The 502,354-nt window shown below is 38.3% G+C and overlaps 6 protein-coding genes, 1 non-coding gene and 3 pseudogenes across 70 annotated transcripts, besides 17 other annotated features; 4 read left to right on the plus strand and 6 right to left on the minus strand.

Moving 5' to 3' along the window:
- Positions 1-1,759: 1,759 nt before the first annotated feature.
- Positions 1,760-5,296, minus strand: INSL5 (insulin like 5). Its single transcript, NM_005478.6, has 2 exons — positions 5,067-5,296; positions 1,760-2,265 (listed from the first exon to the last, which is right to left on the minus strand). Exons 1-2 carry the CDS (start codon positions 5,239-5,241, stop codon positions 2,033-2,035), a joined length of 408 nt encoding a protein of 135 aa, NP_005469.2. The 5' UTR covers positions 5,242-5,296; the 3' UTR covers positions 1,760-2,032.
- Positions 5,297-16,904: 11,608 nt separating this feature from the next.
- On the minus strand, positions 16,905-128,876 carry DNAI4 (dynein axonemal intermediate chain 4). Of its 13 annotated transcripts, XM_047430749.1 has the most exons (18): positions 128,682-128,876; positions 110,941-111,034; positions 109,221-109,395; positions 97,249-97,433; positions 95,174-95,286; positions 78,801-78,957; positions 75,390-75,529; positions 66,167-66,322; positions 51,504-51,698; positions 44,489-44,691; positions 41,730-41,816; positions 39,646-39,797; positions 38,011-38,168; positions 37,605-37,726; positions 31,832-31,930; positions 30,840-31,066; positions 26,381-26,537; positions 16,905-18,200 (listed from the first exon to the last, which is right to left on the minus strand). In XM_047430749.1, the coding sequence occupies exons 3-18, from the start codon at positions 109,347-109,349 to the stop codon at positions 18,150-18,152; spliced, it is 2,331 nt and encodes a 776-aa protein (XP_047286705.1). In that variant the 5' UTR covers positions 109,350-109,395; positions 110,941-111,034; positions 128,682-128,876; the 3' UTR covers positions 16,905-18,149. The 13 variants fall into 13 exon arrangements, with proteins under 13 accessions (XP_047286705.1, NP_079039.4, XP_005271269.1 ...); NM_024763.5 differs by lacking the exon at positions 110,941-111,034; XM_005271212.4 differs by lacking the exons at positions 51,504-51,698; positions 110,941-111,034.
- Positions 128,579-128,738: an enhancer, noted in NCBI's record as "active region_1167". NCBI's record gives its function as "activates an Ori minimal core promoter by ATAC-STARR-seq in GM12878 lymphoblastoid cells {active_cell/tissue: GM12878}" and the evidence as "EXISTENCE:reporter gene assay evidence [ECO:0000049][PMID:35858748]".
- Positions 128,879-128,998: a silencer, noted in NCBI's record as "silent region_973". NCBI's record gives its function as "represses an Ori minimal core promoter by ATAC-STARR-seq in GM12878 lymphoblastoid cells {active_cell/tissue: GM12878}" and the evidence as "EXISTENCE:reporter gene assay evidence [ECO:0000049][PMID:35858748]".
- MIER1 (MIER1 transcriptional regulator) lies at positions 129,010-192,639 on the plus strand. 31 transcript variants are annotated; one of them, XM_047426256.1, is made up of 17 exons: positions 129,353-129,401; positions 130,162-130,262; positions 130,354-130,392; positions 132,907-132,983; positions 144,048-144,072; positions 144,206-144,242; positions 150,170-150,315; positions 162,079-162,240; positions 162,871-163,003; positions 163,699-163,763; positions 167,108-167,180; positions 174,828-174,979; positions 175,675-175,756; positions 176,917-177,011; positions 180,615-180,742; positions 185,799-185,938; positions 188,592-192,639. In XM_047426256.1, exons 4-17 carry the CDS (start codon positions 132,913-132,915, stop codon positions 188,918-188,920), a joined length of 1,638 nt encoding a protein of 545 aa, XP_047282212.1. In that variant the 5' UTR covers positions 129,353-129,401; positions 130,162-130,262; positions 130,354-130,392; positions 132,907-132,912; the 3' UTR covers positions 188,921-192,639. The 31 variants fall into 31 exon arrangements, 30 of the variants coding, with proteins under 30 accessions (NP_001337459.1, NP_001139583.1, NP_001071170.2 ...); NM_001350530.2 differs by lacking the exons at positions 129,353-129,401; positions 130,354-130,392 and adding an exon at positions 129,010-129,115 and having other exon boundaries at positions 132,910-132,983; NM_001146111.2 differs by lacking the exons at positions 129,353-129,401; positions 130,354-130,392; positions 144,206-144,242 and adding an exon at positions 129,010-129,115 and having other exon boundaries at positions 132,910-132,983; positions 188,592-188,672; positions 190,423-192,639.
- Positions 129,029-129,308: an enhancer, noted in NCBI's record as "active region_1168". NCBI's record gives its function as "activates an Ori minimal core promoter by ATAC-STARR-seq in GM12878 lymphoblastoid cells {active_cell/tissue: GM12878}" and the evidence as "EXISTENCE:reporter gene assay evidence [ECO:0000049][PMID:35858748]".
- Positions 133,973-134,792: a silencer, noted in NCBI's record as "silent region_974". NCBI's record gives its function as "represses an Ori minimal core promoter by ATAC-STARR-seq in GM12878 lymphoblastoid cells {active_cell/tissue: GM12878}" and the evidence as "EXISTENCE:reporter gene assay evidence [ECO:0000049][PMID:35858748]".
- SLC35D1 (solute carrier family 35 member D1) lies at positions 176,996-258,168 on the minus strand. Of its 9 annotated transcripts, none has more exons than XM_006710478.3 (14): positions 257,831-258,168; positions 256,976-257,009; positions 256,791-256,877; positions 256,032-256,099; positions 254,453-254,524; positions 253,802-253,870; positions 251,285-251,387; positions 246,256-246,348; positions 236,044-236,124; positions 225,555-225,622; positions 224,389-224,467; positions 213,105-213,187; positions 208,336-208,468; positions 203,398-208,038 (listed from the first exon to the last, which is right to left on the minus strand). In XM_006710478.3, exons 1-13 carry the CDS (start codon positions 258,031-258,033, stop codon positions 208,360-208,362), a joined length of 1,149 nt encoding a protein of 382 aa, XP_006710541.1. In that variant the 5' UTR covers positions 258,034-258,168; the 3' UTR covers positions 203,398-208,038; positions 208,336-208,359. The 9 variants fall into 9 exon arrangements, with proteins under 9 accessions (XP_047271618.1, XP_047271621.1, NP_055954.1 ...); XM_047415668.1 differs by lacking the exons at positions 203,398-208,038; positions 208,336-208,468 and adding exons at positions 214,489-214,546; positions 215,420-215,454 and having other exon boundaries at positions 213,133-213,187; XM_047415662.1 differs by lacking the exons at positions 203,398-208,038; positions 236,044-236,124 and adding an exon at positions 176,996-179,538.
- Positions 188,556-188,605: a silencer, noted in NCBI's record as "silent region_975". NCBI's record gives its function as "represses an Ori minimal core promoter by ATAC-STARR-seq in GM12878 lymphoblastoid cells {active_cell/tissue: GM12878}" and the evidence as "EXISTENCE:reporter gene assay evidence [ECO:0000049][PMID:35858748]".
- Positions 188,593-188,793: a silencer, noted in NCBI's record as "peak274 fragment used in MPRA reporter construct". NCBI's record gives its function as "represses an SCP1 promoter by STARR-seq MPRAs in K562 erythroleukemia cells {active_cell/tissue: K562}" and the evidence as "EXISTENCE:reporter gene assay evidence [ECO:0000049][PMID:32103011]".
- Positions 204,953-205,153: a silencer, noted in NCBI's record as "peak275 fragment used in MPRA reporter construct". NCBI's record gives its function as "represses an SCP1 promoter by STARR-seq MPRAs in K562 erythroleukemia cells {active_cell/tissue: K562}" and the evidence as "EXISTENCE:reporter gene assay evidence [ECO:0000049][PMID:32103011]".
- Positions 217,703-217,752: a silencer, noted in NCBI's record as "silent region_976". NCBI's record gives its function as "represses an Ori minimal core promoter by ATAC-STARR-seq in GM12878 lymphoblastoid cells {active_cell/tissue: GM12878}" and the evidence as "EXISTENCE:reporter gene assay evidence [ECO:0000049][PMID:35858748]".
- Positions 224,564-225,362: an enhancer, noted in NCBI's record as "H3K27ac hESC enhancer chr1:67486227-67487025 (GRCh37/hg19 assembly coordinates)". NCBI's record gives its function as "activates a minimal SCP1, AML or CMV promoter by ChIP-STARR-seq in primed H9 embryonic stem cells {active_cell/tissue: H9 hESC(primed)}" and the evidence as "EXISTENCE:reporter gene assay evidence [ECO:0000049][PMID:30033119]".
- Positions 257,583-257,792: a silencer, noted in NCBI's record as "silent region_977". NCBI's record gives its function as "represses an Ori minimal core promoter by ATAC-STARR-seq in GM12878 lymphoblastoid cells {active_cell/tissue: GM12878}" and the evidence as "EXISTENCE:reporter gene assay evidence [ECO:0000049][PMID:35858748]".
- Positions 258,083-258,272: a silencer, noted in NCBI's record as "silent region_978". NCBI's record gives its function as "represses an Ori minimal core promoter by ATAC-STARR-seq in GM12878 lymphoblastoid cells {active_cell/tissue: GM12878}" and the evidence as "EXISTENCE:reporter gene assay evidence [ECO:0000049][PMID:35858748]".
- On the minus strand, positions 296,185-345,666 carry C1orf141 (chromosome 1 open reading frame 141). 11 transcript variants are annotated; one of them, NR_075077.2, is made up of 10 exons: positions 338,950-338,990; positions 335,162-335,247; positions 331,186-331,277; positions 329,772-329,929; positions 319,372-319,484; positions 317,634-317,776; positions 315,597-315,664; positions 307,258-307,402; positions 300,272-300,341; positions 296,185-297,624 (listed from the first exon to the last, which is right to left on the minus strand). NR_075077.2 is itself a non-coding variant. In XM_011541466.3 (9 exons), the coding sequence occupies exons 2-9, from the start codon at positions 331,258-331,260 to the stop codon at positions 297,025-297,027; spliced, it is 1,416 nt and encodes a 471-aa protein (XP_011539768.1). In that variant the 5' UTR covers positions 331,261-331,277; positions 345,634-345,666; the 3' UTR covers positions 296,185-297,024. The 11 variants fall into 11 exon arrangements, 10 of the variants coding, with proteins under 10 accessions (XP_011539768.1, XP_011539767.1, NP_001263281.1 ...); XM_011541466.3 differs by lacking the exons at positions 317,634-317,776; positions 335,162-335,247; positions 338,950-338,990 and adding exons at positions 299,255-299,441; positions 345,634-345,666; XM_011541465.3 differs by lacking the exons at positions 317,634-317,776; positions 335,162-335,247 and adding an exon at positions 299,255-299,441.
- Positions 301,154-301,772: an enhancer, noted in NCBI's record as "NANOG-H3K4me1 hESC enhancer chr1:67562817-67563435 (GRCh37/hg19 assembly coordinates)". NCBI's record gives its function as "activates a minimal SCP1, AML or CMV promoter by ChIP-STARR-seq in naive H9 embryonic stem cells {active_cell/tissue: H9 hESC(naive)}" and the evidence as "EXISTENCE:reporter gene assay evidence [ECO:0000049][PMID:30033119]".
- LOC124900434 (small nucleolar RNA SNORA31) lies at positions 306,665-306,799 on the minus strand. The gene has a single exon (XR_007067390.1). It is a non-coding gene; the product is annotated as a small nucleolar RNA SNORA31 (small nucleolar RNA).
- Positions 341,223-341,733: an enhancer, noted in NCBI's record as "NANOG hESC enhancer chr1:67602886-67603396 (GRCh37/hg19 assembly coordinates)". NCBI's record gives its function as "activates a minimal SCP1, AML or CMV promoter by ChIP-STARR-seq in primed H9 embryonic stem cells {active_cell/tissue: H9 hESC(primed)}" and the evidence as "EXISTENCE:reporter gene assay evidence [ECO:0000049][PMID:30033119]".
- IL23R (interleukin 23 receptor) lies at positions 342,657-469,923 on the plus strand. Of its 4 annotated transcripts, none has more exons than XM_011540790.4 (11): positions 342,657-343,181; positions 372,112-372,210; positions 373,362-373,658; positions 386,856-386,979; positions 404,757-404,917; positions 410,930-411,075; positions 423,594-423,750; positions 440,733-440,822; positions 444,199-444,301; positions 459,857-459,947; positions 462,498-463,999. In XM_011540790.4, exons 2-11 carry the CDS (start codon positions 372,141-372,143, stop codon positions 463,146-463,148), a joined length of 1,890 nt encoding a protein of 629 aa, XP_011539092.1. In that variant the 5' UTR covers positions 342,657-343,181; positions 372,112-372,140; the 3' UTR covers positions 463,149-463,999. The 4 variants fall into 4 exon arrangements, with proteins under 4 accessions (XP_011539092.1, XP_011539093.1, XP_047303183.1 ...); XM_011540791.4 differs by lacking the exon at positions 342,657-343,181 and adding an exon at positions 364,807-364,847; XM_047447227.1 differs by lacking the exons at positions 342,657-343,181; positions 462,498-463,999 and adding exons at positions 370,474-370,561; positions 469,781-469,923.
- Positions 370,226-370,415: an enhancer, noted in NCBI's record as "active region_1169". NCBI's record gives its function as "activates an Ori minimal core promoter by ATAC-STARR-seq in GM12878 lymphoblastoid cells {active_cell/tissue: GM12878}" and the evidence as "EXISTENCE:reporter gene assay evidence [ECO:0000049][PMID:35858748]".
- Positions 400,160-400,263, plus strand: RNU6-586P (RNA, U6 small nuclear 586, pseudogene; annotated as a pseudogene).
- Positions 419,385-419,524: an enhancer, noted in NCBI's record as "active region_1170". NCBI's record gives its function as "activates an Ori minimal core promoter by ATAC-STARR-seq in GM12878 lymphoblastoid cells {active_cell/tissue: GM12878}" and the evidence as "EXISTENCE:reporter gene assay evidence [ECO:0000049][PMID:35858748]".
- Positions 433,005-433,184: an enhancer, noted in NCBI's record as "active region_1171". NCBI's record gives its function as "activates an Ori minimal core promoter by ATAC-STARR-seq in GM12878 lymphoblastoid cells {active_cell/tissue: GM12878}" and the evidence as "EXISTENCE:reporter gene assay evidence [ECO:0000049][PMID:35858748]".
- Positions 469,076-469,175: an enhancer, noted in NCBI's record as "active region_1172". NCBI's record gives its function as "activates an Ori minimal core promoter by ATAC-STARR-seq in GM12878 lymphoblastoid cells {active_cell/tissue: GM12878}" and the evidence as "EXISTENCE:reporter gene assay evidence [ECO:0000049][PMID:35858748]".
- On the minus strand, positions 471,621-471,746 carry RNU4ATAC4P (RNA, U4atac small nuclear 4, pseudogene; annotated as a pseudogene).
- On the plus strand, positions 482,072-482,945 carry DNAJB6P4 (DNAJB6 pseudogene 4; annotated as a pseudogene).
- The last annotated feature ends 19,409 nt before the right edge of the window (positions 482,946-502,354 follow it).

The raw sequence follows: 502,354 nt of genomic DNA on the forward strand, positions 1-502,354 counted from the left end.
GGTTTTTTGTCCTTGCCATAGTTTGCTGAGAATGATGGTTTCCAGCTTCATCCATGTCCCTACAAAGGACATGAACTCATCCTTTTTTATGGCTGCATAGTATTCCATGGTGTATATGTGCCACATTTTCTTAATCCAGTCTATCATTGATGGACATTTTGGTTGGTTCCAAGTCTTTGCTATTGTGAATAGTGCTGCAATAAACATACGTGTGCATGTGTCTTTAGATTCTAACTATTGTAACAACCCACTGGGGGAGTTCGCTGTCAGAGTTAGAAATAAAAGCATAGTTTTGTGATATCCTTACTCGGTCTTTTGTCATTTTATCTGGGAAGACATCCAATTGCATAACAATGACTTGGTTGTCTGGGTCTTTGTTTCACAAGTTCCAGAATGAGAATAGAATGCAGTAGAAAGGTAAAACCAAGGTGGCCCATACTACAGGAAGAAGCTTATTACTTAAACATATTCTGGGTTTCAGCTGTTTATGGGACCTGGTAGATACATATATGCCCCCCGGCTATTCTCAAATATAATGTTGAAGGACTATATAATATTAGGAAACATTTATTGAGCATTTTGGTACTTTGAGAAAAGCACTTTGTTTAAATTCTCATATTTGACTATTGTGACAGGAAAATAAATCTCAGGACTCAAAAATCACTAAGCCAAAGGGAAAAGTCAAGCTGGGAACTGCATCAGGCAAACCTGCCTCTCATTTTATTCCTAACTAAGATAACTACAAAGATTTAACAAGCTACATACCTCCCTCACAATTTGCCCACTAGGAAATTTTTGTGGGCCCCAAAATCTTTACCCTGAAATAGTTCTGTCAAATTTCATTCTGACAATGTAAATTGATAGCTTATCTTCACAGGTGTGGGACAAAGAACAGAACTCAAAATCATCCCTCTGCTCACCTGAGACAAATGCATGTCTGATTGCTTCCTCTCTCCTATGTTTATCTTATGTAAAAATGCAGATTCACTGAGCTAGATTAATGCACAAGTGACTATTTCTCTACTCCGCTATCACATGTGAATGGTTGATCAAAGGCTCAAAAGAATGCAACCCTTTGCTTCTCGCCTACCCACACCTCTTAAAAAGTATTCCTCGGCTGGTTGCAGTTACTCACACCTGTAATCCCAGCACTTTTGGAGTCAGAGGCAGTTGGATCACGAAGTCAAGAGATCTAGACCACCCTGGCCAATATGGTGAAACCCCGTCTCTACTAAAAATGAAAAAATTAGCTGGGTGTGATGGTGGTCCCAACTACTCGAGAGGCTGGGGCAGGAGAATCACTTGAACCTGGGAGGTGGAGGTTGCAGTGAGCCAAGATTGCACCACTGCACTCCAGACTGGCGACAGAGCGAGACTCCATCTCAAAAAAAAAAGTTATTCCTCTTTCCCCAATATCCACTCTTTCCCCTTTAAATATTGAAGCCCTCAAACTCATCTTTGGAGAAAGACACAGACCTGTCTCCTGGGTTCACATCCCTAACCATAGGAACATAAACTTCTAAATTGATTGAGAACTGTCTCAGATATTTTTTGGCTTACACTATGAATCAATGTTTAAGTTTTCAGTAACAATACACAGTAACCCAAACATTAAGAATGAATAGTTATTTCTGGATGATGAGATAATAGCTGATGTTTATTTTTTATGTATATTTTTAGATTTTCCCATCACCAGCATTTTCGGTTTACTGTTTAAAAGTTGTTTACAATTTTTTAAAAAGAAAACAGCACAGTGAGCTTGGTTTATAGCATTTTTATTGCAATTTTGCGCAGCATTTGAAATTTCAAAGCATTAGTAGAATTTGAAAAGAACAGTTCATTAACCTTGGCAAAGGGAGAAAATAGAGATCACTGTGGTTTCAACCGCTCAGCTATACCTTTTAGAAAAGAAGTTTTGCCTACCCAAAAGCCATCATTTTAATAACACAATATTAGTGTTCTACCAGGCAGTAAAACACTGTAATTAAACATGTGATAAAGCTCTGCCACCCATTGGGTATTTGCTCTTGTCTTAGCAAAGAGCACTCAAATCAGTCATGGAACAGCCATCAGTGCAACACAAAGTTTGTAAATCTTGTCTTGACATCACTGAATGCTTCTTTGACTTCCAAAGCTCTTCAGTGGGCATCTGTCCACCCCAAAGACGGTCTTCCCCTGAGGCATCCACCTTCGGAAGGTTTTGCGCTGGATTTTCCTCAGAAAACTCACGTTTATGTGGGAGCTGGAAGGAGTTTCCTGTCTCAGCTGTATGGAAGAGAAAAAAATAATACATCCTTAGACAGCTCCTACAAAGAAGGCAGCAACCACATTCCACTCCTGGGGAAATGAACTGGATCCCTAAAATGAAATAGAATCATACACATAATTTTTTAAAATGTTGGCCTGGTTTCAGAGAGATTAGACATTTTGGGGAGAGCACAGTCATCTCCACTGTCCTCATTTTACAGAGGCAGAAACTTGAGTGCAAAGATGAGGAGTGACAGTCAGTGTTGCTCAGCTAGTCGGGACTTGACTTCTTTTACTCGCTACCTCTGCTGGATGACCAGCAGCTTCCAATATTAGTTATGTGCTATAAACAAAAAACACATAAACAAAAAAAAACCCTGTGTATGCCCTGCAATCTCGATCAGTAAAGAAGGAAATGGAGATTTAAACCTCTATATCTGAAAATAAAAAGTGAAATTCACAGTTTTTGCCTAAGTGTTGTTTCCAAAGTTCATATATAAGCTTCTCTCACTTTAATTTAGTTCAAATTGACTTATCAATGCCTTAGCACACCAGCAGGCACCATGAAAAACTAGGTGAACAGATGCTGGTTGGTAAACCAGTAATTGATCAGATAAATAATGTGTGGGAAAACACTGAAAATCTGAGAAAGATTGAATAATAAGTAGTATGATTTCAGTGATGTCCAACAGAGCTAGCCTTATAGATATCCATTCCACTCCCCTATGTGTTTCAGAGATATCCCAAATGTATTTTTATAGTGCATTTTGGTTTGCTATTACAGAGATTGTTGTAAATCCTGGTAAATTATGCTTACTCTCTTAAGATTAAAAACCCATATAATTTTTGTTAGCAACTAGTCATATGAACTTCAATATTAAAGTGGTACTGAAAATGGAAAATACATGCTTTTTCAACACATTAGCCCACCCAAAGATGAACAGTTTAGGTCATTTTCTAAAAGGTTTTTATTACCAACATCATTTTAAATTAAACTGAAACCTTAACAATCATACATATAGTCGCAACATTTATTATGTAATCACATTTTTCCTTTTTAACTTTTTAGTATAAAACATAGCAAATACAACCAATTATTAAAATACACTCTTAAGCAAGGCACAGAAAGACAAACACCACATGATCTCACTGATATGTGGAATCTAAAAACGTCAAACTCAAAAATGTATAGCGGAGAACGATGGTTATCAGAGGGTGAGGGTGAGGGGGATGGTTGGGGAAGAGATGGTCAAGAGTACAGAATTTCCATTAGAAGGAATAATTTCAAGAAGTCTATTGTACAACATGGTGACTATAGTTAATAAAAATGCATTGTATTCCTGAAATTGCTAAAAGAGTAGATTTCAAGTGTCCTCATCACAAAAACATAAGTATGTGAGGTAATGCATATGTTAATTAGCTTGATTTAGCTATTCCACATGTATATTGTATGTATACCTATTTCAAAACAATATGTTGTACACAATAAATGTATATAATTTTTACCAATTAAAAAAATAATTTTTTAAATAGGATTTTCAGCCATGCCCAGTGGCTTATGCCTGTAATCCCAGTGCTCTGGGAGGCCGAGACGGAAGATTGCTTGAAGCCAGGAGTTTGAGACCAGCCTGGGCAACATTGCAAGACCCCACCTCTACAAAATATTTAAAAATTAGCCAGATGTGGTGGCACACACCTGTAGTCCTACCTACTCAAGAGGCTGAGGTGTGAGGATCACTTGAGTGCAGGGGTTTGAGGCTTCAGTGAGCTATGATTGTGCCAGCCTGGGTGAGAGGGCAAGACCCTGTCTCCAATCAAATAAATAAATAAATAAATAAAAATCTAAAAATAGGATTTTAAATAAATTCTACCTCATACTTTAATATGGAATTAACAGAAAGAATTTCAGTCAAATTTTTAAGTTAGTTGAATTGAATAATAAAGAAATATAGTGAAGTCAGCCGCTTCACCGTTTCTGAAAGACATTTGGTTCATTTCTTCCTTCAAAATCCTGATCAGACAATTCCTACTACTAGAATTCCCACCCTGCTTCCCCACCACCTTCCATAATCCCCAAATCCTTCAGGGCCTCTGTCAGTAACCACCACCTCCATGATGCTGTCACCTATTACAAAATAGGTGACATTTTGTAATAGGTGACATTTTGTAACATTCTCTTTCCCACCCGAGACTCAGTATGGAATTAGTAAAGACCTTGGCTCTTGAAGCCAGATAGACCCAGTTTCCTACCTAACCACATTTTCACCAGCTGGGAGAAGAATTTTCTTCTTGGTAAAATGATAAATGGTGGTAATTTTGCTTGCTTCCCAGGATCCTTATCAGAAAGCTGAATGAAATGTTGCACATGTAACTTCCCAGCACTTAAAAGTGCTCAATTAAGGTCAGCTTCTTTCCTTGCATCCATATTTAACAACTGCCGGAATTCTAACTTATTATATTGTACAATTATTCATGAGTGAAAGTCTTGCTACTTCAACACGCTCCTTGAAATCACATGCTTCGCCATAGCCTCCAAAGTACCTTCCACAGATGCTGAGCCCATTGAAGTAGTCATGCGATTAAATGATTTCAAGCAGGGGACTAAAAAATGAGGTAGTTATTTTTTGAAAGGTAGCATGCTCATCACTTTCCCAAGCCAAATTCAGTATATTTTGATAATTAATCCCTTAAATTGACATAAAAAATGCCTCAACAGTACTTAGAGAAACACTTAATAAAATAATGGTTTAAAACACAGCTTGAAAAAATAAAAGAGACATGTGAAAGGAAAATAGAGGAGACACATGAGTTACTGTTACCTTGCTGAGCTTGAGGGATCCCCTCCTGATGCCTTCTCCACCTGGAGCTAGCACAGATATAGATGACTGTCCGTATGTATTCTAGCCCACAGAGTCTCACAGACTCCTTGCTCCGCACTTCTGAGATGGCAAATAGGACAGAGAATAAAAACAGAGTGAAAATGGAGCCCTTCATTTTGCTGAGGACTGAATGTGAATCTGATATGGTAAATATAGTCAAATCAAATTCTGGAGTGACTGTCACTCTCTTGACCAATTTATACTAACTTTCCTGACATTTCATTGGTCAGAACCTCATTTTTACAATATTTGCTAAGCACATAGGGTTACACAGTAAAGTTTTGAAAATGCGGTTTTATGAGTATTGCCAGCTATTCAGTCTCTCCTTAATACCATCAACGCATCTGTGAGATGATAAAAACAGATGCCCTCTTGGAAGGCATTATGGAAAACTCACGGACTTTGAAAGTTGCCAAGAATGAGTTTCACTCTCAGCCTTGCTACTTACTGAGTGACATAAGGCAAGTTTTAAACTTTTTGAGTTGAGGCAAAGCCTGGTGGCTAACACCTGTAACCCCAGCACTTTGGGAGGCCAACACAGATGGATCACTTGAGGCAAGGAGTTCAAGACCAGCCTGGGCAACATAGTGAGACCTCCATCTCTACAAAAAATTTAAAAATTACTCAGGCACAATGGCATACTTGAGCCCAGGAGTTCAAGGTTACAATGAGCCATGACAGTGCCACTGTACTCCAGCCTGGGTGACAGTGAAACCGTGTCTCTAAAAAACAAACAAACAAACAAGTAAACAAAAAAACCTTTTGAACCTCAATAACCATATCTCTGGAATGGGAAGACCCATCTCACAGGGGTTTTTTTGAATATTGAAAGCAATATGAATGTCAGAACAATGGGATATCACACTTAAGTAGGCAATTTCTTATGTCCTGAGTTTGAATCCTGGCCGTTGCTGTTGCCTGGCTGTTACTTACCAGATCTAGACTCTTAAGCAAGTTTTTAAGGCATCCTTCTTTGTAAAATAGTGTTGATGATTGTAACTACCTCATAGGTCTAATGTGATAACATGCGTCCCACTTGGTACAATAAACAGCTAATAGGCCAGGCGCAGTGGCTCACGCCTGTAATCCCAGCACTTTGGGAGGCCGAGGCAGGTGGATCACGAGGTCAGGAGATCGAGATCATCCTGGCTAACACGGTGAAACCCTGTCTCTACTAAAAATACAAAACATTAGCCAGGCGTGGTGGTGGGCACCCGTAGTCCCAGACACTCAGGAGGCTGAGGCAGGAGAATGGCATGAACCCGGGAGGTGGAGCTTGCAGTGAGCTGAGATCACGCCACTGCCCTCCAACCTGGGCGACAGAGCGAGACTCTGTCTCAAAACAAAAACAAACAAACAAACAAACAAACAAAAACAAAAAAAAACAGCTACTAATTATTAGCTGCTTCTCCTCTCACCATCAGAATAGAAGACTAGAAAAGATAACTTCAGAATTCAGAAGATTTTATCTGACTAGGATCTTGTTATCCTTCACCTATGACCTAGGTACACTTTTCTCAACACACGTATTTATGATAATAGAAAGCTAAGTCCATATCCCAAATAGCTAAATAATGAAATTTCTCTTTTGGTAAAACCTCTGAAAGCACTAGCTCTTGCAAAGGTCTTACCTAAACTGAGAATCCCAGAGTTTGGGATCTTAAAGAACTGTTGACTCAGGTTTTAGCAAGTTGAACAAATAATGGTTCAGTTGATTCTGTGAAATCCTTGTCTGTGATTCCTGGTTGGAAAAAAATTGCTAAGTCTGTGGCCATGATCATATCATTTGTACTTCTTGTGAAATCACTGTTCTTCTGTAGGGAAGCTGGAAAATACAACAAAATAATCTGTTATCTAATTGAAAGCATTCTTTGCTGTAAAAAATAAAAATTATTTCTAAGAGTCTTGCTTTCTCCATTTCTTTGGCTGTAGTGTGAAGAATGGATTAAGAAAGGCAAGACTTGAGAAAGGAAAAACAGAAAAAGGCTGTTTCAATAATTTAGATATGATGGTGGCCTAAACTAAGGCCATGGAAGAGAGATAGGACACATGTGTATTCAAAATATAGAAGGGCTTGGTACTGACTGGGTATCAGGGGCAATGGAGAGAAAGATGTCAAATATGATACCTCGATTTCTGGCTTGTTCAACTGGGAGGTAGGGCGGTCATTTGCTAAGAAAGGGACCAAAGAAGCAGAAATGGTTCTGTCATCAGAGAAAGCTACTCCATCTTTGGATGGGTCAAAATCAGCATCTTTCATCAACTCCAGAGGGACGTCTGTATTACCATGCTTAGCACATCCACAACATAACAGCTATTGAGCCATGTATTACCAAACTTCTTCCCTTCTTTGGAGATTTATAGTGCATATCTTGACAATGCCAGTTTTAACATAGCACTGCAGTAGATCTATCATCAGTGGCTATGGATTGGGCTTCTGCACAACCCCAGGGATATTCAGCCAAGGGACGATCCCTACCTTGGATGTCAGATGGACTCTGGCATGATCCTGCTATCACCACACTTGATGCCCCTAGGTGCAAAGTAGTCCCCTCTTCTACCAGCTCTTAATACCTCATTAGGGCTCATTTAGTTTGGGATGGAAGGCTGGCAATACTTGAGCTCATTCTGTGACCTAATGGAGGCAAGTTAGACAGCCAAGTAGCTACCCAGATGAAAAAGCTCATGACAATAATAAAAGCCCTAGATGTGAAGCCTGAAATTTTGGGGCTTATTTTCCCCATTTGTATATTGAGAGGGTTGGATTTAATTGTTAAAAGTCTTCTCTGCACTTGAAATTATCAGTCTTGCTATAATTGTCTGATTATGTTACTCCCACCTCACAAACCTTCAGTGGCTCACCATTACCTCCAGAAGACAATCCAAACAATATCACATTTAATGCTTTCCACTCAGGTACCCAAACATCACTTTTTTCACATACCTCAAGGTCCATGAAAGGCTAACCAACTGAAAAGGAATCTTTCCATCTTTTGAGTAACCACAGTTTCTTTTTTGCACCTCTCACAGGAGCACTTAATCCCTTTCATTTGGAGATGGACGTGATTTTTCTTCCTCATTCTGGTCTGTAACTCAGTTTACTATCTATGTGGCAATTATTATGTGTCTTATTTCAGGTTTCCTTCGGATAGCTCTAACAAAATACCAGAGACTGGGTAGCTTATAACAACAGAAATTTATTTCTCACGGTTCTGGAGCCTGGGAAGTCCAAGATGAAGGTGACAGCATGGTCCGGATTCTAGGACCTCTCTCTGTGTCCTTTCACAGAAGATGGGGCAAGCTGGCTCTCTGGGGTCTCTAAGGTCATCAATCCCATTCATGAGGGTCCTGCCTTCATGACCTATTCACCTCCCAAAGACCCCATCTCCTAATTTCATCACCTTGGGGGTTAGGATTTCAACATAGGAGACACAATATGTAATTTTCCGCTCTGAGTTTTAATTTCTCCATCTATGAGGAGATAATAATCTGTGTTTTATAATGTTATTGTGAAGCAAAATGAGTTAACACAAGTACAGCACCTAGAATAATATATAATTCAATAAATAATAAATTAACAATGTCATGAACAAGGGATTAGAAAATATTATTTTTGGTTGGGACTAGCTACTATGGATGACTCTTCTGTATAACTCTTAATCTCAAAACCATCCATAAATTTGCACTGCTGTCGTCTTTTTCTTTCCTCCCTTCCTTCATCCTTTCCTTGCCTTCTTCTTTCCTTTCATCCTTCCACAAACAAGTTCTAATAAAGAAAGGTCTTATGGTACTGTTTCTTAAAGTGTTTTCTTCAGAACATGAGTCTTTGCAGATGGTCTTTGAATATTTTTTAAAAAGGATTCCATGATAGTAGTCTCTTTCTTTGAGATTAATAATGCCTACTAATATAGTAGAGCCCAGAGAAGACTTATAGTTATGAAATTTCTTTAACTTTGTTTAATTCAATGTTTTCACAACTTATTTGATGTTGGAAATAACTCCATTGTGAAATTGATTAACATCTGGGATTGCTGTGAATTTCTAGAGTAGACGTATCTCTAGTTCTCCTCTGTCCTGACACATGGTAGGGTTGTATTTCTCTGCTCTTTAAAATTGGGCAACACCATGTGGCATATTTTGGCAAATAAAATGTGAGTGGATGTGACATATGTCACTTCTGCCTGAAATTTAAGGATCGGTGTATGATCCTCCAGTTCTCCCTCTTCCTGGCTGTGGTTACCAACAACATTCCTGATGTGGGAACCTAATCACTGAGTCAGAACAATATGGAGCATAACTGCCCACTGATCTGTAATGAATATGTAATATGAATGGAAAAGAAACCAGCCCTCAGAAATAATGCCGCATATCTACAACTATCTGATCTTTGACAAACCTGAGAAAAACAAGCAATGGGGAAAGGATTCCCTATTTAATAAATGGTGCTGGGAAAACTGGCTAGCCATATGTAGAAAGCTGAAACTGGATCCCTTCCTTACACCTTATACAAAAATCAATTCAAGATGGATTAAAGACTTAAACGTTAGACCTAAAACCATAAAAACCCTAGAAGAAAACCTAGGCATTACCATTCAGGACATAGGCATGGGCAAGGACTTCATGTCTAAAACACCAAAAGCAATGGCAACTAAAGACAAAATTGACAAATGGGATCTAATTAAACTAAAGAGCTTCTGCACAGCAAAAGAAACTACCATCAGAGTGAACAGGCAACCTACAAAATGGGAGAAAATTTTCACAACCTACTCATCTGACAAAGGGCTAATATCCGGAATCTACAATGAACTCAAACAAATTTACAAGAAAAAAAACAAACAACCCCATCAAAAAGTGGGTGAAGGACATGAACAGACACTTCTCAAAAGAAGACATTTATGCAGCCAAAAAACACATGAAAAAATGCTCATCATCACTGGCCATCAGAGAAATGCAAATCAAAATCACAATGAGATACCATCTCACACCAGTTAGAATGGCAATCATTAAAAAGTCAGGAAACAACAGGTGCTGGAGAGGATGTGGAGAAATAGGAACACTTTTACACTGTTGGTGGGACTGTAAACTAGTTCAACCATTGTAGAAGTCAGTGTGGCAATTCCTCAGGGATCTAGAACTAGAAATACCATTTGACCCAGCCATCCCATTACTGGGTATATACCCAAAGGACTATAAGTCATGCTGCTATAAAGACACATGCACACGTATGTTTACTGCAGCATTATTCACAATAGCAAAGACTTGGAACCAACCCAAATGTCCAACAATGATAGACTGGATTAAGAAAATGTGGCACATATACACCATGGAATACTATGCAGCCATAAAAAATGATGAGTTCATGTCCTTTGTAGGGACATGGATGAAATTGGAAATCATCATTCTCAGTAAACTATCGCAAGAACAAAAAACCAAACACCGCATATTGTCACTCGTAGGTGGGAACTGAACAATGAGAACACATGGACACAGGAAGGGGAACATCACACTCTGGGGACTGTTGTGGGGTGGGGGGAGGGGGGAGGGATAGCATTGGGAGATATACCTAATGCTAGATGACGAGTTGGTGGGTGCAGCGCACCAGCATGGCACATGTATACATATGTAACTAACCTGCACAATGTGCACATGTACCCTAAAACTTAAAGTATAATAATAATAATAAAAAAAAGAAAAAAAAAGAAACCTTTATCATTTGAAGTCACTGAGATTTGGAGATTGCTCGCTATAACAACATAACCTGGCTTATCCTGACTATTATAATTATCTTACAGTTATTTACATGTTACAGATGGAGAGAACGTTTATAATGATTCAAGTTTCTAGATCAAAGCAAAATAAGTTATTTGGCCTTAACAACTGGAATAAATTACCACATTTTCAATATGATTGATTATATGAAGGCCTACCATTAATGTGTACCAAAACCCAAATTAACAACCAAACAATGAATTCAGTAAATATATCACTCACTTATTTACCATTTATAAAGGAACTATGACGACAGTATACTTAACAGATGGTGTTTGGAATAGGTTGGCATGAGTTGTATATACTGTTTGTGGCATTGGATTTTGGAAATCAGATATCAGTTCTTCCATTTAATATTTATGTGACCTTAATACTTTAGATTTTAAGACATACTTAAAATCTCTGAATCTCAGTTTCTTCATTTGTAAAATAGAGATAATAATACAAACTTTATTAGGCTAATTGTAAGGATTAAATGATCCAAAGAGTGCTGATCAGAGTCTCTAGCACAAGGAAACTTTCAATAGACTGATCATTGATGGAAATTATAATGGTGGGAATGCCACCAAATAGAACCTTGGTATTAGAATGTTAAACTTTTAGGATTGCTACTCTAGTTCCCAGCTAAGAGACCTTGAGGATGTATTTAACCTGTAATTTGGTTTTCTGATTTGTTACATTGAAAAATATCACAGGATCAATTGCGGTAATGTTAATTATAGCTCTGATAAATTATAAAGCATATCACATATAATTATTTGATGATAATTATGATTATGATATCACTATATATAAATTCATTAGCAAATACTAATTTATTTTTGTTATTTTCTGACACAGATAGTAGCTGCTCATCGTTGGCTAATACTTATTTTTAATGCTTCTAGACAGAGTCTTCATTAAGATGCGACGATTCTTCCAGCTTTTCCTAGAAGTCATTCACAACTCCTCATTTTCTCTCACACTCCATTGACTAAACCTTTTCCATACACAAACATCCACTAAATCACCAAGTCTCTTTGGTTCTACCTTCTAAATTTCTCTATGATCCACCCACTGCTCTCTATCCCCTCTACCATGACCTCAGGTTTCATTGGCATTGCTGCAATGGCCTCTCAGTTGGCCCTGTCATCAATCCATTTTCCATACTGCTGCCAGAATGATCTTTCTGAAACTCATGATTATCACCCATCTCTAAAACCCCCCAACAGTTTCCCTGAAGAAAATTTCCAAATTTCTCTAATATGGCCTGCAAGACATTTCATGATTTGGCCTCTCTCTACTTGTTCAGGTTTTAGATATCCTCGAACTCTAAATGGTCCAGTTATATCAAATGCCTTACAGATATTGAAGTTCCATATTCTCTTTTTCCCCATCTGAAACTCCTTTCCCTTGACTTTTTAACTCTGGTTAACTTATGAAGAATGTGTGTGGAAGGGATACTGAAATAACATTATCTAGAAAAGTTTTTGCATGATTTTATAGATTAAACTTTTTTACCACTCATTACAGTGATGTTTTTAATTCCCTATCAGTAAGGATTAAAATGACCAGCTGACATACAACTTAATAGCAATAATAATAATAACCTGAATAAAAAATAGGCAAAGGACCTGAATAGACATTTTTTTCAAAGAAAGCATAAAATAGCCAACAGGTATATGAAATGTTGAACATCACTAATCATCAGGAAAATGCAAATCAATACCAAAATATTACCTCACACTTATTAGGATGGCTATTATCAAAAAGAGAAGAGACTAATGTTGGTAAGGATATAGATAAAAGGGAACCCTTGCACACAGTTGATAGAAATGTAAACTGGTACAGCTAATATGGAAAATAGTATAGAGAGTCCTCAAAAATTTAAAAACAGAACTACTATGCAATCCAGCAATTCTACTTATGGGTATATACCCAAAAGAAATAAAATCAGTATGTCGAAGAGATATCTGCACTCCCATGTTCATTAACACATTATTCACAATAGCCAAGATATGGAATCAACCTAAATGTCCACTGGTGGATGAATGGATGAAGAAAATGTGATACACACAGACACAGATAAATATTATTCAGCCATAAGAAAAGGAGGATATTCTGCCACTTCTGACAGCATGGATAAATCTGGAGGACATTGTGCTAAGTTAAAGAAGTCAGACACAGAGAGACAAACACTGTATTATCTCACATATGTGGAATCTTTTTTAAAAAGTCAAATTTATAAAAGTGTAGGGTAGAACAGTGGTTGCAAGGGACTGGAAGATGGTGGAAATGGGGAGATGGTCAAAGGGTGAAAACTTTCACTTAGAAGATGAATAGGTTCTAGGGATCTAATATGCAGTATGATGACTATAGTTAATACTGTATTGTTTACTTGAAATTTACAAAGAGATCAGATTTTAAGTGTTCTCACCACACACACACACACACACATACACGCATACATGCACAAAAAGGTAACTAAGGGTGATGATGGATGTTAATTTAATTGTGGTAATCATTTCACAATGTACAATTGGAATATATACAATTTTTATTTGTAAATTAATTATACTTTAAATAAAGCTGGGAGAAAATCCAAAACAAATACACCTAAAATAAAATAAAATGAGCAACTAAAAATGTTTTTTAAAAATGTATCTTAAAAATAATAATTTATATTTAAAGCTTTATTTTGTATGAACAGAGCAGCAGCTTTCTTATGTTTTTGTTGTCATTTTAGGCTTTTAGAAATAAAGACTCAATAAATAATTGGAAAATTCAATAAAATTATTATCAGTGAGTTCTGATTTAAAACCGCCAGAACATCCTGGAATCCTCTGTTCTCCTAGTATAATGGCACCATGTCTTTTAATAGTTGACTTATTTGAGGAAAATACAGACATGGTGAAAGTACATTTTTCATTAGTTGTTCTGGATGTTGCATAAATGTCTCACCCATTTAGAAAATGCAGTGTTCCTTTTTTGTAAGATTCATAACAATGTTTTATATGTTCCAAGTTAAGGGATACATTATGCTTTCTATTTAACCCAGGAATTCATTTAATGTAAACTGTCAGCCTTTTAGTTTTATCACTAAATGGATATGTCAACCTAAAGAAATGAAGACTAATAGCCTAGTAAATGTTCTATGGATTTGAGGGTGGATTTGACATTGTACAAAATCCTAAACAAACAAGAAAAAAAAGCCTAAATATTGTGTGAAGGAACAAATGAGGTCATCAACATAGTCTGCAGGAGGAGTGGAGCCTTGGCAAAGACTCAGTCAACCACAAAGGGCAAAGAGGTTCTCAGACCAGGACATGGGGATGTGGTTCTGGAATAATCAGAATGAGAGCTGCCGTTTTTGAGTGCCTATCATGTACCAGGCATTTTGCTAGTGCTTTTACATCAGAGATAAATTGTTCCCCAAATGGCTGGCAGGAACACAGCCTTACAAAGTAGCAGCAATACTCGCTCTTTAAAAGAAAGGGATCATAGGTTAGTTTTTGTCTTAAAGGGAAAAACTGATTTTATATTGCTGTAGAACCAAAGACAACTACGACTGTGTTAACCAACTTTCCAGGCTGATTTTATGTTTTATATGTTTTCCACACTTAAAATGTTTTCTTTTCCTTCTGTGATGGTCAAGATATTTTGTTAGGATTTTTAGAAAATTTAATTTAAAATATTATGCCATCTTGTGATAAAGGGCAAGCATGAACCTATCATTTCCCCATTAATTTGATAATTCATTTATTCAATAAATACTTGTTGCATTACTACTCTGTGAGCCACTGCTCTAGGTGTTGTAAATATAGTGCAGTGAGTGAAACACATAGTTCCTACCCTCAAGGAACTTACAGTCTAGGAAAGAGACAGGCACTAAGCAAATTATTGTACAAATAAACATTTAGCACAGCTGGTACAAATCTTCATTTAGAAACTCAGTTATCCAAGAAATATATTTGCTAGAATTCTGTTCAATTTTTGACTCCAAGTTTCCATACCACTCAGCTGGCAGAAATAAACAACATCCAAACAAGTTGATGTCAGTCCAACTTGGGCTTGGTTTCCTTCCTCTTCCCTGGACATAACTAGAGCATCTTACTCTGGTGTGCCAAGGCCCTTCTGTCATCAAAGAGTTGGTGCCTCCTCAGTTGTCTGGCTTCTTCGGTTCTAGTGGTTCTTTGCTGCTGCTGTTGCACATCACTCATGGCATAAGGAATAGTTTTCAGAGTTCCTGTGGTCCCTCACGGGTCTTACTACTTCCTGGACAATGGTTTTTAGAAGTAGGGCATGGATCTTCTCTGCTCTAAGGATCCACAGGCCTCCCTCTTTTTCTCATCCCCCTACCCTTTCCATCCCTGAGGAAACTTCACATTTCTCTTTATGTTTAAGATACTTGGTCTATGTCTCAAATACCTTTTCTAAGTCCTATGCTTTTATAGAAGAAAAATGGATGTATTTGATTTACTGTCGTTTTATATGTCTCCTTCAACTTATAAACATAGAGCTACTAACTTGAGAAGGGAAAGGTAATGAAGAAAAATAAGGATTAAAAATATATCTCTTAATATTATCCCTCAATAATTTCTGAAATAATGCTATAAGGGAAATCCACGGTGACTTGAGAACAGTTAACAAAGGAACCAAATTTAATTTGATTGGGTGGTAGGTCCTATGAGAGGGAGCTTAGAGAGGGTTCTTCTGAGGAGATGAGATAGGAACTGGGATCTGAAAGCCATGTAGAGTTAATGTTTTGAAGGAGAGTGAGGAGTGGGGAGGAGGGTGTTCTCAACAGAAAGGATACACGTGCCAAGGCCTCTCAGCAGGAGAACATGGAAAAAAAAAACAAATCTACAAGCATTATCATTTATGGATAAAATCTTAATTATAGATTATACGCACTTGCATTTTGGTGTATGAGGCCTCAGCAAACTATATAAGGCATCAACCATTTATTATGCCAAAATGGAAAGTGTATAAGAACTGGTCAGAGCTTTGGACTTGAGTTCAAGCTTGACCAGTTATAAGTTGTATGGTCTATGGCATATTGTATCACCTCTTCAAGGCTTAATTATAACATCTGGAAAATAGAGATTATGATAATATTACAACTACATGCCCCATTAGTCTCATAGGATTGCTGTGATGATATATTGGGAAAATGGATGTGAAAGTGTTTGGCAAACGGTAAAGAACTTTCATGTGCATAATTAGTATGTTAATAACTAAATCTATTCAGAGTAAAATTCAATATTTTCTTTTAAAGAGACTCCTCCTGAGATAAAATGGCAAATACTAAGTGTTCCATTTTCTCACTTATAATTATATGTAACTACATAGAGGTGAACCAAGTGAACACACTAAATATGATACACAATTATATAGTAGTGAATACAATCTTCCTTTTCTGCCTCAACTGGAAGAGCAGCTAACAATTTACTATCAGACAACAATAATGTAAGTTCTAGATGAAAGATGCCTGGTAGAAAATGACCAAATGAAGTAATGAATACCTAGCACAAAATAGAAGCCTAAAGTTAGCACAGTCACCACTCTCTCCTTAGATCCCTAACCAGCACACTAGGGTGTGTGTGTGTGTGTGTCTGTGTGTGTGTGTGTGTGTGTGTGTGTGTGTGTGTGTGTGTGTTTAAGGATAACATAAGATGGCTAATGGCAGGACAGAATTCTTACCCAATTCTTAAAAATGTGTGGTAAACAGAGTTTACTAGTAAAGATTCAAAGCCAGTCTATAAAGCAAGCAAAATAATTCCTTCTGAAGTCCCCAGGAGGAAAGATCTTAGACTAAAAATTTGATGCTAACCTATTAAGTATGGGAAAATCACTTAAGGCTGCAGAAGCAGGGATGAGAAGGGTAGAATAAAATAGGTTCAGTGCTTTAGGATCAGTTTCCCAGGATCCAAAAAAAATAGCTTTATTTTATACGCAGGCTTGAAGAACAATGGGGAAAATATGTGAATAATTTGTAAAGATCAAAAGTACATAATAAAAAGGAACACATTTTTTCAGTTAGATCAAGTTTTTTATTTTCTTACACAAGGTGTTATAGAAAATCCAATCTTTCAGAAAGACAAAAACAAAGATAATCACAATGACATACCAGTGGAAAATTTATAATCCTAATAACCTGACCTAGGCTCTAAATCCATGTAAAATTTGCCTTGCTTTTGTTTAAGGGATTGGTCCAAACAAATGGAGTTTATGAAGCAATGGATACTTGTAAAAGGTAGTTCCCACTGTTGCACTGATTCCAGTCTTGGTTTTTAATATATACATATTTTTTTTCCAGAGAGTTTAGTGAATTTCATATGCCCTATCGTCTCCTCTCCACTTAGAATGCTTTATAGAACAGCCCATCATGTCCTGTGGCCTCAGTTTAACCCAGGATTTGTTAAAACAAACTGCATAGAATGGCCTGTTAGCAATGAATATTTGGAGGAGTCACTGCTCCCCATCTCCACCCCGATTTCCGCAACCTTGCTCTAGAACTCTTCATAAAATAACATCCTGATGTGGCCTATAGATCAGAGACTTTATATTTTCTATCTGGGTCCACTGAAGTCTGGGCTTAAAATCCAGAGCTGATTCTGGGCAAACAGAGAAGAGTACCCTGTTGTGTCCCAGATGAATTTTTCTCACTGAATTGGGAATGTGATAAGCGCTGGTCAAACCATAAAATTCTGATATTTACTGTCATATATTTTGCTTGCCAAATAGTCTAACAAAGTTCTATAGCTTCGGCTCTTAGATCTAAGAGGATAAAATGTTAGGTACAAGAATCCATTATTTTCATCTACTAAAAACTACGTAATTATAAACTCTGGAAAACAGAGCCTGGAAAGCAGAAGCTTTAAAATCAATAGAATTGTGTCTTATAAAGATTTTGGTTTAAGTGATTCTATTAATTTCCAAGTTTCGCTTCTATAGGTATAATAATTTTCTAACCCATTTAGACATTGTATAAGAATGTACATGTACTCATATGTACTTAGAATATGATCAAGAGAGTAGGAATATCTTTAGAAAAATTAAGAAAATTCCACTGAAACTCTTAAGAATAACTCTTAGATTGTAAACTAATCAAATATCTCTGAAATAAAAGTTTATTAAATTTAAATTAAGTGGAAGTTATACATCAAATATTGTTTTCTGAAATCAAAATCTGGTGTACAGTATGTAATACAGAATATTGGATGTTAATTCCTTTTTTAAAACAACTACAAGAAAAATATTAGGAATGATGAATTATGCTGATTGGTTTGACTTGGATCCAAGCAAAGTATCCATTATATCTCCCTGAAAAAAAAAAGTCACACAATTACAATGCAATAAAATGCAAATTAAAAGGTAAAGTAGTCTTTAAAATGCCATTTAAAATTTATAAGTTAGTGATACACATATCCAATAAGATTGTAAAAGGGAAACAAGCAAAGGTAAGTTTAAACAGTAATGGTTATTTCCTAGTATAAACCTACTCTTTCCATGAAAGGCTCTTTTTTTTTTGAGACAGAGTCTTGCTCTGTCGCCAGGCTGGAGTGCAGTGGTGCAATCTCGGCTCACTGTAACCTCCGCCTCCTGGGTTCAAGCAATTCTCCTGCCTCAGCCTCCTGAGTGGCTGGGACTACAGGCACGTGCCACCACGCCCAGCTAATTTTTTGTATTTTTAGTAGAGATACGGTTTCACTGTGTTAGCTAGGATGGTCTCGATCTCCTGACCTCATGATTCGCCCACCTTGGCCTCCCAAAGTGCTGGGATTACATGCGTGAGCCACCGCGCCTGGCCAAAAGACTCTTTTAATGAATTCCGATAAACGATTTTATAAAGATTCAGTAAGAAGAAAATTTTGGCAGCTCCTATTTAACCTTAATGCTTAAGCCTAAACTTTCTTATTTATAAAATACCTGTTAAACTTACTGATATCTTAAATTCTTTCCTGATCTATTAATGTTTGACTTAGAGAGTAGAACTTCTCAATTTCCATGTGGGTTTTGTTATTTTTCATTTAATGGTACTGATATTTGCACTAAAATGGGTAAAATGATCATATATAAGAGGATGAAAATCAAAGATGGGAGGTGAGTTTTTAAGCAAGACAGTATAGTGAAAAGATAGGAGCTGGAAGCAGAAGAGTTTCTCTATCACATAGTAAATGTAATCTTGAGAAAATCATTGAAATCTTTAGATAATGTGACATAAGTCAGTTCCTATTTTTTAGCCTGTACTATGCTATCTTTGGCACTTCCCCATCATTCAAGCCATGCACACCAAATCAGTTGCCAGGTCCATCAATTCTAACCTTAATATGTTTCTCAAACTCATCTCTTTCTACTTCAGTTTCTCACTTGGGCAAATGTAAGAGGTCACTATAAAAATTTGTTCAATGTTGTATCCTTAGACCGTGTCACATAGTAAATATTCAGTAAATACTAATACTTGTTGAAATTTGTTCAATGTTGTATCCTGAGACCCCGTCACATAGTAAATACTCAGTAAATATTAATACTTGTTGAATAATAAATCAATGGTTTATTTTTTCTGCCTTCAGTGTCTATCAGCATTAATTTCTTACATATATTACAGATTCGTGTTTCTAAAACTCTTTTTTGAATATTTCAGTTATCTTTTTATTTTTCCTTCAATTTGGAAAAATGTAAACAGCAAGAACACAGAGAAAAACATGGTAAACATTTGTATAATGAACCATAATAGTAAAAATAGTATCCAGGAGTGATTCTCTACAGGCTGCCTGCAGAAAAGGAGTTGCTTCTGTAACTCTCCATTGAAACTGACTTCTCCCAAGGGCTTAAACCATAATTCTCTACAGCTCAAGACATAGACCACCAGCAATCCTCATCATGCCAGTAGAAGAGCTGGTGCCTCCCCAGTCATGAATGTTAATGCAGTGGTAACTCCTGCCAACAGTTAGCTACATCATAAAGTTACAATTGGAAGCCTTGGATCCCAGTCTCCTGTTCATGCCAGACGTTAGGCTGGTGTTACCCCTAACCATGAACCCTAAGCTGGTAGGACAGGGCTGGAGCCAACCTTTGGCCATATCCTACCACAAAAGTATTCTGGTCCTTGCTGTCATCGGGAAGGGGCCAGAGTTTCAGAAATCATGTCACTTAATACCTCCAGAGGGCCAGGCATGGTGGCTCACACCTGTAACACCAGTGCTTTGGAAGGCCAAGATATGAAGATTACTTGAGGCCAGGGGTTTATGACCAGCCCGGGCAACATTAACAAGTCCCTGTCTGTACAAAAAATTAAAATAAATTTTAAAGATTAAAAGTTAAAAAAATTAAAAGTAGCAATTAGAAAAAGTGATACTAACCAGAGTCCTGAAAGGCACTGATAAAAGATAGTTTCCTTTGTATACCTCCTAATACTGTTCTTCCCTTTCCCTCACGTCCCGGGGGCAGCCTTTATCATAAATTTGGTGCACATCTTTCATATAGAATGAAATCATAAGGCTTCCAAAATTTTGATTCACTCTTGGTTAAAATTAATGAAAAAATTATAGGTCATAATGTTACTTGACAAGATATCTTGGTAGGAAATAATGTTTTTGACATTACTTTGAAACTTCAAATTATTATTATGACTATAATTCTCCATAAGCGAAGAAAGAAAAGGTATATCATTAACATTTGGCTGTAAGTAACAAAAAAACTAATTAATGGTTTTTTGTTGTTGTTTAATCTCCCAAAAAATATAACCCTAAGCCTTTCAAATATAGTGACCAAAAACATGAAAAACATATTTGTATCCAAAAATTATATTTATTTACTAACAATATGAAATTGATTTGTTAAGAAAATTATTCTTACCAGCCTTGAAATCACACACACACACACACACACACACACACACACACACACACACACACAGGTTTGCCAAAAATGTTCAGATTCTCTAAGCTTAGCTTTCTGCTTGTAGAGCATACTGTTCAAATTAAAAGATTGCATAACCAATTCAAATCCAAACACAAAAATTAAGTATTTTTCTTCTATATTCCAGTCTATATTTTATACTTTTACCAACTATAAATGTGTCTACTAAAAATATGTTTTTATTTTTGTGTTTAAATAATACTTACATATATTATAACATATTGTACTTACTTTGTGGAAATTTGCTTTTATCACTCAACACTGTTTTTTAAATGTATTCAAAATTTGTCATATTAACACATTAAGATATAGGTCATTTAAATCTCTGTACTGTAATTACACATGTGAAAATGTCATATTTTATCTATCCAGTCTTCCACTGATCATCATTTGGGTTGTTTTCAATTTGTCAGTATACAAACAAGGCTACTATAAACATTGTTTTCTCATTAGCATGTTTTTCACACCATTACCCATGAGTTGAACAAAGCCCTAAAGATGTACAGAATCTGGGCTAGGCCTGGTGGCTCATGCCTGTAATCCCAGCACTTGAGGACGCTTAGGTGGGCAAATCACTTGAGTCCAGGAGTTCGAGATGAGTCTGGATAACACGGCAAAACCCCATCTCTACAAAATATACAAAAATTAGTTGGGCATTATGGTATGCACCTGTAGTCCCAGCTACTTGGGAGGCTGAGGTGGGACAATTGCTTGATCCCAAGAGTTTGAGGCTGCAGTGAGCCAAGATCAGGCCACTACACTCCAGCCTAGGCAAAAGAGTGAGACCTTTTCTAAAAGAAAAAAAGAAAAAAAAAAACGGATAGAATCTCATCTAATCAGATGGCATTTAAACATCTACAAAAGTTGTAATCCTACTGCATAGGAAAACTGTAATAATTTAGAATTTAATGATACAGTAAATCAATGAATTGAAGTCAATCAAGTGATCCAGCAACATGGGCAAGGTTGCAGACTTCTGTGAGATGATGGAGGACTTAGGTAATGTGTAACTACAATTTAGGAGACATGGACTGGGAGACAAATGCACTGGAGCATTGACAAATCAACAGTAAAACAGGGCTCAGGCTGGCAGCTAAGGTAATTAGGTAAATCCCCTTAAATGTTCACAATGTCAGGCTTCATTCCCTGGCTAAAATCTTAAGTCAAGATGCATCTTGGCTAGTTGTGAAAATAATCTTCAAAACTACTTATAATGTTAATCTTTTTTACCCTGAGAAGAATAAACACTGTGTAAAAAATGATGCAGCAAATGAAACAGATAACTTTAGTATTTTTGGCATTAAGGAATGTATATATTTTTAATATTTTAAATATTCATTATATATATGAGAATTTGCCATATTGGAATGTCTAACAGAAACATTTGCTTCTTATATAAATGTGTAATTTTGGTAATTGATTTAGACTTACAATCATGGATTGAAATCTTACTAATTTGTAAACAGCATTGGAATATTTAAGAAAATATAGTATTCATCACATTTAAAATTTTTAATTTATGAAATTACTAAGAATTCCTTAAGTATCTGAGACTTGTTTGTCCATAAGAAAATTGAAGTACTTAAAAGTCCAATATATTAAATTTATAAATGAGATTTAAAATATTTAAGAAAATTTAATTAAATTGCAAAAACTCACTTAGCATGTATTAAAATCTGCTAGACTTAAAAAGAGAATAACAAAATATATAATCTAAATGTAAGAACTTAAGATGAACTGTTCGTTTTTTGTAAATCTTATATCATTTGAATATGAATTTTTAAAATCAAAGTAGACTGAGTAATCTTTTGTACATATAAAGGCTACTGTAGAGAACATTAGAAATAAGAAATAAATTGGCCAGGTGCGGTGGCTCACGCCTGTAATCCCAGCACTTTGGGAGGCCGAGGTGGGCGGATCACCTGAGGTCAGGAGTTCGAGACCAGCCATGGCGAAACCCTGTCTCTACTAAAAAAGTACAAAAATTAGCCAGGCGTGGTGGTGGGTGCCTGTAATCACAGCTACTGAGGAGGCTGAGGCAGTAGAATTGCTTGAACCTGGGAGGCAGAGGTTGCAGTGAGCCAAGATCGTGCCACTGCATTCCAGCCTGGGCGACAAGAGTGAGACTCCATCTCAAAAAAAGAAATAAGAAATAAATTGTTAAAAACACCTCACATTGATACTTCCTTATACATGTCTCCTATTGTACATGTGTAAGATGTGATTCTCTATGGCTTGCATGGTATTTGAATTTTCCATTTTATTTCATTGCTTTCTGAAGAGGCTATTTTAATTTCTATTACCAGTATATAAATTATTAAATTACTCTTATACTGGCCCCTTTGCCACTTTTCTCTCAAGCAACTTCCTTACCAGTCAAAAAAGTCAACTTATTAGTTCCTTAAGATGACATGAGCCTTTCCAATTCCTTATCTTTGCTCGAGATTTTCCCTCAGTCAGGAATAACAATTCCAATTTTTCCTTATCTGCAAGGAAAAATCCTAAACCTCCAAGCATAGCTGAAATTTAATCTCCTTTGTGAAAACCTTCACAAAAGCATTCTCTTATTTTCCTTTTCCTCTTCCCATTCACCTTCCAAAAGTCAATTATTCTCCTGCTCTGTGATTCTATAGTAGTTCATTATTTCTGTTCTTTATGACTTGATTATAGTTTCTTGAATATCTATTGTCCCTTTCTTAGAAACCATGTCTTTTGCTTGTGTGTTTGTTCATTCAGATAGTCATTCAGTATTCACTGAATGCCCATTATGTGCTAGTACTGCGCTAGACACTTACATATATGTTTCCAAGGGGCTCATACTAGTAAGAAAAATAAGTGTACGAAATACTGCAACTTATATTGATAGATTATTGTCACACTTGACAGGTTTTATATATATATATAATATACACACACAAATACGTATATACATTTGATGAAAAGAAAAGAATCAACATGTCAATACTCACAGATTTCTCTTCCACCACTATCTCCAACACACAATAACAAAAATTTTCAAACAACTCAAACCACTCAATTCCCACTCCCAACCACCGCAAATTCAGAGTTTGTGGGCAAGTTCTTAGAGCTCATGTGAGATGGACTAAGAGAATCATAGAGACTTTTTTTTTAAAAAAGATGAATTTAGGCTTTGAGGCTACATTTAGAATTGGAGGCTTATGGACAAAAGAAGAAAAAAAGATTACTATAAACTATGTATTTGGATTCACTTAAACATTTTAAGACATTTGAATAAGAATGGAATTTTCTTTTAATTTCTTTTGGTCATTGAGTTGTGTATCTTAGGCAAGTTTCAATGTGGAGATAAATATCCCAGTTCCTGTTAAAATATCTGATACTCAATAAATGTGTGAGAAATGAAAACATGTTTAATATCATGAAAAAGCCATTAGGATTACATTCCTCAGAGTAGACTAAAATTACTATGTAAGAAAACCAATGCATTTTGCAAAAAAAAATACAGATGATATGGAAAACAGGTAAGTAAAAAGAAAAACTAAAATTTATCCATGACTCCACCACTAATAACTAATAATTGTAATACAAAGCATGTTAATTTTTTCTCTAGTTTTTCAATGCATATTTATTCAACAAGCATTTATTGAATAACTACTATAAGCCAGACACTATACTAGCCCATGGCAATACAACCCAGAAAAAAGAGACAAAAAACACTGTTTTCATAGAGTTAACATTCTAGGTGTGGGACACAGGCAATTAACAAAATATATAAATAAATTATGTTATAATGCATACATAAATTTATATATAAATAAATATAAAATGCATAAGCAAGTTTATGTATATTCAAAGGTGGTAAATGTTATTTAAACAATAAGTCATGAAAGAGTATTGAATAGGGAATGTGAAAGATAGTAGAGGTTGCAATTTTAAATAAGATGATCAGTAAAGACTTCACTGAGAAAGTGACACTTGAGCAAAGATTTGAAGTAAGTAAAGAAATAAGCCCTGTGAATTTTAGGCTGGGGAAATGATAAGCATTTTATTATTTTATTTATTTACTTATTTAACATTTGTAGTCTGTATGGTTGGGACAGAACTCTACCTCCTACATGTGACCCAGATCTAATCAATCATCTGATTTCCCTGGCCACATTTCCTTCTTGTTGGATATTTATGTTGTTCTGTTTTCCTTTTCCTTTTCTTTTCTTATCATCTCATGAGTAATGCTATAGTTAATTTATTTTATTAAATTTATAAACATTTCTATAGGCTAGTCTCAGAAGTGGAATTACTAGTTAAAAGGAATCAATATTCTCTAAACATTTCTCTTTTTTTTTTTTTTTTTTTTTTTTTGAGTCAGAAGTTTGCTCTGTTGCCCAGGCTGGAGTGCAGTGGCGCCATCTCAGCTTACTGCAACCTCCCTCTCCCAGGTTCAAACGATTCTCGTGCCTCAGCCTCCTGAGTACCTGGGACTACAGGCACCCGCCACTACACCCAGCTAATTTTTGTATTTTTAGTAGAGACAGAGTTTCACCATATTGGCCAGGCTGCTCTTGAACTCCTGACCTCAAGTGATGCACCTGCCTCGGTCTCCAAAAGTGCTGGGATTACAGGTATAAGCCACCGTGCCCAGCCTTCTCTAAACATTTCTAACAGTCTTGATTCAGATTGTCAAATTGCTTCCAAAAAGTTATACCGATTTCTATTCCAACCACCAGTATGAGAGGACTCATCAAATGTTTGCCAGTACAGAGTAGTCTTATTAAAAAATTATTTTTAAATAAACCTTGTAAATCTGATATGTGAGAATGCTATTAGAATTTAATAATATTTTATCTTTTAAATTATTAGTGAGGTTGGATTTTAAAACATATTTACTAGTCATTTTTTGTGAATGACCTGTTCCTGACCATTGCCCATTTTTTTATTTAAGTCTTGGTGTTTTTTCATATTGATTTGTGCATATTTTTAATATTTTAACATATTTATCATATTTGTGCTAATATTTACCAGATTATTGTTTATAATAACAATCTAAACATAAGAAATAGAGAAAAAATGAAAATTTTAAATTGAAAACTTTTTTTAAATAATAGGCATCTATTGACACTGAGTTGTCTGTCAAAGTTCGACACAAAACTTGGGTATTTGAAGAACGTGGAATAAGAGAATATGATAATGCTAATCCAACAGAAATAAATGCCCATTTCAGGAACATTGGAAAATATCTAAAAATAGAATTATTTTATGTAACAATCTTTTAATACATGATGTAAACTTCTTTGAATATCTTTAAGAATTATTAAGTCCCAATTACATACTAGGCACAATTTTAGGTTATCCCATATAATATTTACAATTATTTTGCTCACCAACATTATTATTCTCATTATCTTTTACAGATAAATAAGACGAGGCTGAAAAAAAAAAAATAACCCTAGTAGGCACCATGTATAGAAGTTAGCAACTCCTGGAATTTATGTTCTTTTATTATATTACACCTAAGATATTGAGAAATGTAAATCCTTTGCATGCTACAAAAGTATAACTGAATAGACTAATAAAATGACACAAATTTTTTTACTCTTGAGTCTTACCCGGCCAGTTTCCAAAACAGTAGGCATATTTCTCAGTTCATACACAGAAACCTGTCCATCACTGTCTCCTACCAGAAGGCAATCTGTTTGTTTGGCAAAGAGAATGGTTGTGAACTTGATTCCAGGGTTAGCAGTATTCACAATCAGAGGGTCCAAACTGTAATGAAATATTTTATTTGTAAATTCAATTGTTATATTAATATGGTCTTTTAAATAGACAAAGAAAAATTTGACATTTTTTAAATTAAATGTAACAAAAACCATAAGCCTATTTAAGTGTTTCCAAACTCAAAATAACTGCTCCTCACTCCTTACTCAATCAAAACCTTCATTTCTTCAATGAACTAATTTCAACCAGGTAAATTAAAGTACTTCACAATTAAGATGTGAACTCATAAATTTAAACTTCTGTGATGGTTAATTTTGTGTGTCCACTTAGCTAGGCTATGGTACCCAGAGGTTTGGTCAAACATCAGTCTATTGTAAAGATATTTTTTTCAAATACAATAACATTTAATTCACTAGAATTTGTTTTTTTTGTTATTTATTTATTTATTATTATTATATTTTAAGTTTTAGGGTACATGTGCACAATGTGCAGGTTTGTTACATAGGTATACCTGTGCCATGCTGGTGCGCTGCACCCACTAACTCGTCATCTAGCATTAAGTGTATCTCCCAATGCTATCCCTCCCCACTCCCCCCACCCCACAACAGTCCCCAGAGTGTGATGTTCCCCTTCCCGTGTCCATGTGTTCTCATTGTTCAGTTCCCACCTACGAGTGACAATATGCGGTGTTTGGTTTTTTGTTCTTGCGATAGTTTGCTGAGAATGATGATTTCCAATTTCATCCATGTCCCTACAAAGGACATGAACTCATCATTTTTTATGGCTGCATAGTATTCCATGGTGTATATGTGCCACATTTTCTTAATCCAGTCTATCGTCGTTGGACATTTGGGTTGGTTCCAAGTCTTTGCTATTGTGAATAATGCCGCAATAAACATGCGTGTGCATGTGTCTTTATAGCAACATGATTTATAGTCCTTTAGGTATATACCCAGTAATGGGATGGCTGGGTCAAATGGTATTTCTAGTTCTAGATCCCTGAGGAATCGCCACACTGACTTCCACAATGGTTGAACTAGTTTACAGTCCCACCAACAGTGTAAAAGTGTTCCTATTTCTCCACATCCTCTCCAGCACCTGTTGTTTCCTGACTTTTTAATGACTGCCATTCTAACTGGTGTGAGATGGTATCTCATTGTGGTTTTGATTTGCATTTCTCTGATGGCCAGTGATGATGAGCATTTTTTCATGTGTTTTTTGGCTGCATAAATGTCTTCTTTTGAGAAGTGTCTGTTCATGTCCTTCGCCCACTTTTTGATGGGGTTGTTTGTTTTTTTCTTGTAAATTTGTTTGAGTTCATTGTAGATTCCGGATATTAGCCCTTTGTCAGATGAGTAGGTTGTGAAAATTTTCTCCCATTTTGTAGGTTGTCTGTTCACTCTGATGGTAGTTTCTTTTGCTGTGCAGAAGCTCTTTAGTTTAATTAGATCCCATTTGTCAATTTTGTCTTTAGTTGCCATTGCTTTTGGTGTTTTAGACATGAAGTCCTTGCCCATGCCTATGTCCTGAATGGTAATGCCTAGGTTTTCTTCTAGGGTTTTTATGGTTTTAGGTCTAACGTTTAAGTCTTTAATCCATCTTGAATTGATTTTTGTATAAGGTGTAAGGAAGGGATCCAGTTTCAGCTTTCTACATATGGCTAGCCAGTTTTCCCAGCACCATTTATTAAATAGGGAATCCTTTCCCCATTGCTTGTTTTTCTCAGGTTTGTCAAAGATCAGATAGTTGTAGATATGCGGCATTATTTCTGAGGGCTCTGTTCTGTTCCATTGATCTATATCTCTGTTTTGGTAGCAGTACCATGCTGTTTTGGTTACTGTAGCCTTGTAGTATAGTTTGAAGTCAAGTAGTGTGATGCCTCCAGCTTTGTTCTTTTGGCTTAGGATTGACTTGGCGATGCGGGCTCTTTTTTGGTTCCATACGAACTTTAAAGTAGTTTTTCCAATTCTGTGAAGAAAGTCATTGGTAGCTTGATGGGGATGGCATTGAATCTGTAAATTACCTTGGGCAGTATGGCCATTTTCTCGATATTGATTCTTCCTACCCATGAGCATGGAATGTTCTTCCATTTGTTTGTATCCTCTTTTATTTCCTTGAGCAGTGGTTTGTAGTTCTCCTTGAAGAGGTCCTTCACATCCCTTGTAAGTTGGATTCCTAGGTATTTTATTCTCTTTGAAGCAATTGTGAATGGGAATTCACTCATGATTTGGCTCTCTGTTTGTCTGTTGTTGGTGTATAAGAATGCTTGTGATTTTTGTACATTGATTTTGTATCCTGAGAGTTTGCTGAAGTTGCTTATCAGCTTAAGGATAATTCACTAGAATTTGAATAAAGCTGATTACCCTCCATAATGTGGGTAGGCTTCATACAATTAGTTGAAGGCCTTAAAAGAAAAGAATGATATCCACCAAAGTGGAATAAAATTCTACCTGCAGAATGCCTTTCTACTCAAGATTGCAACATGACTCCTGCTGGAAATTCCAGCCCGCCAGCCTGCACTGCAGATTTCATACTTGATAGGACCCACTCCTTAAAATAAATGTCTCTCTCAAGAGATAGATATAAAGATAGGAATATATAGAGACAGAGACAACAATAGATCTAAGTAGATACATACATCTTATTGGTTCTGTTTCTCTGGAGATCCCTAACACAACTTCTTAAATAATAACTGTCTTTTTTTTTTTTTTTTTTTTTTTTGAGACGGAGTCTCGCTCTGTCGCCCAGGCGGGACTGCGGACTGCAGTGGCGCAATCTCGGCTCACTGCAAGCTCCGCTTCCCGGGTTCACGCCATTCTCCTGCCTCAGCCTCCCGAGTAGCTGGGACTACAGGCGCCCGCCACCGCGCCCGGCTAATTTTTTTTGTATTTTTAGTAGAGACGGGGTTTCACCTTGTTAGCCAGGATGGTCTCGATCTCCTGACCTCATGATCCACCCGCCTCGGCCTCCCAAAGTGCTGGGATTACAGGCGTGAGCCACCGCGCACGGCCTAATAACTGTCTTTTAACAGAATAATGTTTTTATCCAAATGAACCTCTGGAACGTACAAGTACATTTTGAACAAGAAGTTTTCCTAGTCTTCGTCATCTAAAGCAATCTACCTAGTGTCCTCAAAAGAAGACAAGTAGCAAGTTTGCATACTTCTTTTAAAAATGTGTTGTCCTGGGAATTACAGTTTTTCCAGAAAAATTACAATCAGAGGTGGGATTATTTAAGAAGCCACTTTATACATTAGTCACCTCATACTTGTAATCCTTGATTTGTAATCCTTGGTTCATACTGTTTTGTAAAACAAACCAGGACAAAATTTTAAAGTTACTGAATTATCAATTCCTAGCAAAAAATTTTCTCATAAAGAATAAATCCATTGAATTTGACATCATTTCTTTCAAACAAGAATTTATTTTCTTGCTTTTGCTAAAAACTAGCATAAAGATATATTATAATTTCCAACTGAAAAAGCAGAACCATTAACGTTTTTATTTCAACATTGTATTAAGTTTTCATATTAGGAAGAATAAATTAATTTAGACAATCCTCTAATAACTTTGGTGTAATATCTTAAATCAAAAATTTTAATTAAGTTCATACCCCTCTGAATATTTTTGAAACAAGGTAAGAGCATAAGTAAATGTTGCAAAAATAATTACTTTGTCCCTTTTTTCTACTGTAGAAAATTTTTAGTTAAAAATGTAAAAATGCCTGTGTATGTTTCTCTAAACCAGGCAATGAATAAGAACTCAAGATAGCTATTATATCCTATATCGTCCTATAAAAGTTTGAGGAGATGAGTAAGGTAAACCACTTTCTTTAGTCTTTTTTTTTTGAGACAGAGTCTCACTGTGTTGCCCAGGTTGGAGTACACTGGCGCAATCTTGGCTCACTGCAACCTCTGCCTCTTGGGTTGAAATGATTCTCCTGTTTCAGGCTTCCAAGTAGCTGGAACTACAGGTGCATGCCACCACACCTGGCTAGTTTTTGTATTTTGGTAGAGATGGGGTTTTGCCATGTTGGCCAGGCTGGTCTTGAACTCTTGACCTCAAGTGATCCTCCCGCCTCAGCCTCCCAAAGTACCAGGATTACAGGTGTGAGCCACTGCGCCCAGCCAAGGTAAACTACTTTCATTCAAATACTTTTAAAACCACATATGGTATAAATAATTGACATTAATATAGCATCCTGGCATTATCTTTATTCATAAAGGACTCTCATAAACTATTACTTCTTTTAAAGTAACTACAATACCCTCTAACTGGTGTCAAAACTATCAGGTATCACTTAGTTTGAACTGCTTCTACTAAAATTTATGCAAGAAAAATAGTAACTTACGTGCTGATATGAAGGTCCCAAATCTCCACCCTGTTCTCATTTGCAGCTGCAAATATATAGGATGATTTTGGAGACCAGGCAACGTCGTAAACAACAGAAGTAGCTGGATAAAAACTCAAAGATGGCTTGACATTCTCCTGTTGCCATATAATAACACCCCAATCTGCAGAACAGCTTAAAAATACATCATGACAAAATGGATTCCATGTCACTTTATACACTGGACCCTAGAAATAAAAAAAAAATACATAGGTAAATAATATTTAACATCTTTTATTTTAAACTTGACCAGCAAATTAAAAATGCTAAGATTTCTAGATTTTCACACTATTCATTATTGTGTGGGCATTATTTTAGTTGAGAATAAGATCACAGATTGAATCTTCCCTAAATTATTACATTTAGAAACATAAAAATATAGTTGCTACAATATTCACTAAATTTAACACATATTATGCATACTTTGAAAAAATAAAGAGTATTAAGAAAAAAAAGAAATGAGGGAGAAAATGAAGAAAATGTGGCTGAAACAATCATGACAAGATATATAGCCAGGTGCAGTGGTGTTTGCCTGTAGTCCCAGCTGCTTTAGAGGCTAAAGTGGGAAGATCAAGTGGAAGATAAAGTGGAAGTTCAAGGTCAGCCTGGGTAACAGTGAGACCCATCTCTTAAAAAAAACATTAAAAAAAATAAGCTATAGAGACTAGGTATGGGTGAAAGACAATTTTACTTTAGGATCAGCATGTTATCATAAGCAAAGTCTTTTAGAAACAAAACTTCCAAACTTTCAAGAAGAAATCAAGGATATCTAGAAGTCAAATAAAATGCCCCGTACATTATTGGTGGTTTCCATAGAAGAAAACACTTAATTCAAGATGGTATTTTTAACTCTGAAGTTGTAAATTTATTGCATATTACATATTCTGTATATAATGGTACTGTTTTTTCAGAAATACAAAATAAATGTTCCAACCTACTATAATTAAACTAACCTTATGTCCTCTGTAGGTATCTAAGTATTGTTCATTATATGAACAAGAACATTTGTGAATATGACCTTCTTCAGTGCCAGCCAAATAGATATTTGTGTCCTACAACACAAAACATCGAAATGCATTGGCTTGTGATACATTAGTAAGTGTGATAAATAGAAGATTAGATATTTCTGGATCTATTAAAATCAATTCAAGAACCCAAAATAAAAACACTATCTTGAATATACCAATCTTGTCTTTTTCTTTTGTCATGATTTTGTAATAATCAAACTACCTGAGAGACTACTGTGCAAAAGAAAATATAAATTGGTCCTTTGCTGGAATCGGGGTAGCATTTAATATCCTGTATGGAAATTACATAGAAAAACACTGGCTTAAAATAAATAAGAAACTTTCTAACATTTAGAGCTACCTGACAATGGAACTAGCAGTCCAGGGAAATAGTAAGTGCTCTTTCATTACAACTATTCCAAGAAAAGACAGATATACACTTTCAAACTACATGATATTGAAAAAAGAAAAAAATAAATTATATGATAAAGTATAATTTCTCCCAAATTGGTATTACCAATACATATTCCCAGACAGTCGTATATAAAAGTGATCTGACTCACATTCTCTTCAACAGTTAGTTACATCAGAAATATTAAATGTTGCCATTCTATTAGATGTAAAATTATATCACCTGTTTTTAATTCCTAATTATGTGAATATCAATAAGGTGGAGCACTTTACGTTCCTTGGCCACTTGTGTTTCCTCTTATTTTGTGTCCCGATAATTTTAGTAATAATACGTCTTGTTATTTTTCATTTGTATAAGTTCTTTATATATTCTAGAATCTATTGCTTTGTCTATAACATGTTATAAATATCTTCTCTCAGTGTATGATTTACCTTTTTATTTTCTTTTTACTGTCTTCGATGAACATAAGTTTTCATTTTCTGTTATATTTAGCATTTTTTGTGCTTTAAGAAATCTTTCCCTACCTTAAGGTCCTAGAGATATTTTCCTACATTTTCTTCTGAAAGGTTTTTGTGTATGATAGGATAGAAATCGAATTCCTTTTTTAATATGGATACTTATTATTCTAACACCATTTATAAGTGGTCATTTTTCGCTAGCGATCTTCAAGGTCACTGTTGAAAGTTGGGTTTCCCAGCAAATAAACTCTGAGATTTCATGCCAGAGTGTTAGGGAGTGCTCTCAGGAACAACCTCTATGTGGGAAACAGGAATGGGCAGATATTTCAGTTGAGCCGTGACGCAGTTGCAATCAAGGGCTTAGTCCAAAGTATAAGAAGCTCTGGAGAGAAGATGGCCCTTCAGAGTCCTGTCTCAAGATAAGGAGGCCAGATATTTTATATATGCCCCCTTCAAGCAAGATGTTAGACTCAAACCTAACCATACTAATAATCAAACTAAATGTAAATGATCTTAGCAGCATAATTAAAAGGCAGTGATTTTAAGATTGTATAAAAAGGTGAGACCCAATTATATGCTACCTACAAAAAAATTTAAGTATAAAGAGACAAATAGGTTAAAAGAAAAAGCATAAAAAATGACAAACCAGGCTAACACCAGTTAAAAGTAAGCTGAAGTGGCTATACTAATATCATGCTAAGTAGATTTCAGAGTAAAAAAAATCACAAGTTATAAATAGGGCCATTTCATAGTGATAAAGGAGTTAATTGATCAATAGGACATAATAATGCTAAATATATGTATGTACCTAATAAGAAAGCATCAAGATACACAAAGCAAAACTGATAGAATTACAAGGAAAAATAGACAAATCTACAATTATGGTTGGAGACTTTATTACCTCTTTCTCAATAATTGAAAGAAGTAGGAAGAAAATCAGCAAAGAGAAGTAATCTTGAACAACATTATCAGCCAATTTAACCTGAATGACATTTATAGAATATTCTAACCAAGAAAAGCATAATACATATTTTTCTCAAGTATACAGGGAATATTTACCAATATAGACCACATACTGGGCTTTATAACAAATCTTAATAAATTCACGGAGTTCAGTTTATAAAAAGTATTTTCTCTAATTATGGTGGGATTGAATTAGAAATTGGTAACAGAAAGAACTTTGGAAAATCCCCAAATATCTGGAAACTAAATAACATGCTTCTAAATAACCCACCCATCAAAGAAGAAATCAAGGGTGAAACTGGTAATTTGAACAGAATGAAAATGAAAATGTAACATATCAGAATTTTTGGGATGCTGCTAAAGCAATACTTAGGGAAAAATTACAGCAGAAATAACTACATTAGAAAAGAAAAAAGTCATAAATCAATGACCTCCACTTTCATTCTAAAAAATTAGAAAAACAAGAACAAATTAAAACCAAAGTAAAGAAAAGAAATAATAAGGATCAAAGTGGAAATTGATGATAAAGAAAACAAAAAAAAAATAGTGAAAACCAATTAAGTCAAAAGCCATCTCTTTGAGTTCAATAGAATTGATAAACATAAGTCAGACTAATCAGGAAAAAAGAGAAGACACAAATTACTAATATTAGGAATCACAGAGTGGTGTCATGGTTTATGCCTATAACCCCAGCACTTTGGGAGGCCAGGGCAGGAGGATCACTTGAGCCCAGGAGTTTGACACCAGCCTGGACACCATAGCAAGACTACATCACTACAAAAATAAAAATAAATTAGGCCAGGCGCGGTGGCCGAAGCCTGTAATCCCAGCATTTTGGGAGGCCAAGGCAGAAGGATCACTTGAGGTCAGGAGTTTGAGACCAGCCTGGCCAATATGGTGAAACCCTGTCCCTACTAAAAAAAATTCAAAAAAGTAGCTGGGTGTGGTGGTGCACACCCGTAATCCCAACTACTCAGGAGACTGAGGTGGGAGAATTGCTTGAACCCAGGAGGCGGAGGTTGCAGTGAGCCAAGATCACTCCACTGCACTCCAACCTGGACTATAGGGTGAGACCCTGTCTCAAAAAAAAATAAATAAATAAATAAAATAAAATAAATAAAATAATAAATTAGCTAGGCATGGTGGTGTGTGGCTGTAATCCCAGTTGTTTAGGAGGCTGACGTGGGAGGATAGCTTGAGCCCAGGAGTTCAGAGTTACAGTGAGCTATAATCATACCACTGCACTCCAGCCTAGATGACAGAGTGAGACTCTGTCACAAAAAAAAAAAAAAAAAAATTAGAGGTGAGATTACTATATATTCCACAACTGTTAAAGGATGCTAAGGGAGTATTATGTCAATAGATTCCACAACTTCAATAAAATAGACAAATTCCTTAAAAGACAGAAATTACCAAAGCTCACTCAAGAAGCAATAGATAACCATAATAACCCTATATATATTAAAATTTGATTTTGTAGTTAAAAATTAAAAATCTCCCCACAAAGAAAACTCCAGGCCCAGATGGCTAATTCTATTAAGTATATAATGAAGAAATCATACTAATTTTATGAAAATTCTTTCTAAAAGGAATTCTACGCAGGCATGATTACCCTGATAGTAAAGTCAAAGATGTCACAAGAAAACTATAGATCAATCTCTCTTCTAACCAAAGATTCAAAAATTCTAAACAAAATTTCAGTATATCAAATGTATTCGTATATTAAAAGGGTAGTAAACAACAATCAAATAAAGTTTATTCCAGGGATAAACATTCAAAAAATCAATCTACTTCACCAGATTAACAAACTTGAAAAGAAAAACTATATGATCATCTTTATACATACGGAAAAGTGTTTAACAAAATCCAACATCCATTCCAAATAAGAACCACCCAACAAACTAGGAATGTAATGGAACTCCCTCAATCTGATTAATTCTGTCTACAAAAAGCCTTCATCTGACACCATACCTAATAGTAAAAGGCTAAATACTTTTCCTCTAAGATCAGGAACAATACAGGAATGCATGCTTTCATCATCTTTACTCATCACTGTACTGGAGGTTGTAACCAGTGCAATCGTACAAGAAAGAGAAATAAAGGCAAGCAGGTTAGAAAGAAAGAAGTAAAACTGTTTTTATTTACAGACCATATGATCATCTTGAATTCCTTATGCAAAGGACACCTCAGGACACTAGACTAGGTTGTCTCAACCAAGCATTATTGACATTTTGGGCCAGATAATTCTCTGCTGGGGACTGATGTGCACTGGGAGGGTGGTGGCTGCCTGTACATTGAAGGATATTTAGCAACATCTCTGGCATCTTCCCAGAGATACTGGTAGCCCTTCCCCACCCTCACCTCAATTCCTGACAGCTGCAACAGCCACAAATATCTCCAATCATTGCCAAATGTTCCCTAACGGGAAAATTCTCCCCTCCCTGCCCACATTGAGAACTAGAGTCAAAGTTAAGGTGAATTAAAGGAATTTGAGAATGAAGGAAGTTAGAAGATGGCTGTAGTAGTAAAAGTAAAAAATAAGACAGATCTGAACTACATTAGCAATAGCAGGCTTGGGCTGGAAGGGATGGGACAATCAAATTTTAAGTATCATTTAGATGATAGGGTAGAATAGAGGAGCTCAAGTTTTGGTTTGCATAATGAGGTAGATGATGGTGTCACCAAAGAGATGATCATATTACATGTAACAGAAAACATGGAACACATGTTCTGAAAAAGCCTATCATAGTGGCTGAATATTCTGATTCCAAAGTATCTCCAGACTGATAGAGAGTACAAGGATGGTTACCAGAGGCTGGGAAAGGTAGTTGGGGGTAGGGCAGTGGTGGGGATGGTTAATGGGTACAAAGAAATAGAATGAATGAATAATATCTAGTATTTTATAGCACAACAGAGTGACTATAGTCAATAATAATTTAATTGTACACTTTAAGAGAACTAAAAGAGTATAATTGGATTGTTTGTAACACAAAGGATAAATGCTTGAAGGGATGGATACCCCATATTCTATGATGTGATTATTACTCATTGCATGCCTGTATCAAAACATCACATGTACCCCATAAATATATATACCTTCTGTGTACTCATAAAAATTAAAAATAAAAAACAAAGTATCTCCAGATAAAAGAAAAAGGAGGACTTCATTAACTGTGCTCTGATTTGATGCTTGGTAAACATGAAATTAAGTAGTCTTTCTAATCCCCAAATCCTGAGAGTCACCACGTGAATTGAAATGTAGAAGACTATATACAAGTGGATTAGGTTTCTGTAAGTATGATAGAGCAGCAGAGTGGCCAAGGGGGGCAGGGAGAGGCACTTGAGTTAAGCACAAAGTTGTAAAGAGAATTTTTCCATAGTTACTCAGAAATATATACCTCTCATCTATCTATCTGCAAAAGCAGATAAAGATCATAGTATAGCCAACTAGAATGTACCATTCCACCTTAGGTTAGCAGCTAAATCTGTCATTTTTTCACTTACAAAGCACAATTTTAAAAAAAAGCTTTATTGGAATATAATTCACATATCATATAATTCACACATGTCAAGTATATAATCCAATAGTTTCTAGTTTGTTCATAGAGTTGTGCAATCATCACCACAATCAATTTTAGAACAGTTTCATCATCCCCCAAAAAACTCTATTATCATTAGTAAGTCATTCCCTATTTTTCCCTCCCTCCTCACCTATTCTTCCACCTGCATCCCCTAGCCCAGGCAATCATTTATCTACTTTCTGTCTCTAATATATTAGGCACAGTATTCATTAACAGGCTAATATTTGGTCTTGTTTTATGACTTAATACACTTCAATTTTTGGAAATTGTTATGTCCAGTGGTAAATAAGAGTGAAATAATTTACCTTGGGATGAAAAGCAAAACACATTCCAGGAGCCTGTCGAGATATCAAAGCTTCATCTTTCTTTTCCTTTTCCCCTCCTTTTTTGTTACTGGCAGCTGTAGTTCTCTTTAATCGCATCAAATCTGTATTTAAAGAAAAACATATATAACTTGTTATTTACCACATGAAAGAGTACCGCAAATATCATGTGTGTTTCTCCTGCAAATAATAATATTAGTTCTGCCAACTTTTGCATGTAATTAGGCTAAAATTAGCACACACCAGAACTAGCTGCTTAGAAAAACCATGACCAACCCAATTTTTTTCTTATTGGCCAAACCAAAATTTGTCATCTTTCACACATGGTTAACTAGAAAATTTTAATTCAGCACGTAACAAGAAAAATATAACTTGATTTTTCTTTTACCATAACAGTCTAGTCCTTTTCGTATAACCCATTTGGAGATTCTTCCATCTGCTGATATAGAAACTAGTATTTCTCTTTTGCCATCTCCTGTTGTTCCTCGATCTTGTTCTATCCACTGTAGTTGCCATACAGGTCCCAAATGTTTTTGAGGTGATTCACTAAAACAGTAAAAAAAATACTAAACATATAATCATTATAATAATTTCTTAAAGGCCTTGGAGTATAAGTGATAAGGTCAGCTTTCTAGAAGATCATGACCTATTTATATAATCCTTTTATTGTTCAAAAATAGACTTTTATTTTAAATATTTTTAAAAAAGAAAAGACAACCACTTTTCTACTTAATACTCACTGTTATTTTTTGTACTTCTTACAAAAGAAAAATTGTACTGGTCTTTAACTATATTAGCTATCATAACAGGAATACAAAAGCAAAAATGTTCTTTCTTTTCAGAATCTACTTTTCTTACTCTATTCATTAATTCTTTCTGACTTTTACTTTATTTTAGACACATGGAATATAAGTATTTTCATCTTTATGATGTTTCTATGAATTAAGTTGTTAATCATTTAAATCTTATCCAGGTAAACAATTCTTCTTTCTATATTTCACTCTTCCTCCTATGCTTCAAGATTGCCCATTGGTTTGACTCTCTCTATGGATTAGAGTTAAAATTTTTCTGAAAAATTAAACTCACTTCTCAGATTACTGACTCTTTTCCTATCAGATTAATGTGATGTTCTTTTCGTGGTACTGACTACCTTGATTTTTAATACAAACCCTCCAATGAAATCAATTCTGAACATTTTTAAAATCATACATATCTTTGATTTTTTGGTGAAAATTATGGACCCTCTTCCCAGAAACAAGCACAAAGGCCTATGCTTACAAAACTGCAAATAATTTGAAAGTTAAGTTTAGGAACCTCTGCTTTAATGGTTATTTCTAGTTCTAGCTAAGTTTATTCAAACACTTTTACAAACATGCCCCATTGGTATCTTGTCTATTACAAAAACCTAGCCTTTTTAATATCTTTCACCTCTAACTTTTTGGCTTTCCTCATATGACTCATTTATTCATCAATTACTCATCAAACACTTACTGGACTCCTGTTACATGTCCCATGTTATATGACATGCTGATGACAGAAAGGTATGTAAGATTCAATCCTTGCTCTCAAGGAACTTATACCCTCCTTAGACAGATAGATAGATAGATAGATAGATAGATAGATAGATAGATAGATAGATAAGATAGATTTACATATATACACATAAATAATTTTTATATACAATGTGATAAGCACTATGATAAAGGTATGTATAGGTTGCACAAAAGAAAGGAATGGGAACATTTTCTGGAAGAAGTGAAACCCAAAGCAATAGTTTAAGAATAAGCATAAACTGTCAAGTCAGAGGAAGTTCGTTAGTGAGATGGGCAGAGAAGAAGTTGAAGGAGCTATTAGGACAGACCATTCCAGCTGGAGAGACAATATGAGGGATTATGAAATGTTTCAAAAATAATGGTATCACTCTCAGTAACAACAAAAATATTTACTCAAAACTAAATAACATTAGAGTAAATCCTCCTGAAAAAGCATGTATTATACATTTATCTAATTCTCGGATTCTTACCTACTATCCAGAACTGGAACATTACTGTTGCTCCGTACATTGTAAATTGCAATTGTGCCATTGTGATAGCCAACGGCTAAAAGGTTAGGTGCTCCAATTGAAAAATCCACAGCAGTAACTCCATATGGACTCTGATAAATACGTTCTGGCCACTAAATTTTAAAAAATTACATTTTCAATTTGTTTTTGTAGACCACAGTAAGGCAGAATATAATGGTGGCTGAGATTTAGTTTGGTGGCAGTGGGTATGTGAGCAGAGTTAGCCCACATTCAGTTACTTCTGTCTTCCTAATTTCCAGTATAGAAAATAATAAAACCTCACTTGGTCATTTCCTTTGATACAAGTATGAATCTTCAGCACTCAATGGCTTTAAGAAATAGAGTGTTGGGCATGGGGGCTCACTCCTGGAATCCTAGCTACTAGGGAGGCTGAGGTGGGAGGATCACTTGAGACCAGCAGTTTGGGACCAGCCTGGGCAACATAACAAGACCCTCATCTCAGAAAGAAAGAAAGAAAAGAAAGAAAGAAAGAAAGAAAGAAAGAAAGAAAGAAAGAAAGAAAGAAAGAAAGAAAGAAAGAAAGAGAGAGAGAGAGAGAGAGAGAGAGAGAAAGAAAGAAAGAGAGAGAGAGAAAGAAAGAAAGAAAGAAAGAAAGAAAGAAAGAAAGAAAGAAAGAAAGAAAGAAAGAAAGAAAGAAAGAAGGAAAGAGGGAAGGAAGGGAGGAAAGTAGGAAGGGAAGTACAGCACAGCCTTCTACAATAATTATATTTTGGTAATCTTTCAGCAGGATTAGTATCACCATCACCTGTCTACCTTCTTATGGGAACAAAAAACTAATCATCTAGCATATAATTCCTGTCTTCTAGTATTTGTTTCAGATGCTTGGATTATCTAAAGAATGAACAGAAAAAGTTCCAAAACTCCCCAAGTTACTGTGTTCTACAACCCCATGAAGAGTTTGTTTTGTTTGAATGTCTAATTTAAATCCTTTCCTGCTTTTAACCACCTACATAAAAAAGAAGACAGACTACTGATGATGAATCCAATGTCAATCCCTCCACATTTAAAATTGCTTCTTCTTTTCTTTTGTGCTATATAAACCCAGATCTATATGACATATCGCTAAGTTTATTCAAACACTGTTACAGCTATTACAGACTAGAGCTATTTATAAAAATTTTAGTCATTTTTATATGCTCTTCTGACCCTTCTCTAAGTTTTCCACTTTGCATTTCAGTTGTGAATTTAAACTAAATGTAAAACTTTAAAGTAACAGATTGACTAGGGCTCTTTAGCAAAATTACTACTATGATTCTTTATATTCATTCTCTTTGAAAAATGTATGACAGTAAGAAGGTCAGATAAATCTATTTCATATCTGTTCAGAATAACAGTCAGGTGATAAGGAGGTATTCATATATTAAGAAACAACCAGGTATTTAAAAAACATAATTTTCAGCTGGGTGCCGGTGGCTCACGCCCGTAATCCCAGCACTTTGGGAAGCCAAGGCGGCTGGATCATGAGGTCAAGAGATCGAGACCATCCTGGCCAACATTGTGAAACCCCGTCTCTATTAAAAATACGAAAATTAGCTGGGTATGGTGGTGTGCACCTGTAGTCCCAGCTACTCGGGAGGCTGAGGCAGGAGAATCACTTAAACCCCGGGAGGCAGAGTTTGCAGTGAGTCGAGATTGCGCCACTGCACTCCAGCCTGGGCGACAATGTAAGACTCTGTCTCAAAAAAAAAAAAAAAAAAAACATAATTTTCAAAGGATTTTCATTTAAGATTCATTTTTTCTTTATAATTAGCTGTGAAAATCAATAATGGTTCAACTCTTCATCATCATATATAACAGCATATAGTACACATTCAATAAATATTTACTGAATGAATTAATAAATGAATTATCTTTACCCTATGTCAACAAGAACAAATTTTAATTGCTATGAAGTTAAACCAAAGAAAATAGTCTTGATTGATAAAATTTTCTAGACTTTATTTAATTATTACATGTAATTATATATTTTATGAGAATTTTGTCAACAGCCAGATAAAAATGCTTCTTATTCTTGTTTGGGTTACCATGGGATTCTTTATTGACCAGCAGCAAGCCAGTCCTCTTTTTTGCTCTTTAAATCCAAAGTGCCCATAGCCAACAGCCAAAAGATCCTGAAAACCAGAAAAATACATTTAAAAATAAGAGAAGATAGCATTAAAATATTGGTAAATGTATAAAGATATATATTAATGAGCTGTGTTAAAAATAGTAGTAAGACATTTCATCTGAGAGGAAAAAATGCCAGTACACCATCTGTTTTTACTCTATACCTCCATATTCCTAAGCAAAAAAGTTAATGAGTATAATGCTTCTCATTTGCAGGCTGAAAGATAAGCACCTAAAAATAACCAATTGCTAACAAGTTCTTTTACATATTGAGGTAGTCTTCTGAGATTGTATTAATAGGTTATAATATATTCTGAGTTTTTGAGGATGACTTAATTATTTCAAATGTAAAATAAAGGACACTTAAGTTAAAGGTAGCTGCCATAGACTGAATTGTGTCCCCTTAAAATTTATATGTTGAAGGCCTAACCTCCAATATGATTGTATGTGGAGATAGGGGTTTTAGAAGGAATCGCAGGTTAAATAAGATTATAAGGATGGGGTCCTAATGTGACAGGACTGGTGACTTTATAAAAAGAGAAAAACACACCAGAGGTCTCTCTCTGCCATGTGAGGACACAGTGAAAAGGCAGCCACTGCAAACCAGGAAGAGAGCTCTCACTGAAACTGAATCAGCAGCCCTTGGATCTTAGACTTTCCAGCCTCCAGATTTATGAGAAAATAAATTGCTGTTCTTTAAGACACCCAGTCTATAATATATTGTTACGGCAGCATGAGCTACCTAATACAGGAGGTCATTTCAAGAAATGCATATGTAAATACAAATAGGCAAAAGCTTAATAACTGAACAAATCCAGCCTCTGCTGTGTAACCAGAATACCTTTAATTTTAGAATATTATATTTTCTTATCACCACCTTACTTTCAGGCCAACGTAATCTCTCCATAATTCCCTCTGTCTTAAAAACAGTCTTCACTACTATATCCTTTCACCCTGACATTGACATATCCCTATTTATCTCTTCTAGACGCTGCAGAGGCATTACTTTCTCTAAGAAACATTCAAGAGCTTCTTGTATGTGTCCCCACAGCACTGTTTATTTTCCTCATCATAGCACATTTGAAATTATTATATAGGCAGGGTCTATGTATAACTTCATTATTACTGTATCTCTAGCGCCTTAACAGTGTGCCAGGCACAGAGTTAACGTTCAACAAATATTTATACAATGAATTAATAAACATAGACTCCATCTGTAATATGTTTGTATTTAGGCTCATTCAAAATTATTTAATTTAATCTCCATAGCAATGCATTAATTTTTAAAATGCTAGTATATTCAGTTTCTAAAAATGTTTCATATATCTTTATTACAGATCTATTAAATCCTATTTACAGGACAGGAATGGTAGCTCACACCTGTAATCCCAGCACTTTGGGAGGCCAAGGCGGGAGGATCACTAGAAACCAGGAGTCCAAGACCAGCCTTGGCAACAAAACAAGACCCCCATCTCCCCAAAAAATTAATTAATTAAAATTAATTCCACTAATCCACAAGACAGTCCCAAATATAGTTTTATAAAGATAAATTCATTATAAAAGTACTTTACTTCGTTACAAAATAATACACATAATTAAAATAATGTGTTATTTAGGTTTCAATGGAAATGATTATAGACTTTCTGTTTTTTAATAACTATGACAACTGTCTTGTTTGCACATAGCACCTGATAAGGTGTGGCAATAAAATAATAAGGCTAATTCTTAAACATACAAAATATAATATAATTTAAATAAATTGGTTTTGACTGCTTCAACAATATAAATATTTATATCAAAGATACTGCCATTGCCTGAAAAATTGTTGGAATTGTTAACTGGGAAATATCTTCAGAACCAGTTTATAAACCCCAGAAGAAAATTAGTCTAATTACTCTATAATTATCTCTTTTTTACAACCAAACATATAATTCTCCAACTTGACAATTCATCTTATTTGCCTCAAGATGACTTTTGTCAGTGCAGTAGTTAAGAGCAAGAACTATGGAGCCAGATGTTTGCATTTGAATTCTGGCTGTTTCACCTACCAGTTGTGTGACTTTGGGCAAATTATTTATGCTTTTTGTGCTTCAGTTTCCTTTCAACATAATGAGAAAAATAATAGTACCTAATTCATAGGGTTGTTGTGTTAGTACGGTTAAAACACAATAGTGCCTGCTATATACTAAGTGCTGTTTAAGCTCTTGCTAATATCGGTGGTAACAGTATTTTAAAGAATCTCAAAATTATTTTGCACACTTGTAAGGTCACTAGATTAAGTATACACTTCCAAATATGACTACTTTGAAGCTAATATAAATTTGGGCTCATCAGTTTTGGTATACGTTGAATAAATATACCAATCGTATAGTTTACTTATTCATATCTAACATGAATTCAGAGAATGCCATGTCTCAAGTATATCCCCTAAAATAAAAATGGTAATGTTTTACATATTAAATGTTTACTATATTAAAGGGGAAAAACATTATTTTGTAACTATTTGCATTTCCCCCTTTTTAAACTGGAACTTGTTTTAGGGGCATTCTAAAACTCAAAGTTATGGTCAATTTAAATTCCTTGTGCCATATCTAAGGAAAACAATTCTTCATTATTCGAACTTGATAATTTCCCTTCAATGCTAGAAACAGAATTGTTCAAATGTTTGATAACTTACTGGATTTGTTTTATTCCAGGCAAGGCTGCTCACATTGAGGCCTTTGGTTAAGTCACAGGAAAAAGACCAAAGTCGTTCCAAGTTGGCGGGTATTGTTGATTCTTCTGCATGTATTTCTTCTTCCTCCTCCTTCTTAGATTCTTCCTCTACCTCTTCATGTTTTGCACTTTCTAAAACATCTTCAGGCTCTTCAGGTTCAGGTTCTAAAGTTTAAACAAATAAAAAGATCATTGTCCTCTACATCTATAGGGACCTGCCAAAGGCTCCAAACAGCATATCTACCCACCACTGACACTTCAAGCACCATCAGATCTGCTGGATCATATGGTGCAAGTGGCAGGGCACCATGAAGGGCAGCCTGGACCTGTGGCAGAGTCTTCTGCTGTTCTGGGTTCCAACTCAAAGCCAGCAGCTTTTCTGTTTACTCAGTAAATGGGCCAGTGTAGCACATCCAAATGACAAATGTGTGGTCTCTAAAATGTAAAGAGACTCACTAGGCATTGTGCTTCTTTTCTGTTGTAAAAGGTGCCAGGTACAACTTATCCTTCACCTTAGAAGATACAGCTCAACATATCCCACACCACACACACAGGACACCCAGAAACTTCACTGAGGTAGAAGCCCCTGAAATTTTGTCAGATTTACTTCCCACACTCTGACAGGAAAATGTCTTACTGAAGCCTACTTCCTGTTTACTAAGTTCAACCAGCATATCATCCATTTAATGTGCTAGTGTGTTATCTTGTTGAAGGGAAAGAGCTCTGCAGACTAAATTATGATACAGGGCTAAAGAATTGATATACCCCTGAAGTAAGACAGTGAAGGTATATTGCTGGCCTGACCAGCTAAAAGTAAATGGCTTCTGGTTGTTTTTTACCAATAGACATTGCTGGAAAAAAAAGCATTTGCCTTGTCAATAGCTATGCACCAGGTACAAGAGAGATGTCTTAATTTCCTTAATGAATGTCTTACGGAACAACAGTTGCAATTGGAGTCACCAACTGGTTAAGTTTATAATAATAATCCACTGTCATTCTCCAAGATCCATCTGTTTTTAAATTTATTTATTTTTATTTTTTAGAGATGGGGGCGGGGGTCTTACTCTATTTCCCAGGCTGGTCTTGAACTCCTGGCCTAAGCAATCCTCATGTCTCAGCCTCCCAAAGTGCTGTGATTACAGACATGAGCCACTGCACTTGGCCAAGATCCATCTCTTTTCTACATATGCCACATATGTGAGTTGAATGAGAAATGTGGTGGGTATCAACATCCCTCCATATTTCAAGTCCTTGACAGTGGCAGTAATCTCTGAAGTCCCTCCAAGAATGTGCTACGGCTTCTGGTTTACTATCATTATCATTCAAAGTCCATAGTTTTACATTTTAAATTTTAGGGTTCACGCACAGTATTGTATATTCTATAAGCTTTGACAAACGTGTATAATGACATGTATCTGCCATTGTAGTACCATATGGAATAGTTTCACTGACCTAAAAATCTTCTGTGTTCTTCCTGTTCATCCCTCTCTGGTCCCTCGTCCCTGGAAACTACTGACTATTTTACTGTCTCCATATTTTGCCTTTTCCCAAAACGTTATATAGTCGGAATCACACAGTATGTGGCCTTTCAAATTGGCTTCATTTGCAGAGTAATAGGCATTCAAATTTCCTCCAGGTCTGCTTCTGGCTTGATAACTTAGTGATGAATAATATTCCATTGTCTGGATGTATCATAGTTCATTTATCCATTCACCTACTGAAGGGCATCTTGGTTGCTTCCAAGTTGGGGCAATTATGAGTAAAACTGCTATAAATACCCATGTGCAGGTTTGGTGTGGACACAGTTTTCAGCTCATTTAGTTAATCAACAGGAGTGATTACTAAATCATACGGTAAGAGTATGTTTGGGTTTTTTTGTTTGTTTGTTTTGTTTTGTTTTTGAAGACAGAGTCTCACTCTGTTGTCCTGGTTGGAGTGCAGCGGCACCATCTCGACTCACTGCAACCTCTGCCTCCTGGGTTCAAGCAATTCTCATGCTTCAGCCTAATAAGTAGCTGGGACTACAGGCGCCTGCCACCATACTCGGCTAAATTTTTTGTATTTTTAGTAAGTAGAGCCAGGGTTTCACTATGTTGGCCAGGCTTGTCTTGAACTCCTTTCCTCAAGTGGCCTGCCCACCTCAGCCTCCCAAAGTGCTGGGATTACAGGTGTGAGCTACCACACCCAGACAAGAGTATGTTTAGCTTTATAAGAAACTGCCAAACAATCTTCCAAAGTGGATATACCATTGTGCATTCCCATCAGCATGAATAAGACTTCTTGTTGCTCCACATCTCCACCAGCTTTGAGTGCTGTCAGTGTTTTGGATTTGCCCATTCTAATTAAGTGTGTAGTGCTACCTCATTGTTGTTTTAATTTGCAATTCCCTAATGAAATCTGATATTGAAAGGTCAGGTGTAGTGGCTCACACCTGTAATCCCAGCACTTTGGGAGGCCAAGGTGGGAGGGTAGCTTGAGTTCAGGAGTTTAAGACCAGCCTGGGCAACAAAGCGAGACCTCATCTCTACAGAACATTTTAAAAAATTAGCTGGGTGTGGTGGTGCACGCCTGTGGTCTTAGCTACCCGGGAGGCTGAGGCAGGAGGATCGCTTGAGCCAGGGAAGCTGAGGCTACAATGAGCCGTGATTGTGCCACTGTACTCCAGCCTGGGTGACAAAGCAAGACTCTGTCTCAAAAAAAAAAAAAGGTGGGGGGTGGGGGGGAGGAGGAGGAGGAGGAGGAGGATGAAGAAGAACAAGAAGAAGAGAATATAATAATATGATGTTGAGTATCTTTTTGTATGCTACTTTGGCATGTGTATATTTTCTTCAGTGAGGTATCTCTTCAGGTCTTTTGCCCATTTTAATCATGTTGTTTATTTTCTTATTGTTGGGTTTTAAGAGTTCTTTGTATATTTTGGATAATAGTAATGTATCAGAAATGTCTTTTGAAAATATTATCTTCAGTATGTGACTTGTCTTCTTATTCTCTTGACAGTGTCTTTTGCAGAGCAGAAGTTTTTAATCTTAATGAGGCCCAGCTTATCAATTATGTCTCTCAATGGATCATGCATTTGGTGTTGTATTTTAAAAGTCATTGTAAGATCCAAGGTCATCTAGTGTTTCTCCTATGTTATCTTCTAGGAGTTTTATAGTTTTGCATTTTACATTCAGGTCTATGATCCATTTGAGTTAATTTTTGTGACAGGTGTAAAGTCTGTGTCTAGGTTCGTATTTAGTACCATTTGTTGAAAGACTATCTTTTTTCTATTGCCTTTCTTCTTTTGTCAAAGATCAGCTGACTATATTTTGGCAGATCTATTACTAGGCTCTCTATTCTGTTCTATTCTATATATTTGTTTATTCTCTTGCCAATAGCATGCTGTCTTGACCACGATAGCTTTATACTAAGTCTTGAAATATTAAATACCTATATTAGACAAGAAAAAAATGTGAAATCAATGATCCAATTTTCCATTTTAAGAAACTAGAAAAGGAGCCAGGAACAGTGGCTCATGTCTATAATCCCAGAGTGGGAACAACTCTTATTTAAAATGGTGCTGAAACAACTGGAGATTCAAAAAAAAAAAAAAAAAAAAAAACTTTAAACCTTACCTTAGTCCATTCATAAAAAAAATTAATTCAAAATAAATAACATGATAGATATGTTAACGTGCTTCACTATAATGATCTTTTTACTATATATATTTATCTTAAAACATCATGTTGTATACCTTAAATATACACAATAAATATATTAAAAATAAAAATAGGCCTGGGCGCAGTGGCTCACACCTGTAATCCCAGCACTTTGGGAGGCTGAGGCGGGTGGATCATTTGAGGTCAGGAGTTCAAGACTAGCCTGGCCAACAATGGCAAAACCCCGTCTCTACTAACAATACAAAAATTAGCCAGGTAGTAGTGGCGTGCACCTATAATCCCAGCTACTAGGGAGGCTGAGGTGGGAGAATCCCTTGAGCCCGGGAGGCGGAGGTTGTGGTGAGCTGAGATAGAGCCATTGCACTCCAGTCTGGGACAGAGAGTAAGACTCTGTCTCAAAAAATGAATAAATAAATAAATAAATAATCCAATATAGATAGTAGACCTAAACATAAAGGCTAAAACTATACAGCTTCTATAAGAAAACTGAGAAGTACAAATTTGCAAACTTGGGGCAGGCAAAGATTTGTTAGAGAGCTCATGGAAAGAATTAATTACAAAAGAAAAAAATTGGCAGATTAGATTTCGCAAAAATAAAAAACTTCTGTTCATCAAAAAAATTTTAAGAAAATAAATTGGCAAGCCATAGATTTAAATATTTGCAAAATATGTAACTGACAAAGGGTTTGTATCCAGAATATATAAAAATAAGCTCTTACAACTTGATTTTTTAAAAGACAATTCAGGCTGGGCACGGTGGCTCATGCCCTGTAATCCCAGCACTCTGGGAGGCTGAGGAGGGCGGATCACCTGAGGTCAAGAGTTCGAGACCAGCCTGACCAACACGGTGAAACCCGGTCTCTACTAAACTACAAAAATTAGCCGGGTGTGGTGGTGGGCGCCTGTAATCCCAGCTACTTGGGAGGCTGAGGCAGGAATCACTGGAACCCAGGAGGTGGAGGTTGCAGTGAGCCAAGATCGTGCCTTTGCACTCCAGCCTGGGTGACAGAGCGAAACTCCATCTCAAAAAAAAAAAAAAAAAAAGAAAAATTAAAAAAAAAAAAAAAAAGGCAACTCAATTTTAAAATTGGTAAGAGACTTGACCAAACAGTAAACAGAAGATATTCAAGTGACCAAAATAAACCACATAAACAAGAACTCAGTTTTTAGAACAACACTAAAAGGATTGCCAGCATCAGGTGTTATAAAGAATGTGGAGCAACTGAGACTCTTATACATTGTTGTGGGAGTATAAGATGGTATAACCACTTTGGAAAAGTATTTCACTGTTTCTTAAAAAGTTAAACATATTCCCAATAATCCAATAATCCCATTTGTAGGTATTTTCACAAGAAAAATTAAAATATCCATTTACCAAAAGTCTCACACAAAAATGTTTGTACCAGCTTTACTCTTAATATCCCCAGACTGAAAATATGCAAGTGTCCCTCAGTGTGTGAATGGACAAACAAATCATTATGGTATATTCATCTACTAGAGCATTACTAGGAAAAAAATGAACTACTTATACATGCATCAACCTAGGAAATCTCAAAAACATTAATATTGAATGCAAGAAGCCAGACTCAAAAGAATACTTACTTTATGAACCCACTTATATGACATACCAGAATAGGGAAAGTTAATCTATATTGACAGAAATCAGAGCAATGCGTGTGTGTGTGTGTGTGGTGGGGGTTGGGGGGTGGGGTTAAGGTTTACTTGGAAAACAGCACAAGGTAACTCTTAGGGTTAATAGATATGTCCTCTGTCTTGATTAGGGTATTGGTAACTCTGGTTTATACATTTTCAAAATGTATTTTTATATACAATTTAAAATATATATTTCATTGTATATAAATCTTACCTCAATAAAACATTTGCTATGGTATTTTTATTTCTTAGATGTGTTGAAAGAAGTGATGTGCCAACAGTAACATTTACATTGTTACATTTACATTTTGTTTTGTAAATGTCAATATATACAGTACTATGTGAATTGCAACCTTACAACTCTTTAAATATAGGATGAAAAATCTATATATATAAGTGATAAAAATCTTTAAATATCAACCTAATATGAGAGAAGGAACACAGTTTTTCAATATTCTTCTAGATGCATGCAGGCAAAAAGATTTACAACCATTTGTCACACATACTATTCTGTAAACTTTTTCTTTTTAAATGTAACCATATAGATTAATTTTGACTTGAAGAATCAAGATAAATTTCATAAAGGAAGTTTCCTTAATCCATCTTTGAAAGCTGGAAATACAATAGGCAAACATGGGGTGGGGATAAGGGTAGACTGTCAAGCAAATTCCAACTAAAAGTACTAAGGCAGGAAAATGTAGGTTCTATTTGAGGATTACCAGATAAGTCTAAATATAGCTAACTTTTAGAGTCTCCAAAGCAATATGATAATACAAAGTAATCTGTGGCCATATTGCAGATATCTTTTGAATGATACACTTTGAGCTTTGTAATTTATTCTAGGCAATGTGAAGGCATTGAAGGTTTTTTGAGTGGTTTAGGATACATCAGCAAAGTGGGCTGATAAAGTAGAAAGAGAACTGGAACTTGAGATCAAAAGACCTTGGTTGAATGCCTAGCTTTTCCACTTACTATTAACCTCACAAAGTTTCTATAGCCTTCAGTTTCTTCATTCATGTATTTTTTAATACATGATTAAAGGTTGATTAAGATAATCTCTAAAATCCTTTAAAATATTCTGTGATCATATGAGATGCGATTTGTAGCAATGAGAACAGGAAGAATGCTTCTGCAATAGATTTGGGAGTAGTAATAAAAGTAAGAACTTAGAAAGTAACAATGACAATGGAAAAGAAGAGGTTGAATATGAGAGATACTATAAAAATGACTAAGTAATTGAATGCAGGAATAAGGGAGAAGAAAGAGCTATAGATGCTTAGGAAGTTTTGAATCTAAGACAATCTGCTTCTGTGGGCATCCTAGTCTGGACTCTAGTGCTACTCACGCATTTAGTGCTGAAAGCTTTAGAAACATGTCCTCTGATAATGATAACTCAATCTGGAGATTACATTTAGAAATATATACTAAAACCCTTACATTTTAAAAATTATTTGAGTTTGTCTAAACATGATATCTTCTTTTTCTTTTTTTAAGAGACAAGGTCTTGCTCTGTCACCCAGGCTGGAGTGCAGTGGCATGATCATAGCTTGCTACAACCTTGAACTCCTGGGCCCAAGCAATCCTCTTCCTCAGCCTCCCAAAGTACTGGGATTATAAGCATAAGCAACTGCACCCAGCCTAAACATGTTTATTTTTTTTAAATACCTTTTAAAACAGGAAGCTGACGATAAGCTGCAAGTTTGGGCTGAAATATATTTTCCATCAGAACCCGTTCCATAAAAAATAAGTCCTGATGAAATTTGTCAGATTTTAATATTGCATCTGAGTGGTCTTCCTCATCTTCATGGATTTTTGCCAGAATTACATTTTCTATGTCCATTAGAGAACTAGTTTCACTATCTACAAAATACAAACATGATACAATGATAAAATATTCAAATGGATGGTTCATACATTCTAAAGATTTTAAAAATGACATTTCATCATTTGTATTTATTTTCCTCCAGTTTCCAACAACTTTAATAGACATTTATTGAATATCTTACGTACCAAGCACATGAAAGATGCACATATCTCATTTTGGAATTCTTAACCATCAAAAACTGTACTATTTTTCAGAAGATAGGCAATGATAACCTCCAGAGGTAATTTTTGTCTTTATTCTTTTAAAATTCAAGTTGAAATAAGATGATCAGCCTTCAGAAAAAGGTCTGATTTGATTATTGCTATACAGAAATACTATACTATTGTATTAAGTTTTCTCTTGCTGCTGTAACAAATCACAGTGGCTTAAAACAATGCAAATTTATCTTACAGTTCAGTAGATTAGAGGCCTAACAGATGTCACTGAGCTAAAACCAAGAAGTTGATAGGGCTTTGTTCCTTTCTGAAGGTTTTAAAGGAGAATTTGTTTCCTTGATTTTTTCAGTTTCTGGGGGCCACCACAACCTTTCCTTCATCTTCAAAGACAGCAACATTGATTGCATTCCCGCTGACCTTCTTCTGTCATCACGTCTCTCTCCCAGACCACAGCTGGAAAAGATCTTTTACTTTTTAGTACCCCATGTGATTAGACTGGGCCCAATAAGATTATCCAGGATAATCTCTCCATCTGAAAATCCCCATTGTAATCACATCTGGAAAATCTCTTTTGCCATGTTAGGTAACACATTCACAGGTTCCAGGGATTGGGGTGTGCACAAATTTCTGGGACTATTGTTCTGCCTACTGCACTACTTAGTAAACTCTTATTTTAAAAACAGAATGAAGGAAACTCTTGCTTCTTTATCTTTATAGATAGAGGGAGCACACTTTTCCCTATTCTTCCTGCTAAATTCAACTAAAAACACTGGAAATTTTAGAAAACAACAAACATAAGCAGTCTTTGAAAGGTGAAGAGAAGGAATGGGTATATATATATATTCCAGATATGGAGCTGAAGAAGTCAGCAACCTGGGAACACTGATGGGCACAGGCAAGAAAAAAATCCCCAAAAGAAGCCTCCTCTCTTTAGCCAAATGACCAGGAAAAGCATAGCCTTGAAAGAAAGAAAGCTTTTAGATGGCAGCCATTCTACTCCAGCCAAGCACAGAAAAAATTGTAGCCCCACCCATGTGACGAAGGCCTAGAGGGAGCCTAGTCTTACACCCTCACTAGGCTGTAACAAGGTGTCCCAAATCCCTGACCTTTCACTGTGTATGGTGTCAGAGAAGGCCCAGCAGGCAGGCAGGACTTTCATCCCTACCAAACATAATGATAGTGGTCCCCTTCCTACAGTGTCAGTGGAGACCAGCTGGGGATCCTGGAATTCCAACCTATCCAGTAGTAACAAAGTATACCTCCCTCTTCCCACTGGAGTAGTCAGAGTTGGACTGGTGAAGAGTCAAAACTTTTATCACTCCCCAGCAGTAATGAGAACAACCTCCACTCTGTTGTGTCAGTGTAGGCCACATGTGTAGCACTAATGAAGCATTCTTATATCTCCTAGCCATGGTGTTGTCAATGGAAACCAGAGCTCCTATCACTGCCCCATGGTAATGAAGACACAACTTCCCCTGATGTCATTGGAGGTCAAGTGGCAAATATAGACTTCTACTCCCGCCTGGAAATAATCAGGCAGTGACTCCCACTTTCCCCTGCCAGAACAGTGTCAAACAAAGCCTGCTAAAATGGAAGTTTAGAAAAGATCCAGACTCTTACAATACCCCAAATGTCCAGGTTTCAATTGAAAGTCACTCATAATACCAAGAACCACGAAAATGTTAACTTGAATGGAAAAAAGCCCCTATACACCAACATCAATGTTAGAATTATCTGACAAAGAGTTTAAAGCAAACATCATAAAAATCATTCAACAAGTATTTATGAACACACTTGAAACAAATGAAAAAATAGAAAGTATCATCAAAGGAATAGAAAGTCTTAGCTAATGAATAGAAAGTCTTAGCAAATGAAAAGAAAAACCAAATGGAAATTTTAGGAGTGAAAAACATAACTAAAATTTAAAACTCAATGGATGGGCTCAACAGCAGAATGGAAGAAAAATAAATCAGTAAACTGGAAGAGAGAACAATGGAAATAACCCAATCTTTAAAACAGACAGAAAAGTCTGAAAAAAATGAAGACTCTCAAAAACCTCTGCAACCATAACAACATATGTACCATTCATATCATTATCATCCGAGGATTGGAGGAACGGGGTGAGCCTGAAAAAGTACTTAAAGAAATAATAGCTGAAAACTTCCAAAATTTGGCAAAGGACAATAGCAAACATATTCAAGAAATGAATAAATCACAATGATGATAAACTCAAAGAAATGCACACCAAGACACACCATACTAAAATTTCTAAAAACAGAAGACCAAAAAAAAAAAAAAAAAATCTAGAAAGCAGCAAGAGAGAAATGACACCTTATCTTTAGGGGGAAAATACTTTGAATAGCAGCAGATTTCTCATTAGAAACCCTAGAGGCCAGAAAAAAGTGGCACACATTCTCTGGGTTCTGAGTGGAAAGAATGGTCAATGCAGAATTCTATACCCAGTGAATTTTCCTATGGGAATAATTCTATACCCAGTGAATTATCCTATAGGAATAAAGAGGAAATTAAGATGTAGTATTCTCAGATGAAGGAATACTAAGAATTTGTCTCAAAAAAAAAAAGTCTTCCCTAAAGAATGGCTAAAGGCAGTTCTCTAAACAGGAAGAAAATGAGAAAGGAATTTTAGAACATCTGAAAGGAAAAAAGAACAATGGGAAGAGAGAAAATAAAGATAAATAGAATATACTTCTTATTCTTTTGAGTTTTCTTCATTACGATTGACAGTTAAAGCAAAAATTATTACATTGTCTGATATAGTTTTAAATGTCTAAATATTAAATGTTTATATATCTAAATATCTTTCTAAATACTTAGAAAAAATATTTAAGGCAAATATAAATGGGGGTGGAATCTAAAGGGAGGTAAGGTTTCTACGCTTTACTTGAACTGGTAAAATGTCAACATCTATGGACTATTGTGTATGCATAATGGAATATGTAAATTAAATAATAAAAAAGCTGCACATAAACTCAAAACACTACAGGTAAATTAAAGCAGAATGGTAAAAAAAATGTTTGGAAAAGCAGCAAGAAAGCAGGAAGAAGATAAGAGTGAAATATAAGATAGATAAGATAGAATAAGCAGAAAAGAACAGCAGACTTAAGGGCTAACATGCGAATAAAAAATTAAATACAAATGGTCTACATATACCAATTTAGAGATAAAGACTGACAAAAAAAATTGGATTAAAAAACATGACTCAAACATATGATGTCTACAATAAATTTATTTCAAATATACAATGTAGATAGGTTGAAAGTAAACAAATAAAAAAAGATATAGCAGGCAAACATTAACCAAAAGAAAGCAGGAGGGGCTATATCAATATCATATAAAGTTGACTTCAGAACAAAGAAAATTACCAGGGATATATAGCAACATTATGTCATGATTGTACCAAGAAGACATAGCAATAATTAATGTTTATGCAAAAAAACAAGGCTATAAAATATGTAAAGTAAAAATTATTAGAATTGAAAAGAGAAATAATGGTTATATAAAATTTTGATGGAATAAAGAGACAGAAAATCAGCAAGGGTATATATGAACTCAACAACATCATCAACTAAAAAGATGTAACTAATATTTATATAATATTCCACCTAATAACAGCAGAATACACATCCCAGGCCATACAACAAACCTTGACAAATTTAAAAGAAGAGAAATCATAGTGTGTTAAAAGAAGAGAAATCATAGTGTCTTCTCCAATTACAGTGGAATCAAGCTAGAAATCAATAATGGAAAGACAACAGGAAGATCTCCAAACACTTAGAATCTTAAAAAAACAAAATGCTGTAAATAATCTGTGTCAAAGAGGAAGTCTCAAGGGAAATAAAAAATGTATTTAATAATGAAAACAAAACACAACATATCAAAATTTGTGGGATACAGATAAAGCAGCACTGAGAGGAAAATTTACAGCATTAAATGTATACATTAGAAAAGAAGGAAAGTCAAGTCAATAATCTAAGTTCCCAAATTGAGAATATAGAAGAGAAAAAAGAGCAAAATAAACTTAAAGCAATGAGAAGGAAGAAAATAGAAGAGAAGTAAATGAAGTTAGAAACAAGTCAGTGATATAAAGAATTTCTTCCTTGACAAGATTAACAAAATTGACAATCTTCCAGCAGACTGACAAAGACAAAAAGAGAGAAAAAATAAATTATCAAAATCAGGAGTAAAATAGTAGTTACTACAGATCCTACAGACGTCAAAGTGATAATAACAAACAACTCTACATAACATAAATCTCACAACTTAGATAAAATAAACCAATTACTTAAAAACAACTATTAAAAATTATATTATGCTATTAATAATATAATTTGAATATTAAGAAAATTAAATGTGTAATTTAAAAAACTCACCCACAAAAAATCACCAAGCATGGATGGTTTCACTAAAGAATTCAACCAGAAACTTAAAGAAGAATTGTCACTAATTCTACATAACCTTTTCCAAAAATAGAAAAGGAAAGAATACTTGCTCATTCATTTTATGAAACTATTATAATAAAGTGAAACAAAGTGCAAAAAAGAAAGCTACAAATCAATATCTCTCATCAACATCAACATAAAAATCCTTAGCAAAATATTACAACACAGAATTCAGCAATATATAAAAAGAATTATTATACACAATGACCAATTGAAGTTTATTCTAGGATAAAAGAGTTCTTCAATATTAAAAAATCAATCAAAGTAATCCATACGTTTAGGCCAATGAAAAAAAATCACATGATCATATCAATCAATGCAGAAAAATCACTTGACAAATCAACCATTTATTAAAAAAAAAATCTCTCAGAAAAATAGAAACAAGCAGGGTGTTACGGACAGAATGATTGTGTCCCTATAAACTCATGTGTTGAAATTCTAACCCCCAATGTAATGGTGATTAGGAGGTAGGACCTTTGGCAGATAATTAACTCATGAGAGTGGAGCCCTCATGAATGAGATTAGTGTCCTGAAAAAGATACCTCCAGAGAGCTCTTTTGCTCTGTGTCTGCCATGTAAGGATACAAGAAGTTAGCAATCTGCAACATGGAAGAGGGCTGTTATGATTTTTATTGTTATAACTTCTTTCTAATTTGGTCTTGAGCTCTCTCAGTCAAGTAGCTAAAGCCAAGATAGCTACTCTCTAGAAGGGCCCTGACCAGGAGGAATGGTAAATTCAGGTGTGTTGGTTAGGTGAGACACCATGAGGAAGTGAAACCAAAATGCACAAAACAGCAAAAACGTATTACTCACAGGTCTCAGAGAAATTATTGGTTATTATTCTCCTAACAAGAAGCTGATGAGAAGCACAGAGGAGGCAAAGAATTCAATCACCAGGAAGGGCGTGAGAAAGAGAGAAGACATGCAGAACTATGCCTCATGGGCATTACCCCTTGGGCTTTCCCACAGGTTTATGGATTGACGAGCTTAAAGAAAACACGGCTGAGTCAGGGAACTTACATGATTCTAGTGTTGACCATTAGGTTTTATCATGGTCAGCAGCTGTAGGGTATATTGAGTTTTAGGCCTGTGAGATGAGGAACAAGTGGGCTCTATGGCACACAACCACATAGCAAAGGGAAGTTTTAACCAGGCTAAAGGTGATGGGGGTACAACACAGTTTCAAACAACTTATGTCAGACCTAACAGTGAATGCCAAGGCAGCAACTATGTTAAACAAATTTCCAACAAGTGTCCCACACCAGAACCCAACCATTCTGGCACTCTGATCTCGAACTTCTAGCCTCTAAACCATGAAAAATAAATTTCTGTTATTTATAAACCCCCAGGCCTAGGGTACTTTGTTGCAGCAGCCCAAACTGACTAAGACAAGGATGTCCCTCAACTTGATAAAAATCATCTACAAAAAAACTACTGGTAACATTATACCTCATGCAGAAAGACTGAATTGTTTCTTACAATCAAGAACAAAGGCAAGAATGTCTGCTGTCACCACTCTTACTCAATATAGTGATAGAAGTTCTAGCAGAGCAATAAAGCCAAAAAAAGGAAATAAAAGGCATGTAGATCAGATAGAAAAAAAATGATACTGTCCCTAAATGCAGTTGACATGATTGTGTATGTTGAAAATCCCAAGGAACACAAAAATACTCTTAGAACTGATGTGTGTATTCAGCAAGGTCACCACATACAAGAAAAACATAGAAGAATCTACTGTATTTCTAAATACTACCAATAAACAGGTGGACACCAAATTAAAAACACAATACTGTCTGGGAGCAGTTGCTCATGCCTGTAACCCCAGCACTTTGTAAGGCCAAGGCAGGAGGATTAGTTGACCTCAGGAGTTTGAGAACAGTCTGGGCAACATAGTGAGACCTCATGTCTACAAAAATTTTTAAATTAGCTGAGTCTGGTGGTAAACACCTGTAGTCCCAGCTACTTGGGAGGCTGAGGTGGGAGAATTGCTTGAGCCTGGGAGGTTGAGGTTGCAGTGAGCCATGATTGTGCTGCTGCATTCCAGCCTGAGTGACACACCAAGACCCTATCTCAAAACAAAACAAACAAAATACTATATACAATTGCTTAAAAAAAAACTTAGGTGTAAATCTATCAAAACATGTACAGGGCTTGAATGCTGAAAACTACAAAATGCTGATTTTAAAAGGTTGAAGAAGATCTTGGCCGGGTGCAGTGGCTCACACCTGTAATCCCAGCACTGGGAGGCGGAGGCAGGCAGATCACCTGAGATCAGGAGTTCGAGACCAGCCTGGCCAGCATGGTGAAACCCCGTCACTATTAAGAATACAAAAATTAGCCAGGCTTGGTGGTGTGCACCTGTAATCCCAGCTATTCGGGAGCTGAGGCAGGAGAATGGCTTGAACCCGGGAGGAGGCAGAGATTGCATTGAGCCAAGATCATGCCACTGTACTCCAGCCTGGGTGGCAGAGCAAGACTCTGTCTCAAAATAAATATGTAAATAAAAATAAAAATTAAAAAAGTTCAAAGATCTAAATAAATGAGATCTAAATAAATGGAGAGACATTCCATGTTCACAGATTGAAAGACTTAACACAGTAAAGATATCAATTCTTTTTGCACTTAATGCTTTGATATCCTAGGGCCTTGCTAACCCTGGAGGAACTGCCCCCACTAGCATTAGCCAATTCCTAAAGATAGTAAAGGATTCACCTGATAGCATACCTTCCATATGCAAACCAATCAACCAGAGACCATAACCCAACTGCCTCCTTAACAAAGCTTTCCCACTCAGTCACTAGTTTCCCTTGCCCTAATTACCCAGGGCCAGCTACCAGACAAGTAGGAATATCTGCTAAACCCCAGAACCCACTGAAATTACTCAGACTAGCCAATCCTAAACTTGCCTACCTTGCCTCACCATTCCTTTCCCTAGTAACCACAATAAAGGCTCTTGCCCATGTTTTCCCCATCACTCTCTCTGCCTTCTGACCAACTCTGATACTTACATATGTAGTTCATGGCATGAAATGCCTCCTTCTGAGATCTGTGAGTATAATAATAAGCTATCTTTGCAATGGCAATCATCTCCTGATCTGTTGGTTTTGCCATACCTCAATAAGAACAAAACCTACATTTTAAAACAATGTTGTCTGCTTTCAATATAAAGATACAAATACAATAAAATTAAAGAAATGGAGAAAGATATACTATCTACACACTAATCAAAGAAGCTGGAGTAGCTATATTTAATTACAGGTGAAGCAGGCTTCAGAGCAAAGAAAATTATCCGAGATAAAGAGGGGCATTACATATGAAAAATGGGTCAATTCTCCAAGAAGACATAATAATCTTAAATGCTTATGGTGCAAAAAACAAGACTACAAAATATGTAAAGCCCACTGATAGAGTTGAAAGCACAAGTCCATTATTACAGATGGAGACTTAACACTCCTCTATATCAGTAATTAACAGATCAACAGACAGAAAATCAGTAAAGATATAGGTTTGTTGCAGTTGTTGTTGTTGTTTTGAGACAGAGTTTCACTCTTGGTTGCCCAGGCTGGAGTGTGATGGCGCAATCTGGGCTCACTGCTGTCTCCACCTTCCAGGTTCAAGCGATTCTCCTGCCTCAGCCTCCCAAGTAGCTGGGACTAAGGGCACCCACCACCACACCCGGCTAATTTTTGTATTTTTTAGTAGAGATGGGGTTTTGCTATGTTGACCAGACTGGTCTTGAACTCCTGACCTCAGGTGATCCGCCTGTCTCGGCCTCCCAAAGTGCTGGGATTACAGGGTAAACCACCACACCTGGCAAAAGATACACTTGAATATCACCAGCAATCAACTGGATCTAAATAACACTTATAGGCGGGGCACAGTGGCTCAAGCCTGTAATCCCAGCACTTTGGGAGGCCGAGGTGGGCAGATCACGAGGTCAGGAGATCCAAACCATCCTGGCTAATATGGTGAAACCCCGTCTCTACTAAAAATACAAAAAAAAAAATAGCCAGGCATGGTGGCGGGCGCCTGTAGTCCCAGCTACTCGGGAGGCTGAGGCAGAAGAATGGCGTGAACCCAGGAGGCAGAGCTTGTAGTGAGCCGAGATCGTGCCACTGCACTCCAGCCTGGGCGACAGAGCGAGACTCCGTCTCAAAAAAATAAAATAAAAATAAAAAAAAATTCTTATAAAATAGTTAATCGATTATCAACAAATAAACATTTTTCTCAAGCTCACATGGCACATTCACCAAGATAGACTATATTCTGGGTCATAAAACACATTTGAAAAATTTAAAAGAATAGAAATCATATACAGTCTCAGAACACAAAGGAATTAAATTAGAATTAAATAAAAGAAAGATAGTTGGACAATCCCAAAATATTTGAGATTAAACAAAACATTTATAAATAACAAATAGGTCAAAGAAGAAGTCTCAAATGAAATTTTGAAATATTTTGAACTAAATGAAAAGGAAAATACAACTTATCAAAATTTGTGTGGCACAGCAAAAACAGTTCTTAGAGAAAAATTTTAACATTGAACACATATATTGGAAAAGAAGAAAGATCTAAAATCAGTAATATAAGCTTCCACCTTAGGACACTAGAGAAAGAAAATAAACATAAACCTAAAGCAAGCAGAAAAAAAGAAAAGTTTGAAATCAATGACATCAAAAACAAAACATCATTAGAGAAAATTAATAAAATCAAAAGTTAGTTCTTTGAAAATATCAGTGAAATTCATAATTTTTAGCCAGGCTAACCAAGAAAAAAAGAAAGAACATTTAAAATTGCCAGTATGAGAAATGGAAGAAGTGTCATCACTACTGATTCCATGGACCTAAGAGAATTCATGTCCTTTGTAGGGACATGGATGAAGCTGGAAACCATCATTCACAGCAAACTATCACAAGGAGAAAAAACCAAACACCACATGTTCTCACTCATAGGTGGGAACTGAACAATGAAAACACTTGGACACAGGAAGGGGAACATCATACACTGGGGCCTGTTGTGGGGTGGGGGGAGGGGGGAGGGATAGTATTAGGAGATATACCTAATGTAAATGATGAGTTAATGGGTGCAGCACACCAACTTGGCACATGTATACATATGTAACAAAACTGCACGTTGTGCACATGTGCCCTATAACTTAAAGTATAATAAAAAAGAAAAAAAAAGAAAAGAAATAATGTTAAAGACTCTGCCCACAAATTTTTTTTTTTTTTTTGAGATAGAGTTTCACTCTTTTTGCCCAGGCTGGAGTACAATGACACGATCTTGGCTCCCCACAACCTCTGCCTCCCAGGTTCAAGCGATTCTCCTGCCTCAGCCTCCCGAATAGCTGGGATTACAGGCATGAACCACAACGCCCGGCTGATTTTGAATTTTTAGTACAGACGGAGTTTCTCCGTCTGTTGGTCAGGCTGGTCTTGAACTCATGTTGGTCATGTTGGTCTTGATCATGTTGGTCAGGCTGGTCTTGAACTCCCGACCTCAGGTGATCTGCCCACCTCAGCTTCCCAAAGTGCTGGGATTACAGGCGTGAGCCACCGCACCCGGCCTTCTGCCCACAAAATGTATAACTTAGATTGAAATGGAACAATTCCTTAAAAGGCACAAACTACCAAAACTCACTCAAGGAAAAATGGATAATCTGAATTGGCCTATATCTATTAAAGAAGCTGAGTCAATAATTAATAACCTTCCAAAATAGAAAGCATCATGCTTTCACTGGTGAATTCTACCAAATACTAAAGGTAAAAATATCATTTTTATACAATCTATTTCAGAAAATAGGTGAAGAGAAAATACTTTCCAACTCATTTTATTAGGCTAGCATTACCCTAACTCCAAAACCAGATGAAGACATTATAAGAAAGGAAAATTACAGAACAATATCTCACATGAAAGTAATGCAAAAATTGGCCGGGCGCGGTGGCTCACGCCTGTAATCCCAGCACTTTGGGAGGCCGAGGCCGGCAGATCTTGAAGTCAGGAGACCGAGACCATCCCAGCTAACATAGTGAAACCCCGTCTCTACTAAAAAAAATACAAAAAAATTAGCCGGGCGTGGTGGCGGGCACCTGTAGTCCCAGCTACTCGGGACGCTGAGGCAGGAGAATGGCGTGAACCCAGGAGGCCGGGCTTGCAGTGAGCCGAGATCAGGCCACAGCATTCCAGCCTGGGCAACAGAGCAAGACTCCGTCTCAAAAAAAAAAAAAAAAAATGCAAAAATCCTCAACAAAATATTAGCAAATAGAATCCACCAATGTATAAAAAGAATTATACAACATAATCAAATGGCGTTTTTTCAAGGTATGCAAAGCTGGTTCAACATTCAGGATCCAATTAATGTAATCCATCACATCAACAAGCTAAAAAAGAAAAATACATCAATAGACACAGAAAAAGTACTTGACGAAATTCATTGCACATTCATGATAAAAACTCCCAGCAAATTAGGAAGAGAAGGGGAACTTCCTGAACTTGATAAGGTACAGCTATATAAAACCTACAATTAACATCATACATAATGGTGAGAAACTGAAAACTTTCCCCTAAGATCAGTAATAAGGTTAGGATATCCCTTCTCACACAGGAGAAAATGGTGATAAGTTTTTAGATATAGCATCAAAAACACAATGTAAAAAAGAAAAAAATTGATAAATTAGACTTTATTTAAATTAAAAATGTATCATCTATGAAAAACCCTGCTAATAAAAATGAAGAGAGAAGCCATAGACTAGGAGAAAGTACATACATATATCCGATAAAGAACTAAATTGTACATAGGACCCTTAAAACTCAATAAGAAAACAAACAGCCAAATTTTTAAAAGGGCAAAACATCCACATAGATATCTCACCAAAAAAGATATAAAGATGCTCAATATCACATTAGGGGGTTGTAAATTAAAACAATAATGAGCTACCACTACATACATATTTGAGTGGCTACAATCCAAAAAAACTAAAAATACCAAATGCTGGCAAGAATGAGAAACAGGAATGCTCACTCATTGCTAATGGATGCAAAATAGTACAACCACTTTGGAAGACAGTTGGTAGTTTCGTAAAAGGCTAGGGATACTCTTACTGTATGATCCAAAAATCGGGCTCCTAGATATTGACTCAGATGAGTTGAAAACTTATGTCCACACAAAAACCTGCACATGAATGTTTATAACCGTTTTATTCGAAATTACAAAAAATTTGAAGCAGCCAAGATGTCCTTCAATAAGTGAATATATAACCAAACTGTGGTACACTCATCCAATGGAATATTATTCAGTGACAAAAATAAATGAGCTGTTAAGCCATGAAAAAACATAGAGGAGGCTTAAGTGCATATCGTTTAGTAAAAGGAGCCAGTCTCAGAAGGTTACACATATTGTATGACTCCAACTATATGACAATGTGGAAAAGACGAAACTATAAAGACAATAAAAATAAAAATATCAGTGACTATCAAGGGTACAAGAGAAAGGAGAAATGATGAATAGGTGGTCCACAGGGGATATTTAGGACAGTGAAACTATTAATTTTTTGCTGTATAAAACTGTAATGGTAGAAACATGCCGTTATGCATTTGTTAAAATACAAAGAACTATATAACACAAAGAATGGAACTTAATGTAAGCTATGGATTTTAATTAATAATAATGTATCAACATTGGTTCACCAATTGTAACAAATATACCACATTAATGCAAAATATTAATAATAGGGGCCACTGTGCACAGAAAGTAGAGAGATGAAGGGATTTTATGGAGCTCTTGGTACTATATGCTCAATTTTTCTGTAAATCTAAAACTGTACTAGAAAATTCCATTAATCAATTTTCTAAACCTACAGCACTATTTCAGAATAAAAAATAATTTTTCTCTATCAACTGAGATATGGTCTTCATTCAAAGGCAAATATTATTGGACGTTTTCCCCCCTTGAGTATGATAAATAGAAGGTTAAATGCAACTTGTATAATACATTCAAAGTTTAAATGGAATAAAAATATTTTTTAAATCAAATATGGACCATATTTAACTTTTTTTTCCTTTCTGTTTCTACTATAAAAACCTCAGAGTCAAAAGGACCTTAGAGGTAACTAGTCCTAGTTTTGATCTGAATTTCCTTTACATTTTCAATAAATCTGATTATTCAGCTTTGTTACCTATTTTTTTCTATTTTTTAACTTTCTTTTCCTAGTTCTAGTTTCCCCTACTCCCTTGACTGGCTATAATAGTAAAATAAAGTATATCTTTATTTTCTATTGCAGTTATTGAATATGGTTTTATTGTCCCTTTTGGTTTTTAAAAGCACACCCATACACACATGAAATACTCTGAAAGATTCACAAATTGAGATTTATTTTTTGTGGGGGACTTTGCACTCGCACATTTTTGTAGGTCAATGGCCTTAATGGTGTGGAAAAGATCGATCTAATATAAAGTCCCAGTGTAATTTCCAGTCTAAGATTGGATTGTTCTGAGCAGTTTTTGATAGCTTCTACAAGCAAACCTATTGTATAGACATTCATGCTTAACAAAAACAATGTTTCTTTAGTGATAACGAATATTAAATAATTTATTCTTCCCCTTCATTGTTCTCTTAGAAAATTAACTATTCCTCATTATAAACAACCTTCAGTAAAACATAGCTCTAGTTTACATGACCATAAACATAGCTAAAGAACTATGGAATATAGGCCACTTATTGAAAGTTAAGATTCAAAGAGACTAGAAAATGAGATTTTAAAAAAGGAACAAGTCGAAAGGTCTTTGGGATCTATAGTCTCCTAAGGAAATGTAGTCAGTTATAAATAAGGGAATTGTTTTCCAGAAATTATTCTCTTTAAACTTGTTATTTCGAAATACTTATACTTACTGATTTACTGAACTTGAAAATATTCCATTTGTCTTTGGGTCAAAATTAGTGAAAGTAGGAACATTTCCATTTAATTTTAAAAATTTGCCAAAACTTAAAAAAATGTATCAGGTTTTAGTTATTCTAAAATGAGGACCATCACCTAAATGCAGTAATATAATTTTGTAAGAAAAAGATACAACATTTCAGAATAGGAAAAGTAAAAGTAGATAACCATAAACTATTCAGAAGTGGAATTGAACAAACTTCTCATAACTAGACTTAGTAAAGGTTCTTCCACATTGCAAAGTTTATTTGGAAAGCTACAACTTTGTATTGATTTTAATTATAACATTTCATCTTAAAAATTAAAATACTAGAAGCTAAAGTTGTAATGTAGGGTTTCTCAACCATGGCAGTACACGTACTGACATTTTGGGTTGAAAATTCTTTGTTGCAGGGACTGTCCTGTGTACTGAAAGATTTTTTGCAGTATCCCCGGTAGATGCCCTCATAGTCATGAAAAACAAGAATGTCTCCAGACATCCAAATGTCCCCAGGGGAAGTAAAATAGCCCCAAATTAAGAGCCACTGTTGTTAATGTATAAATCCATTTTAAGTTGTCATAGAGCTAGTATACATCCTTTTTCTCATAAGTAATCTAATTGAACAAAAGGGAGATAGAAAATGATGGAACTCACATGTAGGAAAGAGAGCTTAAGAGCAAGTAAAGGTGCACTAGAGAAAGAGACAAACTGAAAATTCTTGACAGATATCCAAGAAAAATGTAAATTTTTCAGTTAAGTCCAAGACCATGTGATAGAGTAATAGTGCTATTTCTGAGTAAAAGTTGTACTTTTCATGGTCCATTAGAAAGAAAACATTGTTAACTGCCAAAAAAGAATTTATTAAAAATGCCATGTTAAAGTCATTCAAAAAAACTAAAATAAATGAAATCTTACTTTTTTCTGTAGTGCTCCCTGGCAATCTTTGGTCCTGATCTTTAGGAAGTACATTTGCTTTACTACTTGACTCAACCACAGATTGTTTTACTGATAAAGATACAAGTTCCATAGCATTGTAAGAATCATACAAATCCCAGGCAGTGGACATTATGCCTAGATAAAGACACAGAAAGGTAAAAATTGTTTTAAACCAAATTCCAACATTTTAGCTTTATACATAACTAGTCACAGAAAAAGCTAAGATAAGAATATCTACTATTGCCTGATGCAGTTGCCCGTGCCAGCTACTTGGTCCACCTGAGGCAGGAGGATCACTTGAGGCCAGGAGTTAGAGGCAGTAGTGTGCTATGATGACACCTGAGAATAAATAGCCACTGCACTCTAGCCTAGACAACATGGTAAGACCCTCTCTTTAAAGAAATTAAAAATTAAAAAAGAATCTACTGTTTATTTTTAAAAACACTATTGTTTTACAATATAACTGGAAGTGGATAGAAATGACAAAGAAATACATCATGAGGATACCTCAAGAGATCCTTAGTCATCACACTATTAGTATCTACAAACACTTTAATGCTTTAAGGATAACTCCAAATTATCTTCACAATATTTTCTGACCATCACACCTCCCTTCCCACTACCCCACACCTCTACAGCATAATCTCATTGGTCTGTCATTGTAGGGCTGCCTTGGTGATATGCATCTGGGCAAATATGTTATAAAAAGACTTTTATGTTCCTTTACTTATGATTAATACATAATATATTGTCAACAGGTATTTGCAAGCATCTGATTCCATTTTTATCAAGTAAAATTTCCTATACACTTATTATGTGAAAAGATTGCCCCTGCTGGGAAAATTGATAGACTCTGATCTCAAGAAGCTTGTATAGTAGTACGGTTATTATCGTCTCTTTTAAAATTATAGTTTAGGTTAAATTTATTCAAATCATCAAAAATATAACAATGGTTTGCAAACAAATATTGGCAATGTTATTTATCTTTAAATAATAACTTAAAAACTCCAAGTCTCTTCCACTGCTGATTTATGTTTATGCAGCAATTATTTTATCAGCGATCATGTAACAATATATTTGTACATGCTAAATTTACCAATTTTTCAGTTAAAGGATGGTGATTTAATAAATAATTTTTTTCCTTAAAAATCAAAACAGAATGTGGATCTAATAAATGCAGCCTCTTAATTGCTACAACTATTATTTTCCTAATACAAAATGGAGGAGCTCTAGTAAAGCAATGTTTTCAATCGGTAATAATCGGGTTTTTTGTTTTTTTGTTTGTTTATTTGTTTGTTTTGTTTCATTTTTTTAAGAGTTTTGCTCTGTTGCCCAGGCTGGAGTGCAGTGGTGCAATCTCAGTTCACTGCAACCTATGTGTCCCGGGTTCAAGTGATTCTCCTGCCTCAGCCTCCCCAAGTAGCTGGGATTACAGGCACCCACACCACGCCTGGCTAATTTTTGTATTTTTAGTAGAGATGGGGTTCACCATGTTGGCCAGGCTGGTCTTGATCTCCTGACCTTAAGTGATCCACCTGCCTTAGCCTCCCAAAGTGCTGGGATTACAGGTGTGAGCCACCATGCCTGGCCTCAATGGTAAGAATGTTAACTCAAATTTCTTAATGATATTTATATCTTAATGAACTTATCATAAGGCCATCTAACAAAGTCATGCACAGAATACCTAGTATATTTTGCTCAGTTGAAAAAAGTACATTTTCCATGTTCATGAAGAGAACTTAGAAATTACATCTTTGAACACTGAATTACTCAACTTTCTTTTTCTTTTGTTTAACTGAAAGTTTAGTAAGTTTAGCATATAGGAACATACTGTTACATGGTCATTAATAACTGTTACATAAATAAATACGCCTATTATAAATAAGCAATACAATATGTTTGGATAATTAAAAGTTGACTCTTATTTGTAGATAACAAATTACTGCTCATTTTAGTTTGGGTACTATAGTTACATTTGTTCATTTGAACAAGTTTAATTAACCTAAGAAACAAACTTTCAAACCTGTCAAATTGTATACATTAATAAGTGCAGTTTTGTATATAATTCTAACTCAATAAAGCTGTTAAAAAAGTCTCAAAATTCATGCCCTAATGTTATGTAAAAGATGGGTAATAATGAATAATTGTGACTTCCCAATTTTATAATTATATGCTATTAAAGAAAGCTTATTTTAACTGGTATCAGAAAAGAAGCATTCCAAACTATGCCTTTTTTTTTAAGCATTTCTCAGTGTAATACATGTTTAAATAGTTGCTAAAAGGCAAAGAAACGCAGGTGTCAACAGATGGAGACTGGCTAGCAAGAGGTAATGCAGAGGTGATATGGGCAGTTCAGTTACAGCATCTGCTATAAAAGAAAAAACATTTAAAAGAGCAAGGTAGGCCAGGCGCGGTGGCTCACGCCTGTAATCCCAGCACTTTGGGAGGCTGAGGCGGGCAGATCACGAGGTCAAGAGATCGAGACCATCCTGGCCAACATGGTGAAACCCTGTCTCTACTAAAAATAGCTGTGCATGGTGGCGGACACCTATAGACCCAGCTACTCCGGAGGCTGAGGCAGGAGAATCGCTTGAACCCAGGAGGAGACAGTTGCAGTGAGCCGAGATCGTGCCACTGCACTCCAGCCTGGGCAACAAAGCGAGACTCTGTCTCAAAAAAGAGCAAGGTAATGATCAACCCAAAAGTTAGGAGAGTGGATACTTCTGTTAGAGGTGGCTAGAAGAAAGAGGGTTGTGATAGGACAGTGTACAGGGGGCTTCTAATCAACTGGGGATGTTCTATTTCTTATCCTGGCTGGTGAGTACATGGTATTGATTTTTTCTTTACACTACACATGTATGTGTTGTATGCTCTTCTGTTTGCGGTATATATTTCATAATAAAGTTTTTAAATAATGAAAGTTTACACTAAAGAATTTAGATGCAAATTAAGTAAATATTAAGATTTTATGGATGCCAGCCGTGATGGCTCACGCCTGTAATCCCAGCACTTTGGGAGAATGAGGCAGGCAGATCACTTGAGGTCAGGAGTTTGAGACCAGCCTGGCCAACATGGTGAAAACCCCATCTCTACTAAAAATGCAAAAATTAGCCCAGCATGGTGGCATGTGCCTGTAATCGCAGCTACTTGGGAGGCTGAGGCACGAGAATCACTTGAACCTGGGAGGCAGAGGTTGCAGTGAGCCAAGATTGCGCCATTGCCCTTCAACCTGGGTGTCAGAGCAAGACCCCATCTCAAAACAACAACAACAACAAAAAGATTTTATGGATCAATAAAAGTGTACCTTTTCCCTGCCTGATTTTGGATGAAACTGGAAGAGATACAAGAATCAGAGAAATGGAGGTCAAAATATTACCTTTATTACTGATAAGTCTAATTGAAAAATGTAGCCTTAAATCTGCAACTAAATGGACTTGCTAATTCTTCCTTCCAGAATATAGGGAAGAATTACTAACCAGTAACTGTCACAGCTAGACAAGCACAGACTTCCTCCACAGGGGTAAGAACAGCCCAGATTGCATGTTTTCTGCAAGTGGACAGACTTAACAAAAAGTGCCTCAGCCAGAAATGACCGAGCTTCATTCCTTCTCCTAAATTCTCTTATGGAATTAGTCACTTCTCTTTTCCTGGGAATGAGTAAATAATGTATAGAGAGAGGCCAGAAGTGTTAATTTAGCAGAAGTTATTTCTGTAAAGGTTCACAAAAAGGGAGGAGTAAGTTTTCCCTGACAGTATACATACAGTCACTTATGGAAAGGTGGCATTTCAAATAATTGAGCTTCAGCTTAACTATGGAGGCCTACTGAAAAGGAAAGCGGGAACTGGATTAAGAATGGTAAAGGCAGTGTGGTGGCTCATGTCTCATCCCAGCACTTTGGGAGGCTGAGGACAGTGGATCACTTGAGGTCAGGAGTTTGAGATCAGCCTGGCCAAAACGGTGAAATCCCATCTCTAGTAAAAATACAAAAATAAGCCAGGTGTGACGGCAGGCACTTGTAGTCCCAGCTACTTGGGAGGGTGAGGCAGGAGAATCACTCGAATCCAGGAGGCGATGGTTGCAGTGAGCTGAGATTGCACCATGGCACTCCAGCCTGGGCGACAGAATGAGACTCTGTCTCAAAAAAAAAAGAAAAAAAAAAGAATGGTAAATGCAAGCTAGATGCAGAAAAGAATTCAGACCGATAATGTACCTAAGTATTCTGTCCTCAGGTTAAAGAGATTGTATAATGTTAGCAAGCATCTAGGTTATGGTAGTGATCAATATGTCAATCTCAAGTTTTAATGTAAATAGGTTGCCTTCTATGTTTGGTGAACAGCTGAAATCCTAGGCTATCTAGTCATCATCCTTCTGGGAACTACTATCACCTCACTCCTATGTCAGATCTCCTGTTCAATGTATTTTATTGTCTTCTTCTTTTTTGTTTCACAGTTGGTTTTGGTTGAGCACATCCTTGACTTCTTGAAAAAATATACAGGAGGGGTAAATTATTTTGATACTTTGCATATATGAAAATGTCTTTATTCTACCATCATACTTGACATTTGGTTGGATGTAGTATCTAGACTGGAAATTATTTACCTTCTAAATTTTGAAGGCAGTTGTATTAGTCCATTTTCATGTGGCTATGAGGACATACCCAAGGGTAATTATAAATTAAAATTAAAAATTACCAAGGGTAATTTATAAAGAATTTTAATTGACTCACAGTTCCACATGGCAAGGGAGGCTTCACAGTCATGGTGGAAGGTATGTCTTGCATGGCAGCAGGTGAGAAAAGCGAGTGACGAGCGAAGGGGGAAGCCCCTTATAAAACCATCAGATCTCATGAGAACTCACTCACTATCAAGAATAACATGAAGGTAACCACCCCCGTGATTCAATTATCTCCACCTCTTCCCTCTCACAACATGTAGGAATTATGGGGATTAAAATTCAAGATGAGATTTGGGTGGGAACACAGCCAAGCATATCAGCAGTGTTCCATTACATTCTTGTTTCCAACCAGTCTGATGTCTTGTTCTCTACACTGACCTATTTATTTTTCTCTCTGGTAGTTTGTGGACATTTTCTGTCCCCCACATTTTAAAATTTCATTTATTGGTAATATGCTGGCACTTGTTGTTCCCCTTCAATCTTCCAACTTTTGACTTTCAAGTCTGAGAGGTTTTACTGAATTATCTCCTCCCCTCCATTTTCTATTTTAGGAACCATTATTGACTATTGAACTTTCTGGATTGGTCCTCTAATTTTATTGTTTCTCTTAGATTTTCCATCTCTTTGTTTTTCTTCTCTACTTCTTGGAATTTTTTTTTTGTTATCTTCCAAACATTTTATTAAGCTATCAAGATCTTTTTATTCTTTGGATTTTTTTTTAAAGAACATTCTGTTCTTGTTCCATGAATGCAACAGATTCTGACAGCGTTTGCTCAATTTTAGGAGCATTTCTGTGGAGGGACACGTCAGAACTACCTACTCTGCCATTTTTGTTGCATCATCCTGGAACTATTTTTTTTAGTTGATATTCCTGAGGTAGCTAAGTAGACACTAATGTCACCTACAAATAATGACTATTTGTTTTTGAATCCTTATAAATATTAGTATCTTATATCTGTTGCTGTGTTACTGCAATAGTTGGAACTGCCAAAACAAACTTGAAGAGTTACTGTGATAAGTGACACTATGTTCTGGTTCTTATATTTAATAGATCACAGCAATTATTATCTCTAGTGGTTCACCTGAAAGCAAAAATTTTGCTTTTTATTTTAAATATTTTATCAAGAAGATCCATACCATTCCTGTACAGATAATTTCATCAGGAATGAAGTCTGAATTGCATCAACTGCTCTTTTTGGCATTTACCGTTCTTGTTTTACATTAAACCTATAAATATGATTTTGTAATGATGAATCATAGCTTTCCTGATATTTAATAATCTTTATACTCCTAGAATAAGTTGTTGCTATAGGGATTCCTAATGCCTTGAGGGTTCAAATTTATACTACTATATTTTTAATTTTTCCACATATCTATGAGATTAGTCTATATTTTCTTTGTAATGTTTTGTTAACCTTGTTTTAAAAACTACAAAATATCCTCATATTTTATATGACTTGGAGCAATTTAAATAACATGGTGTGATGGTTAACTTTATATGTCAACCTGACTGGGCACAGGATGCCTAGCTAGCTGGTTAAACGTTGTATCTGGGTGTATCTGTGAGGGTGTATTCACAAGAGATTAACATTTGAATTGGTGGACTGAGTAAAGCAGATGGCTCTCTCCAATGTGGTGGGCATCATCCAATACACTGAGGGCTGAATAGAATTAGAAGGTGGAGGAAGGTTGAATTCACTCTCTGCCTGATTACTTCAGTAGGGGCATCAATCCCCTGCCCTCAGTGCTCCTGGTTCTCAGGTGTTCAGAGGTAGACTGGAATCGATACTGTTGGCTCTTCAACTCTCAGGGCTTCAAACTACCACATTAGCTTTCCTGTGTCCCCAGTTTGCACATGGCAGATTATGGTACTTCTCAGCCTCCATAATTACATAAGCCAATGCCCTGTAATAAATCGCTTTATAAATAAATACTAGATATAAACTATAAATTGGCCAGGCACAGTGGCTCATGCCCGTAATCCCAGCACTTTGGGAGGCCGAGGTGGGCAGATCATGGGGTCAGGAGATCGAGACCATCCTGGCCAACACAGTAAAATCCCGTCTCTACTAAAAATACAAAAATTAGCTGGGTGTGTTGGTGCGCCTGTAGTCCCAGATACTTGGGAGGCTGAGGCAGGAAAATCACTTGAACCAAGGAGGCGGAGGTTGCAGTGAGCCGAGATTATACCACTGCACTCCAGCCTGGCGACAGAGTGAGACTCTGTCTCAAAATAAATAAATAAATAAATAAATAAATAAATCCTAGATATGAATATATATATATATATACATATTCTATTGGTTCTGTTTTTCTGAAGAATCCTAATACACATGAATATTATAAAGTATTCTCACATTTACAGAATAAACCTCTAAAGTAATTTGACCTTGATCTAGGCCATTTTAAAATGGTATTTTTGATAAAATTTTCCCATTTCTTTGAGTTAATGTATAATTCTATTACTTCTTGGGGAGTGTTGATAATTTTGAGTTCCATAAAGAATCATTCTTTTTTTATTTTCAAATATTTTAGCATAAAGTTACATACAGTAATCCATTTAAAATATTTAAACCCTTTACTTTTGGAAAAAAATATGAATAGGTTTCCTAATATGAATTGGAAACCTAAAGTTACATACAGTAATCCATTTAAAAATATTTAAACCCTTTACTACATATTAATATTTGGAAAAAATATGAATAGGTTTCTTAATATGAATTGGTTAAGGACTAGAAAAAGTTACTAAATATCATCTAGGAATTCACTTTTCTGGGTCCATCCAAGTTTGCACCAATTAAGAAACTGACAAGGAATAAAACAGAGATCAAAATTACCTTTATTACTGATAATGTTTAGATTGGCTGATACAGTTTAGATGTGCAGCAACAATGAGCTTGATAACCACAGGCCTAACAATGTTGAGTCCTCCCCCTATAAAATTTATAGCATGGAGAAACCAATCAGAATTTGTATTCCTTTCTGCCAGCAGGCTACTAGAAGAGGGAAAGCAGGGGAATAACCGTACATCCCCATGTATGGTTATTTACCAATCAAGTAAGTCATACCTCCACTCCTAAGTAGGAATGAGTGAGAGAATAGAAAGAGATGGAGATAAAGATATCCACTCATGTTCTTCCACATAAAAGAAAACATTAGGAGTAAGGAATAAATGCTCTCACCAATAAGATGTATGTATGTTCTTTGATTAAAAGCAATGATTAATTTTTTTGCTAGGGGTTTGTTCTGTTAATCTTTTGTAAAAACTAGCTTATAGTTTTGCTGCATAATAAAGGCAATTAAGAATAAAACCGGCCATGGCCAGGCGCGGTGGCTCATGCCTGGAATCCCAGCACTCTGGGAGGTCGAGATGGGAGGATCACCTGAGGTCAGGAGTTTGAGACCAGCCTTCAACATGGTGAAACCCCATCTCTACTAAAAATACAAAAATTAGCTGGCCATGGTGGTGGGCACCTGTAATCCCAGCTACTCGGGAGGCTGAGGCAGGAGAATTGCTTGAACCCGGGAGGCGGAGGTTGCAGTGAGCCAAGATTGCGCCATCGCACTCCAGCCTGGGTGACAAGAGCGAAACTGTGCCTCAAAAAAAAAAAAAAAAGAATATAACCAGCTGGGCACAGTGGCTCATGCCTGTAATCCCAGCACTTTGGGAGGCTGAGGTGGGCGGATCGCCTGAGTTCAGGAGTTCAAGACCATCCTGGCCAACATGGTGAAAACCCATCTCTATAAAAATACAAAAATTCGCCGGGCATGATGGCAGGTGCCTGTAATCCCAGCTGCTTGGGAGGCTGAGGGGGAGAATTGCTTGAACCCAGGAGGCAGAGGTTGCAGTGAGCCAAGATTGTGCTATTGCATTCCAGCCTGGGTGACAAGGTGAGACTCTGACGCAAAAAAAAAAAAAAAAAAAAAAAAAAAAAGGAAAAATATAACTTTGCTTGTAATTACTTCTTTGGCTACACCCTACAGATTTTGGCTATGCAATGTGCTCAGGGTTGTTAATTTGTACACAGTGAGAGGTGGTAAGTATAGTAGTTAAGTGCACAAGCTCTAGAACCAGAACAGTTAGCAAACTTCTCTTTGCCTGTTTCCTCATCTATAAAATGGGGAAGCATAATAGTATCTACCTCATAGGGTTGCTGTAAAAATTAAACCAGTTAATACATGTGAAGGACATAGTGTCTGACACATTTAAAATGTTAATAGTTATGGCTGATATTCTTTGTGACATAGTAAATAATCAGTTTATATAAACGTTTAAAGAGTATAAAGTTCTATGATATAGTATGCATAAAAACCAAGATGAATAATTATGTTATTCAAATCTATATATTTATTACTTAACATGTCAAATTCTGAAAGCTATAGAACACAGTGTCCAACTACTGTTGTGGTTTGGCCAAATTATTTTTATTTTTGCTTTATACATTTCAATATTCACTTGTCGATTGACAGACTCAAAAAATGTATATTAGAACATTATAGTTTATCAAGCAGAATGATAGAAATTACCTTTATCTTCCATTATGATTTTATCACATTGAACATCTTTATTCTTTGGTGCTCCATTGAAAGTCTGCATCATCCTTTCAACATATAGGTCATTGCCTAATCTGTTTCTACAAAGGACTTCATAATTCTTGTTTCTCTGACTGTAAAAAATAAAGTGTATCCAACTCATTAATAAGAATCATCACCACACGTATTATCTCTTTATATTATTCTTTTCCCTAAAATTACTTTCCTTAATGTGGCTTGCACCAAAAAGTGAAGTGAGACTTCAAAAAAAGCCTTAGGAAAAGACTGCACTAAATGACCTCCAGAGGACTCTTTTATACTGTGTCTATTTCCCAACATCCCTACTACTATCGGTACCTTATCAATAACATGCTAGTACTAACTCCATGTAGGTTTTAGTTCTGAATATTTTTAAATTTTCCATTACTTCTTTGATGACCCATGAGGAATTTAGAAATGTGTTTTTGAACTTCCAAATGTGTATGTAAATGTGTCTGTTTTAGTTGAGATTTATGTTATTAACTTTATTGCACTGTGGCCAGAAATTTTCATTTGTATAATTCTATTCTGAAATTTTTGAGACCTTGCTTCATAGCCTTATGAATAATTTTTTATAAATGCTGCATGTGTGCTGAAAGAGAATGTGTTCTCTAATTGTTGAGTGCAGAAGTCTGTATCTGACCATTAAGTTTTTATTCAAATTTTCTATATCCATACTAATGTGTTCTCTGGTTGACCTACCAATAATTAAGAGAGGTGTGTTTAAATCTCCTACTTTAACAGGATATGTATCAAGTTTCCAATTTTTGCTTCACATATTTTCAGGTTATTTTATTTATTTATTATTTATTTATTTATTTATTTATTTATTGAGACGGAGTCTTGCTCTGTCACCCAGGCTGGAGTGCAGTGGCGTGACCTCAGCTCACTGCAACCTCCGCCTCTCAGGTTCAAGTGATTCTCCTGCCTCGGCCTCCCGAGAAGCTGGTACTACTGGCATAAGCCACCACGCCCAGCTAATTTTTGTATTTTTAGTAGACACGAGGTTTTACCATGTTGACCAGGCTGCTCATGAACTCCTGACCTCAGGTGATCCAAACCACCTCATCCTCCCAAAGCGCTGGGATTACAGGTGTGAGCCACCGTGCCTGGCCCATGTTATTTTATTAGGAATATTCAAGTTCAGGATTACTATACCTTCCTATCATTATGAAGTACACTTTATCCCTAATAATGCTGTCAGTTTAATTGTTCCTCTGTAGGTGACGTGTTTTTAAAAAATATTTTTTCTATTTTTATTTTTTAATGAAATTACTTTTATATTCCAATGCTCTTATTTATCTATTTATTTATTTATACATAATAATAATAAGAGATGTGGTCTCACTGTGTTGTCCAGGGTGATCTCCACTCACTGCAACCTTCCCCTCCTGGAGAAGCAATTCTCGTGCCTCAGCCTCCTGAGTAGCTGGGATTACAGGTGCCCACCACCATGCCCAGCTGATTTTTGTATTTTTAATAAAGACAAGGTTTCATCATGTTGGCCAGGCTGGTCTCAAACTCCTGACCTCAAGTGATCCACCCACCTCAGCCTCCCAAAGTGCTGGGATTAAAGGCTTGAGCTACCACACCCGGCCTGACAGTTTCTTAATGTTAATCATGTTTTAACTCTGTCTTTTATTTGTTTAAACATTTCACACATATTTTATATTCTATATCTGATAATATAATTATCTATAGTCTTCAGGATCTATACCAAATTCAACCTGAGGGAATTCTTCTCCTTCTCCTTCTCCCTTTCCTTCTCCCTCTCCTTCTCCCTCTCCCTCTCCTTCTCCCTCCTCTCCCTCCTCTTCTTCTTCCTTTTTTTTTTTTTTAGACATGGTCACATGGTCTCTCTCGGTTGACCAGGCTGGAATGCAATGGCATGAACACAGCTCACTGCAGCCACAACTTCCCGTGATCAATCAAGTGATTCTCCTACCTCAGCCTCCCGAGCAGCTGGGACTACAGGTATGTACCACCAAGCCCGGCTAATCAAAAAAGAAAAAAAAAATTGTGGAGATAGGGCTCTCGCCATGTTGCAGGCTGGTACAAACTCCTGGGCTCAAGCCATCCTCCTGCCTTGGCCTCCCAGAGTGCTGGGATTACAGGCATGAGCCACCACATCCAGGTGATCTGAAGGAATCTTAAGAGCCAAAATGGTGGTATGCTTTGCTCCAGAGATTTGTGTTTGCTTCTGACAGTAGGGAGTTGACTCTACTGGCCTAGGATCAGTTGAGATAATTGAGCTCCTTTTGAGAGTCTTGGCTTAACACAAGAATCTCTCTTTCAGCTCTTTCAGTGTAAGGGTTGGGAGAACCCAAGACTCATCACTGGTCTCCAGATCCATATGTTAATATTAACATTTCTTCCCAGCATTTCTCCCCTTCTGATTTCAAAGCAATTATCTGTCCCTTTCTTTTTTCCCTCTTTCCTTTTTTTTTTTTTTTTTTTTTTTGGTCCTAGGAACTTTCCCTTCCTTCTTATGAGCTTTTAAAGGTACGCTATTCATGATCTAACATGTACTATGTTTTATAGTCCAAACCATATTATAATATTTTAGATTTTGAGAAGGAATAATACCCTAAAATTATTTTAGTGATGGAGTTTTTAGTACTATAAATCCTATTCAAATAATACTTTAGGTAAAATAATCAGAATAACTATTAATAATCTACTTATAGTAGCTATATTAATTTTAGATGGAGGAGAGCGGAACAAGAAAAATTATTAGGGATAAAGAGGGATAGTACAAAATGATAAAGGGGTCAATTCTTCATGAAAACATAACAATCCTTAAATGTGTATCTGCCTAACAACAGACTGTCAAAATACTTGAGACCAAAACTAACTCTATTTATATTCATTAATAAAGAGAAATGGAAAACTTCTCTAATATAGTAAATTCATTTATTTACCCATATTTTGCCTTCCTAAGTTTTAAATATTAGGTTGGTGCAAAAGTAATTGCGGTTTGGCTATTACTATAAAAATGTCATTTCTTTCTTTTTAAATTGAAAATGATTTATATATGTATAAAAGTAAAAATAATTAAAACCTATATAGAGACTTGGAAGCTTATTCTGTTATTTGGCTTAGAAGTTCGCCTAATTATTTAAAAATATGGTAAAGCTATGGGCTCTTCCTCTAGAAAAATTTACACACAACATAAACATGAACATAAAAGTTCACATGGCACTTATATAACTTTGTATATAATTTTGTAGGGAATATACAGTCTCCCCCCAAACCCCATAGTGTATACCCCAGAACCCCCAAGGACCCTTCACAGAAACAAGGATAAGAACCCTTGGCTTAGCATTTGAATTACAGAAACAATGTAGACAACTGAACCATACATACGTTACTTTCTCAGCTTCTTCAGATTCTACAGAGACCATGACTGTGGGCAAGTCAAAAAATCTCAGTGTTTCTGTCTCTGTGAGTATTATCTCTATATTCTTCTCCAGGTCTTCTTTTGTTACAATTTTTTCAGGTGCTGCCCTTATAACTTGCAAATCTAAAATACATGACTTAATTAAAATCATTTACTAATTGCTATTTTTAATTTGCATTTTTCCTTCTAGTCACCAATATACCATAATGGGTAATATATTGCAGGTGGTTTATATAGTCAAGGAACAGGCCAGGTTGTGAGATGTAGTATATTCAACCTTTCTGAAGCCAAATTGGATCTTGTAGGCCATAAACAGCCTTCTTGCTGACATAACAAGCCTACCCCAGTCTAATACCAATAGTCATAACTCTAAGGGTATTCCATTATAACTATCCCACAATATTAATTGGGAACTGGGGTTAGCAACTGTTGGTACTACTCAAGAATATGGAGGCAAGTATATTTAGGGGGCATAATAAGCAACACTTCTTTGAGCCGTGAAGTTAACTTCTAATTCGTTGCTTTAGCAAACTTTTATCCTTCATTTGCCCTCCTTATTAGCTGTCTTTTAATTTAGATGTCATTCCACCTCTAATCATCTTCACCAGGGGTAAAGACTCTACTATATTAGTCCTGGTTGACTATAGAAATAAAATTGGAACCAATGTCTATGCAAATAATAGAGTGAAAATAATTGGCCATAAACCTTTAGGACAGTCAGAACTTGATCCAAGGTCCTTGGAAAATTCCATTGAGAATTGAGTTTCACAGCTGGGAGAGTTTGGAATTGGTTATGTGGGTAACAGCCATGAGAAAGTATATAAGTGAGAGTTCAATGTTTTCTATCAACAACAGGGTATACAGCAGACATTCATGAGCCTTTGGGATAGGTAAAGCTTGGACAGCTTTAGGAAAACTTAAAAACGTCTCAGTCTCCTCTTAAAAAGGTTCAGAGCTGAGAAAAACACCTTCCTTATAATCTAAAAAAAAACAAGTTATTAATTCCAAAAACCAATCATCAACATTTTTAATGACTAAATAAATTATGATATACCATCTATGACTAATAAATAGTAAGTAATGTAATAATACAAATTTTTGAAAATATGTTCTAAAATGTTAAATGACAGAGCAGCCCAGAACATGATCTGTACTATGGTAATAAGAATGTAAAATATTATGCAGATAAACAAGGTCAGGAAACAGAAAATTTTAAGTTGCAAATCTTCTTTAGTTTTGGGTGATTCTTCTTTTTTAAAAATATTCTTTAATTTTTTTCTATTTGTGTAATAAATTTTAAAAATAAGTAAAAGATTTTATTTATATAAGTAAATTTGACTAAGACAGACAAAATGAGTAAAGAAGTAAATGAGTTATCCACAAGAACAAAATTTGAGGTACATGTAGTCCAAACTTTTTGTCAATGAAGAAAATAAAAAACAGAGGTTAAGTGAAAAGTCCACACAGGAATACTAACAATTTTAAGGCTAGCGATTTAGGCTCTTGATTCTCTGAGGTTTCTTACTGTTAGACCACCAGATCTTCCTTTGCAATTTAGTTATATAAACTTCAAAGTAACATTGTGGCACAGACATGCTAATTATAAAAATAAATGATCTTATATTAGATAAATTACATATATAGAACCTAATATGGTAACATCTCAGTTATTACGGTTGGGAAAAGTAATAGTCTAGTCAACCTTCTTGATGGCAGAGGACTTACCATTCATAGACAAAGCCCTAGGATGGCAAATAGGATTTTTGCCTGGAGTTCTGTATCACCCATTTCCTAAATGTTGCTTGAATTTACTATATGTTCAGAAACTACCCCCAAACCACACTCTTTACCTATAGAATCTGCCTATTTCATGGGTCAGATCCCCTAACTTTAGACTGGCTGTACCACAGATTTTGAGTACACCTCTCTCTCCACCTAGAAAAGAATCACAATTCTATCAATCTGTTTTGCCTGCTCCTCTTGACTGCCAATGATGGAGGGAACATCTACACTCCTAAAGGTTCTTCCCAGAGGAGGGAGCTCCAGCCTAGTATGACAATCATGGCTCCTCTCCACACCTTTACTCATGAATCCCCTTGAGAGGGTTAGGAGAGTCCTGAAGTGGTCTAGAACCTTTCGTGAATGGGTGGGTAAGTCTGTCAAATGTGAGGGTTTAACAGGGGACTTTTATCCATAATGTGATATTTTGGCTCCAATTCATCATATTTACCCTTATCATATTTTTCAATTAATTCAGAACAGGGTGAGGAAAAGGGATGCAATTGTTTGGCTATTCTCAGAGACCCCAGTAGAGAACAACCTATGAAGCCTTCCTTGGCCTCTACTTTAGCTTCAATGGGCCCAATACAATTACAGCATAATTGAGTCACAAAAGCAGTTTATTCTTCCTCCCTTCTCCTCACTTGTCAAAAGTATCTATTAGTGACTTATTTATTAACTGAGAGCATCCAGAGACAACCTGTGCATGAGATGCTGTTTGGCCCCTACCTTGCAATTAAAACCACAAACTTTTCTAAGCACAAAACTCCTTCTAGTTATATGGTAAAGCAATGGTTCTCAAACTTTACCCTGCAACAGAATCACCCAAGGGCTTAGCAATAATTGCTTGGACTTACCTCTAGACTTTTTTTCAACATTTGGTAAACTTTGTATTTTAGAATAGTTTTAGGTATACAGAAGAGTTGTAAGAATAATTAGAGTTTCTGTATACCCTATATCCAGTTTTCCCTATTGTTAATATTACTTTGGTACATTTAGTACAACTACAATATTGCTATTTTATCATCATATAAAGTCCATATTTTATTCTAATTTCCTTAAATTTAACTAATGTCATTTTTCTCTTCCAGGATCTCATCCAAGACACCACATTACATTTAGTCATGATGTCTCCTTACGGCTCTCTACACTGTGACAGTTTCTCAGAATTTCCTTGTTTTTGATGACTTTGAGAGTTTTGAAAAGCAGCAGTCATGTATTTTGTAGAATGTCCTTCAATTTGTGATTTTCTGATGTTAAACAAGTGTTATGGGTTTCTGGGAGGAAGACTACAGAGGTAAAGTGTCATTCTCATCATATCATATCAAAGATACATGCTAACATCATAACTTATCATTGATGGTGTTAATCTTGGCCACCTGTCAATATCCTCTGCTTTAAAGTTATTTTCCCCCCTCTCTCTTTTACATATTGTACTGTTTAGAAGAAAGTCAACATGCAAAGCCCATACTTGTAGAATGGGAAGTTAAGATCCACCTTCTTGAGGGAAGAATATCTATATAATTATTTGGAATTCTCGTGTAAAAAGATTTTTCTATTCTCTCCTCTTCATTTATTCAATATTAGTTTGTGTTACTATGAACTCATGCGTATTTATTTTATAATTTGGGTTATAATCCAATTCTACAATATTTATTTTGTTGTTGAAATTGTTCTACCTTTTGCCATTGTGAGCTCTTTCTGTTGGCTGCTAGGTTCCTCTCAAATACCCCTTTTTGTTGTTTGTTTATTGTAGAGTTTTGTTCTATTTTGTTTTGTTTGAGCACTTCTTTACTTGCTGGCTCATCTTGTATCCATGCACCAACTCTAGAATCAGGCATTTCTTCAAAGAGCCCTAGTTGCTTTTATTAGAGAATGGAATTAGAAACCAAAATCTGAGCACTGAGAGTGCTTGCTGCTTCTGGGGTATCATTACTTCTAGGCTTTCTTAGTGGACAGAGCTAAGAAATATTTGTATGTATACTAACTTGTATATACAAACATATCTATACATCTATGTTCATCTATATCTCTATTAAGCTAAACATGAGTTTATATTAATGTTTTTGACACTTGTTCAATACCACATAAATAATTCTAGCTTCCCTTCTTGCTTTCTGTAATCTCCCACTCCAACAATGGTGAGTTCCTACCATCTGCCCTCCAATTACTTACATGTTCAATCCCAGTATGCATGTACAATGATTCAGAATTATTAACCAATACCCCCATGGGAAGTGACTATAAACTAGAGTGTTTATTTGCAGTTCCTTTTGTCTTTAATCTTATAGCCTCTACTCATTTTCAATATTATTTAGGTATATACCCTTTCCTCCCACTCCTTCTGGAGGGTTATATTATACATTTGTAAGGCAGTTTGATTCTTTTGTTACAGTCTGTATTCCATTGTAGGATCCTCGTATTTCTTAATTGTGATTTTAAAAAACCTCCCACATTTTAAGTCTCACTTTTTGTGTTGTAATATTCTTTGGGTTTTAGTAAAGGCATGGTGCTATGTATCCACCATTATAGTATCTATACAGAATAGTTTTACCATCCTAAAAATATTCATTATGCTTCACCTATTCAACTCTCCCTTCTCTTCAAGGCCCTGCTACCGACCATTGATTTGTTTTCTGTTTCTATAGTTTTGCCTTTCTCTAGACTGTCATATAAGTAGAATCAGACAGGATATAGTCTTTTCAGACTGGTTTATTTGACTTAGCAATAAGTATTTAAGATTCATCAATCTTGTTGCATGGATTCATAGCTCATTTTTTTATTGCTGAATAATATTCCATTATATGGACATGCTATTGTTTATTTATCTGTTCACCACTTAAAAGACATCTTGGTTGCTTCTAGTCTTCTGCATTGATGATTCAGCTGCTAGAAACTTTTGAGTGGAGATTTTTGTGTGAAGATAAATTTTCAGTTCATTTGGGTAAATACCAAGGAACACAACTGCTTGATGATATGGTAAGAGTATGTTTAGTTTTATGCGAAATTGTCAAACTATATTCCAAACTGGATGTACCATTGTGCATCCCCACCAGCAAGGAATGAGAGTTCCTATTTCTCCACATCTTTGCCAGCAATTGGTATTATCAGGTTTTTTTAGCCATTTAAATGCATATGTAGTACTATCTCATTTTTAATTTGTATTTTCCTAATGACATATGAAACTGAGCATCATTTCATATGCTTATTATATGCCATCTGTATATCTTTTTTGATGAAGTGTTTGTTCCTATGTTTTGTTCATTTTTCACTGGGTTGGTGATATGGTTTGGCTGTGTCCCCACCCAAATCTCATCTTGAATTGTAACTCCCACAGTTCCCACATGTCATGGGAGGAACCCAATGGGAGGTGATTGAATTAAGGGGGTGGGTCTTTCCTGCACTGTTTTCTTGATAGTGAATGAGTCTCACAAGGTCTGATGGTTTTAAAAGCGGGAGTTTCCCTGCACAAGCTCTCTATTTTGCATGCCACCATCCACATGAGATATGACTTGCTCATCCTTGCCTTCTGGCATGATGGTGAGGCCTCCCCAGCCATGTGGAACTGTAAGTCCATTAAACCTCTTTTTCTTCCAAGTCTCAGGTATGTCTTTATCAGCAGCATGAAAATGGACTAATACAGTAAATTGGTACCAGTAGAATGGGGTGCTGCTGTAGACACCCGAAAATGTGGAAGCAACTTTGGAACTGGATAACAGACAGAGGTTGGAAGAGTTTGGAGGGCTCAGAAGAAGACAGGAAAATGTGGGAAAGTTTGGAACTCCCTAGAGACTTTTTGCATGGCTTTGACCAAAATGCTGAGAGCGATACGGACAATACAGTCTAGGCTGAGGTAGTCTCAGATGGAAATGAAGGGCTCGTTGGGAACTGGAGCAAAGGTGACTCTTGTTTTAGCAAAAAGAGTGGTGACATTTTGCCTCTGCCTTAGAGATTCGTGGAACTTGAACTTGAGAGAGATTTAGGGTATCTGGCAGAAGAAATTTCTAAGCAACGAAGCATTCAAGAGGTGACTTGGGTGCTGTTAAAGGCATTCAGTTTTATAAGGGAAGCAGAGCATAAAAGATTGGAAAATTTACCACCTGACAATGCAATAGAAAAGAAAATCCCATTTTCTGAAATGAAATTCAAGCTGGCTGCAGAAATGTGGATAAGTAATGAGAAGCCAAATATTAATCACCAAGACAATGGGGAAAATGTCTACAGAGCATGTCAGAGGTCTTCATGGCAGCCCCTCGCATCACAAGCCTGGAGGCCTAGGAGGTGAATGTGGTTTTGTGGGCTGGGCCCAGGGTCCCGGTGTTGTGTGCAGTCTAGGTATTTTGTGCCCTGCATCCCAGCCACTCCAGCCGTGACTAAAAGGGATGAAGGTACAGCTCAAGCTATGGCTTCAGAGGGTGGAAGCCCCAAGCCTTGGCAGCTTCCATGTGGTATTGAGCCTGTGAGTGCACAGATGTCAAGAACTGAGGTATGAGAACCTCCCCCTAGATTTTAGAGGATGTATGGTAACGCCTGGATGCCCAGCCAGAAGTTTGCTGCAGGGGCAGGGCCATCATGGAGAAGCTCTGCTAGGGCAATGCAGAAGGGAAATGTGGGGTGGGAGCCCCCACACAGAGTCCCTACTGGGGCACTGCCTAGTGGAGCCTTGAGAAGAGGACCACCATCCTCCAGACCCCAGAATGGTAGATCCACTGACAGCTTGCACCATGTGCCAGGAAAAGCCATAGACACTCACTGCCAACCCATGAAAGCAGCCAGGAGGGAGGCTATACCCTGAAAAGCCACAGGGGTGGAGCTGTCCAAGACCATGGGAACCCACCTCTTGCATCAGTGTGACCCGGATGCAAGATACGGAGTGAAAAGAGATCATTTTTGAGTTTTAAAATTTGACTGCCCTGCTGGATTTTGGACTTGCATGGGGCCTGTAGCCCCTTTGTTTTGGCCAATTTCTCCCATTTGGATCAACTGTATTTACCCAATGCCTGTACCCCCATTGTATCTAGGAAGTAACTAACTTGCTTTTGATTTTACAGGCTCATAGGCAGAAGGGACTTGCCTTGTCTCAGATGAGACATTGGACTGTGGACTTTTGAGTTAATGCTGAAATGACTTAAGACTTGTGGGGATTGTTGGGAAGGCATAATTGGTTTTGAAATGTGAGGACATGAGATTTAGAAGAGACCAGGGGTGGAATGATATAGTTTGGCTGTGTCTCCACCCAAATCTCATCTTGAATTGTAACTCCCACAATTCCATGTCATGAGAGGAACCCAGTGGGAGGTGATTGACTTATGGGAGCAGTTCTTTCCTGTGCTGTTCTTGTAATAGTGAATGCGTCTCAAGAGATCTGATGGTTTTAAAAATGGGAGTTTCCCTGAACAACCTCTCTTGTTTGCGTGCTGCCATCCATGTGAGATATGACTTGCTCATCCTTGCCTTCCACCATGATTGTGAGGCCTCCCCAGCCATGTGAAATGTAAGTCCATTAAACCTCTTTTTCTTCCCAGTCTTGGGTATGTCTTTATCAGCAGGGTGAAAACAGAGTAATACAGTTGGGTTTTTTTTACTGTGAAATTTATGAATTGTATATGTACTTTGGATAAAAGTCCGTTATGATCTATTTGATTTGCAAACAATTTTCTCCCAGCCTGTGGTTTGTCTTATCATTCACTTAACATTTTATTTCACAAAGCAAAAATTTTTAAAAAGTCCAATTCTACCAATTTCTAATTTTATGGATTGTGCTTTTGGTGTATCTAAAATTCCATTACCAAAGCCAAGATCACACAGATTTTTTCCTGATGTTTTTCAAAAAGTTTCTTACTTTTGCATTTTAACTTTAGGCCCATGATCCATTTTGAGTTAATTTTTGAGTAAGATGTAAGGTCTGTGTCTATGCTCTCTCTCTCTCTCTTTTTTTTTGCATATGGATGTTCAATTTTTCCATCAACATTTATTGAAAAGAGAATTCTTTCTTCATTGAATTGCCTTTGTATTTTTGTAAAAAATCAGTTGATTATATTAGTGTGGTTCTATTTCTGAGCTCTGTATTCCATTTTATTTATCAGTGTACTTGATTGTGATAGCTCTATACTTATGCTTGAAATCAGGTAATGTGAGTCCTTCACTTTTTTTTTTTCCAGAGTTGGGCTGGCTGTTTTAAATCCTCTGTTCTTCAATATAAATTATAGAATAAATTAGCTGATATCTACAAAAAAGATTGCTGGGATTTTGATTAAGATTGGATTGAATCTATACATCGAATTACAAATAACTGATATCTTTACAATACTGAATGTTCCAATGCATGCATATGAAATTCATTTATTTATTTTTTTTTACTTCTTTCTTCCCTGTTTTGAGGCTTTCTGTGTATAGATTCTGTAAATATTTTGTTAGATTTATACTTTTCTGATGCTACTGTAAATGTTTTTTGTTGTTGTAGTTTAATTTCAAAGTCTAGTAGTTCGTTGATGGCAAACAGAAAGGCAGTTTGCTTTTATATATTGACCTTGTATCCTGCAGTGTTGCAGGATACATGCCTATTGGTGCCAGGAAGTTTTCTTTTCTTTTTTTTTTTTTTTTTTTTTGTAGATTCTTAGGAATTTTCTATATAGACAATGATGTCATCTGTAAGTATAGACAGTTTTATTTCTTGCCTTCCAATCTGTATAAACTTTTTTTGAGACGGAGTTTCACTCTTGTCACCAGACTGGAGTGCAATGGCGCAATCTGGGCTCACTGAAACCTCCACCTCCTGGGTTCAAGTGACTCTCCTGCTTCAGCTTCCCGAGTAGCTGGGATTACAGGTGTGCACCACCACACCCAGCTAATTTTTGGTTTTTTAGTATATACGGGGTTTTGCCATGTTGGCCAGGCTGGTCTTGAACTCCTGACTTCAGGTGATCCGCCCATCTCGGCCTCCCAAAGTGCTGGGATTACAGGTGTGAGCCACCACGCTTGGCCCAATCTGCATGAACTTTATTCCTTTTTTAAAAAGTAAGCCTAGTTTCATTTTGCCTGTGACATAATTTTTAAAATATCTTTTTTAGGAAGATACTTTTAAATATGTTGTATTTTATAGGAATATACAATTTTTAAATTGTAAAGTGACAACTTATTATTGGGTACATTTATGGGGTACAAAGTGATGGTTTATGAATACAATGTAGAATAATTAAATCAAGCTAGTTAACATATCCATCACCTCAAATACTCAACATTTTTGTAGTGAAAATATTTGAAATTTCTCTTTGCAATTTTGTAATATAGAATATTCTATTAACTATATTTACCACATTATGCAATAGACTTTTTAAAAAAACATACTTCTCCTAAGATTTTTCACCCTTTGATCATCTTCTCCCCAATCTCCCAAATCCCTAGCCTTTGTTAACTACCATTCTACATTCCACCTCTATGAGATCAATTGTCTTAGATTCCACATATAACTGAGAACATGTAGTATTTGTCTTTCTGTGTCTGGTTTATTTCACTTAGCATAATGTTCTCTAATTCATTATATCCATGTTGTCACAAATGACAGAATTTCCTTCCTTTTAAGGCTGAATAGTATTCTACTGTGTGTATATACCACATTTTCTTTATCCATTCATCTGTTGATGAACATAAGTTGATTCCATAACTTGGCTACTGTGAATAGTGCTGCAATGAACATGGGATGCAGTCAGAGAAATTGATTTCAAATCTTTTGGGTAAATACCCAGAAGTAGGATTGCTGGATCTTATGGTAATTCTATTTTTAGTTTGAGGAACCTACCTACAGTTTTCCATAATGGCTATACTAATTTATATTCCCATCAACAGTGTATAAGAGTTCCCTTCTTTTTCTGCATCTGATGAAATGATCATACAGTTTTTGTCCTTCATTCTATTGTGATGTATCATATTTATTAATTTGCATATGTTGAACCATGCTTGCATCTCAGGGACAAATCCCACTTGATCATGGTGGATGAGTTTTTTCAATGTGTTGTGGAATTCAGTTTGCTAATATTCTGTTGAGGATTTTTGCATCCATGTTCATCAAGGATATTGGCCCATGATTTTTTCTTGTAATATCTTAGTCTAGCTTTGGCATCAGGGTGATGCTGGCCTTGTAAAATTAGTTTGGAAATGTTCCCCCTTCAGACCCCAACTGCAGCCCTGCCCAACTGCAGATACCAAATAGCGTAATTGCTTAGCCAAGGAATACATCCTGTGACCAAATTAACCAGAAGCCATCAAAGTACCTTGTCAGCAGCTCTGCCGGATAGCAGAGAACAGCCAGTTGTCTCAAAGAACAGTGGAAACCTAAGTTATTAATTGTATATCTCTCTTCTTTTCTAACATATGCATTTGGTGTTATAAATTTCCCTCTAAAAATTGCTTTTTCTTCATCCCCAAATTGTGATAAGTTGTATTTTCATTTTCATTGAGTTCAAATTATTTGTTTTTAAATTTCTCTTGAGACTTCTTTGGCCCATGGGTTATTTAGAATTTTGTGGTTTAATTTGCAAATGTTTGGAAAATTTCCAGCTATCTTTCTGTTATGATTTCTAGCTTATTGCTATTGTCATCTGAGCACATACTTTGTATAATTTCTATTCTTTTGGATTTGTTGAAGTATGTTTTATGGCCCAGAATGTGGTCTACAGAATGCCATCTAGCCTTTCTTTATGTAGATGCAAGTTTCTGACCCATGTCATTTTTCTTTTGCCTGATTAAGTTCTTTCCACATTTCTTTCAGAGCTGGTCTGCTGGAAATAAATTACCTCAGAATTTTCTTTATCTGGGAAAATCTTCATTTCTCCTTCACTGTTGAAGGATAATTTTTCTGGATATAGAATTATAGAATGCCAGTTTTTAATTTCAACACTTTAAAGATTTTTGTTTCACTCTTTTCTTGTTTATTTGGTTTGTGATGAGAAGTCAAATGTAATTTATATCCTTGTTCTTCTAGCCAGGTGTGATGACTCATGCCTATAATAATCCCAGCACTCAGGGAGGCTTGAGGCAGGAGAATCGCTTGAACCCAGGAGTTCAAGACCAGCCTGGGCACATGGCAAAAACCTGTCTGTACAAAAATAAAAGAGAAAAAAAGAAAACAATAAAAAATATATCCTTATTCTTCTATAGGTAAGATTTTTTTCCTTCTGGCTTCCGTCAAGATGTTCTCTTTGTCTTTTGTTGTCTGTAATTTGAATATAATATTCCTAGGTTTTGTGTTTTTGTTTTGCTTTGATATTTATCTTGCTTGGTATTCTTTTTGTATCTGTTGTTTAGTGTCTGACAATTTTGGAATGTTCTCAACAAGTATTACTACAAGCATTTCTTCTATCCCATTCTCTCTTCTGGTATTCCAATTGTGCATATGTTACGCCTTTTGATATTATCCCACAGTTCTTGGATGGCTGTTCTATTTTCATTATTTTTTCTCTTCGCATTTTAGTTTGGGAATTTTTTATTGACCTTCAAATTAACTGATACTTTCCTTAACCCTGTGAAGTCAATGGGGCTATCAAAGATATTCTTCATTCACGTTGCTGTGTTTTTGATATCTAGCATGTCATTTTGAGTCTTTCGTATAATTTTCATCTCTCTGCTGACATTACACACCTTGCACATTGTATACTTTCTCCATTAGATCTCTTAACATATTAATCATAATTATTTAAAATGCCCTGTGCCATAGTTTTTAAATTTGTATCATAACAGCCTGGGTTTGATGCTTGCTTGATCTCTTGAAAATATATTTTTCTTGCCCTTTAGCACTCCTAATGACTTTTTGTTAAAAGCCAGACATGTTGTATCCTGTAACAGGTGCTGAGGTAATAAGGCCTTCAGCAGAAGAATTGATAGCACTCAGGGTAGCAGTTTGGTTGTGTTTAATGTTGTTTTAGCTACAGGTATCAAAACCTTTCTTGTTTTTGTTTCCCTTCCTGGCTTTCAGGCTTCTCTTTGTATTGCTTTAGAGAAAGCCTATGTCTTGCAATTCTTTCATCTGCAATCCAGTATTGTTACTCTGGAGGTTCACTGGTAGTAAGTGTGGAGAAGGGAAGTAGTCTACAATCTGATTGAGTCTCAGACTTTTAGTTAACCTGTGTCTTGGAGACATGGTGTTCACAAGTATATCTATTCCTACTTCAAGGGCACGGTTGTCTTATCCCTGCCCCTACTCCCTTCCCTGGCTGCAACATTTCCAATGGAATTCCTTAAACGCTGTTATCTTTCCTCCTTAGTTAAGAAATAAAGGCTGGTGCTAGAGTAGAATTCCCTTACCCTATCTGGGCTATAGTTTCAAAATTACCCTCTGGCAAATTTCCCCCACCCCCCATCCCCAGACTAAGTCTTTGTTAGAAAAAAAGGGGAAGGAGTGTTTTAAGCTGGATATTCTTTGCCTCCCCTACCAAGGCCACTAGCTTATCCTCAGCTCAGATCTTTAGCTCAGATCCTCAGCTCAGATCCTCACTGAAAGAATCCACTGGATTCCTAGAATGAAGGCCATGTAAGTGTGGGCCCTCTCTTTCCCATGATTGTGCTCCCCCATGAATTTTTTACTCTTATACTAGTAAAATACTCAGCCTCCAGCAATTCATGAAAATAATCATTCATGTGTTCCTCCAGTTTATGGTAAGTAACTCTTGGGAACTGTATTTCTCTGGATTGTCTATCTCTCTAGATCTTAAGGTGGCAGTTTGCCCTTGTCACCACAGTTCTCTGATAAGCCCAATAAAAGTTGTTAATTTTCCATTTGTCCAACTTTTTCTTGTTATAAGACAGGAGTAATGACTTTTAAACTCTCTACATGTAAGAACAGAAACTGGAAGTCCACCACAGAATTTTTTATTCAGTAGGTCTGGGAGGGGGGAAGTTATAAACATATTTTAAATATATTTTTATCTAGAAGTATATTAGAACAGGCTAATTTCAGGAATTTTGTGAGTCAGTTGTTAAACATAGACATTACTCAAAATTAAATTATATAAACTTATTATTAAATAAATCATATTAAAAACAAAGATAATAATTACTCAAGGATCATCACTTCCTAGTTATGCTATTAAATTTTACTACTACCGTCCAGAAGTGGTGGCTCACACCTGCAATCCCAGCATTTTGGGAGGCCAAGGCGGCGGATCACTCGAGACCAGCCTGGCAAAAAAGGTGAAATCCTGTCTCTACTAAAAATACAAAAATTAGCTGAGTGTGGTGGCAGGCACCTGTAATCCCAGCTACTTGGGAGTATGAGGCAGGAGAATGGCCTGAACCCAGGAAGCAGAGGTTGTAGTGAGCCGAGATCGCACCACTGCACTCCAGCCTGGGTGACAGAGCGAGACTTTGTCTCAAAAAAAAAAATCTACTACTACCTAATTCTTGCAGTTATTTAAAATATCTATTGTATCTGTATGGTGGTGTGCTACTAAGTATCTATTTGTAACTTCCCATTCAGAAAATTTATGTTGGGAGCTTGAAATCTGCTGTGATGAGAGGATTTATAACATGGAAATTGGCAAATGCTGCAAATAAATGTTTCCTTGCCACCTGTGTAGGTAGCAAAATATTTATCAGCATACTTACTGCTTAGGCCTAAACCCTAGTCCCAGATATTGCAATTCAATTGACCTGAATTGAGACACAACTATGGGAATTTTTAAAAGGCATACCAGATGACTTTAATATGCATTCTAGAGCGAGGAAGCACTGTTCTGGTCTAAAAAAGAAGCCAGTGGGTAGAAGTAGAATTGTTTAGGTGTCATTCATTTTAGAGGCTGACTTTGTAGTTGGAATTCACCAGCAACGGCTGGGCGTGGTGGCTCACGCCTGTAATCCCAGCACTTTGGGAAGCCGAGGCAGGCAGATCACGAGGTCAGCAGTTCAAGACCAGCCTGTGCAACATGGTGAAACCCCGTCTCTACTAAAAATACAAAAATTAGCCAGGCATGGTGGCAAGCGCCTGTATTCCCAGCTATTCGGGAGGCTGAGGCAGAAGAGTCACTTGAACCCGGGAGGCGGAGGTTGCAGTAAGCTGAGATCATGCCACTGAACTCTAGCCTGGGTGACAGAGCAAGACTCCGTCTAAAAAACAAAACAAAACAAAACAAAAAAATTCACCAGCAACTGGCCAAAGTGATATAAATATCTATATTGTTTTTCAAGTCTTCTGGAGGTAAATTTGTGTTACTTGTTTTTGTTTGTTTTTGATGTAGATAAGCAAAGAAAGGCTTCAAGGCAAATTGTTACATAAAGATTTAGTCTTTATGCTAAGAGTAATGCAAATCCTTTGAAGAGTTAGTTTCTAAGCAAAAGAGGATGCAATTAGTTGTGTTTCTAAAAAAATCATTCTGAATATAGTTTGGAAAAATAGATTGGAAGGTGGCAAGAATATCTACAGAGAAAGCTGGGGGAGGTTATGACAATAATCCAGTTTTCCCTGCCTCCACCTGAGAGAATGAGGGTCTCTCCTGCAGCAGACATTGCTGATTGGTTAGGTTTTTATTCCAAACCCTTTCTCTCTCTCCTTGCCTCTTTCTTTTAATAGAAATAATATAATTAATAGAAAGCTAAATACTTGATTTTCCAGGCTCTTTTAAAGCTAAGGGTGGTCATGTGACAGTTCTGGCCAATGAGATGAAAGCAGAAATATAAAGGAAGCGGAATGGCTTCTGGGAAATTTTTTACCTTCCTGAAAAATGACAGAGATAGGATGGTGCTATTGCCCTTCTCCTTTCTGTCTTTAATGTGGATAAAATGCCCAGAGTGAGCTAGAGAAGATATTTTGAGACCATAAGAAAAGAAGAAAGGCTTTAGGAAAGAGAATAGCAGAACGGCCAATCCAAATTCTGACAAAATTAAGCCAAAAAAAATCAAAGCCAAAAGCTATCTCTTCTTTTAATGTGAGAAAAGTAAATATTTGTTCAATTCTTGTTAGTTGGGTATTCTGTTACTTGCTGTCAGAGTCATTCCTGTTACATCCCCCAACATCAGAAAGAAAAGTCCATAAAGCACCATTTTTCCAACCTTATATCTTCACCAGTCCCTCATTATCATTTTAAAGGAAAAAAATCCTTATTGCACTCCAAATCAAGTACCCCTCAAGTATGTAACCATTTCTCCCAGCACTTCTGATCATCCATTATTATTTCCTCATTCTTGTATCTTCATTTTCATAATCCCTTCTATTACCTCATGTTTTACCCTCTGCCTGGATTGAGCTTCCCCTACTTCTTCTCCAAACAAGTAACTAATCATCTTTAAAAACCTGATTCAAAAGTCAATAATGTTCTCTGTGAAACCTTTTTTATTTTACCTCAAAGGATTTAATCACTCCTTTCTAAGTGTTCCCATGACGTTCCACATATGTTATTATGGAACTGATCACAAATGTATCAGAATTATTTGTCTGCAATTAGAAGCTGAATTTGGTGGCTCACACTGATAATCCCAGTACTTTGGGAGGCCGAGGCACACAGATCACTTGAGCCCAGGAGTTCGAGACCAGCCTGGTCAACATAGTGAAAACCTCTATCTACAATAATTACAAAAAATTAGCCAGGCACGGTGGTACATGCCTGTATTCCCAGGTACTTCAGAGGCTGAGGTGGGAGGATCGCTGGAGCCCAGGAAGCAGAGGTTGCAGTGAGCCAAGATTGCACTCCAGTCTGGGTGACAGAGTGAGATCCTGAGAAGAAGAAGAAAGAAGAGGCCAGGCACAGTGGCTCAGGCCTGTAATCCCAGCACTTTGGGAGGCTGAGGCAGGCAAATCATTTGAGGTCAGAAGTTTGAAACCAGCCTGGCCAACATGATGAAACCCCGTCTCTATTAAAAATACAAAAAAATTAGCCAGGCATGGTGGCGGACACCTGCAATCCCAGCTACTTGGGAGGCTGAGAGAGGAGAATTGCTTGAACCCAGGAGGCGGAGGTTGCAGTGAGCTGAGATTGTGCCACTGCACGCCAGCCTGTGTGACAGAGCAAGACTCTGTCTCAAAATAAAAAAAAAGAGGAAAGAAGAAAGAAGAAGAGGAAGAAGAAGAAGAGGAAGAGGAGAAGGAAGCAGAGGAGGAAGAGGAGGAAGAGGAAGAAGAAGAAGGAGAGGAGGGGGAGGAGGAGGAGGGAGAGGAAGAGGGGGAGAAGGAAGAGGAGGAGGAGGAAGAGGAAGAAGAGGAAGAGGAGGAAGAAGAAGTGAGGAAGAAGAGGAAAAGAAGAGGAAAAGAGGAAGAGGAAGAAAAGGAAGAGGAAGAAGAAGAGGAAGAGGAAGAAGAAGAAGAAGAAGCAGAAGCAGCAGCAGCAACAGCAGCAGCAGAAGCAGCAGCTGAGCTCTAACACAAAGCGCCATTGGTTCCTCAGGCTGATGATTCAAAACAGTCACCCAGGGAACTTAAAAAAATAGATATTCCCCTGGTAATTCTCTTGAAGCGACTTCACAAGCCAGCATTTGGAAATCATTACCATATTTCTTTTATCTCAAGTATCCAACCAATAATAAGCATATTGACTAAATAACGGACTGTTACTGAAATAAACAAGTATATTTTCATTACCTGTGAAACTAGTCAATCTTTCCCGTTTATAGGATGGTTCTTCCAGGTCTTCTGCTATTGATTCACTTGCTGATACACTTGACTTAGAAACTGTACTGCTTCCTAAAACTGACCTTTAATAATGAATAACAAAATTACTCATTTATTTAGATGTCCTTATAGGAAACTACATATACAAATTAGAACATATTATCAGATGGAGAAATCAAATATACTATGATCATATAAGCAAAATAGATACATTAATTTTTAAATAATGAGTTGGTTTTTAATATTTCTTAAATAAAAAGTTACTTAAAATTTATTTGTATCTTTATTTATTTTTTGAAATGGAGTCTCGCTCTGTCACCCAGGCTGTAGTGCAGTGGCATGATCTCTGCTCACTGCAACCTCTGCCTCCCAGGTTCAAGTGATTCTCCTGCCTCAGCCTCCTGAGTGGCTGGGATTACAGGCTTGCGCCACCACGTCCAGCTAATTTTTTTGTATTTTTAGTAGAGACGTGGTTTCACCATTTTGGCCAGGCTGGTCTTGAACTCCTGACCTCAGGTGATCTGCCCACCTCGGCCTCCCAAAGTGCTGTGATTACAGGCGTGAACCACCGCACCCAGCCAAAATGTATTTTAGAAGAAAGACATGTTAAACATGCTTAAAGTCCTTCGGTGAATTACCAATACATTTAGTACAAAAATCCAAAATACAGTCAACCTACCCAGCATATTCATCTTCATTATTAGTCTTCCTTTACTTTTTTTCTTTTTTTAGTTCCTCAATCTTACAGAGCTCTCTAACTTCAGAGCCTCAGCCTGGAATACTCTTCCTTTTGTTTTTCACTTGGTTTCTGTTCACTGTTCAAATGTCATCTTAAAAATGTGATTTATTTCATTTTATAAAGGCCTTCTCAAGGTTTAACTAAAATATATGTACTCAGAAATAAATCAATGGAAGAATCCAAAAATAATTTCCTTAAACATATGAACTTAGCAGTACTCCATGGTATTACATACTTTCTTTTTTGTTCCTATTTATAGTCTCAACTGCCCATCAAAAGAGGATGTAAAGTTTATTGGAATATCCTCCTTTACCAGGTACTCCTATATTTTTGCAGGCAAATTCAGAGGCAAGCTCCAGAGAAGCATAATTGCTGTGTATTATAAAATAAGAGAGAAATCAAACTCTAGGAGAACAGAGATTTGCATGGGAGAGGAGGGGAAAAAAGGAAAGCCACCTCTTCCTGTAAAATGCAGCTCAAAAGAAGCTGAAGAAACCTGAAGAAAAATGTCTAATGAGAATTTGAAATTAATTGTATGTGATTTTAGTCCCATCTTTTGGTTGCTCAGGAAGTCTTGAGTGAAATATATATATTTTTCACAAATGTTTTGTTGTGAGTGTATGGAAACTCTGAAGACATTAAGAGCTCTGCATTTAATTTAAAACATGAGAGGAACATAGAGATGGAACACTAGGATGATAATCAAAACTGGGTGGCTCATGCCTGTAATCCCAGCATTTTGGGAGGCCTAGGCAGGTGGATCACCTGAGGTCAGGAGTTCGAGATCAGTCTGGCTAACATGGTGACACCCCGTCTCTATTAAAAATACAAAAAATTAGCCAGGTGTAGTGGGGGGGCGCCTGTAATCCCAGCTACTTGGGAGGCTGAGGCAGGAGAACTGCTTGAACCTGGGAGGTGGAGGTTGCAGTGAGCCAAGATGGCACCACTGTACTCCAGCCTGGGCAACAGGAGTGAAACTTGTCTCAAAAAAGAAAGAAAGAGAGAAAGAGAAGAAAGAGAAGAAAGAGAAGAAAGAAAGAAAGAAAGAAAGAAAGAAAGAAAGAAAGAAAGAAAGAGAGAAAGAGAGAGAGGAAAGAAAGAAAGAAAGAGAGGAAAGAAAGAAAGAAAGAAAGAGAGAGAGAGAAAGAAAGAAAGAAAGAAAGAAAGAAAGAAAGAAAGAAAGAAAGAAAGAAAGAAAGAAACTGGGAGACTGGAGACAACTGATATCTAAGATACACATTTGCAATTTAAATGGAAAGGCAATATATATGATAGAAAAAAGGAACTATATAATAGTATACTCTACCTTGTAAACTGCCCTAACGTACTAGGATTTATTGTATTCTGATAAAGGCTATAGGAAGATATAAATTCTGATCCAAGTGATCCTTCTTGTGATGTCAAGAGTTTACTTGGTTTTGCTGTACCAGTAAGTGGATCTGGATGGTAAAGAGGTCGGGGAGTAACATCAGTTCCATTTATGTCAAATACCTGTTAAAAATGGTTATTTAAAATGAAATAACTAAAAAAGACAGGGCTTCTAAATAACAGCTGCTAGAAAATAGAAACAAATATGGTAGAAAAAAGATTAGTATAATGCTCCTATAATAGGATAAACATGAAAAATTGGATGCTTTAAAATGTCATGCTTAGAAAGTTTCTTAATTATGCAAAAACTTTCTTAAAATATTATTTTTGCTTTATCTATATGTAATTAATATATATTAACTTTAGGAAAATCAGAACAGTGGAAAGATAATTCATCCAGATTGTTAGTATTTTGGTGCATGTAAATTGTATGTACACATTTTAAAGAAAACTCACTATTTTTCACTTAACATTTCATTAATAGGCATTTCCCAAGTTATTATATGCTTTTGGTTTACAGTTCTGCACCACAAAATGATTCAGTCAACAATGGACCACATATATGACAGTGGTACCATAACATTATAACAGAACTGAAAAGTTCCTATCACCTAGTGACATCACAGTCATCATAATGTCATAGCACAACACATTACTCACGAATTTGTGGTGATGCTCGTATAAACAAACCTACTGCACTGCCAGTCATATAAAAGTATAGCAATACTATTATGCACAGTACATAATATTTGATAATAATAATAAATTATGCTTCTGGTTTATGTGCTTACGAAACTACACTTTTTAATATTTTAGAGTGTACTCCTTTTATTTCTTAAAAAAATAGTTAACTGTAAAACAGCCTCGGGCAGGTCCTTTAGTGGGTACTCTAGAAGATGATATTGTTATAAGAGATGATAGCTCCATGCATATTACTGCCCCCAAAAAACCTTCCAGTGGGACAAAATGTGGAGGCAGAAAACAGAGATATTGATACAGTTGAACTCTTTTTATATATTTATTCCTATTTTGATTTCCGTTTGGAGGGGGAGAATTTCCTATTCAAGTCCTTTGCACAATTTTTATTGAGACTTTTTTATTATTGGTAATGTATGAGTCCTTTCAGTTGTATGAGCTGCAAATGTCTTCTTTCACTCTGTGGCTTTATTTTCTTTATGGTATATTTGATGAATATGAGTTATTTTTAACGTAGTCAATTGTATCATGTTTTCCATTATGGATTGTGCTTTAGACATCTCCTTAAAAAAAACATTCCCAGCCCTGAAGTCCTATATGTTGCTTTTCATATTTAAGTCTATAATATACCCAGAATTAATTTTATATATAGGATAAGAAAGCCAATATATTTTTGTTTTATAAGAACATCCAATTGTCTCAACAAGAGTTTTTGAAAATCCTGTCCTTTCCCCATTACTCTGCAGTTCACATTTATTATAAAATAAGTGTTTATATGTGCTCAGGTCATTTGAAGACTCTCTAATTTGCTAATATTATATGTTTTATTAAGCCTGGTATCTAGGAAAGCAAGTGTTTCCACTGAGTTTTTATGCAAGTGTCTTGGCTATTTTTAGCCTTTAGCATTTACATATAAATTTTAGAATTATCTTGAAAAGTTTCTGGAAAAAATAACTTTAAAACTTGAGATTTTGATTAAAATTGCAAAGAATCTATAAATCAAAATTTAGGATAATCTTAAAATATTGACTTTTGCTCTGCACAAATATGTCTATATCTCCTTTTGTTTTGGTCCTCTTTAATGTCTTCCAATAAACTTTTATAGTTTTAAAAATATTGGTATATGCATCTTTTGTTATATTTTTCCACAAGTGCTTGATAAATGTTAGTGCTATTATAAATTGTATCATTTTAAAATGTCTAATTTTTGGATGGGCACAGTGGCTCAATGCCTGTAATCCCAGTGCTCTGGGAGGTCAAGGCAGAAGGACTGCTTGAGGCTAGGGGTTTGAGACCAGCCTGAACAACACAGCAGAATCTCGTCTTTACCAAAAATTTGAGAAAATTAGCACACACCTGTAGCCCACGCCACATGGGAGGCTAAGGCAAGAGGACTGCTTAAGCCCAGGAGTTTGAGGATATAGTGAGCTATGATTGTGCCACTGCACTTTCAGTCTGCATGATCAGAGCAAGACTCATCTCTAAAAAAATTTTTTTCAAATAAAAAAAATCTAATTTTTGAACTATTTGTTGCTAACAAATATTCAATCCACAAATATTCAACGTTTTCTTTCTTCCTTTCCAATTCTTATACATTCCATTTCTTTTTCTTACCAATTTGAACTGATTTATGTTGAATAAAAGGGGGCTCTTTTTTGAAATGCTTCACCATTTGACATGATCACTACTGTAGGATTTTATAGATAGCCTAAATAAGATGTTTAAAGTTCCTTGTGATTCTCAGTTTCATAAGAATTTTTAAAATCATGAATATTAAATGTTAACAGATACTTTCTGTCTATATTGAAATGATCATATGCTTTTTTACCACATTAAGCTGTTAATGTGGTAAATTACACTAAGGGTTTTTAAATGTTAAACCAATCTTGATATCTTGGCACAGACCAAGCTTCCTTATGATGTATGTATTAAGCATTTGTTGTTGTTGTTGTTGTTGTTACTGAACTTTATTGGATAATATTTTATTGAGGATTTCTCTACGTTTGCAAGTGAAATTGGCATATAATATTTGTTTCTCATACTGTATTCAGGTTTTAATATCAAGGTAATGCTAGCCTCATAAAATGAGTTTTGGAGTATACCCACTTTTAGTGTTCTGTTTTCATCTATGTATGTTTGACACATACCACAATTGAAGTCATCTGAATCTGGAATTATCTTTGAAGGAAGGTTTTTAAATCACTCATATAAATTTCTTTAATAGCTTCCAGTTTTCAATTTTTGTTTGTCTGCTTTGGTAAAGTGTAATTTTTTAAAAGCTTTTTTACATTTTACCTAAATTTTCAAAATTCAAAATTGAAATACAATAACATAATATGCATTAATGTGCTTTTTAAATTGCTTTTAACATGTACAATTCAATAGCTTTTAATATGTTCACATATATGTGCACCAAAATTAATTTTGGAATCTTTTTACACTTCAAGAAGAGACTCTGTATCCATTATGATCCCTGCTATGGTTTAAGTGTGTGCACCAAAAGTTCACGTGTTGGAAATGTGGTCCCAATGCAGCAGTGTTGAGAGCTTTGACTTTGGAAGGTGACTGTGTAATGAAAGCTTGTCCTCACAAATGGATTAATCCATTCATGAATTAATGGATAAATGGGTTATCAAGGGAGTGGTTTAGTCATCACAAGAGAAGTCTGTTATAAAAGCCAGTTTCCCTATCTCTCATAAACTTCCCTCACCATGCGACACCCTGCACCACCTCAGCTCTCTGCAGAGTCCCCACTAGCAACAAGGCCCTAACCAGATGTGGTTCCTTGACCCTGGACATCCTAGCCTCCAGAACTGTAATAATATTCTTTTGTTTATAAATTACCCAGTATCAGGTATTCATTTACAGAAACAGAAAACACACTAAAAAAATTAATACCAAGAAGTGGGACTAATAACAAACACCTGAAAATGTAGAAGTGGCTTTGGAACTGAGTAGTGGATAGAGGCTGGAAGAACTTAGAGAAGCAGTCTAGAAAAAGGCTGCATTGCCATAAACAGCACTAAGGGTGATTCTGGTGAGGGCTCAGAAGAGCAGACTAGAGAAAGTCTGAATCTTTTTAATTGCTTAAGTGGTTGTGAACAGAATACTGGTAGAATTTGGAATAGTAAAGACTTCTGATGAGGTCTCAGACAGAAATTCTTATTAGAAACCGGAATAAAGGCTGTCTTTGTTATAAAGTAGTAAACAACTTGGCAGAATTTATGGAAGGCAAAATTTAAGAGTGACAAACTAGGATACCTGGCAAAATAAATATTAATATCTAAGCAAAGTGTTCAAGATGCTGCATGGTTGCTTTTGCTTGCTTACAGTGAGATTTGAGAACAAAGGGATGAGATTACAAAAAACAATTTATAATCAAAAGGGAAGCAAAGCAGAAAGATTTGGAAAAGTCTCAGCCTGGCCATGTAAAGAATGAACCAAGGGTGTGGCCCAGAAACCATTTGCTAAGGAGTTTAGTACAGATAGAAGGGATCATAAAGACAGTGGAAGAAGACTCCAAAGGCATTTCAGAGATCTTCTAGGTGGCTCATCCCAACACAGGCCCAGAGATCTAGGAGGGCAGAATGGTTTCAGGGGACAGACCCTGGGTGCCCTTCAAGAGCCCACTACCCAGAACTACCTTGGGTCCCCAAATTTTGGCAAGGAGTCAGCCACCCCAGCTGTGGCACAAGTGACCCCCATTGGGGCTGTGCCCACTACTCCAGAAGATGTGAGTCATAAGCCTTGGCAGCATCCACATGGCATTAATTCTGCAGGCTTACAAAAAGCAAAAGCTGTGGAGGAATTAAGATCCATCTTAATTCCAATGGATGTATCAGATGGCCTGGGAGTCTATGCAGAGATTTATCACAGGGGCAAAACCACTGCAGAAGGCCCCTAAAGGGTAATGCCTAGTGGAGACATGGGAGCAGGATTGCCACAGGACCCCAGAACTACAGAGCTATCAGCCTGCAAAGCCAGCCTGGGAGAGCTATACTGTAGACTGACCCCAGCAAAGTCACAGGGTCAGGGATGCCCAAGGCCCTGGGGACCCAATCCCTGCACCAGTGTGTCCAGAAGGCAGTACATGGAGTCAAAAGATATTATTCTCCAGCTTTAAAGTTTAATGTTTGCTCTGCTGAGTTCAGACTGTTTTGAGACCTATTATTTCTGGCCTATTCTCCCTTTTAGAATGGGAATGTATACCCCATGTCTGTCCAACCATTGTATCTTGGAAGTAAATAGTTTGTTTTGATTTCACAGGCTCACAGGTAAGACTCTGGGCTTTTGAGTTGATGTTGGAATGAGTTAAGGCGTTGGGGCTACTGGGATGGAATTAATGTGTTTTACATGTGAAAAGGATGTGAATTTGGGGGCCAAGGGCAGAAAGTTATAGTTTAAATGTGTGTCTAAAAGTTATGTTAGAAACTTGGTCCCTAATGCAATAGTGTTGAGAGGTGGGACTTTTGGGAGGTGACTGGGTCAAGAGGGCTCTACCCTCATAAATAAAATAGGTTATCAAGGGAGTGGATTAGTTATCATGAGAGGGGTCTGTTATAAAAGTCAGTTTCTCCATCTCTTGTGAGCACTCCTCACCATGTAATAACCTGCTCTACTCCAGGACCCTGCAGAGAGTCCCCCACTAGCGAGGAGATCCTCACCAGATGTGCCCACTTGACCCTGGACTTCTCAGCCTCGAGAAATGTCAGAAATACATTGCTTCATAAATTACCCAGTCTTGAGCATTCAGTTATACAATAACAACAGAAAACATATTAAGATAGTCCCCTAACATCTCCGCTCCCAGCCCTACGCCACCACTAGTATCTTCATGTCTCTATAGACTTCCCTATTCAGGAGTTTGATAGTGAATGGAATCATATACTGTGCAGTATTTTGTGACTGGCTTGTCTCACTTAGCATATTTTCAAGATTCATGCATCAGTGCTTCATTCCTTTTTATGGTTGAATAATATTCTATTGTATGGCTATACAACATTTTCTTTACCCACTTTTCCATTGATGGACATTTGAGTTGTTTCCACCTTTTGTCTATTATGAATAATGCTACTAGAAACATTTGTGTATACCCTTGTGTGTGGAAATATATTTTATTTCTCTTGGGTATATACACCTAGGAGTAGGATTGCTGGTTCATATGGTAACACTGCTTAACCTCTTGAGGCACTTCCAAACTATTTTACAAAGTGGCTAATTTATATTCCCACAAGCAGTGTATGAGGGTTCTGCTTTCTTTACTTCTAGCACTTGTTATGTGACTCTTTGATTCTAGCCATCTTAGTGGGTATAAAGTGAATATTTCATTGTGGGCTTGATTTCAATTTCTCTGATGGCTAACAACGTCCACCATATTTTCATATGCTTTTTGATCATTTGTATATATTTTCTTGAGAAATGAGCATTCAGATTGTATGATGAATAATTATTTGTCTTTATTAATGAATTGTAAGAGTTCTTTATATATGATAAAAGCTCTTATCAGATATATGTTTCACAAATATTTTCTATTTCTGTGGGTTATCTTTTCACTCTGTATATGCTTTTGATGCAAACATTTAAAAATTTTCATAAGGTCAAATTTGTCTACTTTTTCTTTTGTTACGTATGCTTTCAGTGTCACATGTAAGAATCCTATGCCAAATCCAAGGTCTTACCCCTATGTTTTCTTCTAAGAGTGTTACAGTTTTAGCTCTTAAATCTGTCTTTAATAAATTTTGAATTAGTTTGAAAATATGAGGTAAGGGTCTAAGTTCATTCTTTTCCAGGTGGCAATCCAGTTATCCTGGAACAATTTGTTCAACAGAATATCCTTTCCCCATTGAGTGATCTCGGCAATCATAAAAAAATCAGTTGACTTTAGGTAAATGGGTTTATTTCTGAACTCTCAATTGTATCCCATTGATCTACATGTCTATCTTTGTGCCAATAACACATGATTTTGATTACTATTGCTTTGTAACTTTTGAAACAGCGAAGTGTGAATCATCCTACTTTGCTCTTTTTCAGGATGATTTTGGCTCTTCTGGGTCCTCTGTGATTCCATATGAATTTTATTTTATTTTATTTTTATTTTTTTGAGACAGAGTTTTGCTCTTGTTGCCCAGGCTGGAGTGCAATGGTGCGATCTTGGCTTATGGCAACTTCTGCCTCCCAAGTTTAAGCGATTCTGCTGCCTCTGCCTTCCAAGTTCAAGCGATTCTTCTGCCTCTGCCTCCCGAGTAGCTGGGATTACAGGCATGCACCACCACACCCGGCTAACTTTGTATTTTTAGTAGAGATGGGGTTTTACCATGTTGTTCAGGGTGGTCTCGAACTCCTGGTCTCAGGTGATCCACCTGCCTTGGCCTCCCAAAGTGCTGGGATTACAGGTGTGAGCCACCGCGCCTGGCCCCATATGAATTTTAGAATCAGTTGTCAGTTTGTAGAAAGAAGTCAGCTGGAATTCTGATAACAATTGTGTTAAGTTTACAGATCAGTTTGGGGAGTATAACGATCTTAACAATAGTAGGTCTTTTGATCATGACCATGGGATACTTTCCCATTGAATTAGATCTTATTTAATTTCTTTCAATAATGTTTTATAGTTTTCAGAGCATACATTTTGCACTTCTTTTATTACATTTATTCCTAAGTATTTTACTGTTTTTGATGCTATTGTGAAATAAATCATTCTTAATTTTCAAATGGTTCTATGCATGTGTCTAGAAATACAATTCATTTGCATATTGATCATGTATCCGGCTGCCTTACAAAACTCATTTGCAAGTCCTAATAGTATTTTAGTGAATTCCTTAGGAGTCTGTATATATAACATCATGTCATCTGCAAATAAAGATGTTTTTACCTCTTACTTTCCGAACTGGATGCCTTTTATTTCTTTTTCTTGTCTAATTTACATGCCTAGAACCTCCATGATAATGTTGAATAGCAATGCAAGGACTTGTCTTGTTCCTGATCATAAGGAGATTAAGTGCAATTAAGTATAATGTTAGCTGTGGGGTTTTTGTGAATCCTTTGTCAAGTTGAGGAAATTCCCTTCTATTCCTAGTTTGTTGCGTGTTTATATCATGAAAAGATGCTGGATTTTTTAAGATGCTTTTCCCTTCAATTTTGTTGATCTTTTTAAAGAACCAGCTTTTGTTTTCATTGATTTTCTCTATTGTTTTTCTATTCAATATTTCATTAATTTCCACCCAAATATTTTTTATTTCCTCCCTTCTGCTTATTTCATGTTATTTTGTGTTATTCACTCTTTTTTTTCAGTTTCTTCAGTTGGAAGGGTAAGTTATTTGAGATCTTTCTTCTTTCTAATACAAATGTATATCTACAAATTTCCCTCTAAGCAGTGCTTTAGCTGTATCCCATAAGCTTTGGTATGTCATGTCTTGATTATCTATCATCTCAGAATATTTTCTGATTTTCCTTTTAATTTCTTCTTTAACTTACTGATTATTTACCTATCACCATCACAATAGTACATTATTTCTATTAGTGAATATTTTTCTAATGTAGATTTTAATTTCATCAATGATTTTTCATTATATTTTAAGGTTGAATATTTCATTGTGTATATATACCACTTTTTGTGTATCCAGTCATTTGTGGATGAGGACTTTAGTTGCTTTCACCTTTTAGCTATTGTGCATAATGCTGATATGAAGATGGTTGTACAAATATCTGTTTGAAACTCTGCTTTGAAGTCTTTTGATATATACTCCTTCCTGAATCATATAGTAATTCTACTTTCAAGGTTTGGAGGAATCACGATACTGTTTTTCTTTCCTTTTTTCTTTTGAGAAAGGATATAGCTCTGTCATTTAGGCTAGAGTGCAGTGGCACGATCATAGCTCACTGTAGCCTTGAAATTCTGGGCTCAAGTGATTCTCCTGAGCATCTAGGCATCTAGGACTACAGGCTTTTGCCACCACACCTGGCTAATTTATTTTTTCATTTTCTTATAGAGATGGGGTCTTGCTATGTTGTTCAGGCTGGTCTCAAACTCCTGACCTCAAGCAATCCTCCTGCCTCAGCCTCCCAAAGTGCTGAGTCTGGCATCAAGCAATCTTCCTGCCTCAGCTTCTCAAAGTGCTGAGATTACAGGTGTGAGCCACCATGCCTGGCCCTACAATACCATTTTTCATAGTGGCCACACCATTTCACAATCCACTAACAGTATGCAAGGGTTTCAATTCCTCCATGTCTTACCAACACTTATTTTGTTTTGTTTTTTTTAATAGTAGCTGTCATAATAGGTATGAAGTGGTGTCTTACTGTGATTTTGATTTGCATTTCCCTAATGTTTAGTGATGTTGAGTATCTTTTCCTGTGTTTGTTGGTTATTTGTACATCTTCTTTGTAAAAATATCTAATCAAGTTATTTGCCCATTCTTTTAATTGGGCTGTTTCTTTGTTGTCAATTTGTAGTTATTTATATATTCTGGTTATTAGCATCTTATCAAATATATAATTTGCAAATATTTTGTACCATCCTGTGGGTTGTTTTTTCACTCTGTTAATGTCTTTTGATAGACAGAAATTTCTAATTTTAATGTAGTCCAATATATATATTTTTTCTTTAGCTGCATATGCTTTTGTTGTCATATGCAAGAAATTGTTGGCAAATAATTTCTTTTCCCTATTTTCCTCTAGGAATTTTACAGAGTTAGCTCTTATTTGGGGTCTTTGATCCATTCTGAATTTATTTTTGCAGATGGTATAAGGTAAGGATCCAACTTCATTCTTTTCCATGTGGATATCCAGTTGTCCCAACAAGATTTGTTGACAAAACTGTCTTTTCTCCATTGCATAATCTTGGCTTCTTTGTCAAAACCATTTGACCATATATGTGAAATTTTATTTCTGGGCCATTCCATTCCATTGGTCTATACCGTATGTTTGTTTTTATTCCACTACCACCCTGTTTGGATTACTATAGATGTGTAATAAGTTTTAAAATCAGGCAGTATGAGACTTCCAACTTTGTTCTTCTTATTCAAGATTGTTTGGGCTATTTGCATCTCTTGATATTTCATATACATTTTAGGATAGGTTTTTCTACTTCTGAAAAAATATCACTGGGATTTTGGAGGGAATGTATTGAATCTGTAAGTCACTTTAGGTAGTATTGACAACCTAACACTATTACGCCTTCCAATCTATGAACAAGAAATGTCTTTCTGTTTACTGGTGTATTCTTTCCTTTCTTTTGTGTTTTGTAGTTTTCAGCATACAAATCTTTGGCCTCCTTTGTTATGTTTATCCCTAAGTATTTCATTATTTTTGATGCTATTGTAAATGCAATCTTTTTCTTAATTTCCTTTTTGGAAATTCATTGTTAGAAATGCAACTAATTTGTGTTGTTGATTTTCTGTCCTGCAACTTTGCAGAATTTTTTAGTTGTGTGTGTGTGTATGTGTAATTTTTACAGTTTTCTGCATATAGATCACATCAGAGAGAACTTTACTTCTTCCTTTCCGATCTGGGTGCCTTTTATTTATTTTGAGACAGAGTCTCAGTCTGTTCCTCAAGCTGGAGTACAATGGCGCTCTCTCTGCTCACTGCAACCCTCTGCCTGCCAGGTTCAAGTGATTCTCCTGCCTCAGACTCCCAAGTAGCTGGGATTACAGGCACCTGCCACGACGGCTGGCTAGTTTTTTTGTATTTTTAGTAGAGACGGGGTTTCACCATTTGGCCAGGCTGGTCTCGAACTCCTGACCTCAAGTGATCCGCCTGCCTTGGCCTCCCAAAGAGCTAGGATTAAAGGCATAAGCCACCATGCCCAGCTGGATGCTTTTTATTTCTTTTCCTTGCTCAGTTGCCCTGGCTAGGACTGCCACTACTATGTTGAAGAGAAGTGGTAAAAGCAGGCATCCTCCTTTTGTTCTTGGACCTTAGGAGAGATGCTTTCAGTCTTTCACCATTGGAGAAAATATACATATATAATAAATATTTTCACCATTGGAGAAAATAATTTTATATATATATAAATAAATGAAATATAGTTTGTGTGTGTATATATACATATGCATATATATTTAAATGCATGTATTCATATATATGTGTATATACACACATAAATAAGTGAAATACATATGTGCAAATATATAGTATTTGTTTAATAAAATGAGAGTTGTTTTAGTTTTCCGCCATTATATGTAAAGGTGCTATGAACATTCATGTAGTAGTGTTTATATAAACTTATGCTTTCTTTTCTCTTGGTAAATACCTAGACATGGAATAGCTGGATGATATAGTAGGTATATTTTAACATTTAATAAGTTGACAAATAATTGTTTTCTATTTTCCATGTCTACCAGCCATGTGAGAGTTTTAGTTCCTCCACATACTTGTCAATACTTGATATGATCAGTCTTTTAATTTTAGCCATTCTAATAGGTACTTAGCAGTATTGTATGGTTTTTAATTAATACTGATCATCTTTTCATGTGCTCCCATGCTATCTGTTTATCTACTCTGGTGAAGTGTTAGCTCAAGTATTTTGCTAATTTTTAAAAATTGGGTTGTCTCAATATTGCTTTGAAGGTTGTTTATACATTCTAGTTATAAATATTTTATCAAAATATGCTTTGTAAATAATTCTCCCCATTGTGTCACATTTCTTTGCATTCTGTTATCAATGTCTTTCAAAGAGAAAAAGTTTTAATTTTGATGAAGTCCAATTTATGAATTTTATCTTTTATGGACTCTGCTTTTAATGTCCCATCTAAACAAATGCTGAACCCATTCAAAATTATATATTATATGCTTTTCTGTATATATATAATCATTTGATTAAAAGTTTAAAAGAGTCAATTCTTAATTATGAATCTTCTAGTAAGGCAAAATAACTGACTTTATGACAAATAATTTTATTGTATTTTCAAGACTATATTGCTGACAACAGTGAAAGATAGTTGTAATGTATATAATTAATACCATAAGCAAATAGTTCTTAAGGTCATGAATAGACTTTTCTCATTCCACTCTAATATTCTTCTTATCAATAACTAGTTATAGGAGCCAAGTGTCAATATTATGTTGTATGGAATAATATGTGGTAAAAATTAACAAAATCAGTATTTCAAAATTATGAGTGATTATCTGAAAGCAGCATATTTTCTATCTTTAACATTTCAATTGAGTTTTTCACAGTGCCATTTTCAAATAAACTCAGAATTCTAAGAATATTACCTGTGTTGTCTTTATATTGGGATTTGGTTTTTCTACAGTTTTCAGTTCAGGTGGAATAAGCACGGTTTTGGACACAGCCATTCTGCTTTGATTTGCACCAGTATATCCTTTCACTGAAGTTGCTTTCATTGTAGCAAAAAAGCTAATAGACTTCTTTGGTTGTGTGGCATTGTTCCTATATAAGAAAAATAAAATATAATGCAAAGGATTCAAGATTGAAAAGAAAAATCAACCAACAATAAAAAAGTAGATTTCCTGTAAAAACATGTGAACAATCTAAACATATAACAAGAAATAATGATAACTATTTGAAATCTTATTATGTATAAACATAGTTCTAAAGAGTTGGCATATATTACATCACTTTCTCCTCATAATTCCAAGAGGTTGCTATTAATATTATTTTATATAAAGCCACAGAGGCTTTAAGGGGAAACATTCCTACAATGGTTGAGATTTGAACCCAGGCAGTCAGATCCTAAGTCCATGCTGACTTCTCTGGGTCTTAGTTTCTTTGTCTGCAAAATGAGGATAATAACAGTACTTAACTCATCGGTTATTATGAGGATTAAATAAATTAATTTTTGTATTATGGTTAGTAAGTCCCTGGCACATAGTAAGCACACATGAGTGTGTAGTGCAGTTACATAGGCAGATTTAAACATGATTAATAAAGCCTGAGAAAGAATAGCGTGTTCCTTCCTGAATTATATACTACTTTTTTTTTTTTTTTTTTTTTTTGAGACGGAGTCTCGCTCTGTCACCCTGGCTGGAGTGCAGTGGCGTGATCTCGGCTCACCGCAACCTCCGCCTCCTGGGTTCAAGCGATTCTTCTGCCTCAGCCTCCCAAGTAGCTGGGACTACAGGTGTGCACCACCATGCCTGGCTAATTTTTGCATTTTTAGTAGAGAGGGGTTTCACCATGTTGGCCAGGCTAGTCTCAAACTCCTGGCCTCGTGATCGTCTCACCTCAGCCTCCCAAAGTGCTAGCATTACAGGCATGAGCCACTGTGCCCTTTTTAATAAGAAGAGAAGTTACAATCAAAATATTTATATCCATGAAAAAATATTTTTTCACTTTTGGATTTACCCTGTAAATTCCTTAAGACAAGGACTTACCTTATCATTTTATTCCTTCTAGTACTCTGTAATATGGATTTCTATAAAATGGGGATGAGCCTCCCTGAGATTATAAAAATATGCTTCCAAAGAAAACATTTTAAATAATACATTTACTTTTTAAATCATAAAAAATCTGACAAGAATAAAATATTTTTAAATAACGATCAATCCAGTTTTCATATTTTATTTTTCTTCATAGCATTTATCGTTACTTGACATTTTGTTGTTGTCCACCCCTCTGCAGAATGTAAGCATGTTTAGGGCAGGAACTTTGTCTTGTTCACTGCTGTATCCCTAGCACCCAGCACAGTGCCTAGTATACCATGGACACTTAATAAATATTTTTAAAATATATGAGTAAATGAATTCCATTTGTGCACTATTTCAAATTTACATTTAAGTATCCTACCCTATTCTCCTTCTATCTCTAAGGACTTAACCCCCAACATCTCTAAAAAAAAATAAACTATCATTCATGTAAAAATTCCTTCAAATTATTTCACCACCTCCTTTAAATTCTTCTCCCACCTCCTACAAACTCACTTATCTCTTTTTTCCTTTCTCAGTAAAAGAGTTGCCATTCTTATCTAAGACTAACCTTTTATGTGAACTCTGAAACTTGTCACTGGTGTCTCAGGGACTCTTCTCCATCCATAATTCCAGGTCTCCTATCTTATTTTTTTCTCTTTTCCCTGTGAGCATAAAATTATGCCCCAATCATCTCCTCAACTTGAAAATCCTTCCTTTAACTATGTCTTCCTCTACCTATTACTATATCTCTCCTTCCTTTCAGTCCAACTTCTTAAAATGTTAGTCAGTAATACTGCCTACTACATGACTTCTCTTTTTGCTCTGTAACTACAATGTAGCTTTACTCTTTCTTCTTCAGCTGACCATTCCTTCTTAAAATTGACTTCTCAGATTCGTTTCTGTCATACCACAGACTATTCTTCAACCTCCTTGAGACCTCTAATCACCTGACCTTTCCATTTCTACCAAATAATCAGAACATTTTAGATTTCTCTTTTCTCTATTAATCTTTAATCCACAATTTATCAATTGAGTCACTCTTTTGCCATTACCTTCAACTCTCTCATTCTCTTCCTCCTTAACATTTTGCCCTACTATCCTTACAAAATCCGGTCCTCCCATTCCCTTTTCCTTTGAGCTCCCCTTTTACAGATTACGTTTAGGCTCAAATCTTAGTTACCTGATTTCTCACTATATACACTATCCCTGAGTAAATTCCATGGTTTCAATGACCACAAGTACTCTACTTTCTTATGGCATTTACCTTTCTCTTCTACCATCCTCTGAAGATTTCATATCCTAAGTCACTGGCTCTATCTCTAATAGCTACTTCTGGCATAATTCTTGAGCATTTCAATATCCATGAAGGTAATCCTTCAAATACCCTGACCTCTTAGCTCCTTGAAATCTTCTCACATAAATGATTTTACCTGCCTTGCTACTTCAGACACTTACTCCCATGGTCATACATGTGGCTTTTGTTTTTAGAAGGTCAATCAGCATTTCCTATTTTTCCAGCTTAAATACCCTCTCAAACTCCAATCCTTCAACAATCCTTCGACCCTATTATGACCTTCAGGCCCTTGATTCTACCATGCTTTATTCCTCTACCATCTTTCTCATGCCATCTCTTCCCTCTTGAGGTTATGGTTAGTTACTTTAATTGATAGTTAATTATTATAATCATTCTTTACTTACATTCTTACCATACCTTTCCCTTCATTTCAGCATACTTGCTGGCAAAACCAAAATCATGGTTATTTCCAATTATCCTCTTACTTTGAGCCTATACCTGTATATTAACCATGTTTATAGTGTCTGTAAATTTGATACTGTAACATCTGACCTACATGCATGGGTCAAACACATGCCCTATTCTGGACAACCTGATGCTATGCCTAAGTTACCTTGTCTTGGCCTCTGGCCTCTCTTCTTGCCTCCCATCCTCTTTACTAAGAGGAGTCCTCCTCCCAGGCATGCACTTGTCAAATGCAAACTAAGCAATCCAGAATCCACACCATTATGGGGTTTTTACACTCTGTGCCACTATACCTGTCCTAATCACCCCATGGCCAAATCTCAGACCAAGAGGGGCAGCTCCTGTGCCCCAGAACCTACTGAGATTATTCAAAGTAGCTAATCTTAAAGTTGTCTATGCTGCTTCACTCATTACTTCTGGGTAGTCCCCTGTGGTGTGGTGGGCCCCCTCTTCCTTGGAACTGTGAATAATAAACTATTTTTTCAATGGCAATGACTTCCTATCTATTAGACTAACTATACCCTAAATTTTGCAATAATACACTATATTTTAACTCAACCTGTGCAGCTAAATGAAACTGGAAGAAAAATACCCAACTATGATGACAGGTCTCACTTTAAATTATGGGTCATTAACTTAATCAAGGTCCTTAATGTGCCAGCAATCTGTATTTTCTTGGTCCATTTTTTACTACACTCTTTAAGGCTATCTTATACCTTCTCTTTCTTCAAATATGAAAACCTCCTCTCACATTTTCACTCTCAGCCATCTGAATGAGAAAACTGAAGCAATCTGGTAACTTCTTCATACTCCCACTGTCACATCTATGCACTTGCCTATATCTGTGCCTATATTCTCTATTTTTTTCTTGTTACTCTGAATGAATTCTCTATTATTGCAGTTCAGGTCACTCCCTCTACATGCATACCAGATTCCATTTTTCTGCCTATTCACGGACATTGCTCTAGCAGTTCTCTCTCTGCATCATAAGTTTTTCTCTCTCTATTGGATAATTACCTTCAGCATGTAAACAAGCTGTTATTTCTCCCATCTTAAACAAACAAGAAACTTCTCTTTACTTCACCTGTCTTTCCAGCTATCAGTCATTCATGTTTCCTTTAATTACAGCAAACCCTTGGGAAAAATCTCCTATTTATTGTTGCCACCTCTCTCTACACACACACACACACACACACACACACACACACACAGTCTCTCTTGAATAGAGTCTGATCAGGTTTTTGCCCTTATCATTCCATCAAAAGGATTATTACCAAGGTCCAATCACCTCCACAATACTAACTCTAATAATGGTCATTTCAATGTTTTCATCTTTCTTATCTGCAGCATTTGACCCAGCTGTTTATTCTTTTCTCTTTTTTTTTTTTTAACTTGGATCGTAGGACACTCTCTTTGCTTGGTTTTCCTCCTCCCTTTTCTGTGGCAATCATCCTTGCACTTCTCTTTTCTATTTACATTCATAGTCTGGTTAACTCATCTAATGCCATGATTTAAAAGTAATCTATGTGAAAATTATTCCCAAATATATGTATATCTCTAACTAGACCTCTCCTCTGTATATCTGCTTGCCTACTTGACATCACTAATGGAAACTTAGCATGTCCAAAACTAAGTTCCTGACATTAACCTCCACCACCACCACCACCACATCACCCTCACCCCATCCAGCAAATCCACTCCTCTTGCACTCTTCCCTATTTTTGTTAAGGGCAACTTTACTCTTCCAGTTGCTTGGGTGAAAAAAAATTTCAAAATACATCTGGAATCCATTCATTTGTCACCACTCTTGTTGCTACCATCCTGGTCCAAACACTATCCTATCTCTCTTGGATTATTGCAATAGCCTTTCGCTTCATCTTCCTACTTAACCTTGATCCCCTAAAGTTTATCCTCCACGTAACAACCACAATGACCTCTTTAAAACACATGTAAGGGTTGGGCACAGTGACTTATGCCTGTAATCCCAGTACTTTGGAAGATTGAGACAGGAGGATTGCTTGAGGTCTGGAGTTCAAGGTTACAGTGAGCTATGATTATGCCACTGTACTCCAGCCTGGGCAACAGAGCGAGACCCTGTCTCAAACAAATATAGAACAATAAGATAAAATAAAATAAAAATAAATAAAATAAAATATGACTACTCGAAATCCTTCATTTACCATCCCATTCAGAATAAAAGCCTAAGTCCTTACTATGACTTAAAAAATCTTACATGCATACAGCTAGGCCTCTGATTTCATCTTTCGTGATCTCTTCCTTGTTTACTCTGCTTCAGCCATAGTGGCATCCTTTATATTCATGCTGGGCACATTTTCATATCAAAGACTTGAATTTATGTTTCCTTTGTCTGAAATGCTCTTTCTCATACAGGTACATACTTAGCATCCTCACTTTCTTTAGGTCTTTAATGAAAAACTACCCTCTCCCCACCTGCCCTAATCACTCCATGGCCAAATGCCAGAACAACAGGCGCAGCCCCTGTGCCTCAGGCCTTCCGTGGCTTCCCTTTCTAAAATGTCAAAATTCTCTCTCAAGTACTTCATATCTTCTTGCCTTATTTTTCTCCTTAGAACTTTTTACTATCTAACATAGTATATCTTTAACTTATTTATCTTGTGAATCAGTTATTGCTTCCCCTTGGAATCTAAGTTCCATGAGGGTAGGAACTTTAGGCTCTTTCATTCCCTGTTGTATCCCTAATGCTTACAACAGTACCCAAGTGTGGAAAAAACATAAACTGTTTTTGCTCTGCTCTCAAACCACAACAATCAATACAGATTTCTGTGGCCAAATGCGTAGGGTTTCTCCCCACACACCAACTAAACAATCAGTTCCGCAGTGGATACCATCTGGTTGTCCTCCAATTCAATTCCAGCACTATCTACCTGAAGATAGTCTCAGATCCTACAGGCAGAGAGCTCAGTCCCATAAGACTACCTCTGACTTCGAATGGCAGTTGAAAAAATAGGTTGTGGCCTGTTTCTGAATGACCTGCTATAAAATCAGGGTTCCCACAACCCTCTCCTTGGGTTCAGTTAATTTGCTAGAGTGGATCACAGAACTCAGAGAAACACTTACTTTTACTGGTTTATTGTAAAGTATATTACAATGGATACAGATTAAAAGATGCATACGGCAAGGGAAGAGCCAGTAGCTTACATGCTCTCTCTGGGCACACCACCTTTTAGAAACCTCCATGTGCCCAGCTATCCAGAAGCTCTCTGAACCCAGTCCTTTTGGTTTTTATGGAGGTTTTATTAAGAAGGCATGATTGATGAAACTGTTGGCTATTGGTGATCAACTTAACATTCAGCCTCTTTCCCCTCCCTGAAGGTTTGGTTGGTGAGGCTGAAGGTCCCAACCCTATAATCATGCTTTTGTCTTCCAGATGACTAACCCCCATCCTCAAGCTACCTAGAAGGTACTAGTCATGGTCAACTCATTAGCATACAAAAAGACAACACTCTGGAGATTCTAAGGACCATTTGATCAAAGACCAAATAAATATTTATTTTACAATATCACAGTACATAATACAGTGGCTGTTTAATACATTTATTGAAACAATGAATAATCTCCAAATCATTATATCCAACTCAAAATATTGCCTTACTCTTCATACTTGTGAAGGAAGGAGTCAAGCTGAGAAATGCTCAGGATAAACCTGCCTTCCATTCTATTCAAAGTCATCCCTCTGCTCATAGATGCATATTTTTTTCTTTTCTTTGAGACAGAGTCTCACTCTGTTGCCCAGGCTGGAGTGCAGTGGCTCAATCTTGGTTCACTGCAACCTCTGCCTCCAAGGTTCAAGTGATTCTCCTGCCTCAGTCTCCCAAGTAGCTGGGATTATATGCCTGTATCACCACACCTAGCTAATTTTTGTATTTTCAGTGGAGACAGGTTTTTGGCACATTGGTCAGGCTAGTCTCAAACTGCTGACCTCAGGATCTGCCCGCCTTGGTCTCCCAAAGTGCTGGGATTACAGGCATAAGCCAGCGTTCCCAGCTGATAGATGCATTTTCTGATTGCCTCCTTTGGAAAGGCTTATCAGAAACTCAAAAGAATGAAGCCGGGCACGGTGGCTCACACATGTAAACCCAGCACTTTGGGAACAGATTACTTGAGGTCAGGAGTTTCAGACCAGCCTGGCCAACATGTGGAAACCTCATGTCTACAAAAAAAAAAAATTAGCTGAGTGTGGTGGGACACACCTGTAATCCCAGCTACTCGGGAGGCTGAGGCAGGAGAATCGCTTGAATCTGGGAGGTAGAGGCTATAGTGAGCCAAGATCACACCATTGCACTCCAGCTTGGGGCGACAGAGTGCGACTGTGTCTCAAAAAAAAAAAGAAACTCAAAAGACTGCAGCCATTTGTCTCTCACCTACCTGTGACCTGGAAGCCTTCTCTCTGCTTCAAGTTGTTCCACCTTTCTGGATGGAACCAATGTACTTCTTACATATACTGAATGATGTCTCATGCCTCCCGACAATGTATAAAACCAAGCTGTGCTCCAACCATCTTCGGCACATGTTTCCAGGACTTCCTGAGGCTGAGTCACGGGCGCGCATGCTCAACTTTGGCCAGATAAACTTTCTAAATTAACTGAGACCTGTCTCAAATTTTTGGGGTTCACATTTTGGTAACCACGAAGGGATTCTGAACGTGGATGCCCCTGACCTTTGACAAATTTCCTATCAGTGCTTGTTAACAGCATGAGCTAACTTTATGGCTCAAACCAATAGGACCATTTGCTGAGGTCTGAGAGCACCCCCTTCAGAGAATCCCTGATCTCCCAAAATTTGCTAGGGATCTAAAGTTTATTTTGCTGTACAACTCCCTTTTTTTTGGAGTTTTACTTGCTTCCAACACAAGAATGGCAAGTTTTTCCTGCTTCCGTGACGATGGAAGGCAGGTAACTCCTTTATGGAGTTTGAGCTTGCTTCCAACAGGGAAAATGAGGGTTTTTTGGTTTGTTTGTTTTTTCTTTCCTGCTTCTAAGATGGTAGAAAGCAGTCTTCAGCCTGAGACCCATCCCTAGGTAAGTAACTGACTTGGGGTTTTCCTTGGCTCAAGTTAAGATTAACAACCAGCTGGTCTTAATTTCTCCTCACAATTAGAGTGCTCAGTGATGATGTTGTTGGGGATTTTTGTTGTTGTTTGTTCTGGTTTGAAGTTGCTGTTTAAGGATCCTAATTCTAGTTCAAAGATGCATTCTACAAAGTCTTTATTGCTTTTTCTCCCAAATTTAATCTTAATTCGGTTTGTCTGTGTGCATTTGGATGAGGAACTGAACTGTTGTTTTCATATGTTAATGAGAGACTGAGTTTTCTCAGCTCCAAAGGAAAAGGGCATTTGCTCCTCCAAACTGAAAGGTGCCCCTGGGTACCCTGGGACCTCGTGGAAGTATCTGGGCAATTGTGGCCCTGCAGGGAAATCCCCAACAAAAATTAATTTTAAAAATGGCTTGCCCAGGAAATATATATAAGGGCTAATGACCCAGCATTTTGAGCCCTCTCTGAGGTCACAGACCTCTGGAGAGAGAAACTGAGACACAGTAAGAAGGTGGAGGCCGGGCGCAGTGGCTCATGCCTGTAATTCCAGCACTTTGGGAGGCCGAGGCGGGCGAATCACGAGGTCAGGAAATCGAGACCATCCTGGCTAACATGGTGAAACCCCATCTCTACTAAAAATACAAAAAATTAGCCAGGCGTGGTGGCGGGCACCTGTAGTCCCAGCTACTCGGGAGGCTGAGGCAGGAGAACGGTGTGAACCCGGAGCAGGCGGAGGTTGCAGTGAGCCTAGGTCGCGCCACTGCACTCCAGCCTGGGCAACAGAGCAAAACTCCGTCTCAAAAAAAAAAAAAAAAGAAGGTGGAAACGACTCAGTGGTGACACACAGTGGAGTCCTGTCCACAAACGGCACATATCAATCCACCACACAAAAACCCCAGGCCACAGCTCTGTTCCTCCTTTAGAAAAAAAATAAAAATAAAAAAATAAAAAGTGGGAAATAAATAATCTAAGAGTGAGGTGAAAACAAGCAGAATGCATCTTTCTAGCATTCCATAGGTTTCACGGCACCTCTACTTGCCAAAGTATACGTAAAATGGAAATAATATGGTCTTTGTGCACATTTACAAGGTCAACCTGCAAACTATAGAGTTCCTAAGTCCTCTTTTTCTCTATTTTTTTTCCTTTTCTGCCTGCTCTAAATCTGCTGTTACTTTTCTGTTAAGATAAAAACCAGTTTTGATCCAACAAGTTCTTTTAGCAAGCCAGTGAATTTGTATTTATCTCGTGGCTAAAAGTTCTGAAGTAAAAGCTATAGAATCTGTGTGTATGTGCATTAAAAAGACTTTTATAATTTCTACAATTTTATGTTTAATGGCAATTAAATCCGTTTTCATTTCCTTCTAGCACATAAAACTTTTTCTCTCCGCATCTTATAATGTAAATTTTGCTATCTGACTTTCACCTGAGTTGTTTCCTTTAACATGCACATTTAAGGCTATTTAGCTGACAACTGCCCAGGGTTGTGAAACAGGTTATCAAGAATCAGAAAATCTAAGATAGGAAAAAATGAAAAAAAAAAGGTTTTTATGAACCTATAAAATGTCCTTCTATTTGCATGCCTAATATGTCTATGTATCTATGTGTTGTGTACACAATGTTTCACTACTAAAAATATATAAAAGAGCTCTAATTAATTGGCTTAAAAATAAAAGCACTTAAATCAGGTACTAAAAAGGAAAAGACTAGTCAAATGCTTTTTCGAGTTTATGTAACTTAAGTAAAATCTTTAATAAATAAGCTAGCTTTAAAATTACTGGTAAAGTAACATTAGAAATGTCCTAAGAATTGCCAGCATACATTTTGTTTGCATTTATTAATCAAGCAATTTCATACTTATCCCTGACAAATACTATAAGGTGTCAAAATTTGGCAAAGGGTTTATAAAACCATAAACCCAGCCCAAGACAGAATGACCTTTGCTCTGTAATCTTTAATAAATAAGACATTAATATTGGCTTAATGAAAATAGCTCATCTTGAATTATTTAGTAAGATTACCATAACTTCTAAACCTGTGGCTTTAGGCATTCTAGTCCACAGGCAATAAGGAGGTTTGTTTTGGGAAAGAACTGTTATCATCTTTGTTTCAAAGCTAAACTATAAACTAAGTACCTCCCAAAGTTACTTTTGCCTGTGCCCAGGAATGAACAAGGACAGCTTGGAGGTTAGAAGCAAGATGGAGTCAGTTAGGTCATATCTTTTTCACTGTCTCAGTTATAATTTTGCAATGGCGGTTTCATAACTTTAAATCATGACTACTGCAGTTTTCATAGGTCATATAGGTAAACAATTAAAATAATTAGGTAAATGTAATGGAATAAATACTTGTAGACAAACTTGTCATAATTTAGAATCTAAGGTTATATTAAATTCAATAATTGATATTTCATTATTTATTTTCCAAAAAGTTTATATTGTAGAAAAACATTCTTGGTAAAAATAACAAAGAGTGTATCATTTTAAAAAAACGGTGAACAAGTTTTGTCTAATTCAAAGTTTATTTAAAGGTTATATATAAAACAAGGTAAAAGGAACCAGGAAATAACAGAAATGTAAAGAAAGTTATAAAAATAAACAGGTTTTTGTGTGGTAAGAAAGCTTAAAGAGAATAATTTTATATGAGAAAAAAAATCTTTGGTCAAGCACAGTGGCTCACGTCTGTAATCCAACACTTTGGGAGGCTGAGGTGGGCAGGTCACCTGAGGCCAGGAGTTTGAGACCAGTCTGGCCAACATGGCGAAGCCCCATCTCTACTAAAAATACAAAAATTAGCTAGGTGTGGTGGTGTGCACCTATAATCCATCTACCTGGGAGACTGAGAAAGGAGAATTGCTTAAACCCAGGAGGTGGAGAATGGGCAACAGAGCAAGACTCTGTCTAAAAAAAAAAAAAAAAAAAGAATCCCATATGGTAAATTTAGTCCTAAAATAAAATGACTGGTTGTTTAAGAAGGAGGGATGTTCAGGACAAACCAGAAAGTTCAAGCATATCATGAATAATCAGTGTAAATCACAAAAGAGGATTTATTTTAAAAAAAACTTTTATATGATCAAGTTGTCATATTGTTTTGCTTTGCTTACAAATAAAGAAATTGAGATTAAATTTTTTTTAAATTAAGGTTATTACATCCATGTATCTTTCTGTATCTACTCCTAAAGTACTTGTGACATTAAGTTACAGGGTTTTGACTCCTGGGTCTAAAAGGACAAGTCCTGCTAAATCTTAACACTGACAGCAATTAAAGCCTTATCTCCAGGCCCCATAGAAGATGCTAATCAAAATAAACGGCATCCCTGAGACACAGGGCCAATAATTAAAGCCATTCAACTCTTCAAGGTCCCGTGACTGTTGTGAAAGAGGTTGGAATGTGGGATTTTAAGGGCTGCTTTTAAGAGATAAAATAAGTTCAGTTTCTCTATAATCATTACTGTCAAAGGCACACTGATGCAAGACCAGTATATGGGCCCCTGTGTCAGATTAACAGGGTTTTCTTGAAGCATTAACCAACTCCTTAATAAAGGTTATAAAAGGCATTTGGAAGCTGTATTGCTTTATGTTATGGTCAAAATTAAAATTTTATAGTTTATAAAATTTTGAAAAATAAATTTAATTGGCTTCATGCTGTTTTAATTAGGGCTTGTTCAGAAAATTATGTCTCCTTTCTCAAAGAATGAAGATTTTTGCCTTTTTTTTTTAATTCCTTATCACTTTGGTTAAATGAATGACTTATTTTACAATGACCTATGATCCTATTTCATGGTATCAAGTCTTTTAAACCTTTGATATTTTACAAACTTTCCAAAATCAATTTATAAATTGTCTTTTCCTGACCTAATTAATCCTTTAAGATATTAGGTCCCCTAAAGTCCAAAAATGACATAATTTGGCTTATTTGGTATAAAAATTAGACAGGGAGCATTGTCAAATATGAAATGATGTTTGGTTTTCTTTGGGCTATATTTGTATAAATGTTATTGGTATGTGTTCCAAAATGATGGGAAACTCCTGTAATTCTGATTTAACTTAGTGAACGTTATCAGTAATTGTAATTGTTGTTAAATTATTGTGTGCCACAGAGGTAACACATTTGTCAATTGTGTCTTTGATTATGGCTGCCCTAAAATTTTTGTCATCCATGGACAATTGTTGTCTTGTTTTGGTCCTTTTTAGGTGGTTCTATAATCAACTATGGAACTCAAACAGGTGTTCTTAAATGCAAGTTTCTGATAACTTTGCAGATTGTGACATTAGAATAGAGGGGGAAAAAAACTTGCAGGATTCTCATGGAGAGCTGAAGTGTTCATGACTATCAAGCAGAACAGGAGTTAACTCCATAAACTGAACTGACAAGAGACTAAAGCAATCTTTTTAACTCTTGCTTTAAATGTTGCTTATCCTTTGTTTTTTAGTCTTCAAACTTTTCTTTTGAGCTATTGACAGCTTTTAAGAGTTTAGTATACTCCTATGAACAAAATTTTGAGCATATTTGTTTTTCACTACCTGATTTCTCCAGAATTTGGAAATATTTGTGAGTATTCTTAACTTATGGTAATACAGTCATTTGCACAAGTGCAATAAGAATCTGTTTTAATTCGTAACAGGATACAATTGGAGAAATTGGTTATTTTACCAAGGCTTTGACTGAAATAGTGTGCTTTCCTTTAAGGAATCAAACGTGACTTATGGAACCAATAAAGCCCTTGGAAAAACTGGCCTCATATTTTGTGTACATAGTCCCTGTACAGGGTTTCTGACCTGTGTTAAGTGAAGAATGTCACTTTCTGACAGGCCCAGAAGCCTCAGGTTTATCTTGGAACCTCAAGAGGAGAGGAAATTCACCCAACTCATAGGTATTTGATTGCATAAATCCATGGCTGGGCTTGGCTTTAAAAGAGTCTTATTTGAGATTTCTCCTATGAAAGTCCAAAAAAGCCAGTTTAAAAGCCTATGTAAAAATTTTCTTGTTGCATTGTATAGAAATAATTAGGCCAAGTATAATAAAGCAAACCAGTCGTACCATGATTTGTCTTTAGTAAAAATGGGAAACTGGAGAGAAAAATTATGTTTCAAAACTATAGTAGACCTGTTGTTAGATTCTAGTCTTTCCTAATGTTTTCTCAATGTTTATTATTTTCTACAGTTTGGACCAAATTCTAATTTTTCTTGGCCACAAGTCTTCAAAATAATGTTTTCAATTTTCTTCCTTCTTTTTTGCCCCATTTTTCCTAAGTTGGAGTCACTGAAAACTAAGCTGTGCTTTCTTAAAGCCCTGTGAACTGAAGCCAGACAACTTAAACTTCAGAAGAAAATAAACAGCAACCTATTTACATACATAAGCCACTTTCATACCTACTTACTGATGTATGGACTTCAGAGTAATATAGCCTATATCAATTTTTCCAGGGTTGTTCTTTTGTTGTTTTTCTCCCTTCCTCCCGTTTCCTCTTCATAGGACATGAGACTTCACAATCTGCTAAAAATGAGCTTTGGGACCTAACCCATCTAGGAACAAACTGTCCTAGCCATGAGAGATCAGATAAAACCTGAGACCAGAGACTCATTTTCTTCTAAAATGTTTTCTCCAAAAGATTTTTTTAAAAAGAAATGGGGGAAATGTAAAAGGAAAATATTTTGGGCCCCAAAATTACTAAGCTAAGGGAGAATTCAAGCTGGGAACTGCTCAAGACAAACCTGCCTCCCATTCTATTAAATGTCATCCCTCTGCTCACTGATATAGATGCATATTCTGATTGCTTCCTTTGGAAAGGCTTATCAGAAACTCAAAAGAATGCAACCATTTGTCTCTCACCTACCTGTGACCTGGAAGCCCCCTCCCTGCTTCAAGTTGTCCCTGCCTTTCTGGATGGAACCAATGTACTTCTTACATATATTGATTGATGTCTCATGCCTCCCTAAAATGTATAAAACAAAGACATGCCCTGACCACCTTAGGCACATGTTGCCAGTACTTCCTGGGGCTGTATCACGGGTACACATCCTGAACCTTGGCACAATAAACTTTCTAAATTAACTGAGACCTGTCTCAAATTCTCAGGTTCACATACTCATGTGAATAATTGACTACTAGATAGCTCTAGTCTAACAGCCATCTCAAAGTGAATATATGCACAATAAAATAATCTCACATTAACTCATAAAACAGTTCTTCCTCTATTTAAGGAGAACAAACACCTACCTTGGAAATTGGAGACAAGTTGAAAACAGAGAATCACAACCTACTGGGAGCAGAAAATGCCACTGAAGCCAGCAACTTAAAAGACAACTAGCTAACTACTGAAGACTTGAGTGTAGACTAGCTTGAGAGAGAAAATATTCTGGGGATCCCATGGGGGGCCCCTACACTTTCATGAGCTTTACCTCCATGTGCCCACAAAGTTCTCAGGATAAAGATTAAAGAAAAATTTCCTCATGGTTCTAGCAGGTGGATAGGAAGTAATCTTTCTAAAATATACCTAGAATGTTATGTTCTCCTTAACAAACACCTGCCCTCAAGGACAACTACTTTACCAGAGCCTAACTAGAGTTTTATCAGGGCCTGACTGACATGTGGGAATGGAAATACCCAACTCTGGCCCCCAACAGCCATCTTTTCACCCCAAAGAAAAAATGTACTGAAAAGCACTTGTCAAGTCTCATCCCAGGGACAAGGGCCCATTAAAACACTAAGAGCTAATCATAGGATTGTCCAACCCTTCCCCTCCCCCTACATCTTCCCACTGATAGGAATAGGAAGCAGGGAAATTCTGGGCAGAAGAAGGCAGGTCCCTGGCGAGGGCCCCACCCTCAAGCCTGGAATCATGGCCCAAAGTGAGAACATACATCTGTGTTTTCCTGCTTGAATGCTGCCTTTTCAAAACCACCCATGGCCCGCCCTGTCCCACTATCCTGCACCCATAAAAACCCCAGGCTCAGCCAGCAGAAAGAGAAGCAGCTGGACGTTGGAAGTCAGAGAGAAGTGGCTTGACTTCAGAGGGACAGCTTGATGGTGTAGCTTTGAAGAGGAATCTGGCTGGGGACGGCTGAACTTCAGGGGAAGATTACCTTCCCGTTCTGTCCCCTTTTCAGCTCCTCTTCCCACTGAGAACCACTTTCACACAATAAAATCCCCTGCATTTACCAGCTTCAACTCTCATGCGACCTCATTCCTCCTGGACACTGGACAAGAACTCAGGTGCCACGAGTGTGGGTGCAAAAGGCTGTCATGCTGACCCTCCACTGAGCTGTTAACACTTACGCTGTCTGTAGATGGCAAAGCTAAAAGGGCACTATAACACCTCCTCTGGGGTTTTGGGCATCGTGGATACCCTCCCCTAGATACTGTTGGGGAGTGAGTATGTAGTTTGCTCTTGAAGGTGCCCAAAAGCACTCACCCTGGCTCCTGCACCCACTCACCTGTGCTCCACCTCCCTCAAGGGGTGGAGCAGCGAGTGAGTGGAGTTCACCCCTGCCAGCGCCTGCACACTCCAGTTCCCACCTGTGAAGGAGTCACTATCCTGCTTCACCACCATATCTACAGGGCTCCTGTATAATAATTAGATTACAATGGAAAGAACTGCAAGGCTGAATCTATTTAAGGAGTCCCTAGGGAAACTGTAAAAGACAGAAACAAGGACAGTAGAGGAAACTGATGCCTTACACATTTACAACTAAACAGTAAACACAGCCTAATTCCTAGCCACACAAACATAAAACACACTATCAGCCTATTTAATCTCAGTTCATATTATCTATACAATATGTTCAGCTTTCAACAAAAAATTGTAAGGCATATCAAAAGGTACAAAAACAGTGTGAAGAGACAAAGCAAGTATCAGAACCACACTTGGATATGACAGATATTTTGTAACTGTAAGACTATGAATTTAAAATAATTGTGATTAATATGCTAAGGGTTCTAATGGAAAAAATGGATAACATTCAAGAACAGGTGAGTAATGTAAGCAGAGATAAAAACATTAAATAAGAATCAAAAGGAAACAAGAACATGTAAGGAATATAAAGGCACTGGACAGAGAAATAGGATGAAGAGGTGAACAATCAGCAGTTATTTTTATTGCAATGGGAGACTTGTCCAGTATTGTAAAGCTAAAGGCAAGAATCTAACACAGGAAAAGAGAAAGTGGAAAACTGACAAATATTTGCTTCATGAGATCCTTTCCAAGGTCAGGATTAAGTCCTAAAAGAAGGAAGATGAGAAATAACAAATTAGGCCAAACCAAAAGGTTGTAAACTTGTCTGTGAAACTTCGTTTTAATTAGGTAACATGGCTACTGCAAAAAGTGAAGGTTATACTACTTCCCGTCTCCCACCCCATTCTTTCCTTAATAGATGTTATGAAATTGTCAACATTTAAGAAACTCCCAAAGGAATTTTTCTTAGACATCATACTATGAGAGTTGGACAGTTTTTGTATTTTTCAATTTAATAAACTCAATTTAATTTTACATTAAAATTTCTATACCTTAAGGTGAAAACAAAAACCATACAAGATAAGCAGTAACCAATGTTACTGAAGTAAACACTCATTCATTCAGCAAATATTTATTCAGCACCTTCTTCAATCTAGGCAATGGATACAGTAGTGAACAAAACAAAAATCTCTGCCTTTTTGGAGTACTATCCTTAGGTGAAGATGGATGAATAAGCAGGTACACAATAAACTTGTAGAAATTTTTTTTTTTTTTTTTTTGAGGTGGAATCTCACTCTGTCGACCAGGCTGGAGTACAATGGCAGTGATCACGGATCACTACAACATCACCTTCCCGGTCTCAAGTAATCTTCCCACCTCAGCCTCCAAAGTAGCTAGGACTACAGGCACATGCCACCACGCCTGGCTCAATGTTTTGTAGAAATGGGGGTTTGCCATGTTGCCCAGGCTGGTTGTGGACTCCCAAGCTCAAGTAATTTGCCCACTGGTTGTGAACTCCCAAGCTCAAGCAATTTGCCCACTTCAGCCTCATAAAGTGGTGGAATTACAGGCATGAGCCACTGTGCCTGGCAGGAATAAATTTTATGGAAAAATTCAAGCAAAGGTGAGGGACTGAAGAGCTCCAAAGGTGAAGTATTATTACTTTATATGGGGTGGTAAAGGACTCTTTGACACAGTTACCTAAAGGAGGTGAGTCATGAGGTTATCTGGGGGCACAATATTCCAAAAAACTGCATATGCACAGGCTCCAAAGGGGGAATATAGTGTGTCTGATGTGTTGTGGGACAACGTGGGATGTAATTAGGCAAGAGGAAGAGTCTATAGTGAGATCCTGTGGGGCCCTGTAAAGAGTTTTACTGAGTGAAATGGAAAAAACTTGAGAAATGTTTTGAGCAGAACCACATTGATTACTACCTGGAGGGTGTTGGCAAGGAGACTATTTAGGTGGGTATCACAATGTAACACAGTGATTTACATGGGAGTGGTAGTCTGGATTTATTTGGCAGGTAGAAATGGTAAAATTTGCTTATAGAGTGAGGTATAAGATAGAAGTCAAGGGTAATCCCAAGGTTTTTCCCCTGAGTAAGTGAAAGAGTGGAATTTGCCATTTACTAAAATGAGAAAGATTGCAGTTAATTAGAAAAGACAGAAAATATTATATATTTGGTTTGAGATGTTTATTAACTTATAAGTGCAGGTGTTTTTTCTTAAAATCTGTTTTCTTGGGAGAGGTCTTAGCCAGAGATTAACATTTGTGAATCATCATTATAGGTGATATTAAAGACATCAGAGTGAAGAGGTTTATGGACTAACCCAGCAATACCAATACAGTCCTGGATCATCAACAATGAATCACATATACAATGGTGATCTGGTAGCAGAGCTGAAAAATTCCTATTGTCTAACAACGTTGTAGTTGTCACAACATTCAAGCACAAGACATTACCTTTTCTATGTTTACATACACAAATACTTAGCATTGTGTTACAATTGCCTACAGTATTCAGTACAGTAACATGCTATGCAGGTTGGTAGCCTAGAAGCAACAAATGCATTTTCATCATTATGCAAACACCATTTAGTGTACTTACACAAACCTAGATGTATAGCCTACTATAGCTTAGGTGTACAGTCTACTATACAATTGTAGCCTAGGTGTATAGTAGCCCATACATCTACGTTTGTGTAAGTACACTAGAAGATATTTGCAAAATGCTGAAATTGGCTAACAAGGTATTTCTCAGAAGGTATCACCATCGATGCATGACTGTATTTAGTTATGGTAGTGAGGAACAGATACCAGCAAAGGATCTGGGAAAGGTGAAACCATGAACCAAGACAAGAACTAGGAAGAGTGGTTTCTCAGAACCCAAATAAAGCTTTTCAAAGATCGAGAAGCGATAAACCCGACCGACACTGCTTCATTCAAAAAGAATGAAACTGTGGATCAGCCATTGTATTTGGTTGCATGGCTATTGCTGGCTTTCATAGAAGCTGTTTTGATGGAGTGGTAGGATGGACAAAAGCGTGAGTACCATATTCAAGAGAGAATGCAAGGTTCTCTCCCAAGAACTCTCAACAAGTTCCGCTGAAGAAAGATTAGCTGAGGTGGAGGAGATTGGAGAGGGGAAGAGAAAACAAATTACTTAGGGAATTTTGGGGGAACTTAGTGGGCAGCATTACGGGCAGCGCTAAGGAACCATTTAAAGTAAGACAAGTCCACACAGCTGTGTGCTTTTCTACAGTCTTGTTCAACTGCTGCATAACAACAGAATGTTGGAAGCAGGAATTAGTTTTAAAGTAAGATGGTATTGACGAGACGACAATAAAATACCTCTACTACAGAGCACAGCAATGTTCGGCCTGGTGGCTCACAGAAGCTGAGGCTCTTGAACGTCTGGGCACAGCATGAAAGCATCAAGCTTGAGAGACTGCAGGCCTTAACAAACTAGAAGTGCTAGAACGATGGTTCTAAACCAGGTCTTTTCTCACACAGCAAGCACAGCAATAGAGATTTATTTTATCTTATTTTTTAGACAGAGTCTCGCTCTGTTGCTCAGGCTCGAGTGCAACGGCACGATCTCGGCTTACTGCAACCTCCGCCTTCCGGGTTCAAGGGATTCTCCTGCCTCAGCCTCCCAAGTAGCTGGGATTACAGGCATGTGCCACCACGTCCGGCTAACTTTTTGTATTTTTAGTACAGACGGGGTTTCACCATGTTGGCCAGCCTGGACGCTAACTTCTGACCTCAGGTGATCCACCCCACTCGGCCTCCCAAAGTGCCGGGATTACAGGTGTGAGCCACCGCGCCCAGCCCAGTAGAGATTCTTTTAAAGACTGCGGTAGGTCGATAAAGGAGACATTGTGGCCTAGGAGCTTCAAGGTCTACAGACTGAACCCAGTTAGGGTAGGGCCCCTTTCCAAATCCAGAAATGGTATCTATTAATAGAAGGGCTCCCTCCGGGTCCCAGGGGGATGGACTACGGTTTTTAGCGCCGGAACTTACAACCCGAAGTTCTGCTGCTTGTGACTGCCTGCCGGAGAGACTGGCATGGTGGCGACCAGCTGGGGAGTGGTGCACCACCCCTTTTTTTGGCCGCCTCTGAAGTCCCTGTACCCCCAAGCTCCTCCGTTAGCGGCTCGGGCCGAGGCTCCGGAATGTTTGCCGGGCGTCATGGCGACGGTGGAGCCCTGGCTCAACAAGCGGCCGCGCGGTTGGCTGGCGGCACGAGGCCGAGGAGGAGGGCGGAGGCGGAGGGGAGGGCAGAGGGTTGGTGGAGCTGGAGGAAGCTCCGGACGACGACTGGAAGAAGGAGGCGGGCGGCCCGGGCCTCAGGCCCCTCCCAGGCTCTGAGTCTCCCGGCTGCAGGCGGATGGATGGGGCTTCTTCAGGCGGTGGCGGCAGCAGCGAAGGTGGCGGCGGCAGCAGCGGCAGCGGCTGTAAGTGCAGCCTCCACAAGCCATCTCTCCCCTTCTATTCCAGTTTGGGATGAGGGGCTCCTGAGGTGTCCTCAGTCCCCTTTCTCTCCTTCCCCTCCCCCACGGCAGTGTACCGCCCGGAAGACCCTTAACTTCCGGGGAGGGGCTGCCGCAGAACGCGCCTGGCTTGCTCTCCGCCGGCTGCCAAAGGCGCATGCGCAGCTTCCTCCCTCTGGCCATCGACTGCCTCCCAGCGCCGCCTTTTTGCCTTCGCGGTGGTGGCGCCGCGCTGGGAATCCGCTGCGGAGTGAGTTCGCCTCGCCCCGTTCGCTTCGGTCCCTGATCCCAGTCGGGGTGGGGCTAAGCTGACCACCCTGCTGTGGCTCCGCCTCTTTCTCCTGTATTTCCCTCACTTGTGTCCCATCCCCGGGAGGCTCTCGCTTGCACTGCAGCCTTTATGGTGAGCAGCGCCCTGGGCCAACTTGCCCTTTTCGGATGGAGTCAGGGAGGGAGGAGAGACTCGAATAGGGTATTACTGTAAGGAAACGAGGTCCTCCTAGCGCGTGGGAGGATCCCTTGGGACAGATGCCCGCCGCTCTTTACTCTTGTTCTTTCAGCTTGTAGTGGCTAGGTCCCTGGCCTGGAGCCTATCTGTGGTCCCTGCATGCTGTGTAACCTTGAGCGAGTCACTATCCCTCTCTGGGCTTCAGTTTTCCCTATTTAAAGCTTCCTCCAACGCTAGAATTCTGCATTTCTGCAGAAGAACTTATGTAATTACAAGATTGACTTGGCTATTGAGGCCGCTTCACCAAGATGACCCGGAGTTGACTGAACCTTCTTCACTTATGGGTGGAATGAGGCGACCTATTTATTGGGTCGCTTTTATTCCTTTATCATTAGTTACAAATTGCATGACTTAAGGCTCATTAAATGTTTTTCTAAAATTGTCATGGGATCCTTGTCCTGATTCCCGACCATCTTTTTAAAAATGCGAAACAGGGTGGATGGTGAGCTTGTATCATCGTTTCTGTCTCCTTGCTACTGAGGCTCTCTTTCCTTTGATCCAGATGGTGTGGTCGCTCGATTCTCCCAGTGCCTGGCTGAGTTTCGGACGTGGTTAAGAACCAACTGGTTGAGGTTCAATGCAGACAAGACGGATGTGATGCTGGTAGGCAGGGGTACACTTGGAGATTAAGGGAGGGAAAATCCAAACTCCCTCAAGTAATATAAGATTATATTACTCTTCTTATATGTTCCAGTGTTTGAGAACTGATGGGCCAAAAATTTCCAGAATTTGGGTGAGATAAAAATAACATGTCATCAATGTAAAAACCATAATCATAGTTTGTAATATTCTGATAAAATGGGGCCACTGGATAAAACTGTAAAAATTATGAAAAGAAAATCCAAAACTGTTATTTGAAGAACCAAAAGCCTATATAAGTGTTTTAGAGTGGCATTAATAACAAAAAATGAAACTAACGAAAGATGATGCTGATTGTCACTATAGATGTGGGGCTTCCAAATGTAATAGGCTAAGTTTTTTAGATGTAGGTATTTTCAACCAAATTAGTAATTATCCATAAAATTTTACCACCACATCATAAAGACATGGTGTAGGCTGTTGCTTTTAAATAAAAATTTCAGGAAATAGTTTATAAACTAATCTCAAAAGAGACTCATGGACGCTGAAAATTGTTAGATATAGAATTTTTTAGTTTTGGATGTGTTGTATTAATCTATTTCAGTCAGCTAACCCCAGAGTCTAAATTGTTATAAGTACAGTATTTTCTTGGTGCATTTTGAGAGGTACCTTTTTGGATTGCATAACAGATAGGTTTATATAGTATATATATATATGTTACTTGTATTTGAATCAGGTGTTGGTACTGAATAAAAGGTTATATTTCTTAGGTATATGTAAATTGCCAAAGAAGTTTGTTCATTGGTTCGTTTAAGGTACTGGTTGAAGTAAGATTGTGCTCCTAAATGCTTTTGTTAAAAGCATAATAATAACTGAGGGGTTTGTGTGTGCGTGCGCCTTATAGCCTCTATAGAATTGTTCAATAACTTTTGAATGGAAGATTCAGTAAATTGCTTACAAATGATTTATCAATATAATAGCAGTTTTGAGTAGCTTAATGTCATAAAAATTAATGTTACTTTGCCTGAAAATAAGGAGGCTTTTAGGTGGGGAATAGGAGCTGAAGAGGCATTTATTCAGGCTTTGTATAGTGGTTTTTTGTTTTGGGACATTAATCACAAACCTCACATAAAATTGGAATTCAGCACACTTTTTTAGTTTAAAAATTTTATACACAATTCCAACAGAACTACTGTTTTGGATATCACATTAATAAATAACAAAGTGTAATAATTTTAAGCAGACACAATTAATGGTGCATTTTCTTATGCCTTTAGCTCTCTCATGTCCTATTTTCAACTCTTCTAGTATGAATAGGCTTTAAAAATAAATTTTTTTTTGTTAACCCAAGTATAAATATTAACTGTTTGCATTTGGATACAAAGAAGATATCTGTTGAATTAATCCAAAGTGCTGAAGAACTAAGGGTAATGGATGGAAACAACAAGGAGGTAGATTCTGGCATAATAAAAGAAAGAATGTTTTAAACATTTGAACTTTTTTTGAAAAGAGCAGCCTTTTTATGAGATATAGTGAGTCACTGGAGGGGTTTAAACATAGGCAGAAAGCCTGGTAGTAGAAGCATGATGAGAGATTACTATCTTGACAGGGTAGAGAATTGACTAAAAGATCTCTAAGGTCCCATCCAACACTAAAATTCTATAACTAGTGAATAGTTAATTTTTATATATTTAATACTGAAGAGGGTAAGTAAGCGTTTTGAGAAAGACTTTTCATTCCGTAAGGTGGCTCCTGAAAATTTTACAGTTAGGTGTATCACTAAAATAAAATAATAGTGGAAGGATACTGAATTCAGTGGTAATGTGTTACCTATGAATTGCAGTATTAGAGCTGTTTCTTTTTTATAATATCTGAACCTAAAAAACCCACTGAATCCACATTTATAAAAAGGGGAAGGGGAAAAATGTAGAGAGTTTTTTTCCCTCAATAATAATAATACCATTTAAAACTAGTAATATTGATACACAATATTAATAAACTTAAAGAGTTATTTAACAGTAAGATAGATACCCATTCAGAAATGTTTCAGACTTCCATTTTCCTGACAAGTTTAGGATTCATTCAGTAGGTTAATAGACTATGATCCCCTGCTCTTTATCATAGTTGGGATTTCTGTTGGTAGTTTAACTGAAGAATCAAAGATTCAGTGTACTTAAGCAAGTTATTTCTGTACCTTGTATTGTAACACTTTTAATTTTCCTTTGGTAGCCAAATTTCATAAATTAGCTTTCATATGTTAATGGAAAACCCTCCTTCATCTCCATGGTATAAAGCCTGAGTTTGTACCTCTAGGCCCCTAATTGTGTCTGTACCCACCTCAGGTCCATGTATATCCATTGTTCTTTGCCTTCAGCTCTTTTCATTAAGTGTATTGATTGAAAACTATTTGGATATGAACTGACACTTTTAAAAAGTCATTTTTATTTCAAGTCCAGAGGATTGACATAATTCAACAGGGTAACTATTAGAAACTATATACCTCTGCTAAAATATTTATTCCCCCAAGGAATCCTGAAAAACACTTTTATATAAGTTTTCTAAAAAATAAAATGAAAATACTGTACAGTACAGTTAATGGTAAAAATTGTTTGTAGATTTGGGAACCTTAAAGTTTTCCTTTCTCTTCTTTCCCTTGCTTTTCTTTCAGTAGAAAATGTGCATCAGATGTTTATGTTTAATTGGTTTACAGACTGTCTGTGGACTCTTTTCCTGTCAAATTACCAGGTAATGTCCTTTCACTTAGCAGCTACTTCATATATCTGTAAATGCAGTTTATTCATGCACAGATTATTATTGGACATAACAGTTTCAAATTAACATTGAATCTTTGGAAATAGGAAAATGCTTGATAGAGTCTAGAATTTTAAGGGAATATAAATAATTTAATAGCCTCCCCTATATTGCATTATAAGTTAAGTATTAACTTTAAGAAAAATTGTATATGTACACATTTATGCAATGTAGTATTGGTTCACATTATTTGGAAGGAATGAATAATTCTCGTATTTAAATGGTTGATTTTGGTAGCCACTTTTGAAACTGCATTAAGAGGAACCCTTGAAGATTAGGAAAAAAATCCCAGTCTTTTGAAATAAAGACTTTCAAACTGGTTTAGTAAAATATGTTAGTGACTGTTTTAATGTCACCTTTGTGTTATTCAGTATGTGCCTTAGTATAATGGAAGTGAAACATGTTAGTTACTTTGAAATCATTGGTTCTGGCCATCATCAGCATTGGCATCACGGCCAATTGGCAGCTGTAGGCCAATACATTAAAATAAACTTTCAAGTTACAGGCATTTCAGGCATTGCAAATAAGTAGGTTCTCCCTCCATGCTACTAAATAGATGATATCCATAAAACAGTCAATTTTCAGTATTTTAAATTTTGTCTAGTTGTGCAAAATTCAGTACATAACTGTGTTGCTACCGGCATGACAGAAGTGTGTGAGAAAACGCAAATGACATGAGGATGGCGGACTGCCTATCATAACCCCTTCCATTAATTTTTGCTCTGACCTCTCTAGAGATTTGGGGATATAGAATTTTACATTTCCTGTCGGGAATCTACTGATGGAGAAATATTTGTCAAGGCATAACCGCTTTCAAAGCACAGTTCTTGCCGCCGTTGCATCACAGCAACATCCGTTTTTCAGCAAATGCATTTCAAAAACGACCTACATGTAAAATATTACGTATTTTTCCTCTGCTGTGTCAATGCTGGATGTGACTCCTTTGGCACTGTTCCTTGACCTCTCTGATCCGTAGACAACCCCCTCCGCCTGGAGTGGCGGATCAGCTGGAGCCAGCGAAGCGCCCCGCGCGGTTGCCCACCTCCTCCCACACCCACCTTGACTCCGCCCCCTCCGCTCTTCCCGGGGAGGGCTGGCCGCGGGGCCGCGCGCGCGCCCCTGCTCCGGCGCGTGCTCGCTGGTCTTTTCCCTCCAGTCCAGCCCAGCCGGGGCGCCGCGAGGGGGCGGAGTGGGGTGTGGTGGGCGCGCTCGGGCGGCTCCTGCGCGTTCCCGCCGAGGCAGTGGCGGCGGGAGCGGCAGAGACGGCAGCGGCCGGAGTCCCGTTGCTGAGTCTCACATCCGGGTTCTGGCCGTGACCCAGCTGCGGCCGCCGCGGAGATGTGACCCGGCAGTACGGCAAATATGGCGGAGGTAAGGGAGCGAGCTCCCCCTCCCTGTCCCGGAGCCGGGCGCCCCCGGCCCTGGGCCGGGGAGGAGTGGAGTGGGCCTGGCCAGGAGAGGCCCGGCCCTGCTGGCGCCGCTGCCCACCTGTTGTCCGGAACAGGCCATTCTCTGGGCGGGAGCTTCGCCTGGAACTTAGTTGGGATGGGTCCGGGGGTAGGAGGAAGCGGAGGCGTACTTGGACTTCGGGGGCAGTTTGAAGGGTAGTGCAGCGTAGTAGTGCGGTGCGAGGGGGAGGGGGCGCCCGCCGGGGAAGGGGTGCCTGTGGCGCAACTTCGCCGGCCGGTGCTAGGGGCCAGGAGAGAAGCTGCTGCTTCCTCTTGCGAAGTTTTTTCCCTTCCTAACCGAGATGCTGTTGCGCCCTTCCGCGTCACCCCCATCCATTTGCGACTGACATCCAGTCTGTGTTAGTGGGGAAAACGTAAGGCTGACGGCCTTTGATTAACTCTGTAATTTTCATGATCGTGGTAAAATGAGAGTGGATAAATTAATCTGGCCAGCCGCAATCCAGCCCTCCAGGTTGGGGGGAGTCTGCCCATTTATCCAGACAGTTCCATCTCCCGCTCCCCAAGGTACAACCTCTGAGCTGCTTTTCCACCTCCCCCCACCACCTTCACTTTCCAGGCTTCCCCCCACCCCCTTTCCAAATCAAGGCTACCTATTCTTGTCTTCTTTCTCTTCTAATTTTTCTTTCATTGGAGAAGCTTTTTCTTGTTTCTTTTTGCTCGTTTTATAGTAAACAAGTTCCTAAAGCCCCTTTTTTTGATTTTACATATTTGGGCCGCAGTTGGCGGGCATACAACTGCTGTTGATTTATTAATCGGAACTAAGTATACGCTACTGGAACTTTAAATAACTGGAAGTTTAAAAAATGTTTAAAATATCTGAAGTTTTGTGGGATTTGTTTTGTTTCCGTTTTTCCTTACCCGTGGAAGAATTTCAGTATTCTTTATTCCTGAGAGTTCGAGATGATGTATTTGGATTTTTTTTATGACTCCTTTGAAATAAGCCACTGTAAATTTTGATTGATAAGGCATTTCTCTTGTTTGAATTGCCATTTTCATGGTTTCACAGGCACCCCAAAACAGATTTAGGAAGGAGGGTGAGATTTTGCTGTAGCAGACAGGACTGTTTGCTGCGAGTATTCTTTTTAAAACATTCAATATCTCTAATTTACAACTAAATTTAGATCTTAGATTTATTTTCATTTCTTTTGCTCTTGGTGGTTAAAGAATTGTATTTCCAGGCACATGAATTGGAGAACGTAGTACTTTCTGTTTCCCCAAAATGTGACTGCGTTTGTTCCAGTAGACTGAGAATCGGTACCTGGATTTTAGTCCTGGTGAGGTTCTTATTCTTAAGTGTTTGTTTCCTTCATGTTTAAGGAGTTGTGTGTAGCTGGATTTATACATTTTGTCAGTTAGTGTCTTCAGTGGACCCCTTTCAGTGAATATCGGGTAAGCAGCAATGTGCTACATAGGTAATGTGGTTTCTTCTTTCATGGTGTTGCTCAGGATGGTTTGAGCTTTGAGGTGTGTAGTCATATACTAAGGCAAGATATTACTGAAGGAAAATAGCTTATACAGAGAAATTTAAGTTAAAAAACTTAAATTTAAAATTTCTGTGTTTTTAAAAAATAAATTTTATTGCCGAGGGAACTAAAAAATCTAATATGTAAAAGAAATTATGTTAACTTTTTTGTTTTAAAAATTAAAGATGGTTGCGTTATTGTAAGATAAAGGAAAAAAATATTTTGATTCACTAATCATTTCCTAATATTTTCTAATGTATGTTTTAGTTTTCTTAAATATTTTATCAGTTGGAGAATGGAATGTTTTGTGGGAACGCATGGATTGTTCAACTGCAAGAAGGAAAGAACTGGAATTTTGTTTTTATTTGGTTTTTAGTGTTTATTTAATGACCTGGTATCTTTAAACAATTTATCTTCTATATTCTTCAGTTACTTGTAGATAGTTTCATGTATAGTGAATTGGGGAAGAGTTAGAGGAACTTTCGTGATCTGTGTCCTACAAAAAAATCTAAGACAGGTGAAGAAGTGAAAAGTACAATTGATTTATAGTTTTCCTGGCCTCAATACTTGAATAATTATGACGATTTTTGAGACCAGTGGTTTTAAACAATTAGACAAAGGAGAAATGCTTGGTTGGCTTTTACTTTGAGCTCTCAGTAGATTCATTCTTTATGAAGCCAATATAAAAGCATGTGATTAAATAATCCAGATGCTGAATTATTGTGCTTTTGATCAAATAAATCTGAGGATTTAAGGATAGCTTGTGAAGTAACAGTAAGTGCAAAGCAACAGTATATATCTATTTGTTAAATCTGAGGGGGAAAACAGGTTATTGAAGAAGTATGTCTCCAGAGAAAAATGTAGGTATTATGCTTCTGGGCTTTTAAAAAAAAAAATTGATGCTTCCTACAAGAGCATGACCCTGACCATGTTTTTCCAGAAAAATATTTAATTCTTGAATAGAAAGTGCTTTAGATGAGAATAGGATATACTAATTTTTTATATTTGATCTGATTATCTTAGTCCATAATAGGAAGTATATATTGGTTCTTCAGTTGTGATAACATTAAAGCCGTATTTAATGTACTTAGAATAAATAGCATATGCTCCCTTGCTTAATACTTTTTGGCAATATTTCTCATTGCTTATTATCCCTTAAAATTATTTACCAACCTTCTAAAAGGACGCTCTCCTAGTCACACTTGAAGGAAATTACAGGATAGTTGCAGTTTTACTAACTGCAAAAATAAGAGGAAAATGAGAGAAAAAATGAGAGGAAGAAATAGTTAATCCTTTGGGTTTTATAAGGAATGTACTAGGGACCTTTGGGAACGAACAATTTGTCTTGTATTTTAGCGTTTGTAAACACGTAAGGGACTTTCTTCTCAAGGAAAAAAATCCATGGACAATTCAAGACCTGTCTTTTCACCTAGGCCACATTTCTGTGATATAAAGAGAAAATTAATGGATTTGCTTCTTTCTATTTAAGTATTTTAGTACTTTCAAAGAGGGTATATAATCTGTTTATTCACTTTCACACCTATCCATTTCTCTTTAAAATGGACTCCTTGCTTAGTATTTTTTGAGTGTATTTGGATTTTTTTAACGAAGGATTATGTTAAATGTTACTTATGAAAACATTAATTTCTACTCTAAGCAAAATGTGTTTCACTGCAGTGAATTTAAGCTTCAAATAATTCTCGACACTAATAATGAATTTTTTTTCATGTTTATACTTCAGAGCTATTAAGATTTTAAAAGTAGTCAAGATCACCAGTGCGTGAGAGTCCTAAAAATCTTAATTCATTGGCAGTTAAGAGTTAGGGTACTTTAATAGGTGGGAAAGGTTTGGTGGGAGAAACAAGTGAATTACTTTAAGATAATTCTGGTAAGTGAGACTAACCAGTTTTCTAAATAATTCAGAAATAAAACACTGCCATTGAAGCTTAAGCATGTCTTTATGAAAAGTAATCAGCTATCTAGAAATGCCTGCCTGGCTTGATGTTCATTCAAAATTCATTGCAGTGATTAAATTGTTCAAGTACCAGTCATTGCTTGGGGCTTGTTCTGTTTGTCTTATTCTGTGGCTTAGAACAATAACTTATTATGTAGGTATGAAATTCATGAAGTAGCACCCCAAAAAATTGTTTTTGCAAATTGAGATTTTTTTAACAGTCCTAGATTTAAAAAAATAAATTTAAACATATCCCATGCATTTAGCTGCATACTCCTTAGTAGTGTTAGGTTTCTAGAGCAATTTATAATAAAAGTAAAGTTAGGTCTTGAAGAAATCTAAATCTTTTGATCATAGAGAAAATGAAAGTGAGCAGAGAGTTTACGTAGTTTGTCCTAGGTCGTGCAATTCATCTATGGCACAGTTTAGACTGGAACCCAGCCTTCTGTATTCCTAGATTCCTAGTGCTTATTTTCTTTTTCTTTCTTTCTTTTTTTTTTTTTTTTGAGACAGGGTCTCTCTCTGTTGCCCAGGCTGGAGTGCAGTGGCGCAAATCATAGCTCACTACAACCTCAAACTCCTGGGCTCAGGTGATCAATCCTTCCCTCAGAGCCTCTCAAGTAGCTGGGACTATAGGCATGTGCCATCATGCCCGGCTTTTTTTTTTTTTTGTGGAGACAGGGTCTCGATATGTTGATCAGACTGGTCTCGAGCTTCTGGCCTTAAGTGATCCTCCTGTCTTGTGCTGGGATTATAGGCGTGTGCCACTGTTCCCAGTCCTTATTTTCTATGATATCATTTTACTTCTGAATTATTAATACTGTAGTAAATTGCTAATTTTAATTTCAGTACATTCTTAACCTTTTTATACCCCAGAATTCCTGAGAGTAATAACAAAGTTAAGTAACTTAATTTTATTGGAGGAGAGGGATGGTGAGCCAGCCCTTGGCACGGTAACCATCTTTCACCCTAAAGTAGGACCCCTCTTTCCAGGCTTCTATCCCCATCTCCATTGCTGTGAGAATCTCTGACTTAGAGTCTACATAACTAAGTAGATGACGGCAATACTTAAAAGAAATGGTGGTAGAATTGTTTTGAGGGGAAAAATTTGTTCAGACGGTAATACTCATTGCAAATAAGCTTTTGATTGCCTGGAATAAAAAAATCTAGTAATTACTTCATGTTTTTACTATGTTGTTGTTAGGGTTTTTTTGGTGAAAATAATGGTAATGTTGTAGTTAGTTATTTCTTTACTCTCTCTCAAATTATAGTCTTCTGTTGTATGGGACATTTCCCACCATGTTCTAGAAAAATATAAAAGAGAATTATTTCAGCAAATCTGAGGCATTGAATATTCGTTACAACTATTAGCAATTTTATCAACTAAATCATACAAATATGTGGGTGAGGGTCAACTTGCTATAAAAGTTGCTAGAGTTTGTTTTTAATTTGTTTTAGCCCATTCATACTCTGTGTACAGTCTTTCTGTCTCTCTAGTGTTGTTTTCCATCTCAGATAAGATAAATATGTACCCCCTAAAACACTGAATTTTTCAAAATTACAGCTTAAAAAATAGTAACAAGTACTAGGTTTTCTTAAAAATCAAAATTTAGAGGAAGAAAATGAAAATGTCTCATAATTCCACAAGATAATCAGTTCCCAGTGACTTTCATTTTAAGAAAGAATGCATAGTACATGAAAGTGGTTAGAAAATTTCAACAGTACAGAAAGGTATTAAATGAAAAAAGCCTCTTCTCCCTGACCCCATTCCCTAGAGGTAACTATTGTTAACAGGTTCTTGTATGTCCTTTTGAGGAAAAAAAATTTATTCCATATTATTTCATATTCCAGCCCAGTTTACGCCCTGTTCTACAGTTTTCTTTATACTCCTAATTTTTTTTGGCATTTATTTCTCTATCAACACAAACAGATATCTCTATTTTTAATGGAGTCATAGTGTTCTATTGTTTGGAAGAACTATGTATGGAAGAACTATGTATCATTTCTAATCAGCTAATGCATGGACTTTAAATGTTTTTCTACCTTTTTGTTATGAACAACTTTGTGGTAGTGAATGTTTTATATATATATGTCTTGGTGTCTTTTTTAAAATATATCAGTAGGATAAGTTCAGGTTAGCAAAATGATCTCCAGTGTGGTTGACATAACTTTTTTCTACTGATAAGGTTATGAGTACATGTTAAATATATTTTAATGCCCAATTTTAAATCATCTTTCCTAAAAAAGGTATTTTTTCTAAAAATAGGTATTGTTATAAATAAGCACTTACTTAGCTTTAGTTTAGTTTTGTTTTGTTTTTGTTTTTTTTGAGACGGAGTCTCTGTTGCCCAGGCTGGAGTGCGGTGGCGCTTTCTGGGCTCACTGCAACCTCCGCCTCCTGGGTTCAAGCATTTCTGCTTCAGCCTCCCAAGTAGCTGGGATTACAGGCGCCCGCCACCAAATTTTTTATTAAAAAAAAAAAAAGTTTTTGTATTTTAGTAGAGACAGCGTTTTGCCATGTTGGCCAGGCTGGTCTCGAACCCCTGACCTAGGGTGATCTGCCTGCCTCGGCCTCCCAAAGTGCTAGGATTACAGGCGTGAGCCACCGTGCCCACCTTAGTTTTGTTTTTCTCTCTCCTTTCTAGTTTATGGTAGTAATTAATGGTAGATGTTGTGGGTTCTCCAGGAAGGTATTGTTAAGATAACAGTTTCTGAAGACTGATAAGTCTGACATGACAGATGACTACTTGCAGTCACATTTTAAACATACTTTGAACTGATGAAAATCATTTCAAAAAAGAGAGGCCGGGTGCGGTGGCTCACATCTGTAATCCCAGCACTTTGGGAGGCTGAGGCGGACGGATCACGAGGTCAGGAGATCGAGACCATCCTGGCCAACATGTGTGAAACCCATCTCTACTAAAATACAAAAAATTAGCCAGACGTGGTGGTGTGCACCTGTAGTCCCAGCTACTCGGGAGGCTGAGGCAGGGGAATTGCTTGAACCCAGAAGGCCGAGATTGCAGTGAGCTGAGATTGTGCCACTACACTCCAGCCTGGGTGACAGAGCGAGACTCCATCTCAAAAAAAAAAAAAAAAAAAAAAGAGAAAAAGAAAAAAGTGAGGGTGAAGGAGGAGAGAAGTGAAGAGTGGAAAATTTTAGCAGTTATTTCTCTAGAAGGTACAAAAGGACACTATAAAAGGTATAGAAGGAAGAGTCAGGGTCTAGACTTCAGGCCTGCCTTCACCACCTACCATGGAACCTTGATCTAGTCAGTGTGTCTCCTTGGGTTTACTAATTTATAAAAGAGGTGGGCAGGGCAGGTATTATTCCTATATTTATGATTATGATCAGCTAACTAGATGCTTTTGAAAATGTGTAGCACTGGGTTGGGCATGGTGGCTCATGCCTGTAATCCCGGCACTTTTGGGAGGCCAAAGCAGGGAGATCACTTGAGGTCAGGAGTTCGAGACCAGCCTGGCCAGCATGGTGAAACCGTCTCTATTAAAAACACAAAAGTTAGCGAGCCATGGTGGCGCACGCTTGTAATCCCAGCTACTTGGTAGGCTGAGGCAGGAGAATCGATTGAATCTGAGAGATGGAGGCTGCAGTGAGCCAAGATCATGCCACTGCACTTCTGCCTGGGTGACACAGCAAGACTCCATCTCAAAAAAAAGAAAAGAAAAGAAAATGTGTAGCACTATATGAATGTAAGCTGGATGTACTATTTTATTTCATATCTAAATAAAAATTACCCTTATTCCACACCCAAACTTCCTATATTAAGATGCTAAACTCACTTGTTATTTTGAAAGATCATCATTTTTGATAATTAGCTATACAAAGTAATGTTTTACAGTATGAAATGTTTTCAAATACCAATTTTTTAGAAACTCATCTTTGATTTAATGGGATGTATTTAACTTTAAAGAATCTAATCTCAATCCTACCCCCAAACATATAGAACAGAATTTTATTTTGGAAGTAAAATACTAAAATATGTATGGATACTAAATGTATCTGTAGGCAGACCACTCCTAGTTCTCCACTTGTGCTAATCTAGATATGCCTTTAAATCAGTCATTGAAACATTCTAGTATGTCTGACATAATCACTAATGTTACCTTTGAACACTGGGTGTTCTACTCTGTATCAGCTATGCTTACAAATGCTACTAGTCCTCAAGCGTTTGGTATCTTAATCATTGGGAAGTGTTTGCAGCCTTTTTCAGAACTTTAACTATTTACCAATGAAGCAACAATCAGTAAGATATTTATTGGCATTCAGTGCTCCTGAGGCCTTTTACAAACTGAAATATATGGACACCATTTACAATTCAAAATCTCTATTGTTAATATCTAACATCAATAAAAATGTAACTTTTATTCTTCAGTAACTTGTAATTAGAAAGCCTTTTTTTAAATCAGAGAACTGTTAAATGGAATAATTATTCCAGTGTTCATAAGTCTTATTTTGTGTGGATAGTGAGCTAGGATTAGATGAAGATGATCATTAACATTGCTTGTAGCCTTACAGAGAAGATTGTGCCTACAGTTGGGAAGTATAACTGCGTGAAACACAAGTGGATTAATATTTTAAAATATTGATTTACTATGTAATAATTTGTGTGGTGGTTAACTCCATTTTGAACCAGAAATGTGTAGCTCTGCCCAAAAGATGTTAAGCAAGCTAGAAACCCTTTTTGTGGTTGCATTACTCTTGTCATGTCACCCTACTCTCCAAGCTTCCCATTAGAGGAATGAGATTTAAAAGTAGCACTGTATTGACTGTGTTCTGGCAGAGTAACTTTAAAATAATGGTAGTGGTGTACCATTGGAAATATGCAATACTGGTTATTGTCAGATTTTTGCTAGACAATGCTATAGGAAGGAATTATTCTAAGAATTTAACAGAAAAAGTAGGACCTTTGAAAAAGTGTGCCACAAAAGAATGAGTCACCATATGGAATCTAGAATCCCATACTTACTACAATTACATAATATGTACAGTTTTAAAAACAAATTTTAATACTTTATAGGAATTTGTCTTAGACACATTGTTTTTGAAAAATAGAGAATTTCCCTCTTTTCTGTTTTCTTCTTGCCTCTCTTCCCCATTACTTAGCAGAAAGAAAATACTGCAAGATCCCTATCTTTCCTTTGCTAGTGCTTTTGGCCTCCCACCATCTGTATTTTCTAATGGGCATGAAATAGATACTTCTGAATGAATTGGTGAAGTTTTAGTTCATGTTATTTGAAGCATCTTTTGAGTTTTTAATATTTGTTTTGTGGGAGTCTTATGTTTGTAGATTATTTGTTTATAATTGTGAATTAACTGAACTAAGATAAAACACAACTGCGCATTGTCAAGCAGTAACATTACTAAAATAAATTGCTACCAATTTTATCTTTAAATTTTCAAGTTGTTTGTGGTTAAATTTATGACAGGTAGAATGGTGGAGTGGAAGGAGCATTATAATTGGAAATCTGTGCAGTCTTGCATCAGATAACCTAAACTTTCTAGGCATTAGCTTGAATGCTTGCTAATTCTGTTATAACTTAAAAATATATTGTTTATCTGTAAAGTTAACCTAATATAGTATTTGGTGCTTAAACAGAATTTTAATTTTTCCTTTTGCTTTGTTACAACTTAATTTTTATTTGAGATAGTGTCCTAAATTGTTTCTGTCTCCCATCTTACACTCACTTTTTTTAAGTCGGAGACCAGCTTGATAGCAAACTTTGTTCATAGTTCTGTGTTGATAGGAGAAAATCTATTTCAGAAAATTCCAAGATCTAAAATCATACTACTTAAACCACATATGTTATGAAGCCCACATGTACCTTTAAAATCTGAATTCTATACTATTGTCTTTATTTCTGGATTCAGGAGTGTTTGGAATTTTTCTTTATGCTTAAATATAATGAAAGGGAAGGGATTATATGGGAAGTTTTAGTTTGTCTTGGAAAATGCAGACATTAAAACTAAAATGCAGACATTAAAACTTACTGTAGTTTTTGGCATCATAGTAGTCATTGAATAATTTCGGTAATGTTTGTGAAGATACATTATACAGAAATACTAATTTTTCCTCTTTTCTCCCCTTCTCAGCCATCTGTTGAATCTTCAAGTCCAGGTAAGTATTTTCCATATTTTTTATAATCTCGATTTGAGTAACATTTGTCCTACTAGTTGCATAAAGACTAGAGGAGTTAGACTATTATCTGACTTGCTTTTCTTCTGAATGCTTCTTTTCTCTGGGGAAAAAGAAATGGATGAAAGGTTTGACTGCCCATGAAAGTACAGGTGAGGCTACTGTGATTTCATCCTAAAAATGACTATTTTTGGGTTTTCTTTTTTTTTTTTTTTTTTTTTGGTGAGTTGCCATATGTATTTCTCACAGTTTTGTATTATTGTTTGACTTGTAGTATATATATAAATTGTGCTTTTTAAAAAGGAATCATTAGCTTAGAAATATTTGCTTGTGTAGGGATTTCAAAGTATTTTTATTTGAGAAAAAATTGTTAGTGCATTACAGAGGGAGGGGAAAAATAAAGTAAGCAAACGATTCAACAAGTGAATATTTAATGTAAATAAGGAATATTCTAAATAAGGAAATCATTCTTAGATTTGAATAGGATCAAGTTTTAGGTTCTGAGCACACATCTAGGATTTTTGTATTCTTTCTCAAATACAGTACATATTCATTTTTTCCTAACTTAGAGATTGCAAACCTGTGATCTTTGAATCAGATCTGTGCCACAAATTTTTGTTTGGCCACTGTAGTGATCTTTAAGAATATTTTATATATGAAATCTGGATTTAGGGTTCCCATGGTCTGGCACCACTGGGTACAGTAGTTCTACATGGCAGTAATTCATTGGAGTTGAAGCAGTGAGGAAAGAGTCAAGTACTAGTCTTTTATCCTCAGTGTCCAGTGACTGTCAAGAGAAATGGGACTGCCTTCTGCATGGGATATGTGGGTTAAAGAGTAGTCCAATATAGAAGAGTGAGAAAGTGAACCCTCTGAGGCATAGTAATGTTTTATTTGAAAACATCTCACATGTATTGAATACTTAGATAGGATGTATTCTGTATTACTGAATTTTCCAGATTATTGAAGCAATCACCTTTCTGTGTTTAAAGTTTTAGAAAGAAAGCTTTTAAAAATGCTTAACATAAGATAAGCCTGTTTTCATGGTGCAAGGTCCTTTCTATGAACATGAATCACTGGACTCTGAGGGTTGGACTAGATCACATCTACATCCCTTTTAAATGACTAGTGTGCTCAGCTGACGTTGATTTTGTCCTTTTGATTTCAGCTGAAAGCATCTTACTCTTTTTAATATGCTTGAGAGTAAAGTACATTAGGCTTTGTGCATTTCTGAAACTCAATTTTTTTTGAACTTTGTTTTATAAGTATATCCTGGATGGTTAAGATTGGGAGTAATCTGGTCTTAGATAAGTGTTAGATCACCATATTCATTTTTAGGACATGGAATTATTTCCGATTTTTTTTTTCAAACGCAGAAATTGTTTTCATAGAAAAAATAGATCCTACTTGTTTCTTATAGTATTGTGATATTGCAAATAAAACTGAGGAGATTTAGATATTTCTGATGAATTTTTGAGGCATTCATCTGATAGTACATAGATACATAAAATAATTACTCAGAAAGCGATATTAGTAAGTGGCTTTCTCAGTTTCCATTACATTTGAATCAGCCTAGGCTGAACTGGAAGAATAATGGAGTTTGAAGAATACAAATGTTGGCCAGGTGCAGTGGCTCATGCCTGTAATCCCAACACTTTGGGAGGCCAAGACGGATGGATCACTTGAGGTCAGGAGTTTGAGACTAGCCTGGCCAACATGGTGAAATCTCGTCTCTTCTAAAAATACGAAAATTAGCCAGGATGGTGGCACATGCTTGTAATCCCAGCTACTCGGAAGGCTGAGGTGGGAGAATCCTTTAACCTGGGAGGTGAAGGTTGCAGTGAGCTGAGATCATGCCACTGCACTCCAGCCTGAGCTATAGAGCGAGACTCCTTCTCTCAAAAAAAAAAAAAAAAACAGTCTTTGATAGCTTTGCTACTTGTTGAATACTTAACAGATAGAATGTTTATATTTCTTCAGCTTGTTTTCAGACTGAAATAGATCTTTTGAGTTAGACAGTATTTGTCATTTGAGGCTTCTGCCCAGGGCAGTGTTTATTGTTCTTATAAATAATGTTAATTACAGCCAGTTATAAAAGTTAGTAGAGAAAATTAGAAATACTCATGTAAAAAATTTTTCAGTCCCCTGATGAAAAGGCTATATCCTTTGTAGCATCTGTACTTTGCAATCAATGCTAGTAATAATAGTCACATGACCACATTAATTGCTTTGTCTGTAGTCTCCACCAGTGTAAGACAAAGTAGAGGCACAATGTAAGGCTTTTTACCTGTAAGACTAGTAGCCATTAGAGGTGGGGAATTAATGGAGGTGAAGATAATTTAAAAAGTGATTAAATGAGTAGACATGATACAAACTGAATTTACCTTTGAAAAGATGTAAGGTACCTTTTCTGCAGTAGGATAGGATTTCATGACAAAGCAGTCACATTTGCCTAACTCTGATGCAAAATACTTAATTTATACAAAGCACCAGAGCCATTACCTCTAATGATTTATTATTGGGAATTTTTTTTTTTTCCTAGGAGACAGCCTAATGGTGGGTCTAGCTATTGACAAGAATAAGATGGTTAGTTTGTTCTAAGGAACAAGGCAAAAAGAAGTCAGATAGAACAGGTCAGATTAAGGAAAGAGAAAAACTGAAAATTGAAAGTTTATAGAAAAAAGCGTAGTGTGCATGTAGGGAAAGAAATTGGAGTGAGACAGGAAGTAGTTCACCTACACTTTGTTGTTTGATGTAATAAGGGAGTGAAATGGCAAGTCTTCATATATAATTGGCTTTGCAAATAACAAAAAATGGACTTCAGGTGAGTTACAACACATGCTTTGATGCTATATACCTATGAACTTGAATTTTTTTAAAAGTCAATAGAGTGTAACAAGTATAACAAAGAATTAAGCATAATTATTTTTGATAATACCTGTGTCTAATTACAATTATATTCTGATTGGATAATAGTATACAAAGGGATGGTGTGGGGATTTTTTAGGGTCTTTCTGCCTACAAGGGAGAAAAGTATAGCATTATTTGTAGGGATACATGATTACTGACTGACTACTCAGTATCCCAGAAGATTGCTGGGTGAACTAAAAAGTTTGAGGAGAGTTTTCTCTTGAAAACTCAGAAGAGAAAAGGATTGGGACAGAAAACTACACCTATATTAATGTTTCTCAAATTGTGCTCCTATGGAACCCTTGTGTCCATTGCCTCAAGCAGTACTAAGATGCACTGCTAAAATTGTACTAAGCTTTTCTTAATTTCTGGAAGAAAATTAAGATAATATGCTTTTCTAAATGTTTTTATTTAAATTATTCTAAAACTTTGATAAGTGTTAATAACTCATTTTTACTATAATCTGGTATAAGGTATCTGATTTGGCATGTAATTATGTTTTTAGTTATTTTCTATTTAATATCAGTTCCTTTCCTTTCCTTACTATCTTTTCCTTTCCTTTCGTTTAGTTTTGTTTCCTTTCGTTTCCTTTCCTCCTTTCCTCTTTTCTTCCTTTCTTTTTTGAGATGAGGTCTCACTGTGTTGCCCAGGCTTGTCCTGAACCCCTGAGCTCAAGCAGTCCTCCTGCCTTGGCCTCCTAAAGTGCTGGGATTACAGACATGAGCCACTGCGCCTGGCCTAATACCAATATTTTCTGGTGCTTCTGAAAGGGCACAATGATGTTAAGTGCTTTGCCATGTGACCTGGCTTGCATTCACTCGTCTTAGTACATAGACTCTCCTTAAGTATTCTTTGAGGCAGTATACTAAAATAATTTACAGGAGGCTTGGAGTCCAGTAAAAGCATAGGTGTTAGGATTAGTATACCCAGGATTCAAATTCCGTCTTTGCCATCTACTGGCTTTGTAAGTTTAGACTTGCTACTTGAAATCTCTAAGCCTTGAGTTTTTATTTTTTTTTTTTCCTCTTTAAATGGGATGATAATACCTACTTCGTAGGATTATTTGAAGATTAATTGAGATAATGTATATGACATGCTTGAACATAGTATCTGGCATATGGTAAGCACTCAAAAAAATGATTCTTTTGAAAATTATTGTGAGTAACTGAAGAACCCTAAGCTTTGGGCATTCCCTTATTCATAATAGTCGGATTTTCAAGAAGTCAGCTCTATCTCTTTGCTTTACTTATTGTTTATCTTTCTGGAGTGAAATGAAAGAATAGGTACATCTATTAATGTCTAACCATCAACAGTTAAAACTTTAAAAATTGTTAATTTTTTCAATGTTCAGTAACTCATTTGTTTATCAGTAAACAATGCTTTTGCAAATCTAGGTCCACATTGGCAGTAGTAAAACTTGGGGATATTTTACATAGTCTGTAAAATATCCCCAAGTTTTACTACTGCCAATGTAGTACAATATTTTACAGACAATATTTTACAGACTATGTATGCCCAGCCTTTGCATTCTACTATTACAAAGCTTGACCCTATAGGGTCCAGCAATATTCCCCAACCACATGTCAGTTAGACATGTTTATTAGACTAGATTATTTTTAATGCCTTTGATAGGAGTTCTCTATGCAGTTTTAATAAATTTTGCTCTTCTACTCAGTCTTTGGCGTTATTTCTGATCAAAATCCACTAAGTTAAGGACAGCTACTCAAATATTAGATTTTTTTTTATTTATTTTTTATTTTTTAAAGTCAGGGCCTTGCTCTGTCTCCCAGGCTGGAATGCAGTAGTGTGATCATGACTCACTGTGGCCTTGACCTCCCTGGCTCAGGCACTTCTCCTGCCTTAGCCTCCTGAGTAGCTGGGATGACAGGCACACAGCACCACACCCAGCTAATTTTTAAATTTTTTGTAGAGACGGTGTCTCATTATGTTGCCCAGGCTGGTCTCAAACTCTTAGGCTCAGGTGATCCTCCCTTCTTGGCCTCGTGAAGTGCTGGTATTAAAGCATGAGCAACTACATCCAGCCACTAGAATGTATTTTCAAGGAAGTACTTATAGAATAATAATATTTGAGTGCAGCTGTGTCTTCACTAGACTGTGTATTCAGATGACTGTATATTTCACATGACTATACAGTCATCCTTCGATACCTGTAAACCTCCCTCGGATACCAAAATCGTGGATGCTCAAATCCCTGACACAAAATGCATAGTATTTGCGTGTAACCTATGCACATTTCTCTTATATGCTTTAAATAATCTGGTGTGTGTATATATATATATATATATATATATATATATATATATATATATATATATAAAATACCTAATATAGGTAAATGCTATGTAAATAGTTATACTGTGTTGTTTGGGGAATAATGACAAGGAAAAACGCCTGTACGTGTTGAAGACAGAGGTTTTTTTGTTTTTGTTTTTTTCTCTGAATGTTTTCAATCTGCTGTTGGTTGAATCCACATACACAGAAGCCATGGACATGGAGGGCTGACTCACAGTCTCCTCATGGGCCAGAGGAGTTCATACTCATTGGTTCTATCAAACATTAATCAAATGGTTAAGAATTGTGATTTTTAGGGCCAGGTACACCTGTAATCCCAGGACTTTGGGACGCCAAGGCAGGATGATTGCTTGAGCCTGGGAGTTCAAGACCAGCCAGGGCAACATAGCAAGACCCTGCCTTTACCAAAAAAATATTAAAAAATTAGCTGTGTGTTGTGGTCATAGTCCCAGCTACTTTGGAGGCTGAGGTAGAAGGATCGCTTGGCCCTAGGAGGTCGAGGCTGCAGTGAGCTGCACCCCAGCCTGGGACAGAGCGAGACCCTGTCTCAAAGAAGAAGAAGAAAAAAAAGAATTGAGACTTTTTTCCACACGAAAAGCCTGTTCTTATTTGATATGACCATTTATTATTTACAATTTTTTCATATTTATAACATTATAAACACTTTTAAAGCTATAAACATTTTCCTTCCATTTTTCTGTTGTAACTATTAAAAAGCAATACATAATAGTTGCTGTGCGTAGCTTTTTCTTGGTACTTTTGACTTACATCCAGCATCAAATAAAAATATATACATTAATATTAATAAGATCCACTTAATTTGGTTTACCAAACTTTTTGAAATATTCCTTACCAGGAGGTTCAGCAACATCAGATGACCATGAATTTGATCCATCAGCTGACATGCTGGTTCATGATTTTGATGATGAACGAACATTAGAAGAGGAAGAAATGATGGAAGGAGAAACAAACTTCAGCTCTGAAATAGAAGATCTTGCAAGGGTAAATAACATGTAGAGCTAGGGTATGAATTGGTTATGACTTTTTTGTGGAAAGGGAAGATCTGAAATTTTGATTCTCTGATTAGGAGAGAAATTGTGTTATATATTAATGACTGAAAAATTTTGTGTGATCATAGGTGGGATATTTAAAGTTTGAAATGAAAGGATTTAAAAACAATAACTTTATTATGTGCAATAACAGAATTCACATAGTTACTTTGGTAAAACATAGACTGTTAAATGATTCTGCTATAAAGGTCTGGTCAAAAATGGACTATAAAAGGATTCTACACGGCCTCATATATCCTTTGTCCTTCCCCAGTTACCATATCTTTTACTTATTCTCCTTCAGAGCCAAAAATTCTTGAAGTATCATTTTCCATTCACTACATAAAGTGCTCTAGATTATCTCCACTACATAAAGTGCTCTAGATTATCTCCACCTCTTCCTATCAAGGTGACCAGTGAACTTTCCTTGTTACATCCATTTTTATATTCACTTTTCTCTCACTACCTTACTTTTTCTCAGCAGTATTCAATATAGTTTAACATTCCCTTCTTTTACTTGAATTCTGGAGTACACCACTGTCTGGTTTTCTTTATCTTTTTGTTTCTATTCAGTATCTTTTGCAGACTCTTCTTCCGTTACTCAAGGTTTACATGTTGGCAGTTTGTGATTCTCAGTTTGGACCTTCTTTTTTTCTCTCCTGTCTCTGTCTGGATCAGTGCTCCTCAAAATGTAGTATGAGGGTCAGTTGCATCAGAATCAACCCTGTACTTATTTTAAAAAGCAGATTTTTTGGACCTCTCCCCCGGCATACTGAATCAGAATCTCTGGAGGTGGTGTTCAGATCCACATCTTCATTAAGTAAGTTGGCATTATATGTACACCAAATTTGAAAATCACTAAGCTGTGTGATTTAATTTATTCCCTTGGTGTGTATATCCTTAGTATTCTTTAGTTTATATTTCTAGCATTAACCTATTTCCTGTCTCCAGTTTTGTTTGTCCACCTTGACATTTCTGCTTGCTTAACTAAATGGACATCTCTAAATTATAAATGTCCAAAACAGAACTATTGACTGTTGTTTTTTTCTCTGCTTGTTCTTTCCCTGTCCTATCAGTAAAAAGTGGTACTACTATTTACCCTGTTGCCTAAGTCAGAAACCAGTGAGTCATTTTCCTTCTCTTTCAATATCTTATTTCTAAATAAACCTATCATTTGTATCCACAAGAATATCCCTTAGCCGACTCTTGATCCATTGCTGCCTAGATTACCATTCTTTCTAGCCTAGGCTATTGCAGTAGCTTCCTGACTGGTTTCCCCATTTCCTCTTTTACCATCTTTCTCCTGATACATTTCCACCCAGCAGCTGTGATCTTCTTTTCAAAATGTAAATCAATTAATATCAACCTCCCAGCTTCCTGTTATATCCAAAGAAAACCCAAACTCCTCAACCAGGCCAGCAAGGCCACCTGCATGATAATGGCCTCTTACCCATGTATCACACTACCTCTGTTATAGCCACACTAGCTGCTTTTGTTGTTAAATAGGCTAGTTTCTTCTGCTTCAAGGGTTTTCAGCTCATTCTCACTCTCTGGTATATGCATCCCAAGGCCGGCTCCTTATCCTCTGGGTTCGGTGTTGCCTCCTCAGAATAGCAGCCTTTCCTGTCCCCTAATTAGGTTTTAATTAGTTTTTTGTTTTATTTTTATTTTTTTTTAACCACTGTCCCCTATTCAATGCTTTCTTTAGTGTTAGGACACAATTTGTAATTGTTTGTTTAATTTATTGTCTGTACCTCCACTGGTTTTGAGAAGATGAAATAAAATGACTGTTATTCACCAGTGTATTTCATGGTACCTTGCAAGAGTGCTCACTCAAAAGTATTGTATGAATGAATGGATATATCAGTCTGGTATGTTCTAATAAAATATATCATGCATATGATTTCCTGTACTCCATGATAAAAAGAACATAAGAAATAAGACATAGTGCCAGTCTTTAAGGATTTGGAATACATAATATCATGAAAAATGAATGCTTATACTTTTATGGTAATAAAGACCTATGTCTCATAATTTTAGTTTGTAACTTTTTAAAGTATACATTTAAAGAGCTCAAAAAGGAGTTCTATTACTGTTTATTGAAATCTTGTCAGGTGTTCCCATTGTGGGATTAGAGCTGGCTTTGGGATTAGATCATTTAGTGATTACAGCTGACTTAATCCACAATGTCTGAATAATTTAATGTGTCAAAGGTGTATATTGGCTATCACAAAAGTCTTTCAAGAATGGGTTAAAAAGCATATGAAGGGCTGGGCATAGTGGTTTATACCTGTAATCTCAGTACTTCAGAAGGCCAAGGCAGGAGGATTACTTGAGGCCTGGAGGTCAAGACCAGCCTGGGCAACATAGTGAGACCACCATCTCTGCAAAAAATTTTTTAAAAAGGTTAATTAGGCATGGTGGCATGCACCTGTAGGCCCAACACTTCATGAGGCTCAGGTGGGAGGATTGCTGGGGTCCAGGAATCCAAGGCTGCAGTGAGCTATGATAGCACTGCTGCTCTCCAGCCTGGGTGACAGAATAAAAATGTTACTACTATTTACCCTGTTTTATTTTTCAGAGACTGTGTGTCTGAAAACAGGGCACTTGAAGAACTTGAAGTCAGAACTATTGTTTAAAAGTAGGAGGCTGGGAAGCGATTCAAAAACAGTTATAAGGGAAACAGTTGATTTAACAATCATAGTCACTTCATGTATTTGTGAAGTGAGAAGACAATTATTTTCAGTTTGCCTATATTCAGAGAAGATCTATCACTTTATATTTTTTGCTTCTGAATAGCCATCTGTGGGATAAAAGGTACAGTAATAAAATCTTGTATTTTCTGTCTTATATTCTATATTAGCTAAAATACTAATTAGCAAGAGGAAATAAGTAGTTTTCATAATGGGTTATGAGTTAGTTATTTTTTTTCTATTTCAGAAAATGAGATATTTATTACATTTAATTAGTAGAAAATTACTAATGGGCTGTGCTAAAATTTTGGTTATATCATTGCCTTTTCCTGTTTTTCTCTCCTATTCCTTTCCCCAGCCCCATATAGTGCCTTAAAACTTGCTTTCAAGTGACCCTGCCTTAGGAAATAGAAGTTAAAATAGAATTATTTATAGAGATAGGGAAAAAAAGACAGTTGAACCAATCCTTTATCATCCTTTCAACTAGACAGCCTTATACCTTCTCAGATTCTTCTCTGACTTCTCCCAGAAACAATTAAAGCTTTAAGTAGCATAGAATGCTTTTCATCTGTAACCTGAAGCTAAGCAATATTTTGGGGCCAATTTGTTGGATTTCCTAGAGTTATTAACTCTTTAGGTTTGAACCAAACAAAATTCTTGTTGTGTTTATTGAAAAAGTGAATAAGATTTTGTTGTGTTGATTATTGATTTGCTTTTATAGAAGCAAAACATTAGTTATGTCAGGGATTGATAGTGTTTTTCACCTTACACCTTGGTTGCATGAAATGAATTTTTGATGTATTGTGGCAGAACTCTGACATTCATTCAGGAAATATCAATAACTGTATAGCATGTGGTTTTAAGTTCATTCAATTTGAATTCTAGAATTTTTCAGTGAAAACTAACTCGAAAGAAGTTTTGATGTGTATTGTTACATTTGTATGCATGGATTATGACAATATAAAAGATAAGTGTTTTAATAAAATTGGGTGTATAGGTTATTATTTATTGTAGTGATTAGTGATCTTAGAGGGAATGTCAGAATCATTCTCATAGTAAATAAATAGACTTTTGTTTTGTTTTGTTTTTTTGAGACAGAGTCTCACTCTGTTGCCCAGGCTGGAGTGCAGTGGCACGATCTCGGCTCACTGCAACCTCCACCTCCTGGGTTCAAGCAATTCGCCTGCCTCAGCCTCTTGAGTAGCTAGGATTATAGGCATGTGCCACCAAGCCCAGCTAATTTTTGTATTTTTAATAGAGATGAGGTTTCACCATGTTGCCCAGGCTGGTCTCGAACTCCTGGCCTCAAGTGATCTGCCCATCTCAGCCTCCCAAAGTGCTGGGGTTACAGGCGTGAGCTATTGCACCTGGCCATAGATACATTTTTGTTTGCTACAAATAGAAACACTCTAGTTTAACTCTGTTTTCCAAATGAACTCTTTAAACTCAGAGACTCTAAATGGGCACAATTGTGGCAGTCCATTTGGGAAAAGAAAGATCAAGATTGCAATATATTTATGTATTTAGATATATTTTATAAAAATCACACTATAACAGTATCAGTATTTAATACATACTTTTAAAGTGCTAGATGTGTTCCATCCAGAGCTAGAGAATAATTAAAATGTGTGATTAAAATGTGAGAGATTGCAGTATTTTGACGTATACACACAAATTAATTATATAGATAGAAAAGAAATCTCAGTGTGAGGATTATAAAGAAGAGTTCAGTGCCTTCATTCCTATATAGTTTTATCTTCTAGTCAAGCCCCAGCCCCAAGAGATTGGTTACCTTAGGAACCATCTCTCTAGTTCAGTCTGGATGTGGTCCCTTAGGCCTTTTTGGCTGGAAATCTGCCTCTTTCCTTCTTCCTATCTTCATTAGCATTTTATTGGTAAGTCAGTTTTGGTACAACAGGTGTAAGAGTACTATCTACATCCACCAAATGGCCTTGACTTGAAAGTCAGCATCTGCCATTTCTTAATGACTAACCTCCTGATGTGAGGGAGAAGGAGCTAGGAACTAGCACCTCTTCTGCAGCTAGGAGTTGGATGCCACTCCAACCTATAATATGTTAGTGTTTGATAACTTTACCCTATTGTCTTGAAATTAGGGCAGACTTAACTTGAGATATAGTATATAGTGTTTATCCTTTTTGATACAGGGTCTTACTCTGTCACCTTCCCAGGCTCATGTGATCCACCTGCCTCACCTCCCACGTAGCTGGGACTGTAGGCGTGCACCACTATGCCCGGCTAATTTTTTATTTTTTTGTAGAGATGGGGTCTTGCTCTGTTGCCCAGGCTGGTCTTGAACTCCTGTGTGCAAGCAGTCCTCCCACTTCGGCCTCCCAAAGTGCTGGGATGATAGGCGTGAGCCACTGAGTCTGGTCGGTTTATGTTTTTAAAAAGTCCATTTCTCCCACCTTCAGCCAGCCTTCCTTTAGCTTATGCAGACATGATTGCCCTTCCTTTTGTTACAGTGTAAGACAACTCATTTCTTAAAATACAGTCTGCAAATATAGTGTGTATTCCTGTTTTTTTTTTTTAAGTTAATTTTTTAGAGACAGGGTCTCGTTCTGTCGCTCTGGCTGGAGTGCAGTGGTGCAGTCATAGCTCAAGCATCCTTAACTTCCTGCGTTCATGCCTTTCTCTCGCCTCAGCCTCTTGAGTAGCTAGGACTGCAAGTGCATGCCACCGTGCCTGGCTACATTCCTGTATTTTTATTCATCATGTACTATGCCCACTTTCCTTATTTCTCACAGTTTATCAGCCCTCTTATTTCACATTGTAACAGGATGCTGTATACTTAACCTGACGTTAGATTTTGAAGAAGGCAGTATATATGCATATGTACAGAAGGGCAGTGTAAAGCAGTGAGTTAGACTGCCTGGGTTCGTAATCCAGTTCTACTACTTATTTCAGTGTGGGACTTAGGATAGGTTACTTAACATTGTTAAACTTCAGATGTTATTACAAGAATAATATATCTAAAGCGCTTAACATAATATTTGGCACATAATAAACACAAAATAAATCTTAGTTAATGTCATTCATAAGATTCTCAAAAAAGTCTCTGACCTATAACTGAAAATGTACAACTTGCCACATAATTTTTTCTTTCACTCTGTTCTCGCCTTTTTATACTCTTTTAACACTTACGTGAATGGGAATAAAACACTGTGCCACTTTATTGTGATGTTTCAATTTAAGTTGAAGTAAGCCCTTGAGTAACTGGTAGAATGCAGACTTTGGTAATATAAACTAATTAGAAATTCTCTGGAACAGGTGACTGACAGGCCCTGGTACAATAGTATACTACTTTTGGCCAAGTTTTATTCATCCTTAAATCTTTTTTCAGAGGGAAATAACGGAATATTTGCGTTACACGATATCATTACTGTTTATAGCATCAGAATTTGGGGGTGCAGAGACAGAAATCTGTCTGTAACTAGATTACAGACAGTCTAACCTCAAACTAGGTTAGACAAAATGAAGAATTTCATGTAAGTCTCATGGAATTTCATTAAAGGAGGGATATATCTGCTCCCAGGGACTCAAGTGCCACCAGAATTTATTTTCTCTATTTCTGCTTTTCTACATGGTTTACCTCTTTTTGTTTTTGAGACAGGGTCTCACTTTGTCACTCAGGCTGGAGTGCAGCAGTGCGATCTTGGCTCACTGCAGCCTCAGCCTCCCTGGATGAAGCCATCCTCCTGCCTCAGCCCCCCTAGTAGCTGGGACTACGGGCATGCGCTGCCACACCCAGCTAATTCTTTTTGTATTTTTTACATGGACGGTGTTTCGCCATGTTGCCCAGGCTGGTCTCGAACTCCTGAGCTCAAGTGATCTGCCTACCTTGGCCTCCCAAAGTGCTAAGATTACAGGCGTGAGCCGTGTCCCACCTGACTTGTCTTTTCAGACCAACTTTCTTCATATTATGCTGTCAGTTTGTAGGTCTCCCACATTTACTACTTGAGATAGTCTATGCTTCTTTCTTAAGTTGCTGTTGATAAAACTCCAGAAACAAAGTATGGACAAGCTTGGGTCATGTGTCCACTCCAAATCTACGGCCAGGGAATACAGTTATTCCAATTATGTCAGCTACTATGGTCAAGGAGGTGAACTTTCAAGAAAAATAAGTGCTTGGAATGGAAGAAAGAACATTTCATGTGAGAAGACAAGTACAGAAGTAGAGAGTAGGAGAGGCTTGGAGGGGAAATAATAAATAATCCTTACATGATGCTTGTTTATGCTTGCTAAATCTTTACTTCAGTTAGCACAAAGCAGGAACACAAATACATGCTATTGCAATTTGAAACAGGATTCCTCAGCAAAATTGATTCTGATTTTTATTATAGTTGTAGCCCGGAGTTTGCTGCAAGATTTTCACTTTTACCTTAGATTAAATAAGAGACTTTTTATACTGTCGTGCTTCAACTTGTATTTTTGGTGGTGATGATTTTTTCTTTGTTGCTTACTAAGCTGATATTACTCACTTGATATTGGGTGACAGCTTGAGTTACAAGTTTAATACTAGTAAGTAAGCATTTTCTTTTCCTTTTTTTTTTTTTTTTAATATTCTTGAGACAGGGTCTCACTCTGTTGCCCAGGCTGGAGTGCAGTGACACAATCTCAGCTCACTGCAGCCCCTGCCTCCTGGGTTCAAGCAGTTCTCCTGCCTCAGCCTCCTGAGTAGCTGGGATTACATGCCCACACCACCATGCCTGGCTAACTTTTGTATTTTTAGTAGAGTTGGGGTTCCACCATGTTGGCCAGGCCGGTCTTGAACTCCTGATCTCAAGTGATCTGTCCCCCTCAGTCTCCCAAAGTACTGGGATTACAGGTGTGAGCCACTGCACCCAGCATAAGTAAGCATTTTCTTGATTGAATAAGTAAGGGTATTTTTTTTCCATGTGATAAAGCCCATCTAAAAATAACGTTGTGTAAAAATAAACTATTAGAAGGTATATGAAAGTGTAGTTGGGTACAAGGAATATATGGAACCAGGGATTCAGCATCACCAGGACCTCCATCTCTCCTAATCCCTGGTTGAATCCTGTTGCATCTCTTCAATTTTTTCTTTTCCACAACCACTAATTTAATTTAGGTTCTGATCATAATACAGGTGAATGTGTAGTGAATGATAGCAGTGGATTCCCACATGGCAAGCAAACTAAATCTTCCCCTGCCTAAGTTCACGTTGAGTGTTTTGTTGTGTGTGTAATTTCCCCTAAATACTTCCAGAGTGTCAGTAACTATTCAGTACGCTCAAATTGAGTCAGGAGTATAACAGAAGCCTTTAAAAATTACGTAAAACTAGAGAAAGTAGGTAAAAATAGTAATCCTGACTTTCATTAATCTATAACTGATCTTTCAGTAATGTATGGCCTTCTGAAATGATACTTTGTTTTTAGTTACTGTAAATGGTATGTCTGCTCTAATCAGGGTGACTGGCTTATTCATTTTTGTTTCTGTACCATACATTTGTCATTTGCTCTGACTTGAATGACTTTTCTCCATCTGTGCCAGTTCTATTACGATTGTAATTCAAGCATTTCCCCTCTAAATGCACTGTGATCAGGCTACTTTTGACTCTCTCTGTTCTCTGCTTAGTCAATATTGGAGGTGTTGGAGAATTTTTCTTTGAGAAATGAATTTTTTTCTTTTTCCTTTTTTTTTTTTCTTGAGACAGAGTCTCAACTCTGTCACCCAGGCTGGAGTGCAGTGGCATGATCTCAGCTCACTGCAACCTCTGCTTCCTGCGTTCAAGCAATTCTCCTGCCTCAGCCTCCTCAGTAGCTGGGACTACAGGTGTGCACCACCATGCCTGGCTAATTGTTTTGTAATTTTAGTGGAGATGGGGTTTTGCCTTGTTGGCCAGGCTGGTCTCGAACTCCTGACCTCAAGTGTTCTGCCAGCCTCAGCCTCCCAAAGTGCTGGGATTACAGGCGTGAGCCACTGCGCTTGGCCTGAGAAATGAATTTTTACAAAGTGAGTCACACTTCTTATCTGTATATCCAGGAGGGAAAAACCTTAATCTATGATTGTCAGACATTCTACATTCTTGATAATGGTTAAAAAAGAAAAATTCTTTTTCCATGTAGTTAGTATGTCACCTATCCTTTTGACAAATATTTGAGCTGGATATCATATGTCATACGATAAGCTTTATTAAAGTTAATGTTCAAGCTTTATTACCTCCCATTGGAAAGGGTGATTTGCAGGTATCTTATCCCAGACCTGTGAGATCAGTGGTTTTCAAGGTAGTCTCATACCAGCAGCATTAGCATCACCTGAGTTTTTTTTTTTTTTTTTTTTTTTTTTTTAATTGCAGGTACTCGGGCCTCACTGGAGACTTACTAGGTCAGAAAGTTGGGTGAGGCTCAGCAGCCCATTTTAGTAAGCCCTCAAGGTAATTCTGATACCCTTAATAAGACAGACCAATCGTAGAGAGCCTGAGGGCATTTGTTTGGTTGCTAATACACCTTTTTTTGGAGTGAACGAAGTACCATGATCTTGTCAGAAGATGAGTTCAAAATAGAGCATGGCTATGTAATTAGCTGTGTGGTTTCAAAGGATTAGTTATAACACAGTTATAAAAATTAAAGGTAGTGGTTAACAGGATAGTTTTGAGGATCAAATAAATAATGAAACAAGCTTTTCATGAACTCTTAAGGCCTATGTAAATTTCAGTTGCAAACTGTTAACGCTTATGTTTTTTTCCTTTTGGGGCCCTTATTCATACTAGTGACTTCAGTGGCTTTTATTCACAATAGTGATCAGTTGCTAAACTTGCTTCTGATTTTGGGGTGCAGGATATGAGCTTAAGAAACGTTACATGACCTGAGATTAGGAGGTCTGGGTATTATAATAAAGTATCAGTGCCTGACGTTTCTCTGCCTGGTTTCCTTATTTGCAAATAAAGGTAGCAAGCACTCCATTTGGTACTTCTAAAGATCTAATGAAATTGTGTGTGTTGACACTGCTTTCATGGTTGCAAGAGAAAAAGACAGTGAAATCAAAGCATCTATCATAAATGCCTGACACATAGAAGATACTTTATGACAGCTATTTGTTATTCTTGTATATAAAACTAGCTTTAGGCTGGGCACGGTGGCTCATGTTTCCAATCCTACATTTTGGGAAGCCAAGGTGGGCAGATCGCTTGCATCCAGGTGTTTGAGACCAGCCTGGGCAACATGGTGAAACCCTTCTCTATGAAAAATACAAAAATTAGCCAGGCATGGTGGTGCACATGTATAGTCCCAGATACTTGGGAGGCTGAGGTGGGAGGATCATTTGAAGGTTGAGGCTGCAGTGAGCAGTGATCATGCCACTGCACTCCAGCCTGGGTGACAGAGCAAGATCCTGTCTCAAAAAATAAATCTAGCCTTTTCATTATATTTCTCTTACTACACTTCTATCTCTTATTTTGAAGTTTTGTTTTAGTTCCTGAGTATTGACTCTCCAGATTCCCAAATACCAATGTCCTGTACCAGATTCTTGGTACATGGACCAGATACTTGAACACTTAAAGCACTGTTGGTGTTGTACTTTGAGAGACACAGTGTAAGAGCTGTCATTTGTTTGCCAGCTGGTTATTTAGCTAGAGTGGCAATACCTTGCCTTGATAAAGTTACCGCTTTTCAGGTTGTAGCTTCTGCAAATCATTAGGGGTCTTGGAATTGATTTATCTTTCAGAAATAGATTCACAAACTCATTCATAACCAGAATATCCATTTGTAATGGGAAATAGAAGTTTTGGATGACAGTTTCTTCCTAGTTCTTCCTAAGAAAATCTTTTCAAATGATAATCATTAATTTCTTCCCACACATGGATTTTGAGTGATGCAGGTTAATTGTATCATCTAATCCAGTCTGATTTACCCATATCCATTGTAGCAATGTGTTTAACACATGAGCTAGACTTACTTCTTTCCATGACTGCTGGAGAAACATAAACCATGTCTTATTTCATGATTACCCTTTTTTTTCTAGCTTCTAAACTGATTGTTTTCTGACTGTTTTGCTTCAGACCATGTGCATTGTATGTGGGTGTGCATGAGTGTATAATATGTTCACATGATTTGGATTAAATTTTCTTTTTATAATCAGAATTCTGTTATGTTTCCCTGATGCTGTGCATTTCTTGTTTACTGGTTAGAGTGAGTAGTTTGTATAGAAAGCTGATTTCATTTCATTGTGTATGGACATTTCTTTTTCATCCACGGAGGGTCTGATTTTTGTGGGGATTGAGGGAAGTCCCTGCCCAAGGCACCATGGTGTATTGATATGAATATGGGCTTTTGGAGTTAGACTGTTTAAATCTGGCTCTACTACTTGTAACTTGTGTGATTTGTGAAGAAATGCTTAACCTGTCAGCCTCTGTTTTCGCATCTATGAAATGGAAATAATATAACAAGTCCGTATGATAGATGGTAAGGATTTCATGAGATGATTTTATATGTAAATGGAGATAACCATAGAGAAGAATATATGGTTAATGTAGTCCATTATCATTTCTGTATATTACTACTGGTTTGTTTGTGTTTTTTTTTTTTTTTTTTTTCATGTGTTCGGGCTGAGCTCTGAATTTTCGTCTGCCTTTCTGGGTTTGTTAACTTATAGTCTATTTCTCATTGTTCTATTTCTCCACCCTCAAGTTAAGTATGGTACTCTTATTAAGAGTGGGCATCCATGCATAGCGTTAACTGTCATTGTGCATATACTGAATTGATTGCAAAAAGAATAGTCCATGTTAGACCAAGGCCACTTTTTAATTATACTTAAAGATCTTGTTGTCAGCAATTATAACTGGTTCATTTTATAGAAATACTTAAAAGATTGGGATATTCCTAGGTTTCAGAAATATTTTCAGTTTTACTTTTTATGATCCGAGAATTCGTAACACAGCTTTTATTCTTCACTATAGAATGAATACTCCACAGATTTGTGGATTATAGCCTGGGAATCAGAAATATCACTGATTCAGAGATTACCTTTTATTTTGATTTATTTAGGAAGGCGACATGCCAATTCATGAACTTCTCAGCCTTTATGGTTATGGTAGTACTGTTCGACTACCTGAAGAAGATGAGGAAGAGGAAGAAGAGGAAGAAGAAGGTGAAGATGATGAAGATGCTGATAATGATGACAACAGTGGCTGTAGTGGGGAAAATAAAGTAAGTCTATATACATATATTTAAGATTGTAGTCTTTATTCTTGTTGAAGTTAAAATTGCTTAATATATTTTGATTACTTGTCTTTATAATCTTTTCCTGATTTTAAAAGTGTTAAAAATTAAGATATTACAGAAATACATAATATAAAAATTGGAAATCCCCTGTAATTTACTCCTGAGGTAACAGTTTGGTCTTGTCATTTCAGGTTTCTTTTTTTCCAGTGCTTATTCTAATTAATTTATACCAACTTTCTAAAAAAATGCTATTGCTTTTAAATAATAAAGGCTAATTGGCAGTTTGTGTTTATTTTTCTTACTTTATTTTGAAATAATTTTAGATTTATAAAAGGTTTAAAGTTAGTATAGAACGTTCCTGTATACTCTTACCTCAACTTCTGCTAAGGTTAACATCTTGGTACAGTGCTATTAACTAAACTGCAGATTGAATTATACCAGTTTTTCTGCTAATGTACTTTTTCCTGTTGCAGGAACCAACCCAGAGGATGATACTACATCTAGTATATTCATTTTAGTCTTCTGCATATATTAGAACAAAATTTATATGCTATGGTCTTTCATCTGCAACTGTTTTCCTTACATCTTAGAGAAATTTAATTTATTATTCCACAGGAGGAGAATATAAAGGATTCATCAGGTCAGGAGGATGAAACTCAGTCTTCCAATGATGATCCATCACAATCTGTTGCTTCTCAAGATGCCCAGGAAATAATCCGCCCACGTCGATGTAAATATTTTGATACAAGTAAGTGTTACTGGTTGATAATATTTGAATATAATTTTTACTATTTTAGGTATTACCTAAAATCCTCTTTTTTAAACTGGTCTTTGAATTCATTTAGTCTGAAATTCTTTTCAACAGTAAATGGATTTTGTTGTAAGTTATTAGTTTAGCAATGCAGGGTCCCTGTTGTTAGTGAATATACTATGGTAATTGTGTCATGTACTACTTGACTTTGGGTGTATTTGTTTTTTCTTTGCCCTGTTTTTAAATGTTTGTTTCATGGTCATCTTTTTGTTTCTCATAGTCTTTCCCTTAGTTTCCATTTTTTACTTTCTTTGCCTCTTAGCCTTTTTTAGGTATATTCATAAATACACCTAAATTTCTCTACTTTAAAAGGAAGAAAAACACTTGAAGAAAAATAAACTGTCATGAAATATGTAGTAAGATAATATTATCTTTATTCTAAATCAGTTTTTTCCCCTAAGTTTTTATAGGAAATCATTTCATGAGAATACAATTATGTAGAAAGTTTATGGTTTTTTTGGTTTTGTTTTTTTAAGTGATAGGGTGTTAATTATTTGGTTAGAAATATCTTGGCTTAATTCATTAGATATCTTTGAGCATATCCAAATATTTGATGGTAGATGTAAAAATAATATGTAGATTTAGACAGGATAAGCAGTCATTTTATAGTATTGGTGTCTTATTTATTCTAGATAGTGAAGTAGAAGAAGAATCTGAAGAAGATGAAGATTATATTCCATCAGAAGACTGGAAAAAGGTAGTTAGAACAATATTTTCCCAAAATTTAGATAAATTAATATTTTTTTAAAAAGCCTCGTGTAATTATTTTTTTTTTTACTAACTATGTATATTGATAAAATCGATGTAAGCCCTTTTATGACATTTAAATGTTTGGTAAATGTTCAGATTCCTTCTTAACACATCTAGGTTAGATTAGAAATCTACATTTCTGGCGGGGTGTGGTGGCTCACGCCTGTTATCCCAGCACTTGGGAGGCTGAGGCAGGCGGATCGCTTGAGCCCAGGAGTTCGAGACCAGCCTGGGCAGCGTTGCGGGACCCTGTCTCATTTTATAAAACAAAACAAAAAATAAATAAAACAGAAATCCACATTTCTGATTTAGTCCTGAACTAGTGCCAAATTAGGCATTTGTTGCCCTGTAAAAAGTATCACGTATATGTTTTTCAATATTATGGAAAGCATTTGTGGAGGCTTTGATATTTGTTAAGTAAATTTTGTTTAGTAGTTCATATTGCAAGTTTTTCATTCTGTATTACTTTATAAAAGAAAAACTCTCCAAATGATTGAATTTAATGTTGACATTTACAACTGATAAGCTTATTATATGAAGAAACAGATTTGGCTTCTTCGTAACTATATACAATTAATTTCTGAAATGAATCTAAAGATAATATATTGAGATTAGTTTTTAATTATAAAATTATATAGCATATAATTAATCATACAGTTAAGTTAAAGAATTGTAAGTTATTGTAAAAGAACTGAGCTCTTAGGAAAAATCTATCTAAACATTATGTAGAATTAGCTGGTTGCAGTGATGTTTCCCCTGTTGTCCCAGCTACTTGGGAGGCTGAGGTAGGGAGAATCACTTCAGCCCAGGAGTTTGAGACCAGGCTGGGCAACATAGTGAGACCCCATGTCTTCAAAAAAATTTTTTATGTAGAACTGGTTAAAACAAAGAAATAATGTTATTTTTGTTGAGAGACAAGGTTAGCCCAGTTTACGGTATGTGTTAATTTGAGCAAATGATGGGACTCGACAGAAAACAAGAATCACAAAAGTTAATTTGTGTGGCCTATTTGGGCAAGGGTTCTTTCATCCTGTTTTTAATCTGATTCCTACAGTGTGCAGAAATTAAGATGAAAAAAGCTAGAAACCTTGGGAGTCCTTATAAATTGCTGTCCCACTTCATATTCAAGTTTATGTATCTTCAACATGTGTTGTTTTTTAATCTGGAGTGTTCAGTAGAGTATTTGATTAAGCATTCAGTGTTTTTTTTTTAAATGAAAGAACAAAAGCTCAGAGGTAGAACACCTCTCATTGCTGGAGGGTATTAATTACCCACACCTTACTCAGAAAGGGTATTAATTAACCACACCTTTCTCAGAAAAAAATTATGTAATAAAGCAGGCCAGAGTAAATGCAGATTGTTTTCTTTCAGTATGATTTTGTTGTTTTAAATAATTGTCAAGGTTCAGAGATTCATTTTTTTTTAAGACTTATAAGATGAAATTGAGTTTTTATAGAAACTTAAGGTAGGGGAAACAGTTTTGAAGTCAAACCTGAATTTTAGTTGTAGCTCTAGAACTTAGTAATTGTGTGCTCCTGAGAAAATCAAATTTTTGAGCTTCATCTTCTTACATATAGTATGGGAATAACAATGTCAGCCTTATGGGGCTTGCTGAAAGATTAAAGGAAAATTGCATATATGATATGTTAACACATAATGATCTTCAAAGCTATTTCCCTTCCCTTCCCTGTACTACCGAACAAATTAACAGATGAAAAGAAATGTTCAGAACTGAACAGGAAAAAGGAAGTACCTATCTTTAAACTAATCCAGATGTTCTCAACCCTGTTTTTATGTTAGAATCATTTGGATAACTTAGATGTACTGACTACCAGGGCCTTCATTCATAGATTCTAATTTAATTGTCCTGCAGTGGATCCAGGCATTGATGGTTTAGAAGCACCCCAGCCAGGGTTAGTAACTTGACAATGTTCTTTGGTAGGCCTAGGTGAGTTAAGTTAAAAGAGGCACAAGATGTGACAATAAAGGACTCTTTTTATAGTAGAAGACATAAAGAGAATTCCATTGTAAGGGTAGAGAAAATTTGTTGTAAGTTTGATTCTTTTTAGAAAACTGATCATGAGAAAGATTGGTTTTTCTTATGGGTATAGAAATAACTTTATTACATAAAGCACGTCTTTGAAGTTGTACTGGATAAAATGAGCTCCTCACATCAGTGAGGTAACAATAGCAGGAGAGAGACTTTCCAAATCCTAAGAGTTACCAAAACTTCTAGACCATGATTTTGTACCTTTCATGCCCAATTTTGAAAATGTCAGTAAATGTGTTCTTAACATTTAGCCATCACACAAAAGAGGGTTCATGTAATCTTGGTCTCCTTGCATTGTGAAATTTCACCAGTGGTAGTTTGCAGTTGCTTTTGAGAACATCCAGTTTCACCTAATCTGTGATTTGACTGTATAGATATGATTACTGGATTTCCTATTTAATTATATTTGTGGGAGGAGGTTACTTTTTCATTTTGTATTGTTTTAATGAAAGTCAAGCCATAACCTGCTTATCTATTTCATTTAGAGTTTCTTTCATTTGGCCCCTACTGAGCTTTATACAAACCCTTTTTGTTATTTTTCCTACTTTGAAGCTCTGTTTTTCAGACTTCAGTCTATGTCAGAATCACCTAGAGAGCTTGTTAAAATACCAATGACTGAGTCCTGTCCCCAGAGTTTCAGTAGGTTTGGGGTGGGACCTGAGCATTTGCATTTCTAACAGTTTCCCATTAGCTGTGTGTGGTGGCATGTGCCTGTAGTCCCAGCTACTCAGAGACTGAGGTGAGAGAATTGCTTGAGCCTGGGAGGTCGAGGCTGCAGTGAGCCATGATCACTCCAGCCTAGGTGACAGAGCAAGACCCTGTCTCAAAAAAACAAAAATTTCATAGATGACACTGATGCTGCTCATATAGGGATCATATTTAAGACCACTGTCTTAAGTGTAGATACTCTGAAAATATCTGAATTTGACTTTGTGTTTTACATGTTTTGCAGTTGTCTTACTAATGGAATTATCAGAATTCACTTCTTTGTCTCTATATTTTGAAATAAAGTTTGTATTTATTGTTTACGTTGCATTTCACCTCAGTATTATTACTAATATTTTCATCCAGTCATTATTTGTCATTCATCTTCACAAAGGTACCTCTGAGGTAGTTAATTGGTTGTTTTTGTATTTTATGACAGAGAAACCAGGAACAGTTTACTAAGATGGTAAGGCTAGAAAATGGATATAAAATCTGTTACTAGATCTTACTAATGTTTTATGTTATTTTTAAAATAGGAGATTATGGTGGGCTCCATGTTTCAAGCAGAAATTCCAGTTGGCATTTGTAGATACAAAGAAAATGAAAAAGGTGGGTTATTAGTAAAGTTACGTAGCTGAATTTATGCTTTCAGTGTAATGAACTGTTACTTTATATGTAAAATGTGATAAGAACATGACAGCCTACTAAGTAACCCCATTGTAACCCCATTGGTTTGTGAAAGAGGACCCTTCATTATTTCTGTGAGAAGAATGTGTGTACTCAATTTTTTCAGTTTGGTCTATAGAAGCCTAGCCAAAAAAGGAAAAAGTGAATGCTTTTTTTCATTTTAAAGTGACTTACAATGTCTCAACAGTTTTTTTTACTTTTTTCCCCGTATTTTCAGTGCTCTAAACTTTAACCCTTCTCTAATCTTTATAATTTAGTTTTTAGAAGTCCATTTTATATCAATGAAAGGCATAAAAACAAACGAGAGTAAATAACTGATATAAACAGCTTATTTGCTCCTGAAACTTTCACTAAGCAAAATGGAGTGCTTATTAAAATGGAGTACTTTGGACCAGGTGCCGTGGCTCACGCCTGTAATCCCAGCACTTTGGGAGGCTGAGGCAGGCGGATCATGAGGTCAGGAGTTCGAGACCAGCCTGACCAACATGGTGAAACCCCGTCTCTACTAAAAATACAAAAATTAGCCTGGCGTCGTGGCGCGCACCTGTAATCCCAGCTACTCAGGAGGCTGAGTCAGGAGAATCACTTGAACCCAGGAGGCAGAGGTTGCAGTGAGCCAGTATCGCACCACTGCACTCCAGCCTGGGTGACAGAGCAAGACTCCGTCTGAGGAAAAAAATAAAGAAAATGGATTACTTTGATGCTTGTGTTTTAAAAATAATTTGGGAAAACAACTTTTGTATACTTAAATTTTACATGTTTTTTTTTTTCCATTTCATTTCATTTGAAAGTCCTGAAGTAAGTCATACTTCCAATAACATACAATACTTGAAGATTTTTTTTTTTTTTTGAGACAGAGTCTTGCTCTTGTTGCCCAGACTGGAGTGCAATGGCATGATCTCGGCTCACTGCAACCTCCACCTCCTGGGTTCAAGTGATTCTCCTGCCTCAGCCTCCTGAGTAGCTGGGATTACAGGTGCCCACCACCACGCCCAGCTAATTTTTTTGTGTTTTTTAGTAGAGATAGGGTTTCGCCATGTTGGCCAGGCTGGTCTTAAACTCCTCACCTCGTGATCCGCCTGCCTCGGCCGCCCATAGTGCTGGGATTACAGGTGTGAGCCACCATGCCTGGCTGAAGATTTTTTTTAAAGAGTCTGTTTCAGATTATTCACCTCATTTGAGTTCCAGAAAAAATGCTGTGTATGTTTCCTTTTTTTTTTTTTTTTTTTTTGAGATAGAGTTTTGCTCTTGTTGCCCAGGCTGGAGTGCAATGGCTCAATCTCGGCTCACTGCAACTTTCGCCTCTCAGGTTCAAGCAGTTCTCCTGCCTCAGCCTCCCAAGTAGCTAGGATTACAGGCATGCGCCACCACGCCCAGCTAATTTTGTATTTTTAGTAGAGATGAGGTTTCTCCATGTCGGTCAGGCTGGTCTTGAACTCCTGACCTCAGGTGATTCGCCTGCCTCAGCCTCCTAAAGTGCTGGGATTATAGGCATGAGCCACTGCACCTGGCCGTATGTGTGCTTTTAATGAGTTCATGTGCAGTGTGACATCACTCAGGACTAGAAATCTTTATTTCTTTTATTTCAGTTTTCTTCACATTTCAACTTAATATACACAAAGGCCTTTGGAGTTGTATTAATAGAAGTTTTTTGTTGTTTATTTCTTTTTAGCATTCTCTCCAAAAACTTACTTTATATTCTAAGTATGCACCTACTCTCAGGGCAAGCAGCAGGTCAGAGGCAGTCAAGGGAACATCACAGGCCAGTACGGTTTTTGTGATAGCAATATGTTTTAATACATCATTTAAATGTTTAATAGCTACCACTTATTTCTCAAGGTAATTCCTGCAAGATATAGGAACATTGAAGCTAGCAGTATGGAGTGACTTTATTACATATAGAAATTCTGTACATATGGTATGTTCTGTGAACGTATAATTGTGTGCCAAAATAAATGATCTGTTGGCTTTTGTATTTATTTTTGTAATTGAAATGTCAGTTTTGTGCTTTACTCGTATAGTAGTTAGCAATGTTCACCATTGAGGTTTTTCTTTCTGCAAATAAATGAACTGAAAGACATTTGTTTTTATTAAATTTCTTTTAAATTTTGACAATGAAAGATAATAGAGCCTATTTTATATTTTAGTATTTATATTATAAATTTATATTATAGTTGAAAATAGTTTTATTGCAGTATACTTTGTTTTTTATTTTAATATGTTCGTATTATATATCAACAGTGAATAATGATCACATTCTCTTATTTATGCTTAGTTTTAATTTTTAATTTTTGTGGGTACATAGTAGGTGTATATAGTTCCGGGGTACGTGAGATGTCTTGATACAGGCATGCAGTGTGTAACAACCACATCATGGCAAATGGTGTATGCATCCTCTCAAGCATATTATCTTTTGTGTTACAAACAATCCATTTATACTCTTATAGTTCTTTAAAAATGTACAATTAAGTTATTGATTATGGTCACCCTGTTGTGCTGTCAACTATTAGGGGTTACTCATTCTATTTTTTTGTACCCATTAACCATCCCTACCTCTCTCTTACTCCTTTCCCGGACTGACCTTCCCAGCCTCTAGTAGCCATCCTTCTGCTGTATCTCCATGGGTTCAATTGTTTTGATTTTAGATCCCACACATAATTGAGAACATGGGATACTTGTCTTTTCCGTGCCTGACTTTTTGCTTAACATAATGACCTTCAGTTCCATCCATGTTATTGCAAATGACTGGATCTCATTCTTTTTTTATGGCTGAATAGCACTCTATTGTGTATAAGTACCACATTTTTTTTTTTATACTTTAAGTTCTAGGGTACATGTGCACAACATGCAGGTTTCTTACATATGTGTACATGTGCCATGTTGGTGTGCTGCACCCATTAACTTGTCATGTACATTAGGTATATCTCCTAATCCTATCCCTTGCCCTTCTCCCCACCCCACGACAGGCCCCGGTGTGTGATGTTCCCTTTCCTGTGTCCAAGTGTTCTCATTGTTCACTTCCCACCTATGAGTGAGAACATGCAGTGTTTGGTTTTTTGTCCTTGCGATAGTTTGCTGAGAATGATGGTTTCCAGCTTCATCCATATCCCTACAAAGGACATAAACTCCTCCTTTTTGATGGCTGCATAGTATTCCATGGTGTATATGTGCCACATTTTCTTAATCCAGTCTATCACTGATGGACATTTGGGTTGGTTCCAAGTCTTTGCTATTGTGAGTAGTGCCACAATAAACATACGTGTGCATGTGTCTTTATAGCAGCGTGATTTATAATCCTTTGGGTATATGCCCAATAATGGGATGGCTGGGTCAAATGGTATTTCTAGTTCTAGGTCCTTGAGGAATCGCCACACTGTCTTCCACAATGGTTGAACTAGTTCACAGTCCCACCAACAGTGTAAAAGTGTTCCTATTTCTCCACATCCTCTCCAGCACCTGTTGTTTCCTGACTTTTTAATGATTGCCATTCTAACGGTTGTGAGATGGTATCTCATTGTGGTTTTGATGCATTCATCTGTTGATGGACACTTTTTTTGCCATCTGTATGTATTCTTTTGAGAAATGTCTCTTCAGATCTTTTGCCCATTTTTAAATCAGATTATTAGACTTTTTTCAATAGAGTTGTTTGAGCTCCTTATATATTCTAGTTATTAGTGCCTTCTAAGATGGGTAGTTTGCAAATATTTTCTCCCATTCTGTAGGTTGTCTCTTTGTTGATTGTTTCCTTTGCTGTGCAAAAGCTTGTTAACTTAATATGATCCTATTTGTCTATTTTTGCTTTGGTTGCCTGTGCTTGTGGGGTATTATTCAGGAAGTCTTTGCCCTCAGTCCAGTGTCCTGCAGAATTTCCCCAATATTTTATTGTAGTAGTTTCATAGTTTGAGGTCTTAGATGTAAGTCTTTAATCTATTTTGGTTTTTGTGTGTGACAAGATATAGGGGTCTAGTTCCATTCTTCTGCATATGGATATCCAGTTTCCCAGCACCATTTATTGAAGAGACTATCTTTTCCCAGTGTACATTCTTGGCATCTTTGTCAAAAATGAGTTCACTGTAGGTATGTGACTTGTTTCTGGGTCCTGTGTTCTGTTCTGTATGTCTTATTTTTATGCCAGTACATGCTGTTTTAGTTACTGTAGCTCTGTAGTATAATTTGAAGTTAGGTAATGTGATTCCTCCAGTTTTGTTCTTTCTGCTTAGGATAGCTTTGGCTATTCTGAGTCTTTTGTGGTTCCATATAAATTTTAGGAACTTTTTTTCTATTTCTGTGAAGAATGTCATTGGTAATTTGATAAGGATTTCATTGAATCTGTAGATTGCTTTTGGTAGCATGGACATTTTAACAACACTGATTCTTTGAATCCATGAATGTGGAATATCATTCCATTTTTTTTTTTTTTGGTGTCCTCTTTAATTTCTTTTGTCAATATTTTATAGTTGTCATTATGGAGATCTTTCACTTCTTCGGTTAATTTCTAGGTATTTGATTTTATTTGTGGCTATCTTAAATGGGATTAGTCTTTTGATTTCCTTTTCAGAATGTTGACTTGGTGGCATATAGAAATGCTACTGATTTTTGTATGTTGATTTTGTATCCTGCAACTTTACTGAATTTGTCAGTTCTAATAGTTTTTTGTGGCGTCTTTAGGTTTTTCCAAATACAAGATCATATCATCAGTAAACAGGGATAATTTGACTTCTTCCTTTCTAATTTGGATTGCCTTTATATCTTTCTCTTGTCTAATTGTTCTGATTTTTTCATGGTTTAAATTCTAACTTAATATTTTCCATTTTAACATGATTTTAGAAAGTAATTATGCATATGTAATTTTTTTCAGGGACGAGTGATTTATGAAGCTTTCTCATTTTGAGAATTTAAGTATATTAGTTTGTGTAAGGAGGATCAGACTAAACTTAGCAGAATGAGATTGCTTTGGAGGGATCGCTGTGGTAAAGGGGCATTCCTCAGCTTTGTAGTTCTAGAAATTCAGACTTTTGTCAGGATACCCAGAATTTGTCTCCTCTTAAGATACCCTATACCATAAACCAAATTCTTGAAACTATTAGGTAAACTATGCTGTTAGAAATAAAACTTGTCAAAGGGACAGTGCTGATTAGTGCATTCTTATGGAAAACATTTCACAGGATATTTTTCATCAGTTTTGTGAACACAGACTTTTTTTTTTAAGTGCCACAAAACTAAGATATCCTGATATCTTTATTGTAGGGATTACTTAATGGATGGATCAGAATTCTCCTTTTCATTGATACGTGGAAACCTCCTTACCTAGTATCTTGGAGAGACATTGACAAATTTTTTCTCTCTGCCATCCGACTTTTTTTATTAGGCACCATGCAGATTATATATTCTTCATTGGTTAGCACTCCTAATTCAAACAGTTAAATAAACATGATTTGTTAGTTATAATAACATTCCAGGCATGCTCCTTTGGACTTGTATCTGTTTTGATTACAAAATCTCCTGAGCTACCCTTAACTTTTTCCTAAATTCATGTAAGTTATCATTTATACTAACCACAGTGTATTTTAACCTTTTGTTTACTCATCTTTGTAGCATTACTGGTAAGTAGGTCGATCCTTGCCCCATAGGCACTTAGTAAACATTTGGTGCCTAAGTGAATAGGTGGGTGAATTATTTCCGAATTAGGGTTTCCTTATATGGCCTTGTCTACCCCAAAGATCCCAAAAATATAAGAACTTTCGTCTGCAGAGAACAGAGGCTGAGCAGAGAATAGAAATCAATAGCAGTATATCCAGATTCATTTTATCATGGTAGTTTTATTGTATTTATAATTTAGGATATAACTAGGATTGTACCAGCAGATTAGAAAAGGAATGATGTTTATTAAGGAAGATTTTCTAAATATTTTCCTTTGGGCTGTACTTTAAACAAAAGTATCTATTTTGGGAAACAAGGGAAGATAGAAGAAGGTTTTGAAGTGTGTGTGGGTGAGGGGACAAGATAATTCATGTGAAAATAATACGGCCGGGCGCGGTGGCTCACACCTGTAATCCCAGCACTTTGGGAGGCCGAGGCGGGTGGATCATGAGGTCAGGAGATCGAGAACCATCCTGGCTAACACGGTGAAACTCTGTCTACTAAAAAATACAAAAACCTAGCCAGGTATGGTGGCACATGCCTGTAGTCCCAGCTACTCTGGAGGCTGAGGCAGGAGAATTGCTTGAACCTGGGAGGCGGAGGTTGCAGTGAGCCAAGATCGCGCCACTGCACTCCAGCCTGGGCAACAGAGCAAGACTTCGTCTCCAAAAAAAAAAAAAAAAAAAAAAAAAAAAAATCATTGCCTGGTACATAGGATATGCTTAATTAGCTGTTAATTTCTTTTCATAATAAAAGAAATTTTGACGCTGTTAGTTATTCTTTGTCTCTTAAAATGTTTCTCAGGCTGGCTCCTTCCTGTTGTCATTTACATATTTGCCTCATCTTTGAAAACAAACAAACCAAAACAACATAAAAACTTTCTTCACCTCTACTCTCTAGCTACTCCCCTATCTCCACCATCATAACTAAACTTTTCAAGAGTCTTATTTCTTCACTTTCCATTTATTCTTCAGTCTTATCCAATGTGGCTTCTGCTTCCATCTCTCTACAGAAAGTTCTCACAACATTCACCTCCTTGTTAGTAAAGCTGGCATAACCTTTTTCAATTTTCATCCTCATCACTCAACAGAATTTAACCAGTCTTTGAAGCTATTCTTTGAAACACTCTCTTCCCTTAGCATCTGTGATGTTACATTCTTGGTATTTCTTCTGTTTGTGACTTTTGAATTTTATCCATGTTTTCTTCTTATCATTTGGAATTCCACAGGCTTTGTCTTAGGTCATCCTCCTTTCATTACTTTTTGAGTTTTAATTAGATTTAGGCTTTCATCTTCTTATAATGGAAATTATGATGAAACTTAAATACCTTTAAAAAAGTAATGACTTGTTTTTGTGAAAGTGATTTATATACATTATACAACTCAAGCATCACAGAAAACATAAAGTAAAATTTACTTCAAATCCCACCACCAGGAATTAAGCAGTGTTAACATTTGGTGAGCATTCTTCTAGACATATTTTCAAAAATAATAGTTACAGTTACAATTACAGGATTTTAGTATGTGCCAGAATGATTGTAAAGTGCTTTAAATCCTTAAAACTATGTGGTAGAGTTATTGTTACCTCCTTTCACAGATGAGACAGAAGGGAAATAATTTGCCCAAGGTCATCATACATGTAATAAGTGGTAGAGATGGTATTCAACCAAGAGAGCTTGGAATTTGGTAAACTCAAGATAAAGTCAGACTGGATCTGCAGGGGGCATAAAGTGGTACCTCCTCTCTGTTTAAATTGTTTAATTTACTTAAACTATAGTTTTTGCCCAAGAACGAAGTCAGGCAAGTAGTAGAACCACACTGTACCTCAGTTCTCAACATTTGGCTCTGAGTTGTTTATTTAGTAATATGTTTTAACACAAACTCTATCAGTTTTTAGAAATTTGTTTAACATTGTCTTTTACTAATTTAGTATATGAAAATGATGATCAGCTCCTGTGGGACCCTGAGTACTTACCAGAAGATAAAGTGATTATATTTCTTAAAGATGCATCTAGAAGAACAGGTGATGAGAAGGGTGTAGAAGCAATTCCTGAAGGATCTCACATAAAAGACAATGAACAGGTCTGTGAAAGAAACAACTGTTAGAACTTTGCCATACACATTTATACATGTAAATGCTGTCACTTGCATTGTTGTTATTCTGTCCACCAAACTTTTTATAACATTATTGACAGGGAATCTGAGGTTATAATCCCTGTAAGATATCCGTTGTTACCACAGTGACTTCATTGGTGTGAAGCTCAAAAACGAAACAAAAACCTGTTTTATTTTGCCTGTATATACTTTTCATTAGGCTTTTTAAAATTCCTTTGGCTATCCCTAAGAATCTGTGTATATCAAGTTGGAATTCTCACCTCGGATTATCTTATGTACATGGTAAGACCAGTGCCTACCATGAACCTATCTTTTTTACCTTTTTAATCATTGTTTTTTTCTGATTTGTTTAAAATTATAGGAATCTCAAGAAGCCACAAAGAAGGGATTTTCATTGATATAAAATGAATTCTTTTTAGTCCTAGGGATACTATGGCCACCAAGTTTATGCATATCCTACTTTGTACATATTTAAAGGTAGTTGATTTATCAGGATCGAATTCATATTTGTTTTTCTTTGGAGTTCTCTATATATAACATTCACTAAAGTTATTTGCCCTCAAAAAGGATGAAAACACTGGATGTTTGAAAAACTTTTAAGAAATTGTAGCATTGAACTGTTTATAGTCCTTGTCACATATTCAAGCCTTTTATTTTTCTAGGCTTTATATGAATTGGTTAAATGCAATTTTGATACAGAAGAAGCATTGAGAAGATTAAGATTTAATGTAAAAGCAGCTAGAGGTAAGTATAGTTTTTATTCATTTTCATGATTTGGCAGAAATTTTAAAATTAAGCTTTTCAGTTTACCTAGGTATAGCCTAAACTTAATAATACTGATTTTTCTGAGTTTGATAAATATTTACAAAATACCAAGTATTACTAAACAAATCGTTACGGGGAGTGGGATTAAGATTGTCCCTTCCTCCTTTGTGGGAAAATACAGTCATGTAAGTAAAAATGTAAAAATTTATACTGCCTTATGCATTCAAGGCATATTTATAAATATTTTCTTATTTGATCTTGATAATTGCCCTATGAACTAGGTAGTATGACAGATAATACCTTTACTTAAAGGTAAAAATTGATGAGCCTGAGATCTCTGAACTAAAGTAACTTGGCGAAAGCAAACATAATTCATCAGTAATGAAGCCATGACTAAAATTTGGATTTTTCTTTTTTATACTATATCTGGCTCCTACCCCCCTTCACTAAGAGTACTACATATATATATATACACTACATATATATATATATATATATATATATAGATATGTAACAAATGAGAGATATTTATTTAACAAAAATTTGAGTGCCTTCTGAATTCTGAGGATGTAACTATAAACAAAGTCCCTTCCCCTCGTGGTGCTTAGAGCTTAGGTAGGGAAACTGGAAAATAGCTGATGAATTCTTCAAGGAAAATTAGAGGGTGCTATTGAAACCTGTAGTAATGGGACTTAACCTATTTGCAGAGAGGGTAGTGCTTTTAGGGAAAGCATTCAGAATGAAGTAATATTTTTGTTGGGATGCAAAAGAATTATCTCAGTGAAAGGGGATGAGGCAGGAAATAATTCTAAGCAAAGGAGAGACACCATGCACAAAGTCTGAAGTAAGAAAGAACATGGCAAATTTAAGGAATTGAAAGGTGGCTGAGATAGTTTGATCAGTAAGAATTAAGAAGAAAGTGGCACAAGTTGAAGCTGGAGAGGTAGGGACCAAATCATTCAAAATCTTATTAAATAAGGAATTGTTGTCACTTTATCTTTTGCAACAATTAGTAATAGAGCTCAGGAGTAAAATGCTTCCCTCATTTTTACGAGAAGGTTAAGTTTTCATTTGTAATTTTGTTATATGCAATAATTGGGGGAATATTGCTTAACAGTTTGTTCCTCCCATCTTGTCAGAGGAATTATCTGTTTGGACAGAGGAAGAGTGTAGAAATTTTGAACAAGGGCTGAAGGCCTATGGAAAGGATTTTCATTTGATTCAGGCTAATAAAGTAAGTAATGATAATCTCTTTTTTGCAAAAAGAAATTTAGTTGAACAACTCAAATGGTCATGTATCGTAATTTGTTATATTGTCTAGTGTTAAAGGTTTCATAATTAATATGACAATATTTTGGTATTTAGTGAGTAATTATAGTAAGGCTGCCTATACTTCCTAACCTATAATTACCTGTTGGTGACTGTTTTCAGTGCATCATATTGCAGGTGTTTAAGAATTGTACTCATTTACAAGCATGTTAATCAACTTCTAGTTGGGGTGTGTATGTGCAATGCAATTCTTTATAGCTGTTTTCCACAGTCTGTGACTGTTTTATGGAGGGCCTTTGAAATGATTTGGAAACTTTAAAGCACTTTCAATATGACATTATTTGCAGTTAAAATATTTATTACATTTGCTTAAGTCCTGAGTGGTCTAAAATCAAATACTTAATATTTAACTTAGTTTTAGTCAACATTTAATTTTCTAGGAGCTTCTGTGTCGATAAATCAGCTTTATATTCTTATAGTTATAATTTGAGGATTTTATTTAACATAATCATTTATCATTTCATGTTGATAATATCAGTCATGTAATTTATACTCCAAATAGCTTTATAATTACTTACAGATTTGTTTTGGGGCTTAATTCTTATAACTGAAATTAGGTATGATTTTTAATAGTAACCATATAATTATATAGAATAGAAAAATGTGTTGTTTCCATGAGCAACACATTAGGACAACAGATTAGGACAGGCAGAATTAAAGTCTTGGAGATTAAATGTAGGAAATTAATTCCCAGGCTTATGATTATCACATTATTTTTAGTTAGTAGAAATGACAAGGGTATTGGTTTATGTAATTCCTTAAAGATAGCTTCTAAGTTTTGTGTCGTAGCTTGTCCAGGACCTTGTTGAAAGTACCTGGGCTTATGTCTGAGGCTCTGAATAGTCTTCTGCCACAGCTCTCTTTTTATACATTTGGATGTGATTGGATTGTATCCAGTTGATTTTTTTGACACATATTTAATATTTTTTGTTATTAATAAAATATTTACAAATCCTGTGGGTTCATTTCTTAAATTTTGTCGTGCATTAACTAGTTTATTCTTATTTTTATTATTTTTTTTTTAAGTGGGAACTGGGCAGTGAAGAGCCCCACTCCCAATTAGTTCATTCTTAATTATTTTGTTGAATGTTGGCAGTTTACCGCAGATAACACTAATAGAGAAATGTTTAGTTTTAGCATTTAGGATAACTTAGAAGACAATGTAATTAGTTTCAAAAATGTATACCCCTAATGTTGTGTTCATATCATCTGATAACCTCAAATATAGTTAACATTCAAGAAAAGGAGTGCATTATGTGACTGGCCGTGTATGTTTTTGATTAAAAAAGAAAAAAGTTCGTTGTTTCATGGTTGAAAGGGACAACATTTTTGGATGAGGTTTTTTTTTTGTTGTTGTTGTTGTTGTTTTTTAACACTTCTGCTTGAATTAAAACACTCTTAACCAAACCATGCTGAATTACCTAAGGAAGGGACCCCTGGAATGATAGCTTATGTAACAAGCAGCAGCAACAACCCTGACCAATATGATTTTTTTAAAGGAGTTAAGAAATTATAGGTGACTTGAAACTTAGAGCCAAGTAACATAAGTATTAAAAGTATAACCTTGATTTCTCATAAATATTTGGGACAGTGGCATTTAAATGTTACAAGGTAGAAGTCAGCTGACCTCTACATAATACACTAAATTACTCTAGTGCACAAAAAGAGGACAGTAATTCTTTAAAAGGGAGACGAGTACTCTAGTGAGAATATCGAGTTTGTTTTTATGTCTGGAATTAAAGTTCAGATCTTAATCATAAGTTCTATTTTGAGGGCTTTTGTTGAAGATTTTTCATAATCTTAACTTTGCATGCCCCAAAATGACTTTATCTTTTTGCTTTCAGTAAAGTACAGTTGACTTAGTTCGAATCTATCTAGAAATAAGATCCTAGAGGAGACAAAAAACAGCTTGAGAGGATGATTTTTTTTAAAGTCCTGATTGCTGTCAGTCTCAGAGCAATATGGATCAGAGCTGTACAGTGCAAACGGGAAGAAAGCAAAATATATGTTGGGTAAGGGAGGGTATCATCAACATTTGTCCTTTAGGTGCAATCAGTGCTACAGAATATTTACTTCAAGAGCAGAAATTTATGGGATAAAGAAGTATATTGCATCCAGAACACATACAGACACTGGATTTCCTTTTAAATGGTCAGTATTGCCGGTGCAGTGGCTCATGCCTGTTATCTCAGTACTTTGGGAGGTTGAAGCATGCAGATTGCTTGAGCCTGGGAGTTCAAGAACAGCCTAGGCAACATGGCAAAACCCCATCTCTACAAAAAATAGAAAAATTACCTGAGTTTGGTGGCATGCAATTGTGGTCCCAGTTATTGAGGGTGCTGAGGCAGGAGGATTGCTTGAGCCTGGGAGGGCAAGGCTGCAGTTAGCGGTTTGGTGCCACTGTACTCCAGCCTGGGCAACAGAGCATGACACTATCTCAAAAAAAAAAGAAAAAGAAAGGAAAAAAGTTATCAGTATTTTATTTATATACATCAGCCCTAAATCCTCAGTATTTTATATATATACATCAACCCTACCACCAGTTCTCCCGGCTAAGTAACAAAAAGGAATTCTGTCAGCATCATTTAATTCCGTAGGCATTTAACATTATGTGAGGGGAGCCATTCAGTTGCACAAATAGGTACAGCACAGTAAGCCGCAAGAGTAACTTAGTAAACAAAGCATTAGCATTATTATGATACTTTTAACTCACTGTGGCATCTTCCCAGACTTTCTAGAGAGTAAATTAACTGAGTCTGGGTTGCTGTTGGGACTAGTAAGAGAATCTTTCAAAAGGGAATTTAAAGATACGCTCCCTAGGTACCCGTACTCTGTGAGTAAAAGTATTAGCAAACTGTTTATAACATTTATTTTAACATGAATGCCACTTCCAGGCCTTTTTTTTGTGTGTGTGTGTGTGAGACTGAGTCTCATTCTGTCACCCAGGTGGGAGTGCAGTGGTGTGATCTCAGCTTAATGCAGCCTCTGCCCCCACCCCCACCCCCTGCTGGGGTTCAAGTGATTCTCCTGCCTCAGCCTCCCGAGTAGCTGGGATTACAGGCACCTGCCACCATGCCCGGCTAATTTTTGTATTTTTAGTAGAGATGGGGTTTCACCATCTTGGCCAGGCTGGTCTTGAACTCCTGACCTCGTGATCCACCCCCCTTGGCCTCCCAAAGTGCTGGGATTACAGGCGTGAGCCACCGTGCCCGGCCAACTTCCAAGCATTTTTAATACAGGAATATATTTTTCTAGTAAATTAGGATGATGGTAGCATTTTAAAAAGCACAGTGCTGTATATCTGAAGACCTGTTGCCAATATATTATTTCTCTTAATAGATGTTTAGAAAGAATAGCTTTCAACATAGCTGCTACACTGTTGTATGTTATATATAGGATTATATTTCAGTTAAGGACTAGCCAAATTTATTTTCAAACTTCAGATGTTTATCATGAAGTAACTTTGTTAAAAAGGAGATTCTTAAAAGCAAGCATTTGTTTCTTACAGGTCCGAACAAGGTCAGTTGGTGAATGTGTAGCATTCTATTACATGTGGAAAAAATCTGAACGTTATGATTTCTTTGCTCAGCAAACACGATTTGGAAAGAAGAAATATAATCTTCATCCTGGTGTAACGTGAGTTAATTTTTTCCTTAAGAGCTATATATACATTTTTGCTAAGCTTTTCTAGATTTTTCTTGAGTTAATTATTATTTTGATAATCTTGCTTTTATATACTTGATCTTAACCAGAAGGCCGAGAGTGATAAAATCTTGCTTTTATAATACACATTAAACTTTACCATCTATTATATCTTCATAAATAAGGCATTTAGACTTTTCAGTGTCTTATGAAATATTGTAAACTACAGTTCATATTATGTATGAGACAAGCATATCATTAAAGCAAGATTTAGAATGTATATTTTTAATACACTGTTGAGAAGAAATGGATCAGAACAGCTGTGAAAGCATGTTTTTCTTAAATTCAGTTCCATTCAGTATAAGCACATACAGTTTTAATCTTCTTTTTTTTTTTTTGAGATGTAGTCTCAAATCTGTTGCCCAGGCTGGAATGCAGTGGTGCAATCTCAGCTCCCTGCAGCCTCCGTCTCCCGGCTTCAAGCGATTGTCCTGCCTCAGCCTCCCGAGTAGCTGGGATTACAGGTGCCTGCCATGACGCCTGGCTAATTTTTGAATTTTTATTAGAGACGGGGTTTCACTGTGTTGACCAGGCTGGTCTTGAACTCCTGACCTCAAATGATCCACCTGCCTCAGCCTCCTAAAGTGCTGGGATTACAGGAGTGAGCCACTGTACCCAGCATACAGTTTTTTTATAGAGGAAAAAAAACATGTATATGGTGACTTTCCTTTTCCTAGCTTTCCTGAATCTTTCCTCTAACAAGTAATATTTAAGAATTAGTAATGTAACTCTAGTGTAGTCCCATTGACACAGATATGGGTTGTTGTATCCATTCTTTATGTAAAATGTCTGATATGCCTAATTTATTCCCATGTTAAGAGAATTTATTGTCTACACCTCATTCAGTCTAGCTTTGGAGTGAAACATTCCACTACCACTGGCAATTTGTTACTTAAACAGAAAAGAGTATTGAACCCCTTGTCTTTCATGAATTGCTTTAAAATGGTGATTAATTGTTATGATGGAATTAACTTTACAGTGCTATCCTTAATTATTCCCTAATGTTTACAGAATAAAAAAATAATGCAAAATAAAAAATAAAAATAAAAAAAAATTGACTTTGTCAATGTACTCCAGTAAAGATGTTCTTAAAGCTGACCAAATAATTACCTTCGAAAGATGTGCTTGGGCCAGGTGCGGTGGCTCACTCCTGTAATCCCAGCACTTTGGGAGGCTGAGGCGGGTGGATCACAAGGTCAGGAGTTTGAGACCAGCCTGACAAACATGGTGAAACCCCATATCTACTAAAAATACAAAAATTAGCTGATGTGGTGGTGCACGCCTATAGTCTCAGCTACTCGGGAGACTGAGGCAGAAGAATTGCTTGAACCCAGGAGGCGGAGGTTGCAGTGAGCCGAGATCAAACCACTGCACTCCAGCCTGGGCAACAGAGCGAAACTCCATCTCCAAAAAAAAAAAAAAAAGATGTGCTTGTATGTTTATTTGATCTTGCTCTTCAGACTCCTAAACTGCACTGTTTCTTGATCAAGTTCATTTATAGGTAGGTATCTCTGCTGGTCACTTCCTTAGAAGGTCAAATGCTCTAAAGCCCACAGTAAAACAATCTGAAAGAGAATAAATGGGTATGATTCACCCTTGGAAATCATGGGACAATGGAGTGTGTACATCATCCCCCATTATTCAAAGCTGGTGATTGCTAAAGTGGAATTTCATAAATAGCAGTATTGCAAATTTTATCTAATTGCTTAATGTTAAATTTATAGTTAATTTTTTTTCCATTGGTAGTATTCAAGCATAATAATATAGAATTAGATACAGCATCTAGTCTGCAGATATATCTTAAAATAGTCATGATTTTCAAGGTATTATATAGGGAAAAGCAATAGTAACATCTTTTATTTTTTTCAACCATTTCAGAAATAATGTTCACACGTGAGCTACATTCAGTCTGTAATCATCAGCAGTAACAACATAAGAATGGCCATGCTGGGTCAGACCCATGGTTCATCCAGTTTTCTCTTTCAGAAAGCATCACCAAAGTGTGGGCTGGCTTAGTTGGTCCTCTGTGATGTCAAGATCAACAGGTTAGGTAGGGATGTGCCACCAAATGTTCTAATTTCTCTATTGATCTCCCCATAGCTTCTGAAAACTTTTTGAAGATACTTTTATCTGTAACTTTAATGACTCTTAAGGTTAAATATTCTTTAGGTAGAGTGGCCACAGTTAAAAATAAACAATATCTTAATAGTGGTCACCTGGTATAATGGTATGACGTGAACTAATGTGTTTTTTCCCTTAGGCAGGAATACCATGGTTTTGTAGGCTTCAGTTGTAGCCCCACTGGGTTGTTTTTTTTTTATAAAGTTTATTTAACTGAAAGAATCATACTTTTTTACTGAGACTCTTCCCTTTTAGCTGTGTTATGTCTTCTGTAAGAAGCAGTGACCAAACTACATTTCTTTCCAGATGGGGATAAATTTTTCTGGTTTGCTTCCATTACCATCTCTTTCTGTTAATAGCTGCACTTTAAGTGACTTCATAAAACATTAAGCTAATGTGTTTAGAGAGAAATTTGAGTGAATTTTCTCATCCTTCTTTTTAGGTCAAAATCCATAATTCAGAGCACATTATCCTGAAAGTCATTTGTTCACCAGGATGAAACACATTTTCCCCTTTTCTGCCTACAAACAGCCTTTGAAAGATTCTGCTACACATTGTCCCTATTTACTACCTGGAAGAATTGGGAACCTTATTGGAGATTTCATTGTAGAATACTCAGCTTTCCAAATAATTTTTCCAAAAACTAAACATTAACTCAGCATAACTTTGATTACCTGAATGCTGCTTCAACTTTCTGGATGGTTTGTCTGATTCTGCCCTTTCCTGAATATTCTGGATGCTATTAATCTTTAGGAAACAATGATAATAATAATTACTATCCTTTCACAGAATTATGACTATATCCAGAAATTAAAAATAATTTTGATATCAACTCTTGTTTCCTTTGCCTTGGCTTTTTTTTTTTTTTTAAAGACGGAGTCTCAACCTGTTGCCCAGGCTGCTGGAGTACAGTGGCGCAATCTCGGCTCACTGCAACCTCCACCGCCCGGGTTGAAGTGATTCTACTGCCGCCGCCTCCCGAGTAGCTGGGATTACAGGCATGCGCCACCACACCCGGCTAATTTTGTATTTTTAGTAGAGACAGGGTTTCTCCATGTTGGTCAGGCTGGTCTCAAACTCCCAACCTCAGGTGATCCACCTGCCTCGGCCTCCCAAAGTGCTGGGATGACAGGCGTGAGCCACCACACCCGGCCTTGCTTTGGCTTTTAACTTCCTTCATATTATCCATTCCCACTATAACGTATTTATTTCCAACAATTCCTCATCATGTGTCTTCTGTTAGCCTTAGCACCTGAAGTCCCTTTGGGACTCACCACACTTATTTCTGTGTGCTTCAAATTTGTTATGTAATTTTTCTATAATTATGATGAGTAGCATAAAGCTGAAGAAGTCTTCAAGACCATCTAATTTAATTCTATATAGATTTATAGGTATTCAAGACCATCTAATTGAATTCCCTTCATTTATAGATGAGGAAAATAAGGCATAGAATGTAAATTGCATAGGTCATGGTCATATACATTTCTGAGATATGTATTAGTTTTATACCTCAGACTATTAGAAGTTTCTTGAAGTCAGGTATCACATCCCTATATTTGTTAAATCCCTATAACCTAGGAGACAGTGATGACCATATAGGTTGAGATAACTACAATTAATAGCATATTATAGACTATTAACACAGACTTTCAGAAAATTCCTCAGAGCTTCCACTGTTTCCTTCTTATTTACCCTGCTCACAAAATTCTAAGAGATTTGTCTTAATATTTCTATCATACTTATGCTGAAGGAATTTTAAGATAAATAACACAATTAGAATTTTATTGAGTTTCTTTCTGTTCTGTGCCTTGCACAACTTAGGTACCAGTGGTGCAGGTATAAACAAAGTAGACTAAAAATTCCTGACCTTGGGGAATTCTAGTGCAGTATCTAGTATCAGCAAACTTTTTCTGTAACAGGTAGAGAATAAATATTTTATGCTCTGTAGTAAGAAAGGACTTAATCACACTACTCAGTTGTGCAGTTGTTGCAGGAAAGCAGTCATAGACACTATGTAAACAAAGGTGTGTGGCTGGGTTCCAATAATACTTTATTTACAAAAAACAGATGGCCAGCCCACAGGCTATAGTTGGCTGACTTTTATTCTAGTGGTTTAGTAGCACTTTTTGGATTATGAAACATTTTTATGTACATATATAATACAATAACCATGTGTGTTAGACATATGATTTATCTACATTTTGTAGGTGATACACTAAACCTGAGAGAGACAAATCTCTATCCCAGATCTGCTCACCAATGTCACTTAACCACAGTTACGTAGTTCAGGAATGATTTAGAGAAGAAATGAGCTCACATACAATGAGAAAGTGACAGGATAAAACCAGCAGATAATCCCAGGAATTTAGTTAGCATCTTATAGCTCAGATCTGGCAGAAATATAATACCAAAAATATCCAGGAAGGTTTTAGGAGGTAATCAGTCCTTTTTGTTAGGCTCAAATTTGTCTTTTAGGTATCGCCTTTAGGAGCTTTAAAATTCAATCTATGTTTGTACAGAAATTCTTTTGTACTTTTACTAGACATCACCCCTATCACTTCAGTTAAGAGATCTTCCAGTTCTAGTTGGGCCACTCTGAGCACCTGCCTACAACTTTACAAGCTTTAAAATTTCCTATGGGTCTCTAAAATTTGTTACTTTAAAGCCGTTATGCATTTTTCCTATAAACATGTAACCAAAAGGAGCTTTTCATTTAAATATTCAGATCCTGGTATGATAGATGAAGCACTGGAATGAATGTTAAGTGAATATTAGGATATATTTGTTAAGAAAGCCTTCTGAATTTAACCTCAACTAATTTTTAATTTTCAGCTCTTTTTAATATAAAAATTGTTTTATTAATTTTAAGGGATTACATGGATCGTCTTCTAGACGAAAGTGAAAGTGCTGCATCTAGTCGAGCACCATCCCCTCCCCCAACTGCATCAAACAGTAGTAACAGCCAGTCTGAGAAAGAAGATGGCACTGTAAGCACTGCTAATCAAAATGGTAAGCAACCAGAGAAACATTTCTCTTTCTTCATAATAAGGGACACTTTCTTGCAGTGACTTGGGAAATTCCGTTTGGGTTTCTATTAAACTTCCAGAGCAGAAAGTAAAAAATGATAACACATGAGACAAACATAACATCAGCATACATATATACTAACAGAATACAAAGTGATTGGACATCACTAAAAAGTAATTTTAATAAAGCCTACTGTCAACAGTGACTATTTCTTGTAAGAAATTTGTTCTTTTTCAGTAGCATCTCTTTTCCTGTCTTGTCTAGTTGGGTTGATGCCTAGATACAAGTATTTATGTTAACTCTTAGGTCAAAACCCTGCAGTTTCACATGAGATATACAGATCATTGCAAAATACCTTGATGTAAGGTAACAAGTGCACTGTTTTGAATATTTAAGTTCTCTTTGATAGCATAATAACCTTGAATAATGAGAAAAGATAAAGCCGGTATCAACCTGTATATTAATATTCTACAGAAATATTTGTTTTTCTCTCCAAGAAAAAGAGAAGAAAAAGGCATACCAATTGTTTGAGGTTCAGATAGTGTTTCCGTTTAAAATATACAGTGGACCAGAGATCACTGTGCTGATCAGTAGTAAGAGCCAGAGAATTATTTTGATTTCTTCTTTGATTAAATGGTCTTTTTAAGTAAAAGAGTTCCAAGAAGAAAGTAATAAGCGCCACCCCCAGCTCCTCTGAGGAAACTGGTGATAGGAGAGTACCAGTGAAGAGCTGACTTCTTCCTGACAGAAACTGGAAGAGAAACACTGTGAAAGCCTTGATCCTCTTCTGACCTTTGGTCTCACATTGGTCCTGCTGGAGTGTATATGCTTAGTTCATTTCATGACCCCTCTCTGTTCCCTCACTACTTCTAGGAATAAACCAAACAAACAAAACTTAGGGCCCAGTAACTATGTCCTGGTCCAAGAAGGTTTATTGACTTGATGTCTAATGTTTGTCACGTCCATTCTGAAGTAGAATAAGATGCTGAGACTCTGACCTTGGGACTAACCGTATAGGCTCAAGGGAGGCAGACAGTTGGTACTACTATTGTTTTTCCTGTTTGTTCTTAACATATTAACACCAAATCATTTTCTTTTCCTTTTTAAGAAACTATTTGATGAGAACATGCTGTTAGGCTAGGAAAGTGTTCATAAGTTACTTATAAATTACTTGTAGCTCAAAAGCCACTCAACATTACGTACAGTCAAAACTGCCAGCTTTTTCAAAGGAAGGAAGGAACTTTTCATCCCAATGTTATATTACTTTTTTATATGGGGCTTTAATTAGTACTTTGAAATCTTACAGTTATTTTTGACCTAATCACAGTCGTCAGCTAGCTTTTTGGACTTGTTCCTACAGAATTGTTCTCTTCAATATATTATGATGCATAATCCCCATGTGCATTCATGATTTGAGTGCATTGAGTTGGTCAAAATAGAATATTTTCTTCTATCAGAATACAGTATTTGAGGCTCATCCTTTATGCCGAATATTTTTCAAGCAATTAAATTGTAATTATTCAGTGATGCACCCTATATTTTACTTCTTATCACCAAAATTTGCATTCCATTTTACAGTCAACTCTAAAATGAACTTTTGTTTTCTTTTATTAGAATAATTTTGCTTTTACTTTTCTCACCTACTATAGAATTTGTATTTACTTTTTAAGTAATTTGTATTTACTTAAGTAAATAATTTAGCACTTTCAAGTATATGCTTGGATAGTGCGGCATTAGTTTTTTAACATTATGACAGATTATTTAAGTCTACTTAGGTAAATAGTGTGTGATCATCTTTTTTTTCTTTTTGAGACAGAGTCTCGCTTTGTCGCCCAGGCTGGAATGCAGTGGCACAATCTCGGCTCACTGCAACCTCCGCCTCCTGGGTTCAAGTGATTCTGCTGCCTCAGCCTTCCGAGTAGCTGGGAGACGGTGCACGCCACCACTCCTGGCTAATTTTTGTATTTTTAGTAGAGACAAGTTTTCACCCTATTGGCCAGGCTGGTCTTGAACTCCTGACCTCATGATACACCCGCCTTGGCCTCCCAAAGTGCTGGGAATACAGGCGTGAGCCACTGCACCCAGCCTTGTGTGATCTTTTAAAGTACAGTTCCCATAGATTTACATTAAGAATAAAAAAGTCATGACATCTTGCTTTTATATGGCAGTTTACTCAAGCTTTTTAAAGAAAGAGCATTCATCTTGCTTTTACGTGGTTTTAGAATGTTGAAAACCTTTTGTTAAATCTGAGTAATTTACTGCATTTTCCATTAATTCAGCTTAGTTAGACTGCTGGATCCAGTGCTTGTTTGCTGTCACATATACCTAATATGCTTTTAACATATGCCAAATTCTGTTCTTAGTTCTTTACATTTATTAACTTATTTAATTTTCACAACAACCCTGTGAGGAATATCTATTATGATCTTCATTGTATATATGTAATGAAATGGAGATACAGAAAGAGTAAATAATTTGCCTAAGGCGACATAGCTTATAAGTAATAGAGCAAGAATTTAGACTATGTATTTGATACCTTGCTTCCTTGATAACAATAACTACAAGCTGTTTTATAATAGTTTGCAAATTTAACTTTTTTCTAATTGTGGTTTCATTTATATTTCTTTCAACTTAGGAGTGTCATCTAATGGACCAGGTGAAATATTAAACAAAGAGGAAGTAAAAGTTGAAGGGTTACACATTAATGGACCAACAGGTGGAAATAAGAAACCACTTCATGCAGATATGGATACTAATGGTTATGAAACAGATAACCTTACCACTGACCCAAAACTTGCCCATATGACTGCAAGAAATGAAAATGATTTTGATGAAAAAAGTGAGAGACCTGCCAAAAGGCGAAGGGTAAACAGCAATGGAAAAGAAAGTCCAGGTTCTTCTGAATTTTTCCAAGAAGCAGTCTCACATGGGAAATTTGAAGAACTTGAAAACACAGATGACTAAATTTTAGACCTATTTTACTTTCTTTGGAGTAAATTCTGGTGTGACTAAAATTTTCAGGGTTGATGGGTTACCTTAAAAAGTTGATTTCCTTGAAGCAGTTTGAAAATTTGAATTGAGTCTTAACTTTAGGAAATGAGGTTTCATAATTCTGCCTTTTGCAGATTTTTTTACTTTAAAGCTGTCAGACTCTTTTAAGGGTATTTTAAAAATTAGTAAATTTGAATGAACTAAAGATATATCTCTACCTTCTCATTTGAATATCTTTAGTTCATTCAGATTTACTAATTTTGGTAAATCTGAATGAACTAAAGATGTATCTGTACCTTCTCATTTGATGTATTAATCATAAAATTTCACTACAAGGTAATTTTTGCTTAGTTTGATGGATGAATGGGAAACTCAAGTCCAAATTTCTGCTTAATACCAATTTCTCTGAGTTTCTTGAAATGTCTTTAAAACAGACATTTTTCTCACCAAACAGTTTGAGTATCTTTATTAAGGAAACCCTTACGAATCCTGAAAATTATGCTAGCATGATTTTTTTATATATAGAAGTTTAAAAATAAACCAGGTCAGGTTTGTATATGTAAAATTGTTGACATCAATGATGTCTTTCCATATTCTTATCTGGGCTTAAGAAATACATTCTGTATTTTTCCAGATTCTTTGTAGCCTTTGAAAGATTTTTACAGTACATATGTCTTGACTGAGCTGTCCTTTCTTAATACAAAAGCGTGTATAATTTTCTTAACTTGTACAGTTGGTAAACTTTTATGAGAGGAATTGTTATTCTGAGTCTGTCAGCTTTCATTTTATTTTGCTAAGGTTTTTCTAATGAATTTTTAAGTGTTTGTGTAGTAATTAAGTCATATTTCTTATCCAGGTGGTTAAAGCATTCATAAAGGATTATAAAATTTTTTTTTTTTTTTTTTTTTTTAAATTTCTACTTAAGGGCAAGTAATTTGAGAATTCTGAAATTAAGCATGATGCTTAGATTGCAGTTTGTTTTGCATTTGCTATAATTTTCAAAATTATTTTTGAAGCAAGACAAAAGTTTAATGTCAGCTTAAGTGCTTAAATATATCATGCTGACCAGAATCCTGTTATTTTTATATGCATCATAAAATTTCCCATTTCTGCATTAAATAAACAGAGGAGGGGGGTCAAGTGATACTTAGATATTGGCACACACAAGGAACAACTGTTGGCAGGCAGTATCGATTTTATGAAGAGAAAGTGAAGTTTGAAAACTTTTCAAACTTTTCTAGTTACAATCCAATTTTTCAGATTTGATAATGCTTTTCCAAAGTGAAAATAAGATACACAATAATCATTGCTCTGTGTGATTACAGATAGGATTATCCATCTGCATAGCCTTGTAAAAGTGCCATTTTATTTTTAGTGCTAAATTCTTGTTAAATAATGTAGTTTTATATAGCTGATAGACCAACCTATATCCAAACTTTTATAAAATATTAATTATTCTTGTTTTTCTCACACAGGCATACTCCAAATGCTTCTTCCAGTTCATTTTTCAGCCATCAGTTCAAGAGCCAATGCCTTTTTAAAATAAAGCTTCTGTGGTCTTGTTTTTAATGGCTCAACTGTCTGATGTAATTGAGTGAAGGTTTGCACTGAGAAATTAGCATTCAGGCCTTACCCCCATGAAGTATTACTGTTAACATATGTTCGGACTGCTTCCCTTCACCAATGTGAACAACTTTTTTTCCCAAACAGTGTTAAAAGCCACTTTGCAACACTTGACTTCATCTTAATGTACATTCACTGTTGTTACATACATATCTAAGTAAATCAAAGTTTTGGGTGGAAGTGTTGAGAAGTATGAGTTTTTTGTTGTTTTTGTTTTACTTAAAACTTTTAATTTATCCAGAATGGCAGTAGCTTTAGCAAGCAGATGGTCACAATCTGTTTTCTAAATCATTTTTTATTAAATGAATCCAAAGTATCCTAGCTCTTTGTCAAAGATGGTCTGTAGAAATGTTTTTAAAGATTAGGGATGCTGTACTTTTTGAATTGTTGCAGTGTTGGAGATGCCATTTTCACCTTTTTAAAAAGATGCATTTTATTTGCAGGTTTGTGAAGTTCTTGCAAACTCTTACTACAGAAATGTTTTAAATACATTCTCAGGCATGTTTGCAAAAATATGGCACATGTATACATTTTAGGAAATGTTACTTTTGTTAATCTTTAAAAAATACACCTAATGAAAGACATTCCACTATTATGCGTAATGCTCAGCTTTTTGTAAAGAAATATTTAATTGTATTTTGTGTTTATACAGGTATTTCACACAATAATTTGTTCTTAATGCAGCCACTATAACTTGATAAGTCATTGCACTATTTAAAAAGTTTTAGTAATATCATGAATTTAATTTGCTTAAGATTTAGTACATTTCAGAACTTTTGAACTTTTGACAAATTGCATTGGAAAAAGAAGTCTGTTAATAGTGATTTAGTCTCCCCGCCTCATTCCCACCCCCAACAAAGCACTATCATTTTCATTTGGAATGGGTATTTTCTGTTTCATGATGTATTTTCAAATAGAGTTCAGGATCTGCAATTCAGTTCAACACAAGTTTGTTGAGCTTTAAAATGTATTTGAAGTAATATTTAAATAGGCATTTAAAATTTCAAATTAGATGTTAAATTTATGCATAGTAATTTTGCACTGTAAAATAATTCCCTTCTCCCATTCCTTGTCTGCCATTCTGAATATGCTTATTAAAATATTTTTTTAAACATATTTGCCTACATAATACTGTGTGAATATTTTCATTAGATTAATTCACTAAGATTTTATTAGAGATTGTTTGAATGATGCATGTTATTGACAAGGCAAATATATATATATACACAGTCTGTTTCTTCTATTCCTAGACATATTGCACTACTTTTTCAGTGGTTCTTGGTCCCCTTTACCACATCTTGGGTGATGTATTTTTGTCTTCTTCCCCTTTGCCACAAGAGATCCTTTCAGTCCCTAGACCTCCATTCACTCTGTTTCTCTTCTGCTGGATTATATAATTTAAAAATAATGTGTTCCCGTATTTTGTAGTGGAGTTCATATCACATTATGTTTTGCAAAATAAAACTTGTTTTGTCACAATATTTTCTTTGCTATCGATGGATAATTAGGAGTGGGCACTTGGAATAACTGAGGGCTGGTGAATATAATAGGCAATATTTACATGGGGTGTGTAACTAAATACCAAATCAGATAGTAAGGTTTTCCCAACTATAATCCATATTCATGAAAAATGCCAGTGTGGAAAACCATGTAACATACAGAAGAACAGGAGTTTCCAAATTTTAACCTTTTATTCTAAAAATGACTCTCTTCTCTCAAAATGACTTTTTCTGTATCACATAATTCTACTGATACAACTTTTTACCGTAAAAATTAACTCTCTTCTTTAATATCAAGTTCATCCTTTGCAGAATCTTAAAGGGTTTTCCACACATCCATCCACCCACTTACAGACTGATTTCATGTATCTGAATATCTGATTAACCTTTCTTTTCTAATACCAGTTTTCCATAAACTCTTGTCATGTACCCTTAGTATTGTGCTGATCTTTTGCCAACTATACGGACGTGGAGTTTTTCCTTTTCAGAATATGATTATTTTCAATTTGTCTTTAGTTAGTATAAAGAATTATAGAATGTATAATGTAATTAAAATGTCATTTTGCTTGCTCTTGAGTAAGAAGTAATTTGAACACACTTTTAAAGGCTACTTATTCTGTGAAGAATATTGAAGAATTGCCATGTAAACGAGATGAGATGGATTCTAATTGTCCAAATTGATGGTGACAGTTTCACATTTAAATGTCAATGATGACAAGCTTTCATTATGTTTCCATATACTCTAATATCCAGCAAATATTTCGGCCTATACTTGTACCAGGTACTATGCTTGCTTGGCTTGTGGCTTCAGAGATGCGGCATGCCCTGTTCTTCAAGAAGGCAGCAAAGTGTTAATGGTAGAAAAGTAAAGTGTATTCTGAGTACAGAGACAGCAAAAAGAGGAATAGGCACGATCTCAAGAAAATGAGTTTACCTTCCTCTTTGCCATGTAAGTCTAGCTAAATATTTTTCTTTTGTCAAACTTCGTATTTGCTGGAAATTAACCAACATGAAATGCATGATTTTCCCTAAGAAATTTTGTCTTTTAAAAAAAAAATTTCCTGCAGAGCTGGTTCTACCATAACAGCAGCTGTGGATTATTTAGGACTCATCCCTTTTTTCTTGTCATTCACTGTTCCATGAGCACTACTATTTATTAGGTGGAGAATCGCCTGATTTTCTGAAGTTTGGAAGAGAGGACGCCTAATGCAAATTTGGCCTGGTTATAGAACATTCACTTTTTGGTATTCTCATCGTTGTTAACATGAATGGTTGACTGAATGTAGAGCTGGCTGTGTTGTTCTGCACACTGACTGGAATTTGTAGAGTTCAGGTAGTTCTAAAATAAATGGTTTCACTCAGCAAAGTTAGATGATCCCTGAAATTGACTTTGGATTAATATGAGGAATATATAAACTTCTAAAAAATTATTTGAGACGGTCTCAGTTGGCTGCGTAGGCTGGAGTGCAGTGGCAAGATCATGGCTCACTGCAGCCTTGACCTCCTTGGGCGCAGGTAATCCTCCCACCTCAGCCTCCTGAGTGGCTGGGTTTACAGTTGTGCACCACCATGCTCAGCTAATTTTTTTTATTATTTGTAGAGGTGAGGTCTCACTATGTTGCCCCGGCCACTCTGGAAATCCTGGGCTCGAGTGATCCTCCCGCCTCAGCCTCCCAGTGTTGGGATTACAGGCGTGAGCCACCATGTCTGAGCTTAAACATTTTTAAAAAGAAAACATACGGGCCTTAAATTGGGGGTGGTTTCTTCCAGAAACAAGATCAGGTAGAGAACTGCATCAGAATAGATTGATCTGAGCCACTTTAAATTCTTGACCAGAAAATCTAGATTTAGGTTAAGAGCTTGTTCCCAAGAGGGGCTTTTCAAATTCCTTAGTCTACTCTTGTCACCAGCTGTGCTTTAGCTGAGTGAACATGAGAAACTAGTTCTGCTTAGGAGCTAATAGTGGTGCCAGTCATTCTAAGTGTATCCTTTTTTATTATTTTTGAAAGGTACTCCCTTAATCCCCTCTAAGCACATATTTGTACATGACAGAAATTTACTTGGGTGGCTGGTGGTTTTGAGCTTTCAAACATCCTGAATTATAAGCTTTATGAACTGCTCTGCTGTGTGGCCTCCTTTGTTGTCTTATGCATTTGCCTCTAGTGTTTAGTAGACAAATGTTTGCATTTAAAAAACACACCATGAACATACGTGGACTACATCTGCAATTTTTCTTTTTTCCGGAGACAACGTCTTGCTCTGTTGCCCATGCTGGAGTGCAGTGGTATGATCACTGCTCACTGCAGCCTCAACCTCTCTGACTGAAGGGAATCCTCCCACCTCAGCCTCCCAAGTGGCTGGGACAGGTGTGCGCCACCACGCCCTAATTTTTATTTTTTTGTAGACAGGGTTTTGCTGTGTTGCCAGGGCTAGTCTCAAACTCCTGGGTTCAAGCAATCCGCCTGCCCCAGCCTCCCAAAGTGTTGGGATTACAGGTGTGACCACCACACCTGGCCACAAAATTCTTGTAGCTAGTGCTAGTAGGTTAGAATAAAACAACTCACTTAGGATTGCAGCAGATGGGAGTTGTAGTAGAACCTTTGAAAACAATGATACCAGTTTTGGCAAAGGGATCTATTTTCGTGTATATGTATAGTTAGTTAGGAAAAGTAATGAAGGTCATATGCCAAAAGTAACGGTTGTTTTTGAGTGGTGGACTTAGAGTGGCCAGACCCCCTTATTAAAGAAGTCTCATAGCACTTGTCCCAGGTGCCATTTGGTTTTGCATGACTATTTCCCCCTCCGACAGTAAGCCTCCTGAAGGGGAGGGTCGAGTCTGTTTTCCTCACCATCATACACCCACATCCAAGCACAGTGCCTCTTCCCTTACTCACTGAACATATTAGCATATAGGTTATAGCATAGCCTATAATCATTTGTCTCTCCTGCTTAGGGCCTAACTCTGGCTACTCTTTCCAGTGATTGTTCTATTCTGCCTTTGGGGATACATCCTGAGTTGCCCTTTGTACCGCTGCCATTCTTCACTTCCATCTGAGTAGTAGTATAAACGTGTTTTCATCCAGTTACTGCATCACTGGTAGAGGGTACCATTTTACTTGCTTTTTGGGGGAGCTCCGACTCTAGGATTTTTGAAAACTTTTCTTTCTTCAAAGGGTTGCCTGGTTAAATTATGGAAAACAGCATCTCCCATTGCTTGTGTAATCCTATACCTACACATTCTCCCACTCTAAAGCCTGTTGATTTGGGGGAGGCTGGGGAGAAGAGAAGAAACAATTACATAGATGTCAGTGACCACATTGCTAGCCTGAGTCCCAGTTGCCCTCTGGGTTCCACAGAGAGTCACAGTCCCATTTTTGTGGCATGAATACTAGCAGTATCAGAGCCCTTTATTTCCATCCCTAAAGTTTGTCAAAAAGTCAACTCATCACCTATGTGACAAACTTAGGAAGTGTTTCTGAACCACTGTCATTTATATCCATGCTAGTCTTCACAAGGTATATCCTGTAAGTTCGATGGGGAAAGCAGTAGATTCATCTGATGCTTGGAGCCACATTAATGTTTATTAGTCCTTCTAACTATTCCAGAACGAGGAGTGAAAGCCCACAGTACCTGGCCTTGCATTTCCTTATCTCCAACTATATCTCCTATTGTTCCTCCATTTCAACCAAGGGATAGCCTAAAATATTATTTTATTCAGAATCCTCCCAATCAAAATATTTACAGCTTTTTTTTTTATATCATACCACCTTTTTCCATACCCACTCATCCAAATTCAGCCACGTTTCAAGATTTCTCCTCTTCATCTGGCCGTTACTGTATAATCTGTGGTAAGCAAAACCTCTAAACTGGCCATCTGTAAAATAAGGATGATACCAATGTGCCAGTAGGTCTGTTGAGATTATAAATGGGATACCTTAAAGGGAAAATATTTTGTCCCTAGAGAGTGCTGGCTAATGATCAGGTAGGTAATAGTACAGGTCTACAATCCCTTATCCAAAACCCTTGTGACTAGCGGTATTTCAAAACACATCACAGCACATTCTCGAACAAACCTATGGCTGGATATATGGCCACAATAAAATGTATTGACATGAATTTCAGGTCAGATTTTGTAGCCAAATTCGACAAGAAAAAGCTTGGTTTTCAGAGCCCTGTGGATTTCAGAACTGCAAACTTGTAGTGGCTTTCAAATTTTTGCTGGTGCTCACTTGGCAGCTGGTCCCAACTGCCTTTACTTTCTACATAACTGGCAGAGACAAATTAGCAGGTGCACTCTAACCTGTATAGCAGCAACAACAGAACCTTGCACACTCTGAGCCTTCTGCAGAGCAACCGGAAGCCTATAAATGAAGCCGGTGAGTGAGAATAGGCTGCCAAAGCCCAGATGCGGTCCTTCTGGAATCTCTCACTCAATCCTCTTGTCTTACAGAAGGGAAAATCCAAGGCAGAAAATGGAAAAATGACTTGTCCGAGGTTCAACAACTTTAGACTGAGCTGCTTTGACAATGTCGGATGCCTGTATCCTTTTCCTTCATGGCACTGAATGGCTCACACGTATTCATGGCTAGAGCCATGGGCTTAACCCTTGTCCAGTCAATCCCGATGGCCAGAAAAGTAGGATACTATTAGCTACGCTTTACCCAACTTGTCTTTGCGGTTAGGCAGGTAGGTCTTCATCATAAGATGGCAGCACCCTTTGGGTTTATTTGGCTACAACAGTTGGGGAAGATGCATTCCCTCAAAAGGAAAATAGGCTGGTCACAGAGAAAGACTATTAGGCAGATAAAACAAGTCTATTGCAAATATTATCTACCATTGTTAAGTGATTGCTATTAAAAGCACAGCACTAATTATAAAACAATCTTCACAACGTTATTTTCCCCAATTTACAAATAAAACTGAGCTACCTTGAGAAGTTGTAAGACTTGCTCTTTCCAATGATCTGGATTTTACCTATTTTTCTAAGTCAGGTCTTTGTGTTTAGGGAAGATGTGTGTTGTAGAATAGAAAACATGTTGCTTGCAAACAATCTTTCTCCTAGCTTTTTCCCACAACTCTGAACTCTAGAAAAGAGAAATTCCCCCAGCTGGAAAAAAGACGTTAGTAGGCTCTGAGAATGGCAGGAATGTGAGCTTCATTCTCTAGAAAGACATCAGAGGAATAACTACATGGAGTACAAAACAGGTTGGACTCTACGCACTGGAACTTCCAGTAGTAGAAACTATTACCAGGGCAAAGTTTGCAATTTGTTGTACCATCTGCCTTCAAAGGACACCTTAGAGTTGGTCACTAAGGAGTTCAGCAGTGACCATGATGGACTGAAGACAAGAGTCCCTCTTGTATCTTCTGCGCACAGGCAATTCTCCTGGATCTTGTGTAACCTTAGCAAAGAACTGGGACTGAATTTCCCGGTAGGTGGCAAGATGGGGACTCAGATATATTTTGATATAAAATAATATGTACTGTGACATTTCTTTCACCCTCAAACATCATATACTTTACTGCTTGTTCTAGGAAGCTCCATGACCTCAGAGAAAAAGATAGGCTTTACAGAAAGGCAAATTTATATTCTAAGCAAAGACTGTCTCACAAATACCACTGTCCAACAATGAAACTTTCCCATGCTTGTTTCACCTCTAAAACAACACTAGGACTAACTTTAAAGGATTGTTTAGAGGATTAAAATGTGTCAATACACAAGGTGCTAAAAAAAAATGTGTAGCATGTAAAAATGGCTCAATAAATGTATTTTTACTGTGGTATAGCAGGCACTCTGTTTCTTGCTACACTTCAAATATTACCTTTTTGGAAAACTCTTGGAAACATAAGTTAGTCACCTCAAAGACGTTCCTCCTGCTTTTATACTCGGAAAGCATTGAGGTTAGGTGAAAGTACACCATTATGTTTTGTAAGTGAAAATAATTGGATCAAAACTTACTGGCTTACCTAAAATGCAGGACAATCAGCATTCTTGTAGATCAAAATCAGCTTTAAAAACATTTAGGTTTGCAAGCATGCATGCTTAGATGTTCATTAGGTCATGGGATGGCCATGTCCAGCACTGGACTCTCAGCCCTAGCACAGGTGGGCCATGAGCCCTTCGGGAAAGGTTCCGTTCACCTGACGACTCCGGTGAGATGATTAGTTTCACCGTCAGTGTCACATGGCCATCTTAAGTCTACTTTGTCACTATTAGCGCTGCAGCACCCTGAGAACTGCCAGTTTGATCCAGAGAGAAGCTGAACTCATAATTCTGATGGCTGATGAAAACAATAAGATATTAAGAAATCCAGGCCAGGCACAGTGGCTCATGCCTGTAATCCTAGCAGTCTGGGAGGCCGAGGCGGGTGATCACTTGAGGTCAGGAGTTCGAGACCAGCCTGGCCAACATGATGAAACCCTGTCTCTACTAAAAATACAAAAACTAGCCAGACGTGGTGGCACAAGCCTGTAGCCCCAGCTCCTCGGGAGGCTGAGGCAAGAGAATCACTTGAACTCGGGAGGCAGAGGTTGCAGTGAGCCGAGATCGCGCCACTGCACTCCAGCCTGGGCGACAGAGCGAGACTCTGTCTCAAAAAGAAAAAAAAAAGAAAAAAAATCCAAAGTGATAATGGGTGAAGTCTATTCAGCATCCTACAGTGGATTATTAAATTTTTAAATCTTAGTTGAGGAAACAGGTGTTTCAAATAATGTTCTGGAAACTATCAGGAAACCTGTTTTCAATATAGGCCTCAAGTTTTAATTAAGTATTTAAGGTGGTTTCTTGAAAATAATTAAATAAAATGCTTAATTAAAAAAATGTTCCCAAAGTTAAAATGGTCTCCTGAAGACACACATTTAGGCAAAAAAAGAAAAAAAAAAAAAAAGAAGAAACAACTTTAAAAAAAAGAGAAACAGTCTTATCACCTGTTAATTATAATTCCTAAAATAACTCAAATCCCTTTTCTTTTCTATGTAAAAAGAAACAACTGTACTTTAGGACCTCATCATTCTCACTAGCACAACAGCCTGCTCTATCTGATGCATTCACCTCCAGTTCTGCCCTTCCGTGATCCCCACCTGACAGTCATCCACGCAGCAATCCCAGTGATCCTGTCATAGTGCAAATCTCATCTGTAGTAGTTCAACTTAGTCACGCTGGTAGCCAGTGGGCTAAGTCTAGCTGGCAGATTTTTTGTTTTATTTCAATGCCTTTGAGCAGGTATGTACCCCAAGCCCCACCATTCACTCTAGGCATTCACACCTGGCCCCTGTGAGACATCTGAATTTGCCAACCTCTGACCTACAGTATACAATCCAAATACTGCAGCTGGTGTGATCTTTCTAAAACGCAAATGAGGCCATGCTTCTGCCCTGCTACGCTAAAAAAAAAAAAAAAAAAAAAAAAAAAAAAAAAAAAAAAAAAAAAAAAACAGACCAAAACCTCTGTCTTCATAGAGCTTGAAGTGCTATGGGGATGAAATAAGGGAGAGAAGAGAACATGGTGTGGTGAGGGCAGGGGAGCCTATTTCAGATAGGCTGGTCAAGGAAGACCCACAGAGATGAGGGGACGTACTATAACGAAAGATGCACTCCAATCAAGGAGTGGGACAGAGGCCCTAGAAGGTGGGTGGGCTGTCCCCGCCAGTATTTTCTCAGGCAAATCCTAGTTGTTTTTCAGGAATCAGCTCAAATGCCATTTCTCCAAGGAAACCTTTCCTACCATTCCCAGGTGGAATGAAATTCCTCCTCCCATACATTCATATGCATATCTCAGCTATACTTTCATAATTCTGTCATCATTTGTGAACATTGTCCTCAAAAATATTCACCGAAAAAAATTATCTGAAGGATAAATAGGCAGATATGATAAAGCACTCTTGATGAAACCCTCCTATTTCTTTCTCTAACAACGAGGGATGGTATATGAAATATATTCTTCAGAAAGAAAGGGGTTTTGAAATCAAAGTCCAGGTTTACATTTCTCATGTGAGTGAAGTTGGACAAATTCCTTAGCCTGGCTAAAGCCACCATTTATGCACCAGTAAAGTGCTGGAAGGACCAAATATGAGAAGGCACATTTTAGCCCGAACCCAGTGAAAACACATAGTCGGCCCTCAGTAAATACTGCTTTTCCTTCCTCTTAAACTGCTTTCCATCATTTAGCTGCCAAAAGCAGGTGTTGCCACAAGAGGGCACTTTTAGCACAGCTGGAAAAGCATAGCTGCTTTGCCTTCTCAGATTAAACCAGCCACCATCTCATGCTTAAGCTTTAAATCCACAGTGGGTGAACAATGAATGAAAAATAACATTTGACAAGTATAGAGCGGTGATGAGTTTGGTACTGCCAAGTCTATTACAGACAGACTTAAGAGAAACGAGAACCTAGCATGGTGGCGAAGAGCAAGGGTGTTTGAAGTCAGACTGATGGGGGTTTGAATGCGGGTTCCCTGACCACACCGGGCAAGTGTGCCTCTCTGAGCTTCACCTGTAGATGCCAGGCCTCTAGTAGAGGATGGGTGCTGGCCCCAGTGAACTCAGTCTGGCTTGATGGATGGATGAACCAATGTATACATAGGCCCCAAGTGATGAGAACTGTAGGAAAGAAGAATTGAAGTTACCTGGTAAATGCTGACCCACTGTGGGTACACAATGGCACTAGCTCTGTGCTTTCTCCTCTGAGCAGTGCATCATCTATAGCGTTGCCCAATACTGACAGCCTATGCTTCAAGGAAGCCAAGTGAGACAAGAAGCTATCAAAAAGATGAATTCTAACTTCAACAAATTAGAAAAAAATCAGACTCTAAGAGGGTTTTTTAAAGTTGATTAAAACACATGTGTTAAGGACAATCTCTTCAACAAATGGTGTTGGGAAAATGAAATATCCACATGCAAAAGAATGAAGTTGGACCCTTACTTTACAACATATACAGAAATTCACTCAAAATGTATTCAAGATCTAAATTTAAGACGTAAAATTATAAAACTCACATTGGATTTGGCAGCATATCTTGGATATGCCACCAAAAGCACAGGCAACAAGAGTAGAAGTAAATAACTGGACTACATACAAATTTAGAACTTTGCTGTGCATCAAAGTCAATGGATATAATCAAAGGAGTGAAAAGGTAACCTGTGGAATGACAGAAAGTATTTGCAAATAACATATCTGATAAAGGGGCTGGGCACAGCACCTTACACCTGGAATCTTAGCATTTTGGGAGACCCAGGCAGGCAGATTGCTTGAGCCCAGGAGTTTGAGACCAGCCTGGACAGCAATAGCAAAACCCCGTCTCTACAAAAAAATTAGCTGGGTGTGGTGGTATGCACCTCTACTCCGCTACTCAGGAGGCTAGGGTAGGAGAATTTCTTGAGCCCAGGAAATTGAGGCTGCAGTGAGCTGTGATCATGCCACTGCACTCCAGCCTGGGTGACAGAGTGAGACCCTGTGTTAAAAAAAAAAAAAAAAAATATATATATATATATATAACCCCTTTAGATATAGATATATCTGTGTGTGTATATATATACACACACAGATATAGAGATGTATAAAGATGTATCTGTATATATATGCAGATACCCTATATCTAAAGGGGTTAAATATGTATTTACAACATATACAGAAATCAAAAATATATTCAAGATCTAAAGACATAAAATTACAAAATTCTTAGAAAACAGGAGGAAAGCTGTTAAATATATATATATCCTTAAATATATATATTAATTTAATAATATAAATATTGTTATTTATATATTATATGTTACTGTTAAAAAAATATATATATATCTCCTTAGACATATATATCTAAGGGGGTTAAAATCCAGAATATAAAGAATTCTTACAACTAAACATCACCTCAAGCATATGAAAAGATGCTCAACATCACTAATCATTAGGAAAATACAAATCAAAACCAGAACAAGATTATCATATCACATCCATTAGGACGGCTACAATCTGAAAAACAGAAAATAACAAGTGTTGGTGAGGATGTGGAGAAACTGGAACCCTTGTGCACTCTTGGTGGGATTCTAAAATGGGCCAGCCATAATGGAAAAGTCTAGTGGTTTCTCAAAAAAATTAGAATTACCATATGATACAGCAATTTCACTTCTGAGTATATACCCAAAAGAAAAGTAAGTGGGATCTTGGCTGGGCACAGTGGCTCATGCCTGTAATTCCAACACTTTGGGAGTCGGAGGCAGGTGGATCACCTGAGGTCAGGAGTTCGAGACCAGCCTGACCAACATGATGAAAACCCGTCTCTACTAAAAATATAAAAATTAGATGGGCGTGGTGGTGCATGCCTGTAATCCCAGTCACTCCAGAGGCTAAGGCAGGAGAATCGCTTGAACCCGGGAAGTAGATAGAGGTTGCAGTGAGCCAAGATGGTGCCACTGCACTCCAGCCTGGGCAACAAGAGTGAAACTCCGTCTAAAAAAACACACACAAAAAAGTGGGATCTTGAAAAGTATTTGTACACCCATGTTCATAGCAGGATTATTCACAATAGCCAAGAGGTAGAAGCAACCCAAGTACCCATCAACCAAAGGCTGGATAAACAAAATGGTACACATACAATGGAATATTATTCAGACTTAAGAAGGAAGGAAATTCTGACATATGTTACACAACATGGAATAACATCAAGGGCGTTATGCTATGTGAAATAAGCCAGCCACAAAAAGACAAATATGGTACGATTCCACTTATATAAAATACCTAGTGTAGTCAAATTCATAGAAACATAAAGAATGGTGGTTATCGATGACTGAGGTGAGGGGAAAATGGTGAGTTTCTGTTTAATGGGTATGGAGTTTTAATTTTGCAAGGAAATGTTCTGGAGATTGGTTGAACAACAATGTGAATATATGTAACACTACTAAACTGTATGCTTAAAAATGTCTAAGATGGTATATTTTATGTGTATTTTACCACAATCTTTTTCTTTAAAAAAGGTTTAATATGCTTCTCCCTCTGACACACCTTAATGTGCTTCCACCTCTGCTGAGTCTGCTTGTACCAAAATGCCTCTACTTGATGAGTAAAGCTACTCAGGAGCTTGGAAACCTGATAATGCAGTTGAAATACCCTGAAAACAGAAAGATTAGCACTTCCTTCCTTCTAATTTACCACAAGTATGCCACAAGACACTGGATATTCAGTCATACATACTATTCATAAAAGCATTTGTATATAAAACAGTATTTTCTACATATGGAGTCTCAATCACCTAACAGGATGCCAACCTCTAAAATATGGGCAGACTTCTGGCTCTGGATTAGTCTCTGTATGCAGTTACAAAGGAATTTTAATACTTGTTTTCAGGAAAAAGTATTTATTTTACACCATTACAAAAATATTTAGGCACATAATTTTCATGTTTATGTCACCTGATTTACATACCTCAATTCCTCAGTACCTTTTAACACTAAAAATGGTCATTTGGTAAATAGACTCTAAAATGAAAAAATACTGTGAGAAGCTAACACCTGTAGACAAAAATCAGTTGATCATCAGCATGAGAAAGAAAACATTTGTGAAAAAAATAATCTCTAAAAACATTTTTGTGAGACAATAAATCTAACCAGTAGATTTCTTTTTAAAAAGTATTTTTAAAGAACAAAGCTTTAAAAAAAAAAAAACTACAACACTGTAAACTATATCCTCATGCCATGAAGCAGCATCCTGAAAGTAAGACCTAGAAGACTGGCTTAGAAAACAGTAATGGTGCCAGGGACTCACAATATATGACAACTGAGACAGGCCTGGAAGCAGGGGCAGCATGGGGTCAAGTGCTTTCAATTCAGAGAGGGGAAAAGGAACGCTGGCCTTTCCAGGAGCCATCTAAAGGTAAAAACTGAGAAAGATTTAACTGAATTGACATTCTAAAATGTAACTATGTTTCTTTAAGATAGAAAATAATTTTCCTGGCCGGACATGTGGCACACACCTGTAATCCCAGCACTTTGGGAGGCTGAGACAGAAGGGTTACTTGAGGCCAGGAGTTTGAGACCAGTCTGGCAACAGAGTGAGACCCTGTCTTTACCAGAAAAAAAAAAAAAAAGGAAGAAACGAGCCAGGCGTAATGGCACATGCCTATAGTCGTAGCTACTTAGCAGGCTAAGGCAGGAGGATCACTTGAGCCTAGGAGTTTGAGACTGTGGTGAGCTGCTATGATTACGCCATTACACTCCAGCCTGGCTGGCGACAGAGCAAGACCTTCTTTCTTTTTTTTTTTTTTTTTTAAAAAAAAGGAGGGGGAGTAGGGGGAAGAAAATAATTTTCCTTTATTAAAATGTACTGTCACAATATAAAAGAAATTTTGTTCTTTTTAAAAAATAGGTAGAATCACCTGCATCATGTAATGGCCGTAATTGTGTCCAGCAGATATTTTTAAAAAAGAAAAGACAGTGAACAGAAACTGCTACCTAAGGATTCTAGAGGCAATGAGACACAGAGTCCTGTTTTTCAGGACAGACCGTATTGCCCAAGCCTCTAGCATTTACGGAGCATAAATTAAGAATCTTGTTTTGCCTTGAGTCTCACCATGAAATAATGACACGGTAGCCACATTTGCTGAGGGCCTAATATGTACCAGGCATTGTGCTAAGTAGTTTCATATCCATGTCTCATTTATTCCGAACTTTTTTCCTCAGGGAGAGAAAAATCAATTACAGTCTTGTTCATAGGAAAAACCAAACTTACAATTTTGGGAAAGCAAGAACATGTACAGTAGAGGAGGAGGCCTCAAGCTACTTACAGAATTCTAAGAGCTGTGTTGCTATCTCAGAGCTAGAAGATTAACTAATATGAGTTACAAAAGTCCTCTCGGATTAAAAAAATGCTTTAGCTCTGTGGGGCGTCCCTAAAATCAGTGATACTCATAACCATGCAGGCAGCTCTTGGTTACAAAATCACGGACTCCTTTCATCTGTCTCCTTTCTCCCACTCAGGGTCCAGGTTTCCATATCTGGCTAAAGAATTACACACTCCTTGAAAGCAAGAACCATGTCTTGTTTATCTTTTTTCCAGAGCTTAGCAAAATACTTGGCATACAAGAGCTGCTCACTAAGTCTTTGCTCACTGAACGAGGCTATCAAGTAAGGCAGGCCCAAAGTCCTGGGGTGCCATTTCAAACCAACTCAATGTGAAACTCCACTGTTTCTCCGTGAGGATCCTGCACCAGCTGTACTGACCAAAACCCTCCATGGATTCTTGATAAAACAGGACTACCAAAAGCGTGTAAATGCACTTTTTAAAAAAAAAAACTAGGTGCAAACTGGAGCCTACAAATGATTGACTCATAAAGTCCACAGCCACATGAGGCAATTAAAACTCAACGGGACATGCTGGCAATGTGTAGCCTGGCCAACTAGGGTTATTCCAATCCATTTAGCCTTGACTAGAAGCAGATTGGCCAAAGAGGGTCTCACTTACATTGAACAGGAGACACTAGTCATAGAATTTGTCTTTTGGAATACCACAGCTCATCTGTCTCAGTGGGCAAATTAAGGATTTAACTCTGTATTGCCTCTTTTTCTCCCAGGAGGCAGTTAACAGGACAAAGAATTTCTGCCTAGTAAATATCAAACATGGGGCAAAAACCAGACTTTCTGGGAGGTGCCACAGTACCAGGTAAATCACCAGTATATTGTAACACGCCTGCAATAATCAAAACGCAAACTCCAAAAGACTATTCAGTCTCCAGCTTGTTCACCCTGCTCCATCTTGCAATGCTGGTTAGTGGCTGAAGGATGCATCCAGGAAGCAGAACACAGACAGGGCAAAGTTGCTGTACTGCTCTGGTCAGCCAGAAGTTTCAGCATAAGCCAGGGCTCCCAAGGCACAGAAGCCTGTCACGTGCATTTAGTGAAGCTGTAACTACACAATGTTCTCAAATACTCCTGAAGAGGTGACAGATCTCCTAGGGAACCTGACCCCCAAGAGGCAGTTCAACTCCTGGTGGGGCTCTAGCCCAACACCTGTTAAAGACACCCAAAAGCCTTTCATGAAGAAATATTCTACAACAAAAATTATTCAAACGTCCCTCCTTCATGTTGCTGACAGAAAGAACAGAATCACTAAAAATAGCTCTCACTATGCCCTTTCACTGTACCTAAGCAAAACCAGGAAGTGTTGGCAACATTTACAGCCAGAAGTGCATTATCAACTAAAGTCAGCCTGGAAGTGGGATAAGGGTTCCAGGACAGGGTAAGCTGTCACTCTTCCTGATTTGCAAAGTATGCTCCTCTCTGACACCAAATTCAATCAACTGCTTGCTTTTTTGAAAGTGCTCAAGTGAACTCAGGATCTGTTTCCTTACTCCCTCAGAGGGGAAGGGCGGTTAATTAAATGGCAGCATAGTTCAATAAAAAGGACATGGGTTTGATGTATTAGCAAGTCATCTTTCTCTGAGTTTTGTTTTCTCATTGGTAAAATAGGGAGAGTAAGACCCATATGACACAAGATACTATCCTTTACTCCCAGTGGAATTTTCTCAGGTCAGAAGATGCTAGAAAAAAGTGAGTCTAAGGCTCTTAATGAAGCTTGTAACTTGGGAGTTGGTTGCAGGGATAATTCTAGGGACACAGCACCACCAGCCAAGCTTTAGTAAAGACAAACCAAAAGACAGGAATATGAAAATGATCTCAATATAAATTTGCATATCAAAAAAAATCAAAACCCTAACTGTTTAGGTCAACAGAGTCCAGTGGATTCCAAACCCAATGAAATAGACACTGGTGTGTGCATTAGTGCAAAGGTACCAAATCTCTTGCACACTGGCTGTACAACTGGCCTGAGCAAACACACTAATCCTCAAAGTCAATGGATATCTCTGAGTCAAGTCATAGGGTTATGTTTGAGTTAACACCTCCACCCTCCAGATTACCCCAAGAGGCAATTTAGGCAGTGCCCATTCACAGCTGCTCTCCCAAAATGCAGCATTGGTTTTGAGAGAAGTTGGCAAGCTCAGTAGGTGAGCCAAGGGGCACATGATGTAGGTGAGAATGTTGAAAGGAGGGAAGTTTGCTCATTGCTCATGCCATTTAAGAAGGAAGATGATAGCTCTAACACTGACACTGCCAGAGAAAAACCAACCATTGACAATACAAAGACGTCTAACCAGCCTTTCCCCTCAAACCAATAAATTCAGAAATGTGGGACCTCATCATATTCATCCAAAGAGCAACCAAACCCAAAGGAAGGTGGCAAGGGAAAACAGACTTGCCTGTCTGCAATTTTCACTTAGAGAGGGAGTCAATGCTGAGCTGCACTGGTTTACAAAACACAGCTCTTTACTTGTACCTCATCTCACATTGCAGCATTTGGATTCACACTATTGCCGGGTAGGTAGGGCAGGTGTTCTTAATCCAATTTACAGATTTGCGGCTTTTGAGTGCTGAAACAACTTACTCTTAGTGACATCTTCTGAATAGATTAACAGAGCTAAATTCTCAACCTTACCTGAGTCACTATGGCAGGAGTGAGATGTTTCAACTACCTCTGCAAACATCTCTGTATCCCCAGCATTTAGCACAATGCCTGGCACATATACTTAAAACATTTTAGTTGAATCAATAAGTCAAATAGATGAAAAATTAGTAAAAGGCCTACTTTCTCACCCCCTTCATTATCCCCATTCTACACAACAAAAAAAGAACATGTTTTCAAGGAATGCACTCTGCTCATCCTATGAAAGTCAGGGAAGCCAACATAGATAGCAATACACTTCAAAGCCCCACATATTTTTATAGTGCCAAAGTTGTTTTCCTTGGCAAATGGAATGATGATATGATGAAGACAATGCAATCATAAGAAATAAGATTCAAAGAAGAGAAATTTCACATATTCGTCTGCATTTCCAGCAGAGGAAAGGCTAAACTGCCTCCAGATGCAGCAACAATTTGAATGATGAAGCTCCAGTTGGCAAACATTACATATGCAGCTCTCAGGGACACCTGGATATCAAATTATGAAATAAAATACTTTCAAAACACTGATGTTTCACTGTCGGCATATAAGAAAAATAAATTAAAAAGCCCAGTACCTTTTCCAGTCTGATATAAATTAATTCAAACAACATATTTAAAATAGAGTCAATTATAAGTTTCTCTCTTCATAAAATTTTAAAAGGCAGCAATCAATCCTCAGATTGTACAAGTGCAAAGGAATGGTTATTTCCTCCATAATCAAGACACCTCAGTGTCTCTGTAGGAACTGCCAGTGTTCTGAGTTGATTAAAAACTTAGGCCTACGTATCAGATGAAGCAATCCTCTGGTCACACTGCTCCTTTCCCCTTAATGTCCAGCTTGTTATTAGCCTCTGACTGTTTGCTCAGCTGCTCTTCAGTGAAAGTGATATAGGAATATACCAGGCTCCCAGCAATGCTGCAAAACAGAAAGCCACTATCAGAGATGGAGGAAGGGAGGGTTTTAGTGTAAACACTCTACTCAGTAAAAAAACTTACACCAAAAAATTAGATGAAGAGTAAAGTTTCACAGTGGGGAAATTCATACAATGAAGTACTATGCATCCATTAAAATGGTATAAAATATAAACAGGCATTGACACATTAAATTTTGTAAGACAGCTTAAATTTTTATGAGAAAATATATCATAAAACATCAAGCATTGTCTAATCCCATTTTATTTAAATGAACATGAGTATGTATATCAATATGCACTGGAATAGACAAAAGTCTGTAAGGAACACACCAAGAATATTAACAGTGGTTACAGCTGGATGCTGACATTACAGGTAAATTTTTACTTGTATTTTTTTGCATTTCGAAAAATAGGCATTAATAGGAAACATCCCAAATTAGTTAAATATGCAGACCCTAGGAGATTCACAGAGCTGATTTTTCTCTGACTAAAAGCAAGTTCACAGTGGGGAACTTATCATCTGGGCCGTCAGCCTATGACAGGTGGTTGCTGGTACCCCTCACTTATCCATCGCACCTACCACCAGGAAGGATCCCTCTTTGGTGACAATGATTACTTGGTCCATTCTCTGTGGGGACCTCAAACTCACCTAGGATACGCAGCCTCCTACCCGATTCACTAAGTGGAAAGTAGTCTGGAGGAGCTCACAGATCCGACCACTCCTGCCCTGTCCTCCCTGGCTCTTCCACTGAGACTGCCACCCAGGACTCCCTTGGATTCCAGCCAGCTGGATGCCTGACCTGGGCGCCAATTCTTCTGCCCTGGTTTTGGCCCTCATCTTCTGCCTAACCACTTGACTCATGAACTTGCTGCTTATTTGAAATTAGTTCTGTTCTCTGGGCTCTGACATCAGCCCCAGACCAGCTGCAGAAGGGTGAGAGACGCCTAGCTCTTGTTCCCACTAGGAAGAAAGCAGGATCAGGCACTGGCGCTTGTTCTTTACTGCACACGCTCGCATAATACTAGCCATTCTCTGAGACTCCAATCAACCCAAAATAAAGCCTTTTCCAATTTAACCTTCCCAACCAGATTCTTCCTTTTCCTCATCTGCACCTCACGGCACTTAAGAGCAATCAAATTATTAAAGTCTACTTGTCAAGCATTTTACATACATTTCCTGTTTTTGCAATATTCCTGCAAGGTACAATATCCCTCCAAGGTGTCCATTTTATAGATGAGGAAAGTCCCAGAGTCATAAGATAAATTGCTCAGGGTCACAAAGCATCCTACTGATGGGCCAGAATACAACCTAGGTCAGTCTTTCTCCACTCCAACTGCTGCCTCCCTTATGACCCTTGTGCCACTGAATACTAGTTATCCATCCTCACTCTGTCCTTATCATCTTGTTAATTTCCCACGGCCTTAATTCTTTTAGCTGTACAGAGTCTCTTGCAATTGGCCTGACACTTTTTAGCAACACAATAAGTAACTGCTGAACTGAGTATCCCCTATCACCCCACTTGAGGAAAGGGGGCCTCATGAACCCAATTCTTACACTTTTTATTGTCTTTCCCCCCCTTTCTGTGGAAAATGGGGTCTCGCTATATTGCCCAGGCAGGTCGTGAACTCCTGGGCTCAAGCTATCCTCCCGCCTCTACCTCCCTAAGAGCTAGGATTACAGGTGTGAGCCACCGCGCCTAGCATGAACCCAATTCTTATGCCAATGTTCATAGAGCTTCATCTTTTCCTTCATCCAGCAGCTTTTTCCCATTTAATTTTTTCTGGAATTTGATATGACTCTCCTAGAAACTTTTCTGGTTTTTCTAGTCCCTCAAGTAGACTACTTCCCTGGTAGCTGGCCTGGACCCAAGAAGATGGCTTACTGAAGTCTTTTTTGACTGAAGCTAAAAGTTCTTTAAGGTTCACATGTACGTCCACCCACATGACAGTCAATTTCCCTTTGCCTCCAAACCCACCCCAAAACAAAGTAGAAGGGCTACCTCTCCTTTCTTTCATCCTACCTTCCTCTAGCTTCGCCTTCCCACAACAGCCTAAAAAATAAAAATGCTTTCTTATTTTTCCTGTTAAGATGATCTTTGATGTTCACATTAATCCTATTTAAACTGGATAGGAATACTGGGGAAGCACAGGATAGAAGAAGACAAAGAATGTCCTGTAATTTATTCCAGGCTTAGCCCTAATGATAATTCCAGACCCTATATTCCCAGCATAGTCAGTGTATTGGAAAAAACACTGACTCTACGGTTAGGTCTTGGTTCAAATCCTGAATGTACTCTAGGTTGAGTATCTCTTATCTAAAATGCTTGGGACCAGAAGGGTTTCCAATTTCAAATTTTGGAATATCTGCATTATACTCACCAGTCAAGCATCCAAATCTCAAATCTGAAATGTTCCAAAGAACATTTCCTTTGATCATCCTGTTATCATTCAAAAATTCCAGATTTTGGAGCATTTTGGATCACAGATGTTCAATCTACACTAGCTATGTGACCCTGGGCAAATTAATTAATCCATTTCTGTATTCATCAAATAAGAATAATGTTATCTATCTAAGCTTGTCTGAGGATTAAATGAGATTACACGGATAATCTTCTCTTCATTCTCTTCTCCCCTACCTTCCCTGTCAGCCCTGACACTCAGAACCAGAGGGGAGATGTACTGCTGACAAAAGGTAAGGTACTATAATTATAAACGTCTTACTCCATTTGGGTTGCTATAACAAAATACCATAAATGGTGGCTTATAAACAACAGAAATTTATTTCTCACAGTCCTAGAGGCTGGGGAGTCTAAGATCAAGGCAGGTTCAATGTCTAGAGAGGGCTCTCTGGTTCACAGACAGTATCTTCTCATCATGCTCTGGGATCTCTTACATAAGGGCACTAATCTCATTCATGAGGATGCCAATTCCATGACCTAATCACCTCCCAAAGCCCTACCTCCTAATACCATGACTTTGGGAGTTGAGAGTTCAACAAACTGGGGGAACACAAACATTCAGACCATAGAGCAAGGAATGTAACATTATGAAAGAGGGGGCACACTATTGCCACATGGTTGTAACTTGAGGCAACAATAAAATATATTTAATTTCATCTTTATTACTGACTCGATCATTATCAAATATAGATTTTCGGAAAGGGCAATTCATGAACCACCTGAAGAGAACTGAATATTCATCAACGAGCATACTATGTGTTACGCAGTGATGAGTAAACGCTTTGGAAAGGAACTATAATTTGCTCTCTAGCAGCTTTGGGGAAGGGGAAAACTAGAAGGAAGGGAAAGGGAAAATGAGGAAAAGCCCAGATTTGAAGGGGAGAGGGGTTATATCTGACTTTTTATACAACACTACCAAATGATTCTAAATCAGGATCTTCTACTACTTCAAACAGAGACCCTTTAACTAATCTATTGGCCCCATAAATATTCACATTAAAGTTGATACCTTCTAGTACTATGAAATTGGTGTTAATACATTAGATCATCCTAAATATTCATTTTTTAAAAGTAGAACTCCTGGTATTAGTACTGGTCAACAAGATTTTCTTTTAAAAAGTTAAAACATGCATATTGAAAATAAGGTACAGTCATTATGCAAGCCTAAGTTTATGCCTTTTAAAAAATTTTCAAGCAATTTTCCATCTGTCTAATCTTCAAACAACAGCACTACCAACTGTTTTATTTTGTTGGGACGGAGTCTCACTCTGTTGCCAGGCTGGAGTGCAGCGGCGCAATCTCGGATCACTGCAACCTCCGCCTCCTGGGTTCAAGCGATTCTCCTGCCTCAGCCTCCCGAGCAGCTGGGACTACAGGTGCCTGCCACCACATCCAGCTAATTTTTGTATTTTTAGTAGAGACGGGGTATCACCATGTTGGCCAGGGTGGTCTTGATCTCTTGACCTTGTGATCTGCCCGCCTCAGCCTCCCAAAGTGGCACTACCAACTCTTAACTCACAGAGACCTCTGTGGCAGATACAGCTGGGAGACACCAGAAAAAAAAGACAAAGTTACAGTTCCTGAGACAGGGGCCTTGTTAGAATACTGCAAATCTGAATGGAACGTGCCGAACTGCTTCCAAATCTATTGAATCTACTAAATCTACTTTATCTGCTCTGATCCACTTTTGATCTTCAAAAGCAAGGCAAACACAGTCTACTTCTCCTAAACCTACAGTCATGGACATATTCATTAGCCCCCGACAATGAGATACCCATTCCAAAAATATACACTAAAAATGCTTTCAATATAGCAACCCTGTGGCCAGGGAACAACAGTCCTAATGTCCACCACCACGCCCAGGTAATTTTGTCATTTTTTTTGTAGAGACGGGGTTTCACAACATTGCCCAGACTAGTCTCAAACTCCTGGGCTCAAGCAATCTGTCCACCTCAGCCTCCCAAAGTGTTGGGATTATAGGTATAAGCCATTATGCCCAACCTCTCCCTGCTTCTTAAAAAGCATTATGTAGAGACATTAAATATGTAGCACATAGAAGGCACTCCACATATGTTTAATAATGAATAAATGTTCCATTAATTTAATAGCCTAACCTTATTGTGACACTATTTGAATATCCAATTCCGATTTTGCAATTTAATTAAATATTTTTACTTACCTGATATTTAAACCAATGAAGTTTGTCCACGTGAAAATATAATCTCCACCAAAGACCATTCCAATATAAGTTATTAATATATTCTAAAAATAAAAATAGTAATATACTGTTATATAGGTTTAACTGAGCTTCTTAAATATATATAAAACTCATCCAAATATCTGTCCTTAAAATACAAAAACAAATAAACAAAAGACAAACAATGAAAACGCACCAACCCTAATAATAGTATAAGGAAGAACACTATTAAGGAATCAGTGACATTAGCCTCTTCCCAATCGATTTCTCCAGAAGATAAATGCTTTTGCCAATACTGAAGAATACTACCAACAGAATGGGAGAAAATATTCACAAACTATGCATTGGACAAAGGTCTAATATCCAGAATTGATAAGCAACCTAATTCAACAAACACAACCCCATTAGAAAATGGGAAAAGGACATGAACAGATATTTCTCAAAAGAAAACATACATGCAGCAAACAAATATAGGAAAAAAGGCTCATCACCAATCATCAGAGAAATACAAATCAAAACCACAATGTGATACCATCTCATACCAGTCAGAATGTCTATTATTAAAATGTCAAAAAGCAACAGATGTTGGCGAGGTTGAGAAAAAGGAATGCTTATTTATACACTGTTGGGGGGAATGTAAATTTAGTTCAGCCACTGTGGAAAGCAGTGTGGACATTTATCAAAGAACTTAAAACAGAACTACCATTTGACCCAGCAATCCCACTACTGGGTTATATCCCCAAAGGAAAATAAATTGTTCTACCAAAGAGACCCATGTATTCTTATGTTCACTGCAGCATGATTCCCAATAGCAAAGACATGCAATCAACCAAGATGCCCATTAACGATGGACTGGATTAAGAAAATGTGGTACATATACATCATGGAATACAATGCAGCCATAAAAAAGAAAGAAATCATGTCCTTTGCAGCAACACGGATGCAGCAGGAGGCCATTATCCTAAGCAAACTAACACAGGAACAGAAAACCAAACACCACCTGCTCTCACTTGAAAGTGGGAGCTAAACACCGAATATACATGGATACAAAGATGGGAGCAATAGACACTGAGGGCTGCTTGAGGTGGGAGGGTAAAAGGGGGATGTGAGTTGGAAGACTACCTGTTGAGTACTATGCTCACTACCTAGGTGACAGGATCGTTTGTACACCAGGCCTCAGTGACACACAATTTACCCACGTAACAAACCTGCACATGCACCCCCAGAACCTAAAATATCTTTGCATCTTCTTCTAAAATGGAAAAAAGGGAATGGTGGGGACTTTACCAATACAATGACTGTTTTTAGAGGAATCTTCCTTGGTCTCTTAAGAAAACACATGGGAAGTCATCTCAAGATATTATACCTAAAATCACTTCTGACACTCCCAGGTGCAAACATCTTCTGGCTCCCTTTTAATTATCCTAAGACCATAAAAACAAAAAATAAGTTTCTAAAATTTAAACTAGAGGCTGAATATCCTTTATCAGGTCCCAAATACTTGGGACCTGAAATATTTCAGATTTTGTAATATTTCCATTACACTTACCAGTTGAATATCTCAAATTAAAAAATCCAAATGCCTCAATGATTATTTCCCTTGAATATCATGTTGGCATTCAAAGAGTTTTAGATTTTGGAGCAAGCATTTTGGATTTCAGATTTGGGGTTGCAGGAAATCAAAAAATTTTACCCCCAAATATATTTCTTTAACATACAGTAATTAAGATAGCTGTCAGAAAGCCAGCAAAAAGAAGTAGCTCTGCAAAGCTGTCTTTTGTGAGGGAAATTTACATTTGTAGAAAAATCTACACTGACTGTAGCCAGGCCTCCCCTTGTCCAGATCTAGGAAACACTAACTGAGAGTCTAACACCTTTCAAGGTCTAAAAAAGCATTTATCATCTATTCTCTCCAAGGGCTGCTACCTGTGAGGTTTCATCTGTATAACAAGACCACTTTAGCTAGCCAAGCCTCCTCTTCTCTCCCTCCCATAACCTATTTTGCCCAATCTAAGCCCCCATTTTTTCTGTAACTTCAAGATAGTATATAAGCTTCTACACTCCACTGGGGGTTTAGGTAGTCACTCTGCAATATTCTCCATATACACATCAATAAATTAGATACCTTTTCTTTTACTAGTCTGTCTTTTGTGAGCTGATTTTTAAGCAAATTTTCCCTTCATCCCTACAGTTTTGATGCAGTAAGCAGGGTCACCAAAGCTGTTCTGCTCTTTTGGAAGCTGCAGCAAAGATAATCCAGGACCTCACCAGCCAGCATAAGGATAAAAATTTCTTACCAGCCAGGCTCCAGACCTCTTTCTCCCTGTGGAATCTGGTCAAGTGGATGGTAAAAAAACAATCAGTTCCTTTTTCCTCTCCAAAATCTTTTTCATTTTTTGCCACCAGGTCTCACTCTGTCTCTCAAGTTGGAGTGCAGTGGCACAATCTCAGCTCACTGCAATCCCTGCCTCCTAGGCTCAAGCAATCCTCCCACCTCAGCCTCCCAAGCAGCTGGGACCACAGGTGTGTGCCACCATGCCTGGCTAATTTTTTTTATTTTTGATAGCAATGAAGTTTCACCATGTTGCCCAGACTGGTCTTGAGCTCCTGAGCTCAGGCAATCCACCCACCTCAGCCTCCCGAAGTGTTGGGATTATAGGAGTTCAGCCACCACACCCACCCATACAGCCACAGAGCCCAAATCTTGATTAATGGGAGAAAAAGATTTGTGTGACAAGTCTTGGTTATAGCTTTTGGTTCTCTGTGGCATGAATATTCAAATTGTTTGATTCATTTCTTCCCCAAAATAGTCTTTTCCTTTATCTTTGTCTTTCTGTGTTGCTCTGTCATAAAAATTAGGGTACTGCTTGAGGTTCTCTTGTCATTTTGTGCCCTTGAAAGTTTGACTTCTGATCAAGTGGAAGCACTCTCTCTTGGTCTCTGCCATCTGGGGGCATGATTTTTGAGTCACGTCAGGTGGCCAGTCTAAAAATGGCTAGAAACCCAAGACTTTGTTCCAAATGTGTCAAGCTCTTAGGACAGTCTGTCATAAAGTCTCATCTACAAGGGCTTTTGTCATCTCAACCTTTGTTGCCTGGTTAGTACTAAAAAAGTCCAGTCCCATGAGGGCCTACCTATTCTCACAGATTAACAGGTCTGTGACTGGTGGTACCCCACATATCTGTGGGTTACTGAAGACCATCTATGATAATTAGAATCTTTCACTATCTGAGCTTATTCCTGGCAATACATTTTTTGGGCGGGGGCATGGGAACTTTGGGAAGGCTCTTCTATGCCCTCTCCAAGAACACATTTCTAAACCTAAAAAATTACATCCTAGGTTTTCCATAAAGAGACTATTAGATTGAGTCACTATTAAAATAAGTACACCATTAAAAATTCAACAGCCAAAAGATGGATCCTTTAAATTAGACTCCTAAATCAAAAAAAAAAAAAAAAAAAAAAATTTAAGAGATTTCTTATTCTAAACAATTGATGAGAAGGTCACATTTTTTTTTAGAAGACACACAATAGTGTCATGGTTAGTCTTACAAATTTTTCTCTTGACAAAATTAAAAGAGCAAAAATCTGACCTAAAACAAAGTTAAAATCCTTTGTAAGCTCACACTCCCTGCTTTAGATCCCCTGTGGGATTCACAATAAAGGCTGCTGTACCTTATGGCTGGTAATTCAAGTTGTACACTTTCACCACCATAGCCTGGGTTCAATTCCTGGTCAGAGAATCAGCCCCTTTTGGCTCAGTATTCATGTGACTTTGACTTTTTGGGGTACCCATTCACCTCTTTAGAGATGCCAGGTGCATCCTTAGTTAAGTCATAACTTTGGTTAAGTCTTACTGGTTTCACTTGTGAAGGTATCTTCAATAAAAAAAATTCAAAAGGCAAAAATATCATCTGTTTGTCCCCCCAGCTAAAATCTGACAATAGATTTTAAAAGATTTTTTAAAAAGAGCTCTGTGGTTAAAAGTCAGCTTAATTAAAAACTGATATTCAAATTATACATGCATATATAATTTAAGAACATATATCCTGGAGATATATATATATCCTGTTCTTAAATTTTTTTTCAGTAGACTAAAACTCTCTCAAAATTATGTTTTTAAAATTAGACTCTTAAATTTTACTTCCTTTCTTAGAAATTGGGCCAGGCACAGAGGCTCACACCTGTAATCCCAGCACTTTGGGAAGCAGAGGTGAGCAAATCACTTGAGCCCAGGAGTTCAAGACTAGCCTGGGCAACATGGCAAAACCCTGTTTCTATAAAAAATAAAATAAAATAAAAGTTGGCCAGTCATGGTCACAAGTGTCTGTAGTCCCAGTTACTCAGGAGGCTAAGATGGGGGGATAAATTGAGCCCGGGAGGTCAAGGCTGCAGTGAGCCATGATTGTGCCACTAAAGCCTGGGCAACAGAGTGAGACCCTGTCTCAAAAAATATATATTTTTCTCCCATTTACTCTTATTTCTTCCTACTCCTCCTTCCTCCTCTTTGCTGTCTTTGGTACAACATAAAAGAATCTAGAGGGCACTTCTAATGATTCAGATCCCTTAAGAAACACAAAAAAAGGTGCCATCTACCTCTTACTTGTACTGTAGGAGAAATGTGACTTGTGTGTGTGTGAGAGATGAGTGGTGAGTCATCACCACGGTAAGAGCTACAGTTTTAGAGGTGACTGGTAACAGCTGTTTATAGTAAACGATTATTACTACAAGAGACTACTTGTTTCTTTGTGAGTTTAGATTTAAAAGATGTAGTTTAAATACTTTTAAAAATGTCTGTATCAAAGTACACTATACAAGCATTGCATAACCTGGTTTCATAGCATTTTTCTTTCTGGGGATGTGGGATTCAATGTAAAAGCAAAATTCTACATTTGTAAAGCTCTATATGTTTTGCCTTTCAACGGTGCCTACTTTCCACATATTTTAATTATTAGGCCCTAAAAACTACAGATACTTTGTTGACCCTGTTGCTTAATGGGCTCTGCCTTGAGCTCAGTGATCCAGTTAAAAAACAGACTAAATTTTACAATGCCCCTCTAAATAAAATTAGTCCCCTTATAAAATCCTATAAGTTCCTATAAGTCTGTTACCTTGACATCCATTTTTAATCTTCCACTAACACATTCAAACTCCTTTTAAAAAATATAAATTCTCTCTCTGCACTTTAAAATATAATTTACTACCCTATTTTCTCTAAAACACAATAAGGGCTTGGGCCATGTGAGGCAGATAAACTTTAATCTTTTTCACTTATGAATACAAAGTTTAAATCCAACTGTTCTTTTAAACTAGTGAATTTTACTGGTCTTATGGCTAAAATTTAAAAACCAAAGCTATAAAGTCTTTATTTGTGTCCATCTATATTTTTATATATACATGTCTAAGTGTATATACTGTCTACATAATATCAAATTAACTTATAAGTTAGTACTCACAAATTAAATAGGCCCAAATAATTTTCAAGTTCACATGATTTTAGTAATCCTTAATAAATTAAAAGTTTAAAAATTATTAGTAAAATAAAATTAAAATGTCTTCAATTTTTAGTTTTTTTTTTTTTTTTTTTTTGGCCTGGTTGGATTGATCAGACAGGTTTATACTGTCTCTACTAAATGTTGTAAGGTCACAGAACTGTTACTTCTATAATATTTTTAATGCTTACTTAATTTATCTGTGAGCTTATGTCTGTAAATTTGAGACTTTAGATTCTAATGTCTAGACAAAAAAGGTCTGGGGACAACACCCAGGCCCTGTCCTCCCTAGCCCAACCATGTCTCTTGGCCATACTAAGGATTAACTCCTCCAGGCATTGTGTTCACAGCTCTATTCTTTGTCTTGCACTGCACATAGTTACAATTACTTATTTCCTAGGTTTTTCACTAAAAGTAAGAGTTACTAAGAGATACTATCATAATTAATATATATAATTAAAAGTACTAGATATTAAAATAAACAATTCCATACGCAAAGTATATTCCAAAAGGAAAATGTGTTTTTAGTAAAAAAGGTTATAAAACACATAAAAATGTGTTTTTGTAAAAAAAAAAAAAAAAAAAAAAGATTTTGCCTAGTATAAACGTTTAAAAAGTTTTTAATTAAAAAAACAAAAATAAAAAATTTTAAAAATGTTTAAATTTAAGAGGCTATTTAAAAACGTATAAAAATCTTGTGGTCAAACTAATTAAAATTAAATAGATTTATTTACAAGGCTTTATTAAAAATTAACTTTAATGTTAATAATACACTAATACAAAAATAAAATCGAATTTTCTCTGTTTTTTTTTGAGTCAGGATCTCACTCTGTTGCCCAGGCTGGAGTGCAGTGGCGTGATCTCAGCTCACTGCAACCTCTCCCTCCTGGGTTCAAGCAATTCTTCTGCCTCAGCCTCCCAAGCAGCTGGAACTACAGGTGCATGCCACCATGCTCAGCCAATTTTTGTATTTTTGGTAGAAACAGGTTTCACTGTGTTGGCCAGGTTGGTCTAAAACTCCTGGCCTCAAATGATCCCCCTGCCTTGGCCTCCCAAAGTGCTGGGATTACAGACGTGAGCCACCAAGCCCAGGCAGTTTTCTCTTTCAAACAAAATTTTTATGTACTATTGATAAAAAATAATTTTTAAAATTTTATTTACCTTCTAAATAAATTACAAAAAAGAGGGGGTAGAGGGAAAAACAGATTCAGTATGACTCATGGTATCTTTATTATGTCTTATAAGTCTCTACCAAGAGTAAAAGGTTTTGCTTTTTAAAATCTTTAAATTATCACGTTGACTAATGATATCTTTTAGTGGCCTGCAATCCTGTTTTAAACCTTTGTTATCTGACATATTTCCCCAAATCAAAATTTCAAATTCAGTTTTTTTGACCTCAAACTAACTTTTTAGATAATAGGGCCCCTAGAAGTCTAAGAGAAACATATTAGCCTTATTTAGTATGTTAAAATCAAATGGAAATCATTAAAAAAATGGTGCTTAACTTTCTCTGCATTATATTTATATAAATGTGTTATTAATATATGTTCTAAACCTGTATGAGATTCCTAAAGATTTGAAATGTCTTCAGATATATTATCAGTAATAATTATGATTATGTTAAATTGGTACATGTCAATGAAATAATCAAATTTCCTTGTCAATTGTTAACTATTCTAAGACTTTTGTTTTCCATTGACAATCATTGTTTTACTTTGATTCTTCTCGAAATGTAGTTTACAATCGGTAGAGTCCAAAATTTGCTTCTTCTTCGGAGAAATTAATAAAAAAAGACCCTGATAAGTAGTTGTAAATATAGGTTTCTGATAACTTTATTGATCCGACCATTAGACTAGGTAAAAACTTTCAGTATTCTAGTTAAAAAACTGATGTATTCATGAGGATTGCTAACCTAACATCCAACAGTATAAGAATTACAAGGAATTACATTAGTAAAAGACTAATTTTTATGACTTCAAAAAAAATGCTGTGTTTTCCAGTCAAAAAACTTTTTTTTCTTCTAAACTATTTATAATTTACAACAATTGGGTAAAATATACTTTGTGAACAAATTTAAAACATCTTTCTAACTAATTTCTCCAAATTTAAAAACTATTTATAAATATTCTTAACTTATCAGAATATAATTATTTAGATAAGTTCAATACACATCTGTTTTCTTTGTAATAGGACACAGAGACACTGGTTATTTTACCAATACTTTGACTAAAATAACATATTTGCAGATATGACCAGACTACTTGAAGAAATTAAAGTTGACTTTATAAAGCCAATAAAAAGACCCTTGTCTACACAGTTCCTTTATAAGTTTCCTGACCTGTGATTAAAAAATGTAACTTTCTGACAGACCAAGGGACCTCGAGTTATTTTATGATATCAAAAGGAGAAAGATTCACCCAATTTGTTACAGGTATTAGAGTCTGGTGGCAAATCCTTGGCTTAGCCTCCTGGCCTTGAGGCTTTTAAAAGTCTAATAATCTAAGATTCCTTATTAAAAAGTTCCAATAAAACTAATCTAAGAAGAGCCTATATGGCCAATCGCTATTCTTATTACACTTTATACAAATAAGCAGGCCAAGTACAATAAGACTAAAATTTATTTTACAAATAAATTAATCCTACTATGATTTATCTTTGGTAAAAATGGGAGACTAGAAGAAAAAAATCATGTTTCAAATAAAACTATAGCACATCTGTTTAAATTAGATTCTAGCCTCATTAATTGTTATTGTTGTTATTACTTCTCTAATATTTAGACTAAAACCTGAATTCTTTCCTGGCTACAAGTTTCCAAACTAACATTTTCAAATTTTTCTTCCATTTTTGACTTTAAGCCACTGAAAGTTGAAACTGTGCTTTTCTTAAAGCCCTACAAACTGAAACTAGACAACGTAAACTTCAGGAAAAATCAGAAGTTAAATACAAACAGCCTTCATGCCTACTGATGTATAGAATACTCAGAAAGTTCACTTCAATGCTGATTTGAACTATAATCCAGTAAAATCTGTCAGATTGCCACTGCAATCTGAAGATACCTCAAGGACTCTAAAAAACTCTATACACTACTCCAGACATTAACCTTGGTTTTTTCTTCTGTTTCCACAAAAACATCTCTTATTAAAGATCTGTTTCCCTTCATCATACACAGAGGCCTAGTGTACCTACAATGCCACCTTCTAAAATGGGACACAAATGTTTAATCCATTCTTAGGACTATGACTAAAAAAGATATGGGGCAATACATTTAAATTTACTCTTTTCTGCTTATCTAGATTTGTTTTTTCACTTCTTTGTCTATCTCTGATGACCTCTGGCCCAAATGGCTTTTAATATATAAAACTTTATGAAGTTTTAAAGTGAGGACTGAAGGAAATTAAAATATTTTACCCCAAAATATATTTATCTGACTTATTTCTCACAGGCCTCTAGATTAGGCCTATGAGACACAAAGTAAATTGATACATTGAAAAAGGCCAAAAAGAAACTTCAAAATTATTTTTCTAATAAAACGCCCTTTGAGAGAACCTTCAAAATTATGTCAGCCTCTTCTAGGCCTAAGGATGAAGACAGGAGGTTGCCTTAGAAAGGATTTTCCTATTATTTGAAGGGAAAAAATAAAATTAAGTATCATGTAACAACAAGGCTAGCAGGCAACTTAGGAAAGTGTATAACAGGACGTCATTTGAATACAGGGATCCAGGGAGGTGGATTAATTTATGTAAGTTGCCCAAGGAACTTCAGAAATGAAGGTGACAGAGAATCCAACCCATGCTGCTCAAAATCAGAAGTTGGAAAACCTGTAGGTATATATTAGGGTATCCTAAGCAAGGCTGGCTATCAAGAAAAGACACCAACGTCTTCAAAAAAGAAATTATCAAGAAGCACAGAAGAGTCATGATAGCTCAAAACTAAGACTGCAATTCTCAAACTTTAGTATACCCGACAATTGCCTGGAAACCCTGTTAAACATAAACATTTCTAAGCTTTACTCTAGAGATTCTGACTGAGTCTATCTGGGTAGGCCTTGGAATTTCTACTTTCAATGAGTTATCCTAAGTGATTTTCCCACCATGCTGAAGAGAAAAAGGAATGCTGACCGAAGGATTTGCAGGGGATTCTCAAGCACAGAAGGAAGCTTAAAGCCTCTTGTAGGAGGAATGGCTGAGCTAAATGGGTTATAACTGGGATGCTAATGACAGAAGCTGCACTGTATCCTGTGAGACTTCGACCCTGCAAGGGTATCAGCAGATTCCCATCTGTCTGCATGTGCAAGCCATCCTTCAACAGTGATACCCTGCACCAGTATGAAGCAAGAACAGTAGTGAACTAATCAGACAATTCAGTTTTTGCCTCCCTGTGGAGTTTGTAAGTAAAATTAATCACCCTGGAATGAGTAAATCCATGGAGTTCTTGGACTACTGTGAGGAGAAACATATATCAAAAGGAAAGTATAAACCTTATATAAGCAAGAATGACTTTATTTGTATCCCATGTTGATAATGATAAAGTACACTAAGAAATCCCAGGCAAATAGGTTTACTTATTAAAATTAAACATAGGCTTTCCGGCATCATCCGTCTCCTTAACTAAAAACATGGCCTATTTCTCACATTCTCGCTACTCTTATGCTGAAGACGAAAGCCATCCACTTTGCCCTTGAGGCATTCACTTTACAAAACCAAAACATACCTAGAGCTAATTTGGGGGAGGGGCCTAAAACTGTCTCAGCCAGCCCAATCCCTGGCATATAGATTGTCTCTAGCTTTCTAAAGGAATTCACACAAATTGACCTGTTACAGCTTAATTTGGAATTCTATTCACAGCAAACAGTTCAATTTCATGATTTGAAACCACAGACTTTCTGGATTTTAACCCAATCTAGTCTCTAAACTGAGATCAGGTGGGCACCACTCTATTGAGACTACAAAGATAAACAGCAGAGCAGTAAAAACTTGACCTCTGAAATCTCTTCCCTCACTACTGAGTAATGGGGCATCAGAAAGGAAGTCACAAGGGTAATGGCCCTCTTTTCCCCAAACGTTAAGGACCTACCTCTCTGGGTTTTGCCTTTTTAAGGAAGCAGGCCCACTTGGCTAATTCATTTGGAATTCAGACAAGCTGTGGCCTCTTGAATCATAAAGCACTAGAATCACAAAGTCAGATGAAAGAGGCCTCAGGCTTCAAGCCACCAACTTTAGCTCAATATTCAAGTCAACTTGGCTCTCCTGGCTGAAGACAAATTAGTCTGCCTCAAATAAAATGGATCAGGAGGAAATGAGATCATTGGAAATGTCAGACACAGCTTTCAAAAGTGAGCCATTTAAGGTTTGGCTCAGGCATAGGAAAACCCCCCCAATTAGCTTCTGGCCAGCATACTTTCCCTACAAAACAGCCAGACCTCAGTGAGGCAGAGAACACAGCAGTTCTCATTAGGGGTTAAAGGGACAGGCTTATCACTACCAAGCTATTAATCTGCCCTGTCAGAAATAGACCTAATTCTATTCCTTCCTCTATTCAGATAATACATTTTCCTTTTCCCATGCTCTTCAGAGCTAAGCTGCCTCCAAGTAGAGACTATGCCCTCCCTGCATTCTTAAAGAATATTTCAGAAACTATCACCACAATTTGTCAAACTAAGACAGTATGTGAGGAAATAACGATTTGGGTCTTAAGGCCATCAACAGACTCTTATCTTAAAGGAACAATTTTCAAATAATGCAGGTACCAAAAGCTAACAGTATTTTTCTACTTACCTTAATACAGCCAACTATTGTAGTTGTAAGAGCAGAATTATACTGCGTGCAGAGTACTGTGGCGTACATTAAGATAAACCTAGAATGAAGAAAGAGGTATAAAATCCAGTTTCTCACTTTATACTAATCTCTAGCCAAGATAAACAATCAGTGTTGGCCAAGCCAGCACATTCTAGTCACTGACCAGCTATGAATTTTCCCCACCTCACTGCTTCTTATACTGCAGCTTCAGAATTTTTAAAATTTCACTAAATAGAAACACATTCATCTCCTTACCAAGAGTTTTTCTTTGCTGCCCTCATCAAAACCCTGAACCATCTCTTACAATCATGACTATTTTTATAGATCATGCTTCCTACTAATACACCTAAGCCAGCCAGACAGAAAGCTCAGAGCTCACAGACCCTAAAATGCAGTTGTGCACCTTCCATAAGGACAACATGTCCTCTGGGCCAGACGAAGACAAGAGAGATCCTTAAATATTGAAGAAAACCAAATTAAAACTACTTTAAGAGGGGATACAGGTTCACTTAACAACTAAGTGGCAGCAGTTGGAACTCTCTGATTTACACTGAGGCTTCTCAGCTTAAGTACCAAGGCATCAGGTCAACTTTATTTTGAAGCACCTGCTCACTGTGTGCCAGATCCAGTCACAAATAGCAACTAAACTGACTGGCTGAGGAAAAAAAACACATTAGAGAAATATGGACATGAGGATAAGAGGCACGTTTGCAGGTATCCTCTTAACCTCTACATATTCTCTCCTATGAGGAAGAAAACATGGTAAAGAGGGGTCAAACTGCCCCAAATTCAAATGCTGCCACTGCCACCTACAAAGTGCGCAAATTTAGACAATTTACTAAAGTTCTATCTGTCAAATGGTCAGTATAGAGATAAAACTATATAATGCATGTTGAAATATAATGGTGCTTACTAAACAGCAGGTTATCAGGTAAATTTTTTCTTTTCTTCATCCTTCTAAGGTATCAATTCAGTAGCCCTAAGAGCACATTCCCAAGAGCTATGAAACCACCTGAATCTGGAGGCTTAATTATCCTAGGCTGACACACTCAGGAGACCTAAAGATATTGAGAAAAGAGGCATGCAAATTTCTCTAACCTATTTCTTTAGGAAAACTATCTGCTAACAAGGTAACAAAGGCTTACCCCATCACACAGGAGAGGGTGAACTGCAGAAGAAAGAGGGTGTCAGCCCAGCCTTCAAACTCCACAGCCTGCAACACACAAGAAAGCATTAAATTTTAGACCAGGCCTTCAAAATCAGCTATCCCGTTTTAATGTAAATCCTTCTACGAGTCTGCCTCCAACACAGACACAGACACAGACACAGACACAGACACACACACACACACACACACACACACACACACAGGTATATGTTTCCCTGAATTACTCCAAGGATAGAGAGTGATGTTCAAAGATTTCATGTATACAGAGTTGAACTAGTAAGTAGTTTCATAAGATTTTCTCCCATCCAAAATGTAACGTGGGGATTTTATACTTCTCACTATTGGTGCAAAGAAACTGGTATTTCCTTGAAGGCACAAGCCACATTTGGCTAATCTCAGTTCTTTCAGATGGCTATTAATGTGCTAGTACTAAAGGCTTTCTCAAACATTAAAACATGTTTCCTTTCTGTAACATGTGAAAGCTTAAATACAGCCTTAGTTATACAAATTCAGCTGAGGTCTATTCAAGGAGAATTACTGTTTTAAAACGGTTCATTCTAAAAACAAGGTATTTTGTGTTGTTGTTGTTGTCTGTGTTAAGCCAAAAGGAAAGGAATAAAGAGAAATGAAAGGGTACACTGATCATCTCATCTCTTGTCCAAGAGGAATGGATTCTCAAGTACCTAGTTGTTTTTGCAATAGGAGTTTGATAAGCAAATGTGACAAACATTCCACCTTTTTATCTCTGCTAACCTGTCCAGCTTCAACTTTTGCTACTTCCGCATAAATCTGATGGCACCAGGGCTCCAACAATACCAGGCTCCCTGTGGCTTATAAAACATACCATACACTTTCTTACTTGCATGCCTTTGCCTGGAATGTCCTTCCCCTCAACATTCGTCTGACTCCTGTTCAGCCATCAAATTAAAACTCAAGGCTCCCTTGTGGGGCCCTTCCTGATCAAGTACTCCTTCCTTTGTGCCTCAGTACTCCTCTCTAGAGCTCTTGTCTCTTCGAACTGTAAATCTTTCTATACCATGTCTACAGAATGAACTCCCTGAAGGGAGGACCCACATCACATTTATCTAATCATATTCCTAACAGTGCTTGACAGACAGTTTGTTTATAGTTCTTTGTTGAGGTAGAATACATGAAAAATAAATTAATTTTAAGTGTTCAATTCAATGAGTAGTCACAAATGTATAATCATGTAACCACCATTACAATCACGATAAAGAAATCAACTCCTTCCAAAGTTCCCTCCTCCCCATTGAGTCAATCTCCCCTCCATTTCTAGCCCCTGGCAACCTCTGATCTACTTTCTGTTACTATAACTTCGCTGTTCAACAATTTCCTACAAGTGGAATTGTATAGCATGTACTCTAGTGTCTTCCTTCTCTTTCACTTGGCATTATGCTCCTAGGACTCATCCATCCTATGTATGTATCAGTAATTCATTCATTTTTATTGCCAATTAGTATTCTATCTTATGGGTATACCACAATTTGTTTATCCAAACACCAGGTAATTGACACTTATTTGGGTTATTTCCACAAGTTATTATGAACCTTTGAACCTTCCGTTACAAGTCTCCCAACTGACATGTTTTTATTTATCTTGGGTAAATAGCTAGAAAATGGGATTGCTGGTTCATTTGGTTAGGTGTATCTTTAACTTCGTAAGAAACTGCCAAGCTGTTTTCCAAAGTAGCTACACAATTTTGTATTCTCACCAGCACTATATAAGAGCTCCCACTGATCTATATTCTCACCAACACTTGGAACTGTTACAGGCCATTCTAATAAGTGGTTAAGTGATATTTTCTCATTTTAATTTGCATTTCCCTAAAGACTATCAATATTGAGTATCTTTTAATCTTTGACATTAGCATTTCTTCTTTGGTGAAGTGTCTGTCTAAATCTTTTGCCATTTTTTTTTTTTTTTTTGAGACAGAGTCTCACCCTGTCGCGCAGGCTGGAGTGTAGTGGTGTGATCTCAGCTCACTACAACCTCTGCCTCCTGGGTTCAAGCGATTCTCCTTCCTCCGCCTCCCGGGTAGCTGGGATTACAGGCACATGCCACCACACCCGGCTAATTTTTGTATTTTTAGTAGAGACAGGGTTTCACCATGTTAGCCAGGCTGGTCACGAACTCCTGACTTCAAGTGATCCGCCCGCCCTAGCTTCCCAAAGTGCTGGGATTACAGAGGTACAAAAGAGGTGCCCGGCCTCTTTTGCCAAATTTTTATTCACATTATTTGTCTTATTACTGAGCTGCACGAGTTTTTAAAAATATATTCTAGATAAAAGTCCTTAATCACACATATGCTATACACACACATACATAAAATACAAATATTTTTTCCCAGTCTGTGACTCACCTTCCATTTTCTTTTTTTTTTTTTTAAGACAGAGTCTCACTATGTCGCCCAGGCTGGAGTGCAGTGGCACGAACTCGGCTCACTGCAACCTCCGTCTCCTGGGTTCAAGTGATTCTCCTGCCTCAGCCTTCCAACTAGCTGGGATTACAGGTGCATGCCACCACACCCAGCTAATTTTTGTATTTTTTAGTAGAGATGGGGTTTCGCCATGTTGGCCAGGCTGGTCCTGAACTCCAGACCTCAAGTGATCCGCCCGCCTCAGCCTCCCAAAGTGCTGGGATTACAGTCGTGAGCCACCATGCCCAGCCTCACCTTGCATTTTCTTAATAGTGTCTTTTGAAGAGCAAAAAATGTTAATGTTGATGTAGTCTAACATCAATATTGTCTTTTATAATTCTTGCTTATAACTTTTTAATGAAACCTGGGTGTAACCAAAAGTCAAAGATCTTCTCCTATCTTTTCTTCTAGTTTTATGGTTTTAGCTTTTACAGTTAGGTCTATGAACCTTTTAACATTAGTTTGCTAGAGCTGCCATAACAAAGCACCACAAAACTGAGTAGCTTAAATGGCAGAAATTTGTTGTCTCACAGTTCTGGAGGGTAGAACTCCAAGATGAAAGTGTCTACAGGATTGGCTCCTTCTAAGAACTGAGACACAATCTTTTTCTTGCCTCTCCCCTAGCTTCTAGTGGTTTGTTGGCAATCTTTGGTATTTTTTTAGCTTGTAGAGGTATCACCCTGATGTCTAACTTCATGTTCACATGGTGTTCTCCCTGTGTGCATACCTGTGTCCTAATTTCCCACCCCGCCCCCCAACCTTTTTTTTAAGCAAGGTCTTGCTTTGTCAACCAGTCTGGAGTACAGTGGCGTGATCATGGGTCACAGCATCCTTGAACTCCGAAACTTAAATAATCCTTCCACCTCAGCCTCCTGAACAGCTAAGACTATAGGTGTGCACCACCATATCTGGCTAATATTTTTTAAGTTCTTTTGTAGAGACAGGGTCTTGCTTTGTTGCCCAGGTTGGTCTCAAACTTCTGGCCTCAAGTGATCCTTCCACCACGGCCTCCCAAAGCACTAGGATTATAGGTGTGAGCCACCCTGCTGGCCCTTGATTTCCCTTCTTAGTAAGAACACCAGTCATATTGAATTAGTGACCCACCCTACTCCCGTATGACCTGATCCTAACTAATTACACCTCAATCATCACATTTCAAAATAAGATTTATTGTGAGGTACTAAGGATTAGGACTTCAATATATGAATCTGGAAGGGGAGGGACACAATTTAACCTATAACACTTTCCTGATTAATGTTTGTATATTCCACAAGGTCACAGTCAAGGTTCACTATTTTGCATACAGATGTCAAATTGTTCTACCAACATTTGCTGAAGACATTATCTTTTCCTCATTGATCTATTTTCACACCTTTGACAAAAATGATTGCCCACATGGTATATTTCTATTTCTAGATTCTCTGTTCTGTTTCACTGGTCTGTCTACTCTTAATCCAATATCACAGTGTCTTGATTACTGAAGCTTTATAAGAAGTGTTGAAATCAAGTAGGGTAAATCCTCTAAAGCTGTTATTTTTGAAAACTGATTTGACTATACTAAGTCCTTTGCAATTCCACATAAATTTAAAAATCTGCTTGTCAATATCTACAAAAATCTTCCCATAGAGTTGGGGTGGTGTTGAATCTATAGATGAATTTGCTAAGAACTGACAAATTATATCAAACCATCTAATTAATAAACATAAAAATCACTTATTTAGGTCTTTTAAAATTTATCTCACTAGTGTTTTGTAGTTTTCAGCATACAGGTAACATATTTTGTTAAATTTATCCCCCAAGTACTTTATAATCTGAAGCTATTATAAGTGGTATTTTTTACTTAGCTTCCAAGTGTTCACTGCTGTTTTGTGGAGCTACAGTTAATTTTTGCATATTGACCTTGTACTGTACAAACTTGCTAATTAGTTCCAATCACTTTTTTCTAGATTCTTTAAGATTTTCTACATATATCATCATGTTTTTAATACACACAGTTTTGCTTCTTCCTTTCAAATCTATATTATACAGATGGAGTTCTTCAACATAACACTGAATAGAACACTATATGAGTACAGACATCCTCGCCTTGTTCTCAAATCTTAGTGAAAAAGTATTCAGTCTTTCTTTCACCATTAAATATGTCAGCAATAGATTCTTTGGTAGATGTCCTTTCTTATGCTGAGAAAGTTCCCTTCTATTCCTAGTTTATTGAGAATTTTACACTCATGAGTGGGTGTCACCTTTTGTCAAATAGGTTTTCTGCATCTATTTAGGATAGTTCTACTATATTCTTGTTAATATGGTAAACTGCACTGATCGATTTTCAAATGTTAAATTAACCTTAATTCCTGAGATAAACACAATATGGTCATGATATACTGCCCTTTTAATATATTGCTGGATTTTTTTGTACTGTACTTTCTCCCCCCTTGTAATGTTTTTGTCAGATTTTGGCAGAAGGTAATCCTAGCCATATAAAATCAACAAGGAAGTGTTCTATCTTCTATTTTCTGGAAGAATTTATGTAGAATTATTATTTCTTCCTTAAATTTTTTGTCAAATTCTCCAGTGAAGCAATCAGGGCCTGAAATTTTATTTTGAGGAAAGTTTTTAACTACAAATTCAATTTCTTTAACATAAATAGGGCTATAATAGCCCTATTATTAATTAAGGCTTATGATTAATTTCAATTAAACAGACCTATTTAATTACTGTATTAGTCTCTTCTCATGCTGCTATAAAGGAATACCTGAGACTGGGTAATTTATAAAAGAAAGAGGTTTAATTGACTCACAGCTCCGCATGGCTGGGGAGGCCTCAGGAAACTTACAATCATGGCAGAAGGCACCTCTTCACAGGGTGGCAAGAATGAGTGCCCAGCAAAGGGGGAAGACCCTTATAAAATCATCAGATCTCGTAAGAACTCACTATCACAAGAACAAGATGAGGAAACTGCCCCCCATGATTCAATTATCTCCACCTGGTCCCTCCCACGACACATGGGGAATATGGGAACTACAATTCAAGATGAGATTTGGGTGGGGACACAGCAAAACCATATCAATTACTTAACAGAGTAGAGTTATTCATACATTACCTATTTCTTCTTGAGTGAGCTTTGGTACATAGTTTGTCTTTTCCAAGAATCTATTTTGTCTCAGTTGTCAAGTTTATTGGCATAATATTGTTCATAATATTCTCTTACTATTCTTTTAAAATATACCTGCTCTGTAATGAGGTCCTTCTTTAATTTCTGATATTGATAATTTATGTAAACTCACTTTTTGGCCTGATTAATTGGCTATGAATTAGCAATTTTATTAATCTTTTTTAAAAAAAATCTTAGCTTTTAGTTTCATTGGTTTTCATTGCATTGATTTCTATTCTTATCTTACAATCTTACATTTCTTATGTTTATTTTGGATTTAATTTTCTAGTTTCCTTTTTTTATTCTTCCTTCTTAAAAGACAGGTCTCACTATATTGCCCAGGCTGGCCGTGAACTCCTGACCTCAAGTAATCTTCCTACCTCAGGCTCCCAAAGCATTGGAATTACAGGCATGAGCCACCTCATCCCAGCTACTTTCTTAAGACAGAGGCTTAGATCACTCATTTTAGATCTTTCTTCTTTTCTAAAATAAGCATTTAGGGATTTAATTTATATAATTAATTTTATGGGTTTCCCTCTATATACTGTTTTGGCTGCATTCCAGAAATTTTCCTATGTTGTAGTTTTTTTGTTTTTTGAGACAGACACAAAAACAACCAGGGTCTGTTGCCGAGGCTGGAGTGCAGAGGTGCTATCTTGGCTCACTGCAATCTCTGCCTCCTGGATTCAAGTGATTCTCGTGCTTCAGTATCCCACGTAGCTAGGATTACAGGTGTGAGCCACCATGCCTGGCTAATTTTTGTATTTTTAGTAGACACGAGGTTTTGCCATGTTGACCAGGTTGGTCTCAAACTCCTGACCTCAAGTGATCCACCTATCTCAGCCTCTCAAAATGCTGGGATTGCAGGAGTGAGCCACCACACCCAGCCACTATGTTGTGCTTTGATTTTCATTGTTCAAAATATTTTCTGATTTTCTTTGTGATTTTTCTTTGTCTATGAATTATTTAGAGGTGTGCTAATTTGCAAATATTTGGGGATTTTCCAAATATCTTTATGCCATTAATTTCTACCTTAATATTGTTCTGGTCAGGGAATATACTTTGTATGGTTTCAATTCTTTTAAACTATTAAGACTCATTTTATGGCCCAGAATATAGTTTATCTTGGTATATACCCAATGTGCACTTGAAAAGAATGTGTACGCTGCTGTTGTTGAGTGGATTGTTCTTTAATGTCAAGTAGATCAAGCTTGTTGACAGTATTATCCAAGTCTTCTATACTTTACTGACTTCCAGTTTCACTGTTTTATCAATTACTGAGTTAAAAATATTAAGATCCCAATTGTAATTGTGGGTTGGTCTATTTCTCCTTTCTGTTCTATCAGTTTTTACTTCATATATTTTGGAGCTCTCTCATCAAGAATATATACACTTAGGACCATTATATCCTTTTGAGGAATTAACCCATTTTATCATTATGAAATGTTCCTCTTTATGGTACAGTTTCCTTTACATTCTGTGTTTACTGAGCTCCTTGTGTGTGTGCCTTTAAAGTTTTCATCAAATTTGCAGAAAAAAAATTTCTACTCCCACCCTTCATAGACTTCTTGATATTGCCCCACAGGTCACTAATATTGTGTTCATTTGCTTTACAATCTTTTTTCCTCTATACGCTTCATCTTGGACAGTTTCCATTACTGTCTTTAATTCACTGATCTTTTCTCCTAATCTGCTGTTTCATTCCTTCCACTTTATTTTTCAATTCAGATATTTTTCATCCCTAAAAGTTCCAATTGAGTCTTTTGTTATAGCTTTCTTTTCTCTTCTCATCCTTTCTTAACAATCCTTCACAGCCTGTCATCCAAAGACTGAAAAATGTTGTTTGATAAATGTTTGATTTTCTAGTACCTTAATGTAGGAAGGTAAACCCTGTCCGTGTTATTCCATCATGGCTAGGAAATGAAAGACCACATTCAGTTCCTGATTTGAATTATAAACCTGTACCAAATGATGCTTCCACTAGGAAGCTTTCACAAAAACCTAAGTTGCACATTAGTATCTTTCCTGCCAAACTCAAGAGAAGACTAAATGCTACTTTTATCAGGTTCCTTACTAAGTATGTGTACATATATGGACATCTTTATGTACATGACTATCTCTCCAGACAGACATTGCAAATACCTTGATGATTTATCTCTGTATCCATGGTATTTAACAAAGTGATCAGAAAATAGTAGGTGTTTAATAACTGTTTACTGGATGAATGGAAGACATGAGAACTCATGCATACAATCTCATGCTACGCTCCTTCATACCTGTAAACACAACCTCCTCTCTGATGAAAAATCAGTAACGCACAATAAACTGGCCTACGACTCAGGAGACCAGCTTCTGCTAGCAAGACTGTAAGTTCCTTGGGAGCAGGAAATGTGTCACATGTCATTTCTGCAGAGTTCCATGCACTTAGAAGTGCTAAGCACAAATACTAGTGGCAGTAGATTAAACATCCATGATCTGTGGCCCAGCATCATTTTCTACACACAGATGAGGTGAACTTTGCTTTTGTTTTAATCCCTGACCCCCTCTGAACTTTGCTTTTTAATACACCCACACACCTGCTTGTACATGCTACTAACTGTATTTAAGTTGAATGTTAAATCTACATAATTTGTTTTTAAAAAAAGTTTTATTTCACATTTATCTGAAACTGGACCAGAATCTCAAGTATGTTTACATTTTAATTGTTCACATTTTAACTGTTTCTTACACTATCAGTTTGCCCTGTTTCCTGCGCCCCACGCCCCAAGCTTTATTAAGGTATAGTTAACAAAATATATAATTTTAACTTTTCTTCTAATAATTAAAGGTCATTTGAACTGCATGTAACTCATTAGCTTTGCACTAAGTTTTTTTTTTTTTTCTTTGAACAGACAAGGCATAACCCAGTAAGCCATCAATTAGGCAATGGAAAGGTTACGCATACCCTGCAAGAAAAGCCATTGTACCTAGAAAAGTAGGTGGACCAGGATTCAGAAGCCTGGTGTCTTGTACCACCTCACCACTGCTTCATTATGCTAGACTGAGCTTCTGTAAAGGAGAACTGCATGGGTATTAAGGCTTCTTCCAGTTGTGACAGGAGTATTAGATCAGCTTGAAAAGTAGAGAGTTTATTTTACCCAAGCTAAAACACATAAAAGAAATCTCAGCCCTAAAACCTTTCCTCCAGCTCTAAATTATCTTCCTTTCCTGGCTAAGCTATTCTTTTATCCCAAAGTCATTAAGAATACAGAATAAGTTGTTGTAAGGGACAATGATAATTCTCTGAACCTTAGTTTCTACATATGTAAAAAGAGGAATAATAAGGCCTCATCTACAGGGTTGTTATCAGAATTACAAAAAATATATATATGGATACAATCACTGACATGGAGGGAATCTGGCTCAATAAATGATGTCAGCTACTATATATAATCATTACTTTTAATTTTTTTTTTTATCAGTGACCTAATCAGTGGTTCAGTAATCAGAATTATTTGGCAAAGACCTCAAATAAACCTCTCATAAACCTAAGTTTCTTCTCTCCTCTAGCTCTAAATATCTCCTCTGCTTTCGGTGTACAATTCTGACATCTATTAAGTCCCATGTGCCAGGCCCCAGGCAGGATTTGAGGCACAATGCTAAAGATGGTTTAATCAGGCTTCCTGATAATCAAGCAGCAAATGATTAAAAAAGTGCTGCCATACATTTTTGGAGTGCCTTATGGTTTACCAAGTGCTTCTGCATGTATCATGTCATTTGATTGCCATGACAACCTGTGGGACAGAAAGGCCAGATCTTCTTATACCCAGAAGACGGGTAACTTACTTTAGGTCACACAGGTTATATACGGTAAACATGAGTCTACATATGCTAAGCCCCAAGGCTGTCTACACTGAATGTTACATTTGATTCAGAAAAATGCCCCAAATATATACTGCACAGTCTCCTTTGGGGACATAATAATGATATCTGCAGGACATTAAAATAAATCTCATGGATATGGTTCCATTCAGATAAAAATCAAAAACAGAAAAATAATTCTCATGGGACTTTTTTTTTATTTCTCTAAGTATTTGGCCTGTCTCTGGAGAAAGTCAGTCTATGGCACAAGCACGCTGTTGCATTCCTCTGCTTCGCCACAGGAATAGATCTTTGGCTGCAACAAAAGCAGCAGCAGCCATTTGAAAGTACAGCTGTAGGAAAAACAGAACCCTGGCAGTCCCTACAGTGCAAAGGAGCCCATTCTCCCTGCCATAAAGACAGCATTAAAAAAAAATAAAAACTACTGCTTATTAAGTGCCTATTATGTACCAGGCTCAGAAACATTCAGTAACTTTTCCAAAATTATCTAGCTAGTAAGTACCTGTTCAGCTCCATAACCTATAGTCTTTCCATCTGTACTGCCGCAAAAAAAAACAAAGGCAAGGCAACAACATGTTCTCAATTTTTTTTTCCTTTATGGCTCCACGTGGTTACCAATCAGTGAGTCAAATAGCAGGAGTTCTAATTCTAACTGCCATTAACTTTCCATGTGGCCATCATAGTTATTTAACATCAGTGAGCCTCTACCTATGTTATGAATGTAGAAAACAGTCTGCTCTATCTGCCTCCTGTGAGGATCAACTGAGAGACTAAAATGCAGTCACTTTAAATGTAGACAGAATTTACATACAGAAGAAATTATTCGCTTAAACTTCCACCAGTTATCTCCTGGTGGTAGATTTGCAAGCGAATTTTTTATTCTCCCTAAGATAGGAAATAGAAGGCATGGTGAACATACATTTTGTTAATCAGGAAAAAAACAAAACATTTAAAATGAAACAAAACTTCTGCTTCTAGAGAAAGCTCTGATAAAGAGCCATTGTGAAGAGAATGACCTACCTGGTCATTCTGTGTGTGACACAGAACTAAACAGGCTCTCTGCCACAAGGCCTGGAATCTTCGGTCTTGGCTGACTGGTAGCTGTGATTACAGATTTAATAAACAAAGATGCTTCTTAGGCTTTCCTTCTGTTTTGAATAAAGTCTTTAGCGCTACAGGTGCCAGTATAATGTAAATACCCCAGGAGTGAAAACAATGTCCCATAATCAACGGGAGACAGCAAATGTTATATGGACCTACCACTACCTATAACTACGCTTTTATTTTTTTTAAATTTGTTTAATTGTTATTTTTAAATAACATGGTAGGTATATATTTATGGGTTATTTGAGGCTATTTTGATACAGGCATGCAATGTGTAATAATCACATCATGGGCTGGGCTCGGTGGCTCACACCTATAATCCCAGCACTTTGGGAGGCCGAAGTAGGCGGATCACCTAAGGTCAGGAGTTCAAGATCAGCTTGACCAACACGGAGAAACCCTATCTCTACGAAAAATACAAAAATTAGCTGGGCGTGGTGGCGTGCACCTGTAATCCCAGCTACTCAGGAGGCTGAGGCAAGAGAATAACTTGAACCCAGGAGGCAGAGGTTGCAGTGAGCCGAGATCGCACCATTGCACTCCAGCCTGGGCAAGAAGAGTAAAACTCCGTCTCAAAATAATAACAATAATCACCATCATCACATCAGGGTAAATGGGGTATCCATCCCCTCAAGCATTTATCCTTTGTATTACAAACAATCCAATTATACTCTTTTAGCTATATTTTGAAATGAACAATTATCTTGTTGTGCTACCAAATACTAGTTCTTATTCATTTTTTCTAACCATTTTTTGTATCTCTTAACCCTTCCAGCTTTCCTCACCCCCCTACTACCCTTGCCAGCCTCTGGTAAACCACCTACTTTCTATCTCCATCAGATCAATTGTTTTAATGTTTAGTTCCCATAAATAAATGAGAACACGTGAAGTTTGTTTTTCTGTGCCTGCCTTATTTCCTTAACATAATGACCTCCAGTTCCATCCATGTTGTTGCAAATTTCAGCATCTCCTTTTTTTTATGGCTGAATTGTACTCCATTGTTTATATGTACCACATTTTCTTTATCCATTCATTCGCTGATGGACACTCGAGTTGCTTCCAAATCTTGGTGAATAGTGCTACAAAATAGGGGTATCTCCTCAATATACTGATTTCCTTTCTTTTGGGTTTTACCCAGCAGTGGGATTGCTAGATTGTATGGTAGCTGTATTTTTAGTTTTTTGAGGAACCTCCAAACTGTTCTCCATAGTGCTTATACTAATTTAGATTCCCACCAAGAGTGTATGAGGGTTCCCTTTTATTCACATCCTTGCCAGCATTTGTTATTGCCTGACTTTTGGTTAAAAACCTTTTTAACTAAGGTGAGATGATATCTCATTGTAGTTTTGGTTTGCATTTCTCTGATGATCAACAATGTTTAGCACTTTTTGTATATGACTGTTTGCCATCTGTATGTCTTCTTTTGAGAAATGTCTACTCAGATCTTTTGCCAATTATTTTAATCAGATTACTAGATTTTTTCCTATAGAGCTGTTTTTCAAATATTTACAAATATTTTCTCCCATTCTGTGGGTTGTCTCTTGACTGTTGTTTTCTTCACTGTGCAGAAGCTTTTTAACTTGATGTGATTCCCTCTGTCCATTTTTACTTTGGTTGTCTGTGCTTGTGGGGTATTACTAAGAAATCCTTGCCCAGTCCAATATGCTGGAGAGTTTCCCCAATATTTTCTTCTACTAGTTTCATACTTTGAAGTTTTAGATAAGTCTTTAATCCATTATGATTTGATTTTTGTCCAAGGCAGGAGATAGGGATCTAGCGTCATTTTTTGCATATGTACACCCGGCTTTCCCTGAACCATACACTGAAGAGACTGTCCCTTCCCCAGTGTATGTTCTTGGCACCATTGTCAAAAATTAGTTTACTGTAGATGTATGGATTTAGTTCTGTGTTCTATTCAGACACATAGATTTCACTGATCTATATGTCTGTTTTTATGACAGTACCATGCTGTTTTGGTTACTATAGCTCTGTAGTATAATTTGAAGTCAGGTAATGTGATTCCTCCAGTTTTGTTCTCTTTGCTTAGGATGGCTTTGGCTATTCTGGGTCTTTTGTGGTTCCACATAAATTTTAGGATATTTTTTTCTACTTCTGTGAAGAATTTCACTGGTATTTTGACAGGGGTTGAATTAAATCTGTAGATTGCTTCAGGCAGCATGAACATTTTAACAATATTGATTTTTCCAATCCATGAACATGGAATAGCTTTCCATTTTCTTGTGTCCTTTTCAATTTCTTGCATCAGTGTTTTATGGCTTTCACTGTAAAGACTTTTCACTTCTTTGGTTAATTTTAAGTTAAAGTATTTTATTTCATTTGTAGCTATTATAAATGTAATTACTTTCTTGATTTCCTTTTCAAATCGTTTGCTATAGCCATATGGAAATGCCACTGATTTTTGTATGTTGATTTTGTATCCTGCAATTTTAGTGAATTTATCAGTTCTAATAGTTTTTTGGTAGAGTCTTTAGGTTTTTCTAAGTACATGATCATATCATCTGCAAACCAGGATAATTTGACTTCTTTTTCAATCTGGATGCCCTTTCTTTCTCTTGTCTGATTGATTTAGCTAGGACTTCCAGTATTACACTGAGTAACAGTGGTGAAAGTGGGCATCCTTGTTGTGTTCTGATCTTAGAAAAAAGGCTTTCCATTTTTCCCTATTCAGTATGATACTACCCATTCATCTGTCATATATTGTTTTTCCTTCTATACTCAGTTTTTTGAGGATTTTTATCATGAAGGGATTTTGAATTTTATCAAATGTTTTTTCCACCATCAATCAATCGAAATGATCATTTGGTTGTTGTCCTTCATTCTGTTGATATGATGTATTACATTAATTGATTTGTGTATCCTGAACCATCCTTGCATCCCTAGGATAAATCCCACTTGGTCATGATGAATGATCTTTTTAATTTGTTGTTGAATTTGGTTTGCTAGTATTTTTGTTGAGGATTTCTCCACTACTATTCATCAGTGACATTGGCCTACAGTTCTGTGTTGTGTGTGTGTGTGCGCGCGTGTGTGTGTGTTTAATGCATCTTTGTCTGATTTTGGTATCAGGGTAACACTGGCCTTGTAGAATGAATTTGGAAGTATGCCCTCCTCCTCTATTTTTTGGAATAGTTTCAGTAAGATTGGCATTAGTTCTTCTTTAAATGTTTCGTAGAATTCAGTAGTGAAGCCATATCCAGGCTTTCCTTTGCTTGGAGAGTTTTTATTACAGCTTTGATCTCATTCCTTGTTACTGGTCTGTTCAGGTTTTGGATTTCTACATGATTCAATCTTGGTAGGTTGTATGTGTCCAGCATTTATCCATTTGTTTCAGCTTTTCCAATCTATTGGCACACAGTTGCTCATAGTAGCCAATAATGATCTTTTGAATTTCTGTGGTATCAGTTGTAACGTCTCCTTTTTCAGCTCTGATATTATTTATTTGGGTCTTCTCTCTTTTTTTCTTAGTCTGGCTAAAGGTTTGTCAATTTTTTCATTTCAGAAAACCAACTTTTTGTTTCATTAATCTTTTGTATTGTTTTCTTCATTTCAAATTCATTTATTTCTGCCCTGATTTTTATTATTTCTTTTCTTCTACTAATTTTGGGTTTGGAACCCAAAAGAACTTGCTTTTCTAGTTCTTTAAGATGTATCATTAGGTTGTTTATTTGAAGTTTTTCTTTTTTTTTTTTTTTTGATGTAGGCATTTACAGTTGTAAACTTATCCTCTCAGTACTGTTTTTGCTGTATACCATAAGTTTTGGTTTTCCATTATCATTTGTTTCAAAAAATTTTTTAATTTCCATCTTAATTTCTTCATTAACCCATTTGTCATTCAGGAACATATTGTTTAATTTCCATGTATTCAAAAATCCCTCGTTATTAACTTCTAGCTTTATTCCATTGTGGTCAGAGAAGATGCTGGATATTATTTCAATTTTTTGAATGTTTTAAGACTTGTCTTGTGACCTAACATATGGTCTATCCTTGAGAAGGATCCATGTGCTGGGAAAAAGAATGTGTATCCTGCAGCCACTGGACGAAATGTTCCGTAAATATCTATTAGACCCATTTGGTCTACAGTGCAGATTAAATCCAATGTTTCTTTGTTGACTTTCTGTCTGAAAGATCTGTCCAATGCTGAAACTGGGGTGTTGTAGTTTCCAGCTATTACTGTATTGGGATCTATCTCTCTCTTTAGCACTAGTAGTATTTGTTTTATATATCGGTGCATTCTTGCATCAGTGTTTTATAGTTTTCACTGTAGAGATCTTTCATTTATTTGGTTAATTTAAGTTAATGTATATTAACTTAAAATATATCCGGGTGTTCCAGTGTTGGGTGCATATATATTTACAACTGTTATATCCTCTTGCTCAATTTACCCCTTTATCATTATATAGTGACCTTCTTTGTGTCTTACAGTTTTTATCTTAAAATGTATACTGTCTGACGTAAGTATAGCTACTTCTGCTCTTTTTTGGTCTCCATTGGCATGTAATATATTTTTCCATCCCTTTATTTTCAGTCTATGTGAATCTTTACAAGTGAAGTGTGTGTCTTGTAAGCAACAGATCACTGGGTCTTTTTTTTTTTTTCTTTTTTTATCCATTTAGCTACTGTATGTCTTTTGATTGGAGAGTTTAGTCCATTTACATTCAATATTATTACTGTTAAGTAAGGATTTGCTCCTGCCCACTTTGTTCTGGTAGTTCTGTGGTCTTCTCTTCCTTCTTTCCTTCCTTCCTGTCTTCCTTTTAGTGAAGGTGATTTTCTGTGGTGGTATAATTTCATTTCTTGCTTTTCATTTTTTATCTATCTGTTGTATGCTTTTTTATTTGACATTACCATGAGGCTTGCAAACACAACCTAATAACCCAGTATTTTAAGCTGACAACAACTTAACACTGTGTGCATAAACAAACAAGCAAAAAGAAAACTAATAAGAACTCTACACCTTAATTTCATCCCCTCACTTTTTAACTTTCTATTGTTTCTCTTGATATCTTATTGTACTGTCAATGTGTTGAAAAGTTGTTGTAGGTATTATTTTTGATGGGTTCATCTTTTTGTCTTTATATGTAAAATAAGAGTAGTTTACATACCACAGTCACAGTGTATAAGTAGATATTTTGTTGAAAACTTTTAGTTAAATAAAAATATTTGAAAAAATTTTTAATTTTAAAAATGTGGGTTTTTTTGTTGCCTAGGTTAAGGAAATTAAGAGAGAAAGGGAGTATGTGAGTAAGATTAGCACAAAAACTACACAATCAATACAAAGGCTAAACTCTCATCCAGGGATGCAATCAGATTTTGTCTTTTGTACCAGCTCTGATCAACTGATTCTGGCTGTCTAGACTCCTGTCTTGGTAAACAGTCTCAGGCTATGTGTAAGCATAGCAAGAAAATATTGTGACTACTTGGTAATGTCTACAATGAGCACAGGATAACTTAGCACCAATTTACAATTTACCAACCCTAATCTAGTCAGAAGTATGGAAAAGTTTCAATGTCCACTTGAGGCAACCATTCCCCATTTCTGAATCATCAATTCATTTGAAATCTGAACTAAAATCCAAAGTGTGACAGATATTTTCTTAGTGTTTTGACACATCTCTGTTTACCATGAAGTCTAAAAATAAACCACTGAGTTTGCATGTCATGGTAAAGAAAAAAGATTAATAAATGATATTCTATTCCTGAAAATTCTTTCCCTGAAAAATTACTAAGAAAAAAATTGAATCCTTATCTGAAAGTAAACTGTTAGGAAACTTGCTAAGGCAGAAAGAAGATAATGTCAGTGGTGCCACCTATATAAAATAAAACCTACAGATCATGTCAAAACTACACATTCCAGCTTGCCAAGTAGGTCACTTGCTCTTATTTAAAAAGAGATATCTCAGAGGTAAGAATGGTTAGAAACATAACAGTGTCAGTCAAATAATATACTGGCAAAGAGAAAGTTCTATTCATTCATAACTAAAGAATAATTGATCCAACCCACCTGTTTTACATATGGGAACACCAAGGCCCAGAAAACAGAAGGAATCTGTCTCTATGTGGTGAGAATAATTCAGAGTCTGAAAATCAATCTGTGTGGTCCACAGAGCAATCCAGAAAAGATGAATAACTCTAAACAGGCTAACTTAACAGCCTAAAATTTCTTCATTATTTAGTCAGCAATGCTTAGTATGAGACACTTCCAGGCAGACAATTTGTGCAGCAACCTTTCCTATAACTCCCCTAAACCATGTAATTTAGCCAGTGATATAATGGAGACATTATACAGCGTACCACAGAACTAGCCTTGTGAGATCTACAGCAAGTGGTCTGTTCTTCCATCTCTATGTAAGAACACCTAGCAGGGTGTGCTGCCAGAAAGCCAAGCTCCAACTCCTGTGACTGAATCACTGGCTTTGTACTAAAAAAAAAATCCCATCTGGAGGTAGCAATTAGTAAGTTTAAACACAATCTGTACTGATGCTTTGGAAAGTCATTGGTCAAATGATGTCCACTCTGCCTTTATCTATGTTAACTAGGTATCTTTTATTAACAGTAAGCTGGTTTTTGCATGAGGCATAGTTTAAAAAAATGTTTTTAAGTTAGAAGATACATGTTTTAAAAACTAAGTGCTGAATATATTTATTTGTTCCTTGGTTTCTGGTAAACCCAGAACTTTGAGAACCTTGGATAAACTTTAAATATGTATACACACACACACACACACAAACACACACACAACTAGTTTGGTTTCTCAAAATGCTTTGCCAAGACCTTGCATTATGTGCTCACTGGGACGAGTTTTTCAACTGGAACTTTCCTTTACATTCTTATGGTAATATATTTCGTTTTTTTCATCGTTGGCCTCCAACTCTTGCTTAAAGGCTGTATCAACCCCATCAACTGCTGTATCCAACTCCTGTCTCTCTGGGGAGCTGGCCTTTCAGAGCCCCCTTGTTGGATTCTTGTCCTAACAAAGGGAAGTTTTCCCTCTTCTGCCTACTAAATTTAACAGTGAGACTTTCAGAATAATTTGCATCGATTTTGCTTCAAACTGCAATGTGGGTCAAGAGTCTGCAACTTAGGATAATAAAAAACTGACTTGCCATGTCCCCAGTTATTTTCAAATTTAGGGTTAATCACAGGATAGTAGTCATTTATATAAAAACTATCTTTTCCTTATTGTTCCTTTGATATAGTTTTTAAATACGTTTATGTGGTCCTATAATCAAAAAAATATAGAAAGATGAATAGTTTGAGAAGTCTCCCTCCCATTCCTGTTCTACTTACCCTGTTCCCACAATATGCACAAAAATTTATTAGTTTCATGTATATTTTTCCAGACTTTATTTAAATAAGTGAAAAAATTGTGTGTGTGTGTGTGTGTGTGTGTGTGCGCGCGTGGGGGGTATTCTTATTTTTCTTTTTATTTTACCCAAAAGGTAGGATATCATATGCACCATTTTGCACTGTGCTTTTTCATTTAACCATTTATCTTGGAGATCTTTTAATTCAATACATAGAAAGTTTCCATTCAAAGTGGCCCCCATTCAAAGTGGGTCAGGAAAGTCTGAAGTCCAACAAATGAGAGCAGTTTATCAGCACTGATTATAGGGGAGTAGTGGGCTCATGCCAGCTGTGAGAATAGCTGCCTGTTTCCACAATGACATGGCTTTTACTCCTCAGAAACTCTGTCTCAACCCCAGAAAGGGCTGTACCTAGAGACTCATTTTACAAATGATAAAGCTAGGTGGGAGAGCAGAAGGGATTTATCCAAAGTCAGATGGTGGTCAGGCACAGAACTGGAGGTGGCTAGTTTTCTGCATTCTGAGAGCCCTAAATTCTCCCCACTGTACCACTTACATCACAATTTTTTTTTTTTTTTTTGAGACACAGTCTTGCTTTGTCACCCAGGCTGGAGTGCAGTGGCACAATCATGGCTCACTGCAGCCTCGACCTCCTGGGCTCAAGCGATCCTCCCACCTCAGCCTCCCCAGTAGCTGGGACTACAGACACACCCGACCATTTGTGCTAATTTTTTTGGAATTTTTTGTAGAGATGGAGTTTTGCCATGTTGCCCAGGCTGGTCTTGAATTCCTAGGCTCAAGCAATCTGCTCACAACTCCCCAAGGGCTAGGATTATAGGCGGGAGCCACTGCACCCAGCCCTTTGTCACAAACTTTTAAGGACTTGTCACTACCTGCAGAGTAAATGTCAAATTCTTGTGTCTAGCATTGGTCCTAATTTAGAAGGAATCAGGGTGTGATATGGTGGGAATGGTAATAACACCTGCTTAGAACTTAAAAATCTAGGTTCTAGTCCTCTCTGGGGCCCAGTTTCCCCAACTATGAAATAAGAGGCTCAAACCAGATGCTCTCTAAGGTCTCTGCTAATGTTTCTAAGGTCTTTGACTTCTACCTTCTAATTTGAAGAGTCTGGTCTTTGCAGGTATGCCTGAGCTCATGCTGTTAGTTCTATCTGGAATGTACCTTTTGTTTCTCTTCCTCCGCATTCTTCAAGGCCCACTTTGACTTTTCCTGGTATTTGCCCATTTAAAAAATGCTAAGCACTCTCACCTCAGGACTTGGAACCTGCTCTTCCTTGACCTAGATTACTCTCCCTCCAAAGGGCCATACAAATTGCTCTCTTAGTCCATTTGGTTCAATGTCTGCTAAAAGAAACTTTATATATTCCCTAAGCAAATTAATTCTTCCAACTTTCTCAGATTTGCCTCAAGATTTAGAACCATATATCACACCATATTCTTGTCCCAAAGCTCGAGAGTGAGGGGTGCTTCTGCTAGTCGCTAGTCTGCTCCAAAGCACACAGCCTTTGGAGTCAGGCTTGGGTTTAAATCTTGACTCCACTATTCCCCAATAGTATGACACTGGACAAGTTTCTTAGTCTCTCTGAACCTCTCCTTCCACATTAGTAAAATAGGTATAATTAAAATTTTCTTGACTGTTATAAAAACTACATTATATTAAATATACAAAGTGACTAACACATAATAGGGATTCAATAAATGTTAGTTTCTTGTCCCATTTTTTTTCACAGCCACAAAATACTTATTTAATACTCTTTATTAGAGAAATAGCCGTTTCCTACTTTGGTGTCATTTTTAGGCCTGCTGGCAGGTAGGTCACAGTTCATTAAAACATTTACACGTATATTCAAGATGACCTGTACCAGTTCTTTAAAAGAAGAGGTATGATGGGGGGTGGGAAACAGCTTCATAAGCTGTCAGTCTCCAGCCTTTGGTTCAAGAACAATTTAATAGTCCAACAGCTTTTAAAAATCTCTTTTATTTTAGCTCCCACAAACTTGTAAAAATCACGGTCTTTAGAGTAAATGACCAACATACTTATTCTGAAGAAGTTACTAGCCAGGGGAATCATTAGAAGGAATCTTGGTACAGAAATCCTTGCCATAATTCTGGATTTCCATTTAGTTTGCAGAATTTTGTGAATTCTGACAATATGTTATCAATTTGTCTCCTACACGGGCTTGTTTTAAAGAAAAATTCTTCTCCAGATTTATTTTACTACTCTATGCTGTATTTATTTAGCTAGACATTTGCAGAAAATTGGTAAACTACTATATTAGTTGTTCTTTATAAGGTTAAGTTGCCACACAATGCTAAATATCTCCTGAGAAAAAAAAAACAAGTTGGGAGTTAAACCAGGATGACAACTGTACACTAAAACTGAGAACTTCTAGCAATGCCTAGCATTTTGTTTAGGATTTGGAGAATTTTACTATTTCAAGATTTTTGTTTCTCAAGGATAGTTTACTACTATTCCTATTTTATAGTTTAGCAGAAATGTAAAAATTCCCTTCCTCTATCCTTCTGGCATGTAAGAAAAAGACACTAGCTGGCAAGCACTATTTTTATGTTGACAGCAGAGCTATTTTGAGTCATCTTTGTACTATCCAATGTTTACGCCAAGAAAAGAGGTTAGCATGACATTAGCAATTTAAAGAGTAAATGCTCAGTTTTTGGTCACTTAATAAGCATATTTCTTTTGAACAACAAAGCCTATCTTTTCATCATAAATAATAATGCAGTTCATCAACGTAAGCCATTAAACCGTAATTAGAAAGTCCTACCTTTTGTGCATCTCCTGTGAAATACGCAATGGCCAGGGTGGGCAGAATCATGAACAGTGCATTGTAATAGAGCAGTCCATATTTTCCCAGCTCCTAGGACAGTAAATAATTAGGTGTTTCATCTGCGTTTTGTTCTAGCAGATACAACACTGTACAAAATACCACTCAAACTACACATAAATACACAAACACACACACCCTCCCCTACAACATACACAGCAAATGAATTAAGTTAGAAGTTTTGCAAACATTAAGAAATAATCTAAACTTTCAAGACCAAATAAAGCAAACTTACAAAATTTTATACTTACTTGAAATAAATTCCTCAAGTGCTTAAGATCAGAGAAATAAAAATGACTACTGGCTGCCTCAAAATAGCAAGTAGAAAAGAGGTTATTTTGAACACATACACACACACACAAACACACACACAGCAATATCAAAACATCTCTCTGAAGCCATTCTCTTTCTAGAACTGAATCAAGACTGAGTATGTCTTGGGCTTTTCAGAAGCCTAGCACAGTGTCATTTAAGAAAGATGGATGAGGCCGGATACGGTGGCTCACACCTGTAAACTTAGCACTTTGGGAGGCTGAGGCGGACAGATTGCTTGAGCCCAGGAGTTCAAGACCAGCATGGGCAACATGGTGAAACACTGTCTCTACAAAAAATACAAAAACAGCCAGGCGCGGTGGCTCACGCCTGTAATCCCAGCACTTTGGGAGGCTGAGGCAGGCAGATCACCTGAGGTCAGCAGTTCAAGACCAGCCTGGCCAACATAGTGAAACTGTCTCTACAAAAATACAAAAATTAGCCGGGCATGATGGTGGGTGCCTGTAATCCCAGCTACTTGGGAGGCTGAGGCGGGAGAATCGCTTGAACTCAGGAGGTGGAGATGCAGTGAGCCAAGATCGCACCATTGCACTTTAGCCTGGATGACAGAGTGAGACACTCCATCTCAAAAAAAAAAACAAAAAAACCTAGCCGAGCATGGTGGCACGTTCCTGTAAATCCCAGCTACTGGGGAGGCTGATGTGGGTGGAACTCTTGAGCCTGGGAGTTCAAGGCTGCAGTGAGCCAAGAACGAGATTGTGCCCCTGTACTCCAACCTGGGTAACAGAGCAAGAACCTATCTTAAATTAAAAAGAAAAAAAAATTAGCCAGGAATGGTGGTGTGCACCTGTAGTCCCAGCTACTCAGGAGACTGAGGTGGGAGGATCCCTTGAACCCAGGAATCCAAGGGAGGCTGCAGTGAGCTCTGATTGTGCCACTGCATTCCAACTTCGGCACCAGAGCAAGACCCTGGCTCAAAAACAAAACAAACAAAAAGCACAAAGCAAACAAACAAAAAAAGATGGCCAGATTCAGACATGCAGACTCAGGCCTAGACCAATACCAACAGACAGCACTTCTCAGTGAAGTATTTCCGAAAACGTGTACATGAAGTAAAATGAAGATTAAGATTACTATAACTACAGCTCCCAGAACACAATATGACTTACTGGGTTCTTAGCTACTAGGGAGCAACAAAGGATAACACACATCTTCAAACACAGGGAGCCTATAAGAACTCTGAGTCCACCTTTGATTCACACACTTCTGGGACATTCAGCATGAAGCAGTCTCCTGAAAATGCAGGCCAGGGTTTGAGAGGTGGGAAGTGGGGACAGTGAGGGAGTGGTAAGGATGGGGGCATAACACTTGCCTAACTCCTGCGATTGAAAGATTACTGACTGATGAGAAAAGTCGAACTGCCTTCTCAAAAGCAGCACTGAAAAATTGGAAATAAATACCCAACAATTGAAAACTAGCTGATTAGGCTGGGTGCAGTGGCTCATGCCTGTCATCTCAGCATTTGGGGAGGCCAAGACAGGCGGATCGCCTGAGGTCAGGAATTTGAGACCAGCCTGGCCAACATAGAGTAACCCCGTCTCTACTAAAAATACAAAAATTAGCCTGGCGTGGTGGTGCACACCTGTAATCCCAGCTATTCAAGAGGCTGAGGCACAAGAATCACTTGAACCCAGGAGACACAGGCTGCAGTAAGCTGATGTGCCACTGCACTCCAGGCTGGGCGACAGAGTGAGACTCCATCTGAAAAAAAAAAAAAAAACCCCGAAGGAAAACTAGCTGATTAGATGATTAGACTATAACTAGCTATACAATGAAACATTACACAGCCACTAAAAATGTTTAATGATGCTGATTGACATTAAAAAGGTGTTCAAGAAATGGTACTAAGTGAAAAATACAAGTTAGAAACTATATCATCCCTTTTTTGCTTAAAATTTTAACATACAGATAAGTGTGCACACACATACACATACAAAATAAAGGATATCCACCAAAACAGTGCTTCTCACTCGATGATAGTATTAAGGGAGATTTATGTTTTCTTCCTCTTGCTTATCCATGTTTTCTACTACTTCTATCATAAACATGCATTATTTTATGTAATATTTTAAAGTTAAAAAGTTTTAAATTCGATAGCCACATTCAGGTCTAAAATGCAGCACAAAATCTTTATGCCATATGACTCATACTCAATGGACTATAATTGTAAGCAGCCTGATATTATCAGTAATAAAACTCCTGATTGGCTGCCCTGCCTATGGAGTAGCCATTCTTTTGTTTCTCTACTTCTAAAAACAAAAGAAAACAAGAAAACTCCGGATGTATTAAAAAGCACCTCAGCATGGCCGTACTGCCTTACTGCCTCTGGGATAAACCAAGTAACTGATTGCTTATGGTCACCACAAGCATCAGTGTAAAGGTGTGCCTCATGTGTACGGCAGCAAAAAAAAAAGCCATACTGGGACAACCTTTAAGAAGGGTGCCCAGTCAGCCAGAGACATGAGTGTTATCCAGGAAGTAGAGGATATGCATGGAGGCACACATACACACAAATACACATCATCCAGTAACTGACAAACAGCAAGAACTTAAATGCCAAAACTTCTGTTTTTCTTTATACATTTTAATTGTTTTGAATGTCTTTCTCCCTGCCTTCTTAAAGTACACTGACTGAAACTAGATTTAGGGCATCATCATAAACATGTATTATTACATCTTATGATACACTGTTACGCATCATAAATCTGTATTATTATGTTTATGTATTATGTTCTTATTCAGTGTTGCCCTTACGGCTGTTTAATAGACCCTGTATCTTTTTCTTCTTCTCCAGTATTTCTGTCTTTTACAATCTGACTGTTTCTCTTGTTAGCTGACCTTTTATACTGCTGGTAAACCTCTCTGCCTCTAAATAGAATTCTACCTTCTAGTTTGTTGCTTATAAGATATGAGCTAGGAGAAGTAATCAATGAACTTAAAAGTTCTAGTATAAATAAGTCATAGTGATTTCTAAGTGAGAAACTGAAGGGCTCTCCTAGGAATAAAACACTCAGAAACTTTGATTTTTTTTCTAGATTCTAGGATATACTATAGATTGTACTAATATGGTAGCCACTAGCCACATGTAGCTATTTCAATTTAATTATAATCACATAAAACTACTGATTTCAGTTTCTCAGTTATTTTCAAGTGCTCAAGGGCCATGCATGGCTAATGACCAGTTAATGGAAAGCAGAAATATAAATTTCCAATGTCACAGAAAATTCTATTAACAGTGATGTTTTAGACAACTGAAGCTGCTGGACAAATAAAATGTCATTAATAGTATCTATTTTCCAAAGCAGCAAATGGGCTGAAGAAAAGAGTAAGATCAATCACTAACTGCTACCTTTTCTCTAGCTATTTTAAAAAGATAAAAATTCTTACTAGTAGCTTCCATTAAAATGTAACCATCATATAGATTCATCAAAGCAAATAAATGGAGGCCAAGACATGCATATTTAAAGAAAATGGATTGGAAACAAATCAACACCGTCCTTGGTTCTTCAAGCCTATTCCAAAAACAAAAACAAAACAAAAAAAAATAAACTATCTGCAAAATAATGAAACCTACTGGGATAGACATTGAATCTACACTTCTTTTCTAGAGGAGCAGGCAAAGCCCCTGGCCAAGGCAAGATCAATTCAATACTAATAGTACTATCAAGCAGGTAGGACACTTGTATTTATTTATTATCTAAGCTCCCAAAAAGGAACTTAAGTAGTTTCAGAAACATTCTACACATAATAGAAAAGACTAAAAACTAAGCAGTTAAAGTCATCTGACTAAAGAGAAAATATGGGTAGGAAAATAAGATAAAGTCATGGTCAGTTACAAGATGTAATTATGAGATAAAAATGTACCAGCTGCTCAGGAAAAACTATGGTGACATCTAAGATAAGTATCTCATATGAGTCCTCATATAGGATACATTATGATATCAAGGACAATTCCTTCAATTAGCCACCCTAGGATATATAAAGTTGAGATCCATTTAGGTGTTTCTTACAGTAATGTAATCTCATAACGTAATGTTGCAAAAGCAATATGATTCAAATACTCAGCTTTCTAATAATCTGGCTTGATCTAAAAATAATATATTTAAAGTATATAGTAAACAAATAAACAATATCTGGTAAAGCCAAGGCCAGGAAACACTGTGTTGCCCCTAAGAGAGACAGAGATACTAATGCTCCCTAAAATTTCCCATTATTTATAGGGCAAATACATAAAGGCCATTTTTGTTTTGCAGCCCCTTCCAACATTCATTTCCCTTCAAGTCTGCCCAAAGGTTTCCAAGTAGTTCTCTTTCTGCCTCCCAGGTCCCTCGGAAAGTCCTCTAGAATACAGCCATGAACATTTAAAGACACTGCAGTGAACACACTTTACTTTCCCTACCCCACACGAAGTCAAAATTCACGCAATCCCAGAAAAGCCTGGAATAAAACCTAATTGCTAATTAATTAAAAAATAAAGTTTCTTATATGAACACTAAAGTACAGGAATTTTACCCTCAGAGAGCCACTATGTCTTTCTCATCCCCAGTAAGAACTTTCTTTATTCCCCACTTTTTCTCCTATGAATTGACATGCCAACATCAGTACACAACTGTTAAAGCTTTAGATTGCTACTTACTTTTGAATCTAATTTTTGTTTTACGTATGCACCATTTGCTGCTGTTAGGACATCGTTTATCAGAATAAAAGCATATCCTTCCAGATCAAATGCCAAGTCAGAGCTGCAAAACATAAGCAACACTTTAAGAACAACTTAAAGAACATGCATTTAATTTTAAATAGATATAAGCTAAAATATTTACAAGAACATATTCTCATCTAGGGAAGTGAATATTAGGCATTTTATCAGCTACTAGTATTTCTTGATTTCTGGTCATAGTTTGCAATTTCACCTCAATAAGGGATTCCTCAGAAATAAGAGGCACTAACATTTAAACACATAATTAGCAACGGTCATTCATGTCATTTAATAGCACACCGCTCTGCATTCAAAGCCAGATGACAACAAGCACCAAATTACCATTAAGTACATCTGTGAAGCAGGCAGAAGCAGGCAGAGCTCAATTTCATAGACAAGAAAACCAAAAGGATGAGGCCATTAACAAGTCATTTTCTGAAGGTCCACATGAAAGGTAGGACTATCTTGCATAGGTAGTTGGGCCCCTGGGTGAAATTTCTGAAGTGTGGATCATGGTTAGTTCTGAGATCAAGCTAGAACAATGTCTAAGCACATAGCAGGAACTCAAATACTTAAACAATAGCTCAATGAACCTGTGAAGTATAACTTGGGGGTTTAGGGAAACTGAAAATTTCTGGAACTTAGAGTACCAGGCACGAGATAAGAATTTAGTAAATTAAACAGAATAAATGAAAATCTGAGAAAGGTATGCCTTCAGCATACTTCAGCACCCTAGCTAAAATAGTGGCTGCACAGACTCTGATTTTGCAGAGATACTGTATAGGAGCCAAGACTTATCTAATGAGTTCTATGCCACTGCAATTTTAGGCAGGACTAACTTAATGCACACTCCCTACCCCAAGCAGTCTAACAACCTTCTGACTGACTTCAGAGGTCTGAGTTCCCTTCCTTTCAATCTTTTTCCAAGTCAAAGGGTCTAACCAGATAAGGCTGGTCCAGACAGTAATCCTTTTCAGAAGTTTTTGTAGACACAAGAAAGCCCTGAGGAACCCCTGTTGTTTGGTACAATTTTGGGTCCCATCAGCTTCAAGGAAATGTTTCAAAGACTAGCAGGGCACCTCTAAAAAGAAAGGTAGGAGGCTAGCATAGAATTTTTCTCCAAGGGGGGAATATGACATAGAAGGAAAAGCAGTTAGCTATATAGCCAATTTCTAGTAACCAATTACGCCACTCTCTTTTTTTTAGAATGAAATTTTACTTGGAGATTGGACTTGTAAAACAGGACTGGACTGATAATATTTTCTTCCACCTATACTACAGGAATGTGATGAAGGTAAATGAGTCAATTCAAGAAGTACACTGGAACTCCTGGATGGAAAACATATGTCTGGCAGAATGTGTGGCATTAGTAAATACATATATGCATGCCCTGGGCTGATTAAAATGTTGTAGAAGACTTCTAGCATCATTATAATTTTCTAGGTCTGTGGGTATACATTTTCCTCATGTATTTTAAAACTAAAACTTAAGAAAAATGGGAAAAGCTTTAATAACCTAATAGAATATCTAAGTTATGGCATTTGTGACATATCTTATGTGAGGCCAATTAAAGCAATGTTATTGTTCATTATTCGAAAAGGCAAGCAAATGTTTCATAGTCATTTTCCTCACCTCACAGAAGAGGAGACATGCTTTTCTTTAGCAGCATGCAAAATTAAGGAACGCCAGGCCAGGCGCGGTGGCTCACGCCTGTAATCCCAGCACTTTGGGAGGCCAAGGCAGGCGGATCACGAGGTCAGGAGATCGAGACCATCCTGGCTAACATGGTGAAACTCCGTGTCTACTAAGAATACAAAAAATTAGCTGGGTGTGGTGGCAGACACCTGTAGTCCCAGCTACTCGGGAGGCTGAGGCAGGAGAATGGCGTAAACCTGGGAGGCGGAGCTTGCAGTGAGCCGAGAGCCCACTACTGGACTCCAGCCTGGGCGACAGAGCAAGACTCCGTCTCAAAAAAAAAAAAAAGAAATGCCACATGGTTTATAAAAACACACAGGCTCTGAAGAAAGCCACAGATTCAAATTTCAGCTCTGCCATTAGCTCTGTGACCTTAAGTAAGTTATTGAACTTAAGTTTTAGTTTCTTCAACTATAAAATAGGAAAATTATACCCATACCTCTCAGAGGTGTTGTGAAGAATACATAATAAGATGTGTAAAATGCCAAACATATTGTGTGGCACATGCTATGTGCTCAGCACAACGACAGTAACAAATTCTAAATTACATCAATTTAAATTTTAACAATCCCAAGAATCTTATTTTTGTCAACCTTTATCTTAATACAGCCAAAAAGATTTAACCTTTTCAAGAGTCTTCTAGATGCTTTTCAAAGATATAATTCTTATTTAGGCAATAAAAAATTGTTATTGATAAGCAATCATTTATTATCAATAATTATTGACAATTTATAATGTGCTAGTCATAGGCCCACATCTTACCTGGCAGCTACAAAGGCTCCAATAATCATTGCAAATACAGTCATTTTAATACCCCAAGAAAAAGTCTTCCTACAAAACAAAAAATTTTAAAATACACACATGACTTTATTCCCACACTCATTTTACAACAGAAGCAAAAAATGGGATATGCTTTCTCAAAAGCTATAAACAATCGTATTTTAAACATTTCTGAGAAACTGATATTTAAAAGAACCCCTTTGATAAAGCAAAAATTTATTGTTATATAAGTTATTACACCCACTTTTAAAATTTTCACCTATTGTCATTATTAGTGAGTTTGAATTTTTGTGAAGCAGAATTTCTTTAACAGAAAAATGTCACATTCATTTGGAGCTAGACATGAACACTATTTAAAACCTATACCTATGATTCTGATCCAGCTTCTCCCGGTGGCAGTAGTACAGAAATTCTAGAAAGTAAATCTCACGTTCAGATAAGATTTTCAACTCTAATTCATAACCTTCCCAACTACCACTCCCACAAACTATCAATTCCAGCAGCCAAGAGAGAGGGTTGCTTAAACTTCTCAAAAGGTAAGGTAGGAACAAGACAAATAATTTAATATCTCACATATGCTGGGCACCTTTTCAAGGTGATTTAAAGAACAGATATATTAGAAACTTAGCTCACTTGAGTAAAACTCCTTCAGCAAACATTGTAAACAGGATGGAGAACCTTCTCAGAACTGTAAACATTGGCAAGCTGGAAAAAAAAAAGATAATTAGGTAAAATAGAATTTAACAATTTGTTTTAAACTAAGATTTTCCAAATTGGTAGTTAAAATAATGCTATTCTTCCATTATGGAAATTCCATACAAATTAATTTATGGTTAAACCCCTGCTTCTCTCTAGAAGCAATTCCTACTTGAAAGCCTACAACAGTTGCTTTTAAAAAACTACTAGAAGTGAGAAACATTAAATTAACTACAAAACTTTATTCTAATTATGCAAAACCCTAAGCTGTAAATATGTCAGTTTTTAATAGAAAAAGGCTTCCTTCTCATTTTTTCACTAGTCTGACCTCCCTTCCCACCCCCTAGACCACCCAAAAACCATCTATGAAAATCTTACCCCATGAAATGCCTTGACTGTCCTTTTGTGGATGTAATTTTGTCTTCATCTAAATTCCCAGAGCATTTTGCTTGTACTAATCAAACATACAGCCTCTTGCAATATAGTTATTTCTGAATATATCTTATCTCACTCCAAAGTGCCTTATACTTAGCTGGCAATCAAAGATAGGTGTGAATGAATGGTTGGATGAGATGGATGAAAAAAAGCAAACTCTACACAAGCAGCACTTTGCAGAAGGCCTGCATTTCTTTCCTGGTGGGTAATGAAATGGAAAAAAATGTCCCACCCATGATAAATCTGACTTCCTTGGAACCCTCTTCAGAGATATCATCTCGGTCATTCTGTCAGGTTTCTCGGGTTTTAAAGGAAGAAATGAAAAACACCTTGTCCTTGATGCTCAAAAATCTCTCCATTCTATTTTACAATGCCAGGGTTTTAGCTTGTGTGGTAGTGGTGAAGCCATGGGGTTTCTGTTAAATGTTTTCTCTATTTGTGTCATTTTAATACCACACACAACCGATATGTACACTACAATAAGAGCAGAAGCCAGAAACCGGGAGGTTAGAGGGAAAGACAGTGTTACCATGGAGAGGAGAGCTATTGCTTCTTTCTGAAAATAAGTATGTTGCCTCTACAGTTACATGCCATGTGTAAGATATTAATAATATTTTTATCAGGGTTCTAGCTGATGTTACCTTACTTCACATTAAAAGAAAAACTGCAAAAGTTCTTGTGCCTACCCTCTAATTTTGCTGTGTGGAAGTTGCCTAAAATATTTATGAACTATACTAAAGAACTGAAATCCCAGAAGCCTAGTATATATCTTCACTATTGTGGCTCTAGAAAAATAATAAAAATTTCCTATCATAGCATTTTATAACATTTTAAGACTTCTAACATCAAAATGAGGGGTAAAAAAACAAAAACAAAAAACTCCTCTTTCTCTTCAAAGAAAAGAGCATAAACTATAAACTAAAACCTTTGGCACCACTTTCATTATTTAGTAGTAATAGAAGCTTTCTGGTCCTTTCATTTTTTTCCAGAATCAATAACAATGTGTTAAATATTTGACATTCAAGTACAATTTTAAGAATACATTATATTAACCTCACTAGTAAAATAAAGTTATCCATACTTCAGTTTCTTTGTGCTGAACAGTCCCGTGATTTGGTTCCCAAAATATAGTAGAGGTAGTGGAAACGTCTAGAAAATTTAAAAAGGGATAACAAAACTCAATAATAAAGATAGCTAAAACAAGGTCCTTTCAAACAGAAACAATTTTGTTTATATGATCAAAATTTTTTCCACTTAAAACGTAAAATTAGTTATCATACACAATTTTGACACCCAAACACCCAAACAAAACTTATGCTTGGATAAACAACATTACTATAGCAGAAAGAAAGGGAGGAAGGCAGGGAGAAAAGACAGAAATATGAATATGATCAATGTGAGACAGAAACATCATTTGCTGTAAAATATGATAATGTATTAGAGCCCATGGCTCTATTGTCAGCAGAAAAAGTAAAGGCATTTCATCTTCGTTTGGAGTCAAGCAGAGGCAGACAGTATAAAATAAGCCCAAAGAATAATGAATGCAGGATACACTGGCTAGATTAGATGGATAGAGAAACTGCAAAACTATTGTACTCTCAACAAGTGTGCATTAATTAAAAACAGAAGAATATTCCTAGGTTATTTTTTCTCTTAAGTTTAAAGAGACTGTAGGCCTTCTTTGACACATATTACTACTTTTATTCTTTACATTCATTATAACCACTCTAGACTGGGCAATTTTGAGGCTGCAATTTTTAAATACGCAAGGCACTGATAAAATATGTTAATACATACTGACTTCATTTCACAAAATAAAGTATCGCTTTTCTTCTTTTACCTTTCGAGGTACATTTCTGTCAAGGTCAGGAAACTTGACTACTCTGAGCGCCTTTCCCACCCAGAGAACTGCCACTGTGGCCACCATCTGTAAACAAGAGAACACAGATTCACTGTTCTACACATAAAGACACACACAGAAGTTCTAACAACATAAACCACGTAATGGTGAGGATTCCAACTAACCTGGCCAAGTCCAACACATAGTGAGGAGGGAAATCTACAAAAAGGGCAAAGAAAAAAACAAGATCAGAACAAACCTAACTTAGCTCCGTGAATTCAATTTGCACATCGGCAACGTTAATAAGGCATTCCGATACAAGCCACATCAACGTCCGCCCCTAAATCAAACAAAAATCTTGGGAGAAAACTCTCTGCCTGTTGGTTGTCAGTCCACCCCGCTGATGTAGCCTCGGGCGGCCGCTTGTCCCATCTTGTCCGAGTCTACAGTTTCAGTCCGCTGCCTGCAAAGGATTTCTCAAGGCAGTGCAGATACAGATCTCTGCAACGATTTCACACACCTTAAAAAAAAAAACAACCAACTTCTGCCTCTGGGTCCCAGTGTTAGCAAGGGAATAATTGTCTGCTGGGTTGAGGATGCGTACGTCCCCAGAGGCTGTCAGCGGGTGCAGGGGACACTGAAGCCCCGGCCCCCTGTCCAGGCTGCGGAGGAGGGAGGCTTCCCTCGCTCTCCTCCCTGATCGACAGGCATAACGGCTCAAAAGTCACCAAGCAAATCACTTTGCTCCATCTCTCTGAAGGGCAGGGTTTTCGGGGCGGTGCGCCCAGGGCATGGCAGGCGAGCCCCAAATGTGCCGGGCCGGCCGGAGCTCCGCGCAGGGAGCGGACCCCTGCCACAGGCCCGCTCGCCAGGCCGGCTCCGCTGCCCGGGCCGCGCGCGTCAGCCGCCCGCCCTCCCCAGCTCCCGCCCAACTTTGTTCGGCTTTAACTTTGGCAGTCAAAGTCCAGGGAGCCGGCGCCGCGCCGCCGCCGCCGCCCGCTCCTCCTCCGCGGCCTGGGCCGCCGCCGCCTCGGCCCTACCTGTAATTGGTGAGCACGCTCTTATTCACCACCACGATCAGGAAGGAGCTCACGCCGTAAAAGCCGGCGGCCAGCAGCTTCAGAAACACGGTCAGCGTTTCGGCCGACGCCATCCCCAGCTCCTCCTCATCTCGGAGTGTGGAGGATTTCGCGGGGGCTTCTCCTTTAACCCGAGCATGCTGACGTCTATGAACTTCCGCCATGGCTGCCGCAGCAGCGGTGGCCTGGCGGCGGGGCCTAGCGGCTCGGGGGCCTGCAGCGGCAGCTCCCAGGGGACTCCAGGAGTTGGGGACCGCAGACTAGGCCAGCTGCGCGCTCGCCGCCTCGACTCCCCGCTTGGCCGCCGCCTGTCCCCGCCCAGGGGCAGGGACGCCGGGGTTCACACCCCTGGAGACTTTGCTCGGGCATTGTGCAACGCGGGGTCAGAGAGTAGGGCCGCGCCGGGCTTAGCCTGGGCAGGGGTTGGAGAGAGCCTGGAGAAGGGGCAGTGGCGACCCCCCTGCCCGAGGCGGATAAGGAGAAGCCAGGGGAACTACATCGAGACACCAGAGCGCCGGGCGACAAACCACAGACTCCGGGTGACAGTCGCCCTGCGCCTGCGCACGAGCACGCGCTGGGTCTCTCCGCGGGGCGCGTACCTGGGGCGTGGGGAGTCTGGTGGCAGAGGGGCTGGAAGGCCGTATTCTCCGGATAACTGCCGCAACTAAGTGCAGACCCTCCTCCCCTCTGTTACAGGTGGCCGGCCAAGTAGTTACAGTACACTGCGTCTAGACTAATTCTGAATGCTCTTTTAGTCTCTCTTGCAGGGGGTAAAAACCCTTCAAAAGTATCAGATGTGGATCAACAGTAAACACTCAACGAAAATTTCATTCCGCAATGCCTCAGGCTTCTTACATTTTCTGAACCCAGAAAACACCAAACAATACTTTTCAGATTGAGAAGTTTCGTTTGTTTGTTTTAAGAAAAATGTTGACATATCCCAAAAAGTAGCAAGATAAGCAGCTTGGGGATTGGGGAAAGCACAAGGTGTTTGGAGCCTAAAAGACTTGATTTCCAATTGTAGGATTCCTAGAAATGACGACCCCCCCCCCCCCCACCAACACACTCACTCCTTATTGTGTGTCTTGGACCAATTAGATGACCTCCCTGAACCTGATCTCTGTGGATGTGTAGCTAGCAAAGAGCTAGTTTTCGGTAAATGGTAGTCATTATTGTATAACAGAAGCAAATCATTATGATCGGTTTAAGCAAAGAAATTACGTATTGAACTTTAATAGATTAGGAAAGAAGAACTTTGAATTATTTTTCTAAGTGCTTGGTCTGTATCTTTTTAAATTTCTTTTTTTTTTTTTTCTTATTTTTATATTTTGGTAAACCAGGTATAGTGGTTCACACCTGTAATACCAGCACTTTGGGAGCAGGTGGAATGCCTGAGCCCGGGAGTTTGAGACCATGCTGGGCAACAAAGTGAGACCCTCTCTCTACAAGAAAATAAAAAAATTAGCCAGATGTGGTGGCGCACGCCTGTGGTCCCAGCTACTCAGGAGGCTGAGGTGGGAGGATGGCTTGAGCCCAGGAGGTCAAGGCTGCAATGAGCTATGATCATACTACTGCACTCCAGCCTGGGCAACAGCACAAGACCATCTTAAAGAAAGAAATAAATTGTGGCAAAATATACAAAGTATAAAATTTATCATTTTAACCCTTTTTGAGTATGCAATTGCATGGCATTAACTGCATTCACATCGTTTTGCAGCCATCATCACTAATCCATCTTTAGAACTTTTTCACCATCCCAAAGTGAAACTCTTTCCCCTTTAAACAATCACTCCCTGTTTCCCTACTTCCTTCCCTCTCTGCTGTTAACCAGTGTTCTACTTTCTGTCTCTGTGAATTTGACTACTCTAGGTACCTCATATAAGTGGAATCATGTAGTATTTGTCCTTTCGTGATGAACTTACTTCATTAACGTAATGTCTTCAAGGTTCAGCCACGTTGTAGCATATGTTAGAATGTCCTCCCTTTTTAAGGCTGAATAATATTAAATTATATGTGTATAATTGGTTTATATCTTTTGAGTTACTTTGAGAACACCTATGTTCTTCAAGTGTTTCTTAAAAAACTGGTACACAGGATGAGGTTCTTAACATAGCCTACAAGGTCCTAGATAATGTGGTTCCTACCCACATCTCCAGAGGCACTATTCACGTTTCCCTCCCCTAAGGTGCAGATAAATCAACAATGTGGGTTCCGGCTTCTGTGTCTTTACTCCCATTATTCCCTCCATCTGGGCTGCTTTTTCTCTTCCTCCTCTCACCCAGCTCCTGAAAAACTCTTACATTTCCTTCCGTATTTTGGCAGAACATTACCTCTTCTCTGGGCAGCCTTCACACTGCCCCCCACTTCCCTCTACATAATTGATCTCTCTCCTTTGTGCCTCTCCTACCGCATCTTTATATACCCCCTTTATAGAGTGTCCATCTGCTGCTGCTGCTATAACAAAATACCTGAGACTGGATAACATATAAAAAATAGAAATTTATTTTCTCACACTTCTGGAGGCTGAGAAGTCCAAGATCAAGGTGCCACCTTAACCACTGCATCCTCTGAAGGGGAAGAACACCATGTCCTCACATGGCAGAAGGGACAGAAGGTCAGAAAGGGACAAACACTGTGTGAAACCTCTCTCATAAGGCATGAATCCTACTCACAAAGGCAGAGCCCTCATGACTTAGTCACCTCCTAAAGGGCCTGCCTCTTAATAATATCACATTGGTGATTAAGTTTCAACATATGAATTTTGGAGGACACATACAGACCGTAGCAAAGGGGCTCTGCATTACATGTTTACATATCACTCTCTTCCACTAGACAGTTGCTTCTTGAGGACAGTGGCAGGCAAGGGTGCCTAACACAGTTTAGATATTTTAGTTGATTGAATCAATGGAAACAAGGAAAATGATTAAATTTCTTCCTTGACTGCTAGCTTCAAAAGGAAAAATAACTAAAACATTGTATTTTAAGAAACATCCTTGCAGAAAAAATATTATAGAAGTAACAATGACCCTCATAATAAAAAGCAAATATATACATATATACACATTTTTACACATTTTAAAAAACATACCTGGAATAGAACCAGAGAAGAACACTAATCCTCAAGCCACACACTGCTGCTGACACTTAGTAGTTTTGTGACCTTGGGCAAATTACTAGACATCACTGTGCTTCAATTTCCTCACCTGTAAAATGGGGATAACAATAGTACCCACCTCATAGAGTTACAATGAGAATTAAATGAGTTAATGAATGTAAAGTGCTTAGAACATAATATGAGTGTTTATTACAATTACTGTTATCACTAGTATTATTAGGCAGTCTTCCTCTTTTCACTTACTATTCCTTGATGGTCTTTCTGTGGCAACGCTTAAACTTAACCTCATTCTTTTCAAAGGCTTCAGAGTATTCCATTAGTTGGATGCATCATCATGTAACCCTATAGACATTTAAGTTATTGCCATTTTTCAGTGTACAAACAATGCTTGTCCATTCAACTTTGTGCAAGTATAAATTTCTAGAAGTAGAATTGCTTAGTTAAGGCTACTTTTTAATAAAAAAATTAATAGAATTGAGGAAATTCCAAATTAACAACCTCCAAAGAGTTTATACTCATTTTTTATTCCTGCTAACACGGTATGAAAATGAAACCCTCTTTTATAAAGTCAAGAGGGCAGCAATGGAGAACAATGGAAGAGGTGAGATAATATTTCAAGTTCTACCCTGTGGAAGTATGAAATGCCAGGTACAAATTTTCAAAATCATAAGTTATGATTACAGAAAATAAAAATAAGAGTGCTGATCCAGGCAACTACTGTTTTTCTCAGCATGATTACTTTATTAATTAACAAATATTTAAGACCTATCACAGGCCATGAACTGCATTGGATTTTCTCAGCTCCAGTAATGATTTGGTTGCTGTGGACCCCCAGTAAAATGCTATAGAGTTTAATGGAGTCAAGCATTCTCATTAGGTACCCACAAAGATAAGATAGGTGCCATCTCTAGTAGGATTTTTATCTCTTTCCCATGTTATAGGTACTTAGACTTTGGGGTAAATTTTGGTATTTTAGGTCCTCAGATCTGTTTCCTCACTTCAGTAATATTAATCACAGAATTATATATGGAGTATTTACACATCATTGGGTGAAACTGAATAAATATTGAAATATATCTTAAAAAGTTGTTCAAGATAAGAAAGACTGAATTAAATGTTCTCACTTAGGTACAAGTGTACTCTATTTGGAAAGGTCAACTTTGTGGGTTGATAAATTTTACATCTTACTGGGTAGAATTACTAGCAAAAACTCTTCTTAGTATTAAATGATGTCTTTTTATCAAAACATTGCCGTTAGGTATCCTGTTTTTCATTGAGGGAATATTGATTCTGTACACAGTTTTTTAAAACATAGCTTATATTACTTCTTTTCTCCACGCTTCTCCCTTTTCCTTGGCCCACTTGCTCCTCTCATAGTGGAATGTATATAGGCCTCTTTTGTTATCCACCTGCATTCACCAGTTTCCTATTTCACTGCCAACCTAGATCATACCCAGTGACCTGCTGTGCTGCACAGCTGGTTACTTTATAGTCAAGGAGCAAAGGTCATACATGTTTCCTATTTGAACAATACTTTAAAAATTCTGAGAATCAGCATGGAGCTTCTCTTCTCTGCAGTGCCTTGTACTTTTCTACATTGGACTGCAAAGAATGAACTTATTGTCCACTGATGATGAGCCTCACAATGTGCTTCTCTTGTAATTCATTATCTCATTTCACCCTAACCACTGTGAGAAGCAGGTATGGTGAAACAACATATAAACAGGAAAACAAGGGCTGAGAGGGAGTATTAGACATACACTGCATCCCACAGCTCTAAGTGACTGTGTACAGATTCGGTCCTAGGTCTGTTTAGCATTTATTCTGTGTTCCTCCACTGGACACTCCTGCCTCCTTTGGGGCAGATGGACAAGACCTACTTTTACAAGACGTTCTGGCAATGTCAATGCTTTCTTCAATGACCAAGTTTAGTGTTTATCAACCCTATGAAGAAGGATAAGCAGGATAAAGGAACAGTAATGTGTTGAAGTCATAGTCAATCATGACTCATTCACAAATAGCATACCAGACACCAAGTTAGGCACTGGAAATACGAAGACATTTCAAGCTCAATGTATTTACAACTGAACTTTATATAAATCTCTCCCAAATAAGTTGCTTCTTTGAATCTCCAATTTTAGTGAATTGACCTCACTATCCACCTATTTACTGTGGTTCTGCTCTCTGTATAATCACCCTGCAAGCACTCTTTAACCCCCACCAAACTAGTTTTACCCCCTCCAATACACTGAAGCTGTTCACTGCAAAGTTACCCATGACCTCCATGGGACTACACCCAATGAGCACTCTTAGTCCTCCTGCTTGACCACTCTACAGCATTTACATTGCTGATATTCTCCCTTCTTTTAGCTACACCCTCTTCCCTTGACTTCTGAAGCCCCATACTCTCTGAAACCTCTCCTCGTACTCTGGCTGCTCCTTCTCATCCTGCTTTGCTGGTTCCTCCTCTTCTCACAGACCTTTAAAGTTTTACATTCCTCAGGGCTCAGTCTTGGGTCTTCTCTATTCTATGTATTCTTACTAAATCTCATTCCATTCCATGGTTTCAGTTATGACTTATTGTTTGCCAGTGCTTACCAAATCTACATTACTTATGTTCTCTCTAACTCCAGATTAATGTGTCTGACTGCCTCCTGAATATCTTCACTTGGATAACTCTCTGTTATGCTGCTCAACATGCCTGAAACTAATCTTGTCATTATCCCTTTTACTCCAACATTCTGCTTCTCTATTGTTCTTCACTGTATCAGGTAATGAATCCTGACAGTTGAGATCCTAGTTGTCTTATTTTGCCATCCAAAATGCTTACTACTTTGCATTTATCAGATCTGAACAACATAATTTAATCAATGTGTTGAACCAGTTTATTTTGTATGAGAATATTAAGATGATCAAGATCTCTGTGAACTATATTATGGCAAAGAGTAAAAGATTGGATGTCAATCCAATGATGCTATACTGCTGGCCCTGACATGTAAGAGGTAAACTGTTTTAGTTGGACCCTATAAATTAATATAGAGACAAAACATTTGCCATGTTAATAGCTACACACTAGGTGTCAGGAAATGTCATGGTGATTTGCCCTAGTAACACTACGTCTGGAGCATCAACTAACATTGGAGTCACCTCCTGATTAAGTTTATAACCACACTCAGTTATTTGCTAAGATTTCTCTTCTGCATTGGACAAACAGGTGACTTAAATGGAGATGTGATAGGATTCATCCATCTTTCAAGTCTTTGATGATGGCACTAATCTCTGCAACTCCTCTAAAGATGTGGCATATCTTTTTTTGTACTGTCCTGAAAGGGAAGGAAAGCTCCAGAGGCTTCCTCTTTCTACTATCGTGGTCCTTATTCCATGGGTCACACAGACACTGTGAGGATTTTACCAGCTGCCTAGCATATCTATTATGCCTAAACATATGTCTCTTCCAATTATACATTCAAGAGCTGGAGACAAAAACACACAGTGGATTTGTGGACCTACTGAGCACATCGTGTTTCAAAGTTGGGCTAGGTCTCCAATTATCACCTGACTCACTTCTATAGTCTAAATGTGTGTGTCCCCCAACAAATTCATGTATTGAAATTGTCATGTGAAAATAGAGATGAATCTCTAAGTAAAAAGGTTTTGTTTGGGAATAGTATACAAGACGTAGGATTGTAATTTGGGACATATATACAAACCAGGATGGCCTCCAGTATATATGGAGAACAGAGTAAAAGGTTAGGATTTTATTGGAGAAAGAGGAGATTTATGCAAGTTGTTTTAAAAGAAAGTTTTTTGGTGCTGGCAGCATCTTACAAGAGCTGAAGAGTTTTGATATGTGAATGTCAGTGGTCCTTAGGAAGGACTTGTAATCTTGGAGTTTCAGTTAGGCCTTTACATTTAGAATTGGGTTTGTGAGTCAGTGTGTCAGGCATGTGTTCTTGTGTAAGCGGCTAGCTGTCCTTGTGCTGCCAGCTGTCTTTGTGTGACTCACGTAGTAAACTGTGGTTTGGAAAAATGTCCTGTGATAGTTTGTGTTATCAGGCAAACTGTGTGTGAGAGCCCTACCAGCATAGCCTTCTCTAGCTCCATTTTGCTAGGGTTTGACACAAGTGACTACATTTTGAATCTGACAATGTTCACAAAATCCTAACCTCTAAGGTGATAGTTTTAGGAGGTGAGGTCTTTAGGAGGTGATTAGGTCAGGAGGGTGAAGACTTCATGAAAAGAATTGGTACCCTTACAAAAGAGCCCTGAGAGAGACCCTTTACCCCTTCCAACATGTGAGGACACAGCTGGAAGATACCACCTATGAACCAGAAATCAGGCACTCACCAGACACCAAATCAGCCTGCATCTTGATCTTGGATTTCCCAGCCTTCAACTGGGAGAAATGAATTTCTGTTGTTTATAAGCTACCCAGTAATATTTCATTAAAACAGCTTGAACTGACTAAGACGCTACATAAGCCCCCAGTTTAACTGGTAGACTGCAGGACTGTAAGTGCCCAGGAATTAGTATCGGTTGGCCAGTGTTTGATAATCCCACAAAAGGTCTGGGTATTTCCTTTTTGTTACTACACAGTCACCCTAGTAAATGGCAGCAGTTTCCTTTGAGGAAGACTTGAAAGAAGATATACAGTATACACTTGTGGCTATGATATAGGGCCTTCCTCAAAGAGACCTGATCTCTCCTTCAATCCAAGAGATTCTCGTATTGTACATGGCTTAGGTCTGGAAACTGAATAAAAGACCGTGACTGTCCATTTCTGAGACTCCAGTCAGTTTTCTTTGCTGTCAGGTCTGGTTTTTACTGTTATAGAGATTAAGGACCATTTTACTAGGTTGTCTAACTATTTCATTCTTAGGGACATTATAATCAATAGGATACTGCCCAAAATTCCTATGGCTTAAAACTATGATTACCACTATGTTACTGCTTTCCTTTTATAATAAATATGCCCCCTACCTTGTCTTCTGTGGTTAAGTACTACTGCTTGCCTCTGATACTCCAGAACTTCCAACATCTCTATTAAATTGCGGAGCCCATCTCAATACTGAAAATTCCCATTATACCTAGCTTACAGAGCACAGCCACAACAGAACTTCTCAAGGATGTACATGGTCTATACACAAGTGTGTTTCTCCACATGTCAGTTATGGGATTTCCTCTGGATTCTCTCAAGGATGTTGAGGGATGGGTGTGTAGATTACATGTGATAAATATGCTCCACCATTCCTGTTTCCCTAAGCACTGGAATCTTTTCCTCAACATTATAATATGGAAAGTTCTGGTATCTCAACCTCATTAAATAGACCCTGCTGTTGTGCCCAACTGTCAGTAAACAAACATATTAAATTGTTGGAATGCTTCCACCTGCATGAGCCAACACATTAAATCCAGAACCTCAGGTAAGTACACCCTTATCAATACGTTTGGCCGAATCCAGTGTTATATTTCATCTTCCTTAAGCTCCATTCCTATACATATTCCCTAGGTTGATGGTGATATAAATTAGAAAAATCTTGCAATTCTTTTGGTTTACCACCTGCTTCCTCCTAAGTTAAACTTCATGCTGGCTCTTTGGGGTGTGTTGATATCTGACCTAGTTATGGGTATAGTGGATAGAGTTTTCAAGCAAGAGAAGGCTAATCTGTCAGACACAGGAGGCTCCCACTGTCAGAAGAGGCTCAAAATGACTTGACAATTCAAAATTCTTAACCCCATTTAAGCCCAAACAAATGTGTACTCATTCCAAGTTTTAGGGTCATTTTCTTTCCATTTTTTTTAACTTCTACATGAGAGACCTAGCAAGGTTGTAAATTCAACTGATGTTGTAAAAATTGTAAACTGGCCTATTAAGCCTTTTTTTATTTTTAACAATATCAGCCCTGTGGCTGCAAGAAAAGAGAGATTCTTTTAGGACTGCCATAGAATCATTTTGGCACTCTAATGAGACTTTATGAAGAATGTAAAGACCTGAGTTTGTTATTCTTTCTGTATGTGTTTTATTAAACTCAAGAATCTATCCCACACCACAGTCCTCACAGTCATTACTACTGCTAACAGTTAGATGTAGCAGGCCCATGCTCCTAAGGCACTTGGTTCAGTAGGAATATCATCACAATTAACTGCAGGTGACAATTTAATGAATCATGATACTTCTGCATGACATGGGTTACCAGAATTTATTTCACATTAGTGGGGAGCTCAGCACTTCATTCAAGCTCAAGGACAGAACCAAACAAATCCCAAATCCCAACTTCTAAAGTCTATTCTAGAACCAATTTCTATATCAATCAAGGTCCAGTCAAGAGACAGAAACCACACGTTATTTGATTAGAGATAATTTTACATTAAAAAATGTTAACTAGGTAAATGAAAGTTTAAAAAGAAACACTTCAAAAGCCCCCCAAACCATAAGGTATCGTGGAGGTAGCAACTGCAGGAAGGGCTGAGGGAACAAAGGAAAGAGGCTAGAATTATCAAAACTTAGAAACTTAGAAGGGGAACTCCAATAGCTAAAACTCAAGATTTCTGAGGAAGAAATGCTGCTCAAGTGATTCTAGGGTCTTTGGGTTCAAAAGAGGATCCCCATAAGCCTGAAATTCAGACCTTTGAAGAGAGAGCACTATCTGGTTAGTGCTGTGGGCTTAGTGTCACGTGGGGTGGGAGGGGAGTAGGGGCGGGAAGGGTAGGAGGGGGAGTGGAACGGGAACACAGTGTTGTGATATAGGCTGTTCTCTAAATTTAGGGAAAACTGCAAACTGAATTCAACTACTGCTAAGGGAAGAACTTGCTACTTCTGGGACGAAGAATCATTGCTAGACTGAGGCTACTAGGAAGCACATGGGAAAAAGCATTTCTTTTCTCCTCCTCCAGCTACCCAGTATCCCTCTAGTGCCACGTATGGAAGAGTTTACGTAGAGCCAGCCAGCAAAGCAGAAATGTGTTTTGCAAAATACAAGCATCAGCTTCACAAAGTAGAATATAGAAGAGTAGGTTTCCAGCTGAGAGACAATTAATATGTGGCACACCCATTTTAGTAAACATATCGCCATATGCCAAGTTGCCACCTTAGAAGTCTAGTAGTCATTCTCAGAACCTGTCTCTTCTAACTTGCCATATATAAGCTGCTAAATATCTCTCAAGTCTGAATCCACTACCATAGCCATCATTATCAAGATGTCTGCAATGACATCCTAACTAGTCTTCAGGATAGATGACTCTTCCTCTCCAATTCATTCTGTAAAAATGCAGATCTGGGCCAGGCACGTGGCTCGCACCTGTAATCCTAGCACTTTGGGAGGCCAAGGCTGGCAGATCACAAGTTCGGCAGTTTGAGACCAGCCTGGCCAACATGCTGAAACCCCATCTATACTAAAGATACTAAAATTAGCTGGGCATGGTGGCGGATGCTTGTAATCCCAGCTACTTTGGAGGCTGAGGTAGGAGAATCACTTGAACTCCAGAGGTGGAGGTTGCAGTGAGCCAAGATCACACCACTGCACTCCAGGCTAAGCAACAGGGTGAGACTCCATCTCAAAAAAAAGAAAAATGCAGATCTGGTTATTAGAATAAAATCTATCTCCTGCTTTATTTCACAATACTCTCAATTTTGCTCTCCCTTCTCTATTTATGCTTGTTGTTCTTTTACTTTGTCAAACACATCTTCTCATTCTTGGACCTTTGCATCTGTTCATCACTTGGCTTATGGACTAACCTCCCATTCCTACAAACTCCAACTTCCTCCTCTGGCTAACTCCTTTAAGTCTCAAGTAAAGTACATAATCTTCAGTGAGGTCTTCCTGAGCCCCAGATATCATTCCTACATGCTCCTTTAGAGGCATAATAACTGGAGTTACTAATTAAAATATTATTTTCCTCCCCTCTGCCTATTGCCTTACCCTCACCATTCACATTCAAGCCATAATGCATAGGCTGCTGTTTATCCCGGATGGTTGCTATTAGAATGTACTAAGATGTATGATGCAGGTTCTTAGATTCTGTACTTAAAATTTAATAAATATTTAATAAATATTTTAGAATCTTTTTTCCCCTGCCTATTCATTCTAAACTAGATAAACAATTTGGAAACCTCTACTCTCACAGTCTTCGCCAACTTAGTTGATGGACATGCTATCCTTCTAGTTGCTTGGAACAAAAACCTTTAATTCCTCTCTTTCTCTCACAGCCCACATCTAACCCTCAGCAACTCACATCAGTGCTATCTTTAAAATAGATCTATATTCCAACATTTATTACTTCCTGTACTCATGCCTTAGTCCAAGCCACCATCTGCTCTTGCTGAAATATTGTAATTGTCTCATCATTAGTTCCCTGCTTCCATCTTGGACTCATATTTTCCCATCAATCCTTTCTGCACACAGCACTCAATGATCTTTTAAAAGATAAGTCAGATATCACTCCTCTGCTCAAAAACATTCAATCACTTCTGTTCTTTCTCTGAATAAAATTCAATGCCTTACAGTGGCTGTAAGACCTTATATAATCTGGCCTCTTGTTACTTTTGTGATAAGATCCTCTACTCCTCTTCACACCACTTCACTCCACTCCACTGGCTGGTGCTGTTCACTAATGAGGGTGGTAAGGGAGGTGGCAGGGGTGGTGTGGTAATGAGGCTAATTCTGCAAATTCAAGAAGAACTACAAACTCCATTCAGCTACTGCTATGGGAAGACTTTGCTGCTGCTGGGGTGAAGAAATAATTGTTGGAGTAATGCTACCAGGAATCAAACAAGAATTTCCCACCTCCTCCTCTAGCCTCCTTACTGTTCTTAGACTACTTCAACCACACTTTACTTCAGGGCCTTTGCATTTATTATTATACTGCCTGCCTGAAACACTATTTGCACTTATTATTATACTGCCTGCCTGAAACACTCTTTCTACAGATGGTTCACTTCCTCACTTAATTCAGGTCTTAACTCAAATGTCTCCTTATCGAAGTGGTCTTCTCAAAACTGGAAAAAGAAATGAATGAACTAAATAAATGAAGAGCTATACTATTCATTGATAGAAATGCTCAATATTGTTAGGATATTAATTCTCTCCAAATGTATCTACAGTTTTAAGGTAATTCCTATCAAAATTCCAGCAAGATTTTTTATAGATAATGACAAGATTATTCTAAAATGTATATGAAAAGACAAAGAAAATAGAATGATCAAAAAATTATAAATAAGAAGAAAAAACTTGTAGAACCCACACTACCCAATTTCGTGAGTCACTATAAAGCTACAGTAATTAAGACTGTGGTACTAGCATAAGGATATTCATATAGATAAGTGGGGTGGAATAGAGAACCCAGAAATAAATACACAAATATGGTTGCCTAATTTTTGACAAAGGCACACAATTTCAATGGAAAAAGAATAGTCATTTACATAAATAGTGATGGAATAGTTGGATGTTCATATGCCAGAAAGGAACCTCAGCATATACTTCACAGCTTATATAAAAATTAACTAAAAATAGATCATAGGTCTCAATGTAAAACCTAAAACCATAAAACTTCTAGAAGAAAACAGGAGAAAATCTCTATGAATTTGATGATGAATTTTGTGTTTTTTCATTAAAAAACATGCTGATATGATTTGGCTGTGTCCCCACCCAAATCTCCTCTTGAACTATGGTTCCCAGAAGCCCTACATGTTGTGGGAGAGACCCAGTGGGAAGTAATGGAATCATGGGGGTGGCTACTTCCATGCTGCTCCCATGATAGTGAGTGAGTTCTCACAAGATCTGATGTATAAGGGGCCTTTCCCCCTTTTGTTTGGCACTTCTCCTTGCTGCTGCCATGTGAAGAAGGATGTGTTTGCTTCCCCATTTGCTTCTGCCATGATTGTAAGGTTCCTGAGGCTTACCCAGCCTCTGTGGAACTGTGAGTCAATTAAACCTCTTTCCTTTATAAATTATGCAGTCTTGGGTATGTCTTTATTAGCATGTGAGAACAGACTAGTACAGTAAATTGGTACCACAGAGAGTGGAGCACTGCTGTAAAAATATCCAAAAATGTTGAAGTGACTTTGAAACTGGGTAACAAACAGAGGTTGGAACAGTTTGGTGGGCTCAGAAGAAGACAGGAGAATGTCAGAAAGTTTGGAACTTCCTAGAGACTTGTTGAATGGCTTTGACCAAAATGCTGATAGTGATATGGACAATGGTCCAGGCTGAGGTGGTCTCAGATGGAGGTGGGGAACTTGTTGGGAACTGTAGTAAAGGTCATTCTTGCTATGCAAAGAGACTGACAGCATTTTGCCCCTGCCCCAGAGATCTGTGGAACTTTGAACTTGAGAGAGGTGATTTAGGGTATCTGGGGAAAGAAATTTCTAAGCAACAAAGCATTCAAGAGGAAGCAGAGAATAAAAGTTTGGAAAATTTGCAGCCTGCCAATGCTATAGAAAAGAAAACCCCATTTTCTGGGGAGAAATTCAAGCTGGCTGCAGAAATTTGCATAAGTAACGAGGAGTCAAATGTTAATCACCAAGACAATGGGGAAGACGTCTCCAGGATATATCAGAGACATTCATAGCAGTGACCCCAGCCCCCACCATCACAGGCCCAGAGCCTAGGAGGGAAAAATGGTTTCATGGGCTGGGCCCAGGGCATCCCTACTGTGTACAGCCTTGGGATATGGTGCCCTGCATCCCAAATGCTTCCGCACCAGCCTTGGCTAAAAGAGGTCAATGTACAACTCAGGCCATTGCTTCAGAGGGTGCAAGCCCCAAGCTTTGGCAGCTTACACATGGTGTTGGGCCTGTGGGTGTGCAGAAGTCAAGAATTGAGGTTTGGGAACCTCTGCCTAAATTTCAGAGGAGGTATGGAAAGGCCTGGATGTCCAGGCAGAAGTCTGCTGCACAGGGGAGCCCTCATAGAGAACGTCTGCTTAGGGCAGTGCACAAGGGAAAGGTGGGGTTGGAGCCCTCACAGAGAGTACCCACGAGGGCACTGCCTAGTGGAGCTGTGTGAAGAGGGCCACTGTCTCCAGACCCCAGAATGGTAGATCCACTGACAGCTTGCACTGGACACCTGGAAAAGCCACAGGCACTCCATTGCAGCCTGTGAAAGCAGCCAGGAGGGGGACTATAACCTGCAAAGCCACAAGAGTAGAGGTGCCCAAGGCCATGGGAGCCCACCTCTTGCATCAGCGTGACCTGGATGTGAAACATGGAGTCAAAGGAGATCATTTTGGAACTTTAAGGTTTAATGACTACCCTATTGGATTTCAGACTTGAATAAGACCTGTGGCCCCTTTGTTTTGGCCAATTTTTCCTGTTTGGAATGGGTATACTTATCCAATGCCTGTATCGCCCATTGTATCTAGAAGTAACTAACTTGCTTTTGATTTTACAGGCTCACGGGTGGAAGGGGCTTGCCTTGGACTTGGACTTTTGAGTTAATGCTGGAATGAGTTAAGACTTTGGGGAACTGTTGGAAGGTCATGACTGTGTTTTGAATTGTGAGGACATAAGATTTGGGAGGAGCCAGGGTGGAATGATATGGTTTGGCTGTGTCCCCACCCAAATCTCATCTTAAACTGTAGTTCCCATAATCCCCATGTGTCATGGGAGGGACCTGGTGGGAGGCAATGGAATCATAGGAGTGGTTACCTCCATACTGCTTTCATGATAGTGAGTTGTCATGAAATTCTGATGGTTTTATAAGGGGCTGCTTTTTTTTTTTTTTTTTTTTTTTTTTTTTTTTTTTTTTTTTGAGATGGAGTCTCACTCTGTTTCCCAGGCTGGAGTGCAGTGGCATGATCTCAGCTCACTGCAATCTCTGCCTTCTGGGTTCACACCATTCTCCTGCCTCAGCCTCCCGAGTAGCTGGGACTACAGGTGCCCACCACCATGCCCTGCTAATTTTTTATATTTTTAGTAGAGACGGGGTTTCACCATGTTAGCCAGGATGGTCTCGATCTCCTGACCTCATGATCTGCCCACCTCGACCTCCCAAAGTGCTGGGATTACAGGCATGAGCCACCACACCTGGCCTATTTTTCCTTTTAATTGGCCCTTCTACTTGCTGCTGCCATGTGAAGAAGGATGTGTTTGCTTCCCTTTCCGCCATGAATGTAAGTTTCCTGAGGCTTCCCCAGCCCTGCAGAACTGTGAGTCAATTAAATCTCTTTCCTTTATAAATTACCCAGTCTTGGGTATGTCTTTATGAGCAGCATGAGAATGGACTAATACAACCATTATACTTTATGCTTCTAAAAGTTTGACATTTTTAGATACCTCATATTAGTGGAATCATGCAATGACTGTTCTTCTGTGACTGACTTATTTCACTTAACGTAATATCCTCAAGTTTCATCCAAGGTGTAGCATATGACATGATTTCCTTCTTTTTAAAGACTGAATAATATTCCATTGTAAATATATACCACGTTCTCTTAATTCATTCATCCACTGATGGACATGCAGATTGTTTCTACCTCTTGACTATTGTAAAATGCTGCCAATGAACATTGAGGTGCAAATGTCTTTTCAAGTTCTTATGTTTAATTCTTTTGGATATATACCTAACAGTAAAATTATGAGATCATATGGTAGCTCTATTTTTTAATTTTTTGAGGAACTTTTATGCCGTTTTCTATAGTGGCTGCACCATTTTATATTACCACAAACAGTGCACAAGAATACCAAAGTTTCCACATCCTTGCCAACATTTGTTATTTTCTTTTTTTTTTTTTTTTTGAGACAGAATCTCACTCTGTCACCCAGGCTGGAGTGCAGTGGTACGATCTTGGCTCACTACAATCTCCGCTTGTCAGGTTCAAGTGATTCTCCTGCCTCATCCTCCCGAGTAGCTAGGACTACAGGTGTGTGCCACCACGCCTGGCTAAGTTTTTGTATTTTTAGAAGAGATGGGGTCTTACCGTGTTAGCCAGGATAGTCTCGATCTCCTGACCTCATGATCCACCTGCCTCAGCCTCCCAAAGTGCTGGGATTACAAGGCGTGAGCCACCATGCCTGGCCTATTTTCTATTTTGTTGCTAATGGCCATCCTAACAGGTGGAATCAATTTGCATTTCCCTGATGATTTGTGAGATTGAGCAGCTTTTTATATACCTGTTGGCAATTTGTATGTCTTCTACGGAGGAATGTCTATTCAAGTCCTTTGCCCATTTATAAAATTGGGTTATCTAGGATTTGTGTTTGTTTTTGCTATTGAGTCTTAGAAGTTCCTTTTTTTTAATATTAACCCCATCAGATATATGAATTGCAAATATTTCTTCCCATTCTGTATTTTGTCTTTCCATTGTGTTGATTATTCTATTTGCTACACAGAAGTTTTTAAAGTCCTATTGGTCTAGTTGTGCTTTTGTTGCCTGTATTTTTGGTGTCAGATCCAAGAAATTATTGCCAAGACCAATGTCATGGAGATTTTCCCCTATGCTTCTTTTAGTGTTGTTCGAGTACTGTTTCCTTATTGGTCTTCTATATGGATGTTCTATCCACTAAATTTAAAGTGGATAATCAAATTATCCTACTATGATTGTGTTGCTGTCTATTTCTCTCTTCAATTCTGTCAGTGTTTGAGTCTGATATTTGGGTGCTCTGATCTTTGGCACATATGTATTTATCATTGTATATATCTTGATGAATTGGCAATTGTATCATTATATAACGTCCTTTGTCTCCTGTGACTTTTTAAACGTAGTGTCTCTTTTTTTCTGATATAAGTATGACTCTCTCTGCTCTTTTTTGTTACCTTTTGCATGAAATATCTTTTTCCATCTTTGTTACTTTCAGCCTATGTGTGTCCTTAACTCTAACGTGAGTTTCCTGTAGACAGCATATAGTTGACTTGTTTTTTAAATCCATTCAGTGCTACTCTGTTTTTTGATTGGGAAGTTTAATCCATTTACATTAAAAGTAATTACTGGCCAGGTGCTCTTCCTAGCACTTTGGAAGGTGGAGGCGGGTGTATCACCTGAGGTCAGGAGTTTGAAACCAGCCTTGCCAACGTGGTGAAACCCTGTCTCTACTAAAAATACAAAAATTTTTGGCATGGTGGCGGACACCTGTAATCCCAGCTACTTGGGATGTGAGGCAGGAGAATGACTTGAACCTGAGAGGCGGAGATTGCAGTGCACCGTGATCGTGCCATTGCACTCTAGTACGGGCAACAGGAGCAAAACTCTATCCCCCCTCCCCCCGCAAAAAAGTAATTACTGACATGGAAGAACTTATTATTGCCATTTTGTTAATTGTATTCTGTCTGTCCTATAACTTTTTTGTCCCTCTTTTCCTCTCTTGTTGTCTTCCTTTGTGTTTCAGTGATTTTTTAGTGACATATTGTGACTCTTTTCTCATTTTCTTTTGTGTATTTTCTATAGGTATTTTCTTTGTGGCTACCATGGAGCTTACATAAAAAATCTTATAACAATGTATCTTAAGTTGCTAACAGTTAAACTTCAATTGCATACAAAATCTCTACTCTTTTAATCCCCTCACACACTTTATGTTATTAATGTCACAAATTACGTATTTTTATAATATGTAACATTAGCATATTTTATAGTCACAGTTATTTTTATACTTTTGTCTTGTAACTTCTATACCAAAATTAAAAGTATGTTATGCACTACCATTTCAGTATTACAGTATTCTATATTTGTAAGTGAGTTTTCTACTTTCATATATTTTCATATTGCTGTTTAGCATTCTTCTTTTCAACTTAAAGAATTCCCTTTAGCACTTTTTGTAAAGCGATTAATTCCTTCAGCTTCTGTTTACCCAGGAAAGTTTCTATTTCTTCTTTTTTTTGTAGTTTGTTTTAATTAGAAATGGGTTTCACTATGTCACCGAGGCTGAAATGCAGTGGCTCTGCGGTGGCTATTCATAGGTGATATCATAGTGCAGTATGCAGCCTCAAACTCTTGGGCTCAAATGATTCTCCCAACTCAGCCTCCTGAATGTCTGAGGCTACAGGTGCACAACACTGTCCCCAGCTCTGTTAATTTCTGAAGGATAGTTTTGTCAGTTACACTGTTCTTGGCTGACAATTTTTTTTTCTTTCAGCGCTTTGAACATTCATCCCCCCTCCTTCTGGCTTGCAATGTTTCTGCTGAGAAATTCGCTCATAGCCTAATAAATGATGAGTACCTTTTCTCCTGCTGTCTTCAAAATTCTTTTTTTTTTTTTTTTGCCGTTTGACATTTGATTATAATATATTTTGGTATTGATAAAAGAAAAACTTCATCCAAATTACATTTAAAGGAGTTTAATTTAGCAATGAATGATTCACACATTGAGCAGCCCCCAGAATCACAGCAGATTCACAGAGACTTCAGTGCAGCCACATGGTGGAAGAAGATTTATAGACAAAAAAAAAAAAAGGAAATGATATATAGAAATCAGCAGTGAGGTACAGAAACAGCTGGATTGGTTACAGGTTGGTGTTTGCCTTATTTGAACACAGTTTGAACAATTAACAGTTTATGACTGGTTAAAGTATGGCCGCTGGGATTGGCCAAGACTCAGTTATTGTTACAGGCACATACTCCTAAGTTAGGTTTTAAATCTTGTCTAACTATTAAGCTATGTTATGGTTCATCCACAAGGATTCACATATAGAAGTATGGAGTCCTTCTCAGGCCATATTTAGTTTGCTTTAACAGTGTACACTTCTTTGGAATCATCTGGTTGGAGTGTGTTGTGCTTGCTGAATCTGGATGTTCATTTCATTTTCCAGATTTGTGAAATTTTTGGCCTTTGTTTCTGCAAACAAACTTTCTGCCTCTCTCTCTCTCTCTCTCTCCTCTTCTCCCATATGCATGAGTTGGCCCACTTGCTATTGTCACATTAGTCCCTTAGATTTTCTTAACCCATCCTACTTTGTTGTTGTTGTTGTTGCTCTGGATGGAAAATTTCAAATGACTTGTCTTTGTCTTTGCTGATCCTTTCTTCTGCTTGATTAAGTTGACAGTTGAATCTCTCTAGTGAATTGTTCAATTCAGTTATTGTATTCATCAGCTCCAAAAGTCCTGTTTGGTTCCTTTCAATATTTTCTATCTCTGTTGATATTTTCATTTTGTTGATGAATCATTTTCCTGAGCTTGTTGAACACTTTTACGACAGTTATTTTGAGTTTTTTAGGTAATTACACTCTTTAGGGTTAATTTAGGAGATACTTTGGTCCTTTAATTGGACCATGTTTCCCCGTTTCTTTATGTGTTATAACTTTGTGCTGACATTTATACACTGAAAAAACAACCACCACCCCTTCCAGTCTTTATGGACTATCTTCATACAGAGAAAGACCTTCATCAAGCAGCCCAGCTAAAGACTGTGAGGGTTTCTCAAACCTTTTCTGTGGATTCATTTTCCCTGGAGTCGTGCATATAAATTCCCAAATAGAAGGATTTACTGGTTTCTTTTTTTCAGGAGCCCTAATCTCTTGCTCTCTTTGGTGTCTGTCTGTAGTGCTGTTGGTTCTCTAGAGCTTATCCAAGCCACTCAGCTCTTGGTTTTTCTCAGTGCCCCCTAGGCTTCTAGAGTATGTTGAATCCTATGAGCAATTCAAGTCAGGTAAGGCAGAAACCAGTTCTTTGGGCAGCTCCCTGAAAAGCCAGAGCATTGGATGTATAATCCACTGTTTCCTTCTGTCTTTAAAGGAGAGGTTGCTGAGCTGTATGACTTTTGTCTGCTGTTGCACAAATCCTCTGGAGCAGCAACAAACTGTCTAGCTATCTTTTGTTGTCAGTGGCCCTGACAACGAAGTATCTATAACATACTACATTTTGGGCATGCTCTGAGGCAGGAGAGACAGAAATCAGTCCCCTGAAAAGCCAGAACATTGGATACATGTTCCAAGTCTTTCCCTTCCCAGGAAGAAGCTAGGAGTTGAGGGTTTTCTTCCACTTGTTCTGCACTGAGCCAACAGGAGGAATTATGATGAATAAGTGCATGCTACTTCACACTGTCACCTTTAGTGGTCCCCATCCTCACAGACTTTCCTGTTAGCACCTAGATTTAGGCAAGACAGAAACCAGTCCCTTGAGCAACCTCCCCCAAAAATCAAATGTTTAATGTATGCTTCAATCTTCACCTTCTCTCTACAGGGAGAAGGCAGAAGCTAGGAATTTTATCCTGATCCTACCACACTGATTCAGGGAGAGGACTATGGTCAGTGAGTGGCACAAATTTTCACATTGGCTTTGACGCAGCTGGTTTCATGCTCTTCAGGAGTGCAGGGGCATCTTAAAGGGTTTCTCGATTTCTCATAAAGGAAATTGGTCCATGCATTGTTGCTGCAAGTTGGTGTCTTTGTCAGGCCAAGGAAGCTCTCTGCCTTCCTATTGTGCCATATTGCTGATACCAGCCTCTTGTGATGAGTTTTAAGATACAACACAAAAATCACATTCCGTAAAATTAAAAAACAGATAAGTTGGACTTTATCAAAATTAAAAACTTTTGTTTTGCCAAAGACAATGCTAAGAGAATGATAAGACATGCCACAGACAAAGGGAAAATACTTGTAAATTACATATTGTATAAGAGTTCTATCCAGAATGTAGGAGCTCTTACAACTCACTAATAAGAAACAAATAAGCAATTAAATATGGGAAACATCTGAACAGACACTTTGCCAAAGAAGATATATAGTTAGCAAATAGATATGTGAAAAGATGCTTGACATCATTTTTCTTTAGGAAAATGTAAATTAAAACCACAATGAAATACCACTACACACCTATTACAATATGTGTTCACAAATACTTGATATTTCTTCCTTCAGGAGGTAGAGCTTATTTCTCCTACCCTTGAATGTATGCTGACTTTTAGTGACTCTAGCAAATATTCTGACAAATAAGAGTGAGGAAAAGGAAAAATAATAGCTTTACAACAGAAAAACATGGAAGACACTACCTTAACCAAGTGATCAAGTTTAATATCACCAGTAAAGTTATGTTGTTGACATGTTCTAATGGATATGATGTGATAAGAAGAACACTTCACTTCTATAGTATTGTTCCCCAGAACTCATAACCCCAGTCTAACCATAAGAAAACATCAGATAGACCTTCTACAAAATATTTGGCCAATATTCTTCAAAACTCTCAAGGTCATAAAAATAAGAAAGGACTGAACAATTATCACAGATTGGAGAACAGTTTGGAGACATGATGATTAAATTCAGTGGGATATCCTGAATTGGATCCTGGAACAGAAAAAGGACATTGTAGAAAAACTGGTGTGATTCAAAGAAAATTTTGGTTTTTTTTTTTTTTTTTTTAGTGCTCTTCCTTGGCCAATCTATCTAAAATGTCATACTTCCTGGGCTTCCTGTCCTCTAACCTTGTCTTATTTTTCTTTTTAGCTTTGCCACTTCTTGACTATGTTATATTTGTTTATTGTTTGTCTTCTCCCAATAAAATATCAGCTCTATGAGAAGGAGTGGATCCAAGTTTTATGATTCACAAACAAGAAGATTTTGTGAGCCCTATATAAGAAAAATAAAGAATGTTAAATGAGGTACAAAATATGTATCTAATTAAAATAAGAAAAGAAATCAGAACAAAGACTTTTTAAAAATCTAGGTAGCAAAAAATTAATACAATATTTTTATTAATTCAGCACCTGTCATGCTTCTCTATTTTTTTCTGTTTGGGGCTACATATTAATTTGACTGTCTCTGTATGTGAAAATAATTTTGCAATATATTTCTGATAAAGATAATAGAAACATAATTCAGTCTTTCTTCTAGCACTTGGACAGTTTTGTTTTGTTTTGTTTTGGTTTTTTTTGAGACTGAGTCTCACTCTGTTGCCAAGGCTGTAGTGCAGTGACATGATCTCAGCTCACTGCAACCTCTACCTCCTGGGTTCAAGCGATTCTCATGCCTCAGCCTCTCGAGTAGCTGAGACTACAGGCGTGAGCCACCGTGCCGGGCTAATTTTTTTTTCTTTTTTTTGTATTTTTAGTAGAGACGGGGTTTCACCATGTTGCTCAGGTTGGGCTCAAACTCCTGACCTCAGGTGATCCACTCGTGGAGGCCTCCCAAAGTGCCAGGATTACAGGCATGAGCCGCTGCGCCCGGCTGGCCAGTTTGTTTTTATTATTGATAAATGGAACTTCCAAAACATGCATCCTAACACCCAGACAAGCCTACTGAAATATTGCTACAAATCTGTGCCCTACAAACACAGGAATTCTAATGAATTCTATTTTGTACAATTCCCATTAAGAAATGTATAGTGCATTTATAACTGTATACTTTATTGAGTATATTGCCAACAAGAGAGAAGTTTTTTGAGTAAGAATTAATGTAACTCAAATTCTCTCTAACAATTATATTTGTCTAATGACTGGAAAAGTGTTTCACAACTAGCTTCTGACTTAAATCTTGTTTCAATCTTGCTTCTCCTACTCTGGTTACAGACTTTTAGAACTTGTTTCTGTAGGACAATTTTATTTCATGGTATATTTTTTGGGTCTGTACTGTTGTGTCACACAGTTAGTAAATTAGCACAATAAGCAGTGGTAGTATCCTTGGAAGCTATCCCTACATTAGAACAACTAAATAACTTCATACAGAAGTAACTGCATACCACCTATATACATCCTATTAAGACTAGATTAGATCTATTCCTAACCCAACTTCTCCTTAGATGGAGTCCAAAAATATCTTCTGCCACTCAAATATTACCTGATATAAAAAGAAGTGTAATGGTGAAAAAATTGGAGTGGAGACAGCATTGTTAACAAATTGCAACTAAAATATCTTCTGCAGATTTCATAATTTTTAAAAAATATATAAATGAGTTGAATATGTTGCTAGGGCCCCTTTTGGGGCCTAAGAAGAATCTCATGCAAGTGAAGAGCCCTGAAGCTTAAACTTCATTAGTTTTTCATCCATGTCCCTAAGAGTAGAAGACTTTGTTTTTGGTTACATCTATATTCTCAGTACTTAGAATAGTGCCTTACATGAAGTAGGTATACAATAAACATATTTTAAATGAATAAATAACAAACGAGTGGTAGGAGGAAGGAAGGAAGTAAAGGAGGAAGCAAGGGAGGTAACGGAGGAAGGGAAAGAGGAAGAGAAGATGTGGAATAGTACTTTGCATAATTTGTATTATGGAAGCATAACATGGTTTTCCTACACTTGGTGGAAAACAACTAGTGTTACACTTATTTCCAAGGAAGAACATCATACTGGGACACATGAGGTAGTCTAGGACCCTAAGCTGCACCACATTTTAAGAGAACAAGTCAATACAAGGAGGTAATGGATGAGCCTACTTTGGACTCAGAAGAAGGAAGAACTATGATATGGCCCAGGAGAGTGGAGTACTGGGTAGAAGAAATTTGGATAAAGTCAAAAGAAGAAACTAAAGTTATGATTAAAGGTTTATATACACACATAAATCCAAGAAAGCACCGCTAAGAAATGTTGGGGTTCCTGAAGTCTTCTCCTAGTGACTCTGGAAAGGCAAGTGTTATTGATAAATCACATAGCTGTGTGTCTACATTGGCTCATCAATTCTACTTAGGGTTGATATTCAGTAGCAACATACCGGTATGGCTACCCTGTAGTTGGAATATTTAAATATTTCCATAAGAGCTGGGAAAGAGTAATTTCCCCAACTCCTTCAAGACTTGACCTACTGCCATGGTCACTCTAGCCCCTAATCTGGAATTCCGTAGATCCCCAGCAACTAAAAGAGTAAGTCTAGGGTCAAATCCTGCTTCAGCCATAAGTTTGTTGTAATAGGCTGACACCTTTACTGTGCTCATTGTTGAGTCATTTGCATATATTCTGTGGTTCTACTGAGCAGTCAACATAGCTGTATGGAAGAAACCATGAACTGAGGGGAGGCCTAGTCTCACTCTTTGGTACCCTGTGTGTTAGCCTAGGAATACAGCAATACAACCATTTGCTTAGACTGATGGCTCTCTAGGGTTGGGCTTTCCTAGGTTGGAGCACTGGACAGGTAGTCAGCTTTCCCACAACACTACATGAGGGCAGAAAGCAAATCTCTTCTAGTGACTGTTGCATTTTTAGCAGTTAGCCCAGTGATGGAACATAGTAAACACTTACAAACATTTTTTGTTTAAAAGTTGAACAGTAAAGAAGAAGGTAGAACTTTAAAGGTCTAGAACTGAAAAAGATCATCTAAAAATCTTAGAAAAAAAATTATTTTAAAAATTTCCCTGTTATGCAGTAGTGAATCTGAGGCCTGAAAGATTGAGGGTCTTGCCCAGAAACCATGAGTTATTAACAGGATCTGTTGCAGAACCCTGGCCTCTTGTATCTTCATTCAGTGTTTTTTTTTTTTTTCCTATATTGGGCTTCTCCACTCAGATCCAAGGAGACAGGTAACCCCAGTCCGAATTTCTCACAGCATGGAGAAATTCAGAGATGAACACAATTCTCTATCACCCTGTGGGAACTGAAAATTTTAAGTGAATATCGGAGTTACGCAAGGAAGTAATCTCATATAACAGCAGCAACTGTTTTGCTTTGCTCCTATTCTTGGAACTAGTGGGCAGGGTGAGGTCAAGAGTTTGAGCAGAGTAGAAAGTTTGGAACAGCCATTGTAGAATGTGTGAGGGGAAGACAATAGGAGTTGAACATGAAGATTGTTGAAGGTTGGAAGAATGAGGAAGAAGTTATTCAACTTCTGATGATTGCCCATGGACCAGTTACTCAGCATGGTAGATTTATTTATTTATTTATTTATGAGACAATCTTGCTTTGTCACCCAGGCTGGAGTGCAGTGAGTGGCATCTTGGGTCACTGCAGCCTTGACCTCCTGAGCTCAAGGTGATACTCCCACATCAGCCTCCTGAGTAGCTGGGATGACAGGTGACAGGCATGCACCACCGTAACCAGCTGGTTTTTTAGTGTTTTGTTTTGTTTTGTTTTGTTTTGTTTTTTTATTATACTCTAAGTTTTAGGGTACATGTGCACATTGTGCAGGTTAGTTACATATGTATACATGTGCCATGCTGGTGCGCTGCACCCACTAATGTGTCATCTAGCATTAGGTATATCTCCCAATGCTATCCCTCCCCCCTCCTCCGACCCCACCACAGTCCCCCACAGTCCCCAGAGTGTGATATTCCCCTTCCTGTGTCCATGTGATCTCATTGTTCAATTCCCACCTATGAGTGAGAATATGCGGTGTTTGGTTTTTTGTTCTTGCGATAGTTTACTGAGAATGATGGTTTCCAATTTCATCCATGTCCCTACAAAGGATATGAACTCATCATTTTTTATGGCTGCATAGTATTCCATGGTGTATATGTGCCACATTTTCTTAATCCAGTCTATCATTGTTGGACATTTGGGTTGGTTCCAAGTCTTTGCTATTGTGAATAGTGCCGCAATAAACATACGTGTGCATGTGTCTTTATAGCAGCATGATTTATACTCATTTGGGTATATACCCAGTAATGGGATGGCTGGGTCAAATGGTATTTCTAGTTCTAGATCCCTGAGGAATCGCCACACTGACTTCCACAATGGTTGAACTAGTTTACAGTCCCACCAACAGTGTAAAAGTGTTCCTATTTCTCCGCATCCTCTCCAGCACCTGTTGTTTCCTGACTTTTTAATGATTGCCATTCTAACTGGTGTGAGATGATATCTCATAGTGGTTTTGATTTGCATTTCTCTGATGGCCAGTGATGATGAGCATTTCTTCATGTGTTTTTTGGCTGCATAAATGTCTTCCTTTGAGAAGTGTCTGTTCATGTCCTTCGCCCACTTTTTGATGGGGTTGTTTGTTTTTTTCTTGTAAATTTGTTTGAGTTCATTGTAGATTCTGGATATTAGCCCTTTGTCAGATGAGTAGGTTGCGAAAATTTTCTCCCATGTTGTAGGTTGCCTGTTCACTCTGATGGTAGTTTCTTTTGCTGTGCAGAAGCTCTTTAGTTTAATTAGATCCCATTTGTCAATTTTGTCTTTTGTTGCCATTGCTTTTGGTGTTTTGGACATGAAGTCCTTGCCCACGCCTATGTCCTGAATGGTAATGCCTAGGTTTTCTTCTAGGGTTTTTATGGTTTTAGGTTTAACGTTTAAATCTTTAATCCATCTTGAATTGATTTTTGTATAAGGTGTAAGGAAGGGATCCAGTTTCAGCTTTCTACATATGGCTAGCCAGTTTTCCCAGCACCATTTATTAAATAGGGAATCCTTTCCCCATTGCTTGTTTTTCTCAGGTTTGTCAAAGATCAGATAGTTGTAGATATGCGGCATTATTTCTGAGGGCTCTGTTCTGTTCCATTGATCTATATCTCTGTTTTGGTACCAGTACCATGCTGTTTTGGTTACTGTAGCCTTGTAGTATAGTTTGAAGTCAGGTAGTGTGATGCCTCCAGCTTTGTTCTTTTGGCTTAGGATTGACTTGGCAATGCGGGCTCTTTTTTGGTTCCATATGAACTTTAAAGTAGTTTTTTCCAATTCTGTGAAGAAAGTCATTGGTAGCTTGATGGGGATGGCATTGAATCTGTAAATTACCTTGGGCAGTATGGCCATTTTCACGATATTGATTCTTCCTACCCATGAGCATGGAATGTTCTTCCATTTGTTTGTCTCCTCTTTTATTTCCTTGAGCAGTGGTTTGTAGTTCTCCTTGAAGAGGTCCTTCACATCCCTTGTAAGTTGGATTCCTAGGTATTTTATTCTCTTTGAAGCAATTGTGAATGGGAGTTCACCCATGATTTGGCTCTCTGTTTGTCTGTTGTTGGTGTATAAGAATGCTTGTGATTTTTGTACATTGATTTTGTATCCTGAGACTTTGCTGAAGTTGCTTATCAGCTTAAGGAGATTTTGGGCTGAGACAATGGGGTTTTCTAGATAAACAATCATGTCGTCTGCAAACAGGGACAATTTGACTTCCTCTTTTCCTAATTGAATACCCTTTATTTCCTTCTCCTGCCTGATTGCCCTGGCCAGAACTTCCAACACTATGTTGAATAGGAGCGGTGAGAGAGGGCATCCCTGTCTTGTGCCGGTTTTCAAAGGGAATGCTTCCAGTTTTTGCCCATTCAGTATGATATTGGCTGTGGGTTTGTCATAGATAGCTCTTATTATTTTGAAATACGTCCCATCAATACCTAATTTATTGAGAGTTTTTAGCATGAAGGGTTGTTGAATTTTGTCAAAGGCTTTTTCTGCATCTATTGAGATAATCATGTGGTTTTTGTCTTTGGCTCTGTTTATATGCTGGATTACATTTATTGATTTGCGTATATTGAACCAGCCTTGCATCCCAGGGATGAAGCCCACTTGATCATGGTGGATAAGCTTTTTGATGTGCTGCTGGATTCGGTTTGCCAGTATTTTATTGAGGATTTTTGCATCAATGTTCATCAAGGATATTGGTCTAAAATTCTCTTTTTTGGTTGTGTCTCTGCCCGGCTTTGGTATCAGAATGATGCTGGCCTCATAAAATGAGTTAGGGAGGATTCCCTCTTTTTCTATTGATTGGAATAGTTTCAGAAGGAATGGTACCAGTTCCTCCATGTACCTCTGGTAGAATTCGGCTGTGAATCCATCTGGTCCTGGACTCTTTTTGGTTGGTAAACTATTGATTATTTCCACAATTTCAGAGCCTGTAATTGGTCTATTCAGAGATTCAACTTCTTCCTGGTTTAGTCTTGGGAGAGTGTATGTGTCGAGGAATGTATCCATTTCTTCTAGATTTTCTAGTTTATTTGCGTAGAGGTGTTTGTAGTATTCTCTGATGGTAGTTTGTATTTCTGTGGGATCGGTGGTGATATCCCCTTTATCATTTTTTATTGTGTCTATTTGATTCTTCTCTCTTTTTTTCTTTATTAGTCTTGCTAGCGGTCTATCAATTTTGTTGATCCTTTCAAAAAACCAGCTCCTGGATTCATTGATTTTTTGAAGGGTTTTTTGTGTCTCTATTTCCTTCAGTTCTGCTCTGATTTTAGTTATTTCTTGCCTTCTGCTAGCTTTTGAATGTGTTTGCTCTTGCTTTTCTAGTTCTTTTAATTGTGATGTTAGGGTGTCAATTTTGGATCTTTCCTGCTTTCTCTTGTAGGCATTTAGTGCTATAAATTTCCCTCTACACACTGCTTTGAATGCATCCCAGAGATTCTGGTATGTGGTTTCTTTGTTCTCGTTGGTTTCAAAGAACATCTTTATTTCTGCCTTCATTTCGTTATGTACCCAGTAGTCATTCAGGAGCAGGTTGTTCAGTTTCCATGTAGTTGAGCGGCTTTGAGTGAGATTCTTAATCCTGAGTTCTAGTTTGATTGCACTGTGGTCTGAGAGATAGTTTGTTATAATTTCTGTTCTTTTACATTTGCTGAGGAGAGCTTTACTTCCAACTATGTGGTCAATTTTGGAATAGGTGTGGTGTGGTGCTGAAAAAAATGTATATTCTGTTGATTTGGGGTGGAGAGTTCTGTAGATGTCTATTAGGTCTGCTTGGTGCAGAGCTGAGTTCAATTCCTGGGTATCCTTGTTGACTTTCTGTCTCGTTGATCTGTCTAATGTTGACAGTGGGGTGTTAAAGTCTCCCATTATTAATGTGTGGGAGTCTAAGTCTCTTTGTAGGTCACTGAGGACTTGCTTTATGAATCTGGGTGCTCCTGTATTGGGTGCATAAATATTTAGGATAGTTAGCTCCTCTTGTTGAATTGATCCCTTTACCATTATGTAATGGCCTTCTTTGTCTCTTTTGATCTTTGTTGGTTTAAAGTCTGTTTTATCAGAGACTAGGATTGCAACCCCTGCCTTTTTTGTTTTCCATTGGCTTGGTAGATCTTCCTCCATCCTTTTATTTTGAGCCTATGTGTGTCTCTGCACGTGAGATGGGTTTCCTGAATACAGCACACTGATGGGTCTTGACTCTTTATCCAACTTGCCAGTCTGTGTCTTTTAATTGCAGAATTTAGTCCATTTATATTTAAAGTTAATATTGTTATGTGTGAATTTGATCCTGTCATTATGATGTTAGCTGGTGATTTTGCTCATTAGTTGATGCAGTTTCTTCCTAGTCTCGATGGTCTTTACATTTTGGCATGATTTTGCAGTGGCTGGTACCGGTTGTTCCTTTCCATGTTTAGCGCTTCCTTCAGGAGCTCTTTTAGGGCAGGCCTGGTGGTGACAAAATCTCTCAACATTTGCTTGTCTATAAAGTATTTTATTTCTCCTTCACTTATGAAGCTTAGTTTGGCTGGATATGAAATTCTGGGTTGAAAATTCTTTTCTTTAAGAATGTTGAATATTGGCCCCCACTCTCTTCTGGCTTGTAGGGTTTCTGCCGAGAGATCCGCTGTTAGTCTGATGGGCTTTCCTTTGAGGGTAACCCGACCTTTCTCTCTGGCTGCCCTTAACATTTTTTCCTTCATTTCAACTTTGGTGAATCTGACAATTATGTGTCTTGGAGTTGCTCTTCTCGAGGAGTATCTTTGTGGCGTTCTCTGTATTTCCTGAATCTGAACGTTGGCCTGCCTTGCTAGATTGGGGATGTTCTCCTGGATAATATCCTGCAGAGTGTTTTCCAACTTGGTTCCATTCTCCACATCACTTTCAGGTACACCAATCAGACGTAGATTTGGTCTTTTCACATAGTCCCATATTTCTTGGAGGCTTTGCTCATTTCTTTTTATTCTTTTTTCTCTAAACTTCCCTTCTCGCTTCATTTCATTCATTTCATCTTCCATTGCTGATACCCTTTCTTCCAGTTGATCGCATCGGCTCCTGAGGCTTCTGCATTCTTCACGTAGTTCTCGAGCCTTGGTTTTCAGCTCCATCAGCTCCTTTAAGCACTTCTCTGTATTGGTTATTCTAGTTATACATTCTTCTAAATTTTTTTCAAAGTTTTCAACTTCTTTGCCTTTGGTTTGAATGTCCTCCCGTAGCTCAGAGTAATTTGATCGTCTGAAGCCTTCTTCTCTCAGCTCGTCAAAATCATTCTCCATCCGGCTTTGTTCTGTTGCTGGTGAGGAACTGCGTTCCTTTGGAGGAGGAGAGGCGCTCTGCGTTTTAGAGTTTCCAGTTTTTCTGTTCTGTTTTTTCCCCATCTTTGTGGTTTTATCTACTTTTGGTCTTTGATGATGGTGATGTACAGATGGGTTTTCGGTGTAGATGTCCTTTCTGGTTGTTAGTTTTCCTTCTAACAGACAGGACCCTCAGCTGCAGGTCTGTTGGAATACCCTGCCGTGTGAGGTGTCAGTGTGCCCCTGCTGGGGGGTGCCTCCCAGTTAGGCTGCTCGGGGGTCAGGAGTCAGGGACCCACTTGAGGAGGCAGTCTGCCCGTTCTCAGATCTCCAGCTGCGTGCTGGGAGAACCACTGCTCTCTTCAAAGCTGTCAGACAGGGACACTTAAGTCTGCAGAGGTTACTGCTGTCTTTTTGTTTGTGCCCTGCCCCCAGAGGTGGAGCCTACAGAGGCAGGCAGGCCTCCTTGAGCTGTGGTGGGCTCCACCCAGTTCGAGCTTCCCGGCTGCTTTGTTTACCTAAGCAAGCCTGGGCAATGGCGGGCGCCCCTCCCCCAGCCTCGTTGCCGCCTTGCAGTTTGATCTCAGACTGCTGTGCTAGCAATCAGCGAGATTCCGTGGGCGTAGGACCCTCCGAGCCAGGTGTGGGATATAGTCTCGAGGTGCGCCGTTTCTTAAGCCGGTCTGAAAAGCGCAATATTCGGGTGGGAGTGACCCGATTTTCCAGGTGCGTCCGTCACCCCTTTCTTTGACTCGGAAAGGGAACTCCCTGACCCCTTGCGCTTCCCAGGTGAGGCAATGCCTCGCCCTGCTTCGGCTCGCGCACGGTGCGCACACACACTGGCCTGCGCCCACTGTCTGGCACTCCCTAGTGAGATGAACCCGGTACCTCAGATGGAAATGCAGAAATCACCGTCTTCTGCGTCGCTCACGCTGGGAGCTGTAGACCGGAGCTGTTCCTATTCGGCCATCTTGGCTCCTCCCACCTTGTTTTGTTTTTTGAGAGAGGGCTCTTGCTATGTTGCCCAGGGTGCTTTTGAACTCCTGGCCTAGCCTCAAGTTATCCTCCCACCTTGGCCTCTCAAAGTGTGGAATTACAGGCATGAACTACCAGGCCCAGCCAGTAGAGGAATTTTAATAAATAATTACCCAGTCCCAACTTTCAAAAATGCTGAGTTTGAGAAATCCTGCCCTAGAAAAATTTTAAGTGATTAGTAGTCACTTGTGACTAGTAGCTATTAACAGCCCTGATAATAGAACATTTCTAATCGTCATTCTATCAGACAATTCTAGTCTAGAAGATTTTGAAGACTCTTTTTACCTCTGAGGTCCTAAGCAAAACAGTGAAATAATAAAAAGAGCAAGATAGTAAGGATCAATCTTACTATCCTTACTAGATAGACAAAAAAGACAATGAAAAAAATAAGCAAAAAAAATAAAATAGAACTGCCTTTGAGGCATTAATTTCCGATTAAAGCCCTTAAACCTGCATAGTTCTTTACTGAAATAGAAAGCTCATATTTTGATTCTGCATTTATTGTTCCCACAAAAGTGTGGTATTTGGATCAAATGAACTATTGTCTCTCTGTGGGCACGTTGACAAACTAGATGCTGCTTTGTAATCTACTGCTGTGCATTACTTGTCTGACTAATCCTGTGCTTCTTTCTTGTTATCCTGCTGTTATAGCTATAAATGCATAGTCTTACCTCTTTTCTTGGCAGACACTTTAGAGTGCAATAGAGAGTAAATGGGATTTACATTTACTATTATCCCTTCAGCTTTAATAATGACTGGTTTTAATTCTCCCTTTGAGTACTGAAATAAAACACCTTCCTGCTCATACCACACCTGCATCCAATCCTGGGCACCTGATTTCTGGAGAAAAATGAGATGTCTCTGGTATTTTAAAATATCCGAATAGCTTCCAGGCAGAACAGAAATGTTTTTAAAAATTATCCAGTACTTAGAAATAAGAGAGGTGATTACTGAAGGTCCTTTCAGTGGAATGCTGGGCAGTTGTTTGATGGATACTCAATGAATTAAGTCTATAAGGTTGTGCACCTTTGATCGACTCTCTATTTGGAAGAGGTTAACTGGTGGAAAACCAATAGCAGTGCAAATGATTCTTGCCCATAGCAATGCAAATGGAATTTATCTATAGAGATATAATTGATTTTCCCCTGATAGAAAAGATAATTCTAAAATTTTCAATTTATCACCTTATAGGGTATTAACCAGTTTTGCACGTATTAGCATATTCACTTTAGTATTGACTGCCTTGACTACATAAATCTGTCTTTATATTTTCCTTCAAACTAGTTTTAACATCTTACTCTTTATTGACTAATGGGTGGAATAAAATCTTTGACACATTCATGTTATATTTCTATGAGAGTCATGCGTTTTAACTTTTTGAAAAGTATACTTAGAAGAAATCTAACTTGGTCAGGTACTGCTCCTGGATTAAGTGCTCCTTAGTTGTGCCACGGGTGCCTCTTACCTCCCTAGCCTCACAGTAGTGCCAGCCTTGTCTTAACCCCCAACTTCTGATCAATTTTAGCCAATGGGAGGTACACAGGTTCAAGAGGGCAAGGGGAGAGTGGGGTTCTGGTATTTATTACTCCAGATTCCTCCGTGGGATTTTGCCTTGGATGGGCAACATGCTGCTGTCTATTTTGGGATTCCTGTAATCTCTTCTTTTCTTCAGTTCGGTAGGCCTGGGGTGGTTGCTAGCTACATTATCTCTGTGGTTTTCTCACATAATGGCCCCTTATTAAATTCCACTTTTGTACCACCCGATTTCTGTTGCAAGTCCTGCAAATAGAATGGGCTGCTTTTAGAAAAGTGACTCTACTCCATTCCAGGGGTGTTCAAGCCAAGGCTAGATGGTCAGAAGACACTAGTGCCATGAAGGAATTCTCTGCTCTGGGAGAAGGCAAAACTGTACAACTATGATTTCTAAATATGGAGGCTGCAAAGCTCTACAAAAAGCTATCTTGCTTCTGTGTGTGTGTGTGTGTGTGTGCGCGCATGTGTGTTGTTTGCAGGAGTGATGGGGATTGGGAAAGAGAAATGTCAGAAAGGAGAAACATATTGTCGTGTTACCATATATGTAGCCAAGGGAGGTTTGTTGATGGTCTGGAAGAGACATCTAGGTTAGTAAAAGAGAGGGCTGAAAATGAGGGAGAGATTTTGCTGGATTAAATTGAGAGACAGGACTAGTTGGTTTCCTAGGCCGACTAAAAATTCATAAGCCTAGCTGGGGAAGGTGACCACACCCACCTTTAAACACAGGGCTTGTAACTCAGCTCACACCCGACCCATCAGGTAGTAAAGAGGGATCACTAAAACACAAATTAGGCTAAAAGCAGGAGGTAAAGAAATAGTCAAATCATATATCACCTGAGAGCATAGGGGGAGGGACAATGATTGGGATATAAACCCCAGGCATTCAAGCTGGGAGTAGGCAACCCCCTTTGGGTCCCCTCCCATTGTATGGGAGCTCTGTTTTCACTCTATTAAATCTTGCAACTGCACATTCTTCTGGTCTGTGTTTATTCTGGCTCGAGCTGAGCTTTTGCTCACCGTCCACCACTTCTGTTTGCTGCCATGGCAGACCCGCCGTTGATTTCCACCCCTCCAGATCTGGCAGGGTGTCCACCCCTTTTCTGATCCAGTGAGGCGCCCATTGCAGCTCCCGTTTGGGCTAAAGGCTCGCCCTTGTTCCTGTGCAGCTAAGTGCCTGGGTTCATCCTAATCGAGCTGAACACTAGTCACTGGGTTCCACGGTTCTCTTCCACGACCCACGGCTTCTAATAGAGCTATAACACTCACCAAATGGCCCAAGGTTCCATTCCTTGGAATCCGTGAGGCCAAGAACCCCAGGTCAGAGAACAAAAGGCTTGCTGCCATCTTGGGAGTGGACACCACCATCTTGGGAGCAGCCTGTCACCATCTTGGGAGTTCTAAGAACAAAGGTCCACCGGTAACAAAATGTGTCAAAATTGGTGAATGTTTAGGTCTGCTTTTAAAACATGTGACTACCTAACTGTGTGCTCCGAGTAAGAGTATACTAGTCTTGTGTTCAGGTATAGATTTAACTTGGATATGCTAAGAAGTTAGTACTCTATGTAACAGAAAAAAGTTTCCGGATGTGCTGCCTATAGTATGATCAAGATGGTGAAATGTCATCTCAGATTTAACTGTGCAATATTCTCATAAAAGGCCTTCTTTGTGGTAGAGAACCCATGTTAAATTTCAGTCCCCATGCTAGAACAAGTAGAGGCCTATGCTCAGCCCTGGCTGGTTTTTTTTTTTTTTAAATTTTTTTTTTTTTTTGAGACAGTCTTGCTCTGTCACCCAGGCTGGAGCACAGTGGCACGATCTCAGCTCACTGCAACCTCCACCTCCTGAGTTCAAGCGATTCTCCTGCCTCAGCCTCCTGAGTAGCTGGGACTACAGGCGTGCACCACCATGCCCAGCTGATTTTTGTATTTTTAGTAGAGATGGGGTTTCACCATGTTGGCCAGGCTGGTCTTGAACTCCTGACCTCAAGTGATCCACCTGCCTCAGCTTCCCAAAGTGCTGAGATTACAGGTGTGAGCCATTGCGCTGCCTGGTGCTTTAAGAGCTGGTGTAGGTATGGAAATGTGTGAGGCTGGCCCAGGTTACCAGAATCTCAGTTCCAGGAAAGTGTGGCTCAGCAAGGAAGGGAAGATTGATGACTTGTAAACAGTTTGAATTACTCTAGTGGTTCTCCCTGCCACCCATCCACACTCACTGTGGGCTAGTACCTGTGTCAGATGCTGGGGATCCAAAAATCACTAGTAAGACATAGATCTGCCCTACAAGACTTTCCCACCTCTGACAATATCAACTGAGTGATCTTTTAAATCTTAAATATTATGTAATGAAATCAATATATTTGACAAGAGGCCTTTTGGGAAAGCACATTGGAAGATATGTGTTGGGGCTTGAGGGGACTAAAAAATAATGCCTGTCTTCACCACCCAAATTTGAAAGCAATTGATAGTTGCAGCAGGTAGGTTGATGGCAATTATAACATAGTTACATGTTTGCACAGCATGGCTTAGGTTCAAAGATGAATGGACTTGTTTAGGACACTGTTCTTCCTCCCAATCTCCAAGTATGGCATTGCTCATCCAGTTGGAGATTCAGTAGACCATTTGAGTCTACCAAATGCACACATCAACCAAGGAATGCTGTTCCCTCTAAACTGGGACAAAAAGGGAAGAAAGTAATCAATTGTCTAGTGCTTACAATCTTTTAATAAAGTAGTCTTACAGTTCAGAAACGGGCTAACTGCTGTCACCCCAAATCAGATTTCACACTCATCAGTGGGGAAAAGTAAGTAATAGATGGGGTGGAGGTTATGAGTGTTTTTACAGATAAAACTTTCTTCCAATGAGAAACAAGAGGAGTGGGGAAATAAATGTTCATTCTAATTTTCCCCTACCTTTTGATCTTAATCATTAAGTTTATGGTCAATCAGGGTCTATCTATCACCCCTTGGAAATGAGATAAGCAGCTACGAGGGAAGTCTCGCTCCTACCTTTTGAGATTGCTTCAGTACTGTGCCTTTTTGCCTTCTCCTAGGAGTGAATAACGCTTGGTAAAGAGCGTTAATTTTGTAGCCAGAAGTTCTTATTTCAGATAAATACATTTTAATCATCATATTAATTAACTCCAAGACCATTATGTGTCAAGATAAAAACATTTGGCTGCTAGGTTCTTTACATGGGTTATTATTTTTTCTAGTTGGCTCAGGGAAGTTCAGCTCTGTTTATTGTAGTACCTTAGTGACCACAGTTCTATAAGGGGTGGAAGGCAAATGCCTTGCCCACTGTGGGCTGGCACTATAAAAATGTTAAAAGAAAAACTTTAGACAAATTAAATTTCACAGTTTATCTGAACAAAGAACAACTCATGAATTGGGCAGCACTCAGAACCAGAAGAGGTACGAAGGATTCTGCTTAGCATTGTTAGTAGGAAGCTTTTATAGGCTGAACACAGAAGCAAAATAGAGAAATCACCTGATTGGCTACAGCTAAGTGTCTGCCTTATTTGGGCTTGGTGTGATGAGTTGGCTGCCTATGATTGGCAGAAACCTGGCTGAAATCTGGCTGCTTGTGATCAGATGAAACTCAACTATTTATTATACTCCTAAGTTTCAGTTTGCTTATGTATGAAATTAGGTTGCAGTTTGTTATATAAAAACTCAAAGTACAGAGACAACCTCAGGCAAATGGCCTCCTGCTTATTTAATTTAACAGAAGTAAGCAGACCACAGTTCCCCGATGAGGCATTTGAAAGAAAATTCATGGATCTCTGGTTTCCCAGCTATCTTATAGATAGACATAGTGGCTCCTTTTTGGCGTCCTAGGGGCCAATAAGACCAGGAGCATTTACAGAGGGACAAAGACAACCTTTACCTAGAGTAATCCACAGATCCCAACTAGTCCAGGAAACAGCACAAACTCCATCCTCTCCCTGGAACAGAGACTGGCCTCCAAGGCCATACTCAGATCTCAGTATCAGAATACAAGCCAAGTCTGGCCTTGCACTCTGCTGCTTGAAGACCCTAGTAGCTGTTTAGTTTAGGAGATGACAGATTAAAGCTGGAGTAGAGCTTAGGTTGTCATCTTCTCAGAATCCACTGCTCCTTGTTCTTGAGCTGCTTTAATGGAGAATCCTTAGCCAAATGTAATTTTAAAGTTAATTTAGTGCCTTCTTAAAGGATAAAGCTCACAAGCTCCAGCAGAAACTCCCAAAAATAACTAACACAGAAATTCTCAGTAGTAGTTTCAGCCCACCTTGGGTTAAAATCTGAATACTGTAGTTTTTAGCATTTAATTTAGAAGAGATTGGAGTGAGAGACTTTTGGGAGTATCTTTTTAGAAATTACACTGGCTGGGCGTGGTGGCTCACTCCTGTAATCCTAGCTCTTTGGGAGGCCAAGGTGGGTGGATCACTTGAGGCCAACATGGTAAAAGCCCCGTCTCAACTAAAAATGCAAAAATTAGCCAGGCGTGGTGGCACACACCTGGTGTGTGCAACTTGGGAGACTGAGGCAGGAGAATGGCTTGAACCCGGGATGCAGAGGTTGCAGTGAGCCGAGATCGCGCTGCTGCTGCTCTCCAGCCTGGGTGACAGAGCGAGACTCCATCTCAAAAAAGAAAAAAAAAAAAAGAAAGAAAAGAAGTCACATTTACATTAAGAGCAGGCTTACAGGGAAAGGGAGGGAGTAGAAAGGAAATTTCTATTGAATGCTACAAGGCTCAAAGTACTAGATGCTATTTTATTTAATCCTGAGAATAGCAGTGTAATAAATTATTGTTGTCTCCATTTTAAGGTGGAGATACAATTTAACTGAAGTGCAGATAATTTACATTATTTGCCCCAATTTGCTCCTATCTGCCCTATTCCAAGGCCCAAACTTGCTTCTCTGATACTAAGTATCAACAGAAACTACCATCATGACTAGTACTAATATTAGGTATATTTTCTAATTCTTGTTATTCTGATCGTTAGCGCTTAAAAAGAGTTTGTGTTTTATGTTCTAAGTTGGCAATGTAGTTAGGGAAGCTGTTCTGCTTTGCAGTAAGTCTGGATGGAGGGAAAACAGGGGGAGACCATATAACAGCAACCAGAAAAGAATGAAGGGGAAAAGAGAAAGACAGCTTCATGACTTGGAGCTGCAGCAGCTTCTCCTTTTCCCAGGCAGCAACTGGAAGCAAGGGAACCTGGTATGCCCCTTCCCTACCTCCTACAGACCCGAGCCCAACACCTTATCTCAAAGCTTTTCTCTCTTTCTCTTCTCTCATTCACACAATCTCCAGGTACATCTCTCTTCCTCCATCTCCATTTTTCTCTCCTTGTCATTCTTTTTGAGAGTCCAAACCTCCCTCTCGTTGTAAAGATGCTCCTGAGTGGTATTGATGATTATGCACAATAAAGAAAATCTCCAGTCTGAAGTAGAAGCAGAGGAACCTAAACCAGTTTACCTCCTCACCCTTAAATGTTCCAAAAGAACCCCGAAAGCCTTTTCTTAACTTAAATGCATTTAATTTAATCTGTTTCTCTTCAAGTAGTAACAGTCAAGATTGAAAAATTCTTTCCTTACTCAGTTTTCTCTATTAGTTATTGGAATTACAAAATTATTGCTTTTTACGATTTTCACATAAGCTCTATGGGATAAAATTTTAAGTAAGCTTTTGTTAGTTAATTTTGGAATTTATTACTTCCAAGATTATTTTTATGTGAAATACATTTCTGAATTCCAAACAAATGGATTACAAATAAACTTTCAAAATGCAACTTGTTTCTAAGTGGAATTCTGCCTTTAAACTGTTTGGGTTAATGAGAAACAGTAAAATAGCAATGTAATAATATACCTTAAAATGTTTAATACCTTATAGGATTTGCTACCAAAATTATTTAGATTAAGGATAGTTATTCTTTTATTTAACAATTTAGAAAAAAGTTAAAGTTTGCAAAAACATTATATAATAATGAAGTTCCAACAGCTACTAATGACAATAAAATCTATTCAAAGTTTTACAAAGCCCTTTTAATTGCATAAATTGCTAATGTAATACTATTGATGATGATTTGCTGAAATGCTGGTATACAATTAACTCCACAGTCATTAAATTAATGGTAATTTGTCTTATTTGATATTCAATTATAGAACAAGAGTATTGATGTTATTTGGCTTCCAACAGCGCATTTCCAGAGTCAGACTATGCCTTTCTTGGTCCTGAATCAGAGTTTAGTATAGGAAGGCTGATGATTGAGCAATCTAATTGAGATAATAGAAAGTCATGAACTAGATCCTCTTGGTGATAATTATTTCCTAATTTTGTCCTACTATTTTCTAAAAATGTTGATTGTTCTTGAACAGACCACTGCTGACTTATAATTCTAATGTCTATGCTTTGCTTTCTTATATGATCAATTAGAACATTACTATTTGGATAAGAATTTCTTTTATAATTTTGGAACTTGGATATTTGCTTCTTGTTACTCAAATATTGCTGCATACATAATATTTTATGAGGCATTTAAAATTTCATTTGATAAGTTTAACAAATTATCCAGTGGCGTTACATTATTTAGTTCATATATATATTTAAAAGGCTTTGAGTAACATTTGACAGGTAAGGCACTGGATGTGGGTATGCTCGTTGGTTTTCCTGCAGAAAACATTCTTTCAAATTTTCCAGTTTGGGCACTCATTTCATGAATAACAGCTTTATCAAGGTAACCCACAAATTGTTTTGTTAGGCTAGAAAAATTCTGTGAGAAATTATAGAGTGTATTCCAAGATCTGTTTTCTAGTGTCTGCTTATTAGTTTTCTTCTTTAGTTTATCATCTACAGTTGTGTGGCCCGCTTTAAAAGACATAGGGATCTGTATATCTTTTCTCTGTACTGTAGGCATAGTTTTTTGGGGTTTGAAAAGAGAAATAGATTGATTGCCAATTATAGATTTGAGGATTTCACAATTTCTTTCTAAAATGAAATTTGTTCTTTTATGTGGGTAAATGTTTTCATTTTCCAAAGGATGAGAAGAAAATCTATTTTTTGTCAAAAGTAACATTCGTACATATTCTGTGTCATGGAAAATTATGGGATTTGTGTCCTTTTGTTCCTGTAGATTAAAGAAAAGAATAATTAGTCATAAGTTCATTGAGTCAAGAAAGCTCCATATATTTTAAAACATGTAAATAAAATTGTAAAATATTCTAAAAATGACTACATACAAATATTTAATATGAACAGTAGCATTATTCAAATACATGAAAATACTGTACTTGTATGTAACATACATCCTTCTTATCTTAATATTCTATAGAGATGTTAGTGATAAAACTTGAACTTTTGGCCTTAAATGTTTTTTGAAATAAATTGGAATACGAAAAAATTAATATATTTGTTAAATATCTGGGGTACTGTCATTGAGAAATAAGGTGGTTGTTCTGGCATTTCTTAGGTTTCCATGTTCTAGAAATTAAAAAGCATACCAAAAAATGGATTGAGTCAAAGTTCAGAAGAGACATAACTGATTACAAGCCAAAATTACAAATCTGGATATTCTAGTAAGTAATTCAAAAAATTAAAAATTATCTCTACAACTGTTATTATTGTACCCTAATACTTAGCACAATACCTGACACCTAAAAAGTGCTCAATATATATTTGTGGAATAAAATAGCCAAAGTAATAGATTGACTTAAGAATAGACATTTTTATCGCAGTAATATCCAAGTCTGCTATGATTACTGAAAAGATGACAAAGATCTAGTTTTGCAATCCACTGGTGATGCCAATATTACCTATTTAGCCATAGTAATGGATGTTTGTAATGCTTTTGGTCTGTCCAACACCTTAGGGAATTTTCCACTTGACAAGTCTATGTACCCTTAGGTAGAGGCAAGAACCATGTTTATCAGCTTCTTTGCGGTTAGGACATAGGCATTTGCCCTAGGCTCTGCCATTCAGATACACCTATGAAGTCTTCAGTTCAGAGAAAGCAAGCACTGTGAAAAAGTATTGGGAAAACTATTCTAGTGAGGGTGGTAGGAGTTACATCTAGCTTTGAATGACAGCAGTAGCAAATGTCTTAGAGTATTCCCTGCTCAGCATCAGAGTTGTAAACTTTTATCTGTGACAATAGCATGGGCCTCAGTGGAGCAGTCTGGGGCTATATAATTAGGTGATTCCTGACTAGACAGCTTTCGAGCCATATTGCCTCTCTAGAGAGCATGAGTTACTAAATAGCCTTTAATAAATGCACTTTCTGGTTGAAAAAGCCAAAACAGATTGTTAGAAAAATTGACACATGGTCATGGTCCCATCATTTTAGAACTGGGGTCTTGTTATATTGCTCAGGCTGGATTCAAATGCCTGGGCTCAAGCAGTTCCCCTGCCTCAGACTCCAGAGTAGCGGGGATTACAGGTGCACACCACTGCATTCTGCTAGATTGGTACAGCCATTTTTAAAAAATTCTTTTTATTCTACAGTTCTATTATAATCAAGCAAATTTGATAAAGGCTTCTTCATAAAGAAAAACACTGAATTTTCAGCTGGTATAAAGGAATCCCTGGTTTGGGAGTTGTGCAAAGTGCATTAAGAACTTAAGTGCTGTTATCACTTTGGAATATGAAACCAAGAGGTAAAAAGGATTTATCAAAGATTCTGGTCACTAAAATATATGGGTGATTCCCATAAGTCTTATGACTACACATATTTACTTAACAATAGATGATATGCTTATTACCATGTGAGAAGTTACTGTCTTTGTTGGACTAACGTTGACTATCTTGGCATGTGGATTTTTCAATTCATCCTCAAAGCACAACGGGAGCAAGCTTTTCTTTCTTACTGACCTATACTTACTTAATTGATAATTTCTGACCGATTTGTTTTCTTTTATATTAAAATCGTTCATCTGTGGAGATTTTTTTCTGAAAATAAACACAGTTCAGGGTAGTGTTCATGGGGCTGATTACAGCTTGTCAGTTCTTGTCTGCCTCCTTTTATCCCTGGAAGTCACTGCCAACTTCTGCACCAACCTCTCTCCCACAGACTTTTCAAACCGACAAGATCATCCCGTCCTGCCTGGTTTGTGGGAGAAAACAGCAAGAGTAGGAGTGGAAGCAAGAGAGTCATATATATGCCTCTTTGGATTTTGAGTGGGGACGAGTTGTATTATTACGTAGGTTGAGGAGAACACCAAAGGTAGAGAGGTATTTGCAACGTCCTATGTTGAAATTCTGGAAGAAGCTCCACAGGGCAGCTTCATGCCAACATAGGGTGGCCCCAGCTTTGTTAAGAGGATAGAATAGTGTGGTCAGGCAGAGACAGGATATAATTTTTAAACTGAGTTAAACCTAAAGTGCTTGTTCATTATTGATTCAAACAAAGTTTGAAACACACTGGATTAATGATTTTTTTCATTATACAGAGATGGAAGGGTTCATGAGAAAAATGAGAACTTTATCCAAAGAAAAGCTACTTTTTCATGTCCATGTTGTCATGTAAGTAAATGTGTGTATTTACTAAAAAAAAAAATTGTATTCCCTCTATTCATTTTTCCATGCCTTTCTCTCCATTTAACAATACTCAAGGTCTGGATGTGATATCTAGTGGCTAAGCAGTCTTGGACCATTCATTGGATTGTGCTGTGGAACTAAATAATAAGGCAGAATAAATTTATTCCTGTCAATTATAAAATGTGTCCTACTAGAAACATCATTAAACAGAACAAAGTATTAAGCATTTTAAAATAAATTACCTTTTATTTCTATCACCTTCTAAGAGACCAACAGAATCCAATGGTTTCCTAGGTTTTTTTTCAATTTGAGCTGAAATTTTAAAAGATTTTCATAAAAGACACATAGATATTCTGACATTTAGGAAAATATCTTGCACAAAATATTTTACAATTTAAAATAACATATGGAAAGTACCTAGTATAGTGCCTGGTCTGTAGTAGCTACCCAGTAAATATTTCTTGAATGAACTAGATAGAACTGGAAAAGACTGAGATCGAAGCCCTAGTATTTGGCTAAAACAGATCAAACATAAAAGTGGTCTTGGAGATTTTTTTGTGGAAGAAAGACATCCCTAAATTTTCAAATCTTTCTGATATGTGGAGCCATTATTAACCAGTAGGAAGCTTCAGACGGTTATCACTTGGTAGGCAGGGAAGACAGTTTGCAGATATCAAACAGATCTTGCCATGCGGCATGAAGTAAGCATCATCCAAGGTTGATCTCTTCCAAATATGTCTGGTGGCCACTCCAGCATTTTTCTAGATACACATGCTATTAGTAACAGTTTTAGCTTTTACCTTGTCCTCAAGTAGTTTATATTCTAGTGCAGTACTTCCCAGTCTTTCCCATATAATGGCAAGCATACTAATTAATATTATTTGTACAGTATACTGGAATAAATGCTTGAGTCTGGGCAGGCTACCACAGGGCCAACTGAGCAGCCTTGATGGCTAAGGAATCAATATTTCAGCACACCTATAACCCCCTCCAAGCACAACAGGTTACCACAGTACTATTTGGGAAGCTCTGTTCTAGAGGGAGGAAATGGTCAATAAACAAGTAAACAAGGGGCATGGTGGTGCGCCCCTGTAATCCCAGCTACTCAGGAGGCTGAAGTGGGAGGACTGCTTAAGGCCAGGAGTTTGAGGCCAGCTGGGGCAGTATACTAAGACCCCCATCTCAAAAAAACAAAAACAAAAACAAACAAAAAAAACCCGACAACAACAAAAACAAGTAAACCAACCAACAAATAAATGTATAATATAATTTCGAATAATTTGGAAGTATTTGCAGCATTCAAGTACCATGGAAGAATATAAACATAGTACTTCACCTAGGGTGGCTATAGAAGGCCTCTTTTAAGAGGGGATATTTGAGTTGAAATCTGAGTAAAGAGAAAGAGGCAGAGGAAACAGCAAGTGTGGAGGTCTCAGTGTGAAGCCAGCATGGAATGCTGAAAGAACAAAGAGGCCAGTGTTGCTTGGGTGTGGTGAATTAGGAGGAGAGTGGAGTAAGATGGGTTGAAGCACATAGCAGGGCAAAGTCATCTAGGGTCACATAAGCCATGGTGAAGAGTTAAGATATTATTCTGGTTACAATAGAGATCCTTAGGAGGGTTTTCAACAGAACAATAATGCAGTTTCATTTATGCTTTAGAAAGATCACTCTGCTTGCTCAGTGATGGATGGTCTGTGGGGAGAAGGGGGAATGTGGGTGGCAAGAGCAGCAATGGAGTAACCAATTAGGAGGCTGTTGTTGTTGTCTAGATGAACATGTTGGTGGACTCGATAAGGATTGTAGCAGTGTAAGTGGTGGGAAATCGTTGGCTTCAGTTTCTACTTAGAGGGAGATCCAACTTTTTCCCATTTGCAGGAATGGGATAGGTAAGAGAAAAACAGGCCCACTGACTGAAACAAGGTGCTGGGTTAAGGATCCCTGACTTGTGAAAGGAGAATAAAAATCACTCCTTTCCATTGCCAATTGGCTAACCTGGAACTAAGTCAAACCACACCAGAGATGGATGACTGAATCTGCCAATCTACCATATCCCAATTGTCACCCTGGCAGACGAATTCCATTCACAACTCTAAAATCTGGTCTGGCCTGAGGGTCACGAGGTCTGAGTAATGGCAACTGCAAAACTTCTGGAAAGGAAAGAGTGACATATAGTGAGTGGTGAATAAGAGACAGAGAGCCTTCTAAAATTCTAAAACCTATGAAAAATATTGCCAGGTGCAGTGGCTCACACCTATAATCCCAGCGCTTTAAGAGGCTGAGGTGGGTGGATCACTTGAGGTCAGGAGTTTGAGACCAGCCTGGCCAACATGGTGAAACCCCATCTCTACTAAAAGTACAAAAATCAGCTGGGCATTGTGGCGAACGCCTTATAGTCTCAGCTACTTGGGAGACTAAGGCAGGAGAATCGCTTGAACCAGAGTCGGAGGTGGCAGTGAGTGGAGATCGTGCCACCACACTCCAGCCTAGGCGACAGGGTGAGACTCAGTTTCAAAAAAAATATTATAATAAAAAAATGAAAAATATAAATTTTAGAAAGGCAGCCAACAAAATCTACAAGAGGGTCAGCACTACAATTAAATAGAAGAATCTAAAAATAACCTGAAAACCTTTGCCATCTTAAGATATACACCTCAATTTTAAGATGTATATTAGCATGCGTCATAGTTTAATTAACAGTGTCAATTGATGACATCTTAGATTTGATGAAATATGTTTAGAAATTTCAAGGGTATAAATAAAAAATACTCACATTAGAGAATAAGCTAGTATTCAGTAAAAACAGACTAAGGTAAAAATAAAAACAGGTCAATATTTTAAAAACTGGAAATCTTGGAAGTAAGAAATATAAATCTAGATTACATGGACAAAGGGAGAATTAATGAATTGAGAGAAAATGTTGAGGGATTTGCCAAGAATGCATAGAAAGATAAATAAAAACCTGAAAGAACAGTTCAAAATCATGAAAAACAGACTGCAAGTCTTGGACATTTACCCAATAGCTTTGGAAGAAGAAAATAGAGGAAATTGTAAAGAATCTATATTTGAAGAGATAATAACCAATAATTCTAACTGATAGAAGTGTATTTCAAGGATTGAAGATGACAGACAGAATACATCTATATCCAGATACTTTGTACTAAAAAAGCAGATTGTAAAGAATAAAGAGAAAAATCCTAAAACTACCAAAAAGTTAAAAAGTTTGTCTGTAGAGGAATGACAATTGGACCATGAACAGAATTCTAATCTATGAATGATTCAAGAAGATAATAAAATTATCTGTAAAATGCTGAGAAAAAATAATTTACAGTGTAGACATTTACATAAATTCAACTGTCATTCTCAAGAGTGACAGCAAAATAAAGGCACTTCAGATATACAAGGATGAAAAGAGTTAATAGCCAACAGGTCACCATTGAAAGAATGACTAACACATGCTCTTCAGGAAAAATGTAATAGAACACAGATGGGGCTGAGTGTGGTGGCTCACGCCTGTAATCCCAGCACTCTGGGAGCCCAAGACAGGTGGATCACCTGAGGACAGGAGTTTGAGAGCAGCCTGACCAATATGGTGAAACCCCATCTCTACTAAAAATACAAAATTAGCCAGGCGTGGTGGTGCACACCTGTAATCCCAGCTACTTGGGAGGAGGCAGGAGAATCGCTTGAACCCAGGAGGCAGAGGTTGCAGTAAGCCAGGGTTGCGCCATTGCACTCCAGCCTGGGCAACAAAAGTGAAACTCTGTCTCAAAAGAAATAAATAAGTAAACCACAAATGGCAGGATACAGGAGTCAATGATGAGCACAGAATTTGATAAACTACTATGTATTTAATTGGCATTGTCTTTAAAAACGAACAGTATTTTGTATTTTAAATGAAATATTGTGAATATTTGCTGCACTTGTATAAGCTTTTTGCAGTTATTTTAATCTATTGTATTTTTGGTGTTTTAGACTTCTGTCATGTCAGCCTTTTGTTTTTTTCTTTAACTTTGCTTTACTGAGGTATAATTTACGTACAATAAAATACACATATTTTAATGTAATGCACAGTTTGATAAACATTGATAAATATATGCACTCATGTAAGTAAAATCAAGATATAGAGTATTTCCATTATTCTCAGATCGTTTTCCCCTGCCCCCTTTTAGTCAATTTATTTGATTTGTTCTGTTCTTTCCTTCAGACACACTGGTTATCTCAGTGTTGGATACCTGTTTTCTTCCCTCAAAATACTATCTTGTCTAATGTGGTCATATTTTTGTCCCCTTACACTGCACGTTGTATATATTCCTACACCTGCTTTTCAGATTTCAATTTGGTTTACTTCAATGTTTATTTTACTCTTTGCTGCTTTTAATATAATTTTAAGTTACCTAGTAGCATTACTTGTTTCTTTAAAAATATTTTTAAATTCTGGTAGCATCATTTCATCCTTGATGATTATCTTTTACATTTCCAAATCTTATTTCATAGAATTCTGTTTTTCTTTAACTCCTTCAGCATATAGAGCAATTATTGTTTAAGTTTTTTCCTGGTTCATGGGGTACAAATTCTGCCAAAATGTGACCATCAGCTATCTTTTAAATTATGACCTCTCTTTGCTAAGGAATTTTTTCATAGGTCCCATGATTTGTTCTTATTTTTCTTTCTGCTCAACTTTGAATCAGATCACTTAAATCTGGGCTTATTATTTGTCCAAAAACAATAGATGTACATTTTTTTGATGTTCTCCCTGTTTACTTGGGCACTGTTAAACTCTCCCCTTAGAAATTAATATGTAAATCCAGATGTCGTTACCTTATATTATGAGTTCAGGCACTTAGCTACCTCAGTAGGCTGCTAAGGAAGCTGGAGCCCTGGAAGATCGTGGAGAAGTTTATTTCTGGGCACTGTATATTTTGTGAAACCTTTTCATGACCCCAGGGTGGTGGTGGTGGCGGTGAGTACTCTGTTTATGTGTGAGGTGTCACTTGGGTTTCATTTTTTTATCTCTCTCTTTGGGTAAGCAACTTAGTTTGGTAGTTGGGGGAGGAATTTAGTCAAGTAAGGGCCTCATGGCTCACAGGCTACTTGATGGAATCATGTTTTTTCTTTGCACAGTTATCGTTGGTCACAGTCCAAAAATCATTTCTAGAAAACTGTATTTTGTCTCTTCTGTTATCAACCCTCCTTTCAAGTCCCTGCTCCTTCAAGTTAGGAGGTTTTTACCCTAGCTTTGAGTACATCTAAAGCAATACGAGGAAGCCAGAGAAAAAAAGTGACAAGTTATGATCGTTACATTTCTCTCCAAATATTGCTAACACAGACTTTGAATGCTGCTGACTTACAATAAGGAAAGGAATCCCAAGGGGGACAATTTTGCATCTTTCTCTGACCTATCATTGGTAACAAACTCCATTTCTTTATGTTGAATGTAAGAGTGTGTGTGTGTGTGTGTGTGTGTGTGTGTGTGTGTGTGATGGAGTAGGTGGTTATAACAGGGGATTTTTTTCAGAATATTCTCTACTGGCTCTTTCAATGGTTATTCCTTTCTCCTAAGAAATGGAATTGTGCACTGACTTCTGGAAGATTCTTTCAAACTGCTTCATATTATAATATGAGGCAGATTTTCTTTGAGTTAGGGATAAAATGTCCCACTTTCAATTTAATAAATTTTTCTTCCCTATTTTCTTTTTGTGTTATTCATTTTGGCCAGGATGAACTGAACTTGTATTTATGTTGACAACTTTCCCAGAAGTCTTACTTTGAGACTTTGATAAAAAGGATAAAATGCTTCTTCAGAGAGGCTTAAGAACTTTTCTAAAGGGAGATTGCTTTGCTGAACTAATAGAACATCCTGTCGCTGCTTTGAGGGAACACTTCAGAGAAGATGTGGCATCTTAATGGAACCTTAAGGGATAATGTAGTAAACAGAGGGTTGCCTACTTCACAGTTCTTTTTTACCCTTCTTTACTAACAGCACTCCAATCTTACCTCCTTCCAAGCAACCGCGTCCTTCAAAGAAGGCTGGGATCTTTCCTGGCTCAATAGAGTAAATCCTGAGTAATCTAAGCTGTGTTTTTCAAAATGGTGAGCTACAAACCATTCATGTCTTGCGAAATCAATTTAGTGTATCCTGAACAGCATTTTAAAAAATGAAGTAGAATAGAGTATAACAGAATGTATCATCTGGATCCTTAGTAGTTACTGTACAAAATACAGAAATACTACAATCAAATTCAACTGACAGAGAGAAAGAGAGATAATTAGGACTCTAGGAAGATGAATCTTCTGCTCCGTGTGTGTGTGTGTGTGTGTGTGTGTGTGTGTGTGTGTGTGTAATATAAAAAGCATTTCTTACTGTGGCCATGTTAAAAGTTGGAAAAAGTGATCTAAGCCAATGATGATTTATTGGTTTAGATGTGGATGCATGAGGCTATTTGAGACAAAGAAACATACGGGGGAGTTGGCGTTGGGAAAACATTTTTTTTTCATTCTTACCAAGGCATAAAAAGCATTTCCAGTCACACAACCTATCTTGAATAGTTGTCATCATATTGTACAGCAAGGATAGGAGGACAAGCTACCTGCTAAGACCATTGACGAAAGAGAGAGGAACTGGACATTTTTTCCCCCACTGTATTCCTCTATTCAATCTCAGAGGCCACAATCAGACAGACAGAAAACTCGAGAATATTTTTTTTCTTGCATCTGTAGTGGAAACCTTAGCAGCAGACAGTAACTACTCCAGGTCTGTCAAATAGATGCATGGAACTGAATATCTGATGACATTATAAAGCCCCTGAATGAGTCAACCCTGCAAAAGCCTTTCTGATGGACTTCTTGTTTTTTTTTTAGATAATAAATATCTTTACTGTTTAAGCTACAGGCAGTTGGATTTTCTTTTACTTAGGGCTAAAATCTCTTAACTATTAAAGACAATCAGGAATCCATCAGGTGAAAACATATGTTTTAAGCATAGACAACAGACAATGAATCAAATCACACAGTAATTTGGTTAACTAAGTAAAACAGCCTATTAAATATGACTAGAATCAGTGTGGTGTGGATAGGTTTAAGAGTAAGAAAAGAAGGCTGGAGAAAGATCGTTATGGTAGTATGATCAAAGACGAATATTCCTTGGATAAAGATTTTCTTAATGCTTACACACTAATTTTAGGTGCAGATAACTTTCAGTTATTTCAATGTAAACATGCAATTTGTATACCTGTAAATAAAGTAGAGTCTTTTTCCTTTTTATGAGCATTAGACTGAATGTTGAACATAGGAGAAAAGTCTGTAGAACCCAGTGATCTTCTACATGCTTGTCTATGCTGTGAATATAGAACATTCAAAGGCCCTGCATTTTCCATCTAAACATCAGGAAAAATGGAAAATTATCTTAGAAACTATTTCTTTCCGTGTATATTAATAAATAATTTATGCTTGAGTATTCACATTTGCAATATTGAATTATGATAACTAACAGCTGTCTGGTTCTTTAAATATTTTAAAATGTGATTTATTTAATTCTCAAAAAAACCTACTATGAGATGGGCATTATCAATAAAAAAACAAACCTTCACAAGTTAAAAGATCTGCTTATGCTCACATTTTTTACTAATTTTTATTTTCTTTGTCTATAAAACTTAGCCTTTATAGTCACATAAAATTTATCTCTCTAAGTTCAGGGGAAGTCTAAAGTTCAAATGCTGGGAAATAAAGCCTTCTCTGTTTTGACAAACTATTACTCTCTCTAACATAGAGTAGGTACAGCAGATCAGTTCTGAGTAGAGAAGAAACTGAAAAACAATGATCTGGCTTTTCCTAAGCTAGAGTATCAGATTGGCAGATTGGGTCCATATATTTTTTATTAAAATGTACATATCTAGGCGCTCAAAATATACATATGCACATGTTAATATAAACTGAATACTTTGTGATTCTCTGTTAACAAGCTAAACAAATAAATGTTTAGAACCCATATGTTTTTCACACTAGGCACAGAATATATTTAGTTCTGGATAATATGAAATAAAAATAAGGTATATGACAAAAGTCTAGGCCACAAAGACCTCACATTTTTATGGTATAGATAGGATTTGCATACACAAAACAGTAGTAAATAAAATAGAGTAATATTACTAAAAAGCAAACCAATCAATACAATCTACAAATGAGGAAGAGTTTAAAAAGGGAGGGATATCAATAAAGACTAGAATAGACAGGAAAGATTTCATAGAGGAAGAAGAAAATGCTAAGATTTAAAAGATGAGGGCATTGCAGGCGAGGTCAACAGCATAAGCCTGGAATGTTCATAAGACAGGCAGAAAAATAGCATATTTATAGCAGGAAGGCATTTATTATTTATTGGGATTAAAAGATAAGTTCAAATAGGTAAGAAGACGAGTTGTGAGAGGGATAGACCACAGATGTCTTGAAAGACAAATAAAGCAAATTTATCCTAAAGAAAAATTAACAAAATTGTCATGAGGAATAGAAAATTGGAGCATATCAATAATTCTTAAAAGGAATGTAAGGGAGTTTCTAATAACTACCTTTAAAACATAGTTTAAAAGAGTAACCAGCCCCGGATAGATTTACAAATAAGTTGTTTTAAGCTTTCATGGAACAAATTGTTCTCATGCAATATAATATCAATTAAATTAAAAAGTAAACAGCTTTTCAGTTCTTTTTATAAGCTGGCATAGTCTTAAAAGCCAAAGTCTGGAAAAATAAAGAAGCTTACAAGCTAATCTTACCTATGACTTCAGGATTTTTCACAAATTTAAAATAAAATACCAATCAACACTAGACTAGTACAAGTTTACAACAGCCAAATAAAACCATCAAGAAATTAAAGGTTTCTATATGTTATTATAACTCATTACCCATAGGTCAAAAAGGATTAAAATGTTGTAATTATTTTAACAGCTGCAATACTGATAAATCTGATAAATTTAACAACTATTATTGATAAGAACTATAATAAAACTACATAAAGATAATATTTTCTTAATGTGATAAAGAATATTGGCCAGGTACGGTGGCTCGTGCCTGTAATCCCAGCACTTTGGGAGGCCGAGGCGGGTGGATCACCTGAGGTCAGGAGTTCAAGACCAGCCCGGCCAACGTGGTGAAACCCCGTCTCTACTAAAAATCCAAAATAAGCCGGGTGTGGTGGTGTACGCCTATAGTCCCAACTACTCGGGAAGCTGCGGCAGGAGAATTGCTGGAATCTGGGAGGCAGAGGTTGCATTGCACTGAGATCAAGCCACTGCACTCCAGCCTGAGCAACAGAGCGAGACTATTTCTCAAAAAAAAAAAAAAAAAAAAGAATATTTAAACATAATTTAAAAAATTCTATATATGTGTAAAAGTAACAGCCAACATCATCATTAATGGTAATATATTAGTCTATGACATGGCAACAGTAACATCTATCACCACAATTATTTATAAATTTTTAGGGAGTGCCCAATAATGCAACAGGAAAATATAATAAAAATAGTAAAGACTGGGGAATTCTGATTCAACGTAGCTGAGTAATCCTCTATCAGACCTACCCTCCCACAGATGAAAACCATAGACTCTAGACAAAATGCTCTAGACAAAATACACACAGACACACACACAGACACACACACAGACACACACACACACATGCATGCACACACATGACCTTAAGGTCCTGGAGAATAAACAAAAGCAGGTGGCAAAGAAAAAGTATTGACACTTGGTATAACTGACTTGCATGGGGTGGAGCTGCTATTTGTATAGCTTTTAGCTTGAAGGCAGACTGAAGTTGGCATTGTATGGAGCATCTAAAATTCTGCTAGAAAAACCACGTTGTTTCTGGCCAGAAGAACCAGAAGACAAAGTTAGGACAAACAGAGCTGCTGGAAAGTGAGAAAGGAATGCTAGAAAGAAGAGAGCCAAAGATGGCAGCTCCATTCCCTGCATGAGAGACTCCTATGTGTAAGGGACTACCTGTTCAAGTCTCTGGTTAACCCCTAAACCATGCATGTTTAGAAACTCCTGCAAGCAGACAGCTAAGGATAAAACAACTGAATTAAAATTTGAGCTGCTGTTCACGAGTCATTTTGTATTCTGAGTACAATCAAGATAATTGACTGCTAGAACAAAAACATCAATAATTTTTGTAGGACAAGAGAGTGCAGAGTCTTCACAATACAATAGTCACAATGCCCAAGATCAATCCAACTTGACCTAAAAGAACCAAGAAAGTGAGACCTAGTGTTAACATAAAAGATAACCCAACAAGACCAAGCCTGAAATGACCCAGATATTGGAATTAATAGATTTTATAGCAGCTATTATAACTATGCTTGATGGGTCAGGCACGGCAGCTCATGCCTGTTATCCCAGCCCTTTAAGAGGCTGAGGCGGGTGGATCACTTGAGGCCAGGAGTTCGAGACCAGCCTGGCCAACATGGTGAAACCCTGTCTCTACTAAAAATACAAAAAAAGAAAAAAAAATTAGCTGAGAGTGGTGGCACACGTCTGTAGTCCAGCTACTCAGGAGGTTGAGACAGGAGAATCGCTTGAACCTGGGAGGCAGAGGTTGCAGCAAGCTGAGATTGCGCCACTGCACTCCAGCCTGGGTGACAGAGCACGACTTCATCTAACAAACAAAAACAGAAACCAGCCAAACAAACAAACAAAAACTATGCTTCATGAAAAAAGTAAAATATGTTCAAAGTAAAGGAAAAACATAGGGAATCTTACCGGAGAAACAGAAACTATTTTTTAAAATGGAAATTATAGAATTAAAACATGTAATATCTGTTAACTGGTTGAGCTTAAAACAAAGTGAAAATATCTGAGGGGAGAATCTGAGAACTTAAAGATAGATCAATAGAAATTACTTAATATGAAAAAATAGAGATTCAGGAACCTGTAGGACAATAATGAAAAGTCTGACATGTTTAATAAGAGCCTCAGAGGGAGACTCTTGTCCCCTTTACTTTCTTTAAAACACAGCAAATTGCTGAAAGCAAAAATTATAATACTGTCCTGTAGGGTTTATAGTATTACATACAGAAACTATAGTGCAAAGGTTTGGGGAAGTAAATGGAACTATACAATTTAAAGATTTCTACATCTTTATGTGAAGTAGTACAATTTTACTCTAAGTAGACTGTGACAAGTTGATGATGTATACTTTAATCTATACGGAAACCACTAAAAATCCCAAACAAATAAAAAGAGAGATAACTAAAATCCAACAGATATATTAAAGTGAAATTTTGATAAATATTCAAATAATCCAAAGAAAGGCAGGAAAGAAGGAACAGAGAAACAAAAAGCACAGGGGCAAACAAAAAAGAATAAAATGATAGACTTAATTTCACCCATATCACCAATTACATTAAACATTAATAAAATAAACATTTCAATGAAAAGAAATTGTCAGAATAGATTTTTTAAAAAGCAAGACTCAAGTATATGCTGTATATAAAAAATGTACTATAAATATAAGTTGAAAGTAAACTGATGGAAAAATATATGCTATGTAAACGGGATGCATAAGAAGGCTGCAGTGGTTCTATAAATATCAGGTAAGATAGACATCTGGCCTGGCATAGTGGCTCACGCCTGTAATCCCCGCACTTTGGGAGGCTGAGGTGAGTGGATCACCTGAGGTGGGGAGTTCGAGACCAGCCTGACCAACGTGGAGAAACCCTGTCTCTACTAAAAATTCAAACAATTAGCCGGGCGTGGTGGCGCATGCCTGTAATCCCAGCTACTCGGCAGGCTGAGGCAGGAGAATCGCTTGAACCCAGGAGGTGGAGGTTGCAGTGAGCCGAGATCACTAAAACAAAGAGTGTCCTTCTCTTAATAAACTTCCTGCTAGTGTGGGTTTTGGCTCCTGAGAGCAAAATTCTCTTTATGGTAGCATCTGCAAAAAAGGCTACCAGTCAAACTGCCTACTCCCTGCCCTCATATCCTAAAGTAAGGTGGTTGAGAACTCTGCCATATACACAGAACAGTTAGGTTTTCATTCTGGGGATAGACTTACTTGTAAAATTAGTGGCAGCTTCCTGGAAAAATTAACCCCATCTTCATTCTTAAATATCACAAATAAAAATGTACCAATGTCTTATTTTATTCAAGCTGCTATAATAAAATCCCTTAAACAGGGTAATAGAAATAATAAAAATTTACTTCTCACAATTTTCAGGCTGGGAAGTCCAAGATCAAGTCATCAGCAGATTTAGTGTTTAGTAAGGGCTCGCTCTCGGATTCATAGGTGGTGCCTTATTGCTGTGTCCTCACATGGGAGAAGGGGCAAACAGCTCTCTAGAATCTCTTTTATAAGGTCACTAATCCCATTCGTGAGGGCTCTGCCCCATGACCTAATCACCTCCTAAAGGCATCACTCCTTAATACCATCACATTGGCTATTAAGTTTCAACATATGAATTTTGAGGGTACACATTCAGACCATAGCAACCACATATGATAAAAATCAGCAATCACCTGAGGTCAGGAGTTCAAGACCAGCCTGGCCAACATGGACCCCATCTCTACTAAAAATACAAAAATCAGCTGGGCATGGTGGTGCATACCTGTAGTCCCAGCTATTCAGGAAGCTGAGGCAGTAGAATCACTGGAACCCAGGAGGTGAAGGTTGCAGTGAGCAGAAATCGTGCCACTGCACTCCAGCCTAGGTGATGGAGCAAGACTCTGTCTCAAAAAAACAAACAAACAACAAAAACCAACAAATAATCCCATCAAAAAGTAGGCAAAGGATATGAATAGATAATTTTCAAAATAAGATATACAAATGAAAAAATGCTCAACATCACTAATTATCAGGGAAATGCAAATTAAAACCACAATGAGATACTGCCTTATTCCTGAAAGAATGGCCATAATTTAAAAATTTTTTAAAAAATAGACCTTGGCATGGATGTGGTAAAAAGGGAACACTTTTACACTGTTGGTGGGAATGTAAACTAGTATAAACACTATGGAAAACAGTATGAAAATACCTTAAAGAATTAAAAGTAGGCCGGTGCGGTGGCTCATGCCTGTAATCCCAGCACTTTGTGAGGCCGAGGCAGGCGGATCACGAGGTCGGGAGATCGAGACCATCCTGGCTAACACGGTGAAACCCCGTCTCTACTAAAAATACAAAAAAATTAGCCAGCATGGTGGCTGACGCCTGTAGTCCCAGCTACTCGGGAGGCTGAGGCAGGAGAATGGCCTGAACGCAGGAGGCAGAGCTTGCAGTGAGCCGAGATGGCGCCACTGCACTCCAGCCTGGGCGACAGAGCGAGACTCCGTCTCAAAAAAAAAAAAAAAAAAAAAAAAAAAAAAGGAATAAGGAGACATGGGATACTAGAATCTGAGGAACTGAGCAAAGGAATGGAATGACAATGTAAAAGTAGGCTTATAGGTAACAGGTCAAATTTAGAACAAGAAGTCACTGGGCTTCATGAACAATTCCTCCAAGAACATTGGAATGGATTACACACAATAGAGAGAATGAATAAAAAACTTGATCATTTTCACATATGATAAGAAAGTTACATGCTTCTTTTTTGGAGGCTGCAGATCTTAGTGACAATGAGCATGAATCAAACTGCTGGGTTCTTCCTGGTTCTGTCATATACTATTTGATCCCAGGCAAGTTGCTTATCTTCCTTGTGCCTCTTTTTTCTCAGGGATAATAGTATTTACGTCATTGGGTTGTTGAGGATGTAATTTTTCTTTGAATAGTGCTTGAGGCACATATGCAATTACATGTTTGATATTATTATCATCATTTCCCACAAGAAAAAAGAAAGGCCATTAGAAAGTCCAAGAAAAAACATAAAAGTGTACTGAACAGTTAAGGTCTAAATATGAGGGAAACTAAAACATGGCATTTTTTTAGTAATAGATAGAGAAAAAAGAGTCCATTGTTGTTAAATTGTACCCACTGAGAAGAAAGGTAATCCAAGCACATTACTTTGTTCGGTAATGATTATTACAGAGACATTACTATAATGTAAATGAAATGATTATTTATAAATAATAATATAAATGCTGTTAATAGTATTTTGAGTTTTAGAATTAACCTACAAACAACTTAATCAGAGTTCAAAGCTGAATATAATAGTTGACTTAAAAAATGTGAAAGTAAATAAATATATACTTGACCTAGGGAAGAAGTGTGGAAGATAGTTGGAAGACAGGATAAAACTGTTAAGATCTTCATCATATATAAAGGGGAATCAGGAGTTAGTGATTAAAAATGATGGGAAAAAAGTTAGATATATTATTTCAAGTTGCAAAAATTAACAATAGAAGAAAGGAAAAAAGTAACTATCAAAGATCCAGAAGAGGAAAGTGGGGAGAGGCAGGATGCACGGTGGTATAAACAATCTTTGTTATTGATTTTCACTAGATAATGTTTAAAGTTGATAAATTAAAATCAGCAGTAGAAACTCATTCTTTAGAAATATGGAGTTAATCTTATAAGGTACTGAAACCCAAAAAGGTTAAACTTGGTTGCTTCTGAAAAGAGGAAATTAGAAGAGGAAGCAGAGAATGAAAGGGCTGTGTGTGCTTATTAGTGTTTCTCTACTATTTGCATTTAAAATATCACATGGATATTTCTATTTTTAAAAAACTAAAATTTTATAATTTTTACATAAGATGCTAGTAAATGTATTATGATAAGTAACCTGATTGTGACGTTATGTTGTAATACATAGCTTGGGGGACTTTTATTAACCATGAACCTAAATAAAACATGAAATTAAATAAACCATGTAGATGAAGATAAAACTGATAATCCTTTTAATATTTTTTAAATTATAAAATATAGGAATATGCAACAAAAATTTGTTATTAATTATGGCCCTAAGTCTGTATTTCTCCATATTTCTTTATATATATATTATATATATATAAAATACAAAAATTAATACTTAAGAGACTCTCTAAAGTGACTTTCCCTTGCTAATTCTCTGGTTTAATTTATCTCTATAGTTCCCTATATAAAAACTACTGAATGATGTCCAAGGCACACTCAATGCTCAGAGCTAGTCACTCTTCAGCATGCCCATGAACTTCTGCTGAAGTGATTATCAAGAGTCAATAGTGTTGGTTCCAAACCTCTTTCTGGTAGTTGCTATTGCAATTATGTAATTTAATTAACCACCACACATAGCATACTCAAAAAAAGGTCTTGGTTACACATTAAAAGATTAACAAATTGATATATATTTTTATTTAATAAATTTGGATGTTTAAGTTTTACATGTATGTTTTTTATGATGCTCTGTCTTAACTGACTTTATAAGTGCTAGTCCTTACCATGTTCAATAATCTCTACTGTATTGAAATATCTCCAACAAATAATATATTATCTTCTCTACTGTCTCCATACATAAAGTTTTACATAATATCAGAGATGAAATCACTTTAACATTTTATCATTTTGAATCCTAAAATTCACTTGAATTTTGGATTTGTAGGAGCATATATAAAATTATTAGGACTAATTTGAATTTCTATTAAGTAATTACTGAGTATACAAATTACACCTACCTCAGTTGTATCCTTAAGATAAAGATAGGGTCTAATAGATCTTGATTTTAGATGTTCTTCTACTGGCTCTAAAGAAACAAACATAAGTATTTCCATGCTATTAAGTTACTTCTAATTAAACCCAATCAACCATTTTCTCCACTGCAGTAAACTTTTAAGAAATGTAAAAGAATAATTTTATTTACTTACATATGCATTGCTTGTACATGGTTAGAGCTAAATCTATTTTAGAATAATTTGCCTTAAAGTGAATTTCTATTAACAGACTATAACTTTCAATTATTTACTATTATATGATAAAGCTATATTGTCTTGGAAAATGATGGATTTCTAAATAAAATAGAATCATATGTGTTATTCAAAAAATATTTTGGCTAATTCCTTTGAAAAGAGAAATAGAAATAGTCCCTTCTACCTGCATTTCTCTCATATTCAGTTATGAGTTTTAGTAATCTGAATTATCATCCAATGGATATTCTTAAAGTAAGTATGGTGCAGGGGTCAGGCATACAGACTTTGGACTTAGATAGCCTGGGTCCAAATTGCACCTTTTTGTGTGGGTTACATAGCCATAGCCATAGGAAAGTTACTTAACATCTGTGAGTCTTACTTTCCTCATTTGTTAACTGGAAACAATAGCACTTATAGAAATACTTTCTGAGTTAAATGAAATAATAGATGTAACAAATTTAATACGGAGTCTGGTAGTCATTCAATCAATAGTTATTTGTTGATCAACTATATGCCAGACACTGATGGACTCTGGAATTGTGACTCCTGCCCAATGATGCATACATTTTAGTGGGTAATATGGAAAATAAACAAACAAAAAAACAAGACATTGGACTTGTGCAGTGGCTTACACCTATAACCCCAGCACTTTGGGAGGCCAGGACAGGTGGATCACTGGAGCCCAGGAGTTTGAGACTAGCCTGGGCAACATGGTGAAACCCTGTCTCTAAAAAAAAAGTACAAAAATTAGCTGAGTGTGGTGGTGTGTCTGTAGTCTCAGCTACTCAAGAGACTGAGGTGGGAGGATTACTGAGCCAGGGAGGTCGAAGCTGCAGTGAGCCGTGACCACACTGCTGCATTCCAGCCTGGGCAACAGAGTGAGACCGTGTCAGAAAAAGAAAACCACCAAAAAACAAAAAACCAAGGGGTGAATAATTGAAATTTATTCTGTAACAGAAATAAACACACTTTGGTGAGGGAGAACCATAAAAGAGGTATATTGTTGATAGCGTAGTCAGAGGACGCCTCTCTGAACAGATGACATTAACCAAAATATGCAAATGAGCTACAAGTTGCATGAATAGAGTATTGGTGTGTCTAGGCAGAGGGGAAAATATATATTCCTTTCAGGCAATCTGGTAGTTGTACTGAAAAGAGGCTAATGAAGTTGCAATTTGTTTATTTATTTTGAGATAGAGTCTTGCTCTGTCGCCCAGGCTGGAGTGCAGTGGCACCATCTCAGTTCACTGCAGTCTCCACCTCCTGGGTTCAAGTGATTCTCATGCCTCAGCCTCCCAAGTAGCTGGGATTACAAGTGTGCACCACCACACCCGGCTAATTTTTGTATTTTTAGTAGAGATGGGGTTTCACCATGTTGGCCAGGCTGGTCTTGAGCTCCTGACCTCAAGTGATCTGCCTACCTTGACCTCCCAAAGATCTGGGATTACAGGTGTGAACCACCCTGCCTGGTTGAAGATGCAATTTAAATGAAGGCCAGGGAGGTAGGGAATGAGGCTGAATACACACACAAGGTTCACAATATACAGGTCTTTGTTTCTTTTCTTTCTTTTTTTTTAGATGGAGTTTCACTCTTGTTGCCCAGGCTAGAGTGCAATGGTGCAATCTCAGCTTACTGCAACCTCTGCCTCCTGGGTTCAAGGGATTCTCCTGCCTCAGCCTCTCAAGTAGCTGGGATGACAGGTGTGTACTACCATGCCCGGCTAATTTTGTATTTTTAGTACAGACAGGGTTTCGCCATGTTGGTCAGGCTGGCCTCAAACTCTTGACCTCAAGTGATCCACTTGCCTTGGCATCTCAAAGTGCTGGGATTACAGCCATGAGCCACCGTGCCCGGCCAGGTCTTTGTAAGAAGTACAAGTTTCATACTAAGTACAATGAGAATCCGCTGAAGAGGCTTTAATCAGGATCAGCCTACTTTTAAAAGATCACTATATGATTTAAGGAAAGAAAATGGATTAGAGATTTTTGCTACCATTATGGAAGGCCAGGTGATTAGTAACAGCCCTCCTGCTGAAAACACCTTAAAAGGCTAGATTGAATATTTTTTAAAGTCTAAAGAGAATCATTGACTTAAAAGATGATAAGGGATCCCTGGTCTTAAATCTAGGAGAAGATAAGAACTCAGATAGGGAAGCCCAACATGCCAAGCCACTTTTTCCCTGAGAGTATTTGTGATGTGAAGGTAAGATCAAGTTTTGGAAGCTTCATGGCTTGAGATAGAAAAAAACAAAAAGCTGACCAAAGGTCCAAAGTTTTGATATTTAAATGTTCTCCAGTTCCCTTCCCCCACACACAAAAAACCCCCACACCTATTCATTTTACCTGGGATCCAAAAGGGTTACAACCTTAGGGTGAACTAGAATAGTTAAGATTGCCACCTGGATGTTTTAGGGAAAGTGAAGCCTTGAATGCTTTAGTATGTTCTGACAAGTACTGCCTCCATATACCTGGCATAAACAATAAAAAAAAAAAAAATCTTTTCTGGAGTAACGTATCATCACCCTAGTTCTCAAATTGTTCCTATAAATAATTTTCCAAATACCGTCCAGCACACATTCAAAGATAATAAGACACATAAGGAAATATGACATTATGAAAGTGAATCATGAGAAATAAAATAACAATGTGTATAACAAATCCTTTGAGAAATCAAGTTATGAAGCATAATAGAGAAATTAAGCAATAGGGGGTGATGTGGAGTCAAGAAACCTCAGTTAAGAAGGTTGATGAGAATTATGCAATTGAATGATTGTTTGATAATGGAGAGAAAGAGAAAAACGAAGGCAACACGAAAAGCTCAAATTCTCTGAGAACTGATAATGCTGATTCCTAGCTCACGGACTCCTAAAATTTCTTTTTTATTTTGAGATGGAGTCTCGCTCTTGTCACCCAGGCTGGAGTGCAGTGGCACGATCTCAGCTCACTGCAGCCTCTGCCTCCTGGGTTCAAGCGATTCTTCTGCCTAGTCTCCTGAGTAGCTGGGATTACAGGCACGCACCACCATGCCCGGCTAATTTTTGTACGTTTAATAGAGACGGGGTTTCGCCATGTTGGCCAGGCTGGTCTCGAACTCCTGACCTCAGGGGATCCACCCGCCTCGGCCTCCCAAAGTGCTGGGATTAGAGGCGTAAGCCAGCGTGCCCACCCAGCCAGATTCCTAAAATTTCTAACTTGAAAGTAAGTTTCTATTAAGCAAGCTGTTCATACTTGACTTCTAAAAAACAATAACAAGGAAATTCTCAGCATTGAGCTGAAAGGAAACTCAGAGATTTTCTTTCTAGAAGAAAACAACACATAACACTATAAACATAAAAATATATTCCTATTTTGTGAATTGTATAAATTGTCCATTCTGATATTTAACATCTCTTCTTCTTAGTAAGTTCTTTTTTATAGTTCATGGAAATGCTTTTGACAGAGATCAAATTATCAAGAACCTTTAAGACACACATCGGTAAATAATAAAATAAATAAAGCACCCATTAATAAATCAAAGAAGTAAATATGTTACACAAAGCATTACCTGTTGACTCACTTTCTTTATTTTTTACATTTGTTTGAATAAAGAATGGTCTTAAATTTGACTTTTCAAAATTACTCTTTCTAGGTTCAGGCTCACATTTGAAAGAGACATGCCTGGAAGAAATAAAAATTAATTTAAATTAAAATAATGAGAAAAATTACAAAATAAATCTAAAAAATAAATTTGGAGGAATGTGAAGTCCTAGTTATACAGACTTGGATGTTATGTTAATGTTGTCACAGTACCAAGTGTGAAACATTGGACTGATTAAATAGGAGCTGAAAATATTAGTTTTAGTCGTTTAAAGTGGAGGGGGACAGAAAACTACTTGCTGCTGTGATAGCATTGAGGGCACTCCAAGAAACTTATTCACAAGCTGATTAACCCTTTCAGAAAAATATGCTGGAAATAACTTCAGTGAGACATTGAGGACATTACTGGACCTGAATCAAAGTGGTGGGACATAGAGTTAGGGAATTCAGGTACTAGAAAGGATCACAGCATTTATTTATTGTAAAGACAAATTATCCTCCTCTAAATTACTTAACTGGCTAGTGATGGTATATTAGAAAATTAATAGTATTACATAATTGATACTCTTTCTGACCTCTAAATGCTAGAACAACCCATGACTCAGCCCTCAGACCTCAGATACTCACCCTTAGTTGGTATAAGCCAGTCCCACACTGTAACTGTTGTCTATAGGCCAATGTCCCAAATTTATAGTCCAGACTCTAACCTCTTCTCTGAACTTCAGATTTATATATCCAACTGCCCACATGACTCCTGCACTTAGCTTAATTATAAGTATCTTGAACTTAACATATTCAAAACCAAATTATTGATTCCACCATCCCCTTCCTGATCTTCTCCTCACCCAGGTTTCCCCATCTCCATTCAACCAGAGGGTTAGGCCAAAAAGTTTGCAGAAATCTTTTATTTCTCTTTCTCTCTTTTTCCACTCCCAACCTATCAGCAAATACTGTGTCTTTCTTTGAAATAGATTCCAAATCCAAACACCTCTTTCCTCATTGCTCCCAACCAAATCCAAGACCCCTTTATTTTTCATCTGAACCCCTTCCCTATGTCTCTAGCCTTCTTCTGTTTGCTCTCCCTGCTATTACACTTGTCCTCAACATTCTCTTCGCAATACAGCCATAGCAACACTTGTAAAATACAAATGTGACTATCATTTCCTTCAACTGTTTCCTATCAGACTTGATTAAAATTCAAAATGCTCCCTAACAGACAGAAACTTTTCCCCCAGTTCTCATTTCTAAGTAGCAGAATTTCCACTGAATGCCACTCCAGGCCTCTCTCTGCATACCCCTTCACCTCTCAGCTCCACATGAACGCTGAGCAAATTTTCTACCTGTTTGGTTCAGGGAAAGGAATTTAGGCTCCACTTAAGGACCTTGCTCTTTCCTCTGCCTGTAGTATTCTCCCCACAAGGGGTTGACGTGGCCTACTCTTTCATTTCAGTCTCCACTCACATTTCCACCTCTTCAGAAAGAACTTTCCAGCCCACCCCACTTCCCCCATCTAAAATAGTAATCCCTGTTGATTTTAATTCCCTTAATTTACTATATTTTCCTTTATAGAATTCATCACTGGTAAATTTATATTATATATTCATTTGTTTATTTAGTTTATTATCTCTCTCCCCATCTTATCCTAGATTGTAAACTCTGAGGGCACACTATTTATGTGTTTTATTCACTGTGGTATTTTAGCACCTATAGCATGACTGGTACATAGTACATGTTTAATATTCATTGAATGCCTAATAGGCCGGGCGCGGTGGCTAATGCCTGTAATCCCAACACTTTGAGAGGCTGAGGGGGGTGGATTACCTGAGGTCAGTAGTTCAAGACCAGCCTGGCCAACATGGCGAAACCCCATCTCTACTAAAAATACAAAAATTAGCTGGGTGTGGTGGCATGTGCCTCTAGTCCCAGCTACTCGGGAGGCTGAGGCAGGAGAATTGCTTGAATCCAGGAGGCAGAGGTTGCAGTGAGCTGAGATCGTGCCACTGCACTCCAGCCTGGGTGACAGAGAGAGATTCTGTCTCGAAAGAAAAAAAAAATTATTGAATGCATAAGATTTTTGGTAAATTTTTATTGAACTTTCTTATCATCGTACTTTTTAATGGGTTTTCAGTTTGTTCTCTCTTTTAAAAATAATTATGTAATCTCCGTAAAACAATTTATCTGTTCCTTTCAAAAAATGTATCTTATGTTCTTATTAATATCATTGGGGAGGACTTCTAGGAGAGTGTAGTATACTAGTGAGAATGGGCATTGTTCTGTTTCTAACTTGAATGAGAATGAGTCAAGGGTTTCTAAGGATGATGCTGGCTATATAGTCTTGTTAAGGAGGTAATATTTTATCCTTATCTTAAAAATACTTATATTGCTAAAGTATGTTTTTCAAATTCATTTGCAGAGTATATAAAGATATTCAGATATGAATTTCCTTGTGGTGAACCAAAGAGCATAGGCTTTGAAGTTAGACCTTACTTTGCATCTTGACTCTATGTGAACTTCCATAGAATATTGAATACTCTGAATCTCAGTCCTTCATGTGTCAAATAAGGTTAATAGTTATCTCAAGGGATTGTTGTAAGAATTAAGTAAAATAAAGTTTAGAAAGTGATCAACAAAATGTCATAGAGATAAATGAGGATACTCTTTCTTATTCCTGAAATTTACTCCACTTAGTCATAGTGGAGTAATATTTATTTAATATAGTGTTGGATTTCATTTTGTTAAAATAAGTTGTTGAGTGGCAATTATTCCGTTGCCTTAGAATTGGTGACCAGGTGACTTTTTACTCCACAGCTGAGTAAAAAGGAGCAATACATACTCTGTATTCTACAAAGATCCACCAATACTTGGAGCAAGAGATTCTTTTAGGCCTTCAAATAAAAGAAAACTGGTGGGGGAAAAAAGAAAAATATCAGAATTGTGAGTCATTGACCTGTTAGGGTCTGCTGTGGCTTTTTCCTCTTTTCTCAATGTGGGAGGGGCAGGGATGCTTCCTCCACAAAACTGATGAGGGAGTTCCCAAAGAATCACTCATAGAGACTGGCATCTTATTCCTCAGTTGCACATCTGTTAGACACCACACTTGCTGATTTGCCCCATGTCAAATTTGGAGTGAGTGGAATAAGCAAGTAAAGTAGACACCCTGCACCACACTGTTTGGCATGGCCAGGATACTTGAGTTTCTGGGGAAATGCTGGGGACTGAATGTTTGTATCCCCCTCAAATTCAAATGCTGAAGCTTAAATCTCTAACGTTATGGTATTTGGAAGTGGGAGCTTTGGGAGATAATTAGGTTATGAGGGTATAGCCTCATGAAAAGGATTTGTGTTCTTCTAAGAAGAGTTGGTCTAACTCCTTCTCTCCCTGTCTCTGTATTTGCCTTTCTCTCTATCTCCTCATGACGTGAAGATACAAAGAAACAGCTGTCTGCAAACCAGGAAGAATACCCTCACCAGACACCCAATCTGCTGGAACTTTGATCTTGGACTTCCTGGCCTCGAGAATTGTGAGAAACAAATTTCTGTTGTTTAAGCCACCCAGGCTATGGTGTGCTGTTGTAGCAGCCCATACTAAGACAGAAATTAGTAATGAGCAGTGGGGTGCTGCTGTAACAAGTACTTGAATATGTGGCAGTGGCTTTGGAATTTGTTAATGGGTAGAGGCTGGAAGAGTTTGGAAGTGCATGCTAGAAAATGCTGACATTGCCATGAAGGAGATTTTAAAGGTGACTTTGGTGAGGGCTTAAAAAGAAAAGAGAAAAGCTTCCATTTTCTTAGAGACTCCATAAATAATGATGAACAAAATGTTGGTAGAAATATGGATGGTAAGGGCCATTCTGATGAGATCTCAGATGGAAGTAAATAACATGTTATTGGAAACTGGAGGAAAGGTGGTGCTTGTTATAAAATGTCAAAGAACTTGGCTTAATTGTGTTTGTGTTTTAGTATTTTGTGGAATGCAGAACTTGCAGGCAATGAAATTGGATAGTTAGCTGACGTTAGTTCTAAGCAAAGTGTTGAGGAGTGATTTGGTTCCTACTGATGTTTATAGTAAAATGCAAGAGGAAAGAAATGAATTGAAGATGAAATTATTAAGGAAAAAGGAACCAGAAGTTAAAGATTTGAAAAATTTTCAGCCTGCTCATATTACAAAAGAATGAAAAAGTATGCTTGGGAGAGAACACTAAAGGTATAGTAAGTTGACTGTTTGATAGGTAGGTCAGTGTGGATGTGTAACAAGGACCAAATCAGCCATCTCAACAGAAGCCAGGAATAGAGATGGGATTATACCAGCAGAAACACTGCCAGCTGGGACTAAGGGAAACAGAGAAAGTGGGAAAAAATGAAAGAAAACTGTTGAACTTCTTAGATTCTACAGGACCAGATCATAGAGCTACTGTATGCAGCTGTTCAGCTATAACTGTGCACTATTTTTCAAGACAAGGGAAGAAGGACCTCAAAAGCAATTCAAAGATAATCAGGGATGCCACTCCCACAACAGGCCCAGAGGGCATGTGCTCAGGGGACAGGGCTGCCTCCACTTCTATTTCAAAGGGTAAGACCCCTGCCCAGTGGAGCCATGGGTGTGCAACTCCCGCTAGGCAGAGCTTCAGAGGTGAGACCCCTGCCTGAGTGGGTTCTGGAGGCAGGACCACTAGTCTAGTGAATCTAGAGGGCAGAGCTTTGAACCAAAGAGGATTATTCTCAAACCTTAGGATCTCATAGAGTTTGCTTGCATGGTTTTAGAATTATTCAGGACCTGTCATTTCTCCCTTCTTTTTTATCTCTCCCTTTTGGAATGAGAATGTCTATCCTACACCTATCCCATCAACGTAGCTTGGAAACAAACAACTTGTTTGCCTTCACAGGTTCACAACTGGAGAGAAATTTTGTCTCAGGGTACTCTTACCTCAAGTTTCATCCATATCTGATTTAGATGATATTTAGTTGAGAGTTTGGACTTTAGAGTTGATGCTGAACCAGTTAAGAATTTTGGATCTATTGGGATGGGATGAATGTATTTTCCATGTAAGAAAGATGTAAATTTGGGGGGGACAGGGGTGGAATTCTACAGACTGAATATTTGCATCCCCCCCTTCAAATTCATATATTGAAGTCTAAATGCCCAAAGTTATGGTTTTGGGAGGTGCAGCCTTTAAGAGGTAATTAGGTCATGAGGGTGTAGCCTCATGATTGGGATTAGTGCCCTTATAAGACATGAGAGAGGTGCTATCTGTCTCTTTCTCTCTGCCATGTGAAGATACAAGAAGAAGACAGCTGTCTGCAAAGCAGGAAGAGTGTCCTCACCAGACACTGATCTTGGACTTCCTAGCCTTTAGAACTATGACAAATAAATTTATTTAAACCACCCAGGGTATGGTATTCTTTATAGCAGCTTGAACTGACTAATATAGGGGGTCAAATGGATACTGAGGTAGTAACTGTGTTTGGGTCAATTTGCTGATACTCTACCCAGATTGCTGACTGAAAGCCTGGGGATCCTTCGCAGAAGAAATTGTGGAGTATATTGGAGAGTATAGGAGTTGATGGAGAATTTGAAGAGTTGTAGCTGCTCTCCTTGGTTGGAGAATGTGTTCCTCTGAGGATCTCTCATATGTGCTCTTTATGACTAAAGTTGGCCAGAAAATGATTGATGACTAAGGGAAAAGTTGGAAACAGTGTCCAGAAAGAAATAAGAACTTTTGTCTTCTTCTCTCTCCCTCCTCCTTTACTCCCATACAGGAGGATGTGCTGGTAAAATTTTAATAACCTTGCCTTTGGGTGTAGTTTTAATGTGGAATTTTACTCATTCATCGATGGTGTAAGCTACTTTTTTGCTGAACCAAATAATAGTTTTTGAATATTTCCTTATTTTTCATGCTATTCAAAGCATAATGGCTATAGGTAAGGCATACTTTTTTTGGTAAGACTTACTTTTAAGTTTAATCTTCATCATTAACATTTTCTTCCTCACTTTCTTAAATCTAGACAGACAACGACTCAAGCCTTGATTTGTAGTGTTTGCCAATTGCTGTGGTGTAAATACTCCCGTTGTCAATTTCTACCAATGTGATATAATTAAATGTGAAATTTGGAAGAGATGTGTAGTAGCATACTGTTATACAAATTTCTACCATATGAATATAGTAGATGTAAATAACTTCAAAACCATGAATAATAGTAAAATATACAATAATTAGGAAGTGATGAGTTTTGAGTATTATCTTTATTTTTGGTATGCCATTGAATTTTAAGTTTACATAATTTAATTTTTAATGGTGAGTGTTTAATAAACATCTCACAAAATTGCTGAAAATTCAACAAGCAGCTCTAATGAATTGGTAGGAGCTGGCTTTAGCACACCACTGTACCCATATAAGAGAAAAAAGAAATTAGAAGAAGAGTGAGGAGGAGTTGTGCTAGAAGAAGGCCATATCAACCTCCTACTCTCAGTTGAGGGAACAGGAGTAATCAAATTGCTGACCATACCCCTCTCCATTTCAGCTCCCTGTGTCATTAGACTGGCTTGTATAGGGACGGGAAAGCCATGACGAGGGGTGAGATCAAAATACTAAGTTGGACAGACTTTTAATAACCAAAGTGATCAGGATGAAATTAGAGAAATATAAAACTGCTTTATTACTATTACTATTTTTGAGATGGAGTTTCACTCTTGGTGCCCAGGCTGGAGTGCAATGGTGCAATCTCAGCTCACTGCAACCTCCACCTCCAGGGTTTAAGCTATTCTCCTGCCTCAGCCTCCCGAGTAGCAGGGATTACAGGAGCCCGCCACCATGCCTGGCTAACTTTTGTATTTTTAGTAGAGATGGGGTTTCACCATGTTGGCCAGGCTGGTCTTGAACTCCTGACCTCAGGTGATCAGGCCATCTCGGCCTTCCAAAGTGCTGGGATTACAGGTGTGAGCCACCATGGCTGGGCTGCTTTATGTTTTTATGTCCCTGAATCAAGAATAAGCAATGAAATAGTTAAAACTAACATTTTATTTTATATTTCTTTAAAAATCTATATTTGCTTTCTATTCTTGTGGTCAGACTTAAGGATCAAATCTACCTTTGCAGAAAAGAACTGAGAACTGTTCCACCTTTGTCTGTGTTCCAAAACTATTTAAATAGTTCTTTGAAACTACAAAGAAACTCACCTTTGACACAGCTTCAAAGTGGTACTTTTGTAAAAGAATTCTTTGACTGCTTCCTCAAATTTTTCTACAGTTATTGATCTATTTATGTTTTCTTTTTTGTTGAGATTTTTCCCTTTCATATTTTCCCAAAAGTTCATCCATTATTACACCCATGTGTCAAAGCAATGTAGTTACACAAAGCATTCATTATAATTATTTTAATGTCTTCCATATCCATGGCTATAGTTTCTTCTTGATTACCAATATTGTGCCTTATGTTGCCATTGTTTTCTCTTCAATTTTGCAAACTGTGGTCATTTTAACATTCTTTTGGGAGGTGTTAAACATACTAAGTTTCCCAAGTACTCTTAAAAGTTCAGTGTGCTAGGCTGGATGCAGTGGCTCACTCCTGTAATTCCAGCACTTTGTCAGGCCTCGGGTGGATCACCCGAGGTCAGGAGTTCGAGACCAGCCTGGCCAACATGGTGAAACCTCATCTCTACTAAAAATACAAAACATTAGCCGGGTGTGGTGGCACATGCCTGTAGTCCCAGCTACTCGGGAGGCTGAGGCAGAAGAATCGCTTGAACCCGGGAGAGGGAGGTTGCAGTGAGCCGAGATCATACCACTGCACTCCAGCCTGGGCGACAACAGAGCAAGACTCTATCTCAAAAAAAAAAAATAAATAAAAATAAAAGTTCAGTGCGCTTATGAGAGGAAAGCCAAAGTTTGGTGAACATACTGGGAGATTGACAGCTTTTCTTTTTTTTAGTCCTCCAACAAATGCATACTTAACATGGTTTATAAGCAATGTATTGAATTAAAAACTAAGTATTATACATTTGATTTATAAGATTAGTTATACACAAATCCTGTCCTCAACTGATCTTGACTTTCTTTTCTAGTTTATTTGTCTCTTGTCATATTTTTTGAAGTTTCCATTTTATTATATAAAATTTTTTTATTTGGCTGAGGTATAACTAAATTATAAATTCTGCTATCTAGAAGCAGATAGAATTGTAGGATAGATAAAATGGATATAAAGTTTCCTTCTAGGCTGACAGGGACCTGGATAAGGGTGTTCTATAACTCACTGAAGACTGAGATACAATTACTTTTACCACAGTTTCTAAGGAGGATCCAAGTATCAGTTATTCTACTCCTAAGCTTCCCTAGAAGTAGGTGTTAAAAACCACTAAGAGTCTGAGATTTGACCCTACTTACGAGCTAACAAGTTTGCCTGCCACGGTTTCATCAATGGTGGCAGCTTTCTTCCAGATATCTCTACCTGAATGTTTAGATGCCTATGGGCATCTAAAACTTAACATCTATGAAATAAATCCCAGCCCTTCTCACTTTGATCCTCTTATCCACCCCAATCTCCTTTTCTTCACTTGGTCTCTGCCTAAGTACAAAGCACTACAATGCACCTAGTTACCAAGACCCAAAGCTTGCAGGCATCCTATTGAATGGGGTACAGTAGTGATGAAGAACACAGGCTCTGAAATCAGACTTCTAAGGTTCAAATCCAGCCTTTCAATTTGTTAGCTGTATGACCTTGTGCAAATTGTTTAACCTCACCCAGACTTAGGTTTTTCATCTGTAAAACTGCACTAAAACATTGGGCTACAAAAGTTTGTTTCACTCTGAGCAATAGTACAAAACTGCTACATGAAGAAAGCTGCTTCGAGACAATCAGGTGGTAGGCCTTAATCAGAATACTTACATGAAAATGTAAGTAAGTAGGAGTGGTCTTAGATGCAAATGTCATAGTTTGTTTGTTTGTTTGTTTTTTGAGATGGAGTCTTGCTCTGTTGCCCAGGCTGGAGTGCAGTGGCATGATCTCAGCTCACAGCAACCTCTGCCTCCCGAGTTCAAGCAATTCTCATGCCTCAGCCTCCCAAGTAGCTGGGACTACAGGCATGCACCACCAAGCCCAGATAATTTTTTAAAAATATATTTTAGTAGAGACAGGGTTTCACCATGTTGCTCAGGCTGGTCTCAAACTCCTGACCTCAGGCAATTCGCCCACCTCAGCCTCCCAATGTGTTAGGATTACAGGCGTGAGCCACCATGCCCGGCCCACAAATGTCATAGTGCTCACGTGGGCTGCCTAGTGCATAGTGTCATAGCTGCTGCCTGTCTAAACTATGTGTGAAAATCAAGGTCACATAGCTAACAAGTAGCAAGGCTGGATTTAAACCTTAGCAGTCTGATTTCAGAGCCTGTGCTCTCTTCATCATTACTATACCCTATTCAATAGGATGACTGTGAGCTTTTGGGCTTGGCAACTGGGTGCACAGTAGTGCTTTGTACTTAGGCACAGAACAAGTGAGGAAAACTTGTTACCCAGAATAAATGAGATAAGGACAGTATCCACACTACTACCAATGTCCAATTAATTTGAAGTTCTACTGATTCCACATCTTTGTACTTCTTTTTTCTGAACTCTCCTTTACAATTCTGATGTGCTTGGAAAAATTTTATAGCATTATGCAAGTACTAAATGCCAGTGAAAGACCAAGTATGACATATTTAGGCTGTCCCTTTTAAGTGCACAGAGAAATTGCCTTACTTAGTTTTCTAGGCAGACTTTTTCTTAAGTATATCAGTTAAAGTTTGCAATAAATCCTGACATTAATTTGGGGCAATATAATTGAGCTCAAGAAAAGCCTTCCTTTAAAAATTCACAATTGTAATTACCATCTACACTAGTAAAATATTATACATAATAAATATTTTATAAACTAGAAATATTCAGAAAGCTAATCTAGTATATTTTAACTCATAACCCTTATAACATATGCCATAAAACTTTCATTTAATATACATTGCATAATCTAAGACAGATATAAAGTAATGTTTTAAAACTCTGAACTGGACGAGGTGAGGTGGCTCATGCCTGTAATCCCAGTACTTTGGGAAGCCTAGGTGGGTGGATCTCTTGAGGCCAGAAGTTCAAGACCAGCCTGGGCAGCATGGGAAAACCCCATCTCTATAAAAAATACAAAAAATTAGCTGGGCATGGTGGTGCATGCCTGTAGTCCCAGCTACTCTGGAGGCCAAGGTGGGAGAATCACCTAAACCTGGGAAGTTGAGGCTGCAGTGAGCCATGTTTGCACCACTGCACTCTACCCTAGGCAATGAGTGAGTCCTTGTTTCACAAACAAACAAACAAATTCTGAACTGAAAATTTAAGGTGGTTATGATAGTTACATTTTTGATTTTGTAATGCTGCATGACTTGTCTTCTTTGATCTTTGATATTGCCTTAGACGCGGATGTAGCAAGAGCTTCTTCAAATTCCAACTGAAAATCAAATGTCAGGGGTATAGCCATAGTTGTTTTTCTTCCTTCACTCTGAAGCCTGTTTATCTGCAGCAATGCCAAAGTGAAAAAAAAAAAAAAAAAAAGAGTACTTTTTATATGGGGAAAATCTTAGGTGGAAAGAAAAAAAATCTCACTTTACACACACACACACACAGAATTTAGGTGGCAGGCAATAATGGAAAAATAGTACAGACTGAAAATTGGGGGTCTAGTGCACCAACTGTTTTTATGCCTTTGCTGTGTGACCTGAGTTGTTCTTTTCCCATCTGTAAAATGTGGGGGTAGGACTTGAGGATTATTAAGGCTCCCTCCTAATTCTAAAGTACAGAATTTAAGGAAAGATCTACATATTTAGATACATAGAGTTCTTGGAACCATAGTAGGCATGTCCCTCCAGCCTGCTCCTCTTCCTGTAGCCACACGCACGATGAATCACACCAATCTTCCTCTAGTCGTGAGAGCCAGAAATAGAGTGAAGAAAGTAATCAAAAGAGGACTTTGTTAAAATCCTTATACAAATGGATTGAAGAAGAAAAAGGATCTAGCTAAAAGGTGAGTAAAGGAGCCGAAAGTTTTCTCTAAAAAATTATCTCAGAGCATAGCTCAAAAGAATAAAGAGATGAAAACCCTGAAAGCAAAATCAAAGGATATGGGGGACTTCTGCTTCTGCCAATAGATGGAGCACTATGGGAATTAGTCTCCTGCTCTCAACAACTAGGAGCTCAGGCAAAATATATGAAAACAACTGCCCCCAGCTATTAGAAAACAGAGTAGGACAGATCGCTGAAAGAAGGGAAATAACTGAGGTCTACCCTCTAATAGCCCAGCTTACTTCCTGGAGGTGGTTTCAGGGCTGAGGTGCAGGGAGGAGAAACCCATTGGATTGGGGGAACTCAAACCAAATCTTGCGGCTTTGATCTCGCTAAAGTTAAGAGAAAGATCGCACCAGCAATCACACTCTCACGCATTTACCTCAGAGAAATGGAAACTCATGTTCATACAAACCTGGATGCAAATGTCCATAGCAGCTTTATTTTATTTTTTAAGCAGCTTTATTTTTACTAGTAAAATCGTCAAAACAATCCAAAAGCCCTTCATGGGATGATTCGTTGAAACTTTGTACATCAGCAATAAAATTTTTATATTTGTATACATTACATTTTCAACTAGTATAATTAGTTGCTTTTTACAAATTAGTTTATATCATATTAATGTATCATTAGCTAAAAAGTAAAATTATTCACATTTGAAATGTTAACCTGTTAATGATTAAACTGAATTGTAGCTTATACGTCACAAACCTTTGTTCTTCTGGCCAAGATTATCTCTGCTTGCTTATCAAGGACATCCAACTTCTCTAGGATTTTTTCTGCCATTGTCAATCACTAAATTCCTATTTTAAAATAAGGAGGAAGAAGAACAAATCAATTCAAATTTAAACATAAAACTAGGCATAAGTTTTCAAAAGACTCACTTTTACATTACTGTTTTAGGTAAATAATAGAATTGTTTAAATCATACAGTAAATCATAGAATTGTAAATGTACCCAAGTTTTTTCAATTGAAGGCTATATGATCAGAACTCCCAGATATGTATAGGCCCCATGAATTTTTAAATTTATGATAAAGGTGAGGGGGAGAAAGTTCACGATTACCATGAGAACCATATGTGACTTATACTTGAAGCAAGACCATGTGGCTTGACTTATATCTATTTTCTTTTTAAATTTTTTTAATTAAAAATATATCAAGCTAGGAGTAGGACTTAATTTTGTCGTTGTTGTTGTTGAGACAGAGTCTTACTCTGTCACCCAGGCTGGAGTGCAGTGGTGTGATCTTGGCTCACTGCAACCTCCACCTCCTGGGTTCAAGTGATTTTCCTGCCTAAGCCTCCTGAGTAGCTGGGATTACAGGTGTGCACCACCATGCCCAGCTACTTTTTGTATTTTTAGTAGAGACAGGGGTTCATCATGTTGGCCAGGCTGGTCTCAAACTCCTGACCTCAAGTGATCCGCCTGTCTCAGCCTCCCAAAATGCTGGGATTACAGGTATGAGCCACCGTGCCTGGCCAGGAGTAGGACTTTGGACATATCTGTTTTCTTTTTGTCATGATATAATTTTAATGAAAGTAAACACAGGGAACTCATATTTATATAATTAATTGCTTCAAATTAAATTGGTCAATGATCCAAGACTGTTAACAGCATGTAGCAGGCAATTAGTCACACATAAGTAGCAGCAACTAAGCTGGTTAGGTCCCATTGCCATAATGGTTCATATTTCCTAGTTAATTAATATTGCTAACCGTCTCATCTGAGGTCAAGCAGTCCATATTAAGCTTAGGGAGCTGTATGAGACATCAGAACCTGGTCTAATTTATTACATCTTCAGATGAGAAAACTGAAGGCCACAGAGTACCCTATTAGTGTAATAGAAATAGCTAGGGCAGAGTGGAGGCAAGAATCCAGGAATATCAACCCAAAGCTCCCTTTATTTATTTATTTATTTATTTATTTATTTATTTATTTATTTATTTATTTTAAAAATTGAGTAGATGGGTCAGGCACAGTGGCTTATGCCTGTAATCCCAGCACTTTGGGAGGCCGAGGCGGGCAGATCACTTGAGGTCAGGAGTTCAAGACCAGCCTGGCCAACATACTGAAACCCTGTCTCTACTAAAAATACAAAAATTAGCTGTGCGTGGTGCCACATGCTTGTAATCCCAGCGATTTGGGAGGCTGAGGAGGGATCGCTTGAACCCAGGAGGCAGAGGTTGCAGTGAGCCAAGATGGCACGCCACTGTGCTCCAGCCTGGGTGACAGAGTAAGACTCTGTCTCAAAAAGAAAAAAAAAATTGTGTAGATGACCATGCATTCAGTATACTTTTGCTCACTGAATTAAATGGGCTCCAGTGGCATTTAAGTGTAAAAGTGATATCGTTCACAGAAAGTACAGAATCATCAATGTTTTCAATGAATATTAATGTTAATACTAAGGTTCTTTCCAGCTCAGAAAAATCTCTGATATTTCTCCTATATTGTATATTATTCCAGCAATGCCACATGGAGACAACAGTTCATGAAAGGAGAAAGATTCAGGATCCGATGCCAAAAGTTTACATTATTTTGTAATTGGTTTCCTTCAGCTTTTTTTTTACTCTTTTTTCCTTCACCATACATTGCCCTGAGTATGATTTCTTCATGTACTGAATGACATCCCATCCCAGCATGCCCTCTATCACGTCACTACATCCAGATTTTCCCTCCATCACACGATGTAGTCCAGTGTGATAAATAAAGTATACAGACATGCTGGGTGTGGTGGTGTGTGCCTATAATCCCAGCTACCTGGGAGGCTGATGCAGGAGGATTGCTTGACCCTAGGAGTTTGAGACCACTCTGGGCAACATAGCAAGACCTCATCTCATGAAGAAAAAAAAAAAGTAGCCAGGCACAGTAGCATGCATCTATAGTCCCAGCTGCTGGGGAGGCTGAGGTGGGAGAATCAAAAGGATCATTTGAGTCCAGGAGTTTGAGGCTGCAGTGAGCTATGATCATGCTTCTGCACCCCGGCTTGGGTGACAGAGCAAGACCCCATTTCTTTAAAAAAAATTACACAGAGGAAATTCTGGGCCATGGGGGTGCAAGCAGATAGCCTGCCTTGTGACGAACCACACAACCTCAGGTTGCACACTGGGAAGGGGAGATCCAGGATTGTGAAAGCTGATCATATGAAATGGGTCACTCTTGTGGTACCTAACTAAAACACAGTGAGAAGCCAGGGTAAGAGAAAACACTCAGGGCACAGAACATCGCTCCAAAAATGCAGTCCCTCTGCAAGTCTGGCAGCTGAAATTGACTGCTGTGACCTAAACCAGTTGTATCTAATAGCTACTGAAAAGACCTGTGGCAACTCTAAACCAATTTTGCCCACAGCCTTCACTTACCAATCTTGTCAGTGCCTCAAAACCTCACTAGTGCCAATTTGTAACATTTCCTGGTTTTATAAAACCTCTAACCTATTCTTTGTTCTTCAGAATATACTGAAGACTACTGCTCTGTGTGTATGCCCTAATTGCAATTATTTCCTCCCAAATAAATATTTTGATTTTAGAGATTAGTCTCTATATTTTATTTGACATTGACAGGGTAAAGGCATTAGCATAATGTGAATGCTGATGACTTTCTGGATTTCTTACAGGACAATAGGGGACAGATTTTGAAAGAGAACATACATTATGATTATGTGGACATATTTTCTTTTCAGACCCAAGAAACATCCCTCTTGTAAAACTAAACTAAACTAAAACTCTCCGAGGAGTTTTAGCTTTTGTGTTTCCCTTAAACATAATATGAGTTCAAGAGGGGGAGAAGGCTTTCATATTCCCCACCTAAGTTTATTTTACTGGAGACAAAGATTTCTATTTTTCAGCAAGACACAGGTAAATAACTGGAAGAATCAATGTATTGAAGTGAATGAGTTTCCCAGTTTGGGGAACGTATAAACTACATGAGGGCCAGCTGAAACAATGCTGCTCATTTGTGAGAAAGAACAGAAAGCAGATCTTTTTACAGTAAGGTGTCCTACACCTCTCACTTTTAGTCACCCCATCTTCAACACCACATAGGACATTTTAAGAGGCAAAATGTCATCCCATTATACACACACACATACGCACATGCACGCACATGCACACACAGCTGTATTTTTCTATATACAGTTAACCATAGCATGAAATAATTTTTATGTTTTTGCTTTAAAAATAGTTTGCTAAGAGTAAATTATTTGGCTATGAATGATTTCTGGAAAATCACTGTGCAGATCATGAATTTTTTTGAAGTGAGAAAAACTAACCAATTATTTTCAAGGGTCAACAACAGTTTTATGAATACTAAATTTGCCGGTTAATGAAATTGACTGAATGTTAGTTTTGTAGTATTAATTTCATATTTTGAAACTAATACAATTTTTTCAGTTTGCAAATTCTTTTCTCCCATCGGTCTTTGGCAATGTGCCAATGGTGCCTAATGGATAAATGGCCCTGGGAAAAAGTGGAGGTGAGGAAACACTATAGATTAACTTGCTTGCTTTCATCATTATATTTCATAAGTTCATCAAGGGCCTATTTTGTGTCTCCTCAAATAAATGCTGAGAGCAAAGGAACATCAGTACTAATATGATGGTGTTCCCCAACTACTTTGCATAAACTAACTACTAATCTTTTAATGCAAAATGAATCAAGACGATATTAAATGGGCTGGGCGCAGTGGCTCATACCTGTAATCCCAGCACTTTGGGAGGCTGAGGCAGGCGGGTCACTTGAGGTCAGGAGTTTGAGACCAGGCTGGCCAACATGATGAAATCTATTAAAAAAAGAAAAATACAAAAAAAGAAAAGAAAATTAGCTGGGCATGGTGGTGCATGTTTGTAATCCTAGCTACTCTGGAGGCTTAGGCAGGAGAATCCCATGAACCCGGGAGATGGAGGTTGCAGTGAGCCAAGATCACACTACTGCACTCCAGCCTAGGTGACAGAGTGAGACTCCTTCTCAAAAACCAAAAACAAACAAACGCAATGCCATCAGAGCTGTCTTTCTTAAACAGGACACTGATCAGGACCAGTTCCAGCCCACAAACCTTGGCTTGCTCTCATAACCTGAAGAATACCCAAACTCTTCAGATGACATATGAGACCATCCAAGAAAAGATAGTCCAGGATCTGGCTCAGCCCACCTTTCTAGTTTATTCCTCCTTCCCCTTTCTGTTCCACCATTTTCTACCACTCTTACTTCCTGGACACGTCCTGCCCTTTTCTCAAGCACACCATTCACTCCTGCATTTCCTTCTACTCAGAATGTTCTCCCACATGTCTTCCAGTCAAAAGCCTACTCTTTATGAAATATGGTATGAAGACTACCTCTTCTTTTTTTTTTTTTTTTTTTTTGAGATGGAGTCTCGCAGTCTAGGCTGGAGTGCGGTGGCACAATCTTGGCTCACTGCAACTTCCACCTCCCGGGTTCAAGTGATTCTCCTGCCTCAGCCTCCTGAGTAGCTGGGATTACAGGTGCCCGCCACCACACGCAGCTAATTTTTGTATTTTTGGTAGAGATGGGGTTTCACCATATTGGCCAGGCTGGTCTCAAACTCCTGACCTTGTGATCCGCCCACCTCGGCCTCCCAAAGTTCTGGGATTACAGTGCCCAGTCATGACTACCTCTTCTATGAAACTTTCCTTGGCATTGTCTCATTCCTTGTCTCGGTGACAGTCTATTTATTGTGTGCTCCTGGCCTCAAGCAATCCTCCAGCCTCTCAGCCTCCTGAGTAGCTGGGATTACAGGCAAGAGCCACTACACCAGGTTTTAAGAGGTTTACTCGCTGGGCGTGGTGGCTCACATCTGTAATCCCAGCACTTCAGGAAGCTGAGGCAGGTGGATCACTTCAAGTCAGGAGTCGAGACCTGCCTGGCCAACATGGTGAAACCCTGTGTCTACTAAAAATACAAAAAAAAATTAGCTGGTCATGGTGGCGCACGCCTGTAATCCCAGCTACTTTGGAGGTTGAGGCAGGAGAATAACCTGAACCCAGGTGGCGGAGGTTGCAGTGAGGTGTGATCGTGCCACTGCACTCCAGCCTGGGTGACGAGCGAGTCTCCATTTCAAAAAAAAAAAAGAGGTTTACTCTTTGACAGATCTCTTCCTTACTGGGTTGAAAGCTCATTTGAAGCAAGAATTGACTTATCCACCTCCGACTCTCAGCCTCAGGCAAAGCGTTTTACATCTAACGGGGATTTGAAAATTACAATTTAATTTGGAGATGTCTCTGAATATAAATTTTTAGGAAGAGTAATCCTAGTTTATCTGTAATAAATGATGTTACTTCATAATGATTTACTGGAAGATGAAATAAAAAGTTGAGTGTATTATTATAAAATGGGGTTATTGCCAATCTAAACTTGGTAAAATTGTTTTGAAAGGAAACTTGGATTTATGTTCTTAATTTCTAGCACAGTAGTGACAGTTTTTTGTTGTTGTTTGTTCGTTTGTTTTTAAAGAACACAATGAAATAGAGGCCATGCCAATTGGGGCAGAATGAATTCCCAATTACTCTCACAGTGAATCATCTACAGGCCTCACTGCAAAAACTTGCTCTCAACAAAAATTGTAGGTCAATATTATTAGCATATCAGAGACTAAGTCATATCTAAAATAAAAATGTCTTAAATATTTTAAGAGAACAATTTTATTTTAACAGCACCTTTGGGACTAAAAACAAACAAACAAAAAATAACAAAACCCAGTGTCGTCAATATAATAGGCTCAGCTGAGAAGAGTTCTTCAGCAAGTTCTAAACAACTCAGGAAAACTAAGAATCTCTAAAGTTACAAACTAAAGGCCTGAGAAATTATCTAGAAAATGCAGGCTTAAATTAAAATTCACTTCCATTATGTGGCTTTATCAGTTCAAATGCTTACTCCTTGAGGACGAGGCCACTTCTTACACTCTTATCTGACACAGTCCACTACTGAGACCACAGTAGGGACTCACTTCATCTGTTAAATGATTAATGTTTACTCAATAATTAGATAACTGGCTGAGTTATCTCCATCTCACATTCCAAGGATAGACTTAGGGGAATCTTTTTTCTTTAAATCTAAAATGTTGATAAATGGCCCATATTATAGGCTGAATTATGTTGCCCCTAAATTCGTATGTTGAAGTCCTAGGCCCCAGGATCTCAGACTGTGATTGTATTTGGACATACAGCATTTAAAGAGTAAAGTTAAAATGGGGTTGTTAGGGTAGGCCTCTGGCCAGTATGACTGGTGTCATATAAGAAGAGGAGATTGGGACACCGAGGATACACAGAGGAAAGTCGTTGTGAAGATTCAGTGAGAAGGCAGCCACCACCCCAAGCCAAGGAGCGAGGCCTCTGAAGAAAACAACCCTGCCCACCTCTCCATTTCCAACTTTTAGTGTCTAGAACTGTAAGAAAACAAATTTCTGTTGTTTAGCCACTCTGTCTATGATGTTTTGTCATGACAGTCCCAGCAAGCTAGTACAGCCCAGGCACTGAGAACTAATTTAAAAACCCGACCTATGTGCTTAGTTCCGCATTATGCATTTTCTTGTCCCTTATTTATTTATTTTTATTTTTGAGACGGTCTCACTGATTCTGTCACCCAGGCTGGAGTGCAGTGGCTGCGATCTCAGCTCACTACAACCTCCGCCTCCCAGGTTCAAGCGATTCTCCTGCCTCAGCCTCCCCAGTAGGTGGGACTACAGGCGCCCACCACCATGCCCGGCTAATTTTTGTATTTTTAGTAGAGACGGGGTTTCGCCACTGTGGCCAGGCTGGTCTCTAACTCCTGACCTCAAGTGATCCGCCCGCCTTGGCCTCCCAAAGTGCTGGGATTACAGGCGTAAGCCAACGCGCCGGCCTGGAAGGGAAGTTTCTAAGAAAAACTACTAAGGAATTTTAAAACTATGATGTACGTGGATTGTGGAGTATTATTGTGGGCGACTAATCAGATAATGATTGCAAGAATTGATTAGCCAGCTCGAAATCGCAGCACAATTACCGCAGGGGCGATCAGCTTCCACCATCCATTCCAGGATGTTGGGAGTCGTCAATTTGGAAATGTATCAATTAAGCGGCCCCCAGAGCCTCTCGCATCTCTTGCCCGGCCCCGAGTCACCTTCCCCCAGGTGCCTCCATCTCGCTGGAAACATAGGAAGCCCGACTCAAACGCTCTATGCCTATGGTCGTTTCATGGGAAAGCAAAATTAAGGGCAACATTGAGGAAGCTCATTAATATTTAGTTTAGAAGATGCAAAGGGTTCTTCCGCGAACCTGGAAGAGCCCCCCGGGCTCGCCTCTCGCCGCGGTCCCACACTTGCCTGACCTCAACCACACTCTCCCGGTCCAGGCCCCGCTGGAGAACGTCCCACCGACTCCGGGGACAGAAAGGCCGTTTATGTAAAACGACGTTTTTCCTATTTCGCCTCCCACCCTCATGCAAATTTTGATTTTCAACTCTTCCAACCCTTCCGCACCCTGAAACAAACCTCATCTCCTTTCCTCCCTCTTCTGGCTCCGCGGGTTACTCGCCCCGCCCCCACCCTTCAGTCCCTTAGCAACGCGTCCTCGGTCCGTAGAAACCGGTTGCCGAGCTCTGCCTACCTCTGAAAGGCCTAGAGAGCAGAGTTCTCTTCTCAGAGGGGCTTCGCCCACAGACTTTTGTCACTAAAAGCCCAGGTGACTCCCCAGATGCTTACGGATATTAAAACCGATTATGCTGAAGGAGTGGAAGGAGAGTCAAGTAAAAGAAGAAGATCAAGTAAAAAGAACTGGGGAACAGTGACTTTGTTTCCCCTTATTGTACCTCCTTTCTCCTTTTGTGCTTTCCTGGAAACATCGAATTTCAAAAAGAAGCTTACAAAGTCCACCATACAGCTTGCAGGTCTGAATGGAAGTCAACAGTTTATATTTGAATATTTGATGGAAGATTGCTTTCATGGCTTATGATATTAAAAACAGCAACAACAAAAAACCATTCTTATTTCCAAGGCCAAGAAACCTCCCGTGTGGTTAGTAAAATCACCACTGTATTACGCAAGTTGTGTAGCAGACTTGGCTGCACACACACATACCACTTAGCATTTTTATGAGACATAATGGAGATACACTGACATACATTCTGCTGTATTTACTGTATCCTAAGGAACCATTTGTCCTTATTGCTCACTTGTGTGAGCAGAAAATGCACTAAGGCCATGGGAATCATTTATTTTTAGAGCCATAATCTAAAAATGACTGACTTGAAAACAGCTTGTATTTAATTTAAAATGATGGGGAATTTCACAATATTGGTTACATTTTAAGTCAGGGGTTGTTCATCATTCCAAGAATGTACCTTATCTGATGCATCAAAATAGGGGGAAAAGCTTTAAAAAACAGCACTTCAACATCTGTGAGAAGAAAAGGAAAAAAAGCACCAGAATTAATCATCACAAGTCTGTGCTAGTGGCAATGGCAAAACTGCAAAAAAAAAAAAAAAAAAAAAGTATAGTTATGTAGCAATCCAAATTTGGCTAGAAATTGATATTAATAGTCAATGCATGAAAACACTGGAATCAATTTATTTCAAATATTTAAAAAACAAAAATACAATCATTAAAAGTAGAAGGTAGTTTGATTCTTTTCTGTTGCCCAGACTGGAGCACAGTGGTGTGATCATAGCCCACTGCAGCCTCAATCGCCTGTGCTCAAGTGGTTCTCCCACCTCAGCCTCCCTAGTAGCTAGGACTACAGGTGCATGCCACTATGCCAGGCTAATTTTTTTATTTTTATTTTTTTGTAAGGACAGGGGTCTCACTATGTTGCCCAGGCTAGTCTTGAACTTCTGGTCTCAAGTGATCCTCTTGCCTTGTTCTCCCAAAGTGCTGGGATTACAGATGTGAGTAGCCACTGCGACTGGCCAAGGTAGCTTGATTCTATTATATTTTTTAAGCCATATACATTCAGGAACAATGGTTTGTATGGAATTGATAACTGGAATCTAGTTGATAGTGGTGATTTGTCTAAGATTGTTGTAATACCTTCAGCTCAAAAATTTGTACAGAGGTGAAAATTAGCTTCTTAAGAATTCAGTTCAGAAACGTTAGCTACTCATTAATCTTCAGTCAATAAAATTTGTAAAGCATGAATCTTATGAAATTCTTAGAATATTATCATTATCTCAGTTAATATTTATGGAACACGTTCTGCATGTCAGGTACTAGGCTACAACTTTAAAATAGTTCTAATTTCATCCTTTACTTTTCATTCTTAAACCTTAATTCGTATCTATGGAAAGGGTATTATCTTTGATTTTAGAAAAGACCTGACTGAAATTCAAAGAAACTATGTGATTTGCCCAGCATCTTATAATTAGTAATACAATTATTAATATAACACAAAGTACAAAGTATTTTCTCTTTAATAACAAATGTTTGGTAAATGTACACAAAAAAGAATTCAAGTGGATTTTTTCCTAACTACTTTAATTGCTCTCAGTTAAATTCAGTATTTACTGAATGAGTTCATGAACCTATTATAGATAAATACTGGGTAAAGGAGCCTAATGAATGTTTTATTTTAAAAGTATACAGATTTCTTAAAATATAAACTGTATACTATAAGAAAACAAAGAAAATAAAATCTGCAGACTTTTTCCTGCTTCCTTTGAAGTAGGCCAACTACAAAGTTAGAAAGCACATTCCCCAAAACTGCCCTTACTTCTGACACCAAGTTCAGGGGGCCGTCAAAACCCTGAATAGAACCCTCAGGTTCGATAATTTGCTAGAAAGACTCACAGACCTTACTGAAAGCTATTGTATTTAGGGTTATAGTTTATTACAGGGAAAGGTTACAGATTACAACTAGCCAAGGAAAGAAGTTCACAGGGCAGAGTCAGTCCCGAAATAACAAATGTGGAGCTTTTATTGTCCTCTTCCTGTGGAGTCAGGACAGGTTACTCCCTAGCATTGTTGAATGACAATGCACACATGGAGATCTGCCACCCGGGGAAGCTCACCCAATCATTGTGTTCAGAGTTTGTAGTGGGGCTTCATCACACAGGCATAATCGGTTGATTAACCACATGGTTAATCTCTATCTCCAAGTTGATGGATACCACGTGACCCAAAGCCCTTGCCTTAAGTCACATTGTTGATCTTTCTGGAGTGGCCAGTCCCTACTCTAAGACTATGCAGGTGTGGCCACCTCCCCATCCTAAATCACATTGTTAGACTATCTCATATGACTCAAGGTCTCCAGGCAAATAAAGCTCTTTCTATCAGGCATAACATTCCTAGGGCCCAGAGATTATATCTCAGAAGGCAAGGGCAAAGGCCGGACTTTCTTTTCTTTGGGCAAGAGAGTCTTTCCTATAAATTCTTTACTATATACCTACTAGGTTTAGAAAGTATCAAAATTTGTACTTAATCATCCCCAAATGGTGAAAAGCCTGTGATTCTCCACCCCTGCCTTCTGTCCTCTCTTGAGAAAAGAGCATTTTTTTTCCCTTGCCCTACACAAACCATGAAGCCTGGGAGAAGTGTCAGTATTCTTCACCATTCCTAATGTTCCTTTCACATCTTTAAGTTTCTTCTTCCTTAGGAAAAGCTGCCTCTTCTGAGGTTAATGACAACTATCTCCCCATACATATTTACTAACAAATTCCCAGGCATTTCTCACTTTTACAGATTTGGGGACTTTCCCAATGTTCCTTTCCATAATAAATCCATTAAGCCAATAGTTTTGCCTCAAAACTCATTATCTTTCCAGATTAAAGCTATCTTTACTTCATTATCCCCTAACTCTGAAATATTAAGCTCTAACAGGTCCTCTCTGATCACTACCTGTTATCCCTTCTGCCCATTACTTCTCTTATTCTAGATAATGTGCTAGTTGGTCACTTAATGACCTTCTGTCTCTTTTATTTGTGAATCCAATGGACGTCTTTCAGGTCCTATGTTACTTGACAATTCTTCTGAATTGGACACGTTTTACTTCTGGCTCTTTGAAACATTCCCTTCCCTTGGCTTCAATTACACAACTCTCTCCTACTTTTCTTCCTCTGCCTGCTGTAAATATCATTGTACCCTGGGATTCTTTCTTGTTTGTGTGTGTGTTTTTTTTCTCCCTTTGTTTCCTTCCTAGGCTTGACATTCCCTTCCAAATTCAGTCAAAACCATGCAGCATAGAATATAGAACTTCTACCATCTGAGCCCATTCTATGTTGAACTGAGTTCTGATTGTCTTTCTAGCTTTATCTCAGCAAACCCATGGTACAGAAAGTGACTACCTTGTAACTTAATGGGAATTTTCACAAAGTTTTGGGCTTTTTATATCTGTGTCTTTTCATGCTGTTCCCTCAGCACAGGGACTTCAGAACTTCTGCAGCCCCCTGGTTCTAAGGATGGAGAAAGTTATCTATGTTAGGCCAATGAGATCACAACACCCTGACCACAGTGACTGGCTCAGGGAGAAGCAGGTGACTAATGGGAGGCCAGTCAGGGCCCAGACAATTTTATTCCGGGACTTTGAGCCTTCAGGGAAGAAGACTTCCTCTTCTAGTCTGCCTGTTATGACAATTTGAGCCTTATGCTATGGGAGCCACTATGAAGATCCTAAGAGTGGAGTCAATCCAGGGGAAGAAAACTGAGAGCTGGACCTGGGCAGTATCATTTGAGCCCAGGGTCAAGCGATCACTGAACTTAGAGCTACTCTAGACCTCTTCAGCTAACATGATCCAGTAAGTTCTCTTTGTGTATAAACCAGTCTGATTTATTTTTCTATAGAAGTAAGCCTAGAGACTGATAATATGCTCAACAAATATTTGTCAAATGAAAGGAAACCATAAAATGGATAGATTAACTATCTCAGAGGGCTGGTCTGAGAAGTAAATGATTTACCAGTCATTTACTTTTGCTAGGCCAAGCACAGTGCCTAGCAAAAAGCAGGTACATGAAACGTTCATTATGTTTCTATGCCTCCAGCACTCTCCCTGTCACCACACAGTCCACACAACATAGCTCAAAAACTGCTACCTGAACTTGATTATAAGTTCTAAGAAAACTCATATTCACAAAAATTTGACTTCTTCAGTCCTAGGCTTTTTCCCCATAAGTCTTTTTCTTCTATTAAAGACCACAACTTAATATTTACTTATGTTTTTAAAGATCACAACAGTAAACATATTCATTTGTATAGCATCTGCTACAGTTTGAATATTTGTCCCCTCCGAAAGTCATGTTGAACTTTAATCTCCAGTGTGGCAGTATTGAGAGGTGAGGCCTTAATTTATATTTTTTAAAATAAAGATAAAGTCTTGCTATGTTGCCTAGGCTAGTTTCAAACTCCTGGACCCAAGGCATCCTCTACCTCAGCCTCTCCAGTAGCTGTCCTACAGGAAAGACCCACTGCACCCAGCTTGGTGGGGCCTTTAAAAGGTTCTTGGGTCATAAGGGCAGAGCCCTTATGAATGGATTAATGAATTATGGGTTAACAGATTAATGGATTATCATGGGAGTGGGATTGGTGGTTTTATAAGAAAAGGAAGAGAAACCTAAGCGAGCAAGCATAACCCCCTCACCATGTGATGCCCTGTGCCACCGTGGGACTCTGCAGAGACCTCCCAGCAGCAAGAAGTCCCTCACCAGATGTGGCCCCTCAACCTTGCACTTCTCAGTCTCCATAACTGTGAGAAATAATTCCTTTTCTTTATAAATTCCCCATTTTCAGATATTCTGTTACAAGCAACAGAAAATGGACTAAGATAGCATCTTGCAAGGCTTCACTTACTATGCATGCAAAAGCAAAATATTTAAAGTAAAAAATTGTTAGATCTGATTTCATAAATATTTAAAATTTCTGTATGTCAAAAAAAGTCATTAAAAATGTAAGATAGGTTAAACTTGGAAATGTGTATAAACAAAGAGTATCTTAAAATTTTGCAAATCACTAAGGACAAACACCATAATGAAAAAGAATGTATGCTGAATATAGTCACTTTATAAAAGAATACCTACAAATGATCATTAATTATATATTTGATGTTCAATGACATAGTCGAAGTCATGTACATTAAGCCAATAAAATATAATCTTTTTCTTATCATCTTGGCAAGCTGGGGAAAGGAACAGAGAAAGATGCACATCTATGCTCTACTGGTTGAACTGTACATTGTTAGGATGGGAATTTACAGTTTATGTAAAAACCTTAAAAAATGTATTAATCTTTGACTCAGCAGTTTCACTTCCAAAAATTAATATTTAGAAATTAATCATAGAAATGAACAAAACTTGTAACGATGATTTTTATTTAATATTTTTTATAATGGTAAAAAATTTAAAAGTTGATAATAACATCTATCATCTATTTATTGAATTCTCACTTATTAGATTTATTATGTGTCAACAATTGCATTTTCACATACATTGTCTCATTTATTCTTCATTTTATAGATTAAAAAATGAATTTAGAGATATTAAATATTCTGATCAAGATCACAAATCTAGTAAATGGCAGATTCAGAATTTAAACCCAGTTATATTTTTTTCCAAAGCCTATGATCTGAATTACTATTTTTAGATTTTCTTGTCAAAATTTTTGTCTAGCCATAGGATGATAAATATGATGCAGCTGTTACAAGAGGTATGAAGAAATACGTAATAACATAGGAAAATGTGTATGATATTGTGTTAATTGAAGAAATTATAAGATTAGAAAGCTTTATACACAGAATGATTCTTTTAAGACAAAGTATAAGTCTCTGTTCAAAGAAAAAGATCTGTAATAAAACATCCTCAAAAGATAGTTATCTTAGGGTGGTAAAGTATATCTTGGAAATATTTTTCTACTTTGTATACTTTTGTATTTTCTAAATGCACAGACTAATTCATAGTAGAAACTATTAATGTATTATTTTTGCAGCCAACAAGTTATTAAAACACTTCAACATGGCCAAAAGACTTTTTTCTTCTTGTGAGACTGGAAAAGTCAAAAGCCTCTTAAAAAAAAAAAAGTTTGAAATTTCTTTCCACGGGGCACTCAAAAAAGTTTTTACAAGTCCGGTCCAGGGACTCATGTCTATAATCCCAGCACTTTGGTAAGCTGAGGTGGGAGGATCATTTGAGGCCAGGAGATCAAGACCAGCGTAGGCAACACAGCAAGACCCCATCTCTACTAAAATTAAAAAAAATTACCTGGGTGTAGTGATGCATATCTGCAGTCCAGCTATTCAGGAGGCTGAGGTAGAAGGATCCCTTGAGCCCTGGAGGTTGAGGCTGCAGTGAGCTGAGATCACGCCACTGCACACCAGCCTGGGTGACAGAGTGTGCAGTGGGATAATTAAGGAATCAGAGAGACCGTGGGATTGAGGAGGAATTATTTAATTATTTAGGTGCACGGACCCAGTCGATTAACATCCAAAGGGCTGAGACCCAAACAGAGTTAAGCTACCTTTTAAGCATTTCGTGGGGCAGGGGGAGATTTGTGCAGGGGGAAGCGTATTACAGAAGGGAGAAACAAAGACAGTTATTCAATTAAGACATGCATTACATTATTTCTTACTTTTTAAGGAACAACATGTTTTATGACTTGAGATTATCTGTTTAGTGACCTTGCAGCTGCACAGCTAGAGAAACAGTCTTCACGATGGCTGGGAAAGGGAGAGATAAGGCTCACTAGCCACAGAAAAACAGGCAGTCAATTTTTAAAGGACTTCAGCTCTTTCTCTTCCTCAGGGGGAATTGGTTTTTCTTACATACAACTGAGTTTTCACTTACACATTTTAAAATTTCTTTTAATTCCTGTTCCAAGTGAGATCCTTTCTCAAAAAAGTAAAAGATAAAAAATTAAATTAAAAAGAATATTTTTATAAATTATATAAAGCTAAAGACTAAAACAATAATTTGGTGAGTTTAAAAGTAAAAGATAAACCAATGAAAAATGGAAAAACTCAGAGTGGATAAAAGAAAATTCTGTAGCCATCCCATTTTAAATGCTTCTCTACTCTTTATTCCAGTTTTGTGGCACTTTTACCTAAAGGAATGGCAGAAACACTTTTGTGTTATGCAGAGCTGAAGCCTCTCCCATTGGCCTGCTCTCACAGGTATTTTATAAATACAGCAACACAGAAATATATTTTTAAATTTATTTATTTTTTATTTTTTGAGGCAGAGTTTCACTCTTGTTGCCCAGGCTGGAGTGCAATGGTATGATCTCGGCTCACTGCAACCTTCACCTCCTGGGTTCAAGCGATTCTCCTGTCTCAGCCTTACAAGTAGCTGGGACCACAGGTGTGTGCCACCAAGCCCGGCCAATTTTTTTGTATTTTTAATAGAGATGGGGTTTCGCCATGTTGGCCAGGCTGGTCTCGAACTCCTGACCTCAGGTGATCCACCCACCTTGGCCTCCCAAAGCGCTAGGATTATAGGCATGAGCCACTGTGTCCGGCCTGGTCTACAAAATTTCATTACAGAATAAACCACTTTAATTGGACCTTGTGTTCAGAGTATAACCTTACTTAATCTTCCCTATAGGTTTAAGAGGTAGGTATAACTATGCCTATTTCATAAATGAGACCACTGATTCTCAGAGAGATTAAATAACTTGACAACTTTCTTAGATAGTGAGAGATTAATTTTTTTTTCATTTCGAAGCCCAAGATCTTTCCACTTCCTCTCACAGCATAACAAAATCAAAGGCTATGCATGTGCTCCCCAAAGAAAACTTAGGGTAAATATCCTGTCTGTGACTCAAGACACATTTTACAAGTGGCTAAGAAAAAAATCTTTAGACTGTTCGAAAATGAGTAGCATGGCTTTTAACATAGTGCTGGGGAGGATTTTTGCTTTGAAAGTAAAATTAAAGGTGAATTGATAACGAATATATAAATATCATGACAAAGGGTACTATTGTCTTATTTTTGGCTCTCTCAAAAGCAGACCAAGCAAAAACAAGGATTTTGAGTATAAGGAGTTTATCTGGGAGGTGATCCCAGAAAGTGTGGTGAAGTGAAGCAAGGAAAGATGAAATGTCAATGCATTAATTAGTGGGTCACTGCTGTGGGAAACTGGGGCTCAATTTCTCAGAGTAGCATCTAAGAGTTGATGGAACTGATGTAGAACACAGTGCAGAATTGCCCCTTCAATGGGTGAGGAGGCTGGAGTGCTTTTATTCAGCAAATCCCATCTATCATGAATTGATGGTTGTTTCTGGGACATTATGTCTCTGGCACTTCCAGCCTTCCCTACAAGTAGACTGAGCACACTCCTGAGACCAGAAACCATTCTTAGGCAGAGAGACACAGGTGCTTGAAGTAAGATGCCTTTGCATGTAAAAAATTTTTCTATGAAGCTGTAGGTGACCTTGAGAATGGACTGAGGGAATCTAGGCAGGACATCAGCAGAATATGCCACAGGGATCAATAATAAGTAAATGTGTGTTTGTGTGTGTATGTGTGTGCAGCTTGAATAGAATAAAATGCAATTTCATAAGTAGTTTCAAAAAGAGCAAAATGCAGAGAAAACTATGTTCTCTTACTTTTATAGACCCTTCTACCACTTGATGGCCCATACCAAAGTTTAGGTGCTTGAAACTAAAAAACAAATAAATAAAATAAAAAATAATAATGACTTGAAATGATGACAAATATTGATAATAGCTGCAAAACAACTTTCCCCAAATGTGCCCTTTTCCAGTTGATGGTGAAGCTACTGTTACTATATTGTGGGTTTTCAGAATGATTCTTTCTTTCAACGCTTGGCTTCTCCTTCAAATCCTGCCCATCTTGACACCTATTCTAGATTCACGAAATCATTACTACAGAGCAGCGAAGCTCTTGAATTAATGCCTAAACCACTTTCTTACTTTGTATATCTCTTTACTTTTCACTGCTACTGGGGTCTGATTTGTCTCTTTTATATTGGCATTCCTTCTAGAAACAGGAAGATCCTTTTTAAAAAACAAATTTTGTAAGAGAAGAGTTGTTTTCCTAATTCAAATGTTGACAAAAAGGATTATTAATGCTGATAACTATAATCATTCTTCTGTATTCACGTCTTGTATTATAGTCACATGTCTTCTTAAGCTACTTAAAATGACTTATTTTAAAACCCCATGAACAAAATTTAATTGAAAGTTAATGTCAAATACCATTATTATCTTTGAACTAAATGTGAAATTAAATACTGATAAATTTTCATTAATTCTAGAACGATTGATACTCTGTCAAAGTCCTCCTATAATTCCTTTGATTTCTCCTGACTGATTTGGTTGTAACTATGTGGGCTCTTTTTTTCTTCTAGCTTCTTAAATGCTGGTATTCTCCAGGGTTCTCCCTTCAGATTTCTATCTTCCCACAACCTATTCTCTTTCCCTACATAATCTCACCCATATCCAAAATTTAAGTTATCACCTACTTACTGATAATTCCTGGATTAATATTTCTCACTCTGATCTATCTCTGAAACTCCAGTTTCATTTTGTGATTGCTACCAAACATCTCCACTGGGGGTCCCACAGGCACTGCAAATTCAACATGTCTACATGTTAATTTATATTCCTTCCCAAACTTGCTCCATCTCAGCCCCCTTTTTCACTCTTCACCTAGTCGCTGAGAATGAAATACTGAATTGTTTAAATATGAATAATAGGCGGCTGGTGGCTCACACCTATAATCCCAACACTTTGGGAGGCCAAGGCAGGTGGATCACCTGAGGTCAGGGAGTTCAAGAACAGCCTGGCCAACATGCTGAAACCCCATTTCTACTTAAAATACAAAAAATTAGCCAGGCTTGGTGGCGGGCACCTGTAATTCCAGCTACTCAGGAGGCTGAGGCAGGAGGATCACTTGAACCCAGGAGACGGAGGCTGCAGTGAGCCCAAATTGTGCCACTGCCCTCCAGCCTGGGCAACAAGAGCAAAACCCTGTCTCAAATACGTACATAAAATATTGAATGTCTACCATACCCTAATATGGTAGGATGAATACTTAACACTAAGTATGAACTTAACACTAAGTATTTTGTGTAAATTAGCTAATTTAATTATCAAAAGAAGCCTGTTTTCTGTGCTCCTGTGCCCTCTTCCCACCTCTTTTCTGGTCCTCATACCATTGCATTGTTGCTGTTTGTTCCCATGTCTATGTTCATTTCAGTGACCATGTCATATTCACTTTAACATCTTCACTATTGTGCGGTGTTTGGCATACATTAGATAACTAAATATTTGTTGACCGAATTAATGAATATATAACTGAGTGAATAACATTTTAATAATAATATGTTTCCTGGATAGTCTACGGGGAAAACAGGATCATTAAAATAGTCACAAAACTGCATTCTCTGGCTGTGGTGGCTTGTTTACAAAATGGCCCCTAATGAACCATGCCTCCCAGTATCACATATTCTTGTAGAAACCATTCCCACATTGAATCTGGGGTAGCTCTGTGGTTGGTTTCAATCAATAGAATGTGGCAGAAGTGATATTTTGTAGTTTCTAAGGTTGGGCTTCAGGTGTCTACAGCTTCCAACTTCTCTCCTTTTGGGATATTTGTTTTTGGAAACCAACCAATATGCTGTGAGTAGCCCAAGGCACAGAGAAGCCATGTGGAGAAAAACTGAGGGTCAACAGCCCCAGCTGATTTCCCAGGTGCCAGTCAGCATGAACTCCCAGGCCTTTGAATGAGCCATCTTTAATATTCCAGACCATTTGAGTAACAGATGACTGCAGCCTCAGTCAACATCATGTAGGCCAAAAGAGCTTCTCAGCTGAGCCCAGTCAATTCCTCTCCTACTGTGGGTTCATGTGATCATGTCTTATGTGCATGCAATATCAAAAGTGATAATTTTGTGGACTTGTAAAGTCTTTGCCACTGCCACAGTGCCTGTCGATGTCTATGCTAATGCCGCTGGTACCTGATGTTGAGGGTGCAGATCTCTACACGGGTGTGGTCTCAGGTTACCACAGAACTGTTGTCATGAATACTGCTGATCTGTTGCCCTTTAGAGTCTCACAGAGATCACTGTGAAACAGCCTTTAATATTTACCCATATTTTTATTGAACCCCCTTCACTCTAGGACTCAGGCCTGAATTGATGGGGACTGGTCCAATAAATAATATAAAAGTGATAGACAGACAGACAGAAATAGTGCTACACCCATAATCCTTACTCCTTTTATCCTGGCCCATTATCTTTTAGGCATGCTTCTGTGCCATGGCATTCTCTTCCCTTGGATTCAAGTCTTTGCAAGAAAACTCCAAGGTATTTCATGTAATCAGATCCAAGAATATGAACCCTACCAGATCTTTAGACATGCCCAGAGAAGACCGAAACCAAGATGTTCAACATGTCCAGACAAGTAAATCTAAGACTAGAGACATTTATCAGTGCAGGATACCTCCCCTATCTTCACGATTATCTGCTAACAGCTATACCCTTCTTCTTGGAGAAATTGCTCTTCCCCCTTTCCAAGTAGTTGTGGTTGGACTGCTGGTTATAGAACATCACTCCACCCCGGTCCATAGGGATGGGCACATGATCTTGTTCTGGTCAATCATAGAACTTCAGTTCTCTAGGGAAAGGAATTGTTCTAACGGGTGAGTACAGGCCCCAAGACAGAACATTCAGAGTCCTTCTCTGAGATTTTTTTTTTCTAGGAAGGGACTCTTTCTTGAGTGAGAAGGTTGTAATCCTGGGCTTCCATGGGGCAAACACCTAGAGGAGACAATGAGGCCCAAAAGACTTAAGCAGATGAGAGGTGGATGTTGCAAGCAAGAGTGAGTGCTGGTTCTGTCAAGTCTGAAGTTTCTCTCCCTGACATACCTGAAGTTACCTGCTCCCCACAGAAATTCTGTCAGTTCCATAACAGGCCCCATTCTTCTTCCATTAATTCCCATTTTTTCACATAGTGAGTTTGAGTTGAATTTCTGTCAGTTACAATTAAAAAAACTTTGGACTATTGCAAATATAAGCACAATAGAAGGATAGAAATACTTTTTCTGGCTGGATGTGGTGGCTCACACCTGTAATCCCAGCACTTTGGGAGGCCGAGGCAGGTGTATCACCTGAGGTCGGGAGTTCGAGACCAGCCTGGCCAACATGGTGAAAGCCTGTCTCTATCAAAAACTACAAAAATTAGCCAGGCGTGTTGGCAGGCACCTGTAATCCCAGCTACTCAGGAGGCTGAGGCAGGATAATAGCTTAAACTTGGGAAGCAGAGGTTGCAGTGAGCCGAGATCATGCATGCCACTGCACTCCAGCCTGGGCGACAGAGCAGACTCTGTCAAAAAAAAAATAAAAAGATTGTAGGGGCTAACTAGTTCTCTCGTACTGCTCTCTCTAGCATTTTGGAACTGATAAAATCTACTAGCTACTTCATTTTACTGTGTTTGTATCCAATGTAATAATACTACATTGGATACCTATTACTTTGTTTACCCGACATCCCTTTGTTACTGGCGGGTCTTTGTTCTTAGAGCTCCCAAGATGGGGTAAGCCGCTTCCAAGATGGTGGCAAGCCTTTTGTTCTCTGACCTGGGGTTCTTGGCCTCATGGATTCTAAGGAATGGAACCTTGAGCCATGTGGTGAGTGTTATAGCTCTATTAGAAGCCGTGGGTCACGGAAGAGAACCGTGGAACCCAGCCACTAGTGTTCAGCTCGATTGGGATGAACCTGGGCACTTAGCCGTGAAGGAACAATGGCGAGCCTCTAGCCCGATCCGCAGCGGCGATGGGCGCCTCGCTGGGTCAGAAACGCAGTGTACACCCTGCCGGATCCAGAGGGGTGGAAGTCAGTGGTGGGTCTGCGACAACGGCAATCAGCAGTAGTGGACGGCGAGCGAAAGCTCAGCTCCAGCCAGAACAAACGTGGACCAGAAGAGTGTGCAGTTGCAAGATTTAATAGAGTGAAAACAGAGCTCCCATAGAAGGGGAGGGGACCCAAAGGGGGTTTCCCCTGCCCGCTCGAATTCCTGGGTTTATATCCCAATCATTGTCCCTCCCGCTATGCGCTCAGGCGATAGATGATTTGACTATTTCTTTACCTCCTGCTTTTAGCCTAATTGGTATTTTAGTGAGCCCTCTTTACTACCTGATGGGTCAGGTGTGAGCTGAGTTACAAGCCTCGTGTTTGAAGGTGGGTGTGGTCACCTTCCACAGCTAGGCTTAGGAATTCTTAGTCGGCCTAGGGAATCCAGCTAGTCCTGTCTCTCACTATCTTCTGAGAATTATTTCTCACATTAACCTTTTGTGGTAGATTAAAAGATTGGCGCTACCCTTCCTGCTTCCCTGTCCCCCACTTTAAACAATAGCTTCACTGTGGGCAGAAGGTATTTCTTTCCCCTTGACTTAGTGTCCAGTCATGTGACTTTCTTTGACCAATGGCTTGGTCAGGCAGTAGCAGCAGTGTTAGAACGGCTCTGAACCTAAACTTCAGAGGCTCTTGTGTTCCCTGTCTAGCTTAGGGGCCCAGGAGGAGTGAGATCTGGGTTCCTAAGACCCACTATTCCACTAGAATGGAGTACAGCCACTCTAGTCATCACTGCCTGGCAGGGCTGCCCTAGCCAACCGTCAGATCCGTGAAAATGAATGATAGTGGTGTTAAACCACTAGTTGGGGCACTTTGTTATAGAACATTGTAGTGATAATAACCTAACTGATATACCTCCCACCCCAGCCCACTCACTCCCAATCATAGGGTTCCCACACAATTTACCAGGTTCTTCTTACACTATCAGATCCTCTTTCCTGTCATCAGTTAGTCCAGAGGCTGAATGGGCCCCTGGGAGCTCTTCTCAGCATTTTGTACTTGGAGGGGGAGCATTGAGCACTCTTTCTTGTGGCAGAAAGTCTGAAGTGTGAGACCTGGGAGTTGTTAGCCTCGTTGGCCACCCCGTGGGGAAAGCAGATTTGCAGTGAGAAAGAAGTCAGGAGGCGGAGAGTGACACCTAGGGGCTTTTTAGAGTTCCTAGCTGCAGTTATTCCACACTTCAGCTTGAACCTCCGTGACCTGTCTCCGCTTCTCCTTGGCTCTTAATCGCATTTTGCTTCTCTTATTCCCCATTTTTTTCTGTTGTAATCTTTCTGAAGAACAGGACAGGGTCTCATTCACGTTTGTATTTCCCGAAGTACTCTATCAAGTGTCTTACATGTTATAGACACTCAATAAATACTTGTGGAATTAAAGTGGTCCCCCTGCCCAAATCCCTGAGTGAGAACTAGATCCTCCTCCTTTGTCTGAACATGTCCATATGTACTCTAAGCTACCTACTTTATACTGGAGGTTCATTTTTCAATCATTTCCCATAATTTGACTAAAATTAAATCCGTAAGTTGAAATTGGATGAATGACCCAGTAAGCTAGTTTTTTAAAGTTCAGAGTATTTGCTGTTGAAAAACCAACAAGTTGAATTTATTATCCTTTAGGTTAAGGTCTATTTTAGTCTCAAGATTCCATAGTTTCATGGTATATACAGTTAACTACTTTTCCAATCATAAATACAAAAATTTTCTGGTAACCCTCTTAAGGAGAGTTAGTCGAAAAATTGCTTTGGCTCTGAGTTGCTCAGCTGAAAAGAAAAAGAAATGCCTAGGTTTATTTTTCCTGATATCTTTACATAGGAATTTTCTGGGCTCAATCCTAGAACTTCTTTCCTTTTCTATCTATAGTCTATATCTAATTTCTTGGTAATCCCATTCATGCTTGTGGCTTTAAATTCCATCTATATGCAGGTGATACTCAAATTTATATATCCAGCTTGGTCTCTCCTCTGAATTCCAGGTTCATATGACCCAACCAATTCAACATCTTATCTAGATAACAGGCATTTCGAACTTTTTTTTTTTTTTTTTTTTTTTACTTTAAGTTCCAGGATAAATGTGCAGGATGTGCAGGTTCATTACATAGGTATACATTTGCCATGGTGGTTTGCTGCAACTATCAACCCGTCATCTAGATTTTAAGCCCTGCATGCATTAGGTATTTGTCCTAATGCTCTCCCTCCCCTTGCTCCCCACCTTCTGACAGGTCCCGGTGTGTGTTGTTCCCCTCCCTGTGTCCATGTGTTCTCATCGCTCAACTCCCACTTATGAGTGAGAACATGTGATGTTTGGTTTTCTGTTCTTGTGTTAGTTAGCTGAAAATGATGGCTTCCAGCTCCATCCATGTCCCTGCAAAGGACATGATCTTATTTTCTTTTATGGCTGCACGTTCTGCACATGTATCCTGGAACTTAAAGTAAAAAAAAAAAAAAAAAAAGGTTTGAAATGCCTGTTATCCAGATAGAGATGTTGAATCAGTTGGGTCATATGAACCTGGAATTCAGAGAAGAGATCAAGCTGGATATAGAAATTTGAGTGTCATCTCCATATAGATGGAATTTAAAGCCACAAAGTATTCCATGGTGTATATGTACCACATTTTCTTTATCCAGTCTATCATTGATGGGTATTTGGGTTGGTTCCATGTTTTGCTGTTATAAATAGTGCTGCAATAAACATATGTATGTGCACGTATCTTTGTAGTAGAATTATTTATATTCTTTTGAGTATCTACCTAGTAATGAGATGCTGGGTCAAATGGTATTTCTGGCTCTAGATCCTTGAGGAATCGCCACACTGTCTTCCGCGATGGTTGAACTAATTGACATTCTCACCAACAGTGTGAAAGCATTCCTATTTCTCCGCAGCCTCACCAGCATCTATTGTTTCTTGACTTTTTAATGATCACCATTCTGACTGGTGTGTAATGGTAACTCATTGTGGTTTTGATTTGCATTTCTCTGCAGATCAGTGGTGATGTGCTTTTTTTCATGTTTGTTGGCTGCATAAATGTCTTCTTTTGAGAAATGTCTGTTCATATGCTTTGACCACTTTTTGAGGGGGTTGGTTTTTTCTTGTAAATTTGTTTAAGTTCCTTGTAGATTCTGGATATTAGACCTTTGTCAGATGGGTAGATTGCAAAAATTTTCTCCCATTCTGTAGGTTGCCTGTTCACTCTGATGCTAGTTTCTTTTGCTGTGCAGAAGATCTTTAGTTTAATTAGATCCCATTTGTCAATTTTGGCTTTTGTTGCAATTGCTTTGGGTGTTTTCATCATGAAGTCTTTGCCCATGCCTATGTCCTGAATGGTATTGCCTAGGTTTTCTTCTAGGGTTTTTATGGTTTCAGGTTTTATATTTTAAGTCTTTAATCCATCTTGAGTTAATTTTCATATAAGGTGTAAGGAAAGGGTCCAGTTTCAATTTTCTGTATATGGCTAGCCAGCTTTTCCAGCATCATTTATTAAATAGGGAATCCTTTCCCCATTGCTTATTTTTGTCACGTTTGTCGAAGATCAGATGGTTGTAGATATGTGGTGTTGTTTCTGAGGTCTCTGTTCTGTTGCATTGGTCTGTATGTCTATATGTCTACTGTTTTTGTAGCAGTAGCATGCTGTTTTGGTTACTGCAGCCTTGTAGTGTAGTTTGAAGTCAGGTAGTGTGATGCCTCCAGCTTTCTTCTTTTTGCTTAGGATTGTCTTGGCTATACGGGCTCTTTTTTGGTTCCATATGAAATTTAAAGTAGATTTTTCTAATTCTGCGAAGAATGTAAATGGTAGTTGGATGGGAATAGGCTTGAATCTATAAATTACTTTGGGCACTATGGTTATTTTCACAATATTGATTCTTCCTATCCATGAGGATGGAATGTTTTTCCATTTGTTTGTGTTCTCTCTGATTTCCTTGAGCAGTGGTTTGCAGTTCTCCTTGAAGAGGTCCTTCATGTCCCTTGTAAGCTGTATTCCTAGGTATTTTATTACCTTTGCAGCATTTGTGAATGGGACTTCATTTATGATTTGGCTCTTTGCTTGTCTATTGTTGGTGTGTAGGAATGCTTGTGATTTTGATTGATTTTGTATCCTGAGACTGCTGAAGTTGATTATCAGCTTAAGGAGTTTTTGGGCAGAGACGATGGGGTTTTCTAAATATACAAACATGTCATCTGCAAACAGACAATTTGACTTCCTCTCTTCCTATTTGAATACTTTTATATCTTTCTCTTGCCTGATTTCCCTGGCCAGAACTTCCAATACTATGTTGAATTGGAGTGGTGAGAGGGCATCCTTGTCTTGTGCCAGTTTCCAAGGGAATGATTCCAGCTTTTACTCATTCAGTATGGTATTGGCTATGGGTTGTCATAAATAGCTCTTATTATTTTGAGATATTCCATCAATGCCTAGTTTATTGAGAGTTTTTAACATGAAGGGATGTTGAATTTTATCAAAGGCCTTTTCTGCGTCTATTGAGATAATCATGTGGTTCTTTTCATTGGTTCTGTTTATGTGATGCGTTACATTTATTGATTTGTGTATATTGAACCAGCCTAGCATCCCAGGGATGAAGCCAACTTGGTCGTGGTGGATAAGCTTTTTGATGTGCTCCTGGATTCGGTTTGCCAGTATTTAATTGAGGATTTTCGCATTGATGTTCATTAGGGATATTGGCCTGAGGTTTTCTTTTTTTGTTGTGTCTCTGCCAGGTTTTGGTATCAGGATGATGCTGGCCTCATAAAATAAGTTGCAGAGGAGTTCCTCCTTTTCAATTGTCTGGAGCAGTTTCAGAAGGAATGGTAGCAGCTCCTCTTTGTACTGCTGATAGAATTTGGCTGTGAATCCATCTGGTCCTGGGCTTTTTTTGGTTGGTAGCCTATTAGTTACTGCCTCAATTTCAGAACTTCTTGTTGGTCTATCCAGGGATTTGACTTCTTCCTAGTTTAGTTTTGGGAGGTGTATGTGTCAAGAAATGTATCCATTTCTTCTAGATTTTCTAGTTTATTTGCATAGAGGTGTTTATAGTATTCCCTGATGGTAGTTTGTATTTCTGTGGGGTCAGTGGTGATATCCCCTTTATCATTTTTTATTGTGTCTATTTGACTCTTCTCTCTTTTCTTCTTTATTACTCTGGCTAGCTAGCGGTCTATTTTGTTAATTTTTCAGAAAATCAGCTCCTGGATTCATCGATTTTTTGAAGGGTTTTTTGTGTCTCTATCTCCTTCAGTTCTGCTCTGATCTTAGTTATTTCTCGTCTTCTGCTAGCTTTTGAATTTGTTTGCTCTTGCTTCTCTGGTTCTTTTAATTGTGATGTTAAGGTGATGATTTGAGATCTTTCCAGCTTTGTGATGTTGGCATTTAGTCCTGTAAATTTCCCTCTAAACACTGGTTTAGCTGTGTCCCAGAGATTCTGGTACATTGTCTCTCTGTTCTCATTGCGTTCAAAGAACTTCTTAATTTCTACCTCAATTTTGTTATTTACCGAAGAGTCATTCAGGAGCAGGTTGTTCAGTTTCCATGTAGTGTGTGGTTTTGAGTGAGTTTCTTTTCTTTTTTTTTTGAGATGGAGTCTCGCTCTGTCACCCAGGCTGGAGTGCAGTGGCGCAATTTCGGCTCACTGCAAGCTCCGCCTCCCAGGTTCACTCCATTCTCCTGCCTCAGTCTCCCGAGTAGCTGGGACTACAGGCGCCTGCCACCAAGCCCAGCTAATTTTTTTTGTATGTTTTAGTGGAGACAGGGTTTCACCATGTTAGTCAGAATGGTCTCGATCTCCTGACCTCGTGATCTGCCCGCTTCGTTCTCCCAAAGTGCTGGGATTACAGGCGTGAGCCACTGCGCCCGGCCTTGAGTAAGTTTCTTAATCCTGAGTTCTAATTTGATTGCACTGTGGTCTGAGAGACTGTTTGTTATGATTTAAGTTCTTTTGCCTTGCTGAGGAGTGTTTTACTTCCAATTATGTGGTCTATTTTAGAATAAGTGTCATGTGGCACTGAGAAGAATGTATATTCTGTTGATTAGGGATGGAGAGTTCTTTAGATGTCTATTAGGTGCACTTGATCTGGAGCTGAGTTCAAGTCCTGAATATCCTTGTTAATTCTCTGTCTCGTTGATCTGTCTAATAGTGACAGTGGGGTGTTAAAGTCTCCCAGTATTATTGTGTGGGAGTCTAAGTCTCTCTGTAAGTCTCTAAGAACTTGCTTTATGAATCTGGATGCTCCTATATTGGGTGCATATATATTTAGGATAGTTAGCTCTTCTTGTTGTATTGATCCCTTTACCATTATGTAATGCCCTTCTCTGTCTTTTTTTAATTTTTGTTGGTTTAAAGTCTGTTTTATTAGAAACTAGGATTGCAAGCCCTGTCTTTTTAAATTTTATTTTATTATTTATTTTTTATTTTTTTGCTTTCCGTTTGCTTGGTAAATAATCCTCCATCCCTTTATTTTGAGCCAATGTGTCTTTGCATGTGAGATGGGTCTCCTGAATACAGCACACCAATGGGTCTTGACTCTTTATCCAATTTGCCAGTCTGTGTCTTTTAATTGGGGCATTTAGCCCATTTACATTTAAAGTTAATATTGTTATGTGTGAATTTGATCCTGTCATCATGATGATAGCTGGTTATTTTGCAAGTTAGTTGATGCAGTTTCTTTATAGTGTCATTGGTCTTTATATTTTGGCATGTTTTTGTAGTGGCTGGTACTGGTTTTTTTCTTTCCATATTCAGTGCTTCCTTCAGGAGCTCTTGTAAGACAGGCCTGGTGTTAACGAAATTCCTTAGCATTTGCTTGTCTGGAAATGATTTTATTTCCCCTTTACTTATGAAGCTTAGTTTGGCTGGATATGAAATTCTGGGTTGAAAATTCTTTTCTATAAGAATGTTGAATACTGGCCCCCACTCTCTTCTGGCTTGTAGAGTTTCTGCTGAGAGATCTGCTGTTAGTCTGATGGGCTTCCCTTTGTAGGTGACCTGGCCTTTCTCTCTGGCTGCCCTTAACAGTTTTTCCTTCATTTTGACCTTGGAGAATCTGATGATTATGTGTTTGGGGATTGATCTTCTCATGGAGTATCTTAGTGGTGCTCTCTGTATTTCCTGAATGTGAATGTTGGCCTGTCTTGCTAGGTTGGGGAAGTTCTCCTGGATAACATCCTGAAATATGTTTTCCAACTTGGTTCCATTCTCCCTGTCTCTTTCAGGTACTCCAGTCAATCATAGGTTCGGTCTTCTTACATAGTCCCATATTTTTTGGAGGCTTTGTTCATTCCTTTTCATTCTTTTTTCTCTAATCTTGTCTGTGTGTCTTATTTCAGCAAGGTGGTCTTCAAACTCCGATATCCTTTCTTCCACTTGATTGATTCAGCTATCGATACTTGTGTATGCTTCATTAAGTTCTCATGCTGTGTTTTTCAGCTCCATCACATCATTTATGTTCCTCTCTAAACTGGTTATCCTAGTTAGCAGCTCCTGTAAACTTTTATCAAGGTTCTTAGCTTCTTTGCATTGGGTTAGAACATGCTCCTTTATCTTGGCAGTTTGTTATTATCCACCTTCTAAAGCCTACTTCTGTCAATTCGTCCATCTCATGCTCTGTTCAGTTCTGCGCCCTTACTGAAAAGGCGTTGTGATCATTTGGAAGATAAGAGGCATTCTGGCTTTTGGAAGAGTCAGTGTTTTTGCACAGGTTTTTCCTCATCTTCATGGATTTATCTACCTTTCATCTTTGAAGCTGATGACCTTTGGATAGGGTTTTTGTGGGGGCATCTTTTTTGTTGATATTGTTGTTGTTGTTTTCTGTTTGTAGTTTTTCTTCTAACAGTCAGGTCCCTCTTCTGCAGGTCTGCTGCAGTTTGCTGGAGGTCCACTCCAGACTCTATTCTCCTGGGTATCACCAGTGGAGACTGCAGAACAGCAAAGATTGCTCCCTGTTCCTTCCTCTGGAAGCTTTGTCCCAGAGGGGCACCAGCCTGATGCCAGCCAGAGCTCTCCTGTATGAGGTGTCTGTCGACCCCCGTTGGGAGGTCTCTCCAAGTCAGGAGGCACAGGGGTCAGGGATTCACTTGAGGAGGCAGTCTGTCCCTCAGCAAAGCTGGTGCTCTGTGCTGGGAGAATTCCTTTTGTCAGGATCCGCCACTCTCTTCAGAGCCAGCAGACAGGAAAGATTAAGTCTGCTGAAACTGTGACTGCAGCTGTCCCCTCCCTCCAGGTGTTCTGTCCCAGGGAGAAGATGAGTGTTCTGTCTACAAGCCCCTGACTGGAGCTGCTGTATTTCCTGCAAAGATGCCTTGCCCAGTGAGGAGGAATCTAGAGAAGCACCCTGGCCACAGTCGCTTTGCTGCACCTTGGTGAATTCCGTCTAGTCCAAACCTCCCAGTCTCCTTAGGGCTGTTAGGGGAAAACCGCTTTCTAAAGCCACAGTAATGGCAGCTGCCCCTCCATGAACCAAACTGATCATCCCAAAGCAGACTCCAGACTGTTGTAATGGCAGTGAGAATTTAAAGCCAGTGGTTTTTAGCTTGCTGGGCTCCATGGAAGTGGGACCTGCTGAGCGAGACCACTTGGCTCCCTGGCTTCAGCCCCCTTTCCAGGGCAGTGGATGGTTCTCCTGTCTCACTGGCATTCCACACACTGCTGGAGTATGAACAAACTCCTGCAGCTCAGTTCCTGCTCAAACAGCCGCCAAGTTTTGTGCCTGAAACCCAGGGCCCTGATAGTGTAGGCTCAGGAGGGAATCTCCTGATCTGTGGATTGCAAAAAATCCGTGGGAAAAGTGTAGTACCCCGGGTAGGTAGCACAGTCCCTTACCGCTTCACTTGGCTGGAGGAGGGACGTCCCTCTGCTCCATGCACTTCCCAGTTGAAGCGACGCCCCACCCTGCTTCTGCTCTCTCTCCATGGGTCGCACCCACTGCATAACCAGTCCCAATGAGATGAACTGGGTACCTCAGTTGCAAATGCAGAAATCACCCGCCTTCTGCATTGGTCTTGCTAGGAGCTGCAGACCAGAGCTGTTTTTATTTGGCCATCTTGGCCCCTCCCCGTATTTCAAATTTAACATGTTCCAAAACAAATTATTCATTTCCTTCCCCATTCCTCTACAAAATATATTCCTTTTAAAGTTTTACCCATCTCAGTTAATGGCCACTTTACCCAACCTTTCTAGTTACTTTTGCCAGAATCTGTAGAATAAAATTGTTTTCACTTCTTGGCTTAATACCCTTCAACAGCTTCCCATCTCAACCATCAAAAGAGCTTCCCTACACAACTGTCCACTACTCTTCACTGCAGTTACGTCTCTGACCCCCATTTCCTTTTATTCATCTGCTACTGTTCTCCTCTTGCTCTTCCCACACCGGCCTCCATACTGATCCTTGAACTCTTTTTCTTACTCTTCGCCATCTCCTGTCTGTCTGAAATGCTCTTGTCCAAATTAACTCCATGGCCTGCTTCCTCGCTTCTATTAGATCTTTGCTCAAATATTGTATTTCAGAGTGATCTTCTCCGAGCATATTAAACTTGCTGTCTACCTTTCCCACTTAATTTTCTCCAAGTGCTTATCACCATCTAATATTGTATTTTACTTTCTGTCTCTCTTCTCAGACTAGAATGAAAACTCCATGGGGACCAAACTTTTGTCTGTTTTGTTTACCCCTTTATCCTCAGTGCTAGAATAATTATTGGAACATATTACACACTCAAGAAATATTTTCTGAGTCTGGGCACAGTGGCTCATGACTGTAATCCCAGCACTTTGGGTGGCCAAGGTGGGTGGATCACCAGAGGGCAGGAGTTGGAGACCAGCCTGGCCAACATGGTGAAACCCCATCTCTACTAAAAATACAAAAATTAGCTGGGCATGATGGTGGGGGCCTGTAATCCCAGCTACCTGGGAGGCTGAGGAAGGAGAATAGCTTGAACCCAGGAAGCTGAGTTTGCAGTGAGCCGAGACTGTGCCACTGCACTCCATCCTGGGCAACAGAGCAAGACTCCATGTCAAAAAAAAAAAAAGAAATATTTTTTGAATGAATGAATGTTGTAAAAGTAATGTAGGACAGGTGAGCCCCCAAACTGGGGTTTAGCCCAGGAGGGTTCTTGGTTTCACCCAGGAAAGAATTCAAGGGTGAGCTGGAGGTGTTCACTAGAAACTTGTAATGAAGTAGAATTGGACAGCAGCAGCAGAGATACTGCTCTTGTGGAGAAGGGCTATTCCATAGGCAATGTGCCCAGAGGTAGTTTTGAACTTATATTTATACCAATTTTAATCATATACAAATTAAGGGGCAGATTATGCAGAAATTTTTAGGAAAAGCGTGGCAACTCACAGGTTGTTGCCATGAAAAGGGGTGGTAACTTCCAGGTGTTGCCATGGTAATGGTAAACTGACATGGCATGCTGGTGGGCGTGTCTTATGGAAAGCTACTTTGCTTTGGACCTGTTTTAGCTAGTCCTCAGTTTGGTCTGGTGTCCAAGTCCTGCCTCTGGAGTGAAGTACCATCTCTTACCTCAAAAGTAGATAAGTATTGATAAGGTTTGGATTTGTGTGCCAGCCTAAATCTCATGTGAAATTGGAGGAGGGGCCTGGTGGGAGATGATTGGATCATGGGGGCAGATTTTACCCTTGGTGTTCTCCTGATAGTGAGACTATCACTATCAGTGATTGATAGTGAGACTATCACTATCAGTGATTGATAGTGAGACTATCACTATCAGTGATTGATAGTGAGACTATCACTATCAGTGATTGATAGTGAGACTATCACTATCATCAGTGATTGATAGTGAGACTATCACTATCATCAGTGATTGATAGTGAGACTATCACTATCAGTGATTGATAGTGAGACTATCACTATCAGTGATTGATAGTGAGACTATCACTATCAGTGATTGATAGTGAGACTATCACTATCAGTGATTGATAGTGAGACTATCACTATCAGTGATTGATAGTGAGACTATCACTATCAGTGATTGATAGTGAGACTATCACTATCAGTGATTGATAGTGAGACTATCACTATCAGTGATTGATAGTGAGACTATCACTATCAGTGATAATGAGTGAGTTCTCAGAAGATCTAATTGTTTAAAAGTGTGTGGCACTTTCCCCTGCTCGCTCTCTCTCCTGCCACCATGTGAAAAAGGTGTTTGCTTCCCCTTCGTCTTCCATCATGATTGTAAGTTTTCTGAGGCCTCCTAGTCATGCTTCTTGTGAGTCAGAACTGTGAGTCAATTAAACCTCTGCAATTAAACCTGCAGAACTGTGAGTCAATTAAGCCTCTTTTCTTCATAAATTACTCAGTCTCAGGTAGTTCTTTATAACAGTGTGAGAACAAACTAATACAAGTATATAAGTCAGGACAAAGATGGATGGACCAAAATGATAAATAATAATTCTCATGCAGTGGTGCATGCTTGTGGTCCCTACTTGGGAGGCTGAGGCTGGAGGATCCCTTGAGGCCAGGAGTTTGAGGCTGTAGCATGCTATGATAGTGTCTGTGATAGATGCTACATAAACATTCTTATTTAATAGCCATATGCTTATTTTAATGTGTATCAGGAAAAATAAAACAGCATATCACAAATGTGATTTTCTGGATATGACTTATTAGGATGAGGCTAAAGCAGGTAGAGCTGTAGTAATCTGTACGACGCATTAATTACAGAAGAAGACTCAGACCTGCCCATGATTGTTATACACCTGCAGGGACTGAATTTTCTCCTGTAACTGTTCATAAGAATGTATAACTTGGATGATGCTATTCACTAGTATGTTTTTAAATTTTTAATATTTATTTATTTATTTTTAAAAAATACAGATGAGGTTTCACCATGTTGCCCAGGCTGGTCTCAAATTCCTGGACTCAAGCAATCCACCCACCTTGACCTCCAAAAGTGTTGGGATTACAGGCATGAGCCACCGCGCCCAGCCTGGTACGTTCTCATGAACTGAATTTTCAAGCTCATTCCTGCATTATTTTCAGCACTAAATTGAAATATGACTTTGAGAAGCTGACAATTGTTGAGTACTGAAGTATTAAAATGATTGCTTGAAAACACAATCTAGTCACTGTTGTATACACCAGCAAAAAACAAAAACAGAAAATACCTGAGAATGCACTTGAAGTTTGGAGAGAAGTGTTTAAATGGTACTTTTCAAATTGCCAATTGAATTGTAAAAACCACTGAAGACCATTGGCTTCTATGCAGATGGGTCCTCACTCTTTCATTTGAATAGATGGCACCCTAAATCTTTCTGGAGAAAATCCTCATGTTTTAGAATTGTTTGTATGAATAGATTTGCAAACCAGACTATCTTATTGATATCTTTGTTAATTTGGACAACTTACAATCACTATTAGAATGCACACTTACATTATATGTGAAGGCCAAGTGAATGAGAAGATCTGCAAAACAGAATGATGGGTGTGCACCTTGATCATGTGAACTCTATTCTTTTTTGTTCCCCTTTTTTTTAAGAGACAAGGTCTTGCTCTGTCACCTAGGCTGGAGTGCAGTGGCATGATCATAGCTCACTGCAGCCTTTATCTCTTGGGTTCAAGCAATACTCCTGCCTCAGCCTCCTGAGAAGCAGCTAAGACTACAGGTATGTGCCACCATGCCCAGCTAGCAGAGCTCTATTCTTTATCTGAAAAATTCTCTAAAAGTATTTAGGACATTATGAAAGACTTCATAAGATTTTTTCTTATTGATTGGCAAGAGTGAATCAATAAAACCTTATTTACCTTATCATCAGCTATTGTTTATAGCAATTGATACCAATTTTCCATCCAAACAATAATACTAATAAGTAATAATAATGTGTCACTGTTAACAATAACTATTATCATTGCATTTCTGAAATGGCCTTTTTTACTTACAGTCACTGAGGCTCTAGGTCAATTTTGAAGCAGACAGAACAAGCGGGAAGGGGAAGTTAATGGGATAAAATCTTTCTCTCCCCTTCCACTCATAGTTGAATTTGCCTAAGTGAAATCGTACATCAGTAGGCCAGTCAGTAATTCCCTGCAGCTATCTCATATTCTAGAATTGACTAGGAAGAATCCTCTATTTACGTTCCTTTCCTTGAAGTTTTTCTTGTCTTTAATGTGTTCAGTATTTTATAAATTATTTACAAATTATCACATATAATATACTCCTCCTAAAAATAGGAAGTTATAGAAAAGCAAAAGGAAGAAAAAAATCATAATTCCATAATCCAAAGAAAACTACTATTGATAGCTTGTTGTATTTTTTTCTACATATAGTTTTTGTTTGGCTTATAAAGTTGAGCTTCAATGCAGTGGTCTTTCAAATGTTTTCCTTGAGTCTTCTTAAAAGAAGATTTTCAAACTACGTACTCCCTTGCATATTTTAGAATTAAAATACTATATATATATATATTTGTTTTTGTTTTTGTTTTTTTGAGATGGAGTCTCACTCTGTCGCCAGGCTGGAGTGCTGTGGCGCGATCTCGGCTCACTGCAAACTCCGACTCCCTGGTTCAAGCGATTCGTTTGCCTCAGCCTCCTAAGTAGCTGGGATTACAGACATGAGCCAACACGCCTGGCTAATTTTTGTATTTTTAGTAGAGATGGAGTTTCACCATGTTGGCCAGGATGGTCTCGATTTCCTGACCTTGCGATCCACCTGCCTCGGCCAACAAAAGTGCTGGGATTACAGGCGTGAGCCACCATTCCAGGCCCAAAATATTTTTAAAGCTCTAAATAAACTTACTTTCTTTTAAATATAATAGAGTGATTGAACATTTCAAAGACGAAAAAACTAAGACGAGGCTGTTAAAGACACAGATATGCCATGATATGATTTGATAAAATAGCCTTTTACTATCTTATTGAATAAAGTTAACCAAATCTGAAAGAAATCAAGTAAAATTTTACATATAAATTTTATCCAATGTTTAAAAAAAAAAAAGTAATGGTTCATCAAAAATCCCATTTATGGCCTGGCACGATGGCTCACTCCTGTAATCCCAGCACTTTGGGAGGCCGAGGCAGACGGATCACGAAGTCAGGAGATTGAGACCATCCTGGCTAACACGGTGAAACCCATCTCTACTAAAAATATAAAAAATTAGCTGGGCATGGTGGCACATGTGGCACCATGGTGGCACATGTAGCCTGTAGTCCCAGCTACTCAGGAGGCTGAGGCAGGAGAATTGCTTGAACCTGGGAGGTGGAGTTTGCAGTGAGCCGAGATCGCGCCACTGCACTCCAGCCTGGGAGACAGAGAAAGAAAAAAAAATCCCATTTATGTTCAAGAGGATAGCCATAAGTCTCCCATATTCCTTCGATATCCTAGATTCAGAGATCCAAAATGGGCTCAAATATCCCTGAATTGGCTAAAATTCTGAGTATCCCAGCATGGGCTGAAATAGAAATATTTTAGTGAGCTTCACATATATCTATATGACAGGAAAAGGCTTAAAGTCTTGGATGTTTAAAATACCTTGATTAATTATCCAAGGAGCCCTCCCTAAAACCAGTATTTCCATTTATCCATTTGTTTGATATTCTGGAGCTATTTACACCCAAGGCAATGCACTACATGAGATTTGAGATGGAGGGATGCTATTCACTATGAATTTAGAGAATGATTACTGTGAACCCCGGCTCATTTTCAAGGAAATCAGATTTAGGAAAGAGCACATATGGAATTTGAGAATCTGAAAACTGACCTCCTTAAAGGTGTGCACGCAGTCTTCAAGAGCTAGAGTTGTATGTTGAAGGTTTTGAATTTACCTTCACTTACTGGCGTTGTAAAGTCTCTAAGAAGCTCTTAGGAAATAAGTCAACATTGGCTTTTAATGCACACCTCACAGGAAATGGTGATGATTCAATCTTTTTTCTCCAACAAAGCTGAATGAGCCATGAGGTGCTGGACACTGAGAAGAAAAGAGCAGCTGCTACAGATACCATCATTTGGATGAGTCAAAAGATGTATGTGGCCAGGTGTGGTGACTCATGCCTGTAATCCCAGCACTTTGGGAGGCCAAAGTGAGCAGATCACTTGAGATTAGGAGTTTGAGACCAGCCTGGCCAACATGATGAAACACCATCTCTACAAAATATACAAAAATTAGCCAGGCGTGTTGGCAGGTGTGTGTAGTCCCAGCTACTTGGGAGGCTGAGTCAGGAAGATCACTTGAACCCAGGAGGCAGAGGTTGCAGTGACCAGAGATCATGCCACTGCACTCCAGCCTGGGCCACAGAGCAAGACCCTGTCTCAAAAAAAAAAAAAAAAAAAAAAAAAAAAAAGACAGAAAAGAAAAGAAAAAAGAAAAGAAATGTAATCCCCAGTGCTGGAGGTTAGGCCTAGTGGGAGGTGTTTGGATCATGTGGGCGGATCCTGCATGAATGGCTTAGTGCCATCCTCTTGATGATGAGAGCGAGTTCTCGTTCAGAGTTCAGGTGAGATCTGGTTGTTTAAAAGTGTGTGGCACCTCCCCCTGCTCCTCTTGCTCCTGCTCTCTCCATGTGATGCACCTGCTCCTGCTTTGCCTTCTGCCATAATTGTAAACTTACTGAGGCCTCACCAGAAGCCAGGCGGATGTTGGTGCCATGCTTGCACCGGCTATAGAACTGTGAGCCAATTAAGCCTCTTTTCTTTATAAATTACCAAGTCTCAGTTATTCCTGTATGGTAACACAAGAACAGTCTAATACACTCCTAGAATAAAACATAGGGAAAAACCTCTTTGACACTGGTCTGGGTAAAAATATTTTTAGATATGACACTGAAAAAACAAGCAACAAAAGCAAAAATAAATAAGTGGGACTATATCAAACTAAAAAGCTCAGCAAAGAAAACAACCAACAAAATAAAAAGACAACCTACAGAAGGGAAAAAAATATTTGCAAATCATTTATCTGATAAAAGGTTAATATCCAAAATACATAAGGAACTCAAATGACTCAATAGCAAAAACAAAAACAATAAAGGCCAGAAAATCTGATTTAAAAATCAGCTCTTGGGCAGAGCACGGTGACTCACGCCTGTAATCCCAGCACTTTGGGAGGCTGAGATGGGCAGATCACTTGAGGTCAGGAATTCGAGACCAGCCTGGCCAACATGGTGAAACCCTATCTCTACAACAAATACAAAAAACCAGACCGGGTGAGGCGTCTCACGCCTGTAATCCTAGCACTTTGGGAGGCCAAGGCAGGAGGATCACCTGAGGTCAGGAGTTCAAGACTAGCCTGACCAACATGGTGAAACCCCGTCTCTACTAAATACAAAAAAAATTACCGGGGCATGGTGGCACATGTGTAATCCCAGCTACTTGGGAGGCTGAGGCAGGAGAATCACTTGAACCCAGGAGGCAGAGGTTGCAGTGAGCCGAGATTGTGCCATTGCACTCCAGCCTGGGCAACAGAGCAAAACTCTGTCACAAAATAAAATAAAATAAAATAAAATAAAATAAAATAAAATAAAATAAAACAAAAATCAGCTCTTGATTTTCCATAGCCTCCTAACTGGGCTCTTCATCTTCAATCAATTCTCCACACAGTGTTGGAGTCATATGTTGCTTAATGACTGGGATACCTTCTAAGAAATGTGTCATCAGGCGATTCTGGACCTGAATAGATTTTTTTTTCAAGGAAGACGGATAAATGGCCAATAAGTATATGAAGAGGTACTCAACATTACTGATTATCACATAAATACAAATCAAAACTACAATGAGCTGGGCGTGGTGGCTCACTCCTGTAATCCCAGGACTTTGGGATGCCAAGACTGGCAGATTGCTTGAGTTCAGGAGTTCAAGACTAGCTTGGGCAACATGGTGAGAACCCATCTCTACCAAAACTACAAAAAATTAGCTGAGTGTGATGGCATGTGCCTGTGGTGCTAGCTACTCAGGAAGCTGAAATGGGAGGATCACCTGAGCCCAGGAGGCAGAGGTTGCAGTGAGCCGTAATCACGCCGCTGCACTCCAGCCTGTGTGACAGAGCAAGACTCTGTCTCAAAACAAAAACAAAAACAACAACCAAAACCAAAAAACAAAACTACAATTAGATATCACTTCCCACCTTTTGGGGTGCCTATGATAAAAAGACAAGATATAAGTATTGCTGAGGGTACAGAGAAAGGGCAGCCTTGTACACTGCTGTTAGGAATGTAAATTGGTACAGTTATCATGGAAAACAGTGTGAAATAAAAACAATTTTATTTAAAAAATTAAAATAGACCTACCTTAGGATCCAGCAATCCCTCTTCTGGATCTATAGTCCCCCCACAGAATGAAATCAGCACCATGAGAGATATCTGCCTTCCCATGTTCATGAAGCGTTAGTCAAAATAGCCCAAACATGGAAATAACATTTTAAGTGCCTATCAGTGGAATAATTGGTAAAGAATCTGTAGGCTATACAGGAATATTATGCAGCCATAAAAAGGAAGGAAATTCTGCCATTGCGGTAACATAGATGCAACTTGAGGGCATTATGCTAACTGAAATAAGCCAGACAGAGAAAGACAAATACTGCGTGATCTCACTTATATGCAGAATCTGAAATAGTTGAACCCATAAAAACAGATGATAGAATGGTGGTTACCAAGGTTAGAGGGTGGTGGAGGGAAAGGAAGCTATTGGTCGAAGGGCATAAACTTGCAGTTATAAGATGAGTAAGTTCAGGAGATCTGATATACAGTATGGTGACCATAGTTAACAATACTGAATTATACAGCATACTTGAAATTTGCTTGAATGTTCTCTCTGCAAAATAAAGAGTAACTAAATAAGATGAGAGATGTATTAACTAACTTGATTGTATAATAACTTCACAAAATATGTATGTATCAAATCATCATGTTGTATATCATCAAATTGTAGAATTTTATTCATCAATTATATTTCAACAAAGCTGGAAAACTAAAAAAAGAAACAAGTGTATAATTAATAACAATGCTGGTTGTAAATTAAAACTAAGCGTCATATTTTTGGTGTCAAAATGTTTGACATTTTTAAGAAAACATGTATAAGTGTTCTGCCTCTTGGATGAGACCATTTTAAATTAAGCTGTAAAAAAAAAGTACCGACAAAACAGTTCACTTTCAGTAATCTGGATTTCCCCAAATAGTGACACGAGAGCCAGTCATTTCGAATTGGACAGTTTGAGTTCCTCTTCAAGAGTCTGCAATGTAGGTCAGGGCTCTGCTGACATTTCCATTGACCTCAGAAGTGAAAATCTAAAGTGAGTGCTGACAGGCAGGCAGTGAGGAAAGAAGACATGACACAGCCAACAAGGGTGGCAGCCTGGCTCTGAAGTGGAATTATGTGCTTCAAACAGGTTGAAAGGTAAATAGGCAGCGATCATCCAAATACTTAAAGACAGCTATATTTCCTTTTGGAAATACATGGGCCAAGTTGTTTTCTCTTGCAAGTTCTCATGATATTCCATGCAGTGGTTACTGATGAAAAGGGAATCTATAATATTATATGGCATCACATTACTTTAAATAATAATTATTGCATATTTCCATCAGTTAACTTCTAACTAGGAACATTTTTAGGGCTTCTGTTGCTTCTTATGAAGAGAAGAATTACTATTGCTAACAAATAATGAAAGGGATCCCTATATTTCTGAGCCAAGGGGACCCCAGTTTTTTTAAATGTTACTAGATATTTTATGCGATATGATGAGCCATGCATTGCGTTCTCTTGTAGTTTTATAGAAAAAGCTCAGGTTTTATTAAACAGATAAAATAACTGAATAATGTTGATCATTGAGTAAATGAGTTAATTCATGTAACTGATTAATCAAATAGTGTAACTCTAGTTGTAAACTAACAACGGTATTATTAGGAATTTCTATAACGTGTTCCTTTCGCGTTCTCTACAGATGAAAGGCTTTTTCCTCTTTTTTAGGGGGTGCGGGGGACAAGGTCTCACTCTGTCGCCCAGGCTGGAGTGCAATGGTGTGATCATGGTTCACTGCAACCTTCACCTCCCGGGTAGCTGGGATGACCGTCACATGCCACCACACTGGGCTAATTTTTGTATTTTTAGTAGGGACAGGGTTTCACCCTGTTGCCCAGCCTGATCTCGAACTCCTGGGCTCAAGCAATCCACCGGCCTCTGCCTCCCAAAGTGCTGGGATTACAGGCATGAGCCACCACGCCTCCCCAGATGAAACGCTTTTTAGAGTCTCACTGGTGAGAGCACATATTGCTTAATCTCACTTCACTTTTCTTAATTTTGAATCCATTTTCTCTGGGAGTTCTGAAATTTTTGGCTCTTCCCAAGTTTAGCTCATCAAAGACTAGTATTTCTGGAGTGTGATAAGTATGTAACTTTGGCAGGGAGAAGAATTCATCACCAGAAGTTAGCTCAGCCCAGGCACCATGGTTCATGCCTGTAATCCTAGCACTTTGGGAGGTTGAGTTGGGAGGACCGCTTGAGCCCAGGAGTTTGAGGTTACAGTGAGCTATGATAATGCCGCTGCACTCCAGCCTGGGCTACAGAGCCTGGCCCTTGTCTCTAAAAAAATTTAAAACATAAAATAAAAAAAGAAGTTAACTCAGAGGAGGAGGTTTCTGATGAGAAAGGCTAGATTAGGAGGCACTGTAATGGATCAAATGCCCTACTGAGTTAATTCATAGTGACTTTTGAAGAGTATAAAATTCCATTTATTTGCTTTACTTCTCCATCTCTTGTTATATCTCCTAAATATACCAGTAACATTTCTTTGCTCTGTTTCCTTCCTTCCTTTCTTCCTTCCTTCTTTCCTTCTTCCTCCCTAATCAAAGGTTCCCATCAAATACAATAATTCTTAGGGAAAAATGTTATGCTTTTTATTATTTTACTAAAATACTACAATTTAAACATTTTTCATATTTTTTTTCCAGAGGGAAACAGTCTTTTCCTGCTTCCAGACATGAATCAGGTCACTATTCAATGGGATGCAGTAATAGCCCTTTACATACTCTTCAGCTGGTGTCATGGAGGTATGGTGTTTTATGTATCTATTGCTATCTTTCATTCAACAAATGGAATATTGAGTGATTATCATTTTCATGGTTTTATGTTAGAATCTCTGAAGAATACAAATATTATTAGACTAGAAAAAATGTGTGCATAAAAATTACATAGAATGAAATAAAAATGGCCCAATCTCCTTCCAAATGCAGGATTTCTTTCTCAAATTTCCCTTCTAGACAGCCCTCTTACTCACATGTGGATATTTCCACAAAGGAGCTTATTAGTTTGAGTTGGCATGTTCTATTGTCAAACTATTATAACTGTTATATAATTACCTGTCAAACATTTGGATGCAATTCTATTTCACAAACCACTTGTTGATAGTTACTTTGTGCCGGGCACATAGTAACTATGTGGGCCATTGGCAAGAGTATGATTTTATTCATTATATTCAAACTTTACTGAAAAAAGTAGGCTTTATCTAAAAAAGAACAAAAGATTGGTTGAGTAGCTAGAGAATGGGGTTCAGATTCTACAGTGCCTAGTGTTATTTCTAATCTTACCTTTGAAAAATACTGTAGCTTTATAATCTCTCGGTTCTCTACTTTAAAGTAGGAGAGCTAATTATATTTGCTCTTTAGACACTTAGAGAAGCTTCCAGGCTGACTCTAGTCTTGTGTCATGGTGCTGAACATCAATAAAAGCATAACAGAGGCCAGACGAGGTGGCTAATGCCTGTAATCCCAGCACTTTGGGAGGCCGAGGCGGGTGGATCACCTGAGGTCAGGAGTTCAAGATCAGCCTGGCCAACATGGTGAAACGCCATATTAGCCGGGCGTGGTGGTGCTCACCTGTAATCCCAGCTACTCAGGAGGCTAAGGCAGGAGAATCGCTTGAACCTGGAAGGCGGATGTTGCAGTGAGCCGAGATCGCAACACTGCACTGCAGCCTGGGTGACAGAATGAGACTGTCTCAAAAAAAAAAAAAAAAAAAAAAGCCTAACAGAAACACACTGTAATAGGCTAGTTTATGAAAAGATACATCTAGTCCTAAAACTGTTTTCAATGGAATCATTTAGTTAATAGAAATGATAAATTTAAAATGCAATAGCATATTCTTCTGAATCTCTTGATTTAATGTTTTACGTGTAATTTATTATTTTTCCATTTATTTCTAGGAATTACAAATATAAACTGCTCTGGCCACATCTGGGTAGAACCAGCCACAATTTTTAAGATGGGTATGAATATCTCTATATATTGCCAAGCAGCAATTAAGAACTGCCAACCAAGGAAACTTCATTTTTATAAAAATGGCATCAAAGAAAGATTTCAAATCACAAGGATTAATAAAACAACAGCTCGGCTTTGGTATAAAAACTTTCTGGAACCACATGCTTCTATGTACTGCACTGCTGAATGTCCCAAACATTTTCAAGAGACACTGATATGTGGAAAAGACATTTCTTCTGGATGTAAGTGTTGGGGCACATTTGAAATGCAAACAAAAGCTAGTTTAACAATTAACTGGTCATTACCACACTAGTCTAAAAATAGGGACAAAATAATATAGTTCAGTTTTTAGATTAGTTTCATACAGGAGCTGCAAACTCAAATGTCTCCAGGGCCAGGTTGGTGAACTATATGAACTGTAGCCACTGCCCAGATCCAGTAATCACAGGTGCCCGGTATTCCTACATCTTTTGGCTTTTCAAAGGAAGACAGAAACATAAAATTTTAATGTGTACTCTCTAAATTTTAAAATGTTGCCAATACATTCAAAAAACAATTTTTCACCTCTACCCTGAACGAACACTGCATATGTGAGGGCCAGCCCCGTTAGATTTAAAATGTTGCTCTTTTAATCTTCTTGTTTATTTTTCTAAACTAATATAATATAATTAACCTTGAAGCAGATCCCATTGAGAAATTTTGAGGCCAAGGTTTAGGGAGAGTTGCAAAACTAGTTTTGTGCTCCCACTGTACTGCTAGGTTTGTGACCTTGGACAAGTTGCTTAAGCCTCAATTCCTCGCCTGTAAAAGGAGGCTAATTATACAGGCTGTGTTATGCACTTAATTTCAATAATTTATTTGGAAGCATATGATAAAGTTTAAAGTACATCAGTACCCAAATCCTTAAAAATGCATCCTTTTGATAAAACATAGGGAGAGTCTCCTACAGTCCTCTGTTCCTAATCTCACTATTCCAATTTAGAATCACTGTGTTTGTTATTGTAACTATTAATTTTTTTCTTTTTCTTAAAACCCACCTTGAAGGGAATAATTATTAATTTATTTAAAAGCTTAGTCAAGTCAATCTTAAAAATATACGCTAAATTCAATGTGTGCTCTGAGTGTCCTGGAGGTGTTTAAATCACTATAGTGATATGGGCTGGCTCGTATAATTATATACCTAGTTTGGGTTCTACTATTATGAAGGGTGTAAATCAATAAGTTCAGCACTGTTTTAACTCAGATATTCATTCTCTATAGCACTTGAACCCATTTTCAGTAAAAAAATAAAGGAATTTGTGTCTTTGCCATGTTCCCGTCCTCCACATTTTTGAGAATCAAGCCTCAGTTCTTGCTTCTTCTTCACCTTTACAACTTAGCTGGGGGGCAGACCCATATCACCACTACCACCTGACCCCATTGTGGCTGCTTGGAAAGTAAGAGGCTTCCTTGCTCTATAATGAGGCCATTGTCCTACTTAACTCTGAGCAGCTGATCTTGCAAGCTTTTCAAGAGAAGGAACTATAGAAAGTTGTAGAGGTGAGTTGAGGAAGGAAAGTCATAGGTTTTGGAGTCAAAGAATAAATCTACCTTAAACTGATGCCTTAAAGCTGCTAAACTTGCCCTAAATTGTGGAAATTAAACCGCAGGCAGACATCTTATCTGATGTAAGAAATCTTCTTAGCTTGTCCACATCCTCAGGAAACATAACCAAACCTCAATGCCCAAATACTTTACTATTTATCCTTTGGGGGTGGGAGTTGGGTAGAGAGACTATACAATTTCTTTGGAGGGCAAATAAGCAACTTTCACAGTTACAGAAAAAGCTTAGTTGTTAATTTAAGCCAGAGGAAAAAAAAGGAAGCAAAATAAACATTGTCTCTGTTAAAAAACAAAATTTCAGCAAATTTAGTTTTTAGATCTGATAGGTTTTTATGTGTGATTCATGAATCGGCAGCATCTCTTTCTAAAAAACTGATATGTGCTCTGAGTGTCCTGGAGGTGTTTAAGTTACTATAGTGATATGGGCTGGCTTGTATAATTATATACTTAGTTTTGGCTCTACTATTCTAACAGAACAGTTGGTTTTTGTAAGGTAGGAACAAGAAATAGAAATTTTTATAAAAACTACCAGATTGGTTAACATTGTTACTTCAGGTTATTTTCCTTGTAATGGTTAAAGCAGAGGGGATTTCCTTATCATCCCTGCTCAGGTTGACTGGGCTCTTTCTACGTGGTTGCTGTGAATTTTCTGTTTTCAGGAAAAACTAGTCTGTGGGAGTTTTACCTGCTTCCTTAAAGTTTCAGCTTGGTTATATGTCACTTAACAGGAGTGACTTCATTTTGGTTTGGTATGTGGGGGCCTAGTGCAGGAGCTCAGTCCAAAACAATGGTCTCCTATACATTTTATTTAACACCACCTTCCGTGTGTTGCAGTTTGTATAACTGATTACTCCCAAAAGCCCTCCCAAGTGTTGGCTGGGGGGCCTCTGTCCCCAAACCCAACACCAGGCAATGTAGAAGGTAAGAGAATGGACTTTGTTCCTCTTCCAGGACAGCCTAATAGAAATACATTCTCTGCCGATGGCTGCTTAGAAAGAACATCACTCTTTCCACTTATTTAACTTTTGAGTTTGTGAATTGTAACTCCTTACATAGGCCTCTGGTTATGAGTGTAAAAATGTAACTGCCAGGTGAGAATTTACTCAAACCCCTGGATTCAAGCTGAATGTCTTCTTGAGCTCTACATTCTTAGCAAACAAAACTTCCTATTTAAGTAGGTCAAAAAAGGGTTTTTGAGGGTTTTGTGGCATTCTAGAAATCACATTGCTTTCACTGGACCACTTTGATCACAGGATATTTGTCATGTGAGATTTATTATGTCAACTTATCATCACTGCTTTGAACAAAATGATTATATGTATTTTTTTAGACTAGAGACAAATTGTAAAAGACAAGATAAATGAGTCATTGCTTTCCTTGAAAAGCTATCCAAATATATTTTAAAGTGCTGTGCTTTAATGTATAATTTGTGAAATATAAACCATATTATCACAATTTCCATTTTTAGCCACAATCCTAGACACTTCTTAGATTCTTATCTAAGACTAAATGCACACATATTATGGGAAATTTGTTCTAATCAGGCCACACCAATCATGGGATAAAATACAAGATGTCTTTATTCATTTAAAAATACCAAATTAAACCATGCACAGTCATGTTTCCACTTAATCATTTGTTTAAAATTTTAAATATCTTTGACTTTTTAAATTTTAACTTTTGGACTTTATTTACAATGATGAAAGCACATTTGTTATTCAATAAAAGCCTCTGAATATTTGTTTCTAACATTGCTATTAAGTATGATTACGGAACAATTAGGCTGGCCTGTGCCCTGCTTGAGTAAGAAATTATAGAGTGATCTTTGCCAGAAGCATTGCATCTCTCTCCATTTTAATCCTTCATGTTATTATCTTAATCAAGCCAATCAATTCATGGAATAAACTTTATTGAGTGGTTACTATGCACCAAAAATGTGTTAAATGCTAGAAGTACAAAGAAGAGGAAATCACGGACTGTTTTCAAGAAGTTCTCAGTAGAAAGGGATCCTTGGCTAGACTCTGAATTAACAAGAAACCTGGCCTGTGATTCCTGAGTGTCCCAATAATAGGGGAGGGGTGGGATTGGCAAGAAAGAGCAAAAACATAAGCCCCCTTTTGTATACCTCAGAGTATTCTCTAGTATCTAGTTGTATAGCCAGGTTTTGTTCTTGGATATTGAATAACCTGGCAATGAGGCCTAACAACAACTTGATGTTATTATCATAAGCATACTCACAGGCCCATCTTTACATTGCTTCATGTTAACAAACACTTATTTGCATGTGTGTGTATAGTCATCTTTTTGATCTTTTGCAAAGTTAATTGACCACCAGACATTTGTAACCCCAAGAATTCACTTCATGTAGATGCCGTGGAGTAACACAGCCCAAACAATCTGATAGCCAAATCAATGGCACTCTGTATCTGAAACCAGAGGAAAAAATAACTTCAGCACAAATCATTGTAATCAATGAGGGACCACAACTCAAACTCCAAAATGATTTAAATTTATGTTTCCACACCTACTTCATTTAAGGCTCAATTAAAACAAAGATTTATTTTACCCTACTTGGAGCCCAGTTTCTCTCCATTGTAACTCAATGCTACAAGTCGCCAAAATGTTGTAAAGTACTTTTTAGTGTGTTCTTACTGTTTGAATATAGGTTTTTTTAAAAGGATATTAGACCTTCGATATATGAAAATAGTTTTTTAATTATAAAATCAAATTGCATTGAATATAGAGAGTTTTTAAAATGTAGACCAGCAAAAAAGAAATACCTATCATTCCCATAAAACCATAACTTTACTAGTAACCATAATCCCTCTTTAATAATTTGGAATATGTCTTTGAAATTTCAGACCCTCTCTTTCTCAGTCTCTCACTTAAATGAAACCACTAATTGAACCATTTTGCAACCTGCTTTTTTCACTTTGCCATATGATCATGACTTCACTACATATACTTTTAATTCCTTCCAAAGGCCAAGTACTTAAACTGTCTTCTTCAACATTGCTTTTGGATGTGTTTAGGACTGTATTATAGTTTATTTAACCTTATTTTGGAAAATTAAGTTTGTTTACAATTTTTTCATTGTTATGAACAATAAGGGAACATCCTTTAAGCCAAATATTTTATATATCTATGAACATTTCAATAAGGATGCATTCTTAGATGTATAATTGCTGAGTTGCAAAATATTACACCTGCTTTTACAGATTGTGATATGTAAAGTGCTCTCCATAAAGGCTGTACCAATTTGTACTTCCACCAGAAGTGTGTTAGAGGATTTCCATGAGTCCACTCCAACACTGTGTACTATCATTTTTCAAAATCCTTGCTAATTTGATAGGCTTGAATGACATCTAGTATTGCCTTGATTTGCAGTGAGAATAAAATTTTTAATATATTTGTTTATTGTTCTACAAGCAATATTTTTGGTAAGCAATTTGCAGGTGAAGTGAAAGCATATATGTACTTAAGATAAATCTTTGGATGTAACTTCAGACGCATAAATGTCTGTATTTTCATTCTTTATGAGCCCCTATCCTTCCATTTGTCTTGTCATTCTCTGAGCAGTCAAGTGTCCCAGCAGTATTTCACACGTAGGGATGAACTAAGAGAGCCACACCTGAAAAGTGAATATTTAACAAACACTCAATATTTCTATACTTAAAAAAATCTTAATCTTATTCACTATTGAATGATATAACTGAAAATTCTAGGTGTCATTCTATAGTTGTTGGGGTTTCATAGGCTTTAGAGGCCCCCAAAACTCAATGTCATCAGAACTCTCTCATCTTTTCCAGTCTGCTAGGTATTGTTTTCCCCTGTGTTGGCTTCATTCTTAAATAGACTAAAGACTGTGAAAAAGCCTGTTTCACAATGACAGCAAGATGGCCACCAGCAACTTACAGCTCACATGCTACTCAGAGATAGCAGTTTCAGGAGGAAAGAGTGTGCTTCTTTTACAGTGGTTTAGAAAAAGTGCCTTGGAGAATTCTGATTGGTTCATCTTGAGTCATATGTTCATTCCCAAAGGCACACTCCTATTAGTCGGCCTACCTCAGAGGCACACTTCTGTGGAGAGCCTCTTGATTGACAGGTCTTGGGGTTGGGGTGGGGGTGAGATTGGAGTGAGGGGCTGGAGGGGATGTCAGTTCTCAAGAGGGAAAGACGCTAGCCAATGAAAAATAAAAATGTTTGCCATAACATGGCCACCTGGAGAAAGAGCTGGGCAGGAATGGGGGTGGGATGAGTTGAGTGGAGTGACAGGAAAAGAGCCTTGAAATAGAGTTGCATGAATACCAAACTTTAAAAAAACCTTGTTGTGTTGGTGGTAAAATACATAACATAAAATGTACCATTTTTACCATGGTTAAGTGTGCAGTTCAGTGGCACTAAGTACACTTACACTGTTGTACAACCATCACCACCATTTATCTCCAGAACCCTCTTATTGCAAATGGAAAGTCTGCAGCCTTTAAACAAATATCCACTTCCCTCTCCTCCAAGCCCCAGCAACTGCCATTCTACTTTCTACAAGTTTGACTCTTCCAGATACCTTGTGTAAGGGGTCATGCAATGTTTTTCCTTTAGGGTCTGTCTTACTTCGCTTAATATAATGTCTTCAAGTTTCATCCACATTGTAGCATGTGTTAAAATTTCCTTCCTTTTTAAGGCTGAGTAATATCTTATTGCATGTATGAACACCCAACTTTTAAAATGAGTAGTGGAAAATGTGCAAGAGAAGAAGATAGTCTGCCAGAGTAGTAGAAGAAAACTACAAAGAACCCATTCGCAAGAGCCAAAGGCAAAGAGGTTTCTTTTCTTGTCTCGTTTTTGAGACAAGGTCTCACTGTGTCACCCAGGCTGGAGTGCAGTGTCTTGGTCATAGCTCACTGCAGCCTCAAACTCCTAGGCTCCAGGAATCCTTCCAGCCTCAGCCTCCCAAGTAGCTGAGACTACAGATATGAGCCACCACACCCAGCTTTAAAACAGAGAGCTTTCAAGGAGGGAGTGAGCAAAATATCAAATGCTGCTCAATGACATCAAACTCAAACTCAATGACAAATGACCAGAGATGGGGTCTGTTGAAGAGAAAGTCATCAATGACCTTAGCAACAATGGTTTTGGTGGAATTGTGGAGGCTGAATCCTGATTGTTTTGGGTTTAAATGCATATGGGAAATGAAGAATAATAGGCTCTTTAAAAGTGTTTAGCTGTTAAGAAAAAAAGAAAGATACAGGAGTAGCTGGGGGAGACTGAATTTAGGATAATATAGTCAAGTATAAGAAGAAGAGGAATGGATATTTGATGGTAAAGTGGGTTGCAAGGTAAGGTAGTAGGGATGGAATGAGGAGCAGGGAGGTGCTGAGTACTGATTGGCCTGACTTCTCAAATAAAATTGTCAGTTTCTCAACGGACTATAGAGAACTTCATATTTCTTTTTTTTTTATTCTTCCATTACAAATTTATTATCTTTTCAGACAAGTTGAGACATACTAATTTAAAATAAATTCCCTTTTCAGTGAAAAGTTGATAAGTTTAATCAGGTAAAGCTAATGATTAGGTAAGCAATCAATGTTTATAATTGCATCACAACTTTTCTGGCCAGTGACTTTTTATTTATCTATTTAATTTTTTTAAATTATACTTGAAGTTTTAGGGTACATGTGCACAACGTGCAGGCTTGTTTCATACATATACATGTGCCATGTTGGTGTGCTGCACCCATTAACTGATCATTTAACATTAGGTATATCTCCTAATGCTATCCCTCCCCCCTCCTCCCACCACACAACTGGCCCCGGTGTGTGATGTTCCCCTTCCTGTGTCCATGTGTTCTCATTGTTCAGTTCCCACCTATGAGTGAGAACATGTGGTGTGATAGTTTGCTGAGAATGATGGTTTCCAGCTTCATCCATGTCCCTACAAAGGACATGAACTCATCATTTTTTATGGCTGCATAGTATTCCATGCTATATATGTGCCACATTTTTTTAATCCACTCTATCATTGTTGGACATTTGGGTTGGTTCCAAGTCTTTGCTATTGTGAATAGTGCCACAATAAACATACGTGTGCATGTGTCTTTACAGCAGCATGATTTATAATCCTTTGGGTATATACTCAGTAGTGGGATGGCTCAGTCAAATGGTATTTCTAGTTCTAGATCCCTGAGGAATCGCCACACTGACTTCCACAATGGTTGAACTAGTTTACAGTCCCACCAACAGTGTAAAAGTGTTCCTATTTCTCCACATCCTCTCCAGCACCTGTTGTTTCCTGACTTTTTAATGATCACCATTCTACCTGGTGTGAGATGGTATCTCATTGTGGTTTTGATTTGCATTTCTCTGATGGCCAGTGATGATGAGCATTTTTTCATGTGTCTGTTGGCTGCATAAATGTCTTCTTTTGAGAAGTGTCTGTTCATATCTGTTGCCCACTTTTTGATGGGGTTGTTTGTTTTTTTCTTGTAAATTTGTTTGAGTTCTTTGTAGATTCTGGATATTAGCCCTTTGTCAGATGAGTAGATTGCAAAAATTTTCTCCCATTCTGTAGGTTGCCTGTTCACTCTGATGGTAGTTTCTTTTGCTGTGCAGAAGCTCTTTAGTTTAATTAGATCCCATTTGTCAATTTTGGCTTTTGTTGCCATTGTTTTTAGTGTTTTCATCATGAAGTCTTTGCCCATGCCTATGTCCTGAATGGTATTATCTAGGTATTCTTCTAGGGTTTTTATGGTTTTAGGTCTTATGTTTAAGTATTGAATCCATCTTGAGTTAATTTTTGTATAAGGTGCAAGGAAGGGATCCAGTTTCAGCCTTATGCATATGGCTAGCCAGTTTCCCAACACAATTTATTAAATAGGGAATCCTTTCCCTATTGCTCGTTTTTGTCAGGTTTGTCAAAGATCAGATGGTTGTAGATGTGTGGTGTTATTTCTGAGGTCTCTGTTCTGTTCCATTGGTCTATATATCTGTTTTGGTACCAGTATCCTGCTGTTTTTGTTACTGTAGCCTTGTAGTATAGTTTGAAGTCAGGTAGCATGATGCCTCCGGCTTTGTCCTTTTGGCTTAGGATTGACTTGGCGATGCAGGCTTGTGTTTGGTTCCATATGACCTTTAAACTAGTTTTTTCCAATTCTGTGAAGAAAGTCATTGGTAGCTTGATGGGGATGGCATTGAATCTATAAATTACCTTGGGCAGTATGGCCATTTTCACGATATTGATTCTTCCTCCCCATGAGCATGGAATGTTCTTCCATTTGTTTGTGTCCTCTTTTATTTCATTGTACAGTGGTTTGTAGTTCTCTTTGAAGAGGTCCTTCACATCCCTTGTAAGTTGGATTCCTAGGTATTTTATTCTCTTTGAAGCAATTGTGAATGGGAGTTCACTTTTGATTTGGCTCTCCATTTGTCTGTTATTGGTGTATAAGAATGCTTGTGATTTTTGCACATTGATTTTGTATCCTGAGACTTTGCTAAAGTTGCCTATCAGCTTAAGGAGATTTTGGGCTGAGACGATGGGGTTTTCTAGATATACAATCATGTCATCTGCAAACAGGGACAATTTGACTTCCTCTTTTCCTAATTGAATACCCTTTATTTCCTTCACCTGCCTGATTGCCCTGGCCAGAACTTCCAACACTATGTTGAATAGGAGTGGTGAGAGAGGGCATCCCCATCTTGTGCCAGTTTTCAAAGGGAATGCTTCCAGTTTTTGCCCATTCAGATGATATTGGCTGTGGGTTTGTCATAGATAGCTCTTATTATTTTGAGATACGTCCCACTAATACCTAATTTATTGAGAGTTTTTAGCATGAAGCTTGTTGAATTTTGTCAAAGGCCTTTTCTGCAGCTATTGAGACAATCATGTGGTTTTTGTCATTGGTTCTGTTGATATGCTGGATTACGTTTATTGATTTGCATATGTTGAACCAGCCTTGCCTCCCAGGGAGGAAGCCCACTTGATCATGGTGGATAAGCTTTTTGATGTGCTGTTGGATTCGGTTTGCCAGTATTTTATTGAGGATTTTTGCATCGATGTTCATCAGAGATATTGGTCTAAAATTCTCTTTTTTGGTTGTGTCTCTGCCAGGCTTTGGTATCAGGAAGATGCTGGCCTCATAAAATGAGTTAGGGAGGATTCCCTCTTTTTCTATTGATTGGAATAGTTTCAGAAGGAATGGTACCAGCTTCTTCTTGTACCTCTGGTAGAATTTGTCTGTGAATCCATCTGGTCCTGGACTTTTTTTGGTTGGTAGGCTATTAATTATTGCCTCAATTTCAGAGCCTATTATTGGCCTATTCAGAGATTCAACTTCTTCCTGGTTTAGTCTTGGGAGGGTGTATGCGTCCAGGAATTTATCCATTTCTTCTAGACTTTCTAGTTTATTTGCATCAAGGTGTTTATAGTATTCTCTGATGGTAGTTTGTATTTCTGTGGGATCGGTGGTGATATCCCCTGTATCATTTTTTATTGCATCTGTTTGATGCTTCTCTCTTTTCTTCTTTATTAGTCTTGCTAGTGGTCTATCAATTTTGTTGATTTTTTCAAAAAAAACAGCTCCTGGATTCATTGATTTTTTGAAGGGTTTTTTGTGTCTCTATTTCCTTCAGTTCTGCTCTGATCTTAGTTATTTCTTGCCTTCTGCTAGCTTTTGAATGTGTTTGATCTTGCTTCTCCAGTTCTTTTAATTGTGATGTTAGGTTGTCAATTTTAGATCTTTCCTGCTTTCTCTTGTGGGCATTTAGTGCTATAAATTTCCCTCTACACACTGCTTTAAATGTGTCCCAGAGATTCGGGTATGTTGTGTCTTTGTTCTCGTTGGTTTCAAAGAACATCTTTATTTCTGCCTTCATTTCGTTATGTACCTAGTAGTCATTCAGGAGCAGGTTGTTCAGTTTCCATGTAGTTGAGCAGTTTTGAGTGAGTTTCTTAATCCTGAGTCCTAGTTTGATTGCACTGTGGTCTGAGAGACAGTTTGTTAGAATTTCTGTTTTTTTACATTTGCTGAGGAGTACTTTACTTCCGACTATGTGGTCAATTTGGAAGAGGTGTGGTGTGGTGCTGAGAAGAATATATATTCTGTGGATTTAGGGTGGAGAGTTCTGTAGATGTCTATTAGGTCTGCTTGGTGCAGAGCTGAGTTCAATTCCTGGATATCATTGTTAACTTTCTGTCTCGTTGATCTGTCTAATGTTGACAGTGGGGTGTTAAAGTCTCCCATTATTATTGTGTGGGGAGTCTAAGTCTCTTTGTAGGTCTCTAAGGACTTGCTTTATGAATCTGGGTGCTCCTGTATTGGGTGCATATATATTTAGGATAGTTAGCTCTTCTTGTTGAATTGATCCCTTTACCATTATGTAATGGCCTTTTTTGTCTCTTTTGATCTTTGTTGGTTTAAAGTCTGTTTTATCAGAGACTAGGATTGCAACCCCTGCCTTTTTTTGTTTTCCATTTGCTTGGTAGATCTTCCTCCATCCCTTTATTTTGAGCCTATGTGTGTCTCTGCACGTGAGATGGGTTTCCTGAATACAGCACGCTGATGGGTCTTGACTCTTTATCCAATTTGCCAGTCTGTGTCTTTCAATTGGAGCATTTAGCCCATTTACATTTAAGGTTAATATTGTTATGTGTGAATTTGATCCTGTCATTATGATGTTAGCTGGTTATTTTGCTCATTAGTTGATACAGTTTCTTCCTAGCCTCGATGGTCTTTACAATTTGGCACGTTTTTGCAGTGGCTGGTACTGGTTTTTCCTTTCCATGTTTATTGCTTCCTTCAGGAGCTCTTTTAGGGCAGGCCTGGTGGTGACAAAATCTCTCAGCATTTGCTTGTCTGTAAAGTATTTTATTTCTCCTTCACTTATGAAGCTTAGTTTGGCTGGATATGAAAATCTGAGTTGAAAATTCTTTTCTTTAAGAATGCTGAATATTGACCTCCACTCTCTTCTGGCTTTTAGAGTTTCTGCTGAGAGATCCGCTGTTAGTCTGATGGGCTTCCCTTTGTGGGTAACCCGACCTTTCTCTCTGGCTGTGCTTAACATTTTTTCCTTCATTTCAACTTTGGTGAATCTGACAATCATGTGTCTTGGAGTTGGTCTTCTCGAGGAGTATCTTTGTGGCGTTCTCTGTATTTCCTGAATCTGAATGTTGGCCTGCCTTGCTAGATTTGGGAAGTTCTCCTGGATCCTACTCTGGGGAAGTATCCTGCAGAGTGTTTTCCAGCTTGGTTCCATTCTCCCTGTCACTTTCAGGTACACCAATCAGACATAGATTTGGTCTTTTCACATAGTCCCGTATTTCTTGGAGGCTTTGTTCATTTCTTTTTATTCTTTTTCCTCTAAACTTCTCTTCTCACTTCATTTCATTCATTTGATATTCCATCACTGATACCCTGTCTTCCAGTTGATCGAATTGGCTGCTGAGGCTTGTGCATTCATCATGTAGTTCTCGTGCCATGGTTTTCAGCTCCATCAGGTCCTTTAAGGACTTCTCTGCATTGGTTATTCTAGTTAGCCATCCGTCTAATCTTTTTTCAAGGTTTTTAACTTCTTTGCCATGGGTTCAAACTTCCTCCTTTAGCTCGGAGAAGTTTGATCTTCTGAAGCCTTCTTCTCTCAACTTGTCAAAGTCATTCTCCATCCAGCTTTGTTCCATTGCTGGTGAGGAGCTGCATTCCTTTGGAGGAGGAGAGGCGCTCTGATTTTTAGAATTTTCAGTTTTTCTGCTCTGTTCTTTCCCCATCTTTGTGGTTTTATCTATCTTTGGTCTTTGATGATGGTGATGTACAGATGGGGTTTTGGTGTGGATGTCCTTTCTGTTTGTTAGTTTTCCTTCTAACAGTCAGGAACCTCAGCTGCAGGTCTGTTGGAGTTTGCTGGAGGTCCATTCCAGCCCTGTTTGCCTGGGTATCAGCAGTGGAGGCTGCAGAACAGCGAATATTGGTGAACAGCAAATGTTGCTGCCTGATTGTTCCTCTGGAAGTTTTGTCTCAGAGGAGTACCTGGCCATGTGACGTGTCAGTCTGCCCCTACTGGGGGGTGCCTCCCAGTTAGGCTACTCAGAGGTCAGGGACCCACTTGAGGAGGCAGTCTGTCCATTCTCAGATCTCAAGCTGTGTGCTGGGAGAACCACTACTCTCTTCAAAGCTGTCAGACGGGGACATTTAAGTCTGCAGAGGTTTCTGCTGCCTTTTGTTTAGCTATGCCCTGCCCCCGGAGGTGGAGTCTACAGAGGCAGGCAGTCAGGCCTCCTTGAGCTGCAGTGGGCTCCACCCAGTTCGAGCTTCCCAGCCACTTTGTTTACCTACTCAAGCCTCAGCAATGGCGGGCACCCCTCTCCCAGCCTCGCTGCCACCTTGCAGTTTGATCTCAGACTGCTGTGCTAGCAATGAGTGAGGCTTGATGGGCATAGGACCCTCTGAGCCAGGCATGGGATATAAGCTCCTGGTGTGCCATTTGCTGAGACTGTCGGAAAAGTGCAGTATTAGGGTGGGAGTGACCCTATTTTCCAGGTGCCATCTGTCACCCCTTTCCTTGGCTAGGAAAGGGAATTCCCTGACCCCTTGCACTTCCCGGGTGAGGCAATGCCTCGCCCTGCTTCGGCTCACACTCTGTGCACTGCACCCACTGTCCCGCACCCACTGTCTGATAAACCCCAGTGAGATGAACCCGGTACCTCAGTTGGAAATGAAGAAATCGTTCGTCTTCTGCATCATTCACGCTGGGAGCTGTAGACTGGAGCTGTTCCTATTCAGCCATCTTGGCTTGGGACCAGAGAACTTCGTATTTCTTACAGCACCTCCTAAGTGTTATGTTTTGTTGCAGATCCGCCAGATATTCCTGATGAAGTAACCTGTGTCATTTATGAATATTCAGGCAACATGACTTGCACCTGGAATGCTGGGAAGCTCACCTACATAGACACAAAATACGTGGTACATGTGAAGAGGTAGGTCACTTCCTCACGGCTTCATATAAGCAGTTCCACCCCAGTTCAGCCAGAGCTCTGCCTCCAGCAGAGATCCAAGAAATCAGCCTCAAACATTAAATATATACCCTGATTTATCCCTTATTTCCTACTTATGATCAGTGAAACTACCAAAGCCCTTTTCAAGCCATTAATATTTTCACTCTGGCAGGCAAAGTGCTCTATGATCTTTCTGTCCTTTTTATTCATTAGTAGGTAACTGGTAGCAGGCTCCTAATGGTGGTACAGCCTAGCACAGTTTTAAGCCATTGCTTAGGACGGGCACAGTGGCTCACACCTGTAATCCCACACTTTGGGAGGCCAAGGTGGGTGAATAACCTGAGGTCAGGAGTTTGAGACCAGCCTGGCCAACATGGTGAAACCTGGTTTCTACTGAAAATACAAAAATTAGCCAGGCATTGTGGCAGGCATCTGTAATTCCAGCTGCTCAGGAGGCTGAGGCAGGAGAATTGCTTGAACCCAGGAGGCAGAGGTTGCAGTGAGCCGAGACTGTGCCACTGCACTCTAGCCTGGGCGACAGAACAAGACTCCATCTCAAAAAATAAAATAAAATAATAAATTATTGCTTAAATCCCTGCTCTATTCTTCTTCTAGGGTTTCAACAACTTAATTTCCCCGAATTGCTATTATTTTTAATCTTTAAATGGGCCTAAAAATAAAACATAACACACAGGTTTGTTCTAATTAATTATGTGGAATTTGGCTTTTAAAGTGTATATAATTATGCCATATTACCACTAAATTCATGGAAGCTATTGTTAATAATGACCCTCAGATCTTAAATTTAGTGTCTACATAGCTGATCAACTTTCCTGTTTGCCTTATACTAAGGGGGTTTTCAGGACAAAGGATTTTCAGTTTTAAAACCTGGAAAGTTGTGGGCAAACTAGGACAAGTTGCTTACCTTATCCGTGTTTCTTGTTTTGTTTAGTTTATTAAAAAATAAAATTCCAGGCCAGGCATAGTGGCTCATGCCTGTAATCCCAGCACTTTGGGAGACTGAGGCTGGTGGATCACCCGAGGTCAGGAGTTCAAGATCAGCCTGGCCAACATGGTGAAACCCCATCTCTACTAAAAATACAAAAATTAGCTGGGCGTGGTGGTGGGCGCCTGTAATCCCAGCTACTCAGGAGGCTGAAGCAGGGAGAATTGCTTGAACCCAGGAGGCAGAGGTTGCAGTGAGCTGAGATCACGCCACTGCACTCCAGCCTGGGCGAAAGAGCGAGACTCCATCTCAAAAATAATAATAAATAAAATAAGATGCCGGCTGGGCGCGGTGGCTCCCGCCTGTAATCCCAGCACTTTGGGAGGCTGAGGTGGGTGCATCACCTGAGATCAGGAATTTGAAATGAGCCTGGCCAACATGGTGAAACCCCGTCTCTACTAAAAATGCAAAAATTAGCCAGGTGTGGTGGCACACACTTGTAATCCCAGCTACTGGGGAGGCCGAGACAGGAGAATTGCTTGAACTCAGGAGACAGGAGCTTGCAGTGAGCCAAGATCGTGCCATTGCACTCCAGCCTGGGCAACAAGAGGGAAACTCTGTCTCAAAAAATAAATAAAATAAAATAAATAAAATAAAATAAAATAAAATAAAATAAAATAAAATAAAATAAAATAAGCCTTCTGTGGTGTTGTTGAAGTATGCTTTTTTTTTTCTGTCACTAATTCTTAAAAATTTCACAAACCATTTTGTAAAGCATTTATTGGACCCTTACTGTTTGCCAAGCACTGGGCCAAGAGCTTTATAAATGCTGCCTCATTTAATACCCTATACAACCATGTGAAGCCCTGGGATCATACAAATGCTTATATCCTCCTAAAATTCATATGTTGAAACAAACCCCCAATGCAATAGTAACAAGAGTTGGGGCCTTTGAAGTGAGATTAGGTCATGAGGGTAAAGCCCTCATGGATGGAATTATTGCCCTTCCATAAGAGGCCTGAAAGAGAGCTTGTTTGCCCTTCTACCCTGTGAGGACACAACCAGAAGGTGCTGTCTGTAAAGCAGAGAGTGAGCCCTCACCAGACACTGAATCTGCTGATGCCTTGATCTTGGACTTCCAAGCCTCCAGAACTGTAAACAATAAATTTCTGTTGTTTATAAATTGCCTAGTCTAAGGTATTTGTATGGCAGCTCAAAGAGACTAAGACAGCTGCATACAATTATTTTTCCCATTTGTATAGACAAGGGAACTGAGACTTAGTGAGGTCAGGTAATGAATGTATCCAGGACCACACAGCTGCAGAGAAGGAGAGGTGGAATTTGAACATAGGTTGCCTGACTGTCTTCTCAACTTATTTTCTGCTGAAGGTGTGTGGAGGACCAGATCGCAGGGCATATTTAAGATATTCTACTCAGTTCTCATCATTATGGAAGGGAATAACCTTCTTTTTAAAAAAAATCTTTTTATTTATTTATAGGGTTTTTGTTTTGTTTTGTTTTCGTTTTTGTTTTTGTTTTTGAGCCACGGTCTCTGTCGCCCAGGCTGGAGTGCAGTGGCACAATCTCAGCTCACTGCAACCTCTGCCTCCTGGGTTTCAAGCAATTCTCCCAGCCACCAAGCCTGATCTCTATGGAAGAGAATAACCTAATCTTGCTCTCTCTCTCCACTTTTTGGATACTCAGAATAATTTTGATTAAGTGAAACCTAAAAAGAAACACCTCATCAGTCAAGAAAGTCCACGTAGAAACTAGACAGATTTTATGAACACATTGCCAGGCCTAGAGTTACCAGCTACATGCCATTGGCAAGAGGCGTACACCTTTCATTCTGAACAGGAGTTAAACAGAGGCATATTCTGGTACCAAAGAGGTGATGAAAACTCTGATATCAGGGATGGGTGGAATTGATTGAAGAGATGCAATATGCTAAGTACTGTGCTCTGTACTTCATGTGCATGACATCTTCAATTCTCAACTTAACCTTGTGAGGGAACTATCGTTATTGTTCCCATTTTACAGATGGCGTGGGGAGCTCACATTACCTCTCCAAAGTCACTTGACTAAGAAGTAAAGGAGCAGGGATTCTAACAGGGATTTCTCTGGCTACACCACTGGAGACTAAACCTCTACCCCTTGCCTATAGGGTAAAGTAGAAAAGCCATGAGAGCAAGACAACTAGAGTCTCATTGCTAAGTCAACTTTAGGAATGTGAAGGTGAGGGCAGTATGGCAGCAAACTTTGCACTTCAAGCACACAGAAAAACCAGGCAGTGCCAGATTGACAGAGATAGCCTAGTGTCTTGAGGATCTTCACTATCTCCCAGAACCTGGAAGGATCTCCTGAACTGCTTATCCTGGTTGTTTGGTTAATTCATTCTTTCTTTTATTTTTAATATAACCCTTTATTAAGTATAATTCATCTACCATACAATTCACCTTATTTAAAGTATATCATTCCTTGAGTTTTAGCACCCATCACTACAATCAATATTGAACATTTTCATCATGCCAAAAAAAAAATCACATCCATGAGCAGTCACTTCCTATTTCCCCTCAATCTTCCCAGTCTATGGCAGCCACTATTTGCTTTCCGTTTCTGTTGATTTGCCTACACTGGACACTTCATGTAAAAGGAATCATATAATATGTGGTCTTTTGTGACTGGCTTCTTTCATTTAGTATAATGTCTTCAAGGTTATCTATGGTGTAACATGTATCAGGCTGGAGTGCAATGGTGTGATCTCGGCTCACTACAACCTCTGCCTCCTGGGTTCAAGTGATTCTCCTGTCTCAGCCTCCTGAGTAGCTGGGATTACAGGTGCACGCCACCACGCCCAGCTGATTTTTTTTGTATTTTAGTAGAGACTGGGTTTCACCATGTTGCCCAGGCTGGTATGGAACTCCTGAGCTCAGGCAACCCTCCTGCCTTGGCCTCCCAAAGTGCTAGGATTACAGGCATAAGCCAACGCGCCTGGCCCTTTATTCCTTTTTTTAATAATGTTCCATTATTTGGAACACATTTTATTTATTTATTCCTTGGTTGATGAACTTTTTGGTTGTTTCCACTTTTCAGCTATTATGAATTATTCTTCTATTAATATTTGTGTACACGTTTTGTGTAGACATATTTTTATTTCTCTTGGGCATATATTTAGGAATAGAATTCCTGGGTCTCTTGGTAACTCTATGTTTAATCTTTTGTTCAACTGCCATAATGTTTTCCAAAGCAGCCACACCATTTTACATTCCCAACAACAGTGTATAAGGGTTCCAGTATCTCCACATTCTTGCCAACCTTTGTTTTTATCTTGGTTATTGCCATCCTAGTGGATGCAGGTTAATTCTTTCAAGCCTGACTTACCTGCCTTCTGAGGTTCCTGATAGTAAAACTGCATTGCAAATTCCAGACAGATGAACCACAATTTGAAAAAATATATTTGTTGGATACAATTTTAAACTTGCTAACCCCCACCTAATTTCCTATTTAGTATCATAAAAATATTTTCTGAATATTTTATATGACTATGTATTATATATTTCTTTTAAAATCCTTTAATGTGTTCAAAATTATGTATGTTTACATTTATTTACACATGACTTTTGAGGAACACATTCACTTTATAAAGTAAGGAATATTTGTAGTAGTTATGAGTACTAAGATTGTTCTCAGTACTCAAAAAGTCACTCTGAAAGTATTAAGAATGAGTTTACTAAAGAGAATGCTTTCAGAAATATTCATTGGGAAGAGCATGGGCTTTAGAGTTTTAGATTTAATTTCCAGTTCTGAAACTTACCAGTCAGGTGTCTTTTATGATACAAATATCAGAAAACTCAAGTGCTGGCCAGGCGCAGTGGCACACGCTTGTAATCCCAGCACTTTGGGAGGCTGAGGCAGATGGATCACTTGAGGTCCGGAGTTCAAGACCAGCCTGGCCAATATGGTGAAACCCCATCTCTACTAAGAATACAAAAATTAGCAGGGCATGTAATCCCAGCTACTTGGGAGGCTGAGGCAGGAGAATCGCTTGAACCTGGGAGGTGAAGGTTGCAGTGAGCTGAGTTCATGCCATTGCACTCCAGCCTGGGCTACAGAGTGAGACTCCATCTCAAAAAACAAAAAAATAAAAGAAAAATAAAAAAACTCAAGTGCAGTCACTTAAATAGACATGGACTTATTTATATCAGGTCATAATTATATGTAGTAACAGATGGCATGATAATTCAGTAATACCCCAGGGATCTAGGCTCTTTTCCTCTTTCTACTCTGCCATCTTCAGTGTGTTGACCTTAATCTTCAGATGCTGTATCTCCAGGCTTCTTATCCAAGTTCCAGGCAGGAAAAGTGGTAAAGAGCAAAGGAGTTCCTCCTGTGGACTTCGACCTACACTGAGTTGGCCACAACAGTGTCACATGTCTACTCTGTCTGGATGGGAACCTGGCAGAAGGGCATTGTAAATGGAGTTGGATACCGTCATCCAACAGTATCTGCCATAGTTGCTAGCTGTGTAATCTTAGAAGAGTTATTTAGCCTTGCTGAGCCTCAGCCTCCTGTGAAATGAGGATAATTAATGCCACAAAGCTTATAAAAAAGCAAATTATAGGAAGTGACTTGCATATAGGAAATGCTTAGAATTAAGTACAACACAAAATGATGTCTTAGTCCCTTCAGGTGACTATGACAAAGCACCTAGACTGCGTAATTTGTAAAAAACAGAAATTCGTTGCTCACAGTTCTGGAGGCTAGGAAGTCCCAGATCAAGTGTCAACAGATTTTGAAGGTCTGTTCTTCATAGATGGTGACTTCTATATGTTCTCACATAGTAGAAGGGGCCAGGCAGCTCCCTTCAACCTCTTTTATAGGGGCACTAAATTGATTCATGAGGGAAAAGCCCTCATGACTTAACCACTTTCTAAAGGCCCCACCTCTTAATACTATTACATTGGGGTTTAAGTTTCAACATGTAAATTTTGAGGGTACACTAATATTCAGACTATAGCAAAGGATATTATAATATTATGGCCTAAGGGAAACCTGACCGATTTGATTGAGGGAAATATTAATGTAAAGCCATAAAAATTATTATTTATAGGATATTATAGATAATTTTATTCATATATTTTTAAGTAATACAATAATTTTGGAAAAATCTAGAAAGAGATGTTGCATGTGCTCTAATAGAAAGACTTATTTTTTGTATGTCAATAGTACATTTATTCATTCAAACTAGAATGTAGGCTTAATGTGGGCAAGAATTTTTGTTTGATTTTTTCATTGCTATGTTGATTGAATCTAGAATGGGGCCTGACACATAGTAAATGCTCAATAAATATTTGTTGAGTAATTATTCTAGTTGATAACTAGAAATAGACATTTCCTGAATCTCCCCTTCACTGTCTAGTTAAGTAATAATATAAGGTCATATATATTTTATAAATTATTTTTCCCATCTTCTTTCTTAAAATCCAACAATAAACTATAACCAAACTCTGATAAACCTAACCAAGTTCTGAATTGATGGAGGCCAGATTAATGGGATTTTATTACATTCTAAACAGGACATAAAAGATATAAAAGGTTAGAATAAAAGTGAATGTTCTCCTCTAGAAAAGTCAAAGGACTAACTTATAAATATAGACAGGTCAGAAAAGGAAACAAACACCTATTTATCTAATGATTAGTTACAAACAAACTAATGAGTTGAAAAAAATTAGAGAAGAGGGCTGGGCGCAGTGGCTCATGCCTGTAATCCCAGCACTTTGGGAGGCTGAGGCAGGTGGATTGCTTGAGCTCAGGAGTTTGAGACCAACCTGGGCAACATGGCGAAAAATACAAAAAATATAAAAATTTCTACAAAAAATACAAAAACTAGCCAGGCGTGTTGGCGGGTGCCTGGAGTCCAAGCTACTTGGGAAGATGGCTTGAACCCAGGAGGCAGAGGTTGCAGTGAGCCACTGTACTCCAGCCTGGGCGACTTAGCCAGACCCTGTCTCAAAAAAAAAGAAAGAAAAGAGCAAGTCAATTTCCCTAACTACCAGAAAAAATCTTTCCCTCAAGGAGAAAGCTGACTTATAATGAATGTTGTGGTCGAGGTAGTATTATGTTTAAAGGAGCTCTTCTAAACGTTCAGTTATTAGGGTATTTTCCACATTGGTAACTAGGCAGAGATCAGCATGTGCAAGGTTTCACTTCTAACTCATGTGGTTCAGTTTTCCAGTAAAATCACATGTAGAGAGAAGCTTTTTACCTGAGACCACCTACTCATTTCTCCAGTTGCAGAAAGGCAGTGTTTCCCCTATGGCAACATAGGTGCCATCACAGGCCTCCTCATGTTGGGGTGAAGTTGTAAAGTAGAATTTTGTCTGTTTTGCTTCAAGAGCTTTCTTTCTTCCCAGCTCCTTTGCGGTGGCCTCACCAGACAGAGCCTCCTGGCTGTTCACATACCTTCTTTTACCTCCTGTATTTTGCTGTTTCAAAGGGTAATGATAGGGAAAAAAAAAAACCAAAAAAAAAACAAAACCAGTGCTAATAACCATCTCCCTACTGTAGTCCCACTATCTTCAGCAATTTCATGTAAATATATTTTTTATTTATCTTGGAAACACTGGTAATGTCTGGCTCAGTGTATTCTACTCCATAAATATTTGTTGAATAAAAATGCATGAATGATAGCCCTGCATTCTGTTCCATTCAAGTCATCTTAGCAAATATTTATTTAGCATTTGATGGTTTCCTGGAATTGTATTAAACTGTAGATATTTAAAAAAAAGAGATCATCTCTGTGCATGACAAGCTCATAAACAGTTTAGAATAACATCAATGTTGGGATTTTCACGCACCGTAGAAGACCAATAAGGCAAATGTTTTCAGATGCAGTATCATGTTAGAGCCCTTAAATTCAGCGGCCTACTCTGCTAATTCATAAGGCCTGTTTGTTTTTGCCACAGCTTCTCTACATGCATATTTTTAATAACCAGAAAGAGTTCTTAGGTGTGATTCCAAATACTATTTTTAAGGCTACGTTAGGTTTCAGTAATTCCTTTAGGACTCAAAATGTAGTTTATATTTTAGAATCCATTTCCTCACTGATTATGAGCCCAGAGAGCTAATTGTGGCTGGAGACAAACAGAACCTTGCTGACTGATACTGCTTTATATTCATGACCACTAACCTCAACTGGGCCCGGAGAGCCACACAGTAATCCTACTACATTTCACTAGCCAAGTCACTGTCTTGCTAAGCCAGGTCATTGCTTCATTACTTTTTCTGTCATCTCTCCTCTCTAGTATCTTCCCTTCCTCACTCTCTATTGAAGACCTGCTTCCTACTTTCCTGAGAAAACAGAAGCAATGAGAAATACCACAGCCTCCCTCATTGACTAATGCATTGACATCTGTACCCATATAGTTGATCTTTCCTGCTATTGCTATGGATGAATTACCATTGCCCTAAGGTCAACTCTCCACTTGGGTACTAGATCTTATCCTGCCTGCCTACTGGAGGACACTGCTCCAAAACTTTCCTCTCTTCCTTCTGCATTGTCATTGTCTCTGTCTTTACTGGATCATTCCCATTGGCTTTTAAGCATGCTGTAGCCTTTGCCCTTTTGAAAAATATAACCCTCCCTTTGTTCCTGACCTCTACCACCCAATTTCTCTGTTTCTTTTTATGAAAAAAAATCAAAAGAGTTGTCTGCACTGTCTGTCTCTATTTTCTCTCTTCTCTTTTATCTAGTTTAGTCATGTTTTATGTCCTCACCACTCCACTGAAACAGCTCCTGTCAAAGTCACTGATGATTTCCCCATTGCCAGATTGAATGGCTTATTCTCAGTCTTTATCTTACTTATGAAACATTTACTATCCGAGCATTTAATGTAGCTCTTCACTTCCTCCATTTGGCTTCCAGGACAGGACTCCCTTTTGCTGCTCCTCCCACCTTCCTGGAAACTTTATCTCAGTCTCTTTTGCTGATTCATCTTCATTTCAGATAAATTCATAGTGACCCAGAGCTCTATATTTTGTCAGCCTAAAAAAAGACACTAGGGAAGATTATCTTCAAATTTGTTGGGTTTACTTGAGAATATAAATAAGGAGTATAATACAGAATGCATGACATGGCAAGCCAGCAGTGCATTTGGTGAGGGAAAGGATAAAGGGAAGCTTTTATTACCAAAAAGGAATATATGTGAGCTATTTAGGAACAGAGTTCATTAGTTCCAGAGGCTCAAAGCCAGAGTGATTGTCAATTAATAAGTGGAGATGTATTACTGGGTAAGCGGTCTTCCAAAAACATCTTATCTGGATTACTGCAGTCCTAAAGGATGTCTAGTGATAAACCTTATCAAAGCAGGGGATGACTGAAAGGTTTTTAGAAAGTCCTTGGGAACAGTTCTTATCTCAGACATGTAAGCATGGGCCTCTTCTCCTTCAGGCCTTTCTTGCCCTATTTTGTCTGGGTCTGACAAAAGTGATTTCATCCTGGTATGTGCAACTTTCACACCTAGGACCTTTTATTATCTCTATTTACAGTCATTACCTAAAGGATAGCCTTCAAATTTGTGGTTTAAAATTCCTCAATGTATATCTGTGTCTAAATATCTCCACCAAATACAGCTGCCATGTTTCTAACCTGTCATTCAAGGTATCTTGAAGTTAACATTTTCAAAACCAAACACCCAGTTTCCTCTCCCAAGACTTGCATTTTCCATTTCAGTAAATGGCAACTGTATCCTTTGCATTATTCAGGTCAAAATCAGGTAGATTCTCCTGGATTCCTCTCTATTATGGCCTTCATCTAATTGATCAGCAAAACCTTCCGGCTCTATCTTTTAAAATGACCTCACCACCTACACTGCAATCCAAGCCAGATCATCTCTCACTTGGGAGTATAAGAACTTCTAACTGGTCCACTCGCTTCCTCCAGAGTCCCTTATTCATGAGTTTTCACAGTAATCCTTTTCACATGCACCTCAGGCCATGTCACCCTTCTGCTCATGAACCTCCCATTTCATTCAGAGATCAAAGCCAGAGTCCCTCAAGGACTCTATGTGACCTTGCAAGTCTTCTAAACTTTCCCCTCTTCCAAAACTCTCTGATTTTGTCTTTAATCCCTTTCCTAGTAAAACCTCACTGACCTCCTTGCTGCTCTTTGAACAGGCCAAGCAAGGTCCTGCCTCAGGGCCTTTGCATGTTACCTAGAATGCTCTTCCTCCAGAGAGCCACAGGGTTTCCTTATTGCCCTAATGTCACCCTCTCAGATAAGACTTTCCTCATCTCTCTAAAAAACAAAAACCTTAAAACCCACCCCTACTCTCAGAACTGCCTAACCTTTTTACTCCGCTTTAGTTTTCTTCTGAACATTTCTCACCATACATAGATCAGATTCTATATTTATTTGTTTCCACCAAAATGTGTGCTTCATGACAGTTGGGACTTTATCTGTTTTGTTCATTGTAGCCCCAATATCTAAAAATATACTTGGAATATAGTCAGTGTTAAATAAATATTTATTGAATGAGTGATTAAATGAATGAAAGACACTATTTACCATTATCAACATAAATCTGCAATGTTTTTTGAAAATCTATAAATTACAACTATATCTAGGTGCTCAGGGAACATCAGAAAAATATGAATTATACTAACTCCCTTCACAAATCATCTGTCATGTATTAGCCCATGAAAAAAAGAAATAGAAATAAGATATTCAAAAACTTTGTAATATACAGTTATGTAAAAGATAGAGGAAAAACCAAAGTGTTGTTCTCCTTTCTACTCTCAACAGCACTCCTGACACGAAATGTGGGAAGATTTTCCCCACACACCAATCAATTCTCCTGCAGACATCAGCTAGATGTCCTCTAATTTAATTCAATTCTGACTCTGTCTACCTGGAGGTAGCATCAGATCCCACAGCTAAAGGCTCAGTCCCACAAGACTCAACCCTGTTTTAAATGTCAATCACAAGCCCCAGGTCATGACCTGTGCTTTTGACCAACCGGCTAAAAATTGTGGTTTCCACGATACACTCCTCAGGTTTGATTAACTTGCTAGAGTGTCTCATAGAACTCAGGAAGACACTTTACTTATATTTATCCATTTATTATAAAGAATATAACAAAGGCTACAGATGAACAGCCAGATGGAAGAGATGCATGGGGCAAAGCATGCGGGAACACCACCCTGCAGGCATCCTCATATGTTCAGATATCTGGAAGCTCCCTGAACCCAGTCCTTTTGGGTTCTTATGGAGGCTTCATTACATAAGCACGGTTCATCATATCATTGGCCATTGGGGATCATTCAGCCCTTCTCTCTTCCCAGGAGATGGGGGTGGGTAAAGGGCAAGGGGGTTGGGGGGACTGAAAGTTTCAATCTTCTCATCACATTGTTGGTTCCCCTGGCAACCAGCCCCTACCCTAAGCCTATCCAGGAGCCCCCAGCCATCAGCCATCTCATTAGCACTTTGGAGATTCCAAGGGTTTTAGGAGCTGTGTGCTGGGAACCAGACAGAAACCAAATATATATTTCTTATTATGTCACAATATCACAAGTTCTATATAAAAATAACCCTAAGGTGTAATTAGTCATTATTATCAGATTCTTCAATTAAAACAGTGCTTTGTGGTCTAGGTGCTAATATGGGGTAGACTTTAAAAGCAGAATTAAATTACTTAGTAACTATGGTTACTGTCAGTTTGAAAATACATTTCCATTTTGACTTGTGGTCTCAGTATGTGTGGTAAAAGAATTAGCCACAAACCAATGAAGAACATATAATGTGGTTTTCTCTAACTGGAAAATATTCAAAGATGTCCTACTTACCATTTACACATAGTTGCCATTTTCTTGTTTTCACATTTGAATTCTTACTTAGCATGAGGTTAACATACTTTAACAAGTTCTCTGTTAAGGTATTTACGTTTCATCTTATTTCAGAAAGAATATAAGGTAACTATGTAAACATCTCAATTTAACGGCATAATTTAACTTAAGATACAGTGATATAAGAGAAATTTTACTGGTAAGAAATATAGCAATTTTAAAAGTTTCATTTGTATTCTTTAGAATGTGTCAAAGTCACATATCATAAATATCTTCTTTTTTTATTTAAATGGACACATAGTCTCACTCTGTCATCCAGGCTGGAGTGCAGTGGTGCAATGTTGGCTCACTGCAGCCTCCATCTCCTGGGCTCAGGCAATCCTCAGCTTCCTGAGTAGCTGGGAGGACAGGTGCCTGCCACCACACCTGGCTAATTTTTGTATTTTTAGTAGAGACAGGGTTTCACCACGTTGGCCAGGCTAGTCTCAAACTCCTGACCTCAAGTGATCTGCCTGCCTCAGCCTCCCAAAGTGCTGGGATTACAGGTGTGAGCCACCATGCCTGGCCTCAGCCAGTATCTCTTAATTCAGAAAAATTGTTGTTTAATGAGTCCTTCATTAGGTGAGAAGCCATCTACTCTGTTTCTTATTTAATTTACTCATGATAACAACAACGTTATCATTCCTATACTGAGGATGAGTAAACTGAGCTGTATAGAGCTTAAGTAACTTGCTCCAAGTCTTACAACTTATCAAGGGGCAGAGCTGGGATTTGAAGGTAGGTCTGTCTCTAAAATCCAAGCCCTGTGATTTTAGTCACCATGACATACCCTCCTCGTCCTCTCATGGTGTTCATAGTGATCTCACGCTGGTATGAGGAAAGAGGTAACACAGAAAAAATGCACTGGAACCGAAAAACCTGAGCTGAATAGGAGGAGTTGCTCCTCACCCCTCCAATGACTATCAGCCTTAGAGAGATTCCTTGACCACTTGCTGAGGTTGTCTTGTTCTGATAGTAGCAATAAGTTTATATAAATTATATAAAATATAGAATTTCTATAGTACTTAGATGCACACATCTGCTTATTGCTTGGTATTAATAGCATAAGGCTGGTTCCTTTTCTCTGCGTCTCAGCAAGCACGTTTCTTGGATTCCAAAAGATGTAAGTGGCTAGCAAGTTTAATCCTGGTGGGATATTTTGGGGCTAGAAAAATTTAGGAGTTGCTGAAAAGATATATAGTAGTAACAGGACTTGGTGGAGCCTTGGTGGAGGGACAGTGATTTTTAAGCTTTATCTTCTCCACAAATCCAATCAAGGCAGTCCCCTGAGAGAGAGGGCAGTTGATGGTATTAGATTTAAAAAATCAGGTTAGAGTCTGCCTCAACAGCACAAACAGTGTAATTGGAACAAGACAAAGAAGATGGCATGACCCCTGATCAAGGACGGCATGCAAATTTGTGAAGTATTTCCATTTGATACAAATAAGAATGTATATGGCTGAGCACGGTGGCTCATGCTTGTAATCCTCACGTGGGAGGATCCCTTGAGGCCAAGAATTTGAGAACAGCCTGGGCAACATAGCGAGGCTGCATCTCTTAAAAAAAAATTATTTTAAATAAAAAAATTAGTTAGGCCTGGTGGCACATGCCTGCGATCCCAGCTACTCAGGAGGCTGAGGTGGGAGGATCACTTGAGCCCAGAAAGTCAAGGCTGCAGTGAGTTATGATTTGTGCCACTGCACTCAAACCTGGGTGACAGAGTGAGACCCTGTCTCTAAAAAATAGAAGAAAATAAGAATGTAGGCTACTTGGCTTTCCAGCATTGTTCAGATTTCAAGGTTACTTTCCTTCTAAAGTAGTATATCTATATCAAGTTAAGTTTCATGATGTAATGCAATTAACTTAGGAGTCTGAAAGTCATAAACCAAACAGGTAACAAAGACCTAGACCATTGCCATAGCTATCAAAACAGGGAAAAAAGATAACATAGGAAAATAATATTTTAATGCTTAAAAAAATGCTTAACCTTCTTTAGTAATTGGTTGGCTCTTAAAGGTGACGAAGAGAAAATTGTTAAAAATGGCAAACTGAGAAAGGTGGACCGCATGCCTTTGACAACAATGAAGACACTGGCAAGAAGTGCTGATTTGCATGGAAAGATAATTTAGTTGTCAGTTTTCTATAGTTCTGGTTCCAGTCAGACATCCAAATGAAGCTCCCAGTGAGGGCACAGGTATGCGTGAGACACACATGTGAAATAGCAGGTGAAGCTGAGAAGGGAGTGAGCCCAGAAAAAGGGGTCAGGGAAAAGGCAAACACCAGGGCTGACCTTCAATGTGAGTGAACTCAGAGAGTAGGGAAAGAAACCCAGGTGGAAGGCTGGAGGGGGACATGCCACTAAGTAGGTGTGAGAGAGGAAGGCCCTCTAACCCAGAAGACAGGCTTTGGGTAGCAAGGAAGTGAGAATTATAACCAATCAAGAGGGATAAATGCTTAAATGAGGATTCAGAGGACTTCACCTTGTAAAGGACACCATTTTAAAAGAGCAGTTTCAAGGAAAAGTAAAGGCAAAGATCACAATAAAAGGACTAAAGACCAAATGGGAATAAGTTGGATGTAGTTACTAAGGAGGTAGAAAATCTGAGAAGCTTAAGAACATGAAATAATGGAGTAGGTAGTTCAAGGGGCTCAAGAAATGGGAACTGAGGAAATTCTAGTGAAAATACTTCCATGTTACAAATGAATCTGATTACAGATTATGTTGTGTTTTGGAGTCTGAGGGGGGCCCTATTCATCTCTGCAGAAGAATGAGTGAACAAGGGGTGGGACAAGAGGCTAGGAGATTTGAGGACACTCCTGTGTTAGTCCATTCTTGCCTTGCTATAAAGAAATATCTAGACCAGGTGTGGTGGCTCACACCTGTAATCCCTGAACTTTGGGAGGCCAAGGCAAGAGGATCACTTGAGCTCAGAGCTCGAGGCTGGCCTGGGCAATGTGGCAAAACCCTGTCTCTACAAAAAATTAGCTGAGAGTGGTGGTGCATGCCTGTAGTCCCAGCTACTCAGGAGGCTGAGATGGGAGGACCTCCTGAGCCTGGGAGGTCAAGACTGCAGTGAGCTGTGGCCATACCACTGCACTCCAGCCTGGGTGACAGAGTGAGACCCTGTCATTAAAAAAGAAAAGAAAAGAAAAGAAAAGAAAAGAAATACCTGAGGCTCGGTAATTTATGAAGAAAAGAGTTTTATTTCAGCTCACAGTTCTGCAGGCTGTCCAGGAAGATTGTGAACAAGATAGAGGGAGGGGGGATATGCCACACTCTTTAAAATGACCAGATCTGCCTGAACTCAGAGGGAGAAGTCACTCATTACTGCCAGGAGGGCAGCAAGCCATTCATGAAGGGTCTGCCCCACAAGTCCTCACCTCCAACACTGGTGATGACTTTGCAACATGAGATTTGGAGAGGATGAGGGTGGAAACAATATCAAATCTCTTCACAGAAATCAGAGGAGCAAAGAAGCATTCTCCAGCACTCCTTTCGCCACCGCCTCCAACCCTCGTCCACTAAAAACATCATGTGATTATTTAGGGGTAGAGATTTAAAAACAGAGGCTCAAACATTCTGTCCAAAGCCAGTGAAAACAATTTGAAACTCTGGCATTAACAGATATCATTCGGAATTCTACCAAGTTTATTGGGCTACTTGGATATTCTCATTCAATTATAAATACTTAGATAAATATGCTTTGAAATGATACTTAATAGCCCTCTCTATTCCCCTGTTCTAAACTAGATCTTTCCTCTTTATCTTTTCCATCCTCTTCCACAGTGCATGACTCCCTTTCCCCTCATCAAACCTGTCATTAGGTCCAGTCAGTTCTACACTCAAAATCCTTCATGGGTTGGGCGAGGTGGCTCATGCCTATAATCCCAGCACTTTGGGAGGCCAAGACGGGCAGAGTGCTTGAGTTCAAGAGTTGGAGACTAGCCTGGGTATCATGGGAAAACCCCATGTCTACACAAAATACAAAAATTAATTGGGCATGGTAGTACGTGCCTGTGGTCCCGGCTACTCAGGAGGCTGGGGTGGGAGGATCACTCGAGCCCAGGAGGTCAAGGTTGCAGTGAGCCAAGATGGCCCCACTGCACGCCAGCCTGGGTGACAGAGCCAGACCCTGTCTCAAAATCCTTCATATCCACCCCCATTGGCTTCCACCTATTTCAGACTAATAATCCAATTCTGGATTATTGTATAGCCTTTTGATTTTTCCACTACCACCACTTTCATTTCCCACAAATCCTCCGTAAAGGTGCTAGACAGTCCCAGAGACCCTCAAAATAGTGTGAATCTCACTATATGCACTCACTTTCTATCACTTACATGATACAGTCCTGATCCATCAGTAGCTCATGGAAGGTCTTCTGACAGGCCTGCTCCACTACAAGTTTCTTCTTGCATTTTCAGGATCCAGGCTATTGCACTTGTTGAACCTTCTCAGAAATGTCATGTTATTTCACGTATTTGTTTCAGAACATGCTGGTTGTCTCTGTCCAGGAGGTTGGCCTTCCCCCTACCCCATTGCGATCTCTCACCCCATCCTGACTCCTCCCCACCACTCCATCCTCACCCTATGTCCTGATAGAAATGTCTGACTTCACAGTCCTTGCACTGAACCAAAATGCAGTGCTCTTTTCCAAAGGCAGCTATTCTGGCTATTCCAAGCTATGTCCAGTGCCGACTTCCCTAACAGGCACAGTAGGCACAGTGGCTAGGGCCCACAATAATTTTAGGAGTCCATGAAAATGTTTAATTTTACTTAAAATCAGAAGAGAAAAATAACTGTTATGTTCATGTATATGCATGTATATGGCATGCATATGTATACATCTATGTATATGTGTGTATATTTTTGTGTATTTTATATATTTATATAATATATACGCTCATTGTTTTTTTAATGGAGGAAAGGGTCCATGAAGGCAGAAGTGTTCAGGGCCCATTGAAATCATACTGTGGCCCTTGTCAGATTTGAATTTATTTTTTAAAATTGTGAAAATAAAATCAATTTTGAAATATTTTTCAGTAAAAGGTTGCATATTTGAAAGCAGGCTTAAAAAGTTAGCGTTTTTGTCCAGGCACAGTGGCTCATGCCTGTAATCCTAGCACTTTAGAAGGCTGAAATGCACGGATTGCTTGAGTCCAGGAGTTTGAGACCAGCCTGAGCAACACAGCAAGACCCTGTCTCTACTGTTTAGAAAATTAAATTTTAATTTTTTGTTTTTGTTTTTGTTTTTGAGACGGAGTCTCGCTCTGTCGCCCCTGCTGGAGTGCAGTGGTGTGATCTCGGCTCACTGCAAGCTCCTCCTCCTGGGTTCACGCCATTCTCCTGCCTCAGCCTCCCCAGTAGCTGGGACTACAGGCACCTGCCACCACGCCCGGCTAATTTCTTTTTGTATTTTTGGTAGAGACAGGGTTTCACCATGTTAGCCAGGATAGTCTCGATCTCCTGACCTTGTGATCCGCCCGCCTCGGCCTCCCAAAGTGCTGGGATTACAAGCGTGAGCCATAAATTCTAATTTTTTTTAAAAAGGTAACATTTTAAAAATCTGGAATAATTAATTCAAACTTTTTTTCTTTTTTTTTTTTTTGAGACAGAGTCTCACTCTGTTGCCCAGGCTGGAGTGAATGGCGTGACCTTGGCTCACTGCAGGCTCTGCCTCCCGGGTTCCAGCAATTCTCCTTTCGCAGCCTCCCAAGTAACTGGGATTACAGGCACATGCCACCAATTATTGTATTTTTTTAATAGAGACAGGGTTTCACCATGTTGGCCAGGCTGGTCTCGAACTCCTGACCTCAGGTGATCCAACCCGCTTGGTCTCCCAAAATGCTAGGATTACAGGTGTGAGCCACCATGCCTGGCCAATTAATTCAAACTAAATACAATTTATGATCATCTTTTTTTTTTGTTTTAAGTTTAGAGACAGAAGAAGAGCAACAGTATCTCACCTCAAGCTATATTAACATCTCCACTGATTCATTACAAGGTGGCAAGAAGTACTTGGTTTGGGTCCAAGCAGCAAACGCACTAGGCATGGAAGAGTCAAAACAACTGCAAATTCACCTGGATGATATAGGTAAAGAATAAGAAATTCTGTAAGTCTTTAATAATAACCAGTTTGTGCTGACCTTGTCAAATGAGGTCTAGATCTGAAAGAAGTTCCCCTAAAGTTCCTGCAGAGCATGATAAAAGAAACAGAAATTACCCATAATTCTACCTGCCCAAGACAACTTAGAGATGAGTAGTGCTGCTGCCATTTTGTTGTATATCCTTCCAGTCTTATTTCTAAATTGTTGTATGTGGCTGGGCCGGTGGCTCACGCCTGTAATCCCAGCATTTTGGGAGGTCGAGGTGGGCGATCACTTGAGGTCAGGATTTCGAGACCAGCCTGGTTAACATGGTGAAACCCTGTCTCTACTAAAAGTACAAAAAAAAAATTAGCCAGGCATGGTGGCGGGCACCTGTAGTCCCAGCTACTCAGGAGGCTGAGGCAGGAGAATTGCTTGAATCTGGGAGGCAGAGGTTGCAGTGAGCCAAGATTGTGCCACTGCACTCCAGCCTGGGTGACACAGCAAAACTCTTGTCTAAAAAAAAAAAAAAAAATCCATATATGTGTTTTTACAAATATTTATTGGAAACTTCTTATTTTCAAGCATTGTTCTAAAGGCTAGAGTGAATAAGATAGACAAGGTGCCTGCCCTGAAATAACTTACAATCTACTAGGGAAGGCAAAAAAAAAAAAAACAAAAAAACACTATGATCATGATAAAGTTTGTTGAGTCTTACGTTGTGAAAAGTACAGCATGCTAAATTCTTATACTCTATACACTACTTGGGGACTTATGTAAGGTTTTTTTGTTTGTTTGTTTTTATTTTGAAAAGTTTTACAAAATACATAGAAAATTGCAGAGAATTATGTAGACCTCTCTATGTTCATCAGCCAGATTTAACAAACATTAATAGTTTTTGTTTCAGATATTTTATACCCTGCCTTTTTATACTTATATATTAGTAATAAACATTTCTATTAATTTAATCTATAGTTTTATTTTTAATGTTGTCTGAATATATAGCAGTTTAATCCCTATTGTTGGAGATTAACACTGTTTTCAGTTTTTAACCATATAAACTATATTGCCATGAACAACTTTGTGGCTGAATTTTAGCATAGTTTTTGATTGTTTCCTTAAGATAAATTCCAAAAAGTAATTACCCTTGAGCCTTTTACAACTACATCCAAGTCCTAAAACCACAATTCAGCCAAATGACACCAAGTCTGAATCATCCTGTCTTTGCAGATCCCAGTACCAATGATTCCTGTTGTTATAATTAAAGATATTTCAATAAGCTAACATTTATTGAGCACTTTCTTATGTGCTAACTACTTTTTCTTTTTTTGAGGCAGAGTCTCACTCTGTGGCCCAGGCTGGAGTGCAGTTGCACAATCTCGGCTCACTGCATCCTCTGCCTCCTGGCTTCAAGCAATTCTCATGCCTCAGCCTCCCTAGTAACTGGGACTACAGGTGTGTGCCACCATGCCCAGCTGATCTATATTGCCACAAAGTTGTTCATGGCTATATAGATTTTTGTATTTTTAGTAGAGATGGGATTTTGCTATGTTGGCCAGGCTGGTCTCAAACTCCTGAGTTCAGGCAATCCTCCCACCTCAGCCTCCCAAAGTGTTAGGATTACAGGCGTGAGCCACTGCCAGCTAACAGCTTTTCACATACGTTATTTAACCCTCATATCAACCCTATTTTGTAGATGAGATTATAATTTATATATTAGAAAACTGAGGTTTGATGGCATTAAAAAATTTGAGATCACAGAGGTAGGGAACATTTAATTCAGGGGATCCTCCTGCCTTAGCCTCTCGAGTAGCTGGGACGACAGGCCACAGGCCACAGTGCCTGGCTAATTTTTTTAAATCTCTTTTAGAGACAGAGTCTCATTTTGTTGCCCAAACTTGTCTCGAACTCTGTGGCTCAAGCGATCCTCCTGCCTTGGCCTCACAAAATGCTGGTATTTCAGGCGTGAGCCACCATGACCGGCCTGAATATTAGATTTGAAAACACACTCTGTTGAATATGATGATGGACAATTATTCCATTTTATTGTATATCCTTGGAGTTACAGTTCTCTTGACTATGCTCTATACATTTTTGTGAATTTACATTTTGAGGTAGAATGCAGTAATATACCCTTTTCTTACGATAGATAAATTAATGATGTTTAAGAGCTATCATGACCAGTATCATTTTAGCAGTGCAATTTTTAGGAACTAAATAATAATAATAATACTTGTATTATTATTACCATTCTGATCTTAATATCATTGCATCAATTTATTTAGCACCTTCTGTGTTCCAGACACCTCTCATGCACATCACGTTTCATTCTGGAAACAACCATACATGATACTACTGTCCCCATTTTACAGATGAAGAAAGTGATAAAATGATTTGCGCAAAGTCACTTAGCTAGTAATGAGGAAAGCCAGATTTCATCCCAGACATGCTGACTTGCTATAGTTTACCACCATCCCACCTCCCACAAAGGAAAAAATCCCATCTGGCCTCTACTTCCAGACTGACTTCTCACACTGGGAACTAGGAGTTTGGAGTTGTGGTTCCTTTTCCTTCTTCTCCTTCTTTCTCTTTCCCTCCTCCTCTTCCTCCACCTCCTCCTCCTCCACCTCTTCCTCCCCTTTTGTCTCTATTCCTTTCCTTGCCTTTTCATTATCCCAGAATGTACTCAGAAACTCAGGTTGAAAAATATGGATTAATTGTATAGGAGGCCCCAGCCAACAAAACCACCAGATTATTAACAGATGAGCCGTCTTCATGGGTAACACTTTAAGAATGAGACAACGCAAATTAGATAAATGAACTGTTCTATGCCACTGAGAACAGAAGACTGTCCTGGGAACAATTTCCACATAGCAGCTACGGGCTGGGCTTTAATGACATTAGGGAGGTTATGCTGAATGGCAGCGCAGAGTTAGTAGCACATTAACACTTGCCAAAAAAGCATATGAGAGGAATGCTTTTAACTTCTCTTGTAGGGAAATAAATTCGGGTACAGAAATTGCTGTGCTTTCTGCCTGCCATTTTGAATATTACTTCTCCCCATTATATAAATATGGATAAATATGTGTTGGAAAGATGCTAAAAGGCTATAATCTCGCTTTTATTTCAATACGAGTAGAATTTAAAAATATGACATCTATAATAAAATTGATACTTTTTTTTTCTTTTTTTGAGACGGAGTCTCGCTCTGTCGCCCAGGCTGGAGTGCAGTGGCGCGATCTCGGCTCACTGCAAGCTCCGCCTTCCGGGTTCACGCCATTCTCCTGCCTCAGCCTCCCGAGTAGCTGGGACTACAGGCGCCAGCCACCTCGCCCCGCTAATTTTTTGTATTTTTAGTAGAGATGGGGTTTCACCATGTTAGCCAGGATGGTCTCGATCTCCTGACCTCATGATCGGCCCGCCTCGACCTCCCGATACTTTTTTAAAATGTAAGATCTGGTGGAAATATGTGAAACCTAATCAGTAAGAATAAAAATTCAACATCTGAGTCTTGTGTAACAAACTAAATATTCAAGTATGTATTACATAATAAATGCCAGTTTGCAAAAATATGAACTCATTCAAACTTAAAGACTTAAATCTGGATTGCACTGACCTGCTTTATGCTGTGATTCTTACTGTGCTATCTGCATTTCTCATAAGACTAAACAGATTTTTACTTTCTCCTCAGAATAATTCTTTTGCCAAAAGGGTCCTAGAATGCTTGTGCTGCTATAACAGTGGCCAAGCCGAACTCAGAGGTGGAGGTGGGTGACAGGAGGAGGTGAGAAATTTATGGCCTTGAGGGTGCTTAAAATGGTCCTAAGCAATTTCAGAGCCCCAGGGATCCATGCCCTTGACTCTAGAATCTCAATACTGATTTTTTTTTTTTTTCCAGGGTTGGGGTTGGGCAGAGTCTTGCTCTGTTACCCAGGCTGGAGTGCAGTGGCATGATCTCAGCTCGCTGCAACCTCTACTTCTTGGATTCAAGTGATTCTTGTGCTTCAGCCTCCCAAGTAGCTGGGATTACAGGCGTCTGCCACAACACCTGGCTAAGTTTTGTATTTTTAGTAGAGACAGGTGTTTCGCTATGTTGGCCAGGCTGGTCTTGAACTCCTGACCTCAAATGATCTGCCCACCTAGGCCTCCCCAAAGTGTTGGGATTACAGGTGTGAGCCACTGCGTCCAGCCTGAATACTGATTCTTATTACAAGAAGCTTGCACTAGCAAAAGGAAATCAGCTATGGAATTCAGATGATAAAGGTTGAGTACAGTAAACTTGTTAACTAAATTAAAGCTACTGCTACTTCTACGCCAGGTGTAGCCCCCAAAATTTTATTAGAGGACTGTGTTACTAGACAGCAAATCCTTAATTTTTGTTTTTCTCTGTAAATCATCTACCTTTGCACATAATTTTAGATAATAATAGTATAATAGTCATTGTAGTAAAACAATAATTTTCTTAAAGAAAGTTTTATAAACCTAGAATAAATGAAAATAAACTAATTCATAGAGAATATTAACCTGTAATAGTGGTCTCTAAAACCACGCCTACAGGCCCTTGAGTTCTTTGTTAAATAGTACAGCTATCAAAGTCATAGGTTTTCATTGTTCCTTAGGGGAGAAATGGAAAGTGTTAATGATTCTATTCTGTTCAGACAAAACAAACTTACAAGTATTTACACAGTTTAGAAACATAGCGATTCCAACTATATACCTCCTACTATAACAAAACAACTAATAAAATAACCAATCAGAATTTCAGTTCCTTCTGTGAAGGTTATTATTATAGAACATGCCAACAATTTACAAAGCCTTAGAGTCTTATGAGATCTGCTTTCTTCAAATAAAATTTCAAGGAAGGACAGATTTATTTTAAAGGAGAACAAAACAAGTTAGCAATAGATATAAATATTCATATGTTTCCCTAATACACAAGAGAAGGAGAAGATTATTGTGATAAAAGATCTGAATTGAACATCCATCTTTCTTTCTTTCTTTCTTTCTTTCTTTCTTTCTTTCTTTCTTTCTTTCTTTTTCTTTCTTTCTTTCTCTTTTTTTTTCTTTCTTTCTTTCTTGCTCTTTCTGTCTCTTCCTTTCTTTCTCTTTTCCTTCCTCCTTTCCCTTCCTTTCTTTCTTTTTTGACAGAGTCTCGCTCCGCCACCCAGGCTGGAGTGCAGTGGCATGATCTCAGCTCACTGTAACCTCTGCCTCCCGGGTTCAAGCGATCCTCCTGCCTCAGCCTCCTGAGTAGCTGGGATTGGCACGCACCACCACCACGCCGGGCTAATTTTTTCTGTTTTTAGTAGAGACAGGGTTTTGCCACGACGACCAGGCTGGTCTCAAACTCCTGACCTTAAGTGATCTGCCCACCTCGGCCTCCCAAATGCTGGGAATACAGACATGAGCCACCATGCCCAGCCTTTCTTTCTTTTTTTTGAGACAAGCTCTCATTCTGTCGTCCAGGGTGGAGTACAGTTGCACCATCATGGCTCACTGCAACCTTGAACTCCTGGGCTCAAGTGACCCTCCCATCTCAGCCTCCTGAGTAGTTGGAATTTCAGGCACACATCACCACACCTGGCTCAATTTAACATCTTTTCAAATCTGATCATCTGAACTAAATTTGGGTGCATATCATCTCTCCTCGAACAGATGGAGGGAAGAGGGGATAGCTCCTTTATCTCATTTTTATACTCTTTTGTTAACAAGGCTAGGCTCTGGAATTTTATTAGTTAGGATTGTAAGGGAGTGAAAGGTGGGGGAAAGACAGGACTATTAGAGTTCAGTTTTTTTTTTTTTAATGGGGAATGGGCTGAATAGAATTTTCCTTAACAGCAGTTTTCTTCTATGTAACAAATTAGCAAATAAGAAAATGTCCATAATTGTTCATTAGACCATGAATTTTATTTTTTTTTACTTTGAGCTTTCTCATATCTAGATATTGACGAAAAGATGCCAGTTTCTCCCTAGGCAAGTTTTAAACAGCCAGGTCTTTTTTTTTTTTTTTTTTTTTCTAGTGATACCTTCTGCAGCCGTCATTTCCAGGGCTGAGACTATAAATGCTACAGTGCCCAAGACCATAATTTATTGGGATAGTCAAACAACAATTGAAAAGGTTTCCTGTGAAATGAGATACAAGGCTACAACAAACCAAACTTGGAATGTAAGCTCAACTTTCATTATGCTTTAGCATGTGAATGAATGATTTAAAAGCCAACCATCAGTGGCTACAGTGGACTTATTATGTCTATTTTACATGTTTTTAATCTGATTGTTTGCATGATATTCAAGCCACTTTAGTTTTTGTTTTATAATTTCAACTTTTATTTTAGATTCGGGGGCACATGTGCAGGTTTGTTACCTGGATATATTGCATGGTATTGAGGTTTGGGGTATGATTGATCCTGTCACCCAGGTGCTAAGCATAGTTACCAATAATTTGCTTTTCAACCCTTGCCTTCCTACCTTCCTCCACACTCTAGTGTGGTCCCCAGTGTCTATTATTGCCATCTTTATGTCCATGAGTACCTGATATGATTTGGCTGCATCCCCACCAAATCGCAACTTGAATTGTGTCTCCCAGAATTCCCAGGTGTTGTGGGAGGGACCCAGGGGGAGGTAATTGAATCATGGAGGCCAGTCTTTCCCACACTAGTCTCGTGATAGTGAATAAGTCTCACGAGATCTGATGCGTTTATCAGAGGTTTCCGCTTTTGCTTCTTCCTCATTTTCTCTTGCCACCACTAAGTAAGAAGAGCCTTTTGCCTCCCACCATGATTCTGAGGCCTTACCAGCCATGTGGAACTGTAAGTCCAATTAAACCTCTTTTTCTTCCTAGTCTTGGGTATGTCTTTATCATTAGCATGAAAATGGATTAATACAGTAAATTGGTACCAGTAGAGTGGGGCATTGCTTAAAAGATACCCGAAAATGTGGAAGCAACTTTGGAACTGGGTAATAGGCAGAAATTGGAACAGTTTGAAGGGCTCAGAAGAAGACAGGAAAATGTGGGAAATTTGGAACTTCCTGGAGACTTGTTGAATGGCTTTGCCCAAAATGCTGATAGCAATATGGACAATAAAATCTAGGCTGGGGTGGTCTCAGATGGAGATGAGGAACTTGTTAGGAACTGGAGGAAAGGTGACTCTTGTTATGTTTTAGCAAAGAGACTGGCAGCATTTTGCCCCTGCCCTAGAGATCTGTGGAACTTTGAACTCGAAAGATGATTTAGGGTGTCTGGTAGAAGAAATTTCTACGCAGCAAAGCATTCAAGTGGTGATTTGGGTACTATTAAAGGCATTCAGTTTTAAAAGGGAAACAGAACATAAAAGTTCAGAAAATTTGTGGCCTGACTATGCAATAGAAAAGAAAAACCCATTCTGGGGGGGAGAAATTCAAGCCAGCTGCAGAAGTTTGCACAAGTAGCAAGGAGCCTAATGTTAATTCCCTAGACCATGGGGAAAATGTCTCCAGGCCACATCAGAGACCTTTACAGCAGCCCCTCCCATCACGGGCTTGGAGGCCCAGGAGAAAAAAGTGGTTTCATGGGCTGGGACCAGGGTCACTGTGCTGTGTGCAGCTTAGGGACTTGGTGCCCTGTGTCCCAGCTGCTCCAACCATGGCTCAAAGGGCCAACATCCAGCTTGGGCTGTGGCTTCAGAAGGTGGAAGCCCCAAGCTTTGACAGCTTCCACATGGTGTTGAGCCTGCGGGTACACAGAAGTCAGAATTGAGGTTTGGGAACCTCCACCTAGATTTCAGAAGATGTATGGAAATGCCTGGATGGCCAGGTGAAAGTTTGCTGCAGGGACGGGGCCCTCATGGAGAACCTCTGGTAGGGCAGTGTGGAAGCAAAATGTGGGGTCTGAGCCTCCACACAGAGTCCCTAGTGGGGCATTGCCTAGTGGAGCTGTGAGAAGAGGGCCACCATCCTCCAGATTCCAGAATGGTAGATCCACCAACAGCTTGAACCGTGCACCTGGAAAAGTTGCAGACACTCAATACCAGCCCATGAAAGCAGCTGGGAGGGAGACTGTACCCTGCAAAGTCACAGGGTTGGAGCTGCCCAAGACCATGGGAACCCACCTCTTTTATCAGCATAACCTGGATGAGAGACATGGAATAAAAGAAGATCATTTGGGAGCTTTAAAGTTGCCCTGCTGGATTTTGGACTTGCATGGGCGCTGTAACCCCTTTGTTTTGGCCAATTTCTCCCATTTGGAATGGCTGTATTACCTAATACCTGTACCCTCATTGTATCTAGGAAGTAACTAACTTGCTTTTGATTTTATAGGCTCATAGGTGGAAGGGACTTGCCTTGTCTCAGATGAGACTTTGGACTGTGGACTTTTGGGTTAATGCTGAAATGAGTTATGACTTTGGGGGACAATTGGGAAGGCATAGTTGGTTTTGAAATGTGAGGACACGAATTTGGAGGGGCCAGGGATGGAATGACATGGTTTTGCTGTGCCCCCATCAAATCTCAACTTGAATTGTATCTCCCAGAATTCCCACATGTTGTGGGAGGGAGCCAGGGGAGGTAATTGAATCCTGGGAGCCCGTCTTTCCCATACTATTCTCATGATAGTGAATAAGTCTCATGAGATCTGATGCATTTATCAGGGGTTTCCGCTTTTGCTTTTTCCTCATTTTCTCTTGCTGCTGCCATGTTAAGTAGTGCCTTTCACCACCCATCATCATTCTGAGGCCTCTCCAGCCATATGGAGCTATAAGTCCAATTAAACCTCTTTTTCTTCCCAGTCTCCAGTGTGTCTTTATCAACAGCATGAAAACAGACTAATGCAGTACCCAGTGTTTAGCTCCCACTCATAAGTGAGAACATGTGGTATTTGATTTTCTGTTCCTGTGTTAATTCACTTAGGAAAACCACTCTAGCTTTAATAATGATTATTGTATGCTTGCAAACAGAGAACTGTTTCCTCAAACGATCCACTTGCCTTTTATTAGTTGCTAAATAGACAAAGCTCCGACTAAGAGGAATCTAATTAGCTATTTGTAATTCAGTGTCTCCTAGGGTGAAATTTATATCAGTGATCATGGATAAAAAATTTAAGTATTCTGTGCTGAAATTTGACAGGCATCCAGGGAAACAAAAATTGTTCGGAAAGGAGAACTAAGATGTATGAATGTTTCTTTTTAAGTGAAAAGTGTATAGTTCAGAGTGTAATATTTATTACCAGTATAGGCCTGAGTCTTAGGTGAGCTTAAAGATGATGATAATCCGAGTAAAAATGAGTTTAAAAAAGTGAACGTCTAGAGAAACAAACTAACCATCCTTAAATGCCAAGGTTAAATTATCTAGTGTCTTAAGAAAGGCATAGCTGCAAGGTTCATTAATAAAGTCACATCAGATAACAGCACCTGGGAACAACGTAATAAAACTCAGTAATTTCAGCTGTGGAGGAACACTAGCCTGATTTAGGAAGAAGTTCCAATTTTGATATATTTTAAAAGAAATGCTATTTGATTATTTTTAAGCGTAACAAACTGCCATTTAGTCCAAATAATTAAGAAATAGTTTCTGGCCTTTTTTTTTCCCTTCCGATACTTTTTTAAGGTTTTTTTTTTAGAGATAGACTCTCACTTCATCACCCAGGCTGAAGTTCAGTGGTGCAATCATAGCTCACTGCAGCCACAACCTCTTGGGCTCAAGTGATCCTCCTGCCTTAGCCTCCCAAGTAGCTGGGACTACAGTCACTCATCACTATGCCTGGCTAATTTATTTTTATTTTTATTTTTTTGTAGATTCTTGCCATGTTGCCCAGGCCGGTCTTGAACTAGCCTCAAATAATCCTCCCCCTGGCTTTCTCGTCAGCCTCCCAAAGTGCTAGGATTACAAGCATGAGCCACAGCACCTGGCCTGGCTTTTCTTAATTAACAGTTATGTATCAGCTGTGAAATTACCAGTTTTCAGCGCGTTAAATAAAGTGATATGTATTTAACACTAAAATACATTAAACATAACTTAATTTTTCTTTGGTGCTAAGCATGATTCCAAATCCTTTTGCTGTTTAAGACTGATTCTGAGTATCGGTTTTGCTATAGAGTAATATATCTTAAAAGTATCAAGAAGATGGGGGCAAAACTATACTAATTTTATTATATACCCTAAAAATTACTCATTAAAAGTAAATTCCTTACGTCAACTTGTTTACCTTTGTTCACTCAAATCATAAATGTGAACTTTATGGTTGTTTGCATACACTTAAATGGGATCCACGTTCTGCATCATTTGATTGATAATCAAGTGAAGATCCTGCTGAATTCCTTTTGCATATGCAGAATTTAGATTAAATTTCAAAACAACACAAATACAATTCTCAAGTCCTAGATTCTGAATTAATGGGGTTTTATCCTAATAAGACACCTGGGGTCCTTGTATAGTATCACAGTCATAGAATGATATTAAAGAATACTGAGTTTCTTAGGCTGGGTGCAGTGGCTCATGCCTGTAATCCCAGCACTTTGGGAGGCCAAGGCAGGCGGATCACCTGAGCTCAGGGATTGAAGACCAGACTGGCCATCATGGCAAAACCCCGTCTCTACTGAAAATACAAAAAATTTAGCCAAGCCTGGTGGTGTGTGCCTGTAATCCCAGCTACTCAGAAGGCTGAGGCAAGAGAATCGCTTGAATCTGGGAGGTGGAGGTTGCAATGAGCCAAGATGGAGCCACTGCACTCCAGCCTGGGTGACAGAGTGACTCTGTCTCCAGAGGAAAAAAAAAAAAAGGATACCAAATCCTCTTACTTCATGCAAATAGGAGTATGTAATAGACTAGAAAAAGTGTTTAGAAAATAGAAAGGAATTATATTATCAGTGTCTCTGAATAAGTTTTCAGAAGCCAACTGTTTTCTGGTTGAAACTCTTATTCTCTGCTCCCCCTGGTGGTGCTACATAGGCCATCTTGGTAACAGGTACATTTGAGCTCACTTTTCAAAACCTTCTCTTTATCAGAAGTGGCAAATAGAGTAGAAAGAATATTTGTTATCTCATATGCTCTTCATAACAATCCTTTGTGATAGGTAGTATTAGCTCCATTATATAAATAGGGAAATAGAGTTTGAAAGAAGTCAAGCCAGATTTTTTTGAACTTATACCGTCAGTAACTAAGTGCCTCTCACAGACTCTACATCACTTTAAAGACCAAATAAATATTTAGAAAATGAAAAGACAGGTTTCAATCCAAAGCCACTTCTGTCTCCTCCACCATTATTTTTTTCAGAAAGTTTTTTTAAACTCATGACTCCCTCAGTCAATCTACCACGTTTCCTTTAAACACAACCACTAACACAGAAAAAGTGAATTACCATTTCTATCCAGATCACTCAAGCCAAGTCACTGTAGCCAGAATGAAGCTTTGTTTACATTTGCTACTGTCAATTTCATCTGGGTCATGCATGAAGTGTTGTCTCTGCATGTCTGTAGGAAGACAGGAAAGTCAGAGTCAAGAGGAGTGGGAGGATACCAAAGATTACAGGTCTCTTCTACCACTTTAGCTCCGTGGTGGCATTGCCTCCATTAGATATTGCTGGAGGTGGGGGGTTTACTTCAAAGCGACAGGAAAGCCTTGTGGCCAAGAGCACAGGCTCTAGAGTTCAAAGCCTGGCTCTGCTACTTTCTAGTCATGCAATCTTTTTTTTTTTTTTCCTTTTGAGACAGGGTCTTGCTCTACTGCCCAGGCTGGAGCGCAGTGGCGCAATCTCAGCTCACTGCAGCCTTGACCTCCTGGACTCAAGCAATCCTCCTGCCTCAGTCTCCCAAGTAGCTGACCACAGGAGAGTGCCACCATGCCCAGCTAAATTTTAAAAATTTTTCTGTAGAGACAGGGTTGTGTCATGTTGCCCAGGCTAGTGTCAAGGTCTCTAACTGCTGAGCTCAAGCAACCATCCCGCCTCAGCCTCCCAAAGTGCTGGTATTACAGGCACGAGCCACTGCTCCTGGCTAAGTCATGCAATCTTTCTTTTTCTTTTTTTTTCTTTTTAGACAGAGTCTCACTGTGTTGCCCAGGCTGGAGTGCAGTGGCGTGATCTTGGCTCACTGCAACCTCTGCTTCCCGGGTTCAAGCGATTCTCCTGACTCAGCCTCCCTAGTAGCTGGGATTACAGGCATCGGGCACCACGTCTGGCTTCTTTTTGTATTTTTAGTAGAGATGGGGTTTCACCACGTTGGCCAGGCTGATCCCAAGTGATCTGCCCATCTCGGCCTCCCAAAATGCTGAGATTACAGGTGCGAGCCACTGCGCCCGGCCTAGTCATGCAATCTTGAGCATGTTTCTTATCTTCTCTGTGCCTCGTTATTCCCATACATAACATGGGGATAAGATAAGCCCTTATATCATGTGTTTGTTGTGGGAAAGGGGATCCAATGATGTAAGAAGTTAGCTACAAGCCTGGAATAGTGTAATTGTTCACTAAATGCTAGCTAGTAATGTTACTCTCTAGCCTCTAGGGGAGCCATGCAGCAGGGATAGTAGAGCAAAGGAATCCAACTGAAAGTCACAGTATTGAGGGTGCTTTTCAGCCCCTTTAGCTAAGGTACATACAGACTGTGAAGTATCTAAGGGAATTAGGCTGACGAGGCAAGGAGAATATGTGCCACGCAGCAGTCCATGTTTCAGGCAATGATGGATGGCATATATGATGGTGGTCCCATAAACTTATCATGCAGCTGAAAAATTTCTGTCACCTAGTGATTTATATTACAATTGCCTGCAGGATTCAGTACAGTAACATGCTTTATAGGTTTGTAGCCTAGAAGCAACAGGCTATACCATATAGCCTAGGTGTGTAGTAGGCTATACCACCCAGGTTTGTGTAATTACAATCTATGATGTTCGTACAATGATGAAATCGCTTAATGATGCATTTCTCAGAATGTATCCCTGTCGTTAAGTGACACATGACTCTAGTTATCTCTTGAAAGATGGTTCCAGGTCAAAGCTTCAGATTTTGTCTCTGGAGACACAGCTGCCTCTGGGAGAACATTTACAAACATCTTGCTCCCACCTCATTTACCTCTCTCCCTTCTGAATTCCCTAGAAGTCTAGCTTAGACCAGGTTGGAATATATACAGATTTTAGTAAAGGCTCAGAGATAGCAAGAAGAAAATAAATCTCAGCTGGGAGGGGTGATACAAGCCTATATTCAGCTACCTGAGAGACTGAGGCAGGAAGATCACTTGAGCCAGGGTTTTGAGGCTGTAATGCACTATGATCCCACCAGGGATAGCCACTGCACTGCAGCCGGGGCAATACAGTGAGACCCCCATCTCTATAAAAAGAAAGAAAATAAACATCTCAGAGAAAAACCACCTACTATGTAATCTTGATTACAAAATATAACTAGCTTTTCAAAGTTGGTTTGAGACCTGTCTTTTCATTTTCTAAATATTTATGTGGTCTTTAAAGTGATGTAGAGTCTGTGAGAGGCACTCAGTTACTGATGGTATAAGTTCAAAAAAATCTGGCTTGACCTCTTTCAAACTCTGTTTCCCTATTTATATAATGGAGCTAATACTACCTGTCACAAAGGATTGTTATGAAGACCATATGAGATAACAAATATTCTTTCAGTTCCATTTGCCACTTCTGACAAAGAGAAGGTTTTGAAAAGTGAGCTCAAATGTACCTGTTACCAAGATGGCCTATGTAGCACCACCAGGGGGAGCAGAGAATGAGAGTTTCAACCAGAAAACAGTTGGTTTCTGAAAACTTATTCAGAGACACTGGTAATATAATTCCTTTCTATTTTCTAAACATTTTTCTAGTCTATTACATACTCCTATTTACATGAAATAAGAGGGATTGGTATATCGGCTATCTACTGCTACGATTGAGGGAAGAGAGAGACCCTCTCATATTGTTTTATATTTTTTTATACTCAGTACCTGTTTTAAGAAAAAACAACAAGGAAGTAAAAGCAAAGACAGGCAACCCAGCACCAGGCCCGAAACCAGGACTGGGCCTGCCTGGCCAAAACCCAGTAGTTAAAAATCAACTCATAACTTAGAAAGCGATGTTATTCATAGATTCCAGACATTGTATAGAAGAACATTGTGAAACTCCCTGCCCTGTTTTGTTTCTCTCTGACCACTGGTGCATGCAGCCTCTGTCACGTACCGCCTGCTTGCTCAAATCAATCACGACCCTTTCATGTGAAATCTGTAGTGTTGTGAGCCCTTTAAAAGGACAGAAATTGTGCATTCGGGGAGCTCGGATTTTAAGGCGGTAGATTGCCGATGCTCCCAGCTGAATAAAGCCCTTCCTTCTATAACTCGGTGTCTGAGAGGTTTTGTCTGCGGCTCGTCCTGCTACACAATAATGTGTAACAAACTGCCACAAAAGCTGAAGGGACATATAACAATAAACATTTATTTCTCAATGTCAGTGGGGTCCAGCTGGTCTAAGGTGAGCTTTGCTGGAATTGGGCATGTGTTTGCAGCTCAGCTGGCTCACTCCTATGTCTTTGCATGAGCTCTCCTCTACATGTCTCCTGGTCCTCTTTCTGCCATCAACAGGCTAGCCTGGGCATGTCCTTATGGTGATGGCAGAGGGCAAGAGTACCTAAGGCCCAATCTTTCCAGTGTCTTTCAATCCTCTGCTTATATCAGGCTTACCAATGTCTGTTGGCTCAAAGCAAGCTACATGGACAAACCAGAGCCAGAATGGGAGAACGTTCAAAGCTACATGGTAAAGGGCCAGGATATGGGGCTGGGAAATTACCTGGGCATTATTGCAATCCACCTCAAAATGTCATCAAGGCTCTCCACCTGCTGCTGGAACCAGTTCGTGTGAGGAGAGGAAGATGGTAGCATCTTTCCAAACAATAAAGACCAAGAACCTTGGCAGTCTTCATCCTACTCTAGCATTTGACACTGTTGACCACCTTGTCCTGAAAATGTCTCTCCTCTTGGTTTTCCCATTTCAAGAATGTGTTAGTCTTCTATCAATATTTCTGGATGCCCTTTCCTTTGTAAATTATTTTTTCTGCCAATTCCCTAAACATTGACATTCCCTTCATACCTACCATCTCACTGTCTCCTCTCTTTCTTACTCCTTTCACCTATTCCCAAGGCCTCAGCTACACCTGTATGTAGGCTAGAAACTGGAGCCCTCCCAACTCTCATGAAAGTCAGACCTATATTTCTAACTATTTGTTTGTATCTTTATGGGCTGTCTCCTAGGCCCCTCAAATTCATGTCAAAAATTGAGCTCCCAGTTGCGAACGGCAATCCACACCTACTTCCGTATACTCTGTTTCAGGGCATTTGCCACATTGTATATACTTGCCTGTTTACACTTCTATTTCTCTACTCTTTAACTGTGAACTCATGGAAGGCAGAGATGTGCCATGATCATTTTTTGCATCTCCATTGATTTTTATAATGTCAAGTTCATGTGGATAATATTTTGAAACATTAGCTATTACTATTATTATTATTATTTGTCTAATGGTGTCCAACTTTAGTGACAGAGGCAGGGAAATCTCAGCTATGTGTTCAAGTAAGTGGATTATTGGTGACTCATTTCTCTAATTAAGCTACACCAGGGTCTCAGCAAACTTTTTATTCAAGGGCCAAATGGTAAACATTTTAGGCTTTGCAGAACATAAGATTTCTGTCTCAACTACTCAACTCTGTGTTTGTAGCGTGAAAGCAGTCACAGACAATTATGTAAATGAATGGGCATAGTCTGTTCCAATTAAAATTTCATTTTTGGACACTGAAATTTGAATTTCACATAATTTCCATACATCATGAAATAGTCTTTTTTTAAAAAAAATTTCTTTCAACCATTTAAAAGTGAGAAAACCATTCTTAACTTAGGCTGCACAAAACCAAGTATTTATTCTTTTCTTGAAAGGGCTGATAGAACAGCATACAGATAGCAAAGACAAATCCTTGGCTTCGGCATTTCCAAGTCTGAAGGTTGGTATAAGACAGAAAATGTGGAAAAATGTATGATTAGTCACAAATAAGTTTCCCCATCACCACCCCATTTCCCTCCTCTACCAAACACTAGATAAAAATTACTTGGGCAGAAAGGGGAGGAGGTTGTAGGGTAAAGGGAGAAACCAAGGGTTTAGACACTGGTGGGTTACCAAGGACCCTCTCATCCAGTGCCATGCCCCATACTGATAGTTGGGGAAGGTAGGAATTATAGAACTCTAACTAGGTTGGAGATTTTTTCTTCCCTCCACCCAAGGATGTTCCCAGGAACTTATATTTAACATAAGAAAAGAGAGATCTCAAACTGAAGAATATTACGTTTCAATGACCCCTAACCTTCAGAGTTGAGGCTCTAAGTAGAAATGGACTTACTTCAAAATTTCTTGCACTCTTGAAATTATACTATTTACAGAGGCACTCAATTAAGTCCAGCTCTTTCAATGTTCATTTTAGCCTCCAAAGATATCATCCTGAGGTATCATGTTGTACTTGCAGGGCCCTAAGCAGCCACCTGGTTTGCCTCATGGTTTAAACAACTGATAACAGTTCCATAACGTTCTTCTTACTATTTTGGAATTCTGGCTGTACTTTACGGTATTTCTTTCCTTTAAGAGGACTTATCTATAAATGTAATGGCAGCAAACATATTGGAGACTAACAACTTCCTTACAAGAGACACTAATATGAAGCAGAGTGCATTTGAGAGTCAAATCTTTGGCACAGTAAGTAAAATTTCTCTAGATCCCAGGAGACCTCAGACACTCTCCAGTTATATTAACATTGCAGAAAATTTCCAGGGCCATGAATAGAGACATGGCTTATGGAAACTCTGAAAGATATCTTTCATGCAGAGTTTGAAAAATATCATTCAGAGTTTCCATAAGCCATGTCTCAATAGACAAAACTATTCTAGGGCAGATGACATCCCCCAAACAAATATTTTCATGAATTTTACATTTTCAGTGCATTGCAAGTTTTAAGGATTAATGTTAAGGTTGGGTTTTAAATGGAAGCATCCCTGAATGAGGTTGATACCTCATTCTTTTTTTTTTTTAATCTCAATCGTTGTAACTTTCTCTTTCATGAGTATCTGATAACTGCTTTCACCTAGTTGTTGCATAAATGCATTTCTAGACATATTGACATATTTTATGTCTGCCTTTCAATCATGCTTCACTTTTTCCAGTAAATCAGTTACTAGAACATACTGAAGATGCTGTACAAATGCCTTGGTTTCTTTCTGCCAACTGAAACAGCTTGTTTGGGGCTCATTTTTCATTACGTTTTATAGCAGGGTGTAGTGCTCCAGGGAAAAAAGGATTTTTGTGTTTATCCCTCAGCTATTTTCTTTATCCTCCATTGGATTTCTCAGTTCAACTTTCTTAATATTTTAATTTTTCTCTGACACATACACATATATATATATATACATACATATACATATATACATATATACACATATATGCATATGTGTGTGTGTGTGTGTGTGTGTGTGTGTGTGTATATATATATATATGTATGTATTATTGGGCCTTGTAGAATCTGCAATAACCTGCAATGAGGACCAACTTACAGCTTAGCTTATAGGTATTTTTTTCTAAAAGTCACCATTAGCGAGTAAAATTATTTCATCATTCAGGAAGAATTATTGATCTAAATATCCAGCTGCAGGGGAGAGGGGAATTCAGACAATTGCTATCAGCTACCATTTCTCCACCCCATTAAAAGAGTATATTCCAAAATTAAGAATATATTCCAAAATTAAGAATATATTCCAAAATTAAGGCTGGGTATGGTGGCTCACTCCTGTAATCTCAACACTTTGGGAGGCCAAGGCAGAGAGATGACTTGTGCCCAGGAGACCAGCCTGGGCAATATAATGAGAACTTATCTCTACAGAAAAATTTAAAAATTATCCAATCATGGTAGTGCATGCCTGTAGTCCCAGCTACTTGGGAGGCTGAGGCAGGAGGATCACTTCAGCCCAGGAGGAGGTGGAGGTTGCAGTGAGCTGTGATCGAGCCACTGCACTCCACAGTCCAGCCTGGGCAACAGAGTGGGACCCTATCTAGAAAAAAAATAAAATAAAAAATATATATATACACACACACACATATAAATAAATAAATATATATACACACATAAATAAATATATATACACATATATATAATATCACATTTGGACTTTCTGGAGATTTGAGACAGTTGTCAAACATAAAGCAGTATGGGCTGGGCACGGTGGCTCACACCTGTAATCCCAGCACTTTGGGAGGCCAAGGTGGGCGGATCACTTGAGGTCAAAAATTCAAGACCAGCCTGGCCAACATGATGATACCCCATCTTTACTAAAAATACAAAAAAGTAGCCAGGTGTTGTAGTGCATGACTGTAATCCCAGTTACTTGGGAGGCTGAGGCAGAAGAATCGCTTGAACCCGGGAGGCGGAGGTTGCAGTGAACTGAGATCGAGCCACCGCACTCCAGCCTGGGCAATAGAGCGAGACTCCATCTCAAAAAAAGCAGTGTGTGTTTCAGTTTTAATGTATTTCAGAGACAGTATTTGATTATGTACGGCCACGTTTTATATAAAGAACACTTTGTTTTCCTAGAGTCTAGAAGACAGCTTGGAACATAATAGGTGTTCCATACATTTCTGCTAAATAAAATAGTTGTTTTAAAAGCACACCACATTTTATTATTGTTACCCATCCATTTTAGGTTAAAGAATTTGACACCAATTTTACATATGTGCAACAGTCAGAATTCTACTTGGAGCCAAACATTAAGTACGTATTTCAAGTGAGATGTCAAGAAACAGGCAAAAGGTACTGGCAGCCTTGGAGTTCACTGTTTTTTCATAAAACACCTGAAACAGGTGAGTGTACTTATATATTTTATTCTGTTGGGCTTTTCTTTATATATCTTTTCTGCTGAGCACAGTGGCTCACACCTATAATTCCAGCACTTTGAGAGGCCAAGGCAGGAAGATTGCTTGAGCCTAGGAGTTTGAGACTGGCCTGGGCAACATAGTGAGACCCTAGTCTGTACAGAAAAATAATAATTATTATTAGCCTGGGTGGTAGAATGCATTTGTAGTCGCAGCTACTTGGGAAGCTGAGGTAGTAGGATTGCGTGAGCCCGGGAGTTTGATGCTGCAGTGAGCTATGATCATCCCACTGCTCTCTAGCCTGGAGGAAAGACCAAGACCCTGTTTCCTAAAAAGTTTAAAACAGCCAGGTGCAGTGGCTTATGTCTGTAATCCCAGCACTTTGGGAGGCCAAGGTGGGTGGATTACCTTAGGTCAGGACTTCAAGACCTCCTCGGCCGACATGGTGAAACCCTGTCTCTACTAAAAATACGAAAATTAGCTGGGCATGGTGGCAGGTGCCTGTAATCTCAGCTACTCGGAAGGCTGAGGCAGGAAAATTGCTTGAACCCAAGAAGTGGAGGTTGCAGTGAACTGAGATTGTACCACCGCACTCCAGCCTGGCCAAGAGAGAGAGACTTGGTCTCAAAAAAAAATAAAAATAAAAATAATAATAATAAATAAGTTAAAAACAAAATAAAGCTACAAGATATTTTTTTTCTCTTTACCTTTGACCAAAATTGACAAAACTATTCTAGGGCAGATGATAACATTTAAATTGTCATTTTGCTTTGATTTTCTTAAGGCTTACTACAATTTATATAATGGTTCTCAAACATTCCTGGGTATAAAAACCATCTGGGAGGCTGGGTACGCTGGTTTACACCTGTAATCCCAGCACTTTGGGAGACCAAGGCAGAAAGATTGCTTGAGCCCAGGAGTTCAAGACCAGACTGGACAAGATAGGGAGACCCCATCTCTACCAAAAATACAAATAAAATTACCCAGGCATGGTGGCCCACGCCCATAGTCCCAGCTACTTGGGGACTACAGGAAGAATTATTGATCTAAACAGGCTTCAATCATAGCTCACTGAAGCCTCTGCCTCCTGGGCTCAAGCAATCCTCCTGCCTCAGCCTCCCAAGTGGCTCAGACTACAGATGCGGTCCACCATGCTAGCTGAGGCAGGAGGATCACTTGAACCTGGGAGGTCGAGAATGCAGTGAGCCACGTTCATGCCACTGAACTCTAGCCTGGGTGACATCCTGGGCAATTGTGAGCCATACAATAAGCTAAGAACTTGTTTTGAAAAATATTATCTGGGTGTGGTGGCTCAAGCCTGTAATCCCAGCACTTTCAGAGGCGGAGGCAGTTGGATCACTTGAGCCCAGGAGCTTGAGACCAGCCTGGCCAACGTGGCAAAATCCCATCTCTACTGAAAATACAAAAATTAGCTGGGCATGGCGGTACATGCCTGTAATCCCAGCTATTCAGGAGTCTGAGGCAGGAAAATGGCTTGAACCCAGGAGACAGAGGTTGGAGTGAGCCGAGATCGCGCCACTGCACTCCAGCCTGGGTGACAGAGTGAGACTCCATCTCAGAAAATTTTATTAAGAACATATTCTCCTAAAAGAGACACAAAACAATCATATCAATAAACGTTATCTACTATATGTAAAGCAATCAGAAAGTTAAAACTCCTAAACACAGAATTCTCTTCTCCTCAACAGGATTTAGCTGATTTATTGTTTATCTTTAGATATTTTCCTGCTTCTAATATTATTAGTTTAATTTTATATTCATTTATTCATGCCATTCAATAACATCTTAGCCAAATAGACTTCAGTTGAAGCACATAATAAAATGAATCTATTGTAATTGTAATAATACTCCTAATGGCCCCATTAACCTAAAGATGTCTCCCTACTGTAGGTACCTTATACACTAGATTTAACATTTTCTTTTCAGAACTGAAGGACTTTATTATAATCCCAGTATGAATAGCATCATTATTATAACATTCTGGAATTGTGTTTTATGTTTTCAAGGCACTTTGACATACATTATAAATATTGATGGCTGCCAAATTAGTAGAGGGAGCAAAGAGCATGACTTGCTGCAAAGCTCTTCTGGTATCTCCTACTGCCCAAATCTTAGAAATACTTTGGCCAGGTGCAGTGGCTCATGCCTGTAATCCCAGCACATTGGGAAATGGAGGCAGGTGGATTGCTTGAGCCTAGGAGTTCAAACCCAGCCTGGGCAATATAGTGAGACTCTGCTTCTATTTAAAAAAAATAAAAATAAATAGAAATTAAATTTAAAAATGTTAAAATGAAGAAACAACTTATTAGGGAATCCTTTTCTCTTTCTTTCTTTCTTTCTTTTTTTTTTTTTTTTTTTTTTTTTTTTGACAGTCTTGCTCTCTTGCTCTTTTGCCCAGCCTGAGGTACAGTGGTGTGATCTCGGCTCACTGCAACCTCCACCTCCTGGGTTCAAGAGATTCTTGTGCCTCAGCCTACCGAGTAGCTGGGATTACAGGCACCCACCACTATGCCTGGCTAATTTTTGTATTTTTAATAGAGGCGGGGTTTCACCATGGTGGGCAGGCTGGTCTCGAACTCACGACCTCAGGTGATCCGCCCGCTTTGGCCTCCCAAAGTGCTGGGATTACAGGCGTGAGCCATGGCACCCAGCCAGGGAATTATTTTCAGTATCAGTTCTCTTTTTTAAAAGTTAGTTTTTAATTGAAGGTATTCTGTCAAGTTGATACTGTTAACAATTCGTGGACTTTAGATGCCATTTTATAATAGTCAGAATTTAGTTGATAACCCTTTTTTTTAATGAACTCTATAACTGCCTAGCAAGATTATGCAAATTGATAACTACCATTTATCATTTACGAAGTACTCCTGTGTATAAGCTTGTTTGATTATGATGTCAGCCATATTTGGTAGTGTAATTAGCGCTACTTTACAAAAGCGGAAACTGGGCATGACTTACTAAATAGTACATTGCTGGTGGGTAATGACACCTAAACTATAACAAAACTTTTCTTATTCAAAATATTGAACTGCTTGGCTAGGTCAGTTGGTAGAGTATGAGACTTTTAATCCCAGTGTGAAAATACTGTGCATTTTCCCCACCATCCCTCAGCAATTTCATTCTTTAATTTCAGGGAAGCAGAGGAGCAACTTACTTAAGTATTCTAAGTATAGGACTACAAATGTTCTTCTTTAAACATAAAAGTCTTGGCGAGGTGTGGTGGCTCATGCCTGTAACCCCAGCACTTTAAGAGGCCAAGGCGAGTGGATCACCTAAGGTCAGGAGTTTAAGACCACCCTGGCCAACATGGTGAAACCCCGTCTCTACTAAAAATACAAAAATTAACTGGGTGTGGTGGCAGGTGCCTGTAATCCCAGCTACTAGGGAGGCTGAGGCAGGAGAATCTCTTGAACTTGAGAGGCGGAGGTTGCAGTGAGCCAAGATCCTGCCACTGCACTCCAGCCTGGGTGACAGAGCGAGACTCTGTCTCTAAATAAATAAATAAATAAAGTAAAATAAAGATAAAAGTCTTAAGCTTCAGGTAGAAGGAAATAGGAACACCACAGTTTAAATTTAAGGTCTGTTTCCTGAGGAGAAAAATCACTTAAGAGACAAAAATACCAATTAAAATTAAGTATCCCTGAAAACTTGGATTTATTAAAGTTTAACATGTTAGCTAAGAGAAACCATAGACTGTTCTCTTGGTACAAATTCCCTTCTAAGACACATTACATGAGAAACAGTAAAAGTGTGTTAGGGAAAGTGCTCATGTTAAATCTCTTTGAAAATGTACCTTTTTTTCTGTGTGTAAAAGCAATGTAAGTTTACTGTAGTATGCAACCTAAAAACATCCACTATTTACATTTATTTAATTTAATACTAGTTTTTCCTATGCATTTTTTTAATGTTTGGGGCTATGATGTATATACTATTTTATATCCTGATTTTCTTACTTAATCTACCCTGTTAAGTTTTTAAAAACTGATTTCATGGCTGCACGGCATTCTCGTTTATGTATGTACTATAATTTATTTAGGCATTTCCCTACCTAAATAACATCTAGGTCATTTCCATTTTATCCATTATCAATAAACTTCTTTGCATAGCTTTGTATATAAATGGTCTTTATTCCTTTAGTTCTAAAGAAGAATTATTGCATCAAGAGTTAAGCACCTTTTAAGATGCTGATGTATGTTGTCGAACTGCTTTTTACCGAATCTTTAATATTGATTGCTTTTTAAAAAGGGACCTATGAAAAGACAGTCATTCACAAAATACTCATTTAGCCTCTACCATGTGCCAGGCATTTTTAGATCCTTGCAGAACCTCAGTGAGCAAAGGAGACAAAATTCCCTGCCTTGGACAAGTTTCCTTCTGGAGAAGACACACAGTAAAAATCAAGCATAATAATTACATAAATTACATTGCATCATACATAAAGATGTAAATAAAAGCAGTAAGAATCAGACTTCACAGCTGAAGTATGAATTGCCTCACAAATGAAAAAATAAAATGATATCATTTCTGTAATTATTTATTTAACCAACTTGTTTGATAATGAGGTTTTTTGGCCAGCCAAACTTTTCCAGTGCTTAAAGGTTTATTTATGAAGAAACACAGCCCAGGCAGTAATGCCTCTTCCAAGCAGGACTTTTCTGAATTAGTCTCTAAGATTCTGACATGTGTATTACTGAATTGATTCATCTCAATACAATGTGTTTGCAAAATTCTGCCCAGCTAAGACCAGAGGACAAATCCTGAAGTGGGTATGGCTTGTCCTGCAGCCTCGGCATTCTTATTCTTTTCTGTTGCTTTCCCTCTGAATAGTGCCTGGCTTGGCCATTAAAAACCTGGTCTCAAAAATGAACCAAACCAACTCACTTATAATCAACTTTAATGACTTATTCTCTTTTTCTTACTTAGAGTATTTAGACTTTAATAGGACAAACAAAGCCTTATACTGAAAAAGAAAATCAATCCTCCAGAATACCCATTTATTCTATCTGATATAATAGCAAGAGGCCAATTAACAGACTGAATCCCAGGGTGACTTCAGGATAATAAATAATAATAGCTAACATTTATTGGATGCTTACTAAGTGTTGGGCATTTTGATAAGCATTTTACATATGAATTGTTCTTTATTTATCACTGCAGCTCTATAAAAGGAGTGTAATTATTATCCCAGTTGCACAGATGAAACCATATGGCCCAAGCAGTTTTGTCAAACATTACAAGGCTGGTAAACAGTAGAGCCAGGGTCTAACTCAGGCTATGGGATTCCAGCACCCATGTTATTTATAGCTCTGCTAGTCTCCTTCCTAAGAGACCTAGGAGGGTCCTGCATCCGCCTGTGAAACAAAATCATTCTCTACACATTAGCTAGTAATAAAACTATGCCAACAGAGCTTCATTTCTAATGCAGTGTTTGTTATGGAAATGCAAACGCATGAGAAAAGAACCAGAAGATACTACTGACTACTGCTACTTTGGCTTGAATACAAGATGTGGAAGCAGATTTGCAGTAGATGATGAGAATGAAACCATAGTACTATAGGAGGTTTCTGATAGGATAGGTAAGGAAGGGGCAGTCTGAGATGAGGATAAAGGATAGGTAAAAAAGGCAGCCTTAGCCAAGACAGGACCATCATGGGCAATTCATCATGTGCTTTACCAGCTAATTATGGGCTATCTAGAAAGCACTGTTTCTCATAGTAGGGTCTGTGGACAATCTACATTAAGAATGCTTGGGCACTTTTTTTTTTTTTGATACAGTCTCGCTCTGTCACCCAGGCTAGAGTGTAGTGCACCATCTCAGATCACTGCAACCTCCGCCTCCTGGTTCAAACAATTCTCCTGCCTCAGCCTCTCAAGTAGCTGGGACTACAGACATCCACCACACCTGGCTATTTTTTTTTGCATTTTTAGTAGAGACAGGGTTTCGTCATGTTGGCCAGGCTGGTCTCGAACTCCTGACCTCAAATGATCCCCCTGCCTTGGCCTCCCAGAGTGCTGGGATTACAAGCACGAGCCACTGTGCCTGGCCTGAATGCTTGGGCACTTCTTAAAGTACAGATTCCTGAGCCCTTTGCCAAGCGATACTTCTGCAGTGAAGCATAAAATCCATTGCTGTAGAGGTCAGACACACTCTTTAAGAGAAGGAAGTGTCATCATAAAAGACAACATAGGGAATGGACAGAAAATGTGGACAGAAAGGCAGAGTGGATATGATTGCCCAAGCCATTGAAACGGGAGAGTTCCCTGACTCCTGTCGCATATCATGTGGCTCATCTATTCTGCCAAGGCACATGCTCAAACCCGTTACAGGAGGGGGAGCACACAGATGGACAGGTGCGCAGGAGCTGGGGTGAGCACCTTGGGGCTCCAGCCCCACAGTAGCATCTAGGGGTGGATGCCTGTGACTCCCAAAGCCCAAGTGGGAATGTGATACAGTTCACTATTTTAGCTTTGCTGTCTGCAGACAGCTTAACTGTTAACCAGCTCAGTGCCCTCTTGGTACCCAGGTCCTTGTCCAGTGTCCAGGAAGAATCAGGTCACACACAGATTTGAAGGATGAATGTGGGGGTTTTATTGAGTGGTGGAGGTGGCTCTTAGCGGGATAGATAGGGAGCTGGAAGGGGGATAGAGTGGGAGGATGATCTTCCCCTGGAGTTGGCTGTCCAGCGGCCGATCTCCTCTCTGATCGTCCCCAGGGGAACTTCTCTCAGCATTCAGATGCTCCTTTTCTTCTGTCCTTCTCTGCCGAGCCATTCTGCCATTCTTCTGCTCTTCTATTTATCTCTCTGTCTGCTTCTGGAACCTGGGGTCTGGAGTTTATGAGGGTACAGGATAGCGGGGCATAGCAGGCCAAAAGGCAACTTTTGAGCACGAAAACAAGAATGCCTGCTTCTATTTAGGGCTATGGGTTTCCAAGCTTGAGGGTGGGACCTCTGCCAGGGAACCACCCTCATTTATTCAGTATTTTCCTGTTTGCTGTTTGTATCACCATCGCCTTAGTAGTAGTGGTTTGGGTGACAGAAAAGGGTGGGCATGTGAGAATCTTAGGCCATTATCTCTAGTACTATCTGGTCACCTCTCTGTTTCCTATTTCTCCTGAGTCACTGACCACCCCAGCCCACCTGGGCATTACAGGAACCCCCCAAAGCACAGGATATAGGACTGTTGTCGTAATTAACCATCACATCACACATGACCCTCTTCTGCCTAGAACTCACCCTGTCTCTGGATGTGAGGTTTCAGCTGAGATTATGAGAACCGCTGAGAGCTGCTGAAGTTAGAGCTTCTGATCCACCAACCTTGATAGGCACTGTTATCCTGGGGTCTTTCAGCAGTGCGGAAAGAGCCCCAAAGGGGAAAAGACAATTTGTCATTGTAGAAAACCAACACTGAAAATGTATAAGTCAGTAGTCTAAATTTGCTACTACTGACTTAAAAAAGCTGAAACAACAATGGCTAGCCAGGAATCTTTTTCAATTCTGCATTGTAATATAGATCCCTTTTTAACGAAGAAAAGACACAGGTTCTATAATTCCTTTAATAACAGGTTAAAGGCTTAAGGGAAGGGCAGTCACATTTCATGATGACTAATTCACTTGCTTGAATTGCTGCTTGCCATAGAAAAGTTTCCCAGAGAACTCATATTACTCTTTTTTTTTTTTTGACAGTTTTCCAGAGGAAGGCAAGTATGAGCAAGATATTAAACAACATTTTGCTTTCCTCTCACAAAACAGTATTGGTTGTTGCACTACCAGTGACTCCTTGAAGATGCTCATTAATTTTTCAGGTTTTTAAGTGGCTAAAAGGGAAAAAGCAAATATTATGTTAACGGAACTAAATATCAGTGCTATTAAATATAATGCAAATTAGATGATGGCACACAGAATGTATTTTTCAAACATTTTATTATGTGTAATTAGAGATTTGTGAATTGTCCACATAGAGATGGGTTCTGAACTTGTAGACTCTATTGGTTACTAACCCATGTTAAACAGACACGGTGTTTCTTGAAATTCTAATCACTTTAGACTTTTCATTTGGGTTTAACTTTCTTCAGGTCCTGCCTCTGATAAACCACCAAGTTTCTGCAGAATAGGAAACAATTCAGAAGAGTTCCATAATCTCCCTGAAGTTTGCAACCTATTACTACAGAACAAAGATCTTTCTTTCTTTCTTTCTTTCTTTCTTTCTTTCTTTCTTTCTTTCTTTCTTTCTTTCTTTCTTTCTTTCTTTCTTTCTTCCTTTCTTTCTTTTCTTTCTTTCTCTTTCTTTCTTTCTTTCTCTGTCTCTCTCTTTCTTTCTTTTCTTTCTTTCTTTCTTTCTTTCTCTCTCTTTCTTTCTTTCTTTCCTTCTTTCTTTCTGTCTTTCTTTTTCCTTCCTTCCTTCCTTCCTTCCTTCCTTCCTTCCTTCCTTCCTTCCTCCCTTCTTTTTTAGACAGGGTCTCTCTCTGTCACCCAGGCTGGAGTGCAGTGGTGTGATCTCAGCTCATAAGATCTGGGCTCAAACAATCCTCTCACCTTGGCCTTTCAAGTACCTGGAACTACAGGCATGCACCACCATACCCAGCTAATTTTTTTTCTTCCTTTTTTTTTTTTTTTGTAGAGACAGGGTTTCACCATGTTTGCCAAGTTGGTCTTGAACTCCTGGACTCAAGAACTCTGCCCACCTTGGCCTCCCAAAGTGCTGGGCTTACAGGCAGGAGCCACCATGCCTGGCCTATGATTATGCTTTTTCTTGAAGTCATCATCTTCTATATTAGTTTCCTATTACTACTGTCACAAATCATCACAAACTTGAAAGCTTAAAACAACATGAATTTATTATCTTATAGTTCTGGAGGTGAGAAATCCAAAATCACAACCACTGGGCTGAAATCAGGGTGTCAATAGGGTTATGTTCCTTCTGGAGGCTACAGGACAGAATCAGTTTCATTGCTTTTTCTATATTCTAGAGGCTGCCTACATTCCTCAGCTCATGGCTCCATCCTTCATTTTCAAAGCCAGAAGCATAGCATCTTCCAATCTCTTTCTCTGACTCTCAACCTTCTCCCTTCTGCTTATAAGAACTCTTGTGATTTTACCAGATCCACCCATGTAATCTAGGATAGCCACTTCCTCTCAATTCCCTTTTGCCTTATAAGGTAACTGAGTAGAAAGAACATACTCAATTTCTCTTGCTATATAGTACTTTCACAACACAGGTCACTTCTGTGACCTCTGATTACCAACATGTGTATGGGGATTTCTCCCCCTCAGCAACAAATTATCTGGCAGATTCTTTGAGGGACACCAGCTGTGTGTCCTCCAAGTCAATTCATTCTGGCACTATCTGCCTAGACATAGTGTCAGATCCTACAACTCCCACCTCAGATGCCAGTCTCAAGTAATAGGTGGTTACCTATACTTCCATCTGATTGGCTATAAATTAGAGTTTGTTTCCTGATCTTTTTTTCAGATTTGATCAATTTGCTAGGATGCCCCACAGAACTTGGGAAAACACTTATGATTACTGGTTTATGATAAACAGCATTACAAAGGATACAGTCGAACAGCCAGATGGAAGAGATGCAGTGGGCAAGGCATGTGGGGAGGGGCATGGAGCTTCCATAAGCTTTCCAGGTGCATCACCTGCCAGGAACCTCCATGTGTTCAGCTATCCTGAAGCTCCTAGAACTTAGGCCTTTGGGGTTTTTTGTAGGCTTCATTACATAAGCATGATTGATTAAACCATTGGCCATTGGTGATCAACTTAATCTTCATCCCCTCTCCCCTCTGGGAGGTTGGGGATGGGTTGAAAAATCCCAACCTTCTAATCGTGCCTTGATCTTTCCTCTGAACAACCCCCATCCTGAAACTACATAGGGGCGGCCAGCCACTAGTCAGCTCGTTAGCATACAAAATGACCGTTACCACTTTGGGCATTCTAAGGATTTTAGGACTTGTATGCCAGAAAACCAGGATGAAGACACAATATGTACTTCGTAATATTATAGTAACCTGTTCACAGATTCCAGGGATTAGGACACGGACATCTTTATGATGCCATTATTTGTCCTACTACATCTCCCTACCTCCCCAACCACTACCACCAATTGCAGTTTTTACTAGTCAGGATGATTAGGTGTAAGCAAAATAAATCAAGGCTGGTTATCTTAAGCAGAAAGAGAATTATTAGAAAGGTAGCTGAAAATCAGTAGAAAGCCTGGCAAAATGGGCATGAACAGGATCCGAGTGAGAGCAGGACCCAGAACCACAGCCAAAATCACAGCCTAGGAAAAGTCTGGCGAGGACCCTGCAGCTGACGCTGATCACTGCCACTGCCTGCCCTGGTGCCACTGTCACTGTACCCTGGATACAGCTATGGTGCCCACATTGGATTCTAAGTGGTTTCTGGAAGCCCTATGTCAACCCTTCAACATTCACAGCCTGGGTGTTAGGGGAGGGGGCATCTGGTTGGTGAGGTTTAGGCCATTTGCTTGTAGCCCTACTGCCTCTCAGCTTTTTTAGGATGCCCACAAAGAAGTATATCCTAGTGCTGGGCAAATAAAACATGGCAAATGTCTGCTAGACTATACAGATTGGAAGATGCTATGCCTGGAGAGCAAGGGTGTACTTCTGAGGAATCTGTTGGCCACTGTGTAGACTTGGAAGCTGTCCATTCTTTCATATAGAGTTTTGCTACACTTTGACATCAGACCTTCTCTGTATGGTCCTTGTCATTTAGGAAAATTTCCTGGGTGGCTACTGCTTTTTGCCTTTTCCTCCTCTTATTCTTTCTTTTTAACAATGTAACTGCCATATGTAGATTTCTTACCTTCTCCCTACATACCAAGTACCTAAAGCCCAGGAATATAAGAAGGAAGATAAACCCTTGAATATGTCTGTGTGTACCCTGCTACCCTTATATACACCGCTGATACTATAATCCACTAAATGATTCATTGCTTGACTTGTTTTTCAAGGTGTGGTAATGAGTTTGTTCTGACACACCGTTTTCCCTGCCCTGGGCTTCTGGTGCCTATTTGATATGTTGGCATTAGTTTTGCCTTGCTAATTGACATACTCAACTCTTTACCCTTGGCCCGATAATGTTGAATTCTGACCACAGAGCTAAACTGGCCTGGCTTGGAGAAATGGCACTTAAGTGCTGTGAAACAGCTGAATTATTAAAAGGAGATGCGAAAGAGAGAAACCAAAAGGAGGTATTTGTGTTTTGAGAAAAATAGGAGGGAGGGTGGGGGCGAATCTCCAATGATTTAAAAAAAAACACATCCTTTGTCTCCTTTAATATGACTCCTCTTTCTTGAATATCTAGAACCCCTGAAAGGTCCAGAAAAGTCCATGTGTCTGCTCTAATCAAAGCCTTTATGATGCAGGCCTTGGTTACTGTGGCTTTGACATCAAGATTGGCAAGCGCAAAAGTAAATAAAGAAACCTTAGAGATGTCTATACCCTTTGGCTCAGTAATTCCTCTTGTAGAGATCTGGCCTTAAGAAATAATCAGTGGAAGGAAATTTATGTACAATGATATACATCCAAAACCTAATTATAATAGTAAGAATTTGGAACCAGTCTAAAAGTTCAACAATAGCAATAATTAGTGCTTATTAAGGTTTTATTTGTGTAAAACATGGTACTAAGTGCTTGATATGAACTGTCTCATCAAACCTCATGACCTCACTGCTTTTATCTAATTTTACAAATGAAGAAACTGAGTCACTGAGGGGTTAAGCAATTTGCCCAGGGCCATGGAACTCCATCTAGTAGAGCCAGGACTTGGACTGAGTTTCGTTTGAGTCTGCAGTTGGTGTTTGAAACCACCTAGCTATACAGTTTCTCAATAGGGGTAAGATTGAATAAATACAGTAAAACATGATGAAACATTAACTAGCCATAGCATGATGTTTTGAACAATTTTTAATAAAATGAGGAAATTTTTATTAAGTAATATTGAATAAGGCTGGGTGTGGTGGCTCACACCTGTAATTCTAGCACTTTGGGAGGCTGAGGCAGGCAGATCACCTGAGGTCAGGAGTTTCAGACCAGCCTAGCCAACACAGCAAGACCTCATCTCTACTAAAAGTACAAAAATTAGCTGGGCGTGGTAGTGTGCACCTGTAATTCCAGCTACTCAGGAGGCTGAGGCTGGAGGATAGCTTGAGCCCAGGGGGCAGAGGTTACAGTGAGCCAAGATCACACCACTGCACTCTAGCTTGGGTGATGGTGTGAGACTCTGTCTCAAAAGAAAAAAATTGAATAAAAAAGGCAAGACAAAACATTTATAAAGAGTATGATCTCCACTAGGCTACCAACATACACAAAAGACTGTTAACATTTTTTTTAAATAATAGTTTCTAGTTTGCAAACAAATATAAAATTGTATTATCTTCTCCATACCCTTCTATACTTTTCAAGCATCCTGTAATTAGCATGTATTACTTGTGTAATAAAGGAAAGTAGTCGGTTTTAAGAAGAAAATAACTCTACGCTAGAAGATTTAAAGCATCAGTGCTAAATGGGTTAGCACAGTAGGGCTTGTGGGGTCCAGAGCCCCACAAGGCCAGGCAGCCCCAACACACCATGGCGAGTCCTCAGTGGAGCAATGCTAAGTCTCATCCTGGGAGAGGCTGCTTGCAGGGCTGACTCTGCCTCCCACCCTGAGCCATCCTGCTGTGGAAGTGAGGTTATTAATTTAATGAGATCAGTGACCAGCACAAACTACATGTCAGAACTGGATGGGAATTTCCACTCTTCACCCTCTACCTAGGTGACTTTGAGCAAGTTATTTATCCTTTCTACTCTTTTGTTTCCTTATCCGTATAATGAGGATAATAATATTGTCTGTGTGATTGGGTTGTTGTGAGGATTAAATGAGAGAAAACATGTAAAGTTTAGCATGTTACCTGTGACATAATTAATACTCATTAAATGGTCACTTTAAAAGGATGACAAAACACACTTTGCCCCATGGTTGATGATATGGTTTGGCTGTGTCTCCACCCAAATCTCATCTTGAATTGTAGTTCCCATAATCCCCATGAGTCGCGGGAGGTAATTGAATGGTGGGGGCAGTTGCAGTCATGCTGTTCTTGTGATAGTAAGTTCTCATGAGATATGATGGTTTTATAAGGGGCTTTTCCCCCTTTGCTTGGCACTTATCTGGCCTGTTGTCATGTAAGACATGCCTGTTTCCCCGATCACCATGATTATAAGTTTCCTGAGGCCTCCCCAGACATGTGGAACTGTGAGTCAATTAAAATTCTCTTCTTTATAAATTTCCCAGTTTTGTCCAGGTGCGGTGCCTCACACCTGTAATCCCAGCATTTTGGGAGGCTGAAGCAGGTGGATCACCTGAGGTCAGGAGTTCGAGACCAGTCTGACCAATATGGTGAAATCCTGTCTCTACTAAAAATTCCAAAAAAAAAAAAAAAAAAAAAAAAGCCACGCGTGGTGGCATGCTCCTGTAATCCCAGCTACTTGGGAGGTTGAGACAGGAGAATTGCTAGAACCCAGGAGGCAGAAGTTGCAGTGAGCCAGGATCATGCCACTGCACTCCAGCCTGGGCAACAGAGGGAGATTCTGTCTTAAAAAAAAAAATCCGGTTTTGATTATGTCTTCATAGCAGTGTGAAAACAGACTAGTACGGTTGATGTAGAAAGAAGAGCTGAGGTGATGATTTGGCATCATCCTTAAAATACAGATGGAATACGTTATTGCTAAAACCAGGTCCTTTTGAGTGGATTTGATTAAACTAGCCTGGTGTTTTGGTAGGCCAAAAAATATAGTTGTTATGCTTTAAATTTTGTCCAACAATAAGAAACCATATTTCTCGTTTGAGATCACTCTAAATTCCCACAGGCACATTGTCTTCTTGTAAGACTAAAGTTTGGTGCCAGTGTGTACAAGTTATATAAAAATTCTTCCCAAATTAAAGATAATTTGGATTTTTTTTAGTATATTCAAGTATGTCCTGTGAGATTAATAGGCATAAGTTAATATTCTGTTGCAAGGATGGAACTGTCTCATTATGGACGTAACACCACAAACACCAAATACAGTAAGATATCATGAGGTTTTTTTTTTTTTTAGCAAATTAGGCAATGCACTGATGACAGAACTGATATAAAAAACAGTTTCCAGTCATAAAGGCTGTGTGTGTGTGTGTGTGTGTGTGTGTGTGTGTGTGTGTGTGTGAGATTCTGTGTTTGCTAATGCTTTTGTATGTTAAAATACTTGCAAATACCATAAAGCACTAATAGCAGGTGGATTAAAAGGATGGGATTAGGGATGGTTCTTTTTTTCTCCTTTTAATTTCTCCTGTTGAAAATTTTTCTGTACTTTAATTATCGCTTTTACAGTCAAAGATGTTAAGTATAATTTAAAAAGAAATGACGTAGCCACGTGGTGGCAGTATTCCATGAAGAATGTAATCTACATAGCTTTGTTTCAGTCCTATGTCTAACATTGGCTTGATTTCTTCTCTGACAATTTTGTTTATAAATTGTCTTATTTTAGATAACTGATTCCTTGTGAAATTTCCCTATGAGGATTAAGCACCTCTTATAAGTGACTTTAATTTAATGCACCTGTTTGATTTGGAACTATGATAACAAATAGACTCTAAAGGAAGATTGTATTTATTCCCTGTTAGGGCTAATAAAACCCTAGTCAGATATGAAAATTGTTTTTATATGATGCAAATTAATAACTGAATGAAGTTTCATTGCCAATAACTACCTGTAGTTTATACAACAGAATTACATTAACCTGTATTAAAAGCCAACAACACCATATATTACTTTTAAATTAAAAATGCTAATTTTAAAATAATAAAAGTGAAAACAAAAATACTACAGCAGCATATGCTATAAGCCCATGATTTTGCTAAATTGAAAATTGTGTTACCTTTTAATGTAGTATTTTTACTCTTTTTTTTTTTTTTTTTTGAGATGGAGTCTTGTTCTGTTGCCCAGGCTGGAGTGCAGTGGTGTGATCTCAGCTCACTGCAGCCTCTGCCTCCTGGGTTCAAGTGATTCTCCTGCCTCAGCCTCCCGAGTAGCTGGGACTATAGGCACCTGCCACCATGCCTGGCTAATTTTTGTATTTTTAGTAGAGATGGGGTTTCACCATATTGGCCAGGCTGATCTTGAACTCCTGACACCCTCCTCAGCATCCCAAAGTGCTGGGATTACAGGCATGAGCCACTGCAACTGGCCAGTATTTTTATTCTTAAAATTTCAAAATAATGGAGATTCAGACTCCTGCCTGAGCTCCCTGCAAATGAACATTGGCCTGTAAAGATAGCACTTTAGATGAATAAACCTGACTGTTGGCCATCAGGGCATAACCTTGTTCCCTCAGAGTTTGGTGGAACCATATACCCATGGAGCAAAAGAGACTTAGCGAGGCATTGAGAAGCCAAAAACAATTTCTGATTTGTCACAATTCCGGGTGAAACATTTTCCTCTTGCTGTAGAGAAGCCAGGACAAAAAACACGGGAAATAACTTTTGGCTTTTCTGATGTTTTCATCTTCTAAAATCCCTCACCCACTGTTCTCAGAAAACTACCCTCCTCACGCTTATGCCTGCACCCAGAGCAGCCTTTTTTCTTTTTTCTTTTTTTTTTTTTGTGAAATGGAGTCTCCCTCTGTCACCCAGGCCGGAGTGCTATGGCACGATCTAGACTCACTGCAGCCTCCACCTCCCGGGTTCAAGTGATTCTCCTGTCTCAGCCTCCCAAGTAGCTGGTATTACAGGCACGCACCACCATACCTGGCTAATTTTTGTATTTTTAGTAGAAACAGGGTTTCACCATGTTGCCCAGGCTGGTCTCAACTCCTGGCCTCAAGTGATCCACCTGCCTTGGCTTCCCAAAGTGCTGAGATTACAGGCATGAGCCACTGTGTCTGGCCAGACCAGCCTTTTTCAAAAATTTCTGAAGCCCCGTAGAAACCTTTTCATTGGAAATGTAGGACACTTTTCTCAAAGACAGTCACATGGGCCACACTACTCCTTATACAAGCCTGTGATATCTCAGCCTCAAGTTGTGATTTCTCCCTGCCCCCAAAAGTAATTTTTTTAAAAGAAAAATTTGAGCACTGAAATCAGAGTGACGGAATACACAGGGCTTGAAGCAATCTCAGGGATCCAAGGCTTAGAGCCATCTTCAGAAATGTCTTCTGCCAGTTGGGAGAATTGTGTCCTTGAAGTCACTTCTGTCAGCTTTTAATTATCAGGAAGGAGGAGACTGGCAAGGCTGCACCAGGACCCCTTTGAGTTCAGACTGAAAGTTAGGTACCAGGGTTGCTCACCCCACCCTGGTCAGAATCATTCATTAGCAGTTTCCTGACAGCCTTTATAACTAGACCAGGCTGCCAGGAAAAGAAAAGAGCAGAGAGAAGTCATTGGTGACATCCCACCCAGGTGTTACAACACCAAAGTGCCTGCTAACCAAAATTAGGTTTCTTATGAGGAGCCAGGAGAAGGTGAACAGCATCCCAAAGATTGTGCAAAGGCAAAAGTGACACATCTTGGGGACCCTCAAGGAAATCTGAACCTTATTGCACCATCAATTGCAAGGAATCAAATAGAGATTAGTTATCATGCGTTTTTTCTGGCTCAGTAAAATAAAGCTCTTTGGTATTTGCTGCCTAGAAGCCTCATGAAATTAGTGGACACACCTTGAAGTTTTACAACCTAGGTAGATTATAGTTGCCCTTGCAGTGTTTCCTCCTTTGAGATTTACCCAATTAAATAAAAAGAAGAAGAAAAGACACATACTCGAAGACTATTGCTTTTATTCCACCCTTCAAGCCCATTAAAGTTATTGGTTTACTTTAGTCATCTCTAAACAAGGGAAGAAACTCCGTTGGGAAATTTGGCAAGCAGAGTGCAAAATGTAAGAAACTGACACTCTTTCCTTTTGGTTTAAGTTCCCCAGGTCACATCAAAAGCATTCCAACATGACACATGGAATTCTGGGCTAACAGTTGCTTCCATCTCTACAGGGCACCTTACTTCTGGTAAGAAAATACAACTTAGGCTTTTTGAGTAGTCTTTTAGTAATTGCCCATTTTAACCCATCATACTGAAAAAATCACATCAGGTGTTAAGTTTCTGGACAATAAGATATGCCTTATGTCTTCCATAGGAAAATAATAGACAAAGTACAAAGATCTGCTTAAAACTGAATGTAAGAAGTGGCTTAGGTGGATTTTGCCGGCTTTTGCAATAGATTGTATACATTTTTTAAAATTTTTATTTATTTTATTTTATTTTTTGAGACGAAGCCTTGTTCTGTCACCCAGGCTGGAGTGCAATGGTGCAATCTCGGCTCACTGCAACCTCCGCCTCCCAGGTTCAAGCGATTCTGCTGCCTCAGCCTTCTGAGTAGCTGGGATTACAGGCATCCGCCATCACGCCCAGCTAATTTTTGCATTTTTGTAGAGACGGGTTTCACCATGTTAGCCAGACTGGTCTTGAACTCCTGACCTCAGGTGATCCACCCACCTCAGCCTCCCAAAGTGCTGGGATTACAGGTGTGAGCCACCGCACCTGGCCACATTTTTATTTTAATAGCTGCTAGGGCTCAAGACCCAAAAACTTCTTTCAAAACAAATTACTTACCTATCTTGTGCTAGGACTTGTCTAGACATCTTCTTCAATCTTTAAAACAACCCATGAGATAAGTGTTACGCATCTATTTTATAATGAGGAAACTGAAACTTAGAGTAGTTGAGGAAACTTTTCAAGGTCATAGAGCTGCTAAGTGACAGACTAAAATTCAAATCCTTTTCTTTCAATGTCCTGGAGTCTATTGTCTTTCTTTTATACAAACCAGCTCCCATTTCAGTTGTTAGCATGACTATTATCGTATTGATGAGCTTGCCTAAACGTTTTAGGCGTAAAAAAATTGAGATCTGGTTGTACAATGGGTGAACATAACTCTAAATAGAAATTTCGAGTTGAAAACTTTTAGGCATGACTATTTCACCATTGACCACTGACAGACCATTTATCTCCTTGTGTAGAAATCAGGCAGGAATAGTATAAGAACTTTTGCAGGTTGTATTGCTATTCTTTGCACCTTCATTTATTTAATATTCATTAAGCAACTCCTGTGTACGAGGCACTGTTCTGGGTACTGGGGAATCAGCAGTGAAAACAATGAGCAAAGCCCCTGTCTTCATGGAGCTTCTATTCTAGCCAGACAGGGCAGAAAAACAGCAAACAAAACAAGAAGAAAAGTCAGGTGGTGGTGAAGTGTCGTAAAGAAACATGAAGTGGGTAGGCATGGTGGCTCACATTTTGTAATCCCAGCACTTTGGGAGGCCAAGGCAGGCAGATTGCTTGAGTCCAGGAGTTTGAGACCAGCCTGCACAACATGGCAAAACCCCATTTTTACAAAAAATACAAAAATTAGATGGGTGTGGTGTCATGTACCTGTAGTCCCAGCTACTTGGGAGGCTGAGGTGGGAGGATCAACTGAGCACCAGAGATAGAGGCTGCAGTGAGCTCCACTGCATTCCCGCCTGGGCAACAGAGCAAGACCCTGTCTCAGGAAAAAAAAAAAAAAGAGGAAAAAGAAGAAAAAGAAAAAGAAACATGAAGAAAGGTAAGGGCACTCTGAATTATCAATCAATTGCAAGCCAAGTGCTTAGGTTCAGTACAGTTCCCTAATTATAGATGCCTACACAGACCTACCTACACCTTGATATTTCTGTGGGATCAGTGGAGGTTAGGAACTCATGGCAGCTCTGTTAGATAAGTATTATTATCTCTATTTTCCAAAAGAGAAAACCTGAGACTCAGCAAGTTCATAATTATGCCCCAAGGTCACAGAGCTGATAAGAGGCAGAGTTTAATTCAAACCCAGGTATATCAGGCCACGCTCTTGGTCATTCTGCTCTACTGCTTAGACCCCTTTGCCGAGCACTGTGTTGACCTGAGGGCTGTCTATCCTCTTCCAGGCACTAATTAATGCCCAAGGGTGTGTGGCAGCCAGTACCCCCAATTAGTTGCTTCAAATAGTCAGAAATAGCTCTTTAGCCCTGGGAAAACATTAATTTCATATCCCATCAAGATTTTGCAGTGAGCTAGAGTTACTCAGACTCCTGCCTGCTGATTGGCTTTAGAAGAGGGCTGGGCAGCCTGGAGACCCCGGTATGTGAAATAACTAGGGTGGGGCAAACACAGTGTCTGCCACATGGTAAGTACCCAATAAACATTTGCTGAAGGAAGGGAGGGAGTGAGGAAGGAGGATGGAAGGGAAGCCAATACCCAACATGGCTCTAGAACAAATTCCAATGTGATAAGTAATGCCTCAACTATCTTCTATATTTGAAAATAGGGCTTTTTCATGTACCAGGGAGAAAGCATGATGAGCCTGGTGGGTAATATGTGTTGAATAAATTATATTAATTATTTAAATATTTTAGGAGATTAACTCAACTTTGACATGCAAGAAAAGCATTGGTTTTGTTTGTTTGTTTGTTTGTTTTTGAGACACAGTCTGGCTCTGTCGCCCAGGCTGGAGTGCAGCGGCACGACCTCAGCTCACTGCAACCTCCACCTCCCAGGCTCAAGCCATCTTCCTACCTTGGCCTCCCAAGTAGCGGGGACTACAGGCACATGCCACCACACCCGGCTAATTTTTGTAATTTTTGTAGAGATGGAGTTCTCACTTTGTTGCCCAGGTTGGTCTCAAACTTCTGAGCTCAAGTGATCCTCCCACCTCGGCCTCTCAAAGTGCTGGGATTATAGGCGTGAGTCACTGTGCCCAGCCAGCATTGTTTTTTAACTAAGTGTGAGTGCAGCATAAAGGCAATTTTGATTTCTTTTTTATTTTTTATTTTTATCTTAACTTGCCAGTGTATGATTTCTTTCTTATCACGTATATTGCTCTAAGTAAAGTGGATGTCCTTTCTCAGCAGGAAAAATTTCATGAGCAATAGATTTTGAAGAATGATGACAAATTGCACACATTCTATCTCACACAAAAAGTTAAAAAAAATCAGTATGATTGTAACCAGCTTTAGACATTGTTACAGCAATTGGGAATTCTCACCTGTGTCAGACAAGCCAAATGAAGCTCACCACTAAGAATTTATACGAAATTTGCATGCACAAGCCGACCACATTTGCCAGAGATGCACTTCTAAAAACCCACTGACATCAGATACATGTAGCCCAACTTTCTCAAACAAAAAGTTGTTTCCTGGGGTAGTTGTGCACTCTGGAAAAACAGTCACTCTGTGGCCTAAAGTAAAGGTTAATTTTGCTTCCCCCCACCCTTTCTCCTTTGAGACCTTTGCTTTGAGCAGAGTAAAGAGAATAGTAATTCTGGTATCAAATGAAGACTAATGCTTGGTTAAAATTATTTTTCTTTCCTTTCATTAGACAACAGAGGAGACATTGGACTTTTATTGGGAATGATCGTCTTTGCTGTTATGTTGTCAATTCTTTCTTTGATTGGGATATTTAACAGATCATTCCGAACTGGGTAGGTTTTTGCAGAATTTCTGTTTTCTGATTTAGACTACATGTATATGTATCACCAAAATTTAGTCATTTCAGTTGTTTACTAGAAAAATCTGTTAACATTTTTATTCAGATAAAGGAAAATAAAAAGAACAATGTTTAATAAGTACTTACCCATGCCAAACTCTCTACAAATGTCTTTCCTTTAATCCTCAAAATGACCCTGCCAGAAAAGCTTCCTGGCCTATTTTACAGGTGACTTAAATGAGGCTTAAAGAGGCTAAGTCCTCAGCCCAGAATCACTGAACAGTAAGCCCTGAGTCCAAACACAGCTGATATCAAAGCCCATTTCTCTCCTTTACTACACGGCGTTTTCCATTGTGCCTCAAATTTACCTACAGTGCCTAGATTCTTGAGAGTGGTGAAGTCACAAATTGCCTTGTGTTAAAAGAAAAACTTCAGCCAAATTAAATTTAAAGGAGTTTAATTGAGCAATGAATGTGCGAATTGGGCAGCCCCCAGAATTACAGCAGATTCAGAAAGACTCCAGGGTTGCCTTGTGGTCAGAGCAAATGTATAGACAAAAAAAAAAGTGACACATAGAAATTGGCAGTGAGGTACAGAAACAGCTGGATAGGTTATGGATTGGCATTTGCCTTATTTGAACACAGTTTGAACACTTAGCAGTCTATGAGTGGTTGGAGTATGGCTGCTGGGATTGGCCAAGACTCAGCTATTGTTACGGGCACATACTACTAAGTTAGGTTTTCAATCTTGTCTGCCTATTAGGCTAGGTTACAGTTCATCCACAAGGACTTGAATATAGAAGTATGGAGTCCTTCTCAGATCATATTTAGTTTGCTTTAATAATTCCCCCCTTTTGGTGATTTTCTCAATTTTGAGAGATTGACCAAAACTTTAGTCATTGATGTCACTATCACCATTGTAAATGTACTTATATGGTCTTTAAACCCACTGGGAAACAGTAGAACAGTGGGTTCTGTAAGGTGGCAACAAGGACTGAGTAGAAGGTACCTCCTTATGCTGGAACATCCTGTTTATAGGAGAAAAACAAAACCTGGTCTGTTCTAGGATCTATGTGTTTCCTTAAAGTCTTAGTTTGACTTTGTCACATTTAGCATGAACAACTCCATTTTGGTTTGGTTTGGTCTGTTGGAGTCTAGTGCATGAGCTCAGTCCAAAACAATGGCCTCCCATAATTTCGTTTTAAAAAAAAAATCCCCCTTTTTGGTCAGGTTCTCACTTAGGTGACAGTGTGACCAAAACCTAGGGCCTCAGTGCCACTCTCAGTTACCATCATTTTGGGTTTCTGTTCTCAGCATGTAATTCATAGGTTATGGTGTCCTGATGGTCACACATTTCTTTTAGCTCTTGTTATTCCAGTTGAAGAGAGACCATTTGACATTCTGGAGATGGCTGCTTGTAAACATTTAAAACCTTTGAGAGAATACAGCATACCAGGGAGATTACTATTAGGACTATTGGGAGAATAATACTAAGAGTTTGGGTTATGTTCCTTACCCAGGGTCCTCATAAACCAAACCAAACCATCTAAAAATCAAATAGATCAAAGAATGAGCTACATGAAGAGTCTACTCACTTAAGTGATTTTTTTCATTAATCCCCTACAACTGAATCACTATAATACCCGATGTTTTCTCCATACATCATAAGTGCCAGCAGCTGTTTAGCCAATACTTTTCGGTTTGGCCAATTCTATTATTTCGCATAACTTTCACAAGAGAATTTAAAGTTTTTTGTGTAACCATAGGCTTTACAGTAGAATCTGCTATAGAACCTATCATGAGGGATACATTTCTAATCAGTGCCTCTTTTACTTCAAACTATGGAAAAAAGACCTAACAAATGATGCCCTGCTAGAAGAGTGAAGGCCTCCTGGCAATGTTCTCTTTAGCCCATGATGTGGCTTAAGAGGAATGAATCAATGTTCTGTTTCTGACTGACTATGAGGCAATATATGAACCCTTAAAATTTCTCACCTGCATTGGGCCTTCATCTTTTATCCATCAAAGTATAACATTATCCATGTATAAGGCTGGCTGCAAAATCCTTCACAAATAAACATATACCCCATAATACACACATAACAGACCCCCTTTTCACTTCTATTGTTCATAGAGGCATAAGCAAGAAAAAAAATATTCAAAGTTAAGAGTCTCATGATAGTAGAGAAGTCTTAATCCATGATTTTAGGATAAGCTGTTCACATTAAGGACGCTGTCTTCTTGGGAGAAGCTGTCCTGGTTAGCTTTACCTTAAGGGTTCCGATGGGTGTGGAGGGACCCTCCTCAGTTGTGAGATTATGAAAGTTGTGGGATCTCTGAAACCAAAAGTTCAAGGTCCCAAAGTTTTGCTGTAGTGTGGATGGCAAGGACAGTCTTTCTCTAATGTTCTCAGAAGATTCATTCTTTGGGTTCTAGATTGTGAAGGGGTTGATTGTCCTCAGTGAACCATAAACAGCTTTTTTTAACTATGTAAAAATGTACTGCAGCATAATAATCTACTATTATAACATCAGTCTTCTTGCATGGGAAAGCTTTCATACAACCAGAAAACATGCATTGAAAGTGACAATTGAATGAAATCCCTTATAAATATTTAAATGTCCAATCAGGTAGCCAAATGTACCTGAAGCTTTGATTGTTTTCCCAGGAATATGGGTTTGACAAGCCAAATATTGTTTATAACTATTTTAGTAGTTTATAAGTCACCACACAAACATATTTAATTTGGATCATTTTATCTTTTCCATTACAAGTCGTAAAATGCAGAACTTTTAATAATGAAAGCCTTAAGGACTCTGGAAGGATAAGGTGGCTGTCTTGGTTCTCCACGAGTCCATGCTTAAAAATGGACTTATGTCCTCTTGAATACCAGTTGTTTCTCCAATTTAGGTGCATAGCACTGATAACTGATGGGTTATCATAGGTAATTTGGCTTAGATCATGGAGTTTATTCAAATTGTATATCTAAACAATTTTAGTATTGGCTGATTTAGCATGCGGATTTCTCTTTTTTTTTCTTATACTGTAAGTTCTGGGATACATGTGCAGAACATGCAGGTTCGTTACATAGGTATACATGTGCCATGGTGGTTTGCTGCACCCATCAACCCGTCATCTACATTAGGAATTTCTCCTAATGCTATCCCTCCCCCAGCCTCCTACCCCTTGACAGGCCCCAATGTGTGATGTTCCCCTCCTTGTGTCCGTGTGTTCTCATTGTTCAGCTCCCACTTATGAGTGAGAACATGTGGTGTTTGGTTTTCTGTTCTTGTGTTAGTTTGCTGAGAATGACGGTTTCCAGATTCATCCATGTCCCTGCAAAGGACATGAACTCATCCTTTTTTATGGCTGCATAGTATTCAATGATGTATGTGTGCCACATTTTCTTTATCCAATCTATCTTTGATGTGCATTTGGGTTGGTTCCAAATCTTTGCTATTGTGAACAGTGCTGCAATAAACATACATGTGCATGTGTCTTTATAGTAGAATGATTTATAATCCTTTGGGTATATACCCAGCAATGGGATTGCTGGGTCAAATGGTATTTCTGATCCTAGATCCTTGAGGAATTGCCACACTGTCTTCCACAATGGTTGAACTCATTTACACTCCCACCAACAGTGTAAAAGCATTCCTATTTCTCCACAGCCTTGCCAGCGTCTCTTGTTTCCTGACTTTTTAATGATCTCCATTCTAACTGGCATGAGATGGTATCTCATTGTGGTTTTGATTTGCATTTCTCTAATGACTAGTGATGACGAGCTTTTTTTCATATGTTTGTTGGCCGCATAAATGTCTTCTTTTGAGAAGTGTCTGTTCATATCCTTCACCCACTTTTTGATGGGTTGGTTTGTTTGTTTTCTTGTAAATTTGTTTAAGTTCCTTGTAGATTCTGGATATTAGCCCTTTGTCAGATGGGTAGATTGCAAAAATTTTCTCCCATACTCTAGGTTGCCTGTTCACTTTGATGATAGTTTCTTTTGCTGTGCAGAAGCTCTTTAGTTTAATTAGATCCCATTTGTCAATTTTGGCTTTTGTTGCCATTGTTTTTAGTGTTTTCATCATGAACTCTTTGCCCATGCCTATGTCCTGAATGGTATTATCTAGGTATTCTTCTAGGTTTTTTATGGTTATTAGGTCTTATGTTTAAGTATTGAATCCATCTTGAGTTAATTTTTGTATAAGGTGCAAGGAAGGGATCCAGTTTCAGCCTTATGCATATGGCTAGCCAGTTTCCCAACACAATTTATTAAATAGGGAATCCTTTCCCTATTGCTCGTTTTTGTCAGGTTTGTCAAAGATCAGATGGTTGTAGATGTGTGGTGTTATTTCTGAGGTCTCTGTTCTGTTCCATTGGTCTATATATCTGTTTTGGTACCAGTATCCTGCTGTTTTTGTTACTGTAACCTTGTAGTATAGTTTGAAGTCAGATAGCGTGATGCCTCCAGGTTTGTTCTTTTTGCTTAGAATTGTCTTGGCTATGTGGGCTCTTTTTTGATTCCATATGAAATTTAAAGTAGTTTTTTCCAATTCTGTGAAGAAAGTCAATGGTAGCTTGATGGGGATAGCATTGAATCTATAAATTACTTTGGGCAATATGGCCATTTTCATGATATTGATTCTTCCTACCCATGAGCATGGAATGTTTTTCCATTTGTTTGTGTCCTCTCTTATTTCCTTGAGCAGTGGTTTGTAGTTCTTTTTGAAGAGGTCTTTCACATCCCTTGTAAGTTGTATTCCTAGTTATTTTATTCTCTTTGTAGCAATTGTGAATGGGAGTTCACTCATGATTTGGCTCACTGTTTGCCTGTTATTGGCGTATAGGAATGCTTCTGATTTTTGCACATTAATTTTGTATCCTGAGAGTTTGCTGAAGTTGCTTATCAGTGTGAGGAGTTTTTGGGCTGAGATGATGGGGTTTTCTAAATATACAGTCATGTCATCTGCAGAGACAATTTGACATCCTCTTTTCCTAATTGAATACCCTTTATTTCTTTCTCTTGCCTGATTGCCCTGGCCAGAACTTCCAATACTATGTTGAATAGGAGTGCGGAGAGACAGCATCCTTGTCTTGTGCTGGTTTTCAAAGGGAATGCTTCCAGTTTTTGTCCATTCAGTATGATATTGTCTGTGGGTTTGTCATAAATAGTTCTTATTATTTTGAGATACATTCCATCAATACCTAGTTCATTGAGAGTTTTTAGCATGAAGGGCTGTTGAATTTTGTCAAAGGCCTTTTCTGCATCTATTCAGGTTATCATGTGGTTTTCATCATTAGTTCTGTTTATGTGATGGATTACGTTTATTCATTTGCCTATGTTGAACCAGCCTTGCATCCCAGGAATAAAGCCAGCTTGATTGTGGTGGATAAGCTTTTTGATGTGCTGCTGGATTCCGTTTGCCAGTATTTTATTGAGGATTTTCACATCGATGTTTATCAGGGATATTGGCCTAAAATTTTCTTTTTTTTGTTGTGTCTCTGCCAGGTTTTGGTATCAGAATGATGCTGGCCTCATAAAATGAGTTAGGGAGTATTCCCTCTTTTTCTACTGTTTGGAACAGTTTCAGAAGGAATGGTACCAGCTCCTCTTTGTACCTCTGGTAGAATGTGGCTGTGAATCCGTCTGGTCCTGGACTTTTTTTGATTGGTAGGCTATTAATTACTGCCTCAATTTCAGAACTGGTTTTTGGTCTATTCAGGGATTTCACTTCTTCCTGGTTTAGTGTTGGGAAGGTGTATGTGTCCAGGAATTTATCCATTTCTTCTAGATTTTCTAGTTTATTTGCACAGAGGTATTTATAGTATTCTCTGATGATAGTTTATATTTCTGTGGGATTGGTGGTGATATCTCCTTTATCATTTTTTATTGCATCTATTTGATTCTTCTCTCTTTTCTTCTTTATTAGTCTGGCTAGCAGTCTATCTATTTTGTTGATCTTTTCAAAAAACCAGCTCCTGGATTCATTGATTTTTTTGAAGAGTTTTTCATGTCTCTGTCTCCTTCAGTGCTTCTCTGATCTTAGTTACTTCTTGTCTTCTGCTAGCTTTTGAATTTGTTTGCTCTTGCTTCTCTAATTCTTTTAATTGTGATGTTAGGGTGTCAATTTTAGATCTTTCCAGCTTTGTGATGTGGGCATTTAGTGCTATAAATTTCCTTCTACACACTGCTATAAATGTGTCCCAGAGATTCTGGTACATTGTGTGTTTTTTCTCATTGGTTTCAAAGAACATCTTTATTTCTGCCTTCATTTTGTTATTTACCCAGTAGTCACTCAGGAGCAGATTGTTCAGTTTCCATGTAGTTGTGCAGTTTTGAGTGAGTTTCTTAATCCTGAGTTCTAATTTGATTTCACTGTGGTCTGAGAGACAGTTTGTTATGATTTCCATTCTTTTGCATTTGCTGAGGAGTGTTTTACTTACAATTATGTGATCAATTTTAGAGTATGTGTGATGTAGTCCTGAGAAGAATGTATATTCTGTTGATTTGGGGTGGACAGTTCTGTAGATGTCTATAGGTCCCACTTGGTCCAGAGCTGAGTTCAAGTCCTGGATATCCTTGTTAATTTTCTGTCTCGCTGATCTGTCTAATATTGACAGTGGGGTGTTAAAGTCTCCCACTATTATTGTGTGGGAGTCTAAGTCTCTTTGTAGGTCTCTAAGAACTGACTTTATAAATCTGGATGCTTCTGTATTGGGTGCATATATATTTAGGATAGTTAGCTCTTCTTGTTGCATTTATCCTTTTATCATTATGTAATGCCCTTCTTTGTCTCTTTTGATCTTTGTTGGTTTAAAGTCTGTTTTATCAGAGACTAGGATTGCAACCCCTGCTTTTTTTTTTCTTTCCATTTTCTTGGTAAATCTTCCTTCATCCCTTTATTTTGTGTGTGTTTTTGCACATGAGATGGGTCTCCTGAATACAGCACTACTGATGGGTCTTATTCTTTATCCAATTTGCCAGTCTGTGTCTTTTAATTGGGGCATTTAGCCCATTTACTTTTTTTTTTTTTTTGAGATGGAGTTTCACTTTTGTTGCCCAGACTGGAGTGCAATGGCACGATCTTGGCTCCCTGCAACCTCTGCCTCCCAGGTGCAAGGGATTCTCCTGCCTCAGCCTCCCTAGTAGCTGGGATTACAGGCATGTGCCACCATGCCTGGCTAATTTTGTATTTTTAGTAGAGATGGAGTTTCTCCATGTTGGTCAGGTAGGTCTCAAACTCCTGACCTCAGGTGATCCGCCCACCTTGGCCTCCCAAAGTGCTGGGATTACAGGCATGAGCCACCGTGCCCAGCCTAGTCCATTTACATTTAAGGTTAATATTGTTATCTGTGAGTTTGATCTTGTCATTATGATGTTAGCTGGTTATTTTGCCCATTAGTTGATGCGGTTTCTTCATAGTGTTAATGGTCTTTACAATTTGGTATGTTTTTGCAGTGGCTGGTACTGGTTCCTTTCCATGTTTAGTGCTTCCTTCAGGAGCTCTTGTAAGGCAGGCCTGGTGGTGACAGAATCTCTCAGCATTTGCTTGTCTGGAAAGGATTTTATTTCTCCTTCGCTTATGAAGCTTAGTTTGGCTGGATATGAAATTCTAGGTTGAAAATTCTTTCCTTTAAGAATGTTGAACATTGACCCCCACTGTCTTCTGGCTTGTGGGGTTTCTGCTGAGACATCTGCTTTTAGTCTGATGGGCTTCCCTTTGTAGGTAACCAGACCTTTTTCTCTGGCTGCCCTTAACATTTTTTCCTTCATTTCAACGTCGGTGTATCTGATGAGTTGTGTCTTAGGGTTCCTGTTCTCCAGGAATATCTTTGTGGTGTTCTCTATATTTCCTGAATTTAAAGTTTGGCCTGTTTTGCTAGGTTGGGGAAGTTCTCCTGGATAATATCCTGAAATGTGTTTTACAACTTGGTTCCATTCTTCTTGTCACTTTTAGGTACACCGTTCAAACATAGATTTGGTCTTTTCACATATTCCCATATTTCTTGGAGGCTTTGTTTGATTCTTTTCATTCTTTTTTCTCTGATCTTGTCTTCTTGCTTTATTTCATTGAGTTAATCTTCAATCTCTGGTATTCTTTCTTCCACTTGATTGACTCAGCTATTGATACTTGTGTATGCTTCACGAAGTTCTTGTGCTGTGTTTTTCAGCACCATCAGGTCATTTATGTTCTTCTCTACCCTGGTTATTCTAGTTAGCAATTCGTCTTTTTTTCAAGGTTCTTAGCTTCCTTGCATTGGGTTAGAACATGCTGCTTTAACTCAGAGGAGTTTGTTATTACCCACCTTCTAAAGTCTACTTCTGTCAATTCATCAAACTCATTCTCCATCCAGTTTTGTTCCCTTGCTGGCGAGGAGTTGTGATCCTTTGGAGGGGAAGAGGCATTCTGGTTTTTGGAAATTTCAGCTTTTTTGTGCTGGTTTCTCCCAATCAAGCCAGTGGATCTTAGCTTGCTGGGCTCTGTGGGGGTGGGACCCACTGAGCCAGGCACCGGAGGGAATCTCCTGATCTGCTGGTTGTGAAGACCGTGGGGAAAGCACAGTATCTGGGCCAGAGTATACTGTTCCTCCCCGTACAGTCTGTCATGGCTTCTTTTGACTAGGAAAGGGAAATCCCCCAGCCCCTTGTGCTTCCTGGGTGAGACGATGCCCCACCCTGCTTCAGCCCCCCCTCCATGAGCTGTACCCACTATCCAACCAGTCCCAATGGGATGAACTTGGTACCTCAGATGGAAATGCAGAAATAACCCGCCTTCTGCGTTGATCTCTCTGGGAGCTGCAGACCAGACCTGTTCCTATTCAGCCACCTTGCCAGCTCTCCAGCATGCTGATTTTTCACGCTGATTTAGCATGAAAATCTGGCATAGTATTTTCTTGGTATTTAATTAATTTTTGTTCTACTTTGGTTAGCAGTCTTATAAACCAGTTAGTCTTTTTATTAAAGTTTTAGGGATTCTTACCGAGTCTAAATGATACGAATTTAAAGTTATTAGAAACCTGTATTCAAGAGTGCTTTTTAGCATCCTTTTTATCCTTTCATGAACTTTCTAAAAGATACCATATTCTAGGATTTTCCGTGTTTGTGAAGTTTTCAGAAATTGCATTAGCATTAAGTAATTAACTTAATGTAATGACTTTAAACAGTGATATTTAAAAACACAATTCACAAGGAAATGTGGTTATCTCTGTGGTCTGTGATAAATTAACATAATAACCTTAATTATGATTGAAAGGATATACTCAGACATTAGAATTTTAGAAATCCTATACAATTTTGGAACATATATTAATATTATTTAACCTGAAGAAGATTAAACATTGTTTTTATTTTGACAATCCCATGTAACTAAACATGTCAGATAATCCTATTTACCTCTCCTTTGGATGCTCCAAGGGCCCTCTGTAGCATCCAAAATTTGGGGGTTAGAAAGACAATTTTGAAGCTGAAATTTCATTTTGGGAAGCCTATAAAATATGTTAAAGGTTTAAAATACTTGATATAATGCTTAACCAGTTTGACCATGAGGTGAAATTCTTGTAAACATTTTGTAACCCTTTACAAATTTTTGTTAAAAAGCAGATCAGTGCTCTAAGAAAAACATGTTGTGCTTTTATTTCAATTTTAATTTATAGAAAAACTTAGCAATACCCCTTTATCTTTAGCCAATGTCCACACAGAATTTCTTTTTATAAGATTAACTTTTCATAAACCTTCCACAATGTATTCAAGCCTTTAGCTTTATTTTAATCTAATTTAAAACAATATTTTAACCCTCTAACCTAGACAAAAATTTACATTCCTGTGCCTTCTTATAACCTTTTAGTAAAAACGCATTTTAGTTTCCTGACACACCTTGCATGTAAATCTATTTTCAGTAGTCTGGATTACATGTTGTAATGGTAACTGTTAGCAACTTTTAATTTTGGTGCCTAAATTTCCTTTCATGTATCCTTTCATGACTTATGCAGACCATCTATGACATGCTTAGACTTTCTGACTTGTCCTAATCATCCCTCTTTTTAAGCAACCAGTTATTTTACTTTAGGACAAGAATTTACCATACAACTTTCTTTCTTATATAAAATCTATTTTCTTTATAATCTTTTTTGCATAGCTAGGGGAGCATGGCTAATTCCACATGTCCCCAGGCCTTATTGAGAATCTAATGCCTCCAAGATAGGTAAATTGAACAATTTTCAAAAGTCAAAGCAGTTTATGACCTGAAAGCATTAGTAAACCTAATATCTGACCTGTCTAATTTAGACAAAATGTCTTTATTTTACCAATAATCGTTAAAGCCATTTTTATTTCCCAAAGATTACTAAAGTTACTTGAACTAAGACATTACAGTTTTTATTTTTTCTTCCAAAAGTGTTTTATCTAAGCACTTATTTTTCTTTAAGCCAATTACTTAGAGTTCTTTTATATGAACATCACACACACAACACATATATAACTACACAGAGAACAAGATCCAGTAGTTGTAGGATTTTTCATTTGCCAGTTTCTTCATTGGATTACTGACCTTGGGGTGGAGCCCATCAAGAAATGGCTAGGAAAACATGCAGTTTCTGGGGTCTAATAAGCAGGCACAGCTGGAAGGCAAAATGGATTTCGAGAGAGATCTATTTGCTTTTAATTCTTGAGGTTCCATGAGGAAAACAGAGGGTTTTTTCCAAAACAGGATCAGTGGCACCTTCTTTATTTTTCCCAAGGAGTCCTAGGCTATCAGAAGTTATCTTAGGGCCTCTCATGTGTGCCTTAAGAGTGGCAAGACAAAATGGAGAAAAATAATTCAGTCGACTGAGAAGAAAAAACCTTTTTCAGCAAAACAAGATCCACAAAAAGGAAAGACATAAATGTGGCCAGGCGCAGTGGCTCATGCCTGTAATTCCAGCACTTTGGGAGGCCGAGCTAGGCAGATCACGAGGTCAGCAGATCGAGACCATCCTGGCTAACACGGTGAAACCCCGTCTCTACTAAAAATACAACAAATTAGCCAGGTGTGGTGGCAGGCACCTGTAGTCCCAGCTACTTGGGAGGCTGAGGCAGGAGAATGGTGTGAACCCAGGAGGTGGAGCTTGCAGTGAGCTGAGATCATGCCACTGCACTCCAGCCTGGGTGACAGAGCGAGACTCTGTCTCAAAAAAAAAAAAAAAGGAAAAGACATAAAGGCCTTTTAAATATACCTATAGCTTGGATATCCACTTTTAATTAAGCTGACTCTTAACTATAGTGCTCTTTAAAAAATCCTTTTAAATCTCTTGTTACCCAACTTTAGCCATGCCAAGTGGCCTGTATTTCTGGCTTTTGAACTTTACCTCCCAGGTGCTCAGAGAAAGGAAAATTCAAGACAATTCATGGAAGGGAAGAGAATCAGCAAATGATAAAGTTCCCACAGGTATCAAACCAGAAAGGACTCATTCCTTAACCCAGGAATTGAACCCAGGCCACCACTGTGAAAGTAAAAAACTTTAGCTACTGAGCTACAGTACTGGGTAGTCTCCATTGTGCTTCCCAGAAGGGCTCTAAAGTACTTAATTTTGAGCTTGCAAAAGCTTTTAACTACTCAACTTAATTTTTAGAGCTAACTGTGACATGAACCCTAAAATTCCTGTTCCCTTGAAGGCAGAGACCAAGAAAAAGTACCACCACGTGGTTACAAAGTCAAGCTCCCAAGAATGTAAAACAAGATGGAGACCTCATCCAGTTTTTTTTTAATGCACTTCAGTGTGTTGTTGTTCATTTGGAATGTTCCATTGTAAGTTATCTTTAGTAAAATTTTGCTATTTCTGTAAGACTTTGCTGCCTCCCAAGCCTAATGTATAAACTGGAAGGAACTCTGCTTTTCAGAAATTAAGGATCTCATTTTTACCTAAAATATTGGCTTTGCTTTCAGGTTCCCTTGATGAACTTAGCCAATGATTTTTCCTACCTAAGTGTGCAAGAAAAATGAAACAAAGGTGTAGAAAACCAAAAATCCCTGTGAATTTCCAAATGCCAAATTTTACAACCCCTGCAATACTACCATTTACTACCAGTTTCTTTCTGACCTAGTCAAATCTAAGAGGCCTCTAATTGGATCCTAGCCTGTTAATTACTGATCAAATCCAATCCTGGACCCAGTCCAGTTTCTGTTGTGACTTCTGAACCCAGTTTGGAACAGGAATTTGCTCAAAGAAACTTGGAGAGTTCAAAACACAAATCTGTGGAGCTCTGAAATCCAAAAGAGAACTTGCCATGATCCCCAGCCACTCTGAGAGATCAAAGGACACAAGTAGGTCCAACAGGTTCCTTGCTTGTTCACTCAGTGCTCCTGGGGGTCGTTAGAAGGTCTAATTCATATCCCGCTTCTGACACCATCTAGTAAAAGAAAAACTTCAGCCAATTTAAAGGAGTTTAATTGAGCAATGAACAATTTGGGAATTTGGCAGCAGAATCACAGCAGATTCAGAGAAACTCTAGGGATGCCTTGTGGTCAGAACAAATTTATAGACAAAAAAAAAAAAAAAGAGAGAAGTGACATACAGAAATTGGCAGTGATGTACAGAAACAGCTGGTTGGTTACAGGTTGGCATTTGTCTTATTTGAACACAGTTTGAACATTTAGCAGTCTATGAGTGGTTGAAGTATGGTCCACTGGGATTGGCCAAGACTCAGTTACTGTTACAGGCACATACTCCTAAGTCAGGTTTTCACTCTTGTCTGCCTGTTAAGTTAGGTTACAGTTCATCCACAGGGATTCAAATATAGAGGTATGAAGTCCTTCTCAGGCCATATTTAGTTTGCTTTAACACTTGAATTCCACCCAAACAAATCAGCTTGAATCAGTGTGAAGGGAAGTGTGACAATTTTTAAATTTGTCAATTCCTTACCAATTGTTTTAGTGTTTTAGCATTCAGCCCCAAAGTCCCTTACTCTTGGCCCCCTTCAGTTTTTTCCCTCCTGTGATGGTATTAGTAAAGATCTATGGTTAGTTATTTAAAATGAGACTTTGAGAAAAGCAAGACCCTTGGATTTCTAAATTTTACTGATGCATTGAGTATTTCTAAGCTGCTCGATAGATTAGAGTTGTTTGGTGTGGCAGTTCCCCAGTGTGTCCAGTTGCTCACAAATTTTGACTTGAATGTTCTTTGCCGAATTGGCACTGAGTTTCTCCTTCTTGCCATCATTTGCTTCATGAAATAATCTTTCTTTCGTTTACATTTATAATCAAGTGCAGTAGAAAGATTTTAAATGAGCTATTATAAAGTCTACTAATGATTTCTTATCTACATAGGTTTTTTGCTCAGAACTTAATATTTCAAAATTTAAATTACACATTAATAAACATATTCCTAATACCCTTGTAAGGAAGGCAAACTAATACGGAATTTTATTTGAGGCTGTTTTAAAATATACTTGATTATGAAGTCCCTTGAAATATTTTAATGTTCAAATTAATACCCCATAAAAAAATCAATATTTGTGTTATTATTTAAACATGCCCTAGTGTAAAAGTTTAAGTAACACTAAGTTCATAACTAAGAATAGCCTAAAAACTAATTTTCAGTTCATAACAAGGAATTAGGGCAATTCTTTGCTCATTTAATTATTTAAATAAGTACTCTTTTTAAAAAGATAAAACAAGACATAATTCCAATATATTTATTTTACATTTGAACAGATACTTTTATTTAATACAACTATTCATTATCTATAAAAGCCTTAGTTCTGAAACAGAAGTGAGCAACAGAAAGCAAAATATTTTATTTATTTATTTATTTATTATTATTTTTTGAGACAGAGTCTCGCTCTATCATCCATACTGGAGTGCAGTGGTGCAATCTCGGCTCACTGCAACCTCCATCTCCTGGGTTCAAGTGATTCTCATGCCTCAGCCTCCCAAGTAGCTAGGAATACAGGCACACACCACCATTTCCAACTAATTTTTATATTTTTGGTGGAGACGGGATTTCACCATGTTGGCCAGGCTGCTCTTGAGCTCTTGGCCTCAAGTGATCTGCCTGTCTTTGCCTCCCAAAGTGTTGGGATTACAGGTGTGAGCCAACATGCCCGGCCCAAAACATTTTAAATATAATAAAACCAAAAGTGGGTAAATATATATACATATATATATATATATTCTCACTGTATCAGTGTACTGTATAAAAACTTTACTCCAATAGCCTGAATTTACTAATTTGGTCTAATTTTAAATACAGAAGAGAGTGTGAATTAGTAAACAAAACAACAACAAAAAAAATGGAATCATAAAACATTGTATAAAGATGAGTAAAGAAATAATATTTACCCTAAAGTCCAAGGTCAAATTGGGCTAGCAAAGTTCACTCAGCCATTTTGGTTGTTATTTAGTACAGGTCCTTTGAGAACCAATTTAAACAAATAAGTCTGATCCGTTGCTAACAGGATCCATTGTTAATATGTAAAAAGGTGTCTGAGATCAGTTTAGTCTCTTCTAAGTTCTTGGTACAACCTTTCTGCCCAAACCAATTTGTACTGTCAATGCAGAGAGTGTTTTTAAACACAATGGCAGTGCTAATAGATAGCTTGGGGGAAAAAGTGGGATGTTTATGACTTCTACCTTTTCTTTCCAAAGCCCCACCCCACTGATCCTTAAAATAAGCACATGGTCTAGGTAGAAACCAGTTCTCACTATGCCACACAACTGCAAGACATGTTCCCCAGCCTCCTTCTCCATCCGCATCAAGAAAGTTTGGAGCTGTCACCATCATTACAACCCTATTTGAAATAATTACAAAATCTAGACTCAGAACAGCCTAAATTTTAGGGCTTTATTATATAACATTCTCTTTTTAAATATGCGGTAGTTACGGTCACCTTGGAAAGTTCTACAAAATATCCCTTAAGTTTTTTGAACTTTCCCACATGGGAATCTTCTGGTTATGAGAGTTTGCTCTATTTAATATGTGTACGGTTTCACTGCTAGGGTGGTTCTCCCACTTATCTTGAATCTAGTGTGAGTGTTTTGAAATGTTTCTGCTCATTGAAAAGAAGCAGAGCAATAGAGATGAGAGGAAAATCTGAAAAGATAATGACACAATTTCCCACTTAATTTTCATTAAGTAAGAGATGAAAACTTTAGCCTCGGCATCAGGAAGTTTGATTTCTTTAATTAATTTTTTTTTTGAGTCAGGGTCTCACTCTGTTGCCCAGAGTGAGTGCAGTGGCATGGTCACAGCTCACTACAGCCTTGACCTCCCAGGCTCAAGCGATCTTTCCACCTCAGCCTCCCAAGTAGCTGGGACCACAGGCATGCACCACCACACCCAGCTAATTTTTTAATATTCTGTAGAGACAGGGTCTTGCTATGTTGCCCAGGCTGGTCTCGAACTCCTGGACTCAAGCAATCCTCCCACCTCAGCCTCCCAAAGTGCTGGGATTACAGGCATGAGCCACTGTGCCCGACCTAGGAAATTTGATTTTTAATATACATTTTATTCTAGTTGACTTCCTAATCTCCTATATGATTGCCTGCTTCTTCTAACGTGTCATTTTTGTTTTTTAGGATTAAAAGAAGGATCTTATTGTTAATACCAAAGTGGCTTTATGAAGATATTCCTAATATGAAAAACAGCAATGTTGTGAAAATGCTACAGGTAACCTAACATCATCCAACAAAAACTGAGTGGCAATTGAGACCAAGAGTGCAGTCTAATAATTAGAATAGAATTTCCATTCAAATAAATAAATGTGCACACATATTAACATAATTATATAGACATGTGTAAAGACAAAACTGTACCTGTTTCAAATCATACTTAAAAGAGATGAGACAATAGAGTTGGGGGAAAGAAAACAGAGAAGAAATAAAGAAACAAACCTGTTCAAAAGAGAAAAGTGAAGTGGAAGATTGTGGGCCTTGTGCACGAGTCACCTGGTGACCAAACAATGGTAGATGTCTTCAGGAACAAAGGGAGTAGGGAAGAAAAGCTCAATGAAATGAGCCTCAAAGATTCAAAGGGCTTCTGTTTCACATGAGATGGAGAGCCAGGTGGAGCCCAAGAAGGGCATCATTTTACTCTTTAAACCCAGTGGAATTTGAGAAAAGCAATGTGAGAGAACTGTGAACAATAGTGTCACAGGGGTGGGCTAGGTTTCCATTCTGGCAAAGAGAAGGCCACACACCAGGAAGCCCCTGAGGGTACAGGGACATTACTGATTATAAAGGAGGGAAGGAACAAGCTATGTGTGTTCCTGATAACCCCTGGCCCTCGGGATTGGCTGTCAAGGGGCTCAAAACCCAGTCCAAGGGACAAACACATCATCCAAGCCTTGCAATGCAGTGATGTAAGTGCAATGATAGAAATGAGCCCAAACATGTGATGGGAGTGGAAAGGAAACACTGAAAGGAGAGGAGCTGCTCAGGAGAAGCAGGGAGAATTCAAAGTCAGGGGGACCCCTGGGGGTTAGAACTGCATGTTGGGTAAGAAGATGAGGTGTTTGTAAAACAAATAGAAGTGGCTCTGTTTCAAGCTCTGGTAAGCCTATTAGCTAACTCTTTCCCCAACCTCATGTCATCTGAACAAAGGGTTTCTAGGCTAAAAATAAAATACTTTTTAAAAGTTCAAAAACAACTGGTCAACAGAATAGAGTCTGAGTTCTGTAACACAAGACTTCTGTGATCTGATCCACTCACCATTCCAGCTTTACTCCAGCCACTCCTCACGTCAAGATTTTTGATGAAGCAATACCCAATGTGCTGTTCTTACCCAAACCTGGCAAGCTCCCTAAGGAGGCTGGGGCTGAAGAAAATTGGAATGACACTTCATGTCTGTTTATTCAAGATCTCCTTCTTTGCTAAACTCCTTTCCTATTCTGGGCTCCTGGAATTAGAGGCAAACCTTAGGGCTTCCCTCAGATAAGGTTTTGTTTTCTGCCCGAGAGACTAAGGAATGCTTAGTCGGCTTGGGTGGCTTAAACAACAAACATTTATTTGTCACAGTGCTGGAGGCTGGGAAGTCCATGATCAAGGAGCCAGTCAATTCACTTGCTAGTGAGGGCTGTCTTGTGGACAGCTGCCTTCTCACATGGCAGAGGAAGAGATCATCTCTTTCCTGTCTCTTCTTCACTAATCCCATTCATGAAGGCTCCGCCCTCATGACCTAATTACCACCCAAAGTCTCCACTTTCAAATAACATCACATTGGCTTCAATGTGAGGGGGGCTGGGGAGAGGGCACACAAACGTTTAGTCCGTAACAGGGGGCTATAATATTATAATTGTGTTGGGTGACAGTTTGCCCAGGAAGGCCAGCCATCTGTTGGAAGGCCTCCAGTCCATTTATTGCCCAGAAAAGTCATCAGGCTAAAACCTTCACCCACCCTCCTTATCATCACAAACATGTCTGAATTGTGAGTAGCTTTATTTATTTATTTGTTGTTTTTTGTTTTGAGACAGAGTCTTGCTCTGTCACCCAGGCTAGAGTGCAGTGGCATGATCTCAGCTCACTGCAACCTCCGCCTCCCGGGCTCAAGCAATTCTCCTGTCTCAGCCTCCTGAGTAGCTGGGATTACAGGCTTGCGCTACTACGCCTGGCTGATTTTTGTATTTTTAGTAGAGACAGGGTTTCACCATGTTGGCCAGGCTGGTCTTGAACTCCTGATCTCAAGTGATCTGCCTGCCTTGGCCTCAAAGTGCTGGGATTACAGGCCTTATCCACCTTTAGAACCTCGGCATCAAGCATTTGTCACACACTCATTCTCGGTATGTGAGCAAAATAGGATTCTCCCCAACCTTTTTTTATTTAAGCAACAAAGTATTTTCTTGTAACAAGAAATATTAATATTAATATTCTTGCCTCAGAAGACCAACTTTTAAAAGGCCCTAAAATTAAGTAATAAGTAATAAGTTAATATATAAGACTCAACTTTTCTCTTTAAAACTTTTAAACCAAGAAATGTGCTTAAGAAGTGGATTATTTTTACTATTCCTTTTCTTCAGTCTTCTCATGCAAATTTAATAAAGATTTGGAAGCAAGCAGGATAACAAAAGACAAAAGGAGGAAATCATATGGGAAGATAAACAATATGAGAAAATGGAGGGAGAAAGGAAAGTTGAAAGAAAGCAAAATTCCTATCCTCATTCAATTATCCAGTTGGTTCTTTTAAATGTCTTTTGCAAAATAAAATGATGTCTTTTTTTCCTAGGAAAATAGTGAACTTATGAATAATAATTCCAGTGAGCAGGTCCTATATGTTGATCCCATGATTACAGAGATAAAAGAAATCTTCATCCCAGAACACAAGCCTACAGACTACAAGAAGGAGAATACAGGACCCCTGGAGACAAGAGACTACCCGCAAAACTCGCTATTCGACAATACTACAGTTGTATATATTCCTGATCTCAACACTGGATATAAACCCCAAATTTCAAATTTTCTGCCTGAGGGAAGCCATCTCAGCAATAATAATGAAATTACTTCCTTAACACTTAAACCACCAGTTGATTCCTTAGACTCAGGAAATAATCCCAGGTTACAAAAGCATCCTAATTTTGCTTTTTCTGTTTCAAGTGTGAATTCACTAAGCAACACAATATTTCTTGGAGAATTAAGCCTCATATTAAATCAAGGAGAATGCAGTTCTCCTGACATACAAAACTCAGTAGAGGAGGAAACCACCATGCTTTTGGAAAATGATTCACCCAGTGAAACTATTCCAGAACAGACCCTGCTTCCTGATGAATTTGTCTCCTGTTTGGGGATCGTGAATGAGGAGTTGCCATCTATTAATACTTATTTTCCACAAAATATTTTGGAAAGCCACTTCAATAGGATTTCACTCTTGGAAAAGTAGAGCTGTGTGGTCAAAATCAATATGAGAAAGCTGCCTTGCAATCTGAACTTGGGTTTTCCCTGCAATAGAAATTGAATTCTGCCTCTTTTTGAAAAAAATGTATTCACATACAAATCTTCACATGGACACATGTTTTCATTTCCCTTGGATAAATACCTAGGTAGGGGATTGCTGGGCCATATGATAAGCATATGTTTCAGTTCTACCAATCTTGTTTCCAGAGTAGTGACATTTCTGTGCTCCTACCATCACCATGTAAGAATTCCCGGGAGCTCCATGCCTTTTTAATTTTAGCCATTCTTCTGCCTCATTTCTTAAAATTAGAGAATTAAGGTCCCGAAGGTGGAACATGCTTCATGGTCACACATACAGGCACAAAAACAGCATTATGTGGACGCCTCATGTATTTTTTATAGAGTCAACTATTTCCTCTTTATTTTCCCTCATTGAAAGATGCAAAACAGCTCTCTATTGTGTACAGAAAGGGTAAATAATGCAAAATACCTGGTAGTAAAATAAATGCTGAAAATTTTCCTTTAAAATAGAATCATTAGGCCAGGCGTGGTGGCTCATGCTTGTAATCCCAGCACTTTGGTAGGCTGAGGTAGGTGGATCACCTGAGGTCAGGAGTTCGAGTCCAGCCTGGCCAATATGCTGAAACCCTGTCTCTACTAAAATTACAAAAATTAGCCGGCCATGGTGGCAGGTGCTTGTAATCCCAGCTACTTGGGAGGCTGAGGCAGGAGAATCACTTGAACCAGGAAGGCAGAGGTTGCACTGAGCTGAGATTGTGCCACTGCACTCCAGCCTGGGCAACAAGAGCAAAACTCTGTCTGGAAAAAAAAAAAAAAAAAAAAAAAAAGAATAACTAATACTTGCTTGCAAAGGGAGAGGCAAGTTTAATTTTCATTTTATCACTTAAAATTCTCTTGAGTAGATAAAAATATAGCCCCAAATGACAAAATAAGTGAAGAATAGAAACAGAAGAGAAGTTAGTCGTTTGCTGTATTATTTTTTTCCCCTACTCTCCAGGTATTAGGGATTTGATCTTAGTGTGATTTGGGACTAACAGCGCTGTGAAACAATAATGTGTGGAATCATGGGTTGCTGTCTTCACTTAAGTCAAGAGTGATGGCCTTGTTTTCCTGTGGCATAGTTGGGATATTATTTATACTATAATAGAACCTATGAGAGGTAACAGATGCAGGATCAGCAAGACGTAATTTTTTGTTTACAAACCAGATATATGTTAGAAAATTATTGTTAAAACAGGTATCTGTTCAGTACCTGTTTTGATGGCAAATACTTGCTGAACCTACCATTGCCCCATATCCCATGTCTCCTGCAGATATCACCAGCCAATCAGAACAGGCCTTTCTACTGAGCTGTACAAGTGCCCTCAGAAGCCTCCCAAGCAGTGTTCCTTATGGCCACAATCCATAAGGACTGGAGTAGGAGATTAAATCTATCTACCAATGATGTCAATATGGAAAAGTGGTTGATCTTTAAAAATGAAATACATATTTTAAGCTGAGAAATGTTACCCAGCAGACTATTGTGATTAATATTTATGGGCAAGGACAACTTTTCTGAATGATCAGAACAGTTTAAAATAGGGTAGAGTAGGGCATGTAAATTCATGCCTATAGTCCTAGCTACTCAGGAGGCTGAGGCGGAAGGAACACTTGAGCCCAAGAGTTAGACACTGCAGTGCGCTATGATCAATGATCATGTGCCAGAGCAAGACCCCGTCTCTAAAAAATAAATAAATATTCGTTCATTCATTCATTAAAATAGGTAGATTACACACTGAATTTCTTTTTCTCCTCCAACAGTTGTCAATTTATACTCATATTTAGTCATTTAATTTTATTATGAAAAATCAAGCAGTTAATTTTAAAAAGACTCATTGCTTACTATGTCTTTAGCAAATGAGCAGGCTATTTTGTTTTACTTTTTTTTTTTTTGATAAAAATCTAAAAGCAATTTTATGGTCATTAAGTATCCTTGAAATGAGGTTGACTGTATATCCCAGTTTGCCCTGGTTTCTGTCCATTGTCCTATTGTTAATTATGACCAATAACTGCCCTCATTCACTCTCAGAAGCATCCCTTATTTGGATAATAAATCATATGGTCACTCAAGACTACTTAATGTCCAGCATGTAAGTAATTCATCAGAAATTTATCTTTTTTTTTTTTTTTGCACTGACAATCCTCTTTATTTTACTTTTTATCATTTACTAAGGCCATTTTGCTCCAAAAGGGTATTACTATTCATACTGTAAAAAAAAGTATCCCCTGATACTTTTACATAGTGTAAAAAAAAAAAAAAGTTATCCCCCAGATAAACTCTATTCTGTTTATCCTAAAATATGTATATATTTTTTGTACTTTGCATATTCTGAAAGGAATATATTTTAAATCACTAATGAAATGCTAATCTTAAATACCTTGACTTGTAAATTGCCGTATGCCTTTGCTTGATTCTTTTGCAAAAGGAGAATCATAAAGTAGCCAAGAAGGAGGTAGCATTTGAGATTGAAATAACAAAAGACTAAGATAAATCTTTGATGTTTGCAAACCTGATGAAGACGTCTGGTAACATGTGAAGAATATTTTTATAGTACGTTTCACCATAATTGTAATCTATCACACATGAAAAAAGCTTTTATCAAGCTTAAAGGATTACAGCATTGTTTGATCTTCTGCAAATGTTTCCACTGCAGCGAGTGCCTCCTTTTCGCCCCCTAGAGTGGGAAGGAAGCTGCTTTCTCATTCTGTGGTGTCTTAACCCACATCACTATTCAGCACAAAGGAGACACTTCTGATTCTGTCTTTGCCATTAGCCCTTGTTGGTCCCAATGGACTAGAAATTGAGGCTATACCTGCAATGGGAGCAATGTACCTGCCTTTGTCCCAACTCAGGGGAAAAATTCAAGCTGCTTTATCACAATGCAAACTTCGCGGGGGAGAAAGGGTTTCTTTCTATAATTCTTGTATTCAAGAAGGATTCATTGAACTACTGAATGTCCTTACTGTTATATGTGCAAGGCCATTTGAAGGATATGGATTTAACAAAACCAGTCAATCCCTGCAGGCTTGGGGCTTATATCCTAGGGGGAAGAGACAGACAGTAAATTAGGACAAGTCATTGCCCCCAAGGAGCTTACATTTTAGTAGGGGAAGAGGCCAGAGGTAGGGGGTGGAGAGAGGCAGAAAAAAATAAAGGAAAATGTCAGATAATAAGTGCTGTCTAGAGAGGTAAAATGGGATAATGTGGTGGATAGCAAATCGGTGGCCACTTTACACTGGGTGGTCAGGAAAGACCACTCCCAGGAAGTGATACTGATGTTCATCTGAGTCTCAGGTAAGAGCCAGCTTGCCACTGACAAATCCTTCTATAGAGAAAGCCTTGAGTGGCTAATGTCTTTACTTCTTTCCCTCCCGTACAACTTGCCACTGATTATCTTCCACCCTGACCACTCCCCACCTCCCATCTTAACCTTCTTAAGCCAGAATTTTCTGCAGATTCTGAGGACAAGTGCATACCTATTCATCTTTCTATCTAGCTCTTGTGTCTATTATTAACTTTCTTTCTCTGAGTCTCACAATCTTTTAAGTCGCTGATTCCTAAAGGGGCATGTCCTGCTTCTTGGTATGGGTAAAGGGGAAGGAAGAAGAGAGAAAAAGCCTCTCAAGGTATCAATCAGAGGGAGGAAGGGAAGAGAAATACAAAGAAAGGCAGGTTGATACTTAGGAATGCTGAAGCAAAATGGAGTGTCATAGTTCTGGACAACACTAATGCTGACTAAGGAATATCGTTTCCTCCTGCTCTAGTATCTTTCTCTCCCTCTCCCTCCCTTTTCTTACATAAAAACCAAGGAGGAGGTGCAAGTCAAGTACAGTTTAGGGATGTTTGCTTGGTACGTGTGCAGGTGTGTACGTGTGTGTGCGTGTGTGTGTTTAATTGGAATTTCTTTCCTTTTTTTTTTTTTTTTTTTTAACAGGTCACCCAGGCTGGTGCACAATCACAGCTCACCACAGCCTCAACCTCCCAGGCCCAAGCAATTCCCCTATCCCAGCCTCCTGAGTAGCAAGTGCACATCACCATACCCAGCTATATTTTAAATTTTTTGTAGAGACAGAGTCTCATCATTTTGCCCAGGCCTGGACTCAAACTCCTGGGCTCAAGCAATCCTTCCACCTTGGCCTCTCAAAGTACTGGGAATTATAGGCATGAACCACTGCACCCAGACTAAAATTAGGATTTCTTTTTAGTTATAAATAGTATTGAAGAGAGGCTTATGAGTTTTTAAGGTGTGGTTTTCAGGTAATGTGGGTTGCTGTTTGGCCTTCCAGTGTGTTCCCTTGAGTGGCTAATTCTTATATTTAGTCATTCTCCCTTTGACATAGAGACAGCACATGACTATGGCATTGAGCAAAAGTTTTCAAAAATTAATTTTAGCAATTGATTCTCTTTCTCCAAATGCAATCTGTTGGCTAGGCACAGTGGCTCACGCCTGTAATTTCAACACTTTGGGAGGCTGAGGTGGGCAGATCACTTGAGGTCTGGAGTTTGAGACCAGCCTGGCCAACATGATGCAACCCAATCTCGACTAAAAATACAAAACTTATCTGGGCATGGCGGTGCCTAACCCAGGAGGTGGAGGTTGCAGTGAGCCAAGATTGTGCCACTGCACTCCAGCCTAGGCAACAGAGCGAGACTCCATCGCAAAAAAAAAAAAAAGCAATCTGTTGTAGAATCCTTAAATGTAAAACGGATGAAAGCAAATCTCCTGTTGAAACAGACCTTGGAGGTCATACCTGTGCCCTCTGCTTCTCCCTCTCTCTTCTCCGCCCTTGCCTCTGAAGCAACATGAAAAGCTGAGGCTAGGAGCTGTGCTCTTCTATACTTAGGAGACTGGGATGCTGGACCAACCTTGAGAAGCCTGTGCTTTAGAACTGAACCTTACTCTGCACTTTAGCCACAGGCTATCAACGCAGGCTCAGGGGACCAAAACCAAACCTTCCTATACTGAGATTAATGACTGCAAAAAGGGCTTTCTCTCAGAGGCTGCTAATAGAGGCAGTTCTATTCACAATAATTAACTTGCTTCTCCCAATTACTTTACCATAAATGTCTGGGCTTTGTTCAAGTTTATGTTCTTTTTAAGATCACTAAGAATAAAATACTGTGTTGTGAACATAATTAGATTTTATAAACCCAAAGACTCTGGAATTATGCTGTGGTTTATCTCTTTATGAAGCAATTATACCAATTATAGAAGATAATGTTTTAATGGGAAATATTACCCATTTGGCAGACACTATTGGTTTAAAATAAAAGAAGTGATTAAAAACAACTTATGAATCTCTCTTGGGTAAAAGAATGAAAACAATATAACATAATTGGGTTCTGATTCATAAAATGAATTGTACACAACTTTCTTCGATGCTGTAGTTAAGACAAAATTACAAGAAAGTCTAACAAAGGTTTGACAGAATGTTATTATGTGTCTTTCCTACTGCTAAGATTACATCATTAAACCCCAATTAATGTTTTATGTTAAGGCTTTCTTAGCCATTTTGCTAATTTCACTTTTCAACTTAAGATAACCACACTGCACCTTTTAGATCCAGAATTCCCATCAATTTCCTGAAGATGCATTCCCATTATGATTATTTTCAGGAATACAAGTTATTATCTAATTCTCATAATTAGCATTTAGCAACAGATTAGGAACTTATTCTTAAATGGTCCATTTTTGTCTGGGGTAGTAAAAGTATTCTGGGCTACTTTTATGAGACGGGGTTGGGGGGGAACCCTAAACAACAGTGTTACAGAAGCATAACTCTTTCCTGAGATTGTTGGTTTAAAAATTCAAGCAAAACAAAATGCTGTTTCTAACCATAAAGGCATACCTAAAATTAGAGACTGTCAGAGCACAGGAAGGAAATCATAAATAGCCAAACACTGGAACACAAGTGTGAGGTACGGAAGTCAATAAACGTTACTGTTTTCTTTCTGTTCACATCCTGTCTGAGAATTGTATTAGAGGAGAGCAAGAGAGAAAGAATGCAACAGTAAAATAAAGGGAATGCATTTTTATTTCTGAACTACACAGTAATTCATGAAAACACACTTTTTAAAAATCAAAGGAATACCAGTGTAAATGGAGTGAAAAGTGACAGTTGCTATTCACTCCTTTTTTTCCCACTCCTACCCCATCATCAAAGGTAATGACTCTCAGCAAATTATGAGGTTTTTCCTAGTATTTTTATTTAAATGATAAAATATGATATTGTCCTATGACATGCTATTTTTAACCTAACAATATGTCTCAGAAATCTTCACATGTCATTATATGTAGCTTTACCTTATTCTTTTAAACAATTGCCCTAATAATCTATAGAATAAATTTCAATAATATATTAACCTAATCTATTAATGAACATTTAGGTTATTTCCAATTTTTCACTAGTACACCTATTCCTTTAATAATTCCTCTTGTACATATGTTTATACACATATAAGAATTTTGTGTGTTAGGTTGTCAGGGACAGATACCTAAATGTGGAATTGCTGGGCCAAGAGACAGAAAGGAAGATAAAATCATTTACATTTTGCAGCCAGGTGTGGTGGTGTGCTCCTGTGATCCCAGCTACTTGGGAAGCTGAAGTAGGAGGACTGCTTGAGCCCAGGAGTCCAACACCAGCTTCACAACATACCAAGACCCTGTCTCAAAAAAAAAAAATTAGATTTTGGTAAGTATTACCAATTATTTCTCTAAAAAGAGTTTGCCAATATTATTAGTACGTAAAATGTTTGCCAACCTGATGGGTATCTTGTTTGCATTTTTTTAGAAGATGAGGTTGAATATTTTATTTGTTTATTGCTTTTTTGTATTTCTTATTTTTTGGTTCACCTTTGTTATATTATTTGGTCATTTTTCTACTGAGTTGTTGGTTATAGTCTTAGTCATTTGCAGGAGTGCTTAATATAAATCTTTTCTGTTATATATGTTCTAAATACGTTTTCCCAGCCTGTGTGTTATTTTTTTATCTTCATGTTTTCTTTTGCCAAACAAAAGTTTTAAAATTGTATGCAGTCAATCTGTTGCCATTTTTCTTTATGACTTCTAGACTGGGTATCATGTTTAGTGTCAAAAGACAAAATCACAACAAATTTAGTTCAAAGATCTTATGTGGGGCCGGGTGCTGTGGCTCAAGCCTGTAATTCCAGCACTTTGGGAGGCCAAGGTAGGTGGATCACCTGAGGTCAGGAGTTCGAGACCAGCCTGGCCAACATGCTGAAACCCCTTCTCTACTAAAAATACAAAAATTAGCTGGGAATGGTGGCACGTGCCTGTAATCCCAGCTACTCAGGAGGCTGAGACAAGAGAATTGCTTGAACCTAGGAGGCGGAGGTTGCAGTAGGCCAAAATTGCACCATTGCACTCCAGCCTGGGCAACAGAGCGAGACTCCATCTCAAAAAAAAAAAAAGATCTTAATTGAGGTCAGGTGCTTTGGCTCATGCCTGTAATCCCAAAACTTTGGGAGGCTGAGGTGGGAGGATTGCTTGAGCTTGGGAATTCAAGGCCAGCCTGGGCAATATAGTGAGACCCTATCACTATTAAAAAGAATAAAGAATTTTAAAAATATTTTTAAAAAATTTTAATTGTCTTTTATTTGCAATTCTAGAATCGGACAACACCTCATACTATAAAACAGAGTGAGTGTTCTGATGAGCTGAGCAGAGGAGGTTGATTTAAGGAACTTTCTTATCACGCTGGCGAAAACTGGCCTGTTTAGGGATTTGGCTGTTATCTCTGTGTCCTGATTTGTTGAAAGGTCAGATAAAGATCTTAGTTTCAGCAGGTTAGTGTGGAACTTCAGCATGACTGACTCCAGTTTGGTTTTGTCTGTTGGGCCTAGTACAGGAGCTCAGTCCAAACCAATGATCTATTATACATTTGATTTAACATTAGTAAAATATGTATTTACGCTAGAACATGTAGTGGTGTAATATAGTCTGAACGTTGTCCCCATCTAATCTTATATTGAATTGTAATCCTCAGTATTGGATGGAGGTTGGGCCTGGTGACAGGTGACTGGATCACAGGGGCAGATCTCTCAGGAATGACTTAGCACCATCTCTTTTGTAGTAAGTGAGTTCTCAAGAGAGCTGGTTGTTTAAAAGTGTGTAGCACCTTTCCCTTCTCTCTCTCTTGCTTCTGCTCTCCCTGTGTGAGATGCCTGCTCCTGCTTCACCGTCCACCATGATTGTAAGCAGCCCAAAGCTTCACCAGAAGCAAAGCAGCTACCAGTGCCATGCTTCATGTATAGCCTGCAGAACTGTGAGCCAATTAAACCTCCTTTCTTTATAAATTACCCAGCCTCAGGTATTTCTTTTTTTTCTTCCTTTTCAAAAACATTTTTTTTCAATTTCATGGAAAAGAGGTTTTTCATTTTTCCAAAAATTGTACCAAGGTAAAGCAAAGTTCTAGTTGATGCAGGTGCATTGTATAGGCGTTAGCAATACTGCCCTCATTATGCACTCATTAGACAGTAGTGCAACCCCAAGAAAAGGATGGTTAGATATTTCTTTATAGCAATGCAAGAACAGCCTAACATACGGTGATATTAAGCAATGGGAGAACAGTGGGCATTAGAAGACACAGATCAGATTAGAATCTACCTTTCTGGCTGGATGCGGTAGCTCACACCTGTAATCCCAGTACTTTGCGGGGCTGAGGCGGGCAGATCACCTGAGGTGAGGAGTTTGAGAGTAGTCTGGCCAACATGGTGAAACCCTGTCTCTACTAAAAATACAAAAAATTAGTTGGGCATGGTGGCACACGCCTGTAATCCCAGCTACTAGGGAGGATGAGGCAGGAGAATCATTTGAACCGGCGAGGCGGAGGTTGCAGTGAGCCGAGATCGCACCATTGCACCCCAGCCTGGGCGACAGAGCAAAACTCTGTCTCAAAAATAAATAAATAAAAAGAATCCACCTTTCTCAGACCCTGGCTATGTGGTTTCCAGCAAACCCTTAACCAGGAGGATTCAGTTTCTTTTTCCTTAAAAAAGATCCTATTAATATCTTCCTCTGGCCATTCGTTGAGAACATTAAATTAAATAACATTTGGAAACACTGGCAGGCTAGTCAGAGTGGCTCATGCCTGTAATCCCAGCACTGTGGGAGGCCAAGGCCAGTGGATCACTTGAGCTCAGTACATTGAGACCAGCCTGGGCAACATGGCAAAACCCAATCTCTACAAAAAATTAGCCAGGTGTGGTGGTGTGTGCCTATAGTCCCAGCTACTCAGGAGGCTGAGGTGGGAGGACTGCTTCAGCCTGGGAGGCAGAGGTTGCAGTGAGCTGAGATGGGCCACTGCACTTCAGCCTGTGCAACAGAGCAAGATCCTGTGTCAAGAAAAAAAAAGAAGAAGAAGAAAGCACTGGCAGAGTGCTTAGCATGAAGTAGGCACTGGAGGAATTTTGATACAGTAAGAATAGGAATACTAGGTACCTGAGAGGAGAGGCAGAAAATGTCAGTGGACTAAGTGGAGTGAAAAAGAGGCGAGGAAACAGGACTAGAAAACTCTAAAAGCATGCACTCTTAGGTAGTGCAGAAGTGTTTTTGTCCAACTATTAAATAGCACAACCCTAAATTCCTGTCATACTCCTGATCTTTCATTTTAGTGTTCAGGATCTCATAGTAAACATGCAAAATTTGATATTCATTTGATAACGGTTGCTGTGATACTTATTGCAAATCTCTTCTTATCTAGATTTTTAAAATATATTTTTTTGTAGGGATGGGGTTTCTCCATGTTGCCCAGGTCGGTCTCAAACTCTTAGACTCAAGAGATCCTCCTACCTCAGCCTCCCAAAGTGCTGAGATTACAGGCATGAGCCACTGCACCCAGTCTTATCTACATTTAAACAAAGTTTAGCATTTATTTTATTTTGCGGTTCAATATAGAAGATTTATTTTATCTTAGTTGCTGAAATTGGAAATCACTTCTGTTTCACCAAATGAAGAGATTAGGATTTTAAGAAACTGCCAGCTGCTAAGTATTTGCAGATTCATTCTTTTTTTAGTATTCGTTGCACATCCCATTCAATGTGTTACTTTGGAGATTCCATTTGATTGAATAGAGGCAGCCCATGCAGAACTCTTTGAAGAACAGGAGGGAGGCTGCTGAAGCCCAGAGCAATGAAGAAAAGCAATTCTAATGTAAGAAAAACAAAGAACAAAAAAACAGAAGCACTTTGCAAACACAATAAATGATATTAATAGATTCAACCCATCTTCATCGCTTTAATGAAATGATAATTTTTGAGGCACTTATTAAAACTCTTACATTGTCTTTTCCATTTTGTTGCTTTTGTTTTACTAAGAAGTAGAAATCTTCAGTTAGAAAAAAATCAGAAAAACATGTGGAACTACAAATGTAACTGATATTACAAATAGGTAGACTAAACTTTATTTTTTCCTTTTAAGAGCTTGGATTAAGGTCAAACAATCAGAGGGGATTTTGGGTTTTTTTGTTGTTGTTGTTTTGTTTTGTTTTGTTTTAGAGGCAGGGTCTTGCTCTGTCACCCAGGCTGGAGTGCAGTGGTGCAATCATGGCTCACTGCATCCTCGAACTCTAGGGCTCAAGTGATGTTCTTGCCTCAGCCTCCTGAATAACTACGACTGTAGGTGCACAAAACATGCCTGGCTAATTTTTTTGTTTTTTGTAGAGATGTTATCTCGCTATGTTGCCCAGGCTGGTCTTGACCTCCTAGCTTCAAGCAATCCTCCTTCCTTGATCTCCCAAAGTGCTGGGATTATAGGTGTCAGCCACCATGCCTAGCCACAATCTGGGCTTTTGAATTTCAAATTTACTATATGCCAAGTATGTGATGTTGGACAATCACTGGAGTTTCATGTTCTCTCCTTGTCCTACTTTCTGGGACAGGGATACTGATCTTGGTGCACCTTGCTTGAGAAAATTTGAGTTGACTCTCTCCTCCTTGAAACACTTTCTTCCTCCAAGAACACCACACACCCCTGACCCCTTACTCTGACCACTCATTCTCAGTCTACTTCTCTGGTTTCTCCTAGTCTCTTTGCCACCTAAACGTTGAAGGCCCCACAGTGAAGGCCTTGGTTTCTCCCTTGGTGATCTTGTCCATTCTTGTGGCTTTAAACACGATCTACATGTTATAAGAACAGGCTAACCCAACATCTATTTTGAACTCAAGACTCAACTCCAGATTCAACTGTCTACTAGCATCTTCATTTGTCTATCATCAAGGTATTTAAGACCCAAGCTTTTTCTTCTCACAGATGTCCCATCTCAGTAAATAGTGTTGCCATTTTTCTAGTTGCCCAAAAATCTTGGTGCCATCCTTGACTTTTTTCTTTCATTCCTCACATCTACTCCATCAGGAAACCCTATCCATCCTACCTTCAAAATATATTCAGAAATTGAATCATTTCTTACCACCTCAACTCAACCGCCTAGCTCAAACTACAGTCATCTCTTGCCTGAGTTATTACAAAAGCCTCCCAAAGGTCTGTCTTAATAGCCAGATGATCCTGCTACAACCATACTTGTCTGCTCCAAATCTGTCAGTGGCTTTCCATCCCACACACGACAGGAGTCTGAGTCACTATAATGACCTAGGAGGCCCCACCTGGTTTACCTCTTCTGTCCCAGGATCCTCCATTGTAATCACTCAGCTCCAGATACTGGGAACCTTGTAAGCACCCCAGGGTCTTTGCTCCTGCTGTTCCCTTCTGAATCGTGCACTAGCACGCTACCTCTCGGAATTCCTGTTGCCTCCTATTCAGCCCTCCCCAGCCATTCCATGTAAATGACAAACCTCCACCCCCATGCATTCTAGTCTCCTCTGCTTTGCCTTTCTTCACAACACTCACCACCATCTAAAATTGAACATACTACACATCCTACTCATTAATCTTGTTCATTGTCTGTCAGTCACTACAGTGTAAGATCCAGAAGGACAGAAATTGTGTCTACTCTGTTCCCTATAAACCTTTAATGCTTAGAACAGTGCCTGGCACATAGTAGGTGTTCAATAAATATTTGTTGACTGAATGAATGAACAATAGATAATGGCCCAATCTAGTCATTCCATCTACTTCTCACAAGACAGAAAAGAGTATTTCACGAAGGCAAAGAGCTTTCAGACCTCAATGTGTTTTCTGAGGCTCTTCCTCAATACTCCATTATTTTATCATCACCATTGTTGTTTTTCTCTAAACTGCCACTCTATAATTGACAAGAAAGCAACGACATAATGTAAAATTATGTGTTTTTATTTTCATTTATGCAGCTTTGTTTTATTTTCTAGGACCACTCCAATAGTTATTGGAGTCATTGAAATGACAGTCATTTTCAACCATCTTCTTTGCTGTTGACTGAAACCCTGTCTTCAGATAGATTCATGTGGCAGAGTTAATAACACCTCAGTGGGCAAACACTATCCTTCCTTTCTCTGGGGGGAGATATTTTTAGCCACCACACTAATTAGATAGCTCTCTGGCTGATAATGGGGCAGACAAAGGGTGTAGCATGTTAAAGAAAATGAGCAAACAGGTGCAATCAACTTAGAGAATATTAATCAAATGTCTTTTTTTTTTGAGATAGGGTCTCACTCTGCTGCCCAGGCTGGAGAGCAGTGGCATGATCTTGGCTCACTGCAGCCTTGACTTCCTCCACTTCCCAAGCTCGGGTAATCCTCCTGCCTCAGTACCCCCCGAGCAGCTGGGACTACAGGTGCATGCCACCAGGCCTGGCTAATTTTTTGTAGAGACGGGGTTTCAACATGTTGTCCAGACTGACCTTGAACTCCAGGGCTCAAATAATCTGCCCACCTTGGCCTCCCAAAGTGCTAGGATTACAGGCATGAGCCAATATGCCCAGCCAAATATCTTAATCACCATCATCATCATCATCATAAACTGCCGGTAGGAAGTTTGGCATAATGTGTCACATCAATTATAAATCACAGATGATTTTACTTGATATAGTTAGCTAGAGATAATCCACAGGGGGTAATTTTATTTATTATTGTTTTAAATGCTATTAAATTTTGTTTTTATCTAGCCTGCTAATTTTCTGAATGAAGCTGTAATTGGCATTTGATTGATTTGGCTGTGTCCCCACCCAAATCTCATCTTGAATTCTCATGTGTTGTGGGAGGAAGCTGGTGGGAAGTAATTGAATCATGGAGCAGGTCTTTCCCATGTGGTTCTCATGATAATAAGTCTCACAAGATCTGATGGTTTTAAAAATGGGACTTTCCCTGCATGAGCTCTCTCTCTTTGCCGGCCCCCATCCATGTAAGATGTGACTTGCCCCTCCTTGCCTTCCACCATGACTGTGAGGCCTCCCCAGCCATATGGAACTGTAAGTCCATTAAATCTCTTTTTTTTGCAAATTGCCCAGTCTTGGGTATGTCTTTACCAGCAGCGTGAAAATGGACTTATACAGCATTTACCACAGTGTCTGGCTCATAGTAACTGTGGCAGAGCCTGCTAATTGTCCGTTCAACTTCCGTTCTCAAATTCTTACTTCCTAACAGAACCCCTATGTCATTGATGATAGCAGTTCTCTCAGTGAAAAGATACATTTCTAGCCTCCCTTGCAGCTAGGTGTGGTCATGTAACTGAATTCTGTCCAATGAGATATACACAGAAACTGTTAGAGGGATTTCCAAGCTGTCTTATTAAAGAGTGGGGACAGACAAATGGAGAATATTTTCCTCCCTCTTCCTCCTTCCTGCTGACTGGGAAGCGAGCATGACATCTAGAGCTCCAGCTCCTATCTGAGACAATAAGGTGACCTGGAAGATAGAAGTTGTGTGCTGAGTAAGGTGAGCAGAAGACAGAAAAGCCCACATCTCCGATGATTTTGAGGAGCTGCCTTGGATCACTTTCCTTAACTTCTTTTACCTGAGAGTAATGTTCTAATATCACTGTTCTTGCAGATTCTGCTATTTGTATTTGAATTGATCCTAATGGATGTAATACGTAATCAGAAATTATTTTTTCAGAGAATGGATGGAGTACATGCCTATGGTGGTTGTAGTAGTCTGCTCAGGCTGCCATAACAAAACACCACAGACTGGTTGTCTTAAACAATAGAAATTTATTTTCTCACAGTTTTGGAGGCTAAGAATTTAAGATTAAGGTGCTGGCAGGGTTGGTGTCTGGTGAGACCTCTCTTTCTGGCTTGTGGATGACCATCTTCTTTACCATGTCATATAGCCTTCCCTTAGGCTCATGCAGAGAGAAGGAGAGAGAAATATTTCTGCTGTCTCATTCTCTTTGTATAAGGACATTGATCCTATCGAATTAGGTCCCCGTCCTTATAACCTCACTTAATCTTAGTTACTTCCCTTAAGGCCCTATCACCAAATACAGTCACATTGGGACTTAAGGCTTCAACATATGGATTTTGGGGGACACAATTCTGTCCGTAACAGCGGTCATCTATTGTCTTGCCAGTTTTCCTCTTCTAGGACCTGCTCTTTTCCTCCTATCCACATGTTGCTTCAGTATCACTCTGATTAGCTAGCAGCAGTTGATTGGTGTGAAGTATGCACCTGATCCAAGCTGGGCCAATCAAAGGCTTTCCCTAGGAATTGTGCAATTAGGCCTGCGAAAGAGACAGACTCCTTCCAGTGACAGAGTGTTAGGTGGCAAGTTCAGAAGCTGTCAGTCTTGTTTTTCTCCATGTGGCCAGAATGAAAGGAAGATGGCCCATAGACGCAGAATAAGAAGAATAATAAACAGATCCACAGAAAAGGACAGAGGAGAGATGAAATGAGAACCCTGAATGCATTAGAATCCCTTGCTCTAATTGTTAATAATGTTCAATCATATTCATGACTCATGACCCATGAGAAACTTTATAATACAGCCTTCTTTCTTCCTTAGCTACTTAGAGTTGGGCTTCTACTATTTTCAATTGAGAGCCCTAGCTAATACAACTCTCCAAAATTAAAAAAAGAAAAAAGAAAAAGAAAAGAAAAAAAGCTTTGTATTTTTAGGCTCTTAGAACTCACATTATTTTCTTTTAATAATGATTAGCAACAACTAATGGTGTTTGTTTTATCTTGTACGCTAAATTATCTGAAATTGGGTAGGTACTACAGTGGAAATAAATATTTGATGTTATTTTCAATAAATTGTTACTGGAGTTAAACCTCTTGCTATCCTGACAATTCCTCCCTACATCACCCTCTTTGCAATGGCAGATGGAAGAATTGGCAATAAATGCAATTCAGCTTGAAGAAAACACCCTAAATATTAGAAACCTGTGAAGAACCACCGGATTGCCTTATCAACTCATTGTGCATCCTATTTGGAAGTCTAAAATAGAACTAAAATTCTAATACTTTTACTTGTATAAATGCTTATAATTGTCATCTTTGCATCTCAGCAATTATTCCTGGATAAATATACTGCAAATCATCTAAGAAGAGAAAAACCCCTCTGAATTACATGACTGAGTTTCAGAATGTGAGTAAAGTATGGCTAACCAAAATGTTCAAGCAAACTGATGCAAATTTCCTTTTCTATGACTGTGTAAGCAAAACTCTTTTGCACGATACTAAGTTTGATGTGGTGTAGCATGTAAAAGAGAAAGCACCTTTATCTGTGTTTGAGTGGAAACCAGGTAACCTTGTCATAAACTGGGGAAGAAATGACTTAAGTGTCAGCTCCCACATCTCCTGCTGTGAATAGCCTTTAGGGGTGTCATAACCACGAACACACAAACTTGACAGAAACTAAATCTCAGTGCACAAAGAAAATGTATCTGCAATGAATTCATATTGGGCTCTTCCCACACATTATTTAACTTAATCTTCCAAACAAGCTGTGAGGTAGATATTATTATCACCATTTTACACTGAGGAAACTGAGTCAGAGAGATGCTTTTTCTTGCCCAGCACCACTTAGGTCATAAGTGGTGGAGCTGGTTTTGAATGTATTCACCTCGCTCGCACCCCATGTGTCTGTGCTGTACTATGAATTCCTCAAGGGATGGGGACTGGTATTTAGCTTGTGTCTTTAAATTGTCATGAAAGACTAGAGGCTTCTTCTTGGTAGTAAGAAATAACGTGTACAATACCAAGAATATAGCAATTGTACTCAAGAGTATATTAAGGTCAGCGGGTGTGTGTAATAGAGGAATTATGAAAGACATATCTGTGAAACATGCTGAGATTCAGCAGTAATAAATTGTTTAAAAACTAGGCTTGAGAAGATGATAAGAGCTATTTATGACAAACCCATAGCCAATATCATAATGAGTGGGCAAAAGCTGGAATCATTCCCTTTAAACCGGCACAAGACAAGGATGCCCTCTCTCTCCACTCCTATTAAACATAGTATTGGAAGTTCTGGCCAGGGCAATCAGGCAAGAGAAAGAAATAAAGGGTATTCAAATAGGAAGAAAGGAAGTCAACTTGTCTCTGATTGCAGACGACATGATTGTATATTTAGAAAACCCCATCATCTCAGCCCAAAAATTCTTTACACTGATAAGCAACTTCAGCAAACTCTGAGGATACAAAATCAATGTGCAAAAATCACAAGCATTCCTATACACCAATGATAGACAAGCAGAGAGCCAAATCATGAGTGAACTCCCATTCACAATTGCTACAAAGACAATAAAATACGTGGGAATACGATTTACAAGGGACATGAAGGACCTCCTCAAGAACTACAAACCACTGCTCAGGGAAATCAGAGAGGACACAAACAAATGGAAAAACATTCCATGCTCATTGATAGGAAGAATCAATATCGTGAAAATGGCCATACTGCCCAAAGTAATTTATAGATTCAATGCTATTCCCATCAAGCTACCAGTGACTTTCTTCACAGAATTGGAAAAAACTACTTTAAATTTCATATGGAACCAAAAAAGAGCCTGAATAGCCAAGACAATCATAAGCAAAAAGAACAAAGCTGGAGCCATCACGCTACCTGACTTCAAACTATACTACAAGGCTACAGTAACCAAAACAGCATGGTACTGGTACCAAAACAGATACATAGACCAACGGAACAGAACAGAGACCTCAGAAATAACACCACACATCTACAATCATCTGATCTTTGACAAACCTGACAAAAAAAGCAATGGGGAAAGGAGCAATGGGGAAAGGACTCCCTGTTTAATAAATGATGCTGGGAAGACTGGCTAGCCATATGCAGAAAACTGAAACTGGATCCCTTCCTTACACCTTATACAAAAATTAACTCAAGATGGATTAAAGACTTAAATGTAAAACTCAAAAGCATAAAAACCCTAGAAGAAAACCTAGGCAATATCATTCAGGACATAGGCCTGTGCAAAGACTTCATGACGAAAACACCAAAAGCAATGGCGACAAAAGCCCACATTGACAAATGGAATCTAATCAAACTAAAGAGCTTCTGCATAGCAAAAGACACTATCATCAGAGTGAACAGGCAACCTACAGAATGGGAGAAAATTTTTGCAAGCTAACCGTCTGACAAAGATCTAATATCCAGAATCTACAAGGAACTTCAACAAATTTACAAGAAAAAAACAACCCCATCAAAAAGTGGGTGAAGGATATCAACAGACACTTCTCAAAAGAAGACATTTATGCAGCCAACAAACATATGAAAAGAAGCTTATCATCACTGGTCATTAGAGAAATGCAAATCAAAACCACAATGAGATACCATCTCATGCCAGTTAGAATGGTGATCATTAAAAAGTCAGGAAACAAGAGATGCTGGTGAGGCAGTGGAGAAATAGGAATGCTTTTACACTGTTGGTGGGAGTGTAAACTAGTTCAACAATTGTGGAAGACAGTGTAGCAATTCCTCAAGGATCTAGAACCAGAAATACCATTTGACCCAGCAATCCGATTACTGGGTATATACCTAAAGGATTATAAATCATTCTACTATAAAGACACATGCACATGTATGTTTATTGCAACCCTATTTACAATAGCAAAGACTTGGAACCAACACAAATACCCATCAATAATAGACCGGATAAAGAAAATGTGGCACATATACACCATGCAATACCATGCAGCCATTAAAAAGAATGAGCTAATGTCCTTTGCAGGGACATGGATGAAGCTGGAAGCCATCATTCTCAGCAAGCTAATGCAGGAACAGAAAACCAAACACTGCGTGTTCTCACTCATAAGTGGGAGTTGAACAATGAGAACACATGGACACAGGAATGGGAACACCACACACCGAGGCCTGTCAGGGGGTCAGGGGCAAGGGGAGGGAGAGCATAGGTTGATAGGTGCTGCAAACCACCATGGCACATGTATACCTATGTAACAAACTTGCACGTTCTACACATGTATGCCAGAACTTAAAGTAAAATTTAAAAAATTTAAAAAATAAAAAATAAAAAAAAAATTAAAAAAAAAAAAAACTAGGCTTGAGAGGAAAGCACAAGTAGTCACCACCACCAGCGCAGCAGTGCCAGAGCCAGGAGGAGATCCCGGCCACTGCCCCTGCCTCCCGCCTGCCGTCAGTCGCCTCCATCCTGTTCCAGCAATCTCTTAAAGCATGATGGGTTAGGCTGGGCACAGCGGCTCATGCCTATAATCCCAGCATTTTGGGAGGTCGAGCCAAGTGGAACACCTGAGGTCAGGAGTTCAAGACCAGCCTGGCCAACGTGCTGAAACCCCGTCTCTACCAAAAATATAAAAATTAGCTGGGCATAGTGACACAAGTCTGTAATCCCAGCTACTCAGGAGGCTGAGACAGGAGAATGTCTTGAACCCCAGAGGCGAGGTTGCAGCGAGCCAAGATGGTGCTACTGCACTCCAGCCTGGGTGACAGAACGAGACTCTGTCTCAAACAAACAAACAAAATCATGGTGGATTACTATGAAATTCTAGGAGTGTGGAGAGAGGCCTCACCCGAGGATATTAAAAAGGCACACCAGAAACTGGCACTGAAGTGGCACCCAGATGAAAATCCTGAGAATAAAAAGCAGAGAGAAAATTCAAACAAGTAGCTGAGGTGTGTGAGGTGTTGTCAGATGCTAAAAAACGGGACATCTATGACAAATATGGCAAAGAAGGATTAAATGGTGGAGGAGGAGGTGGAAGTCATTTTGACAGTCCTTTTGAGTTTGGCTTCACATTCTGTAACCCAGATGATGTCTTCAGGGAATTTTTTGGTGGAAGGGACCCATTTTCATTTGACTTCTTTGAAGAACTCTTTTGAGGACTTGTTTCAGAATCAAAGGGGTCCCCGTGGAAGCAGAAACCAAGGGTCGGGGTAGTTTTTCTCCACATTCAGTGGATTTCCATCTTTTAGAAGTGGATTTTCTTATTTTGATATAGGATTTATTAATACTTCATTTGGGTCACTCGGTCACGGGGGCCTCACTTCATTTTCTTCCACATCATATGTTGGTAGTGGGATGGGCAACTTCAAATCGATAACACTTCTACTAAAAAGGTTAATGGCAGAAAAATCACGATAAAGAGAATTATCAAGAATGGTCAAGAAAGAGTAGAAGTTGAAGAAGACAGCCAGTTAATGTCTTTAACAATAAGTGTTAAGGAGCAGCTGCTGCACTTGGATAACAAGTAATTCAAGGCGCCCACTTAACAGAAATGTTAAACTATAACAAGAACCATCTGAGGATTAACAGAAACTTTTTTTTTGTAGATTTCAAGGGAACTTGCCTTTCAGAATAATAGTACCTAAAGTATTTATAAACAGCTAATCGGAACCTCTATTTGTCATAGGCTTTTGAGTTTATTGTTGGGACCCATAATAGGACCATTTTTTCTTTTTGTCTTCAAAATTATTGTAGGCCAGGTGCAGTGGCTTACACCTGTAATCCCAGCACTTCGGGAGGCTGAGGCGGGTGGATCAAGTGAGGTCAGGAGTTCAAAACCAGCCTGGCCAACATGGTGAAACTCCATCTCTACTAAAAATACAGAAAAGTAGCCAGGTGTGGTGGCAGGCACCTATAATACCGGCTACTTGGGAGGCTGAGGCAGAAGAATTGCTTGAACCCGGGAGGTGGAGGTTGCAGTGAGCCAAGATCACACCATTGCACTCCAGCCTAGGTGACAGGGCAAGACTCTGTCTCAAAAATATATATATTATTGTAAATGTCTGTATGCTTTTTGCCCTTTTATTAAATGTACTCCAAGGTGAGCCTTGACTCTTTAGTGTAGGACAAGACTGTGCACTAACACCAGCATGGATCTGCTTTTCCATTGTGTCTGAAATGTGAGCCACATAGTGTTGGCCTGCTGTGAGGTCACCATTGCCAGGGCGAATCTTCTACAGAACTAAATTCATTTTGTTTTTCAGTATGTAGTAGTAAAAGATATTAATGCATTAATGGTAATACATTTCTGGTTTAATATAAATTAAGGGTGTTTTCTAGCTGAGCCTGAATCCTGTCAACTCAGTAAGTCTTGACAATTGTTTAAATATGTGATGTTAAGCTTAGGTTTAAAAAAGCAAAGCAGGTAAAGTGGGTCTTTGTCATTTGCTTTTTTTTTTTTTCCTGAGATGGAGTCTCGCTGTCGCCCAGGCTGGAGTGCAGTGGCGCGATCTAGGCTCACTGCAGGCTCCGTCCCCTGGGTTCACGCCATTCTCCTGCCTCAGCCTCCCTAGTAGCTGGGACTGCAGGCACCCGCCACCTCGCCCGGCTAATTTTTTGTATTTTTAGTAGAGACGGGGTTTCACTGTGTTAGCCAGGATGGTCTTGATCTCCTGACCTCGTGATCCGCCTACCTCGGCCTCCCAAAGTGCTGGGATTACAGGCGTGAGCCACTGCGCCCAGCCGTCATTTGCTTTTTTAAAAAAGAAAATAAATGCAAATGTGTTTGGTGCAAATAAATAAACAAATAAAAACTAAGTTTGACCACTGAACACAATGCATAATCCAGGACTGACTCCTATGCTGAGGGTGAATGTGATGGGAGATTCTCTCTCAGGGATACTATTGAGGCATTCAACAAAATTTTAATATGGATTATAGATTATAAAAAGAAATTCTGTATCAATGTGAAATTTTCTGCATTTGATATCTCTGCTGTGGATATTTTAAAACATTTTTATTAATATGAAAACACAGTGAAATATTACAGCAAAAGGGCCATTATATATTCAAGCAACCTCTCTCTTGGATGGTTTAGGGAAAAAATTATATCTCTAAACAGAGAGAGTGAGAGAGAGAATAAAACAAACGTGGTCAGGCGCGGTGGCTCATGCCTGTAATCCCAGCACTTTGGGAGGCCAAGATGGGAGGATCACCTCAAGCGATCCAGGAGTTCGAGACCAGCCTGGTCAATATAGCAAGACCTTGTCTCTATTTAAAAGAAAAGAAAAGAAAATGTGGCAAAAAGTTAAAAATAGCTAATCTGGTAAAAAGTATAGGAGAATTCTTTGTATGTATTGTTTTCACAGTTTTTCTGGAAGTTTAAATTATTACAAAAGATAAGGTTCATTAGAAAGACCGCTAGGCTTAGACTCAGGAGTCCTGGTTTTGGGTTCAGATTTCCCATTATCCATCTGAGTGACATTTGTCATTTCACAGAATTTCTCTGGACCACGCCCCTCTTCTGTAAAATACAAAAGTTATTTGTTTTAACTGTGGATTGGCATTCCATTATAGAAACAAATAGCTCACTCATTCCTCTAAACTGAGTGGTTTCTATTTCTTCCCTGTTATGAGCAGTGCTGCAGTGAACGGCTGTATTCATTGTTCCGTGTGCTCACGTGCAGGTGTGTCCTAGGGCACAGCCATGTTGATCCATGTGGGTAAACTAAAAAATGTAACATCGAGTGAAAAAAAGCACACTGAAAATACACTAAATATGATTCAATTTATGTAAATTTTCAGGCACTAACATACATCATAAAAGTACAAAAACATACATCAGATTGATATATGCCAACATCACCTTAGAGCTTACCTCTGGGCAGAAAGGGAGGAAGAAGGAAGGAGTAGAGTGGGCTGTAGTTACATCTATGTTTTTTCTTCTTGAGAGAGTGAGAGATTGATCTACGGTAAGGGTGGGTTCAGCTAACGACTCTTGGTGTCTTCCAGCGCTAATGATTTATAATTAAGTTAGATTTGTAACCTTAAAATACTTTATAGCATTTACCCTGCTTGTGAGTGTGTATAGATTTAACAGAATTCAACAAGCACGTGCTGAGAAAATTCTTTACCCAGGGCATTCAGCTACCTACAGTATAGTCAGAGGGAAATAAAACATGGTTTGGAATGCTTTGAGGGAAAGAGGACTCTGATGTGGTATTAAAGATAAAGTTGGTTAATCATTTCCTTGAGATAATGGCACATAAGCTACAATTAAAGGAGAAACTGGACATATGAGGGAGGGAGGACTTTGTTAGCGCTATGCTTTTAGGCATATATTCCTTATGTGAATATTTATTCTTAGCATTGTTGGCTCAGTGAATGGCCTAGGAAAGTTACATTCCAGAAGGAAACATGTTATTACACATAGGAATCGATTGGTCCTCCATGAGTACCTACAATTGAATTCTATGTATTAAAACCGCAGAAAAACACATACAGATAGAAAATATTTTTAATCAAGGACTAGTATCCAAAGCAAAACAAAGTGGAAATTTGGTAATTATCCTGTGAATTTCTGCAACTTAACAACCAAACTGGATAATTTGAGCAAGGAGTTCATCTATTGATGTGTGCACACCCTTACAGCAAAACATCTCTCTCTATCTCTGAGAGTCATCTTAGGCAATTGTGAACAGAAGGCGTTTATCCATCAGGGCTCTTTTAGTACCAAAAAACAGAAAACCTGACTCCAATGAACTTAAATGAAACTGAAAGGTCCAAGGATAGATTTTTAACTTCAAGCACACCTTGATCCAGGAGCTCAAGCAATGGCATTGTAAGGGAGCCTAAAGACCCCCTCTACCCATCTTTGGGGTTTTGGGTTTTTGATTTTTTGTTTTTGTTGATTGTTTTGTTTTGTTTTTTTGAGATGAGGTCTGGCTCTGTTGCCCAGGCTAGAGTGCAGTGGCGCGATCTCGGCTCACGGCTCTCCTCCATCTCCCGGGTTCAAGCAATTCTCCTGCCTCAGCCTCCTGAGTAGCTGGGATTACAGGCACACACCATTACGCCCAGCTAATTTTTGTATTTTTAGCGGAGACAGGGTTTTACCATGTTGGCCAGGCTGCTCTCGAACTCTTGACTTCAAGTGATCTGCCTGCCACGGCCTCCCAAAGTGCTGGGATTACAGACGTGAGCCACCGTGACTTGCCCATCTTTGTTTTTAAGTAAAATCTTCTGCTGGGTCTAGGAGCTGTTACTGAACCAAACTTCGGTGGCACAGCAAAGCCAAACACTGACATCAGGATTTGCAGCTGGAGAAAATGAGGCATTTATTGCAGGGCACCAAGCAAGGAGAATTGGCAGCTTATGCTTAAGATCAGAACTCCCTAATGGCTTATAGGTAAGAGTTTTTAAAGATGGGGAGGCACGCTGGGCACAGTGGCTCATGCCTGTAATCCCAGAACTTTGGGAGGCTGAGGTGGGAGGATTGTCTGACCCCAGGAGTTCAAGACCAGCCTGGGCAACATGGCAAGAATGTGTCTCTATTTAAAAAATAAATAAATAAATAACATTTTTTTAAAAAAGATGGGAAGTCAAAGGTTCCAGGCAAAATCATAAATCAGTACATGGAGGTTATATATTAATTTGACCTAAAAAGGCAGGACCTCTCAAACTGGGGTGCGGGGTGGCGGTGGCCCACAGGTCATAGGTGGATTCAAAAAGATTCTCTGATTTGTGATTTGTTAGGGAAGCAAAGCTTTGTCTAAAAACTTGGCATCAGCAGGAAGAAATGTTGAGCTCTGGCCTGTGGGCAGGACTTCCTTCAGGACCCTCAGGAAGAAATTTAGGACACAGGATGGTGATCAGGGTTCAGTCCTCAGTGCTCCCTTATCTGAGGTCTATGTGCCAGCAGATGACATTTTCCATTGGGTAGCGGTCCAGGTTTCTGAAAAACAACTTGGGGCCGGAGATGTTATCTTTAGTTTCTACATGGAGCCAAACATTTTGGGACTTTAACTTTCCTGGCTATTGTTTTAAGCTGTTATTACCTTCTTGATTATCAGGTTGCTCATGTACTTCTCAAGGCTAGCTGGGTGCCTGGAATTTCCCTTGAAGGTACTCAAGACTTTCCTTTATTTCCATGTTTGAAGGAAGTCCCCAGGAGGCCCCTAAAAGGGTTCCCTGCTCCATCTCAACCAAATTGATACAAGATAGATTAATAGGACAAAAGCATACAGGTTTTATTAATTTTACATATACATGGGGATCCTCACAAGAGAGGGAAGACCCAAAGAAATGGCCAAAGCAGAAAGCTTTTATACCTTTCAGGCAAAGAATGATACATTTTGTGAAGAAATGACAAGACTGGGTCTGGGCTAGGGGCAGTAAATTCTAGGGTAATCACTAAGAGATATATGGAGGGCTGTAAGGCTAGTGAAAGAGGAGGATTATTTTAGTAAGCTTATTTATTCGGATCCATTGCAGCATCACTTCTCAGTCATGGCTAATAAGGGTTATCTTCTCATGCTGGAACAGGCAAGGCAGCTTTTTCTTTCTTTCTTTCTTTCTTTCTTTCTTTCTTTCTTTCTTTCTTTCTTTCTTTCTCTCTTTCTCTCTTTCTCTCTTTCTCTCTTTCTCTTTCTCTCTTTCTTTCTTTCCTTTAAGTTCTGGGATACATGTGCAGAATGTGCACGTTTGTTGCATAGGTATACACGTGCCATGGTGGTTTGCTGCACCTATCAACCCGTCATCTAGGTTTTAAGCCCCACATGCATTAGCTATTTGTCCTAATGTTCTCCCTCCCCTTGTCCTCTGCCCCCTGACAGGCCCCTGTCAGGGGATGTTCCCCTCCCTATGTCCATGTGTTCTCATTGTTTACCTCCCACTTTTGAGTGAGAACATGCGGTGTTTGGTTTTCTGTTCTTGTGTTAGTTTGCTGAGAATGATGGCTTCCAGCTTCATCCATGTCCCTGCAAAGGACATGAGCTCATTCTTTTTTATACCTGTACCTTCCTTTCTTTTTTTAAGAGATGAGGTGTCACTTTGTTACTCAGGCTGCAGTGGAGTGGTGTGATCATAGCTCACTGCAGCCTTGAACTCCTGGGCTCAAGCAATCCTCCTGCCTCAGCCTCCTGAGTAGCTGAGACTACAGGTGTGCACCTTCACGCCTGGCTTGAAGGCAGCTTTCTCACAGGAATTTTTATGGCTTGCTATAGGTAAGAAAGGGCAGTTCAGATGGTGCTTTCTGCAGCTGCTGCTTCTCAAGTGCTTTCAGCTAGAAATAAAGTACAAGCTGAGCATTTTGGAGCATTATATCCTTAACCTCTTCAGCATCAAGACTGTTTCTTCCCATTTCTTGACTTGTCTTTCTGCAATGTTGGCATCATTTCTAGGCTTACACATATACCTCCAGACTCAGGTCATCCTTACTGTTACAGTCCTGGAAAAACAAGACAGCCTCAGCTCAGTAGTTCCCATACAAATTCCAATGTTTAGATTGTTTGGCATAACTGGAGTCACATGCTTATCCATGAACTAAATAATCATCGTTGACAGGAAATATGGTATTCTCATTGGCCAGGTCAAGTCACATGCTCACCAGAGGGGTGATGGGGAACTAGCTCCACTCTTGCGCGTATTAGGGAGGAGATGTTCTCAGTCAACACTTCTCAAACTTGAATGTGCCTTCAAATTGCCAGGGGAGCTTTTAAAATGCAGGTTTTTCCTAGCACTTTGGGATGCCAAGGTGGGCACATTACTTGAGCTCAGGAGTTTGAGACCAGCCTTGCCAATATGGTGAAATCCTGTCTCTTCTAAAAATAAAAAAATGAGCCGAGCGTGCTGGTGTGCGCTTGTAGTCCCAGCTACTAGGTAGGCTGAGACAGGAGAATCGCTTGAACCTGGGAGGTGGGGGTTGCCGTGAGCTGAGATCGCACCGCTGCACTCCAGCCTGGGTGGCAGAGCGAGACCCTGTCTCAAAAAAAAAAGTTAATTAATTAATTAAATAAAATAAAAAATAAAATGCAGATTCTGATTCAGCTGTTCTGGAATAGGCCCAGAGAGGCTGCGTTTCCAACAGCCCTTTTCAGATCAGACTCCCAAGGTGCATGCTAATCTGCTAAGTATTACGAGTGTAGTTAGTTGAAGTCACTACAGTAGTAGTAGCAGTAGTAGTAGCACAGTAGTTAGTTTGCACTAGGCCCCTAATATGAGGGTCCTAGTGCAAAATGAGAATGTGGGGCCCATCAGTCAACAATTATTAAGAATTTAAAAAAAGTGATAACAAAGCATTTAACCAAACACAGAGCTATTCTACTCTTGGAGCGTGTGCAGCTTCACAGGTCACATGCCCATGGAGCCAGCCTTGATTGTAGCCTTCTGTTTTGACGAGTTTGAGTTGGAACCAGAACAGGATTGCTGTAAACAGTAGGGGAGAGGCAGAGGCAGAACCTGTGGTCCTTCTCTGCTCTCCTCCAAACAGATTTGGCCTCATCTTTGAATGAATGTTGAACATTTGAAAACCAACCACCTTTCTGCAGGAGCACTAGTTATCCGCCTGTTTGTGGAGCCCATATATCTCAATCCAGTTCTCGTCAGGAGATCCATGAAATGCTGACCTTTTATTCTTAATTGCCACTGACTTTGCCTCCATATTAGGCTAGATGTTCTTGCTTTGTGTCTCCAAAGGCCTTTACACTTTCACAACCATAACCCTTCGCATGTATTATTTCCATTAACTAGTTTGGTCGTCTGTCTTTCCTCCTGGACTATAAGCTCAAGGAGGGGTAGAGACAGTGTCTGTCTTGTTTATCTTTGTGGCCCATTTCTTTAGTATGGTGCCTGGAGTAACGCTTCAAATATACATTAACTGAGTTGACAATTAGAGTAATAGTTAACATATCTGGCATTGTCAGATGTTTTAATTTTAGCAATTTTGGTGGGTGAGAAGTGGTATCCTATTGTGGTTTTAATTTGCATTTCCCAGATGACTAATAAGGTTGAGCACCATCTCATGCATTTATTGACCTTTTGAATACCCTCTGTATTCGTGTGCTAGGGTTGTCATAACAAGGTACCACCGACTGGGTGACTCAAACATCAGAAATTTACTTTCTCACAATTGTGGAGGCTAGAAGTCTAGAAGATTAAGGTGTTGGCAGGTTTGCTTTCTTCTGAGGGCTCTCTCCTTGACATGTAGAGGACTGTGTTCTCCCTGTGTCTTCACACGGTCTTCCCCCGTTTGTGTGTGTCCTAATCTCCCCTTTATAAGGACAGCAGTCATATTGAATTGGGGCCCACCCCCTGACCTCATTTTAACTTAATTACTTCTTTAAAGGCACTATCTCCAAATGCAGTCACATTCTGAGGTACTGGAGTTGGGGCTTCAACATATGAACCTGGGGGGATACCATTCAGCTCATAACATCTTTTTTGTATGAGTGTCTCTTCAAGTCTCTTGTCCATTTTTCTTTTGAGTTATCTGCTGATAGAAGCTCTTGATATCTCTTTGACTCGAGCCTTTTCTTCAGGCCCTCTGCTGTTGGTTACATGGGTTACCACTATCTCCATCCATTCTTCTAATGATATCTTCCAATAAATTGAAGTCCCTAATTTTAATATAGTCCAATTTGTCAATGTTTCCCTTTACGACTAGTGCTTTTCTTTTTTCTATTTAGAAAATCTTTGCTTCCTCCAAAGTAGTGAGACATTCTCTATGTCTCTTCAAAACTTTTGTTTGTTTTACATTTTATATTTAGACATATGATCCACCTGAAATTTCTTTTTATGTATGGTGTAAGGAAGAGTTCAATATGTATTTTTCGAAACATATATTTAATTGATCCAGCACCATTGATTGAAAAAAAAACATATTTTCCTCTCTGCTCTTGCATTGGATCTATAAGTTATTCCGCAGAAAAATTGGTATTTTGATAACATTAAGTCTTTAAGTCTATGGTTTTATTATCATGAATTCTGCTTAGGACTTCTTGATATTTATCTTTCTTAAATCTGTGGCTTGATAACTTTTGTCATTTTGGAAAACTCTCAGAGATCATCTCTTCAAGTATTTCTTCTGCTATATTCTTTTTCTTCTGTCTGTGGAATCCAGTTACATGTATGCTAGACCTTTTTATTCTGTTTCATATGTCTCTTAGATCTTTTTGTCTTTCCCTGCTTCAGTCTGCATATTTTGTTCTGGCCTGTATTCCAATGTACTTATTTTCTTTTCAGCTGCATCAGTTCTTGCTTTGTAATTGTATTTTTTCAGTCCTAGAATTTCCATTTGATTAATTTTTATAGTTGTCACTTCTCTGCCAAACTTTTCCATTTTGTTATTTAATTTCTTAAACATTAACTTCTTAATTTAATTTGTTTAGTTTTATGAGAACTAAAATGCTCATTAAAATACACATTTAAAAATTCCAATATTTATATCTCCCATGGCTCTTTCCAGTTAGGGGTCAATTATATATTATTTTTGTAGGCCGAATTATTTCTTAACTCACCTCTAAACATTTGTATGTGAAAAATTATAAGAGCAATTTGAGGCTTTGGAAAATGTTCTCTTCCTCCACAGAGGATTAACATTTGCTTCTGGCAGCAAGTTTGGCCAGAAGTAGGTCATCTTAATGCAATCTGGGATTAAAATAATCCAAAGCTAGGCCTCAGTTCTTGTGAAGTCTGTTCTCATTCACATTTATTCCTGAGATGATGCCCTTCAGGATCCCCGCTGAATGCCTGAAGTGTCTACCAGGGAACCTTTTCTAGCCTTTTCTAGCTTTGTCTTTTTTTTCCTCCACTTTTTTTTGTCCCTACAGCTCACAGGACACCTCGTGGAGCTCCTCAGCCACCAGCCACTTTGTCGGGTTCCTCTAAGGGGAAAGAGAGTCCAAATACCAGGCTCACATATCTAGGTTTTCTTTTTCTTCCAAGACTTGGTCCTGCAAATTCTGTCTTCCCTGGTCTCTTGTCAATTAGGTTTAGATGGGAAAATATATAACTAGAATTGGTTTCTTAGAAGCTGACTTTCTGAGATGGTTCTATTGTCAGGTCTGTTGAGTTGTGCTCAGGTGTCTGTCTCTTGTTTGCCTCCTGGTACTGCCTGAACAAAGAGCATCATCACCAATCCTTGTGTGATGGTTACTACTGAGTGTCAACTTGATTGGATTAAAGGATACAAAGTATTAATCCTGGGTGTGTCTGTGAGGGTGTTGCCAAAAATATTAACATTTGAGTCAATGGTCTGGGGAAGGCAGATCCACCCTTAATTTGCCTTAGCTTCCAGCGAATATAAAGCAGGCAGAAAAAATGTGAAAAAGAGACAATGGGCCTAGCCTCCCAGCCTACATCTTTCTCCCCTGCTGGACGCTACCTGCCCTCAAACGTCAAACTCCAAGTTCTTCAGTTTTGGGACTCAGACTGGCTCTCTTTGCTCCTCAGCTTGCAGACAGCCTATTGTGGGATATTGTGATAGTGTAAGTTAATACTTAATAAACTCATATATATATATATGTATGTGTACATCACACACACACACATAAACATATCCTATTAGTTCTGTCCCTCTAAAAGAACCCTGACTAATACAGATTTTGGTACCAGGAATGGTTCTAGAGGAACAGAATATTAAGGATGGAGTTCTTTAGTTGGTTTTGGGGTTTCTGGAGTTGGCTGCTTAATATGATTAGACCCCACAATGCTAGGGACTGTACTTCCAATAGTATAGATAACACTGATAGTCCTTGGCATGAGCTCTTTAGAGAGTTATGCAAAATAAATGCATTTGATGCTCCTAATTCACCACTCATGAGAGGCAAGGAGTTTAGTGACTCTATACATAGTAACTTTGACCATATGTGGAGAACCAAGGAACATAATGAAGCTGGTTGGTTGCTCCTAAACTCAGTGGACAAAGTGATTACAGAAAATGATGAAATCAGGGATTCTCTGTCCTGGCTTCAGAAGCAGATACTGAGCCTCAAATCTGCTAAGATTTCCCTGAGTGAGAGTCTTGTTTCCTGTAGAGAAAGAGCTGAAATTGTGGACAAACAGACACGCGCTCTTATTATGTGAGTGGCTGACCTGCAGTGAAAGATGCGTGCACAGCCTCGCCAGGTGTCTACTGTTAAAGAGAGGGCATTGATTGGAAAAGAATGGGACCCTGCAACTTGGAATGGGGACGTGTGGGAGGACCCTGATGAAGCTGAGGACACTGAGTTTGTAAACTCTGATGAACTTTTTTGCCAGAAGGAACAGCTTCCTAATCCCCAGTAGTGGCAACATCCCCTCCTGGACCCACGCTGCCATCAGCCTTTCCACCTTTGTCTGAGGAGATAAACCCTGTGCTGCCTGAGGCAACAGTGATGGCCTCCCCTGAGGCAGTTGCCAGGCAAGGTAATGCTGATTTTCCTCAGAAGTCACACTCATCACCTCTGTTTGCTTCTAGACTTACAACTAGATGAAAGTCCTGGCGGGCCCCTAGAGGTGAGGTTGAGAGTGTGACCCATAAGGAGGTGTACTACACTTGAAAAAAACTGTGAGTTTTCTAATTAATATAAACAGCCATCTGGAGAACAGGCATGGGAATGGATATTAAGGGTATGAGATAATGTTGGAAGGAACATAGAGTAGGATCAGGCTGAATTTATTGATTTGGGCCCACTAAGTAGGGACTCTGCATCTAATGTTGCAGCTCAGGGAGTTAAAAAAGGTTCTAATAGTTTATTTGCTTGGTTAGCTGAAATATGGATTAAAATATGGCCCACTGTGAGCGAGCTGGAAATGCCTGATCTCTCTTGGTTTAATGGAGAAGAAGGGATCCAAAGGCTTAGGGAGATTGGGACAGTGGAGTAGATTAGTCACTTTAGACCTCTCATCCCAGCTGGGAGGATCCAGAAGATATACCCTTAACTAATGCCTTGTGAAATAGATTTGCGAGGGCGGCACCTGCATCTTTGAAGAGTCCTGTAATCGCTCTTCTCTGTATGTCAGATCTAATAGTGGGAACTACAAAATTTAAATACAATGGGAATGATCAGATCACAAGGTGGCAGGGGCCAAGTAGCAGCACTCGACTGTCAAAGGCAAGGTGGATGTAGCTCCTGTAATGGACAGCAGAGGCAAAGCAGAAATCAGAATAGTCTGACTCATGTAGAACTCTGGCATTGGCTAATTAATCATGGTGTTCCTAGAAGCGAAATTGACAGGAAGCCTACTGCATTCCTATTTAAAGTACACAAACAGAAAACTTTTAGGTCGAATGGACAAAAGACTAATTTGAATTATAAAAACAGAGAGTCACAGCCCCTCAATCAATTTCCAGACTTGAGCCAGTTTACAGACTTAGAACCCCTTGAATGAAGGGGAGCCGCATCCCCTTGGAGAAGGACCCCACTACATTACCGACAATTTATTCAGTGAATTTTTCTCCCATCCTTCCCCAAGGAGACAGCTGACTTTTTACCAGGGTAACTGTGCACTGGGGAAAGGGAAATGATCAGACATTTCAGAGACTACTTGTCACTGGCTCTGAGCTGATGTTGATTCCAGGGGATCCAAAATGTCACTGTGGTCCTCCAGTTAAAGTAGGGGCTTATGGAGGTCAGGTAATTAATGGGCTTTGGCCGAAACTGAACGTTTGACTATGGGTCATCAGGTCACCATGTGACCTGAACTGCCTATCATGAACTGGGTGCTTTCTGACCCATCTAGCCATAAAGTGGGTCACACACAGCAGCATTCCATCATGAAATGGAAGTGGTATACACGTGATAAGGCTCAAGCAGTTCCTGAAGGCACAAGTAAGTTACATGAGGAAGTGGCTCAAATGTCCATGATCTCCACTCCTGCCACCCTGCCTTTTCTCCCCCAGCCTGCACTGATGGCCTCATGGGGAGTTCTCTATGATCAGTTGACAGACGAAGAGAAGACTAGGACCTGGTTCACAGATGGTTCTGCACAATATGCAGGCACCACCCGAAAGTGGACCTGCAGCACTATAGCCCCTTTCTAGGACATCCGTGAAGAACGACAGTGAAGGAAAATCTTCCCAGTGGGCAGAACTTCGAGCAGTGCACCTGCTTGTGCACTTCACATGGAAGGAGAAATGGCTAGATGTGAAATTATATACTGATTCATGGGCTATAGCCAATGGTTTGGCTGGATGGTCAGGAACTTGAAAGAAGCATGATTGGAAAATTGGTGACAAAGAAATTTGGGGAAGAGGTATGTGGATGGACCTCTCTGAGGGGTCAGAAACTGTGAAGATATTTGTATTCTGTGTGAATGCTCACCAATGGGTGACCTCAGTGGAGGAGGAGTTTAATAATCAAGTGGATAGGATGACCCATTCTGTGGACACCACTCAGCCTCTTTCCCCAGCAACCCCTTTCATCGCCCAGTGGGCCCATGAACAAAGTGGCCATGGTGGCAGGGATGGAGGTTTCGCATGGGCTCAGCAACATGGACTTCCACTCACCAAAGCTAACCTGGCTATGGCCACTGCTGAGTGCCCAATTTGCCAGCAGCAGAGGCCAACACTGAGCCCTTGATATGGCACCATTTCTTGGGGTGATCAGCCAGCTACCTGGTGGCAGGTTGATTATATTGGACCTCTTCCGTCATGCAAAGGGCAGAGGTTTGTCCTCACTGGTAGACACTTACTCTGGGTATGGGTTTGCCTATCCTGCATGCAATACTTCTGTCAAGACTACCATCCATGGACTCATGGAATGCCTCATCCACCATCATGGTATTCCACACAGCATTGCCTCTGACCAAGGGACTCACTTTAGGGGTAAAGAAGTGTGGCAGTGGGCTCATGCTTATGAAATTCACTGGTCTTACCATGTTCCCCATCATCCTGAAGAAGCTGGATTGATATAATGGTGGAATGGCCTATTGAAGTCACAATTACTGTGCCAACTAGATGACAATACTTTGCAGGGCTGGGACAAAGTTCTCCAGAAGGCCGGGTATGCTCTGAATCAGTGTCCAATATGTTACTGTTTCTCCCAAAGCCAGGATTCACAGGTCCAGGAATCAAGGGGTGGAAGTGGCACCCCTCACCATCACCCCTAGTGATCCACTAGCAAATTTTTTGCTTCCTGTTCCTGCAACATTATGTTCTTCTGGCCTAGAGGTCTTAGTTCCAGAGGGAGGTACGCTGCCACCAGGAGACACAACAATGATTTCATTAAAGTGGAAGTTAAGATTGCCACCTGGACACTTTGGGCTCCTCCTACCTTTAAGTCAACAGGCTAAGAAGGGAGTTACAGTGTTGGCTGGGGTGACTGACCCAGACTATCAAGGTGAAATCAGTCTATTATTCCATTACAGAGGTGAGAAAGAGTATGCATGGAATACAAGAGATCCATTAGGGTGTCTCTTGGTATTACTATGCCCTATGATTAAGGTCAATGGGAAATTATAACAGCTCAATCCAGGCAGGACTACAAATGACCCATGAAGGTTGGGTAACTCCACCAGGAAAAAAAAAAAAAATATATATATATATATATATTCATAAGGTCTGTTTGTACAGAATTCTTTTGATCTCAACTTTCTGACTTTGATGATAACAATGTTACTTTCCTTCTGGTACAGGGAGGACATCTTCCATATGAGAGTTTTATTTCCTGTTTTCTGTGACATTTCACAATCGCTTGGTCAAGTCTTATTGTGAAGTTGTGGAGTGTGCCACCTTACTCTCCCTGCATATTTTTTTTTTTTTTTTTTTTTTAGATAGAGTATCACTCTGTTGTCCAGACTGGAGTGCAGTGATACGATCTCGTCTCACTGCAACCTCCACCTCCCATGTTCAAGTGATTTGCCTGCCTCAGCCTCCCCAGCAACTGGGATTACAGGCACAGACCACCACGCCCAGCTAATTTTTGTATTTTTAGTAGAGACAGGGTTTTACCATGTTGGCCAGCCTCATCTCGAACTCCTGGCCTCAAGCAATCCACCCTCCTTGGCCTCCCAAAGTGTTGGGATTACAGGTGTCAGCCACCATGCCTGGCCCCCTCTGCATCTTTCTGCCCCATCCACAGAGTACCCATTCTCTTCTTCCTCCAAGTCATTCTCCTCTCTGTTTCAAGAGTGACTTAAAAAGAGGATTAGTTCAATGTTTTCAGTCCCTCAATAGTTCTCTTTATAGTCCAGGACAAAGGACAACTATCTTCCCTAGAGGTAACATGCCTCTCTGCCTTTGTCCTCTGCCAGGAAAACCCTTCTTGCACCTGCTGTTTTTTTTTTTTTAAGGTACCTTGAGCTTAAAGTAATCTTTATGCCAAAGTGGCATATTTTGAGGTGACCTATTCTACTGCCATTCACACCTCGTGAATTTTTGTGTCTCACAGGAATTATGCAAACCTCCCCAAGCTCAACCTGCACTTTGACTTCTTGCTTCTAACCATACTATTCCATCACCATAAATGGTCCTTCCACAATCTTTTGTGCCTGCAAAGTTCCTATTCATCCTCCTGGACCCACCTCAAGTGTCACATCCAGTGCCACTCTGTTTTTGATTCCCTAGGAATGAGTCAGATCCTCTTCGGATTATTGCCATAGCAGTGTGTACATTTTGTAACTTATTCTTGCACATATCATGCTTTTAGAAAAATCTTTATATCTGTTTTCCTCCCAAAATTGAGAACAGACTGAGGACATTAAATTCTACCCATCTTGATATTCTCAGCAATTAGCACTGCACACTAAATGATTGGTTAAACAAATGTTCAAATATGAGCTTGAGGAAGATTAAATTGGCAAGAATGATTAGGAGAATAATACAAAGGCAATGAAATCAAATACTAGTAATGACAATAGGAATACATAGAATATCAAGGTGGCAAAGTTAAAAGGATTTAACAATCAAGTAAAAGGAAGGAGAGAGGAATACACAGAATTGACTCCAAATCAAAATTCTTTAGTTGTACACCCTTTTGAAAATCTAAAGGAAGTTAAAAACATTCATTCCTGAAAAAAAAAATGCACGTATGCCTTTTTGCATATTAAATGAGGAGATTCCTTTCTTAAATGTCCTCAACTCAAGTTTACAGACCACTTTAAACTGTGAGACTAGATGGTTTGCAAGGTAGTGATACCATTAACTGACCTATGAACATCTTGAAAAATAGCTGGGTTAGAGGAGTAGAGGAAAGTTGGGTTTTAATCATATATTAAGTTGGTACAAAATAACTGTAGCTTTTGCATTAAAAGTGATGGAAAAACTGCAATTTCTTTTGCACCAACCTAAATAGAAGCCCCTATAGTGTTCACAGATTTGACTACTTTGGAGATACCTGAGGTGCACGATGTGTAGTAATTTGTAGTGATGCCAAGGCACATTCAAATCCTGAGGCACTGCTACAAAACAGCAACTCACTTAGTAGCCCAGCTGGGAGCCTAGCAAATAAACCTCAACTGATTTATATATTGGTCCTACCAAAGTGAAAAAGATCAGTTTCTGAAGTGGATATATGCAAAGGAAACTCAAAACTCTAAAGGATAAGTTTAAATTATCGACGGAAGCAAGCATTTTCCATGAGAGAATTTGTAGATATATTAATTCATGTTGACTCTCAAGGTTTACTGCGTTTGAGTTTGGAGACAGAGGTGTTCGTTAAGTTGAAACAGCACTGGAAAAGAAACTGAAATTAGGATTGTGATTTGAGAGTCTTTCCTGCTAAGGAGTGCATTTCAACAGATCTAAGTGTGAGATTACTAAATGTGATAAGCAGAATTCTAAGATAGCTTATGATTCTCCTTCCCTTGTATTCACACCCGTATGTAGTGCCCTCCTCTTTGAGTGTGGGTAGAAACTGTGACCCGTTTCTAACCAACGGAATATGGTATAGGTGATAGGGATATCACACCTGTAATTGTGCTACTTCATGTGGCAAAAGTGAAGGTATTTTGCAGCTGTAATTAAGGTCCCTAATCAGTTACCTTTGTGTTAATCAAAAGGGAGCTTATCTAGGATAGACCTCATCTAATCAGATGAGCCCTTTAAAAGAGGGACTGAAGCCCTCCCTGAGTTCAAAGAAATCTTCCTGCTTGCCTTGAAGAAGCAAGCCACCAAGAGTTCATCAGATGCAAGGAAATGAATTCAGCCAACAACCCTGTTGAACTTGGGAGAGAACAAAAACCTCAGATGCTGTCATAGCCCCGGTCCACACGGTGACTGCAGACTTGTGAGACTCCAAACAGAGAACATAGTTAAGTTGTGCCTAGACTCCTGAGCTGCCAAAACCATAAGATGATAATGTATTGTTCCAAGCCCTACATTTACGGCAATTCATGACGTAGCAGTAGAATACTGATACACCAAAGGAAAGAGAATATGGAGAGAAGCAAAGATGGTAAAAAAAAAAAAAAAAAAAAAAAAATTCTGACAAATGACAAATGTACCTGCCTTTGAATGAGTGGGGAAAAAAATAAGGACAGTAAGGGGAATTAAAAGGGAGGATGATCAGGCAGAGACATCCAGAAAATAATATGGCAGACTAGACTGATACAGGAAGCTCTCTCTAACTCCGAACAGATAGAAATCCTATTATTTTTTCTTTTTTTCCCCAATGATCTAAACATGTTTTTTAATTGTTTAAAATATATAGCCACGCAAAAAGCAAGAAAGAACAACCCCATATGCCAGAAATGAAAAGAGGCCCAAAGTAAGGGCATCAAGTGAGAGAGAAAACAGAACAGCTCACAGGAGTAAAAGAAACAATTATAGGCCTTTAGGACTGGAGTTTTAATACTGCTTAGGAGAGTTAAGTGATCAGTCTTGGACCTGTGCTTGATGGAAATCTTGCATAACCCTGGGAACCACACAGGGCTGTCCCATTAGTGAGAATGGGAAAAAGAAAACTCCACCAAAACAACACAATAATACAATAAAAAGAAATAAGAAGAATTAGAAGTGAAGAGACAAAGGTTTCACTATTTTTAGGTGATATAATCATTTGCATTTAAAAGATACAAGATAAACTATTATAACCAATAAAATAAACTGTTGTAACAGATTGTTATAAAGTTTACCAAAACAAGATCAGTATATAAAAAGCACTAGTGGGCCAAACGTGGTGGCTCATGCTTATAATCCCAGCACTCTGGGAGGCAGAGGCAGGTGAATTGCTTGAGTCCAGGAGTTCAAGACCAGCCTGGGCAACATAGCAAAATCCCTTTTCTACTAAAAATACAAAAAAATTAGCTGGGAGTGGTGTTGCATTCCTATAGTCCCAGTTACTCACCAGGCTGAGGTGGGAGGATCACCTGAGCCCAAAAGGTCAAGGATGCAGTGAGCTGAGATCGTGCCACTGCACTCCAGCCTGGGCGACAAAGCAAGACTGTCTCAAAAAAAAAAAAAAAAAAAAAAAGTGTCCCTTGGTTCCAGCAACACCCAATTAGAAAATGTAACCAAAAGAGTTCTTTTATCATAATGACAAACAACAAAGTTAGAATTAACATAATAAGTAATGCCAGAATTTTGTGTGTAAAAAATTTTAAGTAAACATTATTTACAAAATAGGTATAGCAAACATATAGCTCAAAATTCAAAGATACAAAAAGAAATATAACTTTAAAATCTCCTCCCATCTTTCCCAGCCATCCAATTTCCTTTTCTGGGGCAGTCACTCTTTTTTTCTTTTGCATTTTTTTAGAGATATCCTAGGCATACATAGGCAAATATCTTTTTCTTATTGTTTTACAAAATGACAGCATAGTAGAACATTCATCTGCACTTCACTTTTTTCACATATGAATATATCTTGGGGATAATTCACATCAGTACAAATAAAGCTGTTTCATTGTTTTAAAGTGAAGCATCATATTCCTTGTATATAACCAACACCATATAAATGGAAATTGGTACCAACAATGTTATTGCAAAAATCCCTGGACATACATCATTTTCCACATTTCCAAGTGCAAGAATATTTTAAGTTCAAATTGCTAGATGAGGAATTGTTAAGTCAAAGGTTATGTGCAGTTAAAATTTTGATAGCTAAAACAATAGCCCTCCATAGAGGTTACGCTAATGTACATGGCCACCAGCAATGTAGGTTAATGTACTGTTTTCTCTCAATTTTTCTCTCCATCTCAGTGTTTTTTTTCAAGTTTTTATCTTTATCAATATGATATGTAAAAAAATGGTCTCATGCAAATAAAACAGGGAAAGATATTGCTTCACATTCAGTAGGATGGCTATAATCAGAAAGATATAACAACAGGTTTTGGTGAGGCTGTGGAAAACTCAGAACCTTCATATACTACTGATAGTAGGAATTTAGAATGATGCAGCCATTTTGGAAAACAGTCTGGCAGTTTCTTGAAAACTTAAACATACTATTTAACCCAGCAATTTTACTCCTAGGAATATACTCAAGAGAAATGAAAACATATGTCCATGAAAAATTTGTATATGAATATTCATAGCAGCATCATTCCACTAAAACAGTAGAATAATCAAAATGTCTATCAGCTGATGAATGGATAAACAAAAAGCAATGTATAAATACAACGGAATGTTGTTCGTCTCTAAAAAGGAATGAAGTACTGATACACGCCACAATACAGATAAACCTTGAAAACGTTATGCTAAGTAAAATAAGCCAGTTGCAAAAGACTACATATTACATAATTTCATTTGCATTAACTATCTAGAATAGTCAAATCTATGGATACAGAAAGTAGATTACTGTTTTGCAAGAATGTGGGGTGCAGGGAGAGAGGGGCTAAGGATGATAACTAAAGGCTACTGTATTTATTTTGGGGGTGATGAAACGTTCTAAAATTGATTGTGCTGGACACGGTGGCTCACACCTGTAACCCCAGAACTTTGGGAGGCCGAGGTGGGTGGATCACCTGAGGTCAGGAGTTCGAGACCAGCCTGACCAACATGGTGAAACCCTGTCTCTACTAAAACTACAAAATTAGCCAGGTGTGGTGGCACATACCTGTAATCCCAGCTACTCAGGAGTCTGAGGCAGGAGAATTGCTTGAACCCGGGAGGTGAAGGTTGCAGTGAGCCAAGATAGCGCCATTGCACTCCAGCCTGGGCAACAAGAGGGAAAT

This window comes from Homo sapiens, chromosome 1 (assembly GCF_000001405.40).
Source record: "Homo sapiens chromosome 1, GRCh38.p14 Primary Assembly".
In the NCBI taxonomy this organism is placed as follows: Eukaryota; Metazoa; Chordata; class Mammalia; order Primates; family Hominidae; genus Homo; species Homo sapiens.

What these genes read in the sequence shown, in the direction of transcription:
- INSL5 (NM_005478.6), bottom strand. Translation starts at nt 5,241, where the DNA reads ATGAAGGGCTCCATTTTCACTCTGTTTTTATTCTCTGTCCTATTTGCC. An exon ending in GATCCCTCAAGCTCAGCAAG is followed by an intron (nt 2,266 to 5,066) that starts GTAACAGTAACT and finishes TCTTCCATACAG; the next exon opens with CTGAGACAGGAAACTCCTTC.
- DNAI4 (NM_024763.5), bottom strand. Translation starts at nt 128,851, where the DNA reads ATGACGCCCGGCAAACATTCCGGAGCCTCGGCCCGAGCCGCTAACGGA. An exon ending in GGTCAATAAAGAATCCCATG is followed by an intron (nt 39,798 to 41,729) that starts GTAACCCAAACA and finishes TTTAAAATTTAG; the next exon opens with TGGCCAGAACGTATTTATCA. An exon ending in AAAAGGACTAGACTGTTATG is followed by an intron (nt 37,727 to 38,010) that starts GTAAAAGAAAAA and finishes CTTTAAATACAG; the next exon opens with ATTTGATGCGATTAAAGAGA.
- MIER1 (NM_001350530.2), top strand. Translation starts at nt 129,049, where the DNA reads ATGGATGGGGCTTCTTCAGGCGGTGGCGGCAGCAGCGAAGGTGGCGGC. An exon ending in TAATGTAAAAGCAGCTAGAG is followed by an intron (nt 175,757 to 176,916) that starts GTAAGTATAGTT and finishes CCATCTTGTCAG; the next exon opens with AGGAATTATCTGTTTGGACA. An exon ending in AATCTTCATCCTGGTGTAAC is followed by an intron (nt 180,743 to 185,798) that starts GTGAGTTAATTT and finishes ATTAATTTTAAG; the next exon opens with GGATTACATGGATCGTCTTC.
- SLC35D1 (XM_006710478.3), bottom strand. Translation starts at nt 258,033, where the DNA reads ATGGCGGAAGTTCATAGACGTCAGCATGCTCGGGTTAAAGGAGAAGCC. An exon ending in CAATAGTTGGCTGTATTAAG is followed by an intron (nt 213,188 to 224,388) that starts GTAAGTAGAAAA and finishes TTTTATTTTTAG; the next exon opens with AATATATTAATAACTTATAT. An exon ending in TTCATTGGTTTAAATATCAG is followed by an intron (nt 208,469 to 213,104) that starts GTAAGTAAAAAT and finishes TCTGTTTTGCAG; the next exon opens with CATTGCTGGGAGCCTGGTAT.
- C1orf141 (XM_011541466.3), bottom strand. Translation starts at nt 331,260, where the DNA reads ATGGCAGAAAAAATCCTAGAGAAGTTGGATGTCCTTGATAAGCAAGCA. An exon ending in TCTTGGCCAGAAGAACAAAG is followed by an intron (nt 329,930 to 331,185) that starts GTTTGTGACGTA and finishes GCATTGCTGCAG; the next exon opens with ATAAACAGGCTTCAGAGTGA. An exon ending in AGACAGTAACTTCTCACATG is followed by an intron (nt 297,625 to 299,254) that starts GTAATAAGCATA and finishes TTTAATCTACAG; the next exon opens with GAACAAAAGGACACAAATCC.
- IL23R (XM_011540790.4), top strand. Translation starts at nt 372,141, where the DNA reads ATGAATCAGGTCACTATTCAATGGGATGCAGTAATAGCCCTTTACATA. An exon ending in AAAAGACATTTCTTCTGGAT is followed by an intron (nt 373,659 to 386,855) that starts GTAAGTGTTGGG and finishes GTTTTGTTGCAG; the next exon opens with ATCCGCCAGATATTCCTGAT. An exon ending in AACAGATCATTCCGAACTGG is followed by an intron (nt 444,302 to 459,856) that starts GTAGGTTTTTGC and finishes TTTGTTTTTTAG; the next exon opens with GATTAAAAGAAGGATCTTAT.